We start from the raw sequence: 516642 nt of genomic DNA, 5'->3' as shown, positions 1-516642 counted from the left end.
GAGACTTTATGTGTGGTACAGAATAGTAATAAACAATCAAAAGAATATTCATCTTGTCTTTGTTTTAACATAACTCGAAATAACTTTTACTTACTGATTCATCCTGCTTATATACACTGGGTGGATGGCTCAATATGTTCATCTGGCTAAAATTGGTGTATGAGCTCTAACTCTTTAGAACTCAAAAAAGTCTCCACATCCAGCATCTTATATGTAACAGGAAGAAGGGCATTCTGATCATTGTCAATTCGTCAACACACCTCTTGGAGAAACCATAGTATAAAAAGAAAAATTCAAGAAGAATGGAAGACCTCAAAAACCATACCTCTATTCAAAAAAGGGAACAAGGAAGATATAAAAAACTATCGTCCGCTCTGTCTCCTCTCTCATATATATATATAAAATCATGAACAGAGTAATACTGAACAGAATCCAAAACACAGTTGACGACAACTCCAGTAAAGAGCAGGCAGGATTCAAAAGAGGCTTCTCCACAATAGATCATATCCAGGTCATTTCACATCTAATAGAAAAATGCAGACAATACCGAATCCCTATATGTTTCCTCTTTATCGATTTTAAAAAAGCATTTGATACCATAGAACACAATGCAGTCATCAGTGCCTTACTGGAAATAAATTTGGACCCTACTTACATCCACATTGTAAAATAAATTAACAAAAATCAGACCACACAAATAACCCTATTTGATCGACCTATAAATATAGATATCAAGAGATGGGTCCGCCAAGGCGATGTGATCTCCCCTAATCTATTTACCAGCACTTTAGAATACATTCTGAAAAAAATAGACCTAAATGGAAGAATAAGCACAGATGGTAGAAAACTACAAATCCTTATGTTTGCCGATGATCTAGTACTGACATCCCAGAACCCAAAAGACCTAGAAGAAATGGGTGAAAAAATATACAGAAACAGCAGTAAGACAGGCTTAGAAATGAATCTAGAAAAAAAAAATGGATCAAAAACATCTACACAAGTGACAGTCACCTATGTATTAATAACATCGCTATAGAACAAGTTGACTCTTACAATTACTTAGGACAAACAATAAAAATGATGAACGATTAACTGAAGAACTAGCAAAAAGAAAGAAAGCTGCATGTCTCTCAATGAACAGACTTAAAGAAACACTTACTGATCAAAATCTTGACATCTCTGTGAAGGCAAAACTATTTTATAGTGACATTCTTCCATCACTCACATATGGATCAGAAACATGGAACATGTCAGGAAACGAAGAAGACACTCTCAGAATAACTCAGCGTGCAACAATAGAACGTAGGATTTGTAACATCAGCAAAATGGAACATGATAGAAACACGGAACTAAGAAAGAGATGAGGCATAAGAGATGTCGTAACTGCAGTATATGAAAGCAAGATGAGATGGGCTGGTCACATAGCCAGACTCACGGATAACAGATGGACATATAGAATACTCAACTGGCAACCAAGAATAAAGAGAAAACCAGGAAGACCAACTACAAGATGGGAAGATCCATTAGTGAAATCTATGGGTATAACATGGGGAGAGAGGGGCTCAAGATCGAGATCGTTGGAGGAATCTTTGTGACCTGCACTCATGGAGAAATTCTGAGTGAAACACAGTTTCATCAAGGTAATAACATAATCATCTCATAAATATCACCAATGTTAAAAATGTTTATACACTGATATAACTTTAAAACCCTTCATCTATTTAATATATACCTTATTTCAGGACTAGTTTCCCATCGAAAGCGTTTCCTCAGAAAATCTTCATTCGTTGATAGCCTAAAGCAACTCAGCAATCACTGAAGATTAAGTTGGTTGCCCATTTCTTTTCAAAAATTAGTTACTGCTAAAAGAGTTATCCTCTACTCCCTTGGGAACAAGATTTGTTACAGGATTTATTTTATCCATAGCCCATGTTATGGTCTTAGAATTGGGTCAGAAATGAAGCACTTAATCAAAGACTAGAGACCACAGATATGAGGGTTGTGAGAAAAATTAGGGGAGGGAACAGATGACATCAGTGGCAGAATCATATTAAACATGAAGACATTAAAAGGGAACTTGACGCTATTGTATTCAAGAATGTGTCGTCAGAGATAATCTAAAGAGGTATGGCCACTTAAATAGAATAGGTGAAGAAAGGTTAGCAAAATAAGTGTTTGATGGCAGGAAACAAATCCAGAGGAAGACCACCAAGTGTGGATTGGTTCAGTATTAGAATGAGAGAGAGAGAGAGAAAAACAGACTATGTGTGTGTGTGTGCGTGCGTGTGCGTGCGTGCCAAACTACTGCAAGTTCTTTCCCTCTTTCTCTTTCATTCCACCTAGTTCTACTCTGGAACAGTCTTTCGAATGGAGTTTTATTAACAATTTCATACTCCAACCATCAAATTTCGTTAAAGTGATATACAGAATGAACCTTTATGTGCGGAATTAACATGAAAATAGTTAGACGAGGATTGCTTCAGTGTGAAATTGCAGATAAATGGCGTGCAATACGATTGTTAAAAAAGTCTACTGAAATTGTATGTTACAATATAACTTCAAGTACATAATTCCATCCTTTGCTAATCTTGAAATTCGAGAGCGTTAGTTTTGTAATGGCTGTCATTGCCAATTTTCCATTTATTTCGCACAGGAAGTAGGACAGGTCGTGTAACCCCTGACTAATATCCAAATCATTCTATGCAGCCAACCCAAACCTTAACCTTGACCGTTAGCAAGTTACAAATGATTTTCTTTGGCATTCAGGGAATAGAGAGTATGAGATACTACTGTTTACATTATGTGGTCCCTAATCCTAGCACTATATATTATTGTAGAAAATAGTGTGAGTTCTCCGGTCGATTTTGATGCGTTTTAGTGTTAAAAACCAAAGTGTTCTGCAAGAAAACCCATGGGCCTATGCTAAGATACTCTGAATAAAAAAACTTATAAACATTTTCTCTAGACTAGAATCGGACTTATAATGTTCTGCCTGTTGCTATAGGAACAAACATCATTTCCAGAAGGATGCTACAGAATATATTATATTATATATAATTAATCCTAATGATCATTTTATATAGGTACCAATTCTGTAAAATTAGGGTTAAATTTTGTTTTACAGTTAGATGTTACTTCATTTTTGTTAGTGGATATGGCATTAGAAATCTATTTATATCTAGAGGAACACATTTAGCCTTGCAATAACTACTAAAATATGGTATTAACTAGTTTGAGAGCAGCTATGCATCGTGCCTCTTATTGTATACTAGTGGAACAGGTAAGATGTCCTGTAGAATTGTATTAAGTTACTAGAGGTTTTTAACAGACTTCACTACGATAGAGGTCTACTGTAGTGACGAAATTTCTTCTGAAATTACTGTAGACATGAGAATAAGCTAACGGGTCTGAGGTAAGCTAAGTTTTCCTTGGCAGTAAGCTATAGACAATGTAAATACTTGCTTCATTCTCCTCCAACTTTTTTTTTTCTCAAGGGAGTCGGCTGCACTCCTGAAATCCCAACTTTTTTGCTTTTGCAATCAGCAGGTTACCTTAATCGGTATCAACCGATGTTGTCTCACCGTCACGTTTCAGAAGCCATCGTCACAATTCAGTATAAATGCAGCGCTAGACAACACAGGAACGAAAACACAGTGTACTACTTTCATTTTCTTATGTAATTAGTAATTATAGCAGACACTATTTTGGGTGGTTTATATAAAGAATTCAGAGACTCTATACAATGCAGTCCATATAGAAAAAAAAATAAAAATGCTGACGCATTTTAGTTCCATATAGGGTATAGGAGAGGCCGTTTTAGAAATATTAACTTTAGGAGACGGGAGAAGCAGTTCAGTGTTCACGGGAGCAAATTAGAGAAAGCTGGCCCAAGACTATCACTAATTATAAACGGAAACTACTGAAGGGATGGCTGCCAGGGGCCGACATCTCGTGATCGCAAATCCTAACACTGTATTTATTGTTTAAAATGGTTTTGTTATATGGTCGTTTAGTTTAAGGAGAAAAAACCGCGCTTGATCAGGCAACAGATTGAATACTCGGAAACCCGTCAAAGAGAGGAAATCCTTCTAGATGGCGATCAGAATCCAACCTAGACCGTTCTTTGAGGGGATCTAGTGCTGCAGAGCGAAACGCTATTCCCGTTTAGCTAAAATCTCAATGTGCATTATACGCACAGAAAACTACAAGGAGTTTTAGATGAAAATTTGTATTGCACACTGTTTCCGTCTTTTTATTGAACAACTATGAAAGATGGAATAGTCAAGCAGTTACTAGCATTTTCGAAAAGGGTAAAAGAAAACTACAACAATGACATCAGCCAATACTGGGAAACTGCCATGAAAATATAAAAGGGCCGTAAATCAGAAGTAATGCATGCTGGTCTTGAAAACAGCAGGATTTCAAGCAACTAGGATTAACAGTGAAAGAATAATAAGAATAAGAAAAAAAAATAGAATTATTTAAGAGACAGAGAGAGAGAGAGGGCGGAAAAGAGTGAGGCATTCAGTTTCTTTCATTAACTACTTCTAGGGCCATCAATCGTTTTCGGAAGGAATTTTTCCTGACAACCCCGAATATGAGAATTGTATGCGATGTGGAGTTGACATGGAATTCATCGTATTAGCCTACAACAAGCAGGGTAATGAATGCAAATTGACTAAACATTCAGGAGGTGGAAGAGGCTGAGGGCATAATGTTTCTACAAGAAAATATTATAATAATAATAATTATTATTATTATTATTATCTGTGTACCTCCATAAAGTGCAAATACTCATTGTGGGAGATCAAAATTATCTATACATTCTACTAATACCTATCCCTGTTCACATTAACGAACAAAGCACCCATAACTAATCTAACAAACTATTCCACTCATCTACAACTGTCCAAGCAAAAAATCTAGTCACAACACCCCACCAACCACATCTTTATTCAAATTCCAGGGATGGCTTCTTATTTTGGCCCTTCTAGCCAAGTACTGGAGGCACCAAAACATGAGATGTTTCTTTTGGACACATTGAAAGGATGGAAGGACGACTTCTCAGAACAGTATAGAAGGTAAACTTCCTGGAAAAAGAGGAAGGGTTAGACCATCGATGGATGGTTGGTGTATGTGGAGTGACTGATCTTCAGAAAGTTGAAACCTCTAGAAACGCATACAACGGGTCTGCATGGCGAGAAGAGGTGTGGATCCAAGCATCGGAGTGACCATGCAGCATCTATGGATGTTTAATGACAGAAGAATCCAAGGGTTGAAACATTTTCGTTGCATCAAGCCTATAAAATCCTTTTTTTCTATTTTTCATTTTTCTATCATATTCCTTCTTTTTCTCCTAACAACCACTTCTGCAATCCTGACACAATCAATCTATCTTCATACGGAACATTCCACAGACCACTCACCATCTTGGTCACTCTGAAAATGAGTGACGGTTCATAAAAGAAGGAAAATGATATATTTCCTAACAGATATGAATATTATCTGAAATAGATGATAGTGACACAAGATGCTTCATTCTACAAAATTCTTGTTGTTAAAGTTATTCATAATTAGGAAATTAGAGAGGAAACGGTCCATTATGAGACTAAATATAAGACGAGAGAAGAAACTGAAAAACTAACCATCGAAAGTAAAATGAAGAGGTGTAGGACTCTTGAGCAGGCCTTGGAAATGTCATCATGGCCCAAAAATTTCATCAAACGTCTTTGTTCTTTGCACAATGATGAATGGCAAGGAGATATGTTGTAAAGAAAGAAGTAGAATAGACGTGGAGTATCTCGAGTAAAAAAGGACACCAAGTTTTTTGGAGGTTGGAGAGTTTACAGACTTCATGTGTTTGCTAAGAACAAGCTACAGTTGCACATCAGTGCAAGATCCATATGATGCTAACATGCAATCTAAAGTAAAATTGCAACAAACAAGATAGGCTTGTTGTTAATATCGGAGTTCACGGGTATCCTCAATACACTAAGTCAGGGCTATCCAACCTTTGGTAATCCGAGGGCCGTATCATAATGCGCATCTGGTAATTTGATGAGCAGCAGCTGAACAAACGAACAACACTAATTGCGCGCTCACGCTCCCCATGAGTGGGTAGAGCATGCGCGTTGGAACAAAACAGCAGAAGAACGCTACTTTGACACATATAATGTTTGAAAAACACGTGAGTATATATAGTGATGCAAAAACACCAAATAAAATTACCAACATTGCTATTATCGATTAGTGACAGAATTAAAATATGTAACACACATTCGATTCAAACTGTAATTTTATTTTTTTGGCTCGTGAAAATTAAAATCCACCATCGGGCCGCATGCGACCCGCGGGCAGTGTTTTGGATAGCCCTGCACTAAGTAATGGGAAAATGTCAAGGTAATAAAAGTTTAAAATAACAGTTATAGACTATCTTAAAGCTTAGCATGTTTATGAGTTGCAACGTTTATCAAATGAAAATATTAAAACGGTAACTGAGTGTATTATCATTAACAAATTTAAGTAGGATTTCTTGTTAGTGATAAAAAGAAATCATGTATAAGCAGACCAGCACAAGCAAAGGAATAGGGTCCAGAGGTACTCGGCACTAGTCAGGAAATTAGAAGAAACCTTTGCCCTGATTCTTCTTTGAAGCTGATTCATTTGACCATGACAACTAGGGCATTTGACAGATTGGAAAATGGTGAACTTATTGCAAAAAGTTGAAATTACTCCCTCAGCGTCCTCAACAGTTTCCTCAATCATTCCATGCCTTACATATCTGCAGGGGAGCCTACTGCGATGACCTCCGGAAATTCTTTTCCTTTCCTTGATCTGACTCTTGTTTCCACTCAACTGACCTTAACACCTGCTCTGAAAGATTCATAGAAATAATGTCACTGGTATAAAACATTCATCCTCTATTCAACCCATAATCAACATCTATTTTCCAAGCCTTCTACCAACTGAAAATGTGTCAAAGCAGTCAAAGAAAAATGCAGCTTGCTTCTGTATCTTGAATCAAGAATACCAGCTTCGTATTCTGCTTATACTATAGCACGCACTACATGCAAATCAGTAACCAGAAGATTCAAATCTGAATGCATAAAGGCCACTAATAGAAAACTTGCCTCCTGCTCAAATGGAAACCGCGCCTTCCAGCTGATTCCTAAGACCTTTCGACGCAACTTCGGCTCTTCTGCACGTCCAACTCTGTCTCATCCGGAGAAAGATGGCACCACTGTTACTTCACCCAAAGATAAAGCAGACCTCCTGGAACCACTCTTCCTCAAACTCCTGCATAGATGATCAAGAGAAATCACTGCCTAGTATAACGGAATCCATATAGTTTTGCGATATAAAGTCATCAGAAAACTACTAAATAACGTGTATACAAAACGTATTTTGGTCCTGATGGTAGCCCCCAATTGTTTTCAAACACTGTGCTCCAGAGCTAACACTCGTCCTGCATCGTCCTTGTAATTTATTATAGATATTTAGTACTTATCCCCAATACATCGAAGCAATCTTTTATCCACCATATTCCAAAAAAGGGTGGTAGAAGACTACCGACCGATTAGAATCCGCTCTGTCTTCTCCAAAATAAAGGAAAAAGTCATCAATAGCCAAATACGCCACTACTTAGAGGCCCAACAGTACGAATTCTGCCATTCAAAATCCACAGCTGACTAAGTAGATTACATTACCACCCTCCACTGGACACATACCATGGAAATTTACGCAGAAACTGTAACTATCGTCCTTGATATTTCCAAAACTTTCGACCGTGTGTGGCATCGAGGCCTGCTAAACAAATTACCATCTTTCAATCTCCCTGCCTACCTCCCAACTGGGTAGATCTCGATCTACTGGATAGACCTCAATCTCCCAGCTGGGCAGCCAGTTTTCTCTCTGGTGGTTCTTTGCGAGTCATAGCAGAAGGCTCAATCTCCTTCAGCTTCATCACCAATGCTCGAATGCTTCTAGGCTCTGTACTATCACCCACTCTCTTTCTCCTGTACATAAATGACCTACTCAAAAAACCACTAATCCCATCAACAGTTTTGCAAACAATAGTACTCTTCACTCATCCTACTCATTTGACAATCCATGCAGTACTTTGACATTCCAGCCTACAAGTTCATCTCCACCAGTGCCTTAGACATTGATCTTTATATTATGCTCTAATGGGGTAAGGACTGTTCAATGCCACCAAGAAATAGTCTTGCGTTTTCTGATGCAAAAGAATTTCCAGCTCACTTGATCTTACCTTCAGTAATACACAAATCACCAGACAAGATCAGATCTCTTTGCTGGGACTATCATTGACTTCCAATATTTACTGGCATAATCGCATCACATAACCTCATCAGCAATCAAGAAACTTGGCATTATCTTTCGTACAAGAGACTCTTTTGCACCCAAGCACCTATTCACTATATACAAATCCCAAAACAGTCCATGTTTTGAATACTATTCGCATGTTTGGGTGATGAAACTTCCCTTTAAATCTTTGACTCCATATAGAAGTGTGCAATTAGGCTCATAGATGATCGGTCTCTTGCAGAATTACTTCAATCTCTAACCCGCAGGCGCAGTGTTTCAGCCCTTTGCCTGTTCTACAGGTAATTTTCTGATGAATACTCTAGTCTAGTGAAGTGGCAACCATCATTTCTCCACTTTCCGTTGCACTTGTTAATACAATAGCTGCTGCTACTCAGGACACCTTTACTGTGTGACCGCAAACACACCGAACCTGCTTTTATTCATCTTTTTTGTATATATATATATATATATATATATATATATATATATATATATATATATGAACAACGTCCAGAGGTAATCGGCATTAGTAAGGAAATTATAGGAAGTCTTTGACCACGACACCTAGGGAACCATACACATTGGAAAATGGTGAACTTATTATAAATAGTTGAAATGACTCCATAACGTAGTAGTCTAGCGGATATAATTTTATATCAAATTTTTACATCGGCAAACTGGATACTAGATCCAATATTATTTCAAAGTCGAATGTTTATAGAAACTTTGAAAGTTTTTTAAGTTGACTTGAGAGCTTTCGATAATACAATCCTGGAATCCCTGATTTGCCTAAGTTTGCAATAATTAAAAGATATGGACGCTGCCAAGAGAAAAATTCTTGCAAAAAAGACGAATATAGGGACGCTTTGGTAGCGCCCGTGTCTTTTAAGTAGTGCAAGCTAAGGCAACTTGGTGATGCCAGGATCGTATTCTCGTAAGCTCTCAGGTCAACTTAAGAAACTTTCGTATTTTCTACAAACATTCAGCTTTGAAATAATGTTGGATCTAGTACCCACTTTGCCTATGTAATTTTACATCGCCGGAATGACGCCTTATGGCTCTTTCTTTAGTAATTACCCTTACATCGACAGATAGTTCACTTTTGAAAACGTTTCGGTTTCCTTAGTACTCAATGAGAGTTTTTGATCTCTCAAGGTTTCTGCCTTGTGTCTGAAGAGAACCAACCTGTTTGAAACAGATATCAGGCCAGCGAAACCTTTATCGAATGCATTAATAATGGGCGAATATATAGATGCTTTAGCAGCGCCCATGTCTTTTAAGTAGTGCAAGCTAAGGTAACTGGGGGATGCAGAGGATTGTATTCTCGTAAGCTCTCAGGTCAACTTACGAAACTTTCATAGTTTCTACAAGCATTCGGCTTTGAAATAATGTTGGATCTAGTATCCACTTTGCTTATATAATTTTGTATCGCCGAAATGAAGCCTTATGAATCTTTCTTTAGTAATTATTTCTTTTTATTTATGATATATATGATTTTGTATCGTTTTTACATTAAAAATGTAACACAATGTGTCTTAAATTTTTCCGAAAATCTTTAAAATTGACACTATCTTCAAGTACATATTTTGTGTGTAGAGCGAGATTTCTGGATAACCTCACCCTTAGCGTTGAGGTTATCCAGGAATAATGGCAATAAAATTGTTTTAATTTGCTATTATTTCATGAATAGGATTGATATAAACAAAATTTAAAACAAAAATAATAAAATTTTGCCACAAAAGTTATTTGATTTGGAGATAATTATTTTTGATTAATTTAGTGTCGATTGCAAAATTGTATTTCAAGAAGACATTTCAAACATAGCCAAAGACTACGAGAAATTGCATGAATGTACAATATATTGCAGTATATTATACAAATATACTATACAATATCCTTGTTTTTGTTGAAGATGCCTTCTTAAAGTGTATATCGTGTTTCGAGTTTAATCTGGGTAATTTGCTTCAGTTCCAAATTGTGTTAACACCTTCTCAGGAGTTAATACGACACGAAAATCCTCTACTTGCCAGAAACCCCCGAATTGTTTTCGTCTCTGTAAAAAATGGCATTAGCCTGCAAAAAAAAAAAAAAAAATTAAAATGATATTGATCAGTTAATCATATATGCAGGGTGGCCATAAAATAACTTTCTCTCTTTGGAGGCATCTGTAGCTAAAACCAATAAACAGAATGAGACCAAATTTTATATTGAGACTTTTGAAGGCATGGGGAGATGATTTCCGCAAAAAAGTTTTAGTACCAAAAGTCGCCGATAGGGGAAATTTTGGCGCCGGCGGAGCCGAAAACAAGCAGATAATTACATTAAAGTCAGATAAAATGGAATAATAACATTTCGACGGTGTAAGCGATAGTCGTGTCACTCTTCCAGCTGGATATGTGGCATGCTACAATGATAATAATAATAATAATAATTAAACTAAAACAACAACTTGCGAGAGACATAGAAATGAATGTAGTGATTGAACTCACAGGAAATAATGATTTATTCATCAGAATCAGGGTCCCCTGGACCACATTCACGATTTTCAATGTGCTGACCTTTCTTGTGTACAACATATTGCATCTGGTGTGTGACAAGCTCTACATCTGAGTGTAAGGAGTCGGATTGGATGTTCATAACATCCATCCATCCAGTCCCATCCAATAACATGCCGCTACAGGATTGCACCTCAGCATGCTTTACTTTTTAAGTAAAGCACTCTGAGGCAAGGTAGGACGCATATTGAGCACAATTCGTTAGTCATTCGAATAACTGCCTGATCGTTCCCAACCCCTTTTTAAGTGAAATTGGTGGCGCTGCTGGCACGTATGCACAGTAAATTTGCATAATGGAGAATGGATGTCAATTTAATGTGACAAAATGTAAGGTTATGCATTTTGGAGTGAAAAGATTAGCAGCAGTATACCACATTGGTGGAACTGTACTCCAAGAGATTGATGAGGCCAGGGACTTGGGAGTGTTGGTGGATAGGGAGATGAAGTTTAGGGGTACATTGCGAAAGTAGCTAAATCAGCTCATCAACTCACTTGGTTGTTGAAAAATACCTTGACGAGCAGAGAAAAACAAGTTATTGTACCTCTGTACCGAGCCCTGATAAGACCTCATCTCGACTACTGTGCCCAGATTTGGTCACCTCGGTTCCTTCTTGATGGGGAGGAGGTTGAGAGGATCCAGAGGCGAGTGACTAAGATGATAGCAGGTCTATGGAATGCACCATATGAGAACAGGTTGAAGATTTGTGGGTTGCAGAAACTAGTTGATAGGCGAAAAAGGGGAGATATGATTGAGACATTCAAATTGCTAAAAGGATTCTATAGGATTAATTCAGATGATATTTTTGAGATCAGGACTGGTGGTGTGAGAACTAGGGGACACCCATGGAAGCTGGGCAAGAGCGTGGTTAGCAGGGGTGTTAGAGCTGGATTCTTTACTTTTAGAGTGGTAAATGAGTGGAATAAGCTGCCAGAGTCTGTTGTGGGTGCTATGACAGTGAGCGAGTTCAAGGCAAGGTATGATAGATACTGTGAGAATGTTGAACAGCTGTGTGAACATGATGTTTAGGGCCTCCCTCGATGAGTCTAAGGACTCCTGGAGTAGCCCGTGGTAATAATAATAATAATAATAATAATCCTTTTTACTTGCGTTTACTGCAAATATTTGACTGCTTTCGGCACCTCCAGCGCCAAAATTTCCCCTATCGGTGACTTTTGGTACAAAATCTTTTTTGCGAGAAATTCATCTCCCCATGCCTTCGAAAGTCTCAATATAAAATGTGGTCTCATTCTGTGTATTAGGTTTAGCTGATACCTTCAAAGAGGGAAAATTAATTTATGACCACCCTGTATGTATGTATGTATATGTATATATATATATATATATATATATATAAAAAGATAAACCGAAATTTGAAACGTTTCTTGTCTTACCAGCTTACCGGCTTACCAGCCTGGAACTTGGGGGGTTGGGCGCCGTAGGCGCCGGGGGGGAAGATTCCCCCCAGTATATATACATATATATATATACGAAGGCGAGAGTATTTTCCTACTGTTTAATACTCATTATTATTATTATTAGTGACACCACCAAGGAGTTTGAAGACTCATCGCGGGAGGACACCTGCTTTACAGCTTTCCATCTTTGCCACTACACCGATCCTCTACTACCAGTCAACTTTATCATCGCCATCTACCGCCCACCACAACGAGTATTTTTTGTCTGTAAATTGAGTGTGTTCTGAAAGGCTGATTTGCCTGTAGGTGGGATGAAAAACCCGAGTTTCCGGGAGAAAACATCCTGCTACTTCCGTATGAGATCGGCTAACTCACGTTCAATTGAAAATGTCCATATAAAGATTCCTCCCGTCACGACAGGAATCTAACTTACGCCTTTTCCAATTGCGATTGGAAAACGATTCATTTCTTCGAACGATTTTAACCCTTCCAACTACTAACCGAGCTCAAACTTGCTTAACTTTTTGCATGAGCCATTAGTAGCAGAAGCTTTACCAATCGACCAACTTTCAGTTTTCTAATAGGAATATGCAAAAGGTGCCCAGGCAAATATGACATTACTAAATGATCACGTTTTCATTTTTACTCGCTTCCTATCAATAATTTTCCTCGAAAGTCGTCTATTTGTCTATTATAGAAATACCAGTATCGTTATTCTAATATTTCCATCTCCTAGGACCTAGGGTACTTCTGATTAAATCGATCTTCCCAGATCCTGGCTTCCTGCCATCAAATTACTGTTTTGCTAATCTTCCATCTCCTATCCTGCTTACCTGACCATACCACCTTACATAAGCTCTGTTCACAGGTACTTCGATGCTAGCATTGTCAAGGTGCTCCCTTTCTAATACTTTCAAATATAATATGATTATGCCATTAATGCTATCTATTCTACCTTCAAGTTTTTCACAACTCTCATATCAACGGTTTCTAGTCTGAGATCAACTAGTTTATTTCTAACTGATTGCTGCATAGCTCAGTAGTAGTAGGGTCTACATTCACAACGCTAAATCGCCCGAGTAAAGAGCAACCTAATAGGCGTCGACTAGATGAATTTTTTGTGTTTTTTTTTTTTTTTTTTCCCGACCGGTGCAAGAGTTAGTCGATTTCTGGTACGGGCAAGCGTTTTTTTTTTTTTTTTTTTTTTTTTTTTTTTTTTTTTTTTTTTTTTGAAACTCGGGTTTATCGTCCCATAGTCGTAAAAGCTTTACGATTTCAGACAATAAAAATAGTGTTACGAACAAGGACCACGATATGGCGGCACTTATCAGCCGACACTATTCACCAGTGTTTATTATTATTATTATTATTATTATTATTATTAGACACCTCCAGGGAGTCCAAAGACTCATCGAGGGAGAGTGTGCCAACAGCATCGAACGATTGGTTCCCTTCCAACTACTAACCGCGCTCAAACTGACTTAAATGAGCCATTAGTAGCAGAGACTCTACCAATCGATCTTGGGCAAGCTATTTCTGATTGGCTATCGGTGATGACTGATTTGCCTCCTCTGTCTTCAAAAGTTAGATAGAGCAAAAAAGGCCTCGCCTTCACCCTACAGGAAAATAAAAGGCGTTTGCTGATTTTTATGCCCCCAGTTTCTCAGATGGGCTAAGTTTGGCTTGAACACTACTGGATACTTTTGGTTTAGTGTTTTGGGGATTTTCGCTTTTATTTGATATACATTTATTCAGCTGACTCTCCGCCATAAGAGCTTTTTTTATTATTATTTATTATTGAGTTACTTATTTTCGTATTTAATTTGTCATCTTCACTACAAGCCGTGCCTAAAGATAAAGATATAAAATACTGTGTTTAACTTGTTCTTTAGCTTCTCCATTGAGAATTCAGCAAAACTTTTATCTGTTTCTACCTATTTTCATTGCTACTTTTATACCAAACTTGTTATAGCTGTTATTCAATTCAGTCAAAGAATCTGAGACTTGTACTAAATTCTGTTTAGGAGTACAACAGCATCTGATAAAGCAAAGAGCTAACTTTAATATTTCCGATTGTAAAATCAGGTTAATTCCACTTTCTTTCATAATATTTTCCATGTAGATGATTAATAAGAGTGAAGATAGCACATACCCTTCCTTATCTCTACACTCAATTTACATCAAATTAGTGTCCTGTAATTCCTTAGATTCTAACTGCAGACATAAATATAAACTGTGTATTGCACTTTAGGGAACACATGCACACACATACACAGGCTGTTTGAAGATGAATACAGTCAATTTGTGATGTGCATCCCTTTATTTTGTGTGTTCCCAGCCGTCTGAGACGGGTTGAGTACACTGGCTTTAGGCAATTTAAAGCAGCCAGCTTGCATTCATCTGCTGCATCCCTCTAGGGGTGCAGCAGATGAATGCAACGTCTAATCCAATTGAACGTTGTCATTTGTCATGATTTGCTATTTTTGTGTAAACTGACGTGTTTAGGACACCAATATAGCCAAGTAATTTTCTATAAACAATTTATAACTTTTTTTTGCCCATATTTACAACAGTGTTGACGATACTGATTGTCTCGTTTTCTGCCAGAGCTTTCGCGATTATAGTCGGAGATTGGAACCTTTGTATAAATACGTAAAACGAGTTATTTCAGGCTTTCTGATCCGAAGGAATGGAATTTTCGAAGGTACGCGATCATGGTCAGTGGTGATTAGCGAGTATTAGATTTTGTGAATGTTCATTGATAGTGGAGTACAAGCAGGGCCAGATTTAGACTCGCTGAGAACCTAAGCTATACAAAACCCAGAGCCCCCTCCCCCCCTACTGTTTTAAATAACATCAGCTGGTCTCAGAAAAATTGAAAATATATACGCCTTTTTAATATATGAAAATATATTGTCTTTTAATTTTTATTAAAAAAATAATAAAGTATGCGTTCACAAAATCACAGAAATAATTATATAATTAAAGGGTTTTAAAAACAACAAATAAGGCTCAAAAAAAAGAAGACAAAATATCTCAATCACTTTTACAATGCGCCAAAATTATTTTAATGTTATATTTTGTATACTTAAAATTATTTAGAAATTATCACCGTGATATGCCTGACTTCATTTGAGTGATATTTCTACGGATATTTTTTTATCAATTTTTATATATTTTTGTTTTTTTATTTGAGGTCCCGGCAGATTGCGAGGCCCTAAGCTGTAGCTTTTTTAGCTTATACGTAAATCCGGCACTGAGTACAAGGTAAGACTTTGGCTTTTGATGCAATTTTACCAGGCCCTCTCCTGTTCCCTACCATGTGCCCATCAGTAGTCTTCCACCTCTTGTAGGAGATTTCGACTGGCGGTCTTCACTAGGTGGAAAGAAGGGACAAGCAGGTCCTGAATCTCACAGCCCCCGAATAATTGATAGTGCTTGTGTTTAGCCAACGGTCGGTATTGCTGGCAGTCCTCTGCGGCTGCGGGATTCTGTACAGAGTTTTCTGTTGTCAGGTCTCTAGACCTGTGGGATTTCTATTTGCGTTCATATGCAATTAAATCGATATGAGCGTGCCTGACCTAGACGCCGTCACTGACTTCCTCGATGAAGGGCTGGCTCTTATGATCATAAAAAAACTTCAAAAAAGTTCAAGCTTAAATGGCCTGCAATTATGATCGATCCTGACATCATCATTGACTCGCTCAAAAACGGGCTAGCACTCACTTTCGTTAAAAAGCTTCTTGAAAAATTTGAACAAGAATGGCCTGGCTACCTAAAGAATATAAACTTATATTCTTTACATGAAGTTGATGATGAGGAGAATGAAGACTCTCCTCAAATGGAGGAAAATCTCAATCTAGTGGTCTCTGCTTCTAATTTCTCTGATCAAGGAGAGACCCAATCTCATAAGAAGGGCAAAACTCTTGCTTCTGAACCAATAAATGATGTTGGTATAGACGAAGATGCTCTCAATTCAGACTCCTCTGCCTCCCCGCTATGAGAAGGTGCCACCGATCATCCTAAGGGAAGAGCAGAGATGGACAACCCTAAGAACCACAATGGCTAACCTGCAAATAAATTATAAATTGGCCAAAAATGTGGATGAGGGCATAAAAATTTAGCCCACCACGGTGACTGATTATAGAAATCTTACAATGGAAATGGACGCAAGAGGAATACAATATCATGCATTCTCACTTACCTCCGAAAAAAATCTGAAACTGGTGCTCCGAAGAGTTTCCGAGGATATTGACCTGGATGAAATAGTCACTGACCTCAACTTGCAGGATCTACCTCCCATAAAGGTCAGTGGAATGTTTAGATCAAATAAGACCCCTATGCCTCTAGTTCTTGTAGGATCCATAATATTTACAAAAACATATACAATCTGTGCTCAGATTTGGTCACCTAGGTTTCTTCTTGATAGGGAGGAGGTGGAGAGGATCCAGAGGCGAGTGACCAAGATGATAGCAGGTCTGTGGAATGAACCGTATGAGAACAGGTTGAGGATTTGTGGGTTGCAAAAATTGGTTGATAGGCAGAGGAGGGGAGATATGATTGAGACATTCAAATTACTGAAGGGTTTCTATAAAATTAATTCAGAAGATATTTTTGAGAACAGGGCTGGTTGTGGGAGGACTAGGGGACATCCATGGAAACTGGGCAAAAGTGTGGTTAGTAAAGGTGTTAGAGCTGGGTTCTTTACTTTTAGAGTAGTGAATGAGTGGAATGCGCTCCCTGAGTCTGTGGTGGATGCTGTGACAGTGAATGAGTTTAAGGCGAGGTATGATAGATACTGTATGAATGTCAAATAGTTGTGATGAATATGATTTGGGGCCTCCCTCGATGAGTCTAATGACTCCCTGGAGTTGCCCGTAATAATAGTAATAATAGTAATAGTAATCTAAAGTCAATCTGTAGACTTAAAATAACCTCAAAACCACTGAGAAAAAGAACATCTTCTGGGTAGTGCCACAGGTGCCAAAAAATTGGCCATGCTCAGAAGTCGTGCAAAGCCCAGTACAGATGCTTAAAATGTGGCAAGAATCACTCCACAAACACTTGCACCAAAGCAAAAACCACTCCAGCTAACTGAGCTAATTGTTGCGGTCCTCACCCCGCTAACTATAGAAGGTGTATTCATCACCCCCAAAACAGATGGAACAACACAAACAGTCAACCTATCTCGTCATCTAATGAGAGCTCCTGAAATTCAAACTCTTCAGCCCCCAAGAGTGAGAACATGGCAACAGGTGCTCACCCACCATTAACTGAACCCCTCATCAGAATGAATTTTCAACATCAAACGAGAACATATGTCGATGTGTCCTACTCCAGACAGTTCAAAACCAGTACCTGGCTAATCCAGATTCAAATTTATCAGTTATTATCACCTCTTCTCTTGCAAATACCCGGCAGGATTTAAGTAACTCAAATCCATCACTAAGTATTACGAAAATATTTTTACAGCAAACTCAATCCATATTATCTGCACTCTACGATGCAAAGGAAAAAAACTCACTCCAGATTCGCTTAGGATTATCGCTTGGAACGCTAACGGTCTCAAAAACAAAGTGTTGGAAATTCAGGAGTTCAATAATAGATATAACCCCGATATATTACTAATCAACGAAACTCACCTGAGGCCTGCTGACAACCCCAAAATCAGAGGGTATCTGTTTTACAGAAATAACAGACTTGAGAATAGATGTGGAGGTACAGCCATCCTTATCAAAAACTATATAAACCATCATTTAGTAGCCAACCCTGCGACCACCAACCTCGAAATCACAGGCATTAATGTCGTCACAAACTCAGTTGGAAACCAAAAACTTTTTGCTGCTTACTACCCTCCATCAAAAACATTGTTGACCTCAGATCTGGACGCCAACCTCAGAGTAAAAAGAACAGTCATCATCGCTGGAGACTTCAATGCAAAATATGTTGCCTGGAGCAGTAAATCTACCAACAATTATGGCCGCATACTGTTTAACTATTCAGGTTCCAACTGTATAGCTATGACTGGTCCTTCAGTACCAACTCATCTCAGTCCAGTTGGCTCCTCCAATGTCCTAGATATAGTTGTCCTCCAAAATGTCAAATTGCAGTACATCCTGGATTCACTAGATGAATTAACCTCTGACCACAACCCTATTCTACTCCAATTAGGCAATCAGAAGGGAATGTCCCCCCTCCTCACACCTTCATACCTTGGGGAAAATTATCCAATTTGCTCCCAGACTACTTTGTCCCTGTTCCTCATATTAACTCCAGAAATCTAATCTGCAGTCAATAAATTTACTCAACAAAATCAATGCAGCCTTATCTTCTATCACCTCAAATACACTTGCTTCTAAGCCGACTACCAGAAGATATTGTGAACTTAATCAGGGAAAAAAATAAGGCAAGAAAGCGATACCTTAGTACAAGGGCTCCCCAAGATAAAACGTTACTCAACAAATTGAATAGTGCAGTGAGAGACTAACTAAAAGCGAACAGAAGCAAACTATGGAAAGATAAGTTAGCTTCCATTTCACCCAGTGATCAAACATTTTTGGAAACTGTTAAGAAATATCAAAAACAAAAATAAAACTCTTCCCCCCTCTCAAATCGGATTTAGGCATTGTTCACTCAGATACTGAAAAAGCCGAAACTATAGTTAAAAATTTAGAAAAGCAGTGCAGCCATTCATATGATAACCTGAACTTCAATCATATTTATAAAATCCACCTCCACGTCAGATACGTTGTAATACCTGTACCAGTCAACTCACACCTACTTTTCCAGCCGAAATCTATGACATCATAGAGAATTTAAAGAATAAAAAAGCTCCTGGAACTAACGGCATTCCTAATAAAGTTATTAAACTGCTGCCCCGAAAGGCAATCGTACATCTTACAAGAATAATAAATGCCATGCTTAGATTCAAATACTTACCCTATGATTGGAAGTTGGCAGATGTGATTCCTATTTATAAGCCTGGTAAGGACCCACAAAGTTATCGTCCTATCAGTCTGATTTCCAATTTGGGCAAAATTGCTGAAAAAGTCATTCTTTCAAAAATTCAAGTTTCTGTAAACAAGTTAAATATCCTTCTTACAGAGCAGTTTGGTTTCTAAACCCCACAGCACTACTCAACAAATCCATAGACTAATTGAATACATTACCACCAGCTTCAACTGGCACCAATACACCAGAGCAGTTTTTCTTGACTTAGAAAAGGCCTTCAACAAACTATGGCACTTTGGACTCCTATAAAAGCTGATTTTAGCCAGCATCACATTGGATCTGGTCCACCTCATAAAGTCCTTTCTTTCTGGAAGACACATGCAAGTTAAACTAAATGGGACAGTATCTACCCAGCGACGGATCTTGGCTGGAGTGCCTGAAGAATTCCTCCTAATTCCGATAGTTTTCTTGATTTACATGGCGAACGTCCCACATAATCCGATGTCATCTATCATTGTGCTCTATGCTGACGATACAGCAATACTGGCCAGATCTCTTAAACCCCATCGTGTTACCATGAAACTACAAGATAACCTACTGAAATTGGAGCACTGGTTCTCCATTTGGAGATTGCAAGTAAACCCTCAAAAAAGCAGTGCTCTGCTGTTTACTAAAAGTTCAATATCTCCTAAAGAAGACATCTTCCTATTTAACATCAAAATTCCCTGGAAAATGAAACCAAATATCTTGGTGTAGTGCTGGATAGAAAACTGACCTTCAGCCTGCATACAAAATCCTCATGCGCAAAGGCATCGCTCAGCTCTATCATCTTATCAATAGGAACAGCAAACTAGATATTAAAATCAAATTGCTCCTCTACCAGTTGATGATTCTTCCCATTATCACTTATGCATCCCCCCACCTGGAGCCACAATTGCTTACGCTTGATTTTAAATACACTATGGTACATTAGAAATGTTCAACTTCATCGAGATACAAATATCCCTTATATCTACTCTTTGCTGCAATCTCTACCAGTAAAGTACTTCTCAAAATCGTCCTCACATCCAAATGAATGAGTTCAACAAGCAGCAAATTATGATGAATAGGAATTATTCAATTATAAACCTAAGGCCATCCTAGTTCCCTTTAAGGATCCATAACTTGCCCAACTCGGGCAGAGCACGTAGCTCATAAATTGTTCCCTACACAGTAAGCTTCTCAGATAGCAGGGATTATGAAAGCATTATGCTTCACTCTTATGGTAACAGTAACGTTCTGCGTTCAGGCTTTATTTGGTTCAATCCGGAAAACAAAAAAAATTCTCGATGATTACTTTTTCCAATTTCTATGCGTATTATATGGCTGTATTTGAAAACCATATCAAAATTCAAATTATCCATGTCTCACTCTAGTATTTGCCAACGATAACCTAATCTCACAACGATGCATGAACCCATTGCATTCCTCACATAAACGGCGCAAGTGAATCACACCTATTGTTCATTTGACCTTTATGCTTTTCATATTTAAAAATATATTGATAAATTAAAGTTTCAATGTTATCCTACAATTAATTGCATTGGACAATTAAGATGAGCGCTAATGATGAACTGTGGACTCTTAAAACCTTGATACATCAAAAAAATGCAATCATACCATCAAATGGACGTGAATTTTGTAGCACAGGTTGCGTAAGCCACACAACTGCTTTCGAATTTCTCATCATTATTCACGAAGTCACACCATCTCATTCCCAACATACTTCTTAAATATCGTCGATAAAAAAGCATCGTCTACGATTATCACTCTTATCTTCATGTCCAGTCTTCTCTACTTCACAACGCAAAGTAGAGGAAGATTGCAGTAAATTTTCATCTCATTTTACATGATTATTAGAACATTTCTGTGAATACAATTATTTAAATTTCGCTGCGTCTGTTTCTATTATTTCGTGCTTTTATCATAGCAGCAAAATCGATTATCAGACTACAATGAATATGAAAACTATTTATTGAGTGACAGTAGCTAATTACATGTTGAAAGTTTATTTTTCACTTGGTCAGACTATAATAAATTTAGTTTAATCCTTTATCCAAGTGTGTGTGCAAACAAAGTTTGTGCCTGAAAGTATCTTCAGGACTGGGGTAAAGTGGTACAACACCAGGCAACTCCTTGCAAAGGTGGAGCAAGCTACCAACACTCCTATCTCAGTATCTCCCATAATGCAAAACACATCTCCTTGCAGATATGTATAATGTTATGCATTAAGGGAAGGGCCACTACCCAGACTAGTTTCACCCTTTACTGAGGTCTCTTCAGTGGGAGCCAGGCCCAAGTGGGGATACCAAGGCAGAAGCATTAGCAAGGTCATCTTCTCCTATAGGAGCTGCCAAATGTATAATGCATAACATTATACATATCCGCAAGGAGATGTGTTTTGCATTATAGGAGATACTGAGATAGAAGTGTTGGTAGCTTGCTCCACCTTTGCAAGGAGTTGCCCAGTGTTGTACCACTTTACCCCAGTCCTGAAGATACTTTCAGGCACAAACTTTGTTTGCACACACTTGGATAAAGGATTAAACTAAATTTATTATAAACTTTTAACATCTTTCTCTAAATCCAGAGTAATTTAATAAAAAGGTGGCACACCGTTTGGCAGCTCCTATAGGAGGAGATGACCTTGCTAATGCTTCTGCCTTGGTATCTCCACTTGGGCCAGGCTCCCACTGAAGAGACCTCAATAAAGGTCAAAACTAGTCTGGGTAGTGGCCCTTCCCTTAATGCATAATATTATACATATCCACAAGGAGTCGCCCGGTGTTGTACCACTTTACCCCAGTCCTGAAGATACTTTCAGGTGCAAACTTTGTTTGCACACACTTGGATAAAGGATTAAACTAAATTTATTATAGTCTGATCAAGTGAAAAATAAACTTTCAACATCTTTCTCTAAATCCAGAGTAATTTAATAAAAAGGTGGCACACCGATTGGCAGCTCCTATAGGAGGAGATGACCTTGCTAATGCTTCTGCCTTGGTATCTCCACTTGGGCCTGGCTCCCACTGAAGAGACCTCAATAAAGGTCGAAACTAGTCTGGGTAGTGGCCCTTCCCTTAATGCATAACATTATACATATCCGCAAGATGTGTTTTGCATTACGGGAGATACTGAGATAGGAGTGTTGGTATCTTGCTCCACCTTTGCAAGGAGTCACCCGGTGTTGTACCACTTTACCCCAGTCCTGAAGATACTTTCAGGCGCAAACTTTGTTTGCACACACTTGGATAACGGATTAAACTAAATTTATTATAGCTAATTACATGCCATACTACTCTCAGGGGATAAAAATGGAATGTGACCACTAGGTGCAGCCGTCATCGCCGATTAATGTATATTAGGCTTAAGAACTCGTCCGTGTCAAATAGGGTTGACAGAAGCCGTTTATTTCAAAGGACAATCCTTTATTTTCACCAAGTTGTCTTGTCCTCTGTTGAAACAAGAAAGGACGCAAATTTGTCATTTATCTCCATTTTTCAATGCGCCCCTCGTAATGGCAGTGCGCACGCTTCAGAATACCAAAAAAAGTAGTATAAAATATGTTCAATGTGAATGATTTCTAGATATTAAACCAGTATTATTTATTTTTTGCTTTTTTTCCGCCTAACTACTAATCGTTACACCTCCAAGGAGTCTGAAGACTCATCGCGGGAGGACACCTTTCCACCTCTACTACCAATCATCTCCATCAACGCCATCTACCGTCCACCACCACCACCACTATTTTTTGTCTGTAAATTGTGTTCTGAAGGGCTGATTTTTCTGTATGTGGGATAAAAAAAACCCTGTTACCTCCTACCTAACTACAATTATTTTAGCTTGATATCAAATGTACTAAACTTACATTAAAATATTTGGATCAATTCATGTTTTTTATATCTCCCATACCGTTCATCTTTATATATCAATCCATATCTTTCCCCATAGAAAGCCACGGCTTACCATTAAATTTTTTAAATTATAAACGTTCAATTATTGACTAAAATATCATTCAGTTTTACTTTTTTGAAATGGGAGGCAGGGGGGGGGTGAAACGGCAAATGGATTAAAGAACACTCAAATCATTTTTGAGTGTTCTTTAATCCAGTAGTAGAAATTTGGCAACTATATATTGTCAAGTAACTCAATTCCATAAACCTAATTATAGGATATCAATCCTATCTATAGTCTACAGCCTGTAATTTGCATATATTCCCCAACTTGTGACTGTTCTACATTTATTAAAAAAAAACAGTTTCTGGGGAGGGAAAAGAATAATTCACCCTCGGTTGAAAAGATTTTTTAAAGATCTTAGTATGCTAGACAACCAAAGGGCATTCTATATTGGTAGTAGCCAACTTAGGGGTAGCTTTCTTTCATTCAAACTATTCAGTAATCATATACAAAGTTTTCCAAATAGAAAAGTTCCATGTGGTGGGGGATACCATATACTTCATTTTTCCTCCTGATACACACAAACCATGAATCATTTAACATTTTGTATAGGGAAAAACAGATGAACACCATGAAAATTTGAATCACTCTTTCTGAAATTATTTTTTTTTTTTTGGGGGGGGGATGTAATTTTTGATAAAAATTTTAATGACTTTACACAGTACTTCCTTAATTATAAAACTGAACATACTACTTACAGTTAAAAAAATTTTAATGCCTTTTATTCTTAAAGGGAGTAGATGGAGCCGCTTTAGTCCTAATTATTAAACAAGTTAGGCAGTCAGTTTTCACTGATAATAAACCCATGTTTTCAATGAACCAAGACTTTTGAGAGAGAGAGTACAACTGCAACCATCATGTGGCCCTTAAATTATAACACTAGTATTACTGTCTAATGTTGAGTTTTGTGGTCAATTATGAGAGATGCAGCAATAAAACCTAAATTTCCAGGAGAAAAATCGTACTTCCAGTGACAAACAAACTAGAGAATTGGCCAAAAAAAAAAGGCCTAGAAAAAGTTCCTATAGTAAGTGCCTATAATCAAATCTATGTCTTTCTTTTGGACAGCCCTGCACTATGTAAGCAAACATTTCCACATGGTTACACATTAAAAAAAATAATTCAGAGGAGAAGAGTAAAGGATATAAAGTTCTCTGATTAAAAGAGGAAAAACTTAATACATCACAGAGTTACTTCATTAGGTTTGGAGAAACAACAAAACCAGTTAAAAAGGCTATGACACAAGAATAATACTTGTTTTTATGTGCATCTTTCCTTGTCAGTATACATTAGCCAATTCATGATCTCAGAACAAATATCAGGGACACTTTCTTATTTATTTGGATTTTTGAACAAGATTGGTTTTTTATTGCTAGTTTCATCAGTAGATACTTCTTTAACAGTAACTTTATTGAAAATGCTTCACTCTAAAATCATTTGCATAATTTTGTAAATGCTATTGATGCTGCAGTTTTGTGCACTTCTGGGTGGTGGCTCCAAAATTCTTTATCTCATGAAACAAAAAGAAATGACCATTATTGTAAAGGTCACTAATTTTCTTAAATAAGCCACAATGTCATAGTCCTTATGATCACAAGATTCTTTGGATTGGCCTAGGCTAAACGTACCACCCTAGAAAGGGAAACACTTCATTTTGATGTTTTTTTTTTGTTTTTTTTTGCAGTGGCTCTTTTGAATACTATTTATGCAGAATGCTTTCATGTTTTATCTTAGATAAAAACATCTGCAGAATAGGGATGACATATACTTAGACACTAGGCTTAACTATAAAAATCAAGTGGATATTAAATCCAGCATTATTTCAAAGCCGAATGCAGAAACTATGAAAGTTTTGTACGAAATTTGACCAGAGCACTTACAGGAATACACTCACTGGCATTTACGAGTTGTCCCTTTGAGTAAATACTGGCCTAAACATTTTATTATTCTGCTCTTCCTGTTAAGCAGAATAACAAACACGTTTTGCATATTTTTTATGTGACTGTGCTGTCTAGCTTGGTTTATGACTACATTATTCTTCCTTTATTCTGAGAAAACATCTGGAGTATCAACAATTTTTTTTTAACCCATTAAGAGAGGTTTTTAGTCAGAGTCTGTAGCATTTTCTGCATAGAATGAATGATTCAGATACTTAATCAATTAGCAGGAATTGACAAGTGTGAAGTTATTTCATCATGGAATGATTAGTATATCTTCACATGTGGAAAAGCACTTCTAACTTGTTTCCATCATATTATTAGATGACATCCCCATGGAGTTCAAGGACTCATTGCAGGAGGGCACCCTAACCATAAAACCAACCATTTACACTATTTAATCCTCCATCTAGATGGCACACATTACTCTACCACTCATTAAGTATTTTTGTCCATTAATTTTTTCCATATATGCCTAGCAGATTTGAACGTATGCAGGATGATAAACTAAAGCTTTCAGGAGGGAAAATCCTACATGCTTTCAATTGAAAAAGTCCATATACATATCCCTCTCATCATGAAAAGAACCAACCACACATCTTTTCCAATCAAAAGGTTCATTGTCCCATCCTTCTTCCAAATGTACCTAATGGAAGCCTCCCCTGCCACCACTTTTTTTCTAATCCAATATCAGCACACAAAATGCACTGATATTTATTTTCTGTGTTCTTATCAAAATGTTTCTTCTTTTCCTTGACTGCTTCTTTAGCCTCATGAGTCCACCATCAAGTTCTCATTTTTCAATTCCTTGCAGACCTCACTACCTGCTTCTCTTACTGAATCAATGTTTTCTTCTGCATCTGTCAATGAATCTCGAAGGGTTAGTTCCCATTTAGAAACTCCTTCGTTTTTTCTTGAATAATAGCTGTGTATCTGAGTCTACAGTTTACCTCTGACTATAAGGTATAATGGAATAAAAACAGCACAAATAAATACATCATGAAAATTATGGAAACAATTACCACGTTAGAGTAAAACTTTAGTTTAATATAAACCAAAATAAACACTCGCCATTTCGACCTTCACATTAAGGTCATCATATATATATACATACAAAGAAACAAGGTGTACTACAATCTATATAGTATGCTAAAGTTACTGATCGACTGTTAAAACATTGGCCTGACCTCTGGTAAAAAAAAAAAAAAGGAAAGGAAAGCACAAAAATCATTAAACACAAACATGCATTTAATCAATCTTATATTTCACCTCAATCACTGACACCTCATCATCATCATCATCATCAAGGAAACAATATTAAAACTGTGTGAAAATACACAAAATTGCACAAACCAAATATGGAAAAGATTAGACTGAAAGCCTAAGGTCCTATGAGGGGTATCCTCTATGGATGCTGCTGGCTAGCCTTAGCTGTTGGATGGGAGACATAAGAATTAAAGTTTCCCAGATCTTGGAAAGTTTAATAAAACCATATTTATTAAGATTAGGTTGTTTTTTAAATCTGCTGATGATTCTAAAAAGTCTTTCAAATTTGTATTTGTTATGGTGAAGCATAGATGTTTTCTTCCATATGATTCTGTGCAAGGTATCTAAAGCAGGGTCAGCTAGACCTGACTGACTATACTTATGGCAGCAGATCTCCTAGTATGACCATAATATATGTTGCAAGAACGATGAACCCTGTAAACACCTGGAACTGAGAGAGGAGGTAGAGAATCCTTGGGAGAGCTAATGAGGGCAGGCAGCCAACTTCATTCTGATTAGGTTTGAATGCAGTGCAGAGATAGTATTTTTTTTTAAGTTTTGGCTATTTTTTCTGAGGTGCCCCAGATATAAGGGACAATAATAGCATTACTACAGTCAGCATTTTGAGAGGGATAGGAGGAACATTTAATTTGTTGATTTTTTGGCATTCTAACTATTGGACAAGAAGATCTGACAAATAAGGAAGAGTTCAGCAGAGGTAGATCAGAGATTGGAGAAAAGTGGCTTAGAAGACTGTAATATAAGATTTGATAAAACTGGAGTCCTGACAGATAACATATTCATTTGAAGGAAAACTGTCAATAGTAAATTAGTAATGATATAACCTCCCACTGAGCTATCAGTGGGAGGTTACATCATTATCAGTAATTTGGTGACGATATTGAGTATGGGAGACAAATGTCATCTCACATGTAATAACCCTAACTAGAATTCATTGTCTGAAACTGCGCAAATTCTACACTCAGTTATTTAAAAAAAATAAAATATTTTTCTGGACAAAATAAACTTGAAAAAAAAAAAAAAAAAAAAAAATATATATATATATATATATAGAAAAAGTTCTAATCATCAACTCGAATCAAATCTGTAACAGTTTTTCTGATGGAGAATTAGTCAGAAGTTGCAAACAAGGCTCTACATGCACATATACAAAGTCACACCCTTGTGGTGCCCCTCGGGAAACACTGGGTAAATTCCCAGTAGGCTAACGTGACTGGTAAAACATATTAGGACCAATCACCCGATATGTGGATATTACATGATTACGAAAGAAAATGAGATAATATCAGCCACACAGACTTGTGCCTCAACTGCTGATACAGTTACTATGCATACCAAGGATCAAAGCCTTCCACGAAGTTCTTGGTTGAATAAAGGTACAAAAAAGTGTGATCGAATTAAATTATGGAAATCTAATCTCATCTTCTTAACATATAACATACAGACACTCAAGAAAACTGGAAAATTTTTTGAGCTGCTTAGAGGAGCAGAAAAAGTCAACATAGACATATGTATGCAAGAATATAGATGGAGAACTGACAATCATGAAGTGAATGAAACATCATCAGCTGACAAAAAATGGAGATTTATTTATAACTCAGCAAACAATGATGGTACTGGAAGAGTTGGAATAATGCTCAAGAAGGAACTAGCAGAAAAAGTAACATCAACTGAAAATTGATGTTATCAGTTGCTATCAGTAAATTCAAACTTAATGAAAGAATGGAGAAACTACTTTCAAGAATTAGTCAATGTTGATAATCCCCAACATTCAAGTCAGCTAGCAGACCTGCATCTAACCACTTTTCTACCAATAATAAATTGCGAAACCTTCACTGAAAAGGAACTAAAAATAGCAATAGATCAAACCAAAGCAGGAAACTCCCCAGGGATTGATGGAATCAGAGCAAAAGCTTTCAAAAATGCTAGGTATAATATATGTTCCAATCTCCTTGCCATAATGAATCAAGCTTTAAATACTGGAATAATACCTCAACAATGGAAACAAGGCCTTATTATCCCTATACCCAAAAAAGGGCAGTCTTAACAGAATGGATAACTACAGAGGTATTACTTTGCTATCAACCACAGTTAAAATTTACAATAGGATGATACTCAATAGAATAGAACCTTACTTAACACCACTTTTAAGAAAAAAACAAGCTGAATTTCTAAAAAAACAACGTACAGTAGAACAGATACACTGCATCAGAAGAATCACGTGATAAAAACTTATCACTCATTTTAACCTTTATAGACTTCAAAAAAAGCCTCTGACTCCATTAATAGAGAAGCAATCTTTAAAATACTCAGCTTCTATGGTCTACCCTCAACTCATACAAGCAATCTCAGCGCCTTATAAAGATTACAATGCTACAGATTTCTTTAAAACAGAAACATCTGAATCCTTCCTGGTGACATCAGAAGTCCTGCAAGGTGATGTACTAGCACTTTATTTGTTTTTAGTATGCTTGGATTACATCTTCCAGACCTTCAACACAGAAGATCTTGGTTTTAACATTAGAACATCCACCCATGCCATGCAAATAACTGATCTTAGCTTTGCTGACAATGTACTTATTGATACAGAACCAACAAATGCACAAAAACATCTGTCTAGAGGCACATGTTTTTGTGTCTACTACTGCGTCTACTTATGAGTCTACTACTGCGAACCAATAAGGCTAAACTTATTGGTCCGCAGATCAACATCCAAAAGTCCAAAGTATTCTCAATAGGTTGTGAAAACTTTATTTTTCATATCAACAATAAACCCTTAGAAAGAATAAAGGACTTTCAATACCTCGGATCGTACATCAATAATACAGAAAATATTAGAAAACGTAAACAGCTGGCTCTAGTCTTCCATAACAAACTCCATCCCATCTGGAAATCATCATTATCATTAAAGACAAAATTAAGACTATACTATGCAACCAGTAGATACATTTTCTTATCGTTCTCCAACCTGGACAATAAGCACCAAAAAAAAAAAAAAACTACAATTCTAATTAACTCCTTTGGAGCTACATGTCTCAGACTGATCCTTGGATGGACCGTGTCACTAACTCTGCTGTGCTAAATCTGGCTAAGCAAGAACCACTTGTCAATATAGTCAAAAAAACTACAACACAGATATCCTGAAGTCTCACCCTTTTTGGAATCTCTCATCCTGTACAAACCAGAAGATGGCAATTGCAGTAGAGGAAGACCATGCAAACAATTTTGGCAATACATATGTGAAACCATCAGTAGGCTGAACTGTAAAACTCCACCTGACATCTATCATTTGGCTCAAGATAGAGAGACTTGGAAGACCATAATTTGCAATATTTAATTTTTAATATAAATCTCTTTTCCCTTTTCAAATTGTAACAACATTGTGAATAAACTGTGATGATGATATATATATATGTGAGAATTGTTAAATTTGAATAAATGTTTTCAGATTTTTTATTTTTTTTTATAGTTAATATAATACTGTATACCACTGGGCCAGCCTGGTTGGCTGAATAGTTAGTGTATCCACTCTCCAGCCAAAAGGCTGCATGTTCAAATCCCACCATGGGCATGGATGTTTGTGATTGTCTGTCTTAATCTGTGTGGAAGGGCATCTGCAACCCTACCACTTCTTTTAATATCTCTCCAAAAACCCGGTGAGGTATAGAAGTGGCTATATGGCATCTACGGACATCAAATATGAACATTTTTATAATATAAGAGACCCAATGCAGAGAATCAGGGAAACTAGATCATCAAGGGAGGAATGGAAAAATGTGTGTGAAAGTTCAGCTATGGTATACAAACGTGATAAAGATGTGAATGCCTTTGAACATGGTTATGTATGTGGCGAAGGAGTGGAAAAATATGCTTTGGGTTCGGACCTTTTAGGTATGTCTGTGGAGGGAAAAGTGAAAATTCTAGAACAAGACCAAATAGATTGTATATCTAATTATAAGAATAGGCTAGGTTGTAATTTGTTGTCTATACACAAATGCCAGGAGCATTAAAAACAAAGGGATTGAGTTTGTTGCTTTAATGAATACGATGTGGCCTAAGATTGTTGGCATTAGTGAAGCCTGGCTATCAAGAATCAGATATGGTAAGTGGGATCAAGTGTAACGGATATACTATTTTTAGGAATGACAGAAGAGAGGAGTGCTACTAATGATATCAGATGACTTAAGTCCAGTTAGGGTAGAAATACAAGAAAACAATGATAGTAACAATGTCCCATGTAGCGATGAGTTTGAGTCTATCTGGTGTAAAGTGGAGGTTAACAGATGAAATATATGGTGGGGTGTTGCTACAGACCTGGCACCTCAGTTGTAGAGGACGAAGAAATGCATTGCCAATTTAGCCTTATGGGTACCAAGCGAATGATCATTATGGGTGACTTTAATTTTCCAAACATTGATTGGTTAGAAGAGAAATGTCATAAGAAAGAACAGGAATTTATTGAATTGTTGCAAGACAACTTTCTCAAGTAGCATGTGAAAGAAGGAACTTGAGGTCAAAGAGTGTTGGATTTGCTCATAGTATCAGAAGGGATCTCCTTCAAGAATATGGCTATTTTACCACCAACTGGTGACAGTGATCATGAAGTACTTTCTTGGGAAGTAACTACTTGTATTGAAGCTCCAATTAAAACAGGTTACATGCTGAACTACAAAGCAGGAAATTATGATCAAGTTAGAAGAATACTATCTTTGGTCCCATGGTATCAGTCACTGTCACTAAATTGAAAAAATGTCAGCAATCCATGGCAGTCTTTGAAAAAGTGTTTGAATGAGGCGATATGTCAATGTATCCCTAGTGTTCGAAGAATAAATAGGTTGGGAGTGAAATGGATGTGCAGCCTTATTAAGCAAGAGATCCACAAGAAGGAGACGATGTGGATGAATATCGTCAGAATAAGAGTGAGAGGAGTTATGAAATATATAAAGCTCAGGGCCAGAAAAGTAACGAGTATTGTGAGAAAAGCTAAAACAGAGTATGAAAAGAAATTGGCCATGCAAGCTAAAATCAATCCAAAAGAATTTTATTGTTATGCCACAAGCAAAAGAAAGAATGAATGTGGAAGAATAACTTTATTGAATGCAGATGGTAAACGAGTGTTGGAAGCTAAGGAGATTGTTCAGTTGATGAGTGCTCATTTTGCTAAGATACATCAACCAGGTGTATGTAGCATGGTGTTACTGCTATGTTGGATAAAGAGTTAGAGGTTCATGAAAATGAGGTTGAAGAGCTCTTGTATAACTTAAGAATTTGCCAACAGAGACAGAGGGAATATCATCCAGTCTGCTAAAGGAATGCTCAGCTGAATTGGCTAGGCCTTTCACACATTTGTATAACTTGAGTCTCAGTTCAGGAATGATACCACAGGAATGGAGGGAATGTATGATAGTTCCATTGCACAAGGGTGATAAAACTAATATGTCTAACTACCAACCTATTAGTACCTCTGGTGTGGTAGTGAAGATTTTAGAGAAGTTGGTAAGAACTCACATACAGAAATGGGTAGATAAGCATTCTATACTCCACAGGGAACAGCATTGGTTTACTAAAGGAAGGTCGTGTTTTAGCAATTTGCTTATATTTTATAACAATGTTACGGCCTAGTTGGATAAAGGAAATGGATACACTATGATGTTTCATTTTTCTAAGGCATTTAATAGGATACCACATGACATGCTGTTGCATAAACTGGAGAATATGGGATTGGAATATAATCTATTCACTCGGATCAGGGGATGGTTGACAGACAGATATCAAAAAGTTGCATACAGTGGGTTTGAATCTGCCAGATTTAAGGTAACCAGTGGTGTACCTTGGTGTTCAGTCCTTGGGCCATTATTGTTCAATCTATACATTCATAACATCAAGAAGGGTCTATCATCAGATGTGCAATTGTTTGCTGATGATGCAAAGATAGGCAGGGAAATTGAGGATGCTATTGATATTCAGCAATTACAAAATGATTTGAATAGACTGGAAATCTGGGCAAACGAAAATGGATATGTTTAATGTTAGTAAGTGTAAAGTTATGCACTTTGGCATGATTAGAGATCCAGCGGCATATAATATTAGCGGAGTTATGCTACAAGAAACTGAAGAGGCAAGGTCACATAGCAAAAGTTGCAAATACAACTCAGAGGATAATTGCTATGTTGAAGCAAACCTTGACATGTAAGGATAAGGAAGTAATTTTGCCTCTTTATAAGGCTTTGATAAGACCACATCTGGATTACTGTGTGCAGATTTGGTCTTCCGTGTTCCAAGGGAATAAAGCAGCTGTGGAAAGGGTGTTAAAAAGATTATATCCGGATTATGGGATTTAGATTATGAAGACGGATTGCAAGTATGTGGATTGCAGACTCTGGTTAACAGGAGAAAGAGGGGTGATATGATAGAGGTCTATAAACTTTTGAATGGGTGTTATAGCATTTCAAATGATGAAATTTTTTGTTACATGGAAGGCAGGAAGAGAACACGGGGGCATCCATGGAAGTTAAGGTTGTTCTCAGTCAAGAAAGGGGTAAGAGCTAGGTTTTTCTCCCAGAGAGCAGTGAGTGAGTAGAATAATTTGACCTTAGGGGTAGTGAGTGCATCTAGTGTAAATGAATTTAAGGGAAGGTATGATAGCTGGGTTGGGTAATTTACAGTCTCCCTTGATGAGGCCTTGACTCCCTGGAGGCCTCACATAATAATAATAATAATAATATATATATATATATACACAGAAGCAGTCGAATTAGAGATACCTGCCGTGTTGGCGAAATGGTGCTGTGGCCGCCCCGGCGAATGGAATAGTGGCACGTGACGGGGATGTCGTCAGATCTTGTACTGACCATCTGAGTAATAGTCGAGCACAGAATGGGGAAGACTCGAGATCTCAGCGAATTCGATCGCGGCCAGATAGTAGGAGCCAGACATATGGGCACTCCATCTCCAAAGTCGTGCAGGCACTGGGCTTTTCATAGGCCACTGTGTCAAGAGTGTACTGCGAGTATATAATCGGGTAAAACCATAGCCGCCATGGAAAACTGCCTGTGGTGTACAACGTGTCGATGACAGGGGATGCCATCGGATAGATGGGCCACAGTGCCACAGATCACTCGCCAATTCACTGCTGGACAACAACGTGTGAGCAGCCACACCATCCAGAACCATCTCCTCGCTATGGAGTACAGAAGCCACCGCCCGACTAGGGTACCTCTGCTCACCAGACATCACAAGGCAGAACAATTAGCATGGGTGCAGGAACACTGCCATTGGACCCTCAACGCATGGAAAAAGGTCACCTGGACTGATGAGTCAAGGTACATGCTGATGGCAGGGTATGAGTGCGTGAGCAAGCACATGAAGCGATGGATCTCTCGTGCCAGCATGGTACAGTTCAGGCCGGTGGTGGTGGTATCCTTGTATGGGGACTGTTTACATGGGATGAAATGGGTCCCCTGGTAAATCTACTATCGTCCCTCACCGGCGAACGATACAGGGACCTGCTGTCAGATCACGTGCACCCATTTCTGCACCTACAGCACCCTGCAGGAGACCCGTACCTATAGCAAGACAATACACCGGCCCACCGATTCTGCTGACATGAGGATGCTTGGCTGGCCCCTGACCTCAATCCTATTGAACACATCTGGGATGCTGTCGAGAGAGATATATGTGCCCTGGACCCTGCTCTGACCAATCTCTGTGCATTGTGGGAAGCTGTGCAGCGGTCATGGATCAGTTTGGCTCCCCAACGCTTTCAGTGCCTTGTGGAGTCCATGCCACGCTGAATCGCCGCCGTCATCAAAGCAAAAGGGGGTGCTACTCACTACTAGGCAGGTATCTCTAATTCAAATGCTCATCAGTGTGTGTGTGTGTGTGTATGTATATATATATATATATATGTATATAAAACTGAGCCAATATAACTAGCAGGTTTTTGATATAGGCACATGAGATACACTTTTGATTTATGGACACATATTACAAACTGAAATAATTTCAGTTTATAATATACTTATTCTCTCCTTTCTTCAGTCACAGTTTCTTTAGAATGAAAAGGCAATTTCAATATCCATGGATAATAAGTTATTGGTTATTTAAATTTCATCATCATCATCAGTTGCATCAGTCTTGGGACTGGTAGCTCAGCAGCAATTTCCTCCATTCCGCTCTGTCATTGGCTTTCTTCTTAACATCCTGGTAACTCCTCAAAGCTGTGCTGTCTTTGACTTGGTCAAGAAAGCTTTTCCTTGGTCTGCCTCTTCTTCTTTTCCCCTCTATTTTGCCTTCTGTTATTCTTTTCACAAGTCCATCATGTCAAAGTATATGTCCAAACCACCTATCCCTTCTAATTTTGATCGATTTAATTAGCGTTCTTGTTTCGTTTATCTCTTTCAGGACTTGTTCGTTTGATTTTTTTCTGTTCATGTGGCGCCAGCACCACATTTCAAAAGCCTCCAATCTTCTTACATCTTCTCTGCCTAGAATCCAGGTTTCACATCCATACAGTGCAATGCTCCATATCAATGTCTTTACTAATTTTTTTTTTCAATTGTAGGTTGAGGTTTTCATTTTAGAGAATTAGGCTTTTGCATTGTTTATTCTTGATCTTATTAGGCTTCCTAAATATTTAAATCTTTTCACTTGTTTTATTTGTTTCCCACTGATGTCTTATGCTCTATATTGATAGGGATTTTGCCTGTAACAATGATTTTAGTCTTATCTGTGTTGATTTTCATTTTATATTTTTCAAGGTTAGTATTTAGTAATTCTAGCATTGTTTTTAACGTTCTTCTGTTTTCTGCTACAAGGGCTATGTCATCAGGAAATCTCGTACACGACTTGTTCACCATTTATCTTTATGCCACTATTTATTTTATCTTTAGTTTCCTGAATGGCCTTTTCAGTATACAAATTAAATAAAAGTGGTGAATGTATACATCCTTGTCTTACTCCACTCCTTATATTTATTATTTTCTCCTTATCATTGATTTTAATCCTTCCATTTTGATTTTTGTAAATTTGATAAATTATTTTCCTATCCCTCAAATCTATGCCGACATTAGTTAGACAATTTAGGAGTATTTGCTGGTTTACTTTATTAAACGCTTTCTCTAAATCAAGGAAGCAAATGTAAGTATTTTGACTAAGGTCTAATCTTCTCTCTATTATTGTTCTTAAACAGAGTATTGCCTCTCTTGTTCCTTTATTCTTTCTGAATCCAAATTGGTCTTCATCAAATAGACAATCTATTTTTGAATAAATTCTATTTTGAATAATTTTTAGCAGAATTTTGCTAACATGTGGGATTAAAGCTATTGTTCTAAATTGGCTGCATTTGTTTGCATTATTCTTTTTTGGTATTATGGTTGATTTCATAAACTCTTTTGGTATTTCTCCTCTATAATAGATTTGGGCTATTAATTGATAGAGTAAGGTTTTTGTCTCATCACCTAGATTTTGTAGCAGTTCTATAGGAATATTGTCTACACCTGGACTTTTTCCCTTACTCATTTCAGACAGTGCTTTATCAAATTCTTCTCGCATTATTGGGGGTCCTAGATTATCTTCATTTTGATTTTCTATGCTGATATCAACATCAAGTTTTTAAAATTAATATTTAAAATTAGAGATGAAAATTTTAGTCAAGAAAATTTCAATTAAGAAAATGCTACTGACCAGTGATCTAATGTTTCAATAATATATTTTATAACGACCCTACACATGAAAGATCACAGGACCTATAACACTACGGATTAATGAGCAAGTGATTAAGTAGAAAGAAGTAGATTACTGATATGTTTCTTAGAGGTTGTACTCAGTGAGATAAAACAGTATGGGGGATATTGTTCCAAAGAATTGGCAGGAGGAATGAACAAAGGAAGATGAGAAGTTTCTTTGTGAAGACCAAAGTATTTTGCATACTTGATATGCATAATTTCATTTCTTCATGCAGTGTATTATGTGACATTTTTTTTGTGCGAAAAATATTTTAACATGTATTTAAGTTCAAATAATCAACTAATAACAAAACAAAAAACTTTTATTCAGAAAAGTATAATGCGTGTAATAATGTATTAGCAGGTAGAAGGAAACGAATTATGAAATCTATGCATGTCTCTCGAGTAGCATGATAATAAGTTATCACTCCAGCAAATGGAACAAAAGAAATTTTTTTCTTCAGTTTTTGCATTTTGTAAATCTCCAATGATTTCAAAGAATAGTATCAGCATAGCTACTAAATGATCAGCACCATATAGAAAAAATATAATAGCAGTAAAAAAGGAAGAGGAAATGAAAGGAAACTGTATATAAATATCACAGTAGAGTAGATCAAAACATACATTATTTCAGCAAAATATTTTGGATTAAAAATACAAACATACATTAACAATTCATTAATTACAATAATTCATTTCATAACAAAAACTGTTGCTTTATCTTAATTATCCATATATTTTCTTCTGAGTCTGTACACTATCAGATTGCATACTTTACAACAATATGAAATGCAAATGTACAAAATTAAAACTACATCGATTATTGTGTCTGTAAAAATACAATAAATGATTTAGTTCTATGCCATAAGCAGGCTATATTTTGAATAGAGAATAGAATAATTTCAGTGGACATTTTACTTAGTTTTCTTTCTGTACATAAATAATTATTTTGAAAAAGAAAATGACTTATTTATATATATATATATATACATATGTACTTGTGTGGACACACAGACATGATTAAATGCCTTCCCTCAGAAATGAAATTCATAGTATCAAAGATGCTATCATATGCTATGATGATTTCCAATAAGTTAAAAATTCAAGCATTATCTGAAGAGTTTACATTTTTTAAATATAAATTCTTCCATAAAGTCATTATATTAGTTAAAAGTTGGGGAAAAAATAATATTAGCTTATAACTCAGTGTTGCTATTTTTTTAAAAAAAACTACAAGTAAAAAATAACTGAAACACCAATTTGCCATGGGCATTTTTATATCATTGCTTTAATATATATATATATATAACCTCTTTCATCTATGGTATATACTGAATTATGTTGTTTCACAAAACAGTAGAATTCTTTTTTTTTTTTTTTTTGACTGTTTACTATTGCTGTTACTGTTGTCCATGGCACCCCTGGTGTTAAATGCTTGAGTAGTCAACTAGTTAAAAAACAATAACAAAACTTTTTTGAATAGTTCATATTATGCTATGATTAATATGTAAATTTTCTTAAAAATTATTGTGTTTCTATCATTTGCTTTACTATATAAAAATGGGTCACTTAGTCCTCTGACATAGCTAGTTGAGGCAGTAGTAGATCCAGACTTGAGAGGGTGCAACTGAAACAGACTTAGTTTTATTACTATTTTATTACAATAAAATAGTAATAAAATAGTAATAAATTTATCACTGATCTGATAACATTTATTTTAAATGTTTATTTTTAAAATAACATTTATTTAAAAAACAAACCTTATATATATAAAATTTTAAAAAAGATATAGTAGGTTTCTTTTTTTCTGTTATTTTAATGAAAGAAAATTCCCATTATTTTCTTTGTTTCTTGAAGAGGGACAGATCCGTCCTTCTCTGAATCTACCACTGAAGGTACAATTTCTGGAGTTTCAACTGAATTCATTAAAACATTATATATTTTACAAAAATGTTGTACATGTGGTTATTTGCAGTTATTTCATATACGGTATGATTTCCAAACAGCAAAATAAACACTAATCACGGTAGTTATACAACATACTGTTCAAAATAAATAGTGTATTTTTGTTTCTCTGTTTATGTCTTCACCACATACGAAGTTATTAGTCTTATTTTCTTTCACTGAACACAATCGCTGAAGGTAATCTTGAGCTAGATTCACTGTTGAAGTTCATAAGGAATAAGTATTGGAAAATCACAGGGAGAAACAACCAATAATCACTAAAAAATAAAATAAATAATCAATCTTTGGCCAGATAATGGTCCTTGAAAGTAGCACTGATGTACTTCACACTCATGTATGCACATGCCACAGACACTAAATACAGTCTTGTTTTTCTCATGACATCTCACTGCTAACAGTTTGCTAATGTCATATTAAATTATATTATAAGACGAGTATCACTGTTCAGTAGTAAACAACATGAGGAAGATATCCTAGAATCCACATCTGTGGAGGAAAATATTCATCATGAATTTCCACCTACAGGACATTCTACATCAGGCTTGAGAATTTGATAACTTATGAGGTATTCCGGATATGCCTAAAATGAAAAGAACAGAAAAACCTCTATACTATCTATATTTTCAAAGAATAGCATTAATTATTTCTTATATTCTGAATAATAACAAGAATAATATTTAACACTGCTTTCATCTATACAGACAAATCCTACACTGCCAAAATAAGCACTGGATAAGTATAACAGAATAATACTTCATCAATGTAATCAGTAAACTCTCACTATAGCAAATTGAAGGAAATCAAAACAATAGCTCATTACAGGATGGTCTGTAATATTGAATATCCTTTAGAAGAGCATATGTTGTACTGTTTAAATTAGAACTTTTTTTGGTAGCATGCTGTATGTGCATTTGATGCAATTGTGTTTGAGGTTGTAAGCAGACTATACCCCACTTTGGACCACATCTCAGATTTTGTTTAAAAAAGAAAGGGGGGGGGATAACAAATTTTGAAAATAAAAAATAAAAATTGGTAGTCCATAATTGCACAAATACTGTTGTGATCCACTTTCATTTACCACAAAAGTATTTCTAAACTTGGTATTTTTAAATATTCTCTCATATGTATGTGGCATGGTGCCCAGTTGTGATGCAGAAACCAGATTAAAATAAGACTCTTTGTGAAGCTATCTTCAATATCTCCTAACAACATCTTGAATACATTGGAAAATATTTTTGTACATGGATGCATAGACTGGCCACAGGGAAGAAAATTCTGATGACTAGATGCTTTACATTGAAAGTGATCAGCATTGCCTTGATATGGAATATCACTCAAATGTTTCAAATGAATCAACTTTAAAAATGGCTTTTTTTGAATGCTTGTAATCTTTCATGCATTTCTGCCTACTTCCCATGTATGCATGCAGAATACAATATATATACACTCATGAGCAGTTGAATTAGAGATACCTGCCGTGTTGGCGAAATGGTTCTGTGGTCGCCCTGGAGAATGGAATAGTGGCGCGTGATGGGGATGTCGTCAGACCTAGTACTGACCGTCTGAGTAATAGTCGAGCACAGAATGCGGAAGACTCGAGATCTCAGTCAGATAGTCTGAGCCAGACGTATAGGGCACTCCATCTCTGAAGTCGTGCAGGCACTGGGCTTTTCACGGGCCACTGTGTCAAGAGTGTACCGTGAGTACATGGAATCGAGTAAAACCACAGCCACCAGGCTGTGGTTTTACCCATGGCGTACAAAGTGTCGATGACAGGGGATGCCGTCGGCTAGCTCGGATGGTACCAGCATATAGACAGGCCACAGTGCCGCAGATCACTCCCCGATTCAATGCTGAACAACAATGACATGTGAGCAGCCATACACCACCCAGAACCATCTCCTCGCTATGCAGTACAGAAGCCACCGTCCGACTAGGGTACCTCTGCTACCGCATGCCACAAGGCACAACAATTAACATGGACACAGGAACACCACCACTGGACCCTCGACGCATGGAAAAAGGTCACCTGGACTGATGAGTCGAGGTACACGTTGGTACACGCTGATGGCAGGGTACGAGTGCGTCACCAAGCACATAAAGCGATGGATCCCTCGTGCCAGCAGGGCACAGTTAAGGCAGGTGGTGGTATCCTCGTATGGGGACTGTTTACGTGGGATGAAATGGGTCCCCTGGTACATCTACCATCATCCCTCACCGGCGAACGATACAGGGACCTGCTGTCAGATCATGTGTACCCATATCTGCGCCTACAGCACCCCGCAAGAGACCTGTACCTACAGCAAGACAATGCACCAACCCACTGAATTGTGGCCGAGTGGGTGGATAAACACTCCACGGACATGAGGATGCTTGGCTGGCCACCGAGGCTCCCTGACCTCCATCCTATTGAACACATCTGGGATGTTGTCGAGAGAGATATACACGCCATGGTCATGGATCAGTTTGGCTCCCCAACTCTTCTGGTGCCTTGTGGAGTCCATGCCACACCGCATCACCGCCATCATCAAGGTGAAAGGGGTGCAACCTACTACTAGGCAGGTATCTGTAATTCAACTGCTCATGAGTGTGTGTGTGTATATATATATATATATTTTAAAAAATAGATTTAATGACTAAAAACCGAGATAACTTATAAATATATACTAATGATGATCAACAAAGCCACTCCGTTTGCTGGGATAGATCAGAAAATATCTTTTGCTGTGATGATGAGTTTGAGAGGAAAATTGTAGAATCAAGGGAAATCCTGCTGAACCCTGTCCACTTAAACAACAATTTGAGTTATAACATCCCAGATAGCCATGCTGCAGTTATTCAATATTGGCGTTCACGTGAGCCTGCATGCACACTTGCAATAAACAATGGCACGCCTTTTAGAACAACTTGAAAAAAATATGTTTTTTTATGTATCAATTATGTGTGGCAATTTTTACCTGTAATTTCCAGTTTGTTTTGATACTTCAATGTTTATTACTATTCTTGTCCTTTAAGAATACCTGAGGAAGGCTGTTATAAGCCGAAACTAGTCATATTATTCTTATTAAAATCTTTATAAGTTATCTCGGTTTTTAGTCATTAAATCTATTTTTTAAAATGCATCACAACAACCGAGTAAAAGCCGATTATCACATATATATATATATATACAGGGTGTCCCAAAATTCACACAAGATTTAAATTTAGCGCCATTTGTGCAGTAAAGTGTTGCCAACGAGAAAAAAAAGACAGCGTGACAGTTCAGGGTTATTAAAAATGACCACACACAGCGAAGAGAGTTCGTTGAATGGATTATGGAACAACAACAAGTGGATGCTTATTTTTCGAACAAAATAATCTTCAGCGATGAGGCTCATTTTCATCTTGATGGCTTCGTTAATCTACAAAATTGTCACATTTGGGGTTCAGAAAATCCACGAGTGATTTGAGAAACAAATGCATCCACAACGTGTCACTGTTTGGTGCGGATTTTGGGCTGGATGCATCATCAGTCCATTCTTCTTCGAAAATGCGGCTGGTAAGGCAATAACAGTTAATGGTGCTCGCTATCGCGACATGATAATCCAGTTTTTTGTGCCTAAATTGCAAGATATGGATGTGGACGACATGTGGTTTCAACAAGACGGTGCCACATGCCATACGGCCGAGAAACAATTCAATTACTGCATAAGTCATTTCCTGGTCATGTAATTTCCCGTTTTGGTGATCAGAATTGGCTGCCCAGATCATGTGACTTAACGGCGTTGGACTTTTTTCTTTGGGGTTTTTTGAAGTCTAAGGTTTATGCCAACAAGCCCACGACCACCCACTCCTTGAAGGAGGAAATTGAGCGCTGTATCAATGAAATTCAGCCACATTTATGCAAAATGGTCATAGAAAATTTTGACAAAAGAGTGCGTACGTGTCAGCAAAGCCGTGGAGGCCATTTACCCGATATGCTATTCCATGCATAACCCTATACTGTATACTTTATGAATCAATAAGAAATTACAATTTTAATTAAAAACCTGTGTTTTCTATCTAAATTACTTCTTGCGTGAATTTTGGGACACCCTGTATACACACACACACACAATCTGTGGCTATTAAATAATGAGACTGGTTGCAAAAATGTGGTTTATTATTACAATTGACTTAATGGTTATCCCCTTCAACATACTCTCCTCCTATATCTATACACCGTTGCATACGAAATTTCCATTGTTGGAAGCAGTACTGCAACGGTGTATAGATAGAGGAGGGGAGTATGTTGACTTTTACCCTTTTCCGAAGTTGAAATCCGTATTGAAGAGCACCCATTTTCAGTCAGTGAATGAGGTAAAGGAGAAAATGGCAGCACTACTGAAGCAGATAACACCTGATGACTTGCAGCACTGCTTCCAACAATGTAAAGTTCGTATTCAATAGTATATAGATAGAGGAGGGGAGTACGTTGAAGGGGATAACAATTAAGTTGTACATTTGTAATAACAAACCACACTTTTTGCAACTGGTCTCGTTATTTAATAGTCACACCTTGTGGTATTTTTTTTTTCAATTCACACCAAAGCACAAGGAAATAAGTGAATAACATTTATTTAAAGGCCATACATTTTAGCCTGAAAATTACAGGCCATCATCAAAGGCAACATTAGTTAATTACAAGGTAGAACATGAACAATGGATTTATTGCTTTATAACAGTGACATATGATGTCATACATAAAACAATGCCAAGTATAACTGAGGAAACATCATATTATTAGTTATTATTTAAGTGTATTGTTAATAATTAAAAAAAAATTCTTTAATAATGTGTTCAGAATAAGAATAGCATATCTTAGATAGCAAGAGGCAGTCATTCTAATTCAAGTTCAGGTGGTCAAGTAAGGCTTAAGTGCTTTCTTCAACCACGCTACTGACCAGGATGTATATATACGTCCAAGTTACCATGGATGCGAAGTGCATATTAAAATTGTAATACCATTGATATCACATTAAAATATATGATGGATACGAAGCATATCTGAATGCGTATTTGATCCATAATGGCAGGTAAGGTGGTTAAATAAAAGTTTGTTTATAGCAACAAAGATGGAGAAAGCTTATTTCACAATATCCTATTGCAGACCACAATAGGATATTGTGGTCTGCATCTATTCCATGTTGTACAAGGCCAGATTTACTGTTGTTGTAAGACTGGTCTGCTTGTATTCTCTTTTCCACTGAGTGTCAAGTTTGTCTGAAGTAAGAACAGTGACAATCATAAGGAACTTGGTAGATGCCAGGAAGAACAAGAAAGAAATATTTATTTTTAGAAGATGAAAACCATGATGATAGTTTTCTATGTACCGTTTTCTTCTTATTTGATCTAGGAATCAAAAAGACATTGGGTGGTCTTCTCTAAGAAGCTGTTGAGTTTCGTATTTATGTTAAGTTAAGAGTTCTTGCTGTAGCTGTTGTGCCATAGAACATATGTGAGCACATTGTAATACAGTTTTGATAATTCTAATCTTCTGTGAGAGATGGTAAACAGGCTGCTTTGATGTAGTGTCCAGTGAAAGTAGGCCTTTGATAAATGGAATTAGTTCACTTGATAATGAGCGAAGGAACAAGATATCTAAGAAGGATAATTTGTCTATTTTTATAATAAAATTAATTTGTGGATGTAGATTATACATGTTAGATAAAAAGGTAGGTAATGTTTCTTCATTAATTAACTAACTAACGTTGCCACTGCTGACGGCCTGTAATTTTCAGGCTGAAATATATGGTATTTAAATAAATATTCTTCACTTATTTCCTCTTGTGTTTTTGTTTCAACTGAAAAAAAACCTTATGGCACAAGAGAAAAAAAATGGTGAGTGAATTTTCAGCTTCATTCCAAATGCATTCAAAATATATATATATATATTTTTTTAAAACATTTCATTCACAGTCAAGTTATTTGATGACAGGTAGCTGCTAATGAATTCATTAGAGAAGAGTTATTTCCAGAGAATTTCTTTAAAAAAATAAAGAATGCTATAATGATGAACATTATAGCATTCTTTATTTAAAGAAATGCTGAAGCAGTTAATCATCTTCAATCTCTTCTCGCCTTTTATCTCCTTTCTATATGAAAGACTGTTAGAAGACCGTACCCCCCCCCAATAGTTGAACTGTCATCGTTGTCATAACATAACAATCAAAAACTTTTAAACATTTTTCTTTCTATATGAGACTTCAAAAATATCCACTTTCGAATTCCAAAAATTTTGTTATCTCTCTGAGAGCTATATATAGAATTATTTTTACTCTGTGTATGCTCCACTATACGACACGTTTCCAGTTTTCACTTCAGTCATTGGGACTGTTAATTAGCATATAGGGGAAGTGATTTCTTTGGGCCAAGATATAACTTTTCTATTTTGAGACATAGTGGTCATGATCTCAATCTACGATTTGTTGAGTAGAATTGTTACCTAGAAGATCCTGCTTTTTTTTTTTGTTATAATCTTGATTCATAATAACAGTAGCATTACTCTTATTGGCTTCTGTTATCATGGTGTTTTTATTCTTATATAGCTTTTAAGTTGTCTGGATTTGGTTGAGATGCTTGCTATATTTAAGCGAACATTACTGACTACTGAATGTAGCAGACTGTGGACCATATGCTATGTTCATCATAATTTCCAGTTTTGGAACTTGCTTTGGTAAAATAGTGAAGTTATTACCCTGAAGTGTTTGCAGCTTCTTCTGTAAGTGCCTGTGACAGTAAATTTATAACTACATGGATCTTGATAAAATTGCAGTCAGAGCATGGTATGTTGGTGTCGCTGGAGTTCAGGCAACTGCTTTTAGTTTAGTTTCATTTATTATTATTATTTTTTTCTTCTTCTTACTTATTATTTTTTTGAGATGGCTATTGCTCCTACCAAATTAAAAAAAATACTACATTCCTCCCCTACTTGCGCACACTATTCCTATTCCGTGCATCTGGAAATATAACCTTCATACCACATGTCAAATTATAAACTCTGATCTACTCTCCAAAGGACAAACTCTGTCCTTAACAGAGCAAATCAGATCCAGGAAGATCTGTTAATATCCACCTCAGAGAACATAAACACATTCACTACCATTATTATGGCAAGTGAGAATTGGCAGACCATGCTTTGGAAATCCCTATACACAAGATTAGATGGAAGAAAACCAATGTGCAATACAGAAGTCATTACAGCTCAGAGTATATAAGTATATTTTTAAAGTCAGAAATTAATGTGAAGCATTCTCCTAACCTTAACAAGTATAGCTGCATTAATCTGCCAAAAATATGGGAGACATTCATCTTATAATCAACTTATCTGCAACTGTTATAATTTCTATTATACATCAGAGGGTGCAAAATTAGGGCTTTGTATTTTTTGTCCATTACAATTTGAATTATTTCACTTACTTATTGTCATATGTAAATAAACTGTAACATGTTGTGCTCTGAGGGTGTTGGTTTGAAATCCAGCAAAATATAAGCTAGTTGATAAATATCCTCTTATAATTTAGTGTTTTGATGTTGTAATGCTGTTAAAATAAGTTATGAACAATCAAACCGTTGAGACTCTCTGATAACTCTGAAGAAAACATAGTTCAATTCAGGCAGGATGGCATGTGGTGAAGTTATCTGCAAGGATGGGAAATCCATGGTGGATTCAGGAAGTTAAATCATGGAAATGAAGAAAGTATATTGAAATTTCTTAGCAAATAAATCAGCACGTGCTCTGAATAAATACAGAGAAAAATGTTAGAAAGCCAAGCAATTTTTAAAAGTGGCTATATAAAAGTCATACATGTCCATAAGGATATGTGCTTTGCATTATGGGATACTAAGGTAAGTGATATGAAGTCATTAGCTTCTATATACAAGTTATTCAAGTCCTGAAATTACTTCAGGTGCAAACTTTGTTTGCTTACACTTGGATAAAGGATTAAACCAAGAATATAATTTCTTGGCATCTTTAATTTATAGTGTAACCAAGTAGGAAAACCTCCAACATAATAGAGACAAGAGTCTCTGTCACTGGTATATTAGTAAATAATGAAGTAATATGAAAGCTGACCATAATGTCAGAATCTTTAATAAAAGAAAAGTTGAAACTGTGGGAGGAGAGGAAGAGTGAGTTTGCTAATGGTTTGACACTTTGTAGGTGAGGCTACTGTAAAATCTCACATGATAAATAATTTATCATGTTATCATGTTTGTTTTTACAAGTTTTTTTCCCTAAAAATTTACACAATGTTACACTGTTAATCCATTGTGACGCATAGGCACTGTGTATCCATGTACATCCATGTCCATAATTTCGAGTAGTGTGATGTCCTGGATGTTGATCCATGACCATATATGGAAGTTTTGAGAGATGTGCACATGCGAAGTATGGGCCTTTAAAAGCTCCAGCTTTTAAAGGCCCAGTGGGGTTTCACCTTCTCTTACTGTCAGTCATCGAAAGAAGCATCTTAGGTTTCTTAGCCTTCTCTTACCTGGGTCCACTGTCACATGAGGTCCACTATCGGTCATTGAAAGAGAAGTGTCTTACGTCCTGAGGTTCTTCAAGCTCAGTTCATTCCCTGGGTTCACAGCCATGAGAAGTCTGCTGAAGAAAAATTTCTCATTTACTATGAGATTGTTCAACCTACCAGGAAATGGATCATAACCCCACTAACAGGCAACTTTTAAACTCCCTTCTAGACAAAGTTATAAGTTTAAGCGCAGATACCATAACTCTACAAAAAAACAATCCCTATTTATTATTTTGATGTAGAATACCTCTCAAAGAGACTTTACAACTACTTTCTGAAATATTCCCACAAGATATAATAGTAAAACTGTTCGAATTCTTGATGCATTCTGGATACTTCGTCTGTCAAACAAATTCTACAACCAAGTAGAAGGAATCCATGGGAAGTCCACACTCTCCCCTGCTTTAGCCAACTTTTATTTAGAGCATTTAGAAGACATCCTTTTTCATCTATATACCTTCAATCTTCATTTTGGGTTATAAATACAGACATTTTTATGGTGTGACCTCACAATATAGATACCTTACCAATGTTTTTAGCTGTTAGCTACTATAAATACTTTATCATCGTAACAAATTCACTATGGAAATTGAAAGAGACAACAAATTATTATCTAGACATTCTTCTCATCTGCTCACCATCAGGAAATTTAACATCAGTCTATAGTAAACCCACCTTCATTGGACATTACATTCTTCAACAATCTGCACATCATTCTAATCAAAAGACAAGAATCATAAAGTGTTTAATTCGACGAGCTAAGACTAATTGTTCAGCTCCCCATCATTCACAAGAACTCTCAAATATTAAACAGTATATGAAATTAAATGGCTTCTCAGAAAGGACTACCAAAAACCTGTTGACTCCTACAAACCTAACCCAAACAAACAAGGAATCATTATGTTGAGTTCCAATCCCATACATCTCCGGCATTTCAGAACCAATTTCAAGAATTCTGAAGAAATATGATTTAGAAGCGACTTTTATTCCTATTAATAAACTTTCAACATGTTTCCCCACTTCTAAAGATAAACGCTCTCCTATGTCTCTTCCAGGTGTATACCAAGTTCCATGTGAATGCCATCTTTCCTCCTTCAGACAAACTGGACGCCCAATAGGAAAAAAGAATATAAGAACATCAATCATATATTTTCCACAAAAAATCCAATAAATCTGGATTAGTTCAATGCAGAATAGAGACAGACCACAACATTCTTTGGCCTGAAACATGCCTTCTACATAGACGTCAGTACAAATTTGAATGGTTATTTAAGGAGTGCTGAAGCCATGCTTAACTGCCCTAACTTTAATCGTAATGACTGCCTGTCTTTATCAAAAATAAGGGAAAGTTTGATTAGAATAACACATTATTAAATTCCCCCCCCCTTCTCAATTACTACTGAATCAAGAATGGTATAAAGACATAAGGTCTTAAGAAACCAACTAGATATCTATCCAATGATCTGTTGAGTATGATATTATAAGTTATATATATATGTGCAATTTATTTTTACACTGCTATGATTAACCTTTTCTTCAGTTAAAGCATAGTGCTATTGGCAGTTTACCATCACGAGGTTCATTCTATTTCGAATAATCAATTGTTTGCATTCTAACTTGCAACAACTTTTTTAAGCCACTGATGATGGTCTGTTAATTTCAGACTGAAATATATGGCAGTATATTTAATAAATAATGGACATGGTGTTCCTTTGATGACAGGCATAGGAATATGATCGACCTGATATTAATAGACCAGAAATGGAGAACATAAGCTCAACAGTGCAGATTATTCCAAGGAGCTGATACTGATTCAGACCACAGCTTAGTGATTGCGAATATAGGACTAAAATTGAAACAGAAGTACAAATGAAAGTTCCAAAAAGCTATATACATCTCAAGACTAAATGAAGACAGGTTAAGAACAGCATATCAGTACATACTGGACACTAAGCTTAAGATCACAAGTGAAAAACAGAATATAAATACAAGAGCAGAACGACTAACTACAGTACTAAAAAAAGCGGTACAGGAAGTATTCCTGAAACAGAGAAGATCGACAAGAAATGGATAACTCAAGAAACCCTGAAATTGGTACAAGAAAAAAGAGAACTGAAACTTAAAAGATATTTCAGAGGCTACCATCAAAAATGGAATGAAGTACAGAAAGCAGCAACAAATACTCGCAAAAACATTGAACAGTACTATGGAGAACACAAAATTAGAGAGGTCTATAAACTTAATAAGAAATGTCAATAGGAAGTGGCATACAAGATCGGTAATAGTCAAAGATGAAGCTGATAAAGTATTGTTGGACAAGACCAAAATCATACACAGACAGACAAGATATGGCAGCGAACTATATAAAAATTAACTAAATAATACTGCAACAGAAGTAATCCAATAACTAAAAGCAATCTCTCCATCAGCAGAGATCTTTGAAAATGACATTTTGGAAGAGGAGGTGAGCAAGGCATCTCAAGAACAATGAGAGTCCTGGAAATGACAACATAATAGGCAAGATGCTAAAATAGGGGGAAGAATTGGTTGTAAAAGAAATGCATAAGCTACGTAATGATATGTGGAGATCAGGGTATGCCCCTGAAAAGTGGAAAAAATCTTTCTTATGGTTGCACTCCATAAGAAAGGCAGTGCTTTAGAATGCACCAATTAAAGAACTATTGCACTAATGAGTCATCTTGGCAAATTGCTGATGAAAATACTTACAGAATGCCTGAAGGGTCACATGGAGGCACATCTTCTTCATGAACAAGCCAGATTTCGAAAAGATCAAAGTACAGTGCAATAAATACTCACATTAAGACTAACAGCAGAGAAAGCCCGAAGAAAGAACAAAAAAAAGATATACTGCTGTTTTGTGGACCTCCAAAAAGCCTTTGATAATATTGAACAAAATATAACATGGGCAGTCTTGGAATCCTATGGTGTGGACAATAAATCGATCTGCCTATTGAAAGATATAGACAGCCAAGCACAAGCAACATTCAGGAGAGCAGGTGTGACTGGATATTGGTCAAGGCACAAGGCAAGGGGACCCAATATCACCAATCATCTTCATCACACACCTGGGAAGAACAAGATTAGAGAAGAAGGTGGAGGCATTTCAATAAATGGCATGAGAATAAACTACCCCCTGCTTTGCAGTCGACATCATCCTGATTGAAGAAGACACCGCAAGGCTGGAACGGACACTGCAAATACTATATGCAGAAGGAAAAAGATATGGGCTAAATGTCAATTTTGAAAAAAAACTAAAACAATGATATTCAGACAAGAGGAGTTACTGAACGAAGTTACCATAGAAGAATTTCAACTGGAAAATGTGGAACACTTCACATATCTTGGATGCCATCACGTGACTTGGACCCAAAAAAAGAGGTAAAAATTAGAATAGCCAGAACAACAGCTATTCTTAAAAGTCATGAACAAAAAATGGGAAAGCTTAACAGCATGCTCTATGGATGTGGGGCATGGGTACTCCTGATCTGAAAAAAGGATATTAACATTACAGAGGAAGTGCTACAGAAAGATCTTGAGAATAAGCTGGATCCAGAAAGCGAATGATGAGGAAATATATAAATGAATACACAATCAAAAGAAAACCTGATTCAGAAAATAATCAAAAGGAAACTACATCTATTTGGCCATATATGTAGAATGAATGATGACAGGAAATTAAAAATGCTGCTGTTTGGGATGATTGAAGGAAAGAACAAGAGGAAGACCAAACAGAGAATGGGGCAATGGCATAGTCAAATCTTGCAGAAACACTGTACACAAACTGCGTTATCTTGCACAAAATAGAATGCAATGGAAAAATCATATCAAGATGGCATCAGACACCTAAGGACATTGAACCCACGGTTGTTGTTGACTGATTGATATTTAATAAATAATACTTTTGTATTCTGTTTTTGTGTATATATTGTATAGAACAATGACACAAGTTTCTCTAAAAACAAGAATTATCAACGACTCAGACAAAGAATAAGTTTGGCAGGAGATCAAGAGCGAATCAGCAGAAAGGAAGAGGACAAAAGATTCGTGTAATGGACTGTGCTGAATGAGAGTCTTGTAAAGAATGCAACACGTTGTAAGTACCTAGAGATGTAATAATTCCAAACAATTCACATCAAGTGTCTCTGTTTGCAGCCAACTGTGACGATGTAAATAATTATGATAAAAATTATTATTATTACATCCTCCATGGAGTCGACAGACTCATCATGGGAGGTTCATTCAACTTACAACATATTTATCATATAGAATCTTAAAATCTTTAACACTCCTTGCATTAACAATACATTCCATTCAATGACAATTCTCCATGTAAAAAAATCTACTCCTCACACCCCCATTTCACCACTTTTACATAACTTCCAGCAATAATCTCTGGTTTTCTGCTCTCACCTCTCCTACTTGTTTTATAATCCCCTCTGGATTAACCCGATAAAATCCTCTCACTAACTTAAATGTCTCTATAATATCACCTCTCTTCTTCCTATCCACCAAAATCTGCAATCCACACTTCTTTGACCTCTCTCCATAGCCAGCATTCCAAATTACTGATATTGTCTTAGTCACTCGTCTCTGGACCTTCTCCAATGTCTTCATCACATTGAAAACCAGGTGACCAGATATGAGCAAAATAGTCCAAGTGTGGTCTAACCAGTGCCTTATACAGTGGCACAACCACTTCCTTATCTTTACATGTTAGAGTACTTCTTATCATAGCAGCACTACGATGCACAGCCTTTGCAAATACTAGGTCTCTAAACTTTAGTCTACAGTCAACCATCACTCCCAAATCTCTAATCTCATCCACTTCCTGCAGTACGGCACCATCAATATAGTACACGGCCTTATATTTCTGCATTCCAAAATGCAACACCTTGCACTTAATGATATTAAAACTACAACCCACTCTTTTGTCCAAGTAAAAAGTCTATTCAAATCTTCTTGAAGGAATTTAACATCAGCAGTGCTACTTATAATTCTTCCCAACTTTGCGTCATCATCAAATAAATGAAGATCCCCGGTCAGTCCACATGATATATCGATTACAAACAAGTTAAATAGCAGTGGCCCAAGAACAGAACTCTGGGGCATTCCACTGGTTACCTCCTTTTTGAGACACTGCTCCATCATACACAACTTGCTGGTATCGTTCAGAGACCAAATCTCTGATCCATCTAACCAATATACTATTTATTCCCATTCTCTGCAGCTTGTACACCAACTTATCATGTGGTAATCTATCAAATGCTTTTGCAAAGTCTAAGAATATCACTGTATATGATTCTCCCCTATCTAACAAGCTTGTCACCTTATCATAACATGCAAGTAAATTACTAAATCAGGACCTACTGTTTACAAACCCATGCTGACCATCATAAAGAATGCTATGTCCATCAACCCAATTCTGTATTCTATTCCTTACCAATCTCTCCAACACCTTGACCACAACCGTAGTTATACAGACTAGCCTTTAGTTGGAGACCTCTGTCTTAGAACCATGCTTGTGGAGTGGTAGTATTTTGCCTTCTTTCCACTCCTTAGGAACTCTACCAACTGCAAGACTTTCATTAAATAACCAGGTCATCATTCCACAGTCTTATTCACATCTAACCCAACCAACATCTGATATACCACTGTTTCTTTCACTTCCAATTCTCCTAATACTTGCCTCTCTTCTATACATTGCACCGGATCATTTACACCAGTATGATATACGCTAATACAAGGGTAGTCTGAAAAGTTCTCAGCCTAACAATGAAAAAACCAATTTATAATTTCAAAATAATTTTTATTTTTTAACATAATCTCCCTTAAGACTAATACATTTATTCCAGCAATGCTCCAGCGCCATTAGTCCATCCCTGCAGTGGTTCTCAGCAAGATCTGCAAAATACCCCTCTACAAGTACAATCACCTCTTGATTCAAAGAAAAACGCTGACCAGCGAGGAAGAGTTTTAGTTTTGGGAAGAGACAGAAGTCAAAGGCAGCCAAAATCTGGGGAATAGGGTGGATATTTCAACAATTCATAGTGCAGATCCCTTAATTTTCCCATTACCAAAACACCTTTGTGGGCAAGTGCATTGTACTGATGAAAGATGATTTTTTTTTCTGCAAACCAGGTCTTTTCTCACAAATTTTTTTGTTTAGTCTGGTTAAAAGATCGGAATAATATTCCCCCGTTATTGTTTTACCCTTTTCAAGATAATTAATAAACAAAATGCCTTTAGCATCCCAAAACAATGATGCCATGACCTTTCTTGCTGATGGAACCGACTTTGTCTTCTTTGGCGCTGAACAACTGGCTTCTGTCTACTGTTTTGACTGCTGTTTGGAATCCTGGTGTATAATGGTGAATCCAAGTGTCATCCATAGTAAAATAATCGACGCACAAAATCAGTTTTATTCTTGTTAAAATGCTCCAAGCACTGTTCAGAGATTTTCATGAGAGTGCGTTTTTTTATCTGCTGTGAGCAAGCGTGGCACTCATCTTACGCAAAGCTTTTTCATTTGCAATTCTTCATTCAATAATTTTGAATATCCTACATGTTCTTTTGAAATACCTATAATCTCAACAGTTTCATGCACTTTGACCCGCCAGTCATCCAATACCATATCATGCACATGATCAATGATTTCTGGTGTTGTTACACTTTTTGGACGTCCTTCAACGTGGATCATCTTCAAAGCTGGTATGGCCGTGTTTAAATTTGGCAGCCCATTTCTTAATTGTCAAAACAAAGGAGAAGAATGCCCATAAACTTATGAACTTCGAATGAATTTCTTTTGGCGTTAAACCTTCTTTTACTAAGAATTTTATAACCGCACGATACTCAATTTTATCCATTTCAAGGGATACAGACAACACTTTTGCTTCAGACAGCCATATAAAACAAACTACTTGATAGAATGCTTTGCAATTTCACATGGATGCTTATGACAAATGTACCAACTTAGAAGAAAAAAAATCTTGCTGATAGTCTTGCCATCTGCAGTCAAGGCTGAGAACTTTTTAGACCATCCTCGTATAAAGTGCTTGTTCAATAATTCCACTATATCCTTTGCAGCTGTTAGTCTGTGCCATGACTATCCAAATGTTAATCTGCCATAATTATTCTTCCTCTTGCTTGCCATATAGTGAAAAAATTCCCTTGAGTTAACCTTGGCCTGACCAGCCAATCTCCTCTCATATTGCACTTTTTCTTTCTTTACCATGCTCATCACCTTTCTAGTCTGCACTTTATACTCTTCACAGATCCGATCACCACCTTGTATCTCCTCCACAACATTTTCTTTTTCGGCACAGCTTGCTTGATTTCACTGTTCATCCATTTTACTCCTATTTTATTTACTCACTTAACCCTTGGCATGCAGTCATACATTGCTTTTGTCAGAGACTGCCTTGTGACTTTCCATACATTGTCAACATCTTTTCTGCTCAGCTCATCTACCCAATTACTGATGCTAACTGGCTACAGAGCTTCCTATAATCACCTGCTTTATATTTCCACATTCATCCATTTTTGACAGTGACCTTTTCTTGTTTTATCACTTCCCAATCAAGTACCTCATGATCACTCACCAACCAGCAGTATCATCAAATCTAAAACATTAAAGCCTCTAGTGCTGCTTAAGATATTTCTCTCTCAGAAATTCCACAAACTTGCTCTCCTTGTTCCCATTCACTATCTCCTCCTTCCACTCTATATTCTTGTAATTAAAGTCTCCCATCAGGATCACTTTCTTTTTACATGCCCAACTAATTTGCCTAAACATTTCACTATCACTATTCTCTGCATTCCCTGGCCTATAACATCATCCTATCAGATATACTAACCTGATTATTTCAACTTTGCACCACACAGATTCAAAATCTGTGCATGCAGTATCAACTTCCTCATTTTGCAGACACAATTCCCCTGCAATCATTAACAGCACTCCACCTCCTTTTTTCACATCTCTATCCTTCCGGAAAATTATATATCCTTCGAATTCTATTCCTGACATCACATCCTCCTCAGACAACCAAGTTTCACTTATTCCAATTATTTTTGGGCATACCATCTCAAACAATGCAACAAACTCAGCTCTCTTGTGTATAAACATAACAATTCTTGTGTATTTGAGGCCATTCTACCAACACCAACATTCTCTATTCTAGCTGCTATACTATACCCCTCTCTTTGGTTTGACCACTCCTATTAATCTGATCCTGACTCTGATTTCCATTCCTAACTGTCTCATCCTCACCTTTATGCATTCCATCATCCTGCAACCACATCATCAATATCATATCCATCTTCCTCCTGCCATACAATCTGTTGATTTGTGCTATCCTGTTTCACAGGTAGACTCTGATCATTTGCTACATTAACTTCTTGACTCTGTGCCTTCTCAGAAAATAATAGCCCTTCTAAATATCCAACACCAAACCCATTCAAATGTAATCCATTGGCTTTATACCATTCCAACTTCCCTTCAAATTCATTCGCAGATTTACAAGTTGAACCTCCTTTGCCTCACACAACTCAGCCACCTTACTATCCATTATCTCTGCTCTCCTTCTCAATTCACTGTCATATCTGAGCAACATGCCTATGACTTTCCCAACAACACTATTCTTCTTTACTTGCTGCAACAACTTCCTCAAGTTTCTATCAACATTCTTTTTCTCCCCAACCAAGTTATTTGTGCCCACAACTACAGCTAATTTTGATGCCCAGTATTTCCTTTTCTGCAACGCATCAGTTATTTGTTTCATTGTTCCACCAGGAAGGCATTCTTTGTGCACTTTATTAATAACGACACCTCTAATGATCGAGTCCCCACACATTGATATACGATTATTCTTTGACTCTTCTTTATAATATTAACTTTCTCCTTCTCGTTATCATCAGCGATCCTTTAGTTGTTTAATAACCTCTTCCAGAAGTTTCATTTCGCTTTTTCATTTTCATAACTCCTGCCAAAGTTCTTCTACAGTCCCAACATTTGCTCCCATTTCTAATTGCTCTAATCTATCCAGACACTTTATGTGTAATGTTATAAGAGTAAGAAGAATACTGTATGAAGTAGAGTAAATTAATGTTGAGTTAAGCTCCCTCAAGGTGTGCTTTACATGCAGTTTTTATAAGAGTGACTAATAGGATGTATTAAATTGTATTTAGGTTTTAAGAGCAGAAATGTGGGAGAACTAAACCTAATTTAGAAACAATTTTAAGTAACTACGAATTGTGATTCAACTGTGTAAATAAGCTAATGTGGATTGGGCTGTATAATAAGAATTCTTGATTTAATTAAATGGTTTGTGAACAAAACAATGCACTGATTTTTTCAATGCACTATGCCCAAAAATTTGAACCCGCATGTGATTGCGTAATGAAAAGTTGAGTATCTATCTTGGATTAAGTGATTAAGTTTAAGCCACGACTGATTTAAAGTAAAGATTAAAGTTAGTGGAAAAATAAAAACAGTATCTGCTTTGACTTCGTCTTAGAATCTTACAAGCTCACACTCCATGCGTAATTTAACTGCGCAGTCGAAAAAAAATTAAATTTGTTGGACTACAGAGTGTGAGCAAATAAGATATAGTACAATGTTACAGACGGTGGCAGTTGAAATTTTACGACATTTAAGAAATAACTGAAGATGAAACAAGATTATTACACTAGGTCATCATTCGATACTCTTCATTCAACTATTGAATGAAGAAAGTTTATTTTTCACTTGGTTAGAGTATAATAAATTTAGTTTAATCCTTTATCCAAGTGTGAGCAAACAAAGTTTGCGCCTGAAAGTATCTTCAGGACTGGGTTAAGGAGGTACAACACCAGGGCAACTCGTTGCAAAGGTGGAGCAAGCTACCAACGCTCCTATCTCAGTATCTCCTATAATGCAAAACACATCTCCTTGCGGATATGTCTAATGTTATGCATTAAGGGAAGGGCCACTACCCAGACTAGTTTCGACCTTTATTGAGGTCTCTTCAGTGGGAGCCAGGCCCAAGTGGAGATATCAGGCATCAGGCAGAAGCATTAGCAGGTCATCTCTACCTATAGGAATTGCCAATTGGTGTGCCACCCTTTTTTAATAATTTACTCTGGATTTAGAGAAAGATGTTGAAAGTTTATTCCTGATATCTCCACTTGGGCCTGGCTCCCACTGAAGAGACCTCAATAAAGGTCGAAACTAGTCTGGGTAGTGGCTCTTCCCTTAATGCATAACATTAGACATATCCGCAAGGAGATGTGTTTTGCATTATAGGAGATACTGAGATAGGAGTGTTGGTAGCTTGCTCCACCTTTGCAACGAGTTGTCCTGGTGTTGTACCACCTTAACCCAGTCCTGAAGATACTTTCAGGTGCAAACTTTGTTTGCTCACACTTGGATAAAGGATTAAACTAAATTTATTATACTCTAACCAAATGAAAAATAAACTTTCAACATCTTTCTCTAAATCCAGAGTAAATTATTAAAAAAGGGTGGCACACCAATTGGAAATTCCTATAGGTAGAGATGACCTGCTAATGCTTCTGCCTGATATCTCCACTTGGGCCTGGCTCCCACTGAAGAGACCTGTTTCCAGCGGCCTTGAGAGAAAGCTCCATGTTCCAGTCCTTCTTCAAACCTGTTCCAGCGGATTCCAGCAACAGTTTACGAGAACCGAAAAGAGAGCTCCGATTGAAGTCCTGCTACCAACAGGATCCTGCCTTGGTAAGATTCCTTGTTCTTTTTGTGGGTTTTTTAGGCCTATACACGGCATTCCGCTACTTTATAGGAATAGACTATCCTTGGAAAGTCTTCTGCCTTTCTTTCTTTAGGTAATAATGTCTTCGGTTTTACCGAGGGTAAGAACCCTCGGGTTCGAAATTGATGCTAATATTGAGAAGAGGACGTTTGCAAAGACTATAATTAACTATGTCGGGGCAGACAACATTTCTGGTTTTACCCCTTACGGGGGGGGGGGGGGGAAGGTTTCTAGTTGTATGCACTAACGTTGCAACTAGAGAAAAATTACTGAAAGGAGTCGAGTGCCAGGGAAAAGTTTTTCATCCTTTTGTGGTAGGAAGTCTTTCCAAAAGTGTAAGAATAGATTGTTTCCCAATTGAATATCTCGAAGAAGACACTGACATCATCACTAAAGTCTTCTCGAAATGGGGAGCCGTGCGAGATATAAAAATTGGCACGGACGCTGACTTCCCTCAATGGAAGTCAGGAGAAGTCACTTTTTCTGTCATGATGAAGGCAGAAATTCCGAATTTCGTCAAAATAGGATCGGCCAGGGTAATAGTTAGCTACCCTGGCGTAAAGCGACAATGCTTTAAGTGCGGTGCCCTCACGCATCTCGGGGCTCAGTGCCCGAAAATGAAATGTCGCAACTGCCTTACAACGGGCCATACATTGGAGAAATGCCAGTCGGCCTGCTTAAAATGTGGCAACAAGGACCACAAAGTGGACACCTGTCCAAGCAGAAACCATGCCGAAAGAGTGGGAGGCACTATCACGCCCAACACTCCAACACCAGAAAACAACATCAGTGGCATGGAGCAGAACGACTTCCCAACCCTGAAGACTGCACATGAAAGGGCAGCAACAAAGAATAATACTGCCACATCGCAAATTGAAGCAACAGAGAAACCTACAGCCAAAACTGTAGAAGCAGCCAGGAAAGACTCAAAGCAGGAGGAACCAGCCAACGACCAAACCGTCACCATAGAAAATAAACAGAACCACCAGCAAGAAGGTTCTAGCACGGTAGTTGAAGAAACAGTAGAAATGGAAACTCACAGTGAAGAAACCACACAAAAAAGGCCAGGCAGCCCTGAAGAAGGGAATGTAAAAAAACCAAAACCAGGGAGTCCGGGCGTAGTTGAAACTGGAAAAGTAACAGCAGAAGCCACAAAGTACCCTTATGCAAAAGCCAATGCACCGATACTGCATCTGCTAAAAGACTTCCCCGAGGATGCGAAGGTTTTACAAAATGGAATAGAAACATTCGGGGATATCCTACTTATCCTCACAGGGAAAAATGGGCCTAAAGTGGTAAGCGCAGAGTGGAATGATATGTTTGTCGAAGACATAGACGAAATCACTCCAGAACAAATCGAAGAATTTATTGATGCAAAGGATGACGTGGGAGCAGCATTGTATAGAGGCCTAGGAATGCTAAACTACTCCCACGGAGATAAGTTATATGATCACATCCTTAGTACCCACAACAATAGAAAGCAGGAGGATTCAAGCCCTGCCTAACACGCTGACAAATCAGTCGACTTGTTGCATACAGCTGCCGAAGGGGGAAAAAAAAAAAAAAAAAAAAAAAAAAGGTCATTTTTTTTTGTTCTCTTTCAAATTAGAATTTTTGTTTTGAAAAGGTCTTTTCCACACAGGAGGGGGTACCCTGAGAACCTGGGCTGCATCACCCAGGCCAGGCTCTTCCCCCGCTCTTCTGATTATTCAGTTTGAAATTCCGAAATTCACCTAGTTTCTTATTTCTTTGGTTCTGTCTTACAAATTGTTATATGTACGTTTTAATGTTATTTACCAGTTTCCTTTTTCATGTGTTGCTTCTTTCATTTGTTTTTCCCTGCTTTCCTCGGGCAGTCATCTGAAGAGGTGACTGACCGAGGAAAGCTGAAAAGAACGGATGGAGGGAGATAATGTCGGAGATCTGCTTGGTGCGGGCATTTAAGTCAGGCCAAGTAGATCGACTGAGGCCTCTTTTAACTATCTACTACTATCCACTCTATCTTTCTCCTCCTCTCTCACTATCAGGCTGACTCTCAGCACAACTTTTATTAAATCTAAAGAGGCCAGTGATGAAAGGCATGAACTCCCATTCGACCTCAATAAAGAGCGAAACTAGTCTGGGTAGTGGCCCTTCCCTTAATGCATAACATTAGACATATCCGCAAGGAGATGTGTTTTGCATTATTGGAGATACTGAGATAGGAGTGTTGGTAGCTTGCTCCACCTTTGCAACAAGTTGCCCTGGTGTTGTACCACCTTAACCCAGTCCTGAAGATACTTTCAGACGCAAACTTTGTTTGCTCACACTTGGATAAAGGATTAAACTAAATTTATTATATTGAATGAAGAGTATTGGGTTTTTGAATTTTTTGGGACCCCATATATCCAAGGTAGTTTTGACATGGTAGGGTTTTAGTTTTTTGGGTAATTTCTTTATGTCACAAGATGTAACTTTTTTTATAATAATCTATACACTTTTTTTTTCTTTTGAGAGTTGGTAGGTTTCTGATCTACTGGATGGTTGATTAGTCATGAAGTTATTCCAAATAAGTAATTTTTCACAATTAAAAAAAATCTGCAGGTTATGCAATTGGAAGAATAGCAGAACATCACGCCCTTCGATTGGAAAAGACCTGGGTTCAATTCTCATCGTGATGAGAGAGAATCCTTATATGGGCTTTTTCAGTTGAAGGTGAGTTAGCTGATCTCATACAGTGGTAGCAGGGTTTTTTCTCCCAGAAACTCGGGTTTTTCATCCCGCATACAGACAAATCAGCCTTCAGAACATACGTAATTTACAGACAAAAAATACTGTTCTCGATGATGGGCGATAGATGGCGTTCACTTTGATGATAGTTGTGTCATAGTTGAAGAATTAAGTAGTAGTGGAGAGGATGAGACGTATTTAGCAAAGTAGAGTTGTGTGCCCTCCCAAAATGAGTTCTTGGACTCCCTAGAGGTGTCACGTAATAATAATAATAATAATTTCATTATAACAAAATAAAATAAAATAAATAAAAAAGTTATTAAATGTTTAATCCTTTGTGACTAATGGACCACCCGGTATAATCTAGTATGTACAGGAGTCTTTAAGAAGACTGCTCATTTTTTCATAACTATTGCAAAAGTTATTCAAAAATTGAATAACTGTTGCAATAGATATGGTATGAAGTTCAGCAATAACAAGACAAAGATGATCAAAATAGGCAGAAACATTGAAAATATCAACTGCATTGTGAATGGAGAACCTATAGAACAAGTAAAACATTTCAGCTACTTAGGCACGATTTTTAGAGAAGATGGTAAATTAAATATGGAAATAGACAACAGAATCAACAAAGCTGGTGTGGTAGGAAGTCAACTGAATAAATTTATATGGAATAAGAGAGAAATTAGTCAAAACACTAAATTAGCTGTATACAAGACAGTGTTAAAACCAATTTTAACTTATGGATCTGAGAACTGGGTTAGAAGTAAAACACTTCACCAAAGACTGGAGACCACAGATATGAGAGTCCAGAGAAAGATTAGGAGTGTGAACAAATGGCAACATCATATTAAAAACAAGTAAATTAAGAAAGATCTTGACATTGTTAGCATCCGGGAATGTGTTAGCAGAGCTAATCTCAGGTGGTAAGGTTACTTAAACAGAATGGGCGAGGAAAGATTAGCAAAACAAAATTAGCAACCTGGCAGAGAACAAGAGTGTTCTCTGCCAGGTTGGCAGGAAAGCAGCCCAGAGGAAGACCAAGATATAGGTGAATGGATATGGTAAAAAGTGCCTTAGAAGATAGAAATACAAGCTCTGACAATGTTGGAGTCTTGACAGGTAACAGATTGATTTGGAGGAAAATTGTAGATAGGAAGTTAGTAATAATGTAAATTTTTCATGTAGTACTATCATATCCTGTACACCCCTTGAGGGTACATGTCAGGAATCTCATGATGCATAACAGTTTAACCTGAATATGTTAAATATTCACTATTAGTGATAGTTCAGCAATGGACAACCATTGGTCTAATTATGCCAGTGCTGACAATAAGAATTTTACTAATTGTTGAATGATTCTGTTATTAAGAAAAAACATCATCATTCAGGTGCTTGTATGTAATCCTGAAGGTTACAGAATACTACTGTTGTAACCCAAGTTGGGTTGCAACAGAAAAACTTTGCATGACTATCTCTTAATCTGAGTATTTATAATAATAAGGTGATACATCTTCTCCACTTCACTTGAAAAAGGTATGACTTCTGCATTGATTTACCTTGGTACCTTCTTTGGTTTGGTTCCCACTGATGAGATCTCAGTAAAGGTTGCAACTGGTCTTGGTAATAACCCTCTCCATAATGTTTTTGCATTATGGTATTTTAGAGCAACTAATGTGAAGTTACTTCATGCTTATGCTTGCACATAGGATTAAAAAAATGAATACAATTTCTTCTGAAGTATAATTAAGTTGATGAGAACTTAGTAATATGTAAACTTAATCAACTAGCATTATAATACAGTAGTATCCTGTAATCTTCGGGTACACAGAAGCACCTGAATGATGATGTTTTTTCTTAATAACAATCATTCAACAATTAGTAAAATTCTTATTGTCAGCACTGCCATAATTAGACCAATGGTTGTCCATTACTGAACATATTACTAATAGTGAATATTAGCATATTCAGGTTAAACTGTTATGCTAAGATGAGAGTTTTGTTCTTATATAGATAGATATCAGTAGTGTTGCATGCCCATTTTGGTTTGGTGTGCTGTAGTGTGGCTTATGCAACCCATGCTACAAAATTCACATCAATATTTTTGACATGATTGCACAGCGAACCAGCAATGCAATTCATTACAGATAACTTTGAATACTTTAACTGATCAATTAATTGTAATCAAATCTGCATTGAGTGGGGGACAACGTGTTTAAGATATTTTAGAAAACAATAATGAAAGAGAATGCTATATTTCTATATTACTCGAAGTATATTACTGTAGTATATCTCAATTACTCAACAGTGCAAATATTATAATAAATTTGGAAGAGGAAGATGAGGCTTACCTTCTTCGACTATAATCAAATCATGCAATCCCAAAAGATCTGGCAGAAAACAGGATATTCACTAGATCATCAACACTGTTTCCCATTGTAAATATAGGCAAAAAAGTTATAAATTATTTATAGAAATTACTTGTGTATATTGGTGTCCTAAACACGTCAGTTTCCACTTCATTCATGCAAAATAGATGAAACTTAGAAAACAAAAACAATAACTTACGACAAATGACAAATGGATTGGTTGACACAATAACCAATCACAGCCACTGATTTCTGGGTGCTGACTCACCTTCTGGGTGGTTTAAAACTACTAGAACACTAAGAATTTGACCCACTATGCTATCTGTACATCTATTCTAAGGGTTCAAAGGTATCCGTATTTGTTACCTCGCACCTGAGCTATTAACGTGAATGTGATGCATGTTTATGCATCAAAAAGCGTGCTCTTCGTGAAGCGTGTAATTTTAGGAATTACGCAAAGCCAGGAAACAATTTGTGGAGTCTTTAACAGGAATAAATACTAAAATATAATATTGATATTCTGTGAGTGTGCAATGCACATCTTTATCAGGACAATATGCTGGTCTGGTTGACTAAGCGGACTGATCCTTGTTTTCCAACAAACCAACTCCTTCGAATCCAATCTGCTCTTTCTATGTGGCATGTATGTATTGTGAAAGTCCTTACATGATACATGCATTCACAGACAAGTAAGAGACCATTGCTTATTGAAACCTGAAGTGGTCTGCAAAATTTGATGTTCATCATCATCAAATTCTTGACATGTACCCTCAACGTGTATACAGGATATGATAATACTACATGAAAAACATCATTACTAACTTCCTATCTACAATTTTCCTCGAAATCAATCTTCTAAGGCAATTTTACTGTATCAATCCACATTCATCCGTATAAAGTAAAACGCCGAAATTAACATCTCCAATTTAGATATCAGGTTTAATACTGCTTCCTTCATAATGTGATCCACATAGATAATGAATAACAGAGTGGATAATGTATATCCTTGTCTGACACCAGGTTTAACATTAAACCAACTTCCTGTCTTCTTCTTCTTCTGCAGCTTCTCCCACTTAAGTGGGGTCACTGTTTATTATGAGTCTCCTCCATACCTTCCTGTCTTGGGCTGTCACCACATCCAAGTTCTTCATCTTCAAGTCCTCTTCTACCAGCTCCCTCCATCTCTTCTTTGGCCGCCCACGCTTCCGCCTTCCTTGCACATCCATCTGCATGACCCTTCTTCCCACATATTCGTCCTCCCTCCTCATCACATGACCAAACCATCTCAACCTTGCCTCTTGTATTTTCGCTCCTAAGTTCGTAACTTTCACTGTTCCCCTGACATAGTCATTTCTCAGATGATCCTTTCTGGTCACACCGCACATCCACCTAAGCATTCTCATCTCTGCTACTTCCATCCTGCTAATGTTATTTTTCCTCAGGGCTACAGTTTCTATAGCATATGTCATAGCTGGCCTCACTACTGTCCTATAAATTTTGCCTTTCAGATTGATCGGCACCCTCTTATCACATAACACTCCAGCCATCTCCCTCCAGTTCCTCCAACCTGCTTGTATCCTGCATCCCACTTCCTTCTCACCTCCTCCATCTTCTTCCACTGTCGAACCTAAGTATCTAAAGTCTCTCACCTTCCTGATGACATTTCCTTCCAGCTCCAGGTCTGTCTCCTGGCCACCGCCCACTGCGCAACACATATACTCTGTCTTACTTCTGCTCAGTCTCATACCTCTCTCTTCCAGTGCTTTTCTCCATCTTTCCAGTTTAGTTTCCACTTCTTCTCTTGAATCTACACACAGCAAGATGTCATCTGCATACAACATTGTCCAAGGTGCATCTTCTCTCACCTCCTCTGTTACCACCTCCATCACAATATTAAACAGAAACGGACTTAATGCTGACCCTTGATGCAAGCCAACTGTTACTTGAAAACTTTCTGTCTGTCCCAAACAGGTCCAAACACTTGTCTTCACATTTCTGTACATTTCCTGCACCAACCTGACATATTTCTCCGGCACCTTCTTCTCCCTCAGACACCTCCAGACTTCTTGCCTTGGCACTCTATCGTATGCTTTCTCCAGATCAATAAATACCAGATGTAGCTCCCTTTGTTTCTCTCGATATTTTTCCATCATCTGTCGTAACCCAAAGATAGCATCTGTTGTTGATCTTCTAGGCATGAAGCCAAATTGTTCCTTTGCAATCTCCACCTCCTCCCTCAATCTACCATCAAGAACCCTTTCTAGGATCTTCATTGTGTGGGACATCAACTTTATTCCTCTGTAATTTTTACAGTCTTGTGCATCCCCTTTACCCTTGTAGATGGGAACAAGAGTACTCTCCTTCCATTCCTCGGGTATATTTTCCTGTTGGCAAACTTTCATGAACAGGTCCCACAGCAGGTCAATTCCCTCTTCCCCCAGTGCCTTCCATGCCTCCACTGGAATTCTGTTGGGGCCCACCGCTTTTCCATTCCTCATCCTCTTCATAGCCTCCGTCACTTCCATTCTACTGATGTTCTGCACCATCCCCTCAGAAGGCTGCCCATCTCCTCTGTGAGTCCTTGCATTTTCCTCATTCAGAAGTCCCTCAAAGTATATTTTCCATCTGTTTCTTATTTCCACATCCCTCCATAATACTCTTCCTTCAGCATCTTTGATCTGCCTCACATGTAAGATGTCCTTAGCTGCTTTATTTCTACATTTCGCTAGTTGGTAAATTTTTCTCTGTCCTTCCTTTGTTTCTAATTGATCATACAGATCTTGATATGCCATGGCCTTCGCCTGTGCCACAACTCTCTTGGCTTCTTGCTTTCTCTCTTTGTACACCTCTCTGTCCTCTTCCACTCTTGACTCATCCCACTTCTGCTTTGCCTTCCTCTTAGCTGTCACTGCCACTTGTACATCATTATTCCACCACCAACCCTCCTTCTGCTCTCTAATCTTTCCAGATGTCTCACCAAGCACCTCGATTGCACAGCTCAGGATTACTTTTGAATTATGTTTCCACCAATCTTGTACACTTTCCAGTCCATCCGAAATCCTCTCTAACACTCTCTCCCTAAAATGATTCCTCACACTCTCTTCTTTTAAGCGAAACCACTTAATTGTCTTCATCCCATGGCAACCAGAAGTTCTTATCTTCGATCTTAATTTAAAGTCTGCGCACAGCAGTCGGTGTTGTTGTGCTACCTGATCTGTTGGAATTACCTTACAATTTGTCACAACCTTAAGATGTTTTCTTCTAGTCAAAATGTAGTCAATTTGTGAGCTGTTGTTACCACTTCTAAATGTTATCAAATGTTCTTCCCTCTTGAAGAAAAACGAGTTCACAATTGCCAGATCAAATGCTACTGCAAAGTCCACAACCCTCTCTCCTTCCTGGTTCATCATTCCCACTCCGTGGCCACCATGCACCCTTTCACAGTCTCTATTCTGTCTTCCTATGTGCCCGTTCAAGTCTCCTCCGACAATCACCATCTCATTTTCTTCCAATTCCCTCATTTCTTCATCTAACACGTTCCAGAACTCATCTTTTTCCTCTGCTGTACAACCAACTTGCGGGGCATATACACATAATACGACCACCCGCTCTTCTCCAAGACCCACTTTCATTCGCATGATCCTGTCGTTCCTTCTACCCACGTCCAGTATTTCACCCTTCATTCTGCCACACACCACAATTCCTACACCATTTCTTCCCTCGTTATTCGCTCCAGAGTAGAACAATTTATATCCATCTCCCAGTTCCTTTGCCTTTCCCCCTTGTCTCCTGCACACATAAAATGTCCAACTTCCTCTTCCTCATCATGTCTGCCACCTCTCTTCCCCTTCCAGTCATGCTTCCAACATTCAGTGTTCCCACTCGCAACATCCTCTCCACCTGCTGGGCTCGCTTCTTTAACCGCACCCGCCCTTGATGCGGTAGCCCTCGTCCACTTCTCACAGCTGTAGGACGATGTGGCTGTGCGTCGCTTAAGGGGTACGCCCTAGCCATTATATCATTTTCTCTTCGACTCATAATCATAGTTTGAGTTGGCACTGAAGTTTTACGACCGGATGCCCTTCCTGACATCAACCCTCGCATTTATCCGGGCTTGGGACCGGCACCTATTGAGGCTAGCTTGCCTCCTTCGGTGGCTGCATCAGACGAAATGACTTAGCAAGATAGGAAAGACTCACCCCTAGCCCTCGAATACTCTAATAGCATCAGGGGGAAGGAGCAAGGAGAGGAGAAAGAAGCAAAGAAAGAAGAGGAGGGACCAGTCTACAGAATAATATAAGATATATATTACATGAAGTAAGGCATGGTCCAGCATCAGGTACCTCGGGTTTGCCATGCCCGTACTCACTAAAGTGAGCCCTTGAGGGAATTAAACCAACTTCCTGTACTTTCTTCAATTCTAATCGCTGACTTACAACTTAAATAAAGACTAAGTATTGCTTGATATAATGCTCCATTGACACCATACAACTGTAACATTTTCAATAGCTTCTCTCTTGGCATCTTGTCATATGCCTTTTTCAGATCTAGAAAACTTAAATACAGACCTTTGTTATATTCCCATTATTTCTCAACTATTTGTTGTAAAGTGAAAATCTGATCCTGACAGCCTCGATTTGGCCTTAATACAGCTTCTTCACAATTTCGTCTTCAACCATTTCTCAAGTATACTTGCATAACTCTTACCAGGAACACTCAGTAGGGAAATACCTCTGTAATTCTCACATTCAGTTTTGTTTCCATTTTTATATATGGGTACTATGACAACTCCAATACAATCATCTGGAATTCGTCCCTATCTCCAGGCCTCCTGAACTATGCAGTGCAGCCACTGTAGGACTTTTATACCTTCATACTTGAGCATTTCTGGTTGAATATTATCTACTCCAGCTGCCTTTCCACATTTCAGGCTTTTGATGGCTTTTTTCTACAAGTATGAATATATATTCCTGATTGCATGGCTGTTTAGTGTTTTTTTTTTACTACTGTACAAAGTTAATGTTTGATCTTTAGAATTATTACAACAACTGTAGTTCATTATTTATCATTATGAAACAAGCAAAACATACTAACTGTAAATGACAATGGCATACCTGTTCTCCTCTATACACTACATATTCAGGATAAGACAAGCCTCCCACGCTGGGCCGCCCAATAACTGAATGATGCCCAGGAGGTGCATGTGCCATCTTCATGGCACTAAATTGAAGAAATGATTTGCCTAATGTCACTCTACAAAGCAGCATTTGCCTAAATTAAAAACAAAAAATTCTATTAATGGATACAAAAATTAGATCCATACAAAAGAATGAAAATTCCATAGATTTAATGTGATGAAATTTTATGGCTTCAATCTATATACAGATGACACATATAAAGTTATTTGATTTTATTGTAAAACAGTAAGGAGAATAAATACTAACCAAGTTGTATAGAGGTTTTACCCCTCATTATGTTATACAGTAATGTAAGATATATTATTGGATATATTATTAATATTCAAGAAAATATGGATTTGCTTGAATAATTTCCCAGTTGTAAGTGATAAATTAAAATGAGCTAAAATGATACAATGCATAGGAAGAATGGTGTGTGTGGTTTGTAGATGTATGGAATGCAATTGGCAGTCAAAAAGGACACAGGACCGATGACTTACATTTGAATACATCAAGAGTTAAATGTCTAGAGAAAGTGTGTTCAGTGAGAGAAAGAAAGCAAGAATGAACAAATAATGTATACTGATGTAAGAAGCATTAGCAATAATGGTAAGGAATTTTTTGCTGCCAAATAACTTCATTTGTCTGAATGTTACAAGTATTAAGGAGGTGGGTGAGATGGGAAGATACACAATCAACATCACTATAGCAAACCCATAAGGGATCACAGAAATGGTTGTAATGGATATAGTGAACTTCTTTTAGAGTAGCATTTTGCCTATTCGACTTTGGTGAGGACTTTTCAAAGTTTGTTATAGTGAGAGAGTTTGCTATAGTTAGAGTCAACCATATGAAGTGGGAAAATATAACAGAATATTTTCAGGGTTCAGGAGGAAGGAAAAAGCAGGGTCACGAGAAGCAATGCAATTGAAGCATGTGAGACAGAAGACGACAGGGAAACCTATAGGCTGTTATAGATGGGTATATGCAAAATTAAATGTGGATGATGATGTGTTGACAAATTAGCTCAGTGAGGACTGCGCTCAGTAAGCACAGAGCTGATAATTATTATAAGGGTCCTAATTATGGGGACCACAGACTGGGAGGAATAAAGAGCATATGGCAAGTAGGAAATAAAATTTATGCAGCTGCTGAGAGGCAATTACTTAAAACTGCAATGTGTGTGAGAGAGAGAGAGAGGGGAGGTAACCTAGGATTTGAGTCTGGATTTGCTAACAGTATCAGATATTTATCAAGAATCAAGGATAGGCACTTTGCAGCTAACAAAAAGAGTGATTATGCAGTCTTAACCTGAAAGGTGGATGATGAATTTTTAGTGAAGAGAAATACAGGAATACAAAAGTCTAGCAACTTAAGAATTCACTTAAAGCAATACTATGCAAAAGAACTATATGAATGAATGGGAAATGGTCAAGGAGGGTTTCAGAGAAGCACTGCTGAACTGCATACCCAGGGTCATATGCAAAAATGTTATTGAAGGAATATAAGAAGAAATGTAGTCTAGTTCACAGACTGTACAAAACCCAGACATGGAGGACAACTAGCATATATGTTGTAAATATACAACAAACTAGCATATATGTTGTAAATATACAAAAAAGCAGTTTATTTTAACTGCAGTGACATAATAATGTCACTGCAGTTAAAATAAACATTCCTTACCAAACAAATTTCCATGAAAATAATGAATCAAACAAAATACATAAAAAACAAAACCACTTTTACATCCACTTTACTAACATCTATGCGTAAATACCATCACTTTACTAGCATCTAGACCAGACTGCCTACTTTTGACAAAAACTCAAATTGCAGTTACATCAACTACAGTCCATAATTTCTTTGCCAGAAGAGTAGCACCTGTGCATTTATGAGACATTTGGTAGGTGCAAAGTCATCCTCTTAAGTGACCTTAACTGTTCACAACTCCAACTGGTTACTCTTTCCAACACCAGTGATCAACTCATCGGATGCGAGTGGAAAGTTTCTGCTATGAGCAATCACCAAACATTACCCAAATTCCAGTTCACTTCTTCTAGATATAGAGGTTACCTCTCCTCTTGGTAACTCAGATTCCAATCTTGTGCAAGTTTCCTCTCACATAAAACATCTTCCCTCCAACCACTCTTAACCCTGTGTCCTTTAGCACATACAAAGGCACAAAGTGGGATTACCTATGAAACTTCTACTCCTTTCCATGGTCTGACTACTGCTTTTGCTCTTCTATACTACCAAAATTTTTTATCCATTTTACAAGCCCTAGATCAGGGGTTCCCAACCTTTTTTGTTTCCTAGGGCACATTCTAAAATACCGGTAGGGCGACGAGCACCATCTATTTTTTCAAGCAAATTTTTTGAATTCTTTTTAAATGAATACATACAAAGTTTACAATATAATCAAATGTTTTATTACTTAAAAGTTTACATTATATAAAAATTTAAATATATATATGTAAGTTAGTGTGATCTTTGGCATTGCATTTCATTGGCCAGTGCTTCATAATCAGGAGATGATGATATTCCAGTTCTTAAACTGGAATGAACAACTTCGAATGAGCGTCTACTTTACATTGTATGCGTTTAATACTCTTCATGTGTCATTAACGCATTGATCATATAGCATGCCATGAATTGTTGCGTGATTATTTCAAACTATACGGCACATGATTGAACAGCAGCGGGCACACACAAATTGGTCGACGGGCGCCATGGTGCCCGCAGGCATAGGGTTGGGAACCCCTGCCCTAGATCAAGAACTCCAACTTCATACTCAGCGGAAGATAAAGCATGCAATAACAAAAATAGGCTAAATAGCCATAAAAATAATAAACCAACTTCTTGACTACATAGAGGCCTGCAATCAATCAGTGACTATCAGTATGGATTCCACAATCTAGATTTATGACTGATCTCCCCGTAGCCATCACTCACCACATGCCATGAAAAGGTTTGCCAAAATGTCATGTTGCTCTTGACATTTCCCTCAGTCTAACTGCAACCCTATGTAATTGGACAGCCAGTTTTAGCCATTTGATCCTTGTCATGGTAGACGACTAACTCTCTTCGAGCTTTGCTATCAATCAGGAGTGCCTCACCAATGCCTTAAATGGTGATTGCCACAGCATCCCTCAATGGGAGCAAGAATAACTATTCACCTTCAATGCAACCAGAATGTAATCTTATCTTTTCCTTAACAAAAGGGATCTCAGTTCACCTTCCCTTACCCAAGTAATACACAAATTCTGAGACAGAATCAGATCTCTCTCTCTTTCTCTCTCTCTCCTAGGATAGACATTTACCTCCAAGCCTATCCTGAATTATGCCAAGACATCATATTAATAATGGAGTCGCTGCTTCATTAAACTGGTCGTCATTCTTCCACTTTCTGTTAGGCCTGTTAAAACAAGAGCAGCAGCTGCCTAATATTCCTTTTTTTGCTCTATTGTACACATTAAACTTGATTCTTCTATTCCTCTTTTCTTCCATCTATTCTCATCTGGAACAACTGTCCTCAAGCATTCCAAAACAACAGCACAGTTTAAAGATGTATGAAGTGAATTTGATGGACAAAAGGATTTGTATATGCCTGATGGACTACATTTGAATGGTCTTGGTGTTAGATGTTTTGAGCAAGTGTTGTTCAGTAAGCAATTGGAAGTGCAAATGCACAGAAACTAAAGGTACTGGGATGCAGTCAAGCATGCGACTAGCCACCCTGGGACAAATGAGCATGAATGTAGAAATGATCATGAATAGCTTGTTAGTCTTTCAGCTTTCGAATCTGAATGCATTGGTAATGACATAATGCAAGGGAATGATGAAATACATGAATACAAATGCCAGAAGTATTAGAAATATGAGAAAGGAGTTTGTGGTATTGCTCAGCTCAACTTGGCCAAAAATTATCAATCAGCAAGACCTGGTCAACAGAAAATTATATACAGGTTACAGGTATAGAATGTTTGAGGTATTTTATTTTCAGAGAGGATAGAGGGGAATAGGTCAGGAGGAGTATTACTAATAACAGCTGAAGTACTTCCACCAACAAAAACAGAAGTTAAAGAGGATTTCACATCTGAGGGAGTTGGTTCATTTGAGGCTATCTGGTGTGAGATAGAGGCCAATAAGACAATATATTGTTTGTTGCTGCTATAGACCAGGGAGGTCAAGAGGAACATGTGGATGCCATGCATCAGCAGATTAGCACGAGTGAAGGCTGGGAAATTATCACTGGGACTTCAAATATGGAGATATAGATTGGAAGAAGAAAGGGCACATGGCAAGATGGAAATGGAATTTATATAGTTATTAAGGGATAATTACCTGAAGCAGCACATGATGGAGGGTACCACGGGGTTTGAGTGCTGGACTAGCAATGGCATCAAAACATCTATCCATAACCACAATAGCAACCCAACCTCCGATCAGGGAAAATAACCATGCAGTCTTGTTCTGGGAAAGTTGCTCAAAACGTGGAATTCTCAGTAAAGAAAGGGTTTATGTAAAACTACAAATCTGGCGATTGTGACATTGCGAGAAAAAAATTATTACAGGGTGATTCTTAATTACTTTATCAAAAATTATGGAGACAATTACTGCGTCAGAGCAAAACTTTAGCTTAATATAAACAAAATGAACATTCGCCCTTCATATCAAGGTCATCATCTGGATCATACACAAAGAAACAAATATACAAAGATACAAGCCTGTGAAATTATATACAAAAAAAATATACAAAAATATACAAAGAAACAAGCTGCACTACAATCTATATAGTTTGCTAAAGTTACTGACAAACTGTTACAACAATTATTGGCCTGACTTCTGGTGAGGAAAAAAAAAAAAAAAAAACACTTTTACTACATCAAAGCTAGAGTCCTATTATTATTATCTATTAGGTTACAAAATTAAATTGGGCTGGAGAGCAACATGTTTATATATATATATATATAAAACTATGTGATTATATATATAAATTTCAACCAATTGGTATGCAATAGTTTCCAATAAAAGCTGAAAATTGCTTATAATCTAAAAGTATGCTGGAAACTAAGTAGGCTGAATATGTGCCATCCAAATTCTTGGAATTTTTATGCCACCATTATTGTTGAGATTAGGGTGGTTAATCAGAATTTCACAGGCTTCTTTAAATTTTCTTTCATACCAGGTTTTTGTATGATGTAAGTTACTTTTCCTATCAATTTGGTGTAGGGTGTTGAGAGCATGATCTGAGAGGCCTGTTTCACCAAAATTGTTATATTTACGAGTCTTTTGTATTCAATTTTTATGTATAGGGATTGCACGTCCAGTTTCACCAATATAAGGTAAGTTAAAGGTGCAGTAGAGGCAATAAACTTCAGGATGTGCCAATGGGAGGAGAGGATCCTTAGAGGAGTTGAATAAGTTTTTTAATTTTATAGGTGGTTTAAAAGTGGCATTAAGATTATAATGGTCTAGGATTCTATTGATTTTTTCTGATAACCCTTTAATGTAGTGTTTCTCAACCTTTTTGCCCTTGCAGAACCCTTGAAATAATATCCATGTTGTAGGGAACCCCTACATAATAATTATTATATATCATTGTTAGTATCTTTCTTTATTATTTATGAATTTAAAGTTCATGAGGAAAACAAATAATAAGTGCTATAACATCTTTATCGTTTATTTGTAATTTTCAAAATAATCAGATAAATTAAAGTAAAATATCATATAAACAAAAATGTGCCAAAGAATTGTTATTTTTGAAACAAATATGAATAATAAAGTTTAATTTTCTAATGTGAAACCTGTACTTGTTTTTTGGTACACAAATACTTAATTTGGGGTTGGATTTTAGATAAAGAAACACGGATTTCATCTTCAACAAAAAGGAGACTATTTCTGTCTTTGCTCTTAATACTTGTCAAACAAGAAAATGCTTGCTCACACATGTAGGACGTCGAAAACTGCAGCAATATATTTATTGCTTTCCTATGAATAGTAGGATACTCTTCTTTAACAGAAATCCAGAACTTGTCCAGGGATAGGTCAGTAAATCTCATCTTGAATGTACGATCAGATTGCAGACCACAAAGTTCTTCCTCTTCTCTTAAGGTCAAGTTCTCAGGATGAGCAGAAGATTCCAAATATGGATTTCTCACCCAATCATACATTTGTGTTGGAAGGGATGGAAAATAATGTTCGATTTTTATCATCAGTTCTTCCAGGTGGGTTACAATAAGACTTGAAATTTGATGATATCCTTCTTTACTTTTATGCCCCACCAGTACATATCAAGATTCCCTTTTGCAACATGATTTTTACAAAAATTCAGCCCTCTTTTAAACCCAAGAATCTTGTCACTTGAAGTTAATATATTTCCTGCAGTGACTTGTTCAGCATATTAATGTAATGAAAAATGTCGGCTAAATAGGCTAGCATCTGCACCCACTTTTGATCTTCAAAACACTTCGCAAAATCTTGTTTATTGTTTTCTTGAAAATATCTTTGCAATCCACCTTTTAGCTCAAACACCCTATTTAGAATTTTTCCTCTACTTAGCCACTGGATTTCTATATAGAGTAAAAGATTTATATGCTCTTTGTCCAGGTTTTCACACAGATTTTTAAACACTCTGGAGTGAACTGGCCTTTGTTTAATGAAGTTTACCATTTTTGTGGCATCATCAAAAACTTTTTTCAGTTCATCTCCAAGAGATTTTGACATCAACACTTCACTGTGAATAAAACTGTGTGTTGCAACATCAGTATTTTCTTCTTTTACATGAGAAACAAAACCTCTTATGGAGCCAACCATGGATGGACACCATCAGTACAGATGCCAATACAGTTCTTCCAAGAAAGACCTTTTGTTTTCAGATATGAGGATAAAATATCGAATATATCTATTCCTCTGCTTGTCTTAGGTAATTCTTTATAACAGAGAAAGTTTTCTTGAATTTCATCCTCATTAACAAATCTTACAAAAGCTACAATGTAACAGTTATTGGTAAGATCTGATGACTCGTCAACTTGGATGGAAAAACTGCTATTTTTCAGTTTATCACACAAAACCTCCTCGACGTCATTTGACATATCATGGATATGTCGACTTATCGTACTGTTTGAAAGTGGAATATTTTCAATTTCTCGTACTGCATCTTGCCCCAGCATTTTACCCACTATAATTTTACATGCTGGCATTATTAGGTTCTCACCAACTGTACGACTTTTCATTTTCTGTGCAATAATTTCTGCTACCAAAATAACTTGCTTCCTGAGCCTTTTCACTGACACTGAATTTATTCATAAAAACTGCACTCTGTTTCTTTCGAGATTGCAATAGCATTTTAAAATAATCAGCACTTTTATTTTCCATATCATTGTGATTTTTCGTGAAATGTCTTTTCAATTTTGCTGGAGCCATTGCTGTATTTGAAAGTTGTTTGTCATGGACGAGACACAGTGGAAGAGAACAATCTGGATCACCAGTCAATGTAAAGCCCATTGATAAGTAATTTTCATTGTAAAGACGAACCTTTTTTGTATTCGTTTTTGTATTTTGACGTTTTGTATGAGATTCTAATTCTTCATCACTAGCCTCGTCAGAATTGTCTGGATTTTTTCTCTTCAAAAATTTTCATAATTTAACGGTTAGAAATTTCTATAAAATAAAAAATGTAAAAAAGATGATAAATCAAAATTAGACTAATAAAACTGAAGCACAAAACATAAATAAATGAAAACAAAAGAAATACATTGGAAAATGGGGAGAGAGAGAGAGAGAGAGAAAACGGAACAACTCCAGTATACGGTGATCGTTGTTTATTTACATCGCACAAAGCACTTATGTAACCTTATTCACCATTCAGAACAAACTATCGATATATTGAATTGAAAGTATGATATATTTTCACGTAGGTTAGCTAACAGTGGTTGCCGCGTAACTCAAATGAAACTAGTCTTGAAACAATAAAAATACTTAATACATGCGACACTATCATTAAAGGTATTAGTTTTTTTTAAAAAATTGTTAAATTGAAGGGCAGAGAAAATTAGTTTATAAAACAGATTCAGTTGTTAGTAATATAATATTTAGTAAATTATTAAAAATATAATAGAAAAAGCATAATATTGCTCAAACTATCGACTGCAACCTGAAATAAAGGAGTAACCTTCCCGAAAATTATAATCACCATAAAGTGGAGTTTAGCCGAGAAAACATACAACTTTTCATATTAATGAGTGAATATGTACCTATACGCTAGAAAACACATGGGACTGATAAGAGACCGACTGCGCTTCTCGAGTTTCTTGCTTGCACTGACTCATAAGCGACACTAGCTAGCGCTAGAACTAGCTCCAGTTGCCGTATGATAAGTGGATCATGGACAGCATTGCCTCGAATCCTAGCGGGAGATTAATACAACTAATGCGAACTCGAATTTATTCCTTTTAGAGAACGTTTACCATTTTCTTCCACTGTTTAAGTTCATTTATTTGCCACTGCTATTCATTCATTATTATTTCTCATGGAACCCCAGCTGAGAAACGCTGCTTTAATGTATGGGATGGCTATGGTTTTACTGTAATCTATATTCTTTTTTGATGAAGTTTTATGAAGAACTTTATTAATAGTATTTTTGTTATAACCATAATTTATAAATTTATTGCTAATAATCTTTAATTCTTGTTTAAGAGCTTGTTGATTAGAGCAAATTATTATAGCTCTGTTTTTAAGGATGTTAATGACTCCAAATTTTTGTGACAGGTAGTGACACGAATTAGCATATATATATTGGCCAGTATGTGTTGGTTTGCGGTAAACCTTGAAGGACAGACTGCCTGAGGGAAGATCTATGACCAGTGTATCCAGGAGAGGGAGCAAGTTCTGATTTTCAATTTCAATAGTAAATTGTATGAGTTCATGTTGTTTGTTCAGGTGGCTAAGGAATGTGTTTAAAGTTTGTTGACTGTGTGGCCAGATAACGAAAACATCGTCAACGTGTCTAAGCCACACAGCAGGTTTTAGGGTAAAGGAATCAAGAGCACTTTGTTCAAAAGCTTCCATATAAAAGTTAGCAATTGGAGGAAGGGGGATTGATAGTGGTGAGCCCATGGCCGTACCTTCTTTTTGTAGGTGAAATTTATTTTGCCACACGAAGTAACCGGAACGTAGTACGTGGACAAAGAGAGCCGTAATGTCAGGCAGAAATTTGTTCTGTAGGAGAAGAATTGTGTCACTGATTGGAGCATTTGTGAAAAGGGCAGAAATGTCAAAACTGAATAATAAATCATCTTTGCCGAGTGTTATGTTTTTAATAGACACTGTTAAGAAACTTATACCCTATTAAGCCCGTTCTTCCAGAATATATGGTGTTCCTAAAGTACACAAACTAAACGTTCTGCTTTGGCCGATAGTTGAAGGAACAGACAGCCCTAATTATCACCTAGCCAAGAAATTAGTATCAGCACTCAAGGAGTTGATAGATCATTCTCCCTCCTATATAAAGAACACACAATACTTAAAAACATAACACTCAGAAAAGATGATTTATTAGTAGTTTTCACATTTCTGCCCTTTTCACAAATGTCCCAATCAGTGACACAATTCTTCTCTTACAAAACAAATTTCCGCCTGACATTATGGCCCTCTTTGTCCATGTACTATGTTCCAGTTACTTCGTGAGGCAAAATAAATTTTATCTACAAAAAGAAGGTACGGCCATGGGCTGACCACTATTCCTCCTCCAATTGCTAACTTTTATATGGAAGCTTTTGAGCAAAGTGCTCTTGATTCCTTTACCCTAAAACCTACAGCGTGGCTTAGATACGTTGATGATGTTTTCGTTATCTTGCCACATGGTCGACAAACTTTAAACACATTTCTTAGCCGCCTGAACACACAACATGAACGCATATGATTTACTAATGAAATTGAAAATCAGAATTCACTCCCGTTCCTGGATACACTGGTCACACATCTTCCCTCAGGCTGTCTATCCTTCACGATTAACTGCAAACTGACACATACTGGCCAATATATACATGCTAACTCATATCACCACCTGTCACAAAAATTTGGAGTCATTAACACCCTTAAAAACATTGCTATAACAATTTGCTCTAATCAACAAGCTCTTAAACAAGAATTAAAGATTACTAGCAACACATTTATAAATAATGGCTATAATAAAAATCTATTAATAAAGTTCTTCATAAAACTACATCAAAAAGGAACATAGATTACATTAAAACCATAGCCATCCCATACACTAAAGGGTTATCAATAGAATCCTACACCATTATATATATATATATATATATATATATATATATATATATATATAAACATGTTGCTCTCCAGCCCAATTTAATTTTGTAACCTAATAGTTAATAATAATAGGACTCTAGCTTTGATGTAGTAAAGGGTTTTTTACCCTGCCCCCCCCCCCCCCCCACCACCACCACCAGAGGTCAGACCAATAATTGTTGTAACGGTTGGTCAGTAACTTTAGCAAACCATGTAGATTGTAGTGCAGCTTGTTTCTTTGTATATATGTGTATGCTCCAGATGACGACCTTGATATGAAGATTGAGTCGTTGAGTGTTCATTTTGAATTTATATTAAACTAAAGTTTTGCTCTAACACGGTAGTTGTCTCCTTAATCTTAATTTTGAAAACATTTTTGCTAATGTATTCTGATCACCATCTAAGCATGAAAGAAAGGATTCTAAATTACTATTGGGGTTTCGTGGCCTATAATTTTCAAACCAGAAACAATAATATAAAACTCCTTACAGAATATGAAAATGTAACTCGGAAAGTTTTATTTGGCAATGCTGTACTTGCCACACATTGACTGGGAGATAATATGATGCCATACTTCAAAATGGCGACTGTTCAACCAATGTATGAACTCTGGTTTTTCGAAACAAAGTCCATTATCACAATGCAATGTCATTACAGAACTCAGTATGGAAAACATTCACCTTCAGATAATGCAATTTCAAGAGGCTGTTTGCATTCAGCACCAAAAAAGGAGCTGGGAGACTGAACACTTCACAGGAAGATGCTGATCGAATCCGGAAGCATTTTATCGAAGCCCACAAAAATCAACTAGATGAGTTTCTTTGCAGTTAGGTATACTACAAATGACTGATTGGAGGTTTATTCAGAACCGCCTTCAACTCCATGCCTATAAACTGCAGATTGTGCAGGCTTTATGGCCAGATGATAAATCCCACTGTTTCTAATTTGTCCAAAACGATATGTCAAAAGTCAAATGGATGCTGATGGATATTTAGTGATGAAGCAACATTTTACGTATCAGGGAGAATAAATTGTTATAATTGCAGAATATGGGGATCAGAAAATTTGAAAGAGATTGTTCGAAGGTGAGTGTCTGGTGTGCTTTGCACAAAAAAAATAGTGAAGTGGTGAACTATCTAAACATGATACAGCTATATCTGTTACCCCAGTTAGAAGATCATCAGCCAAATGTAGTGTTCCAGCAAAATGGAGCACTGCCACATTGGGCTCTTATTGTCTGAGAAATTCTTGACATGCATTTTCCTGGGCATCGGGTTGAGGACAAATTTTTTCATGTCTTCAATAAATATGTCTTTATCTGTTGAAAACAAATGAAGACATATTTACTGGGAATGATACTGCTGTTCTTGAGAAGAGAGCTTACACAGAGGAAATGACAGACTACATCTTGGCCATCTGAAGTTAAGAAATTAATAGTGGGTCTAAAACACTGTAAAATTAATGGAGTCCTTAAAATGCATAAAAATGTGTCTCAGTGGGATTGATAGTGGAAGGTATACACAGCTCTGTATATTATTTAGCCAAGCAGAAACTGGCAGTAACATTCAAGGAGTTTGTAAGTTTTTTTTGCATTCCTACATAAAACTTCATACTAGATAATATTTATTTTTCAGCTTTAACATATCTTCTTTATCACCCCCCCCCCCCCCATGACACAATTCTTATTACAAAACAATCCTTACTCAACATTATGGCCTCTTAAAGGCAAAGTAACTTATCAATAACAAGAAGTTATGAGAGATTCTCTACATTCCTCTCTAATCACTAACTTATGCACACAATGGTTTTGTTTTTTTCTTAATTCTAAAACCCAAAGTATAGCTTACATGAATTACATTTCTGTCATTTGTTGATACCTTCCTCTGCCACCTAAAGAAACCAAAAGAAATGTGTGCAGTTTATGATAGAAACAACATTTTATTATTCTTGAAAACACACAAACTGCCTTCTGTCAGGCTACCTCTCATTTAACACATATTACAAATCTATACATAGTTGCATCTGATGGTCTTAGCAAGAAGGCATGTTTCCATTTGGACAGGAGGCAAGTTTTCTGCTCCTGGCCTTTATGCTGTTATTTAGATCTGCTGATAACTGTTCTGTTTTGACATAGATTAAGTGTGAAGCTAAGATTCTCGATGCAAGCCACATCTGGTTAATCCCCCCCCCCCCCCAACTTAAAGTGCTTTAGTATACTTTCTGCTGAACAATGCTTGGAAACTAGATAAGCATTTTGGAAGGATGGGGAATGAAGGCCATTCTTGCGATGATAATTTTTGTGATCGTTGGGAACAGGTCTTTAGGCTAGAGGAGTGGAAGGAATATTCACAGACTATGGAAATGAACAGTACATTCAACTTTGAAAGAGTTGAATTTTTGATATTTTCATTATTTTTGCAAAAAACTATTATGGCATTCAAAGAAAGCTATTGAAGGACAGTGCTTCTATATATATGTATATTAAAAACAAGCGTGCATAAAGTTAGAGAGTGCAATTTTTGGCTTGTTCACTGCAAATGCATCTAATTTTTGTTACTACAAAATGGTTTCACTAAAAGTAAAATGAAGTGATAAATTTTAATAGAGATTCTAAATTTAATAGATACTCTTGGTTCTCGAAAAGGTATGCTAAGGATGTACACAGGAATAACCAGGCATACTATAATTGGTTTTCATCCTAATCTCTTTGAACAACAGCAAATTCTACCATATGCAAACAATTATAAGTGCTTCAGCCTTATAATTTTTTTCCCTATCATTCTCTTAGGAAAAATTCCATATCACCATATCTTTAGATGACATTAAGACTGCCAGGTAAACTCAGGTTTCTTTTTTTAGACATCATTAGTGTTTCCTATAACAACATAACACATCACACCTAATCTCATCCCATCCTCCAAAACACTGTAATGCTCTGCTCAGGGGCACTACCTTCACATCTGCTAACCCTATATAAATCCCAAATCTGCTAAACTTCCTTGTATTTGGTGGGGAAACCAAAAATCTCCTAAAAATTCATGATGCTATCCAAAAGATGATAATCTAGCTAACTCCTCTCTCTCTCATTCACTCCCATTGTTTTCTCACAGATATTATTATTATTATTACATAAAACTTCCAGGGAGTCCAAAGACTCATCGAGGGAGGGCACCTACTCTACAACTCTCCATCAACCGCAATTACCTTCATCATCTATACCAATGCCATCTACCACCAAACACAACTACTAGTATTTTCACAGACAATCATAAACATCCATGCCCACGGCAGTATTCGAACCAGCAGCCTTTTGGCTGGAAAGCAGATAAGCTAACCACTCGACCAACCAGGCTGGCTTGTTGCCGTTTGTTTCTGCTTTATACTTTTTTTCCCCCTTCTAGTGAGCACTGTCTACTAACTGGCTTCTATCCTCCAATTTCTTCTAAGAGCCTATAAAAAAATGAGCAACTATTAACTATGGTCAACATTAATCCGCAATTCAATTAAAAAAACTCACTAAACTAACATCTCTTTCATCTAGCTTTTTTTTTCCGGGGGGGGGGGGGGGGACACTAGCGTAGTATTTCTCAAAGAAGATATAATTTTTAGCTGTTCTACAACTGGAGCACCCAAAAACTAACCCCCATGGCTGAGGACTGACTGACTAAACTTTTGGGGAGGGGATGTTAACAGATTAAGAATATAATGAGTAATCTATAGCTTGGCTTGTGTACATTCATTCATATTTATCTTTGTCTCCCCTCTTACATCCTTTTTAACTTTGCACACCCACCCACACATACACAGACTTAATGTTTGATCTATATCTAGGAATGATGCTTGCACTAGGGATTTAACAGAAACCTACTTTGAACTTTGACTATTCCAGTTGGAATTTCTGTATCAAAATTACTAATCCAGTTATAATATTCAGAAGTAGAATGATGACTTCCTTGTAAAAAGATTTTCAATCTGTTTCACCCCCACCCCACTCAACACACATACCAAGAACTTTAGATGGGCACTTTATAGTTTTTGTATGTGCTCCACAAGTGTATAGATTCGTTCCTTCCTACTCTCCCTGTAATGCAGAGTTTTAAAATTTGGTAATTATTATTATTATTATTTTTGGGCTACTCCAGGGAGTCCTTAGACTCATCGAGGGAGGCCCTAAACATCATGTCCACACAACTATACGACATTCTCACAGTATCTATCATACCTTGCCTTGAACTCGCTCACTGTCATAGCACCCACAACAGACTCTGGCAGCTTATTCCACTCATTTACCACTCTAAAAGTAAAGAACCCAGCTCTAACACCACTGCTAACCACACTCTTGTCCAGCTTCCAAAGGTGTCCCCTAGTTCTCCCACCACCAGTCCTGATCTCAAAAATATCCTCTGAATTAATCTTATAGAATCCTTTTAGCAATTTGAATGTCTCAATCATATCTCCCCTTTTCCGCCTATCAACCAGTTTTTGCAACCCACAAATCTTCAACCTGTTCTCATATGGTTCATTCCATAGACCTGCTATCACCTTAGTCACTCGCCTCTGGATCCTCTCCATCAAGAAGGAACCGAGGTGACCAAATCTGGGCACAGTAGTCAAGATGAGGTCTTATCAAGGCTCGGTATAGAGGTACAATAACTTGCTTGTCTCTGCTCGTTCAGGTATTTTTCAACAACCAAGTGAGTTGATGAGCTGATTTAGCTACTTTCGCAATGTGCCCCCTAAACTTCATCTCCCTATCCACCAACACTCCCAAGTCCCTGGCCTCATCAATCTCTTGGAGTACAGTTCCACCAATGTGGTATACTGCTGCTAATCTTTTCACTCCAAAATGCATAACCTTACATTTTGTCACATTAAATTGACATCCATTCTCCTTAGCCCAGAACTCCAATCTATCTAAGTCATCCTGCAAGACTTTGACATCTTCTGCATTCACTATCGCCCTCCCCAACTTTGCATCATCAGCGAACAAATGAACTGTTCCACTTAGATCCTTCCCTATATCGTTAATGAACAGATTAAACAGCAGTGGTCCAAGAACAGAACCCTGCGGCACCCCACTAGTCACAGGCCGTCTTTTGGACTCCACTCCTGAATAAACCACTCTTTGATATCTCTCCATCTCACCAACCCTATATCCATTCCCATATGTTGTAGTTTACGGATTAGAATTCCATGTGGTATCCTGTCAAACGCCTTTGCCAGGTCCAGCATTATCACTGTAAACCCATTTCCCTTATCCAGTTCAGCCGTCACCTTGTTATAAAACTTGAGCAAGTTACTCAGGCATGATCTACCCTTTACAAAGCCATGCTGTCCCCTGTACAGTATCTCATTTTCATCAATCCATTCCTGTATTTTTCTCTTGACTAGTTTCTCCAAGACCTTGACAACAACTCCTGATATGCTTATCGGTGGGTAATTTGCAACTATAGTCTTGGATCCTCCTTTATGCAGTGAAACTATTTTCCCCTCTTTCCACGCCTTCGGGACTAAACCAGATCCGAGACTCAGATTAAACAACATGGTCAAGGGCACTGATAATTCCTTAGCCGCTTCACGCAAGACCCGTGCCGGTATACCATCCAATCCCACAGATGTATTCACATTAAGGTTCTGTAATAGACTATTCACCTCCACTTCATTCATCACAATTCCCGTATAAACTAATGGCTCCTTCATTTTTTCAATGTCACCACCTGGATGATATACTTTTGCAAAGTGCGTGCTCAGTAACTCCACTATATCGACTGGTTCGGTGACCTCCTTACCATCATCATTCCTTAAAATCATTCTGCCATGTACAGTTTTTTCCTTGCTTGCAGCATATTGAAAGAACTGTTTGGGATTCTCTTTTGCTTGCATAGCTGGTTTCCTTTCATAATCGGCTTTTGCTGTTTTTACCACACTCGTTACCCTTCTGGCCTGCACTTTATACCGTTCATGTGCCTGTAATGCTGCTGATGTAAACTGAAAAACTGAATTTAACAATGTTCAACGTTAGCTATCTATATTTATAAGATATTTCATCCAATTTTTTTATCAATATTATTTCAAGGTTAATATAATTCAAATACCATTTCAATTTAATTATCAGTAATAACCAATGCTTTTATCAATATTATGTGAATAATTTAAATACCATTTCGATTTAATTAAATCAGCAGTACTAACCTGTGACATATATAACACGATCTATCTTTATGGACTGGACAACCTGTGCCTCCACCTATTCCATATACGTACTGATTACTCTTTGATGAATTTTCCGCAAAATAAATACCTGAAAATGTTAGAAACAAGTACTTTCTAACTTTTTTTTATGCAAGTGAATACATGAAATAAAAATATTAATATCGATAATGCAAAAAATGAAACTACAGTAATTTACATGACACCTGAGTTAGCATAGATGGCTGACTGGATGGACATCTTCACTCTGCAACCAATACAATGTATTTGAATCCCTGCTGGCATGTATGTTTGTGAATGTCTTTAAATGGCAGATGATTATTGTCATCTGCCATTTAATTGTGTAACTGTAAAACCACCACCCACCCTACTTTCTAGAAGCCAAAAAAAAGTTATGTTTGGTTAGGGTTTCTCAATTAGTATGCCCGTCCATAGTACTAAAGGTGCTATAGCTTACTAAATTTTCATGAAGTGGGAGTGATATATATATATATATATATATATATATATACTGTATATATATATATATCAGGGACAAATATTCAGTGTGTGCTAGGTGTACAGTGCACACCCACAGAATAAAAATAACACCGATATTATATTTTTGTATTTATTCCTGTTAAAGACTCCCTAATTGTTTCCTGGCTTCTAAAATTAAACACAACATACTAATGCTTCATGAAGAGGACGACACTATTCGATGCATAAACATTGCATGACATTCAGGTTAGTAGCCTGGGTGTGCAGTCACAAACACATTTGAGCCCTCTGAATAGACATATAGATGGTGTAGTGGGTCAAATTCTTAGCAGTGGTTTTAAACCACCCAGCAGGCAAGGTGTGCGCTGAGACAATAGCACCCAGAAATCAGTGGCTGTGATTAGTTATTGTGTCAACCAATCCGACTGAATGTTGTCATTTGTCATTAGTTGCTGTTTTTGTTTTCCGAGTTTCATCTGTTTTGCGTGCGTCAATGGTAAACCGATGTGTTTAGGACACCAATATAGATAAGTTTTTAATATATATAATTTTCTATAAATAATTTATAACTTTTTTTCCCACATTTACAATGGGAAAGTGTTGATGATATACTGAATGTCCTGTTTTCTGCCAGAGCTTTTGTGAATTGTATGATTGCAGTCAAAAGAACTTTGTCCTTCTCTTCCAAATTTAATAGTAATTACATATAACAAATGAATATAGCATTCTCCTTCATTATTATTTTCTAATATATCTTAAACACATTGTCTCCCTCTTAATGCAGATTTGGTTACAATTAATTAATAAATTACAGTATTCAAAGTTATTCTACAATTAATTGCATTGGACCAATTAAGATGAGTTCTGATGCATTATGCACTCTTAAAACTTTCATATATCGATAAAAATGAAATCATTTGGTAGAAATGACATGAATTTTGTAGCATGGGTTGCATTAGCCACACAACAGCACACCCAACTGAAATGGGTATGCGATACCAGTGATGTGTGTGTGTGTGTAAAGTATCTACTTTCTTTTAAGGTTACACGGTGATCAGCATTCATATTTATGAATTTAGGGACACAAAACACACGTGTAACTGATTATTTTACTTATTATTAATAAAATAACAATTGACATTTCGACCCCTGTATTGAGATCATCATCAGAAAAATACCTGAGTATATGAAAACAAGCTACACGTTCTTGCATTCTATAAAGGTAAATTGAATGTACACTGTTAATTGATCTTTTACTTAGCCTGACCTCTAGTGGTTATTAAAAAAAAAACTACAATAAAAAACTTCAAACTGCTGAAGTCCCTGGACTTGTACAGTTCAGGTTGCATTGAACATTAAAAAAAAAAAAAAAAAACCTCTTTACCAAGTCTTCTTGTATTGAGATTTTTCTTTGGCTTGTTCTGGTTGCTATAATAATGGTTGCAAATGGGTCCTCCACATTCTTGGAATGGTTAGACCGTCATCTTTTGTTCGGGTTAGGGACACAAAACACAAGTGTCAAACTGATTATTTTACTTATTAATAAAATAATCAATTGACGTTAGGACCCCTGTATTGAGGTCATCATCAGAAAAATATATGCGTATGGTATGGGAAAACTTTAGCAGTTTTTTTTTTTTTTTTTTTTTTTTTTTTACCACTAGAGGTCAGGCTAAGTAAAAGATCAATTAACAGTGTAGATTCAATTACCTTTATAGAGTGTGAGCATGTAGCTTGTTTTCATATACACATATTTTTCTGATGGGTGATTGTGATTTTTCTGATGAATAAATAACAATTTTCAATTGTTATTTTATTAATAATAAGTAAAATAATCATTTTGACATGTGTGTTTTGTGTCCCTAAATTCATATATATGAATGCTGATCACCATGTAACCTTAAAAGAAAGTCATCATAATCCATTGAGATTTGACCCACAAGCAGTACAGCCTCTACGGTAAGCTAAAGATATGCATTTCCTTGTTAATTAATAGACTAGCCTTTCTGAAACGATGTAGAGACAGCAATTTAATACCCAACTGTATTAAACTAAAAAAGAAGTTTACATCAGCTAAAGCGCTCCGTTATGCCCGGTTGGAAAAAGCGTTGTTAAGGGAACAGATCCACGAGGCACGAAAAAATTTAGCATCTGCCCAAGCCAACTAAACTAAAATGACAAAAGTAAAATTAGAGCTATCCAGCTATGTTAATCCTAAAATTTGGGATATTTTAGACAAGATCACAGATGACTCAGCCAAGCACCTATTACTCAAAAACAAGGAAAATTTAATAATGAAGTTCCAAGGATTAAAACAGCAAGAAAGCACAAGACAATTAGGATGCCATAACCAAAGGAGCAGCCAATCACCCACAAATGAAGTTAGGGGCAACCAACCACCATCGGACCACGGCCTTGTTATCAACAAATCAAACTACAACCTCACCCAAGGTGAACTCTCGATGCTGGAAAAAGGCCTAAACTACGCCATTGCGCCAAGGTCAGTAAACAAACTGGGTATCATTTATTATTGAGAGAGAGGTATAAGATCCCTCCCTGCCAATTAAGCTGACAAAATACGTATGGAACATCTTACATACTAAACTCAAACAAAAAACTAAGCAGCAACCAAAACAAAACAGAAAGAACTGGCCATCAAATCCCTAAAAAATAACAAGACATTATGATCAAAAAAGCAGATAAAAGGAATGCTACTGTTGTTTTAGATCTATGACAACCTACATAGAAAAAATGAACCATTTGGTATCGGACCACAACACCTACCAAATGGTAAACTACAACCCTACGAAAACCGCATCAAAATGAAAACAACTGAATTAATTAAATCCATTAACACATAGCCAGAAGAAACAACCAAAAAACTAATACCTCATTATGCCTGAGTGTCCAGAATTTACGGCCTGCCAAAAATACACAAAACAAACATACCACTACGTCCAATTATTGAAGGAAACGGCAGCCTGAATTACCACTTAGCCAAAAGATTAGTGTCCACACTCAAGGAATTGGTAGGTCATTCCCCTTCCTACATAAAAAATACACAACATTAAAAACATTACACTCAACGACCAGGATTTATTAGTCATCTTTGACATAACTGCCCTTTTCACCAATGTCCCGATCGATGATACTATTATGCTCCTACAGAACATATTTCCACACGACATCACGGCCCTCTTTGCCAACGTATTCTGCTCCGGATATTTCGTGTGACAAAACAATTTTTACCTTCAAAAAGAAGGTACAGCCATGGCTCCCCCTCCCCTCCAATAGCTAACTTTTATATGGAAGACTTTGAGCAACGAGCTCTAGAGTCAGCATGCCTAAAGCCCAAAATTTGGCTCAGATATGTTGATGATATTTTGCCATTTAGTCCACGGCCGTGAAGCACTAAATACATTCCTTGGCACTTGAACAAACAACACCAACGTATCGAATTCACCTTTGAAATTGAAAAAAAAAACAACTCTCTTCCTTTCCTGAACACGCTCATCACACATCTTCCCTCAGGCTGTCTCTTCTTAGTCTACTGCAAACCTACACACACAGGCCAGTACATACACAAAAATTCTTACCTCCAACCAACATACAAAACTAGGCGTCATAAGCACCCTTAAACACAGAGCTCAAACTATTTGTTCAAATGAGCAAGCTCTAAACCAGAAATACGAGATCATCAACCATACATTTATAAAAAATGGATACAGTAAAAAAACTATTCACAAGGTCCTTCACAGAGACACCATTAAAAATAAAAAAGATTTCAAAAATGCCACTGCCATACCTTATGTTAGAGGTATTTCAGAAAAAATAGATAGAACACTACACAAATACAACAAAGTCACCTTCAAACCCCCCGACAAAATTAAGACACCTACTCAGTTCTTCCGAAGATCCTCTTCCACACCTAGCCCACCCAGGGGTTTACAAAATACAATGCACATGTAACCTATCATGCATAGGGGAAACAGAGCAAACCATCCCAATTAGGAAGCACGAACACAAACGACACATTAAATACCTCCATTTTGGAAAAACCAGCCTTTCAGACCTACCACAGAATTAATTGGAAAGGTACTAAGTCCCTACACTGCTCCAAAACCTGGTTCAAGAGGAAATTTAAAGAAGCAAATGAAATACTCAAACACAATCCTAACCTGAAGAAAAATGATGGTCTAACCATTCCAAGAGGGATGGCGCTAGTGAAAGTGGCGGTCGTGTTGAGTTATGCTAGAAAATGTGTTTTTTAATTAAAGTATAGCGTGGCTTTTTTGTCTCAAATTGTGCTGCAGTTGTGCTTTGGTTGGATACAAGTGTCCTTCAGTCATGTTAATGTTTGAAACTCTGTTGTATATATTGTGTTTTCGCTGCTGTTTGTTTCACTACTTCAGCATCCAAAGATGCCATCCAACAAGAGACGTATGTCTGCGGTTTGGAGGACTTCTACACGAATGTCTGGCTCTGCCTTCAATTTTTCGCAATGGATGCGTTGTGGAAACTGGTATATGTATGCGTCAAAAAATGTGAAGGATCTGTGGACTGTTTGGCTAAATGAGAAGAATAAAAACGTCGACAAATGTGAGAAGTGTCAGGACCATAGCGGAAGAACTTCGGCAAGAGTTTGTGAAAATGAAAAGTGAATTTAAATTAAAAAGAAATTAAAACTGAGTTAAATCCATTGAATAGAGAAACTAGGACTATGGAAATTACTTTAGCCAAAGTAACTAGAACAGGATTAAGTATGGGAGTGATCAGGAGTCAACAGAATGAAAGCACAAGAGGTGTGGAAGAAACTAGACGTGAGAGTAAGTAATGAAACTGGGAGAGTCATGCTGAATAGCGTAGAAAATGGGCCGTGAGTGATGCTTGTTTGGACTTGAATGAAGTTATGAGTGGTAAAATATATGGTGATTCTACATGGAGAGCAGTATGCCTGAGGAGTGCTTGGCTGGTGGAACAATAGAGAGTGGCTTTAGCAATAAAGAGAGGGCACAATGCAGAAAAGATGATAGTTATGGTGAGTACAAATGACCTGAGTGGTAGTATTAATTGGGTAGTAAAAGATTTAAGAACATTGTTAGATATCATGAAGAAGAAAAGTGTCAAAGGGAGGACAGAAATGTGTGCTGCCTCGTTTTGACAAATATGAGTTAAGTAGATGAGCGATGATAATGAATGATATGATTGCAAGAATGTGCAGCAAAAAAAAAAAAAAAAGAGGTCTGGAATTTGTTGATGTCTAGAGTATGTTTGAAGGCAAAAGACAGCTGTATGCAAGAGATGGGTTGCATCTGAAAATGGAAGGTCATAAGCGATTGAAGAAGTTACTGTTTTCTGAACAAGTTGAAGAAATTGGGCAGGGAAACTAAAATTCAAAAGGTTGTGTGAAAAGGAGTGCAAGAGGGAGAAACTTATGCAGTGGTTGTATATTTGTTGATCCTTATATGTGGAATAAATTGCAGAATAGAGTGGATAAAAATCGGCATGGGACTATGAAATTAGTGACATCGGTTCTAAAGCTGGTACAAGAACTAAAGGGAATCTGCAATTTTTTGTATACTAATGCAAGAAGCATTCAAAATAAGAGGGGAGAATTTTTGGCATTAGTCAGTGCAATCTCACCAAAAGTTGTAGGCATTAGTGAAACTTGGCTGTCAGCAGAAGATGTGGTTACTGGAATTGAATGTGATGGTACAGTATTTTCAGGGAGGATAGAGAAGATGGAATGGGGGAGGAGTACTGCTGATGAAAGCTGATGAGTTGCAGCCAAAGAAAGTAGTATATCAAGAGGATAGACATGTGAATGGTAGTTCATTTGAAGCGGTCTGGTGTGAAATAGTGACCAACGCAACCAAATATACAGTTGGTTGCTGTTATAGACCAGGGGGGTACAGGGTGTGACATTGAATTCATGCATCAGCAAATTAGTGATTATTATGGGGAATTTTAATTATGGTGATATCAATTGGAAGGAGGAAATGTCATGTGGCAAAAAAAGGAAATGGAATTCATACATCTTCTAAAAGATAATTACTTGAAACAGCACATAACTGAAGGGACATGTGGTGTGAGAGTGTTGGACCTATTCATTGGGTCAGAGGACATGCATAAGTAAGGTGTCCTCGTTACCTCCAATTAGTGAAAGCCATCATGTGGTATTGACTTGGGAGGTTGCAAAATTTGTGGATTTCTCTTTAAAAAAGGGGTATATACGGAACTACAGGTTAGGCTAGTATAACAAACTTTGGAGTGAGCTTACAGCTGTCCCATGGTAGAACATATTGCAGGGGAAAGATGTGTTAGCAGTGCATGGGATAAAATCAGCGAGTATCTGAGGAAGACAATATCAGAATGTATTCCCATGGTCAGGAAGACAAACAAGGTAGGCGTTAAGATATGGATGAGTAGTAGCATCAAGCATGATCTGCAAAAAAAGAAAATGTTATGGAGAATTTACAAGGAGAAAGGCGATCAGTACACCCATGAGTAGTACAAGGCTAAAGCTAGGAAGATTACCAGCATAGTCTTCTTCTTAGTGGGCTATCTTCTATCAAAGTCAGCGACCATCTTGGCGAACAAACTGCGCTCGTGCTAATCTGAGCAGTTGTGCACTGCTCTTTCCTGTCCACTTCTTGATGTTGTCAAACCATGATATTCTTTTTCTTCCTCTAGTTCCTTTGCCATCAATTCTTCCTACCAAAATAGTTTGCAGAAGTTGGTATTTGCTGTTTCCCATGATGTGTCCAAGATATGTTTTTCATTTCTTGATTATTTGTACAAGATGTTTAGCTTTGCCAATGGATTTTAAGACATCTTCATTGGTAATTTTTTCTGTCCATGATATCTTTAGCATTCTTCTGTATAGCCACATCTCAAAGGCTTCGATTTTCTTGATGGTTGTCGCCTTCAATGTCCATGTTTCAACTCCATAGAGCAGAATAGACCACATGTAGCATTTCAGCATTCGGCATCTGACTTCCATGTTTAGGTCTTTATTGCAGAATAGTGTTCTCATTTTCATGAAGGACTGCCGTGCAACTTCAATCCTTGTCTTTATATCTATTTCTGGATCCCACCGTTCATTAAGCCAGCAACCAAGATATTTATATCTTGACACTTGATCAATATTTTTCCCATTGAGTGTCAGTTTCATTGATGAGGCTGGATGTTTGCTGATGATCGTGTATTTTGTCTTGTTGATGTTTATATTTATTCCCATTCTTTGGCTTTCTATGTATACTTTGTCAATGAGTTTTTGGAGATCCATAATATTATCTGCAATTAGCACGGTGTCATCTGCATATCGTAGGTTGTTAACAATCTTTCCATTTATTGTGATTCCCTCTGGACATTCTTCCAATGCTTTTTTAAAGATTACCTCTGCATATATGTTGAACAGGAGTGGTGAGAGCACACATCCTTGTCTCACTCCTCTTTTGATGTTAATATCACTGGTGGTAATGTTGTCTAATTGAATGGTAGCTGACTGATTCCAATACAGATTTGTTATTAGTCTTATGTTCTGTTCGTCTAGCCTTATTTGTTGAAGGACTTCTATTAAGTTAGTGTGTCTGACTTTCTCAAATGCTTTTTCAAAATCTATGAAACACATAAAGGCAGATTTCTGTTTTTCTATGCATTTTTGTATCAATATTTGGATACAGAAAAGGGCCTCTCTAGTACCAAAACCATTCCAAAAGCCGAATTGTGTTTTACTTAGAGTTTCTTCACTTTTTCTATAAATGCGATTGTGAATTACTTTCAAAAATATTTTTAATGTTTGGCTCATTAGACTAATAAGTCAGAAGTCACCACAGGAATTCGCTTTGGGTTTCTTTGGGACAGTGATAAATGTAGATTTGAGCCAATCTGATGGAAATTCATCACTTTCATATATTTTATTAAATAGTTTTTCAAGAAGTTTGATGTTATCTGGTTCGATTAATTTTAAAAATTCTGTTTGCACACCATCTGGTCCACTGGCTTTTCCTGTTTTACTCGTTCGTATAGCATTCTCTATTTCGCATTTCATGATTGCTGGTCCTTGAATGTTATATTTTATATTTATAGGCTTCTGTCTAGTATCATTGAAAAGTTCTGTTACATATTTTATCCAAATCTGTGCTTTATTCTCTTCTTCTAGAACTATTTTTCCATTTTCGTCTTTTAGAGACACTATTTGCTTTTTCTTCAGTTTCCCGGAAATTTCGTTGATTTTCTTATACAGATTGAAATTATCATGTTTCTTCTGAAGCAGTTCAATTTCAGTACATAAATTTTTCATCCAATTTTCCTTGGCTTCTTTTATTTTTTTCTTGATGATGTTATGTGTTTCTGTATACCTGGCTAGGTCTTTGTTTTTGTACATTCTTCTTGTATCAATAAGAGAAAGAATCTCATCTGTCATCCATTCCTGTTGTTTTATATTATTCACATAACCTACTTCTTCAATACTTGTTACGATGGCATTCTTTAAGCTATTCCAAAGAGATTCCACACTTTTATTTTCTTCTATGTTAATCTGTTGTAATCGCAGGTTAAGCTGTGTCTTGGCACTTTTATTCATGTTTGGGTCTTTCAGTTTTTCTGCATCAATTTTCTTTTTCTTCTTTTGTGATTTTTTAGCTGATTTTAATCTAAGACGTACTTCTGCAACTATGGGATTGTGGTCTGATGAGATATCTGCTCCAGGATAAGTCTTTGCACTCTTTATACTACTGTGGAATCTTTTATTTATCAGTATATAATCAATTTGATTTCTGACAATGTTATGTTGGTTATCTTGAGGCGATTTCCAAGTGTACAGTCTTCTGGGTGGAAGTTTAAACCAGGTATTTGCTATTGTTAGATCTTCTTCCTGACAGAACTGGACTAGGCGATCTCCTCTGTCATTTCTGGTGCCTAAGCCATGTTCGCCAACAATTTCTCCATCACCCCCTCTTCCCACTTTTGCATTGAAGTCACCCATCACTATGTTTATATCATGTTTCTTTGTTAGGTTTTTAATCTCTTTTAGGTGTTCATAAAACTCTTCAACATCATCTTCACTTTTGTCAGCTGTGGGTGCATAAGCTTGGATGATATTTATGTTAACAGGGTTTCCCTTAAGTTGTAACAGCATTATCCTTTCAGAAAATGGAATCCAATTTATTACTGATTTATTGATTTCTTCATCTACTATTACAGCTACACCATGTCGATGTTTGTTCTCATTATTCCCAGAGTAATACATTGTCGTATTATCTTGTTGACACTTTCCAGATCCTGGCCATCTTGTCTCGCAAATTCCCAAAATCCGGATGCCCAGCCTCTTCGTTTCTCTTGTGGCATTTCTTAATTTGCCAGCTTCATACAGAGTTCTGACATTCCAAGTTGCAATTTTAAAAGTGGACACCATTTTGAGCCCGGAGATTCTTCGCACCCCTGTCCCATTTAAGGGATGCCGGGAACTTGGGGCCAATTGTAAGGGTTTGCTCGCCATGGTGGTTGTTCTGGAGATAAGGTAGAGCAGTAGTTTCTCCGTTTGCTTTCTGCTCTGCAGTATTACAGACGTACACAGTACAATCATATTGCCATCTGCAAATCTCTGATCACAAGCTTTTCCGTCATCATTTGGCTTCAACCTTGTGTCAGTACTGACAATGCTGCTTCCAAATGTCAGGGGCAGTGACCCCAGCAGGTGCTTATTTAATGGCAGCACTACTCGCCATGTCACCGAGTTGTCATTGGGCTTTGTAAGGTTTTAAGTGAAACAGAGTTGCCACTTCTGCTCCCCCACGCCCTGATAGCTCAGTCGCTGTTGGTCCACGGCTGCTTATTCGCCAGATTGCTCTGCTTATATCGCAGCTAGCTTCCATATCTGAAGGCTGTTCCCCGATCCGCCACCTGGGGACGCACCTGGTAGTAGTCAGCTCTGCTCCGGGACCAGCATAGTAAGAAAAGCTAAATCAGATTATGAGAAGACTTAGTCAAGGAGATCAAGAGTAATCCCAAAGAGTTCTTCTGCTATGTGGCAAGTAAAAGGAAGAATGACTGCAGAAGGATAACTTTAGTGGGTGCTAATGGTATTGAGGTGACCAATTCAGATGTAATAGTAGAGTTACTGAGTGATCACTTTTCAAAAGTCTATCACTCAAGTGAGGATATCTCTGTACCTGTAGCAATAGCTAATGCGAGTATTGAAGTTAATAAATCAGAGGTACTTGGAATATTGCAAAATTTAAATGCAAATACTGCTGTAGGTTTAGATGGACTATCAGCTCAGGTGTTGCGTGAATGTGCAAAGGAATTGTCAACACCTCTTACTTGGTTATTTAACTTATGTTTGAACTCTGGTGTTGTCCCTAAGGATTGGAAGGAAGGTAAAATAGTTCCTTTGCAAAAAAAGGAGGCTCTTAAGATTGCAGTAGCAAATTACAGGCCAATCACCATCTCAGGAGTGGTGGTAAAGGTATTGGAAAAGTTGGTTAAAGACAAAATTCAAGAATGGATGGATCAGGATATGATACTCTATAGGGGGCCAACATGGTTTTGTTAAAGATCGATCCTGCCTTAGCAATTTATTAACTTTTTATAACAGAATGACATCCGAGTTGGACAAAGGAAATGGCTATATAGTGGTACTTCTGGATTTTGCTAAGGCTTTTGACAGGATACCCCATGGAATACTGTTGTGCAAATTGAAGCAGATGGGGATGGATATTAAACTGGTGATATGGATAAGAGAATGGCTCAGGGAGAGATACCAGAAAGTGTTGTATGAAGGAACAGAGTGTAGGATGAGGCAGTGACCAGTGGTGTGCATCAAGGCTCTGTGCTTGGGCCGTTATTGTTTAATTTGTACATAAATGATATAGGAAATACGTCCGCGCGGTTAGCCTAGTGGCTTCGCGCTTCGCAACCATATGCCTGGGGAAGGAGTGTCTTAGGTTCGATTCCCGTCGGAGACGTGAGGAGCTAAAGGATCTCCCTCAGCCATGGCGAAGTTAGCCGGTCTTGGGCGTGGACAGCAGGGTTTTTTCTGCCAGTTTATCTGGAGTTTTTCATCTCGCAAGCAGGCAAACTGGCCCAGTGAACACACAGAGATACAGCCAGGAATACTTACCAGGCATAGGGGTGACCATTCTATCCTCATACTTTGGTTACGAAATCCAAGCATGCTTGGAAGGTTGTGGGCCTTAAAGGTCTGTTAAAGCCATTGGGATAGGATAGGATATAGGAAATGGCTCAACGGGAGACATTCAGTTGTTTGCTGATGATGCAAAGTTGGGTAGTGGAATAAAAAATCAAGCTGATGTTTAGAGTTTGCAGAATGATTTAAGCTGGAAAAATGGGCAAAAGGTAATGGATGTCAGTTCAATGTGGAAAAATGTAAAGTTATGCATTTTGGGATTAAAAGATTACCAGCTGTGTATTACATTGATGGAATGGTACTCCAAGAGATTGATGAGACTAGGGACTTGGGGGGGGGGGGGGGGTGGATATGGAGATGAAGTTCAGGGGACACATTGCTAAGGTGTCCAAGATTACACATAGGATTACTTGGTTATTGAGGAACACACTAACATCCAGAGATAAAGAGGTTATTATTTCCCTTTATAAGGCATTGATACTTCCACATTTAGATTACTGTGCTCAAGTCTGATCACCTAGATTCCTTGGAGATGAGGAGAGGGTTCAGAGGAGAGTGTGACTAAGTTGGTGAGTTATGTAAAAAATGCCTTACATTGATAGATTGAGAGCTTGTGGATTGCAGAGGTTGGCTGATAGGTGGAGAAGAGGGGATATGATAGAAACATTTAAATTACTAAAAGGTTTTTATAAGATTGATGCAGGGGAAATATTTCAGCTGTGTGATAGTGATGGAAGAACAAGAGGTCATCTCTGGAAATTAAGGAAAAGTGTGGTTAACAAGGGTGTGAGAACGAGATTTTTTGCCTAGAGGGTGATGAATGAGTGGAATGCATTGCCTGACTCAGTTGTGAGTTCTTCGTCTGTAAATGAATTCAAGAACAGATATGATAGATATTGTTTTAACAGTTTGGGTCTTCCGTGATGAGTCTACTGACTCCATGGAGATACCAATAATAATAATAATGTGGAGGATCCATTTGCAACCATTATAGCAACCAGAACAAGCCAAATAGTTCCTTTGCAATATCAATATCTCAATTCAAGAAGACTTGAAGTGTTTTTGTTTTAATTTTTTTTTCTTCTTTAACATTCAATAGCAACCTGAACTGTAAAAGTACAGAAGAAAATCTTAGTACGGGAGAACTTTAGCAGGGTTTATTGTATTTTTTTTTTACTCACTAGAGGTCAGGCTACGTAAAAGATCAATTAACAGCATAGATTCAATTTACCTTTATAGAGTGCAAGAGCATGTAGTTTGTTTTCGTATACACATGTATTTTTCTGACGATGACCTCAATACAGGAGTCGAAACATCAATTGTTATTTTATTAATAATAAGTAAAATAATAATTTCGACACGCGTGTTTTGTATCCCTAAATCCGTAAGTAAAGTATCTACATTTAGGTGGATAATGTAAATAGTGAAAGATGAGTTTGCAAATTACACACATTGGCCTCTTAAAAATGACAATCCACAATGAAATAAATATCCACCAATCAGTTTTTGAAAATATACGAAATAAAATATGTCATTCCATTATGAAATTCAAATCAGACTTTAAAAGGATCAAGAGAAGAAAAACTTGTCTACTGGTCAAAGAGCAGTATGTATGAGTATGTATCCATTTGTATGAGACACTATAGATAGGCCAGCCTGGTTGGTCGAGTGGTTAGTATATCCACTTTCCAGCCAAGAGGCTGCAGGTTCAAATCCTGCCAAGGGAACAGATGTTTGTGATTTCCTACTAAGCAATTACCATATGTGCTGCTGTAACCTGTCCTGGCACAGTATGACCCTTGATGTCTTTGCACCATAAAAAATCAAATCAAACCATAGATAGTTACTAGTGGTTATTCATAATAAATGCTTTGCAGTATAAACAAGTCACTCACTAGGGCTATCTCCCATAGTGGCTAATAAAAATATCTGTTTGGATGTGACCAGAATTCCAACAAAATCAAACCACTTAAGAGCAACATTCCACCTAAAGACATGTCAGTCTTAAAGAACTTCTACAAAAAAAAAGAAGAAATCATTGATACCCAAAGCAGATAATGGTAGCAGAATATAACAGAAAAATTGAGCAAACTTCTGAAAGACTCCTATATAGATCACGTTTTTACCAAATCTCAAAAGGAAAAAAGTGTATAAATTATTATAAAAAGTTGCATCTTGGCATAAAGAAATTACCAAAAAACTAAAACCTTACCTATCAAACTAACTTGGATATAAGGGGGGGAGGGGGTCAATAAATTCACAAACCCAATACCCATTCCTGCCATTCAATAGTTGTGAGCATAGACTGGCCCACCTATAAACCTGCAAAAAATTAGCAAACTTATCCTCCTCTCTCCCATCCCAATATATAGGCAACTTTCCTTCCTCTGATATTACTTCATCATTTATCAATATATTAGTAACAGAGACCCTTGATCTTATTAAGCTATACTTCCCTTTAAGATGTTTGAATTATTCAAATTTAACATACATTCTGGTTATTTTTCATGGAAAGGAAAAATATACAGACAGCTACATGGGACTGCAATGAGCGCCCCCCACTATAACCAATTTCTATATAAAATTTATAGAAAACCAAGCACTCAATGCAGCTACACATAAACCAACACTTTAGCTATTCTCTGTAGATGATCTGTTTGCTATTTGGCCTTATGGCTTAGACATATTAAATACACATATAGTATGTTTAAATAGCCAATATCTAAAAATACTCTTCACTACAGACAAAGAAACTAACAATTGTCTTCCCCTTTCTTTCCTAGATGTACTAGTTACATTACTACCATTTGGTTCACTATCCTTTTTTGTTTATAGGAAACCTACACACAAAGCCAGATACCTTTCCAATCTTGATATCAGGTTTAATGCCACTTTCCTTCATAATGTGAGATGATGAATAAGATACATGCATCTGTTATGTCGTTACCTTCTGTAATTTGTCTATCTTATTCACTCTATAGGGCCTCTAAGGTTATCTCTTAACTTGATTCCTGTGAGACGTCCCCCTTTTAACTCAGGCAAATTTGTTTGATTATTGATGCGCCAGCCTAAGTCTAAGGATAGAAATACCTTATCCTAAGGAAAGTTCACAGAGATCAAGTGTCACCAATAATATTAAATTAGATCAGGGGGCTGTGGATACCTTAGCTTTGCAGTCGTAGCCCTTCACTCTTAATTTACATTGGATATTCCCCGCATGCATAGGTTCGATATTTTATGAGTGGTGAAGTTAGTCAACATACTCAAAACACACATAAGTATAAATATAAATTCATGGTTATTTTACCACTAAAGATTACAAGGAAAAACAATGTTAATGGCAATACTAAGATAAAGAACTGTTTAGAATCTCACGCACAACTCTCTCACTTTAAATATACAAATCATTGTTGCATTAAAGAATCATTTAAGCAATTCTACATTAATTATACATTCTCTGGTGCGTATTTGGCACAAAACATTATTCAGGTTCTCAGATCATTCAAGTTCTAATATCAGCTTCATTACAATAACTGTTTGGATGTGACCAGAACTGGTGAGATCTTTCTGAGCAATAAATACAAAATGTTATATTCAGGCAATGACAATCAAGGAAAAGAAGGAGTAGCCATAGTATTCAACACAAAATACGAGGCTAATCTTCTTGAATGGCAGTCAGTTTCAAGTAGAGTAATGTGGGCAAATATGAGAATGGGGAACTAGACAAGGAGACTTATTTGTGCCTATGGTCCCACAGAAGGTTCTACTAAGGTAGAAGTGGAGGAATTTTTTAATGCTTTAGAAAAAGCAACTGACACAATGAAAAAGGAAAAGTTGGTCCTTGTTGGGGATCTAAATAGCAGAGTAGGAAATGATTGTGAGACATACAAAAATATTTTGGGAAAATTTGGAGAAAAGAGCAAAGATAATAATAATGGCAAATATCTGTTGGATTTCTGCTCAGGACATGGACTGGTTATTACTAACACCATGTTCCAACATAAAAATGTGCACAAATTCACATGGAGAGAAGAGGCTAGGAATAAGAAAAGTCTCATTGACTATGTTATTGTTGATAGTGATGTTTTCTCCCTGGTGCAGGACACCAGTGTACAGAGGATTTGAAATTGGAAGTGATCACTATTTAGTCTTGAGCAGGATAAAATTGAATTTCATATTGAAAAGAATAACATGTAAGAAAGTTTTAAAGTGAATAAAAGTTGAGCAGCTCTCAGATGTGAACTGTAGACTAAAATACACAAAGATTATTGAAGAAAAAATGAAAGAGTTTGAGAACAGGAACCAAACCTTGGAGATTCAGTGGCAAGCCTTGAAGAAAACACTGATTGATTCAGCCAGAGAGGCATGTGGTGAGGTTGTCTGCAAGGATAGAAAAATCAGAACTCCCTGGTGGACACAGGAAGTTAAAGAGGCAGTGAAGGAAAAGAAGAAAGCATACCAAAAGTTCCTGTCAAATAAGTCAGCTTGTGCTCTTAGAGAATATAGAGACAAATGCAAGAATGCTAAACACTGTGTAAAACTAGCTAAACAAAAGTCATAGGAGGACTTTGGCAAGAATATAGAAAATAAATATCAAGAAGGTGGCAAAATATTCTAGAGGTTGTTGAAGAAGCTTAGGAATGGAGGAAAGAGTGCTGTAAAAGGAGTTAGAGATGATAAAGGTGACATGAAAACTGGAATAAAAGATATCCTTGAAGTATGGAGTAAATACTTTGAAAACTGCTAAATGAAACAAGCAGTGATGACAGCACAGTGGTAAAAAACACTGACCAGGCATGCAGGCAGGAATACATATCCATACTTGAAGTAGAAAAAGCCATCAAAGGCTTGAAATGTGGAAAGGCAGCAGGAGTAGATGATATTCGACCAGAAATGCTGAAGTATGGTGGTATAAAAGTCTTGCAGTGGCTGCACTGCTTAGTTCAGAAGGCCTGGACAGAGGGACGAATTCCTGATGATTGGAGTAGAGCTCTAATAGTACCCATATATAAAAAGGGAAATAAAACTGAATGTGAGAATTACAGAGGTATTTCCCTACTAAGTGTTCCTGGAAAGATCTATGCAAGTATACTTGAGAAACGGTTGAGAAGAATTGTGGAAGAAAAGCTTGGTGAAGAACAAGCTGGATTCAGGCCAAACAGAGGCTGTCAGGATCAGATCTTCACTTTATGACAAATAGTCGAGAAAGCATGGAAATATAACAAAGATCTGTATTTAAGTTTTGTCGATTTGGAAAAGGCATATGACAAGGTGCCAAGAGAGAAGCTATTCAATACGCTGCAGTTATATGGTGTCAATGGGGCATTATATCAAGCAATACTTAGTCTTTATTTGAGTTGTAAGTCATCAGTTAGAATTGAAGGAAGTACAGGAAGATGGTTTAATGTTAAATCTGGTGTGAGACAAGGATGTACATTATCCCCTCTGTTATTCATTATCTATATGGATCACATTATGAAGGAAAGTGGTATTAAACATGATATCAAAATTGGAGATGTTAATGTCAGCTCTTTGCTTTATGCGGATGATGTTATACTTCTAAATAAATCCGCTACAAGTCTGCAAGATTCTCTGACTAAATTGAATAGCTGTTGTAATAGATATGGTATGAAGGTCAGCAATAAAAAGACAAAGACAATGAAAATAGGCAGAATCATTGAAAATGTCAACTGTGTTGTGAATGGAGAACCTGTGGAACAAGTAAAACATTTCAGCTACTTAGGCACAATTTTTACTGAAGATGGTAAATTAAATATAGAAATAGACAACAGAATCAGCAAAGCTGGTATGGTGGGAAGTCAATTGAATAAATTCATATGGAATAAGAGAGAAATTAGTTGGAACACTAAATTAGCTGTATACAAGACAGTGTTCAAACCAGTTTTAACTTATGGGTCTGAGAGCTGGGTCAGAAGTAAAACACTTGACCAAAGACTAGAGACGGCAGATATGAGAGTCCTGAGAAAGATTATAGGCGTGAACAGATGGCATCAATGGCAATATCATATTAAAAACGAGGATATTAGGAAAGAACTTGACATTGTCAGCATCCAGGAATGCATTATGAGAGCTAATCTCAGGTGGTATGGTCACTTAAACAGAATGGGCGAGGAAAGATTAGCAAAACAAGTGCTCTATGCCAGGTTGGCAGCAAAACGACCCAGAAGAAGACCAAGATATAGGTGGATTGATACGGTACAAAGTGCCTTAGATGATAGAAATATAAGATCTGATAATGTTGGAGTCTTAACAAGTAACAGACTGATTTGGAGGAAAATTGTAGATAGGAAGTTAGTAATGATATAATTTTTTCATGTAGTACTATCATATCCTGTACACCCCTTGTGGGTACATGGCAGGAATTTGATGATGAGGATGATACAATAACTGCTGTAATCACACAATACTAGGATTCTCAGTCAAACAGTCCAATGAGATTTTCGAGTATTCCTGACTATTTTAAGTCATCAAAGTTCACTTCCCTTCAGAAAGGATCTAAATTCACAAATATCTAAATAATGTAATAAGAAATTGACAGTACTTATCTACACTGCTAGGCCCGCATCGAGATCTTTTTGTCTGTCGCTTCTAGTGGAATTTCACTGTTGTTACAACACGCTGCCACGTGGGAATCATGCACGATACGAATCTGGCACTCATCTTTGCTATCTAACATCGGCTTGCTCTCTCGCCGATGGCCCTTGATTTGGATCTGCCATTATCTAATGCATCGCCTCGCCAGAACTTATGCTAGTCAGCTACGGGAACGTAGAGACTCGACATCACCGGAACAGAGAAATAAATGGGGGCGGATTCTGACCTGTGCTGCCGTATTTATTTCATTTCTCAGTGCCCTCTTTTTCGCTTCGAAACTCACATGGTAGGCCCCTATTCGTTCTGACTGGGTGACATCATTCTGCCACCTTACGGAGTCTTGTATTTTCGGGAACGCGTGCCCCAGAATGTCTTCCACGAATTCTGCAGCCTCGGTCGATGTGTCGTAACCGTGGTATTTCTGCAACCTTTGACCTTTCATTGGCAGTGTGTTAACCTTCTTGCATGCAGTTTTAATTCTAATGGTTAAGTTTTTAACATACTTTCAAATTACATTATTCTATTACATCGTTTTAGATTGCATAAGATCTCAGATTTAATACTTCTTCTCTTATCTTACTCTTTCTATGTTAATATGACATTATTTCCTTAGTGAATTTAAGTTTAACTGCTAAAAGGGGCAAGTATGTTTATCCAGTTAAGCACATTCTGTAAGATCCTGTATTGGTGATTCTTTTGTGAATAAAGTCTCCCATTCACGATCTAACACATCCATGTCTTACATGTGATTTTACCTCAAACCCTCTTTGTGTACCTGCTTCAAAAGTTTCAAGCTTTAACCTTCAGTAGAATTCTTCAATGGTAATGGCAGTATGAGTATTACAGGAAATGGGTTCGAGGATGCATAGTGTGACAGAATTAACAAGACAAAATACTTAACTGGGTGCAGCTACTGAGCAAGATCATCTCATGAAGCCAACAGCTGATTTACACCTTACAGAATTGCAGGGTTTGAACAGCTTTTCTTTTGGGACTTTATCATATGCCTTTTTCACATGTTAAATACAGATTCTTCCCAGTAAGACAATGGTTATTTGCTTATGCAAGAGAGGCTTGATGTCAGTAATTCCAGGGAGAGAAATATCTCTTGTCTAGAGTTTTGACAAAGGTAATATTTGGGAAAAAAAAAATTTTTTTTTGTTAGAAATAAAGCAGAACTATATTTTGCAAGTACTGAAATTGACAAGGTCATCCAAGTCCATCGATGAATTTCATGTTATCTCAATTTAGGCTAGTAAATGTCAAAGTTATAGAGATTATGGTGATTTGTGCATTGCAAGGTTAGTCAAATGAAAATTGTTACCTTTAGTACACAGTAACAACTCTGTGGGAACCCAGTATTAACTATTTTGACAGTTTGAAGATAAGGGGCTATCTACCATCACATGAAGTGTGCATCCAATCAGAAAGCTGGCAACACAAATATTGATAAATTTTGAACAGGTCCATTAAGTAAGATGGGAACGTACTTAACGAACCTGTTCAAAAGCCTTTGAGATATCAACGGAAACTATTTGAGATTCAAGCAGTTTTCCTTGACATAAGTGAACAGATTGCCTGTTAACTGACAGTGAAAAAATCCATACTGGCTGTGATTTATTAGTTGAGAATCTTTAAGGTAATGTAGAAAGTTTGAACTCATGCTACCTTCAAGATAACATGAGTTTTTGATAGTGCTTTCCATTACTTTTGAGAGAACTGAGTTGAGAAAGACTGGATGGCAGTTTGAAGGTAAAGATTTATCAATGGGATGTATGTGAGCTAATTTCTAGACTGAAGGATAGAATGGGGTTAACTCTGATACACAAACCCTTAGAACTGGAGGAATGCCAGCAGGAGCAGAAGACTTTTTTGATATCCAATTTGGAAAACATTTTTCTCATCTTTTTCTGGTGAAAGGTCATATGAGACATTGGGTGATGTTTAGAATGGTTGGAAGACATTTACTAAGATCATCTTTGCAAGAATTTGGGGGATGATGTAATAGTAGTGGTAGTAGTGTTAAGCAAAAGTTATGACTAACTGCTTTGGTCTAAGCAGTACAGGAAGACAATTTTGGATGCAAGCCAGTTACAGTATACTCGATTCTTCTTCTTGACATACTTGGTACATCTTTGGAAGAACTAAGGCTTAGATAAAAGATGGGAATTTAGAGCAGAATGGGGAATAAATGTTTCCAAACTGATAAGAATAATTTCTATAATAGGTTTAGTGCATAGGATAGGTTTGGATCAATGGTTGGATATAATAATACAAGAAAGAAATTATGCACAAAAATTTCTGAGATCATCCCACTCAGCTTTTTATAATGCTATACAATTCATGGATGTGAATGGTGTGTGTGTGTTATTCCATGGAGGAAGAGATCTGTATTAGATTGTGGTCTGCTTATAGGACATATAACAGTCACAGTGTACTCAGACGAATCACAAGGAAGAGGTGTTGAGGTTATCTGGTATTCTTGTAGGAATGTGAACAATTTGTGTAAGATCACTAGTGATAGCAAAAGTTGCAGCCTCTCTACTGGATCTGTGATGCTAAAAGTGATGAGTCAGCCTTCACTGTTAGGAAGGTTGGACTGAAGAAAATCAACATTTAAGGAAAAAGAAATAAAAAACAACAACTCACAATGGTTGTTGGGGGGGGGGGGGGGCAGAGACAGAGAGAACTTCAGTCAAAGGAGGTTAAAATCAGGAGATTCTAGGCTGAATACTCCTTGATGGAGAATTAGAGCTAACATATGTGCAAACTCCACCTTTGAGGTGAAAGGAGTCAAAGAGTGTGTAACTGGGAAAGCTGAGAAGAGTGGTGTTTACACAGATTGAAATATGAGTTTGTCAGGAAAGGTGAGGTTTTGCAAACTGAGTTTGAGGTTGGAAATGAGACAAGGCATAAATGTAAAGTCGATTTGGAAGAATCTGCAAAGTTTGCCTTTGACTGCATGGGTCACACACATTCTCTATCCAGTGTTTGAATTAAGGTTTCCTTATTGGTTATGACCTCAATTTTTGCACTATTGTTTCTTTTTTTTATAACAATGTCCATGCTTCATCTCCATTTTGGTGTTTTGTTTACAGTTCTTGTAGTTGGGTCACCACCCTCACTGTACATTGACAAGATCTTACTGGGTTGTATCCATGATGGCAGGAGGTGACTTTCAACTTGTTATTCATGGTCGTTATGAATGCTGATCTGCTTGTTGGCACATTGCAGGTCACTTTAACCAATGATAGAAAGTTAGAAAGTAGGCCCAAAGCAGGTGGAACCTGACAATTTTCCATGAAGTCAAAGTCACATTATGTGGCGAGCATGCAGACATTGTTTAGCATCTGCATCTGTTTCTGAGTGGTGGTTTAGCATTATATTTTTTTGTTTGTGCATCAATTATGTCATGAACTGATGAGGCAATGAGATTGCAAAACTTGCTGGCACTTTCACTTTCAAGAAGAAAGTGACTTTTCACATGGCACTTTCAGTGACAAGAAGAAGAAAGTGCCAGCAAATTATCATCAAGATGATTGTGGATCACTGAGTTTCTTTCTATTGCATTGATCTTACAGAAGAACGTTTTCTTGTTAAGTATGTTAAGGTGCTGTTCCAAGATGTCAATGAGCTTCTCCAAGTTCAAGAATTGTTTTACTTAAGCTGGTCAGAATTTTGAGTGCTAATTTGCTGATCTTTGCAGCTAGCATATGTGTCTACTAGCAAGAAAAATTGCACAGAAAATGCATTTGGCTTTGGCATCACTAGTTTTACTTCTTGCAATAGACATAGTGGGATCATTATATGTTATGCATGAGTATTGCTATGGCCAACATAAAGACAGAGGAAATCATGAGCTATCACTAGATGTTGTGCGTGCATTCAGTGACCGCATTCAAGGAAAGATATGCACGTCTAAATGAACCTCTCCCTTTAAATGAACAATCTTTCAAATATTTACTTTAGACATCCATACAGTTTTTATAATCATCTTTATGATCTTTGATTCTTTTTGTTGTATTTTATATATTTATAGTTTATGTATATTTACTTGCATTCCATTTCTAGCTATTTCAATAGCTTCCAGAACATTCATTCTGTCACCTTTGTTATTTTACAGAGATGGTTTATCAATCAAATCATGAGTTCCTCAGCATTTTCTTTGGAATATTGATTTTTTTTTTTTTAGATCTCTACCAAAATATATGAGTCATTTTATGAATAAATTAACATTTAACACATTTACTGAATTTTTACAGTAGTACTACCATTAGGTAGAGCCATTTGTATACTTTAAATGTCTAACATTGTGATAGTTCTCAATTGTTAAGAAAAATTATGGCAATTACCAACAAATGACAATTTAACTATGACCAATTTTATGCTGTATTGTATGCAAATAATGATACAAGCCTGCTAATTGTAGCCTTTTTTTATTATTTTTTTATTTATTTATTGTGCTTGAACCCATGAATTTCCACTTTCTAACCAACAGGCTTGTGGGGTGAAACTTGTTGTCAGCATGGATGTTTATGTAAACCTTTGGATGATCGACCACCACTCTGCTTATTCAAGGCTCACAAACAATCCACATTTAGTCTTGAGAGCAAAATTTCTGGATTATCTTCATGACTTTCATAGCTCAGTCAGTATTCACGATAATACCTTTTGGTCAGAAAGACCTGGGTTGAAATGCCATCTAGGATATTAGAAACTTTTAAGGGTTTTCAACAGAAGGTAGGTAGTATACAAAAATAATATGAGACTTTTCCAATTCGTCACATCTTCTCTCAATATGAATTTGTGCACATCTTTATGTTGGACATGGTATTAAAAATGACTAGTCAATGTCCTGAAGAGAGATCATAACTAGTGTGTACTTACCATTATTATTTTAGCTTTGCTATTTTCTCCAAATTTTTTCCGTGTCTGGTAATCATTTCCTACTCTGCTGTTTAGATTTTCAAAAAAGGACTAACTTTTTTTTTTTGTGTCAACTGCCTTCTCTAATGCCTTGAAAAATTCCTCCACTTTTTCCTTAGTAGAAACTTCTGTGGATCCATACACATTGAGTTTCATTGTCCAGTTTTGAATTTCGATATTTGCCCACATCATTCTAACTGATATTGCTTGCCATTGAAGAAGATTATCATTATATTTTGTGCTGAATGTTACAGCTACTGTTTTTCCCTGATCATTATTTCCTGAATATAACTGTATATGCCTAAGTTTTCATTTCAGTACTACTATGTTGATTTGGTACTTATTCTTATAGTTCCATTTCTTTTCCAATGATCCTTCTTATGTTAATGGCAACAACCTTGAATCCTGCTTTCAGTTCCACACAATATAAAATACAAATTAGTTTACTAGGTTCCAAAGTACTAGCTCATTCATTTTGTTCATCAACATCCAAACAGAAGTCTAACGGAACTTCATTGGAAAGCAAGGATCGAAGTTAGGTCAAAAACCTTTGTCTGTTCTCTTTCCTTATAGACTAAGTGAAGATTTCCAGTTAGATTTCCCTTCTCTAATGCCTTGAAAAATTTCTCCACTTTGAAAATATTCTGTTGATATGTTCAAAGAATATGTAATCAACTCTGCAATGTAACCTTTAAACTTTAATTCACTATTCTCTATAACCCAAAACCTCTCCCTGTCCCAACAATGTGCATTCAGTCATCTCATTAGATTACTATACATCTACAAGTCCATTCCATACACACTCATCACTTGCTATGAAAAGAATCTTGATCCCCATGCTTCCTAACTATGTCCTTAGCCAGTTTCCAGGATGACCACAATGTCAGTTACATCTCACAAGTTGCAATATGTCACTTATATCTATGCTTAAGTGCTCCTTATCAACTTGTATGTTTCTATCATATCTCCTCTCATCTATCTATTCCTCAAACTATGAACACCTCCATTTCTTTCATCTATCTATCCTCATACTAGTTATCATCAGTTACTTGCCTCTGGATCTTTTCAAATGTCTCCTGTTAACTCAGATGACCATATCTATGTACAGTTGTTCAGATATGTTCTTATCCAAGCCTTCTAAAGTGGAAGAATAACTTCTTTTTTTCTTACAAGATAGTATTCTCTTCAACAACATAGAAATCTGATGAGATGACTAAACTAACTCTGCAACGTGACCCTTAAACTTTAATTCACTATAACCCCTCTCCTCTCCAAAGTCTCCAACTTCAGTGACTACTTGCAGCAAACACAGTCATGAGGTACCATAGATCACCTTCATTCTCTTAGACAGCACCTCCATACACCATTTTATTAACCATCCTTGAGTTTATGTAATAACCTCACATGTGAAATCCTGTCAAATGGCTTACCAAGATCTAAACGTAATGTGCTATATCCATTCCCTCTCCCATCTAACTCCACTGTCACACTATTACAGAACACAAGAAGATTGTTAAAGCAAGACTTATGTTGTCCTATGTAGATGATCCCAGTGCTGTCTACCCACCTCTGAATATGATTTCTAATCAGCCTCTCCAAAATCTAGATGACACCACTAGAGATACCGAATGGTCCATAAATCACTGCATCAGTCCTACCTCTATCGTGTATAATGGAATTATCTTGCTTCCCTTCATACTAGGAAATCATAGGAAGTCTAGGAGAAAAGTAATGAGATTTTTTTTTTATAATGACAATTGGCAACACTGCCGAACCAATGATGTAGCATGTTACGGTGATTTCTGTTCTTTCTATCAGCACCAGTTTCCCATTGATAGGGTAAACATATTGAGTTGTGTTTTTAGCAAGTGTATGTCTGGTGTATGTATCACAAAAATGGAGAAAAGCAAAATCTTGAAGAATGCTGTGCAATTAAATTTTGTGTTAAATTGAATGACAGTGCTACCAAAACATTTGATAAAATTAAGTGGGCATATGGTAATGATTCTTTATCATGCACTCAAGTGTTTAAATAGCACAAGATGTTTTTGAAGGGGAGAGAAAGCATGAACAAATCGAAAATGAGAACTATAATAGTCACCTTTTTTCGATAGTCATGGCATGGTCTACTGAGAATTTGTACGTCCTAGAATGACTGTCAGAACAGTTGGAAAAACCCATCTTATGGGTGCATTCAGAGACTACCAATGATTGAACCTTGCATCATGACAATGCACTTCTCATTCTGTGCTATCAACTGGTATTTAGCCAAAAAATGCATTCCAATGTTGGAACAGTAACCATACTCACCCAACTTTTCTCTTCCAAAAACCCAAGAGCAAGATGAAAGGATTCCATTTTGAGACTGTAGTAAATATCCAATGAGCTGTTATAAAGATCATAAATGAGCTAACAGAAAAAGACTTCCAATTCTGTTACATCACATGGAAGGAACTTTGAAATGAAACCAGTGAGTTTCATGCAGGGAGAGAGAGTTACTTTGAAGGTGACCATGTATCAGACAATTAATTGAATACACGATTTCATACAACTTTTGTCTCATTACTTTTCTGTTAACATTGTACATATGTTGAAACTCAACATATGTACGATGCATTGATAACTCTCTTGTACATTTCTTCAGCACCTTTGCCAATACCTTATTCAATGCAATGGCTGTATTCATATAAAGCTCTTGCAATAGCATTAAAACTCTACTTTGTCTATTTCTACTTTTTCTTCCAATTTCCCTTGACATACTGAAGTGAACACTTAAGAATTCTATTGGCTATGCAAGTTTCCTACATTTTTTGTTATTTAATGTGATGCCCAGGTGACCACATTTAATCCCATAAATCATCCATAGGTTTTCATAAACATGTATAGTAATCTTTAAGATGCTTCATGAGGATCTACACAACACTTTTCAATTATGACCAATGCCCATTTATACAACACTGCATTCACTCATATGATGATTTTAATGACATGACGCTCCCAGGCAGATTTTGTAAACAGATTGTTTATGATATAGTTGTTCACTACATCTCTTTATGTTTTGGTGTTTCACTGTGAATTATAAACTGTTTATAACTATTTTATTGTTGTTAATAATGACTGATAAAATTCCAAGTAATAGTGCTGTTGCTTCCAGTGAAACGAAGATGCTTAAACCTGTTACATTAGATACTAAGATTAAAATCATTAAATTTAGTGATGATGGTATATTGAACACTGAGATAGGCTGCTCTGCTGGCTCAATTTACCTTAATTTACCTGCTGCTGTTACAGTTGTTTAAAACAAAGATAAAGTTTTTAGTGAAGTGAAAAGTGCTACGCTAGTTAACACTACAGTTATCTGATATGTGGCAATCATATTACCGAAATGGAAACCTTTGCAAGAGATCTTTAAAGAGTGTATGTGGCACTTTCTTTCTTTTTTTTTTTTTTCATTTTGATTACATCTTTTATTTTTATATATTTGTCACCATATTGTCACAAATATGTGCAGGTCTATTTCTATTTTTTTTCTCTTTTCAATTACTAAAAAAATCTCAAGGAAGTTTTAAACAAATGCTCTTGGCATATATCGAATAACCTCTGTTGACATCACGATTGCATTTCAACCATGCACACATTAAACATTTAAATTCAAATAGTTCAAACCAAGCATCTGAACTCGCTGCTAAATTTATATCTTAAATCAAAACAGTCCTCAGTGATTGTTCCATGCATGCATGCATGCATCTATACATGTCTAATTGTGTTTGTGTCATAAGTTGTCTTCTTGATGCCTCCCCCCTCCCATCTTACGAAGAAAAATCACAAACAGAGTCAAATTTCACTTCCCATCAGAAACAATCTCATTTGTGTCATTAATTCTTTTTTTTATCACTGAAAATTTAATTTTCAAATTTTTGCTTCTAATGTTATATAACTTCTCATAAATTGCATCTGCCTGAGAGGGGATATGCTAGTGTTACTAAAATTTTAAAAGGGGTACATGGGTAATTAAAATTTTGTCTACACCAGTGTTAGACTAATGACTAAACTTGTTTGCCATGTTTCCTTAAGCTAAGCTATTTAGAATAACCTTTTCATTTGTGAAAATTATTCTAAAGGTTTAGTTTGCTTATCGGGCATAAATAAATGCTTTATGTCATAAATACATGTGTGTTTGATGCTTATAAATGTTATTAAACTATTATATGCATCTGCAAAAAAAAAAAAAAAAAAAAAAGTGATTCGCTATGGTTTAGTGGTCTGGAACCAAACTTGTTGTATGCCCAGGGCGTGCATGTAGTATGTTAGTACTATGGATGGGTGGAGGATTTTTTTCTATTTAAATTAATTTCATATTTTTTGCAATTTATTTTTTTACATAGTTTGGAAACTCTAGAAACAAAAAAAGAAACTTCTTCAAGTTGCTATAGGCATCCAACAAGAAGGGTAGTGATCCCACACCAGGAGATGAAATTCATCTGCCACATGAGGACAACCATAAACATCGATACCCATAGTGATATAGAATATCTGAGCAACAAGAGAGTTTTCTTTTTACATTTAGCAACAGTCGACTGTTTTTATCAAAAAAAGAAAAAGAAAGGATAAGATTTAGTTTAATTATATATGTAAGCATTTTGCTAAAAATGTATACATATATAATTAAACTAAATTCTTATCCTTTCTTTTTTTCTGCTTTTTTTTTTTTTTATTAGTAAGTTGTTTAGTAATGTTTTGTATAAGAGAAATATGTATTAGCTTATGGCCTGTTGCAAACTGTTTAATTACGACAAAATCATGTAGTGCTATTATATAGCCTGAACGGGTATTTTGTTTGTAAGTTCTTATCAAATACTGATCTTGAAGAGAAGATATAGGAAAGATTTTTGTAGCCCAGAAAGATTTTTTCACATTTTCTTTAGATTATAAGTTTTATTTATAGTACCGCTTTGTACATAGCACTTGTAAAACAAACATTTCACATTTACAGTATTACATCCACGCAATACCATAATTTACACTAATATGAAATATTATCATTAGCAATTTCCTGATATGCACCCTCAAGGGGTGTTCAGGCTAACAGCAACAAAATGATTAAGTTTACATTATTATTAATTTCCTATGAACAATTTTCTTTGTATTAGACTATTGTCAACACTCCAATATTGTCATATCTAACATGCCGTGCTTCTAAGCCACATCTGACTGAATCAATCCACCTAGACCTTGGTCTTTCTCTGAGTCTCTTGACTGCCATCTTGGCATCAAACCCCTGTTATGTCCAACTTTCCTCACCTGTTCCATTTAAGTGGCCATACCACCTTATATCAGCTCTGCTCATATAAGGATATATAGCATTCTTGAATGCTAACAATGTTAAGTTCCTTTCTAATAACATCATTTTTAATATGATTCTGCCACTGATGGCATCTGTTCACTCTCCTAATTTTTCTCAAAATCCTCATATCCGTGGTCTCTAGTCTTTAATCAAGTGCTTTATTTATAACCAACTCTCAGATCCATAATTTAAACTGGTTTGAACACACTCTTGTATAATGCTAGTTTGGTGTTTTAGATAATTTCTGTCTTATTCCATTTAAATTTATTTAACTGGCTACCCATCATATCAACTATGCTTATTCTGTCATCTATTTTCCAATTTTAATTTGCGATCTTTGCTAAAAACTATGCCTAAATAGCTGAAATATTTTACTACTTCTTTAGATTCTCTACTGAGAATGCACCTAAAGTTTTCTATATTCCTGCATTTCATAAGTTGGTCTTTTTATTATTGATTTTCATGCAAACCTTTTACAGGTGTTATGCAATTTAGAGAACACTCAAGACTTATAGTGGATGTGTTTAGGAGTACATAACCATCTGTACACTAAGTTTGATAACTGCAATTTTAATATCAGGTTTAATGCCACTTTCTTTCATAATGCAATCCATATAGATGATGATTAAGGGTGAGATAACATGCATCATTATCTTTTCCCTGATTTTACATATCTTCCTGTATTTCCTTCAATTCTGACTGCTGCCCAATCACTTAAATATAGACAATGTATTGTTCTATATAATGTCCTATTTACCCCATATAATTATAGTGTTTTGAAAAAATTTTCTCTAGGCACTGTGTCATATACCTTTTCTAGATCTACAAAACTCAAGTACAGTTCTTTGTCATATTCTCATGATTTCTAACCTATTTGTTGTAAAGTAAAAATCTGATCTTGACAATCTCTCTTTGGCCTGAACTCAGCTTGTTCTTCTCCAAATTTCACTTCCATAATTTTTCTCAACCTCTGTTCAAGTATACTTGCATAAAATCTTACCTGGAACACTCAGTACAGAAATTCCTCTGCAATTCTCACATTCAACTTTATTCCCTTTTTTATAGATGGGAAACTATGAGAGCTCTACTCCAATCATCGGGAATTCAAAGAATTTGACCAGATACTCTAAATTATGCAGTGCAGCCACTACAAAACTTTTATACCTTCATATTTAAGCATGTCTAGTTTTTCTACCTACTTTTGTTTGCATTTTTCTTGAAAATTTTCTACTGGTCTATCACTGTTAAATATTATTTGTTTGTAAATAAAGATATTAATTTAAAATTTATTTTGTCTCTCACTTAATCTGAATATTTTAGTTAACTAATCTAACCTAAACTAATCCATCAACTATCTCTAATCCAGAGAATTTTAATAATAAGGTCTTGACACCTTTTGGCAACTGGTATATGGTGATATGACTTCCGCATTACTTCCACCTTAGTATCACCACCTCTGGGTCTGGCTCCCACTGATGAGATCTCAATAAAGGTTGAAACTGGTCTGGGTAGTGGCTCTTCCCTTAATGCATAGCATTATGGGAGATACTAAGGCTAGTGATCAGAACTTACTCCACCTTTATCACAAACTTTGTTTGCTTACACTTGGAAACCAAATATATAATTGATAATTTTAGTTAACTAATTTTTATAACAATACTCCTGATACTAATTTGTCTTATTAAATGAAAAAGAAAAACTAGTTAATAATCCTGTGAGTACATTACTGACAGGAATTTAAATGTGTAAAATTTGATTCTGTTGACTGAACAGCGGATACACTAGCCATTTGGCCAACCAGACTGCAAAGGATATTCTTCCATGAGCATTCCTCCTTTTGTTTGCTGCAAATACAGTACAGTAATAAAATTCTCTTGGATTTTCTTTGGTCTGATTGCCTAATGATAATTTGATCTGGCTATCACTCTTTCACAGCCTACTCTTTGTACTATTCCGAAGCCTTGTCATCATTCTTTTTATGATATCAGATCCACAGTATTTATTTATTTTTTTTTAATGAAGCTGTTACCTTATGGTATTATTCATATTAATATTCCAATCCAATTTATTCTAACTCTGAGGAAGCACCAAAGAGCCTTCTATTGCTTACATTACTCACTGAAGATTTCTAATCTTGTATATATCTCCAGTGGTAGTAAGATTTAATTCCTCTGTAATCATTAGAAGTACTACTGCTCTCCTCCCTGAAACCATCACATTCTATTCTGTAACAATCTCTCCTCTTTCAGAGAGGTCTCATTAAAGTCGATAATGTTCCACAAAATCTGCCTTTGCTAAGAACATTTCACCTTTATTCCTGATGCTTCTGTCATTAGTGTATATGCATGCAAGTTGATCATTAAGCTGATCAGTGTTAAGGTAATTATTGAAACATGTCCTGTTTAAATAGGAACTGGAGGTGATTCCTCCACCAATTCTCCCTATTTGCACAGTATACACTTTTATTTTATTTTGACCAAATTAGGCCTGTATTTACTGAAGTCATCCCTAACAAGCTAACATTCTCTGTCTCACTTTTGTTATTATGCTTAAAATTTCTACCAATAAGTTCAATATGCATATCCACATGTTCATGAAACCACCTGGCCATATTTAGTTTCTCTGACAATTTTCATTCACTCTTTCACTAATTATCAATTTCTCCAAGCACCTGACACTAAAACCCTTCCAGTGCAGTCCATCTTGCAAGTGCAAAAAATCCTTTCAATCAAAGTCAACATACTTCACACCATTTCCCCTGCACAATACCTTTGTCATGATGCAAATCTATCATAATTATATCATTATTCTACTCATCTCAATTATGAAAATTATTATATAAACATATCTATCAACTCATCCACCAGCTCAATGGGCATTATCAGATGCAGTATGGTCACTCCATTAAATGATAATGTTACACACCAGTCCTCACTACGTGGTCCTGTCATATGCTTTCTGGAGACGTTAACTCTCTGAAAATCAGTCAAATCTATCTACCTCAATGATGTAGGTCTCGTCCTTCCTCTTTTTACAGGAAGGAACTTTACCTTCTATTACTGTTTGGAGAAGTCCACCTTCCATTCTTTCAATGTTTCCAAAGAATTTCAGCTTTCTTCTGTCAATATCTTTAAGAAGCCTTAAAGTTATTATTATTATGTGACACCTCCAGGGAGTCCAAAGACTCATCAAGGAAGAGTGTGCCAACAGCAGTGAACGATACCCCTTCCAACTACTAACCGTGCTCAAACTTGCTTAACTTTTTGCTGAGCCATTAGTAGCAGAGGCTCTACCAATCGACCAACCTTTCTAGTCATCTTTCCTAGAACTCATACATTTGACTACCTTTCAGAATATGATATCCTCAGCAGCCTTCTATAACACCTTATCTGATGTCTATATATTTGCTCATATACTATCAGAATACTGAATATAAGTGCAAACATATCTCTGAAACTGTTAGCATTTATCTAAAATTTCCTTTATCTAAAAAAGCCAAACAGCAATTGATGAACAGCAAACAGATGGTTGCAGTCAAACTACAAGATGGGACCATCACCAGAGATAGATATGGTATAGCAAAAAAAATTGAAGAATTCTACTCAATATTATATCGGGGGGGGGGGGAGGTGCTTAAGGGTCAAAGCTGTATAACTGAGAGGAGACCTCCACATAGCCTTTAAAGGAATGCAGAGAACCGACCAGGGCTTCTGACCTAATGTCCAATCCTCACCTTCTCATGGTGCACTCTGTTGGGTATCTACCTGGATACTGAACGAACGAGGATGGGCTGGCAATTTGGGATTTAGCCGACCAAATTGTATTCTTATTGGCTTAAAACCAAAATAAAAAATGATGGAACAACATGAAGAAATTTCTTGCCAGCTAGGGCGTCGCCCGGTTAAACAAGGCCCCCCGTTGTTTTCGCCAGGGAACCAGGGCGAACAGCGAAAAGTCAGCTACTGGAACAAATCTGAACACAAACCCCAACTCAACATCACTAGAGTTAAAGATCGGTACTATCAACGTAAGAAGCCTGAATGGCAAAGAAATGGAGCTAGCTGAGGAATTAGATAAGCACCAGATCGACATAATAGGGGTGACTGAAACAAAAAAGACCAAAACTGGTGAGATCTTTCTGAGCAATAAACACAAAATGTTATATTCAGGCAATGACAATCAAGGAAAAGAAGGAGTAGCCATAGTATTCAACACAAAATACGAGGCTAATCCTATTGTATGGCAGTCAGTCTCAAGTAGAGTGATGTGAGCAAATATGAGAATGGGGAACTGGACAATGAGACATTTGTGCCTATGGTCCCACAGAAGGTTCTACTAAGGTAGAAGTGGAGGAATTTTTTAATGCTTTAGAAAAAGCAACTGACACATGAAAAAGGAAAAGTTGGTCCTTGTTGGGGATCTAAATAGCAAAGTAGGAAATGATTGTGAGACATGCAAAAATATTTTGGGAAAATTTGGAGAAAAGAGCAAAACTAATAATAATGGCAAATATCTGTTGGATTTCTGGTCAGGACATGGACTGGTTATTACTAACACCATGTTCCAACATAAAAATGTGCACAAATTCACATGGAGAGAAGAGGCTAGGAATAAGAAAAGTCTCATTGACTATGTTATTGTTGATTGTGATGTTTTCTCCCTGGTGCAGGACACCAGAGTGTACAGAGGATTTGAAATTGGAAGTGATCACTATTTAGTCTTGAGCAGGATAAAATTGAATTTCATATTGTAAAGAATAACATGTAAGAAAGTTTTAAAGCGAATAAAAGTTGAGCAGCTCTCAGATGTGAACTGTAGACTAAAATACAGAAAGATTATTGAAAAGAAAATGAAAGAGTTTGAGAACAGGAATCAAACCTTGGAGATTCAGTGGCAAACTCTGAAGAAAACATTGATTGATTCTGCCAGGGAGGCATGTGGTGAGGTTGTGTGCAAGGATAAAAAAAAAATCAGAACTCCCTGGTGGACACAGGAAGTTAAAGAGACAGTGAAGGAAAAGAAGAAAGCATATCAAAAGTTCCTGGCAAATAAGTCAGCTTTTACTCTTACAGAATACAGAGACAAATGTAAGAAAGCTAAACAGTGTGTAAAACTAGCTAAACAAAAGTCATGGGAGGACTTTGGCAATAATATAGAAAAGAAATATCAAGAAGGTGGCAAAATATTCTGGAGGCTGTTGAAGAAGCTTAGGAATGGAGGAAAGAGTACTGTAAAAGGAGTTAGAGATGATAAAGGTGACATGAAAACAGGAGAAAAAGATATCCTTGAAGTATGGAGTAATTACTTTGAAAAACTGCTAAATGAAACAAGCAGTGATGACAGCACAGTGATAAAAAACGCTGACCAGGCATGCAGTCAGGAATATATATCCATACTTGAAGTAAAAAAAGCCATCAAAGGCTTGAAATGTGGAAAGGCAGCAGGAGTAGATGATATTCGACCAGAAATGCTGAAGTATGGTGGTATAAAAGTCTTGCAGTGGCTGCACTGCATAGTTCAGAAAGCCTGGACAGAGGGACGAATTCCCGATGACTGGAGTAGAGCTCTCATAGTACCCATATATAAAAAGGGAAATAAAACTGAATGTGAGAATTACAGAGGTATTTCCTTACTGAGTGTTCCTGGCAAGATCTATGCAAGTATACTTGAGAAACGGTTGAGAAGAATTGTGGAAGAAAAGCTTGGTGAAGAACAAGCTGGATTAAGGCCAAATAGAGGATGTCAGGATCAGATCTTCACTTTATGACAAATAGTCGAGAAAGCATGGGAATATAACAAAGATCTGTATTTAAGTTTTGTCGATTTGGAAAAGGCATATGACAAGGTGCCAAGAGAGAAGCTATTCAATACGCTGCAGTTATATGGTGTCAATGGGGCATTATATCAAGCAATACTTAGTCTTTATTTGAGTTGTAAGTCAGCAGTTAGAATTGAAGGAAGTACAGGAAGATGGTTTAATGTTAAATTTGGTGTGAGACAAGGATGTACATTATCCCCTCTGTTATTCATTATCTATATGGATCACATTATGAAGGAAAGTGGTATTAAACCTGATATCAAAATTGGAGATGTTAATGTCAGCTGTTTGCTTTATGCGGATGATGTTATACTTCTAAATAAATCCACTACAAGTCTGCAAGATTCTCTGACTAAATTGAATAGCTGTTGTAATAGATATGGTATGAAGATCAGCAATAAAAAGACAAAGACAATGAAAATAGGCAGAATCATTGAAAATGTCAACTGTGTTTTGAATGGAGAACCTGTGGAACAAGTAAAACATTTCGGCTACTTAGGCACGATTTTTAGTGAAGATGGTAAATTAAATATAGAAATAGACAACAGAATCAGCAAAGCTGGTATGGTGGGAAGTCAATTGAATAAATTCATATAAAATAAGAGAGAAATTAGTCGGAACATAAATTAGCTGTATACAAGACAGTGTTCAAACCAGTTTTAACTTATGGATCTGAGAGCTGGGTCAGAAGTAAAACACTTGACCAAAGAATAGAGACCGCAGATATGAGAGTCCTGAGAAAGATTCGAGGCGTGAACAGATGGCATCAATGGCAATATCATATTAAAAATGAGGATATTAGGAAAGAACTTGACATTGTCAGCATCCAGGAATGCGTTAGCAGAGCTAATCTCAGGTGGTATGGTCACTTAAATAGAATAGGAGAGGAAAGATTAGCAAAACAAGTGTTCTCTGCCAGGTTGGCAGGAAAACGACCCAGAGGAAGACCAAGATATAGGTGGACTGATACGGTACAAAGTGCCTTAGATGATAGAAATATAAGATCTGATAATGTTGGAGTCTTGACAAGTAACAGACTGATTTGGAGAAAAATTGTAGATAGGAAGTTAGTAATGATGTAAATTTTTCATGTAGTACTGTCATATCCTGTACACCCTTGGAGGGTACATGGCAGGAATTTGATGATGATGATGATATTATATAAGGATGAATTAAATGAAGAAAAAGACAACTATGACACAGCTGAAGTACCACAGATTCAACCAGAAGTTATGCAGAGCATCCAAAGCTTCAAAAATGGGAAAGATGCAGGTGAGGATGGAGTTATAGCAGAACTTCTAAAAACAGGTGGAGAAATAATCTACAAACTCTTAGCAAAACTATTTAGTTTATGTCTGAAGAAAAATGATGTACCAACAACATGGAAGAAGGCTACCCTAATTCTGATACATAAAAAAGATGAGATAGAAGACTTGATGAGCTACCGACCTATCAGTCTACTATCATTGGTCTACAAAGTGTTTACAAAAGTCTTAGCTCATAGGCTTTGTGCGACTCTAGACCTAGCACAACCAAAAGAACAGACAGGCTTTCGAAGGGGCTTTAGTACAATGGACCATATTCAAGTTGTACAGCAGATTATTGAACGGTGTAATGAATATCAATTAATACTATATCTTGGTTTTATTGACTATGAGAAAGCCTTTGATTCACTTAAAACTTGTGCAATACTTAAAGTATTACGAAACCAACAAGTGGAGGAACCCTACATCAGAATCATCAAATCAGCATACACCAATGCCACAGCAGCAATTCATTTCAATGGAAACATTTCTACTATGGGAATACAGAGAGGTATAAAACAGGGTGACACAATATCTCCAAAATTATTCACGACATGCCTAGAAGAAATATTCAAACTTCTTGATTGGGAAGGGAAAGGTCTGAAGATAAATGGAAGATATTTAAGCCATTTACACTTTGCAGAAGATAGTTATCTTTAGTTCAACTGCACATGAATTACAGACTCGTATCCATGAGCTCCAAATTGCTAGCAGAACAGCAGGCCTAAAGATAAACCTAAAGAAGACCCAAGTTATGTTCAATAGCCATGTCTAACCAGAAATAATAAAAATCAATAATGAGGAAATTAAACAAGTAGATCATTACATATACTTAGGACAACAGATATCAATGGAACAAAATATCATGGATGAAATTAAAAGGCACACAATGCTTGGATGGAAAGCATTTGGAAAATTACATTCAATATTCAAAAGCCAACTACCGTTGTGCCCGGAGAGAAAAGTTTTTAACCAGTGTATTCTTCCTATACTGACATATGGCAGTGAAACACAGACACTGAATGCAAAGGAAATTCAAAAATTAAGAACAACACAATTTAGTATGGAAAGAATTATGCTTGGTATCACAAGATTGGATCACAAAATGAATACATGGATAAGAAATCAAACCAAAGTCTCTGACATCATAGGAAGAGTGAAACATCTGAAGTTGCAATGGGCTGGCCATATTGCTTGAAGACAAAGTCAGCGATGGACAAAAGAAGTACTGGATCGGATTCCACGAGAGGAAAAATGACCAGGACGCCGACCTAAGTCACAGTGGATTGATGATATCGTCAGATTTGCAGGAGTGACATGGAAAAGGAGAGCCATGGACAGTTTTTGGAGTAATCTTGGAAAGGCCTTCATCCAACAGTGGATCAACAATGGATGATGATACTATGTTTCAGAATACTGAATATAACTACAAACATATCTCTGAAACTGTTAGCATTTATCTAAAATTTCACCCCCCCCACATACACACACACACCCCAATTCACATTTTAAACTTACCTGCTCCAAACATTCCACCAATATATGCATGCCTTTCATCAAAGCCTTTTTGAACTATAGCATTAATAAATGGAGACCCATGAAACAGCATTCTTTCATTGGACTGGCTGTGATTTTCTTCTGAAACTTCCCGTCTTCTATGGCAGTAGCGCTCCCACAGTTTCTTATTTCTTACTTTTTGTATCTATAAGTGAATGAATGCAATGATACTTGATGCATTTATTATTACAGGAAATTAAGTTTTTGATAAAGATAAAACTACAGTAATCTCTCAATTATATGACCTTCAAATTACCAAACCTCAATTAACAACCTTCAATGATTATCTCATCTTGACTCCTGATAGAGCACTACGTAACAATATATTCATTTAATATTAAATGAATTATTAATTTTAATATATAAATTAATTATTATAACATTAATTTAATCCTCAGTTAATGAACTAGAAAATTGATTGTCCAAGTTATCAGCTATACACACAGTGGTACCTTGAATGACAAACTTAATTCGTTCCTGACTGCAGTTCGTATCTCGAAACCCAATTTTCCATTATATCTTATGGAAAATCAATTAATTTGTTCCCAGGTTCAAAAATTAAAAAACTATTCTCAACTAAATGAAGAAAATGCAAAGAAATGGAGAAGGAGCATTTTTATACTATAAATATGCATTTTGTATATCGTTACATATTAATTTTTATTTATGAAATCTTTGGTTTTACATGATTAGTATGAAAATCATCTTCCATTCAATTTTTTAATGGAAGATGATTAATTTATTTACATATTAAATTTTTACAAAAAAACTCAATTTTCTTGAGGTTGGTTTTTTGGTTCAGGAGTTTGATTTGTTGTCATCAGTTGCTTCTTTTTTTGTCTCTTAGGTGAGGGAGGTTTAAAAAACCTATCCAACGTTGACTGAATGTCATTGCCTTAACACCTTCTAAAGTGATTAATAACACTGTCATTGAAGATATTGGTGGCTCTAGAAACAACACCTTGATTTGGATGCCACTTGTTAACCAATTCTTGCAATTCGCCCCAGTGCTGTAAGATTTTTTTATGTAACTTGTTGGAATTGCTCCCTTTTTGTTGGTGTCTTCTTCATCCTCTGAAGACATTTGCTTTTCCTCCTCATCCCTTTCTTTTTCCTGCTCTCTTCTTAACTCTTGTAGCTCTTCAGTGGTCAGCTCAACGTTGTGCTCCTCTACTTCTGCTTTATCAACTTCCAAATGCATGGTCTTGCCCAGGGAAACAACTGTATCTACAATGTCAATTTTGCTTTCAGGTCCTTCCAATGCAGTTCCTCAGACATAGTTGGGCCATAACTTTTTCCAGGCTGATTTTAGAGTTCTCACAGAAATATCTTCACATAAAAAGACACAAACAATGAAGAATATTGAAGTGATTCTTCCAGAATTCCCTGAGGATTAATTCTGTGTCGGTGATAACTTCGAAACATCTTTGAAAAAGAGTTTTGGTATAAAGCTTTTTGAAGTTGGAAATAACATATTGATCCATTGGTTGCAGGAGTGGTGTGTTATTAGGAGGCAAGAACTTAAATTTGGTGAAATTAAACTCTTCATCCAAATCTTCTCCCAACTGTGGTGGATGTGCTGGAGCATTGTCCATTATAAGAAGAACTTTCTCAGGCAGACCCTTTTCTTGTAGATACCATTTCACTCTGGGAGCAGAGACCTCTGTCATCCACTCACAGAAGAATTGCCTGGTTACTCAGGCTCTGCTGTTACCTCTCCACATAACGCTGAGTTTGTGCGTGTTAACTTTCTGCTTTTTAAAGACTAGGATTTTCAGAGTGGTAAAACAACAGAGGTTTTATCTTCAGGTCACCACTGAAATTGGCACAAAAAAAGCAAAGTTAGTCTTCTTTCATTGGCTTGTGTCCTGGCAATGCCATTTCCTCCTTAGTGATGAACGTTCTCTTAGGCATTTTCTTTCAGAAAATGCCCAGTTTCATCGCAGTTGAAAACTTGTTCTGGTCTGTAACCTTCTGATTCCACCAGTTGCTGAAATTCCTTCACGAACCTTTCAGCGGCTTCTTTGTCAGCACTAGCATCTTCTCCATGTCTAACAACACTATGGATACCGGTTCTATTCTTGAATTTCTCAAGCCATCCTTTGCTTTAAACTCTTTGCCGATGTCATTGCTACTGCTAGTGGGTGGCAAGTTCTGCGAAAGATCTTTGTAAATAGTTTGAGCTTGTAAACAGATCATGTTTTGAGATACACTATCTCCTTTCAGTTGCATGTCATTAATCCAGACGAGTAGTAAAGCTTCCATTTCTTCCATAACTTTATTTCTTTGAGATGACATGATAGATACTCCTTTGGCCACATCCAGTTCCTTATAAAAATCTGCTTTCTTGACAATTGTAGCTATGGTGGATTTTGAAAAGTCATACTGCTTACACGGATCACTTTGACTCCTTTCTCATATTTTTCCACAATTGCTTTCTTAATTTCTATTGTGATTTTCTTCTTCTCTTCTTTCTTAGTTTTCTTTGGCCCCATGTTGAAAATAATACGCTGATCAGTGAAATGACGCTTATCTAGTAGATTATTCAGAAAATAAATGTGAAGTCACAATAAAACACATCACTTATAAAAAGAAATATATACAGTACACATAATAAATACACACCTAAAAAAAAATCTTCACGAAGTGTATTGTTTGTTTACACAAATACCAAAATAGATACACAAAAAAGCAAATACGTGCAGTGTTCGTCGTATTTCATATAAATATGACGTAGTAACAACAATCGTTACACTAGAGACGGTTCAGGGCGTACTCAGCTAAACGTGCATTAAAAAGTTAAAAAAAAAGTATAATGTAAAACAGGCTTTAGTTCATTTGAAAAGAAAAGCATCATGGTTCACATTTCGAAAAGTTCGTGTGTCAAGTGGTTCATAAGTCGAGGTAGCACTGTGTGTGTGTATATATATATATATATATATATATATATATATATGCATAAACATGCATACATTTTTTTAAAAGAATAATGTTAAATAATAAAATATCAAGAATTTCACAGCAAGCCTGATGCTTTTAAATGAATTGATCATAAATGAAAGCTATCCACTTTATTCAATCAGTTATCAAAAATTAAAAGGAAGCAAGAGAGTTATTATTACATGAAATTAAGTGTAAGATTAAAATAAAACCATAAATATAAGCACTCCATATAAATACAACTATATATTAAATAACCATCTTAAGAATAATATATAATGAATTTCAAAACAGGCCAGATTTCTTTCAATTATCCATTATATATGGCATGTTTTCTTTTTATTATTATTTGATAGGAGCCTCCAGAGCTCAATTGATAATGATGGCACCCTCTGCCTGGAAAGGGCTATGTTGGAATCTCATTTGGGATGTGAAAGAACCTTTATAAGGACTTTTCAATTCAAGGTGAGTTAGGTGATTTCATATGGGGGGTTTGCAAGGTTTTTCATCCCACAAAACTGATAATCCAAAGCCAATAGGGGTATGAAGTCAAGTTACTCAGCCATGACAGGCCAACTACAGAATCTAACACAATCATTTATCAAAAATATTTAAGGAAGTAAAAGAGTATATACAGAGCCAGGGTTCAACAAAAATGCTCACTCACTTTCCCATGGGGAGTAGATTTTGATAGATGGTGAGGAGCTGCAGACTGAACAAAACAGAATATTTTTTTATTTAATAAAACAGCTTCTCCAACCATAGTGTAGGACTATTATAATCATTATGTGGAACTCCAATTGACTTATTGAGACACATCATTAAAAAAATGAGGATCTTGGGTGAGTACAGTTTTGCATAATTTGTCAAGCCCTGTAGAGAGCATGTTAAATTCTTATGATGTCATTAACAACAGTCAAACTTTTATATATATAGCATTGGATATTTAGATGAATTCATCACACAATCTAGCAAAGTAGTCAAATGGAGACTCTTGATCATTCAGCTATTATCTAGTATGACATGTTTGTGTTTTGCAGTCAGACACCAGACTCATTAAATCACAAGAAGTATCTTCATTTCCACAATGATTCAAACAGTTTCAGTAACAATTTAAAATTCAACATAAAACTAAAGAATAATTCTTGATTCCTTTTCCTGAATACTTCAACTTTTTACAGGCAGTCTCTTCTATTCAGCTTACCAAATATCCACACCCATCCAAGAAGACATATCCTCCAAAAAGTAGCTAACATAATTAGCTAACTACAACAGGAATATAAGCTTCTTCAATGTTAATTTATCAGTAATTGTTGCATGAACATATTAATAAAATTGTTTAGTGGCTCTCATAAGCATATCCAAGTATTGCTAAGAGTTATCAAATGATAAATTGTTATGAAATCTTGCATACAGCCATAAAAGGTATATATACCAGTAAGTTATGCAGCTGGAGTTCATCTCAATCCTTATACAAGAACTCTCTTCACCATAAATGATGCTGTTCTTAAACTCTGATGTTTAATACCACAGCCGGCCATGACGTCTATAGATGTCCAGCTAAATCTGGATACGATTCTGTAACATCTGTTGAATAACATGGATAAGAAGTGCAATTTGGTCTCACTATTTCATTCACTCAGCTGGTAGAGAGGTTAAGAACAGTATCACAGATCTCTAATTTATGCTACTTCAAGTCTCTAATAAATATGGTGGTGCTTATTGGAATTTTTGTTTTGAGGTCAAAGATTTTCTGAGTCCACAGCATATTCAGTGAGTAAAGACTTTGCTTTGATATTAAATATGCTGTGGACTCAGAAAACCTTTATCATCAAAACAACAATTCCAATAAGCGTCACCATATTTATTTGAGACATGAAGTAGCACAAGTATTGTGTTTAATCATCAAAGAGAGTTTTTAACTATTTAGCCTTGGACCTATCCTTCATATATTATTATGCAGAGTAACTATATTAAAAAATATTCTTCAGTAACTGGTCCATGGTCAGATTACTATTTTCACTCTATTGATCCAAATATCTGCACTGAACTATTAACTGAAATAATCCTCACTAGAATGAGGGTTCATTCTACACTTCACTGCAAACCCTTGACCTATATCCAAACCCTTGACCTATATCTCAAAAAAATGCACCTCTGCAGTTCATGATAAAAATGCAGCATATGCTCAATGGTTTAAATTAAAAACTCTAGCTTCTCATTCAGCTTACATTATAGCCCAAAACTAGTGCAAAAAAAAGTTATCAACAATTCCATAGAAGATTTATGAAATCTGCTTTGGAATTGTTGTTCCTGCTCAACTGGCAGTCAAGACTTCTGGTCCCTCACTAAGTCTGTTGGGAGTAACTTCTGCTCATTTTTGTTCCCACCTCCCTTGCATTCTTATAGCATGATGATAACCTCATCCAAAGAAAAGGTGGACCTCTTGAGACCAGTTCCCCCCCCCCAACTCTTTCTTGGACAACCAAGGCAAATCACCTCCTGCACTAACACAAACTGCCCACTGCAAGCCTCCTCTAAACTTTTTCCAGAAGGAAATCAGGAAAACCTGATTAATCTCAATACTAATAAACCCCAGAATTAGCATCCATCCTGTATTGCCAATATACGCTATCATATTCAACTGGCATCTACCACATGGAAGCAGGCCTTCGTTGAACCTAAGGAGGAGACAAAAGTCAGCCATTTAACTATCATCCTATTGCTCTCACCTCAGTGATTTCAAAAGTGATGGAGAAGGTTATTTATCAACAACCAACTTCTTCACTACCTGGCGACTCATCCATATTGGTAATTGCGAATTAATTGATGAGTCTCCGGGTAGTGAAGAAGTTGGTTGTTGATAACCTTCTTCATCACTTTTGAAGTTACTGAGGTGAGAGCAATAGGATGATAATTAATGATAATCGGCTGACTTTTGTCTCCCTTCTTAGGTTCAAGCTGGATGAAGGCCTGCTTCAATGGGTAGATACCAGTTGAATATGATAGCTTATATTGACAATACAGGATGGATGCTAATTCTTGGGTTTATTAGTAGTCTTATTAGTATTGAGTTTAATTGGGTTTTCCTGATGTCCTTCTGGAAAAAGTATCGAGTTTCTCCAAATCTCTTAATGGTCTTTGTTAATCTCCCTCATCTATGAGTACAGACCATGAAGAGATTTGGAGAAACCTATTTTGTCACTCTCAAAAATTGCTGACCTGGTTGGCCAAGTAGTTAGCATAACTGTTCTCCAGCCAAAAGGCTGTGGGTTCGAATCCTGCCATGGTCATGGATGTTTGTGATTGTCTGTAAAAATACTAGTGGTGGTGGTGGGCAGTAGATGGCACTGGTGTAGTTGTTGGATTGTGGGTGGTGGAGATAGAGTTGTAGAGTAGATGCCCTTCCTTGATGAGTATTTGGACTCCCTGGAGGTGTCAAGTAATAATAATAATATTTCAAAGGTGTTTGATTGAATATGGCATTGAGGCCTCCATAACATGCTATAATCTTGTGGTCTTCCTCTTCCACTATGTGATTAGATTGCTAACTTCCTCACTGCATTCATTGCATGTCATGGTGGATAGCTTCCTGTCATCAGATTTCTCTATCATTGCTGGAATACCCCAGGGTTCTGTACTCTCATCCATGCTCCTTCCTCCTCTATATCAATGACCTTCTCTCCCTGACTTCAAACCCTATACACAGTTTTGCTGATGACAGTACTCTTTATTCCTCTTCCCTATTCAAAAAATCCTGTAGTACTCAAATGATGGAAGCCTGAAGATCTTCATTAACTAATGACTTAAACACTGTTCTCAGAAACATTCTCAAATGGGTTGTCTTACTTAGTAAATTTCACTGCAATAAAAACTCAGGCCTCCCTTATTACCTACATGAAAGATCTTACTTCACTTCCATTTTTTTTTTTGATAATGTTCTAAATTACTTTCAAGATTTGCTCTTGTTTCATCTTTCTCTTCTTAGAATGACTGTCACATGCAGTTAATTTCTCGCACAAGCATATAGTGTATTCAAGAAAGACAGAGAGAAAAGAATGGGGGGGGGGGCTGTTATTGATGACAGCCGATGAACTGCAGCCAAAGAGAATAGAAGTTCAACTGCAGGATACTGAAAATAGCACATTTGAGGCTATCTGGTGTGAGACTAAGGCCAGCAGAACAAAATATACAGTTGGGTGCTGCTATAGACCATGTGATGGAATAGATGATGGTCTATAGCAGCAAATAGTATGCAGAGGCAAATAGACTCAATGAGTGGAAGACAATTGGTAATTATTATGGGGGATTTCAACTATGGTAACATTGATTGGAAGGAGAGGACATGGGATGAAGGAAATGGATTTTATGCAGTTACTAAGGGATAATTACCTGAGACAGCATGAAATGGAATATATTAGGAGTTCAAGAGTGCTCAATCTAAGTAACTGCATCTGAGAATTTGACTATAACAAATTTGACCACATAGCCACCACCTGGTGAGAGTGATCATAAGGTCTTGAGAATTGAAAATTCCACACATTTAGCCACCTCTCAGGTGGCTAAATGTGTGGAATTTTCAATTAAGACAGGGTATATGTGGAATTACTGGGCTGGTAAGTATGACAAGCTTAGGAGATTACTTGGATCAGTGCCATAGCATGCAAAACTGCAAGGGCTGGATGTGATAGTGCATGGGAAGTGGTAAAGGGGTGTTTGAGGGAGGTAATGGCTGACTGCATATCTAATTGCTGTCTGGAGAGTAAATCAAGTGAGAGTTAAATGCATGAATAACACCATTAAACTTGAGCTGCAAAAAAAGAAACAATTGTGGAGGGAATTTAAGGAGACAGGTGAGTAGGCACACGAACAATACAAAGCACAGGCCAGAAGGGTAACTAGTAAGAAAAGCAAAAAAAAGCAGATTATGAAAGGAAATTAGCAACACAAGCTAAAGAGAATCCCAAACAAATTAAGGGGATAAAAAAATCCATTTGGCTTTTCATCTTAGTTATAGAATCCCAAACAGTTCTTTCGATATGCTGCAAGTAAAAGAAAAAATGTATACGGCAGAATGATTTTAAGGAATGCTGATGGTAGGGAGGTAACTGAATCAGTCGAAATAGTAGAATTACTAAGAGAACACTTTGCAAGAGTATATCATCCAGGCAGTGATACTGCAGGAATGAGGGAACCAATGGCTTATACAGGAATTGAGGTGAATGAAATGCAGGTGAATAGTATATCACAGAACCTTAATGTGAATACATCTGTGGGATTGGATGGTATACCAGCTTGAGTCTTACGTGAACTGGCAAAGAAATTGTCAGTGCCCTTGACCATATTGTTTAATTTAAGTCTCAGTTCTGGGTTAGTCCCGGGGGGGGGGGGGAGAGAAAGAGGGGGGGGGGAGAGAAATAGTTCCATTGCATAAAGGAGGCTCCAAGACTGCTGCTGCAAATTACCAACCATATGAATTATCAGCATATCAGGAGTTGTTATCAAGGTCTTGGAGAAATTAGTCAAGAGCAAAATACAGGAATGGATAGATGGAAATGAGATACTGTATGGAGGAGCAGTATGGTTTTGTGAAGGGTAGATCATGCCTCAGAAACTTGCTCACGTTTTATAATACAGTGACGAGTGAATTGGATAAGGGTAATAGGTTCACAGTGATACTGCTGGACTTTGCTAAGGCCTTGACAGGATACAACATGGAATTCTAATCAGTAAGCTGCAGCACATGGGAATGGATATAGGGTTGGTGAGATGGATAGGAGGGTGGTTGATGGAGATATCAGAGAGTAGTTTATTCAGAGTAGAGTCCAAAAGAAGGCCTGTGACTAGTGGTATGCTGCAGGGTACTGTTCTTGGACCACTGCTATTTAATTTGTTCATTAATGATATAGGAATGGATCTGAGAGGAACTGTTCATTTATTTGCAGATGATGCAAAGTTGGGTAGAGCAATAGTGGATACACATGATGTCAAAATTATGCAGGATTTGGATAGATTGGCAGACTGGGCTAAGGAGAATAGATGTCAGTTTAATGTGGCAAAGTTTAAGGTTATGCATTTTCGGGTGAAAAGATTAGCAGCAGTATACCACATCGGTGGAACTGTACTCCAGGAAATTGACGAAGCCAGAGATTTGGGAGTGTTGGTGGACATGGAGTTGAAGTTTAGGGGACACATAGCAAAAGTGGCTAAATCAACTCATCAGATCACTTAGTTACTGAAGAATACTTTGAAGAGAAGAGACAAGTAGGTTATTGTTCCTCTTTATCGAGCCTTGAAAAGACCCCATATTGACTACTGTGCCCAGATCTGGGAGCCAGGGTTTTTTCTTGATGGGGAGGTGGTAGAGAAGATCCATAAGTGAGTGACCAAGATGGTAGCTGCTCTATGGAATGAACCTTACGAGAACAGGTTGAAGATCTATGGGTTACAGAAATTGGTTGATAAGCAGAAAAGGGGTGATATGATTGAGACATTCAAATTACTGAGAGTTTTTTACAAAATTAATTCAGAGGAAATTTTTCAGAACAGGTCTGGTGGTGGGAGAACTAGGGTCGATCCATGGAAACTGAGCAACAGTGTAGTTAGCAAGGATGTTAGAACTAGGTTTTTTACTTGAAGAGTGATGAATGAGTGGAATAAGCTGCCAAAGTCTGTTGTGGTTGCCATGGCCGTGAATGAGTTCAAAGCAAAGTATAGATACTGTGCAAATGCTGAATAGTTCTTGACATGATGTTTAGGGCCTCCCTTGATGAGTCTAAGGACTCCTTGGAGTTGCCAGTAATAATAATAATAATAAAACATTCTCTTCTACTCAACTTATAATACTCTATAAGTCTCAGATCTGACCAATATTGGAATACTGTTTTCATAATTGGGGTGATGCTCCCAAAACCTCCCAAAGAATTCTCGACGACATACAGAAGAGGATAATCTGTTATTAGGTTACCCTTTCCTCACAGACTCCCTTCAGTCACATTCCAATAGGCACCCTGTTTCATGAATTATTAATTAAGGAATTCACAACATACACTAGAATATAAATTAAATTAAGCTTTAATATATATTTCCAATACTTCGGCAACGTCATATTGCCATCTTCAAAGGAACTTAAAATAAAGACACGTGCACGCAGGCACTACATACAGTAAATGAGGATGAAGCTAGGAAGCTATTATTTCTCCTAAAAGTCCTGATGGTGCCCTATAGAGGACTATGTAGGTATTCTTGGCTGAAGGTCTCCTGTTGTACGTCACCCAAATTTGGGACAGTCTCATGCAACCAAATTTGTTGAGGGCTGAGGCTGATTACATGAAAAGTCTTTCAAATTTGAACTTGCTACAGCATAGTATGGCTTTCTTCCACCATATTCTGTGGCGTGTATCCAGAGCATGGTCTGCAAAACCAGAGTGGCTATACTGGTGAAAACGAATGTAGTCCTTGTGTTCTGAAATTCTGATATTCGCTGTCCTGCCTATTTGGCCAAAGTAGGACAGCTTACAGCTGCAAGGGATCTGGTATACATCAGGTAGGTCTAGGGGAATTGGTTGGTCTTTGTTGGAGCAGATAAGGGATGCCAATTTTCTATATGGTCTGTAACAAGAGGTCAAGTCATGTTATTTTAAGATTTTGGTAATTTTTTCCGAGGTGCCTCGGATGTAGATAATGGTGATGGATTTAGATTAATCCGAGTTGTGAAGGGGGGGGGGGGGTGTTGTGGTTTACTGGTTTCAATATTTTTTGGATTTCTTTTTTTTTTTTTACTGGGGAGGTAGTCATTGGCTGAGAAAGTGTTGAGGCTGTGATTTAGTTCAGTGGTTAGGGCATTGTCATTTGAACAGATTAGTTTAGCCCTGTTGTATAGTGTCTTAATAACTCCATATTGTTGTGAGGGGGGGGGGGGGGGGGATTGTTGGTGAATGTACAAAAATACATAAAGAAAATGTGCCATTACGTCCCATAGTAGATGGCATTAATTCCCCCACATACAAATTAGCTAAACATTTGGCCAAAGCGCTCACACACTATACTGGCAACACACCATCACACATAAAAAACTCAGCCAACTTCAAAGTCAGCATAGAAAAACCTTACACTCCAACATACTGACATAATGGTCAGTTTTGACATCTCCTCTTTATTCATAAATGTCCCACGCAGACATAGAGCTAATCCAAGCTAAATTTCCTCCCGATATCTCAGCCCTATTTCAGTTCACAATGAACTCAGGCTATTTCGTTTGGCTGGGAAAATTCTACAAACAAATAGAAGGGACATCCGTGGGTTCACCACTCTCCCCACCCTTGGCCAACTTCTTTAATAGACTTTTGAAGAGAAAGCCTTAAACTCTGCCCCACAAAAACCAACCATATGGCTTTGCTACGTTGATGATGTGTTTGCTATTTGGCCACATGGCTCTGATACACTCTTCTCCTTCTTAACACACTTAAAAAACCAACACCCCAGAATCAAGTTCACCCTGGAAAAAGAGGAAAACAACAGCCTCCCTTTCCTTGACACACTAGTCACCCACCTGCCTGATGGAACCTTGGTTTTCTCAGTTTATAGAAAACCCACCCCTACAGGCAGATACATTCAGCAACAATTACCCCCCCCACAACAATATGGAGTTATTAAGACACTATAACAACAGGACTAAACTAATCTATTCAAATGGCAATGCCCTAACCACTGAACTAAATCGCATCCTCAACACTTTCTAAACCAATGCCCTCCCCCAAACAAATTCCAAAAAATATTGAAATAAATCAGTAAACCACAACACTCCATCCCCTTCACAACAAGGATTACTCTAAATTCATCACCATTCCCTACACCCGAGGCACCTCAGAAAAAATTACCAAAATCTTAAAAAAACATGACTTGACCTCTTGTTACAGACCATATAGAAAATTGGCATCCCTTATCTGCTCCAACAAAGAACAACCACTTCCCCTAGACCTACATGGTGTATACCAGATCCTTTGCAGCGGTAAGCTGTCCAACTTTGGCCAAACAGGCAGGACAGCAAATATCAGAATTTCAAAACACAAGAACTACATCAGTTTTCACCAGTATAGCCACTCTGGTCTTGCAGACCATGCTCTGGATACACGCCACAGAATACGGTGGAAAAAAGCCACAATAATACACCGTAGTAAGTTCAAATTTGAAAGACTTTTCATAGCCTCAGCCCTAAGAAACATGCCAAACTTCAACAAATTTGGTTGCATGAGACTTACATCAGAGGACCTTCAGCCAACGGCCAAGAATACCTAAAATAGCCCGTTAGGGGGCACGATCAGGACTTTTAGAAGAAACAATAGCTTCCTCGCTTCGTCCTCATTTACTGTATGTAGTGCCTGTGTGCACATGTCTTTATTTAAAGTTCCTTTGAAGATGGCAACATGACGTTGCTGAAATATTGGAAATATATATTAAATTTTAATTTAATTTATATTCTAGTGTACGTTGTGAATTCCTTAAGTTAATTAATAATCATGTATAACCAATGTATAAGCCTTCCTACGAGAATTACTATCATCCATGGAGATTCCGTCGCACGCAAGGCCTGCCGATACAGTAAAATGAAGCTGAAATTATCAAGACAACTGAATTGTCTAAACTTCCTAAAACGCTGCCAAGATAATCAGGTAATTCAAAATTGTGTGAAATTTTAGCACCGTTTCTTTTCACAAAAGCTCTACGAATTTAGAACCACACCAGCTACGCTCTGCTACGGGAACAAATTGCCGCTACTCGCGTTCTCCTAGCTGATGCAAACAAAGCTATTCGGGAGTGCTTGAAGAAGAGCTTTCCAACACGTTAAATCACGAGCTTTGGTCAATTTTATATCATGTCTCATGCACTGCGGCAGATAAACAATACAAGAAAATACGGGGTCGACATATCAAGAATTTTGAGAAATTAAAAAAAGAACTCGACCTCCGAACCAAAACCTTCAACCGACACTATAATAAATTTAGTTTAATCCTTTATCCAAGTGTGAGCAAACAAAGTTTTTGCCTGAAAGTATCTTCAGGATTGGGGTAAGGTGGTACAACACCGCGCAACTCGTTGCAAAGGTGGAGCAAACTAACATCACCCGTATCTCCCATAATGCAAAACACATCTCCTTGCAGATATGTATAATGTTATGCATTAACGGAAGGGCCACTACCCAGAAGTGGAGATACCAGGCAGAAGCAATGGCGAGGTCATCTTTACCTATAGGAGTTGCCAAAAGGTGTGCCACCTTTTTATTAAATTACTCTGGATTTAGAGAAAGATGTGGAAAGTTTATTTTTCACTTGGTTAGACTATAATAAATTTAGTTTAATTCTTTATCCAAGTGTGAGCAAACAAAGTTTGCACCTGAAAATATCTTCAGGACTCGGGTAAGGTAGTACAACACCGGGCAACTCGTAGCCAAGGTGGACCAAGCTAACACCATTCCTATCTCAGTATCTCCCATAATGCAAAACTCATCTCCTTGCGGATATGCATAATGTTATGCATTAAGGCAAGGGCCACAACCCAGACTAGTTTCGACCTTTATTGAGGTCTCTTCAGTGGGAGCCAGGCCCAAGTGGAGATACCAGGCAGAAGCAAGGTCATCTCTACCTATAGGAGTTGCCAAATGGTGTGCCACCTTTTTATTAAATTACTCTGGATTTAGAGAAAGATGTTGAAAGTTTATTTTTCACTTGGTTAGACTATAATAAATTTAGTTTAATTCTTTATCCAAGTGTGAGCAAACAAAGTTTGCACCTGAAAATATCTTCAGGACTCGGGTAAGGTAGTACAACACCGGGCAACTCGTAGCCAAGGTGGACCAAGCTAACACCATTCCTATCTCAGTATCTCCCATAATGCAAAACTCATCTCCTTGCGGATATGCATAATGTTATGCATTAAGGCAAGGGCCACAACCCAGACTAGTTTCGACCTTTATTGAGGTCTCTTCAGTGGGAGCCAGGCCCAAGTGGAGATACCAGGCAGAAGCAAGGTCATCTCTACCTATAGGAGTTGCCAAATGGTGTGCCACCTTTTTATTAAATTACTCTGGATTTAGAGAAAGATGTTGAAAGTTTATTTTTCACTTGGTTAGACTATAATAAATTTAGTTTAATCCTTTATCCAAGTGTGAGCAAACAAAGTTTGCACCTGAAAGTATCTTCAGGACTGGGATAAGGTGGTACAACACTGGACGACTCGTTGCAAAGATGGAGCCAGCTCCACTTTGGCCTGGCTCCCACTGAAGAGACCCCAATAAAAGTCGAAACTAGTCTGGGTAAAGGCCCTTCCCTTAATGCATAACATTATACATATCCACAAGGAGATGTGTTTTGTATTATGGGAGATACTGAGATAGGAGTGATGTTAGCTTGCTCCACCTTTGCAACGAGTTGCCCGTTGTTGTACCACCTTACCCCAGTCCTGAAGATACCTTCAGGCACAAACTTTGTTTGCTCACACTTGTCACACTTGGATAAAGGATTCAACTAAATTTATTATAGTCTAACCAAGTGAAAAATAAACTTTCAACCAACACTGTAGTCAACCTTTCTTCAGTTACTTTGAAGCCTGCACCAATCATCGCTCTTACACATGGCCACAACTTCGCCATTGCTCCCAGAAAAAAACTGGCCGAGGATATAATGATCCAGATTGAACGCGGGATCCGTCACCTTCCAAACCATATCGCCAACAATATTAGACTGGATGTCGCTTGTGTTCTCACCAAAGCAAGACCACCAAAAACCAACATATCCAATAGTGAATATAAAGCTCTGCAGGAAATGAAGAAAAACAAAGAAATAGTAATCACCAAAGCAGATAAGGGAAACGCCACCATAGTACTCAACCAAACAGACTACACAGGTAAGCTTAATGCTCTATTATTAGATCGGGCTACTTACCTCCCTACTGAATACAATCCCAACTCACAAATCAGAAAACTCCATAGGATCCTTAAGAAGGTCACTTCTTGGCCTGTAGAAGTTAATAACAAATTAAAACTGTTTAACTCTATAACCCCCCCCCCCCATATATATATATGGACTCCCAAAAATACATAAAGAAAATGTGGCATTACATCCCATAGTGGATGGCATTGATTCCCCCACATACAAATCAGCTAAACATTTGGCCAAAGCGCTCACACACTATACTGGCAACACACCATCACACATAAAAAAACTCAGCCCACTTCAAAGCCAGCATATAAAACCTTACACTCCAACATACTGACATAATGGTCAGTTTTGACGTCTCCTCTTTATTCACAAATGTCCCACTCAAGGAAACCTTAGAGCTAATCCAAGCTAAATTTCCTCCTGATATCTCAGCCCTATTTCAGTTCACAATGAACTCAGGCTATTTCGTTTGGCTGAGAAAATTCTACAAACAAATAGAGGGGACAGCCGTGGGTTCACCACTCTCCCCACCCTTGGGCAACTTCTTTATGAAGACTTTTGAAGAGAAAGCCTTAAACTCTGCTCCACAAAAACCAATCATATGGCTTCGCTACGTTGATGATGTGTTTGCTATTTGGCCACATGGCTCTGATACACTCTTCTCCTTAACACACCTAAAAAACCAACACCCCAGAATCAAGTTCACCCTGGAGAAAGAGGAAAACAACAGCCTCCCTTTCCTAGACACACTAGTCACCCGCCAGCCTGATGGAACCTTGGGTTTCTCATTTTGTAGAAAACCCACTGTAATAATTCGTTGGTTATTTTAAATTATGTATCAATTAAATCTTATAATTTGTTCTTCGGCTTCATCTTTGAAAAATCTGCTAATTTTTTTATTTACTTATATGTTATGTTTTGCCCCTTGTCTAATCTTTATCCTTGGTAGTACTTCAAACTTATGGCTGCTACTAATACATTGCTCGAGTGTGCGAAACTCTGATAACAAAGACAGTGCCTCGGGCTAGAGCCAAATTCTTTGTTAGATTATTAGTGCTAAATCTGATTAGAAATTTTGGAAATTTATTTGTTTAAGCTGTGCCACCAAACTTTACAGGATAACAGAACTTTTTTTTATCCAAGATTAAAACACTCAGTATGACACACAATCCTTAATTCTCTATCGTATTCCTATACTATAATCTGATATGTTTCTCACTTTGCAGTCGTGACTATATCAAAATACATATGGATAGGTTCAGTTTATGAGTAGTGCATTGATTTTAGTGATCAGGCAAGTTATTTTTTTGACAAGAAAATAATTTACTCATTACTAAGAAAAAGATATATACAATTGTCATTCAATAAATTCAACTGAGTCTAGCATATAGGGTCTATTAAGAACTCGATATAATATATACACTCCTATCCCTTAACTAATCTTTAACTTTTCAGGGACCATGTGCCTAGAAACTTACCCCTTAAAAACTTAGCTTATGTTAGATTACACAGTCCAACACAATTTTTGCCGACTTTTATGAGACTTGTTTTTTACTAATTTGGGTGTGCTGATTTCAAATATCAAACCCATTTTTCTCTATCACGTCAAGTTTTTCCTCTATGGCATTTTCTTTTTGCTAATTTGTAAGTTTTTGATATTTTTAAGGAGGCAGTACTATTTAAAAGATCAAAAAAATCGATTTTTTAATATTATTTTTTGAAAGTATGTACTTTTAAAAATCTGTTCCTAACTTTTTATCAAGAAATTCGAAAAATTCCCGAAGATATAGCCTATTATTCAAAGCGGTGCGCAGATCAGAATCGGAGCGCTCGCCGCTCTCGCTTGTTAGTAAACAAATAAATGCATAAGAACCTGCAACGGCACATACTGGCGCTTTGAATGCGAGAGAGGCCGATAATTAGATACATAACTACTTAACAATATTTATTAAAAATTACAAGAATATTTATAAAAAAATAACAATTTTACTTACACATGAGTTTCAGGGAATAAATTTTTGTTTGTAGCAATTTCTGCTGTGTGTTCTGTTTTGGCAATCCTTTTGAATACTCCAACAGTAGTCGGCCATCATGTGAGAATCCCATCTTCCTTGGTACCGATCTTCCATAGTTTTTAAGTCTTGATGAAATCTTTCGCCTTGTTCATCGTTTACAGCACCTAAATTCTCGGGAAATCTATCAAGATGACTATATAGGAAATGAAGCTTTATGCTCATGTTGAAACCTAGGCGCTGGAAATTTTCAAGCTTTGTTTCCACTAGATCTTTGTAATTGCATGCTTTTTTGTTTCCAAGAAAATTATTTGCAACCATCGTAAATGAAGTCCAGGCCTCTTTCTCAATTTCGTTCATAGAGTTGATGAAATTTGGGTCTCTCATTAAAGTTCTAATTTGTGGTCCACCAAATACACCGGATTTAATTTTTTTATAACTAAGTCATGGAAATTTTTCACATATGTATTGGAAACAGTCACCTTGTAAATCTAAAGCTTTAACATACTACTTCATAAGATCTAGTTTGATGTGTAGAGGTGGAAAAACGATTTTTTCTCTGTCGATTAAAGGTTGATTTATAACATTCTGTTCTCCAAAATTTAAGGATATTCTAAGAGGCCAATGTTTCTGACTCCAGTGTTGGTTTCTAGCTCGACTATCCCAGAAGCATAGAAAACACGGAAACTTTGTATATCCTCTTTGAAAGCCAAGTAAAAAGTTCACCATTTTACGATCCACACAGATGATCCAGTTATGGTCTGTATATTTTAATAACTTCAGAACCTTTTTAATGTCCTCATATGTTTCCTTTAAGTGGACTGAATAGCCAATAGGAATTGAGCCATATACATTCCCATTGTGTAGTAAGACACACTTGAGACTTCTGCTTGAACTGTCGATAAATAAATGCCACTCACATTTGGATGATATTGTACAACACTCATTTCAGTTAGTAAACCTGAAACATTGTACAAGATTACTTTCCCTGCTACAAGCTAACAATTCCAATGATTCCTTTGATATGCCCAAATCTCTTACTAAGTCATTCAATTCCGCTTGAGTAAAACGTTACGGTCCAGAACTAGAAATTAAATTTTCACCGTCTAAATCAACATCCGGGTCTTGCTCCTCAAGAACATCTGGCATATCCCGATCATGCTTGTTCTCAAGTAAAGGAAGTCCTTTATAAATTGGCACTGCTATTTCATTGGAATGAGCAACTGGCCGAATTGCTGAGTCGAGATTTGGATACACAATTTTTTTCTTATTCTTCTTATTATAACCAGAAGTCTGAACTAAACAAATATAGCAATTGTCTATGTGATTTTTCGGTTCATGCCAAATCATTCGAATGCGTTTTCCCTTGCTCCACTGTCGTAAATTTTCTACACATGACTTACACACTTTATTTGGAGCCCATGACTTGTCCTGATCTGCAATTTTTAAGTCAAAGCATGCAAAGTACACTTTGTTAACGAAATCAGTGATATTTGTCCTTTGACTGGGAACAGTAAAGCTGCCACAAATGTAGCAGAAGGAATCTACACTATTGACACAATTTCGAGTAGCAGAAATGATGTATTTTCTTCACTGCCGACTAACATGCAATTAACAAGACAAAAAAAAACCCAGAGACTTTATTGAAACGTTATAAGTGCTCATCATACTTTCACAATCGATTAACTGATTTCGATCATTCTTTGTCCGCTATGACGCATATAGCATTCATTTGTTTTAGGCAGTTGCCATTGCCTACTTTTCATCACCTAAATGTATTAGGTCGGTTATCGGCCTCTCTCGCATTCAAAGCACCAGTACGTGCCGTTGCAAGTTCTTACGCATTTATTTGTTTACTAACAAGCGAGAGCGGTGAGCGCTCCGATTCTGATCTGCGCGCCGCTTTGAATAATAGGCTATATCTTCAGGAATTTTTTGAATGTCTTGATAAAAATTTAGGAACAGATTTTTAAAAGTACATACTTTTAGAAAATAATATTAAAAAATCGATTTTTTTGATCCTCTAAATAGTACTGCCTCCTAAAAACTATCAAAAACTTACAAATTAGCAAAAAGAAAATGCCATAGAGGAAAAACCTGACGTGATAGAGAAAAATTGGTTTGATATTTGAAATCAGCGCACCCAAATTAGTAAAAAACAAGTGTCAGATCATAATCAGCAGAAAAAAAATTTTTTTTTGTTGGCCAGTGTTATCATCACATAAAACTCAGGTTTCAGGAATTATCTATTAACATCAGATTTTAGAATTACACTCTATAACTTAGCTATGTTCTCTAGCACAGAGTAATTGATCTCATCTAATGGTATAGCCCCTATAGTCCTGCATTACTACATAAAGTACAATTCCAGTTAATTTTCATTTAACGTCACAAAATTTACTAATTTTCTTCCTACTAGAAAAAAAATGGAAAGTTCTTACTTGATAGTGAAGTCGGGATCTCTCTGGCTTTTACTTGCGACCATCTTTTGAATTCCTGTGGCTCGTAATTTCACATCAGTTTCTTCCTAAACGAGTTTCTTTTGCTGCTATGTTCCTCTGGCCTTTGCTTCTTGTATATAGGACTGGGAATACAGTCACGATTCATTGCCTACAATCCTTGCGAAGCTCAGCTGCCACTGTCCGACCTCGTATTTCTGCATAATCTCCTCGGGTTATGTTGACTTCATTGCCGTCCAGAGTCCTAAATCTCACGTCAGAATTCTACTCCACCACATAACTGCACTCGGACACTCCACTCCCGACCGTAGTGGAACTTTGACTCTCTGGAACCAACAGAAAAAAGCCCCTTTTCGGCATCGTAAACTTCTATATATCTGGCTCTGATGACCTTTCCGCTCTTACGTCATCATTCACTCGATACTCTGCACCTGATACTGTCGCTTGTTGTTGCATTTCCACAGGGAAACCCCTTCGCAACGTTGACCTTTGCGTTCGTGTTAGCCTCAGGTCACGAATTAATTCTCTTATTTTGCATGGAACTTTAGCTCGACCTTGGTATACTTATGCACAATTCATCACATATACAATTTCTATTTTTCTCATACAAAACCCTCGATAATACGATATTCAAAATTTACAGAAAAAGACGTTAACGTTATTTCATTTACACTCAATTTCCCTTATTAACAGACAAGTATTTTAGCAGGATTTTGATACTTGTTAAATCTGAACAATAGGTATTATTGTTCAGATACTAAAATTCCTTCTATTCAAGATTTAATACCACCCATACAGGCAGATACATTCACCAACAACGCCCCCCCCCCCCCCAACAATACATTATGGAGTTATTGTAGTGTCTTACAATGCCCTAACCACTGAACTAAATCACCCCCCCCTCAACACTTTCTCAGCCAATGGCTAGCCTACTCCCCCCCCTCCAAAAAAAAATCCAAAAAATATTGAAACCAGTAAACCACAACCCCCCCACCCCCACAAGAAGGATTACTCTAAATCCATCACCATTCCCTACATTTGAGCCACCTCAAAAAAAATTACCAAAATCTTAAAATAACATGACTTGACCTCTTGTTAAAGACAATATAGAAAATTGGCATCCCTTATCTGCTCCAACAAAGACCAACCACTTCCCCTAGACCTACATGGTGTATACCAGATCCCTTGCAGCTGTAAGCTGTCCTACTTTGGCCAAATAGGCAGGAGAGCGAATATCAGAATTTCAGAACACAAGGACTACATCCATTTTCACCAGTATAGCCACTCTGGTCTTGCAGACCATGCTCTGGATACACGCCACAGAATACGGTGAAAGAAAGCCACAATAATACACTGTAGCAAGTTCAAATTTGAAAGACTTTTCATGTAATCAGCCTCAGCCCTAAGAAACATGCCAAACTTCAACAAATTTGTTTGCATGAGACTGCCCCAAATTTGGGAGACATACATCAGGAGACCTTCAGCCCAATGGCTAAGAATACCTACATAGCTCACTAGGGGGCACCATCAGGACTTTCAGGAGAAATAATAGCTTCGTCCTCATTTACTGTATGTAGTGCCTGCATGCACGCGTCTTTATTTTAAGTTCCTTTGAAGATGGCAACGTGACGTTGCTGAAATATTGGAAATATATATTAAAGTTTAATTTAATTTATATTCTAGTGTACGTTGTGAATTCCTTAAGTTAATTAATAATCATGTATAACCAACGTATAAGCCTTCCTACGAGAATCACTCTGTTTCAGTATTTTGCCTTTTCTATAAGTACTTTCATGGCAATGCTACTCCTTCTCCAAATTGGTCACTACCATTCTTCCACTTTCTTCTAACCATATAAGAACTCGAGCAGCCACTGGTCAACACCAACATACTGTCCAACTTCAAACAAGCTGAACAAACTTCTCACCATCATCTTTTATTCCATCCAACTCTATCCTTTGGAATAATCTCTCCAGTGCTGTTTTTCCATGAAGTACAGGCTTCAACTCTAAGAAACATATTAATAGATTACTTCTTTCTCAATGAATACTTACTCAGACATGTCACTGTTATGTTATAGGTTCTGTAACCTCTCATGTGTGGGATCATCATAAAAACAATGAGATGATGAACATTCTTCAGTAACTGTTACTGTATTTGCCACAAAAGACTGTAAAACAGTATCTTTTGCAATAACAAGATACTGAAGAATACAATAGCAATCATTCTCCTCATAGAATGGAAATTTTCAGTACAGAATGTAAATAATCAACATGATATTCAACCTATATAGCCTTAAAATTGTTATTTAACTGCTGTTCTATTCAATTACTTGAATTTTTTTTTAAAGCAATACAAAAATCCATCAACAGTCACAGCATTGACTCTTATGCGAAATATTGAAGTACATCATTGACAAATATCATGAGAATCATTAGGACCAAAATTCAATGTGCTCGAGTTCTAAGATGAATATTAATAAAAACTAAAGCACTTTGAAAATAGCAGACACCCAAAAAAAAGTGTTTTTTATTATTATTATTTTTTCCCCCCTTCTACAGACAATTCTATAAACTGTATCATTCAATTAATTATGAACAAATCTGGAATGTAGGTATTTCATGTATATTCGCCCTGAGAAATCATCATAATCCAATTCAAATGAAGAAGGATTATGTTAACAGGGACTGCTATTGCACTATATCATGCCAGGGACAAATTTATCTTCCAAACAACTGTTCTTAACCAATTTGATGTGAAAGGTGAAAGAAGACAAGTTCTCTGAAAACACCTGAGTGAATGTGACACACTTTCAGTGAATACCTACCAAATTACTTACTGAAACCCTGTATTTTTCATTAAGCATTTGCTATGTTTCATGAAAATTGAAATCTTTATGAAAATTTTCACCTTATCACCATGCTCACAGTGATGTTTGGAACTGTATATATACACAGATATTAAGGGAGTGCCAAACTATAAAAAATTTGGGCATTGCTAAATGTATCTGAATCATTCTCACAAATGGTTTGACATATCATCAGACAAATCATTTTTACATGTTTAGGCTCTTTTCTTTGTTATTATTTATTTCTATTTTATTTATTTTTTTCCAAAGAAAAGAGAAATTAATGCCAATAAGAATTAATTTCACTGAATAAGAATACATTTTTTATGCCTTGCAATTAAAAATAACTGTTAACTTGAGCAATCTTTTGTGGTTAAGTACACTACCCCAAAATATTTTATCAAGTAATATGTCTCAAATGGTATTAATGATATGACATTTATTTTTGCAATGCCATTTGAAAGTTTTAAATCCATTTTACAAGTCGAACTCATTCTGTTTAAATAAACAAATTTAATGATTAAGGAAGAAACAACCTTAAAATAATTTAACTCAGCAATGAACCTTATTAAAAAGAAGTTTAATATAATTCACCATTTTGTACCAGTAGATAAACAATTTTTATGCATTAAAAATTTAAAACTTTCAAAGGTGATTATAGGAGAGAGCACAAGAAATTACTTATCTTCACAAAGTTATCTTGATAATGTACTACTTAAAAAGAACAAACATTTCTCTGGTTTCTATATATTCACCTTTTATTAGTGCTATTATTAGTTTTATTAGTATTAAAAAGGAGTTTAATATAATTCATCATTTTGCACCAGTAGATAAACAATTTTTATGCATTAAAAATTTAAAACTTTCAAAGGTGATTATAGGAGAGAGCACATGAAATTACTTATCTTCACAAGTTATCTTGATAATGTACTACTCAAAAATCACAAACTTTTCTCAGGGTTCTATATATTACTTTTTATTAGTGCTGATGGTTTAATGGTTTCACACAAACATTTGTAATTTTGGAAACTACTGCAGACTTTTGAATCTTAAAGTTTCAATGCCTTTACCTATATGATATAAAATAATGAAGAATGTTTATTATCGTCATTTTTTTATTAAACTTCACTGGCAAATGGAAACCCTTCAAACTCTTTTATTCATTAATTACCATTTATGCAGTGACTACAAGTTTAACACCACTTTCAAAAAAAGGGAGAGTTCAGCATGGTCTCTAATGAGAGTCAGAAGATCAGTGACATTCTGAAATAAATGCAATGAAAAGGCAATTCTCAATAACTGATTATTGGTCAGGTCTTTTAAGTAGTACAATTTCAATGACTGCTGAAGGTTGTACAACTTCATTAGCTGTAGATCATCCCCCTGAAACTTTTATAGTAATGCAGATACGTTGCTTACCTACACAGATCAAATAGGAGATTTATTATGTAATCTTTTTCATAATTAACATTTTTCAGATATATAATGTCTGTGACTTTTATATTCATATTTGTTTTCTTAAAACACTATGAAATGCCATACAATGATTTTGATTTCTTTTCTTCTCTCATAGTTTTTCCTATTCTGTATGAAGACAAGTTCTGCACATAGCATAATCAGAAGCTACATGGTTAGTTTTGTGAAATTTGTACAACTGCATAGTTAAAGGTGGTTATAGTGATAGAGGAATGTAGTACATACAAGGAAACTTACCTTTATAATATGATACTTATTGAATATACCACCAGCATGGCCATTATCCCTATGTTCTCTTATTGTAGCTTGCATCTGAAAGGTTAAAACAAAAATAAATTTAAATTGTTTATTTTTAATTACAATAACTTTCTACAGTTTTAGTGTAATTTATATTAATGTGCAAAAATATAACATTAGTAACACTCACTAAACAGCTAATGTATTAACTCTGTATTTGAAAAAACAAATGTCTATAGGTGTCCGTATGGAACTACAAAGTTGCTGATTGATATGGACAAATTTCAAGTATTTCAATAGCAAACAAACTCCAGTTACACAAAATACATTTGAAACTTACAAAAAACAATCAGATATCCAACTAATAACACAGACTATGTGCATGGACATAGTCTGAAGGTCGATTATAGTATATTAACTATTAATTGAATATTCATAAAAGCTTTAATTTCTATATGATCTCAATCTCTTCTCCTAATTCCATATCCTCTGAGGGATCTTTTCAATTGTCTTCTCATCTCCTCCAAACCCAGGTGACCATATTTTAACAGAGTAATCAAGTTTTTTATCAAAGCCAGTGGCAGCTCGTGGCTTGAAATTGTGGAGGTGCTGCAACTTTTGAAATATACATACACACTGTAAGTATAGTGTATACGTGTTTGGATAAAATATCAAAATTGTGGTAAAAATTTTTAAAAAAAATTAAACATGAAAAAATATTGTTACAGTCAGTATAATTTGAAATTACTTAAAAATAAAATATATTCTTCTTGTTTTGTTGATAATCAATATTTTTGAAAAAATATTGATTATCAATAAAATTATGCAGTTTAGTATAATTCAAAATCACTTAAAAATAAAATCCATTATCATAACCCCAATAATGTTCTAAAATAAAAACTATAACAAATGTTATGTCTTTAATTGTAATGTCTAAATATCTAAGAGACGGAGTAAACACGATAAGTACTACGAACACTCTACTACTGGTGCAAACTGCATATAAACAACCGTGGAACTGCACAACGGACAGTGCTGCATTATGCTAATAGCTCGCATCTCACTATGATGTGCTTATGCTTGCACGCATAGCAATATGACACTGTGGTAAACACGGTGCTGCTAGCAACCTTTACCCTCCTAAGTGCTACAAGATGGATTTTTATTATTTTTTATACAAAATAAGAGAATTGTATAGGATTGTTGATGATTTATATTTGCTTGTAAATATTACAAGCAAATATAAATAAATTAATATATATTTATATATCAAGAAAAATCGGGGGTGCTGCAATTCCAGTGCCTGTGCACGAGCCGTCCCTGATCAAAGCCTTGTAAATTGGAAGACTAACTAGCTTACTCCAAAGTTCACTTCAAAAGTGCAGTTATCCAATGTGATGACTTAACCATCTTAGCAATATTTTATTTATTTATTTTTTAATGTTGAGCCCATACACGAGAGGTTAGTTGATCAACCTATAGTACATTAGTACCATATATGGGTACTCCAATTTATAACTTGAGATGTCTGTGTGGTTAGCCTAGTGGCTATGCACTTCGCAACTATATGCCTGGAGGAGGAGTGTCCCAGGTTCGATTCTCATCAAGACGTGAGGAACTTAAGGATCTTCCTCAGCCATAGTCAAGTTAGCTGGTCTTGGGCAGCAGGGTTTTTCCCCCTAGTTTATCTGGGGGTTTTCATCCTGCAAGCAGGCAAATTGGTCCCGTGAACACACACGGATTACAGTCAGGAATACTTAAGTCCCAGCCATTGACCTGATTCGTCAACTATGCCAGTCCCGAGCCCGGATAAAATTTGAGGGATTGAGATGGTGCCGTACTTCCCTGTAAAAAGGGCTTCATGGCCATTGTATCATCGTACGCTAACTAACTAACCAACCATATATGGGTAGTGAGTTTGTAAAAGAGAAACTTGTTTACATTTGATTTAAAAGCCTATATATATTGTATTCCTTGGGAAACACATCAGGGGGAAGAATGTTCCACAATACAGCAGTAGCAGGGATAAAGGAGGAAGAAAAGAAACTTGTTCTGTGGGTTTCAAGGTGTATACTGAAGGGATGTTGAGCAGCAGCTGCATATGTTCCAATGGGCTTAGTACTAAGTAAGGGAATTATTAATGCTACTTCAGATGAACATTTGCCATGGAGACCAGTATGCAGTGCCAGCATACTGGTCTCCATGGTGGTTACTAGTGGCATCACTTCGTTTTGGCACTAATTTAACTTGTTTGTAGTCTATGATTCAATGGTCTCCATTTTGGCATTTTTCTTCAAATTGTTTTCGAAGATGATGTCCTTTTTCTCTCTGGGTGAATGTTAGGTCAGGTTGAGCACGTATGTGTGATTGGGGACAGGTGTTTTTGAACTTGTTATTAATCACTGTTATTAAATTAGTTGTGCTTGTTGCCGTGTCACAAGTCACCTTTACGAGGCATGGAAAGTTCATTCCATTCTTTATTTATGGGTCCGAAACGATGGCACCTGACGATATTTCTAGAATTGAAGTTGCATTCTTTTGCTAATTTGCTGATGTCTTCATTCAAAGATTTATCATTTTCTGTTGGAAAGTCCAAAATAACGGCATTGAATTTTTTGTTTTTGCCTCAATTGAGTCATGTACTGTTGATGTGATTAGGTTGCAGAGTTAATTAGTGGGCAAGGCACATTTGCGTTATGGCACTGCTCATCAATTAGTTTCCAGCATCCAGATTTTGTGGGAAAAGTTTCATTCATAGTATTAAGGTGCTGCTCAAGGTTTTTGACTCTTTTCGATACTAAGTTCAGGAGCTGTTTTACAGAAGGGAGGCATTGTGAACAGAAAAAGGGCTGGTTGAGGTTGAATAAATAGCTCGTGTGCTGATTCATCTATATTTGCACAGGAAGCATGCAGCCAGTGGCATACATGGCCACTGGCTACATGCTTCCTGCCAGTGGCAAACCACACAACATCCCCCCCCCCTTTTTTTTTATCAGCAACATAAATTTTACAGCTGCAGCACTTTATATTATCATTGGGTTTGTTGGCAATTGACAGCACTTTATCGGCTATTTTTTCATTGACCTTTGTTGCCGCCATCTTTGCTTTGCACGGTAGGCATAGCATAGTGAGTGCTTACACGTGGCTGATTTTTAATTGCCAGGTTTTGATGCATTAAACTGATTTGATGCATTATAAGTACTTCCAGGTTGTGCCGAAGTAATTGGCTCCACTCTTAAGATTTCCGTTTATTGATTAATTTGAATGAAAAACAATACCGATAAAATGTGGGAACACAAGTTTAGAGTAGCTTATTCGCAGCTGCTGCCTGACGGACCATCCCGGCATTTAAACTTTAAATCTCTGTCAACCACCATCTCCAGATCACTACTTTCACTAACTCCTTGTAGCAAATTACCATTAATATAATATTCTGATGCAATGTCATTAGTACAAAATACATAACCTTGCACTTAGCAACACGAACTGGCATTCACTGTCATTTGCCCACAGAACTAGTGTGTTGCGAACAACATGAAAGGATCCTGTATGAGAAATGTCACTTATCAACTTATCAGACTCTGAACTTTGCATTGCCATCAGCACATAAATATACTATCCAGGCCAAGAATATCATTACCTTGATGGACCTGTGGTTTCAGTCAGGATTTCTCCATGCCTGCAGGTCGTAAAGAGTCCAGCTATTCCTGTCTTGGGCTTTTCTTCTCCATTTTCTTCCAACTTTCTTAATCATTGGGTCTTCCCACCTTAAGGCTGGTCTTCCAGGTTTCCTTTTGGTATCTCTCGGATACCAGTTTGTAACTCTGACTGTCCATCTGTTGTCTCTCATTCTGGCGAGATGTCCAGCCCATCTTCTTTTGCTGTTGTAGATTGTTTTTATTATATCTGCGAGTCCAGACTTCTTCCTGATTTCTGTGCGTCTTACGTGGTCTATTTTTTTATATTGCATATTCTTCTTTCTATTGCACGTTGAGTTGTTATTAAGCTTTGTTCTTCTTTTAAAGTTGTGTTCCATGCTTCACTGCCATAAGTTAATGCTGGTATGATGTGACTATTGAAAAGATGGGCTCTTATGTCTATATCTATGTTTAGTTGGTAATTGTTGATTTTATTTTGTTGAAGGCTATCCAAGCAGCTCTTTTCCCCCTTGTTATTTCATTTGATACATCATTATTCATTTTTATGGACTGGCCGAGGTAGATGTATTCGCGTGGATAGGCTTATGTGTTCGTCAGACATGTTATGATAGGTTTCACGGTATAAAAGAACACAGATGGTTAAGCAAATAACTATTTATTAACTTACAAGCTAATATTTCGCTGGTCTTATATCCAGCATCTTCAGAGCACACAACACAAAGTTTGTTACAAAGGCAAGACAACCACAATCCGGTGTAACAGTGGGGACAGTAACCTAGGACTTTAGTCTTGTGTTGCATGCTGCAATCACTTATACTGTCCCCACTGTTACACCGGATTGTGGTTGTCTTGCCTTTGTAACAAACTTTGTGTTGTGTGCTCTGAAGATGCTGGATATAAGACCAGCGAAATATTAGCTTGTAAGTTAATAAATAGTTATTTTCTTAACCATCTGTGTTCTTTTATACCGTGAAACCTATCATAAAACGTAGATGTATTCTTTAACTTTTTCGATGGTGTGAGATTCTAGAGTGATTATATGATCTTTACAGTATTTGTTTTTCATCCATCTTGTTTTGTCAGGGTGTATTTCCAATCCAATTTTTTGGCAGTTTTGGCTTATGTTATTCAGCATTGATTCTAGGAGTTTGGGTGAGTGAGATATTAATACCACATCATCGGCGAATAATAGGATATTTAATATTTCACCATTGATATTTATTCCATCTTTCATGTCAATTTTTCGAATGATGCTGTCCAGAGTAGATGTGAAGAGATTAAGTGATAAGACATCAACCTGACGTACTCCTCTACTTAAGTTAATTTTAATCGGGTGATTGAAAAGGGTGATATTTGTTGTGCTTTCTTTGTAGAAAGCACAACAAATATCCCTTTATCACAAATATCATGAGTTGGATGTATGCTTTTTCTATGCCTTGTTCTATTAAAGCTTGGAATACTGCGTTATGCTCAACAGTGTCAAATGCCTTTTTAAAATCTATAAAAAGAAGAAAAAGTGGGATCTGGTATTCTCTGCATCTTTCTGTTAGCTGAATAATAGTTTGAATGTGATCTATTGTTGAAAAGCCTTTTTTTGAAACCAGCCTGTTCTTTGCTGCTATTTTCAATTGATGGAGGTTTATATTCGGTTTAGGATGATTCTGGCGAATATTTTATGTGTGTGTGCTAATAGACAGATAGGTCTGTAGTTACTGATGTCTTCTTTATTACCTTTTTATGCAAAATTATGGTCTTTGATGTTTTCCATTCAGTAGGTACTTTCCTTAATTGTGTACATCGGGTAAACCTTTCTGCTAGAACTTTAAAAAGTATTTGTCCACCCATTTTTAATTCATCAGATTTTATACCGTCAATTCCTGGTGATCGGTCATTTTTCATATGGTTGATAGCCATTTTTATTTCTTCAGGTAGGACAGATGGTATTTCCAAATTTTCGTCTGGTACTGGAGCTGTGATTACTTGTTTAGATGAGTAAAGGTTCTCATAAAACGATTTTACTATTTTTGTTTGTGTGTCTGTTTCCTTGATTGTCTATGAAGGCTGACGGCAGTGGTTGATTTAGATTTATTTCTTTTTCTACTTTTTTTAGGCTACTGCGGAGCCCAGCTGCTTCTGCCAATTTTGTTGTTCTATATATGTTATTGTCATCTTTGATATTCTGCCTCAGTTGTTTACAAATAATTTTATATTCCAGACGATCTTTCCCTGTATCTTTCAGTATTCTTCTTTTCTTCAATAGTTCTATTGTTCTTGCTGATAGGCATTTCCTGGTCTTAAGAGGAAGTTCATATGAGGTTCTTTCTTTGCAGTTCATTAATTTATTGTTAAAGTTTGTTAAATCTTCGTCAATGTCATTTTTTAATTTCCGGTCGGTTTCTTCCACCTTTTTTCTAAATTCTTCTGGGTTTATCTGTTTTGAGCATTTTTTATGATTGGACTGTGCTCGTATGCGTTCTTCATTTTTTTTTTTTTTTATATGTATTTTGAGAGTGGTGCTTATTGGATGGTGGTCTGAATGAATGTCGCAGTAAGTTTTCCCTATGACTTCGACATTTTTTATTATTTTTTTGCAATCTGTTACGATGAAATCAATTTCATTTCTTGTCTCTCCATTTGGAGATTGCCAAGTCCATCTTTTTCCAGTTCTCTTTTTAAAGAAACTATTCATAATGTACAGCCTTTCTGCTTCTACAAATTCTACCAGGAGTTCACCTCGTTCATTTCTTTCCCATTTTCCCCCATGGTCCAATGTATTTTTCTTCAATAAATCCTGTACCAATCTTTGCGTTGAAATCTCCACACACTGTTGTGTATGTTTCTCGTAGGTGTTCATAGAAATTTCCTATTTCTTCTTTGTCAGCTGTTGAGGTGGGTCCGTAGGCTACTATTATGTTTATTGTTATAGATTCTCCAAATTTTAATATCAGTGTTCCTAATTGTTCAGAATGGATTGTACAAGAAATAATATTTTTAGTTAGCTTTTCATTTATATATATATATATATATAAAGATATAAGGGGTGCTTAAGGGTCAAAGCTGTATAACTGAGAGGAGACCTCCACATAGCCTTTAAAGAAATGCGGAAAACCGACCAGGGCTTCTGACCTAATGTCCAATCCTAACCTTCTCGTGGTGCACCCTGTTGGGTATCTACTTGGATACTGAACGAACGAGGATGGACTGGCAATTTGGGATTTAGCTAACCAAATTGTATTCTTATTGGTTAAACCAAAATAAAAAATGATGGTACAACATGACAAAATTTCATGCCAACTGGGACGTCGCCCGGTTAAACAAGGCACCTGTTGTTTTCGCCAGGGAACCAGGGCGAACAGTGAAAAGTCACCTACTGGAACAAATCTGAAAACACACCCCAACTCAACATCACCAGAGTTAAAGATCGGTACTATCAACATAAGAAGCCTGAATGGCAAAGAAATGAAGCTAGCTGAGGAATTAGATAAGTACCAGATTGACATAATACGGATGACTGAAACGAAAAAGACAAAAACTGGTGAGATCTTTCTGAGCAATAAATACAAAATGTTATATTCAGGAAATGACAATCAAGGAAAAGAAGGAGTAGCCATAGTATTCAACATTAAATACAAGGCTAATCTTCTTGAATGGCAGGCAGTCTCAAGCAGAGTAATGTGGGCAAATATGAGAATGGGGAATTGGACAATGAGACTTATTTGTCCCAAAGAAGGTTCTACTAAGGTAGAAGTGGAGGAATTTTTTGATGCTTTAGAAAAAGCAACTGACACAATGAAAAAGGAAAAGTTGGTCCTTGTTTTGGATCTAAATAGCAGAGTAGGAAATGATTGTCAGACATACAAAAATATTTTGGGAAAATTTGGAGAAAAGAGCAAAGCTAATAATAATGGCAAATATCTGTTGGATTTCTACTCAGGACATGGACTGATTATTACTAACAAAATGTTCCAACATAAAAATGTGTACAAGTTCACATGGAGAGAAGAGGCAAGGAATAAGAAAAGTCTCATTGACTATGTTACTGTTGATAGTGATGTTTTCTCCCTGGTGCAGGACACCAGAGTGTACAGAGGATTTCTTGAGCATAATAAAATTGAATTTCATATTGAAAAGAATAACATGTAAGAAAGTTTTAAAGCGAATAAAAGTTGAGCAACTCTCAGATGTGAACTGTAGACTAAAATACGCAAAGATTATTGAAGAAAAAATGAAAGAGTTTGAGAACAGGAATCAAAACCTTGGAGATTCAGTAGCAAACCTTGAAGAAAACCCTGATTGATTCAGCTAGAGAGGCATGTGGTGAAGTTGTCTGCAAGGATTGAAAAATTAGAACTCCATGGTGGACACAGGAAGTTAAAGAGGCAGTGAAGGAAAAGAAGAAAGCATATCAAAAGTTCCTGGCAAATAAGTCAACTTGTGCTGTTAGAGAATATAGAGACAAATGCAAGAATGCTAAACACTGTGTAAAACTAGCTAAACAAAAGTCATAGGAGGACTTTGGCAAGAATATAGAAAATAAATATCAAGAAGATGGCAAAATATTCTGAGGTTGTTGAAGAAGCTTAGGAATCGAGGAAAGAGTGCTGTAAAAGGAGTTAGAGATGGTAAAGGTGATATGAAAACAGGAGAAAAAGATATCCTTAAAGTATGTAGTAATTACTTTGGAAAACTGCTAAATGAAACAAGCAGTGATGACAGCACAGTGGTAAAAAACACTGACCAGGCATGCAGTCAGGAATACATATCCATACTTGAAGTAGAAAAAGCCATCAAAGGCCTAAAATGTGGAAAGGCAGCAGGAGTAGATGATATTCGACCAGAAATGCTGAAGTATGGTGGTATAAAAGCCTTACAGTGGCTGCACTGCATAGTTCAGAAAGCCTGGACATAGGGACGAATTCTCGATGATTGGAGTAGAGCTCTCATAGTACCCATATATAAAAAGGGAAATAAAACTGATTGTGAGAATTACAGAGGTATTTCCCTACTGAGTGTTCCTGGCAAGATCTATGCAAGTATACTTGAGAGACGGTTGAGAAGAATTGTGGAAGAAAAGCTTGGTGAAGAACAAGCTGGATTCAGGCCAAATAGAGGCTGTCAGGATCAGATCTTCACTTTACGACAAATACTCGAGAAAGCATGGGAATATAACAAAGATCTGTATTTAAGTTTTGTCGATTTGGAAAAGGCATATGACAAGGTGCCAAGAGAGAAGCTATTCAATACGCTGCAGTTATATGGTGTCAATGGGGCATTATATCAAGCAATACTTAGTCTTTATTTGAGTTGTGAGTCAGCAGTTAGAATTGAAGGAAGTACAGGAAGATGGTTTAATGTTAAATCTGGTGTGAGACAAGGATGTACATTATCCCCTCTGTTATTCATTATCTATATGGATCACATTATGAAGGAATGTGGTATTAAACCTGATATCAAAATTGGAGATGTTAATGTCAGCTCTTTGCTTTATGCGGATGATGTTATACTTCTAAATAAATCCGCTACAAGTCTGCAAGATTCTCTGACTAAATTGAATAGCTGTTGTAATAGATATGGTATGAAGGTCAGCAATAAAAAGACAAAGACAATGAAAATAGACAGAATCATTGAAAATGTCAACTGTGTTGTGAATGGAGAACCTGTGGAACAAGTAAAACATTTCAGCTACTTAGGCACAATTTTTACTGAAGATCGTAAACTAAATATAGAAATAGACAGCAGAATCAGCAAAGCTGGTATCGTGGGAAGTCAATTGAATAAATTCATATGGAATAAGAAAGAAATTAGTTGGAACACTAAATTAGCTGTATACAAGACTGTGTTCAAACCAATTTTAACTTATGGATCTGAGAGCTGGGTCAGAAGTAAAACACTTGACCAAAGACTAGAGACCGCAGATATGAGAGTCCTGAGAAAGATTAGAGGCGTGAACAGATGGCATCAGTGGCAATATCATATTAAAAATGAGGATATTAGGAAAGAACTTGACATTGTCAGCATCCAGGAATGCATTAGCAGAGCTAATCTCAGATGGTATGGTCACCTAAATAGAATGGGAGAGGAAAGATTAGCAAAACAAGTGTTCTCTGCCAGGTTGGCAGGCAAACGACCCAGAGGAAGACCAAGATATAGGTGGATTGATACGGTACAAAGTGCCTTAGACGATAGAAATATAAGATCTGATAATGTTGGAGTCTTGACAAGTAACAGACTGATTTGGAGGAAAATTGTAGATAGGAAGTTAGTAATGATGTAATTTTTTCATGTAGTACTGTCATATCCTGTACACCCCTTGAGGGTACTTGGCAGGAATTTGATGATGATGATGATGAGACAATGAAAATAGGCAGAATCATTGAAAATGTCAACTGTGTTGTGAATGGAGAACCTGTGGAACAAGTAAAACATTTCAGCTACTTAGGCACGATTTTTAGCGAAGATGGTAAATTCAATATGGAAATAGACATCAGAATCAGCAAAGCTGGTATGGTGGGAAGTCAATTGAATAAATTCATATGGAATAAGAGAGAAATTAGTCGGAACACTAAATTAGCTGTATACAAGACAGTGCTCAAACCAGTTTTAACTTATGGATCTGAGAGCTGGGTCAGAAGTAAAACGCTTGACCAAAGACTAGAGACCACAGATATGAAAGTCCTGAGAAAGATTAGAGGCATAAACAGATGGCATCAATGGCAATATCATATTATAGATGAGGATATTAGGAAAAAACTTGACATTGTCAGCATCCAGGAATGCGTTAGCAGAGCTAATCTCAGGTGTTATGGTCACCTTGTTTTGCTAATCTTTCCTCTCCCTTAAATAGAATGGGAGAGGAAAGATTAGCAAAACAAGTGTTCTCTGCCATGTTGACAGGAAAACGACCCAGAGGAAGAACAAGATATAGGTGGATTGATACGGTACAAAGTGCCTTAGACGATGGAAATATAAGATCTGGTAATGTTGGAGTATCGACAAGTAACAGACTGATTTGGAGGAAAATTGTAGATAGTAAGTTAGTAAGGATGTAATTTTTTCATGTTGTACTATCATATCCTGTACACCCCCTTGTGGGTACACGGCAGGAATTTGATGATGATGATGATGATGATGGTAGCTTTTCATTTATGATGAAGCCAACTCCTCCAGCTCTTGTAGTGTTATCTAAGGCTCCCAGGAAAATTTGGTTGCCATTGTTCCATTTTGCTGTCAATTCAGAGCTTCTTCAGGTTTCACAGATAGCGAGGACATCAAACTTTACATTTTGCAGTTCTTGAAGCAGGAAATCAATATGGGAGTCAGAAGACAGAGTTCTAGTGTTGAAGGAATCAATAAATAGGGTCGAATTTCCAGATGGTGGTCTGCCTTCCTCTGCGAGATTCTTAGCACCCCCTGCTCTTGCAGATTTCTCACCACCACCTTGGTGGAATTGCAAAGAGCTGCGCAGGACTGGGGGCCTTTTTCTTCTTCTACTTGCTGGCATCTTTACCGTTGTCTACAGCACTTCTCCTGACCTCCTTATTCATTATTCGGAGCTTGGGCTTCCCTCATCCGCCACCCGAGGGACGCGCTTGGTAGGGGTAAGGTTTCCCCCGCCCAAGAATATCATTAATATACAAAATTAAATAACAATGGTCAACGTATAGAACTATGTACTAAAGATGCCAAGGAATTATATTATTGGTTTTATCCTTCATCCAAGTGTAAGCAAAGTTTGTGCATGAAGTCACTTCATGACTGGGTTACTTGTATATAGAGGCCAATGACTTCACATCAATTACTTTAGTGTCCCATAAAGAAACACACATAACCTTACAGACATGTATAATACTATGCATTATGAGAAGAGTCACTACCCAGAGTGGTTTCAACCTTTATTGAGGTCTGATCTGTTGGAGCCAGACCCAGAAGTGATACCAAGGTTGAAGCAATGCAAAAATAATATTTCCATATACAATTAGCCAAATGGAATTGGCCCTTATTATTAAAGTACCCTGGATTAGAGATAGATTTCGAAAATTTTTTCACTTGGTTATACCATCAACTAAATATGCCAAGAAATTATATTCTTAGTTTTATCCTTCATCCAAGTATAAGCAAAGTGACTTCATGCAAAGTTTGCATGAAGTCACTCCACAACTGGGCTACTCCTATATAGAAGCTAATGACTTCATTGAATACAAGTGGCGAAAAGGATTTTGGCTACTTGTGTTCGTTATCACTTCTGGATATGGCTCCCACTGAATGAGACCTCAATAAAGGTCAAACTGGTCTAGGTAGTGGTCCTTCCCATAATGCTATGCATTATGGGAAGGACCACTGTAACTGATGTGAAGTCATTAGTCTGGCCTCTCTATTCAAGTAGCCCAGTCATGAAATGACCTTCACATGCAGACTTTGTTTGTTTACACTTGGATAAAGGATAAAACCAAGAATATAATTTCTTGGCATCTTTAATTTATAGTATAACCAAGCGAAAAAACTTTCAACATATAGAACTGTGTGGTGTTACACCAGTTACCTTCCTTCTATTAACTTTGAACCTTCATTCATTATTCTCTGATACCTGTCAGTAGGTCACTCTGCTATCCACATCACAAGTCTGATTTTCATATTCACCATATTGAATATACAATATTTTCTTTTTGTGCAGAAAATCTTATCTATCCATTTAACACACACACACACACACACACACACACACACACACACACACACACACACACACACACACACACACACACACACAATTTATTCTTCTGACTGTAGGGATAAAGCCAACTAAAGCTTCTTTCAGACATTCTTTGACTACTTTCCATGAACTGATAACACATCAACTGACATGTAAACTAGAATATTCCACTACCATGCAGTTTATCATGAAAAAGCACTCTTCCAGCTGCCATCTTGGTCAATCATAATCATCTACCTTATAGCTAAACCTTTTCTATTCAAAGCTTTTACATGATTTGCCAACTTCCAAGTTAAAACTGCAACTGCATGGATCATTCTCACTAAATGAAAGCAAAACAGCAACCTCATTTATATACAGATTCTCATTATGCTATTACTAAATCCAATATTCTTGTTCACAAATTCCTTCCCTCGCCTACTGCTTAACTTAGTTATCCTTCCCTCATCTTGCATGCTTTCTCCTCACTTTTGGTCTATAATTCAAACTATCCATAGTGATAATACAACTGTATCCATAAAGTTTATCTGTCTAAGCAGTTCAGAATCATGATTAAATCCAGCTGTGTATTTTATTCTGTTAACATCTAACTCACATTAAACCCATTTTTATTGGTTTATTACTCTATTACTATTACTTATTATCAAACAGAATCCCTACTCTGCTTGGACTTAATCTCTCCACAATTATTAGCAATACTTTCCACTTGTTCTGTCCAACCCGAGTGCATTGTGACCATTGCATTCTAAGGATATCTTCTTCCGTTACCAGTTCTCACTGATGTTTATTAGACACAAGTATTCAAAAGAATATAATTTTATTGCTGCAAATTATAATCTGGTAAATACTTGTGTCTAATACATGTTATTATGCCACAAGTGCCATTAAAAATTCATTTAAATCTCACTAATGCCAATCATTTTCAAATCTCCTCATTTACTAATGTTAAAAATTTATCAACTTTTTCCCAATACTTCTGGCATTAGTGAATGTCGTAAACCTTCAATCTTGAAACTACAAATCCTTTCTGCCATCAAAAATAATCTATACATGAAACACACTGCTTCTTTGACACAGTCTGTGCACTGAATCATTTGCAACTGCACACTCCTCAGCTCATTATAGTCATACCTTGTCAACAGGCTTGCAATCCTAAATATTTTGTTATTCTTATTTATCTCATTTAATAAGGTGAAACAAGTAGAATATATGAGTGATATCTTTCACTTGTTCTACCTATTTGACTATAACCTTAGTCACATTATGAATCTTTGTCTCAGAAAAACATGCTTACATTATTTGGTTATCTAACACATCCCTAACTGTAGAATCCCCATACACCACCTTGTCCTCTTCCACCCTTTTCTGTTCTTTTGTACCTTCTTTTATTTTCTCTTATACTTCATCTCCTTTCTTAATTTTCTTGATAATTAATACATAGTTTTCCAGTCTCTACACCAAATTCACCTGGCATCACTGTAGAAATGCCAACCCACCATGGAATTAGAAAGGTAATGGGAACCTACTAAAGTACAAAGTTATGGGAAACCTACTATCACAAGAGCCATTAAAAACTTAAGTTTTTAATGGCTCTTGTGATATAGTAATAATTACTAGAAACACATGGGTACAAGAATTAGACAGGAGTACTTAAAACTTCTGTTTATAGTAAACCCACCTTCACAGGCCATCACATATAACAAGATTCAAATTCACCTCATCATCCATATCAAAACATGGGCATTATCAAATCCTTAATTAATAGAGTATATGATCTCCCCCACCAATCTCTTAATGCTACACAATGACTTCATCTCAGAGAAGAAAAACACACCTGTGACACAAACCCATCTCTACAAACCCTGATCCTGTACATATAGAGTCCCAATTTCATACACTAAAAATCTCTGAATGAATTTCCAAGGTCTTTTAAAGATATAATTTAGTTCCAATTTTCTTCCCTGTTTCAAAAATCTCCTTCTGGTTACGTTTCACAAAGGATAAGCAAGCTTTTATCTCTCCCTTTGGATTGCCTCCACTCTTACTCTGGACAAACAGGATTAGTCATTGAAAACAACTGCAGTAACATCAGTCTTACTGGTCTGAAGTCTGGTACAGCAAGTAGTGGACAATGATGACAACATCCTCAGGTTCAATACACGACTGTCACATTGATGTTAAGTTTGAATGGCTGTTTAAAGAGTGTTGAAGAGCTACTACACTGCCCAAACTTAAATTAGAACAATGGTCTATCCATAGCAAGAATTGGAAGAGTCTCATCCTGATTAATAGCAAGCAATAACTCCCTTTTTTCATTTTATCATTTAAAATTTATTTTAATTATTTATATATCCTTCTTTTCCTCCTTTTATTGTTTTAATTTATTTATTTTTACCATCCACCATATGCTGGCAGTTGAGCAAGTGGCTCATATCTGTGAAATGGAATAATCTTTCATTGTTTATGCTTCACCTTGTGAACTTTTTGTGCACCGATGATGGCCTGCTTAGTTTCAGGCAAAAATATTTTCAATAATAAATTATTAATTCTTGTGCCTATGTGTTTCTAATACTATTCCCACATTATTATTTTCTTCCCTTCTCTTTCACTGTTGTTTGCTAATAGTGTGAAGAATTGTAAAGGATCCTCAATCATCATAAATTCCTCATATGCACCCTCAAGGGATGTACAGAATAATACTGTAATAGTACTACATAATCTTTTTCTCTTCCATTCTGTTTAAGTGACCATACCACCTTAGATTAGCTATGCTCACACATTCCTGAATGCTAAATGTCAAGCTCTTTTTAACATCTCTAGCTTTAATACAATTATGCCAATAATGCTATTTATTCACTCCCTTAATTTTTCTTAGAAATCTCTTATTTGTACTGTGTAATCTTTGATCAGCTGTTATTTCTAATGTGGACAATCAAATCCATAAGAAAAAACTAGTTGGAACACTATGTTATACAATATTAGTTTGACATTTTGGTTAATTACCTTTTATTTAAATTATATTAATTTATTTAAGTGCTTCCCATATCACTTTTGATAATTCTATTATCAATTTCCATATTTAATTTGCCATCTTCATAGTGCCCTTTTTGCCATTGCAAAAGCAGATGATATTGGCAATGCTCCATTCTATTTTGTAAGTTTTGATCTTTTTATTACTGAATTTCATACCAAATTTATTGCAGTTTTTTCCATTTAATAGTGAGTTCTCAAGATTTGTAGTATCTTTATTACATCATCATCAGCATAAACAAACAACTGAGGTTAATATTTCTAATTTAGATATTAACTTTAATGCCATTTTTCTCCCCAAGGTGATTCTAGATGAATAACGAAGATACCATGCTCTGGCCTTAAACCCAATTTTACATCTAATTCACTTCCCATATCTCCCTGCAGACTTACAACTTAAGAATAGTTTATATATATTTCTCTGCACAATTGCATTTTCACCATGCAAATTGTAGAGTGCTTAAAACACTGCATCTGAAAGCTTTCCGGATCAAGAAAACTTACATAGAGATCCTTACTATAGTTTCATGATTGCTCAGGTATTTGCTTAAAGCAAAATCCAGTTTTAACAACTCCTATTTGACCTGAAACCAGTTATTCTTCCCAAGATTTCTATTCTTCATTATTTTTTAGCTTCTTTTTCAGTATGCTGCATAAATTTGAGCTGAAACATTAAGCATGGAAACTTCTCTGTAATTCTCACATTCAGTTTTATTTCCTTTTTAGAAATTGTTAATATAAAGAGTAGACATTTTCACATCTCAACTGTAAACTCAAAGAGGAGCTAAAATGTTTTCTGCGATCAGAATTTCAAAAACACATTGGATAGATAAAGGTATGGTAGACCTACTCTGGAAGAAGAGATCAGCAGCACAAAGGAGTTCAATTGTAATCAGAAAACATTTCATAAATACCATCACTGATATAAGACACATCTGTTCAAGAATCCTATCCATTAGATTTAAAGCAAAAGAAAAGAACCTTTATATTAAAATTGCCCAAATGTATGCACCAGACTATTCTCATGAAGTAGAATATACAGAAATTTTAGGACTACAAGAAGAAATAGATACAAACAATAGAGATATCCTGATAATATTAGGAGATTTTAAAGCAAAAGTTCAGTGATTTTCAGATTCTTACACAGATGTTATGAGAAAATTTAGAATAGAAGAATGACAGGAGAAATGCTACTAAATTTCTGTGAATTAATGGCCTGTTTATCACCAATACAATGTTTTATCATAGGGAAAGTCATAAATACACCTGGATCTCATCCAATGGAAAAATTATGAACTACAGAGACTATATATTAATTAATGAAAGATGGAAAAGCTTGATTAAAAATGTAAAAGGGCCTTAAGAAAATAGATAATGGATGCAGCCCATGAACTCCTTACACCTAAAATAAATAAATTTGCTGAGAAGAAAATAGCACCCAAAGCAAAAATAATAGACATCATGGAAACTCGACAGAAGTAGAAACAATCTGGACAAAACACATCTTGCAATTACTTAAAAATAAGAACATTTACTATCAGGTCCATCATACCACACAAATAAATCAAACAGAATCCAAACCAAAAATACTAGCAGAAGAAATCATCATGGCAATAAAAATCAATGATGGATGAAAAGCTCTGGATAGTATCCCAAAAAAACTGTGGGAGGGATGGGGGGGAGGGAGGCAGGGATGGGGAGAAGGAACTATACAATATCTGAACTATTTAAACAACCTAATATTAGAAAAGAGTAAATTTCCTGATGACTGGAGAGAGAGTCAGTAAAATCATGCCAGTCTGGTTGCCAAGTGGTTAGCACACTTGCTATCCAACCAACATACTGCGGGTTTGAATCTCACTATGGGTATGGATGTTTGTGATGGTCATTTCGTAGAAGATGAAATTCAGTGCCCAGTGTGAGACCACTACCTCGCTTATCAGATGCCTAAAGTGGCTTGAAAGTCCATTTTGTCTCTAAACAGGGTTTCCACCTAAAGACAATCAATACACATCCATAAGATGTTTGTGATTCAAAAGGCCTGCTCAGAAGGTCAATTCTAAAGTAGAGCTCTCATAGTACCATCTATAAAAAGGGAATTAAAACCAGATGTGAGAAATAGAGGTATTTCTCTACTGAGTGTTCCTGGTAATGGAAATATATTTGAGAAACATAAGGGAAGCATGGTGAAGAACAAGCTGCATTCAAGCCAAATAGAGGTTGTCAGGGTGAGATTTTCAGTTTAACACAAGTAGTTGAAAAATCTTGGGAATATTAACAAGGTTCTAGTTATATGATGTAAATGGGACATTACATCAATCAATACACAGTCTCTATTTGAGTTGCACATCAGCTTTTTATCTTCTTCTTCTTTGAGTGCCATCTCCTATCGGAGGTTGGCGACCACCTTGGCAAATTTTGAGCGATTCTCAGCTATTCTGAGCAGTCTCTCAGAGTTCATACCAGTCCACTGTCTGATATCTGCCAGCCAAGATTTTCTTCGTCTTCCTTGTCCTCTTCTTCCATTTTTCATTACGAAGTAGGTGACCAAGATATGCAGTTTTCCTTCTTTTTATGGTATCTAAAAGTTCACGTGATTTCCCCATTTGTTCCAATACTTCCTGATTGGACGTTTTTGCTTCAAGTTTTTATTGATGTTTTCTTCAAGGTCCAAGTTTCTGCACCGTACAGCAGTACAGACCATACATAGCATTTAACCATGCGTACTCTAAGCTCTAAGTTTAAACTGTGGTTACACAGTGTTGATTTCATCAAGAGAAAATTTTTTCTTGCCATTTCAATTCTAACTTTTATTTCCATTTCTGAATTGCAATCTTCATTTAACCAGCATCTGAGATATTTAAACTTTGCCACTCTTTCTATTTGTTTCCTATTTAAAGAAAGTGCTAAATTAAGAATTGGTTTCTTACTTATGACCATGAATTTTATCAAACGCCATAATTATATAATAAATCTATTACACACATGCAAAGGTATAACTTACCTCCTCTTCTACAGCCAGGTATTCCTTATCATCACAGCCGAGGTCTACCAGAACTGTACCAGGAGTGTTTAACACAAAAAACGTTGAAGCTTAAAAAAAAATAGCTGTCTCTTATCACATACTTTCAATGAAAGAAAGAAATACAAATTATTATTATTTTATCATTCTTTAATAATCAACATTGGCAACTATGAATATAGTTATTTTTAATTTAGTATAATCAAGCAAACAAATCAAAGTTTAGCTTGAACAGAAGTAAAACTGTGAAGCCATTCTAAATGATAATATGATATGAAATACTGCATTATTAACTAGAACAAAGATTAGTGAAAATATCACTAAAGGCATGAAGCAATGGACTACAAGAAGATAATGAATAATAGCAGCAATTAATACTAGAAAGTTGCATAAATAAGAGAAGTGAGATAGTTAAACTGGCATTTGTATCATAGAAGTCAAAAAGATCTATTCATCTGTGAGATGAATAATCTCAGAAGTCAAAAGGATTGGGAAAAGATGACATATTATATGGCACTGGTGAATTAATCATGTGATGATAATAAAAAATAATATTGAATGAAAATGAAAATTTGACAACAGGCAGAGAACTTATTGCTTTTCTCTATCAGTGAGTCAGAGCAAGGCAGAAATTGTCCTTCACCTATCAAGCAATGGTTGACAGTGGACATCTAGAATTGCTGATTCCCTATAGACAAATAGATACAATAGAATTCTGCACTGTAGCAACAGAGAGGCACCTTACAGGATCAAATCTGATAACAGTTTTTTGCCAATTACACATAAAATGAAAGTGAAAGAATCAAGTGTGTCAAGAAGTCTGATTGTATTCATAATTGTCAAACTATGTGGATTGATTTTATATATGTTACTGAATAAATGGAATTACTAACACGCGTTTACATGTAGAAAAAGTCTCTTTTTTATAATCTGAAATTCCACCTTGCTGGATATATAATTATGTATAATTACATAAATATGATTAAAACTTGAAGCAAATATATAATTTATGATTTAAGCTGACTTTCAGATAAACTGTTTCTAATGGAGATGAATAAATAAGTCTTGTTTAGTATACTGTACTGTAATACAGTAAAAGTAAACTCCATAATTTCATAAAAAATATCTCAAATGCAAAAGAAATGAACCAATCACTGAGAAATCAATAGGCTGATTGCAATTTAGAGGTGGTTATTTTGCTGATATTTTTGTTAGTGATACTGTTAACTTGCATTTCAGAATAATTTAACATTTTCAACACAAAGTCCTTTTTTAAAATGCAGGCAATTTCTTGCTTTCTGAGTGATTAGCTCACCTTTGAGCCTTTCTTTATCATACATTACTGTATTTTTAAAAAAAAAAAAAAAAAAAAAAGATGAAGCAGAGAAATCAATGAATCAAAATTGGTAGTAGCAGCATCTATGATCTCTTTCTTCTACTTCCCATCCATAGTTCCACAGTACTGAAAGCATAAACAAAGTCAGAAACAATTCTATTCTAAATCTGATGAAATCTGAGGTCCTCTTTAGGTTCCACTAATCAATCAAATTTTAGTGAAAGATGCAAGCTGCAGAGATTTCTGAAAGGTTGGAGAAGCAACTCTATACTCCTCCATTTTAGTCTTGGATTGAAGCAATTATATTCTAAATTTCACCACAAACAGCTGAATGATGTGACCTGTAGAGATGTCTGTGAACAAAGCATCTCTCACCATTCAGTCCAACTGGACTGAAATTCTTAGAGGAATGTTAAGCAATGTAAGACAAAACTAATTTCTAATGTTACTGGAAATGGCTGAACAGTGTAACTTAGAGAGCTGTTTGTATAAAAAAATTATCCTGTGTAAAATTAAATGTAAAAAATAACCATTCTGCAAATTTTACTGAAAACAGTTGAACAATGAAACCTGCAGAGTATCTGCAAACTGGCTGAATGGTGTGAACTGTAAGGACGTTTTACATAGGATGTGGATCGCTTCTCCCATAATCCCATGTATGTTTGCCTGAGAAGTCTGAATTCTCAGGGGAGAATCAAGTAAGAAACAACTATACTCCAAAATTAGTCAAAGAAGATTAGATGATATGATCTAGAGAGAGAAAGCAGCCTCCCTCCATTTCAGTCTTAACTAAGATGGATTTTTCAAGGTACTTTAAACAGATTACAATACAAAATCTTCCAATATTGTTAAATCTGTTGAAAGACACAACTTGTAGAGGTATTCTCAGTAGTTCTCACTGAGGAAGGACAATTCTTCATTTTTTTTTTTTTTGGTATTTTCAATGCTCTAGTTTAATTAATTGGACTTAATGCTTCACATTTGGCAGGCCATTTTGTTATAAAAAACGTGGAATAACTAAAAATTCACACGTATACCACAGTAATTAAATTTTAATAATATGTAGATATTTCCTCTTTAAGCATCTTAAGACATCATCAGTACAGTAGCAGGTTTTTGAGGACTTTTAAAAAAAAAGCAGTAATTTTTTTTAAATCCTCAAACATACTACTGTACACATAGAGGAATTCCAATGTAAGCATACACTAAACCGTTCCTTTCAATGTAATTCCTAGTATTGTTTGTAATAACTGTACTGATGATGTCTTAAGATACTTAAAGATAAAATATCTACATATTATTAAAATTTAATTACTCTGGTATATGTGTGAATTTTTAGTTATGAATACTCCACAGGTTTCATTATATAATAGAAAATATGGAGTGTTTGTTCTTTTGAAAGAATTATGTACAGTAGATTACAGCAATACAAATGTGTATGTCTCTTAGATGCCTATCGACTGCAAGTGGTCATAAATTTTAAAATTGAACATGAAGCACCAAACTTTAATCGTAGATGTATATATTCCTGAGAACTGAGTCTTACACTTCTCAGTACAAAAGAAAATAATTTAGTAATTCCAAAATACGTTAATTGAAGGGAAGAGCTTCCATGGCTCAGTTGGTATTGTAAAGATTAAAGATGCAGTTTGGCTAGAAAGGTGGGGGTTTGAATCCCATCTAGGAAGTGAACTTTTATCAGGGCATATCAAGTGAAGGTGAGTTAGCTGGTGTCATATAGAGATGACAACATCATTCTTCCTGTAAAATTGGGTATTTCATCCCACAAAACACGAAAACCAGTCAGAAGAAGGTATGTGGTTTACAGACATAGCAGACAATCCAGATAGGATTATCTACTTTATCATAAGCAGTAATCAGGCTTGTAAGAAGCCAGAATACTTGGCTGTGACGGACAACTGAGCCTAGCATGAAAGGGAAGATGAAATTAATTAAAGGAAGAATATACAATATACAAAGATTTGGTTCAACAAGAAGTATTTCATTCTAAAAAAAAATTAAATAAACGAACATAAAAAAATACACCTATAACTGGACATGAAACAATCAAAAGAAAAGTTTAAACTACTCTAATGTGCTTACCTTCAAATCACATTTATTATTTATTTGTATGTTTTGTGTCAATTAATATAACCAAATCTTGCTACGATGAAATTGAGAAATCATGTGAATAGTTGTAGAAAGTTTTTTTTGTTTGATCAAAAGTAAATTATACTATACAAGAAGTCCTAGTCTTGTTTTAACCTTCCAAACAGCCAGGATGTCTATAGACGTCCAACTAAATCTGGATATGATTCAGCCCACCTGTTTAAAGAACCAGGATAAGAAGTGCAATTTGACCATCCTGTCCATTAGAAGGTGTGATAAACCCTCATGCTGAAGGGAACGGTTAATCGGATTATCTCACATTCGTAGCTACCTCTCAGTTGCCTATAACAAGAAATGCACATCCTTGTTCTATGCTGGTTATCTGGATTTTAGTTATATAGGATAGACTAAAAATAGAGAAATTATTTATATTTTTGTTTTCTCCTTTTATTGAACAATATAATTTTAATTTCTGGACAAAATAAAGGTCTCGCATAATTTCTTCACTTAAATATTGCCTTTCCTTGGAGAACCAATTTCATTTTTAATTTTTTTGCGCTAATTTTTTTCTAATCACTTTCTAGACAAAACATTATTCTTTGTTCTCGAAGAAATTAATTCACGATAATTATTTGAAATATTCTTTTACAAAAAAAAAAAAAGAAAACCGGCTGCTGATGTTCCAGATTATATTATTTTTATTTTTGTACAAAACCATCGAAATCGAATAATTCTTCACAGATTTCCTTTAGGACACGCTGGAGCAACTTTGCTTTATAGAGAATAACGTGAAATTCTTTAATCATATCACTAAATTTTTTCTTTATATTATATAGCAATCTACTGTTCTTTGTACTTTCACTTTCTTGGTTTCCCTGTATAATTGGTCATTACAAAATGAAATTAACAGTTATAGATATTTACTGCATAATTCAGATATTTTATTCTCCAATTTTTAAAGTAAGCGATACATTTGCTTATTTTTATCATTCAAAATATGTATATCAAATGCATCAAATGTGAAATTTCATTTCCTTTCACAATACAAATGAACTTTATTTCAACTTTGATAGCATCACCCCCCCCTCCCGTCTAGACATCCGAAAGCTGTTATGAAACATAGGTACAGTTTTTATTTCATTCGTGATTTTTCCATAATAATTGTTCCACATAACATTTAATTTTTTCGACACAGAAACTAAGTTTTGATTATTATAAATTTGCAAATTATAAATAAGAAAATATACATATTATTTCCCTATTATTATAAATCAGGAAGTTATGTGATGTTGGCTAATAGGGGAAATTAATATTTAAAAACACTGTTATCCTACAAATGCAATATCAGAATATGCTTCGAATGTCTGCTAATCAATCAGAAAGATGGAAAAACAGAACAAGGAATTTCTGCCTGTAAAATATTCAGTTATTGCACGAGGTACTTTAATGTGCTGCCTTCTGGGCATGTTCTTTTGATCTGGTTCCCAGTGGTGGGGGGAGTTGGTAATCTTCGTTAGTCTACAACTTGTTACTGCAGAAAGGAATATTAGAAAGTATACCCAATATACAATTCATTTGTGAGATGGCAAGCAAGAGCAGCAACAGCAATAGCAGTAATTTTTTTCAAGATAATTATCAAATAAATTAGAATTTTTCGATAATAAAAGTGAAACTGATCACTATAATAAAGAAATCATTTTTGGCATAAATACTTCATCAGCCTGTAAAAGAAATGTCAGTTTTACTGTGTTAGGATATCTGAACAACAGAAAACGAAACAAGACATTTTTGCTTGAGGCAATTAAGTGCGACTTCTAGGAAACTTTCTGTCTTGTGTTTCTCAAAAGGTAATCTAAGACTTTTAGCTTTTCCTCTAGGTAAGAGGATTATTGTCCAGCATTTCTAAGACGTATTTCAGAAATAGCAATCAGCAGAAATAGAAGTAGTAATATTTAGATTTTTGAAAAAAAAAAAAAAAAAAAATAAATAACACAATTGAAATTTCTTTGTGTGGGTCTTACATGTTGAAAATACAGCATAGTATTTCTAAATCTTAGAATAATTTCAGCAGACTGCTGATTTCAGATTCAAAGAAAGAGTACAGAATTAGAAGCTTCGATATACAACAATATTATTGCTTTATTTCTTTTGTCAAAACGGTAAACTGAAATAAGAGATTTTGAATACCGTCTGAAAGCTATAGAAATTTAAAGTAGTTATGCAACTCAGTTCCAGGACAGGAGGGGGGGGGGTTGCAGTAAAAAATCCTAAAAATGAGCATAAATTTTTAATCATTCCATACAGGATATCCTTCCTATTATATTTTCAACATATCTACAGTGGTTAAGCACTGGATATTATAGTAATGTGCATCATAAAAAAAAAAAAAAACCTCTGTTGCAATTTTCAGCAAAAGAAGAAGGCAAAGAGTCTCTGATAAAATACCATTAGGTATAAATTTTTGATGCTAAAAAAGATACAATATCGGAAACTGAGTAATGCAGTTTATAATCATTTGTTGTTCATAAAAAAAAAATCATTCCTGAAATTGAAATGTGACAATCCATATAAAGTATTTTGCAAAGAAAGAAAGCAAAATGTCATATCATATTTATTTCACTAAATGTTATTTAAAAATATAAATATTTGACAAAATATTTTAAACGTAAACAAACAAACATTTGAAAATTCGCGAAAAAGAATCTATACTGTCAGTAAAGTGGAGGAAATTAACTATTACTAAAGTATATTCATTGCAAAGGCTGATCTATGGTCATTTCAGGATTAATTATTTATTTTGGCAGTGTGAAACTTCTATTTTTGGAAAGAGACACAAGAAATAAATTGTTCAGCAAAAAAAAAAAAAAAAAAAAAAAAAAAAAAAAAAAAAAAAAAAAACCGATCAAATATCCTAGTACAGTGAAGAAAATTCGAAGTAACAGAGTACATGTAAAGACAAGTGACACAAAAGTCGCTCGACCACAGTTAATCCGCTAATGGCTCTCAAATCGCCATTAAGGGATTAACAGCGGAGGAGGGTAAATACTTGATAAAAGATAGAATGCCGATGAAGTTTTGATCCATGAAAAAGTCTGGGGTAGTCTTGCTATTTCATCCACCTTGGCCGGTAGGAGGGTTAATCCTTTACTGAGCATAAGCAAACAAAGCTTGTATGTGAAGTCACCAGCTTCTTTATAATGAGATATCCAATGTGACATCATATTGGTGGAATTAAGCTAGAAGAAACCGACCAGGCCAAGGATCCTGGTGTTTTTAGTAGATAGGATGTTGAAGTTCAAGAGCTATATAAGCAAAGGTTGCAAATGCAATTAGGATGATAATGGCAATACTGAAATAAACCTTGACATTTAAGGATAAGGAAGTCACTTTGTCTTTGTACAAGACTTTGATATGACCTCACTTGGACTATTATGCACAGATCTGGTCTCCTGATTTCCATGGTGATGCTGATAGTAGAGAGAGAGTGCAAAGATGATATCAAGATTGTGGAATACAGATTATGAAGACAGATTGAGAAGTTACATATTTCTGAAAGGGTAATACAGGATACCAGATGGATTTTTCATTTTATGGATAGTAGGGAGAGGACTAAAGGGTATCCAGGGAAGCTGAGAATGAATGCAGTCCAGAAGGGATGAGCTAGATTTTTTTTTCCCCTCGTAGAGTTGTGCATGACTGGAATGGATTGCCTTTGGAGGTACTGTGAATGAATTCAAGAAAAGGTATGACAGCTGATGTATGGCCATCACTGACAAGTCCCTGAATGGCTCTCTTAATAATAAAGGATTAAAACAAGAATGTAACTTCTTGTCTAGTAAAACTGAATTTAAAATGTGAAAAATTTGTTATAGAGGAAAATCTGCTATACTGAATTTTCTTTTGAATAGCACTGTGTTCTCTGGGAGTTTGGACAAGAAGTTACAAGCACTTTTTTAGCTGTTGACTATAATGAGTTTGTTATAATGATATCTGATATAGGGAGAGATGACTGTATATTACTGTTTTTAGATTGCTGCCTCATTAGATCCCCAGATGGAATTTGTGAAGAAATTTGTAAAAACATCTCCTAAAAAGTCCAATTTTACAGTACAATATATCCACATAGACACATCTTCCAGACAGTCAAAGACTAGGCATTATCAAGACCAATTCATAAAAATAACATTATTTGCTATAATAATTTCTTGACACACAAACAATCATATTCTGTGTGGTTTGAGTCCAAAAATAATTCAAGGTTCTACAAATTCATAAGGAAATGAATTACACTATGAATTTGTGTAAAAATACATATCCTGTATATGTTTTTCAAGTGTTCATGCTTAAAGATAAAATTCATACATGTTCCCTCCTAGATCTAAATCAAATTCCTTGTTCTTCATCCTAAACCATTATATGAAAACCAAACACACTGCTGAAATAAGGAGGGAGGAATACATTGATTATATTACTTGACCAGACTTCCTATGTTGAAGGTGATGTATGGCCATCACCTTCAACATAGGAAGAGGTGCGATGTGATGAATGCAACTATAAAAGCTGGTATCCACAACTCTGGTATCACACAAAAGTAAACATTAGATTTTAAAAAAATCAAAATGTTTCTGTTGTAGATAATATTTCCTATATCTGAGTTATGGGGTGCTTAAGGGTCAAAGCTGTATAACTGAGAGGAGACCTCCACATAGCCTTTAAAGGAATGCAGAGAACCGACCAGGGCTTCTGACCTAATGTCCAATCCTCACCTTCTCGTGGTGCACCCTGTTGGGTATCTACTTTGATACTGAACGAACGAGGATGGGCTGGCAATTTGGGATTTAGCCGACCAAATTGTATTCTTATTGGTTAAACCAAAATAAAAAATGATGGTACAACATGACAAAATTTCATGCCGGCTGGGGCGTCGCCCGATTAAACAAGGCCCCCGTTGTTTTCGCCAGGGAACCAGGGCGAACAGCGAAAAGTCAGCTACTGGAACAAATCTGAAAACAAACCCCAACTCAACATCACCAGAGTTAAAGATCGGTACTATCAACGTAAGAAGCCTGAATGGCAAAGAAATGGAGCTAGCTGAGGAATTAGATAAGTACCAGATCGACATAATAGGGGTGACTGAAACAAAAAAGACCAAAACTGGTGAGATCTTTCTGAGCAATAAATACAAAATGTTATATTCAGGCAATAACAATCAAGGAAAAGAAGGAGTAGCCATAGTATTCAACACAAAATACGAGGCTAATCTTCTTGAATGGCAGTCAGTCTCAAGTAGAGTAATGTGGGCAAATATGAGAATGGGGAACTGGACAATGAGACTTATTTGTGCCTATGGTCCCACAGAAGGTTCTACTAAGGTAGAAGTGGAGGAATTTTTTGAGGCTTTAGAAAAAGCAACTGACACAATGAAAAAGGAAAAGTTGGTCCTTGTTGGGGATCTAAATAGTAGAGTAGGAAATGATTGCGAGACATACAAAAATATTTTGGGAAAATTTGGAGAAAAGAGCAAAGCTAATAATAATGGCAAATATCTGTTGGATTTCTGCTCAGGACATGGACTGGTTATTACTAACACCATGTTCCAACATAAAAATGTGCACAAATTCACATGGAGAGAAGAGGCTAGGAATAAGAAAAGTCTCATTGACTATGTTATTGTTGATAGTGATGTTTTCTCCCTGGTGCAGGACACCAGAGTGTACAGAGGATTTGAAATTGGAAGTGATCACTATTTAGTCTTGAGCAGAATAAAATTGAATTTCATATTGAAAAGAATAACATGTAAGAAAGTTTTAAAGCGAATAAAAGTTGAGCAGCTCTCAGATGTAAACTGTAGACTAAAATACAGAAATATTATTGAAAAGAAAATGAAAGAGTTTGAGAACAGGAATCAAACCTTGGAGATTCAGTGGCAAACTCTGAAGGAAACATTGATTGATTCTGCCAGAGAGGCATGTGGTGAGGTTGTGTGCAAAGATAAAAAAATCAGAACTCCCTGGTGGACACAGGAAGTTAAAGAGGCAGTGAAGGAAAAGAAGAAAGCATATCAAAAGTTCCTGGCAAATAAGTCAGCTTTTACTCTTACAGAATACAGAGACAAATGTAAGAAAGCTAAACAGTGTGTAAAACTAGCTAAACAAAAGTCATGGGAGGACTTTGGCAAGAATATAGAAAATAAATATCAAGAAGGTGGCAAAATATTCTGGAGGTTGTTGAAGAAGCTTAGGAATGGAGGAAAGAGTGCTGTAAAAGGAATTAGAGATGATAAAGGTGAAATGAAAACAGGAGAAAAAGATATCCTTGAAGTATGGAGTAATTACTTTGAAAAACTGCTAAATGAAACAAGCAGTGATGACAGCACAGTGATAAAAAACACTGACCAGGCATGCAGTCAGGAATACATATCCATACTTGAAGTAGAAAAAGCCATCAAAGGCTTGAAATGTGGAAAGGCAGCAGGAGTAGATGATATTCGACCAGAAATGCTGAAGTATGGTGGTATAAGAGTCTTACAGTGGCTGCACTGCATAGTTCAGAAAGCCTGGACAGAGGGACGAATTCCCGATGATTGGAGTAGAGCTCTCATAGTACCAATATATAAAAAGGGAAATAAAACTGAATGTGAGAATTACAGAGGTATTTCCCTACTGAGTGTTCCTGGCAAGATCTATGCAAGTATACTTGAGAAACGGTTGAGAAGAATTGTGGAAGAAAAGCTTGGTGAAGAACAAGCTGGATTCAGGCCAAATAGAGGCTGTCAGGATCAGAACTTCACTTTACGACAAATAGTCGAGAAAGCATGGGAATATAACAAAGATCTGTATTTAAGTTTTGTCGATTTGGAAAAGGCATATGACAAGGTGCCAAGAGAGAAGCTATTCAATACGCTGCAGTTATATGGTGTCAATGGGGCATTATATCAAGCAATACTTAGTCTTTATTTGAGTTGTGAGTCAGCAGTTAGAATTGAAGTACAGGAAGATGGTTTAATGTTAAATCTGGTGTGAGACAAGGATGTACATTATCCCCTCTGTTATTCATTATCTATATGGATCACATTATGAAGGAATGTGGTATTAAACCTGATATCAAAATTGGAGATGTTAATGTCAGCTCTTTGCTTTATGCGGATGATGTTATACTTCTAAATAAATCCGCTACAAGTCTGCAAGATTCTCTGACTAAATTGAATAGCTGTTGTAATAGATATGGTATGAAGGTCAGCAATAAAAAGACAAAGACAATGAAAATAGGCAGAATCATTGAAAATGTCAACTGTGTTGTGAATGGAGAACCTGTGGAACAAGTAAAACATTTCAGCTACTTAGGCACAATTTTTACTGAAGATGGTAAACTAAATATAGAAATAGACAACAGAATCAGCAAAGCTGGTATCGTGGGAAGTCAATTGAATAAATTCATATGGAATAAGAAAGAAATTAGTCGGAACACTAAATTAGCTGTATACAAGACTGTGTTCAAACCAATTTTAACTTATGGATCTGAGAGCTGGGTCAGAAGTAAAACACTTGACCAAAGACTAGAGACCGCAGATATGAGAGTCCTGAGAAAGATTAGAGGTGTGAACAGATGGCATCAATGGCAATATCATATTAAAAATGAGGCTATTAGAAAAGAACTTGACATTGTCAGCATCCAGGAATGCATTAGCAGAGCTAATCTCAGATGGTATGGTCACTTGAATAGAATGGGAGAGGAAAGATTAGCAAAACAAGTGTTCTCTGCCCAGGTTGGCAGGAAAATGACCCAGAGGAAGACCAAGATATAGGTGGATTGATACGGTACAAAGTGCTTTAGACGATAGAAATATAAGATCTTATGATGTTGGAATCTTGACAAGTAACAGACTGATTTGGATGAAAATTGTAGATAGGAAGTTAGTAATGATGTAATTTTTTCATGTAGTACTGTCATATCCTGTACACCCCTTGAGGGTACATGGCAGGAATTTGATGATGATGATGATGATGATGATATCTGAGTTATTAGGGATTCACTCAGTAAATGAATTCTTCATAAGGCTCCATACATATTCACACTAAACAAGTCTTTCAAATCCATACTTATTCAGTGTGAATATGTATGGAGCCTTATGAAGAATTCATTTACTGACTGAATCCCTAATAACTCATAGATATAGGAAATATTATCTACAACAGAAACATTTTGATTTTTTAAAATCTAATGTTTACTTTTGTGTGATACCAGAGCTGTGGATACCAGCTTTTATAGTTACATTCATCACATCGCACCTCGTCTAGTTATAAATATCATTACAACTTGAACAGCACATAAATCTTTAATCTACCAGTAAATCATTTACAACCTTTAGCACATACAAATCACATATAACATGCATATAGCAGCACTGAATGTTCGAAATATCCACCATTTGCCTTCATGCACACTTGAAGTCTGTAAGGCCACATATTGATGGCAGCATGCACAACATCCAAAGGAAACGTCGCCACTGTACACTATAAATTCAATTCAGGCTGGTGATGATGATGGGATGTCGTTTCTTGCAGGCCACTCTCTCAAGCTGTAGCCACAATTTGAAGTTCAGCAAATTCAAATTGTACTTCCAGACACACAATCAGATGGTGATATGTGGTTGAGCATATTTGCCATCAACCACTGTTCTGTCGTTCTTGCCTTGTGTGCAGGGCTGAGTCCTGTTGGAAGGTCAACTGCCTACTGTGAAACAAGATGTTGTTCAGGAGCTGTACCATAGGTTCCAGCACGGAGTCTTGATACACTTTGGTGGAGGTTTTGATTACTTTCTTCCAGAAATGCAACTTGGATACCTCCTTATACACCCCCCCCCCACTTCACCAAACCATCACTGATGTGTGGTGATGACCTCTCTGAATCCTGGGCTATGGAATATGCTGTGCAACCATCCAGGGCATATACGCAATCATTCTGTCAGTTAAATGATTTCTGGAATGAAATCATTCAATGGAATGAAAATCTTCTTATCCGTGAAGAGGATATCTCTGTGTCTGTAGTTGGTGCACTGCTGGAGAAGTGCCTTTGATTTTATCACCCTTCGCCGCATAAGTTGTGGTGAAGTGCCCAGTAGAACAATGATAGGCTCTCCCCCTCAGGTCATCAGTTAGTACACGCGACATTGTTCTTAGTGAAAAGTTCATCTCTCACGACATCACTCTCTTCATTCTAACAGGATTACAGTGGAGGCATGGCTTCACAGCCCCACAAGCTGTTGCATCCTAAAGCAGCATGGTGGCAGTCAGATATGACTTCTGTATCATTATAATGGTTATTAGTCTGATACACAAACATTCTACTGATTCCGAGTGTTTTTAACATGTTGAAAATAACAAGTGGCTACATTCCAACCTTATGAAGTGCTATTACAGCTACACGGTTCTCATAATCTCTCCACTGCATGTTAACCTGTACAGCTTGACAACTCTCTATATACTGATAAACACGTGAATTAATAGGTCAACACAGAATGCTGGCCACACACACACAGAGTGCCACTAATGGAAATGGGCTCTCACAATTCTCTGGACAGCATTGGGTGTGAGGAAATTGTAACAGTATTTATGACAAGACTGTGTATATCATTTGTCTTACTTCTTTCTAGTGGTCCGGATTCTCTTTGTATTAGTGCTCTGACGATGTCAGGCATTATGGCAAAATACCAGTGTAAATTAACAACTTACAGCTGTAATAGTATATTTCACATCTACTAGGTACTGGGTATTATGTCAGAAAGATATGTAAACATAAAACATATCATTAAACTAGAATGCGAGAGCATTCCCGGATATGTATGCATGCACACAGGTATTGATATTGAACAGAAGTGGAAAGAACGATGATTAAAGAATAACAATAATCTACTTACTGTGACCCGCACAAAGTTTTTCAATCCCCTTAATTAATTTGTGCCGATGTCCATACGCATTTACTCCAATCTGTTTTAATTCTTCATGACCCATTTCAGCTAAGATATCCAAAGTGATCTAAATTGAGAATTAGCAAAAATAAATCTAAATTAGAAATTAAGAAAACTTAACATTTAAAGACATTTATTTAATATTTGTATTTTTTATTTTATTTTCTTTAAGAAAGGAAAATAGTATGTTCTTTGCAAGGCCAAAATACAATAATTCTATACGGTAGAACAGATGAAAGAGCGGCACTGATGTTTCCCTCACAACAGGCAGAGCTGATGATAAGGCTAGCAACAGTGTTCCTTGTAGTACTATCCTAAGAGGAACATTCCTTTATAATACTTGTTTCCATTGTAGTGAGCAAGAAAACCTATGAGCAAGAATTAATAGGTCAATCTCTCTTGAAGCAAGAAATTGCTCTTCTTCTGGGGTCCATCTAGCCTTGACCTGCCCTATAGAGATAAGAGCATTAGCTTCAGCAGGATTTTAGATGATTGATGAAAACATCCAGACCTCAAGCAGAGGAGAGGGCAGTAGGAACATGGAAATAGACCTTGGTCACAATCAGAAGATACGACAGTATTTCTTGTAGTACTATCCTAAGAGGAACATTCCTTTATAATACTTGTTTCCACTGTAGTGAGCAAGAAACCTATCAGCAGTGCTAACCCTGATAGGAGGAAATAGCGCATACCATTGGCTGGCCAAAGCCCGCTCCATGAGAAGGGTAGTACTCTGTACTTGTCAAGTCCCAAGGATGGCTTAAAATACTGTTCTATAAGCATAATTTTAGTGAAGATAGCAAATTAAAAATGGAAACAAACAACTGAATAATTAAAGCTAGTATCATGGGAAGAGAAAAAATAATCAAACACTGTAGAACAGTGTTCAAACCAATTTTAACTTTGAGTATGAGAGTTGGGTTAGAAATAAAAATAGTTGAGAAAAGACTAGTGATTACCAATATGAGAGTTCCATGCAAAGTTAGCAAGTTGAACAGATGGTATCAGTGGTAATATCATATTAAAATATTAAAAAGGCACTTAATGCTGTTAGGATTCGAGAATACATGAGCAGTGCTAATCTAAGATGGCATGGTTACTTAAACAGATTGGGAGAGTAAAAGTTAACAAAACAGATGGCAATGGATGACAATGAAAAGTGCCTTAAAACACTAAAATGTTAGATATGACTATATTGAAGACTAGACAAATTAAGAGATTAAATTGAAAGAAAATTTTAATAGTCAATGCTTTAGTAATAATGCAAACTTAATGATCTTGTACTGTTATAGTGTCCTGTCCTTACCTTGAGGGTAAATATATCATTAACATGATAAAATTTTCATCACCTTTCAACCACACTTCATCTTTCAACATGCATCCATCTTGACAGTTTATTCTATAATTTAATATTTATAATGATTAATTCTATAATTTCTCAGCATAGTTAGTTGAGTGATTAATATCCATCCTACAGCTGTGAGTCTGAATATGATCACTGGCCAATGTTTGTAATTGTGTTTAGGTGGCAACTGAATTGCATAATACAGTGTGAGACCACTGTCCTGTTTATCAGAAGCCTGAAGTGGCTTAAAAATTTCCATGTCTGTCTCTAGAGAAAGTTTTTCAGATTATGTTAATAAAGGAATAAATTAAAAAATCCACTAATGCCTTTTATTTTCCTACATGGAGTAGGCAAGGCTGTTTTAGCCCTATCTAACTGCTGGAGACTGAGGGGGCAGTTCAATCTCCACTGGTAGCCAGTCAGAGGCAGCTGACCACTAGTCCGCATTTCATGGGTGGAAGTCATACCACTTAAGGAAAAAAAAATATCCATTTTATTATTTTTAGTTCATATTTATGTTATGTTCAATTTTATATTTTTCATATAAAATTTGAATCCATTCTTTCTTCATAATTATTATTATTGAACGGGTACCTCCATGGAGTCCTAAGAAATTGTGGTAGACCCAAACTATCAACAGAATATCTACTGTACTTTTCCATGACACCATTAACAGACAAAGAACTCACAACTGACCCTGGAAACCTATTCTATTCATTCACTACTTTCCAAGAGAAAAATCTAGTCCTCACAGTGCTAACCACTCTTACTTCCAGGGATGACCTCTTCTCCTGGCCCCTCTAGCCAAGTGCTGGAATATTTCCTTTGCATTAATCCTATAAAATCCTTTAAGTAACTTAAATGTTTCTATCATAACCTCCCCCACTTTTCACCTGTCAGCCAATGTTTGCAACCTACAAACTATCTATCCTCATAGAGAGTATTCCACTGACAACTCACCATCTTGGTCATTCGGTTCTGGATCCTCTCCACTATTTCCTCATCCCCAAGAAACCCAGGCAGTGACCAGATACACAGCTTGTAATCTTTTTATTCCAAAATGCATAACTTTACACTTTTCCACATTAAAGTGACATCCATTATGTTTTGCCAGGTATATTTAAATCATCCTGATGCAGATAATTTTTGGCCAAGTTGAGTTGACCAATGCCAAAAACCCCTAACCTTTATTTTTGATGCTTAGACATTCATGTACACACATTTCAGCATTCCTTGGACCCACAGTTATCCTTGCATAATGTCATTTGATGCAGACCATTTTCAATTGCAGATTCAAAACATGGGAAACTGCACCAAACTGTTCACAGTTATATTCTTGCACTCCACTCATTTATCCCAGGAATGGCTGGACATATGATTGATTGCATCCTCCCTAATATCTCTAGTTTCCCTGATTTTGCACTTCCAATCTCTGACTGATTAACACTTTCTCCAAAACCATTCAAATACAGTCCATCAGGTATATACAAGTCCTTTCGTCCATCAAATTCACTGAACACATTTATAAACTGCATACCATTCCTCCTGCACAATCTGCTCACTGACTCATTAACAGTCATGGACCTTCTTCTCGATTCTGTCATATCATACCAAGGCAGAAGACTCACAATCTTTACTTTCTTCCTCTTCATTATTGCTTCATTCAATAATTCTAACATCATTCTTGGATCTTCTCACCTTGAGAAATATGCTTTCACCACTTTCTAATTAAGCACACCTATGATCATCAAATCCCCATACAATACTTTCTCTTTACTCACAGTTTCTCACACTTTTATACTTTTCCCATTCAGGTTCTTGAAAAAATTACTATGCTTAGTTTCTAGAGTATGGTTTCTAAATTTCTAACTCATCCCAACTATGGTATTAATGTACTATAAGTCTAGAAGCTTTTTTTTTTCTAATTTTTTAATTTAATCTGAGGACGTTGTGATAAGATGCACAAAACCAGGCTTTAAACAAGTCTTCTGTCTGAATATATTATACATCATTTTGTGCTGGTTAAGTAATAATGGACATTTCACTTCATGAAAACCACAATTCAGATTGTAATTAACATTACAAGTTGTCTTTATTCTCCTTGCATGACTGATTCAATCAAATTAACACAAGTATAAAACTAAAAAAGATACTCTACCTGTTCCTTTTCAAATAGATCTCTGAGATGTTCTAAACTCAATCCGCTGAGAAAACTGGTGATAGTCATATCCTGAAAAACTGGTTCTGAAGGCTCTGTCCTGTCAAAGTCAATACATCCATCACCATGTTGTGGACTTGAGGGCGTAGATGATTTTTTAGAATTGAGCAAATTTACAGCAGGTTGAATTTCTCCATCAATTCTTAAAGTCGTTAAAGAAGAAAGGGATGATGGGAGAGAGGGTACACTACAAGAGAAGAATTAAATGGATGTACATATGATATGAATTTTATATGTTACAAAAAAAAATAATAAATAAAAAATTTTTTAAAAAAAGAACAGTAATGCTTAAATAGAGAATTCAATTAGTTTAGCCAAGTCCTCTGGTTGGAAAGACCCAGGTTCAAATCCCATTTATGATGCGAGAAACCTTTATAGGTGTTTTCAATCAAATAGTGAGTTAGCTGGTCTTATACAGAGGTAGAGATTTTTTCCTCCAGGAAACTGGGGAAAACATCCCTCCAAAACAGGCAAATCAGCCCTGTGAACATGCACATCAGCAGACATAACATACTCCAGGAATAAGGATTAACCAACTTTTCTGTAGAATTTTGGTTTCAAACACATATATGGTAAAATGTGGGTCTATTTACATTGTAAAATGTAAATAGACCCACATTGAGTGTAAAATCAAGAATGCATAAATAATTTTGTTCCAAGTTTTTTTCACAAAAATAATTTTTGTTCTTTTGCAGGTGACTCAAAAATGCTTTAATTTTTCATAAGAAGACTAAACTTGTAAAGTGGATGGACAGAAGAAGAAGAAGAATGAACAGATCAAAAGATACAATGAAGGTTAAAAATATACATCCTCATCCTGCAAAAATTATACAAGCTGTTACTAAGTGAAAATTCATGAATTCAGACAAATTAGTTCAAATGAAAATAATTCAGTTAGAAAACAATGTGAAATCTATCTAGCACACACACAATAATGTGATGTCTGCAGCTATAAAACAAGGTTCTTAGAAGAAGTTCTCTATGAGAAAGAGTACTATAAATGTTGTTTAAAAAATATATAAAATATAAACATTCCAACTGTCACTGACTATATCCTAGAAACAGACATCAAATCATTTTTATGTATGTCAGGATGAAGAAAGGACTCAAAAGATTCTATGAAAAGATGTGTGTAATTTAAAGTAGCAGAAACAATAGGATCGTGTGGCTCTTTATCAGTCAAGGCAAGGTTCACCAGTTCTTCCCTTCTAATTTCCACAGAATGGCCAGTTTTCTATAATAATTTAAATTTGTTAATGTCTTGCTGATTGCAGATAGGTCTGTATTAATATACAGATTTGCATTAATATACATTGCAATATACTTTTGATGCAACATTTGTAAAATAAATTATATTTGCATGATAAACCAGGGTGTTTATAGTGACAAGTTTCTGATTAACTGGATGAGGGGAATGATTATGAATACATTTTCCCATAAGCAGGCATTCTGTAAAATTAACACGTTCGCTGCCAACTACGAGTATACTCGTAGTAGGTGAACCTGCTTCACAAGCCAGCTACGAGTATACTCGTAGGACGCTTACCGCCGGGAACGAGATTATTGTAGTGACCTTGAAGAAGCCAAAATGCTTGGCTTGTGGGGCTAGCATCAAAACTGTGTATTCTCATAGACCGTATATGCTCCGTACAAGCCAACTACGAGTATACTCGTAGGACGTTTACCTCCGGTAACGAGATTATCGTACTGACCTTGTAGAAGGAAAACTGCTCGGCGTAGGGGAACAGACCATGCCAAAGTAGCGTGGCAGCGAACGTGTTAAGCAGCCATTTAAACATGAGAATAAATTTTCAGATTTTTTTTAAAATAGAGAACATATATGCAATTACATAAAACTGATTTTATCATTAAATTCTTAATACATAAAATCACAGTACAGGATACTAGCATAACACTACACCCTTTCTCTACTAAATGAGGAGAATCCAAGAGAGGGGTGTGAGGATGAAGAGGCAAATGAAGGGTCGGTGCAAGACATAAGCAGAGAGGAAGTGTATTGGGCATTGAGAAAAACAAAGAATAGAAAGGCTGTGGGGCGGACCAGATACCCGCAGAAGTGTGGAGAAGCTTGGGCAGCGAGGGCGTAGACATGTTATGGGATCTGATGAGGAAAATAGCCCAACAGGAAAAGATACCAGAGAAATGGAGGAAAAGCATTCTCGTTCCCAATCTACAAGGGAAAAGGAGATGTTCAAGATTGTGGCAACTATAGGGAGATCAAGCTAATGTCACACACGTTGAAGATATGGGAAAGAGTAATTGAAGGAAGGATACAGCGGGAAACAAAAATTGGTGAGGAGCAGTTTGGATTTATGCCAGGAAGAGGGACAACAGATGCAATATTTGCGCTATGGCGATTGATGGAGAAATATAGGGAGATGCAGGCGGAGCTACATATGGTGTTTATAGACCTGGAAAAGGCATATGACAGAGTGGCCAGTTAGGAGGTATGGAGGTGTATGAGGAAGAAGGGGGGGGGGTGTTGGAAAAGTACATGAGGTTGGTGAAGGAGATGTATGAGGGAGCAAAAACTCAGGTCAGGTCTAGTGTCGGCATGACAGAGGGATTCCCCATTGTCGTAGGGCTCCATCAGGGATCAGCTCTGAGCCCCTACCTCTTTGATCTGGTCATGGATGTACTAGTGGAGGACGTCAAGAAGGAGGCGCCATGGAGCATGATGTTTGCTGATGATATTGTTCTCTGCGAATCATCCCGAAAGAAGCTTGAAAAGACCCTGGAGGAGTGGAGAAAGGTATTGGAGGAGAGAGGCATGAAAATTAACTGGGTAAAGACTGAATATATATCAACGGGGAGTGACGAGGATATGATCATACGACTCCAGGGTGAAAGGCTAACTTCAGGGAAGAAATTCAAGTACCTCGTGTCAGTCGTTGAGAGGAATGGTGACCTGGATGAGAAAATACAGCACCGAATAACATATGGCTGGATAAACTGGAGGAAGATGAGTGGGGTCTGTGCGACAAGAGCGTGAGTTGTAAGATGAAAGAAAAGCTGTATAAGATGGTGGTGAGGCCGGCGATGCTCCATGGCACAGAGACATGGCCTATAACAAAGGCACAGGAAAGGAAGATGGAGGTGGCGGAGATGCAGATGTTGAGATGGATGAGTGGTGTGACAAAGAAGGACAGGATAAGGAATGACTACATCAGAGGGACGATCAGAAGGAGTGAGGAGTATGTTGGTAAACGAGTGGAACGTATGGAGGTGGAGGGAAGGAGGAAAAGAGGCAGGCCTAAACTCGGAGGGATAAGGTGGCAGAGGATCTTAGGGAGAAAGGATGGAGTAAGGAAGATTCCCTGGATCGGAGAATCTGGAAGAAGAAGATTAAAGATGGGAACGCCGACCCCGTTTAATACGGGATAAGGCATAGCAAAAGAAGAAGACTAGTTTCCTATCAACAACTTTCTCCAATGAATGTTATTTTGTAAGATCTTCACACCAATGTCAGTTCTTATGTTGAAGTCTTCAAAGGCTCCAACTAACTGTATCAATCCACCTAAATTGTGTAGCAAACAGAAGTCATTATAAGTAAGAGAGACTGTTTTTGGAATCCACAGCAGCTTTAAAACATTCACCAAACCTTAATAAGCATGACTTAATTTACCAAAAATCCAGATGACAGCCATTTTAAGATAAAATTAATACTTGTTTTTTCTCTCTTTTTATCCAACAACAGATGGTGTTAATTAGGACTTTAGTCCCTTGTGTGTTGTCTGTTACAATTTTTTAAACTTGTCCCACTTTTAACTAAATTGTTGCTGTTTGTGTATCGTGACAAACTTCTTTTGTGCTCTGAAGATGTTGGATATAATAACAGCAAAATATCAACAAATAAGTTATATCAATATTAATTGTTTGCCTATTATTCCTGTGTTGTGAATTAATACTTTACATATATTAACATATTCTGCTTTGGTCAATAGTTAACTAGTAGACCACATTCTGGAGAATTTTCATTAATTAAAAAAGACCAAAATCCCTCAGTGCACACAAAAAAAGTTCAGGAGCCAGTAACTATTCATTGAATCAGGTGGTATCGATGATTCAACCAATCTATCAAAATGGAGCAAGTTGCTAACATGACAGTCATGTCATTACAGTACCCAACAACTATGAACAACAAATAGGAATGCTACAAGAGGAGACCAATTCTTAATGAATTTAATGACAACAAATTATCATTTTTAAATCATATCAATTTATTACCATCATCTACAGCAGTAAACACTTCATATCAGACAATACTGTTGCTTTGAGATCTTGTTATCATTGTAATATGATTAAAATTAAATGCATATATCAGTGGCGTTGCATGCCTATTTCGGTTGTTGGGTGTGCTGTCGTGTGGCTTAAGCAACCTGCGCTACGAAATTCATGTCAATTTCACCATATGATTGCATTTTTATTGATGTATGAAGGTATTCAAGTGTAACTGTATGCTGCAAAGAGTGATGTTCCAGGAGTTGGTCTGAATTTTTGGTATATTCAAAGATGCTATTTTCAGCATTTCTTGAAAATGAAGTAAATATGAAATGAATTATAAACTCATTTTTCAGTATTTACATTATCCACATAAACAGATACTTTACACATACATATATGTATCAGTGGCATCACATGGGGTGTGGCTTATGCAATCCATGCCTACAAATTTTACGTCAATTCCACCATATGACTGCATAGTCGATCAGCACTCATCTTAATTGGTCCAATGCAATTAATTGTAACCAGATGTGCATAGAGAGGGGGGGACAATGTGTTTTATCTTAAAATATATTAGGAAACAGTAATGAAGAGAATGCTATATTTGGTTGATATATATGAATTACTCAAAGGTGTAAATATAATAGTAAATTTGGAAGAGGAGGATACCTCCTTCAACTACAATCATAAAATCTGCAAAAGCTCTGGCAGAAAATGGGAAATTCAGTAGATCATCAACATTGTTTCCCATTGTAAATATGGGCAAATAAGTTATAAATTATTTATAGAAAATTATACATTAGAAACTTGTCTATATAGGTGTCCTAAACACGTCAGTTCACACTTCATGCACACAAAACAGATGAAACTCAGAAAACAAAAACAGCAACTCATGACACCATTCAATTAGATTGGTTGACACAATGACCAATCACAACCACTGATTTCTGGGTGCTATTGTCTCAGCATATGCTCTACTTCACCTTCCAGGTGGTTTAAAACAACTGGAATACTAAGAATTTGACCTGCTGCACCATCTAATATGCCTGTATTTGTGATCACACAGCCAGCTATTAATGCGAATGTGATGTAATGTTTATGTGTCAAAAAGTGTCTTCTTCACAAAATATTAGTATATTGTGGTTAATTTTAGGAATCACGCAATGCCAGGAAATAACTAAGGAAGTCATTAACATGAATAAATGCAAAAATATAATATCGGTGATATTGCTATTCCGTGGGTGTGCACCACACACTTAGCACACCTGAAATATATGCCCCTGGCATATATGATGATCCAATTATATATGTCAAATAGCTTACAACTTCATATAAGCAAAAGTATGAATATATCAAGAAACATTGCTAGATCAATAGGAAAGAATTTCATCTTGCCTAGAAATCTTTACAAGAAGTAAAACATCTTATTTACCAAAATCTGACAAAGCATCAGTAACCGAAAACAACTTTTTCACTTTCAATCCTTCAAATGAAAAATCATCCACCATTTGGAGTTTGTTTTCTGATGTAATAGCATTTTATTGACACACCTTACAAAGTCAGAAGTTCTCTTGAATACATTGTTCAAGTTTTGCATAAATTAAGCAAACAGGGTGAAAAGTGGTATAATATCTCCATATTCTGCTGGCCAGAAACTTTATGTCTATCTCCTCCAAGTGCTGAGAATACACATAAGGCTAACAGTAATGGATAAGGCATGAAACAAGAATTAGTGCACAGAAATGATCTGTTTAGCTTTCATAGAAAGAAAATGTCATTTTGTCCTTTCAATTATCAATGAAGTCACTAACAATATTCCCATTCAAGTGCCATCCCCTATCCAGGAGGTTGACTACCATGATGTGACTCATGGTTAACTACAAGCATTACATGTGGTGAGGACCCTATCTCTTCCACATACTGTCATAAGTATTCATGGCTATAAATTGCATGTATTCATGGGGGCTGGTTTGCCTGTTCTGGGGAATGAAAAACCGGAGTTTTGGGTGAAACCCCCCCCCCCATTTCCATACGAGACCGGCTAACTCACCTTTAGTCGAAAAAGACCAGATAAAGGTTCATGTCATGAATAGGAATCAAACTCAGGTCTTTCCCCCAAAGGGATCGTTTATACCGACTGAGCTACCGAGGCTCTACTAACAGTACTGGATGTTTAAAATAAGTTAAGATTAATGTTCTTTCCTACATTATTCAATATTATTCCTATATTCAATCTTTGTTTTATTTTAGGAATATTAGGAATTATAATTCCTATTATAATTTTATAATTCCTATAACATAGGAATAATCCTACATTATTCCTATATTCAATTCAATAAAAAACAGCAAATGCTTAAAAAAGAGATTGGGGGGGGGGTTAAGTGTAATGTTTGTGCAGAAAAAAATTCATGACAAATGAGTAATAGGATTAAGAACAAGGAGAGACTGCCTTCTAACAGAATCTGATCTTTCTAAGTATTCAATCCTAAATATCTCTGAGGCAGTGGCCTTAGAGAGATATTTGGGATTGAATACTTAGAAGGATCGGATTATACAATTCTACTAATTTGTAATTGTAATGAGATCTAGGTTCATGAATCATGAACGGAAGGATGCTTGAACCTAGATCTCAATTACAATCAGTATGATAAATGGAAAACCTTTCTTGGTTCTCAAAATACTGATAAAAATATCACAACTGATTCCAGCAATGTTCTGTAGGTGTTCTCACAACTGGGTCTATGCTAATGGCACAAGTTCAAGACACACTGCTCAGAATAACTTTTACTACAGTAAAAGTTGTCCGTAATAAAATGTCACATTATAATATAAAACTATGTATAAGTTGAGGAAAATATGTGCCTTAATTTGTTCAGGTAGTGTACAAACATATTTGCAACATTTATGAGATGAGGTTATATAGTCTTGATGACAAATGAGCAACTGAAGATTAGGAACAAGGAGAGACTGCCTTCTAATAGTTTTAGTGAGACAAATGCAATCTATTAGTCATCATTATAAAAGTGCTCAACCTAACACTTAGAAAGGTGCTGAAGTGTTATATATAATATAGAGATAAATGGACCAGAGCTGTATTAAGGCTGTAGTTTACATATCTAGGATGTTATTATCCCATCTTTAAGGAACAACAAATGGGAATACTAAGAATGTCAGAGACATGGCAAAATATCAGAACTTCAAAAATGTTTGTAAGGATGTATGAGGATAGATAGAGCATGAGAGAAGCTTTTATTATTGACCTGTTAGTGTACGTTAAGTCATCAGTGATAAACACTAATATCTGTAGAGATGACAATGACAAATGGATTGAAGTGCAACCAAGATATACAGTATACACACTTCTAACTTTGAAATCACTGATGTCATTTTGAATGAGAGGGTGGTCAATTATTAGAGTAGATGCATCAGTATGTATAACTTATCATTTAAAGTGCAACACAAGGAAAGAAATCACTTATTCCCAAACAGAATACTATTATCATCACCATGCAGCCTCCTACAAGTCTAAAAACTGCCAAGGGAGGGTCTTTCTATGTCACCCAATGCCAACATTCCTATTATATTTCTCTGTGAATGCATTTACTTAAGATGCACTCACAACAATGAATGACAGCATATACCTTACACTCATCACATTCAATGAAAAGAACCTAGACCTCACATGCTTCCTAGCTCCCCCCCCCACCCCTCCAACTTGCTTAGCTTCAAGGAATGCCCTGAGTTCTTTTCCCATCTGAAAAAACAGCTACAAAATTTCACTGGTAGCTATATACAATCCCTTTACAAACTTGTATGTCTTTATCACATATCCTGTCATCTGTCTGTTTCCCAAACTCTGATATTTATTCAATGTATCCTTATATGCAGAATTCCATAGGCAAGATATCACGGTTACCCTCAACTAGGAAAGAATTTTTATCATTGGTTTTGTTTTTGTTGATCACTGTTCATTGCAACAATTATGTTAATTATTTCTCAGTGCTCGTTTTCACAAATAGGATAGTCATTTATATTAAGCACATCTTGGGCTAATTCATTGTTTTCTCACTGTTTTTCACATTTTCTGTATTAATGTTTCAACAAACTTCACTGAATTTTTACTTCAAAGTACTAGTTTTAATCTAGCTTCCCATATTATCACTACAAAAAAAAAATATATAAATAAAATATATAAAAATATATAAATCTACTAATATATATATATATATATAACAGGGTGTTCGGGATAAATTTGACAGTTTCGTAAGGAAAAAGAAAATCTTCTTTGTATCTATTAAATTTAATGAATTGACAAAAAACATTACAGGCAGAGTTAATTACAATACTATCAACAAGATTTACTCAAAATAACCACCATTAGCATCGATCACAGCTTCAATTCTGCTTCGGAACCTCGAACAAGCTGATGCTACAGTCTCCCTGGGAAGGGCCGCAAAAACTGTTTTAATTTTATCCATTAACTGGGCTTTTGTATTACTGGAAGTGCGATTGGTGTCTTTTTCAACTGCGCCCCATACAAAATAATCCATGGGGTTAAGGTCTGGGGAGTTTGGAGGCCAAACATTTGGACTGGTGAAGTCGTAGAAATTTTCAGACAACCATTTTTGACTTTTTCCAGAGGTGTGGCAAGGGGCCGAATCCTGCTGCCATACATACGGCCTACCATTGGCTACCCTTGTTATCCAGGGCTTGACTACAGTTAGCAACTCCACGAACAAAGCCCGAATTCCAATGCCAGGGTTCTTCAACACCTGTTCCTGCAGATTTGCGAGGAATTCTGCTGTACGAACGCAATCAGATCGTCTGCTAGGGATCTTTCTTCTTGCTACATCCTCGTAGTCACCATTGCAAGTCTCTAGTTCATGCCTGATTGTTTTTACTGTATTCAGGGAGCATTGGGCAGCAGTCGTAATATCCTTATTTTGATGGCGGGCACGAATCATCATGATACAAGTTATTCTCTTCCATGATTCAGGTGGGTTCCAGCTATCCATCCTTTCTGACATCTTGTATATGAATGAAGAAGGGTCAAAACTTTTAAATGAAGAGAAGTGTGTGTTAATACATGTAACTTACGGAAAAATATAATTAATTATAAATATGTCAAATTTATCCCGAACACCCTGTATATATATATATATATATATATATATATTTGTAGAGATAATAAAAATAAAAAAAAAACATTTTTTAATTGACTAATATTGTATGCCGGCTACTAGGAATGATAAGTTAAAATAAACTAATGTTATATTAAGTTATTGCAGTGGTTGTACATATGGAAGCTCTTATTCCTCTCAAAAATCAGGTGCAACCTTTCAACACAATGCTTCACACTACACTTCATGTGGGTAGAAAGCTGTACATTTCTTATCATATAGTGGTGACAACCACATTGCTGATTTCATGTATCACTATATACTTGTGTGTGTGTGGAAAAATATTATGCATATTATTACATTGAAATTAAATAAATTACGTAATTTTTTTTTAATTAATAGGATTTTCAATATATTTAATATATAGTATTCTAAACTGTATCTGAAAATTTACAAACTAAAATAATAAAAAAAATTAAGGTTTTATCTTAGTTTGGAGCTATGTAAAATTCTCTTTGGGATCACCAGGCAAACCAGGCAACCCACTGGTGGGCTGTGAACCACATTTTGAGAAAAGCTGCTCTAGGTCATTCCCAATATCATTAATATAAAAGTTAAGCAATAATGGCACCAGTAAAAAAACCTTGAGATAACCCAATGGTTACTCTCCTTTTAGAACTTGGCATCTCTATACTCCCTCTGTGATATATGTCATTCACTTACATTGATTCATGGCACAAGTCTATTTTGCATACCCACCTCCCATGTGAGATCCTGTCAAATGCCTTGGCATAATCCACAAATGACTGGATTTTGCTAAATAGTTCTCGGCCTCGACCATAGATGGCAACACTATCAGCAAGATTTTTTTTCTTCTAAGTTGGTACATCTGTCATAAACATCCATGTGAAATTGCAAGTCATTCTATCAAGTAGTTTATTTTATACAGCTGTCTGAAGCAAAAGTGTTATCTGTATCCCTTGAAATGGATAAAATTGAGTATCGTGCAGTTATAAAATTTTTTGTAAAAGAAGGTTTAACACCAAAAGAAATTCATTCAAAGTTTATAAAAGTTTATGGGCACTCTTCTCCTTCGTTTTCAACAATTAATAAATGGGCTGCTGAGTTTAAACATGGCCGTATCGGCCTTGAAGATGATCTACGTGAAGGATGTCCAAAAAGTGTAACAACACCAGAAATCATTGATCAATATATGGTACTGGATGACCAGCGAGTTAAAGTGCATGAAATTGCTGAGACTATAGGCATTTCAAAAGAACGTGTAGGAATATTTTGCATGAAGAATTGCAAATGAAAAAGCTTTCCGCATGATGGGTGCCATGCTTGCTCACAGCAGATCAAAAACGCACTCACATGAAAATCTCTGAACAGTGCTTGGAGCGTATTAACAAGAATAAAACTGATTTTGTTAGTCGATTTATTACTATGGATAAGACTTGGATTCACCATTACACACCAGAATCCAAACAGCAGTCAAAACTGTGGACAGAAGCCGGTTGTTCAACGCCAAAGTCGGTTCCATCAGCAGGAAAGGCCACGGCATCAGTATTTTCAGATTCTAAAGGCATTTTGTTTATTAATTATCTTGAAAAGGATAACCGGGGAATATTATTCCGATCTTTTAACCAGACTAGACGAAAAAATTCGTGAGAAAAGACCCGGTTTACAGAAGAAAAAAAATCATCTTTCATCAAGACAAGACACCTGCCCACAAAGGTGTTTAGGCAATGGGAAAATTAAGGGATCTGTACTATGAACTGTTGGAACATCCACCCTATTCCCCAGATTTGGCTCCCTCTGACTTCTATCTCTTCCCAAAACTAAAACTCTTCCTCGCTGGTTAGTGTTTTTCTTCGAATCAAGAAGTGATTGCAGCTGTAGAGGGGTATATTTTGCATTGATCTTACTGAGAACCACTACAGGATGGGATAATGGTGCTGGAGCATCACTAGAATAAATGTATTAGTCTTAAGGGAGATTATGTTGAAAAATAAAAATAATTTTGAAATTATAAATTCGTTTTTTCATTGTTAGACAGAGAACTTTTCAGACCACCCTTGTATATCCATTTACTCTATACCCCCCCCCCCCTCTATTATAGAATGTGAGTAAATTGCTAAAGCAAGGCTTATAACATGGCTTTTAACAAAGCCATGTCCTTGCTGAAGTATCAAAGTACTATTCACCCACTTCTGACATATGCTCTTATCATCTTTGCTAACACCTTAATGACCACTCCAGAGATACTGACTGGTCTGTAACAGGTTGTGTCTGTCATAGCTCCACCTTTGTATATTGGATTGCTTATGCTAAGACTTAAGTTGAACAATCAGGTCAAAGGAATTGCTAATTCTCTTGCATATTTTTTCAGCATCCATGTTGATATTCCTTCCTGTCTGACTGGTGTGATCAAATCAAGTTCTTGTAATAGCTTCAATATCATCCACCTTTATCTTTTTTTGTCTATCCCCTCACCCATAAGCATTTCTGGCTGAGTTGTTGAAGTTCAACTTGCTGCTTCTGACATTTTCATTTTCCTACCATTTGTCTTCACTAAGATTACACTTCCATGTCATTCTTCCTTTTACTTGGCATAGCGAAAAAATTACCATGGATTTCCTTTGCTTGGCCTATTCAGCTAACTTTTCATAGTGTTATTTTGCTTCCTCACCAAAGCTGTCATGTTCCTAGCTTGCTTCTTACACAGCTAAACAGATGATCATCACCTTTCTCTTACAACCAGATCTGCAACATTTTCTTTTACGCAACCTTTGCTTTCAAGAATTTGCTCATTTACTCCCATTCTGTGGGAATAGAGTCAGCATGCACTACAGTTTGAACTGATTGCACCCACCTGCTTTATAGTACTACACACACCCTTTCTTAAAGAACTCATGATTTGTCACCTCTTCATGTCATATCTGAATGATCACTTTCTCTCGATTGGAAGCATAACATTCAGCACATCTACAGAGAAATTTCTCAGATGCTATTATTAGATCCAATATCCTTGTAATTCAAGTCACTTCCCTCACTCATTAAGTTGTGTTTACCTCATTTTGAATGCTCTGCTCTCTCTCTCTCTCTAATTATTTATCTCCACAGTTGAAATTATCCACAATGATAGCCTTTCTTGTAGTTTATCTGTCTATGCAGTTCAGCCTTCTCTTCAGATGACCAAGCAACATCCAGCTTGCTAATCCATTGCCTGTATTTCAAACCCATTGCCTATATTATTACTCACACTACTGCCAATGACTTCTGTTTCCTTTGCAATTACCAAGCTAAGACCTCATCATTTCTATTTCTGATACTCCATGGTTTACATAGTCTGTAAACCATGCTCTAGAGATCAACATGGAATTTTCAAGCCACTTTAGGCCTACTTAGTGAGGCAATGTCTCACATCCGATGATGATGAAATTTGTTTCCCTAAAGACAATCACAAATATCAATGCATATGATGGATTTGAACCCATAGTGAGTTGGCTGGAAAGTGCATAAGTTAACCAACTGGCCAATGAATTTACATAAGATTTGTAATTTTTCTGATTAATCAAATAAAAAAAGAGCAAAATAATGCTATAATATCTCCTTAGTTAATATAAAAAACTAGATAATCTTATTGGGTAATTTTTTCCTTATGATTAGAAACATCTGGTTTACAGATATTTCAAATCATAAATACAAAATAGTAATCTTTATAGTTTTTTTTTTTTTTTCAAACAGGCTACTCAAAATGCAATAAAACATGGATAATTCATCATTTCTGAGTAGATGTTTCAATGTTTGTGAAAGTAAGTTGTAGATTATTTTCATATCTAGATTGATTCCACCACCATGTTTATTGAAGGAATGAGGTCAGATGAAAAGATTAGTAAGTTCACTGCAAAGCAAAACAATTCTTGGTTCGCACAAAACTAATGTGTTAGGTTTCTAATCCTTCACCCACTGTTGTTATAGCAATGCCATAACAATAATAACTACATACATATATATATATATATATATGTGTGTGTGTGTGTGTGTGTGTGTGTCTTAAGAGCTTATAATGTCTTGAAAAAGACAAGTAGATACTCTTAAGCTGAGTTTATAATTAAGACAATTATTATCCATTTCATTGAAACAAACAATTAAAATAAAATGGATACTACCCTAAAATTACTTAATTTCATATATTTACCTTAATGGAGGCAAGGGAGATGAATTTCCTGTGACTGAACTACTTTTAGTTGTTGGGAGAAAAGTAGTTGGAGGCATCGCATCAATAAGCAAGCATCGTACATCCTCTGCCTGAAATACACATGCCCAGTTAAGACATGAGTTAAAATTTATGTTTGCTTATTTCTTAAATACTTCAATAATTGTCATAAATGTTCATCTAATATGTTATAGAAATCTCCCCGCCAATTTATAAACAATCACAAAATAAGGTATGTTTGGAATTGTTCCCCTATCTTTTAAGCATTTTTATATGAACCTTGATAATCACAGTCAACTCTCACTATAACAAACTACAATTACAGACATCCAATCAAAAGCACAATATCTTTCTAAGGGAAAAAAAAAAAAAAAAACATGCTATAACAAAAAATTATCCACTCATTCCCAGAAGTCTGCTATATGTAGTGACAGTTGACTGTGCATGCAATATCCAAATTAATTTATACTTCAGATTAACCCCTACTAGCACTACATTTTTATCAATTTTTCTCTAGGAAATTATAGAAACAGTATTTTTAGTCTTCATTGCAAAAGTTAACACTAATTCATACTATTTCACAAGTTACCTTTTCTTAGTGGTTTTTCTGAGTGCAGCAGTCAACAAGGATTTCATAATTAAGACTAAAACAAGTGAATACTATGAACTTTAGAGGTCAAATTTTAAAACAGAATCATTTTTTTTTGTTTTTCCCAGCAGCACATTAGGAATGTTTAATACAAGTAAGTATGCCAAAATATAAGTATGGTCAAGTACTGTTTAATGATATTAAAAAAAAAAACTAGCAACATGGGGTCTTGTGCAATACAGAGTCTATATTTGAGCTGTAAACCAGATATTAGTTTTGAAGGAGGAGGTACAGAAAGATGGTTCAATGTTAAATCAGATATGAGACAAGGCTGCACATTATTCAGATCATGAATGGAGAACCTCTAGAACAAATAAAACATTCGAACTATTCAAGCACAATTTTTGAAGATGCCAGATTATGTAATCTGGCATCTTCAAAAATAACAGAAAAGCAGCATAGTAGGGAGTCAATTGAATAAATTTATATGGAATGAGAGAGAAAATTAGTCAAAACAACTAGCTGAATATATGATAATATTCAAATCAATTTTAATTTATAAATTCAGAGGGTTGGGTTAAAAGCAAAACAATTAACCAAAGAACAGAGAACCACAGATATGAGAGTTCTGAAGTGAACATATGGTATTGGCAGAATCATATTTTCTTCTCCTAATATCCTAAAAATTAGGATATTAGGAGGAACTTAACTTTGTTAGCATTCAGGAATGTGTGAGCAGAGCTAATCTCAGGAATGATCACTTAAATAGAGGAGAACAAAACAAGTGTTCTTTGCCAGGATGGCATGATAAAGATCTAGAGGAAGACCAAGATCTAGGTGGAGTGATAGATTAATAAGTGCCACAGAAGATCAAAATATAAGATGTGTCAATATTGGATTAGAGTTCCTTACATATAGCAGATAAATAGGAAGTTAGTAAAGATGTAAACTTTTCATGTATTACTATCATAATATCCTCTATACCCAGTGAGAGAACATATCAGAAATAATCATCATCAAATTCCTGCGACGTACCCTCAAGGGGTGTACAGGATATGATAGTACTACATGACAAAAATTACATCATTACTACCTTCCTATCTACAATTTTCCACCAAATCAGTCTGTTACTTGTCAAGACTCCAACATTATCAGATCTTACATTTCTATCGTCTAAGGCACTTTGTACTGCATCAATCCACCTATATCTTGGTCTTCCTCTGGGTCGTTTTGCTGCCATCCTGGCAGAGAACACTTGTTTTGGTAATCTTTCCTCGCCCATTCTGTTTAAGTGACCATACCACCTGAGATTAGCTCTGCTAATGCATTTCTGGATGTTGACAATGTCAAGTTCTTTCCTAATATCCTCATTTTTAATATGATATTGCCATTGATGCCATCTGTTCACACCTATAATCTTTCTCAGGACTCTCATATCTGTGGTCTCTAGTCTTTGGTCAAGTGTTTTACTTCTGACCCAGCTCCCAGATCCATAAGTTAAAACTGGTTTGAACACTGTCTTGTATACAGCTAATTTAGTGTTCTGACTAATTTCTCTCTTATTCCATATGAATTTATTCAATTGACTTCCCACCATATACCAGCTTTGCTGATTCTGTTGTCTATTTCTATATTTAATTTACCATCTTCAGTAAAAATCATGCCTAAGTAGCTGAAATGTTTTACTTGTTCCACAGGTTCTCCATTCACAACACAGTTGACATTTTCAATGATTCTGCCTATTTTCATTGTCTTTGTCTTTTTATTGCTGACCTTCATACCATATATATTACAACAGCTATTCAATTTAGTCAGGGAATCTTGCAGACTTGTAGTGGATTTATTTAGAAGTATAACATCATCCGCATAAAGCAAAAAGCTGACATTAACATCTCCAATTTTGATATCATGTTTAATACCACTTTCCTTCATAATGTGATCCATATAGATAATGAATAACAAGGGGGATAATGTACATCCTTGTCTCACAGCAGATTTAACATTAAACCATCTTCCTGTACTTCCTTCAATTCTAACTGCTGACTTACAACTCAAATAAAGACTAAGTATTGCTTGATATAATGCCCCATTGACACCATATAACTGTAGCATATTGAATAGCTTCTCTCTTGGCACCTTGTCATATGCCTTTTCCAAATCGACAAAACTTAGATACAGATCTTTGTTATATTCCCATGCTTTCTCGACTATTTGTCATAAAGGGAAGATCTGATCCTGACAGCCCCTATTTGGCCTGAATCCAGCTTGTTCTTCACCAAGCTTTTCTTCCATAATTCTTCTCAACCGTTTCTCAAGTATACTTGCATAGATCTTGCCAGGAACAATCAGTAGGGAAATACCTCTGTAATTCTCACATTCAGTTTTATTTCCCTTTTTATATATTGGTACTATGAGAGCTCTACTACAATCATCGGGAATTCATCCCTGTGTCCAGGCTTTCTGAACTATGCAGTGCAGCCACTGTAAGACTCTTATACCACCATACTTCAGCATTTCTGGTCGAATATCATCTACTCCTGCTGCCTTTCCACATTTCAAGCCTTTGATGGTTTTTTTCTTCAAGTATGGTATGTATTCCTGACTGCATGCCTGGTCAGTGTTTTTTTACCACTGTGCTATCATCACTGCTTGTTTCATTTAGCAGTTTTTCAAAGTAATTACTCTATACTTCAAGGATATCTTTTTCTTCCGTTTTCATGTCACCTTTATCATCTCTAATTCCTTTTACAGCACTCTTTCCTCCATTCCTCAAATATATATCAGAAATATATATTTCAAAACAAAAATAAGTAACAAACTCAGTTACTTCCATCTCGCATATTACTATATTTACAATAAGTAAAATAAATAATTAATAAGAAGCATGTTAAAAGTACAGAAATTTAAAAGTGCATATAAGCACTTCCCCTCTTGTAAGCATCTTACATGTCTCTCTTTGAAAAAGAGAAAGTAACTAATAGTATACTTCTATCATAATATCATTCCATTGAACAATTTCCCCAGAATAACATTTTCAGAAAAAGAAGCCCAGTGAAAACAGAAGTAACATCTTCAGTATCATTCTAGCCCTGATCTTGTTATAACATGATTAAATATACCTTTTGTAAGTTTAGCTTCTGAAATTATTGGAAATCTTGTAGTGAGGTAGTGGAATATAGGTCATTTCTGGTCCAATGCTATAACAAAGTTTTACATGTGACTCGCTTTGATAGACAATTATGGCAAAAATATTTTTGAGTGTTGGTCACAAAAACACGTCCTAAGAAAATATTTCCTCAGTTAGTGTACTTTTTTTCTAGTTTTCTTTTATTGTTTCTCGTGTAAAATCTTTCAAGGGGGGGGGGGCATATTTTCTTGACATAATGTTCTGCAGCTGCCCTGCTGTTTATAAACACAAGAAAGCAATTATCTTTCAAGTGTCACTAATACTGTAATCGTAGTCCTTGTGTACTTTAGTACTTGCCTAAACTCAATAACATATTTTCAAGTTTCCTTCATATTTACTGTATGTGTGAAAAGTATGGAAGGATTCCCATTATCATTATGCAACAAAAACTGCATTTGAGCTCATTTTGGAAGAGTCAACAACAAAGCACCAATCTTCTGGCTCATGAATTCATTCTAAAAAGGCAATGTATCATGGTAATAACAAATTCCATTTTTTGTTACAGGCAACAAAATTCATCTGCCACCTAAATACAATCACAAACACCCATGCTCAAGGCAGGATTCAAACAGGCAGCCTCTCGGGTTGAAGAGTAAATATGTTAACCACTCGGCCAGTCAGGCTAGCTGAAATACATAAAAACTCTTCTTAACATCATTAATTTTTGTCAAAGCCTTTTCTGCTTGGTTATAATGTGTATTATATGTTGCCTTGAGAGGTCAACTGTCACTCCAGACATTGAGAAGAGACTAGAGTCTCAGGCATTGTACTCACAAACAGCATCAGATTCAACTCAGGAAACATCTGAAGAAAAAGATGGGTTTTGTGAAGTTAGCAGGAAAAAATAATGCAAGGAACCAACACCTATTGAAACTGCAACCTCACAGAAGGAAATGAGCCACAATAATGGAAAACTTCTTCCAGTTATGTTGCAAGCTAAGGAACAATGTGCTGCAGTGGCAACAGCTATTAAAAGCTGTAAAATAAATTTTACAAAAGTCAGGAAGACAGATGATAGGGTCTGAATACAGCCAGACATAGTATCCAACTACAATGCACTCACTACATTTTTGGACAATGAAAACATTCAATAACACATTAATTCTAAAAAGTGAAAACATTTCACTACTATTGTATTAAAAACTATTGTACCTTGTGGTACAATAGTATCCATAATCATCAAGGAAGTCACAAGAGGCCTCCAAAACCACAGACTAAACCCCGTTAAAATTAGTTAGCGATATGCTTTGAGCAGATCAACAGCCAATGGCTCTTGTCTTAGTGGAAATGAGCAAATTATACCAAGAGATCTATGATCTAGAAACCATTTGTGTCCTGGCTATAAATCTAGAATCATTATGACAGAAAGCATCAAGTGAGCAATGCCACTGATGTCAAAAATTTGGCTAATCACAATGCTGCTGGCCAGTTTCCTATGCAATAAGTGTAGAAAAAACCAGTCTTCCTGAAAAAAAAAAAAAAAAAAAGCAGATCCAGCTTAATGCACTAACTATAGTGGACTACATGCTGCGAACTACAGAGTACAAGAAACCCAAAGTACATGGCAACAACTGCATAGGTACCCACCCCCAAAGGTATACAAAACCATGCCATGCATCTTGTACCTAGAGATGGTGGCATCAAAACTACCAGTAAAAGTCAAACCCCAGCACCAACCAAATCTAGAAAGTTGCAATCACAGCAGCCATTTTGGGCAAAGAGTCTGAGTTAAGCAAAGCAAATCCCACCCAGGACACTATGAACAAGTTTGTGAGACACACAAACAATCCTTACTACACTAGTCAGTGATCTGGAACACCAATGGTCAAGAAAATAAAATGCATGAAATGCAAGAGTTTATGACACGTTAGAATGCTGGAGTAATCCTTGTATATTTAGAAACAAACCTCTGAATAACTGACAACTCAAGGTTCAGGAACTATGTTCTTTACTGCAATGACAGGCTCAACACCAGGTGGGGTAGCATAGCAATCTTTGTTAAGCACAATATAGAACCAAATGAAATTTTAAATCCTGCCACTACCAACAGAGAAATTAGAGGTGGAGATACAAACAGCATATACAGGCCACTTCAAAATATACTCTGAATGTAACTGCCCAAATAAACAGTTACAGAAGTAGACTAAACTGAAATTCTAGACATGACCCAAGTAGTGCCAGTAGTAGAAAATTTGAATGTCAAGCATGCAACTTGGAACAGGAACTACAAACCAAAAGGCAGTTTGCTGCTACCAGGAACAATGCCATTCCAGGACTTCTAGAACCTACATGCTGTAGTATGTAGGTTCTAGAGATCCTGGAGAGGTCCATTGAGGACATCAAAACTTCCTGATGTTCTCGATGCATGATACTACAAAACATAGCACATCAATATCAAATAAGTGCAATGCACAACCTCAGATTTGACCAAAATCCAGTTTTAATCAAACCAGACTAACAACATTGAACTTCATATTAAAGCAAATAAAAGTTGAGCAGCTCTCAGATGTGAACAGTAGACTAAAATACACAAAGATTATTGAAGAGAAAATGAAAGAGTTTGAGAACAGGAATCAAACTTTGGAGATTCAGTGGCAAGCCTTGAAGAAAACTCTTATTCAGTCAGAGAGGCATGTGGTAAGGTTGTCCGCAAGCATAGAAAAATCAGAACTCCACGGTGGACAAAGTAAGTTAAAGAGACAGTGAACGAAAAGAAGAAAGCATATCTAAAGTTCCTGGCAAATAAGTGAGCTTGTGCTCTTAGAGAATACAGAGACAAATGCAAGAAGGCTAAACACTGTGTAAAACTAGCTAAACAAAAGTAATGGGAGGGTGTTGGCTAGAACATAGAAAATGAATATCAAGAAGGTGGCAAAATATTCTGGAGGTTGTTGAAGAATCTTAGAAATGGAGGAAAGAATGTTGTAAAAGAAGTTAGAGGTGAGAAAGGTGACATGAAAATGGGAGAAAAAGATATCCTTGAAGTATGGAGTAATTACATCGAAATATTGCTAAATAAAACAAGCAGTGATGGCACAGTGGTAAAAAACACACAGCAGGCATACAGTCAGGAATACATACCCATACTTGAAGTAGAAAAAGCCATCAAAGCCTTGAAATGTTGAGAGGTAGCAGGAGTAGATGATATTCGACCAGAAATGCTGAAGTATGGTGGTATTAAAGTCTTACAGTGGCTGCACTGCATAGTTCAGAAAGCCTGGACAGAGGGACGAATTCCCGATGAATGGAGTAGAGCTCTCATAGTACCCATATATAAAAAGGGAAATAAAACTGAATGTGAGAATTACAGAGGTATTTCCCTACTAAGTGTTCCTGGAAAGATCTATGCAAGTATACTTGAGAAACGATTGAGAAGAATTGTGGAAGAAAAGCTGGGTGAAGAACAAGCTAGATTCAGGCCAAATAGAGGCTTTCAGGATCAGATCTTCACTTTACGACAAATAGTCGAGAAAGCATGGGAATATAACAAAGATCTGTATTTAAGTTTTGTCGATTTGGAAAAGGCATATGACAAGGTGCCAAGAGAGAAGCTATTCAATACGCTACAGTTATATGGTGTCAATGGGGCATTATATTAAACAATACTTAGTCTTTATTTGAGTTGTAAGTCAGCAGTTAGAATTGAAGGAAGTACAGGAAGATGGTTCAAATGTTAAATCTGGTGTGAGACAAGGATGTACATTATCCCCTCTGTTATTCATTATCTATATGGATCACATTATGAAAGAAAGTGGTATTAAACATGATATCAAAATTGGAGATGTTAATGCCTGCTCTTTGCTTTATGTGGACGATGTTATACTTCTAAATAAATCTGCTACAAGTCTGCAAGATTCCCTGACTAAATTGAATAACTTTTGTAATATATATGGTATGAAGGTCAACAATAAAAAGACAAAGACAATGAAAATAGGCAGAATCATTGAAAATGTCGATTGCATTGTGAATGGAGAACCTGTGGAACAAGTAAAACATTTCAGCTACTTAGTCGCAATTTTTAGTGAAGATGGTAAATTAAATATGGAAATAGACAACAGAATCAACAAAGCTGGTATGGTAGGAAGTCAATTGAATAAATTTCATATGGAATAAGAGAGAAATTAGTCAGAACACTAAATTAGCTGTATACAAGAGTGTTCGAATCAGTTTTAACTTATGGATCTGAGAACTGGGTCAGAAGTAAAACACTTGACCAAAGACTGGAGACCGCAGATATGAGAGTCCTGAGAAAGATTAGAGGAGTGAACAGATGGCATCAATGGCAATATCATATTAAAAACGAGGATATTAGGAAAGAACTTGACATTGTCAGCATTCAGTAATGTGTTAGCAGAGCTAATCTCAGGTGGTATGGCCACTTAAACAGAATAGGTGAGGAAGTTTAGCAAAACAAGTGTTCTCTGCCAGGATGGCAGGAAAATGACCCAGGGGATGACCAAGATATAGGTGAATTGATATGGCAAAAAGTGCCTTAGAAGATATAAATATAAGATCTGATAACATTGGAGTCTTGACAGGTAACAGACTGATTTGGAGGAAAATTGTAGATAGAAAGTTAGTAATTATGTAAATTTTTCATGTAGTACTAGCATGTCCTGTACACCTCTTGAGGGTACATGGCAGGAATTTGATGATGATGATGACATATATCGAGTGGTTAATATATCTGCTCTCTAGCCAAGAGGCTGTGGGTTTGAATCCCGTGTAGGTATGAATGTCTGTGATTGTCTTCCACCTTCATACATTCATTCACCCAAGTATAGATACACTCCCAATATGGACTGGGTCACCATATGAGTAGTAGAGCCAAAACCTCCATCAATGGGAGAAGCCTTCACCTTGCAGTGGGAAGAAAAATAGGCTGTTCATCATTCATCACATCATTAATATTTTTTAAATCTCTTCTTGTCCTTAACATAAATCAAAAAATTGTGTGGAGTGCTTAAGCATTCTAAACAATCCATTTCAGTATGCATTTATTGTGCATTTACAACTCTTCTGATCATAATTTGATTAATCATATAAATGATCTCCCCATTTACAAAGTATTATTAACTTATTTAATGTTTAATAAAATTAAACATTCAATAAATAAATTTAACAAACATATAAATTACTCACTGTGGCCAGATCAAGTGGTGTCTGCCCTTCATGATTTTTCATAGTTGGATCTGCTCCATGGGCTAACTACACATTAAAAAGAAAATAAAATATACTTTGAAATAAGTGCAAGAAAATATATAAGCATCTACATTAACCATTTAAAACCAGCAAAAAGAGATAGTTCAATACAATACATCAATCTGTTAATTTTTATGATCATTTCAAACATAAAGATACTAGAACTGAATTTTTTTTTGTAACCTAAAATGTTGATAACATTCATGTATACTCATTATTAAAAACATTATGACCACCCAGTCTGTTTCTGTCTAATGAGACTCTATGGTTGGCTGGAAACAGGCCAGTGGCAACAGTATCTTGGTACAGGATCTGTTCTCATGAATATCACTAGGGCCTTTACACCCCCACTGAACACACCTTGACTGCTAATTCTTAACTGGGGATTGTTTCAGTCCAGTGCATTTCCCTACATGGTGACAATGTGGCCTGTTCCAGCTAGACAACATCCCATGTCACAAGGCACACACTGTGCAGGCATGGTTTGAAGCATTTCATATGCTCTCATGACCATCCAATTCTCTTGATTTGAATTTCATCAAACATTTGTGGATAATGTGGAATGCAGCATTCACTGACTGATGCTAGTGACTAACTCAGGACACCTTCCATGATCTAGTGAAAGTCAATGCAAGATACATGTAAGCATTGATCCTGGAAAAAGGAGGTCCAACTGCTAGTAGATAGGGTGCATAATATTTTGGCTCATGAGTATGCAGTAGACTGATTATTATCCATGCTACTGACAATAGATAATCCAAAAATATTCATTTTCCTAAATCTTGATAGCAAAATGACTAATTTATAAATTATGTGTATAATATCTATTTTCTGAAGTGATTATGGGTTAAAGCTGTATAACAGCGAGGAGACCTCCACATAGCCTTTCAAGGAATGCAGAAAACTGACCAGGGCATCTGATCTAATGTCCAATCCTCACCATCTCATTGTGCACCCTGTTAGGTATCTACCTGGAAATAAATGAATGAGGATGGGCTGGCAATTTGGGATTTGGCCAACAAAATGTATTCATATTGGCTTAAACCACAATATAAAATAATGGTACAATATGACAGAATTTCATGTCAGCTGGGGTGTCGCCTGGTTAAACAAGGTACATGTGTTTTCACCGGGGAACAAGGACAAACAGTGAAAAGTTGGCCACTGGAACAAATCCTGAAACACAACTCACCATCACCAGAATTCAAGATCGGTACTATCAACATAAGAAGTCCGAATGGCAAAGAAATGGAGCTAGATGAGAAATTGAATAAGTACCAGATTGACATAATATGGGTTACTGAAACAAAAAAGAAACAACAACTGGTGAGATCTTTCTACAAAAATAAACACAAAATGTTATATTCCGACAATAACAATCACGGAAAAGAAAGAGTAGCTATAGTATTCAACACTAAATAAAAGGCTAATCTTCTTGAATGGCAGGCAATATCAAGTAGAGTGATGTGAGCAAATATCAGAATGGAAACTGGACAACAAGACTTATTTATGTCTATGGTCCCACAGAAGGTTCTACTAAAGTAGAAGTGGAGGAATTTTTTAAGGCTTTAGAGAACACAACTGACACAATGAAAAAGGAAAAGTTGGCCCTTGTTGGGGATGTAAATAACAGAGTAGGAAATGATTGTCAGACATACAAAAATATTCTGGGAAAATTTGATGAAAAAATCAAAGCTAATAATAATGGCAAATACTTATTGGATTTCTGCTCAGGACATGGACTGGTTATTACTAACACAATGTTCCAACATAAAAATGTGCACAAATTCACATGGAGAGAAGCTGCAAGGAATAAGAAAAGTTTCATTGACTATGTTATTGTTGATAGTGATGCTTTCTCAATGGTGAAGAAAACTAGAATATAAAGAGGATTTGAAACCGGAAGTGATTACCATTTAGCTTTGAGAAAGATAAAATTGAATTTCATATCGAAAAGAAAAACATAAGAAAGTTCTAAAGCAAATAAAAGATGAGCAGCTCTCAGATATGAACTGTAGACTAAAATATACAAACATTATTCAACAAAAAATGAAAAAGCGTCAAAACAGGAACCAAACCTTGGAGATTCAGTGGCAAGCCCTGAAGAAAACACTGATTGATTCAGCCAGAGAGGCATGTGGTGAGATTGTCTGCAAGGATAGAAAAATCAAAACTCCATGGTGGACACAGGAAGTTAAAGAGGCAGTGAAGGAAAAGAAGAAAGCATTTCAAAAGTTCCTGCCAAATAAGTCAGTTTGTGCTCTTAGAGAATACAGAGACAAATGTATGAAAGCTAAACTCTGTAAAACTAGCTAAACAAAAGTCATGGGAAGACTTTGGTAAGAACATTGAAAATAAATATCAAGATGGTGGCAAGATACTCTGGAGGGTGTTAAAGAAGCTCAGAAATGGAGGAAAGAGTGCCATAAAAGGAATTAGAGATGATAAAGGTGACATGAAAACCGGAGAAAAAGATATCCTTGAAGTATGGAGTAATTACTTTGAAAAATTTATAAATGAAACAATTAGTGACAGCACAGTGATAAAAAAAACACTGACCAAGCATGTGAATAGGAATACATATTCATACTTGAAGTAGAAAAAGCCATCAAAAGCCTGTGATATAAAAAGACAGCTGGAGTAGATAATATTCGACCAGAAATGCTCAAGTATGGAGGTATAAAAGTCTTACAGTGACTGTGCTCCATAGTTCAGAAGGCCTGGACAGAGGGACGAATTCCAGATGATTGCAGTTGAGTTGTCATAGTACCCATATATAAAAAAGGAAATAAAATTGAATGTGAGAATTACAGAGGTATGTCCGTACTGAGTGTTCCTAGTAAGATTTATGCAAGTATACTTGAGAAACAGTTGTGGAAGGGAAGCTTGGTGAAGAACATGCTGGATTCAGGCCAAATAGAGGCTGTCAGGATCCAATTTTCACTTTACAACAAATTATTATTATACCTCCAGGGAGTCCAAAGACTGATCGAGGGAGGGAACCTACTCTACTACTTTCTGTCTCCACTAACTACAACGAACCACAACTAGCATCACCCACACTAATGCCATCTACTGCCAAACACCACCACTAGTTTTTTCACAGACATTCATCACAAACATCCATGCCCACGGCAGGATTCGAACCTGCAGCCTCTTGACTGGAGAGCGAACACACTAACCACTCGACGAGCCAGGCTGGTTGAGTGGTTAGCTGGGTTAGAAATAAAACACTATAGTTCAGAAATCATGGGAATATAACAAATATCTCTACTTAGCTTTTATATATCTGGAAAAGGCATATGACAAAGTGTCAGGAGAGAAGCTATTAAAAATGATACAGTTGTATGTTGTCAGTGGGGCATTATATCAAGCAATACTTCGTCTTTATTTGAGCTGTAAGTCAGCAGTTAGAATTGAAGGAAGTACAGGAAGATGATTTAATGTTAAGTCTTGTGTCAGACAATGATATACATCATCCCCTCTTTTATTCATCATCTACATGGATCACATTATGAAGGAAAGTAGTATTAAACCTGATATCAAAATTGGAAATGTTAATCTCACCTCTTTGCTTTATGTGGATGATGTTATACTTCTAAATAAATCTGGTACAAGTCTGCAAGATTCCTTGACTAAATTGAATAACTGTTGTAATAGATTTGGTATGAAGGTCAATAATAACAAGGCAAAGACAATTAAAATAGGTAGAAGAAATGAAAATATAAACTGCATTGTGAATTTAGAACCTATAGAACAAGTAAAACATTTCAGCTACTTAGGCACGATTTTTAATGAAGATGGTAAATTAAATATGGAAATAGACAACAGAATCAGCAAAGCTGGTATAGTCAGAAATCAACTGAATTTATATGGAATGAGAGAGAAATTAGTCAAAACACTAAATTAGCTGTATACAAGACAGTGTTCAAACCAATTTTAATGTATGGATCTGAGAGCTGGGTTAGAAATAAAACACTTAACCAAAGACTAGAGAACCACAAATATGAGAGTCCTGAGAAAGATTAGGGGCATGAACAGATGACATCAATGGCAATATCATATGAGGATATTAGGAAAGAACTTGACATTAGCATCCAGGGATGTGTTAGCAGAGCTAACCCATCCCTGGATGCTAATCTCAGGTGGTGTGGTCACTTAAACAGAATGGGAAAGGAAAGGAAAGATTAGCAAAACAAGTGTTCTCTGCCAGGTTGGCAAGAAAAAGACCCAGAGGAAGAATAAGATATTGGTGGATTAATACAATAAAAAGTGCCTTAGAAGATAGAAATATAAGATCTGATAATGTTGGTATCTTGACAGATAACAGATTGATTTGGAGGAAAATTGTAGATAGGAAGTTACTAATGATGTTAGTTTCATGTAGTACTATCATATCCTGTAAACCCCTTGAGGGTACATGGCAGGAATTTGATGATGATGATGGATTTATACGTAGTGGAATTATTTTTGTTATGTTCAGGAGCGAAGCCATATTCATATTTTTGTCTAATTTGCTCTGTAGCAATTGAAAGGAAATCACGCTTCTCAGGGATGATGAAAAAAAGAAAGAGGGAAAATATACAAGCTGATGTTCCCTTTGACAGTTTCTTTACTCAAATGTGTGGAAAGACTTGTGTTCGCAGTATATGTTCATTTATTTTCATGGTATTGATGACAACCTAGAATGATAAGAAAATATTTATTAACTTATTTGCTGATATTTTGCTGGCATTATATCCAGCATCTTCAGACCACAAAAACGGTTTGTTATAGTATGCGAAACAACAATTTGGTATAACAGTGGGACTAGTTTAAAAAATTATAATGAACAACACAAGGAATTAAGATCCTAATTAGGTGCCATCTATGTTGGAAAAAGAGAGAAAACAAGTATTAATTAGATCTTAAAATGACTGTCTCCTAGATTTTTAGTAAATTTATATAGCCATACTTGTTGAGGTTTGGAGTATGTTTTAAAGCTTCTGTTGAAGCCAAAGCAATCTCTTTCTGACTTTTAACAACTTCTGTGTAGCATTTTGTTTTCTTCCAGTTGATTCTGTATGAGGGAGCATCCAAGGCATGGTCTGCAAAATCCGACTTGCCATAACGATAATGCCAGATGTTCACCAAGGCAGATGTACAATTCTTTCTGTCTCTCCATAGTACGTCTGGTCATGAGAACAGGGAACTTCATAAACTCCTGGATGTGATAAAGAGGAGAGTTTGTCCTTAGGTGAATGGATGAGAGTTGCCAATTTGACATATGGTTTAAATACAGTGTGTTGCTGATATTTATTAAGCACTCTAGATATCTTTTCAGATGTGCCTTGAATATATGGGATGGTAACAGTTTTGCTGTAGTCTTATATGGTAGGCAACAGAGGGGATTTCTAGGAAGCATTTAATTTTTTTTTTTTTTTTTTTTATCCTATGAGAGATTATAGCCATTGGCTAAGAAGGTGTGGTGTATGCAAATGAATTCAGCAGTAAGAGCATTATAATTGGAACAAATAGCTATAGCTCTGTGAGTTAGTGTTTTTAGGATACCATACTGTTTAACTGGATGATGGTGTGACTATTTGTGCAAATATCTCCCTATAAGTGTGGGTTTTCTATAAATTGAAAAAGAGAAGGAACCACTTGGAAGCCGTATGATTTGTGTATCCAGGAAGGGTTAGCTTACTGTTCTATTGTGAAGTGGATTTTAGAGTGTTGGCTATTTAAACATGCTAAAAATGTATCTAATTGTGTCTGGACCATATGGCCAAATAGCAAATACATCATCAACACAGCACAGCATTTCCAAGCGTTCTATGTAAAAATTGGCTAAAGGGGGGGGGGGGGAGCCAACTGCCGTCCCTTCTAGTTGTTTGTATATCTTTCCTTTCCATTTAAATTAACCTCCATGTAACATAAATTTAAATAGTTCAGATAATCCAGGGGAAAATGTGACTTGAGTAAATCAAGGGTTTCAATTAATGGTACATTTGTAAATAGTGAAGCAATATCAAAACTAATTATTACATCTGAACTTGTTACGATGTGGTTTTCTAAAATACTTTTTAGGCAAACAGAAGAATTTTTAACAAAGGAAAGAGAATTATTTGTGAGGGTGGCTAGTAATTTAGTTAAATGTTTAGCAAGTTTGTATGTGAGACTATTTATACTATCCACAATAGGTTGTACCTTGTTTGTGAATTTTAGGTGCTTCATATATTCTGGGTGTTTTAACATGAAAAGGCTTGAGTTTGTTAACTGTTTCTTTTGGCCAGGAAGTGACTTTCTTTTTCAATAATTTGCAAACTTGATTCTTTTGTGAGTTAGTGGGATCATGATCTGTAATTTGATATGTACACTGGTGTTGTAAATGTAGGTGCATTTTGCTTTCATATTCAGCTAAATTCATCACCACTGTTGCATTCCCTTTGTTTTAGTTATAACAATGTGGTTATTCCTGTATAGCTCTTTTAAAGCACTCATTTCCTTTTGTGGGATATTGTTTTGGGGAGGCATGGAATGGATTAGGATGTTGGCCACATCTAAATGAATGTCATTGGCTGTTGGTGGAGGTAGGTCGTATATTCCCTGTTCTGAGCGATGAAAAACCCGAGTTTCCAGGTTAGAAAAACCTTCTACTTCTGTATGAAACCAGCTAATTCACCTTTAGTCGAAAGAGATCAGATAAAGGTTTCTCACATCATAGACAGGAATCGAACCCAGGTTGTCTTTCGACCAAAGAGCTTCATCTATACCAACTGAGTTATGGAGGCTCTGAATATCTGCAGGAACTGTTTATTTCTACAGAACTGTCGAAATAAATACATTTTTGATATATAAGGTAAGTGATCTTATTTCTAAATAGGAATAATTGAAGGGAGTTTTTTTTGCTTGTTCACTGAATGCTGTTGGAAAAGTTTCAGTTTGAAATCAATAATATGTATACTAATGATATACAAATCTGCAATAACATTAAATGTTAATTTTTTTTAAAACCATATTTTTATATATTAATTTTAAAAAGCAAAGAATGAAGTAACTCACTAATAGAGCACAAAGCTGTGTTCTTCCTTTCTGGGCTGCTTCATGTAGAGGTGTAAAACCCCATCGATCAGTAGCATTTACAATGGTGCTATATTTTATGAGCAGTGCTGCAATATCTAAATGCTAATGATAAAACAGAATTTTAAAAAATTATATTACTACTACAACACTTTGAAGAAATATTTCACATCAGAATAAAATATTTATATGAAATGCACCCCCCCCCTACAAATCTAACATGGAAAGTTGTAAACTAGAAGCACTTTAGTACTGTGAGCAGGTTAGAAGTTACACGATATGGAAAATACTATCTAGAGATGGAACATGGAACTTTTTCAACCACTTCAGGCCTCCAACATGCAGGATGACGAGTATCATTTGCAAGGCATGAAAAATTTGGTGATGGCTCAGTAGTCAGGCAAATATCTAAATCATCAGATATTGGCCTCGGTGTAACCTAGACTGGTAAATATACTGGTATATTTACCAGTCTGTGAAGAAAAATGCATGCATTTATAAGTGATACAATTTTTTATTTATTACATTTTTTAAAATTAATAATACAATTTTTTGCTATGTTTTCACTTCTAACACTTACATATCTTGAATTGCTTTTATGGAAAAAAATGTCAGCGATTTCTTTTCTGCATTATAAGTAAATACTGAAAAATCCATAAAAACTCAATAAAATAAAATAAAAAATCTTAGGTCTCCACAAATAACTACGTTAGTGCATTTCTAAATTCTGATTGGCTCTAAAACATTGATGGATGGACAAGGCCAGTGATGTTGTATCACACGGGGGCAACTCAAAAAATAATCAAAAAACATTTAGGTTAGAATTAATACAATGAAATACTTTGGGAAAATAAAACTTCTTTCTCAACTCTTTCCAAGTTTTAATATCATTATTAATGGACAAATTCTGCAAATTCCATCACTGAATAAAGAATTAAGTAATTACTGCTGTTCATTGCATATCTATTTTAGGCTGCTGTTTCACAGTTACCTCATGGTATGACTGAGAACTCTTATAACATATGAGGGTGAGTCCATAATTTTCTGGCCTGAGTAACTTTTAGAGGTGACAGAAAGAAACAACTATATCACTTTTCAACATAATCTCCCTTTACTTCAACACACTTTCCACATCTTTGAATTAACATTTCTATGCCTGTGAAAAAATAATTTGTACTTTTGTCTGCAAAATGGCCTAAAACTGCATCTTTCCATTGTCACTGCGAATTTCTTCCTTGAAGGTCTTTCTTCAGTTTTGAGAAGAGGTACTAGTCACTGGGTGCTACATCTGGGTTGTAGTGTGGGTGTTCAATCTCCTGGAAGCCACAGTCCTTCACTGCACCTTCGTAACAATAGCCATATGGACTGGGGCATTATCGTGAAGCAGGGGAACACCATGACTCAGCATTCCTCATCTCTTCTCTTTTATGGCATCACACAGTTTGTGCAGGAGTCAAGCATAATATTCTACATTCACAGTGGTATTCCTTTCCTTGAAGTCTTTCTTCAAGCATTAGATGTGACATCTGTTGTGACCTAGACGTCATCTTCTTTAATGGTATCTTTTAGTCTTTTTCTAGGTCTTCCTGTTCTTCTCTTATTCTTTGGTTTCCAACTATAGACTTATTTTATTATTCTATCTTCACTTCTCTCCACATGTTCAATCCATTTTATTCTTTGGGTTGATACCCAATGGTTTATTGCTTGTATTTCACATTGTTTTCTTATATCTGTATTTTATCTAGTCTAGTTTTATTTACTATTTTTCTTAATATATTCATTTCATCCGTGTTTAATATTTGTCTTGTTTTTCTAGTGTCTGGTCTTGTTTCTGCATTATATGTCATAATAGGACTGATTACTGCTTTATAAATTCTGGTTTTTGTCTCTACCCACACCTCATTGTGGTGGAGAGGTGAACGGAAGATGTAGGTGAAGTATGCCAGAAGCTCGATCTTCCAGAAGGGCCGCCCTAGGCACGAAGGCTACATCAACATTCCCAGCTAACGTGAGAGGCATCTGGTGATTGGGCTAGCAACCCATCATTGGATGTTAAACAATACTGCTTGAGAAACTAAGACAAACATGAATCCTTGAAGTCATCAAGAGAATTCCCCAGCAATCCCAAAAGACTGTTGCCATGATCTTCTTGGTGGACTGAGCGACTTTGGCTTTTCTCAGTGATGCTTCACCTGGATTTGCGCAACTCCATGGATTCCATTTTGGAAAGAGGATCATAATAAATGGTCATGGTTTCATCCCTGGTGACAATGGATTCCAGCACTTCTCTCTGATTCCCTTGCCAAAGCTCTAAAAACTTGTGAGAACATGTCACATGATGCTATGCTCCTTCTGACCTGACAAAAGAAATCAGGGGAACTAACCTTGCACTGCCCATCATGCAAAGCTTCTCCTGAATGATGCAAAAGACAGTTGTTATAGAAAACTCCAACCTTGCCAAGATTTCATTGAGCTTCAGCCATCTGTCACTGAGCAGTTCCTCCTCAATAAGAGAGACATTTCCTTAGTCATCACTTCCACAGTCCAACCATCATGAGGATCGTCTTTGATGCGCTCTTCCTAGGCAAAACTGTTTAGCAAATTCCTTCATGGTAAAATATCAAGGTGAAGCTACCCCATAAACACCATCCAATTGCTGTCTGATAGCACTTGGAGAAAGCCCTTCTCTGGTGAAAAACTTATCACAGCGCAGTACGCAATTTTTAACATTACAGTCATTTAGAGTGCCACGTGTTAGTGAAATTAGTGCCTTCAACTGCATCATTAAGTTGAAGGCACTAATTCAGGAAAATAAGTTGAAATTGGTACTCCCCCCCCCCCCATAGATGGCGAAAGCTGTCATGCGTGGCATTTTAAAATTGGTGCGAATTTTGTATGTCAAGCCAGAAACTTTTGGAACCTACCTCATAAAATAATGCATGCTTATCCTATCCTCTCATTGGTTTTATTCCATTATGACAAAATCAGTGATAATCGACAAAACATGCATTTGTAATGACTATCACGTGTTATACGTAAAATTCCAGGAAAATGATCTAAACTGCATTAATATCATTTTACAACATAAAAGATAGTAGGCATTACATAAATAAAACTGATGAATAAACCATTCTGATTTCAAACCAGTATCCTTTGTATCCAGAGGATACTGGTTTGAAACTAGTAAAATATCAGCAGCTTAACGAATTTAATAATTTATCCTAAGGATAACATCAATAAATAAGCCTTGCTAGATGACTGACTATATATCTTGGTCCTCTATGATTTTAAACCATTATGAATGCTGGAAGATGAATGATTAAAACCAGTCGGCTTTACAAACCTGTTTTTTTTCATTCATCTCTCAACCTGTTTAAGTGATCATACCATTTTATAATAGTTTGTTTGCACACCACTGAATATTAAATAATGTCAGGATCTTTTCTCATATCTTCATGTTTAACATGGTTCTAGAAATAATGATGACTGTGGTAAGCTTCTGGTCGAGACCACATTACACGGCAAATAACAAGTTTAATAAAAATAAACAATTATAATCCTACAAGTTTCATAAGTTATCAGACTTACATCACCAGGGATACCAGCAAAATGTTATATACAACAAAAGACTAGAAACAATTAATTGCTAGAAAGAAAAAACTAGAAACTTGCATTTTAAATGATGATGACTGTTCATTCCTGTAATTTTTCTCAGAATTCTCAAATTTAATTTCTGACCCAAGTTTCAGATCCACATTTTAAAACTAGTTTACATGTGTGTGTGTGTGTGTGTTATGATCCATCGAGTCATTTGCGATTCCTGGCGACTCCACGAACATACACTCTCCAATCCGATCTGTCCCTGACTATGTCTTTCAGAACCTCCAAGCGCACTCCAGTTGCTTCTTTAACTCCATCGACCAATCTAATTCTTGGTCTTCCTCTTCTCTTGCTTCCATCAACTTTAGCAAGCATCATCATCTTCTCCAGATTGTCATTTGCTTGCATAATATGTCTGAAGTATGACAATTTTTGCTTGATGATCATAGCTTCAAGGGAGCAATCTGGCTTTATTCTGTCTATAACTAATTTATTGGTTTGCTTTGAAGTCCATAGTAGTCTTAGTAAACGTCTCCAAACCCATAATTCAAATGCATCTATCTTCCTTCTTTCACTCTTTTTCAGGGTCCAACTTTCACATCCATACAGCACCAGGGAATACCATTGCTTTCACGATTCTGATTTTTGTTGCGAGGCTAATATCTTTAAAGATCTTGCTTAAATTTATCATTGCTTTTTTTTCGAGTAATAATCTTCTAACTTCTTTGGTACAATATCCATCATTATCAATTTGGGATCCTAGGAACACAAAATTGTTAACTGCTTCCATTTTCTCCCCATCTACTTCAAAAATCACAAAGTTCACATGTTGCCATAACTTTTGTCTTTTTGAGGTTAAGTTTAAGACCATATTTAGCACTTTCTTCTTTCTTCATAATAAGTTCCTTTAAATCGTCTTTGCATTCTGCTAGCAAGGTGCTATCATCTGCATACCTCAAATTATTAATATTTTTTCCACCAATTTTAATTCCAACTGAAGACTCCTCCAGCCCTGGCATTCTTAAAATGTATTTGCTGTACAAGTTAAACAGGTACGGAAATAAAATACATCCTTAATAAGTTTAGTTTAATCCTTTATCCAAGTGTGAGCAAACAAAGTTTGCGCCTGAAAGTATCTTCAGGACTGGGGTAAGGTAGTAATAACAACATAGGGCAACGCATTGCAAAGGTGGAGAAAGCTCTCATCACTCCTATCTCAGTATCTCCCATAATGCAAAGCATATCTCCTTGCAGATATGTATAATGCTATGCATTAAGGCAAGGGCCACTATCCATACCGGTTTCGACCTTTATTGAGGTCTCATCAGTGGGAGCCAGGCTCAGTAGTGGAGACACCAAGGCAGAAGCAATGAGAGGTCATCCCAACCTATAGGAGTTGCCAAAGAGTGTACAACCTTATTATTAAATTACTCCGGATTCAGAGAAAGATGTTGAGAGTTTATTTTTCACTTGGTTAGACTATAATAAGTTAAGTTTAATCCTTTATCCAAGTATGAGCAAACCAAGTCTGTGCCTGAAAGTATCTTCAGGACTGGGGTAAGGTAGTACAACACCAGGCAACTCGTTGCAAAGGTGGAGAAAGCTCTCATTACTCCTTTGAAATACTCAGTTTTTCCAAGATCTGTTTGGAGAGTAGCTTCTTGTTCATAATAAAGATTCCTCACAAAATCTCAGATGTATATCCATCTGAGATTTTGTGGTATAATTCACAACACCAAACGAATGACAAATAAAAAAAATTTATTTCGTTGCAAATATTTTGCTGTTTTTCTAATTAGCATCGTCAGAGCAGAACTAGTTTTTAAATGTATACGAGCACTGACAATCAGTTATTAGCAGGAACAATTTAAAATTGTTACAGGCATATGAAAAACTCAAGTACTTTTGGTGCCCCTGTATTGTTGAATAAAAGAAGTTTACAAACGTTTTGAAATGACTGTCTACAAGATTTTCAGTAAATTAATACAGCCAGTAAGTACATTAATATCAGTGGCAGCTCGTGGCTTGAAATCGTGGTAGAGCTGCAACTTTCGAAATATACATACACACTGTAAGTACAGTATATGTATACGTGTTTGGATAAAATATCAAAATTATGGTAAAAATTTAAAAAAAAAATTAAACATGAAAAAATATTGTTTATTATCGATAAAATTATATTGTTTGGTATAATTCAAAATTACTTAAAAATAAAATATGTTCTTCTTGTTTTGTTTCATGAAAAAATATTGTTTATTATCGTTTATACTACAGTTTAGTATAATTCAAAATTACTTAAAAATAAAATCCATTATCACAACCCCAATAATGTTCTAAAATAAAAACTATAACAAATGTTATGTTTTTAATTGTAATGTCCAAATATTTAAAGAGATGGAGTAAACACGATAAGCACTAAGAACATTCTACTACTGGCTCAAACTGCATATAAACAACAGTGGAATTGAGCAACGGACAGTGCCGTATTAAGCTAATAGCTCACATCTCACTTTGACATGCATATGCTTGACCGGGTAGCAATATGACACTGTGGTAAATACAGTGCTGCTAGCCTCCTTCGCCCTCTTAAGTGCTACAAAATAGATTTTTATTATTTTTTATACAAAATAAGAGAATTGTATAGGATTGTTGATAATTTATATTTGCTTGTAAATATTATAAGCAAATATAAATAAATTAATAAATATATTTATATATCGTGAAAAACTGGGGGTGCTGCAGTTCCACAGTGCCTATGCAAGAGCTGCCCCTGACTAATATATTACATACTTATTGGGATTTGAAAAATGTTTCATTGCTATTGCTCAGCATTTCATATGAAATATCTACTTTCTTACCACATGAATTTTCTGAAAGCTTTAAACCTCAAGTATTGACACACACACACACACACACACACACTGCTTTTCTCCTAAATATTTCACACCACTTTTCTCTTGTTTGTTATCTCATTTTGTAATTTTTCAATGTAATTACTCCAGATATCCAAAATATCATTAAACTTTTATGTCACCTTTATAGTCTTTGATTCTTCTTGTGGTAAGTGTTCCTCCAATCTCCTTTTCCAAGCTTTCTTTTCGGTCTCCAAAATTTATCTTTTATTTATTTATCTTCTATATTCTTTCTAAGATAATCTCATAACTTTTATATGCTTTCAAACAGAACTCTCCCTATATTTTTACTATTTTACATTTTAACTTATGTCTACCAGAGTACTAATTTTTCTATCCTTCTAGACAATTTCATCATAATTCCTTGGTAGTCAATCAATGTTTCCTTTAGATTTTGACAGTAAACTAAGATCTGTTTTTTGTTTTCAAAATTTTAAATGTTCATAAATTTGATGCACGTAGGCCTCTGTCCGATTAGGACTGAATCCGGCTTTCTCAACTGTTTTTCAAGTATACTTGCGTAAATCTTGCCAGGAACACTCAGTGAAAAAAATATCTCTGTAATTCTGACATTCAGTTTTATTTCCTTTTTATATATGCGTACTATGAGAGCTCTACTCCAATCATTGGGAATTCATCCCTCTGTCCACGCCTTCTGAACTATGCAGTGCAGCCACTGTTAGATTATACCACCATACTGGAGCATTTCTGGACAAATATTATCTACTCCAGCTGCCTTTTTATATCACAGGCTTTTGATGGTTTTTTCTACTTCAAGTATGGATATGTATTCCTAATCACATGCTTGGTCAGTGTTTTTTTTTATCACTGTGCTGTCACTAATTGTTTCATTTATAAATTTTTCGAAGTAATTACTCCATACTTCAAGGATATCTTTTTCTCCAGTTTTCATATCACCTTTATCATCTCTAATTCCTTTTATGGCACTCTTGCCTCCATTTCCGAGCTTCTTCAACAACCTCCAGAATATCTTGAAACCATCTCGATATTTATTTTCTATGATCTTACCAAAGTCTTCCCATGACTTTTGTTTAGCTAGTTTTACACAGGGTTTAGCTTTCATACATTTGTCTCTGTATTTTCTAAGAGCACAAACTGACTTATTTGCCAGTAACTTTTGAAATGCTTTCTTCTTTTCTTTCACTGCCTCTTTAACTTCCTGTGTCCACCATGGAGTTCTAATTTTTCTATCTTTGCAGACAAATTCACCACATGCCTCTCTAGCTGAATCAATCAGGACTTTCTTAAGGCTTGCCACTGAATCTCCAAGGTTTGGTTCCTGTTCTGAAACTTTTTCATTTTTTATTGAATAATGTCTGTATATTTTAGTCTACAGTTCATATCTGAGAGCTGCTCATCTTTTATTTGCTTTAGAACTTTCTTATTTGTTTTTCTTTTCGATATGAAATTCAATTTTATCCATCTCAAGACTAAATGGTAATCACTTCCAATTTCAAATCCTCTGTACATTCTGGTGTCCTGCACCAGGGAGAAAGCATCACTATCAACAATAACATAGTCAATGAGACGTAGTCTTATTCCTTGTATCTTCTCTCCATGTGAATTTGTGCACATTTTAATGTTGGAACATTGTGTTGGTAATAACCAGTCCATGTCCTGAGCAGAAATCCAATAAGTATTTGCCATTATTATTAGCTTTGATTTTTTCGTCAAATTTTCCCAGAATATTTTTGTATGTCTGACAATCATTTCCTACTCTGTTATTTACATCCCCAACAAGGGCCAACTTTTCCTTTTTCATTGTGTCAGTTGCGTTCTCTAAAGCCTTAAAAAATTCCTCCACTTCTACTTTAGTAGAACCTTCTGTGGGACCATAGACATAAGTCTTGTTGTCCAGTTTCCATTCTGATATTTGCTCACATCACTCTACTTGATATTGCCTGCCATTCAAGAAGATTAGCCTTTTATTTAGTGTTGAATACTATAGCTAAATGTTGTCGGAATATAACATTTTGTGTTTATTTTTGTAGAAAGATCTCACAAGTTGTTTCTTTTTTGTTTCAGTAACCCATATTATGTCAATCTGGTACTTATTCAATTCCTCATCTAGCTCCATTTCTTTGCCATTCAGGCTTCTTATGTTGATAGTACCGATCTTGAACTCTGGTGATGTTGAGTTGGGTTGTGTTTCAGGATTTGTTTCAGTGGCCAACTCTTCACTGTTTGTCCTATTTCCCCGGGGAAAACAACGGGGCCTTGTTTAACCAGCCAACACCCCAGCCGACATGAAATTCTGTCATATTGTACCATCATTTTATATTGTGGTTTAAGCCAATAAGAATATAATGTTGTTGGCTAAATCCCAAATTGCCAGCCCATCCTCATTCATTCAGTATCCAGGGATACCTAGCAGGACGCACTACGAGAAGGTGAGGATAGGACATTAGGTCAGAATTCATGGTCGGATCTCTGCATTCCTTTAAAATCTGTGTGGAGGTCTCCTCTCAATTATATATCTTTCTCCCTTAAGCAACCCAGGAAGGAAATATTATTATTATCATCAAATTCCTGACGTGTACCCTCAAGGGGGTGTACAGGATATGATAGTACTACATGAAAAACATCATTATTAACTTCCTATCTACAATTTTCATCCAAATCAGTCTGTTACTTGTCAAGATTCCAACATCATAAGATCTTATATTTCTATCGTCTAAAGCACTTTGTACCGTATCAATCCACCTATATCTTGGTCTTCCTCTGGGTCATTTTCCTGCCAACCTGGGCAGAGAACACTTGTTTTGCTAATCTTTCTTCGCCCATTCTGTTTAAGTGACCATACCACCTGAGATTAGCTCTGCTAACGCATTCCTGGATGTTGACAATGTCAAGTTCTTTCCTAATATCCTCGTTTTTAATACGATATTGCCATTGATGCCATCTGTTCACGCCTATAATCTTTCTCAGGACTCTCATATCTGTGGTCTCTAGCCTTTGGTCAAGTGTTTTACTTCTGACCCAGCTCTCAGATCCATAAGTTAAAACTGGTTTGAACACTGTCTTGTATACAGCTAATTTAGTGTTCCGACTAATTTATCTCTTATTCCATATGAATTTATTCAATTGACTTCCTACCATACCAGCTTTGCTGATTCTGTTGTCTATTTCTATATTTAATTTACCATCTTCACTAAAAATCGTGCCTAAGTAGATGAAATGTTTCACTTGTTCCACATGTTCTCCATTCACATTGCAATCGACATTTTCAATGATTCCGCCTATTTTCATTGTCTTTGTCTTTTTATTGCTGACCTTCATACCATATCTATTACAACAGCTATTCAATTTAGTCAAAGAATCTTGCAAACTTGTAGCAGATTTATTTAGAAATATAACATCTTCTGCATAAAGCAAAGAGCTGATATTAACATCTCTAATTTTGATATCATGTTTAATACCACTTTCCTTCATAATGTGATCCATATAGATAATGAATAACAGAGGGGATAATGTACATCCTTGTCTCACACCAGATTTAACATTAAACCATCTTCCTGTACTTCCTTCAATTCTAACTGCTGACTTACAACTCAAATAGCTTTTATTCCACAATTCTTCACAACCATTTCTCAAGTATACTTGCATAGATCTTGCCAGGAACACTCAGTAGGGAAATACCTCTGTAATTTTCACATTCAGTTTCATTTCCCATTTTATATATGGGTACTATGAGAGCTCTACTATAATCATCGGGAATTCGTCCCTCTGTCCAGGCTTTCTGAACTATGCAGTGCAGCCACTGTAAGACTCTTATACCACCATACTTCAGCATTTCTGGTCAAATATAATCTACTCCTGCTACCTTTCCACATTTCAAGTATGGATATGTATTCCTGACTGCACGCCTGGTCAGTGTTTTTTACCACTGTGCTGTCATCACTGCTTGTTTCATTTAGCAGTTTTTCAAAGTAATTACTTCATACTTCAAGGATATCTTTTTCTCCCGTTTTCAGTCACAACCTCCAGAATATTTTACCACCTTCTTGATATTTATTTTCTATATTCTTGCCAAAGTCCTCCCATGACTTTTGTTTAGCTAGTTTTACACAGTGTTTAGCATTCTTGCATTTGTCTCTGTATTCTCTAAGAGCACAAGCTGACTTATTTGACAGGAACTTTTGATATGCTTTCTTCTTTTCCTTCACTGCCTCTTTAACTTCCTGTGTCCACCAGGGAGTTCTAATTTTTTTTATCTTTGCAGACAACCTCACCACATGCCTCTCTGGCAGAATCAATGAATGTTTTCTTCAGAGTTTGCCACTGAATCTCCAAGGTTTGATTCCTGTTCTCAAACTCTTCCATTTTTTCTTCAATAATCTTTGTGTATTTTAGTCTACAGTTCACATCTGAGAGCTGCTCAACTTTTATTCGCTTTAAAACTTTCTTACATGTTATTCTTTTCAATATGAAATTCAAGTTTATCCTGCTCAAGACTAAATAGTGATTACTTTCAATTTCAAATAATCCTCTGTGCACTCTGGTGTCCTGCACCAGGGAGAAAACATCACTATCACCAATAACATAGTCAATGAGACTTTTCTTATTCCTTGCCTCTTCTCTCCATGTGAATTTGTGCACATTTTTATTTTGGAACATGGTGTTAGTAATAACCAATCCATGTCCTGAGCAGAAATCCAACAGATATTTGCAATTATTATTACATTTGCTCTTTTCTCCAAATTTTCCCAAAATATTTTTGCATGTCTCACAATCATTTCCTACTTTGCTATTTAGATCCCCAACAAGGACCAACTTTTCCTTTTTCATTGTGTCAGTTGCTTTTTCTAAAGCCTCAAAAAATTCCTCCACTTCTACCTTAGTAGAACCTTCTGTGGGACCAAAGGCACAAATAAGTCTCATTGTCCAGTTCCCCATTCTCATATTTGCTCACATCACTCTACTTGAGACTGTCTGCCATACAAGAAGATTAGCCTCATGTTTTGTGTTGAATACTATGGCTACTCCTTCTTTTCCTTGATTGTCATTGCCTGAATATAACATTTTGTATTTATTGCTCAGAAAGATCTCACCAGTTTGGTCTTTTTTGTTTCAGTCACTCCTATTATGTCGATCTGGTACTTATCTAATTTCTCAGCTAGCTCCATTTCTTTGCCATTCAGGCTTGTTATGTTGACAGTACCAATCTTTAACTCTGGTGATGTTGAGTTTGGGTTTGTTTTCAGATTTGTTCCAGTAGCTGACTTTTCGCTGTTCGCCCCTGGTTCCCTGGCGAAAACAACGGGAGGGGGCTTGTTTAACCGGGCGACGCCCCAGCCGGCATGAAATTTTGTCATGTCGTACCATCATTTTTTATTTTGGTTTAACCAATAAGAATACAATTTGGTCGGCTAAATCCCAAATTGCCAGCCCATCCTTGTTCGTTCAGTATCCAGGTAGATATCCAACAGGGTGCACCACAAGAAGGTGAGGATTGGACATTAGGTCAGAAGCCATGGTCGGTTCTCCACATTCCTTTCAAGGCTATGTGGAGGTCTCCTCTCAGTTATACAGCTTTGACCCTTAAGCACCCCGAATAAAACACACATTGTTTAATAATAATTTTTTACTGAGATCCTGCTGGGAGTATAAAAACAGTTGCTAGTCTTTTGTGCATTACAGTAAATTTCTTTAACAGATACTAATTATTATATATAAAGCTGAAAAGATAATTTGTCTGTCTGTATCAGAATGGCAATAACTTTCTCATTCTGAGAAAACCTAAAACACTGAATGGAAAAGAAAAAACAAAGACTGCTACCTACCCCATAAGAAGATGCATTATGAAGTGGTATAAGACCACCCTTATCTTGAGCATTGACATCTGCTCCATGTTCCAACAGAAATTCTGCTACTTCTAAATTGTTATAGCCAGCTATAATAAAATAACTGTTAATTCTAAAATAATCAAATTTTTATCACAAAAATGCTTAAAAGAATTAATTAACATACATTAAATACATAGAAATTTTAATGTAAAGTAGAATGAGAATGAGATATACTTTCATTCAAAAAATTTATGTTTAGGAAAGATATATAAGAATACGTTGTATAGTGTAAATTTCTTAGTAAAAAATGTGAGCACATTACAGGACAGTTTCAAAAAACAAAGCAAAGTGCTTTCACTTTATTAATATCGATAAAACTTTACAATGTGGTGCAATATTCAAAGATTCTATCACAATTTCAGTTTGCAATTTTCCTTCTATTGAACAACTGTGTTACATTGGATGTATGCAGGTAAAAAGTTAATAATTTCACATCTGCAATCTTTTACTGTGTGTGTGTGTGTGTGTGTGTGTGTGTGTGTGTGTGTGTGTGTGTGTGTGTGTGTGTGTGTGTGTGTGTGTGTGTGTGTGTGTGTGTGTGACTAGATGCTTAATGGAGATATGAGCATTAGACATAGTATAATGTTTTAAATAATGGAATCACACATGCAAGAGAAAACTAAACAGAATTTATTACTCCTATATATGTCGCTCAATGTTAGCTTCATTCAGGAGAATGCAGAAGAACTGGTAACATTTAAACTACGAATACAAGGAGTCATCATACAGCATGCATATATCACGTGTCTTGGTTGTAGCTGTACGGTAGTAGGAAACACTATTAGAGTTCAGAGACGTGGATATAGATGTATAATTAAGTAATACATTTTTTAAAAAAAATTATAAACAATTAACAGTAATCACTTTCCAAACTTAGAGTTAAGCACACTGTCTGTCCAATCAATATTAGGAGGTGGTGAAGGGCTACACAAGATTCAAAAATAGATGATCAAACTTGAACCTACTGTAGTATAACATCTTGGTTCCAGTGAACTCTATGAACAGCAAGGCCTGAATCTTCAGATTCCAAAAATCTGAAAATTCGAAAGCCTTATATTATTATTATTATTACGGGTATCTCCATGGAGTCAGTAGACTCATCGCGGGAGACCCAAACTAGCAAAACAATATCTGTCATATCTCTTCTTGAATTCATTTACAGACGAAGAGCTCACAACTAAGTCAGGCAATGAATTCCACTCATTCACCACCCTCCAGGCAAAAAACCTTGTTCTGACACCTTTGTTAACCACACTCTTCTTTAATTTCCAGAGATGACCTCTTGTTCTTCCATCACTTTCACACAGCTGAAACATTTCCCCTGCATCAATCCTATAAAAACCTTTTAGTAATTTGAATGTTTCTATCATATCCCCTCTTCTTCGCCTATCAACCAATCTCTGCAATCCACAAGCTCTCAATCTATCAATGTAGGGAGCATTTTTTATATCACTCACCAACTTGGTCACTCTTCTCTGAACCCTCTCCACAGCCTCCTCATCTCCAAGGAATCCAGGTGACCAGACCTGAGCACAGTAATCCAAATGTGGAAGTATCAATGCTTTATAAAGGGGAATAATAACCTCTTTATCTCTGGATGTCAGTGTGTTCCTCAACAACCAAGTAATCCTATGTGCAATCTTGGACACCTTAGCAATGTGTCCTCTGAACTTCATCTCCCTATCTACCAATACCCCTAAGTCCCTAGCCTCATCAATCTCTTGGAGTACCTTTCCATCGATGTAGTACACAGCTGGTAATCTTTTAATCCCAAAATGCATGACTTTACACTTTTCCACATTGAACTGACATCCATTTTCTTTTGCCCATTTTACCAGCTTATTTAAATCCTCCTGCAAACTTTCAACATCAGCTTGATTTTTTATTGCACTACACAACTTTGCATCATCAGCAAACAACTGAATATCTCCCTTTAAGCCGTTTCCTATATCATTTATATACAAATTAAACAACATTGGCCCAAGCACAGAGCCCTGAGGCACACCACTGGTCACCTGCCTCATTCTGGACTCGGCTCCTCCATACACCTTTTAATTATTTATTAGAGATTTATTGACAATGACAATTTAACAGTAAAAACATCCTATAAACCATGACATGCATAAACACATTTTAATTATCTAAGATGACCTAATATTAAATGGTTTATGAGAACATGACACCCAACACCTAACTTAAAACTCCAATCAAGCTCTAGAATTTAGTATTTTGCATGCAAGCACAATCAACATTATCCAAATATACGGATTTCCTTCATTCTTTCCTGTACTAAAACAGAGTATGAGATTGCTGTCAGGAATGGTTCCTATTAATTTTTGTGACATGATACAAAACATCCTAAGATTATGTGCTGATGTGAAAATTATTGAACAATCACAAGATAACAATGAACAATTAAATAGCAGCTGATAACTGATATAATATAACAATTAAATAATTAAATAGCAGCTGATATAATCTTGATGTTCTTGGATTCCAATAGTAGCAGAAGGCCAGTCTGTCCAGAGTAGCAAATTTGACAAGAACAGGGTATTTAATAAACACCAGTCAAGGATAGAGGTGATAATGCTGCATCTTTGATAGGCAGTACGAAAGATGACATCTTACGGAATGGTTTGTAGGTGGTGTATATATATATATATACAAATTATATCTGCAAAAGGTCTTTGCTATTGTGCAGATGTTCCTTTAAAGTAGGATGTGCTGATCCTTTTAATATCCAATTGCAGTCTGGAAGAGGGATGATGATAATCAAATATTTTCTGTCAATGTCTCACTGTATTCATTAAGTAATCAAGTAAGTTTCATTTTATTTAATTCTTCTAAAAGAAGAGATTCAAGAAGAACAAATTGTGTATGCTTGGTGCCCAAGGCATTTGATAATACCTGTTTTTTTGTGAAGGATGGCTTCCTATAAACAGAAAATTCAATATTATCAGCAGAGTTGCAATGTATTAAAATATCCAAAAAAAAAAAAAAAAAAAAAAGAGGACACTGTTGTTAGATTCACATTCAATAATGAACTTGACATGCGTATATAAGGAATTCATTTTATCCAGAAATTGATGTAGTTCTGTTTCAGAGCAAGTCAGATTGCAAACAGTCATCCACAAAATGTAGCCAAAGCGAGGTTGAATATGGTGTGAGAAATCCGATCCTCTAAATGTTCCATAATAATCCGCCAAAGCAGGTGATATAGGTAGTCCTGTAATTGTGTAGTCCTCTAAAACCCACATCTCTGAACTCTAATAGCAATTCCTTCCATTGTACAACTGCAACCGAGACACATGATATTACATGCATAATGTATGACTCCCTGTATTCAGAATTTAAATGTTGTTACCAGTTCTTCTGCCTTCTCCCTGAATGAAGCTCATGATATATTGAATGAAATATATATCATCATTAAATTCCTCACATGTACCTTCAAGGGGGTTGTACAGGATATTATGATAGTACTACCTGAAAAACTTACATCATTACTAACTTCTTATCAATGATTTTCCTCTAAATCAATCTGTTATCTGTCAAGACTCCAATATTATCAGATCATATATTACTGTCCTCTAAGGCACTTTTTACTGTATCAATCCAACCAATAACTTGGTCATCCTCTGGATCATTTTCTTGCCAACATGGCAGAGAACACTTGTTTTGCTAATCTTTCCTATCCAATTCTGTTTAAGTGACCATACAACCTGAGATTAGCTCTGCTAAAATATCCCTGGATGCTAACAATGTCAAGATCTTTCCTAATATCCCTGTTTTTATATGATATTGCTATTAATGCCATCTGTTCATTCTCCTAATCTTCCTCAGGACTCTCATACCTGTGGTCTCTAGTCTTTGGTCAAGTGTTTTATTTCTAACCCAACTCAGATCCATAAGTTAAAATTGGCTTGAACACTGTCTTGTATACAGCCAATTTAGAGTTTTCATTCATTTCTCTCTTCTTCTTCTCTCTCGGATCTCCTCATGTCTGAGGACTCGTGACCTTCCTGATGATGCTTTGCCATTTCTTTCTCTCCTGTGCCTCTCTTATGGTTTGTTCTAGTTTAAGTTCAGTGATTCTTGATATTTGGTCAATCCACCTGTTGGAGATTTTCCTCTTTTTCTTTTCCCACGCAGTTTACCTTGGATGATTATTTTTTCTAGGCAGTTGCCTTCCCTTCTACATGTGTCCAAAATATTGCAGTATTCTCTTTTCGATTATGTTTATCAGTCTTGTGTGGATATTCAGTTCTTCTAGAATACATCTGTTTGTTCTTTTTTCTGTCTAAGACATTCTTAACAATCTTCTCCAGCACCAGAGCTCGAACGCCCCAATTCTTCTTCTGTCATCTTTTGTCATAGTCCAAGACTCAGAAGCATAGAGAAAGATTGAAAAAAAAACAAAGTTTCTACAAGCTTAATTTTTGTCTTTTTGGAGATGTGCCTGTCTTTCCAGATCTTGGTTAAATCAATCATTGCTTTTTCAGCTAGTGCTATTCTTCTTCTTATCTCTTTTTTACATCCATCTTTATTTTTTTTATCATTATCACTCCAAGGTAGTTGAAATGGTCGACAATTTCAATTCCTTCTACATCTATCTCTTCTGTGTTGTTTAAAATCATTATTTTCATTTTATCCTGATTTATTCTTAAACTGTGGCTTAGGCTTTCCCATTCTAATCGATTCAAGATGGATTTTAATTCGTTCGCTTGTTGCTATTATCACTGTGTCATCTGCATATCATATGTTAGTGATTGTTCTGCCACCTAATTTAATGCCTCCATTCCACTTTTCTGAGAGCTGGATCAGAAGTAAAACACTTGACCAAAGACTAGAGACGGCAGATATGAGAGTCCTGAGAAAGATTATAGGCGTGAACAGATGGCATCAATGGCAATATCATATTAAAAACGAGGATATTAGGAAAGAACTTGACATTGTCAGCATCCAGGAATGCATTATGAGAGCTAATCTCAGGTGGTATGGTCACTTAAACAGAATGGGCGAGGAAAGATTAGCAAAACAAGTGCTCTATGCCAGGTTGGCAGCAAAACGACCCAGAAGAAGACCAAGATATAGGTGGATTGATACGGTACAAAGTGCCTTAGATGATAGAAATATAAGATCTGATAATGTTGGAGTCTTGACAAGTAACAGACTGATTTGGAGGAAAATTGTAGATAGGAAGTTAGTAATGATGTAATTTTTTTCATGTAGTACTATCATATCCTGTACACCCCTTGAGGGTACATGGCAGGAATTTGATGATGGTGATTCCACTTTTCTAGAGATCTTTTCATTATAGTTTCGCTGTAAAGGTTGAATAGCAATGATGAGAGTATGCATCCTTGTCTTGATCCTTTTTCAAATTGGAATGCAGGGGACAGTGAGTTTTCAATTCTTACTGTTGCTTGATTTCCTTGATATAAGTTCTTTATGAGGGTTATTAGATGGTTTGGTATTCCTGATTCTTGCATGATATCCCATAAGATATCCCACCTCATGCAGTCAAAGGCCTTGAGTAATCTATAAAGCACAGATAAAGGCATAAGTTGAATTCCCTTGCTTTTTCAATTATTTGTTTGATATTAGATATATGATCTCTAGTTCCTCAACCTTTTTTTTTAAAATCCTGCTTGTTCTTCTGAGATCTGATGGTCTATAAAACTTTGTAATCTCTTCTTAATAATGTGTAGTAAAATCTTGCTGGTATGTGAGATAAGGGCAATGGTGCGGTAGTTTTCACAGTTGCGATCGCTTTTTTGTAGATTGGGATAATGGTGGAATTGGTCCAGTCATTCGGCCATCTTCCAGTCTTCCAGATTTTGTTGCATAAATCATGTATCCAGTTGACTGCTTTCTCTCCAAGGTTTTTCATCATTTCAGCTGGTATTGAATCAGGACCTGAGGCTTTGTTTTTCCTTAATTTTTTGATTGCTTGTTCTACTTCACTTATGAGGATCTCTGGTTCTGTTTCCATGTTTTCCTTCGTCTTCTTGTTGAATAGCTGGATCCTTGTAAAGCTCGGTGCAATACTCTTTCCATCTTCTGGCTATGTCATTAGTGTCATTTAAGATCTTGCCATTTTCCTCTGCAATTATATTAAGTTTTGGTTTGAATTTTTTGGTTATATCCTTAACCTTCTTGAATAAATCTGCTGTTTCATTAGAGTTGGAGTGTCTTTCTATTTTTTTTTACAGATCTTTTGGATATAGCTATTTTTATCATTTTGACAAGATTTCTTAATAGCTTTATTCAGGTTCAGGTAATTTGGGTTTTGCCAATTTGTTATTTTAATTTGTTTCCTTTTTTCAATTAGTTCTAGGGTTTGTTTTGTAATCCATGGACTACCATTCTTCTTTTTTATTGGGATGTGTTTGGCTGCAGATTTTGCAATGGTTTGTTTTAGGTGTGTCCAATATGATTCAATGCTTTGTTCCTGAGGTGTGCTTTTTTTGTTTCTCGAGCTCTGATTCAATGTCCATTGTAAATTTGTTGTATATTTGTGAAAAGTCATATCTTTTGTTGCTGTCATTCTTATTTGCTTTCAGATGTATCTTTAAATTAGAGATTAATAATTGATGGTCTGATCCATAATCTGCTCCTGGCAACGTTTTGGTGTTATTTATTAATGTCCACCATCTTCTGTCAATTAAAATGTAGTCAATTTGATTCTTATATCGATTCCCAGGTGCTACCCATGTGTATAGTCTCCTCTTGTGCTGTTTGTACATTGTGTTAGTGATTGCTAATTCCCTTTCAATGCAGAACTCCAATAGTTTTTCTCCTCGTTCATTTCTAATTCCCAGTCCATATTTTCCAATGATTCCATATAAGTGATCATCATGTGCACTGAATCCCACCTTAGCATTGAAGTCTCTTAGAACTATTCGAATGTACTTTCTTCGTATTGTATCCATAGTTTCATTTAGGTCTTTGTAGAATTCCTCACTTACTTCATCTTCTGCATTCGACGTGGGTGCATAAACTTGTATCAGCGTTGTTGGAATTGGGATGGTGTTTAATCTTACTGTTATGATTTCTCTTAATTTCTCTCTTATAAATTTATTCAGTTGACTTCCTACCATATAAATTCATATAAATTTATTCAGTTGACTTCCTACCATACCGGCTTTTTGATTCTGTTGTCTATTTCCATATTTAATTTACCATCTTTTTACCATCTTCACTATACGCGTGGATAGGCTTATGTGTTCGTCAGACATGTTGTAATAGATTTCATTGTATGATATGAACACAGATGGATAAGAAAATAACTATTTATTAACTTAAAAGCTAATATTTCGCTGGTATTATATCCAGCATCGTCAGAGCACACAACACAAAGTCTGTTACAAATGCAAGACAACGACAATCCGGTGTTACAGTGGGGCTAGTATAAGTAATTGCAGCATGCAACATAAGACTAAAGTCCTAATATGGTGCCATCTAGGTTAAAAAAAAAAAAAAAAAATCAAAGTTTTGAAATAGTAGTCCAAATGATAGTCTTAGAAAGTTTGAAAAAATAAAATAAAATAAAAAATAAATAAAATAAAAGTAACAAATATTATTTAAATTAAGGGGATATTAAATCCCACATTGTTTTAAAACCAAATAAGAAACTCAAAGATTGGAATCAGAGAGTTTCATGCTGAATATAGTAAACTATATCGCCGAAATGAAGCCTATTGGATCTTTATATTTAAGTAACTTATGGTTGCACCTTTTTGACAACTCGTATAGCAGAGTATATAAGTTCTTTTCGCTATACCCTTTGGTATCTATTTGGTCTAGCTACTCACTGATGAAGCCTCAAAAAAGGCTGAAACCGGTCTGGGTAGTGACCTCCCACCATAATGTAATAACAGCAAACATTTCCTAGAAAATGTGTTTTTACATTATGGAAAATACCAAGAATAGTGATCAGAACTTTACCACCTTTGCTGCGAGTTGCCCGAGATTGTACTACGTACTAGAACTACTTGCATTAGCTCACGCTAGTAATCGCCAATACTTTTATAGTTTACTATATTTGGCATGAAACTCTCTGATTTCAATCTTTGAGTTTCTTATTCGGTTTTAAAACAATGTGGGATTTAATATCCCCTTAATTTAAATAATGTTTATATCACCGAAATGAAGCCTACTGGCTCTTTATATTTAAGTAGTAAATATTAATTTCATCTTAGGATGATTGTCTCCCAAATCTTTGGTAGATTTTAAGAATGAGTGTGTTCATAAGCTGAACACAATCAAAAGCTTTGGAGGTATTCTATGAATCATCTTGCTTATACATTTGGCTTCCTGCTTATTCCTTCTCCCTGATGCAAAAAGTACTTGAAGGAGAAAGGCATTGTGGATGTAGAAGTTAATATGATGCAGCTGCAGCTCCTTCCCAAACGTGCTTCCCAGAAATGTGCTGGACAATGAAAGTTCACTGGAATTACTACATACAAAGGCACTGCCTTGAGCCATCCTCTTTGAACTAGACAACATGTGCTTTAATTTTTCTACATAAAATTCTGTTCCAGAAATTCCCGATCAATGAGTGGAGAGTACTATCATCAACAAAGCTGTGGATAAGATTAGTGGTGATTGCGAGTAGGTCATTTATGAACAAGAAAGAGACTAGGTGATATATCAGAGAATTGAGGCACTCCAGCATTGATAAGTTCAAAGAGAGGGAGCCATCTACCATGACTCACAGAGAATGACCAGAAAGAAAGCTAGCTAGGATGTCAGCTTTATCTTTAGGTGAAGTAACAGTGGTGCCATCAGGATGAGAAAGAAAGAGAGAGAGAGAGAGAGAGAGAGAGAGAGAAAGAGGCAGAAGTGCAGAAGAACAGAAGTTGTGTACAGACTTAGCAAGGGCCCAGAAGGCATGACTTCCATTTGGACAGGAGGCAGATTTTTGCTGTTGGCCTTTATGAAATCAGATTTGGATCTGCAGATGACTGATTTGCATATGTTGGGTGCTTTGGTGTAGGAAGAGCATGAAGCTAGAGTTCTTAAAGGCAGCCACTTGCAGTAAGCTAAATTTTTTTCTTCAATTGCTTTGGTATATTACTGGTTGAACAAGGGCTAGGAAAGCAGATGAGGATTATGCCTTGAATTGGGAGATGAAGGTCTTCATGACATTGAGAATAATTTTTGTAACTTATTCACAGCAGGTTGTTAGATCCTGAATGGAGAGCTTTACAAGTAAATTCTTTATTCAGGATTTAACATGATAACTACTACTAATTAAGGAGATATCTGCACATCAGCTAATAATTATGAAGTATTGTTTTATGTTTTGTAATAATGTGTAGTCCATGTGTGCCATATAGTGAGAGTTACTGTTAGTTTATTTGTAATTCCCATGCAAGCTGTCTAGTACATTGCGAAATTCTGAGAAAAATTATAAGTAGTAATCCGGAATAATCGTATATAATCTGTACGAGTCGAGTGTAGCGATGGAGGCTATACCTACGTGGAAAAATGATCAGAGCGGCTATCTAGAATAATGTAACCTGACAGGTTAGGGAGAGTGTAGGATCACCCAACGGGCATGAACGATGGGGTTCGTGGGTGAAAACCACATCGAATAGAGGGTGCCCGAATAGGGCAAATAAAAGACGAAGCACGCCGTTTTAGCGAGCTTTTTGAGCTTTTTGATCTTCGGTGCCGGATTCGAGTTTTAGGAGAGTTGGTCGGAGGATTCGTGAGAGAGCAGTGGGCCGGCTACGGTAATGATGGACGGCAGGTTCTTTTCTTGAGAATGCTTGAAGATTTTCAAGCAGAGCTGATCACAATATGATGGCCTATGTGGAATCGAGCCTTAACAGAATGTCCCATTGGAGAAAGTTTCCTGCGGAGCGGTAGACAGCACGCAACAGTCGGAAACAATTAGAAGAAAAAGCGTAGTACATCACCAGGCGCAAAGACGGCCGAAAAATATGCAGTAAGGTAATCCAGACCTACATGAGATGGCGGCATGAAATCTGAAAGAATCCGGTAAAGTAAAAGTTTTCATTCTATGTTAAAATTTGTTTAGAAGAACAAGAAATTTGTGTGCATTGTAACTAAAGGACACTAGTAGAGAACTTTTAGTGAGAATTTGACTGAATTAATTAAGCCCTTGTGGCAGTAATTTGTGAATGGCTAGGCTTGCTTAAAATGAAATTTAGAATTAAGATAATTATTGATAGAGTATTAATGAAAGTGTTCAATGTGTGTTCTGTGAATAACTTACTTAAGCAATTATCTAGTAGTAGTATTATGCTTAAACCTAATCTTATCCTTTCATAATTGAAGGATTTAACTTACTCAGATTCATTGTGATTTAGTATAACCCTTAACTTAGAGTGAATTTTGATCCATTGAGTATTTTAACTTACATAACTGTAAATGCTTTATGTTTTCCAATAAACATGTTTTGTACCTTATACCTGAGTTTATGCCTGATTACGAATTCAAACCACCACTTATGAAATAGAACCTTTTTGGCGGGAAGGAATTAGATATAATTGCTTAAGTGAGATTCGGTCTACGACTGCTAACTGAATCTGCACAGTGCTAGCATGAGATAAAATATTGTGTGTATCCTTTTGAATTATTTCCCTGAACAAGAGTCTCTTCTGTTATAGGATAACTGGTAATTAGTTTATGGAATTAACAACGCATATAAAGTATATTAATTAAAGGTAACTTTAATAAATAACTTCTATATTTCGGCAACGTCACGTTGCCATCTTCAGGAACATAAAGATATGGTATGTGCATGCAGGCACTAACAAAGGCAAATGAGGAAGAAAGCAAGAAACTAATATTGTTCCTCAAGTCCTAATGGTGCCCTCTGGTGGGCTAATTTGGTTGTCTTGGCAGTTGGGCTGAAGTTCTCAAAATGTAAGTCTCCCAAATTTGGGGTAGTTTCATGCACCCAAATTTGTTGAGGTTAGGAACGTTTTTTAGAGCTGATGATGATTCCTTGAATAATCTTTCATATTTAAACTTGCTGCAGTGTATTATTTTTGTTTTCTTCCAACGAATTCTATGGTAGGTATCTAAGGCATGGTCTGCCAGCCCAAAGCGGCTGTACTGGTGAAACCGGATGTAGTCTTTGTGTTCTGAAATCCTGATATTTATTCTGCCTGAGCAGAACTTTATATGCATTGTTAATTCCGTAAACTAATTACCAGTTATGTATGACCAATGTATAAGTCTTGCTACTAGAATCTGTTATAGGATATTGGCTGGCGCAGCAAAATATAAATTTTGCCAATATCCGAAGAGGAGATAGATCTGAATTAATATCTTAAGGGCATGACAGTAGATTAGAAGGAGAGTTATTATAGAGATAGAACAAGATATAATATAGAGAAAGCAGCGACATAACAATAGAGCAGCCGGTAGGATTTTGATTGTATAAGGTTTTAAGCAAGCAAAAGGATAGATTCAAGAAACAATAAATTAATGTATAATAAGATTAAACTGACGATTTAACAACAGACTTTACAATTTAACAAGGTGTTAGGGTCAGAGAGGTCGAAACAATAGTCAGACTAAGGAAAGGAGGAGGAAAAATTCTTGAGGTCATCCCATTTTGCTCCTTTGTAGTGCCAGAGAATGTGAGATTGGAAGTGGGGGGGGGGAGACCATTCTATGAGAGAGGAAACTTGTACAAGATTGTGGTCAGAGTGGCTAAGAGGAGAGGTGACTACTACAGTGTATCTGGAGAGTGAAGCAGATTATCAGGAATTCGACTAAGTAGATGTAAGATTTGTTAGGTTGTTACTTATGACAGACTTCTGCTTCCCTGAAAGCATATCTGACTCTTGTATTTGAAAATCCTCGATCTTTTTTTTTTTTTTTCAAGAAAATGTGTGGAATTCTTGATAAATGAACTGGACTGTCTAATATAGACAGTTAATGAACATGAACGAAATTTAGCAACTCTATATGTGGGAAAGTCAATACAATTCACAATTTACAAGACAACCTTTATTTATGAATTTCTGGTAGATCATATAAACAAGGGGTCCTTCCAAAATGGGTCCATAACTTACACAAAGTATTTTGATCACCAAGGAGCTGATTTAATTGTTTAATCTGTATTTTTAAAGGGTTATAACTAATTTCTTGATAAGTGGAGAGATATCCTATAAAAGACAGTCTCTATTTTTCTTTCATAGTCAGCCTTATCCATTATCACCACAGCTTTTCCTTTGTCTGCTTTTGAAACAGGTTAACAGAACAAAAAAGACCTTCATTGAGACTGGAACCCTGGATTGGGCAAGAAGAGCTCAAGAGAGAAAAGAGTGCAAGATGGTATTCTTACAAGAAAGAGCCTTAGTTTAGTAAACTAAAAGAAGAATATACATATAAAAAAAAAAGTAATATTTAGGATGTTCTGATATTATCATGAAGCATATTAGATAATCAAATGAAAATAACGCTTTTCTTTTCTTTTTTTTTTTTGGTACCGAAGCTTGTATTTCAATCTCACTACCTATATTAAACGATGAAATCAGAACTTGCAGACTGAGATGGTGTGGACATTATACTGCTAGCATAATGTATTATACTAGAAGGAGTACTCAATTAGACATACCTGACTATTTGTGAAGGTAGGACTGACATTATATTTAATACAAAACTTGATAACTGAACCAAAAATACTTATGAGATTGAAAATAATGTTATAATATAAATAACTGATAAGTGGGCATAAAAATATATCAAACAACAGAAATAAAACAGCAATGAAAAAAAAATGAAAATAATGAATTAAAAAAACTATAGATTTTAAAAGGTTAAGAATTAAAAATAACAAACATGTAATATGTATGTACACACAAGCTATTTACACTCTACCACAAAGAAAAAATACAAGCAAAAGCCAATACAAATAAAAATCCAACTACTGAAATATGATTTCATGCAATGCAATCAAGATGGTTACCATTACGAATTTCCAAGAAAATTAAACCAAATTATATTGCTCTGAATCACTAGCAATAAGAACCAACCAATAAACATGAAAAGATGTTATTTAATCTCTTCCTGACAGCAATTTAACAGGATAAAATACTCCCCTTTAAATTACTCAAACCAACCAAACTCTACTTAATACTTCATTATTCACGCACACACAGCAATGAGCTAGTTTGTCTAAATGACAACGAATGCAATAAAACAGCTGGTATCCTGTCATTCATGATGCTAGCTTGTTGTGCATGTTACTGGTTTTTATTTTGTTAATTTATTTCTAAATCTTTTAAAATCTATAGGCTTTTCATTTTTTGCTATTTAATATATTTCTATGCTTACTTATTGGTTATTCACCTTTTAACATTATTTCCTATCTCATACAACAGGTTTTGGTTCAATTATCAAGTTTTGTATTAAAAACTGACACTGTTACTCTCAAAAATATTGAAGTATGTCTAATTAATTAAACTAAACAAAGGCAGTTCCATTACTAAAACAAGTTTTACAATTTTCAGTTGATTATCCAAAGTAATATACAGCGAATTCTCTTTTTAACATGGCTTTTTTTTTTTTTTTTTTTTTTTTTTACACAATTTTGAAATAACATGGTTCAAATGGCGCTTATTTTTAAAATTTCTGTTTGAATTCAGTTCTGTTAAAAAGGGTATTTCCATTATAATTATCATGGAAATAATTATAATGTACATATGTACTTATTATTGCTACATGACACCTACTTAAACTTGAATTTTGGGAAGCCCGTCGATGTTTTAAATATCAGGGATTACACTATGCTACAGAATGTAGACAAATGCCACGTAGAACTTACATAGCGAAATCACAAAATAGTGTTGGTGGCTTTCAAGCAGTTATGGATCATGTGACCATTAATTTGCAGCAATGCTTCAGGAAATTGTATGTTAAATCCATTACTCATTAATCGATCCCTAAAACCGTGAGCAATGAAATGTGTGGATTTTCACACATTACCAGCGTGCTGGAAGGCAAATAAAAAAGGTCGGGTTACAAAAGAAAATTTTAATGAATGGTTCCATCAATGTTTTTTGTCGCAGAAGTTAAATGCTATTTGATGGGAAAAAATTTGGACTTGAAAGTTTTATTGATTATAGACAATGTGCCTGTTCATCCTGTTTTAGAACATCCAAATGTGGAATTTTGTTTCCTGCCACCTAATACAACCACTAAACCAGGGTGTGATCGCTACCCTCAAAACTTACTACATAAGAAGACATTCCAATACATTTTGGATATACTAGATAAGGATAATTTACTGACAGTTATTGATGTGAGGAAGAAATTTTCTATTTTGGATTGCATCAAACTTGCTAAGTTGGCATTATCAGAAGTGAAACTATCAACTATAAATGCATACTGGAAAGCTACTTGGCCAGAATGTGTGAAAAAGAAAAACCCTGTACCTTTGCATACACCTGAACTTCCCAATATCATCAGATTAGCACATGAATTGGCAGAGGAGGATTTGATGATTTTTCATCTGCAGATATTGAAGAATTGATGGTTGACAAGGCTGTTAGTGATGACAAAATAATAGAAGCTGTCCTTGAGAGAATCTTGATGAAAAAGAAAAAAGATGATGATGAAGAGATTCTACTCACTGCAGGATTAATTGAAGAAAGACTTCAAATGGCTAGTAAAATTGCAAAGTCATTTTCTTACACACACACACGTGTGTGTGTGTGTGTGTAATATATGCGAAATATATATATGTTTGTGAAACAAAACATTATATATATATATATATATATATATATATATACAGGGTGTTCGGGATAAATTTGACATATTTATAATTAATTATATTTTTCCGTAAGTTACATGTATTAACACACACTTCTCTTCATTTAAAAGTTTGGACCCTTCTTCATTCATATACAAGATGTCAGAAAGGATGGATAGCTGGAACCCACCTGAATCATGGAAGAGAATAACTTGTATCATGATGATTCGTGCCCGCCATCAAAATAAGGATATTACGACTGCTGCCCAATGCTCCCTGAATACAGTAAAAACAATCAGGCATGAACTAGAGACTTGCAATGGTGACTACGAGGATGTAGCAAGAAGAAAGATCCCTAGCAGACGATCTGATTGCGTTCGTACAGCAGAATTCCTCGCAAATCTGCAGGAACAGGTGTTGAAGAACCCTGGCATTGGAATTCGGGCTTTGTTCGTGGAGTTGCTAACTGTAGTCAAGCCCTGGATAACAAGGGTAGCCAATGGTAGGCCGTATGTATGTATGGCAGCAGGATTCGGCCCCTTGCCACACCTCTGGGAAAAGTCAAAAATGGTTGTCTGAAAATTTCTACGACTTCACCAGTCCAAATGTTTGGCCTCCAAACTCCCCAGACTTTAACCCCATGGTTTATTTTGTATGGGGCGCAGTTGAAAAAGACACCAATCGCACTTCCAGTAATACAAAAGCCCAGTTAATGGATAAAATTAAAACAGTTTTTGCGGCCCTTCCCAGGGAGACTGTAGCATCAGCTTGTTCGAGGTTCCGAAGCAGAATTGAAGCTGTGATCGATGCTAATGGTGGTTATTTTGAGTAAATCTTGTTGATAGTATTGTAATTAACTCTGCCTGTAATGTTTTTTTGTCAATTCATTAAATTTAATAGATACAAAGAAGATTTTCTTTTTCCTTACGAAACTGTCAAATTTATCCCGAACACCCTGTATATATATATATTTATGTTTTGTTTGAAAATAACTTATTATTCGTATCAGGTTCTCACATCTGGAACCATTCTTCTATTTTTTCATATGCACAGTTATCATTTACACAATTTTTCTGGAACCAATCTACTGTGTAAATGGAGAATTGGGTGTATATTAAATATAATACAAAAATATAAAATCAAATATGTTTTAATAACAGGTCGTCTGCTAGCCCTTCCCCACCTCCCAAAATTAAGAATAGCAGCACCATATCTTTTATACTATGATACGCATTGTAATATCACTATAAGACCATGTCCCCTTACAGCAATTTTATACGTAGGAACTATAGTATTTTGGTCATAAAGAAAGTGTTAATCCTATTTTGAAACTTAGGCACAAAGCAGAACTTAAAAAACTTACCTGCTAAATGGAGAGGAGTGGAATTACGACCTTGAGAATCTCTACAATTAATGTTTTCTGAAGTCACCAGCTTCATAACACGAGCTAGATTTCCTTTTTTTGCTGCATCAAGAAGAGCAGCATCACCTACATTACAACAAGATTATTTTGGCAATACAATTGGGGAAGCAAGGAAGTCAATTAATTAGACACAAAATATTATATATGGCTATTTTTAATCCCCATCCCAGTTTCCTTTTAATGTTCGACTTTATGGCCTGTCATGACAAAGTAAAGTGGCTTCTCAGAAACCTGATATTGGTTATGATGAGGCAGTTAAATCGTATCTGTGTTGTATGCCATGGCTATAAACTCGTGTTTTCATTTAGCTGGTTTGACTGTTTTAGAGGATGAAAACTTGAGTTTCTAGGATGAAAAACTCTGCCATCTCCATATGAGACTGACTAATTCTTCCCCTTCACTTGAAAAGTCCTGATAAAGGTTCTTTGCATCCTAGATGGGATTTGAATCCAGGTCTTTTGAACCAAAGGGCTTTGTTTATACCAAATGAGCTACTGTAGGCCCACAGACAAGACCCTTCAACACCTGCACATGCCAGAAGAAGGATAATCCATTCTGATATTAGGGTAATCAATGTGTTTTCGTAGGATGAGTGTTTAACATTCTACATCGAAAAATTAGCTATTCTTTTATGAAAATTCTAGTTCTTAAAGTGGTAACTATTTGGTCAAGAAATGTGCAATCCTTTATTTTTTTTCTCCCCTTCAGCATGAATTGACTACTCTTGGCACATTGCGAGACTAAGTTCTATGAAGTGTGGGCATATAATACAGACGCTTATTTTTGTTTACACATATGTATTTTTTGTTATTAGATCAGATCAGGTCCTTTTTATTTCAGAACTAGTCTTGTACTTGAGGTAAAAAAAAGGAACTCAAACACAGAGGTTTTGCAGTGGTCATACTGCATTATTCAGAAGGCCCAGTCAAAAGATCCCATTCCAGATGGAATATAACCATTGTAGTAACTATCTATAAAAAGGGAAACAAAACAATGTGAGAGGCTTCTTCTTGAGAAGAAGCTAGGCAAAGCTGTGGAAAAGAAACTTGGGGAAAAACAGGCTAAATTCAGGACAAACACTTTGTTGGGATGAAATTTTTACCTTAACACAAAGTTGAGAAAACAAGCATATAAAAAATATATTTAAGATTCTAATCTTAGATATATCTAAGATTAGAATCTTATATGTCTTTATAAGATATCTTTTTTATTTTAAAGTTTTATCTGTAAAGAGCAAAAAGGCATATGATAGTGTTCCAAAGAAAAGCTGTTCAAACATTATAATCACATACTGTAAATGGAATATTATACAAATTAATATATAGCCTATATATAAAATGTTTCTCAGTTGTTAAAATTGAAATCAGTACAGCAAGATTGGTCTGATGTAAACTCAGACCAATCTTGATCAAGGAATAAATTTTAAAAAAAGTTTTATTGAAAGATGTCGAAATTTAACTTTATACGAACTTGAGAACTACTTACTACTTATTGTCTCGGGGGGGTGAGAGACATATCAGGGGAATGTCTAGCGTTGCATAATTGTGAATTTCATTTCAATTAAGATTCTAAAGATGATATACCAATTTGCAATGGACACAAGGGTACATGCTTCACTTACTTTCAACATCCATATGGATCATATTATAAAGGAAAGTGGCATTAGACCTTCTATCAAAAAGAAAATTTCAGTCCACTTTTTCATTTAGTGCAGATTATGTTATATTCCTAAATAAATACTTCTAGTAAAAGTCTGCAGGGCTCTTTAACAAATGAATAACAAATTTATTATGAAACTTAACAATAAACAAAAAAAAAAAAACTATGAAAACAGGTAGAAACATAGAAAATATCAACTGCATTCTCAATGAACCCATGTAGAAAAAGTAAAATATTTCAGCTATTTAGGTACAAATTTTAAGATGACAATTTAAAGATAGATAACAGAATAAGTAAGGCTGGCATGGTAGGGAGTCAGTTCAATAAATTCATTGGAATGACAGTCAAAATAGCCAAAATACTAAACTTGCAGTACATAAGACAAATCTTTAAATCAGTGTTCACTTATGGGTTTGAGACAAAGAGCATTATTATGCTGAATATAACTTAATTATATTCTTATGAACTTAAATAATTATGAACTTAAATTATATTCAAGTTCATATTGTATTAAAATTTTTATAATAAAGTTTTACTATTAATTAGATTCTTTCTTTACTTTTACACACACAATTTTGCAACAGCATAAATCGATACCCTTAGATCACTGTGTTCATCCATTTGTACATGTGTAAGAATATAATTCCAAGTGGACAGATTTTTAAGATATCTGGTATTGCTTAAGGGTCAAAGCTGTATAACTGAGAAGAGACACCTCCACATAGCATTTAAAGGAATCCAGAGAACCGACCACGGCTTCTGACCTAATGTCTAATCCTCACCTTCTTGTGGTGCACCCAACAGGGTGCACCACAACTGAACAAACGAGGATGGAAAAATTAAATATAGAAATAGACAACAGAATCAGCAAAGCTGGTATGGTAGGAAGTCAATTGAATAAATTCATATGGAATAAGAGAGAAATTAGTCGGAACACTAAATTAGCTGTATACAAGACTGTGTTCAAACCAGTTTTAACTTATGGATCTGAGAGCTGGGTCAGAAGTAAAACACTTCACCAAAGACTAGAGACCGCAGATATGAGAGTCCTGAGAAAGATTAGAGGCGTGAACAGATGGCATCAATGGCAATATCATATTAAAAACGAGGATATTAGGAAAGAACTTGATATTGTCAGCATCCAGGGATGGGTTAGCAGAGCTAATCTCAGGTGGTATGGTCACTTAAATAGAATAGGAGAGGAAAGATTAGCAAAGCAAGTGTTCTCTGCCAGGTTGGCAGGAAAATGACCCAGAGGAAGACCAAGAAATAGGCGGATTGATACAATACAAAGTGCCTTAGACAACAGAAATATAAGATCTGATAATGTTGGAGTCTTGACAAGTAACAGACTGATTTGGAGAAAAATTGTAAATAGGAAGTTAGTAATGATGTAAATTTTTCATGTAATACTATCATATCCTGTACACCCCTTGAGATTACATGGCAGGAATTTGATGATGATGGTGGTGGTACTTTATTTATTTCAACAGTGAAATTTTTTTGAATCGTTTTGGAAAAGTTATCCAAATGTTTTTTTAAACTTAAATAACATAACCAGGAGCGCGCAAGTATTTGCTGCCTGGGTGCAAACTTTTATCAGTCGCCCCTTAAAAAAATAACTAAAAGAAATCGAATGTAGCATTTATCAATGTTGCCGCGTGGGTGCGGTGTACCCTTTGCACCCTCGGGTTGGCATGGCCCTGAACATAACACAATAAAAATCATATGCTAGAGCAGAAATTTGACTTCCATGCCTTTTTAAGCATGGAAGTCAAATTTCAGGGGATTTATCATCCATATTCTAAATAGGGAAAGAAGTATCTGAAAAAAATTGACAATAAAATGCACATACATGCAAAAATAAAAAATAATTGAATTGATTAAAAAAAGTTTTATTGAAAGATGTCGAAATTTAACTTTATACTAACTTGAAAACTACTTGCTACTTATTATCTTTTGGGGGGGGACATATCAGGGGAATGTCTAGAGTTGTATAATTGAATTTCATTTCAATTAAGATTCCAAAGATGATATACCAATTTGCAATGAACTATTTATATTCTTTTGTTCACATTCATATGAGAAAAGTATAAATGCTCAACAATCACATATTAATCTTAAACATGCATATACAGTTCACGGCTATGACTGAATGAACATGCTCTCATGTCTTTGATTTCATTATTTTATACAGATGTTTTTAAAATAGGCCTTTCTTCTGTGATTTGCTTATCATACTTTTCATACATGTTATTCTTGTAGATTAACTACCATCTGGATTTTTCTTGAAAGAGATACAACAAATAATTTTTTTAAACAAATTAAGTTTTGTCCATACATTTTTAAGCCTGAATGCAGTGTTCATTGCACTGCAGGCTGTGTGAAAACTTGATTATAAAAATGAACTTAAAACCACATGACAACAATTACTTCATTAGTATTTATTAGCAAATAAATGGCTACTTTTTCAGCCACACTGATTATTGTTTAATTTTAATTTTCTATGTTACCATATTTTCTTTCAATTTTTTTATGCCAATCTTTCCCACAAAATGTCTGTAGCCTATATACCATGGCAGGGGTTAAGGGTTAAATAATCCAGAAACTCCAGTGGAGATCAAACACTGAATTTCATCAAGCAACTTGAGACCTCCAGTAAGTAGCATGGGGTTTTACACCAGGTGTAAAGCATCTACTACCTAAAGACATGCAAAAAACATCCATATCACAGTGGCATCCAAACCTATAGTCTATTTGTTGATGACAGAGCAGGAATGCTATCCATTCACCCAACCACACATGTCAAGACACATCTTACACAGACAATGTACAACTATATACTAAAATATGCCTTTAATTGTAAACATAATCTTCAAGTGCAAAGCTTTACACTTTCACGTATAAACAAATATATGAAATATCACACACTTGTATTTAAGTATATTTAGCTGAATACTTAGTGAAGGAAAAGAAGATAACCAATAGGTTAATATGTATTTCAAGAATCACAATCATTTTTTGATGTATGATAGACATCTAACACAATATTTCATGACTAGCTTTTGATCAACAACTTTTTTTCTAAATTAGCCTATTATTATCAGCCAGACTGCTAATTTGATCAGCATTCACATTTTTTCCCTTCTTAAGCACTCCTAACTGTATCTACTACTAACTTATAGCATATATTATATATATATATATATATATATATATTTTTAATATAGCTTTCATCACCTGTTCTTTTATATGGCATCTTGGATGAGTTTTGCTCATATATTCTTGAATATTAACAATGTTGAGTTCTTTTCTGATTTATTCATTTTTAATATGGTTCTACTATTGATGCCATCTTATGTTCACTCTTATAATATTCTTCTTAACTATCATATCTCAGGACTCCAGTCCCTAATCAACTGTTTTATTTCTAATCCAATTGTCCAATTCTTATGTCAAAGTTAAGCACTTTCATATACTGATATTTCACTTTTTATATCAACTCATTCAACTAACTTCCCACAGCAGCCTTAATTATATAGTTATTTCCATGTTTTGCCATTTTCATTGAACTCATTCCTGTCTATTTGTTTTAGTCTTTTCACTGATTTTAATATAAAATTTGCACAACTATTTGATTATAGAAACTTTTTAAGGCTACCAGCAGTCATTAAAGAAGATAATGTCATCCACATACAGTAAAGAACTAAACTGAAAGTCTATATAGTATACAATTCTGCCCTTACTGATTTAACATCAAACCATCCCCCTGCATATCCTTGAATTCTAACTGCTGATTATCAAACATATGCATATAAGCTTTGTGTTGGGAGTTTTTTTCACTTGGTTATACTATAAATTAAAGATTCAAGAAATTATATTCTTGGTTTAATCCTTTATCCAAGTGTAATCAAGTAAAGTTTGCACCTGAAGTATCAGAACTGGAACAACTTGTATATAGAGACTTCACATCATTTGCCTTAGTATCCCATAACGCAAAGTACACATCCTAACAGACATGTATAATGCCATGCATTATGGGAAGGGTCACTACCCAGACCAGTTTCAACCTTTACTGAGGTCTCATCAGTGGGAGCCAGATCCACAGGTCATACCAAAGTTGAAGTAATGCAGGTCATATTTCCATATACAAGTAGCCAAAAGGTGTCACACCTTATTATTAAAATACTCTGGATGAGAGATAGTTGTTTGCTTACACTTGGATAAAGGATTAAACCAAGAATAATTATTAATTATTGATCACAAATATGGATTACAGCAATCTCATTCTACAGTAGCTCTCCTAGCCAATCTTAACCTGCCTACAGAGCCACAATCCAAGGAAAAGTATGTCAAGAATAACCACATGAGAAACTGGTGTATAGTTCCAACATTTCCAGATTGTTTGATTCTGTCTACTTACCATCTTACGATCTGCTTCTACACTTTGCAATTTGGTTGCTAGTTTCCTATCTGGTCATTCACTACATGTTGTGGACAGTTTTTTTTTTTTCCCTTTCAGATTTGCTCATCAATGCTGGAGTACTCTAGGGCTTTGTGGTTGTGAACGCTACAGTCCTTATCCTATTCATAAATGACCTTCTTTAACTTCAAATTCAATCCACAGTTTGCTGATGATGGTAGACTCCATTTCACTTCTTCATTTGACGACTCTTGTAATGCCCCAAGTTTTAATATCTTCCACACCTAATGTCTTAAAACATTACAATGATCTTGTAGCTCTCCGGTCAGGGAAGGTACTAGTCAAACCTGTTTTATTTATTTTAAGAAAGATCTCAATTCACTTCTTCTGATAATACTAAGATCTCCAGACAAAATCAGATTTGTCTTACACATGTCCTACTGGGCAATTTCTAACATACTGTAAATCCCAAATTAACCCTATGTTAAGAATAGTATTCCTGCATTTGGGACAATACATCAAAAAAACTCCCTAAAGATGATAGATGATACCCACATGAAAGTAACCTGTTAACTGATTATGTTTCAACCCCCCCCCCATGCTTCTAGACTCATTTCATTATGAAATACACTTTAACAGACAACAACAACAAAATCAGAGATTCTGCAGCTTTTCATGTGTATGGCTGACATACATATGTAAAGAAGATTGTCATGTGCACAAAGTAAAGCACTTAATTTTATAATCTAGTATTATGAATATTTAGTTTAATATCACTTGGCATTTTAAGCTACTTTATAGCAGTATCCTTGAGAAAATACTAAGTAAATTATTAAATGTAAAAATCGGTAACTAACAAGCAGTGTTTTGTGCCAAGGCGGTGGTGGTGGGGAATAATTCCAACCTATTGGTTGATCAACTTCATACTTTTACCTTATGATATATTAAAAAATCATGAGAATATAATAATGTATCAGTGGGAGTCAAAAATAAGCAAAGAATCATTACTGTACATTTCATCTATCACCTAATTCCTTATCATCTTAACAACAAACATAAAAACTCAAGCAAAGAGATTAAAAAATCATGACTACATTTTTTAACAGAATTTCATATTTCACTTCAAGCACTAGTGATTTTCATTTTTCCAATTAAATAATCTTTATAATTTTTATCTCAAAGGTGAATCATATCAGAGAATTTCTACCTTACAATTGCCTCATTTCATCAAATTTTGATTTGTTGTCTCTCTATTACTCTCCTAATGTCATCAACAATTCAAAACTTCACAATTTCTTTTCTTTAAATGCTGAATTTCTCCAGCAGTCCTGTTTACTAATGGTAGAATCACATTTTACTTGGAGATTTTTATGTTCATGATTTCAAATAGCTTCCAGAGGATGGGCACTTACCATTCATCAAGAATGATCTCACACTAATTGTTCACATGCTTACCAGATAATCCTAACCATTCTTGATCTTTTCCTCACTAGTTGAGAAACAGATTCTGTTTGTCATCTAGTGAAGAAAAAGTGAAGGATGATTACGATTAATAAACTCAATACATACGTTTGATTCTAAAGTACAGTCTAGGTAGCATGCATTTCCTTATTTCAACTAACTGAATGCACATTTCATCTATCACCTAATTTCATCTCATTTTAACAACAAACATGAGAACTCAAGTAAAGATATTAAAAATCATGCCTACATTTTCTAACAGCATTTCATATTTCACTTCAAGCACTAGTAATTTAAATTTCTCCAATTACATAACCTTTATTCATGGAAGGCAATTCCAAATGCATGATACAGTTACTGGAGAAGACAAATAACAGATTAGTTTTTCTTCGATGCAAGAGAAAAATTTACTGTTATTAGTACACCTTACAAAAAAAAAAAAACCTCTTAGCGATGTTTTATAGAGTTTGCCAGACATGTAGCCAAGGTATGAGTTGCGTCTTAACATCTCTGTTAAGATGTAACTGAAAATGTGTCTAAATCTTAGCTGCTTAAGTAAGTATTCTCAGACTGTCTACTTTACAGTCTTGACCACATCTGTCAAAGAATAATTGACATTTGTTAATTATTCTTTGCCAAAAAACTCTAAAGCTAACAGAACAAATGCTCCCCAATAGAAACATAAAAGTTCATCTGAATTCACAAAAAAGCAGAACATTTATCCTGTAGGACTGTCTGCCACAAGGTCCTTGCCCCAGCTCTATTCAACCTGTATGCAAGTGACATCCCTCCAACTATCAGTCAGAAGTTTATCTCTGCTAATAACAAAGAAAATGCCACTCAAGACAATACCTTCCATAATCTGAACTGCTGCAAAATTACTTCGAAATGTAAGAGCTATCCCCCTGACCCCAGAATAAAACTGTTGTTAAAGCTTCCCACCTAAATAACCATGAGTCTCACAGAAAACTAAAAATAAACTTCTGCAACAGAGCTCTAATCTTTGCAACCATGGCGGTACACTTAATCACAGCCTCACACTGATGGCACTTGGAAAAAAACTAAGTTCAAAATCTCTACCAGGAGCAACATCATAAATGAACTCACAGGCTCTTGGGGTTGTAATGCTTCGACGTTCAGAAAAGCAGCCCTGGCTCTGGTCTTCTGAGTGGCAAAGTATTGCATGCCATTTTGGAGTCAACTTCATTACACATCTCTTTTGGACACAGATCAACATAACAATAAGAACCATCTCTGATACTTTAAGATCTACTCCTCTCCTATGATTGCCTGTCTTTTCCCACACCTCTCCTTCATGATTCAGAAACAAAGAAGCTACCATCAAATAAATATATAAAATCAAAAATTACATCAACCTTTCCATACATCAAGATATCTCTCCACCTCCAGATTTCCCATATGGCTTAAGGAAATACAATACCAGATGATGGTGAACTTGCCAATCAGGTTGGCCGAGTGGTAAGCATATCTACTCTACAAACAAAAAGCTGCAGTTCGAATTCAGGCATGGATGTTTGTGTCTTCAGGTGGAAATGAATTTCATCACACGGTGTGAGACACCACCCCCACTTACTGGAGTCCTAAAGTGGCTTGAAATAGTTTCATAATTGCTCTCAAAATCAGTATTTCCAGACAAGGTAAAAAAGTTATAAAAGTAAACAAAAATAGAAAAACAAATCCTTAGCCCACCCACAGTACTAATGTACCACAGGTTTACATAAAAGGCTTTAGTGGGTGGGAGGCACATAAAAAAAAAGTACCAGATCATAGTTGGATCTGTGATTAGGTACTTGTTTTTTTATGTGCCAGGATTCAATCTACCTACACACACATCTGAAGCCAGATAAATAAATGTAGGACCAAGACAAGGCTGTTGTGCCCACTTACATCTCGAAGAATGTCACAGTCACCATTTTGCATGTGGTGCTAAGCAGATGCTATGAATATCACTGATGACTACCCCCTCCCTCCCTCACACACACACACACACCCACACCTTTCCTGAAGGCCTCAGGAACTTGCACGTATTCTCAAACAGTGCTATCCATTGGTTAAATGAACTGTCAGTGTGTATATAGTTTTTCTCATTAATTTCTTGTATTTTTATCCACACGCTAAATAAAAAAAATCAGAAAACATCTTTTGCCAGGAAGGGAAAGAAATATTTTTCAATGGACACTGGTGATGGAGAAGAGACAGGTTCAGAATCCCATCTCAACTCCTTTTCTTAAAGATGGTCAGGAAGGTGTGGATTCAAGATTGTGCAGATGAGAATAAGAATCCTCTAGTAAACAGCACTGGTAAGTTAAGAGAAGATTGCTAAAGAAATTTAATTACATTTTTATGTGAACTTGACAACTTGGTTAATAAGGGAAATCTTATGCCATATATCTTTTAAAAAAATTATTACTGTTTTAAATTGGATATTAATTCCACAATTAGTTTTTTGTATCTTTATGCACTTCACAGAGAGAAAAAAGTGAGTTACATGACAGTTTGGCAACAAGTAAATAATGGTAACATTATTTAATTGTTGCACATAATATTTGAAAAGACTAACAAAGGAAAGCACATTTTATGTTGTATCCTGGTGTTTAGTAATGTACTAGGATTGTTTGAAAAGTTTGGTAACTTTCCAATAGATGGCGACACAATTTGTTCATTCATACCAGTGTCAGCACGCATCATCTTTTTCATGACCTTCGCAAAATTTTAGCCATGTGCGATGCGTAGTTCTTGTTTGGCAAACATTTAAAATGTCCATCTTCGCATTTTTCATAAAAATGGAGAAAATTAATTTTCGTGCAGTTATAAAACACTTTTATTTGAAGTGGACGGCTATGCAGATCAAAGCCGAGTTAGATGCAGTTTATGAGGACTCTGCACCAGCATTAAAGACTATTTATTTTTGGATAAATGAGTTTAAACTTGGTTGTAAGGCTATCAAAGATGAAGCACATTCAAGACGCCTGACTGAGGTCACTACAAAGGAAATGACTGAAAAAAATTCATGGTATCGTTATGGAAGACCGCCAAGTGAAAGTGCGTGAAATTGCTGAGATTATAGGCATCTCAACTGAATGGGTGTATAATATCCTGCAAAAAAAAATTACACATGAAAAAGCTGTGTGCGCGATTGTGACAGTCGATCAAAAACGCATGCAAAAAGATATTTCAATGCAGTGTTTGGGCGATGTTTAATTGCAATTCGCAGGAATTTTTTGCATTAATTCGTGACTGTACATGAAACTTATATCCATCACTACACACCTGAGTGACAACTTTGTTAATAAGGGAAATCTTATGCCATATATCTTTTAAAAAAATTATTACTGTTTTAAATTGGATATTAATTCCACAATTAGTTTTGTGTATCTTTATGCACTTCACGGAGAGAAAAAGTGAGTTACATGACAGTTTGGCAACAAGTAAATAATGGTAACATTATTTAATTGTTGCACATAATATTTGAAAAGACTAACAAACTTACATTTCTAAGAATGTCACAGTTACCATTTTGCATGTGGTGCTAAGCAGACGCTATGAATATCACTGATGACTATTCCCCCCCTCCCTCCCCTCTCTCACACACCTTTCCCTGAAGGCCTCAGGAACTTTCACATATTCTCAAACAGTGCAATTGGTTAAATGAACTGTCACTCTGTACATAGTTTTTCACATTCATTTCTTGTATTTTTATCCACACGCTAAATAAATAAATCAGAAAACATCTTTTGTCAGGAAGGTGTAGATTCAAGATTGTGCAGATGGGAATAAGAAACCTCTAGAAGACAGCACCGGCAAGTTTCATGTGAAGGGTCATGAAAAAGATGATGCATGCTGACACTAGTATGAATTAACAAATTGTGTTGCCATCTATTGGAAAGTTACCAAACTTTTCAAACAATCCTAGTACATTACTAAACACCAGGACACAACATAAAATGTGCTTTCCTTTGTTAGTCTTTTCAAGTATTATGTGCAACAATTAAATAATGTCACCATTATTTACTTGTTGCCAAACTGTCATGTAACTCGCTTTTTTCTCTCCATGAAGTGCATAAAGATACACAAAACTAAATGTGGAATTAATATCCAATTTAAAACAGCAATAAATTTTTTAAAAGATATATGGCATAAGATTTTCCTTATTAACAAAGTTGTTAAGTTCACATAAAAATGTAATTAAATTTCTTAAGCAATCTTCTCTTTTTATGTGAGCTTGACAACTCTGTTAATAAGGGAAATCTTATGCCATATATCTTTTAAAAAACTTATTACTGTTTTAAATTGGATATTAATTCCACAATTAGTTTTGCGTATCTTCATTAACTTCATGGAGAGAAAAAAGTGAGTTACATGAAGTTTGGCAACAAGTAAATAATGGTAACATTATTTAATTGTTGCACATAATATATGAAAAGACTAACAAAGGAAATCACATTTTATGTTGTATCCTGGTGTTTAGTGATGTACTAGGATTGTTTGAAAAGTATGGTAACTTTCCAATAGATGGCGACACAATTTGTTCATTCATACCAGTGTCAGCATGCATCATCTTTTTCATGACCTTTCGCAAAATTTTAGCCATGTGCGATGCGTAATTCTCGTTTGGCAAACATTTAAAATGACCATCATCATCATCATCAAATTCCTACCATGTACCCTCAAAAGGTGTACAGGATATGATAGTACTACTACATGAAAAATTTACATCTTTACTAACTTCCTATCTACAATTTTCCTCCAGATCAGTCTGTTACCTGTCAAGACTCCAATATTATCAGATCTTATATTTCTGTCGCTTAAGGCACTTTGTACCGTATCAATCCACCTATATCTTGGTCTTCCTCTGGGTCGTTTTCCTGCCAACCTGGCAGAGAACACTTGTTTTTGCTAATCTTTTCTCTCCCAATCTATTTAAGTGACCATACCAGCTGAGATTAGATCTGCTAACGCATTCCTGGATGCTGACAATGTCAAGTTCTTTCCTAATATCCTCGTTTTTAATATGATATTGGCATTGATGCCATCTGTTCAAGCCTCTAATCTTTCTCAAGACTCTCATATCTGCGGTCTCTAGTCTTTGGGTCAAGTGTTTTACTTCTGACCCAGCTCTCAGATCCATAAGTTAAAACTGGTTTGAACACTGTCTTATATACAGCTAATTTAGTGTTCCGACTAATTTCTCTTTTATTCCATATGAATTCATTCAATTGACTTCCCACTATACCAGCTTTGCTGATTCTGTTGTCTATTTCCATATTTAATTTACCATCTTCACTAAAAATCGTGCCTAAGTAGCTGAAATGCTTTACTTGTTCCACAGGTTCTCCATTCACAACACAGTTGACACAGTTGAAAATAGGCAGAATCAATGATTCTGCCTATTTTCATTGTCTTTGTCTTTTTATTGCTGACCTTCATACAATATCTATTACAACAGCTATTCAATTTAGTCAGAGAATTTTGCAGGCTTGTAGCGGATTTATTTAGAAGTATAACATCATCCGCATAAAGCAAAGAGCTGACATTAACATCTCCAATTTTGATATCATGCTTAATACCACTTTCCTTCATAATGTGATCCATATAGATAATGAATAACAGAGGGGATAATGTACATCCTTGTCTCACACCAGATTTAACATTAAACCATCTTCCTGTACTTCCTTCAATTCTAACTGATGACTTACAACTCAAATAAAGACTAAGTATTGCTTGATATAATGCCCCATTGACACCATATAACTGCAGCGTATTGAATAGCTTCTCTCTTGGCACCTTGTCATATGCCTTTTCCAAATCGACAAAACTTAGATACAGATCTTTGTTATATTCCCATGCTTTCTCGAGTATTTGTCGCAAAGTGAAGATCTGATCCTGACAGGCTCTATTTGGCCTGAATCCAGCTTGTTCTTCACCAAGCTTTTCTTCCACAATTCTTCTCAAGTATACTTGCATAGATCTTGCCAGGAACACTTAGTAGTGAAATACCTCTGTAATTCTCACATTCAGTTTTATTTACCTTTTTATATATGGGTACTCCAATCATCGGGAATTCGTCTCTCTGTCCAGGCTTTCTGAACTATGCAGTGCAGCCACTGTAAGACTTTTATACCACTATACTTCAGCATTTCTGGTCGAATATCATCAACTCTTGCTGCCTATCCATATTTCAAGCCTTTGATGGCTTTTTCTACTTCAAGTATGGATATGTATTCTTGACTGCATGCCTGGTCAGTGCTTTTTACCACTGTGCTGTCATCACTGCTTGTTTCATTTAGCAGTTTTTCAAAGTAATTACTCCATACTTCAAGGATATCTTTTTCTCCTGTTTTCATGTCACCTTTATCATCTCTAACTCCTTTTACTTAAGGGTCAAAGGGGTGCTTAAGGGTCAAAGCTGTATAACTGAGAGGAGACCTCCACATAGCCTTTAAAGGAATGCGGAGAACCGACCAGGGCTTCTGACCTAATGTCCAATCCTCACCTTCTCGTGGTGCACCCTGTTGGGTATCTACTTTGATACTGAACGAACGAGGATGGGCTGGCAATTTGGGATTTAGCCGACCAAATTGTATTCTTATTGGTTAAACCAAAATAAAAAATGATGGTACAACATGACAAAATTTCATGCCGGCTGGGGCGTCGCCGGGTTAAACAAGGCCCCCGTTGTTTTCGTCAGGGAACCAGGGCGAACAGCGAAAAGTCAGCTACTGGAACAAATCTGAAAACAAACCCCAACTCAACATCACCAGAGTTAAAGATCGGTACTATCAACGTAAGAAGCCTGAATGGCAAAGAAATGGAGCTAGCTGAGGAATTAGATAAGTACCAGATCGACATAATAGGGGTGACTGAAACAAAAAAGACCAAAACTGGTGAGATCTTTCTGAGCAATAAATACAAAATGTTATATTCAGGCAATGACAATCAAGGAAAAGAAGGAGTAGCCATAGTATTCAACACAAAATACGAGGCTAATCTTCTTGAATGGCAGTCAGTCTCAAGTAGAGTAATGTGGGCAAATATGAGAATGGGGAACTGGACAATGAGACTTATTTGTGCCTATGGTCCCACAGAAGGTTCTACTAGGGTAGAAGTGGAGGAATTTTTTGAGGCTTTAGAAAAAGCAACTGACACAATGAAAAAGGAAAAGTTGGTCCTTGTTGGGGATCTAAATAGTAGAGTTGGAAATGATTGTGAGACATACAAAAATATTTTGGGAAAATTTGGAGAAAAGAGCAAAGCTAATAATAATGGCAAATATCTGTTGGATTTCTGCTCAGGACATGGACTGGTTATTACTAACACCATGTTCCAACATAAAAATGTGCACAAATTCACATGGAGAGAAGAGGCTAGGAATAAGAAAAGTCTCATTGACTATGTTATTGTTGATAGTGATGTTTTCTCCCTGGTGCAGGACACCAGAGTGTACAGAGGATTTGAAATTGGAAGTGATCACTATTTAGTCTTGAGCAGGATAAAATTGAATTTCATATTGAAAAGAATAACATGTAACAAAGTTTTAAAACGAATAAAAGTTGAGCAGCTCTCAGATGTGAACTGTAGACTAAAATACAGAAATATTATTGAAAAGAAAATGAAAGAGTTTGAGAACAGGAATCAAACCTTGGAGATTCAATGGCAAACTCTGAAGGAAACATTAATTGATTCTGCCAGAGAGGCATGTGGTGAGGTTGTGTGCAAGGATAAAAAAATCAGAACTCCCTGGTGGACACAGGAAGTTAAAGAGGCAGTGAAGGAAAAGAAGAAAGCATATCAAAAGTTCCTGGCAAATAAGTCAGCTTTTACTCTTACAGAATACAGAGACAAATGTAAGAAAGCTAAACACTGTGTAAAACTAGCTAAACAAAAGTCATGGGAGGACTTTGGCAAGAATATAGAAAATAAATATCAAGAAGGTGGCAAAATATTCTGGAGGTTGTTGAAGAAGCTTAGGAATGGAGGAAAGAGTGCTGTGAAAGGAATTAGAGATGATAAAGGTGAAATGAAAACAGGAGAAAAAGATATCCTTGAAGTATGGAGTAATTACTTTGAAAAACTGCTAAATGAAACAAGCAGTGATGACAGCACAGTGATAAAAAACACTGACCAGGCATGCAATCAGGAATACATATCCATACTTGAAGTAGAAAAAGCCATTAAAGGCTTGAAATGTGGAAAGGAAGCAGGAGTAGATGATATTCGACCAGAAATGCTGAAGCATGGTGGTATAAGAGTCTTACAGTGGCTGCACTGCATAGTTCAGAAAGCCTGGACAGAGGGACGAATTCCCGATGATTGGAGTAGAGCTCTTATAGTACCCATATATAAAAAGGGAAATAAAACTGAATGTGAGAATTACAGAGGTATTTCCCTACTGAGTGTTCCTGGCAAGATCTATGCAAGTATACTTGAGAAACGGTTGAGAAGAATTGTGGAAGGAAAAGCTTGGTGAAGAACAAGCTGGATTCAGGCCAAATAGAGGCTGTCAGGATCAGATCTTCACTTTACGACAAATAGTCGAGAAAGCATGGGAATATAACAAAGATCTGTATTTAAGTTTTGTCGATTTGGAAAAGGCATATGACAAGGTGCCAAGAGAGAAGCTATTCAATACGCTGCAGTTATATGGTGTCAATGGGACATTATATCAAGCAATACTTAGTCTTTATTTGAGTTGTGAGTCAACAGTTAGAATTGAAGGAAGTACAGGAAGATGGTTTAATGTTAAATCTGGTGTGAGACAAGGATGTACATTATCCCCTCTGTTATTCATTATCTATATGGATCACATTATGAAGGAATGTGGTATTAAACCTGATATCAAAATTGGAGATGTTAATGTCAGCTCTTTGCTTTATGCGGATGATGTTATACTTCTAAATAAATCCGCTACAAGTCTACAAGATTCTCTGACTAAATTGAATAGCTGTTGTAATAGATATGGTATGAAGGTCAGCAATAAAAAGACAAAGACGATGAAAATAGGCAGAATCATTGAAAATGTAAACTGTGTTGAGAATGGAGAACCTGTGGAACAAGTAAAACATTTCAGCTACTTAGGCACAATTTTTACTGAAGATGGTAAACTAAATATAGAAATAGACAACAGAATCAGCAAAGCTGGTATCGTGGGAAGTCAATTGAATAAATTCATATGGAATAAGAAAGAAATTAGTCGTAACACTAAATTAGCTGTATACAAGACTGTGTTCAAACCAATTTTAACTTATGGATCTGAGAGCTGGGTCAGAAGTAAAACACTTGACCAAAGACTAGAGACTGCAGATATGAGAGTCCTGAGAAAGATTAGAGGTGTGAACAGATGGCATCAATGGCAATATCATATTAAAAATGAGGATATTAGGAAAGAACTTGACATTGTCAGCATCCAGGAATGTGTCAGCAGAGCTAATCTCAGGTGGTATGGTCACTTAAATAGAATGGGAGAGGAAAGATTAGCAAAACAAGTATTCTCTGCCAGGTTGGCAGGAAAACGACCCAGAGGAAGACCAAGATATAAGTGGATTGATACGGTACAAAGTGCCTTAGACGACAGAAATATAAGATCTGATAATGTTGGAGTCTTGACAAGTAACAGACTGATTTGGAGGAAAATTGTAGATAGGAAGTTAGTAATGATGTAATTTTTTCATGTAGTACTGTCATATCCTGTACACCCCTTGAGGGTACATGGCAGGAATTTGATGATGATGAACTCCTTTTACAGCACTCTTTCCTCCATTCTTAAGCTTCTTCAACAACCTCTAGAATATTTTGCCACCTTCTTGATATTTATTTTCTATATTCTTGCCAAAGTCCTCCCATGATTTTGTTTAGCATTCTTGCATTGTCTCTATATTCTCTAAGAGCACAAGTTGACTTATTTGACAGGAACTTATGATATGCTTTCTTCTTTTCCTTCACTGCCTCTTTAACTTCCTGTGTCCAACAGGGAGTTCTGATTTTTTTTATCCTTACAGACAACCTCACCACATGCCTCTCTGGCAGAATCAATCAATGTTTTCTTCAGAGTTTGCCACTGAATCTCCAAGGTTTGATTCCTGTTCTCAAACTCTTTCATATTTTTTTCAATAATCTTTCTGTATTTTAGTCTACAGTTCACATCTGAGAGCTGCTCAACTTTTATTTGCTTTAAAACTTTCTTACATGTTATTTTTTTCAATATGAAATTCAATTTAATCCTGCTCAAGACTAAATAGTGATCACTTCCAATTTCAAATCCTCCGTACACTCTGGTGTCCTGCACCAGGGAGAAAACATCACTATCAACAATAACATAGTCAATGAGACTTTTCTTATTCCTAGCCTCTTCTCTCCATGTGAATTTGTGCACATTTTTATGTTGGAACATGGTGTTAGTAATAACCAGTCCATGTCCTGAGCAGAAATCCAACAGATATTTGCCATTATTATTAGCTTTGCTCTTTTCTCCAAATTTTCCCGAAATATTTTTGTATTTTTTTAAATAACGAAACCTGTGGTGCGTTCATAATTAGAAGAAACACACGTATAAACCACAGTGAAAATTATTTAATTGTAAATATTTCATCCTAAGTATCTTAGGACATCATCAGTACAGTATTTAAACAAAAATTAGGAATAACATACAGTTACGGCTCATGATTACAACAGAATCTCATGAAAACGTGCTAAAGTAGTACAAAAAAAAAAAAAAAAAAAAAAAAAAAAGTTAATTATTTAACACAGTTTTGTATGATAATTTCCCATACTTTAGGAATAGAACTTATTACCTTCTCCTAAGGACAAATTCTCACCTTTGATGTTACCTGGTTGTTTATGAGATTCCATGCTCATGCAAATTATCTTACTTTGGACAGACAGGTAGGTCTGTTCAGAAACGCATCTCGGAACATCAAGACCACATTCGTCTTCTTAAACCGCAAAAATCTGGCCTCTCTCAACACGGAATTGAAAATCCAAACCATAGGATCCATTGGAAAAAGGCTAATCTTTTACATAGATCTTTATTTAAACATGAACGTTTATACAAAGAAAGTTCTGAAGCCCTACTACACAGACCAAATCTAAACCGCAACGACGTTCTTACTATTCCTAAAGTATGGGAAATTATCATACAAAACTGTGTTAAATAATTAACTTTTTTTTTTTTTTTTTGTACTACTTTAGCACGTTATGCACGTTTTCATGAGATTCTATTGTAATCATGCACCCTAACTGTATGTTATTCCTAATTTTTGTTTAAATACTGTACTGATGATGTCCTAAGATACTTAGGATGAAATATTTACAATTAAATAATTTTCACTGTGGTTTATACGTGTGTTTCTTCTAATTATATTTTTGTATGTCTCACAATCATATTCTACTCTGCTATTTAGATCCCCAACAAGGACCATCTTTTCCTTTTTCATTGTGTCAGTTGCTTTTTCTAAAGCATCAAAATTCCTTTTACCTTAGTAGAACCTTTTGTGGGACCATAGGCACAAATAAGTTTCATTGTCCAGTTCCCCATTCTCATATTTGCCCACATTACTCTACTTGAGACTGACTGCCATTCAAGAAGATTAGCCTCGTATTTTGTGTTGAATACTATGGCTACTCCTTCTTTTCCTTGATTGTCATTGCCTGAATATAACATTTTGTATTTATTGCTCAGAAAGATCTCACTAGTTTTGGTCTTTTTTGTTTCAGTCAACCCTATTATGTCGATCTGGTACTTTTCTAATTCCTCAGCTAGCTCCATTTCTTTGCCATTCAGGCTTCTTATGTTGATAGTACCGATCTTCAACTCTGGTGATGTCGAGTTGGGGTTTGTTTTCAGATTTGTTCCAGTAGCTGACTTTTCGCTGTTCGCCCTGGTTCCCTGGCGAAAACAACAGGGGCCTTGTTTAACCGGGCAATGCCCCAGCCGGCATGAAATTTTGTCATGTTGTACCATCATTTTTTATTTTGGTTTAACCAATAAGAATACAATTCGGTCGGCTAAATCCCAAATTGCCAGTTCATCCTCGTTCGTTCAGTATCCAAGTAGATACCAACAGGGTGCACCACGAGAAGGTGAGGATTGAACATTAGGTCAGAAGCCCTGGTCGGTTCTCCGCTTTCCTTTAAAGGCTATGTGGAGGTCTCCTCTCAGTTATACAGCTTTGACCCTTAAGCACCCCTAAAATGACCATGTTCGCATTTTTCCATACAAATGGAGTAAAATAAGTTTCGTGCAGTGATAGAACACTTTTATTTGAAGAAGTGGATGGCTATGCAGATCAAAGCCGAGTTGAATGCAGTTCATGGGGACTCTGCACCAGCATTAAAGACTATTTATTTTTGGATAAATGAGTTTAAACGTGGTCGTAAGTCTATCAAAGATGAAGCGCATTCCGGATGCCTGACTGAGGTCACTACGAAGGAAATGATCAACAAAATCCATGGTATCATTATGGAAGATCGCCAAGTGAAAGTGTGTGAGATTGCTGAGATTGTAGGCATCTCAACTGAACGGGTGTATAATATCCTGCAAGAAAAATTGCACATGAAAAAGCTGTGTGCACGATTGTGACTGTCGATCAAAAACGCATGTAAAAAGACATTTCAACGCAGTGTTTGGGCGATGTTTAATTGTAATTTGCAGGATTTTTTGCATTGATTTGTGACTGTAGATGAAACTTGGATCCACCACTACACACCTGATTCCAAGAAGCAGTTAAAACAGTGAACAATGCCCGGTGAAAGAGCATAGAAAAAAAGCGAAGACTGGCTTGTCAGCTTGGAAGGTGATGGCCACTGTTTTTTTGGGATTCCCAAGGAATTATCATGATAGACTATTTGGAAAAGAGGTAAGACAATAACAGGAATCTATTATGCGTCATTGTTGAACTGTTTAAAAGAAGAACTGAAGAAAAAATGCCCAAGATTGGTGCACAAAAAAGTGCTCTTTCATTAAGACAATACACTGTCCCACACCTCGGCCGTCACAATGACAAAATTGAAAGAAATGAGGTTCAAATTGTTCCACATCCACTGTATTCTAATTTGGCTCGGTGGGAAAAACTTTTCTTTGAACGAAGATGTCATTGAGGCTGTCAATGACTATTTGCACAATTTGGTAAATACTCCTTTTTAGATAGGATGAAAAAATTGGAAACTTGCTGGACCAAATGTGTAGACCTCAATGGGGACTATGTTGAGAAATAAAGGTGATTTTTTTCAAAAACAATTTGTTTAACTTATTTTTTTACTAAACGTTTCAAACAACCCTTGTAATGAGTGTCTGAGGTGTGCATGTACCAAATCATTTTAATGGAAGATGACTAAGGATACTAAGATTTGGGTTTTTAAACATTTCAGGAGGCTCATAAATCCTCTGGTGTAGAAAAATATAGTCACTGTGCGTCATTTCAGTATGATGCCAATAATACTTGGTATTCATTATCTATTGTATGTACTGCCAGTCAAGTTTACCCCCCCTCCTCCACATCCTTGATGTGTTCTGACACATGTATCTCTCCTGAACGGCTTGTCTGTCCTACACAGCAGATTCCACACATGCAAAAGATCTTGCATAGTCCTGGTTTCTTGTGTTGAAAGTGGGGTGGTTTTGTATGTCTAAGGAACTTGAAATCTTGTTTAGAAAAAAGAAAGCAGCCTTTATCTTTATTTTTAAAAAAAAAATAATGTAGAAAAATAAACTGATAAGTAATCTGATAGTTCTGTTTTGGTCTTGTGAAGTGGTTTTGCAATTATTTTTACTTAGTATTTCTAATAAGCCTTAGCACAATTTAATAAGTTTTGTTTTCATTGTTTTCTAAGAACTCAAAGCAAAGCAACAATATATGTTTTAATAAACATAAAGAAGGAATTTTATTATTACCTCTCAACAAGTCTGCTACATCCTGATCACCTTCTTTTACCAAATCTAAAGGTGTATGTCCATCACGATTTCTCTTACTGGGATCTGCTCCATTCTATAAACAATAAAATTAACAGGAAACTTAAAACACTCTGAAAATTACAGAATAACTACAGTTTCACATAAAAATAGCTATTTTAAATAGAGCATTGTTTGAACAAATATGCAAAAAACCAAAGTAACATGTTCTGACTGCTTCGCATTATTAAATACAATATCTTCTACTACTTAATATATGATGGTGACTTAATAGTTTCTGAGGAAAATTACTTCTAAAAGTAATTCAGTAAATTTAACAGAATTTAAAATAACTGATGAGCGTATAAGGGTTCATCAAGGGTTCAGTAATGAACATATAGATTACAACAACAAATGAAAATTAATTAGCTTCAGTTAGTTTAAACAGATAATTCATATTAGGAATATACAAACTATGCAACATAAAACTAAATAATTGCTGCTTGAACATAAATTCAAGACTACTAGGAGGATACCTCCAATATTCAATTCTTATCTTCCTGTGCTGAGTCCTTTTATTAAATATATATTCCAAACAGTGAAAGAATAAGTATAGTCTGGCAATATGGGACTTAACTGACTAAACTGTATTCTGCAACTAGCTTAAATTAAAAATATGATAGTTTAGTGAAAAGCCACGCTAGCTGAGTAGTCACATGACTAAATGCCCCCCCCCCCACACACGCACATTTTCATCGCGAAACTGAGACAAACAGTGAAAAGCCAATTAGTGAAACAACATAAAACTTAACAGAATTAAAGACAGCTACCAACAACACTAGATGCATCAATGGAAGGCAGGCTGAGTTACTAGAGGAATTACAGAAATTACATGATTATGTAACCAATTATGTACAGATAAATGCAAAAAAAAAAAAAAAAAAAAAAAAAAAAAAAAAAAAAAAAAAAAAAAACAAGTGAAATACTGTTAAATAATAATCATGAGATGATATATTCTTGATATACGTGAGCTGTTCAATAAGTAATAAGACTAATTTTACTGTGGCGAAACCATTCATCACAATATTAATTTCTGTGGAATAAAGAAATGTTGTTGTCTGTATTAACAAGAGGTTGATAGATGGCGTATACGGGCTGATGTGCCAGAGTGTCACGTGACTAAACGCAAGTGCTCATCGGCGCGCCAATGAGGTGCGACCAGTCTTCGAAATGGAAGCGTCCTTGGAACACGTTATGCGATTAAATTTCGTGTGCATTTGCAAAAATCAGCATCGGACACTTTTAACATGATACGCGAAGCTGTCCACAATGAAGTAATGTCGAGGGCAAGTGTTTTTCGCTGGCATAAAACTTTTAAGGAAGGAAGGCAAAATGTGGAAGATCTTGAACGTCCATCACAGAGACAATGATCAACACAGCAGCGATTATCATGAAGCACGTCAAAAGGAAGCGTCTATTGCTGAAGAATGGCTTCTTATTGCACCACGATAATGCAAGGCCACATATTGCTAGTTGTGCAGTGGACGTTTTGCAGAAGAACAACACATATCCTACCACACCCTCCATACAGTCCTGATCTCGCACCGTGCGATTTCTGGCTGTTTCCTCAGCTCAAGAAACCACTAAGAGGCCGCTATTTCGAAAGCAACAAAGCATGTGTAAAAGCTGCGGAGGCGGTTTTGAAAGAACTCTCAAAAACGGACTCTCACATGCGTTTAAGAAGTGGACGCAACGTTGGGACAAATGCATCGCGTCTCACGGTAGTTACTTCGAGAAAAAGACCATGTAAATGATGACGATTAAAGGTAATCTGTTTTCTGTATAAATATAGTCTTATTACTTATTGAACGGCCTACGTATATTGAAGAGTCATCAAGGAAAGGAAGGACTAGCTATAATATTTAATACTAAACATCTTGAATGGCAAGTAACTTCAAGAGTGATGGAAAAAAATTGAATATGGGAAAATGAACATTGAAACTCATTTATGGTCCCACAGAATATTCTAGTAAGGAAGATGGACACAAAAAATTTTGAGTCATTAGAGAGTGAAGCTAAAGATCTAAACAGCAGAGTAGGAAATGAATCAGACAAAGGAATATTCTGGAAATACTGGGAGAATGAGAAGCAAAACTAATAATAATGGCAAAAGCCATACAATGCTTGGAAGGAATTCAACTGACTCTCCCATGGGCAAGGTGTATTATGCCATTTAATGAGTTGTGTTTGCAGTAAAAATTTGGAGGAATATTATGCTCCCAAGTCACTGCAACCATTTGGGTGAAATGGATGCGAGAAAGGAACTGACAGACTTTGAAACAGGCATTGTAATAGATGCCATGTTGCAAGCAAGTCTATCTGTTCGGTAAATTGAGCCATTCTGTATTAACAATCAGTAATACCCTACTGAGAAGCAAAGGGAGTCAAATGCAAGTGCTACCAGCAGTGGACTACCCACCACACTCACCGTAGGATGCTATGAAGGATAATATGTAAAAACTGCTGCATTCAGCCAGCACGTTGAACACTGAGTTCTGAGCATCAAATGGAACACAAATCTGCACCAAAACATTCAGAACCATAGCTCACAACATGAGTTTCCATGGCGGGACCAGAATATGCAAGCCCCATATTAACCAAACCAACATGCAGTGCTGTCTTCAGTGGTGTAAACAGCATGTACAGTTGGACATGAAAGCTTGGAAAATTGTGTTATGGAGCAACGAATCATGCTACACCCTCTGCTGAGCAGATGAACAGATATGGGTGTGGCTGATACTCGGTGAAAGTCTCTTACGAGTGCATAACCTCAACTATGAAATTCAGGTGACGGTGTGGTCCTGTTTTTCCTGGTCTGGCTTCGGACTTCTGTTTGTGATGGCATGAATATTTAACTCCAAGAGGTACCTGAACATTCTAGACAATGCAATGCTTCCTATTTTGTGGCATTTCAGCAAGACAATGCACCATGTCATAAGGCTGCTGCTGTAACTGCATGGTTTGTGGACATAAACATCACCACTTGACTGACCTCCAACTGAGCCCTGATCTCAACCCTACTGAACATCTGTAGGGTGAACTGGAGCATGGGATAAGATCAAAAGAGGTCTGCCCCCCCCTCCAACAGTTCAGGACCTCATTACATGCCTACAGGAAGAAAGGTTCCAAATTCCCATCGATGGCCACTGTATGCTTGTGGAAAGTATGTCCCATAGAATTGCTGCAGTCATCGCAAGAAAAGGAGATCCTGCATCTTATTAAAGTGGGTGCCATGACTGTTTGTTCCTCATACTATGGTGTCCATTGACTTAATTCCAAGCAGTGTATTACCTAACACCATGTGCCAACAAAGAAATGTGCATAAATTCAAATGGAGAACTGAAGAAATAAGTCTCATTATGCTATGGTTTATGGTGATATCTTCAGACTAATTGAGATTTCAAGAGCATACAGAGGTATGAAATAGAAAGTGGATACCATTTAGTTTTGATCAAGATAAAAAAAAAAATGAGTATCACACTGAAAAGAAATGTATATATATATGAAATTTTAAAACTAATCAAAGTCAAGCAGCTAATGTGGAGGAAGTTAAAGAGGAGTCATGGAAAATAAGAAATGATATCAGAAGTTCCTGGTAAGCAAATCAGCAGTACCCTTAGAGAATACAGACAAAATTATAAGAAAGCCAGTTATGTGCAAAAGGTCATGAGAAGATATTCAGAAGAATTTAAATCAAATGATGTAAAGGCAGTAAAATATTCTGAAGGATACTGAAAAAAAGAAAAGGAGCTTAAGAGTATTGTAAAAGAAATTGAAGTTCATAAAGCTGGTGATATAAGAACTGAAGATAACATTCTGAGAAAAATAAGATAAACATTTTTTATCTGTCTAGGTATTTTATTATATCATACTACAGAAATTGTTCAACATATTATACACAAGAGAGAAAGTTTGGAGTAAAGTATCTAGAATATTAAGTAGTATGGTACAGGTATCCCTTGATTAACGTGGTTAATTAATCCCTTGATGTTATCGCATATATCAAAATCGCATTAATCAAATCTAATAATCAATGGTAAAAATTACAACTTGTCCATGATCGATTACTGTATTAATAATTCGTTTTATATGGTACTCTTTTAGGAAAGATAAAAAATGAATGCAAAGTAAATGTTTAATAAATACACTTGTACCTACATTATTTACTGCAATTTTTTATCAAAAGAAGTTATCAAGAGTCATTTGAACAGTTTTAGTTATTTTCTTATCGGCATAAATTCTATGATAACAAGCAAAATGACTCTCCAGACCTCGGCACACAAGCAATAAAACAAAGAAAAAACACTGCAAATATAATACATGATGGTACAAATTAAGTGGATATTGAATCCAACATTATTTCATAGCTGAATATAGAAACTACAAGAGTTTCGTGCTGAATATATATAGAAACTAAAAGTTTCAGCGGATTCAAGCATAAGCAACCTTATGGGCAATTCGTAGTAAAGGTGGAGTAAGCTCCAGATCACTTTCCTTAGTATTTTCCATAATGTAAAGCATATCTCCTAGAGGACATTTATGATAAATAAGCCTTTGGATCTCTATTTCAGTAATACATGATGGTTTATTTTCAGTTACAATCTAGAAATTATTGAACAAAGAATAAAATATAAATAAAAAAATAAAATAAACCATACTATACTGACATCAGAGGTCGCGGTATCTCTCAGATATAATTTACTGTCGAATATCACAAACCTTTACATAACATGTGTTAAACCAAACTAACAGGAAAAAACACTACGGAATATCACTCGTAACATATGAATGCACAGCTACTCATGACCTCCAAGCTATACACTGGATTGTGTAACAATATTTATATTAAAACATTTTGCATGTATCTATCAGATCAGCTGTGAGCTCTGCAGGGTTAAAGGTGCGTTAATCAAAACTCTTGCCGCGTATATCAAGGGATTGGCGCAATTAATTTCAGTGCATTAAGCGAGGGATACCTGTACTGTATCAAGATTAGAGTAATTTATTTTTGTTTTATTTGGCATGACCAAGAAATCTAGGGAGGAAAAAATAGAGGTAAGTAAATCCAAAGAAACAGAATTTAAGTAGAAAGGTTTGACTGTGTGTAATAATGGTCACATGTACAATTATTATTAGCAGCATCAGGCCTCTATGGAGTCAAAAAACTAATCATAGACAGTCGCATTCACACACACACACACACACACACAAAAAGACCATCCTTAAACCCATTTGCAGTTCATGCACTCTCTGACAATACATCCTACTCACTACTCTCCATGCAAAGAAACTGCTACTCACTCCCTCGCTCACACCTTCTGTATACAGCTTCCATGGATGTCCTCTTGTTTTACACATCTCCCTATGTTATACAAAAAAATTTCTTCCACATTAATCTAGTAAAAACCCCACACTAACTTTTATGCCTGAATCTTATTCCCTTTCTTTCTTATATTTAAGTTTTTAAATTCTTGATGGAGTTATGGTATAAATGCATTATTTGCATATGACTCTGAAATAATCACTTTCTATTATTAAAAAAAATTATAAACGGCAGTGAAAGTTTTATCTAAGAATTAGCTAATTTAATGAAATTTATTCACAATCTGATCAAAAGTATCCGGACACCCTCTGTAATTCGTAAACTGACGTCTAGATGTCGCTAAGACCTCACTTACCAGTATAAAAGAAGGCATGGAGCTGTGTGTGTTGTTCAGTGATAAGAAGTACAAGCAGAGGGTAGGTCAAGGCCTCAATGACTTTGAACGTGAACTAGTTATCGGTTGCCACATCAGTAACAAATCTGTCAGAGACAATTCAACCCTCCTCAAGTTGCCCAAGTCAACAGTCGGTGATGTGATTGTGAAGTGGAAACGTGAAGGCACAACCACAACAAAACCACGGTCGGGTAGGCTGCAATTAATGACAGACAGGGACTGTTGAGTGTTGAAGAAGGTTGTTCATGGAATTCACCAGACATCGAGTGAAACAATTACCCGGAAGTTCTGCAGTGCTATTAACTGTCCAGCCAGCACCATGACTGTGCGTCAAGAATTAAGAGGAATGTGGTTCCATGGTTGAGCAGCTGCCCATAAACCAAACATATCTCCTGTGAATGCTAACCGACGCCTGCAGTGGTGTAAAAAGCGATGCCATTGGACAGTCGACAACTGGAAACGTGGAGTGATGAATCATGCTTTTCCGTGTCGCAGTCCAATGAGAGGGTCTGGGTGTGGCGAATGCCTGGGGAATGATTCCTGCAAGCGTGTAGTGCCAGCAGTGAAATTTGGAGCAGGAGGCGTTACAGTGTGGGGGTGTTTTTCATGGAATGGATTTGGCCCTCTTGTAACACTACACCGAAATCTAAATGCAGAAGAGTACAAGGACATTTTAGCCCATTGTATACCGTCTACGGTAGAAGATCAATTTGGTGATGACTATTGCCTATATCAGCATGACAATGCTACCTGCCATAAAGCAAGGCCTATGAGGGAATGGCTTGTGGACAATAACGTTCCAGAAATGGACTGGCCGGCCCAGAGCCCTGACCTGAATCCCATAGAACACATTTGGGATGAATTAGAATGCCGACTTCACTCCAGACCCCCAATGATCCACATCATGAACTACTCTGGCTACAGCTCTTCAGGAAGAATGGACTGCCATTCCTCTAGAGGTGTTCCGACACCTGGTAGAAAGTCTCCCTGGAAGAGTTAGAGCTGTCATAGAAGCAAAGGATGGACCCACTTTTCATACTGGAAAGTGTGTCACAGGGAAAGTCTGATTACAGTTTTGAGTAATCAGAACAGACTCTTTTGATCAGATAGTGTGTGTGTGTGTGTCTATATATATATCTCTATATATATATATATTTATAGTAAAATATTTGATTACTATTCATTCTACTTTTCCAATGTGTAAATATGTCCACAGAAATATTCCCAGAAACAAAAGCTTTTTTTTTTTTTTTTGAGTTATGTGAAGCATACAAAATCATCTACTAATTCTAGAATGGCATTCAAGAATTTTACTTACATATTACAGCAATGAATAATCTCAACAAGAAAAAACTAACCTTGAGAAGTAATTTAACAATTTCATATTTTCCTTTTGCAGCAGCTTCATGAAGTGGAGTAAATTTCCAGAGATCAGCAACATTCACATTGGCTCCATGCTAAAAGTAAAATAAAACTAGTTTATTTTTAAACAATACCTACATATAAAGAGATGGTAGCAAAGATATCACACTGGCCCCAAAAGGACATCTTGACTAAACAATGCATAAAAATTTTAAAATTACAAATGATAACACTTGCATGAGGTCACTGTTTTGCTATAATATTGTTTTGTTATAGCATAGTTTTGTAGTTAGGCATATCTGCCTCTGTACTGTGGTATATGGAGGTTAAAAAGTTAATCTATGTTGGTGAGAAACTTTTCTAGTGAAGTGATTCACATTTTATTTGTATCTTCCATCTTTGTATCTTAATGATACTGCTGTATCATCATGCACTATATCTTATAAAAAAGTGAAATGTAGTCCATTTAAAATGTTAAAGAGAAACAAGTTAACTCCCTTACATCCTGCTTGTTATCTTACACCTCTATGTTCAGATCTGGTGCAGCAATACACGTTTCTTGCAATTTCTATGTCAATATTTTAGTGATGACAATACAATACAAAAGAAGAAAAGCTTGGAATGAGTGATCCTAGATTTTATTAATTCTTATATCAGAGTGATCATTACTGAAGTCACTGAGCCAAGAATTTACTAACTTTTTATTTTATTTATTTATTTATGTTGCTTCCATCCACAAAAGGTTATATGTAAACCTTTAACACAATTTTTACCATGGATGGCCAGGGATTTCTTTTTTATCAATTATACATATATATTTTTTATATTTTTCATTTTTTTTAAAATATAATCCAGAAACCCTGCTCTAGTGACAAAACATGGAATTTTTTTTTCCAAGCCACTTTAGGCCCCCAATAAGCAAGGCAGTGGTCTCACACCAAGCAATGACATTCATCTCCCACCTAAATATAACACTGGCCAACAAAAAAAAAAATTTTTTCTGCTGATTATGATCTGACACTTTTTTTTTTTACTAATTTGGGTGCGCTGATTTCAAATATCAAACCCATTTTTCTCTATCACGTCAGGTTTTTCCTCTAAGGCATTTTCTTTTTGCTAATTTGTAAGTTTTTGATAGTTTTAAGGAGGCAGTACTATTTAGAGGATCAAAAAAATTGATTTTTTAATATTATTTTCTGAAAGTATGTACTTTTAAAAATCTGTTCCTAACTTTTTATCAAGAAATTCAAAAAATTCCCGAAGATATAGCCTATTATTCAAAGCGGTGCGCAGATCAGAATCGGAGCGCTCACCGCTCTCGCTTGTTAGTAAACGAATAAATGCGTAAGAACCGGCAACGGCACGTACTGGTGCTTTGAATGCGAGAGAGCCGATAACCGACCTAATACATTTAGGTGATGAAAAGTAGGCGATGACAACTGCCTAAAACAAATGAATGCTATATGCGTCATAACGGACAAAGAACGATCGAAATCAGTCGATCGTTAATTGATCGTGAAAGTATGATGAGCGCTTATAACGTTTCAATAAAGTCTCTGTTTTTTTTTGTCTTGTTAATTGCATGTTAGTCGGCAGTGAAGAAAATACATCATGTCTACTACTCAAAATTGTGTCAATAGTGTAGATTCATTCTGCTACATTTGTGGCAGCTTTACTGTTCCCAGTCAAAGGACAAATATCACTGATTTCGTTAAGAAAGTGTACTTTGCATACTTTGACGTAAAAATTGCAGATCAGGACAAGTCATGGATTCCAAATAAAGTGTGTAAGTCGTGTAGAAAATTTATGACAGTGGAGCAAGGGAAAATGCCAAAAATTAGCTTTTGGCATTCCAATGATTTGGCGTGAACCGAAAAATCACGTAGATGATTGCTATTTTTGTTTAGTTCAGACTTCTGGCTATAATAAGAATAAGAAAAAAATTGTGTATCCAAATCTTGACTCAGCAATTCGGCCAGTTGCTCATTCCAATGAAATAGCCGTGCCAATTTATAAAGGACTTCCTTTACTTGAGAACGAGCATGATCGGGATATGCCAGATGTTCTTGAGGAACAAGACCCGGATGTTGATTTAGACAGTGAAAATTTAATTTCTAGTTCTGGACCGCAACATTTTACTCAAGCGGAATTGAATGACTTAGTAAGAGATTTGGGCCTATCAAAGGAATCATCGGAATTGTTAGCTTCAAGATTAAATGAAAAAACTTACTGAAGCAAGATACGAAGATAACTTTTTATTGTAGCAGGGAAAGTAATCTTGTACAATATCATCCAAATGAGTGGCGTTTATTTATCGACAGTTCAAGCAGAAGTCTCAAGTGTGTCTTACTACACAATGGGAATTTATATGGCTCAATTCCTATTGGCTATTCAGTCCACTTAAAGGAAACATATGAGGACATTAAAAAGGTTCTAAAGTTATTAAAATATACAGACCACAACTGGATCATCTGTGTGGATCTTAAAATGGTGAACTTTTTACTTGGCTTTCAAAGAGGATATACAAAGTTTCCGTGTTTTCTATGCTTCTGGGATAGTCGAGCTAGAAACCAACACTGGAGTCAGAAACATTGGCCTCTTAGAATATCCTTAAATGTTGGAGAACAGAATGTTATAAATCAACCTTCAATCGACAGAGAAAAAATCGTTTTTCCACCTCTACGCATCAAACTAGGTCTTATGAAGCAGTATGTTAAAGCTTTAGATTTATAAGGTGACTGTTTCCAATACATATGTGAAAAATTTCCACGACTTAGTTATGAAAAAATTAAAGCCGGTGTATTTGATTGACCACAAATTAGAACTTTAATGAGAGACCCAAATTTCATCAACTCTATGAATGAAATTGAGAAAGAGGCCTGGACTTCATTTACGATGGTTGCGAATAATTTTCTTGGAAACAAAAAAGCGTGCAATTACAATGATCTAGTGGAAACAATGCTTGAAAATTTCCAGCACCTAGGTTGCAACATGAGCATAAAGCTTCATTTCCTATACAGTCATCTTGATAGATTTCCTGAGAATTTAGGTGCTGTAAGCAATGAACAAGGCGAAAGATTTCATCAAGACTTAAAAACTATGGAAGATCGGTACCAAGGAAGATGGGATTCTCACATGATGGCCGACTACTGTTGGAGTATTCAAAGGGATTGCCAAAACAGAACACACAGCAGAAATTGCTACAAACAAAAATTTATTCCCTGAAACTCATGTGTAAGTAAAATAGTTATTTTTTTATAAATATTCTTGTAATTTTTAATGAATATTGTTAAGTAGTTATGTATCTAATTATCAGCCTCTCTTGCATTCAAAGCGGCAGTATGTGCCGTTGCACGTTCTTACGCATTTATTCGTTTACTAACCAGCGAGAGTGGTGAGCGCTCCAATTCTGATCTGCGCACCGCTTTGAATAATAGGCTATATCTTCGGGAATTTTTTGAATTTCTTGATAAAAAGTTAGGAACAGATTTTTAAAAGTACATACTTTCAGAAAATAATATTAAAAAATCGATTTTTTTGATCCTCTAAATAGTACTGCCTCCTTAAAACTATCAAAAACTTACAAATTAGCAAAAAGAAAATGCCATAGAGGAAAAACCTGATGTGATAGAGAAAAATGGGTTTGATATTTGAAATCAGCGCACCCAAATTAGTAAAAAACAAGTCTCATATAAAAGTCAGCAAAAATTGTGTTGGACGGTGTAATCACAAACATCCATACCCACAGTGGGATTTGAACCTCCAGTCAGTTGGTTGGAGAGTGGGTAGGCTAACCACTCAGCCAACCAAGCCAGCATATATAATAGGTGATGGCTGAGTTGGATAAAAGGAATGACAATACAATACTATTGGATTTTGCAAAGGTATCTGAAAGAATATCACATGGAACTTTGTTATACAAACTGGAGCAAACAAACAAGGATGGACAGAAACTGGTGATAAGGACAGAAGAATGGCTGATGAACAGATATCAGAGTAGTACATGGAGGAGCAACATCTGGAAGAAAAGCAGGTGACTATTAATTTGTACATTCATGATGCAGGAAATTATCTACAGGGAAATATTCAGTTGTCTGCTGATGACTTAAATGGACTAACAGCATGAAGAACAAAATGGATGCCAGTTTAATGTGAAAAATTGTAAAGTTATGCATTTTGGGATGAAAAGGGGCATGTTGCTAAGGTAGCTCACATGATTACTTGGTTATTGAAGAACACACTAAAAAGAAGGGATAAGGAAGCTATCATACCCTCACATCTGGATTACTGTACTCAGATCTACTCAGGTGGGTTTATTGGGGATGAAGTAATGAAAAGGATCCAGAGGTGAATGGCCATGATGTAAGTGATCTATGGAATGCTTCTTTGATGGCAGACCAAGATTCTGTGGGTTTCAAAAGTTGGCTGACAGGCAGAAAAGACAGGATATGATAGAAACATTTAAGTTAGAGTTTTATAGCACTGATGCAGAGGAAACATTTCAGCACTTGGTTAAGATTATGGTTAGCAAGGGTGTGAGAACTAGATTTTTCACTTGGAGAATAGCAAATGAGTGGAATAATTGCAGTCTCTTATAAACTTTGTCAGTCAAAAGTTCAGGTCTCTCAATAATGTCTTCTGACCCCAAAGAGGTACTTCTGCAATAATTGTAATAACAATAACAGAATCATTCATCAATAATAAGACTTTTTTCTCATATAAAGAATGACATGGTACTGGTAGTACAATATTATGATAGTACTACATGAAAAAGTTACATCATTACTAACTTCTGATCAACAATTTCCCTCCAAATTAATTGGTTATCTGTCAAGACTCCTCATATATTATCAGATCTTGTGCTTCTGTCTTTTAAGGCACTTTTAACTGTATCAATCCAACTACAGCTTGGTCTTCTGGATTTTTTCTGTCAACCTAGCAAAGACAATTCTTTTGCTAATTTTTCCTCTCCTGCTCTGTTTATGTGACCATGCATCTGAAATTAGCTCTTTCTGACACATGAATGCTAACAAGTTCTTAGGTAAGTTCTTTCCTAATAGCCTCATTTTCACACACATACCAACCACTAAATTAGAAACTTTTATTTAATACCGAGTTTGACTGCCTTTAGCCCAAATTACAGCACATATGCAGTTTAGCGTAGATTCCATAAGGTGTTGGACTACATCTACAGCATACCAGGCATCCACTAGACAGTCCTTTAACTTGCTCAGATTTGACAGAAGAGGACTTTACTCCTGGATCTGTTTTTTTTTTTAACATGCCCCATACATTCTCAATGATATACAGATCCTTTCTTTGTGGTGGCCAGGGAAGATAGCAGAAGTCACTGTCATGCTCACATGAGCCATTACTGAACAATTCTTGCATGATGGACAGTAGCACTGTCATCCATGAAACAACCATCACCTGCTGGATAAAAAATCTTCATTGCAGGATGGGCTTGATTGGCAATACTGTTCAGATATTCCTTGGAGGACAGCTGACCTTCCAGCAATATCAGGAGACCCGTTCTGTACCAACAGAACATTCCCCACACCATGACATCGCCTCCAGAACCCTGAGTGATGTTTACAAGTCAAACTGGATTCACTGCTTCATGAAGCTCCCACCAAAATCTCTGCCTACTGTTGGTGCAGAACATGATATACTATGACTCATTAGGCGACTTTCTTCCAGTATCTAGTCACGGTGTTCTTGACACCGCTGTAGATAAACTTTCCAATTCTTTGCAGAATCAGTGGTTTCTGCATAGGCATGCAACTGCCAATACCAATCCTTTTCAATTCCCTGTGCATAGTTTGGTCAGATATGGGTTTGGAACAGCCTTCATTCGATCAATTACACACAGGAAGTTCTGTTTGTCTATACAAGCCTTTGCAGATGATGGCAATCTCGTTCCTGATAAACTGTCTTGGGACCATAGTTATGCCTTTTAGACAAACAATGTGAGTTATGTTTCCACTGATTAAACACCCAGGATATCTCACCTTTTGAGAAACCAGTCAGCTCTGCTGTTTTCAAAATCATGGCTCCAGCCAGATGGGAATCCAAAATAAGTTCTTTATTGAACTCCAAAATATCCTTTGTTTTTCTCACTGTGGTCAACATTATTGACGATTATTGACCAGCAGCATCCTTAAATAGTTGCCTTGACAATGCATGTGACCAAGTATTTTGCATATACAGTGCATAAGTGACATTTATGTACATCTGCATAATGGTTTCTAATTCAGCAGGTTTTTGCATGGAGCGATGTAAATTATTGGAATGCATTGTCTGAGAATGTGGTGTGCAGAGAATTTGAATGCGTTTAAGGAATGATATGATGAGCTGTATGTATGATAAAGGACATCCTAGATGAATCTCCGACTCCATTGGGTCTTAGGATGATGATGATGATGATGATAATAAACCTTATAATAAAAATTTTCAGCTATGATTAGCTTCAATATTATTCTTTGTTTATTAATGTATCATGATTTTTTTATATGATTAATGGACTCATGATTTTACTGTTCTGCTTGATATTTCTGAATTATTCAAATTCACTGTTCAAGCTAGTATTTGGCACAGAAGGCAAAAAACATAGAAGTAATTAGATGGAACTGACATATATGCATTTTAAGGCATTAAACAGCTAGCATTCAAAAACACACTTCACTATTGCCAAAAGTCGATAAACATTTATCCTTCTTAGATTGTAGATAGTCAACATACACTGCAAGATACTTATATTAACATTAATAGTAATGGACCTAATCTGTATAATGAAAAGCTCCACTTCATTAACTGACACCACCACACTTCAAACATGCACAAATTCTCAAATGTTCCCTATCAATGAATACTTTGTATTTGCTATAAACAAAAGGTTGATCTCTAACTGCCTAAAAAAATATTAACTTGATTTGGCAGTTGTCAGATTTTTTTGTTTTTTATGGTATCTCATAATCTTCTTCTTCTACTACGCGTTATTCCCGCTTCCCATGCAGGGTCCGCGTGTTACTTTAGATGCGACTTCTTGTTAGTACTACTCCCAACCGACCCGTCGCCTGGTCTGCCACTGGGGGGGATATATTTTTGACTGTAGAGGTGTATGCTAACGGGGCCGGTTTGCCTGTTTGCGTGATGAAAAACGCCAGATAAACTGGCGGAAAAAACCCTACTGACCACGCCCAAGACTGGCTAACTTGGCTATGCCTGAGGAAGAGCCTCAAATTCCTCACATCTACAACGAGAATCGAACCTGGGACACTCCTTCCCCAGGCATATGGTTGCGAAGCGCAAAGCCACTAGGCTAACCGCGCGGTTTTATGGTATCTCATAATAAGCAGGTTTATGTTTGCAAAAAATAAAAGATTAAAAGGAATGTCACGGAAACCCTTAATAAATAAATAAGGAAATCAGTCTGCATTAGGATAGTGATGGTCTTCAAGGCACTCACAACAAAAATAAGCTGTGCTTATATATTACATATATGGTATCAAAATCTGTCTGTTTCGCAGTGCAAACTTTCCTTTACAATTTCTTGATTAAGAAATGGTAAATTTTTTTTGTGCAAAGGATAAAAATTCACGTTTTGTCCAAACTAATTAAAATATAATTTCCTCCCCATTTTTTGAATTTAAAATTATTTGATAAATGATTCCAAATACTAAATGAAATAATAACTTTATAAGATTAAATCAAGATCACTTGGACAATTAAAGAATAAACCCATCAGAAAAACATATAAACTATAACTTACTTTAACCAGGAGTTCAGCAACTTCATAATGTCCATAAGAACAAGCATTGTGCAAAGGCACTAAACCCCTAATGAATGAAAAATGAGTACTTAAAATGCAAGTCATTATACGTTTAATCAAAATATAATAAAAATATTATTACTAGGTCTCAACACAAGTCTTAGACTTGTGTTGTGTTGGGCTTCCAACTGAGAAAATTGTTACTTGAAAGTCACCTGAAAGGAATTTCTTAACTTTTTCTTATTATTATTATTACTTGACACCTCCAGTAAGTTCAAGGACTCATAGGGAGGGCAACCTACTCTATTTCTCTAAATACATCTCACCCTCTCCACTACTACTTAATTCCCCTATTATGACACTACTACCATCAATACCATCTACCACCCATCGTCACCAAGAACAGTATTTTTTTTGTCTGTAAATTGCTTGTGTTCTGAAGGCCGATTTGTCTGTACACAGGATGAAAAACCCGAGTTTCCAGATGAAAAAACCCTACCTCCATATGAGATTGGCTAACTCACCTTCAATTGAAAAAGCCCATATAAGGATTCCCTCATCACAACTAGAATCGAACCCAGGTCTTTTCCAATCGAAGGGAACAATGTTCTGCTGTTCTTCCAATTGCGATACAGAGGCAAGATTATTAAGACCAACTACAATGTTCAGTAACAACTATTTAATTTGTTATAATTTTCTTGTATAACTTCAAGTTGAACTAGATACTATGATAACCATACAAACCAATTTTCTTCCAGATTAATTCTTTGTCAGGTCTCTGATTTGTTCTTCCAAATTAACCTAAATTCTAACAATTTGGATTACTTTTTTTTTTGGAGTTCAAGCATATAGTGAGAGTATATATATTCATGAATATCTTGTAGAATCAAATCGGTGTAAGACCATCACTTTACTTATGTGAGATCTGAAGTAACTTGAAAATGTTCCATGTTTGGTGTCGATCAAAGTTTTTGAATTATTTAAGATTATTTAAGTCACAATGTGCTAATGTACAACAGCAACCAGACATTTCAAAAGAACATGTATAGTAGATATATTATGTAGTGAATAAGAGTTAACACATATAAGAAAATAATAAAATTTATTAGTTCCTATATATTTTTCCTTTTTTACAAGAACATCATTAGAAAGAGTAGACTGATTGACAGTATTCAAAACAGATGTGAATCACATAACATGTTTATCTACTCATGTCAGAGCTGAGTAAATATGGAATATGTTATTACAGTTGAAGAGAAACAATGGTTAGTTTTGGTAATTCAATACAGGGTTACATAAATCAGTCATTATTAAAAAAATATGAACAACTGATTGTGAATACCTCTCAAAACTTTGAGAAAAGCATGCAATCGGAATAGCTAAAATTCATAGTGTGGTTTCCTTCAAACTTGTAAAAATTATGACTGCCTGAATCTCAATTGTTATGATTGCATGCCTACATGAAAGTTTATGATTAAATGTTCATAATTAAAAAAAATAATAATAATAGTTATTCTCATGGTTACCCAACTGTGACCAAGACACAAATAAGTTAGCACATGCTATATGACCCACATCCATTTTGAATGGTGTCAACCGATCAATCTGCTCTCTCTCTCCCTCTGATGATGTCCTTGTAACAAGGAGGAAATACCTAGGAGCTAATAAACTTTATTATTCTTTATGTGTGTGTTAACAATTATTAACTACATAAATAGGTTTCAACCTTTCATAGATGGGTTTCATACAAAAATAATAATAAAAATATCCACATACACCATGGTCTTCCTTTGGATCTCTCTATATCCTGCCATTCTTATTACAAGCATCTGTTTTACTTTTTATTCTACAGAAGTGACTATATGATCCTATAATAGTACTGCTTACACAATCCTGAATATAATTAAACTGCAAGTTCTTTTTTAATATAATTATTTTAATGTCTTTACAACTAATGCCACCTGTCACTTACAGTTTTCTCATAATTATCCTATCAAATTTCTCAACTGTTCATGAAATGCAAGACACAAGTTCCTTTAAGAATTTATCTTCTCTCTTGTTCAATGGACAACTAGTTATCCAATACACCAGCCATGTTAATTCTATTATTTATTCTTAATATTCAATTTGCTATCTTTACTAAAGATTGTACATAAATAGTTAAAATGTATTATGTTTTCATACCTATTCTCACAGTTTTTCTTTTTAATGCAGACATTCCAAACCTGTCACAAAAATTCTTTATTATTATTACTACTACTACACATGCATCTCCATGGGGATCTGAAACCTCATTATTATCATCATCATGAATCATGGGCTCACTGCCCATTGATGTCTGATGCCTGTTTCACTATCTTCTTCCACCTTTCTTTGTCCAGTGCACAGTGTCGCAGTTTTTGTACACCCATTCCACACCAGTCTTTTATATCGTCTATCCATTCTCTGTATGGTCTACCTCTTCTGTTTAAACCATCCAAAATACCAAACATAAATGTCTTTATCTTCTGGTCCTCACTCACTCATTCTACAGATGTGTCCGAATAATTGCAGCTTCCGTTTTATAATCTTCTGCATTAGATTCTGTTTTGGTTGTATCTTCTGATAGAGCTCTTCACTGGTGATTTTCTGTACCCATCCTATTCTTAGAATCTTCCTGTAACCAGTTCTTTCAAATGCCAAAATTCTTTTTCTTGATTCCTTATTTATTACCCACGTTTCAGGTCCATACAGTACACTGCTGAAGATGCATGTTTCCGATACTCTTAGTTTTGTTTGCAGATTGATCAACTTTACTTTTCCAGATGTTATCCATGGCCTTCAGATTTGTTCTTCCCTTTGCAATCCTGATCTTTATTTCTTTTTTACAGCCCAAGTCATATGTCAGTTTACTTCCCAAATATGTGAATTGTTCTACATTTTCTATATCAGTTCCATCCACTTTATCTTTTGTTTCATGTTCTTCTCACCAAATACCATTGTCTTTGTTTTTTCAAAGTTCATAAAAAGTCCAAATCTCTTCCCTTCCTCATTTAACAGTTTCAGTGTTTTTTGTAGATCTCTTTCGTCTTCTTCAATAATAACAATGTCATCTGCAAATCTCAGATTGTTAATTTTCATTCCGTGTACAGATATTCCTTTGGCATCTTCTTTCATTTTATCCATTGCTCTTTCTAAATGTGCGATGAAAATGCTTGGTAATATTGGGTCTCCCTGTCTAGTACCTCTGATTGTTTTAAAACATTTCCCCAAATCATCACCTATTCTAACTGCTGCAACTGCATTCTGGTAAACGTCTTTTAATATAGCTATTAGTTTTTTTTATCAATTCCATAGGATTCCAGAACTGCTAATGTCACTTTCTGGTCAATACTGTCAAATGCTTTCTGAAAATCAACAAAGCAAGTATATATGTTTTTGTTTTTTCTCCTAGCTTTCTCTGCTATTAACCTCATTGTCAAAATCTGTTGAATTGTAGTTCTATCCTTCCTAAATCCTGCTTGCTCGTCTGCGAGGTATGCTTCCAATTGTGTTCTCAATTCTTTCTGTCAATATGATCATCATCACTTTACCAAGGTGACTTATCAAGGCAACTGTTCTATAATTTTTACATTCTAGCTTATTTCCTTTCTTGTATAATGTTATTAATATTGATTTCACCCACTCCTCTGGCATTTTCCCTTCTTTCCATACCATATTACATAGTTGGTGCATTTCTGTAACCATACTTTCACCACCATATTTAATCATTTCTCCAGTAATGTTATCGTTACCAGGACTCTTGTTGTGTTTTAGCCATCCTATTGCTTCTTCTACCTCTTCTCTTAAAATGTCCATATCATGCTCATTACCTGGTGGTGATATCTGCTTCAATTCTTCAGTCAGTTTCCCAACGCTATCTGAATCTAGTTTTTCTTCATATAACTCACTACAATATATTGTCCACCGCTGTACAATTTTTTCTTTATTCATCAATACTTTGCCTTTTTCATCTTTAATTGTGGTCTGTTTTGGTTACCACTTTCTATTAATGGTTCTGATTATTTTGTATACCTCCCTTGTTTTATGCTCTCCATAGTACTGTTCTATATTGTTGCATTGGGCTTCTAACCATTTTATCTTATCCATTCTGACTCCTTTTTTCACCTCATTACACTTTCTTCTATATTGCTCTTCTATTTGTGCTGATGTATCCCTTCTTATCTTCAACAATCTTTTCTCCTGTACTAACTTTAGTGTTTCTTGTGTAATCCATTTCTTCTTGATCTTCTCTTCTTCTGGCTGTTTCTTCAACTGCATCTTCTATCGCCTTCATTACTCTTTTCACTCTTAAATTCGAGTTTTTTTTTCTTTCTCCACACTTTTAAGTTTCTCTACTAACACTATTCTGTACCTTCATCCTATTTCTGCTTCACTTATTGGCACTGTATCTCTTCTATTCTGATGTTAGGGTTTATATTTCTTTTTTAATTTCATCTTAATGTTTGCAATCACTAAACTATGGTCCGAGTCTATATCCGCTCCTTGAAAAGTTCGACATTGCTGTACGACATTGATATGATTAAAAGAAGATGTTATCCATCTTCTTTTAATCATATCAATCATGTTTTTGGTTTTCCCATCATTTGATCACCACGTCCATTTTCTACACTCCTTTTGTTGGAATCTTGTGTTACAGATCATCATCTCGTGGTCCACAGCAAATTCTAACAATTTTTCACCTCGTTCATTTCTTTCTCCGAAACCATATTTTCCCATGACTCTTTCCTCATTATTGAAGACACTAATTACAATGCCTTTCATGCTTCTTAAACTCATTCACAGAAAGAGAATGAATGACCCATCTCTGGGAAAATCATTCCACTTACCGACTACTCTCCATGCAAAAAATCCAGCACTTATGCCTGTACAATTTCCAAGGTAGCAACCCCTGGTTCTCTTCCAATCATGTATTTAAAATTTTCTTTAGTATCTAATGTATAAAATCCTTTAATTTAATTCTATAAAAAGTGATTGGTGTGTACTTCGCACAGCAATCACTTTTTTATGAAAGGGGGGGGGGGGGCGGAGATGGTATGCAAACAGTACAGGCATACTGGCACCTTTATTTGCAATGACATACTGATTCAGTACACTTAGAAATTTGTAATATTCCAAGTAGTTTCTCCAGTTCGGAAGTTACCAATCATGATATGCTAGAGTTTCCATTTCTCTGCCATCCCATCCTTTTGATCTCATAATAAATCTTGTTACCCATTCATTTTTAGTTATTTAAGAGCTTAGTTATTTAATGAAATTTACACTTTTCACTACATTAAGATATTTTTGCTATATTAACTATTTTTTATATGCAAATATAAAAAAGAGTTAATATATAGTTATTAATTTATATATTATTATAGTTATTAACATTTTATATAGCTATATATAAATTATTTATTAAAATTATCATATACATTTCACTTATTTTTTATATACTTATACAATAAATTTATATTTAACAAACTGTGTTATATACCTAATTTGCTGTTCATATTCCAAAAATCTAACTGATAAGCTTAGGCGTTGATGGTTATTCATGACTATTTTTCACGGTATTAACAACACCACAAACACTTTTATCCACAAGGATGTTTTATTAATGCTAATATTTGAAACATGGCCTTCGCACCACCTTCAAGCCTCATGTCAAGCTGGCAACTCTGATCCGCTCGCCAAAGGATAAACTTCACCCTTTAGTACACCCAGGAGTGTATGAAGTTCCATGTGACTGTGACTTGGCCTATTATGGGCAAACAGGAAGATCAGTGAACATCCGCCTGGAAGAACATGAAAGATACATTCGCTACTATTACTATGGCAAGTCGGGACTGGCAGACCACGCTTTGGACACTCCTTCACACAGGATTAGATGGAGGAAAACGAATGTGCTATTTAGGAGTTGTTATAGATCTGAAAGATTATTTTTTGAGTCAGCAATGGCTTTGAAGAATTCTCCCAACCTTAACAAATATGGTTGCATTAATTTGCCAAAAATTTGGGAGACGGTTATCCTAAGAAAAACTCCTGGATAACTGCTGCCATTTTTTTTTTTTTTTTTTTTTTTCGTTAGAGGGCGCCAAAAATAGGACTTTAGATCTTTTGTCTTTCGCAATTTTATTGTTTCACCCACTCACTGTCGCGTTTACATGTGTGTTGTGCTCTGATGATGCTGAGTTAAAAACCAGCGAAATATTAGCATTAATAAAACATCCTTGTGGATAAAAGTGTTTGTGGTGTTGTTAATACCGTGAAAAATAGTCATGCATATTCCAAAAACATTATCACATTACATAGTAAAAAATCAGTGAATAATATGGTATATTCCGGTAATTGGACCACATTTTTTTTTAAATAAGCTATATAAAACACAATGAATTAATAAAAGACCCGAAAGGTTTCTTAAGTCGTTTGACTTGCATCTTCAGGGGTAAAAGGTAACTGAAAGTTAAAACAACAAAAAAGAGATTAACAGCTCATACTATACAGTTGTAGCCATCTGACTATTCATAAAATTAAAAATCAAAATGCAGATTCAAAGCAGTGCTGGGTTTAAACAATGCTGGATGATGCCATGTTCTGTTGTTCACGTTCATAATGTCCGAGGTTTGACTGAGGTATATTTTTTATTAAAGCTGACCAAACTTGGTGGAGAATTAATCCTTGATTTTTATTGCATTGTGTTGGTATTTTAAGCATGTTTGCAGCTTCTTTAAATTTCCTAATGTAACAGTTTTTTTTCTATGTACAACATGTTTGTATTCTACCACAGCACATTCTGGCCGGTGGAAGTGGTATGGAAAGTTAGACCTGATTTTTGTTCTCTTCTGTTTTGTACATCCTTTTGGTGTTCGTTCATACGAATTTCCCCAGATCTTCCTGTCTGTCCTACGTAGCAGATGCTGCAAGAACAATAAATGTTGTAAACACCTGGTTTTTCTAAAGGATGATGAGGAAGTTTTGGGGGATGTAGAAATCTCGAAATTTTTTCCAGTGGCAGAAAGGCTACTTTAATGTTATATTGTTAAGTAATTTAGCTATCTTGTCTGTAACATTTTTGATATATGGAAGCGTGATAGCATTTTTGAAATCTTGTTTCTGAGAAATGCTTGTAGGAGATGTATGGAGGATTTTTTGATAGTCTTGGTTTCATAACCATTCTTTTGAAAGATCTGGGTTAGATATTCTTCATTTCTCTGTTTTTCTGTGCCGGAAATGTTATACGCTCTGTCACTTAGGGATTTTATTATACCTATTTTTTGTGAAGGGTGGTGGTGTGATGCTGCATTAAGAAATCTTCCTGTGTTGGTGGGTTTTCTATATACTGAGAAAGAAAGTTTATTATCCTTTTCATTGACTTCTAATAGAATGTCTAGAAAAGGCAGTTTTCTAAGTATTCTTCTTGTTGTAAATTTTATATTATTATGCAAATTATTTAGGTAATCTTTGAAAGCAATGAGTTCATCTGTTGTTCCTGGCCATATGATCAATATATCATCGACATAGCATAGTCATATTTTTGGTTTTTGATGATAATTGTTTAAAGCACTATTTTCAAAGTTTTCCATAAATAGGTTAACTAAAGCCTGAGAGAGGGAAGAGCCTATAGCCAGTCCTTCTTTTTGTTCCCAAAATTTGTCTTGAAAAGTGAAAAAAGTATTATTTATACAATGTTGATAAAGATCTACGATGTCCAGAGGAAAAAGGTCTTCTAGGAGATTCACAGTTTCGTTTCTTGGAACATTTGTAAATAAGCTGATAACATCCAAACTTGCTAATATGTCTGAAGGTCCAATATAAATATCTTTTACTTTTTCAATAAAATGTGTACTGTTCTTGATGAAAGAAGATGTTTTCTGTGTAGGAAGTAAAATCATTTTGGTGAGATGTTTTGCTAAATTGGAGGTCGGAGAGTCTCTACCATCTACTATTGGTCATAAGGGAATACCTATCTCATGAATTTTTAGTACACCATAAATTCTTGGAACTAATGGGTGTTTTGAATGTAGAGTTCTTTTGAGTTCTTCAGTTCAATTAGGTATCTTTTTGATTAGATCATTGGTTTTATTGTGAGCATGCCAAGTAGGATCTGTCTGAAGGTTTATAGCTATTAGAATCTTCAAGAAGTGTTTTCATTTTATTATTATAATCTTCAGAGTTCAAAACTACTGTTGCATTATTCCCTTTATCTGCTTTCTATGTCGTACATAGAAAAAAACTGTTACATAAGGAAATTTAAAGAAGCTGCAAACATGTTGAAAATACCAACACAATGCAATAAAATTCAAGGATTAATTCTCCAGCAAGTTTGGTCAGCTTTAATAAAAAATATACCTCAGTCAGACCTCGGACATTATGAACGTAAGAATAAGAAATTTACCTGGTAATACATCAGATCTCATCTACATACAAACCACAGTATTACTACTGCAAAGTAAATTACCTCAAAGGAATCTTCCTTACACTGAATACACTTCCCTCAAAGAATTAAAATCAGACAAAATATTGTTATAATCATAGCAGATAAAGGGAATGCAACAGCAGTTTTGAACTCTGAAGATTATAATAATAAAATGAAAACTCTTCTTGAAGAGTCTAATACCTATAAACCTTCAGACAGATCCCACTTGGCATGCTCACAATAAAACCAATGATCTAATCAAAAAAGATACCTAATTGGACTGAAGAACTCAAAAGAGCTCTACATTCAAAACACCCATTAGTTCCAAGAATTGATGGTGTACCAAAAATTCATGAGATAGGTATTCCATTAAGACCAATAGTAGATGGTAGAGACTCTCCGACCTCTAATTTAGCAAAACATCTCACTAAAATGATTTCACCTCATACAGGAAAAACATATTCTTTCATCAACAATAGTACACATTTTACTGAAAAAGTAAAAGATATTGATAATGGACCTTCAGACATATTAGCAAGTTTAAATGTTATTAGCCTATTTACAAATGTTCCAAGAAACAAAACCGTGAATCTCCTAGAAGATCTTTTTCCTCCGGACATTGTAGATCTTTATCAACATTGTATAAATAATACTTTTTTCACATTTCAAGACAAATTTTAGAAACAAAAAGAAGGACTGGCTATGGGCTCTTCCCTCTCTCCAGCTTTGGCTAATCTATTTATGGCAAACTTTGAAAATAATGCTTTAAACAATTATCATCAAAAACCAAAAATATGGCTACGCTATGTCGATGATATATTGATCATATGGCCAGGAACAACAAATGAACTCATTGCTTTCAAAGATTACCTAAATAATGCATAATAATATAAAATTTACTTTAGAACAAGAAGAACTGAGAAAAACTGCCTTGTCTAGACATTCTATTAGAAGTCAATGAAAAGGATAATAAAATTTCTTTCTCGATATATAGAAAACCCACCAAAACAGGAAGATTTCTTAATGCGGTCTCACACCACCACCTTTGGCAAAAAATAGGTATAATAAAAACCCTAAGAGTCAAAGCTGTATAACTGAGAGGAGACCTCCACATAGCCTTTAAAGGAATGGGAAGAACCAACCAGGGCTTCTGACCTAATGTCCAATCCTCACCTGTTGGGTATTTACTTGGATACTGAACGAATGAGAATGGATGGTCTAGCAATTTGGGATTTAGCTGACCAAATTGTATTCTTATTGGCTTAAACCAATACACAAAATGATGGTGCAACATGACAAAATTTCATGCCTGCTGCGGCGTCACCCGGTTACACAAGGCCCCTGTTGTTTTCGCCAGGAAACCAGGGCAAACAGCGAAAAGTCAGCTACTGGAACAAACCTGAAAGCACACCCCAACTCAACATCAAAAGATGTTCAAGATCAGTAATATCAACATAAGAAGCCTTAATGACAAAGAAATGAAGCTAGCTGAGGAATTAGATAAGTACCAGATCGACATAATAACACAATAAAAATGACCTAAACAAAAAATACAAAAACTGGTGAGATCTCTCTGAGCAAGAAATACAAAATGTTATATTCAGGCAATGGCAATCAAGGAAAAAAAGGAGTAGCCATAGTATTCAACACAAAATACAAGGCTAATCTTCTTCAATGGCAGGCTGTCTCAAGTAGAGTGATGTGGGCAAATATCAGAATGGGGAATTGGACAATGAGACTTATTTGTGAATATGGTCCCACAGAAGGTTCTACTAAGGTAGAAGTGGAGGAATTTTTTAATGCTTCAGAGAAAGCAGCTGACAAAATGAAAAAGGAAAGGTTGGTCCTTGTTGGGGATCTAAATAGCAGAGTAGGAAATGATTGTTAGACATACCAAAATATTTTAGGAAAATTTGGAGAAAAGAGCAAAGCTAATAATAATGGCAAATACCTGTTGGATTTCTGCTCAGGACATGGACTGGTTATTACTAACACCATGTTCCAACATAAAAATGTGCACAAATTCACATGGAGAGAAGTGACAAGAAATAAGAAAAGTTTCATTGACTATGTTATTGTCGATAGTGATGTTTTCTCCCTTGTGCAGGACACCAGAGTGTACAGAGGATTTGAAATTGGAAGTGATCACTATTTAGTCTTGAGCAGGATAAAATTGAATTTCATATTGAAAAGAATAACATGTAAGAAAGTTTTAAAGCGAATAAAAGTTGAGCAGCTCTCAGATGTGAGCTGTAGACTAACATACACAAAGATTATTGAAGAAAAAATGAAAGAGTTTGAGAACAGGAATCAAACCTTGGAGATTCAGTGGCAAACTCTGAAGAAAACATTGATTGATTCAGCCAGAGAGGCATGTGGTGAGGTTATCTGCAATGATAAAAAAATCAGGACTCCATGGTTGACACAGGAAGTTAAAGAGGCAGTGAAGGAAATGAAGAAAGCATATCAAAAGTTCTTGTCAAATAAGTCAGCTTGTGCTCTTAGAGAATACAGAGACAAATGTAAGAAAGCTAAACACTGTGTAAAACTAGCTAAACAAAAGTCATGTGAGGACTTTGGGAAGAACATAGAAAATAAATATCAAGAAGGTGGAAAAATATTTTGGAGGTTGTTGAAGAAGCTTAGAAACGGAGGAAAGAGTGCTGTAAAAGGAGTTAGAGATGATAAAGGTGACATGAAAACGGGAGAAAAGATATCCTTGAAGTATAGAGTAATTACTTTGATAAACTGCTAAATGAAACAAGCAGTGATGACAGCATAGTGGTAAAAAATACTGGCCAGGCATGCAGTCAGGAATACATATCCATACTTGAAGTAGAAAAAGCCATCAAATGCTTGAAATGTGGAAAGGCAGCACTGCATAGTTCAAAAGGCCAGAGGGAAGAATTCCCGATGATTGGAGTAGAGCTCTCATAGTACCCATATATAAAAAGGGAAATAAAACTGAATGTGAGAATTACAGAAGTATTTCCCTATTGAGTGTTCCTGGCAAGATCTATGCAAGTATACTTGAGAAACAGTTGAGAAGAATTGTGGTGAAAAGCTTGGTGAAGAACAAGCTGGATTCAGGCCAAATAGAGCCTGTCAGGATCAGATCTTCACTTTACGACAAATAGTTGGGAAAGCATGGGAATATAACAAAGATCTGTATTTAAGTTTTGTCGATCAAGAAAAGGCATATGACAAGGTACCAACAGAGAAGCTATTCAATACGCTACAGTTATATGGTGTCAATGCAAAATTATATCATGCAATACTTAGTCTTTATTTGAGTTGTAAGTCAGCAGTTAGAATTGAAGTACAGGAAGATGATTTAATGTTAAATTTGGTGTGAGACAAGGATGTACATTATCCCCTCTGTTATTCATTATCTATATGGATCACATTATGAAGGAAAGTGGTATTAAACATGATATCAGAATTGGAGATGTTAATGTCAGCTCTTTGCTTTATGCAGACGATGTTATACTTCTAAATAAATCTGCTACAAGTCTGCAAGATTCCCTGACTAAATTGAATAACTGTTGTAATAGATATGGTATGAAGGTCAGCATTAAAAAGACAAAGACAATGAAAGTAGGCAGAAACATTGAAAATATCAACTGCATTGTGAATTCAGAAGTTATAGAACAAGTAAAACATTTCAGCTACTTAGGCATGATTTTTAGTGAAGATGGTAAATTAAATATGGAAATGGACAACAGAATCAACAAAGCTGGTATGGTAGGAAGTCAACTGAATAAATTCATATGGAATAAGAGAGAAATTAGTCAGAACACTAAATTAGTTGTATACAAGACAGTGTTCAAACCAGTTTTAACTTATGGATCTGAGAGCTGGGTCAGAAGTAAAACACTTGACCAAAGACTAGAGACCGCAGATATGAGAGTCCTCAGAAAGATTAGAGGCATGAACAGATGTCATCAATGGCAATATCATATTAAAAACAAGGATATTAGGAAAGAACTTGACAAGCATCCAGGAATGCGTTAACTGAGCTAATCTCAGGTGGTTCAGGTGGTATGGTCACTTAAACAGAACGGGCAAGGAAATATTAGCAAAACAAGTGTTCTCTGCCAGGTTGGCAGAAAAATGACCCAGAAGAAGACCAAGGTATAGGTGGATTGATACAGTACAAAGTGCCTTAGACGACAGAAATATAAGATCTGATAATGTTGGAGTCTTGACAAGTAATACACTGATTTGGAGGAAAATTGTAGATAGGAAATTAGTAATGATGTAAATTTTTCATGCAGTACTATCATATCCAAACACCCCTTGAGGGTACATGTCAAGAATTTGATGATGATGAGGGACAGAGCGTATAACATTTCCAGCACAGAAATACAGAGAAACGAAGAATTAGAATATCTAACACAGATCTTTTAAAGGTTGGTTATGAAACCAAGACTATCAAAAAAATCCTCCATACATCTCCTACAAGCATCTCTCAGAAACAAGATTTCAAAAACGCTATTACGTTACCATATATATCAAAAATGTTACAAACAAGATGGTTAAATTACTTAACAAATATAACATCAAAGTAGCCTTTCTGCTGCTGGAAAAAATTTTGCAATTTCTACATCCCCCAAAACTTCCTCATCATCCTTTAGAAAAACCAGGTGTTTACAACATTTATTGTTCTTGCAGCATCTGCGACATAGGACAGACAGGAAGATCTGGGGAAATTCGCATGAACGAACACCAAAAGGATGTACAAAACAGAACAGAACAAAAATCAGGTCTAGCTTTCCGTACCACTTCCACCGGCCACAATGTACTATGGCAGAATACAAATATGTCGTACATAGAAAAAAACTGTTAACAAAAGGAAATTTAAAGAAGCTGCAAACATGCTTAAAATACCAATACAATGCAATAAAAATCAAGGATTAATTCTTCACCAAGTTTGGTCAGCTTTAATAAAAAATATACCTCAGTCAGACCTCGGACATTATAAACACGAACAACAGAACGTGGCATCATCCAGCATTGTTTAAACCCAGGACTGCTTTCAATCTGCATTCTGATTTTTAATTTTATGAATAGTCAGATGGCTACAACTGTATAGTATGAACTGTTAATCTCTTTTTTGTTGTTTTAACTTTCAGTTACCTTTTACCCCTGAAGATGTAAATCAAACGACTTACGAAACTTGTCGGGGCTTTTATTAATTCATTGTGTTTTATATAGCTTATTGAAAAAAAAATGTGGTCCAATTACCGGAATATACCATGTGAACTTCTAAACAACAGAAACCTCCACTTACAAGCAGAGAATAATGTTTTCATTTTCTTTTCATATCATTTTAATTTCTCCTGCTAGCAAAGAATGAGCACTGGCACCTATCATTTTACAAAAAAGCACTGCCAATCACCATTTTGGTCACTTGCCTTTGAATCCTGATCACTACTTTCACATAACCAAGAAACCCAGGCAACCAAATTTGAGCATGACAATTCAGGTGTGATTGCATCAAAGGTTTATAAAGAGAAATAATCCCTCCATCCCTTCTTGCCAGTGTTTCTTAATGTCCAAATGATTCTTTGACTATTCTGCCCACTTCTGCATTATTTCATCTGAACTTCAGCTCCCTACCATTACCCTCATCAAATCACTGGCTTCAATGCAATCACATCAATATAATGCACAGCTTGCAATCCCTTCAGCCCAAAGTGCATATTGTAAACTTTGCCACATTAAATTCGCAATCATTATCCTTGGATCATACTCAGCTTGCAGAACCTCATTATCATATTTATTAACTATTGTATACCCCTTCCCTTAGTTTAGCATCATCAGCAAATAAATGGATGTTCCTATTCAAGTCATCCCTAATATCATTAATGTACAAATTGAATAGGAGTGGCCCAAGTGTACAGAACTTTGTGGAACATCACTAATCACTTACCTTCTCTGTGATTCAACTTCACCATAAACTCTAATGTCTGTCCACCAGACACCTCTTATTCGTGTAATCGGCCTTCATGACCACACCCATTGGCCCTTATGTAAAAGGATTTCATTCAGTCTCCAGTCAAATGTCTTTGTAAAGTCTAGCAGTACCATGGTGCAGTCATAGCAATTTTTCTTAACCAACTCAACTGCAGAAAGAGAGTAAATTACTAAGACAAGACATCCCCCTTCATAAACCCATGTCTTTCCCCATTGAGTATCATACTGCTATCCATCCATTCCTGAATTCTGCCTTTAAGCAACTTTTCCAGTATTTTAACCAGTATTCGTCCTGAAATAATACTAGTCTACAATTTACTGCATCAGTCTAGGAGCTTCCCTCACATAGGTGGACCATCTTGTCCCTTTTCTGCACAGTTATGACTTCTCCAGTGCTGAGACACTGGAGGAGTCATAACAAATTGAACAGCCTGGTCTGGAACATTGACACTTCTCTTGCACTTTCCTGTAATACATGAACTGATATCTCATCTGCTTCCATGGTTATATTCGAACAAGGATTTCCTAATATCATCTTAAATACCTCCAATTCAACTGCCTCTAGTCTCATATCAATCCCAGTCACACCATTCATGTATTTTTCTCCACTTGGATGATATACACTTTCAAAGTGATCACTCAGTAAATGAACTTTTTTTTTTTTTTTTCCTGCTTCTGTCATCTTTTTATCTTCAGTAAAATTATTTTTTCAAAATCATTATTTTTCTCACCATGAAGCTAAAGATCTGTTTAGGATTTCCTTGGGCCTGCTTTGCTAATTTCACCTCCATTTAATTTGCTTTGTTGGTCATTCTTGTTTGTGCTTTGTACTGCTCACGAGCCTGCCAACTACCTTTCTCCTTAATATACCCTCCACAGCAATTCACTCTCTTTTTTTTTTTTTGAAGCTCCTTAACAATGTTACTCATCCATTTAAATCCCACTTGATTTATCCTCCTAACATTAATTATACATTCTGATCTAGACCACCTGCTAGAGTAGCAGAAGGCATACACTAAGTCTCAGCTAAGTCATTAATTTTTAGTAGATATTAGAAATATTGTTATACATATTTGGTGGTATTTTGTTTATTTTTGATTGTGCTGTTAAGTGACATTGTTTAGTCAACTATTATTAAGTGATATACTCTCAAAAACGTTTTTCATTGTGACACTAATATAGACGATAAAAATGGTGACCAAGACATCAATGTTGACTGATATCAACATGCAGGATTTAGTACAATGCAGCATTTTTTAATGTAGTCATTGCTAAGAGTGAATGGATACTCCACCTATGTGAAGGAAGCTCCTAGACTGATGGAGCAAATTGTAGACTAATTATTATTTCAGGAAGAATGGTTAAGATACTGAAAAAGTTGCTTAAAGGCAGAATTCAGGTATGGATAGATAGCAGTATGATACTCTATGGGAAAGGCATGGGTTCATGAAGGGGGGATGCCTTGTCTTTGTAATTTACTCTCTGCAATGAAGTGACAGCTGTATTGGTTAAGAAAAATTGCTATGACTACACCATGATGCTGCTAAATTTGCAAAGGCATTTTAACTGGAGACTGAATTAAATCCTTTTACATATGAGAGTGAGGAATGAAGAAAATATCTGTCAGAAATGTTTCATAAGCAAGTATAAGAAATGCAAGTTGTGAAAGAATGAAGTAACTGATAATAAGGATATAAGGCTGGATTGTCAAAGTGTTGTGGAGAATATAGGAAGCAGTGAATGATACTGCACAAAATACAAATGAGAGTTTGAAGGAAGTGGTTAAAAGTAATAATGTGGATGATGAGATGCTCGTGTGGAAAGAAATTGCATGCTTACACGGACTCCTTCACACGACAACATATGAGCTCAAGCAACTGGAGAAACGATTGGCGTGTGGTACAGAAGGATGGAGAATGAAAGAAAGAATGAATGGAAAAAGCATAAAAGTGTGAGAGACTAAGAGAAAAGAGATAGTATTGTATGGGATTCCATGATAAGAGGTATGCTTAATGAGAAAGTGATGAAAGCATGTTTTCCAGGTGCAAAGATAAAGGATGTTAGTGATGCTGCAAGTATGCAGAAGAAAGAAGCAAATGAGTTAATTGTTTTGGCTGGGAAATGATTTTGAAAGTGAGAAATATGCAATGAGAGAAGATATGAAAGAGTTGTCATAAGAAGCAAAAAAGAATAGTGAGAAAGTAAAGATTGCGAGTCTGCTGCCTTGTTACGATAGGACAGAAATGAGAAGGGCCATGACTGCCAATGAGAAGATTATGCAGTTTATTGATGTATGGAGTGAATTTAATGGACGAAAGGACTTATATATGCCTGACAGACTACATTTAAATGGTTTTGGAGTTATATGTTTGAAGAATGTGTTGTTTAGTGAGAATGCGGTAAACCAGGGAAACTATATATATTAGGGAGGATGAAATGAAGTATGTGTCTCGCATCCCTGTAGTAAATGATCATGTGTACAGTAATGATTATACAATGCTGAATGGGATTTCACAGGTTTCTGATTTGAATGGATTGGTAATGACATTATACAAGGGTAACTATGGATACAAAGGGATGTTGAAATGCATGTACATGAATGCAAGAAGTATCAGAAATAAAGGTGAGGAGTTTTTGGCATTAGTCAGCTCGACTTGGTCAAAAATTATAGGCATCAGTGAGACATGGTTGAATGAAAATGATAGTTACAGGGGATAATGTAAAGGGTAGAATGTATTTTCAAGGAAGATAGAAGGAACAGGACAGGAAGTGGAATATTGCTGATAAATTACAACAAACAAAATTAAAAGTTAAAGTGGATTTTAGGTCTGAGGGAGATGGTTCATTTGATGCTATCTGTTGTGAGATAGAGGCAAATAGGACAAAATATGATGTTGGGTGCTGCTATAGACCAGAGGGTCCGCAGAAAGATGTAGATGCTATGTATCAGCAGATTAGCATAATGAGTGTAGCCCAAACAATTATTATGGGAGACACTAACTATGTGGGACATCGACTGGAAGGAGGAAAGGGGACATGGCCAGACAGAAGTGGTATTTACACAGTTGCTAAGGGATAATTACATGAAACAACATGTGAGGGGAGAACGGGATTAAGGGTGTTGGATCTGATAATAGCATCAGAAGATGTATCCATAACCAAGGTAACATACTCTGCCTCCAATTGGGGAGAATGACCATAGTCTTGTTCTGGGAAGTTGCTAAACGTGGAGTTCTCTGTCAAGAAGGGGTTCATGTTCGACTATAAGGCTAGTGATTATGAGAGACTCCAGAGTTATCTTGGAATGGTGTCATGGCTTGAGATGCTAAAAGGAAAGAATGTCAGCAGTGCAAGGCAAGTGATCAGAGATTGCTTGAGAGTAGCAGTATCAGACTGCATACCCAAGGTCAGGAAGATAAACAAGTTGAAAGTAAGTGGATGAGTAGGGATGTAAAGCAAGTATTACAAAAACGTTGTGGAGGAAATATAAAGAAAAAAGTGATCAGCATACTCACAAGCAGTAAAAAGTGCAAGCAAGAAGGGCCAAATCAGATTATGAGAGAGAGAGAATTAGTCAAACAGGAAAAGAAAATCCAAAAGAGTTTTTTCTTTATGTAGCAAGTAAGGGAGAAAATGACTATGGTAGAATGACTTTAAACAATGCTCATTGTAGGAAGGTGACTGAACCAAAAGAAATAGTTGAGTTGCTGAGTGATCATTTTGCAAAGGTGTATCATCCAGGTGGTGATTTTACAGTTGCTGATGTTACAGATGCATATCAACATTGAGGTAGATGAACAGGAGGTGTTCAGCATATTGAGAAATATGAATGTGAATGCAGTAGTGGGAATGGATGCATATCAGCCCGTATACTACATGAATGTACAAGAGAATTGACATTACCTCTGACAAAGTTGTTCAATCTAAGTCTCAGCTCTGGCAGGGTTCGAAGGGAGTGGAAAGAGGGTAAAACAGTACCATTGCATAAAGGTGGCTCCAAGACAGAGGTAGTAAACTACAGACCAATTAATATATCAGGAGTGGTTGCTAAAGTATTTGAAAAGTTGGTGAAAGGTAAAATACAACAATGGGTAGATAGGGTTGTGATATGCTATAGCGGACAGCAAGGCTCTGTAAAGGGTAGGTCCAGTCTTAGTAACTTATTCACATTTTAGAATAAAGTGACAGCAGAATTTGATAAACTTAATAGCTACACCATGATACTGCTTGACTTTGCCAAGACATTTGAAAGAATACCACATGGAAAACTATTACAAAAATTGGAATTAATAGGAATGGATATGAGGCTAATAGCATGGATGAGGTGGGGGGTGTAGAGTGGCTGACAGACAGGACACCAGAGAGAGAGTAGGGTATGGTGGAGTGGAATCTAGGAGAATGGTGACTAGCAGAGTACCTCAGGGTTTGGTAGGACCATTACTCCTTAATTTGTATATCAATGACATAGGGAAAGATTTAAGAGGGGATATTCAGTTGATTGCTGATGTGATGCAAAACAGGAGAGAGCAATAGTTGATAAAGGTGATGTAGATATCCTGCAGAATGATTTAAATAAATTGGCATTGTGGCAAAGGAATAATGATCGTCAATTTAACATTACAAAATGTAAGGTTATGCACTTCAGGTTGAAAAGGTTGCATATGGTGTATCATATTGATGGTTGTTTTGGATTGCAGGAAATTGGTGAGGCTAGGGATTTGGGGACAATGGTGGACAAATAGTTGAAGTTCAGAGGGTATATTGCAAAAGTTGGTAAAATAGTTCAACAAATTACTTGTTGTAAAACATGCTAAGAAATAAAGATAAGCAAGTTATTATTCCTCTTTATAAGGCTATGATTCAGTCAAATCTTGACTACTCTGTACAGATTTGGTCACATGGGTTTCTTGGGTACCAAGAGGTGGTAGAGAGGATTCAGAGATGAGTGACCAAGATGCTGAAAAGTCTGTGGAATACTCCCTATGAGGATAGGCTGAAGGTTTTTGTGGGTTAGTTGATAGGCAGAAAACAGGGAATAGGATAGAAACTGCTTTATAAAAATATGGCAAATAGTCAAGGAACAAGAAGCCATCAGTGGAAGTTGTGCAAGAATGTGGTTAGTAGGGGTGATTTTTTGCACGGAGAGTGGTGAGTGGAATGGATTGCCAGAATTGATTGTGAGTTCCCTGATGGTGAATGGATTCAAGGAGAGGTATGATAGGATATGCGTGTATAATGGTTAATTTGGGTGGGACTCCCACTAATGAGTCTTTGGACTCCATGGCGATGGCATAAAATAATAATAATTTCCCATGCTACTAATATCCTTGCATTTTCTCATACCACGGCACTACTCCAAACTGCCTCCTAAGTGTCATAATCACCACCAACTTTGCAGTTTTAGATACCCCCCCCCTCCCCAAATGCCCACACTTCTTAACTGAAAATTCCACATGCTTAGCCACTTCCCTTAAGAATGCATGATCGCCCTTGCCACTCAGAGGGGAAAGCAGCTACCTCAATTATGAAAAAAATTTTGGATGTTATTATCACATCCTTACAGAAATGCAAATCTCAACCTCCTCAAACACTACTTATTTTTACTTCCCCAACTTGACACCTTTTGCCTGAAAGGTGAGGTTTGTGCATATGTTCACTCCAATATATGATGCCAAAGAGCATACAATCTGGAATCTCCCATTTTTGAACTCCTTTTGGCTAAAAATAACTCGATCTCATTCTGCGAAATTCATATCTATCTCCTACCACTCTCCTAATGCCATTAGGAGAGTGGTAGAGAGACAGTTGCATTAGGCACAACTTACACGAGAGTGGAAAGAGAGTAAGATAGTACCATTGCATAAAGGTGGTTCCAAGACAAAGGTAGCAAACTACAGGCCAATTAATATATCAAGAGTGATTGTTAAAGTACTGGCATTATGGATCTCACTTCTGGGGTAGTGCTCCTAAGAACTCCCTAAAAATACTGGATTCTATAGAGAAAAGGGCAGTCAGATTGAATGATGACCCTTCACTCACTTTCACACAAGCACTCAGTTTCTGCAGCATGCATTTTTATAAATCCTTCTATGGCTACTGTTCATCATAATTGGCATCAATTATTTCCCCATTCTCTCTTGAAATACATTCAAACACATGCAGCAGTTAATCAGCACACACTCTCACAGTTCAACACCAAATCCACACAGCAAATGTCTCCTCTTCTTTGTTCATCCCCTCTGGAACAGTTTGCCATATTCTGTTTCCCCAAGGAATACAATCCACAACTTTTCAAGTCAAATGCAAAAAAGTTCCTTATTCCTTACTGCCCATCCTTGGTACTGGTGTACTATAGGTGGGCCTACCTTTTTTGGATGGGTTCTCCATAAAAAAAAAAAAGCCCAATTCATTCAAACCTGTACTTGCTATCACTTACTGTTTCAGATAATGTCTCTATCAAAATTTGCACAAATTCCATTCCCTTAAACCCATATACTCCTTTCAATCCATCAAATCTGCACAAAATAGTCCAGGTGTAGTTGCATTAAGTCCTAGTAAAGAGGCAAAATGATTTTGTTATCCATATATGTCAATGCTTGTTTCAGGATTACAATTACCCTCTGAGTTGTATTTGCAATTTGTGCTATGTAATCTTTGAACTTTAACTTCCTATCCACCATAACTCCAAGATCCCTAGCCTCACCAATTTATTCCAAGCACAAACCCAATAATATAATATGCTGTTGGAAAACTCACAATTTCAAAATGCTAATGTGAAGTGACAGCCATTATCATTTGTCCACAATTCCAGCCTATTAAAATCATTCTGTAAGTGATGAATATCAGTAACATTACTGGTTCTCCTACCAATTCTGCATCATCAGCAAACAACTGACTATCTCCTGGATGCCATTCCCAAAATAATTAATGTATACACTCAATGGACAAAACATTAGAGATAGGGGGTGATGGGAAGTTGACATTGTCATCTCCCATGCAGAGTGAAATGTATCCAAACTGAATGCAGACGGTAAATAGGCAAACATCAGGGCTTCCCAACATGGTATCAATTGACAAACATGGGTAAATGTGGCGATCTTAGTGATTGGGATCGTGGATGTATTATTGGCACAAGACAGATAGGTCATTCTATCACCCAAGTGGTAAGAACCCTAGGGTTCTTGAGGACAACTGTACTGAGTATACCATCAACGGATGTACTAGCAAGCAAGTGGTGACCAACCACATGCCACTGGTGAACAGGATCGATGTGGACTATCCAGACTCATACAGACCAACTGCAGGGCAACGATGGCACAAATCACATCCAGTTTCAATGTTGGAGGTCCAAGCAGCGTAATGCACCCTGTATACCATGGGCTACAGGAGCCAACACTCTAATTGTGTACCACTGCATCATCGGGCACTGTGCTTGCCTGGTATCAGGACAGTCAAAACTGGACCTCTGTAGAGTGAACCAGAGTCATGTGGTCTGATGAATTCCCATTATCAGTTGCACTGAGCTGACAAGAGGGTGCAGGTATGGTGTTGACAGCATGAAGTCATGGTCCTTGTTCAAGGAGGTGGTGACTTTGTGATGGTTAAGGTTAGTGGATTTAAATCCATTTGAATCTCTCTGGGACCAACGTCTGAGGTGCAGTTGTGGACAATGCTGTAACAGGCATGGCTGGAATTGTCCTCCGCAATCCTCTGGGATCTGGTCAAGTCGATGCCTCAGAGAGTATAGGCTGTTATTCATGACAGAGGAGGACCGACACACTATTAGGTAGGTATCTCTGTTTTGTTCAGTGAGCGTACACTGAACAATAATGGTTCAAGGACAGATCCCTAAGAACTCCACTGGTCACCTTAAATCTAGCAGATTAACGTCTCCCATATACCACTTACTGATGGCTATCAGTGAGCCAACTGCTTATCCAAATCAACAGTTTATATTCTAATCCCATATTCTCAACTTTGTTCAACAGCCTTTCATGTGGTATTCTATCAAATGTCTTAGCAAAGTCCAATGGTATCATAGTGAATCACCATCAACAGCTTTCTTCAGTCCACTGATGGATGAATAACTCTCCATGCAACTTTTCTAGCCTGTGCTTTATATATTTCATAATTCCTCTCATCCTTATTCTCATGATATTTCTTCCACATCCATTTCACTGCTCCCTATTTGTTTGCTAAACTCTTTGGACACATTCAGATACTGCATCATTTAAGCATCTTTTTGAAACTTCCAAACAATGCTGATTTCCTTCTCATTCAGTAACTGATACCATGAGATTGAACATCATATTCTCCTGAGTTTGCTTTACTCAGGGTCCTCAGCCAACAGTAATTGAGGGGGTGCCCCCTCATAGGACATTTGGCTTTCAGTGTAATCTTTTCAACTTATTTTGTGTGCATTTTTACATGCTAATATTGTGTTTTAATATTCCTGACAAGGTCTCAGATGAAATATAGGATTGATTAAACATGTGTTTATTTATTTGTGCTGTTTTTATTCCATTAAACCTTATAATACCTAACGACTTGGCCAGGCTAGCCAAGTGGTTAGCGTATCCGCTCTCCAGCCAAAAGGCTGGGGGTTCGAATCCTGCCGTGGGCATGGATGTTTGTGATTGTCTTTGGAAATACTGGTGGTGGTGGTCAGTGGTAGATGGTGTTGGTGTGGTTGTGGTCAGTTGGTGGATTGAGTGGTGGAGACAGGGCTGTAGAGTAGAATAGAGTATCCCTCGATGAGTCTTTGGACTCCGTGGAGGTGTCTGATAATGATAATAATAATAATGTGATTCCCAATGACTCCAGTCAAAAACTCCAGTTTCTCAATCAACTTACATTGCAGTTGTAACAAATGCAAAAATAAATAAATAATAATAATAATCAACAAATCCAAAGCAAACTTTGTCAGAGTGAAATACACTGTCTTCTGTCCTGTCTAGTGGCAGTCAATGCCTTCTGCTTGCTCATCAAAGATGTGGGGCACAACTTCTGTCCTACAATGTTTTCACCTCTTACATCCTGACAGTAAAATGGTAACATCTCCCAAAGATAAGGCATACCTGTTGAAATCAGTTTCCCCTCCCCCAACCTCTTGTAAAAACAAACAAGGCACAACTCATCTTGCCATTCCACAAACTATCTACAGTATGCCACCTCTGAAATTTCATCAGGACTTTTGAGTATAATAACAGAAGGAATACCACCCAATGTTCTAGCCCCAATGGTATTCTTCCTGTCATGCTTATGTTCCAGAACTCAGACTTGATCTGCATCATCTCTTCAAGCTAGCTATTATACTTATCTGGTAATTACCCTACAGCCTGGAAGCAAGCTTTTGTCCACTCTTTCTGAAAAAGGGAGATATAAGTCAACCATCAAACTATTATCCTACTGTTCTGACCTCAATATTCTCAAACATAATGGAAAAAGTCATCAATAACCAACTGCTTTACTACTTAGAGACCCATCAATTACTTGATGATCGTCCATGTGGATTTCACAACTCTTATTCTACAGCAGATCTCCTTGTTAACTTTACCCACCTTTGGATGCGGGCCATGGAAAAGCTCAGAGAAACTCCAGTGGCCATCCTTGATATTGCCAAGACATTTGATCACATCTGGCATTGTGGCATGCTTAAAAAGTTACCATCCTGTGGTGTTCCTCCTCTCTGCAAATAGACTGCTAGCTCCTTCTTTGGCTGTTCACTGCAGGTTATAGTGGATGGTTTCCTTTTATTAGATTTTTCAATTAATGCTAGTTTACCCCAGGTCTCAGTGCTATCACCTACACTCTTTCCCCTATACATTAATGATTTTCTCTTCCTGGCAATCAATCCTATTCATAGATTTGCTGATGACAGTACTCTCCACTCCTCTTTTCATTTCAAAACTTTGTAGTGCTCGGGTAACTCATACTTCAACATCTTCTTTAACCAATATTTTAAACACCGATCTCCTTTCCATCTTAAGTGGAGCAAGGGTTATTTGTGGAATTTTATTGCCACCAAAACACTGTCCTGGCTCATTTCAAGGCAGAAAGACTATACTGCTCTCTCTCCCTCAATTTTCACAATATTCCACTTGTGGATCAGAACTAGTTTTTTCTCCTAGGTTTAATTCACATTTCTAATCTATCCTGATATCCAAGCTTGTTCAACCTCCAAAAAATTGGTATTCTTTTTTCATAAGAGGACATCTCTCCTACTCAACACCTGATATGTTATTAAGCTCAAATCTGCCCAATCTCAGAATACTGGGATAGTGCTCCTGAACCTTCCCTTAGAATGCTTGATTCTGATGGAAAGGCTTAGGTGTTGGCTATACATTGTTTGACTGTATTATATACAGAAGCAAGCAATTTATGTCTTTTCTATACATATTTCCATGGGAACTGCTTCTTAATTGAATACAACCATCCTTCCACTCTACTTTACTCATACAGGAACACAAGAAGCTGCCAGTCAACACCAATAAACAATAAAACTCCAAACTCATCAAACCAATTTCTCATCCTCTGTCTTATTTCCTAAACTCTGTTCTTTGGAACAGTTTTCACCAGCAACTACAACTTCAAGCTTTCAAAAAACATATCAAATTCCTCTCATCTGTCTAACCACTGTCATGTCATACATCTTAGTATCTCTTGTGTGTGGGGGGAGGGGGGGGGGGAAACGATATATACATATATATATCCACTCTCTATATATAAAAAGATAAGCCGAAATTTGAAACATTTTTATGTCATGTTTTTTGTCTCTTCATTGTTTTGAGCCGGGTTAAGCTGTTAAGCTGAAATTTGAAACAGTTCAAATCCAACAATATGTTTGCCTTCATGAGACAACAATTTGTTGGATGCTTCAAAACAATGGAGAGCCGGCTTACCAGCCTGGATCTCAGAGGGGTAGGCACCAGGGGGCAGAGCCCCCCTAGTGTGTGTGTGTGTGTGTGTGTATATACTCTATACTATAAAATGATAAGCTGAAATTGGAAACGTATGTGACGATGGCTTGAAATGGATGTAGGTTATAACGTTTTTGTCAAGTTATATGAAACGTTTTGAAACTCGGGGGCTACCTTGAGTGTCGAGTCTTCAAAATTCGAGTCATCAGAATTCAAGGAGAACCGGCCTACCAGTTCGGAATGAGGGGGAGGGGCGCCGTAGGTGTCACAGCCCCTAGTATATATATAAGACAATTACCTACTGGCTTTTTCAAATACCTATTTGCAACCTGCTTCATTCAGCTGGGAAACTTTCTCATCCCCCCCCCCCCCCCCCCCCCACACACACACATTCAAATTTATCACTATTTAAATTATTTCCTCCTACAAGCACCCCCCCCCCCCCCTCCATTTGTTGATTACATTCAACACATTAATTTTTGCTCCTGGAAAATTAAAGTAGTGACTCAGCTGTCAAGTGAAAATTTCATGGGTGAATCACCATATTTTTTCTTGCATTCTAATCAACTTACTTTATTATTATTTCTTCCCTTGTAATAATAATATTATTACAAGGGAAGAAAGGCGAGTCATGAAGTGCAATAAGTGCCTAAAGAATTTATTGTCCAACGGAAATCACATAACCTGCAGGAAATGCCTTAGGAATCTTCACAATTTACATTTCTGCAATTTCAGAAACAACATGGCAATGCAAAACGAGAGCAATGGAAGTGCCTATACTGCAGAGAGAACAAAGAAATGCCGCCACCCATGGTGCAACCAATTACACCAAAAGCAGAATCAGATGAATTGAACAGACAAAAAATTACAGGTGAGTCTTATAATTTGAATTCGGTAAATTTATTACTAGAAAAAGGTCCTAGCCAGCTTAGTAGATCTTGTTCAAGAACTCTTTGATAAACAGAATGAACAAATAACAAAAAAATTAGCAAATATGAGGATTTTGTTAAATATAATAATTCAACAGTCGAAGAAGTTTTGCAAACGACAAAAGACATTAAAATCAGCATTAATGTACTAACTGACAGGCAACACCAATTGATGAAAGAGATATCCAAACTCTGCCAAGAACTTAATTCCCTAAAACTACAACATGAACTTTTAAATCAGCAACAACATAAAGATCATATCGTAAACTTTCTTCCTGAAACTGCATCCACAGAAAATCTCAGAGACATAGTTTTAAAGTTAGTTCATGCAATTGACATCCCACTACAGCATAATGACATTCAGACTGTAAATCGGATTCCCAGGAAGAACAAAAAACAAAGCTCGCCATGACCTAAACCAGTCATAGTTTGTCTGACAAGCAAGTCCACAAGAGATAATCTCATAAAAGCCAGCAGACAGAAAAAACTAGTTGCCAAGGACTTAAACGCATTGCAAGACATTACACCAATCTTTCTGAGTATTTAACACCATTCAATCAGAATCTGTTGTACCAAGTAAGAAACGCAAAAACAGAAAAAATGTATCAAATTTTGTGGATCAGAGACAGCAAGATATTCTTGAGAAAGTAACAAACATCAAAGTTGATACAAATAAAAAGCTCAGAAGACATAGACAGGCTGGCAAACTGAAACAAAAGACTCCTTTCATACCAAGAAATATGCTCAGCCGAATACTTAATAATAATCGGTGACATAAACATAAATATTGCAAATGAAAACCAGAACAACACTGTACAATACCTAGACATGCTATCCATGTATAACCTAATACCAACAATAACATTACGTACTAAAGAAGAAATATTCGGAAATACTATCACTGCTTCCTGCCTAGATCATAACATCCAAGCACCACCAAACAGTTACACTGCATCAGTCATAATGTGCAAAGTAGCAGACCATTACTTCATGGCCTTAAACCTGCACACTAAGACAATATCCATGCAATGCTCCACATATGAAAAGCAACACAAAACAATAATAGACAAAGAAACAGTCAGCCACTAAATAAGAAAAACTGACTGGGAACACATGGCATCACCAGATTTAACAGATATCCTATACAACAACATTAAATTCACACTGGAGAAAATATATAAGAAAGCTGCAAAAAAAGTCAGAATTCGTTCAAGAACAACCCGAAATCCTTGGATAACACAAAACTTGTCATCATCAAATTCCTGACATGTACCCTCAAGGGGTGTACAGGATATGATACTACTACTACATGAAAAATTTACATCTTTACTAACTTCCTATCTACAATTTTCCTCCAGATCAGTCTGTTACCTGTCAAGACTCCAATATTATCAGATCTTATATTTCTGTTGTCTAAGGCACTTTATACCCTATCAAACCACCTATATCTTGGTCTTCCTCTGGGTCGTTTTCCTGCCAACCAGGCAGAGAACACTTGTTTTGCCAATCTTTCCTCGCCCATTCTGTTTAAATGGCCATACCGCCTGAGATTAGCTCTGCTAACGCATTCCTGGATGCTGACGATGTCAAGTTCTTTCCCAATATCCTCATTTTTATTATGATATTGCCATTGATGCCATCTGTTCACGCCTCTAATCTTTCTCAGGACTCTCATATCTGCAGTCTCTAGTCTTTGGTTAAGTGTTTTACTTCTGACCTAGCTCTCAGATCCATAAGTTAAAACTGGTTTGAACACTGTCTTGTATACAGCTAATTTAGTGTTCTGACTAATTTCTCTCTTATTCCATATGAATTTATTCAATCAATTTCCTACCATACCAGCTTTGTTGATTCTGTTGTCTCTTTCCATATTTAATTTACCATCTTCACTAAAATTGCGACTAAGTAGCTGAAATGTTTTATTGTTCCACAGGTTCTCAATTCACAATGCAATTGACATTTTCAACGATTCTGCCTATTTTCATTGTCTTTGTCTTTTTATTGCTGACCTTCATACCATATCTATTACAACAGTTATTCAATTTAGTCAAGGAATCTTGCAAACTCATAGTGGATTTATTCATAAGCATAACATCGTCCGCATAAAGCAAAGAGCTGACGTTAACATCTCCAATTTTGATACATGTTTAATACCACTTTCCTTCATAATGTGATCCATATAAATAATGAATAATAGAGGGGATAATGTACATCATTGTCTCACACCAGATTTAACATTAAACCATCTTCCTGTACTTCCTTCAATTCTAACTGCTGACTTACAACTCAAATAAAGACTAAGTATTGCTTGATATAATGCTCCATTGACACCATATAACTGTAGCATACTGAATAACTTCTCTCTTGGCACTTGTCATATGCCTTTTCCAGATTTCATCATCATCATTAGTGTTCTGTCTCTTGACAGGTCCAATGGTATAACTCAGCAGATTCTCTTCCCCCAATTTCCTCTGTCTCTTGCTTCCTCCTCCATTTCCTGATATCTTCTTTTCCCATTATATCATCAAGCATCGTTAGTTGTCTTCTTCCTCTTGGTCGCTTTCCTTCAATTTTCCCTTCTATCATTCTTGTCAGTAGACTTTCTCCTCTTAATACATGTCCTATCCAGTTATGCTTCTTCTTCTTATGGTCTTTAGTAAATTCCTTTCTTCTTCAAGTCTTTGTAATACTTCTTCATTGGTGATTTTTTTCAGTCCACTTTATTTTCTCCATTCTTCTCCATAACCACATTTCAAATGCCTCCAACATTTTAGCTTCTTTCTTCCTAATTGTCCATGTTTCTGACCCATATAAGGTCATACTCCAAATATAGCACTTAATAAGCCTTTTCTGTAGATTTTTATTCATTTTATTAAAAAACAAATTTTTCTTGCTATAAAAGGTATATTTTCCTTTGTTAATTCTTTCTTTTATTTCCATGTCACATTTTCCATTTTCTTGTATTATACTACCAAGGTATTTGTATTGTTTCACTTGCTCTACACTTTCTCCATTCATCATCACCTTGATACTTCCTGGTTTCCTGGATACTGTCATCACTTTTGTTTCCTTTACGTTAATTTTCATACCATATTTCTTGCATATATTTTCAAATTTTTGCATTAGGTGCTGTAGTTCATCTTCAGTATTAGCTAATATTGCTTGATCATCTGCAAATCTAATATTTTGTATTGTTCTTCCTCCAATAGTGATTCCTCTTCATAAAATGCTTCTTTTATCACTTCTTCTGCAAATATATTGAAGAGTGTTGGTGACAGGCAGCATCCCTGTCTTACACCTCTGCCAATCACACATTTAGTTTTTCCTACTTTTGTCTTTATTATGGCCGTCTGGTTCATATATATTCATATATTCAGCTATTAACCTTCGGTCTCTCCAATCTAAACCTACTTTGCGTAATATTTCCATCAGATTTTCCCATTTCACCATGTCAAATGTTTTTTCAAGATCGATGAAACAAATATAAACTTCTTTATTTACTTCTATATTCCTTTCGCATATGGTCCTCATTACTCCAATTGCATCTCTGGTTCCTCTGTCTTTTCTAAATCCAAATTGATCTTTCCCCAGAAAATACTCCACTCTATTATACAATCTTTGATTTAATATTCTTAGCTGTACTTTGGAGGCATATGAGAGTATGCTTATAGTTCTGTAGTCACTGCACTTAGCAGGATTGCTTTTCTTTTCAATTGATATAAGAATACTCTCTGTGAAATCTTTAGGCCATACTCCTGTTTTGTAAATGAGGTTGCAGAGTTTCCATGTTTCTGTTATACCTTTGTTCTCCAGTTGTTTTAGGATTTCACTAGGTATTCCATCCACTGCTTCCATCTTTCCGCTTTTTAATTCCTTAATTGCTATTTCTACTTCTCTCTCTTTAGTATTTCAGGACCTCTTTCTTCTGTTGAGATTTCATTTTGTTCTTCCAATTCAATTTTTGTTGCTCTTTCATTTTTTGCGTAAAGTTCTTCGATGTATTCCTTCCATCTTTCACCCTGTATTTCAATATCATAAATCAGTTTTCCTTGCTTATCTTCTAATGGCAGATTTCTTATGCTTTTTTAATATTTGTAATTTCTTTTGCTTTTTCAAACATTTTATCATATCACCCCCTTTTTTCCATTTCTTCAATTTCTTTACATTCTGTTTTTAACCATTCCTCTCTTGCTTTATCAGTTTCTCTTCTCAGTTCATTATTTAATACCTTGTATTTTCTTCTTCCCTCTTCAGTGTTTACATTTTTCAATCTCCTTCTTTCTTCCATTTTTCTTATCATTTCATATGTAATCCATGGCTTTTTAATTCTTTTCCCTTCCACAAAACCTCTCTTCAGCAGCTGTTCCATATATCAAGTTTTTCAGTTGATTCCATTTTGCATTAACAACCATAGTTTCTTTAGATATATTCTCTTTGTTCCTTATTTTATTTTCCAGTTCTTCTCTGAATTTCCTACTTGCATCTCCTTTGAGTTTTTCTAGGTTCCACCTTTTCTTGCTTTTACCTTTGTTTATTTTCTTATATTGTATTCTTAATTCCATAACAAGCAAATTATGGTCTGAGTCAATATCAGCTCCTGGATATGTTGATATCCTTTTTACACTGTTTCTGTACCTGTTTTGTATTAACATATAATCAATCTGGTATCTTGCGATATCACCTGGCATTTTCCATGTATATCTTCTTCTCTTTGGAAGTTTAAACGTATTACCAATGATTAGTTTGTGTCTTTTTACAAAACTCTACAAGTCTTTCACCTCTCTCATTCCTTTTTCCAAGGCCATATCTTCCTGTTATTCCCTTCTTTACCTTTTCACCTACCACTGCATTCCAGTCTCCCATCCAGATGATACACCTTTTAGTTCTGACTTCTTCCATTATCTCTTCTACTTCATTTTCATGATGGTCACTTGTGAGCATATATATCTGTATAATCATTATGTCCACAGGCTTTGCTTTCAGTTTAATCATAATCATCCTGTCACTTTTATATATTATTTTTTCTACTGAATTTTTAACCTTTTCATTTAAAACAAATACTACTCCATTTTCACCCCGTGTTCTACAGGAATATATAATTCTATAACCATCACTTTCAAAATCTCCTATATCTTCCCATCTGACTTCACTTAGACCAACCACATCCAATTTATTCCTCTCCATTTCTTTCTTCAAGTTCTCTAATTTACCAGCTCTTAACATTGTTCTTACATTCCAAGTTGCAACATGTATAGTTTCTATCTCATTCTTTCTTGGATGTCTTATTTTCTTCCCATTTTCCTCAATACTTGAGATCACATCCTCATTGTCCATTTGAGGATTTCGTAGGTTAACGACCTGAGAAGCCTCATTTCTTCTTCTGCCGGGCATGACATCCATCGTTTGTCGACAAATTCCACATATATAAAAGTTAAATACAGATCTCTGTTATATTCCCATGCTTTCTTGACTATTTGTCGTAAAGTGAAGATCTGATCCTGACAGCCTCTATTTGGCCTGAATCCAGCTTGTTCTTCACCAAGCTTTTATTCCAGAATTCTTCTCAACCATTTCTTAAGTATACTTGTATAGATCTTGCCAGGAACACTTAGTTGGGAAATACCTCTGTAATTCTCACATTGTTTTATTTCCCTTTTTATATATGGGTACTTGAGAGCACTACTCCAATCATCGGGAATTCGTCCCTCTGTCCAGGCCTTCTGAAATATGCAGTGCATCCACTGCAAGACTTTTATACCACCATACTTCAGCATTTCTGGTCGAATATCATCTACTCCTGCTGCCTTTCCACATTTTAAGCCTTTGATGACTTTTTCTACTTCAATACTTGAAGTAGAAAAGTCATCAAGAAAATGATATGTATTCCTGCCAGTTGAGTGTTTTTTACCACTGTGCTATCACTGCTTGTTTCATTTAGCAATTTCTTGAAGTAATTACTCCATACTTCAAGGATATATTTTTCTCCCGTTTTCATGTCACCTTTATCATTTCTAACTCCTTTTACAGTTCTCTTTCCTTAATTTCTAAGCTTCTTCAATAACCTCCAAAATATTTTGCCACCTTCTTGATATTTATTTTCTATGTTCTTGACAAAGTCCTCCCATGACTTTTGTTTAGCTAGTTTTACACAGTGTTTAGCTTTCTTACATTTGTCTCTGTATTCTCTAAGAGCACAAGTTGACTTATTTGACAGGAACTTTTGATATGCTTTCTTCTTTTCCTTCACTGCCTCATTAAATTCCTGTGTATACCATGGAGTTCTGATTTTTGTATCCTTGCAGACAACCTCACCACATGCCTCTCTGGCTGAATCAATCAAGGTTTTCTTAAACTTGCAACTGAATCTCTAAAGTTTGGTTCCTGTTCTCAAACTCTTTCATTTTTTCTTCAATAATCTTTGTGTATGTTAGTCTACAGCTCACATCTGAGAGCTGCTCAACTTTTATTTGCTTTAAAACTTTCTTACATGTTATTCTTTTCAATATGAAATTCAATTTTATCCTGCTCAAGACTAAATAGTGATCACTTCCAATTTAATCCTCTGTACACTCTGGTGTCCTGCACAAGGGAGAAAACATCACTATCGACAATAACATGGTCAATGAGACTTTTCTTATTTCTTGCCACTTCTCTCCATGTGAATTTGTGCACATTTTTATGTTGGAACATGGTGTTAGTAATAACCAGTCCATGTCCTGAGCAGAAATCCAACAGGTATTTGCCATTATTATTAGCTTTGCTCTTTTCTCCAAATTTTCCCAATATATTTTGGTATGTCTCAGATTCATTTCCTACTCTGCTATTTAGATCCCCAACAAGGACCAACTCTTCCTTTTTCATTGTGTCAGATGCTTTCTCTGAAGCATTAAAAAATTCCTCCACTTCTACCTTAGTAGAACCTTCTGTGGGACCATAGGCACAAATAAGTCTCATTGTCCAGTTCCCCATTCTCATATTTGCCCACATCCCTCTACTTGAGACTGCCTGCCATTAAAGAAGATTAGCCTCGCATTTAGTGTTGAATACAATGGCTAGTCCTCCTTTTCCTTGATTGTCATTCCCTGAATATAACATTTTGTATTTATTGCTCAGAAAGATCTCACCAGTTTTGGTCTTTTTTGTTTCAGTCACCCCCATTATGTTGATCTGGTACTTATCTAATTCCTCAGCTAGCACAATTTCTTTGCCATTCAGGCTTCTTATGTTGATAGTACTGATCTTTAACTCTTTCGATGTTGAGTTGGGGTGTACTTTCAGGTTTGTTCCAGTAGCTGACTTTTCGCTGTTCAACTGGTTCCCTGGCGAAAACAACAGGGGTCTCGTGTAACCAGGCGACGCCCCAGCAGGCATGAAATTTTGTCATGTTGTACCATCATTTTGTGTATTGGTTTAAGCCAATAAGAATACGATTTGGTCAGCTAAATCCCAAATTGCCAGCCCATCCTCATTTGTTCAGTATCCAAGTAGATACCCAACAGGGTGCACCACGAGAAGGTGAGGATTAGACATTAGGTCAGAAGCCCTGGTCGTTTCTCCGCATTCCTTTAAAGGCGATATGGAGGTCTCCTCTCAGTGATACAGCTTTGATCCTTAAGCACACCAAAACTTAATTCTAGAAATACACAGAAAGGACACTCTATGGAAACAATTAAAGTGATATCCAAATAATGCAGCTTTAAAAACCAAATATAAGATAACAAGGAAATGCCTTATGACACAAATAAGAAATGCAAAAAAGAAACTACTACACAGACAAATTAACCTCTGCACAAAACAACATGTAACAAACCTGGCATCTGATCAATGAGATGCTAAATTGTGCAACCAATACCACCGCCTCTGAAACCATAAAACACAGCTTCATGAAAGATGCAAAATCTATCCAAAAACTAGCAAATCACTTTAACCAATGTTGGAAGTTTTTTTCCACTTGGTTAAACTATAATAAATTTAGTTTAATCCTTTATCCAAGTTTAAGCAAACAAAGTTTGCATCTGAAGTATCTTCAGGACTGAGGCAACTCGTGGTAAAAGTGAAGTAAGCTCTCATCACTTGTCTTAGTATCTCCCATAATGCAAAGTGCATCTCCTTGCAGATGTTGGATCCTATTTCGTCTTAATCTGTACCTTGGATCCGACATGTTATTTACTATGATGTTCTTAAACAAAATGGAAGGTTGCTAGTTGATTTCTAATTCAAATATAGAGAAAATTTATATTTATAGACTGCGCCACTCTATATCTGAATTAGTTCAAGAATTGAAGATAAATCAACCCTCAACTATTTCTCCTTAATATATATACTGGCCGAGTATATTTAACTTATTTATCACTCCCGCTTTGGTTCGAATATTTTATGAATGGTGCAGTAAAAGAGATTCAGGCAAAATACAACTTTTGATTAACAAAAACAAACATTTAATTTTAGAATCATAAATTTTACACTTAAGTTTAAATCAGTAATTAAGACATCACAAACGTTTTAGCTTCTCTGATAAGTACAATCATATAAACTCAGACAATGGTAAATCTGTTATCTCTAGTACAGTCTTCTTACAGTTCCTGAATACAATAAAAATTGCAGTAATACCTCTTCACAAACAAACACTTTTAAGTTTACACTTTAGCTAACTTCCGCAATAGTTACTGTTAGTATAAGGAAATTCTAGGATGAAACTCACACACTTCTCTGCAAAGGAATATTAATGGTTGGAATAATCTTACCGATAATCTTCTTTCTTCATAAACTTACATACAAACATTTTTTTTATAACTGTAAACACTTTAAACAGTAAATGGCACTCATTAAAATAAATCTAAGCAATAACTGAATTAATCATCAGTCACTATACACATAAACAAACGTTCTTGCATGAAATACTACTGATCATTTATGAATTAAGGCAATACACAATAATTCCCTAACTTGAGGTTTTATATGCACAGCTGTTCATTCTTCCTGCATTCACTTAATTCTTAAGGCAATATATTTCTAAGCACAGCTAACGGTAAACTTCAATTTTACGGCTTCCACTATACTTTAGTAACTTTGTGCTTTGCTTCAAGGTTCCATATGTCCTTGAAAGGTCGGTGCTGAAATTAAATCTCAATTCAAGTATCGCTAGTCTATTTAATAGTCTCTTAGCTGTTTTCCGTAGCTATAATTGTTATTCTACAACTTATTAGCTAACTGCTTCTTGACTAATAGACTTTATTAGCTGCTTGAGTGACTTGCCGACTCGCTATTATCGCACTGTGATTCCCGAATGCTCGATTCCAGCCTAATGCCAATCCTCTCCTTTCTCTCTCTCTTTTAATCTATCTCTCCCCCTTAATTAATAATTTCAGCGTTCATCGCTTATATATCTGTTCTTCCCGCCTAAATTATTCTCGTGATTTCTTTCTAAAACTCTTTTCAATAAACCTTCTCCTCACGTGGTGTTCCAAAACGTGCTCGCTCACTTACATACGTCTCCATGACAACAAAACAAAACATAATAAAATTGAGGTATTGCATAACGCTAAACTTCTACAAATAGGAATAAATAAAGAATATTTACATTTCAATTAATGCGCAGTTAATTTATCAAATATAAATTCTATATTAACATAGAAATAAGCTAAATAGCTTGATAATATTTTAACACAGAGTTTTTCTATTATTAATACATATATTCTTGATTAAATAATTAAATATTAGATAAAATTAAAGGTAGTTATATGAATATTAAATTATAAACAAGTGATTTACATTAAATAATATTTACAAATGTAGCCTTTGCCATGATGGATTATGTTGGATTCTGAGGAGAGTATTAATAATTTAAATTTCTCTTCATTCAGAATCCAACACAGACATGTATAATGCTATGCATTAAGTGAAGGGCTACTACTCAGACCAATTTCGACCTTTATTGAGGTCTCATCAGTAGGAACCAGACCCAGAGGTGGTGATACTAAGGTGGACGTAATGGAAAAGTCATATTTACCTATACGAGTTGCCAAAAGGTGTCTCACCTTATTATTAAATTACTCTGGATTAGAGAAAGATGTTGGAAGTTTTTTCCCACTTTGTTAGACTATAATAAATTTAGTTTAATCTTTTATCCAAGTGTAAGCAAAGAAAGTTTGTGCCTGAAGTATCCTCAGGGCTGAGGTAACTCGTGGTAAAGGTGGACTAAGCTCTCATCGCTTGTCTTAGTATCTCCCTCAGTCCTGAAGATACTTCAGGAGCAAACTTTGTTTGCTTACACTTGGATAAAGGATTAAACTAAATTTATTATATTTGAACCAATACTTTGCAGACTCCATCCAAGAACTACACAGAAATATTCCTCCAATCACAAAACATGATCCTTCCCTTGGATCACAATCAAAACAGACATTATGGTTCTGTTAGATCCTGAATGGACGAATTTTAAGAAATTATTCATTCAGAATCTAACATGAGAATTCTGGCTAACTTAGATAATACCTGCTCACTAGCAGAAAGCTCTGATTTGTTGTATAGGAAATTGTGTAATAGTATATGAACTGTATCAAAAATATTTTGTAGTCGAAAACTAAACTGGAGAATTATAAGATTTTATGATTTTTTGTAAAAAGGAAATAGTAGTTTAAATTTGTCATATTAAGCTGTCTGCAACTTCGTAAATCGCCAGCCAGTAAAGAGCATCAGTGCAAAGGTCGTAGCAGGTATGTCTCATCTGACCAGTTCTGAATTGGACGATTCGGAATTTTTCCGAATAATAAATCCCCAGCAAGTAATTCCACAGTTCTCTGGGGAAGATACCGATGACGTGGTCACGTTTTTTGATTTTGAAGAAGAACTAAGAAGGATTGGCAGATGGCCTGACTTCCAACTTCTTGTGCTGTTATGCAGCAAGTTGGTAGGGAAGGCCAAGACTTACTTTCAATCATCGCCAATCCTGAAAGAAACCAGGGAATATTCAGAATTTAAAGAAATACTAATTTCCGAGTTTTCAAAAAGGGGGCTGGGTCAGACACTACAGGAACTGTACAGGTGCACACAGAAAGAAGGGGAAAGGGTAACAGATTATTTAAACAGATCATTGCTGATTACCCAATCTTTAAGGGTGTCGACAGAAGAGAGGGGCCCACCTCGAATGGGTGGCCCTTCAAGGATTCAAATCGAGCCTGGTGAGTGAATTGCAAGAAGCTGTTTTTACAAAAAATACGAGAAGTCTTGATGAATGTTATAGTCTGGCCAAAGAAAGAGAAGGGGGTACTAGAGGAAATGGCCCAAGCCGATTCCCTGAGAGCATTACTGTTGGGAGGTTCAGATGCCCCCCCCCCCCCCCCAACTCGGAGCATGAAGGCAGAACTAAGTCTAATAAGAGTACAAGCCATGTGATATCCCCCAGAACACATGAGTGAAGAAAGGGCTGGAAAACAAGACCTAGATGGGCGAAGAAAAAGTGCTTTGCTCACTCTAGTGAATGGGTATGCAAGAATGAGTTGAGAGAAATCAGCACTTGCAGAATGTAGCCATGGCAGAAGTGCAAGGAAGGTTACCTCTATCCCTAGTGGAGGGCTTTATTGAGAAAGTCCCTTGTAGTTTCCTGTTCGACACTGGAGCCCACGTTTCAGTAATTCCCATGTCGTTATTCAGACTCATTACTCTGTCTCCTGATAGTCTGGTTGAATTACGAAAACCTATTAAAATCATGGGAGTTGCCAAGATTGGATTATACTCAACAATCAAAGCTAGTGCAAATCTTTCCTTGCCCTGTTTTCCCGTGAACCTCACTCATGAAGTGCTAATCCTCCCTAAACTAGCTGACATAAGCAATCAGGTCATATTAGGGCTTGACTTCTTAGAGAAGCATCACTTCGTGTGTGATTTCAAGCACCAATCTATCTCTCTTTGTGGAAAGACATTCCAACCAAAATTTGAGACAGGTAATGAATGGGGAGTACAGGAAGCAATGTGTGTTGACTTAAAAAATTTGTGGGAGATCCAATTGAGTGGAAGAAGAAACTAATGCATGATGCTATAGGTTTGTCTGATACAGAGGGTGAAAAGGCAGAACTCAAGATATTTTTTCAGTTTATGTATCAAAAATACCCAAATGTATTTTCTGAGGAGATTAGTTCCCTGTCGTGCACAAACAAGGTTGAACATGCGGTGCAGATTACATCGGAAACCCCCATTTATGTCAAGCAGTATCAGACCCCCCCTTCCCCCCCTCAAGCATATGGACAAACTAGAAAAACTGTTGTGAGAATATGAAAGGGCGGGGATCATCGAGAAGTCTAATTCCCGGTGGAACAGTCCATTCATCCTCGTAGAAAAATCAAACGGTGACCTGAGGTTTGTGCTGGATTTAAGAGAGATTAATAAGGTCACCAAAGCCATAGATTTTCCTGTAAGCAGGATTGAGGACTTGCTGATTGGCCTGGAGGGAGCTAGGTACTTCTCCAAACTAGACCTGAACTCTGGATATTTTCAAATCCCCTCTCAGGAAGGAAGACAGAAAATATTTTGCCTTCACTACCAGTGGCAGAAATATCAACTCTGCCGACTTCCCCAGGGGGCCAAAAATTCTGCCATGAGTTTCCAGTGTTTGATGAACTCTGTACTGAGCAATATATTGGGGAAGGGAGTCATCTGCTTCCAGGACAATCTGCTAGTTTACTCTTCCAGCATAAAGGAGCACCAGAAAATCTTGCTGGGAGTCCTAGACAGGCTGAGCGAAGCCCATCTATCATTGAAAAGTTCGTAGTGTAAATTCTTCCTGAGAGAAGTGGAGTACTTAGGGAATGTGGTGAGTGAGACAGGGATAGTTCCCACCAAAAGTAATGTGACAGCTGTCTTAAAGGCTAGAATCCCCACTACGGTGAAACAGGTTCAAAGATATCTGGGCATGGTTAACTTTTATCGAAAATTCATCCCAGAGTGTTCTAGGCTGATGGAGCCCATAGTACGACTAATTAAGAAGGGAACGAAATTCGCATGGGGGGGGGGGGGGGGGGGGAGAGCAACAACGTGCCAATCAGGCTCTAAATCTAGCATTGACCAAGTCACACATTCTCAACTATCCCAAGCTTGGGAAAACTTTCTTTCTGGCTGCTGATGCCTCCAATGACACAATTGCCTCGGTAATAGAGCAGAAAGAGGAAGAGGACTTCAGACCGATTGCCTTCATTAGCAGGAAGCTCTCCTCTTCGGGAAAAAACTTCTCAGTCATTGAAAAGGAAGCCTTGGCAATCATCTATGCACTTAGGAAGTTTCGATACATGTTGTTGGGGCAACATGTCATACTAAGATCAGATCACAAGCCTCTGTCTTTCATCTCATCGATGAGAGATAAAAACCAGAGATTCATAAGATGGTTTCTCGAGATGCAAGAGTTCAATACTGAGGTGAACTACATTCCTGGAAAAGAGAATGTTGTAGCTGACTACCTGTCAAGGTCTTTAGATTCAGATCCTGAGGAGAAACCTTGCCCAGATGAGGAGATTGTGAGTTCTATACTCACAGTGGATGAGAGGAAGAAGTAGGAGCTTACAAAACCCCAGTTTCAAGTCTGGGAAAAGACTGACATAATTGAGGCTCAGAAAAGGGATTCAATGTGGGGGGGGGGGGTATACAAAAGGTTATTGGATGGTGAAAGGGTCCATGATGGGAAATTGTTCTATGATACCTTGCATATAGACAATGATGGTCTTTTGTTGTCTAAACAGGACATGTCTGGAAGATGGAAAGAAAAAATCATAGTTCCGAAGGTCATGATCCCTTGGGTGCTTTCACGTTTCATGACTCGGATCTAGCAGGACACCAAGATATTCATAGGACATGGAATAGAGTAAAGGATAGATATTTATGGAAAGGAATGAGGGAGGATGTCGAAGCATATGTGTTCATGCCACTTATGTCAGCAGAAGTCGAGCATCACCGGAAAAGCCCCACTCCAACCTTTCCCAATCCCCTCGCATCCTTTTCAGGCTGTGGCCATGGACATTGTGAGCCCACTTCCTACCACCTCGAAGGGAAACAAGTATATTCTTGTAATAATTGACATGTTCTCGAGGTTTCCTGAAGCCACAGCCATGAAGGACCAAACAGCTAAGACTGTGGCTGATAAGCTATTCAAACTAATCTTTTCTAGATATGGAACACCCCAAACACTCCTGACAGACCAAGAGTCTAATTTCACCGCAGAAATTATGTTGCAACTTCGTGGACTATTGGGAATTAAGAAACTATTCACCACTCCGTATCATCCTCAAGGAAATGGGATGTGCGAGAGGATGAATAGGACGCTTAAGCACACTCTTTCCAAGCTAGCGCATAATAGAGTGTCAGACTGGGACAACCATTTAGCACACACTCTGTGTGCATGTAGAACTGCTCTCCATGCTGCTACCAGAGAAGCTCCTGCTTACTCTATGGGTTTGAGCCTTTATTTGAGCCTATATATATAGCAACTTCAGAAGTTCCCATGTCAATACAGGTTTCCCTAATATAGACGACTATTTAAATAATCTTATCAGGGAAAACAGAGTGGCTTATGATATGGTGGCCGAGTCCAGCAACATATGCTCGCAACGTGCAAGATCGTATGTAAACAGATTAAGAAAATATAAGGATCTGAATCCAGGGAATCTAGTTCTCCTGGAACATGTCTCTACCAAGGAGAGAGAGGAGGAAATACCCAAGAGGAAGAAGAACATCCCACCTCAAATAATCCATATTCCAACTACAACAAACATAGGAGATACTCTAATACGAACAAAGGGGTTAAGCGCTCACAGGGCGATCAAACAGGAAATAAGAAAATGATCAACGAGGAAAATGAGAGGTTTGCTCAACCTAGATGCGAGTTGAGACCAAGGCGAAATGGGAAGGTTCTCCTTAGAGATTAAGGGATGCTTAAGAAAAAAATTTTTTTTTATCTAGAAAGAGGGGACCTTTGTTAGATCCTGAATGGACGAATTTTAAGAAATTATTCATTCAGAATTTAACATGAGAATTCTGGCTAATTTAGATAATACCTGTTCACCAGCAGAAAGCTCTGATTTGTTGTACAGGAAATTGTGTAATAGTATATGAATTGTATCAGAAATATTTTGTAGTCGAAAACTAAACTGGAGAATTATAAGATTTTATGATTTTTTGTAAAAAGGAAATAGTAGTTAAAATTGGTCATATTAAGCTGTCTGAAACTTCGTAAATTGCCAGACAGTAAAGAGAATCAGTGCAAAGGTCGCATCTGAAACGCATGTGTCGGCCGTAACGCAGCAGGGTACTGCATACGCGAAAGATAACGTAAGCGCACTTCCCTAGAAGACAGCACCTAACAGCAGTAAGGAAATTGAGGATCATCTTAAGGGCATAAAAATTAATGGTAGTGCGAAAAAGGAGAGAATATAAGGCAATACGTGCAATATTGCAGGTCTTTTTGTTCCTGATTTTCACCTCGAGGATTCCTGACTAGTGGACGGAAAAAAGGACGAGCCAGGGTCCTATGATGTTAGACAACGGGCAGTCTTTCTGAGTATGCCGAGCAAGATCCCAAGACGAGCCACACATGAATCATTGGCCTACGCAGAAAATGTGCCTGTCACCGGATGTCCCATTCAAGAGCAGAGGAGTGGAGATAACCCTCAGTCGAGGCAGTAATAAGTTCGAGTCCGGAAGAATGTAGAAGGGACGACATAGCCATAAGCCAGGCGCAGAAACAACAGATCGAAGGATGACCCGAACAACACAGGGCAGTTAACAGACCTTCGTAAAGAACAGGGTAATGTAAAAACCTTTACTATATGTTTTGAAAGAGATAGAAATTAATGTTAGATTAAGTTATGTGGACAATCCATAGAGGCCTCTGATAAGAATTGGTAATTTGAGACCGCAAAATTCTGTTGAACAAAGAAAAGTCAGGAATTAATCTATATAGTTGCATGTGACTGAAATAATATGTGTATTTGTATTTTGTGGATGACCTTTACCAGATAGTAACAAGTTGTATGAAATGTCTTTAAGAGTAGCATGCATAAGAGAATTGATTTAGAGTAATACTGTCATTTAGTTCTATTGTTTTGTGTAATTAGCATTGTGATCTGAGTGCATTTTGATTAATTTAGCATTGTGTAACTAGTTTAGCATGAGATATTAACCTAGTAAGAGATTTGGAAGTCAGTATTTTAATCCAATTTTTGTTGTAATTGTCATTAGTTCCAATAAACATGTTTTGTTGCATATACGCGACTCTTGCCTGAATTCGAGAATTCAAATTACCACTTATAAAATTTAGAACCATAGCGGGAGGGAATTTGATGAATATGTTTAAGGGATAGATCATTGGCCACGATTGCAATTAGTACCGATATCTATTTAGTGTGTGATAGAGTGAATGCCAATCAATCTAGGAATATTCCCTGAACCTGAATAAAACTCATGTTATAGGATACTGGCTGGCGCTGCAATAAAAAATAAATTTGCCAGTATCCGAAAAGGAATCATTTCTAGGTAGAGTCGAGTTAGGCACACACACAAAGAAGTATATAAAAGAGGAGATTGTATGACTAAAAGGTATATAGTTAAGTAGCCAGAAATAAAGGAAACTAAGATAAATTAAGGTTAATCATAAAATATAACATTTCCCAACCATAAAAGAAGCAGAAGTTCTCTCTATAAAATACATCAAATCAAACCAAACAAAGGCCCAGGAATTGATGGTATAAGACCTAAGGATATCAAGCAACATGCAACTAGCTTAGGTCCTATCCTACTAAAATTAATAAATAAAATATTTAAAACAGGACAGATACCAAGTATGCTAAAGACTGCCATAATCACACCCATATACAAACATGGAAAAAAAAATTTAATCAGCAATTACAGACCCATAGCAACACTACCAATTATCAATCAAATTATGGAGTGGATCGTACTAAAGAAACTCACAGCATATACAGAGAACTTTCATATTATCCCCAAAACACAATACGGTTTTCAGAAAAATAAGGGAATAACATCTCTCTCTTAGAAGACTTTATGGACGTAATTAATATCGCCTTAGACAAAAACCAAATCGGTATGGTAGTCTTTATCGATTTAACTAATCATTTAAGCATTTGACACATTCACATATCAAACCTTATTAGAAAAGCTGAGACATGTTGAAATAGATGGGCCTCTGCACAGGTGGTTTACTAACTAAATAGAAAGCATATCACCTGTATCGGTTCAAACTGAAGTAGAAAGCTACCAGTTACCTGTGGAGTGCCACAAGGAGCTGTACTCTCCCCAACTCTATTCAACATTTATATGCACGATATTAATCAGCTACAACTCAAAGGCAAGATCTTCCAATATGCAGACGATACAGCTATAACATCCACCTATAATAATGCAAGCATAGCCCAAACAAATATACAGCATGACATAAATCTGCTCAGACTAGGTGACCAAAAATTCCATACACCTAAACTCAGATCACACAAAATTAATTATATTCAGAAATCCACTGACTCAACCAGTTGATAATAAATATATAAGCATCCAACATCCACTCTCCAACGTAAAAAACACACAGAGCAGTAAAATCACTACAATCACTCAGGATAAAACAATAAAATAGTTTGGAATTTACTTCGATGCAGATATGAACTGGAATAGCGAAAAATAACTGGCAAACTCTACAGATTAAAAGACATAGTTCCCACATGCTTAAAAACATTAATATACAAAGCACTATGCCAAAATATACTAAGATACACTATAACAACGTATGCTTCCTGTGCACCCCACAAACAAAATAGATTAATGTTGTTACAGTACAAAATGATAAAACTGATCTTTCGGAAAAACAAAGAGACAATGCAGACTTTATATACACTGCAATGTCAAAACACAAAATACTGACAGCAAAACACTTATGTCACTATGCAGCTTTGCTAAAACATTACTTCGATGCTAACTACAGGACATTCAGAAATACATACCACATAACAAGAGCTCAGACAATTAATTATATCACATATAAATACAATAATCACTATGAAAAGGCCAAATGAAACTTCTACATCCCAGACATGCTAAATAAATTACCTCTTGAATACAGGAACCTTACAAACTACAATAGCCTGAAAAGAACCCTAAGGACATGCTATGAAACAAGAAACAAGCACCCTACACAGCTTACAAACTTAATGAAACAATATATATTTGTTCAGGCTTTCCAGTTTAGCGACACATCAAGACATTCCAAATTATCGTGTAAGTGTGTGTGTGTGAATTTCTCAACCTACAGCTGTAGTGGAAATCAGACTTATCAAACATCAGCCTACTTTCAACACAGCAAACAAACCAATAAATAATAACTAACCGGTGTCATCCTCAGATGAGCTTAATAAATAAGCTTCGAGGATGCAAGCTGAGAAATTACATCTCAATCAAGATTAACAAAAAAATATATATATACATATATCTCAATATATTACATTTAACTGCAGTAGTTGCAGCACTTAAATACATTAAATGAAAATTGTACACTTGACCAAAGACTAGAGACCGCAGATATGAGAGTCCTGAGAAAGATTAGAGGCGTGAACAGATGGCATCAATGGCAATATCATATTAAAAATGAGGATATTAGGAAAGAACTTGACATTGTCAGCATCCAGGAATGCATTAGCAGAGCTAATCTCAGGTGGTATGGTCACTTAAATAGAATGGGAGAGGAAAGATTAGCAAAACAAGTGTTCTCTGCCAGGTTGGCAGCAAAACGACCCAGAGGAAGACCAAGATATAGGTGGATTGATATGGTACAAAGTGCCTTAGACGATAGAAATATAAGATCTGATAATGTTGGAGTCCTGACAAGTAACAGACTGATTTGGAGGAAAATTGTAGATAGGAAGTTAGTAATGATGTAATTTTTTCATGTAGTACTGTCATATCCTGTACACCCCTTGAGGGTACATGGCAGGAATTTGATGATGATGATGATCATGATGATGAAAATTGTAAATATATATATAACTCATTGTTAAATGTATAAATGCTGTAAAAAAAAGCAATATTATTAGCTATAGAAACAGTAAATTACAGTGCCTATTATTAATACATTATACAGAAAATTTGTAGCTCAGTAGAAATGGTGTTTGCACTCTACGGCACTTGACCGCACGATGAAATGCGTTCGAATCTAGTCTCCGACAAGAGGAACATTTCCTAAGCCTTTTCTCGACCAGTTCCCGAGTTAGTCGATCTCTGGCATGGGCTAACGAGTTTTTTCTCCCGAAAACTTCGGAGAAAATTCATCCTATAAACTCATAAAAATCAGCCGTCGAACCCACACTATTTTCAGATATTAAAAATACTGTGTTAGGGTTATAGACCACGAGATGGTGGCACTTGCTAGCTGCCTTCTTCACTGTGTACTGATTAATTAGTGATAGCTTTGGACCAGCTATCTCTGATTGGCTGTCTCCAAAAAGTTAAGATAGGGGTAAAACAGCCTTGCCTACTCCCTATACAGGAACAAAAAGGCATTGGCTGACAGAAAAAAAAAAGAGAAAATCTGTATGAATTTCACTGTTATGAAAAAAACATTAGTAAATAAAGAATCTGTCTGAATTTCTCTCTGAATTTTTAAGGATGTGATTTTTAACTAGTGATTTGAAATGGAGTGAATTTTTTTTTATATAAAAATAGAGTTATGAATAAGTAACAGCAAGTGACTTAGCTAACTGTTGAGCAAGAAATAAGTTGGACTGTCTATGCTATCAACTACAGGGCATAGAGAAATAGATTTGTGGAGTTTAGGTACCCGATAAATAGAGATGATTTAACATGAACGGGTTTTATTTTGTTGATTTCTTTGGGCCAAGAAGTGACTTTTTTCAATAATTTATATAATTACATTACATAATTTGGTATAATTACATAATTACAATTTGATAAGTATTACTATCACCTAGGGGATCCTGCCTTTTTTTGTTATAATTCCCTTGATTCATGATAAACATAGCATTATCCTCATCAGCTTTAGTAATCGCAATATTTTTATTCTTATATAACTTTTGTTATTTAATTCTTATATAACTTTGTAATAAAAAGACAAAGACAATGAAAATAGGCAGAATCACTGAAAATGTCAACTGTGTTGTGAATGGAGAACCTGTGGAACAAGTAAAACATTTCAGCTACTTAGGCATGATTTTTAGTGAAGATGGTAAATTAAATACAGAAATAGACAACAGAATCAGCAAAGCTGGTATGGTGGGAAGTCAATTGAATAAATTCATATGGAATAAGAGAGAAATTAGTCAGAACACTAAATTAGCTGTATACAAGACAGTGTTCAAACCAGTTTTAACTTATGGATCTGACAGCTGGGTCAGAAGTAAAACACTTGACCAAATACTAGAGACCGCAGATATGAGAGTCCTGAGAAAGATTAGAGGCGTGAACAGATGGCATCAATGGCAATATCATATTAAAAACGAGGATATTAGGAAAGAACTTGACATTGTCAGCATCCAGGAATGCATTATGAGAGCTAATCTCAGGTGGTATGGTCACTTAAACAGAATGGGCGAGGAAAGATTAGCAAAACAAGTATTCTCTGCCAGGTTGGCAGCAAAACGACCCAGAAGAAGACCATGATATAGGTGGATTGATACGGTACAAAGTGCCTTAGATGATAGAAATATCAGATCTGATAATGTTGGAGTCTTGACAAGTAACAGACTGATTTGGAGGAAAATTGTAGATAGGAAGTTAGTAATGATGTAATTTTTTTCATGTAGTACTATCATATCCTGTACACCCCTTGAGGGTACATGGCAGGAATTTGGTGATGATGATTATATAACTTTTTAAAGGCAGCTATTTCATTCTGTTGTACATTACTTTTAGGTGGTTTAAATTTGTTTAGGATGCTTGCCATGTCTCAAACATACATTATTAGTTGTTGAAGGTGGAAGAATGTAGATGCCCCGGTCTCTATTCATCATTATTTCTAGTTTTGGAACTTTTTTTTAGGTGTAACAGTAAAGTTATGGCCACAACTGAGAGCATTCTTAGATTCTTCTGTAAGCACCCCTGACAATAGATTACTGACCACATGATCTCATCAAAGTTGTGGTCAGAGTGTAGTATGTTGACGCTGTTGCAGGATATACTCAAAGTGGCATATTTAATATGTTTATGACAGTTATAGCTGTCATTCTTTTTTGTGTTTAGTTGGTGTGTTTGCCATTTGGTCCCACGGGCAAGACACTTTGGATTTTTTTGTTACTTACCTAAACAGCCACCCTAAAATTTGCTTCACAGTAGAAAAAGAAGAATCTAATAACTTTGCCTTTTCTTGACACATTAATCACTTGCCTTTCAGATGGTGTTCACCATCTTTTTCCATTTATAAGCCAACACACACACACAGGAAGAGATCTACATAAACAATCACATCATCATCATTTAGACTAGTGGTATGGTATTCTAAAAATATTCTAAATAGCTGTTTGTTCAAATAATGTAGCTCTTTCCACAGAACTTGAACATATTCGCCATACTTTCTAGCAATGACTACAGCTCCTACAAAATAGATAAAACACCACATGGCCCTCTTACTCCTTGCCCCCCCCCTCAAACATATAAGAACAAATACCATTATTTCTACTCCCTATACCTGAAGTAAACCTTAAAAGATAGCCAAAGTACTAATAAAATATGACCTTTGCACCACCAAACTGCATGTTAAATTAGCAACGTTGACCTGCTCTCTTAAGGATAAACATATCCTGAAGTGTATGATGTTCCCTGTGACTTGGGCCTACTAGGGACAGACAGGAAGATTTGTTAACATCTGCCTTGGAGAACATAAGAAACGCATTCGTTACTATTATTATTATTATGACAAGTCTGAACTGGCAAATCACACCTTCATAGAGGATTAGATGGAAGAAAACCAATGTACTATAAAGAAGTCATGACAGGTCAGAAAGATTATTTTTAGAGTCAGCCATGACTATGAAGCTTTCTCTTAACCTGAAAAGTATGGTTGCATTAATTTGCCAAAAATTTGGGAGACCTAAGATCAACTCCTACACAGCTGTAATACTTCTTTGTGACAACATTAGAGGGCACCAAACTAGAACTTCAGATCTTTTGTCCTTTACAATTTGAACTGTTTCACTTACTCATTGTCATGTGTAAACTATAACAAGTTATTTTGTGCTCTGAAGATGCTGGTTTGAAATCAGTGAAATATAAGCCAATTAATAAACATCTTTTTTATAATTTAGTTCATTTGGTGTTGTAATATTGTTAAAATAAGTTATGAATGATGTTCAACACCTAAGCTTGTCTATTGGATAGAGTGATAATTTGTTCATGCTGAAAATACTCAAACTTATACATCTTTTTGTTATTGATATTGGTAGGTCCAGTGAAAAATTACAGCAGATGCTCACAGATTCATCAACACAAGGAACTTAAAACTCAGATTCTTGATGAATGATGAAAATACTTTAAAAACTCAGCTAAGTTTAAAAAAAAAAATTTTTTTTTAATGAGCATTAAAGTCTTGATACTAATGCATTAAGGAGAAAGATTTACAGAAGAGTTTCTGTGCAGATTTAAATTTAAATAAAGACTTAAGAGAATCATAATAACTATCCAATACAACTTAATCATATGTATAAAACTATTTTAACTACAAATAAAGAAGTATACGATTTACCCTTTATCTTTGGCATGAACATCAGCTCCATGTTGTAAAAGATATTCAACTACTATTACACGATTATATCCAGCAGCAAAATGGAGAGGTGTTGATTGCCTTCCATCAACATCACGACAGTTCACAACAGAAGCATGAGTAGATAATATTTTCTGCAAAGCATAATTAAACTAATTACTGAAGGGCCTATGATATGACCAGTACATCTGGAAACTTGCAGCATGAACACAAATTATCTGAGCAGTTAAAATTAAAATAAAATACAATAAATATATAAATAAAATGAAATAAAATAAATGATATATATGTCCGGCCTGGTTGGCTGAGTGGTTAGCATATCTGCTCTCCAGCCAAAAGGCTGCAGGTTCAAATCCTGCCATGGGCACATGGATGTTTGTGCATATCTGTGAAAATACTAGTGGCGGTGGTCGTCGGTAGATGGCATTGGTGTAGATGATGAAAGTAGTTGGTGGATTGAGTAGTGGAGATGGAAAGCTGTAGAGTGTGAGTCCTCCCTTGATGAGTCTTTGGACTCCCTGGAGGTGTCATGTAATAATAACAACACACACACACACACACACATACACACACACACACACACACACACACACACACACACACACACACACACACACACAGGTAATGGACAAAAAAATAGAAACACTGAGATATCAGGTCGTGTTATTGGTAGCTGCAATGCAGCATCTACAATGCACCAAACAAGATGCAGTTAATATGAAATGTACTCCCCACATTTCTAGAGACATGTGTAAAGGCAAAAAGAGGCCTGCTGCTGTTTATTATATGTTAGAATGGAATCCAGAGAAAATCTCAGTGACTTTGAAAGTGGGGTGTGATGGTTTGAGCCAGGCTGCAGGTGCATCTGTGACCAGAACATCTGAAATTGCATACAAGTCGAGGAACAATCTCTAAGATTATGTCAGCATGGCAGTCATCAAGACAAACATCATGAGCAAAATGCAACAGTGGATGAAAGTGCTTACTGCAAAAGACGAATGTTTGAGATTAGTATGTTGTACCAGGGAAAACAGGAAGGTACTGCTGAGTAATTATGTGAAAAATTCAACACCAGTCATGAGAAACCTATTAAAAAAAAAAAACCTACGCCAGGAACTACACAGAGTTGGATATCACAGTCGGGTTGCTTTGTACAAACCTATGATCACTTCTGTCATGCATGTCGTCACATCCAATGGTGTAAAGATCACAGGTAGTGGACTACACAGCAGTGGAAGGATGTGATATGGTCCAATAAATCCACGTTCACACTTTTTGCTGCAAATGGATGAATATGTGCATAACGTCAGTCAAAGGAAGCTTGCCAGCCAGAGTGCTCGTTTCCAACTGTGAAAGGTTTGGTGGTTTTGTAATGTCTGGGGCACATTCTCATGGCATGGTTTGGGTTCACTTGTTGTATCGGAAAGCAAAGTGGATGTTGTACGTTATCATTAAATCATAAGTGATCATCTTCATCCCATGTTGATTCTACTCAGTCATTCATGTTTCAACAGGCTAATGCCCCCATTCATTGATCAAATATGGTCACCCAGTGGTTTGCGGAACATGATGGTGAGGTTATCATGATGGTGAGGTTATCGTGATGGTGAGGTTATCATCATGGCTATCCTAATTGCCAGAGTTAAATCTTATAGAACATTTATGGGACATTTTGGAGTGAGCTCTCAGGCAATGTTTCCCACCTTAAAAGAACAAAGGCGAATTGATCTAGTTTCTGTTGGATGAATGATGTGAAATTCCTCCTGTTGAATCTCTCTCCCCCTTGAAGAATACAGGCTGTGCTAAATGCCCACAGCAGACCAATGCCATATTAATCAAAACGTGTCACTGTTTCCTTATTTTCCCATTTCCACCTTTTCTGTTGTCCATTACCTATTGGTTGTCTATATATATATATATATATATATATATTTTTTTTTTTTTTTTTTTCAAAACTATATATAGTTACAAAAATAAACAAATGGCATATAAATCTGAAACCAAAACTAATGGAAGGAGAACTTCAAAAAGATTTCATACATTAGAGGATTTCATTGTGTGCTCTCTTTGTGACTGTACACAAAGCAACAGCATTTCTTGTTATTGTTGATAGTGATGTTTTCTCCCTGGTGCAGGACACCAGAGCGTACAGAGGATTTGAAATTGGAAGCGATCACTATTTAGTCTTGAGCAGGATAAAATTGAATTTCATATTGAAAAGAATAACATCTAATAACATACACAAAGCTATTCAATATGCTACAGTTATATGGTGTCAATGGGGCGTTACATCAAGCAATACTTTGTCTTTATTTGAGTCGTAATTCGGCAGTTAGAATTGAAGGATGTACAGGAAGATCTGGTGTGACACAAGGATGTACCTTATCCCCTCTGTTATTCATTATCTATATGGAATCACATTATGAAGGAAAGTGGTATTAAAGATGATATCAAAATTGGAGATGTTAATGCCCGCTCTTCGCTTTATGTGGACGATGTTATACTTCTAAATAAATCCGCTATTAGTTTGCAAGATTCCCTGACTAAATTGAATAACTGTTGTAATAGATATGGTATGAAGGTCAGCATTAAAAAGACAAAGACAAATAAAAATAGGTAGAATTGTTGAAAATGTCAACTGTGTTGTGAATGGGGAACCTGTGGAACAAGTAAAACATTTCAGCTATTTAGGCACGATTTTTACTGAAGATGGTAAATTAAATATAGAAATAGACAACAGAATCAACAAAGCTGGTATGGTGGGAAGTCAATTGAATAAATTCATGTGGAATAAGAGAGAAATTAGTCAGAACACTAAATTAGCTGTATACAAGACAGTGTTCAAACCAGTTTTAACTTATGGATCTGAGAGCTGGGTCAGAAGTAAAACACTTGACCAAAGACTAGAGACCGCAGATATGAGAGTCCTGAGAAAGATTAGAGGCATCAATGGCAATATCATATTAAAAACGAGGATATTAGGAAAGAACTTGACATTGTCGGCATCCAGGAGTGCGTTAGCAGAGCTAATCTCAGGTGGTATGGTCACTTAAACAGAATGGGCGAGGAAAGATTAGCAAAACAAGTGTTCTCTGCCAGGTTGGCAGGAAAACGACCCAGAGGAAGACCAAGATATAGGCGGATTGATACGGTACAATGTGCCTTAGACAATAGAAATATAAGATCTGATAATAATAATATTGGAGTCTTGACAAGTAATACACTGATTTGGAGGAAAACTGTAGATAGGGAGTTAGTAATGATGTAAATTTTACATGTAGTACTATCATATCCTGTACACCCCTTGAGGGTACATGTCAGGAATTTGATGATGATGATGATGAGAGAAAAGTAGATGTATCAGTCAAATCTCCAACAAACTAAGATGGATAATTCTGTTATTAGTATCCCCCCCCCCCCTTCTCTCCATAGAAGAAGACAGGGCTACTATACATCATACTCCATATTACAGCCAAAATATGAAGTCTGACCACTGCCTGTTCACAATCCTCCTGATGCAAATGTAGCCTCATTACTAATATAAATTTTGAATATATATAGGTCTCATCTATTCCAAGATAGTTCAGCATATGGCAGAAAAATTTGTAATGAAGTATTTTGTTCATTTGGCATAATGTGCTGCAACAGATCAAGCTTACAAGGATATAAGCCAGGTGTTTCATCAGAATCATCCAATACCAGTGACTGTAGTTGATAAAGTTCAGAGTTAACAATTAATTTAAAATAACCTGAAATATTTCTAGAGATTATGCTCTTTTGTTGGAAAGGCTTGGGTTTGAATTCCATCTGGAATGTAAAGAACCTTTATTGAGACTTTTCAACTGAAGGTGAGTGAACCAGTCTCATAAATAGCAGGGGGTTTCCCCTCCTGAAAATTCATTCTTCACCTCACAAAACAGGAAAACTAGCCAGAACTCATGCAACTGACAGCTATAATATGCTATGCAGGCAGAATTAATTACTTGAGTAAGAATTTTTTGTAGCATTAATGAGGTTTTAAAGAAGCAAAGTTATTTGGTCTGACAGGCTAATAAGCCTAACACGCAAGAGGAAAATAGGATACAGGATGAAATATTTCTGTATTTCAACTTAGTAAGTGAACTTTTTTTCCTTCTTTTCTGTAGAAGGGTCATTCAAACGTTTAAAATTTTTATTTTAGTACTTTATAAAATTACAAGTGCCAAACATTCTTTGACAAAATATAAGCATTTATAATGAAATTTTATAAAAGAAAATCATAACAACAACTATCCTATACAATTTAATCACATTCACATGTATAGCTATTTTAATTATTACTAAATCACTTAAGGAAATGACAATGTAGATAAGAATATAAATTAAATTTATTGAAATGTTACACTTCAATAAATATTTCCGATATTTCGGCAATGTCACGTTGCCATCTTCAAAAGGAACTTTCAAAAAAGGCACATGCACGTCATCACTTCATTCTCAGTTACTGTGTTGTAGTGTCTACCAAGAACATCTACTTAGCGGGCTAAGTAGGTGTTCTTGGCCATTGGGATGAAGGTCTGCTGATGTAAGCCTCCCAAATTTGGGGCAGTCTCATACAACCAAATTTGTTGACGTTTGGAGAGTTTCTTAGGGCTGAGGCTGATTCCATGAATAGTCTTTCGAATTTGTATTTGCTATGGTGTATTACTGTAGCTTAAAAAAGAACTCTACCGCCAATCCAAAACTTCCTACCAACACCGTAATCAACCTTTCTTCAGTCACCCTGAAGCACTAAACGCGCTTTCATGTGGCCACAACTTTGGCATTGCTCCCAGAAAAATACCTAGTGAGGATATTATGATCCAGATCGAACACGGAATCTGGCACCTTCCGAATCAAATCGCCAACAGTATAAGACTGGATGTAGCTTGTGTCCTCTCCAAAGCAAGACCACCAAAAACCAACATACCCAACAAGGAATATAAAGCTCTGCAGGAAATGAGGAATAATAAAAAAATAGTTATCACCAAAGCAGATAAGGGAAATTGCAACTGTAGTACTTAACCAAAAGACTACACAGGCAAGCTTAATGCTCTTCTATTAGATCGGGCTACTTACCTCCCTATCGAATACAATCCCACAACTCACAAATCAGAAAACTTCACAGGCACCTTAGGAAAGTCACTTCTTGGCCTGTAGAAGTTACTAACAGATTAAAACTGTTTAACTCTATACCCCCCCCCCCATTATTTATGGACTCCCAAAAACACATAAAGAAAATGTGCCGTTACGTCCCATAGCAGATGGCACTGATTCCCCCACATACAAATTAGCTAAACATTTGGCCAAAGCACTCACACACTATACTGGCAACACACCATCACACACAAAAAACTCAGCCCACTTCAAAGCCAGCATATAAAACCTTACACTCCAACATACTGACATAATGGTCAGCTTTGACGTCCCCTCCTTATTCACAAAAGTCCCACTCAAGGAAACCTTACAGCTAATCCAAGCTAAATTTTCTCCTGATATCTCAGCCCTATTTCAGTTCACAATGAACTCAGGCTATTTCGTTTGGAAGGGAAAATTCTACAAACAAATAGAGGGGACAGCCATGGGTTCACCACTCTCCTCACCCTTGGCCAATTTCTTTATGGAGAACTTTGAAGAAAAAGCCTTAGCCTCTGATACACTCTTCTCCTTCTTAACACACTTAAACAACCGACACCCCAGAATCAAGTTCACTCTGGAAAAAGAGGAAAACAACAGCCTCCCTTTCCTAGACACACTAGTCACCCGTCAGTCTGATGGAACCTTGGTTTTCTCAGTTTATAGAAAACCCACCCATACAGGCAAGTACAATCACCAACAATCCCACCACCCCCTCACAAAAATATGGAGTGGTGAAAAAACTATACAAAAGGACTAAACTAATCTGTTCTAACTACAAGGCCCTAAACACTGAACTAAATCACATTCTCAACACTTTCTTAGCCAATGGCTACCCCCTCAAAAAATATTGAAACCAACAAACCACAACCCCCCTCCCCCTTGACAACAAGGATTACTCTAAATCTATCACCATTCCCTACATCCGAGGCACCTCAGAAAAAATTACCAAAATTTAAAAAAAAACATGACTTGACCTCCTGTTACAGACCATACAGAAAATTGACATCCCTTATCCGCTCCACTAAAGACCAACCACTTCCCCTAGACCTACCTGGTATATACCAGGTCCCTTGCAGCTGTAAACTATCTTACTTTGGCCGGACAGTGAATATCAAAATTTCGGAACACAAGGACTACATCCGGTTTCACAAGTACAGACACTCTGGTCTTGCAGACCATGCTCTGGATACACGCCACAGAATACAGTGGAAGAAAGCTACAGTAATACACCGTAGCAAATACAAATTTGAAAGACTATTCATGGAATCAGCCTCAGCCCTAAGAAACTCTCCAAACCTCAACAAATTTGGTTGTATGAGACTGCCCTAAATTTGGGAGACTTACATCAGCAGACCTTCAGCCCAACAGCCAAGAACACCTACTTAGCCTGCTAGGGGGTTAAGTAGGTGTTTTAGGAGAACGATAGCTTCATCACTTCATTCTCGGTTACTGTGTTGTAGTGCCTACGTGCACGTACTTTTTTTTTTGTAAGTTCCTTTTGAAGATGGCAACGTGACGTTGCCTAAATATCGGACATATTTATTAAAGTGTAATTTAATTTATATTCTTATCTATGTTGTAATTTCCTTAAGTGATTTAGTAAAGCTGTTTTAATTGCAAATAAAAAAGTTTACAATTTACCCTTTATCTTTAGCATGAACATCAGCTCCATGTTGTAGAAGATATTCAACTACTATAGTACAATTATATCCTTTAAATAAGATTAGCATTCTTTGTTCTAGCTTCACCATGTGATTAAGCTGATGAAGAGTTAGTTTCTGGTTGAAATATTTGCAGTAATAAAATTACTATAGCCCTGTGAACATGTGTCTAATAAACATAACCATTTATGGTCTGTTGTAAAGTTTAATCAATCCTCCCAAGCAGTTCTGAATCCTACCAACACCAATCCTTAGAGTAAAGATCTCAATATTATTATGATTATATCCAATCCCAAATTCCTCAGCAGTGGCAAAGTGTAATCTGCAACTTGTATGTGAATGCAAGAATGTAAATTAGGTAAATGTAGACAGGAATATTATAACATAGAGTTAGCAAGCATTCCTGAGCAGGGATGCGAAGTCCCCTTGAAAATCATTAAAAATGGCTTTTACTATTCAGTCAGTCATTTCTTGTTATGAGCAAATGAATGGAATTTATAATCAACAGCAATTACTCTAACATGAACTGTCAGTTCAGACAGATCAAAGGCCTACATCTGTTTCTGCCCTTCCATATTCTTTCTTCAAAAACCTTCTTTCAGCTGTAGTTTCTGTTATTCTGAATCTTCTAACTTATCTCTCACCTTTTCCATGTTTTTTTTTTTTCTCCTCAATCTTCATTTCATACATTCTTCTTAATATTCTTTCTGAATTTATCATGTGTCCAACTCAAGTGGAAATTTAAAAGCCTTTTTTTATAACACTTTTTAGTCTTAATACATTCCTAAAATTCACATTTCTCATTCTATCTGGCTATACTTTTTTTGCCAGCACTGTCCTCAAAAGATATGCATTTCCACTGACTAGTTTATTGTGCATTTTGTCTTATAGCAAGACAAAATGCACAAAAAAATTAATGCCTGTAAATCAAAGGATTATATTTCAGTGGGACTTCACCATCACAAGGTAAACTACATACACTATTAAAGAAACTTTGACTCAGTGAAATCCTCCTAAATATATCTTCTGATTTACACTTCCGTCACTAGAAAATATGCTTCCCAAATATTTGAAATTTTCACTTCTCTTCAAAACTAGCAAGTTTAACAAAGAAATCTGCACATATTCTCTCTGATCTGAAACCATGCTATCAATCTTCTTGCTATTGATAAGCAACACAGTTTTGCATCATAGTTCATTTGTCCAGTTTCTTTTGCAGATCCTTTCAATGAATCGAATCGCATCACCATCAAATTCTTGGATGATAATTTCTTTTTACTACATTATCTTTCCCAAACTTTCCCAGATGACACATTTCCGAATCCAGAAATGCCATAAATAGACATTTTCCAAATTCTCAATGTTTCTTCATAATCCCTTACAACAATTAACAGCTGATCTCCCAATTCTAAATCCAAAACTTACTTCTTCGAGACCTTAATTGCAATAATTCACTCTAAGAGTGAATTATTGCAATTAAACCCAACAGTAACTGAACCAATTTTGCATGCATGTACACTTCAATGTAAATGCACTGTTTGTTTTTAATTTTATTATATTCAGTGTGATTCCCCCCCCCCCTCTAAAAGTTTATAACTAGTTCAGATTTATTTTACTTAGAAGTTTTTCTAAAAATCAATCTCATCTGGAGTAAAAATTACTTATGTCCATTTATCAATTTAATAGATATAAATAATTGATTTTAAATTAAAAAAAAAAAGGTATTTGATCCAATCCTGTAGCCAAGTGGCAGGACATTATTACCAATCTTTCAAAGGTTTGTCCTCCCTAATTTATCTTTACTTAGTCAACTGAATTTTCTTGACAGCTATTTCATCACATATTTTCAAAACACTACTAATGAATAACTGAAAAGATTCAATTTCTTTTTAATATCAAACTAGAAAATGAAGTGTAACAAAAATTAAATAGTAATATGTTGTAAATATTATTGGCATCTAAGATACCATGGCAACGAAAACAAAAAGGAGTGCAATGTTAACTTGCAAAAAATTTGATATGTTACATTATAGTTATCTTTAAGGTCTCATAATAATAAAAAAAATGTATAAAAGTGATGTACAAATTATGTTTTCTCACCTTAACAACTTCATTGTCACCTGCTTTTGCTGCCTCCAGAAGTTGATATTCAACATCAACACCTGCTGGCAATGGATCTATAAGATATAATACGTAGGACGCATTTGTAGTAAGTTTTTTTTTAAACTAATTAATTTTTTTAGAAGTAAATTAAAATCACCTAAATTCATCATATGGTGCTTAAGAGTCAAAGCTAGATAACTGGGAGGACATCTCCACATAGCTTTTCAAGAAATGTGAAGAATCAACTGGGGCTTCTGACCTAACACTTCCTCATGGTGCATTCTATAAGTGCACCTAGATACTGAACAAACAAGTATGAGCTGGCAATTTGGAATTTAGCTGACCAATTCCAAATTTCATTCATTCTTAAATTCAATTTCATTCTTAATATAATGGCATAACATGACAGAATTTGTTGCCATCTGGGCATTACAAATATAGCATTCTAAGGATAATCTCTTCTCGAATGGCAGGCAATATCAAATAGAGTGATGTGTGGGAAATATCAGAATGAGGAGCTGCTATGATACTTATTTGTTCCTATGGTCCCATAGAGGTAGCAACAAATTCTGTCATGTTATGCCATTATATTAAGAATGAAATTGAATTTAAGAATGAATGAAATTTGAAATTGGTCAGCTAAATTCCAAATTGCCAGCTTATACTTGTTTTTTCAGTATCCAGGCAAATACTTATAGAATGCACCATGAGGAAGTGTTAGGTCAAAAGTCCCAACAGGTTTCTACTCAGGAAAAAGTGCAGGAATTTTTTGAGATATTAGAGAAGGCAGCTAATATAGATAAATGCTGATCCTTGTTGCAGATCTAAATAACAGAGTAGAAAGTAATTACCAGACACATAGAAAAGTTTTAGGAAAATTTGGAGAAAAGCATAAATCCAATAATAAGTATTTGCTGGATATCTGTTCAGAACATAGACTAGTTATTACTTACACCAGGGTTTCCCAAATTGTGTTCCACGGAAAGTGAATGAGTGTTCCGTGATGTCAGTGAACGGGTAACGAAACCTAGTGCTTCCAGTATCCCAAAACAAAACAACAAGCATGAGTGGAAAACCCAGAGTTCACCAAGTCCGAAAAAAACCTGCATGTCACTTTTGGTTCAAGATCATGTTGGTGTGTTTCTTTAATCACAAGGGGAAGTCTACTATGAATTCATTGAACAGCGACAAACAGTCAACCAACAATGCTATTTAGAGGTGACAAAAAGATTACAACATTCTGTTCTGAGAAAAAGATGGATGATCCACTTGTGGCCTGACAAATGGATGATTCAGGCTTCCAGGGTGTACCTGTCTGTGGATGTATCTTCATGCTTCCATTAGATGATTATGTTAACTATAGCTGATTCTAGTGATGTCATGTTTTACCAATGTCACAAACAAATAAGCCAGTGCTAGAGAATTCTTCGATAACACCTCTTTAGTAATCTGTACATTTTTTGCATATCATCAAGAGTAAACAGATGTAACATTAACTCTTTGGATATGCTGTATCTGTTTCCCTTATATAGCATTATATAAGGGAAACAGATAATAGCATTACCAGCCATATGTGATAACATATTTCATTCCAAAATATGAGGTGGTACACTCCATGTTTTAGAATATAAGTATTCTTAAGAATGAATTGTAGTAGTTATTTTCAACTTTGCTATCGCTGAAGTCAGAAGAGTATCAGTCAGACAAACAAACATATACACGGACACTGGCCATTATGTATAACCTCTAGCATCCAACCAAATCCAACCAATCTACAATGTATTAGGTGGGCGGGTGTAAAAGTGCATATGAAATAGAGTTAACAGAATACACACAGAAAAATTTCTCATTCTATGAAAAACATGAACAAATTAGTACCACTTACCACTGAGTAACTTCTGCACACTTTCACTTGCTACCTGTGATGCAGTATAACCCTGTAAACTAACAATTGCTGGATCAACACCATATGATAGAAGAATTCTACATGCTTGGACATTTTCTTCTCGGGCACATCTGTGTAGTGATGTTTGTCCTAAGCCATCTAATGCATTAACCTAGAAAAATTTACCTTCCATTATATCTGCAAAAATTTATTACATAATTATTAATGGCAATGGTGGAATGAAACTAATAATTTTCCAAAACTTTGACTAATGATGGAATAACCAATTTTTGCTTTCTGAACAATAAAATTCTTAACGCTTCTGCAAAAAAATTGGAATAGATGTAACATTTCATATAGCTAATTATGATCATATAGCATAAACTATTGTTATCTTAATGAGGCTAAACACAAAATTACATAAACAAAAATATCAGATAATGTCTAGTTGTGAGAAATATAAAAAACTGGTAATCGTGTTAAACAATAATTTTAACACTAGAATTTACTAAAATTACCATAGAACTTGAAAATGATAACTCTTTACCTTACCTACCATGTCTTTTCTTCTTGACATATTCTTGAACATTTTTTCATTTATAGAAAACCTACTTTCACCAGAAGAAACATTCATGTAGTTTAGATTCCCATCATCCTTCCAGGCAGAAATTTGGCATTATTAAAACATTTGCTATCAAGTCCATGTTATTTGCTCTGATGAGAATATATTAATAAATTCTAATAAATTCTCATATATTAATAAATGATTTAATAAATAAATATTATTAAATCAGTTCATATGTGAATATAATCACATATGAACTCATCTGTGTTTAAACAGTTATAAAATACAGCCAACTCTGATATAACAAAGTCACAGGGACCACAGGATAGCTTGTTACAATGGACAGTAGGCTACAAATCCAAAGAGCCTGCTACAATTTCCTTTAGAATAGAAATTCCTATTTAACATTGATCAGGACTTTTTTTATTTATTTTATTTGGTAATTTGTTATAGTGAGTGAGTTTAATAATGATATTTGCTATAGAGAGCTGACTATATCTACTATTTATATAAAATATAAACTATATAACTAGACTATATAACTACCTAGACTGTATACAATACCTGAACATTTAAATACCTATTTGCCTAAACAACCATTGGATATATACATCAAAAATGGATAACTGTGTTAAAAATGTTTCTGAAAAAGTTGATCCTATCTTAAAAAAATTTGACTTTTCTGCCTTCTCCTCTCCAGTTCAAAAGTTTTTTCTTTTTTCCTTTTACAAAAGATGAAGTACATCAGTGGTCTCTTGTATACCACATTTCAGTCAGACTGGATGTTCTGTTGCAGTTAATCATTTTCCTTATGCTTTACCCAAGCATAAAGAAACAAAGTTTGCACATGAAGTGTCTTCACAAATGGTCTATTAGCAAACAGAGGTTGTTGACTTCACTTCAATACCTCAGTATCCCATGATACAAAGTACTCCCTTCAGACAAGTATTGCTATGGAAAAAGCCACTACTCAGACTGGTTTCAAGCTATACTTGAGTTTAAATCAATGCACATGGAAAATATATGACTTCAGCACTGATTTAACCTCAGTAAGTTCTTGGGTGTAGTTTCTACTGATCACTGATTGCAGAAGAATTGGAAAAGTACTAAGTGGACATAATTGTTGTTCCTCAGACAAAACAGAGAATAAAACAGCAGGATGTAAATAAGTTATATTTGGCCAAAATCTAGTAAGGAAAGGAAGGAGTAGCAATAAGCATGCAACACCAAATACAAAGATAAACTTCTTGATTGGAAGACAGTTTCATGTAGTTTCATATGAACAAACTTCAAAAACTTATGCTATGGTCTCAGGGAAGGTTCTTTCAAGGAAGAAGTAGAGGAATTTTTTATATCATTAAGAGCAGATAGCTGACAAGGAAAATGGTAAAGATGGTCCTTGTTGTTGATCTAAACAACAGACTAAAAAATGCATCGCACCAGGCAAGAAAATTTTGGAGAAAATGGCAAGGCTAATAACAATAATGGTAAATACCTGAAGAATTGCTGCTCAGGACATGGACTAGTCATTACTAACACCATGCTCCAACATAGATATGCATAAATTCACATGGAGAGGAGACAAGAAATAAAAGCCTTATTGACCATGTTGTTGCCGATAGTAATATCTTAATGTTGGTTCAAGATACAAGAGTATACATGATCATCATTTGGTTTTTTAAGTGTGATTTCTATTCATTTTTCAAAAAAACAGTTCAAAAACAAAAACCAAACCTTGGAGTTTTACTGAAAACTCTGCAGAAAATATTGATTGATTCGGCTAGAGAAGCATGTGGTGAAGTTGTCTTCAAGGGCAGAAAAATAAGAACACCATGCTGGACAGAAGAAGTTAAAGAAGCAATCGAGGTAAAGAGGAAAGCATACCAAAAGCTCCTAGTAAGTAAGCTGGCAGATTCCCTAAAACAATATAGAGAAATATGTAAGAGAGCTAAGTTATCTGTAAAAGTAGCTAAGCAAAAGTCATGAGAAGACTGGAAAAAAATATAATATGAAGATGAATTTAAGGAAGGTGATAAAATGTTCTGGAGGCTATTGAAAAAGCTTAGAAAAATAAAAGAAAGAGTAATTTGAAAGGAATCCAAGATCATAGTACATTTTGTACTGTGGGTGGTCTAAGAATTTTTTGCCCTATTTTTTTTTATCAGTTTTATATATTTTTTGTATTTTTTAATTTATTTTTTATATAGTCTGGAAACCCTGCTCTAGAGACCAAATATGGAACTTTTTCAAGCCATTTCAGGCTTCCAAATAATTGGAGCTGTGGTCTAACACCAGGCGATGATATTCATTTCCTGCCTAAAGAGATAATCATAAACATCCATGCCTATGTTGGATTCAAGCCCATAGCCTGTTCGTTGAAGAGCAGGTACTAACTACTCAGCCAACCAGGTCAGCAGATATGAAAACTGATGATAAAGATATCCTACTTGTCTCTGCAGTACTCTTAAGGATTGTTAAATCAACAATAGAACAGCAGTAGAAAGCATTCAAGAAGAAAGCAAACAGGCACACATATCCATGCTAGAGATAAACAAAGCCATCAAAATCCCGAAATATGGATAGCCATCCCAAGTAGATGACCAGAAATGTTCAAATATGAGAGTATAAAAATATGCGAGTATAAAAATCTCATATTTGAACATTTGACCAGAAATGTTCAAATATGAGAGTATAAAAATTTTGCAGTGACTACAATGCATAATTCAGAAGGCTGAATTCCAAATGACTGGAGTAGAACTCTCATAGTTCCTATCTATAAAAAAAAAGGAAATAAATCTGAATCAGGATTATACAGGAATTTCTCTAATAAGTGTTCCAAGGTAAGATTTATGCAATCATACTCGAGAAGAGGCTAAGAAAAATTGTCAAGAAGAACAAGTAAGGTTCAGGCCAAATAGAGTTTGGTAAGATCAGATTTTCACTTCATGACATAGATGAAATAAAATAATGGAAAATCATGGGAATATAACAAGAATCTGCAATTAAGTTTTGTTGATTTGGAAAAGGTAATGACAAGGTACTCAGAAAAAAGCTTTACAAAACACTATAATTATATGTGGTGAATGGGGCATTATACAAAGTAATACATAGTATATATTTAAGTTTTAAGTCAGCAGTAAGAATTCAGGAAAATACAGAAAGATTGTTTGATGTAAAATTAGGTGTAAGACAAGGATGCACAATATCTCTACTCATTCATCATCTAGATGGTTCACATTATGAAAGAAAATAGCATTGAGCATGATATTTCAGGCAGATGATGATGTATTCCTGAATACATCCAGCACAAGTCTAGAATTCTCTAACTAAACTTAGCCCAATAACTGCTGTAACAAATATGACATGAAAATCAGCAATAAAAAGATAAAAGTATGAAAAAATGCAGGACCATAGAAAATTGTAGCTGCAATCTCAACGAAGGGAGTAGGGGAAATCAGTGGATTTTAATCCCAAAAATTATTTCTTAATGCTACAATTCCAAAAGAGGATAGGTGAATAGAGGAAAGAACAAAACCTTGTTTTGTTCTTTCCTACTTCTCTATCCTCTTCATTCTGAAAATTACTGATCTTCTTTCAATACATAAAAAATATCTGATTAATAGCTTTTTTGATGAAGTACTTTAGAAACTTGTGATGTACAAACCAATAAGCCTGCAGCAAAACGTCTATGGTCAACTACTTAAATGTTCATCTCCATACCACTCCTAGCAGAGAAGTGATAACTTAGTTAATTTTAATCTTTCTAAAACCCAGTCTTGTTTTGATATTTCTGTAGTTGGGAGAACACCTTTCAATTGGAAAAGACAGTACAATTCTTGTCTAGACAACAGGAACCTTTATATGGATATTTTCCTCAATTGAAGATGAGTCAGTTCAATCTCATACAGAGGAAGCAAGTTTTTCCTTCTAAGAAACTCAAGCTTTCATCATGCATACATGCAAATCAGCCAGAGAACACATGTAATTAACAAGCAAAAATACTATTGGTTGGCAGTAAATATCCAATTTTCTGTCAATTCTCTCTCAATGTATGATTTCCCACTATTTCCTTTGTGTAAGATTCCTGCATATATAAATTTCATTCTATCATCAATGTACCATTTCTCATTTTCTTTGTCTATGCTATTCTTTCCTAAGAAATTCAGTTTTCTATATTGAATGTTTTGAACTTCAAATAGCATTGATTCTATGGAACTTTTCTGTAATTTGCACTATAACACCATTATAGTGGTATTTGTTATAGTACAAATCCACTGCATTCACATGAACTAATAAATACTGATATGTATTTCTCATTGCATTTCTCTGGAATATTTTCCATCCTGTTCTGTCACTGCTTATTTCATTTATCAATCTTTCAAAGTAATTACTCCATACATCCGAAATATCTTTATCTTCACTTGTTACGTCATTTCTCCACTACTTCTAAGCTTTTTTGATAGTCTCTAGAATTGCCATCTTTGTGATATCTTCCATATTCTTACCAAAGAAGACTTGAGTAACTTTTAGGCACATCTTAACTTTCTTACATTTTATTTGTATTCTTTCCTGTGAATATGTCTTTTCTTGAATCCACCATGAATTTCTCATTTTTTTCTATCCTTCCACACACACAACTTTACTACAGGCCTCTTTGGTTCAATCAGTAAATATCTTCCTCAAATTTTACTAGTAGGTATTTTTAAGATAGAGGTTTTGTTTTCAAATGCATTTATTTTCTTAGCCAATTCTACAAATCACCAGTGAAAACTACCAGACTGATTCATTTTAAAACTTTTGCCCATATTAATTTAGGCAAAACTTTATCCTGCTGAAAACTCAATGGTAATCACTTAAATTATTTCACTTCCCATTTCAAAACCCTTATATATATGCTTATGTTCTGAACAAATGTTAAGATATCACTGTCAACAACCTTTTTCATATTTTTTGTATATTCTCTCCATGTGAAGTTACACATGGAACTTGGTGCTGGCAGTGTTACCACAGACATCATACATACTATATCAATATTTTGTTTAAAGAAATTTCAAATAAAACACTACATTTATAATAATAATAATAATGAGAAAATAATTGATTACACATCTACTAACATCCTCTTATATAATTATTTTTTTTTATAAATTTAAAACAAAGTTTTTTAATTGTTGAAGGGAACTAAAGTTAACTTCTGTTGGCATGTTGATGTTGAAGATACCTCATGAGAAACTCAAAAACCAATGCTGAGAAACCATTTTCATTATATTCTTTCAGTGCCATTAAAAGAAAAAAAAAAAAAAAAAAAAATTTATTGCCATCTACAAAAACAATCATTTGAAAGTTACTTTGGATGGTGGCATCTAAAATACATCTAAAAGATATTACATGCCAAGAGGTGTAATCAGCATATAACTTTGCATCACTATCTCAACAACATTTTCTTACATCAACTGGATGGTTTATAAAAAGTGATAACTGCAATAAAAAATAGTGTGCGTGCGTGCGCACATGTGCACACACACAGATTGCAAAACTTACAACATGTCAATGCTATATGTGATCAAGAAGTTAAGATGACAAAAGGTACTTTTTTTTTTCTTTTTGAATAGTTGGAAGTTATAGTAGTCCTTAAAGAAAATGTTATGCAAACAATGTTGTTCCAGAAAACATGGATAAAAGAAAAAAGGGCAAAAAAAGGAAACTGAGAAACCGATTTCGTGAAGTTGGACTGCAAATAAATGCCAACCAGCAGCTGCTTCTGTTTTCATGAGCTTGAAAAAATGGAAGAAACTTAACATAGAAACAGAATATTGATGAGAAGTTGGAGTGAATCTAAGAGAGAAAGAGAGAATTACCACTGAATAACACTACCCTCTTTTGGATAGCTTCTGCTATCCAGAAGAATTTTTGGGAAGCATTTCATACACAGCCCAAACATGAAAACAGTATTTAAGGTGAGCATATCTGAGTTGTGCAGGTGACAGGTAATGCATTAAACAGAAAAAGACACCAAGTTTTTTGGAGACTGAAGAAGGTATGGAGGTGACATGTCTGTGCAATGAAAAGCTAGTAGTGGATGCAGCCCGATAACAAAGTTTGATCTTGTATATGTCTAAGTGTTATATGAGGAAATGATGTAAAAGGATTGGGAAAGTGAAAGTTAATACAGACTTACTAAGAATAGTAAACCTAATGAGCTGATGTTTGATTTTACTATTTTTAATGCAAAATTCTGTCTAAACAGATAAATCTATAAAAAGAAATTAAGTGATAACTAAACTATGCATCCTGTAATAATAAATTTATTTTGCTGACTATGTGGATTTTTTTTTTTAAGTTTAAAATTATTTAGATGGCTCACAGTATGCATTTTTGTCCTTAATTTTTGTGTTGAATCAAAAGAACAAATCACCTAAATAATGTATTCAACTAAGCATTGTAAAAAAAATGTAAACAAACAATCTTAATAACAATATTTGTTGAAAGACCAATGAAAGTAAAATTCACCTAATTCGAATATTCTGATCAGGATGTAATCTAATCAGAATATTAAAATTAAAATATTCAAAACTGAAAAGCAATATATACAAATCACTTACCTTGGCACCATGTTTTAATAATACATCCACCACATCTAAATTAGATTTGTCTGCTGCCACATGAAGAGGTGTAAGAAATCTATAAAAACATTTTAAAATTAAAAGTAAAATTAAATTAAATACAGTTAATGTATTTAATTAGAAGTTGTAAAAACAATTATATTAAAAAAAAAACAAGCAAAAGATGCAGTATACCTAGCCTTTTTACATTATCCTAATTTTTGCAGTTGTAACTTTCTTAATGGAATCCTGCATCTATGAAGTCTGTACTATTGCACATGACATAAACATAATCTTGTTGGCAGAGGGAATAGTATTGCTGTTTTAAGGATACTTGTGACATAAGACTGAATAATAAATGCATGTAAACACAAGAAAGATATTTAATTTATCAAATATTTCGGTCTGGAAATAGCAGACCATCTTCAGTGTATTACAAGAACAGTTTTAAAAAATACAAGCTAGAATACTAACAATAGATTACATCATTAATAACAATAAATAGAACATGCGGCGTGTTCTATTTTGAACGATCTATTGTTAGTATTCTAGCTTGTATTTTTTAAAACTGTTCTTGTAATACCACTGAAGATGGTCTGCTATTTCCAGACCAAAATATTTGGTTAATTAAATATCTTTCTTGTGTTTACGTGCATTTATCATTCAGAGGGAATAGTACTGCCACTCTCCAACCAATAGAGTGTAGGTTCAAATCCCACTCTAGATATGAAAGTTTACTAATGTCTCTTTAGATAGTATATGAATATTACATCATCCTGTTCTGATTACTACATGCCTGTAATGGCTTGAAAAACTTTGGTTCTAGAGGAGTTTCCAGATTATCAAACTTTTAATTTACGCATGATATTAATACTATAGCTTTAGACACATTTCATAGTTGGGATTTATATATTTAAAAAATAGGAATATATTTTTTATTACTAGGAATATATCACTAATAAACTTTATCACAGTTAAGTGATAAAATTTACTAGTAATATCACTTATAAGAAATGAAAAATTTACATTAAAACATACCATTTGGTTAATATTTTCATCATTATAGCAAGTCAATATATACCAAAATAGTTTCTATTTACAGTAACTAAATGAAATATTACAAAGTATAGTCATCAAATTGTGGAATACTGAACTATGTTCATTTGGATATACTACCAAATAAAAACAGTATATATCAAAAATTATTCTATGTTACATATTCTTAACCATCAATTTGTGAAAATCATTTCAATTTATTCAACAGAACAATGAATTAAGTGAATGCATGATTTCAAGCTCTGCTTGTACATCGTTTCAAAGCAACATCATTTGAAAGTTATCTATTTTTAGACAAAAATAGTAAAGAAAGTTATTACTATTTTTTAGACAATCCCACCCATGAATACTTGGAAACTTTTATCAATATATTTGGTCTGGATGGCTGAAGGGATAAATTATCTACTCTCTAACCAAGTTGGAATCCCATGACCCCCATAAATCCCATGACTTTTTCAGATCACTTCAGAGTGATCTGAAAAAGTTCCATGTTTGATCTCTTAAGCAAAATTTCTGGATTATCTACCTCTTACAGTAGTAATACTAATGTACTATAGTCTGATTTTTAGTGGAACCTGCGGCATAGTAATTAAATAATAAAGCAACACGTAAAAACCACAGTGATATCTTTAATTAGTAAAAGGACAGATATTTCGTACTAAAATTAATAGTACATCTTCAGTGTCTGTAACAGTAATAGGAATGGAATACAAGCAAAACGTTCAGTGGATTACCTATTAAAATACAATTGTTACCGCGTGCTAGGAAATAATAGAAATAACAAATTTAATCTATTAAGATAAATGTTTTTTTTACATAAGATAAAAGTCTCCCAGAGACATACAGTCATTTCTATTTAAATTCAGTTAGTGTAAGATAGTTTCACAACTTTCTTTGAATAAGCGTTCATATTTGAATCTGCATCTATGGAGGAGAACTGCTTTATCCCACTGGACACTATGAGTAGAGTCAATACTGTACTGCGCCAGACCAGACTTCAGAGGTTTGTTATAATCAATATAATATTGATGTTCTTTTATTCTTTTTTCCAAAGAATGGCCAGTTTGTCCAAAATAAGAGACATCGCATTCGCAAGGTATTTGGTAAACGCCAGCCAAAGATAGAGAAGACAGTTTATCCTTTGTAGAAGGTAATAAAGAAGAAATTTTGTTGATAGGAATATATGTTGGAATCAACTGATACTTTTTCAGAATTCTACCTATAGGTTCTGAGATTCCTGGAATGTGTGGAATAGGAACTCTGCAGACCTTTGAAGAAACTGTAGGTGTTGGAACATAAGAGTCAAGTATCTGTTGGATTTGATTGGAGTTGTAATCATTTGATTCCATTAACTTTTTAATGATGGAAAGTTCTTGTTGTAAGATTATTGGGGAAGAGCAAAATTTATGTGCTCTATGAATTAGAGATTTGAGAATGCCAAATTTTTGAGAGATGTGGTATGCAGACTTTTTGTGAATGTATCTGCCAGTAAATGTGGGTTTTCGAAATACGCTTGTAGATAAGGTACCAGAAGACGTTCTAGTAAGGAAGATGTCCAAAAATGGTAAAGTACCAGAGTTTTCTTTTTCCATAGTGAATTGGATGTGTGGGTGAAGGTTATTTATCCATTGTAGAAAAGTGGGAAGTTCATCTTCAGTGTGTGGCCAAACAGCAGAAACATCATCGACGTAACGGTACCAAATACCTTGCGAATGCGATGTCTCTTATTTTGGACAAACTGGCCATTCTTTGGAAAAAAGAATAAAAGAACATCAATATTATATTGATTATAACAAACCTCTGAAGTCTGGTCTGGCATAATACAGTATTGACTCTACTCATGGTGTAGATAAAGCAGTTCTCCTCCATAGATGCAGATTCAAATATGAACGCTTATTCAAAGAAAGTTGTGAAACTATCTTACACCGACCGAATTTAAATAGAAATGACTGTATGACTCTCTCAAAGATCTGGGAGACTTATCTTATGTAAAAAACCATTTATCTTAATAGATTAAATTTGTTATTTCTATTATTTCCAGTATTTTAAAAGGTGATCCACTGAACGTTTTGCTATTACTATTACCATTCCTATTACTGTTACAGACACTGAAGATGTACTATTAATTTTAGTATGAAATATCTGTCCTTTTACTAATTAAAGATATCACTGTGGTTTTTACATGTTCCTTTATTATTTAATGTACTATAGGTAAAGAGTCTTTCATAGTTGAATTCAAATAAAAAAAACAATTGAGGTCTTACATATTTTTCTTGAAGAGTTGGAAATAGTAAGTTGTAGAGACATTTCATGTGGAAGGGACTGTTCCAGAAGACAGAGGTAGATGGAATAAAAGACAGAGGATAGAAGCAGATTGAGTATATTTACAGCTGTACTGAAAAAAGATACTGGTCAGCTATTACTTTTGTATTAACAGGCCCAACAAAGTGGAGGAATGATGGTTGCCAGTTCATGGCAACCATCATTCCTCCACTTTGTCCATGTCCATGGAACATGGACATGGACAAAGTGGAGGAATGGAAATTCCATGGAAAACAGTGTCCATGGAATTACGTGCAGAAAAGATAATGCTGAAACAGTGAATCTGTGAGAAATTAATAGAGGCTGAAATTAATCAAGGAAGGAAGAATCATCTATGAGCCAAACTGCACTCATTTGGGCAGCATCAAGAATTTTTAGTGAGGTTTTAGGTGCACCATCCAAACATGTGAGAAGTATTATAAGGTATTTTTAGAGGCTGAGTAAACTATTGAGGGTGATGAAATAATCTGGCAAGGAAATATCTTCAACAAACAGCCATGTGCACAGTGGGATTCATAATCAAAGCCAATTTGGTTGCAAAGCAGAGAAGCTATGCCACTCAACCATCTGTGTGGCCAAGCCATTTTATTTGTAGTTTCATTAACAAAACTATTCATCAACCTCGACATCATCCAATGCTAACTTTATTGATATCTGTGTAATTGTGAATAGATTTTTACAAATAACAATATGATGATGCAAAATTAGCTGTTGAGCTATGCAATTTTCGCTACTAAGTCAGCCACTGGAAGGATTCATTGTAAAAGGAGTCCTTTTACAATGACAACATTTATTAAAAATGCTTTTTCAGACTAAGATTTCATTCCAAAATTGGGAGCTATTTCTCTGCAGACAAATAATAGAATACTTCCTGTTGCACACAAAAATATTTAGGTTGGAGGCCTAAAGGGATGCCGCAGTTTCTATTTGCCAATGCCAGAAATATCAGGAACAAGAGAGTGGGATAAGGTTTTTGGGCATTAGTTAGTGCAACCATGCCAAACATTACAGGCATCAGTGAGATTTGGCTAACAGCAGATGATGTAGTTATAGGGATTGAATGTGATTGATTTAGTGTTTTCAGGGAGGAAAGAGTAATAGGACAGGGAATGGGGTACTGTTGACGAATTGCAGCCAACAAGAGTAGGAATCAGCCAGACAGATAGCAATTTTTTTAAGTCAAACTGGTGTGATATTGAGGCTGATAGGATATAATATAAAACTGGCTGCTGCTATAGGGCAGGGATGATGTGAAAGACATGCATCAGCATATTGGTACAAGTGCAAGTCGAGTAATTATTATGGGGACTTCAACTTCAGAGATAGATTGGAAGGAAGAAAGATCACATGACAGTAAGGAAATGGAATTTATATACCTACTGATAGTTACTTGAAGCAGAATGTGACAAAGGAGACTTGAGGTACAAGAGTGTTGGATCTTATCATAGGATCAGAAGACTAGTCCATAACTAAAGTGGCAACATTGTCTCTAATTGGGGAAAGAATGGTCTTGACTTGGGAAGTAACAAAACATGTGGAAATTCCAGTCAAGAAGAAGTATATGTGGAACTACAAGGCAGGTGATTATGATATACTTAGGAAGCGACTTGCAGCAGTACTATGGCATAAAGATCTGCAGGGAAAGATGTTCATAGTACATGGGGGGGATAGTCAAGGGGTATCTGGAGGAAATAACATTAGCCTGTATACCCAAGGTCAGGAGAGTAAATCAACTAGAAGTTAGATGGATGAGTAGTATCATTAAGCATGAGTTGCAAACAAAGAAAATTTTGTGAAGGGTACACAAGAAGAAAGGTGACCAGCTAAGTCATGAATGGTACAAGGATCAGGAAAGAGAGGTGACCAGCATGGGAAGGAAGGCAAGATCAGATTATGATTAGCCAAAAAGACAAAAGGAAAACCCTGAGTTGTTTTTTTTCGTTATATAGCAAGTAGAAGGAAGCATGACTATGGAGGGATAACTTTAATGAGTGCAGAGGTAGAGAAATAACAGAGGCAGACTAAATTGTTGGGCTGCTCAGTGATCATTTTGAGGGTATATCTTCCAAATGACGATGTTATTATGACAGAGGTGACAGGGACTTATGTGAGAACAGAAGTTGAAAAATTGAGGTACTTACTATATTGCAGAATCTGAATACAAATACAGTTGTGAGACTGGATGGGATATCAGCTCATGTTTTACAATAATGTGCAGGGGAACTAGCAAAGTCCCAAGATAGTGGAAGGAGAGCAAAATAATTCCTCCACATAAAGGAGGGTCTAAGTCTGTGGTAGCAAATTATAGACCAATTAATATCTCAAAAGTGGTGGTAAAAGTACTAGAAATGTTGGTCAAAAAGAGAATTCAGGAATGGGTGGATAAGAATATAATACTCTATGAGGAACAGCATGGCTTTTTGAAGAGTCAGTCATGCCTTAATAATCTAACTTTTTATAGAGTGACAGTTGAATTGGATAAAGGGAATTGCTACACTTTCGATACTGCTGGATTTTGTAAAGCCATTTGACAGGATACCACACGGAACTCTGTTATGCAAACTGTAACAAATGTTGATGGATATGAAAATGAGATATGGATAAAAGGGTGGCTGATGGGCAGATACCAGAAAGTAGTATATAGAGGAGCAAATCTAGGAGAAGGCAGGTGATTAATGGTGTGTGGAAGTGCTCTGTGATGGGACCACTGCTGTTTGATTTGTACATAAATGATATAGGAAATAATTTGAAGGGAGATATTCAGTTGTTTGCTGATGATGCAAAGTTGGGTAGGGGAACAGTTAATCAATGTGATGTAGAGCATTTGCAGGATGGTTTAAATAGGCTGACAGTATGGGCAAAACATAATGGATGTCAATTTAATGTGGAAAACTGTAAATGTATGCATTTTGAGATAAAAAGATTAGAAAGTATATACCACATAGGGGGTGGTGTACTCCAGGAAACTGATGAAGCCAGGGATCTGGGAGTAGTAGACAGAGATAAAGAGAGAGCTGAAGTTTAGAGGGCATACTGCTATTGTAGCCAGGGTAACACACAGATTGCTTGATTATTGAAGAACACACTAACAAGCAGATATAAGGGAGTTATCAATCCTCTTTATAAAGCCTTGATACAACTACATCACTACATCTGGATGATATAGTGATATATATCACCCCCCCCCTCGAGTTCCGGGCTGGTAAGCCGGTAAGACAAAAAACGTGACATAAAAAAGTTTCAAATTTCAGCTTATCTTTTTAGATGTATAGAATAGAGATATATATGAAGCAGTTGTACAGCAGAGGGAAAAGTGATTTGATCACTGGAAATATTGTAGTGCAGTTTTTCTCACTATACCAAGTGAGATTTGGAATTCTTCTGCATTTAAATACATAGGTTAATTTTTTTTTAATTTTTAACAATATTTATTTATTTGATTTTATAAAGGTCTACATAACTCTCTGGAAATAGCGTTTGCATTCATAGCGCTAGGCCACCTGAACAAAGCTGTTCTAAGTTCGATTATGTTTGACGACTGGAGAAACTTTTTCTAAGCCTTTCTTTGACTTGTTCTCAAATCACTCAGTCTATGACACAGACAAGTGGTTTTTTTTTTCTGGAAACTTGGGTTTTTCATCCCGTCAATTAAAGAAAATTGACCACAGGACTCTATTTCAGACAATAATATATAGTATCATGGACCACAAGGTGGTGACAGTTGTCTGCTGTACTCTCCTTCTAGGGTGCTAGATGGAGGCTAGCTGCTCATTAATCTTCAAAAGTTAGAGCTAAATGGCCTCGCCTACTCCATTTAGAAATAAAATGGTGTTAGTGGATTTATGTAATTTTTTTTTATCAAAAATTTTTGAAATAGACACCAGAGTTAATAAGATGTTTTGTGCCACCTGACCTTCCCACCACCACATGGCCATTACCATGTTTGATCTCCAGAACAGGGACTCCTGTTTCTTCCTCTTCTTACATATAGAATTCATGATATGCACCCTTCACATGTATGTCAAATACATTATGAGGATTAGAATCCCTCCCATTTGGAAGTACAAGCAGTATAGTGATTCTTGGAATCAATGTTGTTATTATGTAACACTTCCAAGAAGTCCAAGGACTCACTGCTGTAGAATGCTCTACTCCACAAAACCACTGTTTATGCTACTTTATCCTTCATCTACACACACACACACACACACACACACACACACACACCGCTAATATTTTTTGTGTATGTGTCTATTTTCTGGCCAATATGCCTGTATTACAGGATGAAATACCCAAGTTTCAGGTATATAAAACCCTGCTACCGGTGTATGAGATCAGCTAACTCACCTTCAGTTGAAAATTTCATGTAAAGATTCTTCTTGTCAAGACAATTATTAAACTTAGGTTTTCTGTCCAGTTAAAAGGCACAATGTCCCATAATTTCTTCCAGTTGCATTACAGAGGTACTTGATGATACTGAATTGGGAAGCTTCGTGATCATAGTAGGATATTCCTGCTGCCACTTACTCTGCTGGGCTATATCCAAGAGAGGCAAGTAATGATGCATGAGAGAAAAACACTGTCAAGTTTATGCATTAGCCAGGAGACCAATTTTATTTGTGGGAGAAGTGTATGCAATTTTTTTTTTTGCCCTTACACACCGTGCAATTAACTCTTCTTTACCATGAGGATAATCTGGTTAATTGATGATTCCTCCTCCACACACACTCACTCCAGTCACTATTCCACAGATGTACTGTTTTCTACCTACTGAGCTGATGAATTATTAGACACCATTCCTACACATTCTTCCAAGTCCACAAATATGAGCAGCTACTAGTCAATATCCATTTACTCTTCTGCTATATTAGACATATCAAATCAAATCACAGCCTTCCCAAACACAGTTTCTTCCAAAAAGCTATAACCTGTAGTTGTTTTTATGTGACCATTTCTCCAAAAATGACACTATGTGTTGTAGGTTCTGCAATGCATTGTGTGAAGTTGATAGAAAATGAAAAAAAAAAATTTTAAAAATCAATCAAAACATAATTCATATAAAAAAATTCATTACATATCCACCTCACCAACATTCATGACCTCCTAACAAACTAATGATCTGTACCTTACCTGCTGTTTGTAAGAGAATCCACATCAACTACCCAAAATAAATGTACACATTGTTTATTCCTTTGTACATGTGCATTTGTTACACCTGATGCTTTGTGTCATAGAATGCTAAACCTGGAATATTCTTATCTCGAAATTTCCTGTCTTAATTCAGTTGTATTCACTTGCTGTCTTTATTGCTCTTCAGACTTCCTAATCACTCCAGCTTCTTTCAGTACTCATTTCTGAAGCTTGATTTTCCACAGCTCAAATATCTAACAACAGTGACATTGAGGATTCAGTATCTACAACTCAGATTTCCTTCTCAAAACACGTCAGCTGTAATCAAATACAAGTTGTCTACTTATTCACCAGAATAGTAGCTAATCCTTAGTATCTGTCCCATTACCCTAGACATTTACTTTTCTATGGAATACCCTTTCCCAATTTCACCTCTTATATCCTTTGGCACTATAATGATGCCAAATGCATAATTTTTTACTATCACCAGACCACAATCACTGAAATCCACTGCCTTGCCATCATGTTTGCTGTATGGTGTGACCTGAGGACATCAAGAAAGGAGATCCGTGTCGTAATCTTGCATTACTTTGGCCTCTGCTTTAGCAAGATGGGCAGTCCTGAAGGGCCTAGCTTGGATCATTCAGCTAGTAGGATTGCCTCCGAGGGTCAAACAGTGTTGTGGTCTGTCTCCTTCCCCATGGTGTGGGGACATGGTTCAAGGCTTGCTGAGATGGCATTTGGGATAGCACTGGTGTTCCACTCCTAAGTGCAGTCATTGCTTGAGAATGGGCATCGGTATATAGTGTGGTGGATGGGAAGCTCTGGTGCTGAAACTGACTTCCTCTGAGTATGAATAATTTTTAATCCTGTAGTCTATCAGGGAACCCACCCCCCCTCAACTAACCATGTCCAAAAATCCAGAAATCATTGCAATATTAACTGAAAACAAAATCCAGAAATAAAAACAACAGAGAAAGCAATAAACATATCATCCTTTTTTAATACTGCACACAACTCAAGAATGTCACTCAGGAAAAGGTTGCCCTTCCAGAAGGATTTGGAAGGGATGTCAGTATCTCCAAAATCAGTGAAGAAACTCCGTTCAAGGGATACTTATAGAAACTAGTATACCATAGTGAGAAACAGGTATTTCCCACTGTTTAGGTTAGATACTGATGACAACTTATTTGGGAGTGACCAAATCTTCTGATATTCACATCATGATATTCATAATACACTACATTATGAATATCATGATGGAAAAATTGAACAAGCTGAGTGGCTCAGCTTATCTTCCTTAGCAGAATTTGATTCTGTGACACTTCATTTATCTAATATTAGTGACGAAATGAATCGTGAACGAGTGTATTACACAAGCTGCTGCAACTGCAATTACTAAAACATCTAGACAGTTTCACTTTTCACTAAACTGCAATGGAGTGCTGATTGCACAACAGCCAAGGAAGCTCAAAAGAAAGCTTGGAGTATCTTCTGCAGATACTCTACAACGACAAACCTCATCATTTTCAAATGTGCTCAAATCCAAGCACGACACATCCATTGTCAGAGCCAAAAGGATTCCTGGACCCAATACACATCTTCTATGAGCAACCAGCAACAAAGAAATCTGGGATAAAATTTGGAAAATGAAGGGCAGATATACCACCCAAACACTTTCCATCCTTGAATGTAATGAATGCACAATTGTCAATCCAACAGCAATTGCCAACACTTTCAGGAATATTTTTGTAAGACATCAGAAACATCTTACCCTTCAGAGTTTCTTGAGTAATATAAAGAAATATACAGCAGTAAAACAACATATTCTGCTTTTTTCCAAGCAGTAACGTAATAAAAATAACAAGATATGAAAGCTGCTTTTTAAATGTTTCCCAAATTGTTGTTGGATAAGATAACATCCATTATGAGGTGATCAAACATCTGTTGCTATCCATCATGCATCAACTACTTTACCTCTTCAACTGAATTTTCTGTGAGAACATGTTTATAGATACCTCGCAAAAGGCAATTATTACGGCGTTTCCTAAGTCAGGGAGGAATTCAAAATCCTCGATAAACCATCGACCAATTGCTCTGATTAGTTGCTTGTACAAGATTCTTGAAAAAAATCAGTATCATCATCATCAAGTATCATTTCATGTAGTACTATCATATCCTGACCACCCCTTGAGGGTGAACAGGATATGATAGTACTACATGAAAAATTTACATCATTACTAACTTCCTATCTACAATTTTCCTCCAAATCAGTCTGTTACTTGTCAAGACTCCAACATTATAAGATCTTATATTTCTATCATCTAAGGCACTTTGTACCATATCAATCCACCTATACCTTGGTTTTCCTCTGGGTCATTTTCCTGCCAACCTGGGCAGAGAACACTTGTTTTGCTAATCTTTTCTCGCACATTCTGTTTAAGTGACCATACCACCTGAGATTAGCTCTGCTAACGCCTTCCTGGATGCTGACAACGTCAATTTCTTTCCTAATATCCTCGTTTTTAATATCATATTGCCATCGATGCCACCTGTTCATGCCTGTAATCTTTCTCAGGACTCTCATAACTGCAGTCTCCAGTCTTTGGTCAAGTGTTTTATTTCTGACCCAGCTCTCAGATCCACACGTTAAAACTGGTTTGAACACAGTGTTTCAACTAATTTCTCTCTTATTCCATATGAATTTATTCAATTGACTTCCCACCATACCAGCTTTGCTGATTCTGTTATCTATTTCTATATTTAATTTACCATCTTCACTAAAAATCGTGCCTAAGTAGCTGAAATGTTTTACTTGTTCCACAGGTTCCCCGTTCACAACACAGTTGACATTTTCAACAATTCTACCTATTTTTATTGTCTTTGTCTTTTTAATGCTGACCTTCATACCATATCTATTACAACAGTTATTCAATTTAGTCAAGGAATCTTGCAAACTAGTAGTGGATTTATTCAGAAGTTAACATCGTCCGCATAAAGCAAAGAGCTGACATTAACATCTCCAATTCTGATATCATGTTTAATACCACTTTCCTTCATAATGTGATCCACATAGATTATGAATAACAGAGCAGATAATGTGCATCCTTGTCTCACACCAGATTTAACATTAAACCATTTTCCTATACTTCCTTCAATTCTAACTGCTGACTTACAACTCAAATAAAGACTAAGTATTGCTTCATATAATGCCCCATTGACACCATATAACTGCAGCGTATCGAATAGCTTCTTTGGCACCTTGTCATATGCCTTTTCTTGATCGACAAAACTTAAATACAGATCTTTGTTATATTCCCTTGCTTTCCTGACTATTTGTCGTAAAGTGAAGATCTGATCCTGACAGCCTCCATTTGGCTTGAATCCAGCTTGTTCTTCACCAAGCTTTTCTTCCACAATTCTTCTCAACCGTTTCTCAAGTATACTTGTATAGATCTTGCAAGGAACATTCAGTAGGGAAATACCTCTGTAATTCTCACACTCAGTTTTATTTCCCTTTTTATATATGGGTACTATTAGACCAATATTCCAATCATCGGGATTTCGTCCCTCTGTCCAGGCTTTCTGAACTATGCAGTGCAGCCACTGTAAGACTTTTATAGCACCATACTTCAGCATTTCTGGTCAAATATTATCTACTCCTGCTGCCTTTCCACATTTCAAGCTTTTGATGGCTTTTTCTACTTCAAGTATGGATATGTATTCCTGACTGTATGCCTGTTGAGTGTTTTTTACCACTGTGCTATCACTGCTTGTTTCATTTAGCAATTTTTCGAAGTAATTACTCCATACTTCAGGGATATCTTTTTCTCCCATTTCCATGTCGCCTTTATCATCTCTAACTCCTTTTACAGAACTCTATCATCCATTTCTAAGCTTCTTCAACAACCTCCAGATTATCATACCACCTTCTTGATATTTATTTTCTCTGTTCTTGCCAAAGTCCTCCCATGACTTTTGTTTAGCTAGTTTTACACACTGTTTAGCTTTCTTACATTTGTCTCTGTATTCTCGAAGAGCAAAAGCTGACTTATTTGCCAGGAACTTTTGATATGCTTTCTTCTTTTCCTTCACTGCCTCTTTAACTTCCAGTGTCCACCATGGAGTTCTGATTTTTCTATCCTTGCAGACAATCTCACCTCATGCTTCTCTGGCTGAATCAATTAGGATTTTCTTCAAGGCTTGCCACTGAATCTCCAAGGTTAATTTCCTGTTCTCAAACTCTTTCATTTTTTCTTCAATAATCTTTGTGTATGCTAGTCTACAGTTCACATCTGAGAGCTGCTCAACTTTTATTTGCTTTAAAACTTTCTTACATGTTATTCTTTTCAATATGAAATTCAATTTTATCCTGCTCAAGACTAAAGAGTGATCGCTTCCAATTTCAAATCCTCTGTATGCTCTGGTATCCTGCAGCAGGGAGAAAACATCACTATCAACAATAACATAGTCAATGAGACTTTTCTTATTCCTTGCCTCTTCTCTCCATGTGAATTTGCGCACATTTTTATGTTGGAACATGGTGTTAGTAATAACCAGTCCATGTCCTGAGCAGAAATCCAACAGGTATTTGCCATTATTATTAGCTTTGCTATTTTCTCCAAATTTTCCCAAAATATGTTTGTATGTCTGACAATGATTTCCTATTCTGCTATTTAGATTCCCAACAAGGACCAACTTTTCCTTCTTCATTATGTCAGTTGCTTTTTCTAAAGTATCGAAAAATTCCTCCACTTCTACTTAGTAGAGCCGTCTGTGGGACCATGGGCACAAATAAGTCTCATTGTCCAATTCCCCATTCTGATATTAGCGCTTCAGTCACCCCTATTATGTCGATCTGGTACTTACCTAATCCCTCAGCTAGCTCCATTTCTTTGCCATTCAGGCTTCTTATGTTGATAGTACTGATCTTTAACTCTGGTGATGTTGAGTTGGGGTGTGCTTTCAGATTTGTTCCAGTAGCTGACTTTTCGCTGTTCGCCCTGGTTCCCTGGCCAAAACAATGGGGGCCTTGTTTAACCAGGCGACGCCCCAGCCGTCATGAAATTTTGTCATGTTGTACCATCATTTTGTATATTGATTTAAGCCAATAAGAATACAATTTGGTCGGCTAAATCCCAAATTGCCAGCCCATCCTTGTTCGTTCAGTATCCAGGTAGATATCCAACAGGGTGCACCACCACGAGAAGGTGAGGATTGGACAACAGGTTAGAAGCCTTGGTCGGTTATCTGCATTCCTTTAAAGGCTATGTGGAGGTCTCCTCTCAGTTATACAGCATTGACCTTTTATAGCTAATTCTAATTTTTTATTGTTTCTGGAGAGAAATAACCTTTTTTTCTCAAAACTGCTGTTCTGCTGATTGCACAGCAGAACAGCATTTTCCATTTAGTGTGACTGGAAGCAGCCATCAGAAATGCCTTCCAAAAATGTAAGCACTTAATATTGGTTTTCTTTGATGTGTGAAAAGTATACGATGCAGAGATTTGCGATATTGAAAGACCTACACAACTTTGGTGTCAGAGGAGAAGCTCCCTCTTTTTATCCAACGAAATCTTCTGAGTGGGAACCATTAATCTCCCACCTGTATAGCTAAGAGAGAGTCTCACAAGAATCAGCTTGGTGTCACTTTTATTTTGCAGTGTTAATTACCAAACACCTTCCCCTGTATGTGCATGACTTTACCATCTTCTGTCATTCATGTAATGGATCACAGGACAATCTTTCAAAAAAAAAAAAAAAAGTGCTTGCAAGTAGGTTCAGATTTTCCCGGCAGATAGTCTGTATGCATTTTTCAGCAGGCGTGGTCTTAAGATACAATCCAGAACTGATACTAGGAAAAACTTTACTTCCTGTGTAGATAGATGAAAGACAAAATCTGAAAATAAGAGCCAAACTTAACAAGCATGTCATCCCAGTTATGACATATGGATCAGAGATATGACCACTAACCAAATATGAGGAAAAGCAAGCATAGAATAGAGCCATGCTAAACATCAGATTAAAAGACAAAGAATGCAGATATATATATGTTGGATTGAATATAGACTAAGAGGAATTAAAATTAAAACAGAATGAAGCATTGATGAAAAATGATAGATCCATATGTAGGATGACAATGCCTGGATTGTCATCCTACATAAGGATTCCCAATGTCATCCATATGTAGGATGACATTGGGAATCCTTCAACAGAGAAAAATGTAGACAAATAGGGAGAAACAGAAAAAGATATCTTCAGATATCACTTAAGTATATTACTATTAAATATTTAGGCCACAGTTATTAACATACCATATTAACAATACTTAGCAGAGGAAACCTTATAGAAATTAACTTACTCTTTGTTTTTATCATTCAGATTGGCACCTTTCCGAATTAGGGCTTCTGTTACATGTTTTCGTTTTGGATATGCAGAGCTCACAGCACAATGCTATAAAGACAAACATACATATTAGCCTTGGCATATAGCCAAATAATTTAATGAAAAATGAATAGTGGGTTTTTGTTTGGTTTTTTTTTTTTAGGTAAAGGAAACCAAGTGTCATCATCAAATTCCTGCCATGTACCCTCAAGGGGTGTACAGGATATGATAGTACTACATGAAAAAAATTACATCATTACTAACTTGTTAACTACAATTTTCCTCCAAATCAGTCTGTTACTTGTCAAGACTCCAACATTATCAGATTTTATATTTCTATCGTCTAAGGCACTTTGTACCGTATCAATCCACCTATATCTTGGTCTTCCTCTGGGTCGTTTTGCTGCCAACCTGGCAAAGAACACTTGTTTTGCTAATCTTTCCTCGACCATTCTGTTTAAGTGACCATACCACCTGAGATTAGCTCTGCTAATGCATTCCTGGATGCTGACAATGTCAAGTTCTTTCCTAATATCCTCGTTTTTAATATGATATTGCTATTGATGCAATCTGTTCACACCTATAATCTTTCTCAGGACTCTCATATCTGCGGTCTAGTCTTTGGTCAAGTGTTTTACTTCTGACCCAGCTCTCAGATCCATAAGTTAAAACTGGTTTGAACACTGTCTTGTATACAGCTAATTTATGTTCTGACTAATTTTTCTCTTATTCCATATGAATTTATTCAATTGACTTCCCACCATACCAGCTTTGCTGATTCTATTGTCTATTTCTATATTTAATTTACCATCTTCACTAAAAATCGTGCCTAATTAGCTGATATGTTTTACTTGTTCCACAGGTTTTCCATTCACAACACAGCTGACATTTTCAATGATTCTGCCTATTTTCATTGTCTTTGTCTTTTTATTGCTGACCTTCATACCATATCTATTACAACAGCTATTCAATTTAGTCAGAGAATCTTGCAGACTTGTAGCGGATTTATTTAGAAGTATAACATCATCTGTATAAAGCAAAGAGCTGACATTAACATCTCCAATTTTGATATCATGTTTAATACCACTTTCCTTCATAATGTGATCCATATAGATAATGAATAACAGAGGGGATAATGTACATCCTTGTCTCACACCAGATTTAACATTAAACCATCTTCCTGTACTTCCTTCAATTCTAACTGCTGACTTACAACTCAAATGAAGACTAAGTATTGCTTGATATAATGCCCCATTGACACCATATAACTGCAACGTATTGAATAGCTTCTCTCTTGGCACCTTGTCATATGCCTTTTCTTGATCGACAAAACTTAAATACAGATCTTTGTTATATTCCCATGCTTTCTCGACTATTTGTCATAAAGTGAAGATCTGATCCTGACAGTCTCCATTTGGCCTGAATCCAACTTGTTCTTCACCAAGCTTTTCTTCCACAATTCTTCTCAACTGTTTCTCAAGTATACTTGCATAGATCTTGCCAGGAACACTCAGTAGGGAAATACCTCTGTAATTCTCACATTCAGTTTTATTTCCCTTTTTATATATGGGTATTATGAGAGCTCTACTCCAATCATCGGGAATTCGTCCCTCTGTTATACCACCACACTTCAGCATTTCTGGTCGAATATCATCTACTCCTGCTGCCTTTCCACATTTCAAGCCTTTGATGGCTTTTTCTGCTTCAAGTATGGATATGTATTCCTGACTGCATGCCTGGTCAGTGTTTTTTACCACTTTGCTGTCATCATTGCTTGTTTCATTTAGCATTTTTTTTAAAGTAATTACTCCATACCTGAAGGATATCTTTTTCTCCCATTTTCATGTCCCCTTTATCATCTCTAACTCCTTTTACAGCACTCTTTCCTCCATTCCTAAGCTTCTTCAACAACCTCCAGAATATATTGCCACCTTCTTGATATTTATTTTCTATATTCTTGCCAAAGTCCTCCCATGACATTTGTTTAGCTAGTTTTACACAGTGTTTAGCATTCTTGCATTTGTCTCTATATTCTCTAAGAGCACAAGCTGACTTATTTGACAGGAACTTTTGATATGCTTTCTTCTTTTCCTTCACTGCCTCTTTAACTTCCTGTGTCCACCAGGGAGTTCTGATTTTTTTATCTTTGCAGACAACCTCACCACATGCTTCTCTGGCAGAATCAATTAATGTTTTCTTCAGAGTTTGCCACTGAATCTCCAAGGTTTGATTCCTGTTCTCAAATTCTTTTATTTTTTCTTCAATAATCTGTGTATTTTAGTCTACAGTTCATATCTGAGAGCTGCTCAACTTTTATTCGCTTTAAAACTTTCTTACATGTTATTCTTTTCAATATGAAATTCAATTTTATCCTGCTCAAGACTAAATAGTGATCGCTTCTAATTTCAAATCCTCTGTATGCTCTGGTGTCCTGCACCAGGGAGAAAACATCACTATCAACAATAACATAGTCAATGAGATTTTTCTTATTCCTTGCCTCTTCTCTCCATGTGAATTTGTGCACATTTTTATGTTGGAACATGGTGTTAGTAATAACAAGTCCATGTCCTGAGCAGAAATCCAACAGATATTTGCCATTATTATTAGTTTTGCTCTTTTCTCCAAATTTTCCCAAAATATTTTTGTATGTCTCACAATCATTTCCTACTCTGCTATTTAGATCTCCAACATGGACCAACTTTTCCTTTTTCATTGTGTCAGTTGCTTTTTCTAAAGCCTCAAAAAATTCCTCCACTTCTACCTTATTAGAACCTTCTGTGGGACCATAGGCACAAATATGTCTCATTGTCCAGTTCCCCATTCTCATATTTGCCCACATTACTCTACTTGAGACTGACTGCCATTCAAGAACGATTAGCCTCGTATTTTGTGTTGAATACTATGGCTACTCCTTCTTTTCCTTGATTGTCATTGCCTGAATATAACATTTTGTATTTATTGCTCAGAAAGATCTCACCAGTTTTGGTCTTTGTTGTTTCAGTCACCCGTATTATGTCGATCTGGTACTTATCTTATTCCTCAGCTAGCTCCATTTCTTTGCCATTCAGGCTTCTTATGTTGATAGTACCGATCTTTAACTCTGGTGATGTTGAGGTGTGCTTTCAGATTTGTTCCAGTAGCTGACTTTTCGCTGTTCGCCCTGGTTCCCTGGCAAAAACAATGGGGGACTTGTTTAACCGGGCGACGCCCCAGTCGGCATGAAATTTTGTCATGTTGTACCATCATTTTGTATATTGATTTAAGCCAATAAGAATACAATTTGGTCGGCTAAATCCCAAATTGCCAGCCCATCCTCGTTCGTTCAGTATCCAAGTAGATACCCAACAAGGTGCACCACGAGAAGGTGAGGATTGGACATTAGGTCAGAAGCCCTGGTCGGTTCTCTGCATTCCTTTAAAAGCTATGTGGAGGTCTCCTCTGAGTTATATAGCTTTCTCTGATATCACTATTTCTCACTAGCTCTTTTTCTCTAACTGCATATTTATATTTTTATTTATACTCGCAAAAATTATTTCAACCCCCGAAACAAAGTGTCAGTTGTAATTATTGACTCAAAAATATCTATACTGTATAATATAATACTGAACTTTAGTAATTGCATAACCTCAATGTCAATACATCTGTGGGATTGGATGGTATACCAGCTCGTGTTGTACGAGAAGCAGCTAAAGAATTGTCACTACCCTTGATCATTTGAGTTTAATTTGAGTCTCGGGTCTGGGTTAGTCCTGAGCGGGTGGAAAGAGGGGAAAATAGTTCCACTGCATAAAGGTGGTTCCAAGACTGCTGTTGTAAATTACCGGCCGATTAGCATATCAGGAATCATTGTCAAGGTCTTAGAGAAATTAGTCAAGAAAAGAATACAGGATTGGATAGATGAAAATGGGATATTGTATGGGGGACAACATGGTTTTGTGAAGGGTAGATCATGCCTCAGTAACTTGCTCACGTTTTATAACACAGTGACGGCTGAACTGGATAGGGGTAATGGGTTTACAGTGATACTACTGGACCTTGCCAAGGCCTTTGATAGGATACCACATGGAACCCTAATCAGTAAACTGGAGCAGATGGGTATAGATATAGGGTTGGTGAGATGGATAAGAGGGTGGTTGAAGGAGAGATATCAAAGAGTGGTTTATTCAGGAGTGGAGTCTAAAAGACGTCTTGTGACTAGTGGAGTGCCACAGGGCTCTGTTCTTGGACCACTGCTTTTCAATTTGTTCATCAATGATATTGGAAAGGATCTGAGATGAAGTGTTCACTTGTTTGCTGATGATGCAAAGTTGGGTAGAGCAATTGTGAGTGCACAGGATGTCAAAATTTTACAGGATGATTTGGATAGTTTGGAGGACTGGGCTAGGAAAAATGGATGTCAATTTAATGTGGCAAAGTGTAAGGTTATGCACTTTGGGGTGAAAAGAATAGCAGCAGTATATCGCATTGGTGGAACCATACTCCAGGAGATTGATGAGGCCAGGGATTTGGGAGTGTTGGTGGATAGGGAATTGAAGTTTAGGGGACACATTGCAAAAGTAACTAAAACAGCTCACCAAATCACTTGGCTTCTGAAAAATACTTTAACATGCAGAGACGAACAAGTTGTTGTTCCTCTGTATCGAGCCTTGATAAGACCCCATCTGGACTTCTGTGCCCAGCTATGGGCACCAGGGTTTCTTCGTGATGGGGAGGAAGTGGAGAGGGTCCAGAGACGAGTGACCAAGATGATAGCAGGTCTGTGGAATGAACCTTATGAGAATAGGTTGAAGATTTGTGGGTTGCAGAAATTGGACGATAGGCGAAGGAGGGGTGATATGATTGAGACATTCAAATTACTGAAGGGTTTTTATAAGATTGATCCAGAAGATATTTTTGAAAATATGACTGGTGGTGGGAGGACTAGGGGCCATGCATGGAAGCTGGGCAAGAGCGTGGTTGACAAGGGTGTTAGAGCTAGGTTCTTTACTTGGAGAGTGGTAAATGAGTGGAATAAGCTTCCAGAGTCTGTTGTGGGTGCTACAACCGTGAATGAGTTCAAGGCAAGGTATGATAGATACTGTGTGAATGTTGAATAGTTGTTCTTGACATGATGTTAGGGCCTCCCTCGATGAGTCTGTCGACTCCTTGGAGTTTCCCGGAACAATAATAATAATAATAATAATATAAACATAAGAGTTTCACATAAGCAAACAAAGTTTCTTCGCAACTAGTCCACTTTGATATACAGACTGCTGACCTCGCATCAACTGCTTCAGTATCCCCTAATGCAAAATCATGACAGGGTCTACTACTCAAACCAGTTTCAACCTTTATTAAGGAGTGATCGGTGGGAGCCAGACCTAGGAGGGTACCAAATTTAATTTATAAATCAATGCAGAGGTCATATATTTTTTATATACAAGTAAGAGAATAGTGATTCTTTAAATCACTTTAAATCCACTGATACTACAATGACAATATCTATCATTAATTCTAGTGAGGTTGAGTTCACCCTTGCCCTCCATGAAAACAGTGATGGTTTCAATCAGTTTGTTTGGATAACTCTCAAACTGCCAGACTATTTTCATTAATTCAGTATCCGGGTGAGATACTTGTAACAGTACACACCTTTAGATGAGATTGGGAAGTGGATCAAAAGCTAGTTCTCTGCACTTATAAGCTATGTAGATGTCTCCTTCCCATTATCCAGCTTTGACCCTTAAGCAATCTCTTCGTTTTTTCTAATGACAGAGGGAGAGAACTCCACATTTCTACTGCTGTCTCCAGTAGGACCATACTTCAGTTAGTTTAACCAATTTCCCATATTGAAATTTGTCAATATCATGCTACTTGAACTGAAGCTACTTCCATTCAAGAAGAGTCTTCTGTAATCCCTCTGCTATCTCTACCTCTTTATTAATGATGCATCATATGTCATCTGCCTATTTTCAATGCAATTATGGATTCCTCAAGATAACAGTAGCCGCATCATGTATATGTGGTTTCAACAGAACAAAATTCAATTTTGCTGAACCACTCTTATTTGTTCAGCACTTTAGTGAATATGACAACTCGTCATAAATAAACTCACCAGATGAAAATAGAGCTGGACAGTGGATCAAGTCTTAAGTTGCTTCTCCACATTCCTCATTGGCAGGAAGTGGCATGAAATCTATTGAGAGATTTACTAGTTATATAGCTTCAACCCTTAATATGGAAAAACTAATAAACTAAATAAAAAATGGTTTAAGCAAGGGGCATCTATATCATCACCTGATGAGTAAGTGAAAATTTATGGTGAATATAAGAATAAGGATCAATCAACACAAAACAGTAAATACAGTGCATTTTGCAAAAGATCAAGTAATCATACAAAAATCATATCTTCAAAAGATCTAAATTTGGCATTTACAATAAATAATTAGTGAACATATATTGCAAATTTCATTAAATAAAACTAACACTGTTGGGTATTATAAATGAAAAGGAAAAAATTTAACTGAAAACAACACTCGAGAATAAGTAATGCATTTTCAATATTAGAATGTTACGTAACATTTGATACAGATGATAATAAATTACACTGTTTTCAAGCAATATGAGGAACCATAAAATAAAACAAAATGCAAAAACGAAAATTAAAATTTTGTACGGCCATGGCAATACCAACAATATTATAATATTCGGAAATTTGGAGAGAAAGAATAATAATATCCCCTTCAATTGGATCTCTTTATGATGCAAGGAATCGTTGCATCCTAAAGAGATGCAAAGCTTTTTTTTTTCCTCAATTGAAGATGACTGTCTGAAATAGAGGTAGTAGGGTATTCCCTCTTAAAAAAATATGCAATTAAATAGTGCTTACTGTGTGATACATGATCCAGATGATGGATCATGTATCATTGTGGTCTAGAATGAATATCCATTGGAGGTATTATACAGTAGTAATAACAATTCATGGAACTACACAAGGATGCATAAATAAATAAATTACATATAACATACCAGCGGTGTGTCACCTGTAAAGGAGTGTTTGAAGTTTACAACATCTAGAGATAAATATTTTTTCATTTTTGCTGGATCAGCTTGACGTGCAGCTTCAAGAAGACAGTGTCCTTTAAATTCATCTGCAATAAAAAAAGAATAGCTAAGTGACATGATTACATAACTGCTTAAAACTTATCAAAAAGAAAATGTGTAAATTACTATAAGTGAAACCAAGGAAATATAACAAGATGAATTTTTGGAAAATGTTAACAACAGCTTAAGGGAAATAACTGACATTGCACTATTTTCTTTAAACATAAAAAAAAACAATCATATGTTTAGCTAAAACAATTACATTAAGCCATTAATGATCTAATCACACCATATGTTAAACCAATGCAGCTGCCCACTCATACGTTTCAAGTTACAAAAAAAAAGTAATCCTAATTTATGAAAGATAAGACATAATTCAGACTTAAGTTTTTGGCAAATTTAACCTGATATGTTAAGTCTATTATATGATTTCAATACTAAACAATAACAAAATAAAAATAGAAATTAAAATTGAATATCAATATTGTTTCCTCTTGTAAGCACCTTATGTTTCTCTCTGAAGAAAAACACTTTCCTATCATACTAGCTTTCCACTGTCTCTCATGTTGTTGTTTCAATACTATGATGTGCTGGTTGAATTATTCACTGTGCTCATCATTCCATGCACTATCAAGAGTTTCAGCAAAGAAGCCGAGGTGAGAAAGAAGCAACACTTCTGTAATATCCTAGTGCTCACCTTGAGGTTATAAGTAAATCAACTATTTCTTTACAATTTTCTATTTTATTATTGTCTGAAAACCCTTCAAAAATCCAGGAAATCCAATGGACTATTCTGGTTACTTTTATATGCCCTCGAAACTTCAACTTTTAATATTTTCCTTCTAAAGTGCATAACTTTATACTTTGACATATTAAACCGGTAACCATTATTCTCTATTCATACTACTAGTCTATTTAAATCATTAACAAAATCCCTATATCACATTTATTCTCTATGTAGCTTTCATCATCAGCTAACTAGACATTTCCCCTTAAATCATTTAGTATATCACTGATCTACAAATGAAACAGCAATCGAAATACAGTATTCTGCATAACAGTACACTACTAATCACCTGTTCACTGGATTCAACTCTCCCCATAGACTACTCTTTGATGGCTGTCCATCTTACCTCCTTATCTATATTACTGAATTCACAGCCATTCCCATTTGCACCAATTCCTAATATCAGTTCGAAGTGGTAACTATCCTGTCAAATTCCTTTGCAAAGTCTAGAAGTATCAAGACGTAGTTATTTTCCTTTTCCAACTCAAATGTCCCTGTATTATAAAATGAGTAAATTACTAGGACCAAACCTACACTTCAAAAAACCATACTTCCCTTTCACAAAATATGATATCCCCACCCATTCCTACATTTGTCCTTCCTATGACCTTCTCCATACTTTTACTACCATTCCTGAGACACTGAGTTACCTATAATTTGCTACTTCTGTCTTAGCTCATCCTTTATGCAACTGAATTAGTTTATTCTTTTTAGACTCCCTTAAAACCTTACCAGAGCCGAAACTTCAGCTTGCTCAGGGGAACTGTTAATCCCGTGAAAATTCTCATAATATACAGGCAGATATCCCACATCACCACAAGGCCATATTTACATTAAGATTTTGCGATATCCTAATCACTTACCAGTCATCTATCTTTATTCTCACATTAGTACCTTTCATATAAATTAAAGATACCAAGAAATTATATACTTGGTTTAATCCTTTATCCAAGTGTAAGGAAACAAAGTTTGCACCCAAAGTATTTTCAGGACTGGGGCAACTCGTGGTAAAGGTGGTATGACTTTGAATCACTTGCTTTAGTACATGTCTGCAAGGAGATGTGCTTTGCATTATATGATACTAAGGCAAGTGATGTGAAGTCATACCACCTTTACCACAGTCCTGAAAATACTTCAGGTGTTTGTTTGTATCCAAGTGTAAGCAAACTTTGTTTGCTTACACTTGGATAAATGATTAAACCAAGTATCTAATTTCTTGATATCTTTAATTTATAGTATAACCAAGTGGAAAAAACTTTCAACAAGTACCTATCATATCTCTGATACTGCACCTTTATAACGTGATCATCGCTCATTAAAGTTATCCTATAGACATTTCTTCTTTTTGCTTACTACTAATGAAACTCTTTGGAATTTCTTTTGGCCTGTTCTACTAATTTCCTCTTCTAAACTTATTTTATTTTCCTTATTATACTGGTATCCCTTGTTTTGTACACTCATGAACATGTTGTTCATCTTTCTCCTTATATATCCTCAACATTTTCTTTACTTGCAGTTCTTGCTTAATAATATTACTCATTTCCACTCAATAATGCTATTGCTATAACATCAAGCTTTGGCAATTTTTTCACTGGTAATGAAAAATTAAAGCAGCTTCCACTTTGTTGTTAAAACAAGTTGAACACATGCTGATAAAGTAAAAAGTTATTTACTTATGTATAAGTATAGCTGTACAAAAATTTCAACTTAAATATCACAGTCATCTTGTGCACAATCAAAATAAAGCATATAGTTTAAAAGATGAAACACTAAAAGGCACAGCTAGCAAAATAAGACAACACAAATACATGATATTAAAAGAGGATAGTGATAAAGTAGATATAAGATTAGAGATTTTCACTATAAAGACTGTTTTTATACTCCAAGTGTTTAGTATTTACACAAGGGTTCTATTCTGATTGGTGCAATGACTTAACTGTTTCTTTTAGAATCTGGAAAATCACTGGCTCAAGACCAAATACAAAAAATATCACATTTAATAAAACTAAAGCAATATATACACTTTAAATAAAATTACATAATTACAAAATAGTGGATCCAAGGCTTTCTAAAATAAATTTACACTTTAGGGATTTTCTTATCCAAAAATATTAAAATCACTCATTCTCTGACTAATTCTATTACTGGAATGTTTAACATATACTTAATCATGTCTACCAAACTAAACACCTTGTTTTCACAATAACAAAAATATTCATAATCAGTTTCTTTGTTAGGGCCTTTTCCAAAAATATTAACATTCCCTTCTTTTCCATGAGATCTTTTCCTATCACCCTTATGTAGTATACAATATTACAATATTATTCCTCCTATTACAATGAAGTATAAATACTCTTACCTCTTGCAGTTCAATTTGACGCACAATTTACTATTTTTTGTACCAGAGAAAGAAGTTTCTTCTACTACTTCATAAACAACAGATCTAAGTAGAGCTCTTAAGCCACTTTACAGTTTCAAATTTCACCAATTTAAGACTCAAGCCAGGAAAGTGACTAATATGGTAAGGAAGGCAAAACTGGAATACGAGATGAGATCGGCACTAAGATCCAAAGAAAATCCTTTTTAGCTATGTGGCCAGTAGGAGAAGAAATGATTGTGGAAGAGTGACATTGTGGGATAAAAATGGGAATAGAGTGACTGATGCAGAGGACATAGTGGAGTTGTTCAATAAACACTTTATTGGAGTATTTCTTCCTGGAGAAGTAAGTTTTAATATTAGAGGGATAGAGCAGGTTCGAGGTTTAGAGGTGCAAAAGGAAAGTGTTTCAAATACTGAGTACCCTGGCTGTCAGTAAAGCTGTGTGACTGGATGCTATTTCACCATGGGTTTTGATAGCATGTGCTAAAGAACTGACAGCTCCATTGACCTGGATTTTCAATGAAAGTCTGGCTATGGGAAAGGTACCCAAGAAATGGAAGGAAGGTAAGATAATGCCATTGCATAAGGGCAGTAGCAGACTGGATGTGTCTAACTATAGGGCAGTTTGTGTTCATCAGTAGTTGTTAAGATCTTAAAGAAATTAGTGAGGGATCACATACAGCATTGGGCAGATGAGGGTAATGTTATCTGTAAGAGTCAACATGGATTTGTTAAGGGGCACTCATGCTTTAATAATATGATTGCCTTTATAATAAAGTGACAAGAGCAGTTGATGAGGAAAAGGCATCTCCTGCCATTTTTTTGGATTTTGCAACGGCATTTGACAGTGTGCCAAATGATAAGCTGATATTTGAGTTGCGGCACATGGGTGTAGATGTCGAGTTAGTCAAATGGATTCAGGATTGGCTATCTAATAGGAAACGGAGAGTTGTGTATGATGGGGAAACATCAAGGAGGCAGAAGGTTACGAGTGGGGTCCCACAGGGCTCAGTACTAGGACCTGTATTATTTAATCTTTATATCAATGACATTGTTAATGGATTGCAAGAGGATATTCAGTTGTTTGCATATGATGTGAAGCTGGGAAGGGTTATTAGTAATAATGCAGATGCAGCAGCCCTGCCACAGGATCTGAAAAAACTACACAGATGGACAAATGAATGGGGGTGTCAGTTTAATGCAGCAAAATGTAAGGTCTTGAAGTTTGGGATACATCGATGGGAGGTTGCATACTCAATTGGAGGAGCTGTACTGAAGGAAGTAGGGATGACAAGAGATCTGGAGGTGGTGATTGACAGAAAACTGAAATTCAGGGAACACATTGCAAAGATGAAGAGGATTGCTGCAATACTGAGAAGGACACTGACCTGCAGAGATAAAAGAGTTATTGTTCCATTGTATAAGACCATGATCAGACCACACTTAGACTACTGTTCTCAAATTTGATCCCCAGGTTTTGAAGGGGATAAATTAACTGTGGAAAGGGTACAGAGGCAGATAACAAAGATGGTTTCAGGACTGTACAATGTTAGTTATGAGGATCAGCTGAGGGAATGTGAACTGCAGAGTTTGGTAGATAGAAGGAGAGGTGATATGATAGAGACTTTTAAACTGCTGAGAGGTAGTTATGAGGTTGACACTGGGAGTTCTTTCTTGGTGGAACAGCGAGAAGGAGCGATGACATGGGGCCATCCCTGGAAGTTATGAAAGGAAGCTGTGAGCAAGAGGATGAGGAGTGGTTTCTTCATGGAGGGTGGTTGAACCATGGAATGGATTGCCTGATAGAGTGGCGAGAGCAAGAACGGTCAGTAAGTTCAAGGAGTGGTATGATAGACTTTGTGTTTCCTAGGAAGGACCTCCCATGATGAGTCTTTTGACTCCATGGAGGCCTGAATGATGATAATAATATTATTATTATTATTATTCAGATCTGATAGATCATTTCAACTTTCGTCTGCCATAAACCAACTTTTATTCTTTACTGTATTCCTATTTCATCTGCACACCATTCATTACAAAAAGACAGAATTATAAAATCCTTGGTAGCTGAAATACACAAAATTTGCTCCTCAAGAGTGTCTCTCCAAAGGAACTGAAAACTATCGAACAAATATATTAAGCAATTATACTTAAGAACTGAACATAAAAATCACTCAGTTATCCTCAACATCACCCGAAAGAGGAAGACATCCACAGAAATCTTATTCCATATATTAAAGGCATTTCTGAAAGTAAAAGCAAAGATTTTGAAGAAATTCCAGTTTACAATTAACTTTCAAACCCATCAACCAAATCTGCAATCTCTTACCATCTCTAAAATATGAACTGTCACCATTACATTACTAGTACTACCTGGTATTTACCAAGTTCCATGTTCTTGCAGTTTGTCTTATTTTGATCAAATTGGAAGACTAGTATTTAAAATAAATAAATAATAAAAATAAATAATTTTAGAACTAGAACCATATCCAGCTTATCCAACTTCATAAATTTTGTCTGGCCCAACATGAAATTGACAACTTAAGCAATGGGATCCAATAGGATAATACAAATACAAAACTCTTGCAAAATTGTATTTATAAATTTGAACATTTATTTTAAGAAAGTGGTGAAGACTTATTCCATCAGTCCATTATGATTTAAATTAATCTGTAATGACCATCTCTACTGCAAAAGTTTGGGAAATCGTTATCCTCAACTGTATTAATACTTTTTTACAGACACACACACACACACACACCATGTTTAGGATTCCATTGTAATGTGCATATTTTCTGGGGGGGGGGGGTTTAATTTAAATTTCTATTACTGTTCTTCAGCTCACACTAATGATGTTATATGATATGCAAAACAAAATTTTTATGATAAAACAAAATATTCTTAATTAAATATTTATGAAAATAATGATTTTATTTTTTTATAATGAAAAAAAAATTCAACTTACACGATAACCTTTCTTGAAGTTCTCTGGTTGATGCTACATCAATGGCACTCTTTGAATGGCAGTTCAGAAAGGTGGGATCTGCTCCATGACTAAGCAATAGAGAACATACTTCCACTCGTGATTTTGAAGCAGCTTCATGAAGGGGAGTAAACTGCCAAAGATCCATAGCATTCACATTGGCTCCATGCTATGTAAATATATAAATTTTTATTATTTTGGTTAAACAAAAAAAAAATGTAATTTATACCAATAAAAATGTCTCCATGCCTAAGAATTTTTTTTTTATATCATAGGTTGGGCTTAGAATATATATATATATATAACTACTATACAGCCCAACCTATGAAAAAACAAAGTACAGGATTATCAGTGCTTCGTTTTTGTAAAAAAGTGCTGGTACTCATTCTTTGCTAGCAGAAAAATTTTAAAATTAAAAAGATATGAAAAAGAAAAAAAAATGTGCTGATGTTGCTATTTTATATTCTAATAACGTTTCTGAATATGAATTAAGCATATAACACACACAAGAATAAATTTATTGTATAAATATATACAAATAATTAAAATGAATATGAATAATATAAGTATATAATCAAATATATCTAAATATAAATAAGTTTTATTGTAGCAGGAAATAACAGTAATGTGCTAATAAGTTATCTCAAAATAATATATAAGGGAAATTTATTCATATGTACTTCACAAAGTATAGAAACCAAACAACTTATGTAATACAAATTTACAAAATCAAATATTTTTTATGATGTAAAATAATATAACATTACATTGGAGATTTTATATTAAGACATTTCAAAAATACCAATTTTAGAAATAAGTCTACTGAAAAAACAAATTTCATAAATATACCTCATCCGTATGTGACACATCACTGCTAATACAGGTATGCATTACCATTGCATACCATTCACCTGCCCCTCAAAAAATGCACTGCAGATTATTACAAATGATTTTTAGATTTTGAAAGATTTATTACAAAAATTGAAAGACTTACAGAATAAGAACCTGCAGAATAAGAAGAGAAACTTATGCCTTTATGAAAAGTCTTCCAAGTTTCTGATGGAAGAATTGAATTAACATAATTCAAACACTGGACCCAGTGTGCATCTTGTTATATCAGTTATGATGGCAATTCAGAAGCAGAAACCTAGTTGTTAAAAAATTGCCATCATTTGGAAGCCATAAAATACTGATTTGTTTAATCACAAATGCAGGTGCAGAACAGGTCTTTGGTGCCAGGATGGCAGGGAAAATAAACAGAGGACAATCAAGGTCTAGATGGATTGATGCATTTAAAAGTTCTTAACAAGACGAAAATGTTAGATGTGACCACGTTGGAGCTCTGAAAAATGGCATTAATTTGGAAGAAAATTGTTCATAAGAAGCCAATAAGAATGCAAACTTAAAGTAGCAGCACTGTTCTGTGCATAGTATCAAGAATTATGATTTCTGTAGCAAAAACAGTAGAAAAATTTAGAGAAAGATCAAGATATACACTTACCTCTCACTATTGCATACTTAGAGGAACAACAGGAATAGTTTCTTATAGTAAATATAATTTGTAAAATCTACTCTATAATATAAAATGATAAGCTTTTTTTGTGAAACATTTTTGTGTCACATTTTTTGTCAAGTTATTTGAAACGTTTTGAAACTCAGTGGCTACCCTGAGTGTCGAGTCTTCAAAATTCGAGTGATCAGAATTCAAGGAGAACTGGCCTACCAGTTCGGAACTTGAGGGGTTGGGTGCCTTAGGCATCGGGAGGGGGGAAACCCCCGCCGAGTCTTCTAAATTCGAGTCATCAGAATTCAAGGAGAACCAGCCTACCAGTATGGAACTCGGTGGGGAGGCGGTAACCCCCTTTCAAGTCTTCAAAATTTGAGTCATCAGAATTCAAGAACTGGCTACCAGTCAAGAACTCGGGGGGGGGGGGGGGGGGACGTAGATTCTCTGAATACTTCATGCCTCGTCAACATCAGTCTACGTCTCATTCTACAATGACTTTGTCAAATAGGAAGCAGAGGAAGAGGGCCTATGCAGTTATGCAGGCTCTCTATAAAAAGAATAGAGGGCAACGTGCCAAAACCATCCTTGATGGTGCTTCCCTTCCACCTCTAACAGACTTACATGATGATTTTGTCAAATTCTGGAGTACAGTCTTTTCTGCTCCACCTCCACACTTCCCTGATTATGATGACCAACCTACGATATTGAGGTCCATTCCTGCCCTTCAAATATATCAGCCTGTCTCCATCTCCATCCAGGAGATTAAAGCAGCTCTTCCATCCAATTTCTCTGTCTCCGGACCTGATGGCTTTCCTGCATCTAGGCTTCGGAAGGTGCCGTTGAAGATTCTTCAAGACTTAGTGGACATTCTCCTTTCCAGTAAAGTAATACCACCATACTTACGTGCTTCAAGAATTATCTTCATTCCGAAGAAAGAAACTTCAAGCTGTGCATCAGACTTTAGACCTATTACCATCTCCCCTGTGTTACTTAGACTCTATCATAAAATATTAGTTAAACGTCTTCAGCAACATATACATCATGATTATAGACAGAGAGCTTTTGTCCCTTTGGACAGCTGTGCCGAGAATATATATGTTCTTTCTTCTCTTCTGTCTAATTCCCGACGCCACCTTAAGCCTCTGATAGCATCTCCCTCCCTGCTCCCCTTCGAGCGCTGTCTATTGCTGGATGTCCAGAACCTTTTCTTTCCTATGTTATGGAGCTATACTTGGGTAGCTCCATCACTATCACTACAGGGTCCCATGCAACTTCTATTCCTGCAGTGTGAGGTGTTCACCAGGGTGATCCTCTATCTCCCCTTTTCTTTAACTGCATCATAGATGAGTTTCTTCATTCTCTTCCTAGCCACATAGGCTACTCTCTAGGCGTTTCTTCCTTTAATGCTATGGCCTTTGCAGACGATCTTATTCTCGTAACCTCTACTAAGATAGGCTTGCAGGAACTCCTTCTTGCAGGAATTTGACTTCTTCTCTATTCGAGGCCTTTCTATTAATGTAGAGAAGTCCTGCTCTTTAGTTCTTGTCTTCTCTGGTCGTGACAAGAAGCTTAAGGTCGAGACTATAGAATTTTCTCTGCACGGGAGGCCGTTGCATGCTTTGACCATCCTGGAAGAGTGGAGACACCTCGGTATCATCTTCACCCCAAAGGGAAAGTCTTCTGTCCCTTCTATCCTAGAAGCTGGGATCGCTTCTTTGAGGAAAGCTCCTCTCAAGCCCCAGCAAAGACTGTTTCTCCTTTCCCACTATCTCCTACCTCGCTTTTACCAAAGTTTGTGCTTAATAGGACATATATCTCAGTACTGTTCCGAATGGACAGGGCTATCCGTTCAGCTGAGAGATCATGGCTCCGACTGCCGCCTGACAGTCCTACTGCATATTTCCATGCGAGGGTGAAGGATGGTGGGCTTGGGGTTCCATCACTTAGATGGCTGATCCCATGACTGTCAAGAATCGCGCAGTTAGAACTATCTTCTTTCCCCATCTGCAGAGAGGCTTTCTATAGCCCATTAATACAAGAAGACTTTAGACGGGCTAAAGGCTGGTCCCATTATCAAGGTATTTAATCGAGTCAGCACCTGCAGAACACAAGATATGGGCATCTCTGTTGCACTGTTCTGTAGATGGTGCTCCTTTAAAGGAGTCATATCTGGTGCCTCCCCAGCATGATTGGGTAAGGAATGGCACCAGACTCCTCCCTGGGTTCGAGTATATTGACCTTATCAGGACGAGGATCAATGCCCTGCCTACTCGAGCCAGCACAGCTCAATGGGGTAGTGACGACTCCAACTGTAGGGCTGGCTGCCACTACAGTGAGACATTGTCTCATATAGCCCAGTGTTACTTCCACACCCATGGGGTCCGCGTGAGGAGGCATTATGCCATGGTCTCCATTCTGAACAACCGCTTTAAGGAGAAAGGTTGGGAGACTACGGTGGAACCACATTATAGGACCTCCGTGGGTTTGCGTAAGCCAGACTTAGTGATTAAAAGAGATGGTGACGTTTGGGTAGTTGATGCCCAGGTGGTGGGAACAGGGTGCCCACTAGCCTATAGTCATAATAATAAAGTAAATTATTATAAAAATAACCAAGATCTAGTTAGTAAGATACGGGAGGAGCATGGGGAAACTCCGAGGTTTACCAGCGCCACCATCTCTTTACATGGCATATGGAGTACAGATAGTTATAAGGACTTAAAAACAGCTTGGGCTTACGCAGAAGGATATAAAAGTTCTTTCTTTGAGGGCCCTACAGGGCATACTGGTGGCATGGCATTGCCACCAGAGAATGACGACAATGATAACTAGAACAGGCATAGGGTGAAACACTTGTAAAGGCTTAGGCGTATATCAAGTCTGGACGAGCTGTCTGGGTAGTACTGCCCATAACCAGTACAAAGATTAAAAAAAAAAAACAACTAATGATGTACCACAAGGATCAGTCCTTGGTCCACTGTTATTCAATCTGTACATTAATGATATCGGGAAGGATTTGACAGGTGACATACAGCTATTTGTTGATGATGCAAATATAGGTAAGGTAATCAGGAATGCTGCTGATATGCATTACTTGCAGAATGATTTGAACAGGCTGGAATTATGGGCATGGGAAAATGGATGTCAGTTCAATGACAGAAATGTAAAGTCATGCACTCTGGCGTGATTATGCTGGAAGAAACTGATCCGGCTAGAGATCTTGGAGTGTTAGTACATAGCAAGTTGAAGTTCAGGAGGGCCATGTAGCAAATACAACTCAAAAGACAATTGCAATGCTGAAATGAACTTTAACAACTCAAAAGATAATTGCAATGCTGAAATGAACTTTAACATGTAAAGATAAGAATGTCATTTTGCCTCTTTATGAGGCCTTGACAAGACCTGACTGGGATTATTGTGCGCAGGTCTGGTCTCTGCTGTGATTCTAATAGTGTTGAAAGTGCAACAGAGTGTTAAAAAAGATATCAGGATTGTGGAATGCTGATTATCAAGACAGATTGAAAATTTGTAGACTGCAGACACTAGCAAACAGGAGAAAGAGCGGTAATATGATTGAGACGCAGAAAGTTCTGAAAGGGTCATTCAGGATTTCAATTGATGGAATTTTTCATTTTATGACTATTTTTCTCTCATAAGGTGGTGCATGACTGGAATGGATTACCATTGGATTTAGTATGTGCAAGCAATGTGAATGAATTCAAAAATAAGTATGATAGCTGGTGCGCGTATTATGTGGCCTCCCTCAACGAGCCCCTGACAGTCTTAATAATATGGTAATAAGCAAAAAGAAGCAACAAAACACAAATTTAAGAATATCATCATCATCATCAAATTCCTGCCATGTACCCTCAAGGGGTGTACAGGATATGATAGTACTACATAAAAAACTTACATCACCACTAACTTTCTATCTACAACTTACCTCCAGATCACTCTGTTACTTATCAAGACTGCAATATTATCAGATCTTATATTTCTGTCGTCTAAGGCACTTTGTACAGTATCAATCTGCCTATATCTTGGTCTTCCTCTGGGTCGTTTTCCTGCCAACCTGGCAGAGAACACTTGTTTTGATAATCTTTTCTCGCCCATTCTGTTTAAATAACCATACCACCTGAGTTTAGCTCTGCTAATGCATTCCTGGATGCTAACAATGTCAAATTCTTTCCTAATATCCTCGTTTTTAATATGATATTGCCATTGATGCCATCTGTTCACGCCTCTAATTTTTCTCAGGAATCTCATATCTGCAGTCTCTAGTCTTTGGTCAAGCGTTTTACTTCTGACCCAGCTCTCAGATCCATAATTTAAAACTGGTTTGAACACTGTCTTGTATACAGCTAATTTAGTTTTCTGACTAATTTCTCTCTTAATCCATATGAATTTATTCAATTGACTTCCTACTATACCAGCTTTATTGATTTTGTTGTCTATTTCCATATTTAATTTACCACATCACTAAAAATCATCCCTAAGTATGTGAAATGTTTTACTTGTTCCACAGGTTCTCCATTCACAATGCAGTTGACATTTTCAACGATTCTGCCTATTTTCATTGTCTTTGTCTTTTTATTGCTGACCTTCATACCATATCTATTACAACAGTTATTCAATTTAGTCAAGGAATCTTGCAGACTCGTAGCAGATTTATTGATAAGTATAACATCGTCCGCATAAAGCAAAGAGCTGACATTAACATCTCCAATATTTATATCATGTTCAATACTACTTTCATTCATAATGTGATCCATATAGATAATGAATAACAGAGAGGATAATGTACATCCTTGTCTCACACCAGATTTAACATTAAACCATCTTCCTATACTTCCATCAATTCTAACTGCTGACTTACAACTCAAATAAAGACTTGTATTGCTTGTATTGATATAAAGCCCCATTGACACCATATAACTGCAGCGTATTGAATAGCTTCTCTCTTGGCACCTTGTCATATGCCTTTTCCAAATCGACAAAACTTAAATACAGATCTTTGTTATATTCCCATGATTTCTCCACTATTTGTCGTAAAGTGAAGATCTGATCCTGACAGCCTCTATTTGGCCTGAATCCAGCTTGTTCTTCACCAAGCTTTTCTTCTTCAATCCTTCTCAACTGTTTCTCAAGTATACTTGCATATATCTTACCAGGAACACTCAGTAGGGAAATACCACTGTAATTCTCACATTCAGTTTACTTCCCTTTTTATATATGGGTACTATTAGAGCTCTACTCCAATCATCAGGAATTCGTCCCTCTGTCCAGGCCTTCTGAACTAAGCAGTGCAGCCACTGCAAGACTTTTATACCACCATACTTCAGCATTTCTGGTCGAATATCATCTACTCCTGCTGCCTTTCCACATTTCAAGCCTTTGATGGCTTTTTCTACTTCAAGTATGGATATGTATTCCTGACTGTATGCCTGTTGATTTGTGCTATCACTGCTTGTTTCCTTTACAAATTTCTTGAAGTAATTACTCCATACTTCAAGGATATCTTTTAATCCCGTTTTCATGTCACCTTTATCATCTCTAACTCCTTTTACAGTACTCTTTTCTCCATTTTCAACTTCTTCAACAACCTCCAGAATATCTTACCACCTTCTTGATATTTATTTTCTATGTTCTTGCCAAATTCTTCCCATGACTTTTGTTTAGCTAGTTTTACACAGTGTTTAGCTTTCTTACATTTGTCTGTGTATTCTCTAAGAGCACAAGCTGACTTATTTGCCAGGAACTTTTGATATGCTTTCTTCTTTTCCTTCACTGCCTCTTTAACTTTCTGTCCACCATGGAGTTCTGATTTTTCTATCCTTGCAGACAACCTCACCAAATGCCTCTCTGCCTGAATCAATCAAGGTTTTCTTCAATGCTTGCCACTGAATCTCTAAAGTTTGGTTCCAGTTCTCAAACTCTTTCATTTTTTCTTCAATAATCTTTGTGTTTCATTTTTTCTTCAATAATCAATAATATTTTAGTCTACAGTTCACATTTGAGAGCCTCAACATTAATTCGCTTTAAAACTTTCTTACATGTTATTCTTTTCAATATGAAATTCAATTTTATCCTGCTCAAGACTAAATAGTGATCATGATCACTTCCAATTTCAAATCCTCTGTACACTCTGGTGTCCTGCACAAGGGAGAAAACATCACTATCAACAATAACATAGTGAATGAGTCTTTTCTTATTTCTTGCCTCTTCTCTGAATGTGAATTTGTGCACATTTTTATTATTATTACGGGCAACTCCAGGGAGTCCTTCGACTCATCAAGGGAGGCCCCAAATCATGTTCATCACAACTATTCAACATTCATACAGTATCTATCATACCTCGCCTTAAACTCATTCACTGTCACAGCATCCACCACAGACTCTGGCAGCCCATTCCACTCATTCACTACTCTAAAAGTAAAGAACCCAGCTCTAACACCCTTACTAATCACACTTTTTCCCAGCTTCCATGGATGTCCCCTAGTCCTCCCCAACCAGCCCTGTTCTCAAAAATATCTTCTGAATTAATTTTATAGAAACCCTTCAGTAATTTGAATGTCTCAATCATATCTCCCCTCCTCTGCCTCTCAACCAATTTTTGCAACCCATAAATCCTCAACCTGTTCTCATAAGGTTCATTCCACAGACCTGCTATCATCTTGGTCACTCGCCTCTGGATCCTCTCAACCTCTTCCCCATCAAGAAGAAACCTAGGTGACCAAATCTGGGCACAGTAGTCGAGATGGGGTCTTATCAAGGCTCGATACAGTGGAACAATAACGTGACTTTTCTCTGCTTGTCAACGTATTCTTCAGCAACCAAGTGATTTGATGAGCTGATTTGGCCACTTTTGCAATGTGCCCCCTAAACTTCAACTCCTTATCCACCAACACTCCTAAATCTTGTGCCTCATCAATTTCCTGGAGTACAGTTCCACCAATGTAGTAAACTGCTGCTAATCTTTTCACCCCAAAATGTATAACCTTACATTTTGCCACATTAAATTGACATCCATTCTCCTTAGACCACCACTAATCTATCCAAATCATCCTGCAAAATTTTGACATCATCTGCATTCACTATTGCCCTACCGAACTTTGCAACATTCGCAAACAAATGAACTGTTCCTCTCAGATCCTTTCCTATATCATTAATGAACAAATTAAACAGCAGTGGTCCAAGAACAGATCCTTGTGGCACACCGCTAGTCACAGGCCGTCTTGTGGACTCTACTCCTGAATAAACTACTCTCTGATATCTCTCCATCAACCACCCACCTATTCATCCCCCCACATGCTGCATTTTACTGATTAGAATTCCATGTGGTATCGTGTCAAAGGCCTTATCAAGGTCCAGTAGAATCACTGTAAACCCATTACCCTTATCCAGTTCAGCCGTCACTGTGTTATAATACGTGAGCAAGTTACTGAGGCATGACCTACCCTTCACAAAACCATGCTGTCCCCGATACAGTATCCCATTTTCATCTATCCAATCTTGTATTTTCTGCTTGACTATTTTCTTCAAGACCTTGATAACGATTCCTGTTATGCTGATTGGCTGGTAATTTTCAAGCAGCCTTGGAACCACCTTTATGCAGCAGAACTATTTTCCGCTCTTTCCACCTCTTGGGACTGACCCAGACGCGAGGCGCAAATTAAACAAATTGGTCAAGGGCACTGACAATTCTTTCGCTGCTTCACGTACGACACAAGCTGGTATACCATCCAATCCCACAGATGTATTGGCATTGAGGTTCTGTAATAGACTATTTACCTCTACTTCATTCATCACAATTCCAGTATAAGCTGTTGGTTCTTCCATTCCTGCAAAGTCACCACCTGGATGATATACTCTTGCCAAGTGCTCGCTCAGTAATTCCACTATATCGACTGATTCGGTTACCTCCCTACTCTCAGCATTTTTTAAAATCATTCTGCCATGAACATTTTTCCTTTTACTTGCAACATATTGAAAAAACTGTTTGGGATTCTCTTTAGCCTGCATGGCCAATTTTCTTTCATAATCTGCTTTTGCTTTTCTTACCACCCTTGTTACCTTCCTGGCCTGAGCTTTATACTGTTCCTGCACCTGCTGGTCACCTTTCTCCTTAAATTCCCTCCACAATTGTTTCTTTTTTTGCAGCTCAAGCTTAATAGTGTTATTCATCCATTTAACCCCTACATGATTTATTATTCGGACTCTCGGTATACAGTCAACCATTACCTCCTGGAAACACTTCTTAATGACCTTCCATGCACTATCAACATCCAGCCCTTGCAGTGTTACATGCCATGGCACTGAGCCAAGCACACTCCTAAGCTTGTCATACTTACCAGCCCGGTAATTCCACATGTACCCTGTCTTAATTGTAAATTCCACTCCTTTAGCCACCTCTCAAGTCATGACTTTATGATCACTCTCACCAATTCGTGGCAACATGGTCATGTTCGTTACAGCCACATTCTCAGATGCAATTACTAGGTCAAGCACTCTCTGCCCTCTAGTATTTTCCACTACATGCTGTCGCAGATAGTTGTCCCTTAATAACTGCATAAAATCTAATTCCTTCCTCCCATGTGCCCTCTCCTCCTTTCAGTCAATGTTATCATAATTGAAATCACCCATAATAATTACCTTCCTTCCACTCATTTCTTCTATTCGCCTATGCATACTATCCTCACCATCTATTCCATCACCTGGTCTATAGCAGCACCTAATTGTATATTTTGTTCTGCTAGACTCTATCTCACACCAAATAGCCTCAAATGTGCTCTTTTCTCTATCCTGCAGTTCAACTTCTATACTCCTTGGCTGAAGCTCATCAGCTATCATCAATAACACTCCTCCCCCCTTTTTATTCTCCCTGTCACTCTTGAACACACTATACCCATCGCATTCAATCCCACTAGCTTTATCATCTTCTGTCAGACATGTTTCACTAATACCAACAACCTGCGGCCTGGAAGTGCCAACCAAGGCCAAAAACTCTTCCTTCTTGTTCCTAATACTCCTGGCATTAGTGTACATGAATTGCAGAAGCCCGTTAGTCCCATCCCTACTTTGATGCCTTATACTAACTATCCCATTCTCATTTGTTGTCCTTCATACTCTCTCGGGCATATTATACTCATTCATACACTCAACTGCCGCCCTAAAGTCTGCATATCAACCTCCCCGTCTTAATAAATCTAATTTCCCTGAGTCTGTACATCCACTTCCACTTCATTCATCAACACTTTTTCAAGCCTCCGTATACCAAATCCATTCAAATGTAACCCATCCATCTTATATAAATTGTTGTGTTGACTTTCTACTCCTATAACTATTCTTTAGTCTTTGGGTCAAATCCCGTTAAACTCTCAATCGGGTATCAAGTGGTACCTCTGAGGGACAATGGAATTTCCTCGAGATCGAGGCAACACCAGAGTATCAGAGTGTCTGAGATCTACCTCTCGTAAAACGCCAAGAAAATTTATATTTCACTGTGCCACTTAGCGCTATTAGATTAACATTATTATTAATCAAGAGGTGATCTCAGGACAGTACTTAAATGATACCTAGCAACTTTGCAGACGTGACCAAACTTTACTTTTCTCTAGTCTTCCGCATAGGTTCGTATTATTTTTATAAGAGGTGCATCGGATTCCAGAAATCACAGATAGTCTTAGTTAGATACAAAAGCAAGGTTTATTATATATCAAAAATATGTATATTCAATACTATTAGCTTAATTCCCATCTTAAGGGAATTCCTGACAGTCAGGATAGAGTTAAAATATTACTAATACTACAAATGTACTTATAATTGATTATGCCGTAATTCTTTAAAGTAAGAATCTTATTTATACTCTTAAATACCTTAATCATGCAGATTATCACAATCTTTCTATTTCTCAGTGGTTCTGCCAAACCACACAAGATAGCATTTATATCTTTTACAATCCCTTTATAAATTAGCAATTCCTCACTCTAGACATATTCGGAACTTCTTATAACATATTAAGGAACTTTATCACAGTTGTAGACAATAAGATTTAAGGCAACCTTCTCTAAACAATAGCAACAAATTCTTAATCAATAGCATTAATGTTCCCTTTTCTACTTTATCAATGTGGCACAAATCTCTCATTCACATTCAGTGAAATACAAATAAAGTCTACTTATCTGCCCTTTAGTTCTGTATTGTGTCAATGGTCTACCGGAATCTGCCTCTCCTTAATGTCCACGTGCATCAATCTGGCTTTCTATGGACTGCCGGGCTTATTTCTTTCGTGGAGATACTACTGCCGAGTTCCGCTGCTGCCTTTATCAGAATCCTCCGGTATAGAGGCACTGCCACCCTTCACCACCGCGAGACGAACACTAGGAGATCCAGGAACAAAAAAGCCTTTTTTCAGGAGTGCACGATCCTTATATTTCTCTCTTTTTTCTCGGCGTTTCTCGATGTCCAGCCAACACACTTACGTCACGGCGTCCAGCTTCTCCGCTATCGCACGTGCGCTGACATCACGCTGTTTGCTTGGGGCAAGTCGCTCCCTTGCATCACTGCTTCGTGACCTTTGAACTTCACTCCCCCCCCCCCCCCATGCTGAATTTGTGCTAACATTCTATATCTATTAATACATATTACTTTATAAAACTCTGCTAAAGGTTTACACTTTCATTATTGATTTTAACTCATTTGTGAATGGTACAAAATACACACTTATTTAATCTCTCATAGTGAAACTTGCTTGATATATTAACATAGCATTAAATTTATACTCAGAGGCAATCACCTGTATTTATATCCACAAGATCTAAATTTATACTCAGAGGCAATCACCTGTATTTATATTCCTTTTTTGTTTGGAAACGCATGTTAGATTGTGATAAGATAGGAGTTCCTAAAATTCCACTCTATCACAATCCAATAAAATACTTTCGCCCATCGAACTCACTCCACACATCCACAAATTCCACACCATTCTCCATGCATAACCCACGCATAAAGTCATTGGCAATTATGTTGTAACATGGTGTTAGTAATAACCAGTCCATGTCCTGAGCAGAAATCCAACAAATATTTGCCATTATTATTATTATTAGCTTTGCTCTTTTCTCCAATTTTTCCCAATATATTTTTGTATGTCTGACAATCATTTCCTACTCTGCTATTTAAATCCCCAACAAGGACCAACTTTTCCTTTTTCATTGTGTCAGATGCTTTCCCTAAATTCTCAAAAAATTCCTCCACTTCTACCTTAGTAGAACCTTCTGTGGGACCATAGGCACAAATAAGTCTCATTGTCCAGTTCTCCATTCTGATATTTGCCCACATCACTCTACTTGAGACTGCTTGCCATTCAAGAAGATTAGCCTCGTATTTAGTGTTGAATACTATGGCTACTTCTTCTTTTCCTTGATTGTCATTGCCTGAATATAACATTTTGTATTTATTGCTCAGAAAGATCTCACCAGTTTTTGTCTTTTAAGAATATCAATGGAATTAATTCAAAATGTAAAGTCTTATAATTCAGAAGATGGAACAGCAGTTACAGAAGTAAAATCAAGAATAGCTAAAGCAAAAGAAGCATTTTGGAATAATAAATTGCTAATGATATCTGAAATAAATAGACAGAGTAAAATAAGAATAACAAAATCCTATGTATGGTCCACATTGAATCATGGATATGAGACATGAAAATGCATAATACATAATCAGGAAATTGCGGGCCTTTGACATGGTGCTGTAGGAGAGCACTGAAGATTTCTTCAGTGAAGAATGAAAGAAACCAATGAAGAGATACTGAAGTTAATAGGAACCAAAATAGCACGTGTAAAAGACCTTATAAACAGAAAGAAAGTGAAAGATGGCAGGACACATAAGATGATCAGCAGGGAAAACGTCTCTGGAAATAATGAATGGGAAATTAGAGGGAAGATCTCCTGGTAAACCAATAGCTTCTTGTAAAGAAATGGATGAGTAACAAGAACTGTTACAAGATCAAAGGAACAGAGGAACAGACACTGGCATACCATGATTGCTAACTTCCGAATTGGAGAAGATACTTGAGAAGAATCATTAGAGATGAAAGTAGTTCTAATAAATGACAGCTCATTATTTAAAAGAGAGTCGGTAGAACATAGCTTATGTGTACGGTGAACTAAAGTTTTAATCACACCATATATTTGACAGAGATAATGAGAAGCAGCGTTATATATTCACCTGTATGAGTTGGTTTCTTGTATAGTGGCACTCTACACTTCTTTATACTAAGAAGTGTAGAGTGCCACTGGGTTGACACAGAACAGGAACATCAGAAAGGGGAGACATTGTTATCTTCTAGTCTGAGTGTGAATTTAATTATGTAATTTACTGAATTAATTTTCACAAGAAATTCGTTAAGTTCAGACAAGGAAGAGTTCCATACAGCAAAAACATCATCAGCATATCTGTACCAAATAAATAGCTTAGCAGAAAAAACACTGAGAATATGCTGTTCAAAATGTTCCATAAAATAATTTGCTAGAGTAGAGGAAATAGGATACACCACTGCAATTCCTTCTATATGCTTGTACAATTTGTTTTGACAACTAAAAGAACCTGAATTTAGAACAAATTCAAATAATTTTACAATATTAGGTGAAAAATCATTGCATAGTAATAAATAGTTTTAAGTATTCAATCTATATATGATCCATAATATCTCTTGCTCATTTCTTCATTGTCACTTAACTTCTGAATTGGCAAACGTAATTAGCTGCTGTATTTCTCTTACCCTACAGTGAATAACACACAACAGTATACATGTACTGTAGTTATCAAGTCCATACTCAATAAGGCTGAGCCTCAAAATCATTTAATTGGTCTTCTCTCTTTTCCTCTTACTCCTTCTACCAATGCTATTAGAGTATTAGATGACTAGGGGTGCAACTTTCCTGTGTCACTGCAGTAGGAGTCTGCCTTCTCTTCTAGGTATTTACTCCACATAAGCAGGCAAATGTAGCAGAGGAATGGCAGGTCAGCTAGATTAAATGTAACTGCCACAAAGCTATATGGATTGTGTTGAAAGTTTTTTTTACTTGGTTAGAAATGAAATTAAAGATGCCGAGAAAGTGTAAAGGAAAAAAGTTTTTGTGCATGAAGTATATTCACTTCAGTCATTAGCCTCGATATACAAGTAGCCTAGTCATGAAGAAAAACTTTTATTAAAACAGTATGCTCCTCATTCTTCATGATCAGAATATCATATAATTTCTATCAACAACTACAAGAAAAAATTGAATGCAACATACAAAATACATCGCTAACAATTTATAGGTGATTTTAATGCCAAAGTTAGGTAATATTCACACATCATGCATGGAATGATGGTTAAATTTTGAATAGAGAAGAAATGAGAGAGGAGATTTACTTGATTTCTGTAGAGAAAATAATCTCATAGTTGCAAAGACCATGCTTTATCAGACTTGCCCACAAATACACCTGGACTTCACCAGACTCAAATACTAAAAATTGCATAGATATCACTTCCTAATTTGCAGAACTGTGAAATCTTCGATTTTGAATGTCAAAAATCCTTCATAGTGCTGACCTGGATAGAGATAATGAATTTCTGCTGAGATCCAATTAAAATTTCACACACAAAAAAAAAAGAAACATCGTAAAGCACTTCAAATCAGATCTGTAAAAACTCCACTTGGATACTGTTAAAACAGCATATCAAAATGAGATCAGTCAATGCATAAAGGAAAGACAAAACAAGGAAGAAGTTAATGGTGAAAATGAATGGACCTTTCTGAAAAATATTATAACTAGTTCATCTGACAGATTCTTAAAAAAACCAATAAATCAAATAATCACTGGAGAAAACCTGAGATAAGATTATAGGAGCAGAAAAGACAGGCTAAAGTACATCTGAATGAACTGCATAATGACCAAAACAGAATATATCACAGAAGCCTACAAAACCAGCTAGACAGGGTGTTCAGAAATATAAAGAAGCCAATTTACAACTCCAAATTTCTCTAGTTAGAGATTACCAAAGACTGCATTCCTTCACCACTTAACAAGGAAGATTCTCAAGAAAGGTAACTGGAAATTTAGAGAAATAGAATACATTTGGTATAATTATTTCTATGTCTTTAAAGAAAGCTTTCACCCACATATACCCCCCCCCCCAGTAAAATACAACACCCATAATCCTAGAAGTATTCCTTTCACTTAACCAAATGAAATCATCAAAACTGGTAATTAGCTTACGGAATTAACAACGCATATAAAGGATATTAATTAAAGGCAACTTTAATGAATAACTTCAATATTTCGGCAACGTCACGTTGCCATCTTCAGGAACATAAAAATATGGCATGTGCACGCAGGCACTAACAAAAGCAAATGAGGAAGAACGCAAGAAACTAATATTGTTCCTAACATCCTAATGGTGCCCTCTGGCGGGCTAATTAGGTTGTCTTGGCCGTTAGGCTGAAGTTCTCATAATGTAAGTTCTCCCAAATTTGTTGAGGTTTGGAAAGTTTTTTAGAGCTGCTGATGATTCCTTGAATAATCTTTCGTACTTGAACTTGCTGTGGTGTATTATTTTAGTTTTCTTCCAACGAATTCTATGGCGGGAATCTATGGCATGGTCTGCCAACCCAGAGTGGCTGTACTGGCGAAACCGGATGTAGTCTTTGTGTTCTGAAATCCTGATATTTGCTGTCCTGCCAGTTTGGCCAGAGTAGGGCAATTTGCAGCTGCAAGGGACCTGGTATACACCAGGTAGGTCTAGGGGAAGTGGTTGGTCTTTGGTAGAGCAGATAAGAGATGCCAACTTTTTATATGGTCTATAACAAGAAGTCAGGTCATATTTTTTGAGGATATTGGTTATTTTCTCAGAGGTGCCCCAGATGTAGGGGATGGTGATAGATTTAGTGTAATCTTTATTGTGGGGGAGGGGAGGGGGGGTTGTGGTTTATTGGTTTTAGTATTTTTTGGATTTTTTTGGGGTTATAGCCATTGGCTAAGAAAGTGTTGAGGATGTGGTTTAGTTCAGTGGTTAGGGCATCGTCACCTGAGCAGATTAATTTTGCCCTGTTATATAGTGTTTTTATAATCCCATATTGTTGTGTTGATTGGCCTGTGTTGATTTCCTCTTTTTCTAAGGTGAACTGGACTATGGGGTGTTGGTTGTTTTTAAGTGTGTTAGGAAGGAGTTCAGCGTATCTGAGCCATGTGGCCAAATAGCGAACACATCATCTACATAGCGAAGCCAAATAGTAGGTTTTTGTGGGGCAGAGTTTCAGGCTTTCTCTTCAAAGGTCTCCATAAAGAAGTTGGAAAAGGGTGGGGAAAGTGTGGAACCCATGGATGTCCCCTCTATCTGTTTGTAGAATTTTCCTTGCCAAACAAAATAGCCCGAGTTCATTGTGAACTGAAATAGGGCTGAGATACCGGGAGGAAACTTGGCTTGGATGGGCTCTAGGGTTTCTTTGAATGGGACATTAGTGAATAGGAGTGAGAGGTTTTCTATACTGGCTTTAAAGTGGGCTGAGTTTTTTTATGTGTGATGGTGTGTTGCCAGTATAGTGTGTCAGCGTTTTGGCTAACTGTTTGGCTAATTTATATGTGGGGGAATCAATGCCATCCAGTATTGGACGTAGTGGCACATTTTGTTTTGTATTTTTGGGAGTCCATATAGTCAGGGTGGTCTAGAGTTATTAGGTTTTAGTTTGTTAGTGACTTCCACATGCCAAGAAGTGACTTTCTTAAGGAGTCTGTGGAGAGTTCTAATCTGAGAGTTGGTAGGATTATATTCGATAGGGAGGTAGGTCGTATGGTCTAATACTAAAGCATTAAGCTTACCTTTGTAATCCTTTTGATTGAGCATCACAGTGGAGTTTCCCTTATCCGCTTTGGTGATTGCTATTTTTTTGTTTTTCTTCATTTCTAGTAGAGCTGCATATTCGTCTTTGAATAAGTTGGTTTTTGGAGGTTTTGCTTTGGTGAGAACACAGGCTACATCCAGTCTGACGTTCTTGGCGATGTGGTTAGGAAGGTTGCAAATCCTACGTTCTATTTGGATCATGATTTCTTCGGCTGGTATTCTTTTAGGAGCTAGGGCGAAATTGTGGCCACGTGAAAGTGCAGTGAGGCTTCAGGCTTTAAAACTATGGACGAGAGGTTGACTACCGTGTTGAGTGGTGGCTGTGATAAGGAAGTAGAGTTCTTTATAAGGAGAACACGCGTCGCGGTAATTTGTTCTCTTAATAGGGCGAAGCTAGTGCGATTATAAATATGAAGAGCTTTCTGTGAAGTAAAACGGTGCTTAAATTTAATACAATTTGGGATTACCTTGTTATCCCGGCAGCGTTTTAGTAAGGTCAGACGATTTAGTTGTCTATATATCTTCAACCTCATTTTGCCGTATTGATGGGCCTTTCGTGCGATGGAATCTCGTGGATGATCATAATTCTAATAGTAAGGCTTATACGTTGGTCATACATAACTGGTAATAAGGGAAACGCCACTGTGGTGCTCAATCAAAAGGATTACGAAGGTAAGCTTAATGCTTTAGTATTAGACCGTACGACTTACCTCCCTATTGAATATAATCCTACCAAATCTCAGATTAGAACTCTCCACAGACTCCTTAAGAAAGTCACTTCTTGGCCTGTGAAAGTCACTAACTAAAACCTTATAACTCTAGACCACACCGACTATATGAACTCCCAAAAATACATAAACAAAATGTGCCATTACGTCCAATAGTGGATGGCATTGATTCCCCCACATATAAATTAGCCAAAATGCTGACACGCTATACTGGCAACACACCATCACACATAAAAAACTCAGCCCACCTTAAAGCCAGTATAGAAAACCCTCTCACTCCAACACACTGACATAATGGTCAGTTTTGACGTCTCCTCCCTATTCACTAATGTCCCACTCAAAGAAACCTTAGATTTCATCCAAGCCAAGTTTCCACCCGATATCTCAGCCCTATTTCAGTTCACAATGAACTCAGGCTATTTTGTTTGGCAAGGAAAATTCTACAAACAGATAAAGGGGACATCCATGGATTCACCCCTTTTCCCACCCTTGGCCAACTTCTTTATGGAGACCTTTGAAGAGAAAGCCTTAAACTCTGCCCCACAAAAAAACACACCATCACACATAAAAAACTCAACACTTTAAACCCAGTATAGAAAACCTCTCACTCCAACACACTGACATAATGGTCAGTTTTGACGTCTCCTCCCTATTCACAAATGTCCCACTCAAAGAAACCCTATAGCTCATCCAAGCCAAGTTTCCTCCCGATATCTCAGCCCTATTTCAATTCCCAATGAAATCAGGCTATTTCGTTTGGCAAGGAAAATTCTACAAACAAGAATTTTCCATGGGTTCACCACTTTCCCCACCCTTGGCCAGCTTCTTTATGGAGACCTTTGAAGAGAAAGCCTTAAACTCTGCCCCACAAAAAAACCCCCACTATTTGGCTTCGGTACGTGGATGATGTGTTCGCTATTTGGCCACATGGCTCAGATACACTCCACTCCTTCCTAACACACTTAAAAACAACCAACACCCCAGAGTCCAGTTCACCTTAGAAAAAGAGGAAATCAACACCATCCCTTCCCTAGACACTTTAATCACTTGCCAGCTTGATGGATCTTTGGTTTTCTCTGTTTACAGAAAACCCACCCATACAGGCAGATACATTCACCAGCAATCCCCCCCCACACACAACAATATGGGATTATAAAAACACTACATAACAGAGCAAAATTAATCTGCTCAGATGACTATGCCCTAACCACTGAACTAAACCACATCCTCAACACTTTCTTAGCCAATGGCTATAACCCCAAAAAAATCCAAAAAATACTAAAACCAATAACCCCCCCTCCCCACAATAAAGATTACACTAAATCTATCACCATCCCCTACATCCGGGGCACCTCTGAGAAAATAACCAATATCCTCAAAAAATATGACCTGACTTCTGGTTATAGACCATATAAAAAGTTGGCATCCCTTATCCGCTCTAGACCAACCACTTCCCCTAGACCTACCTGGTGTATACCAGGTCCCTTGCAGCTGCAAATTGTCCTACTTTGGCCAAACTGGCAGGACAGCAAATATCAGGATTTCAGAACACAAAGACTACATCCGCTTTCACCAGTACAGCCACTCTGGCTGGCAGACCATGTCATAGATTCCCACCATAGAATTCGTTGGAAGAAAACTAAAATAACACTACAGCAAGTTCAAGTACGAAAGATTATTCAAGGAATCATCAGCAGCTCTAAAAAATGTTCCAAATCTCAACAAATTTGGGTGCATGAAACTACCCCAAATTTGGGAGAACTTACATCATGAGAACTTCAGTCCAACGGCCAAGACAACCCAATTAGCCAGCCAGAGGGCACCATTAGGACTTTAGGAACAATATTAGTTTCTTGCTTTCTTCCTCATTTGCTTTTGTTAGTGCCTGTGTGCACATACCATATTTTTATGTTCCTGAAGATGGCAACGTGATGTTGCCGAAATATTGAAGTTATTCATTAAAGTTGCCTTTAATTAATATCCTTTATATGTTGTTAATTCCGTAAGCTAATTACCAGTTATGTATGACCAACGTATAAGCCTTGCTACTGAAATCATCAAAAGCATCTAGAAGTGATGAGATACCTACAGAGCTCTATAACAATGGTAGACCTGATCTAACAACTGATTAAACAACTAACTAAACTTTTCAATAATATTCATTTTACATAAGACTCTACAACCATGTTATAAATAATTATTTTAATTTTCCGACGTTTAGACCTTCATATTAAGGTCATCATCTGGAGAATACACATATAAATAATTATTTATAACACGTTGTAGAGTCCATAATTTGTATAAAATAAATGCACCATGTAACACAAAAGGAAAGGAAATATTAACAAAGAAACACACAGACTTTGAAACACTAAGATTCATTTCAAACCTATCAGAGTACAAGTTCAATATAAAAATATTAACTAAAAAACTCAAAATCAAACAAGGAGTTATTTAAGGATGCCAACTTTTCTAATGCCTTTTTAACATTTTCATCCAAGAACTTATTAAAGAAGCACTGTTCTCAATAAAACAGGTAAAAGTCAAGTAGACCAATCACACACATCATATACACAGAGAGAACAAAAATTATAACAGATACCAAATCAAATCTCCAATACCAGCTTGAAAAATTATGGGAAACCTGAAGAAATTATGACTATAAATTCAAATAAAACAAAGATGATAAAAACTGGAAGACACCTGGAAGATATAAAGATAACACTTAATCAGGAAATCATGGAACAGGTTAATGGTTTTAATTACTGAAGAGCATACTTGACTTCAATTTACATTACATAGCAACAATAAAAATAAACAAATAAACTTAATAAAATCTGAAAAAACAACAAAATTCTTAACTCTAAAAATAAAATATTCAAGTATAATACTACCGACAACTCTCTATGGGATAGAAACTTGGACCTTTAAAAGAAAAAAAAAAGGAGAGAGGAACCTGTTGGCTTTTGAAATGAAATGCTTCAGAAAAACTCACTGGACAAAACATGTTTAATGTACAAGTGCTGCAATTCTTAATACAGTTAAAAAGAAACAACTCTATTAGTTTGGCTTGAGTGGATGGAGCCAGACCTCACCTAGTGTTTGAGGGCACTATGAAGGGTACAAGACACGGGCTTTTAAGAACTACATTGGGCTTTCAAAGCTGTTGGTATATGAAAGAGCTTGCTTTGGACAGAGAAGAGTGGAAAGCCCTTTTCCAAGAGAGACTCAACCCTGTCTTAAAAATGGAAGAGAAGAAGCTGTTACATTTAATGATGTATTATAGCCAAAGTAAATAGAGAAATAGTAGCAGTTACAAAAAAATATCTTATTTTGTTCCACTAGTGTTGTGAATTAAGCCACAAAACTAGAACAAACTACAGTGTATTCTCTGGCTAGTTTATCTCTCTCTAGATAAAAAAAAATGTTTCTTTCCAGGAGGAAAATCCTACCAGCTCCATGGCACTGGCTAACTCACCTTTGACTAAAAATCATTTCAAGTTCCTCACATCCTAGACTGGATTCAAACCCAGGAGAGATATACACATACATACATATATTATTATCATGCTCACATTACAATTTTCTCCATGTAGCTTTATATAAATGACTGCAATTCATTTATATCTAAAATATCTAAAACTTAAAAACTTACCTTAATGAGCATTTCTGTTACTTCAAAATGACCATAAGAACAAGCATTGTGTAATGGTACAAGACCACTAAAAATAAATAAATAAAATTGAATAAAAAAGAGCATTCTTAAAAAGATTTGCAAAATTAAAATCTGAATAAATAAGCACTTAAGCATTTAATGAAATATTTCCGATATCTAAGATTGTCTTCTTCTCTTCAAGGATTAGGCATTTGTGTGTTCCAGCTTCACTGGTTTTTCCATCTTGTCACTGGTCTCTCCCCCCCCCCCCCCTCCGGTCTATTTCTATCCACTTCATCTCACCTCTGCAGCTCATATTTTACTTTCATATTTCTTTTTAACGGCCCATGTTTCTAAATCATATAACAGAGTGGAAGTGGCCATTACTTCATAAAATTTTAGTTGAGTTTTTCACCTTGTTTTTTTATTCAGTGTCCTTTTAATTGTTCTGCAGATTTTCTGAAATTTCTTGATTTTTTTCATCTATATCTTTATCTTTTAGATGTAATTATGCAGCCTAAATAATTAAAGCTGTGTCATCTGTTCTATTATTTTATTTTCTATAACTATTTTTGATCTAACATGATCCTGATCTTTAAATGCCATGACTTTTGTTTTTTTGTGTGAAATTTTTAAATTGTATTGTTGACTTATTTTGTTTAATTCGTGAACTGATTTTTTGAAGGTCATCTTCATTGGCTTGTAATATAATCTGATTATCTGCATACATCATTGTTGATACAGTTCTTCTGGTTAACTGGATACCTTGTTTTATTGTTGTTTTCCATAATTTAATAATCGGATCAATATATATATATATTGAATAGAATTGGAGATAAGCTACATCCCTGTCTGACACCCTGATTTATTTCAATTTCTTTTGTTAATTTATTACTTAACTGCATTTTTGTATAGCTTGTACCAAATGTAATGGATATCCTTGTTTTTTCATTATATTCCATAGTTTTTTTCTGCATATTTTATCAAAAGCTTTCTCGTAATCTATAAAGCCATATGAATCTCTAAATTAAATTCTCACCTTTTTTTGATAATTTGTTTTAGCACATAAATATTGTCTATACATGAACTTCCATGTCTGAAACCATTTTGTTCTTCTGAGAGTAGCTTGTTTGCAATATTTATGTCTTTTATTCAGGATTTTACTGTAAATTTGTAACATGTATTTAATAAACTTATTCCTTTGCAATTTCCATAATCATCTTTATCTCCTTTCTTAAATGTAGATATAACCTTAGCTTTTAACCAATCTGATGGAACCACATTTCTTCCAACAGTTATTAATTTTAAGAATTTGTGATATAAATATTCTCTGCCATATTTCCAAAGTTCTGTATTTGTGCCATCTAATTCAGCCAATTTTCTATTTTTTGATACCTTTATTGCTTCTTTTAGTTCTTCCAATTTTATTGGAAGAACTAAATTATTAATGAATCTGTCCAAAGAATCTTGGTGAGCTTTCTGTTTCTATGGTTTTAACTATATTTCTTCTGTTTCCTTTGTATGTTTTTGAAAAAGTTATTTAAATGCCATTTGTTTTTCTTTTATTGCATTTTCTATATCTGTGTTCTAGATTTTTAATATTTTATTTTTCTTTCCAAGTACTTCAGAGGATGCTTTATGGATTATCTTTATTAAAGTTTTCCATTCTTCTTCTACATCTTCACTTATTTGGGATTCTTTTAGATAATTTGTTAATCGTGATTGATATAGCATTCTAATGCTTTCTTCTTGTAATAGATATACTTTGTATACTTGTTCTGTTTTTTTTTTTTTTTTTTATTTACTTCCTTTTTCTATTTTGCTAGTATTTCTATTTTAGAGACTACTAAATAATGATCTGAAAAAATTTCACTTTCTCTGTAAACATGTACATCTCTCACATATAGAGCTAGTTTCTGATTAGTAATGATATAATCAATTACAGATCTTGTTCCTCTGTCATTTCAAATATATTCATTTATATTCTTTTTTTGAAAAAAAAAGTACAGAATTTAAAATTTCAAGAACAGAAGTCTAATAGTTCTTGACTACTGTTATTCATGCAAATTTCTCCATATTTTCCTAAGACATTTGGGATCAGATTATTTCCAATTCTAGCATTAAGATCTCCTGCTATTAATATATAATCATTTTTATTATATTTATTTAACTGTTTTTGTTGTTCTTCATAAAATTGTTTGGAATCCTCTTTCCTACCTTCTATTTGATTTGAATTTAACTGCTATAATTTGATCATTTACAAAATTGTACTTTCGTACTCTATTTTTCCATTTATTATCAATTAAAATGGCCACACACCACTAGAACCTCTGATATTCTGGTCAACTCCATTATACGGCATAGTAAAACTATCTATATCTTGTGGTCCCTTTAATTTCTTTTTTGTTTCTGTTATCATGTTTATATTAATATTTTTAGATGTTTTACCAATTCTAATTCCTTTGTTGTTCATTATTTCCATGTATTTTTTTCTTATTTACTTCCTTTCTCCATTTCGCTAGTATTTCTATTTTAGAGACTACTTAAATAACGATACAATACTGAAAATAAAATGAAATAATTAAAAAAAAAAATCATCTGAAAAAATTTCACTTCCTCTGAAACATGTACATCTCTCACATGTGGAGCTAGTTTCTGATTAGTAATGATATAATCAATTATAGATCTTGTTCATCTGCCCTTCCAAGTACATTTATTTAAATTCTTTTTTTTGAAAAAAAAAAAGTATTGGTTATTTTTAAATTATTGAAAGTGCAGAAGTCGAGACTGTATCATTACAGTCTCGACCTCTGCATCACAAAGAAAATAAAATTCAACTATAGCTCTAGTTCTTAAAATGAGATGTATCTCAGAGATAAGCAAAGTTTTTTTGGATTAAACTAAATTTTGCCTTAAAAAAAGCATTTTTTCCCCCATCAACCACTACCCACAAAATGCCAGAAATTTGTGAGATATGTAAGTGGTACATCAAAATTAAGTTAGAATTCAATTAATTAATTCACACTAAATTCGATAGCAATATTTTTTTCTTGATAAAAACCTTTAAAATCTTAGAAATTAGATAGAAGAAATTACTTTCAAAAGAAAAGTTTGTTCTCGTAACTACTTTGGTCTACAAAACAATTTAACTACAGATAATAATGGAAACCATCTGCCTACACATTTACAAATGTTCCAGATAAAAGAATTCTGCCTAATTCCTTTGGAAAATGAAAAGCTGTTAGAAGAGGTGAAGGATTAATTTTTTTTAATTAAAAAAAGATAGCCAGTAAATTATAAAATTAACTGCTTTTAATGAATTACTTTGTAGTGAAACTTTTGTAAATGTGACTTTAGGTGAAAGTAAGAGACTAAAAGCAGACAAAATAGTTTGCATGCATTTATTTCTTTTATAGCATATTTCTTGAAAACTCCTGTAAACATCCAATTGTTATTCTCAAAGATATAAAATACAGATTTAAAAATGATAACAGATTTCATGTACAAAGGTGAAGTGAACATTTCACACACTATTTAGTGCTGCTGAAAGTCTGTATGCACAGATTTTTACAGAAGGTGCACATTGGGACATTTCCAGTATTTATCTTCAGAAGTGTGAACATGACTCAAATACACAAATAACAAGGTGCAACAAAAAACAACACAGCACAGAATTACCACTGTTAAGTAAGAGGAAGACCTTGGAGAAGATTTCTTGGCAGTTCTAGCACTAAAGGCATAAAATTAAAAGTATCATCAAGAATGAATGAACTAGAAACTCCAGAGGATATTATCAGTCTGGTAAAGTAATTCACAAGTGAAAGAAGGTCAGAGCTGAGTCTTTCACTTTTCCAGCTCAGAACTTATTTCCATCTGTGCAGAGTTCGGTGCTGGTACAAGAATCACAACGAAGTGAATATACAGTAACAGAAGTGGAGAAACTACTACAGGCAGCAGTGACACCTTTTGACAATCTGCACCAAAATCCTGTGTTAATTTCAGTTACATATAAGATGCCTGTTCTTAATACCACTGAGTAAGTCAAAACTCAACCACATTACACAGAATCAGAGCAATGTGGAGATAGTCACATATCAGTTCCTTGTTTTGTATTACCTGAATCCCCTAAACAACACTATCAAGATATGTTCCTTACACCTGGAAGGAATGTCTAAATCCAAAGCCACAGTCATCAGCAAAATAGCCAAAGACAAAGCGATTGATGTCCTGGCTCTCCAGGAAACCCACAAGAATGCATGTGGCTTTCCTCTTATAACTGTCATTCCAAGCATGGCCTGGCAACTTACATCTGGCCTGAACTCAAGGACATAACCCAACATGTGCCTGAAACAGAATGTTCTACAGGCATTACAATTCAAAATATCAGCATCTACAAACCACCATCGCAATCCTGGCCTTACCAGATAGATCGGCTGCCATCTCACCCTGCTATCTATGTTGATGACTTCAACTCTCATCACACCATGTGGGACTATTCCTCTAAAAACCAAGATGTTACTAATCTGGTTAACTGGGTGGATACATATATCTACAATGCCAAGCAAGAAGTTGTTTCACTCAGCAAGATGGAACAGAACCTACACCCCAGATCTGTGCACACTGAAGACCACCCTATACCAACAACCAGAACATCCTCAACAGATTAACTAACAGCCAGCCCAATTCTACACTAATAGAGACAGGCACATCAATCCCAATTATAACTGGCACAGCAAATGCTAGTGGAATCTGTGCAGATCCAACTGGAATGTATTTGAGAAACAAATTGAACAAACCATTACAGCAATACCACCCACCCCCAATAGCTACCTCAGATTTGTTTAACTAATCAAAACTGCAGCCAAAGCCTCTATTCCCAGAGGCTACAGCAAACAGTACACCCCATGCTGGAGCAAGGAAACTGAGGAACTCTTAGCCAAATATGAAGAAACCAAAGATTTAACTGCTGGTAAGGAGCTCATAGCAACGTCCATGAACTTGACTTCACCGAGACTAGTCAGAAAAGCTGGTTAACTTCTGAGAAAATTAGGTAGGGCAAAACCAACAACATAAAAACCACCAGAGACAACTCCAGACCAAATGGCTAATAATCTACTGAAAATCTCTAAGATACATCCCAAATCTACCAGGAAAATAACTATGCAATCTACCATCAGAAGGTCAGCAATAAAAATACAAAGACAATGAAAATAGGTAGAATCGTTGAAAATGTCAACTGTGTTTTGAACGGAGAACCTGTGGAATAAGTAAAACATTTCAGATACTTAGGCATGATTTTTAGTGAAGATGGTAAATTAAATATGGAAATAGACAACAGAATCAATAAAGCTGGTATGGTAGGAAGTCAACTGAATAAATTCATATGGAATATAAGAGAGAAATTAGTCGGAACACTAAATTAGCTGTATACAAGATAGTGTTCAAACCAGTTTTAACTTATGGATCTGAGAGCTGGGTCATAAGTAAAACACTTGACCAAAGACTAGAGACCGGAGATATGAGAGTCATGAGAAAGATTAGAGGCATGAACAGATGGCATCGATGGCAATATCGTATTAAAAACGAGGATATTAGGAAAGAACTTGACATTGTCAGCATCCAGGAAGGCATTAGCAGAGCTAATCTCAGGTGGTATGGTCACTTAAACAGAGGAAGACCAAGGTATAGGTGGATTGATATGGTACAAAGTGCCTTAGACGATAGAAATATAAGATCTGATGATGTTGGAGTCTTGAAAAGTAACAGATGATTTGGAGGAAAATTGTAGACAGGAAGTTAGTAATGATGTAATTTTTTCATGTAGTACTATCATATCCTGTACACCTCTTGAGGGTACATGTCAGGAATTTGATGATGATCTACCATCAGAAAAAAACCTGAAGACAGGCCCAAGCTTCCTGCACTTGTAGGCCCAGTATCTCTGGGAGAGGTACAGGAAGTCTTAAAACTCACCAAGAATGGCAATGCTGCAAGAGTGGATGGGCTGCTCCTTGAGTTTCTTAAAGATCTTGGCCAACGAGGTGAAACATGGCTGGCTGCCAGTTCTCAAAAATGATAACAACTGGAGAACTACCAAAACTATGGTGGGAAGCCAAAATAATTGCTGTGCCCAAACCAGGGAAAGATCCAAATAATGTCAAGAATCTATGACCTATCTCCTTGCTTTTGCTCCACCTTTAAGCTCTTTGAAAGAATCCCCCTTAAAAGAACTTCACCTTTCATTCAAAGAGCACTCCCGATTGAACAAGCTGGCTTCAGGCAGGGAAGAAGTTGATGTGACCAGATCAATCCACAACACAGATTGAAGCAGGTTTCCAAAAGAAACTTAAATCCAGAGTCACTTTCATTGATCCAACATCAGCTTATGACACAGTCTAGATTAGGGCCTCCTCCTAAAACTAGGCAATATTATGAAGGTGAAAAAAACTTTTCAGCTTTTCAAATCCATTCTCTCCAACAGAAAGATCTGAGTCTATATTGGTGGAAAAAAAGAGCAGGCCCAGACTGCTCCACAACAGCCTACCCATAAGGCTCTGTGTTAGCCCTTATACTATTCAACATCTACATATCTGACATACCTCGTACCAGCTCAAGTAAATACATGTACACCAATGATCTAGCAAGCCTACACCAGTCTACCTCCATTGCCAACCTGGAAACAACCTTGAACAGACCTAAACATCATGGAAGATTACTTCAAGCAGTAGTAGTGAAAAGAGAAATCCAACAAAAACCGTGTTCACAGCATTCCACCTAAACAACGCAGAAGCAAATTGACACCTCGACCTCTCTTTCTGCGGCAAGATAGTAGAACACGAGCCTCACCTGAAATACCTTGAAGCGAGCCTGGACAGAAGCCTAACCTATAAAAGACACATCACCAACTGGCCCAACAAAATTAAAATGAGAAATAATATCATTTCAAGACCTGCTGGAACAACCTAGGGTTGTGGGGCAAAAGTTCTAAGGTCGTCTACACTATCCCTCGCATTCTCTGCAGCAGAATACTGTGCCCCCCCTGGGAAAAAAGTGTGCACACTAACATCATAGATACCTAGCTAAACTCTACCATGTGCACAATTAGCAAGACAATATTATGACAACTGGAAATACTCCTCTTCCTTGGTTGCCTGACCTATCCAATATTGCTTCACCGGCTATACGGAGAAGACAAGCCTCAATTGAAGAATTTGTAAATACAAGCTTGAACTTTAAAATTACGGTGCAGGAGCAGGTAACGAGCAACCTGCTCCTGCACCGGGCTTTCAAAAATCTACCTAGTCTTAGCCTAAAAGCAAGAAACCCTTTCTGGTCAATTGATGAACTCTCTTCAGCTGCCTTATCAACATCTAACATGTGGAGAGACCACTGGTCCAACAATCTTCCATTCCTGGCTAGTTCTGATCCTGTTGACAGATGACCAGAAAATTTGGTCATCTGTCAACAGGATCAGAACTAGCCAGGGCAGATGTGGCTACCTACGAACGTAAACTGTCAGACCACCCTTATTGTGACTGTTACCCCATAGCCCAGACGTTCACTTGTATTGTGAACGACTGTCCAAGGTGGCAATTTCATGGTAACCTCCAAGACATCGACGAGGTGACAGATAAAGCCCTGGTTTGGCTTTCTGGGTTAGACATTAATCTATAGCTACATTGTATTCTTTTAGCCATAAGAATAATTAAAATAAAAATATTACCTGAATTGTCTACTTCTTGTCACATTGCACAAAGTATAATACAAGATATTGAATCTGGTGTCTCAATCTTATTAGAAGAAACTGCTAATAAGGGTTTCTAATAACTATTAGAAAGGATGACTTTGAAAGAATGACAACTGAATGCGGGTGACTGATGCAGAAGAGATGGTTCACTGTTACATCTTCACTGTATGGAGAAATTCGTGTATGAGGAGGAAGTACTAGAGTTGTTGCAAAATCTGAATATGAATTCTGCAATAGGAACTGATGAGATATCAGCATGGATGCTGAAAGAGTGTTCAACTGAACTGGCTATTCCTTTGACCAGGCTATATAATTTGAGTCTCAGAACAGGGAAGATTCCACAGGAGTGAAAAGAATGTACGGTTAATCCTAATGCGCAAGGGTGGTGCAAAGACCAGTGTATCCAACTATCGACCAATCAGTATTTCAGGAGTGGTGGTGGTGAAGATTTTAGAAAAGTTAGTCAGGGCCCGAATTCAGAAATGGGTTGACAGAGAATCTCTACTTTGAAACAAATAGCATGGGTTTACTAAGGGATGGTCATGTCTTAGCAACTTGCTCACATTCTACAATAATAATGTTACCACTGAGTTACAGAAGGGAATGGATGCACCATGATACGTTTGGATTTAGCTAAGGTTTTTGACAGAATACAGCATGGAAGACTGTCAAACTGGAGAATATGGAATTGGATTATAAACTAGAGGCATGGATAAGAGGATGGCTGACCAACAGATATCAAAAAGTGTATACGGGGGATGTGAGTCTGCAAGATAACCAGTGGTATTTCTCAAGGATGTCTTCGGTTAATTGTTATTCAATCTGTACCCTTAATGACATTGGGAAGGATTTGACATGCGACATACAGCTATTTGCTGATGATGCAAAGATAGGTAGGGCTATCAGGAATGCTGCTGATATGCAGTACTTGCAGAATGATTTGAATAGGCTGGAATTGTGGGCATGTGAAAATGGCTATCAGTTTAATGTTTATAAATGTATGGTCATGCATGTACTTTGGTGTGATTAGATATCCAATGTCATTCTATATTGGTGGGATTATGCCAGAAGAAATTGATCAAGCTATGGATCTTGGGGTGTTAGTAGATAGCAAGTTGAAGTTCAAGGGCCATGTAGCAAAGATTGCAAATAAAACTCAAAAGATAACTGCAATGCTGAAACAAATTTCAACATGTAAAGATAAGGATGACATTTTGTCTCTTTACAAGGTTCTGACAAAACCTCACTTGGATTATTATTATTATTACATAACACCTCCAGAGAGTCCAAAGACTCATTGAGAGAGGGCACCTACTCTACAACTCTCCATCTCCACCAACTGCAACTACTTTCATCATCTACACCAATGACATCTACTGCTGACCACCATCCCTAGTATTTTCACAGACAATCACAAACATCCATGCCTACGGTGGGATTCGAACTCACAGCCTTTCGGCTGGAAAGCAGATACGCTAACCACTTGGCGAACCAAGTCTGGTCTCCTGATTTCTGTTGTGATTCTGATACAGTGGTGAGAGAGTGTCAAAAATCAGGAATGTGGAATACTGATTATGAAGACAGATTGAGGATTTGCAGACACTAGCAAACAGAAGAAAGAGGGGTGATATGATCGAGACTTCTAAACCTGAAAGAGTTGCACAGAATTTCAGTAGATGAAATTTTTCATTTTATGGAGAAAGAATATGAGAGCATCCTTAGAAGTTGAGAATGAATGCTGTCAAGAAGGGGGGTGAGGGCTAGATTTTTTCCTCTCATAGGTGCGTGATTGGAATTGATTGCCGTTGAATGTTGTGTGTGCAAGCATCATGAATGAATTCAAGAATAAGTATGACAGCTGGTGTGAATAGTATGGTCTCCCTCGATGAGTTCCTGACTCCATGGGGATCTCTCCTAATAATAATAATTATAATAATAATCTGAATGAGTCCACTGCAGGTCAGGTTGTAGTATTGATATGTTCTTCACAAATTTAAATTAACTTGGCTCTGAACATGCCAGTTTGAATATAACAAAACAATAGCATGTTTAATAAATTTCTAGTTAATTCTGTTTTAGTGTGGTGAAATTATTTATTGCCACTGGCATCTGTACATGTCTGCTTTATGATTCATTTATCATCACACTATACTCCTGAATATTCTTAATTCTAACCGACAACGTATAAGCCATTCATCATTCTATATGATAAATTTACACCACACAATTTTACTGTATGTGCTGAGACAATGTCCTGAAAATCAATTAACATACAAGCAGCTACTGTTCAACATCTATTAAAAAACTATAATGGATAAGAAAGTTCAACGAAATCCAATGCTTTGCAACCGCAACATCATCAGGCTGTTGATGTTGCATCATAACATTAACTCTGTTAAAATATACCAATACACAAAAATAGTCTGTGTAATATGTATTTTTGCTATTTACAGTACTGCAGAAACAAATCGAAGAGAAAGAAACTTAAACGAAACCTTCTGAAAATTCGGATGGCTGTGGCCATCAAGTGTGAAGATCTGTTAAACAAGAGTTGTACTGTTTCTCCAATGTTTTCACAACCTCAAGACGCCACATTTATTAAATTTGAATAAGTAAGAGAAACAGCATATTCTTTGAAAGGCCTGTGAACTGATTCACAGGCTTTTCAACAGCAGTTTTCATCCAGTGAATCAATCCAAAAGAACTCGATAACAATCACAAGAAACTTAGGGAATCTGCTGCCACCCCAACAATGATAAACACAGCAGCCTAAAACTGTAGAATATTTGGTTAATTTTCTAACTCTTAGCCTAGCAAAGGATCTTCGACCCAACAGTCAAAGCCACCTTAATGTGTGCTCTCAGAATATACCTTAGGATTTCAGTTTAGTGATAATGTTATGTGCTCATATCTTCAGCTGAGTTAGTGAACACTAATAAGATCAACACTGACATGCAATTAGTCAATTTCAGAGAGAGATTAAATCAAAATTATATTTTTTGCCTGCATATATAAACAAAGAAATATTTCTTACCCTTTATCTTTGGCATGTACATCAGCACCATGTTGCAGAAGCAACTGTACAATTCGTATCCTGTTATATCCTGATGCTAAGTGTAATGGTGTAGACTATGAAAAAGGCAAATTAATACATATTTATATCTGTCTTGTAATAATGAACAGCAGAATATAGTTGTTTTCATTTTTAGCTGATATGCTATTTGAAACTATAAAAAAAATATAAATAATTAAATCCATTAATGTCTATTATTCCCAAAGGAAGTTGGTAACAAGCTTGCCAACACTGACAGAGAGCTTGAGTTATCAATGAACTCTACAAAGTATAGTCTAGGTCAATTTTTTTGAGCATTAGGATTAAAAATAAGTGTTTCTTGGAGGAAACCCTACACATGCCTGTGCCAAAGGCTTACCAAGTTGGGAACCAGCTGAAGAGAGGCCTAGAAAAGTTTGCTGACTAGAACTGAACCTATAAGCAAATGCTTATAGGTTTGATTCTAGGCTACATGAACAATGTAGAATATAAAATATATTTTGATATCCCAGAAATTCCAAAATGAATTATTTCCATTCAGCACAAATGAGGTTGCTATCGTCTCATTTTCAGAATGCTTTCTCCAATTATGTCTCTAAAAACAGATTGATTTAAACCTAAATCAAAATAATCCAACAAACTTTTGATAAAATCCCAAACACCAAATTTCATTAACTTATCCAGCTAGAGTATCATTATATGCATACAGACAGACAAAATGAAAACTGAACTTATGCCAAGAAGTTATATTCTTGGTTTCATCCTTTATCCAAGTGCAAGCAAACAAAATTTGCACGTGAAGTCACTACACAACTGGACTACTTGTATACAAAAGAGAAAATTATGGAGAAAATGTCAACTAGCCACTAGGTGGTTGATGACCAGTCTGAAATATCATCTTGCTTATTGAAAGCAAGTATCTGATGCCATGCTTGGCATCCAGAACAAGGGTTTCAGCTTCTTCCTCCCTCTCTTTAATCATGCAGGATGAGTGATACCTTTCTAATACATGCCAAAGGCTCAAGGGTACAACACTAAAGTGGCTCCACATGTTAGAAACTAGTTGCATGGAACCAAAACCTGATGTTAGAATGTTAAGAGAATTCCAAATTATCTGGTGCAAATCTTCCTTCCATTCTACATTACTAGACTGTGCCTGAAAAGAGGCATCAGTATTGGTATGTAGGGGACACTGAGAAGTTATGACATGAAGGCTGAATATGCTCTGTATGGACAACACATCTAAGAATTAACCACCTCTTACTGATGCCCCTCCCCAGCATGCCTTATTTCACTTTTAAAAAATTACAAAGATAGTAAACATAAATAGTTTACCACCACAAAAAATTCCAAATTCACAAATAACCTTTAAATATAAATTACGTTTAAAGTCTAAACTAGACCTTGTTTTTGATCAAACTCCAAACAGCAGCTACAACAACCACAAGCTCACATTAACTAAAAATTACACTCCGTATGATTCCTTTCATCGTAAGAGTGGAAATATACTTCTGTGCAGTCAAACAAGAGTTGCAAGAAAATACCAAATCATCTTTTTTTAATCCTCGCTGACTCGAGGTTTCTTGCCTTGTATGAGGTTTCTGGTATTATTCATCTCCTGTCTCTACTGCTTTGCTAATTCTGATCATCACCATGACCACTATGACTTCTTATCCTTGAATTAAAGATGCCAAGAAGTTCATATGCTTGGTTTCATCCAAGTGTAAGCAAACAAAGTTTGTACGTGAAGTCACTACATGACTGGACTACTTGTATATAGAGGTTAATAATTTCACATTGATTGCCTTAGTATCCCATAACGCACTGCACATATTCTTACAGACATGTATAATGCTAAGATAGTAAGGCAACTGACTAGCCTCTATATACTAGTAGTCCAGTCGTAAAGTGACTTCACATGCAAACTTTTTTTGCTTACACTTAAATAAAGGATGAAACCAAGAATATAACTTCTTGGCATAAGTTCAGTTTTCATTTTGTCTGTCTGTCTGTATGCATATAATATATAATATAATAATAAAATATATATAATAAAACATTCTAGCTGAGTTAATGAAATTTGGTGTTTAGGATTTTATCAGAAGTTGTTGGATTATTTTGATTTAGGTTTAAATCAGGTTTATATTGTATTCCCTGAGAATTTCTCTGTAAATGAAATAACTGAGATGAAATACTAAACAAATTGAATAGTGATTTAATCTTTTAAAATTTTTTCACTTGGTTATCCTATAAATTAAAAATGCCAAGAAATTATGTTCCGAAGGATATATGCGTTGTATTATGGGGTACTAAGGCAATTGTGTGAAGCCATTAGCCTCTACATACAAGTAGCCCAGTCGTGATGTTACTTCACATACAAATTTTTATTTGCTTACAGTTGGATAAAAGATTAAACCAAGAATATAATTTCTTTGCATCTTTAATTTATAGCACAACCAAGTAGAAAAACTTTCAACATGTATCTCTAATCCAGAATATTTTAGTAATGAGGTGTGATACCTTTTGACTACTTGTATGTGGAACTATGACTTCTGCATTACTTCAATCTTGGTATCACTTGAGCGATCGATTCATTCAATCCAATACCCTTGTAGGGTAATGGATGGCAATGCTGTAGCCAATGAAGTTCTCACTGAGGCTCGGCTATTGCTGTTACCCTCCTGCCATGATCAGAGCTTTAATAGCTCAATAACACCTTATCCCTACACTGCCCTCTACAGATAACGGGGAAGATGAAAAGCATTCTTGCTTCGCCCCTTTAAGCCAGTCCTTATAAGGACTTGGTATCACTTCTGGGTCTGGCTCCCACTGATGAGACCTCAATAAAGGTCCAAACCAGTTTGGGTAGTGGCCCTTCCCATAATGCATAGCATTATACATGTCTGTAAGGATATGTGCATTGCTTTATGGGATACTAAGGCAAAATAATAGAGAAAAAAAAATCAAAGCATTCTACAGTAATTTATCTAGCTCTAAACAGCCCAATCAGGACACTGAAAACCACTATGATGTGGAAGTACCATCAATACTGATTAAAGAAATAGAAAAAACCTTAAAAGAAATGCCAAATAATAAAAGCCCAGGACCAGATAAAATTACAGCAGATATGATAAGACATGTTCAGATGCTTTTTAATAACTGCTTGACAGAATCTAAAATCCCAGATGACTGGAACAAAGCATAAACAGTCTTAATATACAAAAAAGGAGATCATACAGATCTCCTTTTTTGTATCAGACAATCTGAAGATGATCTCTTTAGATCATCATCTAAAAAACTGCAGACCAATCAGCCTGCTTTCATATGTATAAATTATTCACCAAAATACTAGCCAATAGGATGAAAACTAAACTCCAGTTCTCACAAATAAAAGACCAAGCAGGATTCAAAAGTGGATATTCAACTAATGATCACCTTCAAACTATTTTAATCAGATAATAGAAAAAGCAAATGAATACAACATACTTTATATGGCATTTATAGATTATGAAAAAGCATTTGATACAGTAGAAAAAACAGCAATAACAGAGGCAATATATAACCAAGGTATTGAAAAACCATACATACATATATATATTTACATACATACGTACATATATAAACTAATACAACATATATACCAGAATGCATCAAGTAATATACAATTAAATAATCTAAAATCCAAAATTAAAGAGACAGAGGAATAAGACAAGGAAATCCTATGTCACCAATAATATTCAATGCTAGCCTACAAGAAATATTTAAAAAATCTAAACTGGGAGAAAAAAGATATCAGAATAAATGGTCAATATCTAAGTAATTTAAGATTTGCAGAAGACATTGTACTATTTTCTAAAACACCTGAAGAACTAAAAGAAATGATTAAAGAATTAAGTACAAAAAGCAACAAGTCTGGTCTCCATAAATATTGATAAAACTAAAATAATGTACAACAAAAATACAAACTACAACCAAAACATTGAAATAAATGACTATATAAATAAATAAGAAATACAAAATGTAACTAAATTCAAATATTCAGGTCAAATAATTAACATATAGAAATTGGAAACATGAAATAAAACAAAGAATAAACCAAGGATGGAGACAATTTGGAAAATACAATAATTTTTTTAGAGAAAACATACCTATCTGTCTAAAAAGAAAAGCACATGAACAATGCATCATACCAGCTATGACATATGGAGCAGAAACTTGGAGCATCACAAGAAGACTGGAAAATAAATTAGGAGCTGCACAGAGAAACACGGAAAGATCAATGTTAGATATAAAAAGAATAGATAAAGTAAAAAACATAGATACATTATTATACATTAAAATTTATGCTCATGAACTAACAAATCAAAGCCAGCAAAGGTTGATCGATTGGTAGAGCCTCTGCTACTAATGGCTCGCAAAAAGTTAAGCAAGTTTGAGTGTGGTTAGTAGTTGGAAGGGATTCAATCGTTCGATGTTGTTGGCACACTCTCCCTCGATGAGTCTTTGGACTCCCTGGAGGTGTCACATAATAATAATATAATAGATATCAGGGAAAAAACAGGATTAAAAGGCATTATTAAAGAAATAAAAAAATGGAGATGGCTGATGTAGAAGCATTATATTGCAAAAATATGAATATGTATACTGCTGATGAACTAACAAATCAAAACATGTTTTTAGACAGTGAACTTAAAGATGCAATAATAGCTCACATAAAGGAACAGCAAACATCATGTTCTGATGTCCTATAATATCTTTTGATCTCAAGAAATTGAGTGAAAGATTATGGAATTACTAAAACCAGTAATGTATAATAAAGTAAATGATGACGTCAATGAATGTTTATAATAAAAAAGAAACAGAAAATTCAAGGACATATCACAAGACAGGGAGGCAGCTACTGGACAAACATTTGCATAGAATGACAAGTACGAGAAGGATCAAGAAGACCTGGCAGACCATAAACAAGGTGGAGGGATAAACTACATCATTCAATGAGAAACGACTGGAGCTTCTGGGCCAGAGACAGAGAAGTGTGGAAAAATATGGAGGAGATCATCCTCCAGCAGCAAACAGATAAGGATTGATTATGATGATGATGATGATGAAGGCAATTGATGTGAAGTCATCAGCCTCTATATACAAGTAGTCCAGTCGTGAATTAACTTCACATGCAAACTGTGCTTGCTTACGCTTGGATAAAGGATGAAACCAAGAATATAACTTCTTGGCATGTTTAATTTATAATATAACCAAGTGGAAAAACTTTCAATTTCTTATCCCTGAAGCTTGATTTCATGAAATCCAGTGGCATCATCTGCATTGTGACTAATATCCACAGCTCAAAATTGATCTCTTATTCAAATTCTGCTGGAAGAAAAGCTATTGATGTCACCACTTCTTTCAGAATCTTGTACGACAATCAAGTTTCATCTTTAGTGGAATGCCCTTCTCTCACCAATCACACCCATTCACCCACCTCATCTTTTTTGGCAATACACCACCAACACACACTAAGCAGGAAGAAGTTCACTTTTTCAAATTCCTGCATACATGACAGGAATTTGAAAATTCATGCAAATACCCTCCAACTGTATCAGGAACAATGTACTGAATACCTCTCATGGCAATTTGCCAGAACAACCCAGATACCAAATATGTCATCATCAAAATCCTGACATGTACCCTTGGGGAAGGGGGGGCAGGGATATCATAGTACTACATGAAAAGTTACATTATTACCAACTTCCAATTGAAAAGTTTCCTCCAAATTAATGTGTTATCTGTCAACACTCCAATATCATCAAGTACCATTGTCATCATCAAATTCCTGTTATGTACTCTCCAGGGATGTACAGGATATTATGACAGTACTACATGAAAAACTTACATCATTACTAACTTCCTATCTACAATTCTGCATGGACTACATCTTCCAGACCATGGTTTTAAAATTAGAGCATCTACCCACACCATGCAAATAACTGATCTTAGCTTTGCTGATGTACTTATTGATAATGAACCAACAAATCCACAAAAACATGTCAGTCTACCAGAGGCACAGGCTAAACTTATTGGTCTGCAGATCAACATTAAAAGTCCATAGTATTCTCAATAGGTTATGAAAACTTCAAACATTCAATAACAAAAGTCTCACTGACTATGTTATAGTTGAGTGTTTTCTCACTGGTGCATGACACTAGTGTACAGAGGATTTGAAATTGGAAGTAATCACCATTTAGTCTTGAACATGATAAAATTGAATTTCATATTGAAAAGAAGAATATGTAAGAAAGTTTTAAAGCGAATAAAAGTTGTGCAGCTCTCAGATGTGAACTGTAGACTAAAATACACAAACACTATTCAAGAAAAAATGAAAGAGCTTGAGAACAGGAACCAAACCTTGGAGATTCAGCCAGAGAGGCATGTGAGGATGTCTGCAAGAATAAAAAAAACCTCAGAACTCCATGGTTGACACAGGAAGTTAAAGAAGCAGTGAAAGAAAATAACAAAGCATATCGAAAGTTCCTGGCGAATAAGTCAGCTTGTGCTCTTTTCTCAATGGTGCAGGACACTAGAGTATACAGAGGATTTGAAATTGGAAGTGTCTTGAGCAGGGTTTCCCAAATTGTGTTCTGCAGAACACCAGTGTTCCATGGAAAGTGAAGACTGTTTCACTTACTTGCTGTCATGTATAAACTGTGACTTGTTTTGCTCTGTAGATGCTAGTTTGAAATTCAGCAAAATATAAGCCAGTTACTAAACATTGTTTGATAATTTAGTTTTGTTTAGTGTTGTATTATCATTAAAATAAATTATGAATAATAATGCCCAACCTCTAATCTTGTCAACTAGAATTTACAGTACTCTTTCCTCCATTTCCTTCCCATCTCACTAGGAATTCATATACCATGGCATCTAAAATCAAATTATAGCTATTCAAATCATGTTACTATATTATAACATAAAACCATTATAACAAACTTCCTCAATATGACCAATTGCCAAAATGTTCCATCCAAAACCTTACATGCATAATTCAATTCTTAAAGAACGAGTATTTAGGCTTAAGTGCTGGTTTACATTCACGTTGCACTTTAATGGAATAACTTACAGCAAAAAGAGAAATAATTAAAACAACAGGTTTAATTGATTTCTCTTTGTGCTGTAAGTTATTCCATTAAAGTGTAACATGAATTCTTAAAAAAATTCACAAACTATTCATTATAATAAACTATTTCCCTATGAGTTTATGATGAGATCAACTATACCATGATTATTTCTCTTGTGACCATTTCATAAAAAGGTAAGCAGGTTTGTTATATCTCCTCCTTTAACAAAATCATTTTATGCTCTGATTAATAAAATGACCTCTATCAAAGATATCCTGACATTTCCTCAATAATTTTTCCACTGCTTGTCTATAACACTAATATGACTAACTGGTCTATAAGTCTCCACCTTTGCAATGTTCCCCCCACCCCCCATTCATGGGAATGAACGGGCTATTGCAAACTTTTAATCTTGGGAACTTCTAATCAGAAGGTACTCAAGATTAAAAGTTTGCAATAGCAAACTATTCAGCAATTCAACAAAAATAATCAAAAGTGGACTGATTTAACCTTGACATATATATACTCACTGCCAAAGGAGATAAATGCCATCTTTATATATAGTGCACAATGGTTTAAATTATCATGTTCCAGAATGAGTCTTTGGATTCTATGGATTCTTAGAAGTAATACTGATTTTATCCTCCTGTATTGTCATTAATTAAATATTGCTTCTCAATCAGTATTTCCTCTTCTAATTGTATACCAGTGTGTGTGTGTGTGTGTGTATATATATGAACATATATACAAAGTACATCCAGAAAGTAAGGTCCAGTCAAAAAAAAAAAAAAAAAAATGGAGAAGAAAAAAAGTTTTATTATATGCCAAAATACATATATACTTTATTTTTCCAAATAGTTGCTTTTAACTTCCAGGCATTTTTGGTATCATGGCACAGCTTCTTTGCTGACGTCAAAAAAGTCTGCCACCAATGAGTTCATTCAGAGTCGCACAGTTCTTCAGTTCTGCATCTCCTTCCAAGCACTAAGATGGGAGCCACTGCTTCATATGCAAGAACAAGTAGTCGTCATTGGGCAAGAGGTCGGGGCTGTAGGGGGGGGGGGTCAAAAAGTTCCCACCCAAACTTTTGAATTTGCTGGACAATTCAAGCTGTGTGCTGCAGAATTTCAGTGAATTTCTGCAGCACTATAGTGTTTTCAGCCAACAAAAGCTATATCACACCACAAACCTTGCAACTGGTGGGATTTTTTTTTTTTTTATTCAATAGCACTCATAAATTATTCATAGAAGAGAACAAATGATAACGCAATGAAAGTGAAATGGTCAACAGCTAGCTAATGAGTTACTATGCTATGCATGTGCAACTCATCTCCCATATCTTATTTGGTGGTAAATTTTGAACGGACATTACTTTCTGGATAAGCCTCATATATATGACAAATATATCAATAAACCAGTGTTCAAATATATATACTGTACATAATAATACTTATTAATACAATGGATTCAAGTTAATTGGGCCAATTAAGCAGATGCCCAATTAAAAAAGTTATACATTATGAGCTTAAAAGGTGTATGTACATAAAATAAAATACAAGTTTAGAAAAGTTTTTCATTTATTGCATAGCAAAATTACCGACTTTCATAAACTTAAACAACAGGCTTTAATTAAAGTAAAATATTTTCTATAAAAATAATTTCATTTATATATGTAAGCACACTTGCAGCTCTTAGCAGTTAATGGTCGTAAGAATTGATCAAGCTAGCTTCATATTGATTGCCTTCTTTAACTGCATTAGCTTGTCAAGAAATTACATTCTTGTTTAATCCTTGATCCATGTGTAAACAAAATTTGCACATGAAGTATCTTCACAACTAGTCTGCTTGTATATATATATAGATGACTTCACATTAATTGACTTGGCAACCCATAATGCAAAGCACATATCCTTTCAGATATGTATAATATTATGCAAAAGGATATGAGAAAGGCAAATACCCAGACTGGTTTTGATCTTTATTGAAGTCTCATCAGTTGGAGCCAGATCTAGGAATATACCAAAGAAAAAATTATTTGCATTATGGGGTACTGAGTAATTGATGTGAAGTCAACTGCTATGAAGTCAAAATTTGCATGTGAAGACACTTCATATGCAAACTTTGCTTGTTTCACTTGGGTCAAGGATTAAACAAGACTATAATTTCTTGTTAACCTTTATTTACTTATAACTTCTCACATTATAATTACAATACATATTTCAGTAGCAAGAGTGTACTTGTTAATATGTTATTCAGAATTCCAACAATATGCTGTTTAACTTCCTGACATAATTTAAACCAGAGGAGCTTATTCTTTAAGCTTGGTAATTAGTATATAAAATAATGATACCATTCAAAGTATGTTTTAATGTCAATATTACTTAATGTCATTAATCAAAATACTTCTATTATTACTAGGAATAGATTCTGGACACCACCCCCCACCAGTCAATTGCAATAAATTTCCTTTAGTTTCATTTCTAAACCTTTAAAAGCATTACAGTCATTAGGGTCTTATTCAACCAGACAGTACTCTCATATTTAGACAGATAACATCAAACCATTTCTGTTTATTAACAAACTAATTCCATATATTAATAATGCCCAGTCATGTACACAGCATATAACTTATTTTGAAGATAATTAACTTGCCGGCAAAGGTTGGTCGATTGGTAGGGCCTCTGCTACTAATGCTCAGTTAAGTAAGTTTGAGCGCAGTTAGTGGTTGGAAGGGGCCAATTGTTCGATGCTGTTGGCACACTCTCCCTCGATGAGTCTTTGGACTCCCTGGAGGTATCAAATAATAATAATAATAATAATAACTTCCACTGCTTTGACCATGGATTCCATGCTGTTAAACCTCTCATTAATGAAATTAACCTTTTTAACTGTTGATTTAGAAGCTAATATGAATGCCAAAAATCCACCTGGAATTTTTTAAATACCCTCAGTTTTAAAGGATTCATCACATCTAGCAGGACATCTCAGAATTTCTTTCACTTTAGAAAGAGAGCATTATTTACATAACTCTACCCAAGCAAACATGTTATCTACAGAAATTATTCCTGACATCTGTTTTTTTACACAATTCCCCTCAATATCCCTTTCTTTCTGGCCATCTGGTACTGGTTTGTCATTTGTCAAATTTTGTCAGTAATCAGCAAGATTAATTATTTTTGCAATTGAAAGTTGCTAATTTTACAGCAATCGTAAAAAGGTAAAAAAATGGTATAAATGTATGTTTTTTTTTATTCACATGATTTAGTTAATAAAAATATTCATTCAAAATGTATCGTTTACATTACTAACAACAGATCGAATGTTTTGATTAGTATGCAAAACAATAATGTTCAAAATATCGTCTGTTATAAGCAAGCTCCATGCGTCTAATGGACAGCGAATAATTAACGCATCTCCTGATGGAGATGGAAAATGCATTAGAATATCCGATGATCGATGAACACGTGTTTCTAACCATTTGAAGACCACTTGTGACCATTTCTACCTCGAATATAAGGACTTCTTCCCACGGTTGGAGTAACTGGCTGCTCGAAGTTCTCTTCTTCGTCGGTGGAAAAATTATCGGTGTCTTCCTCTGTTTCTAAGTGTTCATCTTCTTCTTCGGATGCCTCGCTCTTGACATAATTAATGAGCTCATGCTCGTGAAGAGAATAAACAATCTCATTTGAATTGCGAAGAGAAATTTTTGGAGTTCAAAATTTCAAAAAATTAGCATTTCTCAAAAACAATTTTTTTTTTTTGGCTAAAATTGTTGTAAAAATTTTTTTTAACACTTACCTCGCTCTTCTTAGTAATTTTTGCACAAAAATATCACCAGACACAGTAAAAAAATGAAAAAGAGCACAAACTCAATATTTCATTCAACACCTGTTGCTCATGTCGATGGGGCTTTTTTGTCATTCAGCAACTTTGAGGCCTCTTTACAACTGAAAGAACAAACCAAAACTAATGGACTAACAGCCTACATTGTAATGCTCAGCCTAAAGTTTTTTTGCCATTATCAGAGATGGTGCTACATGTCCCACCCTAAAAGATATTACGACCGATAGTTTTCGGCTGGACAAAAAAGTCCCACTGACATGGACTGAGGGTTAATATATGGACAACATGCAGAGTGAAGTGTCATCCACATTATTAACTTGTTCAAAAGAGGTTTCGTTCTTGATGTTTATTATTACATTCTCAATAGAGAACCAACAGAACAAGCATTTCAGCTACAATCATCATCATCAAATTCCTGCTATTTACCCTCAAGAGTTGTACGGGATATGATAGTACTACATGAAAAAATTACATCATTATTAATTTCTTATCTACAATTTTCCTCTAAATCAGTCTGTTACTTGTCAAGACTCCAACATTATCAGATCTTATATTACTATCATCTCAGGCACTTTGTACCATATCAATCCACCTATATCTTGGTCTTCCTCTGGGTCGTTTTCCTGCCAACCTGGCAGAGCACTTGTTTTGCTAATCTTTCCTCGCCCATTCTGTTTAAGTGACCATACCACCTGAGATTAGCTCTGCTAACGCATTCCTGGATGCTGACAATGTCAAGTTCTTTCCTAATATCCTCGTTTTTAATACGATATTGCCATCGATGCCATCTGTTCATGCCTCTAATCTTTCTCAGGACTCTCATATCTGCGGCCTCTAGTCTTTGGTCAAGTGTTTTACTTCTGACCCAGCTCTCAGATCCATAAGTTAAAACTGGTTTGAACACTGTCTTGTATACCACTAATTTAGTGTTCCGACTAATATCTCTCTTATTCCATATGAATTTATTCAATTGACTTCCCACGATACCAGCTTTGCTGATTCTGTTGTCTATTTCTATATTTAATTTACCATCTTCAGTAAAAATCGTGCCTAAATAGCTGAAATGTTTTACTTTTTCCACAGGTTCTCCATTCACAACGCAGTTGACATTTTCAATGATTCTGCCTATTTTCATTGTCTTTGTCTTTTTATTGCTGACCTTCATACCATATCTATTACAACAGCTATTCAATTTAGTCAGAGAATCTTGCAGACTTGTAGCGGATTTATTTAGAAGTATAACATCATCCGCATAAAGCAAACAGCTGACATTAACATCTCCAATTTTGATATCATGTTTAATACCACTTTTCTTCATAATGTGATCCATATAGATAATGAATAACAGAGGGGATAATGTACATCCTTGTCTCACACCAGATTTAACATTAAACCATCTTCCTGTACTTCCTTCAATTCTAACTACTGACTTACAACTCAAATAAAGACTAAGTATTGCTTGATATAATGCTCCATTGACACCATATAACTGCAGCGTATTGAATAGCTTCTCTCTTGGCACCTTGTCATATGCCTTTTCAAAATCGACAAAACTTAAATACAGATCTTTGTTATATTCCCATGCTTTCTCGACTATTTGTCGTAAAGTGAAGATCTGATCCTGACAGCCTCTATTTGGCATGAATCCAGCTTGTTCTTCATCAAGCTTTTCTTCCACAATTCTTCTCAACCGTTTCTCAAGTATATTTGCATAGATCTTGCCAGGAACACTCAGTAGGGAAATACCTCTGTAATTCTCACATGCAGTTTTATTTCCCTTTTTATATATGGGTACTATGAGAACTCTACCCCAATCATCGGGAATTCATCCCTCTGTCCAGGCCTTCTGAACTATGCAGTGCAGCCACTGTAAGACTCTTATACCACCACATACTTCAGCATTTCTGGTCGAATGTCATCTACTCCTGCTGTCTTTCCACATTTCAAGCCTTTGATGGCTTTTTCTACTTCAAGTATGGATATGTATTCCTGACTGCATGCCTGGTCAGTGTTTTTTACCACTGTGCTGTCATCACTGCTTGTTTCATTTAGAAGTTTTTCAAAGTAATTACTCCATACTTCAAGGATATCTTTTCCTCCTGTTTTCATGTCACCTTTATCATCTCTAATTCCTTTTACAGCACACTTTCCTCCATTCCTAAGCTTCTTCAACAACCTCCAGAATATTTTGCCACCTTCTTGATATTTATTTTCTATATTCTTGCCAAAGTCCTCCCATGACTTTTGTTTATCTAGTTTTACACAGTGTTTAGCATTCTTGCATTTGTCTCTATATTCTCTAAGAGCACAAGCTGACTTATTTGACAGGAACTTTTGATATGCTTTCTTCTTTTCCTTCACTGCCTCTTTAACTTCCTGTGTCCACGAGGGAGTTCTGATTTTTTTATCCTTACAGACAACCTCACCACATGCCTCTCTGGCAGAATCAATCAATGTTTTCTTCAGAGTTTGCCACTGAATCTCCAAGGTTTGATTCCTGTTCTCAAACTCTTTCATTTTTTCTTCAATAATCTTTGTGTATTTTAGTCTACAGTTCACATCTGAGAGCTGCTCAACTTTTATTCGCTTTAAAACCTTCTTACATGTTCAGCATTTCAGCTATTTAGACACAATTTTTAGTGACAATTGCAAAATAAATATATAAATAGACAACAGAATAAGCAAAGCTGATATGGTGGGAGAGTCAAATTAATAAAAGTTGAATAAAATTATACAGAATAAGAGTGAAATTTGCCAAAACACTAAATGAGCAATATATAAAGATGAAAGTTGGGTTAGGAGAGATACAGAAAAATTCCGTCTTCATAAAAAATTATAATAAAGAATAAGTTATAATGAATTCAGTATAATTACATTATAGGTATAAAATGTAAAGATTATTTATTCAACTAGTTTCCTATGCACTATGGTGTACTTCATCAGGAAAAAATCAATCATTCTGTTTTTATATATTTGCAAACTGATATTTAACTTTATTCTGATGAAGTACAGTAGCATGCAAGAAATTTAAAATAAAGAATGAATGTAGAAGAACAAGTACTGAATGTAGATGGTGCTGCTGTGTAAGAAGCTGATGAGACTGTTCAATTAATGAGTGCTCATTTTGCTAAGATATATCAACCAGGTGTCTATAACATGGTGCACATGCCACTACTACATTGGATGAAGAGACAGAGGTGCATGATGATGAGATTGAAGAGTTGTTGCATAAACTGGATGAGAATTAGGCAATACGGATAGATAGAATATCAGCACATATGATAATGGAATGTTTAGCCAAATTAACTAGGCCTTGACATGTTTGTATAACTTGATTTTCTGCTCAGGAAAGAATGTATGATAATTCTGTTGTACAAGTATAATAAAATTAGTTTAATCCTTTATCCAAGTGTGAGCAAGCAAAGTTTGCACCTGAAAGTATCTTCAGGACTGGGGTAAGGTGGTACAACACCAGGGCAACTAGTTGCAAAGGTGGAGAAAGCTACCAACACTCCTATCTCAGTTTTTCTTATAATGCAAAACACATCTCCTTGCGGATATGTCTAATGTTATGCATTAAGGGAAGGGCCACTACCCAGACTAGTTTCAACCTTTACTGAGGTCTCTTCAGTGGGAGCCAGGCCCAAGTGGAGATACCAGGCAAAAGCATTAGCAGGTCATCTCTACCTATAGATAGAGATGACCTGCTAATGCTTTTGCCTGGTATCTCCACTTGGGCCTGGTAGTGGCCCTTCCCTTAATGCATAACATTAACCTGGTATCTCCACTTCGGCCTGGCTCCCACTGAAGAGACCTCAATAAATGTTGAAACTAGTCTGGGTAGTAGCCTTCCCTTAATGCATAACATTAGACATATCCGCAAGGAGATGTGTTTTGCATTATAAGAAATACTGAGATAGGAGTGTTGGTACAACACCCTGGTACAACACCAGGGCAACTCGTTGCCCTGGTGTTGTACCACCTTACCCCAGTCCTGAAGATACTTTCAGGCACAAACTTTGTTTGCTCACACTTGGATAAAGGATTAAACTAATTTTATTATACTCTAACCAAGTGAAAAATAAACTTTCAACATCTTTCTCTAAATCCAGAGTAATTTATTAAAAAAAGGGTGGCACACCATTTGGCAACTCCTATAGGTAGAGATGACCTGCTAATGCTTCTGCCTGGTATCTCCACGGAGGAATCAATCGACCGTGAGTTGCGGTGATTGATTCATTTAATCCAATACCCTTGGAGGGTAATGGAGGGCAATGCTGTAGCCAATGAAGTTCTAACTGAGGCTCGGCTATTGCTGTTACCCTCCTGCCATGATCAGAGCTTTAATAGCTCAATAACACCTTATCTCTACACTGTCCTCTACAGATAACGGGGAAGATGAAAAGCATTCTTGCTTCGCCCCTTTAAGCCAGTCCTTATAAGGATGGTATCTCCACTTGGGCCTGGCTCCCACTGAAGAGACCTCAATAAAGGTCGAAACTAGTCTGGGTTGTGGCCTTTCCCTTAATGCATAACATTAGACATATCTGCAAGGAGATGTGTTTTGCATTATGGGAGATACTGAGATAGGAGTGTTGGTATCTTGCTCCACCTTTGCAAGGAGTGCCCTGGTGTTGTACCACCTTACCCCAGTCCTGAAGATACTTTCAGGCACAAACTTTGTTTGCTCACACTTGGATAAAGGATTAAACTAATTTTATTATACTCTAACCAAGTGAAAAATAAGGTATCTTGCTCCACCTTTGCAAGGAGTGCCCTGGTGTTGTACCACCTTACCCCAGTCCTGAAGATACTTTCAGGCGCAAACTTTGTTTGCTCACACTTGGATAAAGGATTAAACTAATTTCATTATACTCTAACCAAGTGAAAAATAAGCTTTCAACATCTGTTGTACAAGGATGTTACGAAAACTGATATGTCCAACTACTGATCTATCGGTATATCTGGAATGATGATGAAGATTTTAGAGCAGTTGGTAAGAACTTGCATACAATTGCTCCAGAAATTTACTTGCAGTGGGAAAATTATAAGAAACAAGTGGTGAATAAATTTTAATCCTTGTACCAAATGCATTTGTTTTATTTTCTTTGCATAATTTAGACTTTTTTTTTTTTTTTAATTTAAAGCATTATCTCATTCACTATCAAATTATCTAATCATAGGTGGCCTCTAATGAATGCAATAAAGAAATTTTGTTTTCAATCAGGAGATAGTATCGCATATAATTTAATAAGTTAATTCCTTCATTGACTATTTGTCCCTAACACCTGACAAAATTTGTCAGGTAATAGGAACAAAAGGTAATTTATCCCTAACAAAAGTTAGTTTACCTTTTTAAAGTTACTTTGGATACAGTAAAATGTGATTAAGCTCAATCTGTAACAGCGGGCTGCATTATTTATCTCTCACTGTCTGTTATAAACTAAAACTTAACCTGCTTCTGCAATTAATTTTGAAATAGTCAAGTGTTCTCAAAAAAAAAAATTTGCATTACGTGCAAGTCACCCCCATTCTTATAAAAATCAGAGATACCATTAAAAAAAAAAATTTAACATTTTTTTAATGCTTAATTTGTTTGATGTTTTGTACATGAAAATGTTCATTGTTAATTGATGAAAAAGATTTTTAATATGTTTTTTAAGAAATATAATTAAGTTGCAAAGATGAATCGGAGATCTGATCATGTTATTTGACATTACATCATGCTAGTGTGACAATTTTCTGTTCATTTTTTATTTGCCTTTCCTACTGAATTATGTTATGGATAATTTATATAAATTTACCTTTCATTGTGAACAATGAACGATAAGAAACAAACCACACTTTTTAGTTTTGTGAAAGACTGAAGACCAGAAATTATTAAAAACACTGCAGAAAAAGAGTTCTGTTGTGTCATCAAATCATGCAAGATGCTTGCTTTACAAGACAAGTGGCTCAAGTAATTCAAGTGGTTGTACTAAAAAGACATAAGTTGCATTCTGTAATGTATGTAAAAATATCCTGGGACTGCTGACAGAAACTAGATTATTATAAGATTTTTGAGACCTTTTCAAAATGGAGACATTCAGGATTCATGAAAAATTCAATTTTGACAAATACTATGACAAACTTGAGTAGAAATCATTCAGAAAAGACATCTCTAGCTATATGCCAGAGAAAGAAACATACTAAAATGCACAAACAGCTGAAGTACTTTTTATACAGCTTGTTATGAAACTAAATTTAATAACATTCGCTGATTTCAAAAACTTCAAAGGTACTGCAGTAGAACAATACCAAAATAGCATGAAATGTACAGAATTTGTTATTGCTATTGTTGTTAAACAAAAATTAGTATTAAAGAAATCAGATTCCAGTAGTGAGCTTTCTTCTAAATACTTCTAAAAGTAATACAAATGAGGAGAAACTCGTCCTCATATGATATATATAGATAAAAATCGGAAAAGACATATGTATACATAGTTCCTCTCTAAAACTTAGCTGCAATGTACTTTGATAGATGAGAGAGTGAAATGAACTTGTTCATTTCACTCTCATTCTTCCACATTATCAGGAAGAACAGTTTAGAAAAAAAAAAAAAAATCTTTCTGCTTATATTCTGTTTTCAGTTTCATCCATTGAGAGGAACAAACAGAGGGTTAAATATTCACATTAGTGCTTCACAGTATAAACAATGTCAAGGACTTATCCTAACTAGGCATCCAAAGAGGGTGCCTTGTTAGGACATTAGTTTTGTCAATTGCAAATTGAATTGTTTCTAATGTTTTAGCATAGTGCTTGTGTGCTTGTCACAATTATAATTTGTTCTCTGATGATGCTGGGTAGATAACCAGCAAAATATTTGCTCTTTCCAAACTTCAGCTACTGTTTATTCTTTTAAACAAGAAACACATTAGAGATGTTCTAGATTTTCATTTAAAATTTTCACCTATACATCTCCAAATACATTCCTATAATTCTTTGACCTCTCTAAACAGAACCTATATTTTCATTCTACAAGGGTTGTTGGAAAAGTTTGGTAAATTTCCTATAGATGGTGATATAATTGGTTCATTCATACCAGTGTCGGCACATATCTTTATCATGACCCCTGGCAAAATTTTAGCCACATGAGATGTGTAGTTCTTGTTTGGCAAACATTTAAAATGACCATGTTCGCATTTTTCATAAAAATGGAGAAAAACGAGTTTCATGCAGTGATTAAGCACTTTTATTTGAAGAAGTGGATGGCCGTGAGGATCAAAGTTGAGTTAGATGCAGTTCATAGGGACTCTGCACCAGCATTAAAGACTATTTATTTTTGGATAAATGAGTTTAAATGTGGTCGTAAGTCCATCGAAGATGAAGCACATTCCGGAAGGCCTGACTGAGGTCACTACGAAGGAAATGATTGACAAAATCCATGGTATCGTTGTGGAATACCGCCAAATGTGTGAGACTGCTGAAATTGTAGGCATCTCAACTGAATGGGTATATAATATCCTGCAAGAAAAATTGCACATGAAAAAGCTGTGTGTACGATTATGACTGTCGATCAAAAACGCATGCGAAAAGACATTTCAACGCAGTGTTTGGCAATGTTTAATCGCAATTCACAGGATTTTTTTCATCGATTCAAGACTGTAGATGAAACTTGGATCCACCACTACACACCTGAGTCCAAGCAGCAGTTAAAACAGTGGACAATTCCCAGTGAAAGAGCATCGAAAAAAGCGAAGACAGTTTTGACAGCTGGGAAGGCGATGGCCACTGTTTTTTTGGGATTCCCAAGGAATTATCATGATGACTATTTGGAAAAGGGTAAGACAATAACAGGGGTCTATTATGAGTCATTGTTGGTCTGTTTAAAAGAAGAACTGAAGAAAAAACGGCCCAGATTGGTGCACAAAAAAGTGCTCTTTTATCAAGATAATGCACTGTCCCACACATCGGCTGTCACAATGGCAAAATTGAATGAAATGAGGTTCGAATTGGTTCCACATCCACTGTATTCTCCAGACTTGGCCCCATGTGGCTTCTTCTTGTTCCCAAACTTAAAAATTTGGCTCGGGGAAAAAATTTCTTCGAATGACAATGTCATCAAGGCTGTCAATGACTATTTTGCACAATTTGATAAATCCTACTTTTTAAGATGCGATGAAAAAAATTTGTTGTTTTAAGGATACTTGCGACATAAGACTGAATGATATAATCACGTAATCACAAGAAAGATATTTATTTAACCAAATATTTCGGTCTGGAAATAGCAGACCATCGTCGGTGGTATTACAAGAACAGTTTAAAAAAAATATACAAGCTAGAATACTAACAATAGATCGTTGAAATTAGAACATGTCGCGTGATGTTATATCACTAAGTATGAAACGAAATATTTTGAAGTAGAAACATGATTGAATTTGCTATAAAAAAAAAAAAAAAAAAAAAAAAAAAAAAAAAAAAAAAATTAATGAGTAATCTTGATTAGGCTTTCCCAGATTTTTGATATAGATATGCAGTCATTACGATTCAGGTTGGGATGATGGAGCAAGGCCTCCACGCTTTCCTTGAACAAACGTTCGAACCTATAACGGGATCTATGTAAGAGGCGAGTTTTGGACCAAAGGATGCTGTGGTCAGTTTCAATCCCGTGTTGAGCCAAACCAGACTTTTCAGGTTTATTGTGAAGAATGGATGATTGATGTTCTTGGATTCTTTTTTCAAGAGAACGTCCAGTCTGTCCAAAGTAAGAGAGATCACAGTTGCAAGGAATTTGATAAACTCCAGGAAGAGATAAAGTTGAGCGTTTGTCTTTAGGAGAAGAAAAATGAGAAGACAATTTGTTAATACGTCGAGTACCTATTCCTTATATCTCCGGTATTTCAGAACCTATCGCAAGAATTTTGAAGAAATATGATTTAACAGCTACGTATTCTCCTATTAACAAATTGTCTTCTCATTTTCCTTCTCCTAAAGACAAACGCTCAACTTTATCTCTTCCTGGAGTTTATCAAATTCCTTGCAACTGTGATCTCTCTTACTTTGGACAGACTGGACGTTCTCTTGAAAAAAGAATCCAAGAACATCAATCATCCATTCTTCACAATAAACCTGAAAAGTCTGGTTTGGCTCAACACGGGATTGAAACTGACCACAGCATCCTTTGGTCCAAAACTCGCCTCTTACATAGATCCCGTTATAGGTTCGAACGTTTGTTCAAGGAAAGCGTGGAGGCCTTGCTCCATCATCCCAACCTGAATCGTAATGACTGCATATCTATATCAAAAATCTGGGAAAGCCTAATCAAGATTACTCATTAATTTTTTTTTTTTTTTTTTTTTTTTTTTTTTTTTTTTTTTTATAGCAAATTCAATCATGTTTCTACTTCAAAATATTTCGTTTCATACTTAGTGATATAACATCACGCGACATGTTCTAATTTCAACGATCTATTGTTAGTATTCTAGCTTGTATATTTTTTTAAACTGTTCTTGTAATACCACCGACGATGGTGTGCTATTTCCAGACCGAAATATTTGGTTAAATAAATATCTTTCTTGTGATTACGTGATTATATCATTCGATGAAAAAAATTGGAAACTCACTAGACCAAATGTGTAAACCTCGATGGAGACTATGTTGAGAAATAAAGGCGATTTTTTCCAAAAACATGTGTAACTTATATTTTTACCAAACTTTTCAAACAACCCTCATAATCCCTATCTCCACAGCAACCTAAACAACAGCTGTTTCTTAGATTTGTTGCCGCTTCAATTATCTGTGCATGCGCACACCAACATGAAGCATTAGACAGGATATCAAACGAAAGGCTGTTGCATAAACTGGAGAATATGGGATTGGAATATAAACTCAACATTGATAAACAGGTATCGAAAAGTGATATGTTGTGTATGGATCTGCCAGATTTAAGGCGACCTGTGGTATATCCCAGCAATCAGTCTTTGGACCACTGTTGTTTAATCTATAAATTAATAATATTGAGGAGGATCTGACAGTAGATGTTTAATTGTTTGCTGATGATGCAAAGATAGAAAGGGCAATCAGGGATGCTACCGATATCCAACTCTTACAAAATTATTTGAATAGGTTAAAAATGTGGACAAATGATAATGCTTGCCAATTCAATATTAGTAAGTGTAAAGTTATGCACTTTGGCTTGATGAGATTTCCAAAGGCATATTATGAGGGGGGGAGGGGGGACTGAAAAGTTTTGATAAACACCTAGAACAAAAATGATATTAAAGTCCACAACTGAGATTCACCAAACCTTGTGTGAGACTTTAGTGGAGTGTGCCAGATGTTCAACAGTTGCCAGATGGGTGGCCAAATTTAAACTGTGCATCCTGAGACAACAGATGCTCCAGGTCAGGAAGACCTTCCACAGCGATCACACCTGAAAGCATCAATGCAGTGCATGCCATGATCCTTGATAGATGAATACCGGCCAAAAACATATCCAGAGAATGAGTTGGGGTCATTATCTACCAACATCTGGACAGGTAAGAACTCTCAGTGAAGCGGGCCCCAAATGTTTTAATGCCGACCAAAAGAGAGAGGGGGGGGGAGAGAGAATGTGTGCTGACTCACATTGTGACTGTTGATGAAACATGGCTTCATGACCCAGAGACCAAACAACAGTCTGTGAAGTGGAGACACAAAGGTTCTCCAAGGCTAAAGAAATTCCAAACCCAAAAGTCAGCAGAAATGTTAGTGCCACTGTCTTTTGGGATATGGATGGTGTAATCCTTACCAAGTACCTCAAAAAGGGTGAAATTGTTACATTACAGCAGCAATTTATTCAACAGCTCTGAAGGAACTGAAAGAGATGCTGAAGGAAAAACGGCACGGGAAACTGAGCAGAGGCATGTTGCTTTTGCAGGACAACGCACCTGCTCACACTGCTCATGAAACCCAACAGACAATACACAACTTCAGTGCTTTCAAGGTCTGCCTCACCCAACCTTTTGGCCAGACCTGGCCTCATCTGATTATTTCCTATTCCCAAATTTAAAAAAACACTTGAAAGGAACAAAATTTACCACAGATGATGAAGTCATATCTGCAGCTGACTGATTTGTGCAACAAGGGAAAGACTTTTTCTCAGAGGATTGCAAATGATGTGGAAGTGTCATAACAAGCGTATAATTATAATGCTTTGTGGGGAACATGTAGCATAATGTGCAAGTTAACATGGTTCTACCTCAATTCCTTCATGGTGATTATCACAACTTTTCAGCACACCCTCGTATATTGGCAAGGATATGTTATGAGACTAGGAATCCTGGCATTGTGATAGATAGGAATTTTAAGTTCATAGGTCACATGGCAAAAATTGCAAATACAACTCAGAGGATAATTGCAATATTAAAACAAACATTGACATGTAAGGATATGGAAGCAATTGTGCCTCTTTACAAGACCTTCTAAAGTCTGCACCTGGACCACTGTGAACAGATTTGGTCTCCTAGGGATTGAGAAGGATAAAGAATCTGTAGAAAGGGTGCAAAGAAGAGTTAGATTATGAAGATGGACTGAGAATATGTGGAGTTCAGACTAGTTAACAGAAGAGAGAGGGGCAATATGATTGGGATCTATAAACTTCTGAATGAGTGCTATAGGATAATGTCTGATTAAATTTTTCATTATATGGAAGGCAGGGAGAGAACACAGGGAAACATTCATGGAATGTTAAGTTTACTCATGGTTAAGAAAGAGATAAGTGCTAGATTTTTTCTCTCTTAGAGCAGTAAGTGGAACAGTTTGCCTGTTGAAGTGGTCAGAGTATCTAATGTGAATGAGTTTAAGAGAAAGTATGACAGCTGGTATGAATGATGTATAGCCTTCCTTAATGAGTCCTTGGCTCTGGAGATCTCAGATGATAATAATGATAATAAAACTGCTTATTTTAAAAAAATATGCAGTTTTATTATCATTTTATTATCTGTTCTTGGATTGAGAATACAATTCTATTTGGAAATACAATGAAAATTTTAATATATAACAGGGATTAAAAGAAGGATATGTGTGTGTGTAAAATAGGAATTAAAAGAATAATTTTTAATACTAATGTGATTTATTAAACAATGTTATAATTAAAAACTGTTTTACACTGAATTTTCTACCTTTCTTCCATCACTAGCATGACAGTTGACATTTAAAGGTGTTAGCAATGCTAATAACTTTTCCTCATTCCCACTTCTAGCAGCTTCCAATAGCTCATCTTTCCTATATTCACCAGTTAAAACAGCTCTAGCTGATGGATCTGCCAAATCATGAGGTATTTTGCCATCTGTATTACGAACTGATGAATCTGCACCATGCTGCAGAAGAACTGAAAATGCAAAAAACAAGCAACTAAAATTATGAAACAGGTAATTAGACAATAAACTAATAGACATCGATTCCGTGTAAATTATCAATATAATTTACACGGAAAATGTAAATTATATTGATTGACAGAAGAGAACCAAAGGAATTATTCTAAAACAAAAACTGCTTTGAATACTTTTAGCAATCAAGTCTGACAAGATTTATAACATCCTATCCCAATCACAATGTACACTTCAGCAACCATGTGCTTCAGTGGCACAAGTTATAATTAAAATGAAATTGACAGGAATCAACATCCTTTTGTGTACTAACCTAGAGATCATGCCAAATAATTATCTTCTGCAGAGAGAAGAACTATACTTCCCTACAGAATTAAATGAGCAGATCATTTTAAAGGGACTTTTTTTAGCTGAAATCAGAAAGCTATTGTAGCTATCAAAGAGAATAAAATTCTAATAAAATAAAGGTTAAAGATGAAAAAGTTTAAAATTTTAATCATCTCTTCCACTAGACAACAACAGTGAATATTCACTACCTAGTTTACCAGTTATTTGCTTGGCATGGAATTTTTGGGAAACCAATTTTGAGGGAATGGCAAGAACTTAGAAGTGTATATTTGTATATTAAAGAGGTATTTGTGTTCTCAAAGAAATATGCTTTAAAAAAAAAGCTCTGAGAAGAACATAAATGTGAAAACTTACTTGATAAATACTACATATGAAGTTGATAACAAAAAGGCTAGTTCCACTGAATAGAAATATACCAGTACAAAATAAGTATACTGAAATTGAATTACCTTTCAAAATCTCAAGACAAAAACAAATTATTAGACAGATGATGTGGAAAAAGCCAAGAGACAATTAAAGGAGAATAGGAAAGATGAGAAAGTTATGCAGCAAAAGGAGAAACAACAAAGCACTGAAGAAGGTTCAATGTTATCGAGAAATAAATAAAATAGAATATAACAACAACAAAAAAAAAAGATGTGATAACCATTGCTACCACTTTGAGTTCACCAGAGCAAAAATCAAAAATTTAACAAATGCAATTGAAAAACAGAAAAGAAAAGAGATGGAAGTTCTCATAGGTACAAATGATTTAATTAGTGATAAATACAGTATGAGAAAGGATTGCTGAAAGAAGCAAGTGTGTTGAAAGAGAAAGTTAAAATTGTCCAACTGTTGCCAAGATATAATAGTAATGAACAAGGGTTATGATGGTAAATGATTCAATGTACAGCAGAAGGTATGGTCATAAATTTTTGAATGTGCTAGAATAAGTTTGAGGGAAGAATGGATTCATATAAAAGGGAAAGTGGTCACATCAATGCATTTAGTATCAGGAGTCTGGAAAAATTATTGATATGGGTTCTGTTCTTGGATTTACTACTATTTAATTTGTACATTAATGATATAGGAAAGGATCTGAAAGGAACTGTTTGCTGATGATGCAAAATTAGGTAGAGCAATAGTTAATGCAGATGTTAAAGTTTTGCAGGATGATTTGGATGGACTGGCAGTCTGGCCAAAGACGAATGGATGTTAGTTTCATGTGGCAAAGTGTATTATGCATTTTGGGGTTAAAAGATTACCAGTATATACCACATTGATAGAACTGTACTCCAGGAAATTGATGAAGCTAGGGATTTTGGGAGTGTTAATCGATAAGGAGTTAAAAGTTTAGAGGGCACATAGAAAAGTGCCCAAAGCAACTCATCGAATTACTTGGTTATTGAAGAATACTTTGATGAGCAGAGACAAGCAGGTTATTATTCTCTTTATCAAGACTTGATAAGATTCCATCTCGACTACTACATGCAGATCTGGTCACCCGGGTTTCTTTGGCAATGAGAAAGAGGTAGAGAGGATCCAGAGGTGAGCAACCAAGATGGTAGCAGGTTTATGGAATGAACCTTATGAGAATAGGTGAGGATCTGTGGGTTACAGAAATTGATTGACAGGCAGAAAAGGGGTGATGTGATTGACACACAAAAATTACTGAACAGTTTTTAGAAGATTAGAATGGTGAATGAGGGGGTTTCCAGAATCTGTTGTGAGCACAAGACTGTGAATGAGTTCAAAGCAAAGTACCATAGATACTGTGCAAATGTTGGATAGTGCTTGGCATGATGTTTAGAGTCTCCCTCAGTGAGTCCAAAGACTCCATGAAGTGGCACATAATAATAATAATATAAGATCTAATACACAGTCAGGGAAACTAGGGATGGTGAGAATCAATGTAAAGGCAACTAAAACTAAAACTGTTAATGATGAAAATATGTATCATCATGGAAATGATTATGATGAAAGGATGATTAATTTTGTGCTTGTCCAGTTGGAACTTACTAAGCATATCAAGGAAATATACATCAGTGAAGCAATAAATATGAAGAGAGATGTGCAAGTTGTTCAACTGGCTGATGCAGACGGCAAAAGTGAATATACAAGACTATCAAGGTAACTTATGTTTGTACACAAATGACCAAAATACTAGAAACAAAGGATTGGGTTATTGCCTTAGCAAATATGTCGTCATCATCATCAAATTCCTGCCATGTACCCTCAAGGGGTGTACAGGATATGACAGTACTACATGAAAAAATTAAATCATTACTAACTTCCTATCTACAATTTTCCTCCAAATCAGTCTGTTACCTGTCAAGACTCCAACATTATCAGATCTTATATTTCTATCGTCTAACGCACTTTGTACCGTATCAATCCACCTATATCTTGGTCTTCCTCTAGGTCGTTTTCCTGCCAACCTGGCAGAGAACACTTGTTTTGCTAATCTTTCCTCTCCCATTCTATTTAAGTGACCATACCATCTGAGATTAGCTCTGCTAACGCATTCCTGGATGCTGACAATGTCAAGTTTTTTCCTAATATCCTCATTTTTAATATGATATTGCCATTGATGCCATCTATTCACGCCTCTAATCTTTCTCAGGATTCTCATATCTGCGGTCTCTAGTCTTTGGTCAAGTGTTTTACTTCTGACCCAGCTCTCAGATCCATAAGTTAAAATTGGTTTGAACACAGTCTTGTATACAGCTAATTTAGTGTTCCGACTAATTTCTTTCTTATTCCATATGAATTTATTCAATTGACTTCCCACGATACCAGCTTTGCTGATTCTGTTGTCTATTTCTATATTTAGTTTACCATCTTCAGTAAAAATTGTGCCTAAGTAGCTGAAATGTTTTACTTTTTCCACAGGTTTTCCATTCACAACACAGTTGACATTTTCAATGATTCTGCCTATTTTCATTGTCTTTGTCTTTTTATTGCTGACCTTCATACCATATCTATTACAACAGCTATTCAATTTAGTCAGAGAATCTTGCAGACTTGTAGCGGATTTATTTAGAAGTATAACATCATCCGCATAAAGCAAAGAGCTGACATTAACATCTCCAATTTTGATATCAGGTTTAATACCACATTCCTTCATAATGTGATCCATATAGATAATGAATAACAGAGGGGATAATGTACATCCTTGTCTCACACCAGATTTAACATTAAACCATCTTCCTGTACTTCCTTCAATTCTAACTGCTGACTCACAACTCAAATAAAGACTAAGTATTGCTTGATATAATGCCCCATTGACACCATATAACTGCAGCGTATTGAATAGCTTCTCTCTTGGCACCTTGTCATATGCCTTTTCCAAATCGACAAAACTTAAATACAGATCTTTGTTATATTCCCATGCTTTCTCGACTATTTGTCGTAAAGTGAAGATCTGATCCTGACAGCCTCTATTTGGCCTGAATCCAGCTTGTTCTTCACCAAGCTTTTCTTCCACAATTCTTCTCAACCGTTTCTCAAGTATACTTGCATAGATCTTGCCAGGAACACTCACTAGGGAAATACCTCTGTAATTCTCACATGCAGTTTTATTTCCCTTTTTATATATGGGTACTATGAGAGCTCTACTCCAATCATCGGGAATTCGTCCCTCTGTCCAGGCTTTCTGAACTATGCAGTGCAGCCACTGTAAGACTCTTATACCACCATGCTTCAGCATTTCTGATCGAATATCATCTACTCCTGCTGCCTTTCCACATTTCAAGCCTTTAATGGCTTTTTCTACTTCAAGTATGGATATGTATTCCTGATTGCATGCCTGGTCAGTGTTTTTTATCACTGTGCTGTCATCACTGCTTGTTTCATTTAGCAGTTTTTCAAAGTAATTACTCCATACTTCAAGGATATCTTTTTCTCCTGTTTTCATTTCACCTTTATCATCTCTAATTCCTTTTACAGCACTCTTTCCTCCATTCCTAAGCTTCTTCAACAACTTCCAGAATATTTTGCCACCTTCTTGATATTTATTTTCTATATTCTTGCCAAAGTCCTCCCATGACTTTTGTTTAGCTAGTTTTTCACAGTGTTTAGCTTTCTTACATTTGTCTCTGTATTCTGTAAGAGTAAAAGCTGACATATTTGCCAGGAACTTTTGATATGCTTTCTTCTTTTCCTTCACTGCCTCTTTAACTTCCTGTGTCCACCAGGGAGTTCTGATTTTTTTATCATTGCACACAACCTCACCACATGCCTCTCTGGCAGAATCAATCAATGTTTCCTTCAGAGTTTGCCACTGAATCTCCAAGGTTTGATTCCTGTTCTAAAACTCTTTCATTTTCTTTTCAATAATATTTCTGTATTTTAGTCTACAGTTTACATCTGAGAGCTGCTCAACTTTTATTCGCTTTAAAACTTTCTTACATGTTATTCTTTTCAATATGAAATTCAATTTTATCCTGCTCAAGACTAAATAGTGATCACTTCCAATTTCAAATCCTCTGTACACTCTGGTGTCCTGCACCAGGGAGAAAACATCACTATCAACAATAACATAGTCAATGAGACTTTTCTTATTCCTAGCCTCTTCTCTCCATGTGAATTTGTGCACATTTTTATGTTGGAACATGGTGTTGGTAATAACCAGTCCATGTCCTGAGCAGAAATCCAACAGATATTTGCCATTATTATTAGCTTTGCTCTTTTCTCCAAATTTTCCCAAAATATTTTTGTATGTCTCACAATCATTTCCTACTCTACTATTTAGATCCCCAACAAGGACCAACTTTTCCTTTTTCATTGTGTCAGTTGCTTTTTCTAAAGCCTCAAAAAATTCCTCCACTTCTACCTTAGTAGAACCTTCTGTGGGACCATAGGAACAAATAAGTCTCATTGTCCAGTTCCCCATTCTCATATTTGCCCACATTACTCTACTTGAGACTGACTGCCATTCAAGAAGATTAGCCTCGTATTTTGTGTTGAATACTATGGCTACTCCTTCTTTTCCTTGATTGTTATTGCCTGAATATAACATTTTGTATTTATTGCTCAGAAAGATCTCACCAGTTTTGGTCTTTTTTGTTTCAGTCACCCCTATTATGTCGATCTGGTACTTATCTAATTCCTCAGCTAGCTCCATTTCTTTGCCATTCAGGCTTCTTACGTTGATAGTACCGATCTTTAACTCTGGTGATGTTGAGTTGGGGTTTGTTTTCAGATTTGTTCCAGTAGCTGACTTTTCGCTGTTCGCCCTGGTTCCCTGGCGAAAACAACGGGGGCCTTGTTTAACCGGGCGACGCCCCAGCCGGCATGAAATTTTGTCATGTTGTACCCTCATTTTTTATTTTGGTTTAACCAATAAGAATACAATTTGGTCGGCTAAATCCCAAATTGCCAGCCCATCCTCGTTCGTTCAGTATCAAAGTAGATACCCAACAGGGTGCACCACGAGAAGGTGAGGATTGGACATTAGGTCAGAAGCCCTGGTCGGTTCTCCGCATTCCTTTAAAGGCTATGTGGAGGTCTCCTCTCAGTTATACAGCTTTGACCCTTAAGCACCCCTAGCAAATATGTTTAGCCCTAAATCCTAAGCATTAGTGAGAATTGACTCTTAAAAGCAGATGTACTGAGTATAAAGAATATACAGTTTTTAGAAAGAATAAACAAGATAAGAGAGGGAGATGTACTGCTAATGAAAGCAAATGATTTGAGTTCAGTTAGGGTAGAATGTTATGATTGCAATATTAGAAAAAATTTTACATAATAGATTAAGTTTGAATACTATATGGTGTGAGGCAGAGTCTAACATCAAATACATGGCGGGGTGTTGTTACAGAACTAGAGGATGTCAGTGGCAATGACGAAATACAATACCAAATCAACCTGATGGGTGCTAAACAAGTAATCATTATGGTTAACTATCTGAACAATGAGTTGAGATGAAACATTGGGCAGAGTGAAATTTCATGATAAGAATGGAGCAGAATTTATTGAACTGTTGCAAGACAACTTCCTTGAGCAGGATGTGATAAAAGGAATTCTAGGTCAAAGCATGTTAGACTTGATTATAGCATCAGAAGATATTTCAGGTAAAGATGTAACTTCTGTTCTCGGGCAAGTACAGTGCTGTATTGACCTAGGACGTAGCAAGTATGTGGATGTTCCATTCTGAAAAGGTTGCAAGCTGAACTACAAAACAGGAAATATGACCAACTGAAGAGTATACTCAAGTTTCTAGGTTCAGTTATTGGTTGCTGAATAGGAAGGACGTTGGCAGTACATTAGAAATAGCAAAAAAGTTTTAGGTGCTATTGCGAAGTTAAGGCCTTTATCAAGTAGTGCAAGTTGGCCATTATTTAAGGTGTGGCTTGATAAGTTGAGCACATGACTCTTGCTTGCAGATGGTTGGCTGCTCCTTGTCTCACTTGTTTGTTGTTCACTGTTGGAGCTGTTTACCGGAGAGGAGATCTCCTGATTGGTTGGATTCGTATGATTGGCAATCACATTTCGCTGTTGTTTCAAAATGTGGAATTTGGCCTTAAGTTTTTCTTTATTATTTTCTAGGATATATTTAGCCAAATTGTCAGTGATTCTTTCAAGCACATGTAGAATATCTGGATTTATATAACTCGATAGTTTGGATTGCAATTTTGAAACCTGATTTTGAGTTATTGCTAGATTTTTGCGGGCTGTTTGTATTTGCTTTCTCTGTGTGAGCATAGATACGAAGTGCTTTAGCAGACGTAAATTTCTTTTTTCAGTTTGATGCAGTTATGAATAAGATTACTCTCTCTGCATTTCTTTAAAAAGGCCAGCCGATTGATCAAAAGGGAAATACATATCTTTTTACCATACCAATTGCAACGCTTGTGGGTGTCATCATCTCCATGGATGATGAGAATCCTTTCTTTTAGGCTTACATGGTGATCAGAATACATTTTGGAAAATTATGGAGCAACGACCATTGTTGAGTAAAAACTTTAGTTTAATATAAACCAAAATCAACACTCAACATTTTGACCTTTATATCAAGGTTATCTTCTGGAGCATATACACTATATACAGAGAAACCAGAGGTCAGGCCAATAATTGTTGTAACGGTTGGTCAGCAACTTTAGCAAACCACGTAGATTGTAGTGCAGCTTGTTTCTCTGTATATAGTGTATATACTCCAGAAGATGACCTTGATATGAAGGTCGAAATGTCAAGTGTGAATTTTGGTTTATATTAAACTAAAGTTTTTACTCAAACACGGTAGTTGTCTCCATAATTTTCCAAAATGCATTCTGATCACTGTGTAAGCCTAAAAGAAAAGAACCAGCTGCATATTTGACCTGTATAATTTGAGTTGCAGCACAGAGACTCAAATTATACAGCCATAGTGGTGGACAGAATGTATAATAATCCCATTGCACAAATATAGTGCAAAAGCCAATGTGACTAACTATCAAATTATCAGTATCTATAGTGGTAGTGAAGATTTTGGAAAAGCTGGAAAGCGATCACACAGAAATGGGTCGACAGAAAATGTATACTTTTGCAATGAACAGCATGGGTTTATTAACAGAAGGTCACATTTGAGTAACTTGCTTACATTTTATGATAATATTAGAGTTGAGTCAGAAAAGAGAAATAGATACACCATATTTTTGGACTTTGCTAAAGCTTTTGATATGATAACACAGAAGTCAGTTTCCTCACTCCTCTGCTCACACTCTCCTTATACAGTTTCCAGGGATGGCTTCTTGTTCTACTTCCACTCTCCAATTCTATGAAAAATTTCTTCTATGTAAACGTGATAACAATCCCTGACTAACTTATGTGTCTCAATCATATCTGCTCCCCCCCCCCATATTCACAAGGCTTTGCAATTTACATTTTTTCAATCAATCTTCATACTCTGCATTCCAAAGACCACTGACCACTTTTGTGAATCTCTCTGGATCCTTTCTAATATATCCTCATCACCATAAAAACTCAGTGACCAAATCTGTAAACAATAATCCATATGACACCTTATACAATTGGATCATATGTGAAGTTGTCACCTCACAACTAGTGCAATGTGGCTCTGAACCTCAAATCCTTGTCCACCACCACTCCCAGATCTCTCATCTTCTCTATCTCCTTTAAAGTTTCCCCACCAAGTGTATACTTCTTATCCCATCTTTGGTTAGCAAATTTCAAATCCTTATGCTTTGCAATACTGAACTAACAGTTCAACTTACTTGCCATTCATACAATTTATTCAAGTCCTCCTGTAAGACCATAAGGTCTGCTCGACTGCATTGCTCTCCCCAATTTTGCATCATCTGCAAATAGCTGCATAATCACCAGTTAAACCCATCCCAATATCATTGATACACAAATTGAACAACAATTTCCCCAATACAGACCCCTGCAGCACACCATTAGTGACCTTTGGAACACTTCACCTCCATATACAACTTTCTGATACCTATCTGACAGCCAGTCACCAATCCAACTTGCTAGTCTGTTATCCAATCCGATTTCTTTCAGTTTATTTAACAGCTTATCATGTGGCAGTCATCAAAAGCATTTGCAAAATCTTAAGTATGCATTTCCCTTGTCCAAGACATTTGTCATCTTGTTATAGTACATAAGGAAGTTTGTAAAAAATGATCTCCCTTTAACAAACCCAAGCTGATAATTAGAGAATACAGTAAACCCTCGATTTAATGGACTAATAGGGGCTAAGGGGTGTCTATTAAATTGCGAATTTTTTAAAATAAAAATATCTGTAACATTATACTGCAATTTTATCAATATTAGCACTGTAATAACAAAAAATTTATTTTATACACACTTTTAGATAAGTTAATGTGAAGTTAATGTTTGATGTTGAGGTGCTTAGTTTAGGTAATCCAGGTTTGAAAAAACTATCAAGTTTTTTTTTGAACTTTTGAATTCTGCTGTTCCTATAATTAACTCCCTAAAATTAGGGAAATGTGTTTAATAAAACTGCCACAGAAAGTCACACCACGCGACAAAAGAACCACTTACAGTGCGATTGGTGTGATCATGTCCGGTAACTCATTTATGTCGGCTAAATTACTACAGTGTTTTTCCAACATATGATGGCCTATTCACCAAAATTCATTAAAAATAACAGGAAATTAATAACAAAAAATAACCTGTTAATTTAATTATAAGAAAATCTTGGTTAAAAGAATTTTAAAATTAAAAAGGTGTTAATTTTCACATGCGACATATGGACTGGAAATTTGTTCATTAAATCCGAAGTCCGTTAAATCGAGGTTATGTACTGCTGTTACATGACCCATTTCTGTATCCTAGTTCTCACTAATCTCTCCAATACCTTAACTAGAACTACAGGTATACAGATTGACCTATAATTTGTAGCCACAGTCTTATCACCACCCTTATGCAATGGAACAATTTCAACTTCATTCCACTCTCTTGGGACCTGTGCTATTATAACTCTTATTAAACAGCCATGCCAGTGCTTTGCCAACTCTGGAACATTCCTCTTAAGACACATCATGATATGTCATTAAATCCTATTGCCTTATTGACATCAAGCTTATTTATGTCCTCATATACCTCTTGCTCACTCACAATTAAGCCATCCTGTCCTATGTCCTCTACACTTGAGTTATTCATGATTTCACCCTGATGAGGATGAAACACTCATATAAACTGTTCAATGAATACCTCAATGATGTCTTATGCTGCAGTTACCATTCTACCATTTTTCCCTTACACTTGCCACATATCTGAAGAACTCTAGAGTTTTTCTTGATCTCATTTGCTAATTTCTTCTCATATTGTAGTTTTGTTGTTTTTACCAACTGAGTCACCTTCCTGACCTGCTCTTTATACTCCTTATGTAATTGATTGCTACCATTATTCATCTTGTGATGCCTTCACAGTCCTCTTTTCTTCCAAATTTCATGCTTAATCCCTTCATTCATCCATTTGGCACCTACTTTATTCAGTCTGACCTTCAGAATACATTCACACATTGATGTTAAATATCTTTTAGTTTGTTCCTAAGCAGCATTTATTTCCCTCCCTCCTTAACACCTCATTCCATGCTATAGCTCCAAGTTGTCACCAAGTTCATATGGCTAGTTACAACCTAGGTGATCACATCATGATCACTCTCACCAACTGGAGAGAAGTACAAAACTCTACTCACAATCACATCCTCTGATGAAATGATATCAGATCTAAAATTACCCTCAATCCTTGTGTGCCCTCCTTCACAAACTGTCTGAGATAGCTGTCTCTCAAGAACTCAAAAAATTCATTTTCCTTATTCCCAAATGCTATCTCTTCATTCCAATATATACTGACATAATTAAAATCATCCTTCTCTTGTTCACTAACCTAAGTTGCTTATCCATTTATTCATCACCACCCTCTATATTCCCTGGCCTGGCATCCAACTGAAGATCTCTTCTTGTCAACCTACACCTCACACCATACTGATTGCAAACCATTGGTACTATTTACATCTCACATCCCTACTTTGTGTGGACAAAATTCACTTTTTATCATCAACACTTCCACCTCTCGTCTTTTCCTTTCTATCCTCACGTAAAACATCATACCCTTCCATTTCTATTCCCACCAGGATATCATCCTTATCCAACCATGTTTTGCTTATTTCAACAATTTTTGGTCAAGTAAACTCAATCAACAAAACCATTTCATCTCCCTCATTTCTGATGTTCCTAGCATTTGTAAATAAACACAGTAATTCACTTTTAGATCTACAACAGGTCTTACTCATGCCACTTGTATGTTGTGATTTCCTCATACCTAACCATTCCCAATTGCCCTTATCACCATTTAACCTATCTATCTCTTCAGACTCAACTACATCATGTACATCACAAGCTATCCCATTCCCATACTGACCATCCCCCATACACACATTCACTCTCTTTATACTGTCTCCCTGTCCATCTTACATTCTCATTCTATCATTACTCACAGTATTACTATTTACATTTACGATAACTTCAGTCTCACCAGTTCCACTCTCCTGATCTCTTACTTCACTTCTTACTACTTCTACTCTCTGCAACAAATGCAACATACTCTGAATGTGAGTCAGAGTATGTTGCATTTGAAATCCATTCAAATGCAACCCATCACTTTTGTACCTTTCTTTTAGGCTTACACGGTGATCCGAATACATTTTGGAAAATTATGGAGACAACTACCGTGTTTGAGTAAAACTTTAATTTAACTTAAACTTATATTAAACTAAAGTTTTACTCAAACACGGTAGTTGTCTCCATAATTTTCCAAAATGCATCACTTTTGTACATTTCCATCTTTCCTTCAAATCCCACACATTCACAAACTCCACTCCCTTCTCTATACACAGCTTTGCCAACATAACATTCATGATCCCTGCTCTTCCTAAGTCGCATTATCATATCTAGGAAACACAGACCACCCTTCCAACCGCACTGTTATCTTTCATTCTCCTCAATGATCTACTGATATCCATTCTTACATGCACTTTATGTCCATACAAGTAATTTATTCCAACAACCAACATCAGCGTGCTTGCTCATCTGCTTCTCTTATCTAATACATCAATCATCCTGCTAATTCTCCCTCCTGGAAAATACACCTTATGGAAACTCCATACATCGTTATTCTTGAGTCGTTCATCACCTCTTTTTCTCTAATTTCCTCCGTTCTAAACTTTTGTACTCATCAATTCTTATCCACCAAATTTCTCATCCCACTATGCATATTTTTCATTTCACTTCTCATTATGATCAACTCATTTTTCAAGTCTAGTATCCTCACAATTGCACTGTCAGTCTATCATTTGTTTCCTCATTCTGACATTCCTTTGCTTCCACAGTACCACTTGCTTTCATTTTCTTTCTTCTGTAGTTCTGCTCACTTCTGTTCCATGATTATATCAGGGCTTCTCAAACTGTGTTCCGCAGAAGGTGAATAGGTGTTCGCGAGAAGTTCTGGAATTTGTCATTTTAGTTTTCTAAGCTTTTTGCATGAATAAATATTTTATAGTAGAAATATTCTGAGGAGAATAATATTCGTGAATATGTCGAAAATGACGGGTCATAAAAATTGCCTGCAAGTGGATTATAACAATGGGTGGCATATCCTCTGTTCTCAAAACTGAAGGAAATGACATCTGTGTAGCAAATATCAGTGACCAAGGGGCATATTTTTAAACATGGAAATATTCACGAATTATCGTTAATTTTCACACATCAAAATCTTTCCACAATCAGGAAAGAGAATACTGCCGTTTATGACCGATCATAAAAATTGCCTGCAAGCCGATTACAACAATGGGCGGCGTGTTCTCAAAACTGAACGAAATAACGTGTTGCAAATGTCAGTGACCAATCAGCAAGGAAGTATAAAGAAAATTTTGCACTGAAATTGAAGATCAAGATCGGGTTCTCAAATCTAGTAATACTGGATACTTTCTTTGCAAGTTTGTATTGCAGTGTGTAAGTGCTTGTTCTGAAACTGGAGTGCCGTGATTTTTTTTAAAAGTAACAGGAATACAGATTTAAATTCTAATATGAATAAGAGACAGGGCACTTTGTTTAATTTTGGTATTAAGAAATCTCTTATTGAAGGTGTTTGTGATGGAACAGATAGTGAGTCATCCATCTCAAGCCTACAAAGATCCAGGATGTACAAAAGGAGAGGAAAACTACCAGCACATATGAGAAAAAGTCTGCATTCACTCGTAAGTACTTATAGTATAAATTTTTGGTGATCAGAATAGGATATGTTAATGAAAATCAGCACAAACTAATTTAATGATGGTTTAATTGATGTATAATTAATAATTAATTATTAATTATTAATTAATAAGAATAAATCAGCTAAATCCAATTAATTATTAATTAATACATTACAAAATAACCAAGGCGTTCTGTAAAAATTTCAGGATTTGTGAAGTGTTCTGTCGTAGAAAAAGTTTGAGAAACCCCGATTTATATAATCATTTGCACTTGCAATTACTTCCATTCAAATACTACTAAACAAATACAAACACTACTAATGCCTGCAACTTTTGGTAGGGTTGCACCAAGCAATGCCCAAAAACTCATCCCTCTTATTCCAACTACTCCTAGCATTAGTATAAATAAACTGTCACATCTCTCTCAATCCCCCAGCCAACGTTACACCTTGTATTGGCTTTTCCATTTGATTTTGCCACTCAAGAGGCTAGATTTTGCATTTTCTGGGGGACTACTCTCACTTTAGGTACATACATTCACCCACATCCATCCTATTAATTGGCTTTTCTGGCTTTATGTTTCCATACTTTCAGCGAACAAAATTTTCTCAAGATACCTAACTAGAAATCCATTTAAGTGCAGTCCAACAGCATTATGTAAGTCCTTCTGTCTATCAAATTCAATCCATAAGGCTGCAAACTCCACACCATTCCTTCTACACAACTACAGTCTGCTGGTTCATTTGTAATCATTGTCTCTATCTCAGTGGCAACAGACTACTTTCAATTTTCACTCTCTCTCTCTCTCTCTTCTTTTTTTTTTTTTGCTTTTAATAACTCTTTCATATCTTCTCTGATCCTTTCAAGTTAATAGTTGCAGCCCAAACAACCTTTTTTTTTTGTCCTGAAAGTTTACTAATATTCATTTTTGCACCAAGTAAATATTCAGTCATCATTCTCATTAAGTACTCCTCTTATAGAATTCCATAAAAAATTTTCTCCTCACTTTCTCTCACTCAGTTGTATGTTGGAAGAATGGAATAAAACAGTACTGAGAACAGGATTAAAAACACTATAAATTAATGATTCCAAAAAATTATAGTCTTGGTTTAATCCAAGACTATAATTTATGCAAGTGTAAGCAAATAAAAATTTGCATGTGAAGTAACATCACAACTGGGGTACTTGTATATATAGAGGCTAATGACTTCACATCAATTGCCTTTGTATCCCATAATGCAATGTACATATCCTTACAGACATTTATAATGCTATGCATTATGGGAAGGGCCACTAACCTGACTGGTTTCAACCTTTATTGATGTCTCATCAATGGGAGCCAGATCCAGAAGTTATACCAAGGTTGAAGTAATGGAGCAGAAGTTATATTTCATAAGTCATACAAGTAGTCAAAAGGTGTCACACCTTACTACTAAAATACTCTGGATTAGAAAAAGATGTTTGAAAGTAGTTTTCACTTAGTTATACTATAAATTAAAGATGCCAAAAAAAATATATTCCTGGTTTATCCTTTATCCAAGTGTAAACAAATAAAAATTTGCATGTGAAGTAACATCACGACTGGGTTATTTGTATATAGAGGCTAATGGCTTCAGATCACATCAATTGCCTTAGTATCCCATAATACAACACATATATCTTTCAGAATATAATCTCTTGGTATTTTTAATTTATAGGATAACAAAGAGAAAAAACTTTCAAAGATGAAAAACACTATTTAATTCTTCCAATATTTCATCTCAGTTACAGAGAAATTCTCAGGAAGTGCAATATAAAACTTCTAACACATACACACAAAGGCAAAACAAAACTAAGTGAAATATGTGAACGAAAGACTAGATTGAAGGACTTGGCTGTAAACTGGGATTGCAAAAATTGTTTCCCATATTTTGAGGCATTTTATGAATCCATATTTATCCAGATTAGGCTGCTTTCTGAAGGCAGCTGCATATTCTAAACACAGTTTCTCTCTTCTAAATCAAGTTTAAATCAAAAAAGCTTTGTGTATTTACAGAGAAAGTCAGTTTTGTCATTTACATATTCGTTTTGCTTTGCAGGGGAATAAATCAATGCTACCAATGCAGCATCAGCTCATTATGTTGAAAGTTTATTTTTCACTTGGTTAGAGTATAATAAATTTAGTTTAATCGTTTATCCAAGTGTGAGCAAACAAAGTTTGCACCTGAAAGTATCTTCAGGACTGGGGTAAGGTGGTACAACACCAGGAAACTCCTTGCAAAGGTGGAGCAAGCTACCAACACTCCTACCTCAGTATCTCCCATAATGCAAAACACATCTCCTTGCAGATATGTCTAATGTTATGCATTAAGGGAAGGGCCACAACCCAGACTAGTCTAGACCTTTATTGAGGTCTCTTCAGTGGGAGCCAGACCCAAGTGGAGATACCAGGCAGAAGCATTAGCAGGTCATCTCTACCTATAGGAGTTGCCAAATGGTGTGCCACCCATTTTTAATAAATTACTCTGAATTTAGAGAAAGATGTTGAAAGTTTATTTTTCACTTGGTTAGAGTATAATAAATTTAGTTTAATCCTTTATCCAAGTGTGAGCAAACAAAGTTTGCACCTGAAAGTATCTTCAGGACTGGGGTAAGGTGGTACAACACCAGGGCACTCCTTGCAAAGGTGGAGCAAGCTACCAACACTCCTATCTCAGTATCTCCCATAATGCAAAACACATCTCCTTGCAGATATGTCTAATGTTATGCAATGTTATGTCTAATGTCATACATCTCCACTTGGGCCTGGCTCCCACTGAAGAGACCTCAATAAAGGTCGAAACTAGTCTGGGTTGTGGCCCTTCCCTTAATGCATAACATTAGACATATCTGCAAGGAGATGTGTTTTGCATTATGGGAGATACTGAGATATGAGTGTTGGTAGCTTGCTCCACCTTTGCAAGTAGTGCCCTGGTGTTGTACCACCTTACCCCAGTCCTGAAGACACTTTCAGGCGCAAACTTTGTTTGCTCACACTTAGATAAAGGATTAAACTAAATTTATTACAGCTCATTATGATCTGAGCTCTCAACCCAGAGCTTTGGCCCATTCTCTTGGAAATTTATAAGCTTCCACTCAAAAGACAAATCAAATAAATACAACAGTCTTTCAATTCTAAATCCCAGCATAAAGTTTAGGTTTTTCATACTGTAATTAACCTGTCATCTAAAAGGCTTAATGATGCTGCCATTAGCACCCCAAGACTCAACAACAATTCGGCCTAAGTACCGATACTAGTCCAGATGTTAAACACCAAACTCACAATTGGTAATTTCGCTCCAGAAATAGCTAACAATAGGCTTGACATCAATAAAATTTGTTCTTGAGCTTAGCTGCCCAAAAGAAATATACCATCTTGCATTCTCAGTGCCATCAATAATGGAATTAAAATACACAGTTAGCTGTATGTTCTTGTTTATCACCTCTTTACTTTTTGCTTCTTAGCTCTACCAGTGACCTGACATTTCTGCAATCTTTTGCTCTTGTGCTTTGTGAAAGACTCCACATAAGTGTTGTTTCATAGGTCCACTTCATTCTCCTGACCTTCCACCATTGCACCTTCACCAATATCACCAAAACTAACATTTTCCATACTTTTGTTAATCTTCTCTACTCCACTGTCATGTTTTGCAAATATTAAAACACTAGAGCAACAGTGGCCCAGCATCCCTTTTTACTACATCTGCAAACATACTGATTTGGTTCTTCTATTCCTGATTTATTCCATCTATCTTTATCCTCTGAAACTGCTTTCTTCATGAAGTTCCTCAACCACAACCTGCAACTCTTCATGAAAAATATTCATAAACTTCTTTCCAAACCCTTAACTCGTACCCTATAAAAAGCATTAACATGCTATAGGTTCTTCTACCTCTCATATGTGGCATCAATATAAAATTATATGTAAAGCCAGACATCTGATATGTTCTCTAGAGCAGTTGTTACAAAATTTTCTGACGATTCACAATAAAATACATTTTACATCTTGACCCAGCACATGCACTGCATACACACACACACACATACAGTAATACTCTGCATTGATGCTTAACTTTATGATGATCCACTCATACGCTCTTGCTAATACAATTGTTGCTTTTAGCAATGTTTTAGCATGTTGCTTTTAGCAACATGATGTTCCCAGGAATCAACTGATGTGCAGTGTTTGTGGACTAAAAGTTTATGACACTGTTGCTTGCTTCATGTGTTTTGATGTGAATTATAAAGTGTTTATAACTATTATTTATTTTTAAGACTATTACACTTTTTTTATATAATGTTCGTCAAGTAGCTTTATTTTATTGTGCTACATGTTTCGCCAATTTTTTTCTATCGGCATCTTCAGGGAATACAAACTAGTAAGCTATACGAAGGTAACAGACTAGGTTATAACTGATGGTTCTAATTCATACAAAAAATTAGTATTGAACAAGGCAATGCACGTGTCTTGGGAATATGATTTATTCATTATGGCTCATGATGTAATTGTCATGAAAGTTCATTTCTTTGATGTTTACTGATCTGATTAAAGCTTTCCAAATTTCTGGTAAGGTTAGACCGTGATTCTTGTTTAGGTTTTCAGTTTTACGGGTGACTGTAGCTGCTTCCTTGAAGATTCTTGAATGGTAGTTATCTTCAATATATGGCATAAGGCTCTTATCCCACTCAATGTGATGGTTAGTAGAGGCATAGTGGCAAGAAAGGCCTGAATGTCTTGTCTGTTGTTTCTGACATATCCTATGTGTTCTTTCTTTCTCGTTTCAAAGCTTCTAAAGGTCTGACCTACATAACTAATACCACATGAGCAAGGTATATTATATACTCCAGAGTACTTGGCCTACAGAAGTAATAAGAAAGTTAAAATCAATGCACCCACTAACTCCTAGACTGTATGGCATTCCTAAAATTCATAAAGAAGGTATTCCATTACGTCCAATAGTTGACGGAATCTATTCTCCCACTTACCAACTGTCCAAGTACCTTGCTAAGATTTTACAACAACACATTCACATCTCGGATACTTATATTAAAAACTCACAACATTTTATAGATAAAATAAAAAACATCCCTATCTATGAAGATGATATACTAGCAAGCCTAGACATTACATCTCTGTTTACAAACATTTCAGTGGTTGAAGTCATCAACATCTTAGACAACTTGATCCCAAGAAACATCACTACTTTGTTCAATCACTGTTTAACTTCTATTTTATTTAGCAAAAAACTGTCTACAAACAACTCATCGGATTAGCCATGGGTAGCCCCTTCTTCCCTCCTTGTGCTGACTTATTCATGGAAGATCTAGAAGAAAAAATCTTATCCCAGATCATTCCAAAACCGAAAATTTGGTGCAGATATGTGGATGATATCTTTCTCATTTGGAATCATACGAAAGAAGAACTAATGGATTACCTTAACCAAATCAATAGTTTCCACCATACCATCAAATTCACATTAGAAATTGAAAAAGATGGAAAACTGCCATTCCTTGACATCCTAATAAAGAAACAAACCAATAATAGTATCAACCTATCTATTTATAGAAAACCTACAAATACTGGACATTACCTCAATTTCAACTCGTCTCATCATATAGCTCAGAAACTTAGCATTATCCATATGCTCAAGAAAAGAGCTATACAGTACACAACAGATAAGAATGACCAACAAATGGAATTAACTACAATATCCAGAGAACTATCTTTAAATGGTTATCCAAAAAGACTCTACAACAAGATTCTCTTGACTGATATACCACATAGACAATGTGATGACGTCCAATACATCAGTACTATTACTATTCCAATCGTCAGCAGCATTTCCAAAAAATTAGCTAACCTTCTAAAACCACAAAGAACACATAGGATATGTCAGAAACAACAGACAAGACATTTCAGGCCTTTCTTGCCACTTTGCCTCTACTAACCATCACAGTGAGTGGGATAAGAGCCTTATGCCCTATATAGAAGATAACTACCATTCAAGAACCTTCAAGGAAGCAGCTGCAGTCGCACGTAAAACTGAAAACCTAAACAAGAATCATGGTCTAACCTTACCAGAAATTTGGAAAGCTTTAATCAGATCAGTAAACATCAAAGAAATTAACTTTCATGACAATTACATCATGAGCCATAACGAATAAATCACGTTTCCGTGACACGTGCATTGCCTCGTTCAATACTAATTTTTTGTATGAATTAGAACCATCAGTTATAACCTAGTCTGTTACCTTCATATAGCTTACTAGTTTGTATTCCCTGAAGATGCCGATAGAAAAAAAATTGGCGAAACATGTAGCACAATAAAATAAAGCTACTTGACGAACATTATATAAAAAAAGTGTAAATAGTCTTATAAATAATAGTCAAGAAAAAATTCAACAAAATATTATTTATTTTATTGTTGTTAATAATTCAGATAAAATTCAATGCTGTTGAATTTTATCTGCCATTATTAATGGTACTGTTGCTTCCAGTGAAAAGAAGAAGCCACATAAACCCATTACATTATGTTGTATGATATTAATTTTAGTAACGATGATGCATAGAACAATGCAGCAGATTGCAGGCTAAACTTATTAAACTTACTGTAACAACAATAATTGCAAAAAAAAGTTCTCAGTGAAGTGAAAAGCTGAACTAGTTAATGCTACAGTTATCAGTAAATGTGGCAATCTCATTGTCGAAATAGAAAACTTTTAATGGTGTAGATTGATGAATAACTTTTTCACTAGGAAAATTATTCTAAATTTTTTGTTTGCATATCTGATGTAAATACAGGTAACCCTCGTATAATGCGGATGTTAGGTTCCATAGAAATGCCGCGTTATGTGAGACTCAGATCACATAGAAAAAGTAGGGTTAGGTTCCGAAATCATTTTTTTTTTATAAAGATTATATAAACAATGACATATCCAACAAAAATATATATTTTATTTCAAGTAATTCATGTAAGTTAAGAAAACATATAAACTATGAAACAAATACATAGTATAAAATTATAAATTGTACATAAACTTCATTGCACATAATACATAAATATTTTAGGCAAAATAAAATAAAGTGCATATTTTAATCATCATCACTCTCTTCAAAAATAACATTTCGTAGATATTCTTTATTTACGAGTGGCCATACGTCGTCATCACTTGAAATCTCTTGGACATCATTTGTATATTTCTCATTGCATATTTCGACTGGTTTAGTTATCAAGAAATCAGTAACAAGACCTTGACAAATATCCAATTGTCTCGTAAATTTTCTGGAGCACTCCATTGAGAGTATCCTAATTTCCTAATTTCTTTAAACTCCATTGAGAGTTTAAAGAAATTAGCATCCTTATGCTAATTTCTTTAAACTGAATTCTTTAACAGATTCATTGCAATCAGAATCTTTGGCAGAACTTCACCGCAATTTGGTTCAACGTCATTTATTAATTGTATCAGTTCCTCCTAATTTAAATTTATTTCCCCATCAATTAATTCACTCATTTTGTTTTCAACCATATCGCAAAAGTGCTCTAAGTGCCCATTACTACAAAAATTAATTTTTTACATAAAAAAAGCATTACATATTGTACGTAACTCACCAAAAAATAAAGTGCTCAGTTTGAGATTAACACACTTATGATTTTTAATGTGCTTTCCTAGCAAAAAACGAAGACAATTTTCAACAATAAATATTTTATACGCCACACAATTGACGTACGTGTGTTAAAGACTATTTCCCCTAACATAAATTCGCTACTTATAACTACATGCGTGATAGGACAGACGCAAATTTAACTAAGATAAAATTTGATTTTTAAGTTGCGCGTTGAAAAATATATGAAAAGATAAAGGATTACTACAATTTGTAGACCATCTTATATCAAAACCGCGTTGTATAAGTACCGCGTTATACGAGGTTTACCTGTATATGCTTTATTATGCACATATATGACTACTTAAAAACATTATTAAATCATTACATGCATCTACAAGAGTGGGGGGAAGAGGCAGTGATTCGTTATACAACAGTGGTCTGGAACCTAGCATGTCATATGACCTAGGTTTGTCTGTGTGTGTGTGTGTGTGTGTGTGTGTATATATATATATATATATATATATATATATATATATATTGTTAAATTGAAGATTTACTCGGTCTGATAACATATTAAAAATATTATTTAATGACTAAAAACAGAGTTTTTGAGTAAAACTTTATTAATACACACAACTAGTTTCGTCTGAGAACAGACTTCATCAGGTGTAAGCGAAAATGACATACAAAATAACAGAGAGAACCATACAAGTACTGGATTTCTACACAGCAGAATGTATAAAACAACAGAGGTAAATGTTTAAATAGAAGAAAGAATTGTTTCTTTCTTATATATATCTCATCTTCCTTTTTCCCTCTTTTACCTTGCGGTGTAGGGTCTATTAATCATTGGACCCCAAACCATTCACAGGATAAAGTGGTCAGCCCTACACCCCAGTGTATCCTATGTCCGCAGTGTTGAGTTCTCAAGACCGGTTTGACTGCTTTGCGGGATGAAAAACCGCAGGATAAACTGGGGAAAAAACCCTACTGTCCACGCCCAAGACCGGAAACTTGGCTATGGCTGAGGAAGATCCTTCAGCTCCTCACGTCACCGACAGAAATCGAATCTAGGACACTCCTTCCTCAGGCATATGGTTGAGAAGGGCACAGCCACTAGGCTAACTGAGCAGCCCATATATATATATATATATATATATATATATATATATATATATATATATATATATATATATATATATATATAATATATTATATTATAATCAGGGCTTTTCAATCAAAGGTGAGTTAGTCTTATACTGGGATGGATGGTTTTCTTCCAGAAACAAACCACTTTGCCCTATAACAATTCTCTAGTAAGTGGCATTACAATCACACTAACTAGTGGGTTGAGGGAAAAGTATGCATGCATACACATGTACATATGTACAAAAGCAAGAGATAAAAAGTGTAGCATTTTTTCTCAGCAGTGTAATATCTGATATGGGCTGCATCTATACCCATATGGTATTAAACTGATTTTTGGAAGGTGGCAGAGTGCATGTAGCTTACTCTACCTTTGTTATGAGTTGCTTAGTATTGCATTACCTCTAAGGTTAGTTCTCGCCATTAAGGAGAAATGAAAAATACATAAACACACACACTGAACAACTGAAACAATAGTTTCACAAAACAAAACATGTCCTTAGTACATATAATAAAGTAAAAACAAAAATGTAACAAACTTAATTTTAAAAAAAAAACCTTCAAAAATATCAAAACAGAAATATATTTTATTTAATGCTATGAGTGTGATTGACACAACACAAAGGATTCGTTTTTATTCATATGAATAAACATGCTCACTACACCTATTCTTGCAGAAGACAATTGAAAATGTACCTATATAACAATAAATATCACTCCTCTGACAGACACTACATTGCAAATGCAGGAAAACCAATATAAGGAAAAAGACGATTACCCAGTGACATCCATATGAAGGAAAATTAATGCTTGAACAACCAAAAGAAAAAAGATGGAAGGATGGCCTAGTGGAGATGCTTTTTCTTCCCAATGCTGTCATCAGGAAGCTTTCAACAAGGAAAGATGGAGACAAATGAGACAGCCTACAATCAAAAATGGTTATAAAAAGAACTTAGAAGTAATCTAGTGAAAATTAGTGTAAAGTGGAGACAAAAATGACCCGATTCTGCCTAATGATAAACTCTGCTACCACAGACATTATACATTATCATTAAGATCACAGTAATTTTGCAATTAAAATTTAATTAAAAGCATTCAAACTAGCATGCCATGTATATATAAAAATGTGTAAAAATGTATCCACTCAACAAGGAAGAGGCAAAAAAAAAAAAAAAAAAAAAAATGCAGGATGTGACAGTGCCTGGCACGAATGTGTTAAAGCTATGAAATCTGTGAATCTGATATTTTTTTATATTTCATTTTAAAATATGTTGGTTGTGACCCACTAAGATTTTTAGCCAACAAAAAGGTCACAACCTGCAGCTCAGAAAATCACATTATACAAAAAAACTGCATAGCCAAATTTCAAAAAGTGAAACAATGACAGAAATAGCCACCTTACAAAGACAACCATTACAAATATCAAACTAACAGTGAGTGATACACCTTCCTTCCTTTCTGATTACACTTATGCATAGACCCTCACTTCACTATGCAGGCATTCGAAACCAAATCTGACAGAATAGGTTGGTTAATGCTTATTCCCCCAAATGTTCTATGTCTGCAGCTAAACATATCAATTTGTCTAGCCACCACCTTCAACAATGGAAAAATCTCACTTAAAAAAAGGCAACAGTATGATAACACTGAAGTCTGTTAAAGACACCGAATTTCATTTATCGTATTGAAAGAAGCCTAAAATCCTCCAAACTAAAGTGGTTGATAAAATACAATTAGAAGTCTAATATTGTAAGCAATAAACCAATAACCAGCAACCTCACCAAAACAGAGTTAGCTATCGTTAAATTGCTCAATGCAAACAAACATCATAATACTAAAGCAAAGTTGTCTAAAATATGATCCTATTAGTCTTCAACAGCAATCCATACCAAATTATCAAATATAACTTAACCAATTGCATTAAAAAAAAAAAGTTACTTTGTGGTCATCACACATAGTTACAAAGTGATTATTTCATTGTGCCAGTACTCCAAGAATTTACAGTCTTCTAAAAATACTAAAAACAGCATGTTACATTATGCAACAGTAAAATGAACTGACTGCCACCTAACCAAGAAACTAGCGGACAATCAAGCTTCGATAAGTCCCCTCCTATAATCACCTCCTCAGCAAAGATGATCTATTAATCAATGCAAAAAAAATTTTTTTTTTTCTATCAATATCACAGTCATTGGCACCACTCTTATTTTGATTTAAAATAAAAACTGCTCAGATTAGCACAAGAGCGCAGTTTGTTCGCCAAGATGGTCGCTGACCTTTGATAGAAGATAGCACAATAAGAAGAAGATGAGGTCAGAAATTTTGGAGTGATGGTGGACAGTTATAATTCAGAGAACATATTGCAGAAGTGGATAAAACATTTAAAAATGGTGAAAAATGTTGAAAGTTCACTTGGACTAGTATGCACAGATTTCATTGCCTGTGTTTCATGAGATGAGAAAGTGGTAGAAAAGACCCAGATAAGTGACCAAAACTGGTCTCTGCAGGGGTGTTTATGAAGTCAGATGAAAGGTTTGTGAGCTACAGAATTTAGTTGATAGGCAAAATAGAAGGAACAACGATAGAAACATAGGATACTGAAGGAATGTAATAAGGTAAATGTAAAAGAAAATTTTCATTACATAACAGGGAAGGAGAGAACAAAAGGTCACTTCCTAAAAGTTTTGTATTAGCGAAAGTATGAAGAGTAAAAATATTGCTTGGAGAGTGGTGAATGAGAGAAATGAGTGGTCAGAGGTGGTCTTAAGTGCCTTGTCAGTAAATAAGGAGAGATATGATATGACTTCCTGTGATGCATCTTTGGACTACATAGAGATGCCTGCATAATAATATTAATGTTAAATAAGTCTGTTATAAGTGAACACTAACTTAAAAGCAAGCCTTAACATGCAGTGCCAGTAACTAAGTATTATTACAAAAAAAAAAAAAAAAGCAATAAACCTCTAAGAAACTCAACAATAAAAGGAATTGAATGAATGATGAATTAGATCAGCTATTCTACATAACAATAAACATATGTACCTATACAGACATCTGTTTTTCCTTTAATTGCTGCTTCATGTAAGGGAGTATAATTCCAATTGTCACGTGCATTTGGATCTGCACCATGTTTTAATAACAGTTGCACTACTTCAGCATGTCCAAAAGAACAAGCATTGTGTAAAGGAATCAGACCACCATCATCCTTTGCATGTACATTTGCTCCATTTTTTAAGAGATGTTCCACAACATCTCTTCTACCAAATCCTATAATGAAAATAAAAATAAAAAATATTTCATCTATAAAGAGCAATTATTGAATTTCTATACAAAATTGTTTTAATATAGTATATTATAAATGACCAGAAATTTTATTCTTGTTTTCATCTGTATTTTACCCTAGCGTAAATAAAAAACAAAACTTTGTGCTGTGTGTGATAGTATCTTCATGATTAACTACCTGTATCATGAGACAAGTAGTTAATATATTATAACAGCTGAGAATTTGTTATTATCCAAGGTTGCCATCTTACCTCAAGTTGGAGAGAGTGATAATTCAGTGTTATCTTGGAAAGTATTATTCAAGTTAAATCCCTGGTTAAGAATGGATATTTGTGGGATTACAGTTCTTGTGATTTTGTTAAGCTTAGAGGATAACACAGAGCAGTATTGCAAGAAAAAGATGTCAGTGATGTAGTAAAGGTGGCAGTATCAGACTACATTCCTGAGGAGATAAGAATAAGAAAGGCTGGAATTAAATGGATAAACAACGCCATCAAGCAGAAGTTACAAAAGAAGAAGTGGTAGTGGAGGGAATATAAGCTGAGATGTGACCAACAAAGCAATAAACAGTACAAGATATAGGCAAGAGAGGTGACATGCATGGTATGGAAGGCCAAATCATATTATAAGATGAAATTGGCTGAACCTTCCAAAGGAATTTTTTTGCTATGTTACAAGTAAAAAGAAAACTGTTTATGGAAAGCTATCTTTGAATGCTGCTAGTAGGAAGGTAACAGAACCAGAAGAAACAGTTGAATTACTAAGTGATTATTTTGTGAAGGTTTATCATCAGGATGAAGGAACAGAAGTAGCTGAAGACACAGGTGTGGATGTGATCTCTGAAGTAGATGAACCAGAGGTACTTATGATATTAAAAAAAATCTTAATGTGAATTATCCTTAAACGTGTGAACAGACTTATGTGTTCGTCGAACATGTTGTTTATTATTTTAACGGTATAATAGAACATAGAAACTAAGTAAATAATTAATTTATTAACTTAATGCTGATATTTCGCTGGTGTTATAACCAGCATCTTCAGAGCACAAAAACACTGTTTGTCACAATACGCGAGACTATAGGAAGAACTGTGAACAGGAAGTCAAACAGGAAGAACTGTGAACATCCGCATCAGCAAACATAAAAGATACGTCCGGAATTATCATTATGGGAAGTCGGGCCTAGCAGACCATGCTCTGGATACCCCTGCACACAGGATCAACTGGAAAAACACAAAAGTACTACACAGAAACCAGTATAAATCAGAGAGATTGTTCTTAGAGGCGACAGAAGCCCTAAAACACATTCCAAATCTCAACAAATATGGCTGTATTAACTTGCCGAAGATCTGGGAGACAGTCATATTAAGAAAAAACTAGCACTTTTCTAGGACTCTAGTAATATATGATAGCTTTTTTTTTTTCTTTTTCTTTTTTTTTTCAGATAGAGGGTGCCAAAATCAGGACTCTAGTCTTTGTGTTGCTGCTACAATTTTGTTTAAGTACACCATGTTGTTATAGTCTCGCGTATTGTGACAAACAGTGTTTTTGTGCTCTGAAGATGCTGGTTATAACACCAGCGAAATATCAGCATTAAGTTAATAAATTAATTATTTACTTAGTTTCTGTGTTCTATTATACCATTAAAATAATAAACAACTTAATGTGAATTCTTCCATAGGATTAGATGATATTTCAGCAAGTGTTGTGTGAATGTACAAGGGAATTGGCCTTACCCTTGACAAGGCTAATTCCCTCTAGGACCTCTAAAAAGGCTTAGCTCAGGTGTAGTTTCAAGAACATGGGAGGAAGGTATGATAGTTCCATTGGATAAAGGTAGGTCAAAAACTGAGCTTGAAAACTACAGACCTGTTACTATCTCGAGAGTGGTGGTTAAGGTTTTGGAAAAGTCGGTTAAAGCAAGAATTCAAGATTGGGTGGAAAATATTCTGATACTTTTCAGAGGTCAGCATGGCTTTGTTAAGGGAAGGTCTTGCCTGAGCAATTTATTTTGTTCTATAATAAAGTAACACTAGAGTTGGAAAAAAGATAAAACTCTTGACAGAATATGGTATGCAAATCTGTTAAGTAAGCTAAAACAAATGGGGATGGATACAGGAGTGGTGAAATGGATAAGAAGGTAGTTGTCTGACAGGCAACAGAGAGTAGCGTATAGTGGCGTGGAGTCAAAGGTAGGAAAAGTGGCAAAGGCTTTCTTCTTGGTCCAAATCTGCATTATTAACAATACTGGGGACAATTTACAGAGTGATATCCAGTTGTTTGCTGATAATGTTAAGCTGGGAAGAGCTATAGTACATAAAGATGATGTAGCAAGCCTGCAGAACGATTTGAATCAGTTGTCACTGTGGTCAGAGAATAATGATTTCTCTTTTAATGTGGCAAAATATCAAGTTATTAATATTGAAATGAAAAATTTCAGTCTGTGTATTCTATTGATGGAATTTCATTGCTGGAAATTGATGAGGCCGAGGATCTGATCTAGGAGTTATGGTTGATAGGGAACTGAAGTTCAGAGGTCAAACTATGACTAGTGAGGACAGAAAAGTCATTCTTCTTTAGATATGCCCACATCTAGACTACTGTGCTCAGATTTGGTTGCCTGGGTTTCTTAGAGATGTTAACACCAACCTGTGTTATACTGAATAAGTTCAGTATAACACAGGTGATGACAGAATAATGTAATCATTGGAAGTTGGATAAAGTTTCAGTTAGCAAGAATGTGAGATCTGGATTTTTTCTACAAGGATGGTGAATAACTGGAATGGGTTGCCTGAGGTGGTTGTCAATTCAATCAGTTTAAGAAGAGATATGACAGGCACTGTGTTAATAATGGTTAGTTTCTTACTCCCATGATGAAATTTTGATAGCATTTGGGAAGCATGATAGGTATATTATGAACGATGTGTTTCAGTCTCCCACGATAAGACTTTGGACTACATGGAGATACCTGTTAACAATAACTTCCTATCAACAATTTTCCTACAAATTAATGTGTTATCTGTAAAGACTATAATATTATCAAATCATAAATTTCTATCTTCTAATGCACATCTCGATGTAATTAGTGCACATAGACCATTGTCAACCACTGGGTCTTTTTCTTGCCCTGTTAAAAAGCACTTGTTTGCTAACCTACCCAGGGCTAGTTTTATCATTAGGCAATCGCCTATGGGCGTCAAGACTTCGGGGCGCCAGATTTTGCTACATATAAAACTATATAAAACTAACAGGAACACCTGTATTCCATAAAATTCATGTATGTAAGCATAGCATTTCTTTGCTGGACGTATATACACGTCCAGCAAACCTGGATAATATTCTGTCCACCTGCTGAAAGAACATAGATAAGAAGTGTAGTTTGACAGTCATGTCCATTAGAAGGGGTAATAATCCTTCACGCTGAAAAGAACACTTAACTAGATTACTTGGCGTATGTAGTAGCTATGTCCAGTTGCCTACAGCAAGAAACGCAGTTGCTTGTCGTTTATTCGGTAACCAGAATCTAAGTTATATCTGACTAAATACCTATGAGTTATATTCATTTCGCTGCTTGTTTTTATCATATAATTATAGTTTTTAATGCCAGCGCAAAATGAGAAATCCTTTCATACTTTCTTCACTTCATATTGTATCACTATGGAAGATCAATGTCACTATCAATTTTTTGGCTAATTATTTTAATTACCAATACATTTTAAAATTCTCCCAGAACTAGATTGAAGTTAATTATTTTTGTCAAACAATTCTTTTATAAATTCATGAAAATCTGAATCTAAAAATGAATACAGCCTCCATGTGTTCCAAATTAAGTTTTCTTTTTTATTCATAATCTTGGTTCGAAGGTTAGTTCACATATTGCGCGGCTCGCACTTTTAAATTTCTTTATAGAGAATCATATGTAAATCTTGTATCATATCATGTAATGCATAATTTTTATAAACTTAATCTGTAGGTTTTTGCATTTCAACTTACTTGGCTCCCCCAATCACTCCCTACAAATCGAAATAAACGGCAGTTATGAAGTCAACTGTTATGTACATATTTTCGGTATTATGTGACAGTTTTGAAGTAGTGATATTTTCCCTACACTTTGTCCTTCAAAACATGTGTAGGTGCATGCGTCAAAATGAAATTTTATTTCCAAAATTTTCATAACAGAATTAATTTGCCTTTAATGGATAACCCCCCCCCCAAAATTATCACCACACACACACACACACAAAATACTGCTAGATAACATATGTGCACTTTCTTTTTGTTTGAATTCGTTATTTTTCCAAAGTAATTGTACTATTGCAGTTTTAAGCAAAAGACAAAGGCAAAGAATCTCTGATAAAATACCATTGGATATAAATTTTTGATATTAAAAAGACTCGCAATCAAAAACCCCGAGTAATGCAGTTTAACATCATTTGTTGTTCATTAAAAAAAAAAAAAAAAAAAAAAAAAAAAAAAAAAAAAAAACGTTCCTAAATTTGAAATGTGCGACCCGCATAATTTTATTTTGCAAGGAAAGAAAGCAAAATGTCATATTTATTTCAATAAATGTTATTCAAAAAATATAAATATTTGACATAATATTTCCAATGTAAACAAATGTATTGATTATTTATTTATTATCTTTCCAAATAAAAACGAATTTCCAAATAGAAATTCGTTTTTATTTGGAAAGAGACGCAATAAATAAATTGTGCAGCAAAAAAGGGTCAAATATTGTAGGACAGTAAAGAAATTCAAAGAATGCTGATGAAGTTTCATCAGCATTCTACATTTTTATTAGGTCAAAGGAATTTTGAGTATATTTGCAAACAGATATATTCAACATAACTTAGCCAGTTTTGTTGTAAAAAGTGCCGCATTTGAAGAAATATTAGTGGCATAATAATAAACTAGCAGAATTCATAATGCTTCAGAATAACTTGATAATACCAAAACAAGATGAGACACATCTGTAGAACTCTATTATTATTATTATTAGAGTCCTTTTAATTATGAACTCTATAAAGATATATTTAAGAAATTGGTTGTATTTTTGTGTTTTTAATTAAATAAACTAGTTTCATTTTGTCACAGAGTTTTTGCTTCTGAACTACCTGGACAATTGTTCTCATCAGTATTACTAAATTCCAATCTCCTTCTCTGGAAATTTTCTCTTACTAAATGTTTGACTTGTGTTGACAAATCACTGACTTAGCAATTTAATGCAGATATTAAATATATGGTCAATTTAATCCATAACATTCTTAAGAATATTTCACCCTGTGATTTCCCAAAATCCTGTTAGGAAAGAACGGATCGCTGAGTATTGAACTTGCAATCATTTTGAAACACGTTTCTGAGACAACAGAGGTTTTTTTTGTGTGCTGCTGCTATTTGTATTAATTAGTGGGTAAGAGCAGTTTCTATATCACATAAACAGAGCATTTGATTTTCAAGTTTATTATTATTTATAAATTAAATTGATTTTTCAGTTCATTTTTTGTGCATCACGATTCCAGTTATTTTATGGTAAAATATCGGGTAAAAAAGTGGATGTTAGCGAGCATAGCAAGTTATCGTTACTATTGATTGCTTCTACATTTTAACTAAAGCTGGAATTATTATGCTTATTACTGCAACTTAAAAAAATCAAATCTGGAGTTTAATAAATCTTAATAATTGTGTGATAAAGTTGGAACAGAATTAATCCTATATATATATATATATATGTGTGTGTGTGCTTTTTATGTGAATCCCAGGCCTCCAGTAAGTAAGGTGGTCTCGCACTAGGCGACAAAATTTACCTTTCACCTAAAGTTGGGTGGTTGGAAAGCAGATACGTTAACCATTATGTCAACCACGGAGGCATACTGTGCATGTTACTGCAAAGTGAAATGTTTTATATTTATATTTAGATCCATGTTGTAATTCCATAAATATGATTTTTGCTACAAATTTTATTACCGTAAATTCAAAATTTTTATTTTTAGTGAGAATATCTGAACTTTACAGTAGATGAAGTTCCTATTTTTACCTTGATTAACAAGCTTAATTTCATTGTATTTAAATTCTTTTCTTTTCTTGTTTAAAAAAAAAAAAAAACTTTTATCCTTATACAATTATTTAAGAAGCAACTTGCACCAAAATAAAATAAGTGACCTGTCATTATTATGCATTGAATCAGATATAATAGACTCGATTAATTATGTTGACATAATTATGATAAAATTGGATTAAAACATCGAAGGAGAAATCTACAGATTATATGAGTATTGTTGATTCTGAAGCTGGTTGTTCTACAGATCCAATCATAAAAGGATTTGATTTTACAAATTTAAATTATAACGATGGACCTGAACAGATTCATAATTTGGATTTTCCGAAAGATAACAATAATAGAAGATTTTCAATGACTCATTATGCTTGAAGACTATTTAACGGCGAGACAATGCAGCATTTGTGATTATTGTATTCAATATCCACGGATTCTGCATTTTGCTTCTGCTGTTTATTATTTGATCAATGGCTGATTCTGGATTGAGGGACTGGAAAAATGCTTCTATTTTAGCTGCGCATGAGAAAAGTCAAAGACAAGTTGAAAATTACCATAAGTGGAAAGAATTCGAAATTCGAATAAAAGAAAAGAAAACCATTGATGAAGAGAACTTGCTACTTATTAGAAAAGAGGACAAACATTGGGTGCAAGTATTAGAATGACTCTTTGCTTTAGTTCAGACGTCAGCTATTCAAAATGTATCATTTCGTGGAACAAATGAGGCATTGTTTTCGCATGGAAATGGAAATTTTTTGAAATATGTCAAATTTCTAACCAAGTTTGATCCAATAATGAATGAACATCTTCGAAGAATAAAAGATAAAGATACATATGTGCATTATCTTGGAAAAGATATTCAAAATGAAATAATAAACATCTTCGCCAATGCGATAAAAAAGAAAATTTTAGAATCTATTGTTGCCGCCAAATATTTTTCCATAATTATTGACTGTACATCCGACAAATGAGCATAGTACTTCGATTCGTAGACACTAGTAATAGCACGGTTTCTATAAAAGAACACTTTTTGGGATTTATAGAAATAAAAAATACCACTAGAGGACTATTACACTTTTTTATATAATCTTTATCAAGTAGCTTTATTTTATCCTCCTACATGTTTCGCCAATCTGTTTCTATTGGCATCCTCAGGGAATACAAACTAGTAAGCTAAAATGAAGGTTACAGACTAGGTTATAACCGATGATTCTAAATCATACAAAAAATTGGCTAACCTTTTAAAACCACATAGGATCAGAGTGGCATTCAAACCAATCAACACCATTCAGAAATTTTTAAGATCACTGAAAGATCCTCACCCATTCTACAAGTACTCTGGAGTATATAATATTCCTTGCTCATGTGGTATTAGTTACGTAGGTCAGACATCTAGAAGCTTTGAAACGAGAAAGAAAGAACACATAGGATATGTCAGAAATAACAGACAAGACATTTCAGGCCTTTCATGCCACTTTGCCTCTACTAACCATCACATTGAGTGGGATAAGAGCCTTATGCCATACATAGAAGATAACTACCATTCAAGAACCTTTAAAGAAGCAGCTATAGTCGTCCGTAAAACTGAAAACCTAAACAAGAATCAAGGTCTAATTTTACCAGAAATTTGGAAAACTTTTATCAGATCATTAAACATCAAAAAAAATGAACTTTCATAACAATTACGTCATGAGCCATTACGAATAAATCATGTTAACGAGACAAGCACATTGTCACGCACAATTCCAATTTTTTGTATGATTTAGAATCATCGGTTATAACCTAGTCTGTAACCTTCATTTTAGCTTACTAGTTTGTATTCCCTGAGGATGCCAATAGAAACAGATTGGCGAAACATGTAGGAGGATAAAATAAAGCTACTTGATAAAGATTATATAAAAAAGTGTAATAGTCTTATGAATAATTGTCAAGAAAAAATTTAACATAATTACCACTGGAGGATTTTTATCAAATGAAATACTAGGAACTCTAGACAAATTTTCATTACCAATACAAGATTTACGAGGTCAAGGATACGATAACGCCAGTAATATGAAAGGTGATGTAAAAGGTGTGCAGCTACGAATTCCAAATATTTACCCGAGAGCAATGCATGTACTCCGTAGTTCACATTCATTAAATTTAGTAATGAATTTCACTGCTAATACTTTAGATGCCACAGCATTTTTTGACGTGGTACATCGTCTATATGTATTTTTTTCCGGTTCGACTTGTCGATGGAAATACCTCAAAAGACACAAGTAATTTTGCACTCAAACCAGTCTGTGATACACGACGGGAGTCGAATTGACTCATTAAAGCCCCTAAGATATAATTTGTCCGATGTTTGCAAAGCACTGCAAGAAATATCTCAAGATGATAGTTTATGTGGATTAAGTGGAAATACCATGAAATTAGATGCAAGTAGTCTTCATAAAACTTTAAGTTCAAATTTATCGCATCGTTAGTAATGTGGTATAATACACTTTTTGAAATAAACTTTATAAGTAAAGAACTTCAGAATACAAACCTTGATATTGTTAGATCTTGAATAAGGACCTTTTCATCAAAAGGATCATTCATTCAAGATTTAATAAGAATACAATAATAACCAAGAAATACTTGTACTGTTACTAAAGAAACAAATTGTTAATAGAGAACATAATTGAATTACCTTAAAATGAAATACAAAAAATAAGGAATTTGTCTGTCTAGATGGAAATATTGTTGTTTGAAAAATCTAGTAAGAAAAAAATACTGTATGCAAAATGTATGTCAATGCAAACAAAAATCCAAAAGTTGCGTGTGAGTTACTCACGATAAGTGTAACGCCAAAGTGAAGGCATTCATGGAAAGCAAATTGAACTCACATTCCCCAAAAAGGGCGCTCTTGAGGAGAAGAGTTGTGACTAAACAACTTAAGGACCAATAGGAAGGCGGCATGAGAAAACTTCTGCAGCAAAAAGAGGCTGCAACAAGAGATAATAAATGCAGGTTCATGTGGGTTTCGAGCCCCGTTATTTCTGTTCCTGTTTTCATTCAGACCCACGATGCTGACCAGCGGAAGGGAATTCTACAGCATCGGATGGCAAGTTTCTCCCCGTTGCTGACTGGCGAGTATTGTGCGAGCTGCATGCGAGATGACGGCATCCACCGACTCGGGCCATCGGTAGAATTGCTACCAGAATGAGACAATGGAAAGTTCCTCCACGGAGACGGGCAGTCTGATGATAGTGATCAGCGAGACAAGCGTTTGCCCAGCAGAGTGCAGAAAATTGTTGTACATGATGAGCAAAGTGACCTCCATGTGGACGCAACCCACTGAAGCAGTAAAGTATCTAACAGTAAAGGATGGACAAAAGGAAAAGGACAAAGGACGGTAACCTCATGCCGCGGTGGTAATGGACAGAATTTTCTTATTTTATTAACAATTAGCATTAGAGGAAAAGGGTGAACCAATTTCTAGTTGGAAGAAAAATGGACAATTGCCTAGAGAACTTTTTGAATGACTTATATGCATTGTAACTTGTTAGTTCCATTGGACTGGTAATCGGAGGACTTACATTCTTGTGCGAGACTTAATTAATGTGGTGGGGTCTGTGTTAGCATTTGAAGTTAAAATTGTCAACTTGTATTTTCCCATGCTAAGCGTTCTTTAATTGACCAGAGGATATGAGTTATATATTCAATTACTAGAGTGTTCATTTATGATTGTCAGTCGATTTAGTATAGGTATTGTGATAAGCTTTTGATATGTTTAAACCTAACTGTAAACTCTTTAGATCTTTAATAAACATGTTTTACTATGTAAGCCTGAGTTTTGCTTGAGCATGAGACTAATTTACCACTCATAAAAGTTTGAACCTATGCATAAGGGGACGGTAAAGAATAATTAGAAAGGATAGGGCCATGACTGCAAACTGAGATCTCTACAAATTCTATATATATTTAACGAATTTAGGTAGCTGTTAGAACTCTGGGAAAGTTTCTCTGAGCAAGAATTCTTCTGTCCTAGGACTCTGACTGGCGCAGCTGGAACAAACAAATTTGTCAGAGTTCAAAAAGGAGATGGGCCCAGAGAGATAGACTGGAGATCTCATTCTTAGTTGGCACGAGGGGATAATAGTAACATAGATTTAAAGAAAAACCACGAAGTAAAGTGCAGCTGACAGGATGTGTTTGTTCTATTAATTGAGAATATTGAATCAATCACAGCGAGTTGGTCTTGGTCTCATGCACAGCAATCAGGAAATTTTAGAAAAGAAATTTGAAAAATAACCTTTGTACATCAGTGTGAGCTAAAGTACAAGTATGTCTCTTCCGTCAAGCTCCTAGATAAATGACTAGGAATTCTTTACGACTATAGACCCCCCATCAGATTTTTCCTCAGTTTTCTAGAGAGGGCACTGATGGTGTGAAAACGTTTTTTGAATACATAGAAGAACTTAGAAGGTTTGGTCGATGGAGTGACCCACAGCTCCTGCTGATATGAGGCAAACTAATAGGGAGGGCGAGGGAATTTTTCAACTCACAACCATGTTAAGAAGGACCCTGAGTTATAAAAAATTTAAAGAGATACTGGTCTCTGAGTTCTCAAGGAGAGGATGGATTGTTCGAACATTTAGAGAACTGTACAAGTGCATACAAGAAAAGGGGAAAGAAGTGGGTAATTATCTAAACAGAATACTGACACTCATCGGAGAATTGAGAGTCTCGCCACAGGAAGGAACCCATCTTGAATGGATGGCATTCCAACAGTTCCGGTCGGGCCTCTCCTGTGGATTGCAAGAGAGTGTCTACATGGAAAAGGTGAGAAGCCTTGATGAGTGCTACAAAGCAGCCAGGGAGAGAGAGAGAGAGAGGTTGTTGGAGGACATGGCTCAGGCTATTGGTGCTAGAGAAGTCGCAAGAGAGGACTCCCCGGCAAGGCGAGAACCAGTTGGCTCCAAATGAGGGGTCTGACATAGAGTTCCATCCAAAGAAAAAAAAAGGGGTGGGGAAGAAAAGGAGAAAAAGGGAAAACCTCACTCGAGATGAACCAATGAGCGACAGGGCGCTAGGTGAAGGCAAGCGCTATAGAATGCAGAGCGTGAGCCCAGTAGGAATACAAGGTGGAAGAACCCTGACCCTAGTGGAGGGATTCGTAGAAGGAACTCTATGCAACTTCCTATTAGATACGGGAGCCCATGTATCAGTTATTTCTTACTCATTGTTTAGCAGGCTCGACACTCTGAGTGCCAACAATCTAGTCGAGCTACAATACCCCCATAAAATCGTGGCCATTGCCAGAGTTGAGCTCTCTTCCACCACCAGGGCAATCGCGAGGATATCCATGCCTTGTTTCCCTGTGAGCCTCACGCATGAAGTGATAGTCCTCCCTGAATTGTCAGACCTCAGCAACCAGATTATACTGGGTCTGGATTTCTTAGAGAGGCATCAATTCGTGTGTGATTTTGGAAATCAATCACTATCTCTCTGTGGAATAACTTTCCATCCTAAGTACAGACTCGGTGATGAGTGCAAAATGCGAGAAACCATGCAGTTTGATGTGAGTAAAGTGGAGGAAGATCATTTTGAATGGAAGGAAAGGCTTATGCAAAATGCCATGAAATTGCACGACTCCGATCTGGTAAAGAGGGAGCTTAGAGAATTTTTCCAACATATATATAGGCAATATCCCAAAGTATTCACGGAAGGGATTGGTTCCCTCCCCTGCACAAACGTGGTAAAGCATGCAGTGCAAGTTACTTCAGAGACCCCAATATATGTAAAACAATATCAGACCGCCCCTGATATACCTGGATGGCTTGGAGAGGTTATTGATACAGTACGAGACGGTGGGAATCATTGAGAGGTCAAACTCCCGTTGGAACAGCCCCTTCATACTCATGAAGAAATCAAATGGAGATCTAAGATTTGTGTTAGATCTAATGGAAGTCAAAGTTACCAAGCCAATCGACTTCCCTGTGTGCAGGATGGAGGAGTTACTGGTCGGCCTGGAAGGAGCAAAATTGTTTTCAAAGTTAGATCTGAACTCTGGGTATTTCCAAATCCCCCTCAGGAGGACAGGAAGTATTTTGCCTTTATCACCAAATGGCAAAAATACCAACTGTGCCGACTTCCCCAAGGAGCGAGGAACTCAGCCATGAGTTTTCAGTCTCATGAACTCTGTTCTAGCTGATATGTTGGGTAAAGGAGTTTTGTGCTTCCAGGAAGACTTGCTGATTTACTCATCCACCTTAAAGGAACACAGGGAAGTCTTAGTGAAGATTCTGGATAGACTAAGCAGGGCCCATCTTTCACTGAAGTGATCGAAGTGTAAATTTTTTTTCAAGGAGGTAGAATACCTAGGACATGTAGTAAACGAAGCAGGGATAATCCCCTCCAAGGATAATGTGACTGCCATACTGAGAGCAAAGCCCCCTTCCACAGTAAGACAGGTTAGGAAATATCTGGGAATGGTCAACTTTTACCGGAAATTTATTCTCGAATGTTCCAAGCTAATGGAACCTATAGTAAGGCTGACAAGAAAGGGGATGAAATTTTCATGGGGGGGAAGCAGCAGAGTGCTTACCAAGCTCTGAATCTAGCTTTGACCATGTCGCCAGTGCTCACATATCCTAAGCTCGGGCAAACATTCTTCCTTGCCGCTGATGCCTCCAAGGACACTATTGCTGCTGTACTAGAGCAAGCAGAGGGAGAAGTTTTCAAACCGATGCTTTCATAAGCAGAAGGCTATCTCCCTCCGAAAGGAACTATTCTGTAATTGAGAAGGAGGCTCTGGCAATTTTGTACAGCCTTAGAAAATTTTGGTACATACTACTGGGGCAACACATCATCCTGAGATCTGACCACAAGCCTTTATCCTTCATCTCATCTATGAAGGACAAGAATCAAAGGATTGTGCACTGGTCCCTAGAAATGCAGGAGTTCGATGTCGAATGTAGTGGCCAATGTCCAGGTCTCTAGATCCGAACCCAGAGGAGGACTCCTGTGCGATTAGGGAGGTCATTGACCCCATATTAGTGATCGAAGGGAATAAGGAAAAGCCCCTACCCCTCCATCTTCAGACCTGGAGAAGACGAGATAATTGAGACCCAAAAATTAGATCCGATGTGGGGGGGGGTGCACAAAAGGTTATCAAATGGGGAAAGCCTCTCACGAAATCAAGTATTCTATGATACCATATACGTGGATAAAGACAGTCTTTTGTTGTCCAAACAAGACGTCACAGGAAGATGGAAAGAAAAGATTCTAGTTCCAAAGGTCATGATTCCTTGGGTGCTATACACGCTTCATGACTTGGACCTAGCCAGACATCATGGTATTCATAGAACATGGAAGAAGGTGATGGATAGGTACTTGTGGAAGGGAATGAGAGATGATATTGAGACATATGTGTCTTCATGCCACTTATGCCAACAGAAATCTACGATCTCTGGCAAGTCTCCTCTCCAGCCTTTCTTGCTCCCCTCATGTCCCTTTCAGGCTGTGGCTATGGACATTGTGGGGCCACTTCCCACCTCCTCGAAGGGGAATAGGTATATACTTGTCATAATCAACATGTTCTCGAGGTTTCCTGAAGCCACAGCCATGAAAGATCAGACGGCTAAAACTGTAGCGAACAAATTGTTCAAGCTGATATTTTCAAGATATGGAATGCCCCAAACCCTCTTATCAGACCAGGGCACTAATTTCACTGCTGAGATGATGCTGCAACTCTGCAAGTTGTTGGGGATAAAGAAGCTGTTTACTAACCCATAGCATCCTCAAGGGAATGTCATGTGCGAAAGAATGAACCAGACCTTGAAACTCACTCTCTCCAAGCTAGCAGAGGGGCTGGTCCAAGACTGGGACACTCACCATGCACACACCCTCTTTGCATGCAGGACTGCCCTCCATGCTGCCACCAAGGAGGCCCCTGCGGTTGTGCTCCATGGTTTCGAGACTTTATTCCCCAATGATTTCAGAATTTCCAAGGCTAGCAATGGGTTCCCCAGATAGAGACAAGTATCTGAATAACCTCATCAGAGAAAACAGATTAGCGCACGAACTGGTAGCTGAATCTAGCAACGTGTTCCCGACATGCCAGGTCATACGCTAACAAGATAAGAAAATACAAGGATCTGAAGCCAGGAAACTTGGTCTTATTAGAGCAGAACTCTGGAAAGAAGAAAGGGAGAAGTTTGGAAGGGGTGCTGCAGGACCCTTTGAAATTCTGGAGAAGCTATCTCCGGTAACTTTCAGGATTAGAGAAAGGGCACAACAAGGAAAAACTATAATCATGCATTCCTACTGACCGAAACTATACAATTGCAGATCGGATAGGCTGGTTTGCTTGGGAGATTCACTCACAAACATCTGGGGAAGAAGGGGTGGGCCAAGAGAAAGGGGAAGTTGCCAGGAAAACAAAATCAGAACCTACTCCAGAGCACGCTCATTAAGGAGAGGAAGCATCAAAAGGGAGGAGGGACAACCCTCCTCAAGTGAATATCTTCCAAGATATATCAGACACAGAGATTCCTCGGACATAAACCACGAAGATGAGCAAACTCAGAAGCAGAGGGGAGAAGGAGAATCAGTTTGCGAAGAAACTTTGCTCCCACCCTTATTAAGAAAAGCATTAAAGCCTAGACAAAATGGAAGAGTCATCTCCAGAGAAGTGAAGGAAAACTTAGAAAAAAAATTTTAGGAAAAATTTTTTTAGTAAAAGGGGAGGGCCTTTGTTAGATCTTGAATAAGGACCTTTTCATCAAAAGGATCATTCATTCAAGATTTAATAAGAATACAATAATAACCAAGAAATACTTGTACTGTTAGTAAAGAAACAAATTATTGATAGAGAACATAATTGAATTACCTTATAATGAAGTACAAAAAAGGAGGAATTTGTCTATCTGGATAGAAATATTGTTGTTTGAAAACACTAGTAAGAAAAAAATACTGTATGCAAAATGTTGTCAATACATTTTGTATAGCCCGAAGCAAAGGCATTCGTGGAAAGTGAATTGAACTCGCGTTCCCCGAAAAGAGCGCTCTTGAGGAGAAGAGTTGTGACTAAACAACTTAAAGACCAATAGGAAGGTGCTGTGAGAAAACTTCTGCAGCGATGAGGCCACAACAAGAGATAATAAATGCGGGTTCACATGGGTTTCAAGTCCGTTTTTTCTGTTTCTGTTTTCCTTTTGATCCACGATGCTGACCAGTGGAAGGGAATTCTACGGCATCGGATGGCAAGTTTCTCCCTGTTGCTGACTGGTGAGTATCACGTGAGCTGTACACGAGATGACAGCGTCCACCAACTCGGGCCATCGGTAGAATTGCTACCAGAATGAGACAACGGAAAGTTCCTCCAGGGAGATGGGCAGTCTGATGATAGCGATCAACGAGATGAGCGTTTGCCCAGCAGAGTGCAGAAAATGGTTGTACGTGACAAGCGAAGTGACCTCCACGTGGATGCAACCCACTGAAGCAGTAAAGAATCTAACAGTTAAGGATGGACAAAGTGGACACGGTAACCTCATGCGGCAGTGGTAATGGACAGAATTTTCTTATTTTATTAACAATTAGCATTACAGGAAAAGGGTGAATCAATTTCTAGTTGGAAGAAAAATGGACAATTGCCTAGAGAACTTTTTGAATGACTTATATGCATTGTAACTTGTTAGCTGTTGTATAATGTACGTAAAGGTTGCTTTATTTTCCAAGGAAATGTACAAAATGCAAGTTACAGCCAACGCTGAAGTTCGACGACAGATCTTAACAAGGAAAGTGTTGGCAGGAGTGAACTTGGAAGTGGTCAGGATTTTAAAAGTCCTGTATGCATCAACAGGAACATGTACAAGTTATGACTTGTTCACTGTATAATACTATAAATACGCAAGACATAAATCAGTTTTAGATTATTTCTGAATTGTGTGACAAGCAGTTAGCAATTTGATGTAGTGCATATTCAATACCTAGTCAGTACCTTACTTACATGGATTATGCAAAATGCAAATTATTGTTGTTCCAATAAAACAGAAGGTTTCACATGAGTATTTTTACACCTTTTCTTGTAAAAATAATTTGGTTCAGGTACGTGAGAAATTGCATTCTAGCAATTTTGTAAATTTAACTTTTTTTTTACAGATATCATGGCTGAACCCAAGAAAAATTTGGACAATATACTACTGAATATTTGAAATACAGCTTTATAAAGTCACCTACAAACAAAACATTACCAATGTGCCTGATTTGCCAAAAAGTTTTTTCAAATGAATCTATGAAGCCATCAAGACTAGAGCATTTTACAAAAGTTCATGCTGATAAAAAAGTTAAGGTTTTATCATATTTTCAAACACTTAAAGATAAATTTTTGAAACAACCAAAATTGACAGATAAGTTTTCATAAGAAAACTTATCTGCCAAACATCTCTAGATAATAATGGGTTGTGTGCCTGTTACAACATTTCCTTGCTAATTGCTAAATTGGGAAAACAGCATAATGTTGGTGAAGGAAAATCCTACCAGCTTTTAGTGAGGTAATATACACTGTACTGCATAAGCCAGCCTCTGATATTGTCAAGAAAATTCCTTTGAGCAATAATACAGTGCAACTTCGTTGCACTGTATTATTGCTCAAATGGAATAACCCAGGATGTTGAAAACTCATTATGTGAGTATTTAAAAACAACCCAGCTCTCTATACAACTTGATGAGCATTACTTTTAGCATATGTACTATATAAAAGAAGAAAAAATTTGCCAAGAATTATTTGCTAACTGACACTAAAGGAGAAACAATATTTCATGCATTGGAAAAGTTTTTTAAAGAAAAAGAAATCCTTCTGAATAATATGAGTACTCTGGATGTCAGTAAAGCTGTGGGACTGTATGGTATTTCACCATGAGTTTTGAGAGAATGTGCTAGGGAACTGACAGTGCCTTTAATCTGGCTTTTCAATGAAAGTCTGGCTGCGGGAAAGGTGCCCATGGAATGGAAGGAAGGTAAGATAGTGCCATTGAATAAGGGCAGTAGCAGACTGGAAGTGTCTAATTATAGGCCAGTTTGTGTGTCATCAGTAGTTAGTAAGATCTTGAAGAAAGTAGTTAAGGACCGTATACAGCATTGGGCAGATGAGGGTAATGTTATCTGTAAGAGTCAACATGGATTTGTGAAGGGGCGCTCTTGTTTTAGCACTATGCTAGCCTTTTATGATAAAGTTACAAGAGCATTAGATGAGGGAAAGGCATATACTGCCATTTTCTTAGACTTAGTGAAGGCATTTGACAGGGTACCACATGATAAGCTGATATTTAAGTTGCAGCACATGGGTCTGGATGTCAGATTGGTCAACTGGATTCAGGATTGGCTGTCCAATAGGTATCAGAGAGTTGTGTACGGTGGGGCAGTTTCAAGGAAGCAGAGGGTTACAAGTGGGGTCCAACAGGGCTCAGTACTGGGACCTATATTGTTTAACCTTCATATCAATGACATTGTCAGTGGATTGTAAGGGGATATTCAGTTGTTTGCGGATGATGCGAAGCTGGGAAGGTTTATTCGTAATAGTGAAGATGCGGCAGCCCTGCAAGAGGATTTGAATAAGCTAGATAGATGGGCAAATGAATGGGGGTTGTCAGTTTAATGCAGCAAAATGTAAGGTCTTGAGGTTTGGGAAACATCGATGGAACATTGCATACCTCTATGGGAGGAGTTATACTGGAGGAAGTAGGGGAGACGAGATCTGGGGTTGATGATTGATAAAAATCTGAAATTTAGGGAACATATTGCAAAGGTGGTGAAAGTAACACAGAGGAGTGCTGCAATAATGAGAAGAACGCTGACCTGCGGAAATAACACAGTTATCATTCTGTTGTATAAGACCCTGATCAGACCACACTTGGACTATTGTTCTCAGATTTGGTCCCCAGGATTTGAAGGGGATAAATTAACTGTGGAAAGGGTACAAAGGCAGATAACAAAGATGGTTTCAGTACTGTACAATGATAGTTAAGCAGATCGGCTGAGGGAATGTGGACTGCAGAGTTTGATGGATAGAAGAAGGAGAGGTGGTATGGTATGATTGAGACTTTTAAACTGTTGAGAGGTGGTTACAGGGTTGACACTAGGGAGTTCTTTCGCTTGGTTGAACAGCGGGAAGGAGTGGTGACAAGAGGCCATCCCTGGAAGTTACGAAAGGAAAGTGTGAGCAAGAGGGTGAGGAGTGGTTTCTTTACATGGAGAGTGGTTGAACCATGGAATGCATTGCCTGATGGAGTGGTGAGAGTGAGAACGGTCAATGGGTTTAAGAAGTGGTATGATAGACTTTGTTTCTTAGGGGGGGGGGAACCTCCCCTTGATGAGTCTTGATAGACTTTGTGTTTCTTAGGAAGGACCTCCCACGATGAGTATTTTGACTCCATGGAGGCCTGAATAATAATAATAATAATAATATCTTGTCAGTTGCTACTGATGGTGCTCCAGTGATGGTAGGGTGCTATTGCAGTTTTATTGCATATTTCAGAGGCAGTGTCAAATGTATTCACTGTACACCGTGTGATTCATCATCAACATTTAGTTGCCAAATAACTGCGTGATCACTTACACAGGTCATTACATTACGTAATTACAGCAGTCAACAAAATAAAAAGTCATTCATTGAATGACTGTTTGGACAACTTTATATTGAAAACGGTGGAAAATGCAATTGCTTGCTGCTCCATACAGAAGTTCATTGGCTATCAAAGGGTGCCTTTTAATCGATTTTATAAACTCTGACTCAGTGCTACAGTTTTTAGAAAACAGAGATAGATTCTTTACAAGCTAACTTGATTCATTTCAAAAGTAACATAGCCTACTTGACCGATTTGTTTAATAAATTTAATGAAACAAATCTACAGCTCTAAGGAGATGAGGTAAATAACAAAAGCTGTTATTTCTGTGTCTGTGTCAAAACTTGTCCTGTACAAACGAAACTTAGGGCAAGAAGAATTCAGCCAATTTCCAAATCTATCAACAGTGGAAGAATGTGATGAAGCTGTGCTCAGCTATTATCAGCACTTGGAGGTCTTCCAATTATAATTAATGTGATTTCAACCAAGGATTTAAAGATATTCTTGAAATGAAAATACCCGGTCTTAGGTTTTGGAACCGTTTTCAAGTATAAACACAGAAGAATCTTTATAATTACAAGAAGAACTGATATAAGTAACAACAAATGAGGACCTGAAGTTAAAATTCAAAAACGGATACCAACAGTTCTGGCTGCAAAAGCAGATACTCGCACTTTATCCTATTGTGTGCTATAGTAAAAAAAGTTTATAATTGCATTTTCATCATATTTAGTGGAACATGGGTTCAGTGCAGTCACAAATCTTTTAACTAAAAAAAAAACAGACTGCAAATAGCTGATTGCAGTGATTTAAGAATGCTGCTGACAAATACAGAGCCAAATATCAATAAATTGGTAGCAGCACACGAGACTCATTCTTCCAATTAGGATTGTTTTTCATATTATGTATTTCATGTTATTTACTATTTTATGTGAGATTTTTACATATGTGCAATTTCTGTTTCTTTTCTTAATTTTAATAGTGTTATTAAATTTTCAGCTACAACTTGTCTTTTGTTTATGTGAATTTATGTTTCTTTTGTTGATTTCAATAAATAGTTTTAAATTTTCAGTTCCAAGGTGTCTTATTTCAAAACTTCAAAAATATCTACTAGATGCATAACAAAACACAAATTTGTTTCTGTATCTAATCTATCTGTTTGCTTGCTTAAAACTCGAGAACTGTTGATCCGATTTTCTTTTATATGTATCAGGTAGAGCTGGTCAGGTCTTATTAAGTAGTTTCCAGGGTTGGAAAAAAAAAAAAAAGACATATCTGAACTGGAGCAATCTTGAACAATCCTTGCAGCCAAGCAGTTCATACATGCAATAATTCCACCTCATCTGGCTAGAATGGAATGTATCACTATTGCTGTTTACTTTTATAATGAAACAACCATGGCTATAATTAAGTGTATTTTCATCAGAAAAAAAAGTTCCTACCTCCCCCTTTCACTTCTATCAGCTGGAAAGTCATGTGTCAAAGGTTTTGAATCTGAAGTTTTTCAAAATAAATAAATGGAGGGGGAGGCAGATACCATTGTTCTTCTGACTATGGTGGGGGTACACAAAACATGCCCCAGTTGTTTCACTAGTGGTTAGTAAAAATAGAGAAGCACACCACAAAAAAGAATTAAGACCACCGTGTATCCCTTATTATGATCCTTTATGAATTTATAAAATGAAGAGAATAGGGACTAGATTTTGGATCATAATTATGAAGGAAAGGATGCAACTGAGATTTCCTACTGAGAGGGGGAATACTACACTTACACTTAGACTGAAGGAAGACCTGTCAAAGTGGTGCAGGACAGCAGAGAGGAAGTGGGATTAGAAATAGTCTTCTGACTTCATGACTGATGAGAAATCAGAACATGTTAGTGAGAGAGGGGGGGGTTGCAACGACAGCCTAAGTATGTTCAAGACTAGGGTTGATGTTTCCTTATATTAGCAAGTAAAGACATCCTACAAAGAGTGCTCGGCCAACCAGCTGGTGCTGGTTGGCCGAGTGGTTAGCATACCCACTCTCCAACCAACAGGCTGCAGGGGTTGATTCCTGCCATGGGTATGGATGTTTATGATTGTCATTAGGTGGGAAAAATTTCATCTCCTGGTGTGTGTGTGTGATCACCGCCCCACTTACTGGGGCAGTGATCTCACACACACTGACTTATGTAAAAAAAAAAAAATGTCATTATCATAAAATTCCTGCCATGTACCCTCAAGGGGTGTACAGGATATGATAGTACTACATGAAAAATTTACATCATTACTAACTCCCTATCTACAGTTTTCCTCCAAATCAGTGTATTACTTGTCAAGACACCAATATTATTATTATCAGATCTTATATTTCTATCATCTAAGGCACTTTGTACCATATCAATCCACCTATATCTTGGTCTTCCTCTGGGTCGTTTTGCTGCCAACCTGGCAGAGCACTTGTTTTGCTAATCTTTCCTCGCCCATTCTGTTTAAGTGACCATACCACCTGAGATTAGCTCTGCTAACGCATTCCTGGATGCTGACAATGTCAAGTTCTTTCCTAATATCCTCGTTTTTAATATCATATTGCCATTGATGCCATCTGTTCATGCCTATAATCTTTCTCAGGACTCTCATATCTGTAGTCTCTAGTCTTTGGTCAAGTGTTTTACTTCTGACCCAGCTCTCAGATCCATAAGTTAAAACTGGTTTGAACACTGTCTTGTATACAGCTAATTTAGTGTTCCGACTAATTTCTCTCTTATATCATATGAATTTATTCAATTGACTTCTCACCATACCAGCTTTGCTGATTCTGTTGTCTATTTCTATATTTAATTTACCATCTTCAGTAAAAATCGTGCCTAAATAGCTGAAATGTTTTACTTGTTCCACAGGTTCTCCATTCACAACACAGTTGACATTTTCAATGATTCTGCCTATTTTCATTGTCTTTGTTTTTTTATTGCTGACCTTCATACCATATCTATTACAACAGCTATTCAATTTAGTCAGAGAATCTTGCAGACTTGTAGCGGATTTATTTAGAAATATAACATCATCCGCATAAAGCAAAGAGCTGACATTAACATCTCCAATTTTGATATCATGTTTAATACCACTTTCATTCATAATGTGATCCATATAGATAATGAATAACAGAGGGGATAATGTACATCCTTGTCTCACACCAGATTTAACATTAAACCATCTTCCTGTACTTCCTTCAATTCTAACTGCTGACTTAAAACTCAAATAAAGACTAAGTATTGCTTGATATAATGCCCCATTGACACCATATAACTGCAGCGTATTGAATAGCTTCTCTCTCGGCACCTTATCATATGCCTTTTCCAAATCGACAAAACTTAAGTACAGATCTTTGTTATATTCCCATGCTTTCTCAACTATTTGTCGTAAAGTGAACATGTGATCCTGACAGCCTCTATTTGGCCTGAATCCAGCTTGTTCTTCCACAATTCTTCTCAACCGTTTCTCAAGTATACTTGCATAGATCTTGCCAGGAACACTCAGTAGGGAAATACCTCTGTAATTCTCACATGCAGTTTTATTTCCCTTTTTATATATGGGTACTATGAGAGCTCTACTCCAATCATCAGGAATTCGTCCCTCTGTCCAGGCTTTCTGAACTATGCAGTGCAGCCACTGTAACACTTTTATACCACCATACTTCAGCATTTTTGGTCGAATATCATCTACTTCTGCTGCCTTTCCACATTTCAAGCCTTTGATGGCTTTTTCTACTTCAAGTATGGATATGTATTCCTGACTGCATGCCTGGTCAGTGTTTTTTACCACTGTGCTTTCATCACTGCTTGTTTCATTTAGCAGTTTTTCAAAGTAATTACACCATACTTCAAGGATATCTTTTTCTCCTGTTTTCATGTCACCTTTATCATCTCTAACTCCTTTTACAGAACTCTTTCCTCCATTACTAAGCTTCTTCAACAACATCCAGAATGTTTTGCCAGCTTCTTGATATTTATTTTCTATATTCTTGCCAAAGTCCTCCAATGACTTTTTTTTAGCTAGTTTTACACAGTGTTTAGCATTCCTGTATTTGTCTCTATATTCTCTAAGAGCACAAGCTGACTTATTTGACAGGAACTTTTGATATGCTTTCTTCTTTTCCTTCACTGCCTCTTTAACTTCCTGTGTCCACCAGGGAGTTCTCTGATTTTTTTATCCTTACAGACAACCTCACCACATGTCTCTCTGGCAGAATCAGTCAATGTTTTCTTCAGAGTTTGCCAATGAATCTCCAAGGTTTGATTCCTGTTCTCAAACTCTTTCATTTTTTCTTCAATAATCTTTGTGTATTTTAGTCTACAGTTCACATCTGAGAGCTGCTCAACTTTTATTCGCTTTAAAACTTTCTTACATGTTTTTCTTTTCAATATGAAATTCAATTTTATCTTGCTCAAGACTAAATAGTGATCACTTCCAATTTCAAATCCTCTGTACACTCTGGTGTCCTGCACCAGGGAGAAAACATCACTATCAACAATAACATAGTCAATGAGACTTTTCTTATTCCTAGCCTCTTCTCTCCATGTGAATTTGTGCACATTTTTATGTTGGAACATGGTGTTAGTAATAACCAGTCCATGTCCTGAGCAGAAATCCAACTGGTATTTGCCATTATTATTAGCTTTGCTCTTTTCTCCAAATTTTCCCAAAGTATTTTTGTATGTCTCACAATCATTTCCTACTCTGCTATTTAGATCCCCAACAACGACCAACTTTTCATTTTTCATTGTGTCAGTTGCTTTTTCTAAAGCCTCAAAAAATTCCTCCACTTCTACCTTAGTAGAACCTTCTGTAGGACCATAGGCACAAATAAGTCTCATTGTCCAGTTCCCCATTCTCATATTTGCCCACATTACTCTACTTGAGATATAAATATAAATCTGATAAAAAAAAACTTTAGCCCACCCACGATACAAAATGTACTATAGGTTAGCAAATAACCCTTCGTGGGTATGAACAACATAAAAAAAAGTCATGTAATACTTTTGTGGAGGAAGAATCAATTGCAGTCTTGTGATGGTATGCAACAACAAAAAGGAAGTCAATGAATAATGTTATGCAACAAAAGTTTCCTCATAATTCAAAAAATATTCCTAACAATTTTTTTTTCTAATACAATATGAACAATCAAGATTTGTTTAAAAATGATAAACAGGCCTACAAATGATTAACTTTAATCTCCTTTAATACTGGTTGTTCAATAATCTCCTTTAATGTGTTCAATAATCAATGTTTAACTTAAGAACAGAAATTATGGTTTATCATGAATTTCAAGTCTAGGTTTAGAGATCTAATCAGCAGTTTAGCCCTCCTAAAGTAACATATAAATCTCTATATATAATTCAATTCTTTATTAGTAAAAATACATAACTATGCGACATACATTCACTGCAATGATTTACAGCAAGCATATGTTGCCTTGATAAAATTTTTGGTCTAAAGCTGTTGGTATCAGTGAAACCTGGCTCTCAGTCAGAAGTAGCAACTGGAATTGAGAGTAAAGGATACAGTATTTTTAAGGACAAAAGCAATGGGAGGGAAGAGGCATTATTAATGATATCATATGATTTGAGTCCAGTTAGGTTAAAAACTATGAAAAAAAGTAAGAGTCAAAAAATATCCCATGTAGTGAATTTGAAGATATTTGCTGTGAAGTGAGAGCAAACAGGATGAAATATATGGTGGGGTGCTGCAGTAGACCTAGTAGTTCAGTTGTGGAGGATGAAGAAATCCATTGCCAAATTACCCTGAGTTCTAAACGATAATGGTTATTGGCGACTTAAATTACCCAAACACTAACTGGATAACAGAGAAAATTCATAAGAATGAAGAATTCACTTGAGTTGTGGTGAGACAACTTTCTCAAGGCCAAAGAGTACTAGATTTGAAAAAAAAAAAGTGTTAAAAAGTGTTAGGTTCATGCTGAACTACAAAGCTGGAATGTATGACCAATTCAGAAGAGTACTATGATTGATCCAATGGCATCAGTTGCTGAATGGGAAGGATAGCAATAAACAGGAAGCTTTGAAAAGGTGCTTTAAACGAGGCAGTGCCTAACTGTTCCTAGAGTTCAAAAAAAAAACAATAGGGTGGGAGTGAAATTGATGTGCAACCTCATTAAGCAAGAGAACCATAAAAAGAGGATGATGTGGAAGAAATATTGTGAGAGGTTATGATATACATAAAGTGCAACCCCAAAAGTTAAGAGTATTGTAAAAAGCCGAGTTGGAGTATGAAGAGCTGTGCAGACTACAGGCACCAAAAGAATTTTATCATTATGCTGCAAGTAAAAGAAAGAATGAATGCATAAGAATAACTTTATTAAATGCAGATAGTATTACCCTTGTGTCAGAAGAGGCAAAAAATGCAACTATTCAAATGAATGCTCACTCTACCAAGATTGACCTTGAGCAGGGATTCTCAACCTATGGTACGCATACCATTGGTGGTACTTGAGCCACTGCTGGGTGGTATGAAAACAGATTTGCTTACTGGTACATCTAATATCTTTAATTAAATATAGTGGTATGCCATTGGAAAAGGTTGAGAACCCCTGACCTAGAGCATTGCAGTAACATTGCTACCACTACATTGGATGAAGAGAGAAATTGCACAAGGACTTTCAAGAACCGTTGCATAACCTGGATACGAATTCAACAACAGGAACAGATGGGATATCAGCATGTATGCTAAAGGAATGTTCAGCCAAACTGGTTAGACCCATAACATAATTGTACAATTTGAGTCTCAGCTCCAGCTCAGGAAAGATCTCACAGGAATGGAAAGAATGTATGAATAGGCCTGATGTACAAAGGTAGTGCAAAAAATGTGTCTATCAGTATCTCTGGAAAGTTTGTGAAGCTTTACAAGAAGTTGATGGCTCAGTTGGTATTTACAATACTCTTTGGTTGGAAAGTACTTTGGTTGAAATCCTGTTTAGGAGCAAAGAACCATTATCAATGCTTTTCAAATAAAGGTAAATTAGCCAATCTCATAAGGAAGTGACAGAGTTTTCCCTCCCAAAAATTTTGGTTTTTAATCCTGCAAAACAGGCAAACTAGCCAGAAGAACACACAATTTACAGACAGCAGATAAGATTAACCACCCTATCACCAGGTTTCTAAGTTGCCAATCCACTTGGTAAGTAAAGGCCACCAAGCCTAATACAAAAAGAAGATAAGGTTAGGTTAGGACTCACATTCATAAAGGGGTTGACAAACAAGCTATACAGTGCAAGGAAAAGTATGGGTTTAGTAAAGGGAGACTGTGTCTGAGCAATTTGCTCTTATTTTATAATAATGATGTTATGGCTGAGTTGGATAAATGGAATGGATACACCTCAGGGGGTAACTGTGATACTGAAAAAACTGACCTCACAAATAAGGAAGTCACATTCTGACTCTTCACAAGGTCTTGATACAACCACACCTGGACTACTGTACACAGAAAAAGTTGTGGAAAGGGTGTGTAAAGAAGGGTAATAAAATGATATCAGAATTATAGAATGTAGATTATGAGGACAGACTGAGATTATGTGGACTGCAGGTATTGATAAACGGGAGAAAGAAGGGTATGATAGAGGTCTCTAAATTTCCAAAAGTGCGTCATAGGTTATCAACTGATGAAATTTTCATTATGTGAATGGTAGGTAGAAGATCAAGCAGCATCCATGGACATTAAAGTGTGCATGCAGTTATGAAAGGAGTGATAGCTAGATTTTTCTCTCACAGAGTAGTGAGTGAATGGAAGAGTCTGCATGCTCAAGTGATGAGTGCATCTAGTGCATATGAGTTTAAAAAGGCATGACATGGTGATGTCATACCTTCTTTTAAATCCTTGACTACCTGGGGATCTTTAGTGATGATAATAATATCTATATGAACCAGCAAGTCATATGGCATGAATTGGGAATTTAATAAACCAACCTAATAAAATACTGCTGAGAAAAGAGTGGGGAGGGAATTAAACACCTCTATAAGGAAAAGAAATAAAAAATTATTATTATCAATACATGCTTCAATTTTAAGCAGGTTACTGTTCTAGAGTTAATTTGGTATTAACAAGTCAAAAACAGTATTTACTGATGCTAAACAAAATCTGAAATGCAAGTTTAATAAAGCAATAATGATGTATATTTACAGTAAACCATATGAAATAAACACTTGCAGGCAATTAACACTTAAGATAACCAAACTGTCATCAAAGAACAATAAAATCTCTAATCAAAGAACAATATTAATAACTCTATACTCTACTCTCTCTCTACATAAGAAACACATATATAAAATGTCCAACATTTCCTAAGTCAATTGACTAAGTTCAAAAGAATGTGCAGGCAAAGAAGTTTGTGAAAGCTTGGTCTAAAAGAACAAAATACAGTTAAACTAAGAAACAGGTTAACTTATAAGGACAGCACATTCAGCTTTGTGGCACAGTCAGAATAAATGACATGTTTGAAAAAGACTTGGGTTTGATTCCTAATGATGTGAAAGAACTTTATAAGAGCTTTTCAACTGAAGGTAATTGTTTCTCATGGAAACATGCAAACCAATCTAAGACCATACAAAATTTACACATGAATAATATGTTTAATGGAGAATGAAATTGGGTGGACTGTGTAGCTTCCTTTGATGAATCCTCAACATTTCATGAGCTGTTTAGAAATTATAATAATTTCTTCAATTATAATTCTACTACTAATATTTGGTCACCTGGGTTTCTTTGGAGGGGGGGGGGGTGCTGGAGGTGGTAGAGGGGATTCAGAGATGAGTGACCAAGATGGTGGTGACAGGTCTGTGGAATATTCCGTACAAAGATGGGTTGAAGGTTTGTGGGTTACAAAGTTTAATTGATAGGTGGAAAACAGGGGGCATGATAAAAACTTTTAAGATATTAAAGGGGTTATTTTTCAATATATGACAAATAGAGAACTAGGAGCCATCCATGGAAGTTGTGTAAGAGTGCAGTTAGGGGGTGTGAGGACCAGATTTTTTGCATGGAGAGTGAGTGGAATGGATTGACAGAATTGGTTGCAAGTTCCCTGATGGAGGATGGATTCAAGGAGAGGTATGACAGGACTTGTGTGTATAATGGCTAATTTAGGTCTCCCACGATGATTCTCCCAACTTCATGGAGATGCCTTAAAATAATAATAATTATTATTATAAATAATACAATTCAGAAAATTCTTATATTCTTATGATAACATTGTTATGTTATTCAATAATCTTTTCCCAGTCTGGTGGCTCAAGAGTGGGCCATTTCTCAACTCCCCAACATACAGGCAGTAGACTGGAATTCTATTATGGAATGAATGTGTGTGAAAACTTTAAGCAGTAGTTATGTTTCCATTATATGCTGTGAGATCACCATCCTACTTACTGAGGACCTGAAGTGATTTGAAAAAGTTTCAGTTATAATCCCTACAGCAAGATTTTTGAATTTTCTTTACTTCACCCATAGTTTTAAAATGTACTGTATTTTTAAAATCTGTCATGGGTGAATTTAGCACAAAAAATGTAATATGAATTAAATTTGAATATGCATATGAAATAAACATGAAATATAAATATGAATAAATGCATGCTATAATGTTGCTAAACGTGTACAATTATTTCCTACTGCTTTTCAATAATGCTAAACTTTCTATCCACTGACCTTTTTCCATTCCAGTGATTCTGTCAAAACTTTTTTCTAACTACTAAATTATAAAAGGAAATCTATTTATTAAGTTTGCTAAAATGAATACCAGTGGATATGCTAAACAATTTCCTTTTTTTTTTTAATTTAGCTGACAACAACCCTAAAATAAAAGCATAGATTAAAGTATAAAACAAAATTAACGCATTAATACTTGTTAATCAAAATACAATATGCAGCTTAATATTAACTAACCTGCAGCAAAATGAAGTGGGGTGGACTTTCTTCCAGCCGCGTCTCTTGAATTAACATTCTGAGGAGTTACTAATTTCTTAACTCTGGTAATATCTCCATTCCTACAAGCTTCAAATAATTCCCTACCTACATCACATAAGCCATGTGAAAATTCGTTCGCTATTACATTGGAAAATGCAACTCGACGCGTCGCCATTATCCATCATTGTTTCGTTTACAAACTTTAGTATTTAGCCCTCTTCTGACATTCTGAAATCGCCATGAATGGGAGGGTAAAAAAAAAAAAAAAAAATTGGCATATTAAAATCAAAGTGAAAGAAACAGTAAAGAATGTTTTCCACATTGACGACTAGACTTTTACTAAAAGAAAAAAAAATATTTTTCCTTATCCAAACTTCCAAAGATTTTAACAGTCGCTCAATAATGTGACCATAGGTAAGAATATTACAGAATAGGTAAGAATATTACAGAAATATATAATACACGCACAGAATGTTTAGGCTTATTCGTTGAATTATTTAGCATCTGCTTAATATCGTTTTGTGCTTTTTTCTGGAAAGCTAAAAACGGAAAATTATACGCTGTGCTTGAATTGTCTAATGGCATTGGAATGGATGCGGAGCGATGATGTTTGCAAGACTTCCACAGGCGATTGAGGGAGGTAGACGGTATCTCACGGACCATTCCAGAACACTCCACAGGTCCAAATGGGTCAATTCAATGAATTCGCAGACATTCCAGATGAGCAATGTCCCTCATCTGGTCTTTGAACAAATTTTTTTACTGCATGGACTTGGTGATATAAAACATTATCTCCCAAGAAGGCCAGCTATTCGTCTTGGAGGCAATTCTTCAATTCAATAATAAAAGTAGTCTTCGACGAGCTTCCAGTAGCCACATCGGTAATACGCTGACCGCTACATAGATCTTAATTCTGACTAAAACGCATACCATGATACCACTTCCACTGGCCTATCAAGTAGAAAACATACAAGAAGTCCATATTCGTGTTATGATTACGTCCTTAGCAACCTTATCTGCATAGATTAGCAAGAAATGTGGCTTGTCACACCAGCATACTATTTTCACTGCTCATACTTCACACACACATACACACATGGAGCGTTACACCATTAGCTCACTACAACCAGCAAACACTCTACTTGCTGCTTAATAACTTAATTAAATTAAGCAAAAGATGGTTTTATTTGTTAGGCTCTGTGTTGTATACAGCTTAATCGCTAGAGATTATGGGTGCCCAAAAAAGGGTATAAACAGTGGCGCATCAAAGATGGAGGTATCCAATGATCATGTTGTTGAAAGGCCTTGAAAATGTGGTTCTATCGTTCTCGTTTATATATATATATCCGCCCACCTAGTATATATATATATTCATTTTAATATAAACTGACTAAAAATCCGAGAGTTATAACAAATTGAGATTTATTTGAAAACACAACATGTTTCGTCGGGATTGACTTCATCAGGCGTTAAGAACATAGAAAGCTATTAAAAGACACTGAAAAAAATATTGAGACAATCTAAAACTATACAATTATAAAGCTATAATATTCGACTGTAAATTACAGTTATTATGAACTTGAGCTATAGTCCGTGTTAAAGTTCTATTGTTGTTCACTTGTGCGTGTGTGGAACCACACGATCTCCAGTATCGGATAGTAGAGCTGAAAGAGTCAGGAAAATTATAGCTGAGATTATTGTTCATATGAAGAGGGTCCAAGGTGATTTCTTTTGGCTCGACAATGCGGCGTTCTACCTCATTGTGGCAAATGTGTAGGTTTGAAGTTGTTGTTCAATTTACTTCATATTGGCAGCTTTCGTTGTTCGTGTTTATTGAAAACAGGACATGACCTGATAGGGCAGTAGTACTAGTACTAGTACTATTGAAATAGTACTAGTACTATTACTAGTGTCGTAGGTAGGGGGAACAAGCTGGTGGTAGTTGTCTGTTATACTCTCTCTCTGTTCCGATGGTCTAGATTCACTGATAGCTTGAGTTCACTATCAGTAAAGGTTTGAAACGCGTCGAGACTGGTTGATGATGATTTATGGTTTTAATGGTGCAAGGACCTTTGCTATCCTTGCACCATATCAAAGGTTATAGCAGTACACAAGGTAAGGCAATCACAAACATCCATGCCCGCAGTGGGATTCGAACCCGCTACAGGCTGGTTGTAGAGCGGGTACGCTAACCAGGCCGGCGGAGACGGGTCGAACCTATCTTCAAATATCAGTTGATGCTAAAGAATCTCAGCCTACTACCTCTTGGAAATAAAAGGCATTAGAGGATTTTATATATTATATATTCTGTGCACTTAACATCATATCTAACACGAAATTACACAGACACTATATTATTATTATTACTCGTGACACCTCCGAGGATTCTGAGACTCATCGCGGGAGGACGCTGTCCATCTCCATTACTACACTACATATTTAATGACAAAAAAAAAAAAAAAAAAAAATACTATTTTCATTCAGTTTTTTTTTTTTTTTGTCACTATCCAATTAGCATTACATATGTATAGACAAACTTTATTATATGCGACGATATGGCCTATTTGGCCATACAAATATTTTGTTGAAGTATGCATATTTATGACATATGTGCTATAAGCTTAGAGATACTCATTCCTCATTTAAAGTGATTGGAATACTATGAGTTCTGCATGGTCTCTCTCTCTACTACTGTTTGATATTTCCAAGTATTAAGCATAGAATTCCCAGCATTTCTAGTACAGCCTGTATTATCATAAAATATAAATACCATAGCTCATATGCTATATATATAACAGAGCTCTTCTTTCTTTTAAGCACATGCGAGATCAGGAGTGATATGACATCACTAGTATAACTCCTGTAATTTAAAAACAGAAAATAGAAGAAATAATCTTTTAACTGATGGGTGTAAAATGTAAAGATTCATCTTGCGATTATGAATTAATCTAAATGATTCTAAAAGCTATTTTTTGTGAGGGATTATGAATTATCAAAAGAAAAAAACCCTTTTTCTTTTGATAATTTGAAATAATTCTAATTTGATAAAGAAACAAAATATAGCAAATTTTCTAAAGTTTTTTCATGCCCCCCCCCCCCAAAAAAAAAGAGTAGGCGATCTTTCAGGTTTACACAGCAGGGCCGGTGCGAGAGTATCTGACGCCCCTCGGCAAAGAAAATTTAGGTGCCCCTATACGATGTCTCTATGCAGTAATAGTGCGTCATTTTTTTCAATACCCAAATTCGATTAGTGCGCCTCTAAAATTCAATTAGTGCGCCCATATACATCTAAAAAATAAATGTTACAGATTTTTAAAATTTTCTGTCTATACATTTTTATGGCAAACTATTTAAAAAAATCACTCACCAGAATGAAATAATTTAGTTACCGATTAAAGCATTTTACAAAGTTATTTTTAATGCCATACTACACTACTTCCATGTACACTATGTATACTAGGGTTTTCCAAACTCTGTTCCGCGAGAAGTTCCTGGAATTTGTCATTTTACTTTTCTAAGCATTTTTTATGAATAAATATTTTATAGTGGAAATATTCTGAGGAGAATGATATTCAAGAATATGTTGAAAAGCTTGGACCCAGAACGCCTAATAACATTTGTGTATCGTTAATTTTCACACATCGAAACTTTTCAACATTTGGGAAAGAGAATACCGCTGTTTATGATCGGTCATAAAAATTGCCCGCAAGCGGATTATAATAATCGGCGGCGTATAATATTTTACGTACAAGCGAAGTTTTTAAGCAGCAATGCAGAGGCTGACCCTGATGAATAGAGAAGCAGTAAAATTTGCAGAAGAGTAGAATAGGCAATAGGGGCATACCGTCGGTTGTATGAAAAAAAAAAAAAAAGTCCGCCAAACTACATTAGCGCAATTCTTTGTTAAGAAGTTGAATTATAAAATTTATATTCTGAATAGGTTTTATAGTCTTTCAGCTTCATGATTTTACTTTAACTAGGTCCTGAGACATACCTTAATTCTTTTATAAAAAAATTAAGGTTCAAAAAGTAAATTTGAGAACGAATTATACTTTTTGCCATAGGTTATTCTATTCGATTAGTGCGTTTTCGATTAATGCGCCTGTTTTAAAGAACTCATTAGGGGCACTAATCGAGGGATTGCTGTATATAAATATATATTTTGTCACACAAGCACACGTACACCTACACATGTGGATATTTATAAAAATAATATCATTATGAACATTTATATATAAAATTTATATATAAATGTTTATATATAAAATTTATTAATCAAAACCATTACATTTGTATACATATATGTATACTCCTAATATCTGTAAAGCAAGAAAATTATTACATCTTAAATACAAAAATTATGAAAAATTAATCTTTCGGGCTTTACAGTGAGTCGTTCCTGAGCCATCGTAGAGCGAGTGTAAGTTTTTGTAAGTTTTAATTTTGAGAAGTTCCTTTCTGAACTTGCTACCGATACTGGCAATGTCGAAAAAATTCTCAGAGCAATAAACACATTTGGAACACTATTTTCTAAATTATTTTTGCATATGTACGATTGGACATCTAATGAGGAAGTATTTTCTGGAATTCGCCTTGCTATTATTTGTAATTCACTACATAAATCTGTTCCGTCAATATCTCTAGAACAGTGGTTCTCAAACTGGGTGCCGGAAGTATGCCCCAAGGGTGCCGTGAAATTTTGAATCGTTTATTTGAAAAAAGCAAAATATTCAATTGCCACAAATAACTAAATCAAAAACAAAAAAATTATATATATTTTGATTTTAATGGATGAAGCGTATATGAAAGTTATCATTTTTTGTATCACTCTTATATTATATCCTGGGATTTCATTAGATCACCGCGTGTCGTAGTAACTAGATATGTGACGGCACATAAATACTGGGGAAAATGAACTAATGAATGGTTAGTTGTCCTGCTGTCTGTTTTAGTATTTCTCTGTTCAGTGTGACAAATATTATACATGGTCATTTTGCCTAAACAAAAATCATGAGTCTTTTGTCATCGGTGAAAATAAACGAAGTACGATATTAAAGTCGTTAAATTCAGTGAATAGAGGTTTTTCTTATTGTTATATATTCCAACTATAACGAGAGACATCGTAAACAAATGTTTTTCCTTTTTCCATCCGGAAAAAAAAAATTATTTACTTGAAATAAATTTTTAAATAAAATATTAAAGTTACATATGCCCTTAAAAAATTTTTTCCTTAAAAAAAGAAGGTGAAGATTCTGACGATCAAGAAATGTCTAATTGTAGCAAAGCTAACGAACCAATTCGCACTAATAAATTATCAAAAACTGATACTTGCATTAATGAAGATTTGACTATTTTTAACGTTCAGCAACAAAAAAGCACTAATGAAACAACAGGAACAGAAAGAATAAGTTCATGTAAAAAGAGAACAATGAAAAATAATGTAAAAACTCGTTTATATCAAGAGAACTATCTAAAAATGGGATTTAGGCGGTGTGGTGATAAATTAATTCCCAGACCTAAGTGTATTTTGTGTGGTTTGGTTCTATCAAATGAGGCTATGATTCCTAGCAAATTATTGCGACATTTCTCCACAAAACATGACAACTTGTCGAATAAAAATCCTGAATATTTCAAAGAGTTAATAAGATTACAAGAAAAACAAAGTAAAAGTTTTGTAAGAAAGTTTACAATTTCCGACCGAGTTCAAGAAGCGAGTTATTTAGTCGCTGAAATAATTGCGAAGGAAATGAAGCCTCATACTATCGGCGAAACTTTGATTCGTCCGGTTCAGCAATTGTGAGAACAATTTTTGGTACTGAGGCAGAAGAAGAAATAAAGAAGATTCCATTATCAAATGATACTATGAGTCGACATATTTATGATCTGTCAGTCGATATTGAAAAGTCAGTTATAACCAAAATAATCGAATCAAAATTTTTCAGTTTGCAGTTAGATGAGTCAACTGATATCGGTGGTAAAGCACACTTACTTGTTTTTACTCGATTCATTGAAGATGATAATATTATCGAAGAATTTCTATGCTACAAGAAATTCGAAAAAACCACGACGGGAAAAGATGTTTTTGATATAATGAACACATATTTGAATACAAATGGTCTATCGTGGAAAACTTGTGTGGGTACATGTACAGATTGTGTACATATACTCACATTTGGAACATATAAGAACATTTGAAATTACAAATGGGTTTGTTTCCTTTGCTAGAAAAGAAAATGAGAACATTATAACGACTCATTGCTTCATTCATCGTGAATCATTGGTGGCAAAGACAATAGGCTTGAAATTAAAAAGTGTATTAGAAGAAATCATTCAGATGGTTAATTATATCAAGGCCAGACCATTAAAATCTAGAATATTTGCAGGACTATGTGAAGAGATGCAATCTCATTACAAGAATCTTCTTCTTCATACCGAAGTAAGATGGCTTCCAAAAGGTCGCGTATTGGATCGTTTTTTTGAACTTAAAGAAGAAATATTAATGTTTTTCCAAAATGAAGACAAACCAGAATTGTATAAATTATTACAAGATGATTTTTGGTGTTCCAAACTAGCCTATTTAACAGACATATTCGATCATCTGAACAAGCTGAACTCCAACATGTAAGGAAGAAATGAGAATATTTTGACATCTACAGATAAAATTGAAGCTTTTAAAGATAAAATAAAAATGTGCAAGATAAAATTAAGCACCAACAATGTAGAAATGTTCCTTAAAGTTGCCTCCAGAAAATGTAAGAACCCTGATCTGCAGAAGCTTATTTACAGTCATTTAACATCGTTAGAAGAAAAAATTGACCATTATTTTCCAGACATTTCAGTTCAATTTATACGATTGGATTCGAAATCCATTTGTAGAGTCAACATCATCAATGAGTGAGTTAAGTCTTATAGAAGCCGGAGAATTAATTGATATAAGTAACGATTGTACGTTGAGAATGAAGCATTCAGAAATGTGTTGAATTCATTTTGGATAACAATTACGAAGGAGTATCCCAATATAGGATTCAAAGCGCTTAACATCTTATTGCAATTTTCTACATCTTATTTGTGTGAACTGGGTTTTACTGCAATCGTAAATATTAAAACAAAGAAGAGAGAAAGACTAAAGGCTCTTGAAAATTAGATGAAAATATGTCTCTCAAAAACAAGGCCTAATATCAAAGAAATATGCAAACAACACCAGGTACATATTTCACATTAAGTCCATATTTTATTATCTGAACCTTTATAATAGCTTTTGTTTTGTATGTTTTTGGGTTGTTTGAAAGTAAACCAATTTAGTTTAAATAAAATCTGTTTTCTTTTAAACACGCTTTCCTTCATATCTTTAGTATCTGTAATATCAATTTATTTATGGGTTATATATGCGAGTATTTCAGAATCAATTAATCGGCACTTTACTCTCTATAAAAAGCAAATAATATTAGGGGTGCCGTGAAATTTATTTATTGATTTTAGTGTGCCGCCAGACAAAAACGTTTGAGAACCACTGCTCTAGAATTATCATGTGTTAAATAATTCTCCAATATCAAACATTTTTTAAGCAGTTCTGCTGAAGTAATTTTTTGAAATCATATATATTTAAACGAAAACCAAACTTTTCGCTAATTGTAGACATGTGCTTGAATTTTCCATCAACAGATGCAATTGCGGTATCAATAATTGAAAAATAAAAACTAACTTAAATTTTTATTTACAATCTGTTATGAATTCATCTTCTACTTCATACACAAATTGTTTCTTTTTTTTTCTAACTGTATCTTATTCAAAATTAGGCGTTACACCTAAGACCTCAGCGATTTTTTCCGCATCTGTTAACATCTTTTCAAATTCATCCTCATTTCGGATTTTCATTAAGAAATTCTTTGTATCATTAATACAATTTATGGCACCATTTATATCAAGGCTTGTATTCTGAAGTTGTTTACTTGTAAAGTTTATTTCAAAAAGTATATTATACCACATTACTCAGGATGCGAAAATTTGAACTTTCAAAATTTTTCCTTTGACAAATTTCAAAAAATTTCCGTTTCCATGCGAAAACAATGTCTCATTTGTTTCTCGAAATGATCAATTTTGAATAGCTAACGTCTGAACTATAAAGCAAAAGTTGTTCTAATACTTGCACCCAATGTTTCTCCTCTTTTCTAATAAGTAGCAAGTTCTCTTCATCAATAGTTTTCTTTTCTTTTATTCGAATTTCGAATTCTTTCCACTTATCGTAATTTTCAACGTGTCTTTGACTTTTTTTCATGCGCAGCTAAAATAGAAGCATTTTTCCAGTCCCTCAATCTAGAATCAGCAAGGTTAATCCGCCATTGATCAAATAATAAACAGCAGAAGCAAAATGCAAAATCCGTGGATTTTGAATACAATAAAAAAAAAATCAGCTAACGCCTTTTTATTCCCATATACGGGGAGTAGGCGAGGCCATTTAGCCCTATCTAACTTTTGGAGACTGAGTGGGCAGTTCAATCTCCACTGGTACCAATCAGAGATAGATGGCCCAAGGCTGTCACTAATTAAGCCGTACTCAGTGAAGAGAGACGGCTCAAATGTGCCGCCATCTCGTGGTCCCTAACCCTAACACAATATATTTAATGTCTGAAATAATGTGGGTTCTACGGTCGATTTTCTTGAGTTTACAGGACGAAAAACCCGAGTTTCCGGGAGGAAAAACCTGCTTGCCCGTGCCAGAGATCGACTAACTCGGGAACCGGTCGAAAAAAGGCTTAGAAAAATTTCCTCTAGTCGCCGACTAGACTCGAAACCAAGTCTTCCTTCGTGCAGCCAAGCGTTTTTATAGTTTTCTATATTCGGCATGAAACTCTCTGATTCGATTCCAATCTTTGAGTTTCTTATTCGGTTTTGAAACAATGTGGATTTTATATCCCCTTAATTTAAAATATTGTTTATATCGCCGAAATGAAGCTTATTAGCTCTTTATATTTAAGTAACTTTATGGTTGCACCTCTTTAGAAACTCGTATAGCAGAGTATATAAGTTCTTTTCGCTATACACTTTGGTATTATGGTCTAGCTACTCACTGATGAAGCCTCAAAAAAGGCTGAAACCGGTGAGATGCTAATATGAGTTCGCTCTCTTAAGGTTTTTGCCTTAAGAGAGCAATTTGAGTCTCTGGGGAAAGTGTTTTCCGGCACGGCCCGGTGAGGGGCTTTGTCGATGAATGCTTTTCTTCGGAATTTGAGCGGTTCTGCTCGGTGGTGGTGGAGGGTGGAAGGCCATCACTGAGTGGAGCCAACGCTGAGATGGACGGTCACAATTGAGTGGCCTAGGGATCGTCCGAATTTTTAGAGACGGCTTTACTTATTCATAAGGCTGAAACCGGTCTGGGTAGTGACCTCCCTCCATAATGTAATAACAGCATACATTTCCTAGGAAATGTGTTTTTACATTATGGAAAATACCTAAGAATAGCGATCTGAACTTTCCCCACCTTTGCAACGAGTTGTCCGATATTGTGCTACGTACTAGGGTCACTTGCATTAGCTCACGCTAGTGTTTGCCGATACTTTATAGTTTTCTATATTCGGCATGAAATTCTCTGATTCGATTCCAATCTTTGAGTTTCTTATTCGGTTTTGGATCAAAAATTTTGAAAAATTTAAATGTAGCAAGTTAAATTTTACTAAATGCAATATATTAAATACTTACTGTTAACCCCATCAAAATGAGTTGCAGTGTGTTGCAGAATTTGTATCTAAAGCGGCGTATTGCCGAAATTTAAAAATACATATAAAATAGCGGACTTTTATATCTATTTATTTATTATTATTATTTACGTTTTGCGCCTCTTTCGCCACGCCCTCGTTACCGCACTGCTATTAATAACATCATTCCTGATATTAACTTTGCTACTTTTTTGTTTTGACTTTATTATATATAAGAAGGGCAAGAATTATTTCGTTTCGCAGCCAAAAAGTTTCAGGAAACACTAGTCTATGCAGTGTAATTCCCCAGTAGTGCAGGCAGCACTCTTTTAGCAATAACTGATGGAAAGCGTTGACAGCTGTCCTTTACCTTGTTAGCGACAAGTACACTTTCTGTCCAGCATAGATAGAGAGAGATGACTCAGGAATGTGATAAATAACTGTCGCCATCTCGTGTTCCTAATCGTAATTATTATATTATTGTACGTATATCATCATATGAGTTCTAGATTTGATGAGTTAAAGTCTATAAAATTTAAAAAAAAATCATGACTCCGCTAACGCCTTTTATGCGTCAAAGGAAGAAGGTCAGGATATTTAGCCCTAACTAACTTTTGAAGACTAGTAGGTAGCCAGCCTTTACCAATTGCCAATCACAAAATAGTTGACTCAAGACTATTAGTGATTTTAATTGGAATATAGGAAGAGAAATGAGGAGGAGACCACAACAAACAATTATCTCCATGACATGGTCCCTAAACTTAACACATATTATTCATTCATTTCGTATGATGATTCAACGGCCGTGAGCCCCTTTTATGGGTAGGTATGGCACCACCTCAATTCCCATTATTTTTATCTGGGCTCGGGACCAGCATAGCTGACAATTCAGACCTATGGCTGGAGAGATTGTCTTAAGTATTTCTAACTGTATCTGTGTGTGTTCACAAGGCCGGTTTGCCTGCTTACAGAATGAAAAACTCCAGATAAACTGAGGGAAAACCCTGCTGTCCATGCCCAAGGCCAGCTAACTTGGCTATGGCTGAGGAAGATCCTTAAGCTTCTCACGTCGTCGACTGGAATCGAAACTAGGACACTCCTTCACTAGGCATATGGTTGCGAAGCGCATTGTCACTAGGCTAACCGCGCGGACACTATATTATTGTCTGAAATGACATGAGTCCTATGGTCGATTTTCTTGAGTTTACTTGAGAAAAAAAGCCACTTACTCGTGTCAAAGATTGACTAACTATGTAACCGGTCGTAGAACGGCTTAGAAAAAGTTTCCCTAGTTGGTGAATAGAATAGAATTTAGAATGGCATTTCTCCTAGCTAGATGCCCAGAGAAATAGAAAAAGTTTGATACTGGTATGGAGTGTTATTCTTATCATAATGCATCTAATTATTCATGTCTTAGAGAAGGAAATATATTCTGCAAAATGTGAAACAAAAATGCCATTTGTTATGAAGTTAACTTCACTGTATAAACAACTAGAATAGAAAGATATTTCACATGCTAACTTTTGTTTGGTTATACTTAGGTAAAATATATATTAATGCAATTTTTTGTAGAATTTATTTTTGCTTAGAAAGAATGTATACTAGACAAAGAAATCATATTCTTGTTTATTTCTGCATCCAAGCATGAGAAAAGAAAGCATTTTGGTGACGTATCTTCACGACTAAGCTGCTTCTTGTAAAGTATTGCTCGATTTTTTTCTTTCAGAACTTTAGAACCGTGGTATATTTGTTGAATTCACTGATAGAATTCAATAATAAAACAAGTTTATTAAAATGGGCAGAATAAGAGAAACAAACATTTCATTGCACGTTTAAGGTATTCAGCTAAAAATGAATTCAAGATTACTAGGTTATCAAATTAGACTATCCTGATTTTTCTGCTATCCGGTTTGAGGTTGTGTAAAAGCACAGATGCTCATCACAAAAACATTTATAAGACTCTTATGTACCACTTTTATGGTCCTCTATGATTTTAAAAAGCCAATAGAATAGGAAATGTAGATTTGGGATCAAATGAAGAAACATTTCATGCTCTTTTCTGGCAGTCTAGCGCCATATATATACATTATATATATGGCAGAAAAAATACATGAGATTTAATAAGGTTTCACTACTAGTTTCATCGGAAATGCCAACTTTGTCAGGTGAATACAGTACCATGGAGAAAACAACATTAAAAATATATTGCACTATAGACAAAACAGAGTTTAGAGCAAGTAGTAGTTGTGTTTGAAATTGAGTCCGAGCGTTAGTTCTGGCGTGAAGCACTGTGCGTCTGAATGATATCGTGAGTGTGCCAAAACTGGATTACAGCGCTATGTGAATCGGACAGGCTGTAATTGAGATTGCTGTTTAGATGGCCAAGGTCGAGAGCTATTTCTTTGGATTCCAAGATAAGTCTTCTAATTCATCGCAGCATTTATGGATGTTTGAAGTTGAGTTCCAGTCTATTTCATGTTGCCGTCCTTCAACATTGGTACTGGCCGAGAATAAAACGTGGCTGTATCCAGCGCACTAACATGGACTCTGTTATAAGAAATGTCATGTTGTTGTTCTTCTAGTCGGAGAGAGAGATGGACTTTTCTGTCTGGCCATAATATGGTTTGCCGCAACTGCAAATGATTTTGTATAATCCTGGGAACTTAAGAAGGTTGTGTTTTACTTTAGGTTGACTGAGGTAAGATCGAAGTTTTGGAAAGGTGGAGAAATACGTTTTAACATTAAATTTCTTCAGGAGTTTTGCTAGTTTAGGAGAAAGAGAACTTATATACGGTAAGGAGATGTAGGCTGTTGGGCTTGAGTTATCTTCATTACTATATTGATTGCGTACATTAAGACGATTATAGATATTTTTAGGAGAGTAACCGTTATTTAAGAAAGTCCTTTTGAGGTAACTAAGTTCTTGTTGAAGTTCCTCTTCTTCTGATAACAAGGATCTCGCCCGATGAGCTAGTGTGGAAATAATTCCTAATTTCTGAGGGGGAGGGGGGATAGTGGTGAGGCGAAGCAAGAAGGTACCTGTCGATGTGGGTTGGCTTTCTAAAAATAGAAATCTTGAGACCATCCGTTGTTCTAGTAAGTTTATACATAGAAAAGCTAAAACACCATTAACTTCTGGTTCAAATGTGAAGTTTATATTTTGATGAAAATTGTTTAAATGATCCAGAAAGGTTTGTAAGGCCGTGCTCCCAAATTAGGAAAATGGCGTCCATGTAACGTAGCCAGATTTTGTGTTTCAGTGTCACTGAGGAAATGGCCTTCTCCTCAAAATTTTCCAGAAGAAAGTTTCTTTCAGAAAAACGGCCCAGAAAACTTACAAACCTTTCTGGTTTACAACGAATGCCTAAAAAGAGGACGAATTCCTTCAATACGGAAGCGCTCAAAAATTATACTCATAATCAAATCAGGAAAAGAAATATCCGACGAAATTAGTAAATAGAGACCAATCAGTCTCATAAATGTTGCTGGTAAGACACTAGAAAAACTCCTAATAAACCGAATAATGCACTATGTCTACTCAAGAAACCTATTAAGCAGCAATCAATACGCATTTAGACCTCAGTCCAGCACAGTGGACTCAATTATGGAGGTCAAAGAGTTCACAGAAGACAGTCTACAGCAAAAAAAAAAAAGACGCACTACTGATCTCAGTCGATGTGCAAGGAGCCTTCGATGCTGCGTGGTGACCAGCCATAATCAACCAGTTAATAGATTTAAAATGCCCAAAAAACTTACTCTCACTCACAAAAAAATTATTTTACAGATAGAAGAGCAACCATGACATTAAAAACCACAACTCTAGCGAAAGAAGACAAACGAGGCTGCCCGCAAGGTTCCTGCTGTGGGCCAGGTTTCTGGAACATCTAGTAAGACTGGCTTTTAAGACTTCCTTTCACTACTGAAACAAAAGTCATAGCCTTCGCCGATGATAATGATTCGAGGACGCCACGGCTTACAGTTAGAAGTAACGGCCAACGAAGAGCTCTTTAAAATTGCAGAGTGGGCACGTGAGAAGAAAGTTGCATTCAATAGCAGCAAGTCTAAAGTGCTTCACATCTCATGTAAAAAATCAACACAACCTGTTACGGTCTTCCTAAATGGAGAAGTTCTCGAGGTAGCCAGTGAGCTAAAATACCTAGGAGTAATAATAGATGAAAGATTTAGCTTCAACAAGTACATCTCATATGTTGCCGAAAAAAGCTTACAAATTGTAAACCTTCTAGCAAAGTAGGCAAAGGATTAAGTGGGGATTAGGCCAACGAGCACTGAAAACAATATATACCGGTGCTATACGAAGCGCCTCCGTAGCGCAATTGGAAGAACGACGGTACATTGCGCCCTTCGATTGGAATAGGCCTAAGTTCGATTCTCGTCGCGACGGGAGGAATCTTTATCTGGTCGATTTCAATCGAAGGTGAGTTAGCCGATCTCATATGGAGGTAGCAGGGTTTTTTCTCCCGGAAACTCGGGTTTTTCATCCCGCATACATACAAATCGGCCCTTCAGAACACACGCAATTTACAGACAAAAATTACTAGTTGTGGTGGTGTTGGAAGTGGGAGGTAGATGGCGTTGATGGAGATGATTCGTAGTAGAGGTTAGGTGTAGAGACAGTTGTAGATGTCCTCCCACGATGAGTCTTCGGACTCCTTGGAGGTATCAGGAATAATAATAATAATAATAATAATAATAATAATAATAATAATAATAATAATAATACTACCATTAATATGTTATGCTGCACCTGCCTGGAAACATATCACTAAAATCAAAGATAAACCGACAAAAACTAAATAGAGTTCAACGCCTTATAGCGATACGAATAATTAAAGGATACAGGACAATATCTTTCGAGGCAGCTTGCATTATTGCAGCTCTAACACCGATCTGCCTGAAAATACAAGAATTATCACTAATATAGGAAATCACTTCCGGAAGATATAATAAAAATTCTAACATCGATCCAAATTGCTACGAACGTCCGCTTCACTACAGTAAGTGGCCTCACACAGCAAAGAAAACAAATATTAAGGAGAAGGAAAGCTCTGAAAGTGACGAATGTCATATATACACTGACGGAAGCAAAACCGAAGGGAATGTCGGATGTTCTTTCGTTGCATATAACAGGCAGTCTAATATACAAGAACGCTGCTCTAGACTGCATCCTCTCTGTTCCAACAACCAACAGAAGAACTTGCTTAGTTCATTCACTTATATATCTCCAGGAATTAGAAGTCAACACCTCTCATCAAAAGACAGCAATAATTTACAGCGACAGTAGAAGCACTATATACGGCATAAAAAATCAGAAAAATCATATAGCGTTAATAGAACAGACAAGAAAGCTGATTTGGAATCTCATTCTATCGGGATGGGAAATCAAGTTCTGCTGGGTGAACGCACATACTGGGGTTGCAGGAAACGAGAGAGCGGATCAGTTAGCTAAAGAAGAGGCTAGAGTACTTTAGATTTCGAGTACTTTACCAAAAGTACTCGAAATCTGCTATAAAAACACTTGCAGAAGAAAGAAGCCTAGACTTGTGGGAAGGAAAACATCAAAAAACGGATCATCAACAAAAGAATTCTTTCCTAGCATCAGAAGCAGACTCAGGCTGAAAAACACGCCATTTCTTCAGGTTTAACCACGATACTAACGGGAACATGGGAAATTAAGACACTACTTACATAGATTCCATATCCTGGAATCACCATCGTGTATTTGTAGTTCACAACTTCAACAGACTGCTGGCCACATACTTTACAACTGCCAGCTACTGGACTCCATTCGGATGCCCCTAATGCAACACGTCATTACCGCTGGAGACAAAGTGGCCAGTGTCAAAACAGAGACTTATCGTAGAATCTGAATTGTTCTGTATCACCAGTCAAATTTTTATTTATATGATATCTTGTTTTAACTGTGTATCAATTATGTGAATAAAATAATAATAATAATAATAATAATAATAATAATAATAATAATAATAATAATAATAATAATAATAATAATATGTCTTGTTTTGACTGTGTATCAATTATGTGAATAAAATAATAATAATAATAATAATAGTTTATTATTATTATTATTATTATTATTATTATTATTATTAGGGGGTCGCAGCACACACACTTATAATTCTAATGAGGCAACAAGTCCCCTGATCATGATATGTATATATAACATCTAACATCAGCCATCTAATTGAATATTATTAATCCTAATACAATTAATTTTCAAATAAAATCATATTTTATACTATTACTACTACTCCGTCATAGGCGCATTTGAAGGTGACCAGTGTTGTAACTCATCCTATCATTTATTCGCAAATTGGATATTTGTGTAAGAATAATTATTTCTCACAAAAATATAAACGACTTTTTATTGTTTGGCTATTAGAATTATTATAAATATCGGTTGGATGTGTAATACTGGAAATGGAGAATAGAAGTAAATTATATGCTGGGCCACCGACCACATCTATATCCTCCAATATTGTAAACTATTGCTGATTACTAAGTCTGGTACATCACTCATTTCATACGATTAGCATCGCAGGGAATATTTTATCTGTTACATGTAAATACGTACGTACATTTTCCAGCATTCAGCTAGTTATTTTTGAAGGTTAAGTTTGAACACTGCATCGATAACATCAATAAATATTTATTCTTCCTTGCATATGACAAGTCTCCTTCGGAATGATTTGTGTTTATAGTCTGGCAAACACACTTTTAATCGTGTGTTTATAAGATTAATTTGATGTAGAATTTTTTTTATTGGTTTACAGTGGCTTAAATACTGGAAGCATATTTTTGTCTATAAGTCGATCTTATCTAAATGAGATCAATTTCTTTCTTTATCTTAAAACTAAGGTGTTATTTAAATGAATAAAAGAATGGAAATCATACTTGCCAGCTCTAAAGATCGACTAACTCTAAAACCGGTTGAAATATAGGATTAGAAACAGTTATTCAAGTCGGCAAGTAGAATCGAATGCATGACGGCCTTTCTTCTGTTAGTATAACAAGAAATAAAAATAAATCATAAAATAAAAAAAATAATAAAAATTCGTCGATTTTTTTCTCTCGTTATATGGTCTCTTTCTTATACAATATTGTTCAGAAGCGGACCAGGAGTAAATGAAAATAATTTTTTTAATAATGTTTTGAAGCATTCCAATTATTCAAATTTTGTTTTCTCTTACGCTTAATAAGTGATAAGATGCGCTCTGACATTCTTTTAAGTAGCATTTCATTTTACCTTATTCAATTCTTTTAGAATTGACAATTGTTCAGTTTGGAAAAAAAAAATTTGTTAGTAATCAAAGTTCAAGTCAACTGTATGTTTCGAAGACGCAATTTGATTGAAACGTTCTTTACCATTGACAGTTTTCAGGTCGCAGAGTTGCTAGTTTTGGAATCATTTTATAGGAAAGAAATCATTAAAATTCCATCAGTATTGAATGAGAGTTGCTGCCTGAAATCGAAATCTGATTATTTCTTCAGAAGCAGGTTTCTTCGACGTTTTGCGTATTAACTTACCTGCTTAAAGGTGATGCATCTCTATTTTAACTCAGCAATATGATCAATTGCTACCTGAATTAAGACAGAGTCCAGAACTTCATGTTTGGTTAAGAAAGAACCATTTTCAAGTGATTTTCGATCACGAAAAGGTTAATATTATTTCATAATATCATTCGGTAGGTACTAAAATAAATTGAACTTATAGTCTGAAATCAAAAGAGCATAATCTTCTCTATATTTTCTTCTTGTAATTCAGCTATTTAAGCAGTGCCAAAAAATGAATTATCTTAACACATGAAGGTTTGGGATACACATGAAAATATTTATTTCTCTTACTCCTTTAAAAATTATTAGCATAATAAAACTTCTTTTCTCTTCCACATTATACTGGTGACATATTTTATCAGTTATTATTATTATTATCTTAATTATTATTATTACCGCTGCATTAACAAAAAAAAATACCTGCCAATGTTATGAAATCAAACCTGTAACACACGCAAAATACCTCGGTCTCTATATAGATTCCCACCTTAAATGGGCAAAACATATAGAATACCTACACAACAAACTCCGGATCATCGCAGCAAAACTCTTCCAAGTTAAAGACATTATTCCACCCAACATAAAAAAACTACTATATCACGGTATCTGCGAATCCCTATTGTTTGATGTATTTGTATAACAATTTATACAAATACATCAAACAGCCACCTAACAAAATTAGAAACACTACACAGGAAAATCGTGTCAACAGTGATCTGGACACCTTACACGCAACAACCAATATCCGACAAGCACATGGCGATACACAGAATTCTGAGAATTAAAAACCTGAAACACTACATGACATTAACAAAGAATTACTTCAACATCATCTATCGAAACAATAGAGACACATATCGTATAACACGACCTACAACAACTCTTTACATCTCCACACCCTTCAACAACTCATACGGTTCTTTTGTGAGATCACATCAGATACCCACGCAACTCAACAACCTACCAAGAAAGCTAAAACACGTAGATAACTACAGAACATTAAAAAACGAACTGTGGAAAATATACCAACAAAGTTAAGAAACTATTAACATTAATATACACATCACAAATCACTAGCATCCAATTCCTACATCCCATACATACAACAGTAGCAACAACACAAATAGTGAAGGCTAAATCCCACTCTCTTCATAAAAGCTAACCTAAGCTTCGAAGAAAATTACTTTTAATTAGTTTTTCATTGTTTTTATCTTTTCTTACTGTTACCTACTTTGTTTCAATAAATGAAGTGTAGAAGGCCTAATAAAACTCTTACCACGTGCATGATTCGTTTTCATTTACACCGTATTATCGCTCACGACGCTTAGATTACATAGATTCCATATCCTGGAATCACCATCATGTATTTGTAGTTCACAACTTCAACAGACTGCTGACCACATACTTTACGACTGCCAGCTACTGGACTCCATTCGGATGCCTCTAATGCAACACGTCATTACCGATGGAGACAAGTGGCCAGTGTCAAAACAGAGACTTATCGAAAAGTATTACTCAGAACTAATTAAATTTGCCAATAAGATCAACTTTCAGTCCTTGTAATGTAACATAAATTACTGATATTGTACGAATTATGAAGTGAAAATATATGTATATATAAAAATATAAATATAAATATGGGTATAAAGGTTGGAACATGTACATACAGATGTAATAATATAAATGTAAATATGAATATTGATACAAAATTGGAAATGTAAATGTAAATCAGTACTTGGAAGCTACATGTAATATATGCATTGTTTGCAATGGAGCATGTAGGAACAAATTACCTCCTGGTAGGGTTACTATTAAGAGGTGTGTATGTGTGTTACACATACACACACCGTGATTACAAAAATTATTACGTTACATGAAACCAAGGCAGAGTCAATCTGGCAGTGGCGGCTCGTGACTTGAAATCGTGGAGGTGCTGCAACTTTCGAATTATACATACACATTGTAAGTACAGTGTATGGATAAAATATCAAAATTACGGTAAAAATTAAAAAAAAAAATTAAACATGAAAAAATATTGTTTCTTATCGATAAAATTATACAATTTAGTATAATTCAAAATTACTTAAAAAAATCCATTCCTTTAATTGTAATTAAAGGAATGGATTTGCAATTTTTGGACATCACAATTAAATCCTTTAATTGTAATGGCCAAATATTTAAAGAGTTGGAGTAAACACAATAAGCACTACGAACACTCTACTACTGGTGCAAACTGCATATAAACAACAGTGGAACTGCGCGACAGACAGTGCCGCATTACGCTAATAGTTCGCATCTCGCTATGACGTGCATATGCTTGCGCGAGTAGCAATATGACACTGTGGTAAACACAGCGCTGCTAGCGTCCTTCGCCCTCCTAAGTGATACAAGATGGATTTTTATTATGTTTTATACAAAATAAGAGAACTGTATAGGATTGTTGATGATAAAATTAAATATTACAAGCAAATATAAATAAATTAATAAATATATTTATATATCGAGAAAAATTGGGGGTGCTGCAGTTCCGTAGTACCTATGCACGGGCCGCCCCCTGCAACCTGGTATCTAAATTTGACACGATTTTCCTCTTTGGGAACCAATAAACATGAATGGAATCCATCCAAAGCCCTATATAATTAATTATATATAGAAGTACAAAGCGAATCTGATATGTACATATTCTGCAAATCAAAAAAATCCGAAACGGAATGGTTCGGTAAATGGAATAAAAAATTAATGATTGTCACCCTTCAAGCTTACCCTAAAATGTCATAAGTTTATAAATACCCTAATATTTACCTCACAAAACATATCCTTAATTTAAGATAGTCACAATGTCGGATAATGCAAATATATTGTATGAGCGTGACCTATCTATGTTCGTGTAACATTCGTTTTATTTCAAAATCACGAACTCATTATTTGCATTCAAAGTTTACTATCATTTATTGTATGAACACATTACCTTCTGAGTTTAGTTTGAAAGCATTCAAGTTTTCTAAATAAAGAGCTGATAAAGGACGATGCGTGAGATGCAAAATTAGTCTTGGATTATCACGGTCATTATTGGATTCACAGCACATGTTTTAAGTTAATTTTCATTTAAACACATAACCCTAATTTCTTGGAAGAGTACTTAATAAGTGCTTAAGCGTCAAACGCATGTTACAATTCTGACATGTAATACTGCTAAAATTTGAAAGAAACGAAGACCAACGACGTCTTCGTCTTCTTCTTTGTTCTTTCATGCAGCGGATGTTGTTGTTATTTATATAATTATGGCTGAAGAACCCAAGAATATGAGAGTGGTGTGATATCTCTTAATGATATGCGTTCTCCTGACCAGTTTGCCTGTTTTGCGAGATAATAATAATAATAATAATTTTAACTAGCTGAAAATTTATTCATAGTATTACATGTACGTGAATGAGCATAGAATTACGTATATTACCATACATATTTACATTGCATACATCCATGTATACGTTAACATATGCATGTGCATATAGTCAGGGCTGGATTAACCATTAAGCAAAATAAGCACGTGCTTATGGCTTCATGGAAAGGGGGCACCACAGAATTAATGCTTTAGTTAGATGACGAATTTAATTTAAATTAACTTTTAATTAGTTTTTCATTGTTTTTATCTTTTCTTACTGTTACCTACTTTGTTTCAATAAATGAAGTGTAGAAGGCCTAATAAAACTCTAACCACGTGCATGACGGTTCGTTTTCATTTACACCGTATTATCGCTCACGACGCTTTCTGTACTACCATTGCGTCAAATGAGGTAATTTTTTTATAAATAACGTAACAATTTTATTTTTTATTTTCCTGTCTGTTTTAGGTCTTGTTTTAATGAATTATGTCTTATAAAAGGCTCCAGAAGCAAATAAAACAAATCACGTGGTTGGCTCAGAAACGTGCCTCCAGTAAAAGGCCTAGCTCTCGCAGAAGTGCGACTCCGGTAAAATAAGAGTTAATTAAAACACGAAAGCACAAGATTCAGCTGTAAGCCGATAATTAAATTGTTGGTATGATTTTGCCTGTGATATGTGTAACTGTGTTGATTGCCACCTAATATTCAACAAAATAATCTTTTTATATCTGTATTTAACAGATCCCAAGAACTAAAATGAAACGTGTTCAGTTAAGTGGTGCACAAAAGTAATCAGAAGTGGACACAAATACCACTTTGATCACTTCAAAATCAAAATATAATGATGTTGGAATCATCAAGGTGTCACAAACAAGTTCATCTAGCACATGTATCACTACTGATCTCACTTTGTCCGTAAATTCTCTTGATATATCTACTGCAAATGTTGATGCAAGTTGCTTTACAAAACATTCTGAGGTTGAAATAATTGCTGAAAATGAAAGTTTAGTGGGCCATGGTGATGTTGGTGAAATGATTTAGGCAGCAAAAGATGAAGTAAATATAGGAAAATATCCAAGGTTGTGGCTTGATTTCTCTGCTGATCACGTGGCTTATTGGACTGCTTGTGGACCCAGTGAATGTCAACACCAAATGGGCCATTTGACAAGTCTTACCGACATTTCAGTAGTGGGCAAACCAGTAAGATACTGTTCGTATAAACTTTTTGTTGGGACAAAAGCCAATGGGGAGGAATACAAGAGAGAGTGGTTATTGTATTCACCATCAACGGGATCAGTTTATTGTTTTGTTTGTAAACTGTTTGCTCCTAAACATTTCTCACATTTTGTTACAAGAGAAGGGTTTAGTGACTGGCGAAATACTATTGTAATTGTTCAACATGAAAAAAAGCACTACTCACCGAGACTCTGCTAACATACTTAACTCGCAGACAAGGTGTAGGGTTGGGACAACATTTGGAAAAACAAATTCAGGAAGAGTGTGATTACTGGGAACATGTCCTGAGGCATGTCATAGCTGTTATTCGTACGTTAGCGAACGTGACTTGGCTTTTCGAGGAACAGGATAAAGATTTGAATCATTGCAAAATGGGAACTGCTTGAGCTCATAAGTCAGTTTGATCCATTTTTAGCAGGTCACATTGCGAAATATGGAAATTGTGGCAAAGGAAATCCTTCTTATCTGTCCAAAGCCACCTGTGAGGAACTCATTCAACTGATGGCTCAAAAGGTCCACGTGCTTATTGTTGATGAAGTAAAATCTTCTGGTTATTTTAGTTTGTCAGTTGATTCAACACCAGATCTGTCACATATCGACCAGTTAAGTGTTGTACTTAGGTACTTAAAAGATGGACAGCCTACTGAACGCTTTTTAACCTTTCTGGAAATGAAAAGCCATACCGGTGAGGAAATGGCAAATCAGGTGTTGCAGTACTTACGTAAAGTTTGTCAGCTAAACTTTTCAAATTGTAGGGGTCAGTCTTATGACAACGCTGCTAACATGTCTGGGCGTTATAAGGGGATGCAGCAAAAAATTTTAGAAACAAACAAGTTTGCTATATATATGTGTCCTGTGCAGCTCATTCACTAAATTCGGTAGGCCGAAGTGCTGTTGATTGCTGTCAAGAGGCGGTTAATTTCTTCTCTACAGTGCGGTTGCTCTATCTCTTTTTTTCAGCCTCAACCAGCCGGTGGACAATTCTTAAAGGTTGTATTGGAAATGAAAATGTCTTAAAATCCCTCTCTGATACCAGATGGGAGGCACGTGCTATGGCAACAGCAGCAATTTTGAAATCTTTCCTTCAAATTTTAGAAGCGCTAGTCTGTATAGCCGAAGACCAGTCACAAAAGGGAGATACTAGAAGAGAAGCAGATAATATTGCAAATAACATGCAAGGGCTAGAATTCGTTTTTAAGTTGAATTTTTGGGATGAGATTTTACAAAATTTTCATAGAGTAAGCCAAGTTCTATGGAATGAGGATGTCAACTTAAAAACATGTGCAGATCTGTATGGCTCATTAGCTGACGAATTGTGCACTTCACGAAATGAATATGAATGATATGAAGCAGCTACAAAGGTAGTGCTACCAGATGTTGATTACAAGGCAGCTCAAACTAGCAAAACGTATCAGAAAGAAGGTACCCAATGACGGAGATGCTCCAGAAGTATATTTGAATGCCAGAGATAAATTTCGTATCACCACCTTTTACACAATTGTTGACAAACTTGAAACTGTGATGAGAAGAGGAGAGATATACAAAGAAATATCAGAGAGATTTTCTTTTCTAAGTGATGTGCCACATAATGCTACTTCAGTGACTTCATCATCTACTGAAATTGAAAGGTATTCTCAGTGTTGTCAAAAGTTGATTGATGCTTACCCAGAGGACTTGAACACTAATTTCTCAGCTGAGCTTCAGCAGTTTCACTCATATGTGCGCCATACGTTCAGTGCAACAAAAAATATAAAAACAAGATTCAGTCATGCTGAACTTTATAAAATAATTGTAGAAGACGATATTGAGTGTGCCTTTCCAAATGTAGACATTGCCTTTCGTATATTTTTAACATTAATGGTCACAAATTGCTCAGCTGAACGTTCATTTTCTCAGTTGAAGTATATTAAAAATCCCATCAGAACAATTATGCAACAATGCAGGTGGATGCCTTATCTCTACTAAGTATAGAAGCAGATTGAGATTAATTTTGAGGATCTGATCAAAGACTTTGCAATTAAGAAAATAGGAGAAAACTTTTTAAAATCTAAATAAAGTTGAAGTATACAAAAATAAACATTATTTTCCATCACGATGAAAAAATAAATTTTTTCATCGTGATGAAAAAATTTTTTCATTTTTATTTTTCATTTTGAAAAATAAAAATTTATTTTATGATTTATTATTGTTTATATTTTGAATTACATATATATAGGGCACCAAAATCCTTTAAGTGCTTAGGGCCTCTATGGATCTTAATCCGGCCCTGCATATAGTAAGTACAATAACCTCACTGGTAATTTTAATTTTGTTCACATATTTGGAAGATGATATTTGGTTTATATGAAGATGTTTTAAGTGCCATTATAGTATATAAGTAGAATAGTAATTATTTTTATATTAGATATTCTTTAGTTTATATGCTTAAAACTATTATTAATTATTGTTAAAATATGTACAAAGTACTGATATATGTACAATTAAGATATTATAATTACCTTATTTCTGATACATTTATTGCACACAAAAGTGAGGGCATTGATTTTTTTTTAATATATCGTTATAATTCATAGTAGTAGTAAGTACAATATTTTTGCAGTATATTTATTATTTTGTTCACATCTTTCGAAGTTGATCATTGCTTATACTGAAAAGGTGTGCTGAAAAGTTGTGATGATCACCGTGAAGGAATTGAAGTAGAACCATATAACTTACACATTATGCTACATATTCCCCACGAAATGTTATACACTTGTTACAACGCTGCTGCATCATTTGCAATCCTCTGAGAAAAAAGTCTTTCCCTTGTTGCACAAATCCGTCCTCAGCTGCAGATATGACTTCATCATCTGTAGTAAATTTTGTTCCTTTCAAGTGTTTTTCTTTAAATTTGGGAATAGGAATATGGGGCCAGCTCTGGCGAATAGGGTGGATGAGGCAAACATTGAAAGCCCAAGTTGTGTTTTGTCTTCTGAGTTTCATGAGCAGTGTGAGCAGGTGTGGGTTGTCAGGGCCGGCTCTACCGACGGTGCAAGACGTGCATTTGCACGGGGCGACAAAGTTAGCATAAACTATACGAAAAATAAGGGAGAAGAAGCGGAAAAATATGCTACTGCACGGGGCAGCCAAATTCATAGGGGCAGCACTGTGGGTTGTCCTGCAAAAGCAGCATGCTTCTGTTCAGTTTCCCGTGGAGTTTTCCCTTCAGTTCCTCCTTCAGAGCTGCCTAATAAACTGATGCTGTAACAGCTTCACTTTTTTTGAGGCACTTGGTAAACATTATACCATCCCATGCATATTCCAAAAGACAAAGGCAAAAAGTTCCCTGCTGACTTTTGGGTTCGGAACTTCTTTGGTAGCTGAGAACTTTTGTGCCCCCCATTTCATTGACAGTTAGTGTAATGTCTGAGTGCTGCAAGAAAAGTCCACAACTGAGATTTACCAAACTTTGTGTGAGACTTTAGAGGACTGTACTGTAGCATATCCAACAGTTGCCAGATTTGTGGCCAAGCTTAAAACTGGGAATCCTGAGACAACAGATGCCCCAGATCAGGAAGATCCTCCACAGCGATCACACTTGAAAACATCCATGCAGTGCATGCCATGATCCTTGATGATAGACGAATACTAGCCAAAACATTACAAAGACTCTAGAGATATTTAGGGAACAAGTTGGAGTCATTATCCATCACCATCTGGACATACAGAAGCTCTTAGCGAAGTAGGTCCCCAAATATTTGAATGCCGACCAAAAGAGAACCTGTGCTGTCATATCAAGGGATTTTGGGGTCATTTTGAGAAATCAAGTGCAATTTTTTTGATCATATTGTAACTGTTGATGAAACATGACTTCATCAGTATGACCCAGAGACCATAGTAATGAAGCCATGTTTCATCAACAGTCATACCTCTCCTTAAATTTATTCACAGACGAAACACTCACAACCACCTGTGACAACGCATTCCACCCATTTACCACCATTCAATGAAAAAAGCTAGTCCTAATGCACTTGTTAACCACATTACAGAATTCCAGGGATAATCCTATTCTGCACTGTACCAAGAAAACTCATCAGTAGCAAATTTTATAAAACCCCTTTAATGCCTTATATGCTTCTATTATATCTCCTTTCTTATGCTTATTAGCCAATATTTGGAGCCCACAGATCAGTCTAATCTCATAGGGAGCATTCCAAGTGTCACAATTTTTTGTCACTCTACTCTGAACCGTTTCTCACTTCGTTTTCCCTATAGAATCCTGGTGACCAGATCAGTACACATTAATCCCAGATGTAGCCTTATTAATGCCTTATATAGGGGAACAATGACCTCTCTATCCTTGTCAATGTGTTCTTCAAACCATGTAATTTGATGTGCTGCTATGGCCATCTTTGCAATATATCATCAAGTCCCTGTCGACAATCACCCCCAAGTCCCTGGCCACTTCAGCTTCCTGCAGTTCAGTTCAATCAATATAGTACAAAACATGTGATCTCATCCTCATTCCCTCCTCCAAAAAAACAATAAAATGATATGATCGTTTTAGTTTTTAATTTAATATTACTCGTTGTTCATAATATCGAATGGTCATAATATCACCAAGTATATGGTAAGACAATTCGCATGAAGTGTTTATAAAATTGATTTGGTATGACCCGGATAGACTTCTGAGTTTTATTTTGACAACAGAGCACTCAGGAAAATTTCAAGGACGGGAAAAGTGTTGCGTTATTATCAGCAACAAAACACGTGTGATGTAATACTTATTTCTTAACAGGTCGCATTTTGACTTAGTGAGCAATAAAGACTGGACCATCATACACGGTTGGAAAGCCGTAAAAGGAAACAAACGAGGTATTAGCTTTAGCATCTTTTCATTGAATAAAGAAGTCATTATCGCAAAATAATCTGTTGATCACACTAACAAACGGAAATGTAACTGAATAATGTTGAATTACAAGATTCTGTACGGTAATCTGTTTACCCTTTCGTAGTTCAAGTTGACTAAAAACAACAACGATTAAAAAAAACAAAAAAAACTTGGTTCAGGTGTGTGTTTATGCATAGTTGCAGGTGCATTGTTGCATTTTGAATCCTGATAAATCTGCTGAATGCTTATTGCGCAGAAAGATTAAACCGCTTAGCGTTCCATTAAGATTAATGTATAAGAGGAATCGAAATCACTTAGTACGAATATGAATAGGCGGGAACCAAGATAATTGTTGAAAGATAGGGAAAGAACATCATTCTTTTAGTAAGACGGAACTGGCGGCATGTTACCTCATACAGGAAGAGTGTATATAAAGGTCATGCCATAGCCAAAGATCGCAGTGCAGGTCATCTTCGTAATTATTTACGTGTTAGTTACTATGTAATGGTGGGTTTGATCTCTCCTAGTGTCGACTGACTGTATAATTAGGTAGAAAATAACAATTATGTAAATTAATATTTCGTAATTGTATATCGTGGTGATAAATTAACACTGTTCAACGAGACTTTTTTTTTTTCTGTTCTTATTCGTGTGCTTGTTTCTTGTGTTAGCGTCGCTTATTATGGCTTCATCTGCGCTCAGTGTGTTGTTGCAAAGATAATCTATTTCTTGTCGTCTTCAAGGTTAATTCATATCTCACAAAAAATAAAAACACAACTTGAATGGGAAAAAGGTGACTGTCAGGAGAAAAATAAATAAAATAAATAATAATATGAAACAATCCAAAATAGCATGATGTATAGGCGTCGAATGGAATTGGTTTTAAATTATGTAACACTTTTTTTTTTTAACTTTTGACCATATCGATCACAGATTTAAAACAGATCAAAAATATACTTTTGCCTTTACAATTTTTAGATAAAACTATTTATGTTTTGTTATAATAAAATGCGTGCGGTCACGTTTCGAAATTATAAGATAAATCAAAAATTCGTTACATCTGTATTCGGCTGTTTATATATATATATATACTGTATATATATGAGTTCGCATACACCAGTATCTAATGGCAGAACTCTGCGAGTCAGGTAGACTATAACTACGCGAGCTACTTTTCTATAAAAAGTTATTCGGCGATCTACTCTCTTATTTATATATATATATATATATATATATATATATATATATATATATATATATATATATATATATATATAAGACCCCCAACCTGATATCTGATTACGCACAAATAAACAACTAAAAAAAATACACAACTAAAAACTTTGTTTGTGTATTTAAAAATTTATTTATCACTTTTAATTATTTTAATACAACAAAAGAAAAAACAAATACTGTATATTGGAATAAAATATTTATTTTTCTATTTTGGAAAGCCAAAGTTGGAAAAAACAACAGATTGATTACAAACTCACAAGTTACAGGAAATGCTGGTTGATTTAAAAAGAAAAAGAAAAAAAGTTCATGTGAAATTTGGCATTGTTTGGACCTCGCAATATTTTCATAGTCAAGTTGATATGAAGAAGTGGCCAATCGCAGACAATCATCCAAATGATCATTTGTAATTTGGTTTCTTAATTGATTTTTTATGACGGTCATATTTGAAAAAGCGGATTCTGACAAGCATGTCGATCCGAAACACGACAGAATTTTTCGCGCAATATCAGTTAATATTGGGAATTTTTTATGTGCATACTTCCAAATGACTTCATTGTTTATTGATTTTAAATGTAAACTATTCTGAATGTTTACTCTCAAGTTCTACTTCAGCTTGGTTTATATTTAAAATCAATACACAATGATATTAATAACACTGAAATGATTCTTTTATTTGTATCTTTTATCAATAATCCATTCAAGAAAACTTGAACAGCCCACTAATTTTATTTGAAATTTCTGTGATGTTCAAGTTTTCTTGAAATGGATTATTGATAAAAGACACAATCATTTCAGTGTTATTAAAATCTTTAAATCTTGAATTTATTTCTTCCTCAACTAATTTTATTTCACGAATAAATTCTTTTAAAACTTAGCGAAGCATTGCTTGATTTTGTTCAAAAAATTTTAATAAATATGGGAGATGTCTAAATTCGCGGTCATTTATATTTTTCTTTAATAAAAGTAAGCATTGTTGGAAAGTTTTTATTGTACTTAACATGTCAATTAAATTTTTATCTCTACCTTGTAACTCTAAATTTATCTAAATTTAATCTAAATTTAAATTGTTTAATTTCGTACAGAAATCTGCTAAAAATGATAAGTGTAACAACCATCTTTTATCACTCAATTGTGGATAAATATCTCTTTTTTTTCATCAAGAAAAATTTTTATATCGTTAATTAATACAAGAAATCTTTCTAAACATTGACTTCTGCTGAGCCAGCGAACATTATTGTACAACAGACGTTCCCTATCATCATCTGCCTGTAATTTAAATAACCGATGTTGCAGGGATTTTACTCGAACAGAATTTACAATTTTAAATGTAATATCCAAAACATCTTTTGTGTTTAATCTTTTACTACACAGTACTTGTTGGTGAATAATATAGTGGTACGTTAAAAAATCTGGATATTTGTCATCGTTTTTACATAATGAAATGAAGCTTGATTTATTACCTATCATTGCAGGAACACCAGCAGTAGTAATAGACACAGGTTTAAAAAGCGGAAGTTCGTGTTGTTTCACAAATTCATCAAATGCCGAAAAAAATGTCTTCTCCAGTAGTCCTTCCCAATAATGGTATAATTTTCAAAAGTTCTTCTTTACTTGAATAATCTTGAAATACCATGCGAATAAATACCATTAACTGAGCAATATCAGTGAAGTCGTTTGATTCATCACATTGTAATGAAAACGCAACACACTGATGAATGTTTGACATTAACCTGGTCTGGAAACTTGTCTCCGGCAATTGGAACTTCCTTTCGGAAATTTGAAACCTTGTCTGTGACCTAGAAGTATCTCTCTTTAGTGACATCTCGAACCGAGAAACTCCTTTCTGGAAGCGGGAAACTCCTCTCTCATGCAACGTGGATCCGGGCAGTCTCTCTGACGGCGACTCTGGACCAGGCGGCCTCCTCTCTGACAGCAATTCTGGAACCGGTACCCCCTTCTGCTTGCTTCAGTCCCTTTTTATTAGGCCTCCTCTGAGACCTAGCATGAAGTTTGGCAACCCCCAGAGAATCGGTAGGAGTCTTTCATCTTAAGTTTCAAGTTCTGCACGCCTTTGGTTCTCCTCCGCTTTCTTTTGATTGTAAGTTTCCGGCCATCGGAAAGTTGTTTGAACTCTTTATGACTTCGGAGATGTTTACACTTAGAGCCTGCAGACCTTTCTCATACATACAAGTTTCAATAACAATCTTTCTAATGCCGCCATGTACAGCTTCGGCGACAAAAACATTGCCTTTGTTTTTAACACTCTAACATATTCTTATTAAAGCAGTATATACAGTTAGGTTCAAAAGAGTTATTTACAAAAACATCTAATACAAACTATACCGAGACAAACAAAGTTTATTTTTTTTACAATATTCACATGGGACTTAATCTAAGTAAAAAATCGATGTAATGTGCTTTGGAACATTTAATATTAAAGCTACAATTGAGTTTTTACACTTTGCTTATAATCGTATTCACTCGGCTAGCTCTTTGACTTCCACTGATCCAAATTAATTCATTTACCTGGACTTATAAGAAAATTACTGATTTGACAATTTTAACGAAAAAGAAATAAACAATAGCAATACACTTAAAGCGAATTAAAAATAATACAATATAATGATAAAAATACACAAGAGATCGACCAAAAATCGCTCCGCGATCGACGGGTTGAACACCCTGGTCTAGGACAATTTCTTTGGGGATTCAACTGTGCGTCGTTCTACTTCATCGTAACAAATATAAACGTTTGATGTTGCGTTCCAATCTACTCCGTGTTGGCGGCTTATATATATATATGTTGAAAGTTTTTTACCTTGGGTATAATATACGTTAAAGATATCAAGCTATTTTAATAATAAAACTGGTTTTAATCCATTTCCCAAGTAAGCAAACAGACAAGTAAGTCAAGTTTGCACCTGCAAGTAGTGCAAGTCTGGGTGACCCGCACGTAGTGCAAATCTTAGGCAACTCGTGGTAAAGGTGGAATAAGCTCTGATCACTATTCTTAGTATTTACCCTTAATGCAAAGCACATCTTCTTGAGGAGATGTATGATGCTATGCATTAAAGGCAAAGGGCCACTACCCAGACCGATTTATAATGAAGCTTTATAATTAAAATAGCTTGGTATCTTTAACATATATATATATATATATATATATGATAAAAATACACAATGTAATACACAATATATATATATATATATATACTATATATATATATACTATATATATATATACTATATATATATATACTATATATATATATATATATATATATATACTATATATATATTTATCATATATATATATATCATATATATATATATATATGATAAAAATACACAATGTAATACACAATATATATATATATATATATATATATATATATACTAGCTTATCTTTCTTCCGTAAGAGTGTGGCATCATAGAAAGATCTCACATAAGCTAACTCTCTTTGGCTACTGCTTAAATCGTTTCATTACATGACAAATATCTAAAAAAATGATCCTGATGCCCAGGGGATCCTAGGCATCAGGCGACAAGTGGGCTACAGGACCCAGCTCTCCTTGCTGGGCAATCAGGGCAGGAAGCTGAAAAGCGACTGGAAGAAACCAAACGTAAAAAATGGACTGTAGAAGAAAACAGAGACATTATGAAATGTTTTTACAGATCCACACCAGAAAAACGAGGTTTCAGGAATCGTATGCATTTAATTTGGAAACAAAAATTCCCAGAATCTGCAATAATAGAACAAAGACTTCTGGACCAAAAGAATTTCATTTTCCGTAACAAAATATTTACTGAACTTGAGCTGCAAGAGTTACGAAATAAACCAACAACTCCAGTAACAGAAAATCATCAGGAAGTAGCTATATCAAACTTTGGAATTCAACTCAGTAAAACATCAAGCTGACGACATACCTCAGAATGTTTTGACAGAAGGGCAGTGTAAAATGAAGTCTGGGATATTGGAACATATGAACTCCATAAATGCCGTATAAGGCTACCACCTTTAAAAGCTTTACAACAATCTAAGCTAAAACAGTTCCTCTTAGACGCAAATGCTGTAATTGAAACCATCACAACCAACAGTATAAAGGAAACAAATCAGCTTCTATACAGCACAGCCTATATCATTTCAGTGAAGCTTGGTTGCAAACCGAAAGAGCAAAAGCCGAGGATGAAACAATCTGCACCATGAAAAATCCGGTTAGAATGGAAGCTTAACAGGCTTCGAGATGATCTAAGCAACTTAAAGAGTTTTAAAGAAGGACGGTTGAAAAATAATAACATCAAAAACAAATTGATTAACACATATAATTTGGCCAACAAAACAATTGCTGAAGTTACCGAAGAGCTAAAACAAAGAATTACAGCGACTGCACAGAAAATTAAAATATATGAAGCAAGAATAAACCAATATGTACAAAATATGAAATTTCGACAGAACCAACGTCAGTTCTTCCGGTCTCTCCAGAGAATACAAATGTAAACCATCATTCACCCGGAAAAGAAGAAACACTAAAATTTTGGAAGTCAATCTGGGATAACTATTGAACACAATAAAGATGCTTCATAGATTAATGAATTAGAATCAGGAATGAAACAAAAACAAATGCAAAATGTCATTATCACCAAAGAAATGGTCAGGTCTCAAGCTAGAAAATTAAAAAACTGGAGTGCACCTGGCAAAGACGAACTACATGGGTTTGGTTAAAACATCTAACCAGTCTACTTGATAGAATGTCAGAACAATTTAATTATTTGTTGCAGTCAGGCTCAGTGGAAGAATGGATGATATCTGGACGCACTTTTCTCTTCATGAAAGATAGGGATAAGGATGCAGACCCAAGTAACTATCGTCCAATAACATGCCTACCAACTATGCTTAAGCTGTTCACTGCAATCATAGCAAATTTCATATAATACTACTTATTAGATTTATCCAATTGAATAAAAAGGCAATTTTCAATAATCTAGAGGAACAAAAGACCAGATCCTTATTAATAAAATGATTCTCAGAAACTCAAATAGACGAAAAACTAATTTAAACATGGCATGGATAGACTACAAGAAAGCATTCGATTCCCTCCTAAAATCACTAAAAATATTTGGAATTAGCAAAAACTTATGTTCGTTTCTGGCTACTGCTATGAAATCATGGAAAACAACATTAATAGTGAATAATCAACGATTTGGAGATATCAGCATTAAACGTGGAATTTTCCAAGGTCATTCCTTGTCACCATTGCACTTCAACATTTCTTTGATACCTTTGTCTTTGATTGTGGAGAAAACAAAACTTGGATATGAAATACCTAAATGTAATATTAATATTTCCCATCTGCTGTATATGGATGACTTGAAGCTATATGGAAAATCGGCCCAGCAAATAGACTCTTTATTGAACATAGTTCGTATTTTCAGCCAGGATATCAAAATGGAATTTGGTTTAGATAAATGCGCTATTTTATCTATTAAACGAGGAAAAATTAATGACACTAGCAATTTTAATTTTGACCAAGAGAAATATATAAAAGCAATTTCAGCTGACGAACACTATAAATACCTAGGAATATTAGAAGACAATGATATTCTCCACTCGAACGTTAAACAACAGGCAGCATCAGAATACATCAAAAGAGTTAGAAGAAATATTCTGAAGACAAAACTAAATGGATTAAACACAATTAGAGCAATGAATTCTTGGGCTATACCAGTAATCCGATACACAGCTGGCATAATAAATTGGTCAAAAGAAGACCTGGACAAATTAGACTGCAAAACTAGAAAACTAATGACTATGCATCATGCATTACATCCACGAAGTGATGTCGACCGGTTGTGCCTACCGAGGAGAATAGGTGGACGGGGTCTGCTGCAAGTGAGACAGACTGTGGAAGAAGAAGAAATTGGTTTACGAAATTACATCGACAATAGCTCTGAGCCAAGACTTCAAGCAATTACACAAGAGGGCCTTCGCCTTCTAAAAGCAACAAGAAACAAATCCGATTACAAAATGGAACAACAAAATATCCGATATGTGCGCTGGAAAAATAAACCCTTGCATGGCCAATTTCTTCGAGATACTGAGGACAAAATCGACGTGAACAAGACATGACAATGGCTACAATATGGATACATTAAAAAAGAAACAGAAGGGTTTATTCTAGCAGCTCAAGAACAGGCATTACAAACTAATGCAATCAAAGCAAAAATTTTCAACATCAATAATAACAGCAAATGCAGATTATGCGATCAGAAGGATCAGACTATAGAACATCTAATCAGTGCCAGCAGCAAAATAGCTCAAACTGACTATAAATACCGCCATGATCAAGTGGCCAAAATAGGTCATTGGCATGTTTGCTAAAAATATGGCTTTCCTACTTCTGATAACTGGTGGCAGCATAAAATAGAGACTGTATTGGAAAACGAAACAGCAAAAATTCTCTGGGACTTTAGAATACAAACTGATCGGCATTTGGAACACAACAGACCTGACATCACAATTATCGAACATCGACAGGTTTAGATTATCGATATTGCAGTACACAGTGATAACAACATCACCAACGAAGAACTGGAAAAAATTACTAAATATCGAGATCTGGCAATCGAAGTTGGCCGACTGTGGCTTAAACACACCAAATTCATTCCAATAGTTATCGGTGCACTTGGTGCAACTTCAAAGAAGCTTTCCAACTATTTGCAGCAATTAAAAATCAATGAAGTAACCCCATATGAACTACAAAAAACAGCATTACTTGTAACAGTCCATATTTTATGACTACCTGACGGACTATTCTTAGATTCTTGGGTAAAATCTGAATTGTTCTGTATCACCAGTCAAATTTTTATTTATATGATATCTTGTTTTAACTGTGTATCAATTATGTGAATAAAATAATAATAATAATAATAATAATAATAATAATAATAATAATAATAATAATAATAATAATAATAATTTTTTTAATAATAATAATAATAATAATAATTTTTTTTAAAATAATAATTTTGTTTTTAATAACAATTTATTGTCTCAGTATAAGTTACATACAATAATAATATTTACAATAATTACTATAAGGATTATACAGAATTTTTGATTTTAGAATATACATAATAATAATAATAATAATAATAATAATAATATTTTTTTTTTTTTTTTTTTTACATTTTATTATGTCTCAGTATAAGTTACATACAATAATGATATTTACAGTATTTACAATAAGGATTATACAGAATTTTTTTTTTTTTTATGTCTCAGATGAATTGCATACATAGTTGCTGTAGTAATTATATGTATATAATATTTATAACGCATTACAAGTGTGTATAACAGATACTTGCAAGTTAGTAATTTTCTTCCTCGAAGCTTAGCAGAGCTTATCTGAGGAAGATAATAGATGACAGAGTGTGAGTAGTAGGGGAGGCACTAGTGACCAGATCAAGATCAAGATAAGATAAGGAATCGTGACGTGATTGGTTGATGACGTCATTGTGTGCATGGCTTCATGGGTGTGGAATGTTTGGAATTTCCGTGTGGGCAAGTGTGTCACTGGCTTCAGCTCTTGTGTTTTGGTTCGCGTATGGGATTATGGGTGATGGTAGAGATAAGGATTCGTGTTGTGATTGGTGGTGCACTAGTGACAAGATGAAGATCAAGATAAGATAAGCATTGGTGAGGTGGGTGGGTGTTGTTTTCAGATGTAGTTAAGTGACGTCATTTGTTATTTGTAAATAAATGTCGTCATTTGTTATTTGTAAATAAGTGACGTTGTTGTTTTGAATGGAAAGAATGATATTAGTGGATAAGAAATCGTGTCGTGATTGGTGCTCACTTCTGACAAGATGAAGATCAAGATAAGATAAGGAATGGTGTGGGTGGGGGGGGGGGGGGGTGGGGGGGGGGGGGGGTGGGGGGGGGGGGGGGTGGGGGGGGGGGGGGGTGGGGGGGGGGGGGGGTGGGGGGGGGGGGGGGTGGGGGGGGGGGGGGGTGGGGGGGGGGGGGGGTGGGGGGGGGGGGGGGTGGGGGGGGGGGGGGGTGGGGGGGGGGGGGGGTGGGGGGGGGGGGGGGTGGGGGGGGGGGGGGGTGGGGGGGGGGGGGGGTGGGGGGGGGGGGGGGTGGGGGGGGGGGGGGGTGGGGGGGGGGGGGGGTGGGGGGGGGGGGGGGTGGGGGGGGGGGGGGGTGGGGGGGGGGGGGGGTGGGGGGGGGGGGGGGTGGGGGGGGGGGGGGGTGGGGGGGGGGGGGGGTGGGGGGGGGGGGGGGTGGGGGGGGGGGGGGGTGGGGGGGGGGGGGGGTGGGGGGGGGGGGGGGTGGGGGGGGGGGGGGGTGGGGGGGGGGGGGGGTGGGGGGGGGGGGGGGTGGGGGGGGGGGGGGGCGATAGGTCTGTAATTACTTATTATGTTTCTTTTTCCCTGTTTGTGTATGGGTGTGATTAATGCAGTCTTCAGTGTTTCAGGTATGTGTCCCGTTTCGAAGATTTTATTTAACAGTTTTTGTATAACTGGAAGTAGGTCGGTTGAGTGTTTCTTGATGTCTTTTGGTCTGATTCCGTCTATCCCCGGTCCTCTGTTAGGATTAATTTGTTGAATTGCCAGTGATAGTTCTTCTTTTGTTACTGTGGGGAACCA

The 516642-nt window shown here is 35.9% G+C and overlaps 1 protein-coding gene and 1 non-coding gene across 2 annotated transcripts; one reads left to right on the top strand and one right to left on the bottom strand.

Annotated features, from left to right (window-relative positions):
- Positions 1-36497: 36497 nt before the first annotated feature.
- Positions 36498-480158, bottom strand: Tnks (tankyrase). Its single transcript, XM_090403559.1, has 28 exons — positions 479963-480158; positions 451151-451375; positions 426081-426289; positions 402968-403062; positions 392187-392253; positions 370399-370585; positions 364192-364313; positions 357164-357255; positions 342297-342375; positions 335130-335301; positions 333242-333318; positions 324306-324457; positions 275301-275367; positions 267526-267624; positions 260394-260487; positions 238885-239010; positions 222716-222825; positions 210382-210504; positions 203278-203343; positions 194342-194451; positions 180713-180959; positions 177159-177276; positions 163780-163868; positions 145377-145451; positions 121430-121613; positions 84255-84363; positions 67689-67845; positions 36498-38737 (listed from the first exon to the last, which is right to left on the bottom strand). Exons 1-28 carry the CDS (start codon positions 480156-480158, stop codon positions 38663-38665), a joined length of 3522 nt encoding a protein of 1173 aa, XP_090259685.1. The 3' UTR covers positions 36498-38662.
- LOC150099781 (U2 spliceosomal RNA) lies at positions 448345-448532 on the top strand. The gene has a single exon (XR_016549434.1). It is a non-coding gene; the product is annotated as a U2 spliceosomal RNA (small nuclear RNA).
- Positions 480159-516642: the final 36484 nt, after the last annotated feature.

This window comes from Typopeltis vanoorti, chromosome 14 (assembly GCF_054136105.1).
Source record: "Typopeltis vanoorti isolate ZY-2024b chromosome 14, IOZ_Tvanoo_1.0, whole genome shotgun sequence".
NCBI classification, from domain to species: Eukaryota; Metazoa; Arthropoda; class Arachnida; order Uropygi; family Thelyphonidae; genus Typopeltis; species Typopeltis vanoorti.
The sequence above is the reverse complement of the archived record's forward strand: the minus strand, read 5'-3'. Positions and strand labels throughout refer to the sequence as shown.

Bases quoted from the DNA above. Each gene is read 5' to 3' on its own strand.
- Tnks (XM_090403559.1), bottom strand. From the start codon at position 480,158: ATGGCGACGCGTCGAGTTGCATTTTCCAATGTAATAGCGAACGAATTT. The intron at 203,344-210,381 runs GTGAGTTACTTC...TTTAATGTGTAG, and splicing joins CACAGCTTTGTGCTCTATTA to TTAGCCCATGGAGCAGATCC. The intron at 180,960-194,341 runs GTAAATATATGA...CTTCTCTTGTAG, and splicing joins TCTCCCTTGCCTCCATTAAG to TGTACCCTCTCTCCCATCAT.